The sequence below is a fragment of the Lissotriton vulgaris genome, chromosome 1_1 (assembly GCF_964263255.1).
Source record: "Lissotriton vulgaris chromosome 1_1, aLisVul1.2, whole genome shotgun sequence".
NCBI lineage: Eukaryota > Metazoa > Chordata > Amphibia > Caudata > Salamandridae > Lissotriton > Lissotriton vulgaris.
The window spans coordinates 35,453,245-36,029,960 of record NC_141685.1 but is presented as its reverse complement, the minus strand read 5'-3'; the positions used below and the strand labels follow the sequence as shown (position 1 = coordinate 36,029,960).

The 576,716-nt window shown below is 48.7% G+C and overlaps 1 protein-coding gene and 1 pseudogene across 1 annotated transcript; one reads left to right on the top strand and one right to left on the bottom strand.

Moving 5' to 3' along the window:
• The first annotated feature begins 61,921 nt into the window (after positions 1-61,921).
• On the top strand, positions 61,922-64,536 carry LOC147737085 (uncharacterized; annotated as a pseudogene).
• Positions 64,537-107,547: 43,011 nt separating this feature from the next.
• Positions 107,548-574,045, bottom strand: LOC147737084 (uncharacterized). The gene is given in 12 exon segments (XM_086922785.1): positions 107,548-112,011; positions 112,013-112,076; positions 112,079-112,156; positions 112,159-113,899; positions 114,556-114,718; positions 407,269-407,944; positions 429,964-430,074; positions 441,198-441,299; positions 477,100-477,201; positions 536,480-536,590; positions 539,272-539,398; positions 573,910-574,045. Coding segments are annotated over 12 exon segments (3,576 nt in total). The 5' UTR covers positions 573,976-574,045; the 3' UTR covers positions 107,548-111,776.
• Between the last annotated feature and the right edge of the window lie 2,671 nt (positions 574,046-576,716).

Below are 576,716 nucleotides of genomic sequence, written 5' to 3'. Positions count from 1 at the left end.
GAGTCTGTGGTACAGGTCCCGCTCGACCCGCTCTGCCTGCTTTGTTCTGCAATACATACTGTCTGAGCCACCTATACAGGATACTGTGTGTACCGAGCCAGTACGGTATGAGGTGCCCCCCGCTTTAGGGAACTCAGTCGGGCATTCTGAGGTATGTGGGGGCTAAGTGACCAACAAACCAATCTTGTGAACTGGACGGGTGAAAGGGTCCACCGGGTCGTGATATGCTTGGGGCTGAGTCAGAACGGCTGCATCTTTGTAGGAGTGGAAAGCGTAGTACCGGCATCTATAGGATCAAAGTTCGCCCATGAATAAAGCCTTTCAAAGGCATACACTGCATGTGCATGTACAACGCATGTTACTGCACCCCTGTGCTCAATGTTGCCTCTGTCTTCACAATGTCGTGTAACTTCTGCCCTGTGATTGACTCCGATCAAACCAGGAGCTCCATGTTTAACCCCTTGGCTGTGGGGTGTTTTCCCCCGCTGTGCGGGTGTGAGGGGGGCCGCGCGGCGCCGCTGTGCTGTTGACGAGCTGAGCTCGTCATGAGGCACAGCGGAGCAGCCCTCGTGGCGAGCTGAGCTCGTCACGCCACACCCATTTTTAGAACGTTCAGCACAGCAGGGAAATTATCCCCGAGCTCAGTTTGTTATGAAGGTAGCTCAACCGTCCCTCATGACGAGCTGAGCTCGTCACTAGCGCACAAGGGGTTAAAGAACCATTTCAACTAATGAAAGATCCAATGTGCAAATACCACAGATTTGTTTGGATTAGTAGTTTTGTGCTGAAAAATTCCCCTAGTGGTCCGCTCTGGAAAAGAAATCTACCTGAAATGTCTGTGACTGCTCACATTGACCCCTTAAATGCTGTCCCTTCTCTCTCCCCTCCCCCACGTGCTGAGCACTTTTTTTGCTTTTTGGGGTAGCTCGTGCTTAGGGTCCATAAGTTATTTCCACAAAAGGTAACTAAAGCAAATTTGTGCCTTCTTTTTTCTAACACCCTGGGGATTTTAAAAGTACCCAGAATTTGTGGATTCCCTTGCCTGTGACCGAGAAAATAGGCAAAATATAGCCACATTGATAGTTTTTTTTTAAAACTTGAAAAAAATGCTCTGGATAAAAAATTCTATTTTATTTCCTAAAAATGTCATCAACAAACATTTACTGTGCTAAGGTCACCATCCTCCCAACTATTATGGACAAAAACTAATTTTTACCACAGTCTCAGTCTATATGTCCTATTTCTTGTTCTCACAGCCCGCCGCTTTTAGTGGAAACCAGTGTGATACCCATGGGTGATCCAGGAAGGCTGCAGATTTCTGAAAGTTAGACAAAATTCGGAATTCAGAAAGGGTCATATGTGTAAATCCCTCAAGGTTTTCCCAAAGATGCTAACAGTTGAAATAAAGAAGTACTGAAAATGAGTATAAAAAAATGTTACTACATTTTCATCTGTGAATTTCTGTCACAATGGCCAATTTACAAAAGTGTTATTTGTACATCTCTGAATTTGAGGGTGCCCATACGAGAATATGATTAAAGGTATCTTTCAAAATGTCTGCTTTCTTACACGCTGGCTGAGTTTTGGAAGGTACAACATGTAGTGAAATTCAAATGTTAATAACAAATGTTTGACTATTCTATTCTTCCACATGTCTTCCCAAAACACAATGGATACGTCACATTTTTTCACTCAAACTGACCCTTCTTTTGCAATGTGCCTAGCTGTGGATTTTGAACCCCAGCTCAGCCAGCACCCAGGTAAACGTAGCAAATTAGCACCTTTCTGAAAACTAGACATTCAGGGGTACCCAGGATGGGGTGACTTGCATGGATCTCACCAGGTTGTTTTACCCAGAATCCCTTACAAACTTCAAATGTTAACTAACTAATTTCATTTGCCAGGGCGTGTGAGATTGTTTTCAGGGTGCTGATTGGGCGGCATTTGAAAATCTTCCACGGCATCAGAGAATGGAAGCATGATGTAGTAACGTGGTCCGAACTGATAGTGATATTTCAGTAGTATTTATTGTACAAGTTACATGTCCAAAGGTTCAGCCCCACCAGGAGCAGCCAGCATGCTGCTCAGCCCTTCTCAACTGTGGTTTCCAGACACCATCATTCTTTATTCCATCATTCTTACAGAGGTCCGCTGGTGGAGCGATGGATGACATAAACTACAATACAGCTAGGATACAACACAGAAGGTGGTGACTGCGCTGACTTGGGCGGTCATGATGCGTTTGCTGTCTATGATGATTCCAAGGTTCTTGGCATGGGTGGTGGGGGGGGGGGTGTCTGTATTATTTCTGGTGGCCATCAGGTGTCGTCCCACTGTGAAGTGCTCTTCCCGAAGATCATCATTTTAAGTCTTGTCAGTGTTCAGTTTTAGGCAGTTATAATTCGATCAGTGGGCAATTCCCGTCATGCAGGAATTGAACTTGAGCGCCTCGACCATGAGAGACAGTTGTGTGCAGTGCAGGAGAGGACGTTGATGCTATGAGAGTGGATGATTCTGGCTAGAGGAATCAGTGATGCATTTAAGAGGGTCGGGCTCAGAGAAGATCTTTGTGCAACTCCGCAGGTAGAGTCGGGGTCATCCACGGTGTACGGTGCCAGGCTGACTGACTTGGTTCGTCCAGTCAAGATGAAGCAGATCCATCAGAGTGCGTCTCATTGGATTCTGATCCCCTGGAAGCGGTCGATGAGGATGGGGTGGGAGACTGTCTCCAACTCTGCAGCGAGCACACCTTGTCTCTTGTGTCCAGAGTCACGCGGATGTCATTCATGGTGGCGATTTGGACAGTTTTCATGCTGTGGTTGGGTCTGAAACCAGACTGAGAGGTGTGCTGAGGCGCTGGTGGTCATTGAGGTATTTAACAAGGTGTCAGTTGATCCTTTTCTCTAAGACCTTAGCCGGGAATGGTAGCAGGGAGATCGGCCTGTAGTTGGCGAGCATTGGGGGTCTGCATTGTGTATTTCTATCAATTCTTCCTCGGGTCTATATGAAAATCGAGAGATCCACCTTCAGGCACCGCCAACTTGCTGTATTAGCGCAGAGCATTGGAGTGGCCAGGCGAGGGAAATGGGTTCAGGGGATAGGAACAGCGGGGAAGGAGATTTGAAAAAGAGAACACTCATAATATTCAGATGGAGCTTGAATTTTGAGTTCCCCGTAAAACTTCCTCTGCTTTTGAAGGATACGATTTTTACCTGTAATGGTGAACTCTCTCTCTCTATTCTGCTTTTTTGAGCGTTTCAGTGTCCATACATGATTTTTTAATAGTAGGCTGTTAGATAAAAGGGATAAGGGAAACTCACTTGTTCAAGGCTAACCTTTTAACACCTTAGCTCCATTGCATTCTAACACTGCTGCAGACATACATACCAGTAAGATTTCCATTAAACATTTCTCTCTCCTTTTAAATTGTTCAACGCCCCAGGTTAAGCCACCTGGATTGTTAGACCTGGCACCTTGGCGTGAGTCTCCCTTCCACTTTTTGCTGATGTGCCTCAGATGTTTTGCTGGTGTTAGCTGCTCAGGGCACTGTGCCACTGCCAATCAGTGCCACAGTGCAAGTGCTCCATTATTGGCTTATTTGGTTTACTGTCAGACCCCAGTCAAGTGCACCAGGAGTGCCAGGGCTTGTAAATACAAATGCTGCTAGTGGGCCTGCAGCACTGGTGTGCCACTCCCAGAAGCAGCCTTATAAAAGTGTGTCTACGGTCTGCCATTGCAGAACCTGCGTGCAATCTGGTACTGTCATGCGGGCTGGTCAAGTGCACAAGCTTGCCAGGCCCTAAAGCGTCCCTTTACTTCATGTGAGTCACCCCTAAGGTAGGCCCAAGGGCAGGGTGCTTTGTAAGCATAAGGTAGGACAAGCCCTGATGTGTGTGGCATGTCCTAATAGTGAATTACAGCCATTTTCATTTTTCACTATTGTAAGGCTCCCTGTTCTCATAGGCCAGAATGGGCTGCTGGAATTGTTACACAATATAATCCCAGCAGGCTCACGGAACATGGTAGAAAGTCAAGTTTAGTATGCCTGAACTCAGAATAATAAAATACATCTTTTAGTAAAGTTTATTTTAATATCCTGTGTTTGCAAATACTACTTTTAGAAAGTTAGTATTTGCTTGCCTAACCATTTCAGCCCGCCTTTGCTAGGATGTGTATCTGCTGTCCATTTTCTGTGTGTGACAGGGCTGGGGAATTCCAGGAGACAGGCTGGGGCTGACAGGTGGTGAATAGAGAGGTTACCCCAGGATGGGTGGGGGGAGTGCCCCTTGACTCTGAATAGGGCTGTGCTCTGCCACCTCAATGCTGGCTCTGCCCCCTGGGGAGCCTCTGATGTCTCTGCCCTGCAACTTGTGAAGAGAGAAGGGGAGACTGTCAACAGAGTACTCCTGGACTGTACTTGTCACCACAATGCTGGCTCCACCTCCTGCGGAGCGTCTGATGTCCCTGCCCTGCTCACTGAAAGAAAAGCCAGAGCTGCCCAAAACAAAGTGCTCAGGAACTGGACTTAATTAGGCAAAGGCCCCCCTTGCCTGAAAGAACAAAGGGTTTGGTATATAAAAGTAGGAGCCTTGCTCCTAAGAAATCAGATCCTGTTTGCGCCAAGAAGAACCTCTGCCTGAAGAGAAGGACCTGGGAAAGCTGCATGGAGGACTACAGTCTCTGACCTGGGAGAATGGCCTGTGGTGGGTGCCTTGCTGCAAGAAGGAGAGGAGAAAAGACTGAGAGAGACTTTTACAATCTACTTGTGCACTTCAAAAGAAACGATCTCCAAGGGCTTGGAAGCGAGTTTGCCCCCTGAACTGAGCCCCAGGACCATCCTGCCTTCGCTGTCTGCTGCTGGTCTGTTGCCTTTTCCCCCTCGCTGGAGCCGTGACTCCCAGTGCGCCTCGCCCCATCCTTGGGCCTTGACACTTGTGCCTGGCCGCCCCCGCCTTGTGCGAGCCCCGCTCAATTTCGAGCTGCTCATCCTACGCATTGCTGGGCTGCCCGCACGCTGCCGCCTCGTCCTGTTCGCGCCGCACTGGGCGTATCTCACCCCTCCCACCGGAATTCAACCAGAGTGCTGCCTCGAGCCCCGGACGGGGCGTATGTTCGAGACGTACCCCAGCAGCCCCGCTCCGTACTCTTGGGTACCGCTAGGCCGCGCCGCACGCTGTAAGCCTCCCCGTACGCTCCGCACTGGGAGCCCCGTGCTGTGCCTGCACGCATTGTACCTGAGCACCTCCAACAGACCCGAAGGCACAGCTCGAACGTCGCAACGCCTCCAGCATCCCTGAGGATCCGTCTCGTCCGCCTCATCGCCCCGTGGCCCCCGCTCTCTACCTCGTCCCCACAAAGCCGGACTCAGGCGGGACCACCGCATCCGAAGGCCGACCTGCGCCCTGTCCTCCACCACGCCCACCTTGCCTGTTTCGGCCGGACTCCGCTCCTCACAAGGTACTGTGCCCCAGTTCGTGCCCTCTGTGCACATGCCACGGACCCCGAGGTCCGCAACAACCGGACAGTATTATTTTAACTTTGTGAGCCGAGTATAGGAGTCGGACCAAGAGTGTGCCACACGCACGGCTAACAGAACTACGCATTTATTTGTTTAAGAGACGCTTTGCCAAAAACGATCTTGAGGCTCATATTTAGAAACTTTATTATGGTCTTGTATTTAAATCTGCCTAGAAGTATATATTTACATAAAGCTTACGTATTTTCATAGAACATAGACTGGTGTCCATTTGTGGTGGGTCATTTTTGATTGCTGTGTAAAAATCATAAATGCTTAACCTATAATGCTCAGGGATCAGCCTTGTCGGCTCGCTCCACGCAACCTAGAGGGTGAGCAGGGGTTATTCTCTAGAGTAAGTCCCTTGCCCTGACTAGAGGAGAGGGTCCCTGTATGTCACAAGTGCATACCTGTGCCAACCAGAGACCCCCAAATCTAACATAGGTAGATGGAAAGAGTTATATGAACTGAACAATAATATTCATGAATCGTTTTCTTTGCTCTTCAATCAAACAGGTTTGTCTCTATGGAGCTGCCTTCAATGGAATTGTTTCAACTAATAATGGTCTTTACTGGTAGTGCAAGAAATTAGGTTACATTTAGTCTCTTACTTCGAGTTAGAACCAAAACTATGATGAGACTTGCAACGCTAAAAAGTTTGGCTGACTCAACCCTTACCAGGGGTTTCACTCTCTCCCGAGTGGAGGCCCGACTCAGCCCTTACCAGGGGTTTCACTCTCCCAATTGGAGGCCGGACTCAGCCCTTACCAGGGGTTTCACTCTCTCCAAAATGGAGGCCGGACTCAGCCCTTACCAGGGGTTTCACTTTCTCCCGAGTGGAGGCCGGACTCAGCCCTTACCGGGGGTTTCACTCTCTCCCAAGTGGAGGCCGGACTCAGCCCTTACTAGGGGTTTTACTCTCTCCAAAGTGGAGGCCGGACTCAGCCCTTACCAGGGGTTTCACTCTCTCCCGAGTGGAGGCCGGACTCAGCCCTTACCAGGGGTTTCACTCTCTCCCAAGTGGAGGCCGGACTCAGCACTTGCCAGGGGTTTCACTCTCTCCTGAGTGGAGGCCGGACTCAGCCCGTACCAGGGGTTTCACTCTCTCCCAAGTGGAGGCCGGACTCAGCCCTTACCAGGGGTTTCACTCTGTCCCAAGTGGAGGCCGGACTCAGCCCTTACCAGGGGTTTCACTCTCTACCAAGTGGAGGCCGGACTCAGCCCTTACCAGGGGTTTCACTCTCTCCCAAGTGGAGGCCCGGACTCAGCCCTAACCAGGGGTTTCACTGTCTCCAAAGTGGAGACCGGACTCAGCCCTTGCCAGGGGTTTCACTCTCTACCGAGTAGAGGCCGGACTCAGCCCTTACCACGGGTTTCACTCTCTCCCAAGTGGAGGCTGGACTCAGCCCTTACCAGGGGTTTCACTCTCTCCCGAGTGGAGGCCGGACTCAGCCCTTACCAGGGGTTTCACTCTCTCCCAAGTGGAGGCCGGACTCAGCCCTTACCAGGGGTTTCACTCTCTACCAAGTGGAGGCCGGACTCAGCCCTTACCAGGGGTTTCACTCTCTCCCAAGTGGAGGCCCAGACTCAGCCCTAACCAGGGGTTTCACTGTCTCCAAAGTGGAGACCGGACTCAGCCCTTGCCAGGGGTTTCACTCTCTACCGAGTAGAGGCCGGACTCAGCCCTTACCACGGGTTTCACTCTCTCCCAAGTGGAGGCTGGACTCAGCCCTTACCAGGGGTTTCACTCTCTCCCGAGTGGAGGCCGGACTCAGCCCTTACCAGGGGTTTCACTCTCTCCCGAGTGGAGGCCGGACTCAGCCCTTACCATGGGTTTCACTCTCTCCCGAATAGAGGCTGGACTCAGCCCTTTCCAGGGGTTTCACTCTCTCCCGAGTGGAGGCCGGACTCAGCCCTTACCAGGGGTTTCACTCTCTCCCAAGTAGAGGCCGGACTCAGCCCTTACCAGGGGTTTTACTCTCTCCCGAGTGGAGGCCGGACTCAGCCCTTACCAGGGGTTTCACTCTCTCCCGAGTGGAGGCCGGACTCAGACCTTACCAGGGGTTTTACTCTTTCCCGAATAGAGGCCGGACTCAGCCCTTACCAGAGGTTTCACTCTTTCCCGAGTGGAGGCCAGACTCAGCCCTTACCAGGGGTTTCACTCTCTCCCGAGTGGAGGCCGGACTCAGCCCTTACCAGGGATTTCACTCTCTCCCGAGTGGAGGCTGGACTCAGCCCTTGCCAGGGGTTTCACTCTCTCCCGAGTGCAGGCCGGACTCAGCCCTTACCATGGGTTTCACTCTCTCCCGAATAGAGGCCGGACTCAGCCCTTTCCAGGGGTTTCACTCTCTCCTGAGTGGAGGCCGGACTCAGCCCTTACCAGGGGTTTCACTCTCTCCCAAGTGGAGGCCGGACTCAGCCCTTACCAAGGGTTTCACTCTCTCCCGAGTGGAGGCCGGACTCAGCCCTTACCAGGGGTTTTACTCTTTCCCGAATAGAGGCCGGACTCAGCCCTTACCAGAGGTTTCACTCTCTCCCGAGTGGAGGCCAGACTCAGCCCTTACCAGGGGTTTCACTCTCTCCCGAGTGGAGGCCGGACTCAGCCCTTACCAGGGATTTCACTCTCTCCCGAGTGGAGGCCAGACTCAGCCCTTGCCAGGGGTTTCACTCTCTCCCAATTGGAGGCCGGACTCAGCCCTTACCAGGGGTTTCACTCTCTCCCGAGTAGAGGCCGGACTCAGCCCTTACCAGAGGTTTCACTTTCTCCCAAGTGGAGGCCGGACTCAGCCCTTACCAGGGGTTTCACTCTCTCCCAAGTGGAGGCCGGACTCAGCCCTTACTAGGGGTTTTACTCTCTCCCAAGTGGATGCCGGACTCAGCCCTTACCAGGGATTTCACTCTCTCCCGAGTAGAGGCCGGACTCATCCCTTGCCAGGGGTTTCACTCTCTCCCAATTGGAGGCCGGACTCAGCCCTTACCATGGGTTTCACTCTCTCCCAAGTGGAGACCGGACTCAACCCTTACCAGGGGTTTCACTCTCTCCCAAGTGGAGGCCCGGACTCAGCCCTTACCAGGGGTTTCACTGTCTCCAAAGTGGAGACCGGACTCAGCCCTTGCCAGGGGTTTCACTCTCTCCCGAGTGGAGGCCGGACTCAGCCCTTACCATGGGTTTCACTCTCTCCCGAATAGAGGCCGGACTCAGCCCTTTCCAGGGCTTTCACTCTCTCCCGAGTGGAGGCCGGACTCAGCCCTTACCAGGGGTTTTACTCTTTCCCGAATAGAGGCCGGACTCAGCCCTTACCAGAGGTTTCACTCTCTCCCGAGTGGAGGCCAGACTCAGCCCTTACCAGGGGTTTCACTCTCTCCCAAGTGGAGGCCGGACTCAGCCCTTACCAGGGATTTCACTCTCTCCCGAGTGGAGGCCGGACTCAGCCCTTGCCAGGGGTTTCACTCTCTCCCGATTGGAGGCCGGTCTCAGCCCTTACCAGAGGTTTCACTCTCTCCCAAGTTGAGGCCGGATCTCTGGCAGAGCGATGTTGGACAGGCCACATGAAGGGCTTGCTCCCTCCCCGCATGACAGGGCCCGAGCCCTGGCCCACCAGGTATTACCCACAGAAGCAATCCGCACCCCGTCTCATACGGGACTCCTGCCCCCGGACATCTCTGTATCATGGGGCCGAACCACTACCGGCTCCCTCGCCCGGCCCGGCCGCCATCTTGGACACTGCACCACGAGGCCGCGTGGCCTCAGCTTGACCCTAACCCTGGGCCTGGCCAGGCCCCGACATCCCGGCACCACCATCCACCCAGGAGGTGAACGGACCACTTGGCAGGTTGATGGGAGAAAGAAGTGTCGATGGCTCTCCCCCGCCAGGTGCCGATCGCCCCCAGCTCCCCCGGGCGCTGGCTCCACCCCCCTGCATGGGTGTCTGGACTCCCTCATCCCGGACCTCCCGACCTCCAAGTGCGAGGGTCCGGACATCAAAGGGCGCCAGACCTATAACTGGGGCAGCTCCAGAGCAGGAAGGCAGTTGTATCCTGGAGTCGAGAGACGCCGTGAAGAACTCATCCTTGACGGACTACTGGCGCTGCCGTAGCCCTGCCTTGAGAACTATCGTCTTGCCTGCTGGCGCTGCCGCAACCTTCTGAATCCTTCATCCTCGTCGGGACCAGCTGGCGCTGCCGCGGACCGTTGTAACTACCATCTTCACCGGGACCTGCTGGCGCCGCCGCGGACCGTCGCTACCTACGATCATCTCGGGACCTGCCGGCGCTGCCGCGGCCCGTCCATCTAGAACGCCGAGCTCGAGGATTATGAGCTATCCATCATATCATCACCTCTGCCAGATTGGTAACAAGACTGTCCCGCTACCCCCTTCCCATCCGAGAGACTAGAATCGAAGGGACCCCTGAGTCCAGACCTCCTTGTACCATTCTACCGTACTTTAAGTTTGCTTATAAAGAACGTAAACCTTATCTTTGTGTGGGGTCCGTCTGTGGGGGGGAAGTTACTCGTCTGTACGATCGCTGGAGACGGCTCTCCCCGGAGACCTCTCCTCTTGTCCTCGGCCGACCCTCCCGGTCCGTCTAACATTGGTGGCCAGCGGCACGATCCGAATCAACGCGTAATCGTACAGAGAGTAGCTCACCCCACGACAAAACCACAATGACAACCAAAGAGAGCGGATCCACCGAGAAATTCCAGATGGAGAAATTGGAAGAGTACAACCATCGTGAATTGAAACAATTCTGCATTGAACTAGGCATTGCTACCACCGGTCTGAGTACTAAAGACGATTTCAAGCACGCCATTGAGTCGTGGGCAGAAACCGGGGCCGTCAGACCCCCGGACCAAAACATTGCAGCATCAGAGAGGAACACCACGGCTCCCGAGGAGCAAAGGACGGGTCTCTCGCAGGAAGAGATCCGAGAGAGAGAAAAAAGCAGACTACATGAGTTGGAAATGGCCCAGCTCAAAATGGACGGTGAACTCAAATTAGCCGAACAAAAACTGAGCCTAGAACATCTGCGGCTCCGAGAAGAACGGGAAGAAAAACAGAGGCAGAGAGAGCTCGAAGAAAAAAGATTGGCGTACGAACACGAGCGCAAACTAGCAGAAATAGACCTACGGAAGCAGAACAAAGAACTGGGGGTGCCCGAGCAACCGCGCACCCCAGGAGCGACAGAAAAGAAAGTACACATCCCCAAGGATGTCGTTCGAGAGTATTTCCAAGATGACGACATACAACAGTGGTTCAAGGCCTACAAGATCGCCATGACCTCCCACCGGATCGATCGAAGTGACTGGGGAGCCGGTCTATGGGGGAGGTTCGTCAATGAAGGCCGTGATGCCCTGCTACAGCTCCCAGACCATCTGATGACCTCCTATGACCACATGAAGGCTGCCCTCCTCACCCGATATGGGCTCACACCCGAAATGTACCGCCAGAGGTTCTGAGACTGCACCCGGATCCCGGGTACCACTTGGGTGGAATATGTAAACTATTTCAGCCGAGCCTTCGAGGGTTGGATCAAGGGCAGCCATGTAACGACCTACGAGCAACTTTTTAATCTCATGGTGTGAGAGCACCTCTCTAACAACTGCTTCGTCGAGCTCAGGCAGCACCTCCTCGACAGTAAATTGACTGACCCACGGCAGCTCGCCGCCGAGGCTGACCGGTGGGAAAGCACCCGAGTGGGCCGGAGTGGGCCGCACGAACAGAACCGGAACAACCAAGGTCAGCACCGTCCCCGAGGAGGAGGAGGAGGCCAGGGGCGAGGAAGAGACACCGTCCCGGCCGCTCCCGCTGCCAGCACCCCGCCCCCGGCCAACCGAGGCAACCCCCCGGTACGCCCGGGGTTCCGAGCCAATGTCACGTGTCACAGATGCCAGCGAGTAGGCCACTACGCCAATGACCCAAACTGTCCCCAGAAACAAACTCCGAGACCCCGCCAGGTAGCTGCCGCCGCCCTGGGGGGAGAACAAATCTCCGAAGAACAGGAAGAAGGCGAACAAGAACCACAAGAATGGGAACCGGCCGCCATGGTTCTAGCGTGCTTAGGGGGAAGAGACATGGTCCCGCGGGCTCCCCTACCCACCAACACCAGAAAATATAGTCAGTGGGTGAACATTAATGGGCACCGGGCCGAAGCCCTACGTGACACCGGGGCCAGTGTGACGGCCATCCGCTGTCACCTGGTGACCCCGGAACAGATCCTGCCGAACATTCTCTGCCCCGTCCGTTCAGCCGACAATTCGGAGAGCCTATGTCGAATGGCCTGCGTCCCCTTCGAATGGGGAGGGGTCTCCGGCATGTTGAAGGTGACGGTCCGAGATGATGCCCCCGTGGACTGTCTCCTGGGGAATGATCTTGAGAGCTCCCCGTGGGCCGCCGTGGAAAGAAGAGAGCACCTGGGGATGTTGGGCCTCCCGGACTGGGCATGCGTAACCACCCGGTCCATGGCCGCCTGTACCATCCCCCAACCAGAAGAACCCGAATGGCCAGCACCTCCTCCCCCGATCGCTCCAGTAGAGGACACCGACCATACTAACCCCCCAGAGCAAACTCCCGAAGGGCTCGCTCAGCCCCAGGACCTTCCCGGCCTGGCTCAGTGGCGTCAAGAAGGGGGGCCCACTCAGGAACAGTTCCGTCAAGAGCAGAGGACCTGTCCCTCCCTCGAGGGACTCCGCCAGCAAGCCCTCGCCCAGAGCGCAGGGGACACCACCGGAGCCCATTGGATCTACTGGGACAACGACCTGTTGTACAGTGAACAGAGAATCGCGGAGTTAGGGGCCAGTCGAGTGTTGGTGGTGCCCCTCCGTTTTAGAGACTTCTTGTTAAATTTGGCCCACGATGTCCCCCTGGCTGGGCACCTGGGTCAGGACAAAACCTACAGTCGCCTGGTGACCCACTTTTTCTGGCCCAAGATGAGAAACGACGTCCTCAGCCACTGCCGGTCCTGCCCCACGTGCCAGGCCAGCGGGAAGAGCGGCCGCAAAATTAAAGCACCTCTACAACCCTTCCCAGTTGTCACCACCCCGTTCGAGAGGGTGGGAATAGACATTGTGAGGCCCCTGGACCCCCGTACAGCACAAGGATATCGGTTCATCCTGGTACTGGTGGACCACGCCACCCGCTACCCCGAGGCCGTTCCCCTGCGAACTGTAACAGCCCCGGTGGTTGGCCGGGCCTTAATGGGGATCTTCTCCCGGGTGGGCTTCCCCCGAGAAGTCGTCAGCGACAGAGGCACGAACTTTATTTCCAAATATATGAAGTCCCTCTGGCACCAGTGCGGGGTCACCTACCGATTCACGACCCCCTATCACCCTCAAGGAAACGGACTAGTCGAGCGGTTCAACCGCACGCTCAAAGGGATGATTGGGGGGTTGGAAGAGCCCCTCCGTCGCCAGTGGGATGTGCTACTGCCGTGCCTCCTCTTTGCATATCGAGAAGTCCCCCAGAAGTCCCTCGGCTTCAGCCCGTCCGAACTCTTATACGGACACCCTGTGCGAGGGCCCCTCAGCCTAGTCAAAGAAGGTTGGGAGATGCCCCCTTAAAGAACCCTCCAGATGTCTTCAAGTACCTCCTGCCTGAAGAGAAGGACCTGGGAAAGCTGCATGGAGGACTACAGTCTCTGACCATGGAGAACGGCCTGTGGTGGGTGCCTTGCTGCAAGAAGGAGAGGAGAAAAGACTGAGAGATACTTTTACAATCTACTTGTGCACTTCAAAAGAAACGATCTCCAAGGGCTTGGAAGCGAGCTTGCCCCCAGAACTGAGCCCCAGGACCATCCTGCCTTCGCTGTCTGCTGCTGGTCTGTTGCCTTTTCCCCCTCGCTGGAGCCGTGACTCCCAGTGCGCCACGCCCCCTCCTTGGGCCTTGACACTTGTGCCTGGCCGCCCCCGCCTTGTGCGAGCCCCGCTCGATTTCGAGCTGCTCATCCTACGCATTGCTGGGCTGCCCGCACTCTGCTACCTCGTCCTGTTCACACCGCACTGGTCGTATCTCACCCATCCCACCGAAATTCAACCCGAGTGCTGCCTCGAGCCCCGGACGGGGCTTATGCTCGAGACGTACCCCAGCAGCCCCGCTCCACACTCTTGGGTCCCGCTGGGCCGCGCCGCACGCTGTAAGCCTCTCCGTACTGGGAGCCCTGTGCCGTGCGAGCCTACATCATACCGCAGCACCTCCAACAGACCCGAAGGCACAGCTCGAACGCCGCAACGCCGCCAGCGTCCCCGAGGATCCGTCTCGTCCGCCTCATCACCCCGTGCCCCCGCTCTCTACCTCGTCCCCACAAAGCCGGACTCAGGCGGGACCACCGCATCCGAAGGCCGACCTGCGCTCCGTCCTCCACCACGCCCAGCTTGCCTGTTTCGGCCGGACTCCTCTCCTCACAAGGTACTGTGCCCCAGTTCGTGCCCCCTGTGCGCATTGCCACGGCCCCCGAGGCCAGCAACAACCGGACAGTATTATTTTAACTTTGTGAGCCCAGTATAGGAGTCGGACCAAGAGTGCGCCACACGCACTGCTAACAGAACTACACATTTATTTGTTTAAGAGACGCTTTGCCAAAAAATTATCTTGTGGCTCATATTTAGAAACGTTATTATGGTGTTGTATTTAAATCTGCCTAGAAGTATATATTTACATAAAGCTTAGGTATTTTCATAGAACATAGACTGGTGTCCATTTGTGGTGGGTCATTTTTGATTGCTGTGTAAAAATCATAAATGCTTAACCTATAAAGCGCAGTGATCAGCCTTGTCTGCTCGCTCCACGCAACCTAGAGGGTGAGCAGGGGTTATTCTCTAGAGTAAGTCCCTTGCCCTGACTAGAGGAGAGGGTCCCTGTTTGTCACAAGTGCATACCTGTGCCAACCGGAGACCCCCAAATCTAACATAGGTAGATGGAAAGAGTTATATGAACTGAACAACAATATTCATGAATCATGTTCTTTATTCTTCAATCAAACGGGTTTGTCTCTATGGAGCTGCCTTCCCTGGAATTGTTTCAACTAATAATGGTCTTTACTGGTAGCGCAAGAAATCAGGTTACATTTAGTCTCTTACTTCGAGTTAGAACCAAAACTATGATGAGGCTCGTAACGCTAAAAAGTTCAGCCGACTCAACCCTTACCAGGGGTTTCACTCTCTCCCGAGTGGAGGCCCAACTCAGCCCTTACCAGGGGTTTCACTCTCTCCCTAATAGAGGCCAGACTCAGTCCTTTCCAGGGGTTTCACTCTCTCCCGAGTGGAGGCCGGACTCAGCCCTTTCCAGGGGTTTCACTCTCTCCCAAGTGGAGGCTGGACTCAGCCCTTACCAGGGGTTTCACTCTCTCCTGAGTGGAGGCCGGACTCAGTCCTTACCAGGGGTTTCACTCTCTCCCGAGTGGAGGCCGGACTCAGCCCTTACTAGAGGTTTCACTCTCTCCCAAGTGGAGGCCGGATCTCTAGCAGGGCGAGCGTAGTCACCACCAAAGCTCTCAGCTGAAGAAACGTTGGGCAACAAACTCTGTCAACACAACGGAGAGATCCAGATTAGCGAGGGAGCCCAGGAAGGAAGCTGTTCCTCTGATCAATTCCTGGAACAGTGAGCACGTGGTTCTGGGCAGGGGCAGTTTTATACACTAACCCTACCCAAGAGGACCAGTGCTTAGTGCTACTCAGATTGATAGTGCTGACGCGCCCTTGTTAATGGAACTAAATTACGGAAATATTAGTTCCCATTTTGAATCATAGAATCGCAGCGGGCAATATTGATTGCGTATTGCATTGCATGCAACCCCAGTACAGGTAAGGGTCCAAGGTGGCTAATTTGAATAGAAAGAAAGGACACCCTGCCTCGGGATATAAAGGCCCCAACTAGAGGGTCCAACAGATACATGTGAAGGGGTGATTAACCTAGGAGCTGACACTACACATAACAATCACATGGTCAAACCAAATAGACTCTACAGTTCATGTTAGAAATATATATATTTTTATTTTTTTAGGATGGCAAGGATATAAACAGTAAATATAACTTTCGTATCACAAATACATTTAGATCATACATAGACATACATAGATATGTGGGCAACAACGAAAGGGAAGATAGTCCTACCCAGTACCGGCCACACTTCAAACACACTGTCTCACTCACTTCAATCTCTTCCCACTCTATCTCATCTTATACCATTCACCATTCATTCTTCCATTCATTCTTCTGATCCTGGCGAGTACAACACATAGGTGGTTAATGTGTTGTATGGATCGGGATGTTGGTCCAGGTAGATGATTTTAACTACGGGTCCTGATGTAGTTAGGACATTAACCGTATTCCTGGAGACACAAGCCGACGCGCGTTTCGGTGACAGGCCAGTGAGGCCGCACCTTCGTCAGGGCTAGGGGCAGTATACTGGGAGGGGCACAAGGGTAAAATCTGAAAGATAGAGAGCAGAACAAAATTCATTTTACTTTTATGTATATACATATAGTGCTCATTGGATAATTCTGTGTTATCAACATATATTTATCATGGTTCTGGTCCAATATAACATTTCAGACATATATAAGAGATTAATGTGATTCAAATAAAACATTTTGTCCATGTATTGGGTATTGGAACCATGTTCCTACTGTTGACCTTTTGATTGCTGTGCAATGTCAAAACCCTTACCAGGGGTTTCACTCTCTCCCGAGTGGAGGCCGGACTCAGCCCTTACCAGAGGTTTCACTCTCTCCCAAGTGGAGGCCGGATCTCTGGCAGGGCGAGCGTACTCACCACCAAAGCGCTCAGCTGAAGAAACGTTGGGCAACAAACTCTGTCAACACAACGGAGAGATCCATATTAGCGAGGGAGCCCAGGAAGGAAGCTGTTCCTCTGATCAATTCCTGGAACAGTGAGCACGTGGTTCTGGGCAGGGGCAGTTTTATACACTAACCCTACCCAAGAGGACCAGTGCTTAGTGCTACTCAGATTGATAGTGCTGACGCGCCCTTGTTAATGGAACTAAATTACGGAAATATTAGTTCCCATTTTGAATCATAGAATCGCAGCGGGCAATATTGATTGCGTATTGCATTGCATGCAACCCCAGTACAGGTAAGGGTCCAAGGCGGCAACCACAGGCAAGATTAGTTCTTGCTTTGAATCACAGCAGGCAATGTTATTCGCAATTGCATTAAATGAAAAGACCAATAGAGGTAGGTGTTCAAGGCAGTAATAACAGACACTATTTGTTCTCTCATCAATTTACAGCAGCACTATTGATCGCTTTTTGTTGTTGTATGACTTTATTCAATATAAAATATCAGAAAAGTATGGACAACCCAATTTCATCGCTTTGAAACATGCCAATTTTTAAATAAAAACAGTAACATATTGCCATACAAACAATACAAAAAAAAAGACAATCATCATTAAAAGGATTAAAAGAGTGGAATAGAAATATAAATAGTTCATAAAAACAGTAAAAACAATCAAACAAAATCATACACAGAGGAGCAACAGTGCACGTAGGGGGGGGGGTCGCTTATATTAATGGATATTAATGTTGCTAACCCTCAACAGCTTGCTTCTAGTTAGCCAAGCACGACCCAAATATTTAGCTACCCCACAGATTACGCTCAGGGAGGATGTATCAGTTTTTAAAATACGCAGCGCCTCCCTGTGGTACTTGCCCCCAAGTTAGTGCAAACGGGTTTCAACCACTTCCTTCTTGCATGCCTATACGCAGGACAAGCAAAGAGAAAGTGGGAAATAGATTCAGTGGGGGCTGCACAGCCAGGGCACGCAGCACCTTTCGCGGTATCTAATTTCCACCCTGCTGTAAATTCATTAATGTGGGAGCGTTCCAAGCCTCATCTTCAGAAATAATGACCTTTCTCTCGGAGATTGGATAAAATCAAGAAAATGTTCCACTTTAGGAGTAGGCTTGTAATCTAAAAACTGCTCTGTCAAAGTGCCCCTTTTAGGGTGCTTGTGGCCTCTGCATGCACCCACTCCCAGTAAGCTTTCTTTGCTACTTGTTTTGGCGGCGGGGTCTGGCTTTCCCATGCCTCTGCCAATTCGATGTCCCCAACAAGCTGTTTAAGTTTACAAATCCATTTGATCTCATTGCCTGTGTCGAGTTGGATGAGTTCACTAAGGGCTGTGGCATAGATTAACAATTCTGGGGTCCTTCTCAGGCGCACCCAGAATAGTAAGGGACGAAGCCTAGCAATTTCGTTATTTGGATGTTTCCCATAGTCCTGGCAGAGCGGAACTAATGGGGTAGATGGAGGGAGTGAGACCAGACCTCTGTAAAATGCATTTTCAGATCTCACTAAGTCCGTGATGTTCTCGAATCCCCATAGTTCCGCCCAGTGGAGGGCAGATGGTAATGCTTTGCCCTCAAACGCCTTAAGGGCCGGGGCTACTGGTCTACTATAGGAAAGTCGCTGATGTCTTAAAATTGCCCCCGACACCCGTTTATGATTGAGGAACATTTTGACCAAGTGGGAATTCCACTTCATCAAATTGTTAACCCGCATTCCCAAATAGTCGAATGATTCGACTAATTCTAATGGGGTGCCATTCAGCTTAATAGTGTTCCTAAACCGTTTTGATGGTGAGTGTTCGAATCGGAGGTCTCTGGTTGGCACAGGTATGCACTTGTGACAAGCAGGGACCTTCTCCTCTAGTCAGGGCAAGGGAACTACTCCATAAGAATAACCTCTGCTCACCCTCTAGGTTGCGTGGCGCGAGCAGTCAAGGCTAATTCTCAGGGCGATAGTTAGTTAAGCATTTATGATCACATACAGTAAACCCACTGACCCACCACAGACGGACACCAGTCGTAAGGTTATATCAATACTACGTAGACTTTATGTAAAAGATATACTTCATATGCAGGATTATCACAAGACCATATAACGTTTAGCGATTGAGGCCACCAGATTTAAATAGGCAATTGTTCTTAAGTGTTCTTGGACAGCAAGGTACGCTGAGGGTCGAAGCGCGCTTCGCGCTGGAGAAGCGACCCGTGGATGAATGACGGACGACAGAGAAAACAAATGTTGCGGACCCTGGATCCGATGTAAACTCGGGATCGAGTTCAAGTGTACCTTGGGTTGAGTGTCCGAGGCGTTTCAAGCGCGGCCACAGGTGAGGTTGGGCCAGGGACGAGGCCGACGGTTCTCTGAAGGATCTATCTGGCTCGAAGCCCCCTCGAGGTGCGAGGCGGGTGAGCGGGACGGTGTGGAGGGTTGCGGCGATCCGGGGTCTGGTGCAGCTCACAAGGCGAGGCGCCGTTCAGGCCTGCGGGGCGTACTACTTCTTAGCACGCTAGGTCGTACCTGTGGATCTGTGTGGGGCGTCGCGTTCTCAGGCAGACAGGTGCAGCACCGGGCCTCCGGTACCAACGTACGGAAGGCCTTCTTGAGGTGCGGCATGAGCCTTGGTATGCAGGAGGGCAAAGCGAGACAGTCGGGTACGTAGCAACGTACGGACCGTCAGGGGCTATCAGATGCGCTCCGTGCAGATTCCGGCGGCAGAAGATGAGAGGCGCACAACGTGCTCCGTAGCAGGCGAGGTGACAGGAGAGCGGTCAGCTCGGCACTGAAGCGGAGAAAGACTCAAACTTGAGCGGGGCTCTCTGTGGCGGGGCGACTAGGCTCCGAGCTGTCACGACTTTAGGAGGGGCAAAGGCACCCGAGTCACAACTCCGGCGAGGGAAAAGAACTTTAGGCCCAACAGCAGACGGGCACCGGCAGAATTGAACCCACTGGTCCTGGGGTTCAGTACAGGGGGCAAGCTCGAGATCAAGCCCTTGGAGATCGTTTCAGGCACAAGTCTTCAAAGTCCTCTCTGGTCTTTTCCTCTCCGTTCTCAGCTAAGCACCACTGCAGGCCAGTCCCTCAGGTCAGGGACAGGTTTCCTTCCTTCAGCTTCTCTTGGTCCTTCTAGTCAGGCAGAGGGTCGTCGTGGTCAAAACAGGATCTGATTTGCTAGGAGCAGGGCTCCTACTTTTATACACAGTTTCTTTTGTCTTTGCAGGCCAGGGGGCCTGAGCCTGGTTCAACCAGGTTTTAGAGCACTCTGTTGACAGGAATCTGCCGTCTTCTTTCAGGGTGCCGGGCAGGGACATCAGACACTCCGCAGGAGGTGGAGCCAGCATTGTGGTGGTGGAGCACAACCCTATTCAGAGTCAAGGGCTACTCCGCCCACCCATCCTGGTGTAATCACTCTATTCACCACCTGGTAGCCCAGACTGACCCCGGGAATCCCCCAGCCCTGTCACTCACACAAACCCAGACAGCAGATACACATCCTGGCAGAAAAGGGCTGAAATAGTTAGGTGAGCAAAGGCTAACTTTCTAAAAGTAGCATTTGCAAACACAGGATATTAAAATAAACCTCGCTAAAGGGAGTATTTTATTATTCTGAGTTCAGGCATACTAAACTTAACGTGCCACCGTGTTCCCTGAGCCTGCTGGGACTATAGCGTGAAATAATTCCGGCAGCTCATCTTGGCCTACGAGAACAGGTAGCCCTTTAATAGTGAAGAATAAAAAGGGCGATAATTCACTAATAGGACATGCCACACACCAGGCTTGTCCTACCTTATGCTTACAATGCACCCTGCCCGTGGGCCTACCATAGAGGTGACTGATATGAAGTTAAGGGAAGGTTTAGGGACTGGCAAGTGTGTGCACTTGCGCAGTCAGCGCAACAGTACCTGACTGTATGCATGGTCTGCAATGGCGGACCCGAGACACATCTTACGAGGCCGCTTCTGTGGGTGGCGCAACCAGCGCTGCAGGCCCACTAGCAGCATTTGTATTTACAAGCCCTGGCACTCCTAGTGCACGTTACTGGGGACCGACAGTAAACCAAATAAGCCAATCGTGGAAATCAATTACGGATACACTTTACATTGGGAGCACTTGCACTGCGGCACGGATTGGCCGTGGCGCAGTGCCCTGAGCAGCAAACACCAGCAAAACATCTGAGGCACATCAGCAAAAAGTGGAAGGGAGACTCACGCCAAGGTGTCAGGTCTAACAGTGAGAGTGCCATTAGCTTGGTTTTGGAGGTGTTGATGCTTAAGCCCCGTGTGTCGCAAAACTGACTAAATCGGGCTAAAAGTTTTTGGAGGCCCATCCGACTTTTTGCAACCAGTACGGTCTCGTCGGCAAAGAGCAGAGTGGGGGATTTTTTGCCTGCCAGGGTTGGGGCGTCGGCTGGGTCCTCCCTCAAATGGTCTACCACCCCATTAACAAAGAGAGAGAACAGAGTCGGGCCAAAACACAACCCTGGCGTACCCCCCTGGCCACCGCTACCCTTTCTGTCAGCTGGCCCTGTCGGCCCCACCTAATTCTGGCGTAGTTTCCCTCGTGGAGGCGTTTGATAAAGTCCAGAATCGGTGGGGGGATACCTAGATCGAATAGTACCTGCCCCAGCTTAGTACGGGGGACCAGGTCAAAGGCAGTCTTTAAATCGATGAATGCCAAATAAAGACTGTCTTTTCCAATGATCACAGATTTCCAATAGATCATATAAAATCTAAAGACCTGGTTGATCGTGCCAACCCTCCATCTGAACCCAGCCTGGAAATGTCATAGAACATTTTTGTCATCCATCCATGACCTCATCCTCATAAGGAGCACCCTGCCAACCACTTTCTGTACTACATCGATTAAGCTAATGGGTCTGTAGTTGGCAGGGTCCTCCCTATTCCCCTTTTTATAGATAGTCACTACTTCGGCACCCTTCCAGGAATCTGGGACAGCATGTCCTCTGGCAATGAGGTTCATTGCGTGGAGGATGAAGTGGGCCCAGGGCTTTGGGTCATGCAGTAATAGATCATCAGAGAGGTCATCGGGCCCGCCGCCTTGTCTGGCGCTATGCTTGCTATGGCCGATGTCACCTCGTTGATCCCAAAGGTTTCCTCTGGTATAGGGGTTTCAACGATGGGTTGTAGGGTCCCCGGCCCTTGAGATGTGTTCAGATCATCACCAGAATACAGATTAAACAAGCACTGGCGTTGCCAATAGGTCTCGCAGTAGGAAAGTTGGAGCTATTACAATTGCAAATAACAATTTCTTTTTATTTTTGTTTTCATTTTAAAAACATAAAGGGCTTTGTCATTTACAAAACCAATAGCTCCAACTTTCCTACTGCGAGACCTATTGTGCACTGCACAGTGTGGGTGAAAGTGGCACTGCGTGGGTGTGAGTGGCTTTGGGTGAGTGGCATTGCGTGGGTGAGTGGCGTTGCGTGGGTGAGTGGCGTTGCATGTGTGAGTGGCGTTGCATGTGTGAGAGGCGTTGCATGTGTGAGTGGCGTTGCATGTGTGAGTGGCGTTGCATATGTGAGTGGCGTTGCATGTGTGAGTGGCGTTGCGTGTGTGAGTGGCGTTGCGTGTGTGAGTGGCGTTGCGTCGGTGAGTGGTGTTGCGTGTGTGAGTGGCATTGCGTGTGTGAGTGGCGTTGCATGGATGAGTGGGGTTGCGTGAATGAGTGGCGTTGCGTGGGTGAGTAGCGTTGCGTGGATGAGTGGCGTTGCGTGGATGAGTGGCGTTGCATGTGCGAGTGTTGTTGCGTGGGTGAGTGGCGTTGCGTGGGTGAGTGGCGTTGCGTGTGTGAGTGGCGTTGCGTGTGTGAGTGGCGTTGCGTGTGTGAGTGGCGTTGAATGTGTGAGTGGCGTTGCATGTGTGAGTGGCGTTGCATGTGTGAGTGGCGTTGCATGTGTGAGTGGCGTTGCATGTGGGAGTGGCATTGGATGCAGGTCTGCTCGACCTAAAAACGGAACGGGATACAATGGCAATTCTAATAATGTGTAACATTGTTATCAATATCACAGAATGTTGAACAGCATGCTTCAATCTATTGCCAGTTATAATCTAATTGCATTTACCTTAAAAGGATGAGTTGACTGACAATATGTGTACCACAGACCTGCGAAAGCCACAGATTGAAGCACCGAATGCTAACCCAGTACTTATTTATTGTAGGACTTGCACCCTGTTCGTCACACTGCACTTGTTTGTCTCTTGTGCGGAAAGGACAACCAAGTATTACCTTTTCCTGTGAAACTAGAAACAGGATGAGATAAACGTGCTTGCATACCTCTGCAGACAGAGTGAAAAGCATAGGTTCAAATCTCTGCTTCATTCCTTTGCTAAATGTTTGATCCTGTGCGAACTATTTGACCTCAGTGTACACCATGCTCAGTATCTTTGTCTGGATATTGCGTTATTTATGTCATAGTCTTACATTGCACTTGCTGCTTGCACTGATGCGTATTTTAGACGTGGGCTACTAGCAGAGTCTGACAGTTGTGACAACTATTCCAATGTGGGCCAAAGCTTTAACTACTCCTTTTCTATCTTTCAAGCTGCTTCCTGAGCGCCACAACAGTGACCCTTCCAATGAAGTCACTTCCTATGATGCCCCTTCCTGTGATGTCATGGTAACTCGAAATACATGCGTTACGGGTCAGCAAGCTAACTACCGCACGCCCTGCACCCCCTCCCTGGGCACTTGACGACTCTGCTATTACCCGATTTATTGTAAACGAACTCACTTCATTACTACAGTTTATGAAGTGGCTAGCCAAACCTGCCTCTTTTACACTCTCGGCCCAATTCCCTCTAAGCAAAGCACCAAGAAGGCATTTATGAACACACAAATTACAGCTGAAAACATGATACATTTTTGCATGGTTTTCCAAAAGCGGCAAATCAGCTTTTGCGATTTGGGGCTTCCCGAGTATATTTCTGTTACAACAAGGTTTTTGCGAAATTGCTTTGAATAAAACCCAACAACTGTACTGTACACTTATGTGATTGTGGGGTTTTATTCAAAGCTATCTCACTGTATTATGATATATATTATATGCAGCAGCTTTGTATCAGTGGACAGTGCCGACTGTCAAAGGCGCCAAGAGGCCATAGTCATGGCAGATGTACGCTGTTCAAAGAGCGCGCACACACGTACATGTACTATTATAAAACAGTGAAATAGATGAACATTCATTACTCTTGAGGGTACATTTCAAAAAGTCTGGGACTCTTCCATTTCAGGGGTATTTGAAGCGCTAAAATGCATGTCAAATTAAAGTTCGCCAATTTGGGAGATTCCACGGAGTTCCGGGAGACCAGTGCAACCTACCAGAAAAGGGTCGTCAAGCACCTTTAAAAAGGCGCAAACTCTGTCTGGCTTTAGTGCTCGCGCATACATTTAATGGATAGACAAAGCCTTCAGTTTTGAATTCCAAGCATTGAATAAAAATAAATAAAAACAAGCGTTGGCAAAGCAGGCAAGTCTTCCGTGCGACGTGCTGAAAGTGAAACCAGCCCTCGGCATTGCTGTGGTGGGGGAGGGGGGGCGGGGGAGAGGCAAGCAGGAAACAAGTTAAACAAGTTTTAAAAGGAGACGAAACTGAAAGCCTTTGAAGTACACAGGCATGCTGTGACTGAGGTGTGAGAGGTCTGGCAGGGAACAGATGGCCTGGCCGTGAAGCAGGGGGCGGGGCAGCGCTGGGGAAGCCTGTGGGAGGGTGATTGATGACTTTGATGTGGGGAGGGAGGAGAGCCTTTTACGAGCCTGCAGGAGAAATGCTGCCGATGCGCGTGCATGTTTAATCACATGATTCACGTGAACTGCATGAAAACCGCGGGGCTGAAAGCCCTTGGTTTGACGATGATTTTCGCCACTTGAATTCTCGTTCCCTCAATGCGCTTGCGCGCATTGTAGGTCACGAGACCTAAAAATGGTCGTACCACTGACGGCCTGTTATGTGGTTGGATACTGGCCCATTACTCTCCTAGAGCTTTTATTGATTAGCTCCCAGAACACAGTTGAATCCTTAAACTGTGCGGCAGATGTAAGCTCCTGGCAGTGGGAATCTTCCCAGGACCGCTTGGCTTGCTCTATTGTTCTTGCATAGTCCCTCCTAGCTGTTCTTATCATTATGAGGTCTTTTGCCCGGAGTGTTGTGGATAAAACCTGTCTTTTTTTGCATATGGCGGAGTACCACAAATTGGACAGTCGTGGTGGACATGCTTTCTGTTCCCTGATATCTTTAGGTTTAAAGTATTTTATTAAGGCACAGAAACACGGGGAGGGGAGCAGGAGGTCAAGCATACATACAATACAAGAAGCGGAACGTTGCAGCGAGTCAGAAGAAAAACAGGGAGGCAGGAAGCCCCAGAGGGTAACTAAGCAAATACAAAAGGCAATAAGGCATTGTGAACAACCCCCCTGTTGACCCCCACTCCCTAAGCAAGGCCAAACCGGAATAGCACCCCGCAACACAGTAAAGGAGAAGCATACCGTACCACCAACCACCCAACCCCAGAAAGGAAGAAGAAAGGAGGGTAAAGGAAGAAAAGAAAGAAAACAATACCCCAACATCCCCGTCCGAAAGGCAGCAATAGAAGCATATAACCCCTCTTCCCGCCCCCAACCCCCGGCCCTCAATCCGCACATTCACTCCGCCGCAGCTGCCGGCGGTGTCAGCCTAAGGAGGCGCAAATACCGTGGACACGTGAGCTCGTGGAATTCCGTGGACAGCAATGCCAAAAAGGGGTGCCAGAGCTCCTCGAACTGGTCGACATTCCCAGCCACCGTTAGCGACATCTTCTCCATGCCCAGTACCTGCCAGAGTCTATGCAGCCAACCAGTGATAGAGGGGGCAGTAGGGGTGCGCCAGAGTATCAGTATGTTCTGAACGGCTAAACCTAGCGCAATCGCAATCTGCCTGCCCCTGCGGGATTTCAGCGGGTACATCAAATCATTGGGGAGGCCTAGCAAGACATACGCGGGGAAGCGCGGAAGCTCGATCTCAAAATGTCTATCCACCTCATCTAAGACTTCCTTCCAGTAGGCCGACAGCACCGGGCACTCCCAGAGAATGTGCGTGAGGGTGCCCACCTGTCCGCAGCCTCGCCAGCAACCTTTATCGCCTATTTTGCGCATCTCATAGAGCCGCTCCGGGGTGTAGTACCAGTAGGTGGACACTTTAGTGAAGGTTTCCGTCAGCCCAGTATGGTACGCAGAGTGCCTCGCCCGATACGCAATCCTGTCCCACTCCTTGTGACTCAGGGTCCTGCCCAGTTCCCTGTGCCAGCGCTCCCTCCCTGGGTTATGGTAATGAAACGGCGGGGTTGGAGAAATTTATACAAATCAGTGATGAGCTTGGCGTCCGAGGTCCGGGTCACCAACCATCGCTCGTAGGGCGTAATTGAACGGGCAGCGACGTCACGTACTGGGGGTTGAAGAGCCCAGTGGCGGACCTGCATGTAACGCAGCCTGTCCCCCTCCGTCAGGCCAAACTCCTGGCGGAGCTGCTGGAAGGGGAGCACGCCCTCCGGCCCGTAGATCTGGAAAAGCGCCCTGCAGCCCGCGCTCACCCAGTGGGAAAAAGCTCCCGGCTCCAAACCCGGGGTAAAGTCCGGATTGCCAGCGATGGGAGTGAACGGCGATGGAAAGGTCGTGAGCTCACGCAGCTCACACACCACGTCCCACACTCTCAGCGGGACTCGGGTGATAAAAGAGGCGCAGAGATTAGGCGGGCGGTGAGCGCGCCGCAGGAACGGGACCTCCTGGAGGGTACGGCCTGCGACTGCCTGGTCCTGAAAGAGCCAGTGTTTATCCGATTCCCACCGGCTCCACTCCACCAGATACCGAAGCTGTGCCGCCTGAAAGTATCTCCGGAGGTCCGGGACTCCGAGACCCCCCGCCTCCGGGGCCAGCATGGAGAGGACCCGCTTCATCCGAGGCTTACGGCCCTGCCACACAAAGCGGGATATGTCCGCCTGCGCCTGCCGTATCCAACCCACAGGGGGCTGGAGGGGCAGAGCGCGGAAGAGATATAGGATCTGAGGCAGTATAGTCATCTTCACCGCCGCGATACGGCCCAACCACGAGAGTAGGCCCTTGTTCCATCGGCCGAGTTCCTCTTTGATCTTTTTGCCCAGAGAGGAGTAGTTAGCTGTAACCATGGCAGGCAGGGAGGGGGCAAGCAAAATGCCCAGGTAAGGCACCGTGGAGGAGGACCACTGCAGAGGAAAGAGACTCTGAAGGTCTCGCCTAGTGGAAGCAGAGAGCGACACGTCCAGTGCAGCCGACTTAGTCATGTTCATTTTAAAACCCGCCACACGGCCGAAGGCGTCCAGTTCCTGGACGCAGGCAGGGAGCGACCGCTTGGGGTCGTCCAGGGTCAACAAGACATCGTCCGCGTATAGGCTGATAGTGTGCGTGTATTGCCCCATCTGCACCCCAATAGCGTCCGGATTATCACGAATCCTCTGTGCAAACGGCTCCATATAGAGGGCAAAGAGGAGCGGCGAGAGGGGGCAACCCTGTCTCGTGCCGCGCTCAATGGCAAAGCAATTGGAGCTGTGTCCATTGACACGCACTGACGCTGATGGTCTCCTGTAGCAGTTAAAGACCATAGTGCGGAACTTCTCGCCGATCCCCAGTTTCCCAAGGACCAGCTCGAGATATGGCCAATGAACCCTATCAAAGGCCTTCTCCGCGTCGATTGATAGCAGCATCCGCTCCCCCGGAACGCGTGAGGCCTTTTCCAGCACTTGCGTCACCCTCTTTGTGTTGTCGACCGTCTGTCTACCGGGTACAAAACCGGCCTGGTCTGCCTCCACCAGACCTGGTAAATGTAAACCCAATCTGGCCGCCAAGATCCCGGTGTAAAGCTTGAGGTCCACATTTAGGAGCGAGATGGGCCGGTACGAGCCGCACAGGGTCCGGTCCTTCCCCGGCTTGGGGATAACCGATACCGTCGCTGAGAGAAGGTCCGGCGGGATAGCTCCCGGCTCGGAGAAGGAGTTGAACAAGCGAGCCAGTAGAGGCGCGACAGTGGGACAGAAGGTTTTGTAAAACAAGGCCGTATAACCATCCGGACCCGGGGCTTTGCCGTGCTTTAGTCGTGCAATCGCGGAGATGACCTCCTCCACGTGGATGTCCCTCTCCAGGTGGTCCGCTTGGGAGGAGTCCAGGGCCGGGAGGGTCACGGACTCCAAATAGGCCTCAGCCTCTCCCGGTGGGGAAGGCTCCGCCGCGTACAGTGCTTCGTAAAAGGAACGAAAGGTATCTGCCACCTCCGCGTCACCGGAAACCGGGATCCCGTTCATTCCCACCAGCTCCTGCACCACATTGCGCTGCTGCGCAGCCCTGAGCCTATGGGCCAGGAGCTTACCGCACCTGTCTCCGCCGGTGTAAAAGGCATGCTTCAGGCGCAGCGCAGCATACTCCGCCCGATCTAGATCCAACGCAGAGAGGAGTTTCCGAGCCGCCTTCAGCTGCTTCCAGACACGAGGAGCCCCCGTCCGGCGGTGAACCTGCTCGAGCTCCCGAACCTGCGCTGTCAGTTCCTCCCTCTTGCGTTGGCGTTCCTTGTTTTCCGCCGAGGAAATGGAGATAAACTCCCCTCTGACGACCGCTTTCAGAGCCGCCCACTGCGTCGCCAGGGACGTGGCAGAGTTGTTATTGTGGGTCAGGTAGTCCTGGATGACCTCCTCCACTCGCTTTACGACCGATTTCTTGTGGAGAAGCGTGTCCCGGAGCCGCCACATCCCCCTAGAGGGGGGGGCCGCCGGCCAAGCAAAGATTCCGGAAACCGGTGCGTGGTCGGACAAGGACAAAACCCCGATGTCCGCTGCCATGGCGGCCGAGCGAAGCGGCCCACTCACCAAGAGGTAGTCCAACCGTGAATACGTGCGGTGCGCGTGGGAGAAATAGGAGTAGTCCCTATCGGTGGGATGCAGGACGCGCCAGAGGTCATGCAGATCCATTTCCGCAAGCTGGTCCTGCACCGCCCTAGAAAGCTCCCCTGTCTGCGGAAAGCGTTGGGCAGACCTATCCAGGGTGGAGTCGAAGACCATATTCAGGTCTCCCCCCAAGATGATATGGCGATCGGGCGAGGCAGTAACGTCCACCAACACTGATTCCAGGAAGCGATCCTGGTGGTCATTCGGGCTGTACGCGGAACCAACCGTAAAGGTGACACCTCCCAAACGCATGCGATACACCAGAAGCCTCCCTTTCTGCTCAGCATGTTTATGCAACACCTCCCCCCTGAAGGAGCTGGCTAAAAGAATGGCCACCCCAGCAGTCTTAGTCGCAGCAGAGGAAAAGAGTTGCGTAGGGAACTTGGCAGAGCGCAACCTATGGCAATCTTTGGAAAGCAAATGGGTCTCCTGCAGGAGGCAAATATCCGCCTGCGACCCCTCCAACAGGGAAAGGATCGCCCTTCGCTTCACGGGGTTATTCAGACCCTTAACATTAAGGGTCACTACCTTCAGGGGCGGCATCGCCTCCAGGGAAACAACGCGCTATGCAGTGAGCAAGGGATCAGCGGAGGGGGCGCGCGGGGCAGGGGCGCAGGGAAGGCCAGAGGCAACATCGCACATGTTCGGACCACTTCGGACGGGACCCCCCCCACACCAAACCAACAGTAAAACCCCCCCAAAACAAACCCATGGCAACCAACCAAAGTAAGAAAAGACAGAAAACAACACCCCATAGTCTCAGTCTAGCCCAAATGGGCGAGTCTGTAGAAAAAAGTCAAGTGGACGTCCAGCCACACCCCCCCCCCCCCTCCCCCCAGCCCCAGCTCAGTACCGTTAAAGCTAAGAATCTCTCCCCCCGGAGAAAAGTTAGGCCGTTAGGGCCACACCAGTAGCTTCAGGCAAGTTCCTGGCCGCATTCCTCAGGGCCTCCGCCATTTCTGCCCTGATGGTGGGCGAGTCCGGATGACTCGTCGGCGCTGACGATGGGCGCCTCCTCGACCTCCGTCGGCCCCGCCGCTCGGGGCGCCGCCATGCAGGTGTAGCCCCCTCCTCCTCTGTAGCAGTAAGGCCCAAAACTCCACAGACATCTTGCAAAGAGCGCAGCTGATGCAGCACCCCATTCCATCGAAAGATAAGACGGAAGGGGTGGCCCCAGGAATAGGGTGTCTCATGCTCTCGCAGAAAGTCCGTCGCGATGCGGAAAGACCTGCGCTTCTGCAGTGTGATGGCGGACAGGTCCTGGTAGAGCGCCACAGGTCTTTCACGAAAGGTCAGCGGCTGCTTCCTGCGGGCCTCCGTCATGATGCGCTCTTTCAGGGGGAAATCCGGCAGGAAAGCTAGGATATCAGGCGGGGGAGCCGATGACTGGCGCTGGCGGCCCACCCTATGCGCTCTGTCAATGCGGATCGGGAAGTCCGCTCCTTCCTCCAAGATGTCGCGGAACAAGTCCTGCAGATAGGCCACCAGGTCCCCACCCTCATCCGCGGACGGAACACCTCGCACCCGAATGTTGTTCCGCCTGGACCTGTTCTCGAGGTCCTCCGAATGGGCCTGGAGCTCAACACATTGCTCCCGGAGGCGGAGGACGTCCTGCTGGAGATGAGTTATCTCTTCATCGCGGCGCTGGGCCGTCGTCTCCATAGCATCGACCCTCTCGCCCAGGCCCTCGACCTCCCTGCGCACCTCCCGGACCTCTCCAGCCACCTCGGTCTTAAGAGTCTGAAATTCCTCCTTGAGGGAGCTGAATAAGTCCTCCATGAAGGACCTCGTGACTGGTGGCTCGCCCACGGCTGCGTCCGTTGACGTCCGGGAGGCCCCCGGGGACGGCTGTGTCCTGTCGCGTAGTTGCTGGGACCTGCCGAGCATTTCCGGCAAAGTACGATCTCCTCGTGCCGCGCCACGTCTCCCAGCCATCTTGGCCCCCGGTGAAGCCTAGGGTCAGTCGCTGTAGACGAGCGCCACTGCTCGCGGGCACCAAATGTGAGGCCTTCGGCGGGGACAAGGGTAGTGCGTCACAGGCGACAAAATGGGTGCCCGGTCCTGGGCAAGACGACCCCCGGGCCAGCAGGGCAGGCAGCAACGTCCAAAGTGGAGGCCTCCAGCCTCGTATTCCCAGAGAGGGCAGCAGATGAGTCGGTGCCAGGACAAATCGAGGCTCTCGTAGAAAAAGGGCGCGGGCGAGGGCCACTGGGCACAGCTACACAAAGACAAGATGGCGGGAGGGTGGGACCCAAGGAGGCAGCCCGGGCCAGCAAGTCCATGGGCGACCCTCAAACAGCAACAGGTCCGGAAGGGGCGAAACCGGCGGCTCCCTTCGCCACTAGTCAATTCGCCCGGCATGGGCACAGCTCGAACTCCGCCATCCAGCGACTCCGGGCGCGGAGTTCGCAAGGCGTCACCCCTCGAAGACCAAGGCAGGGGGAGGGTCGCCGGTGCAGGGGTGAGGTCCGCCGCCCATCAATGGTGTTCGCCACCAGGGCACCGGTCAGGGAGCTCCGGCACTCCGCGAAGTCCGTCTATTCCGCTCCCTCGGGAGCTCCGGCTTTCAGCTGTTCAGCACTCGGTCTAGCCGAGGCGAGCGGACAGCGCCGTCGTATGCCCCGCCTCCAAGCTCTTCTCCTCGGGACGACCCAGGCTCCGCTCCTCGGAGCGATCTTCGGATAAACTTTTCGGGGACTTCCCCCGGGGCAACGAAAGTCAAAGTGGTATCAAAGTGTGCCCCAGGAATTCCGGCACAGTTCTCTCGCCCGCAGTGCAGCCGCGGGGGGAGAGAAGCGCGGCGATCAGGGCTCGGGCTGAGCCGGGCCGGAGGAGCTACGGGAGGAAGCGTCCGCTCACCCCGCCATCTTGGCCACGCCCCCTCCCTGATATCTTTGATGCTAAAAAACTCTCCCAGCATTCCTATTGTATCTTGGTATAGCCTTGGGAACTGGGAGCCTTGTGTGTCCTCACAGGTAGTGTTGAATGATTCAAATTCCCTGACCTTCCATTCTATGTTGTCCCTAATGTAAGAGTGCGTCTCCTCCTGCTTAGCAACCTTGTGCCACTTAAGGCGTCGATTGCAATTGGATGGTACTACCTCCCTTTTTAGCAACATCGGAATATTATCTGTCACAATGGATGTTGTATCCTCTCCTCGGATAATTTGCATGGACAGGGGGTTGTCGATACTGGGCATAACCTCCATATCAATAAGGTCGCCCCACAGACGTACGTCCAGCAAGATATAATCGATCCGAGAGGGGGAACTGACCCTATTGTATGTATTCGCTCCACAGGGATCAGGGCGAGTCCTGCCATTGACTGCTCTTGAATTATGCTCTAGAGTCAGGGCATTCATTTGTATAGCCCTTTGGGTCCACTTTTTTATTGGCGCTAAATTCAAAGCAGGAATAGCCCATTCGCTATCTTCATCTCCAGTGCCCAGAATGTCATCTCCACTCAATGATTCGAATGTGCAGTTGAAATCACCTGCTACAATGATACCAGAGTTGGGAAAGATGGAAGACAATTCTAGCTCTAGAACTGATAGAGTAGCAGACGATTGGGCATATACATTAAAAATCTCCGTGTGAGCAGCGTTTTTAACCCATCTGATTGTCATGTGCAAGATGTCCTGGGATGTAAAGTTATGTTTGATGACAGATCAGTTTGGCGCAATGTTAAACCAAATATGGAGCCCCCCCGATGGGTGACCTTTATCTGAACTAATCGCCGGGATGTAGTAAGTAGAGAACCCTGACTTTTGCAGGGGGACCGAACTCCATGTCTCCTGGAACAGACATCGTATTTATCAATGAATTCATTTGACTCTGGAAGAGATTGTTTTTTTTGTAGCCCCGCAATGTTCCAGGAGAGGAATTGAATCACCCCTGCATTTTTTGTGCTTGAACCAGCGTTTACGACCTTCACAGAAGGTGTCAAATCAGTGATATCTTTTATGATCTCCCTCACTTCACCTCGTGGTGCGGGGCTACCCAAACCCAAATCAATTTCTCTGCACATATACCCCGCTATGTCAGGAGGGGGTCAGATGGCCGTACCTCCTCATTACGTTACGTTAAAAACATTTATACCGCGCACGTTCACCAAACGATTTCATGGCGATCTTGACAAAACAGTAACCAGGGCGGAGGATTTACTCAAATGCTGACTGGAACAGAAGGGTTTTTAACAGTTTGCGAAAGGAGTCGTAGCTGGGGCAGAGACGAAGTGCTGTTGGAAAGGAGTTCCAAGTGGTGGGGGCCATGACAGAGAAACTCAGCCATCCATGCTTTTTCCGTTTGTTTTTGGGAACAACAAGAAGAGATGCTGAGCGGAGATCTCTGTGTGGAACATAACGTGTCAGGCAAGAGGAGATAAAGGCAGGGGCTAAATCTGATAAGGCTTTGAAGATGGTACATCCAAGCTTGAAAGTGCAGCGTTTGGCAACAGGGAGCCAATGAAGGCTGCGCAGAATGGGGGTGACGTGCTGATGTTTCGGCTGGTGGAAGATCAGGCGGGCTGCCTGGTTCTGTACCAGTTGCAGCCGGTGGAGGTGGAATGCTGGAATCCCGACATAAAGAGTCAATTAACTAGACTCGGTCCGGAATCATTGCCCTCCCGGACCGGAGACCAAAGTGAAAAGCGCCGTATCAGGATAGCAGAATGCTTAGGCGGGGACGTTCTAAATTCTAATGCCAGTAAGTTCTCTGCAATCATCTGGTCGTATAGCTGTATCTCGATACAATCGGTCTTAGAGTTACCCAGTGAAACTCGCCTCACTTTTGCCATATCCTCCCGTATGATGGATCTACAGCCCCTTGTATGCCTCAGCCAGTGTATAGCTTTGTTATGTGAGGCTTCGCTGCTTTCATAACCCCTATCAGTGTTAATTCTTGGCACCTGCGTCATGTATACTGTTGGAAAGATGTTAACTGGGAGGATTGAGTCACCTTGTGTTCTTATACTGAAGGGGTTGGCAGCTTGCTTGCTCAGGGCTGGTTTGGGGATGGCCGGACAATGATAGTTTGCAATAATAGTGGCGTGGTCCATAGCTCTTCCCTTGGGATCTCTGGCTCTCACGGACTCAGCATATGATCTGGTATTGTGGGGTGTGTTATCTGTGGCTGAAGGGCCATGCGGTCTGCGGCCTGCTTCTAGAGGTGGCCTGAGGGAAGTTCCCTTAGTGTTCTCTGGTCCAGCCCTATTGGGTGGAATATCAGATCAAGGGATCAGTAGCAAGGGTGAAGCAGATACAACTGTGGAACAGTCGCCCCTTACTATAAGAGCTTCAACCTTATCTCTTAGGGATGCCAGCTAACTTTCAAGCTCTTTGATTCTACCAAGTAACTCCTTATTCGTGGAGCCACAAGAACCACAGCTAGCCACATTCTTAATAATGTCAATGTCAATGTGTTCCCTCGGTGGGGCTGGAATCGAGTCTTCGTTTACATGTTCAAGGGCTGCGAACCTCGTTGAACAGGATACCTTGGTAACAATATCGCAATCCTGTTGTGTCCCCTAGGGGATTCAACTAGTGTTGTGGATTTAATGTTAGGATTTAAATGGGGTCCCTCTTTAGTTATATCTGGTGGATTGTGTACTTCGCAAATGGGCTGCCTGTGGGGGGTTTGCTTATTAAACATAGCAGGGACTACTCTTCTTTGTGTCTGTAATAGAGCTTTGTCGAGTGGGCAGGTATCATCATTCTTGCCGCCCAAAACTTCTTCGCACTCATTGACTATAGCTTCTATTCTAGTCAACACGCAATTAGTAGCTGCGTGGGGCACTTTCTTGTTTTTTTTTTCCTTTTTTGTTGGTAGGTACTCCCCCAACCTCCATGGCCTTCCTCTTTCCCATTTAGGAACGTTGGTGAAAAAAACTCCCCTCTTTGTAGTCCAGTCACGCTGTTGAATACAGTGGGCCTGAGAGTTCACCATTAGAGTTCGAGTTCTCCACTAAAGGCAACGACGTGTGTACAGTACCTTAGGTGTTTGTTGAGCCAGATGCCGGATGAAAAGGGGGGGCCCAGCCCAGCCTCCTCCGGCCCCCGACGGCCACAGACGGCCTGCCCTTTGCCCGGGCCTAGCCCGGCGCCAACCCGCACGTCCCACGCAGCGGGAGGAGCCAGACAATTATATCCTTCCGGTGGCTAGGGGGAGGGGCAAGCTGTCCTTCGGTAGCCCCGCTGCCTTCTGGGCCACGCAGTTCATCCTGCAAACACGAGCGTCTCCCGCGGAGCGGGAAACGCAAGAGGTCTTTAAAGCCCCCGGTGACTGGGGGGAGGGGCAAGCTGTCCTCCGGTAGCCCCGCTGCCTTCTGAGCCACGCAGTTCCTCCTGCAAACATGAGCGTCTCCCGCGGAGCGGGAGACGCGAGAGGTCTTTAAAGCTCCCGGTGACTGGGGAGAGGGGCAAGCTGTCCTCCGGTAGCCCCGCTGCCTTCTGGGCCACGCAGTTCCTCTTGCAAACACGAGCGTCTCCCGCTTTTTGCAATCCATGTAGACACCATTTCAGGCAGGGGTCAAGGTGTTACCTGACAGAGTGGAATTTGCATTAGGACCACCATTTGGTGGTCTCTGCAAGCTGCAGAGGGGTTTTACACACTATGGTTGTCATTTGCTTGAGTATCCCTGAGGTAGGAAAGGGATCTTCCCATGTGCAGGTCCTAGTTCACGCGCCACCAGAGTTCGTACAGTTTCAAAGCACCTGGGAAGTTTGCGGAAGAGGTGAAGTTGCTGCGATTTTGTTGCTCCTGCGAGCGGATGATCGAGTTGGAGGCAGCCGCTGGTGAGGTGAAATCATTCACAATAGTGAAGATGTCTTTGCTTCTGTTGGTGTCACCATCATGAAGGTCTGCCAGAATGGAACATTTTGTGATCCGGATCTTTTTGTGGTAGCGTCTCAAAGGGAATTTGAACTTTCTTCTTTCTATATTGTCCTGGAGCAGTCTGCATTTGCACTCTAGTTCTTTGCAGTGATGTTTCATCAGTCTGAGTTCCTCTGTGTACCAGCTGACTTGGAGTCTATAACTTTCAGTATTGCAGTGTTTGAGGGGTGCCTTGGAGTCAGCAATGGAGGTTATCCAATTGTTGAAATTCTCAATGGCTTTGAGGATGCTGTTGCTATGTTCAGGTTCCTGGGTGTTGAGAGTAGTGGTGCGTGTGTGTTGGGCTGGAATGCTGAACTTAATGATTGCTTGGTCTGTCCAGGAGAGTTATGTAGGCTCCTCTACTTTGATATTGTCTAAGGTGGTGAATATAGGGTTCAGGAGGTTCAGGAGGTGTCTGGTGACCTTGGTAGGCACTTTGCTCTACTGGTGAGACCCATGTTTCCAAGGTCTTTGACGGGTGCTTTTGAGTTGCAGTTGGCTTGGCCTTACAGATGGAACTCACCGTTTCCGAGTACGATGTGAATGCTAACGTCCAGGGTAAGTGGTGTGACGATGTCTGTAATGGAGTCAGTGAAGTTAGTGAACGGTCCGGGGGGTCTGGGGATGAGAATGCCACTTAGGGTGACGTTGAGTTTGAATCACAAGTTTTTTGTTATGGAGGTGACATGCCTGTGGATGTGGTGCTGCTGATGTAGTTCTTGTGGGAAGTTCCACCTCTGGGCTGATCTCACACCTGGTGGGGGGGGGTGAGGTGGCTGTGGTGATGTCTGGTGCCGATGAAGGATTCAGCCAGGTTTCCATGAGGAAAAGTAGGTCAGGGTGTTGTTGAGTAGAAGTTCCCAGATCTGTGGCGTGATTGGTGAGTCAGCGGATGCTGATGAGCATGCATGCGAGTAGGTAGTGTTATGTCTAGTTGGAGGACTGTGTGACTGTATGAGAGTGGGGTGTTGGGTGATGTTGGTGCGGTAAGTGTTGGGTATGGGTAAGTGCATGAAACCGTACAGGAAGCCCATGAGAATGGTTCACTGACAAAAAATCGACCCTCAAAATATCATCCTACAAAAATATTGTGGCATAATTATCAATGAACTTTTCAGCATCATTCTGGAGTTCAACAAACCCCCCAGTGAAGCCACAGACATCATACCTTCCCAGGACCTCTGCATTAAACTCGGCTCCTACTGTACTGTATCGACTGGCAGTTTCTGCGTGCAGTACTACATAAGATTGGTCTAGGACACAAAACTATCTCAAAACTAATGGCCCGCTACACCTCTCCCAACGCCCGGTTCTGTATCAACGGTCAACTCACACCCCCAATTTGGGTATCCAGGAGCACCAGATAGGGATTCCCACTCTCCCCTCTACTTTTTACCTCAGCAGTGGAACATCTAGCTATTGCGATACGCCAGTCAGCAGAAATGATGGGCCTTCCATTTGGAGGCTACGACTAAAAAGTATCACTTTTTGAAGACAATCTCATACTCTCACTCACTACTCCTGCCACCTCTATTCCTGTGTTAACCTCACTCCTTCACTCTTTCGAACTAGCCTCAGGCTTCAAAATTAATATGACTGTTAGAACTGGGGGTCTCTAGTTGGCAATGGTGTACACCTTTGACAAAATAGGGACACTTGCTTCTAAGGCAGGGCAAGGGGATTACACTCCTATATAATTCTTACTCACCCCCTTGGTAGCTTGGCATGAGCAGGCAGGCTTATCTCAGAGGCAGTGTGTTAAGCATTTGTGAATACACACAGTAATACAGTGAAAACACTACAGATGGGCACAACACAGGTTTTATGAAATAGGTATTCTTTATATAGACTTAACACAAGACCACAAATGACAAAAATCAACAATACTGTACTTAAAGTTGACTTAAAGATGATAAAAAGTTGCTTAGTTCAAATTGATGATAAATGCGACAAAGTTCTCAACAAAGTACCTGGATGCGTCATGCAAACAAACTAAAGACTCGCAGAGTGGGAGATGAGTCGGTTCCGTGAACCATGGGAAAGGATGCGTCGTGCCTCAATGCTTGCGCAGAGTAGGGGATGCGTCGTGATCCTTACCCACGGAATGTTAAAACCAACTTTACTAAAATATGTATTTTATCATTCTGAGTTCAGGCATATTCAAATGTCTACCATGTTCCCTGAGTCAGTTAGGATTATAAGATGTAATAATTTAACTGCCTTTTCCGGCCTATGGAAAAAAGGTAGCCTTGCAATAGTGAAAAACGAAAATGGCTGTAATTCACTATTAGGACATGCCACACACACCAGGGCTTGTACTACCTTATACTTACAATGCACCCTGCCCTTGGGCCTACCTTAGGGGTATCTGATATGAAGAAAAGGGAAGGTTTAGGGACTGGCAAGTGGGTGCACTTGCGAAGTCGAAATGGCAGTCACAGACTGCACACAGGCAATGCAATGGCAGGCGTGAGACACACTTTACAAGCTGATTTTTTGGGTGGCACAACCAGTGCTGCAAGCCCACCAGCAGCATTTGATTTGCAAGCCCTGGGCACACATGGTGCACTGTACTAGGGTCTGACAAGTAAATCAAATAACCCAATCATGGAATCACTAATCAGTACATCAATTTAACATTGGGAGCACTTGCACTGTGGCACTGAAGAGCAGTGGCACAGTGCCCAAAGCATATAATTAGCAAAAACATATCAAAAACAGGGGAGGCAATCAGTACAAAATGGAAGGGAGACTCACGCCAATGATGCCAAGTCTAACAATGACCAAGTCCCGTGCTCTGAATCTTACCCTCCCTGCTCCAGAGATACAACAACTTCAATCTCTCACCCCTTATAATCCTGCCTAAAATACTCCACCTTTTTTCAATCCCTGCCCACATCCATCCCTCAGGTAGACATTCAAAGCCTCCAACGTGACTTAACCTCTTTCTTATGGGGCAAAGATCGCCCCCAGTTTTCGAACAAATTGCTTATGCTTCTCCGGGATCGAGGCAACCCCGCTTGCCCTAACCTTCTGGAATACTATTAGGCATCTCATCTTCGATATAGATCTGAATGGGTGGCTAGCAAGAGCGAAAAGCACTGGTTCCACATGGATCGGACAGTTGCATGCAGGCCCCTGTGGGACCTGGCTTGACTCTCTAGAATGGCGCAACCCCGTAGCGCATGCATACCAACCTCTTCGAAAACTGTCCTTGAAATCTGAGATAAGATTGTGATCCCCAGAAGCCTGACATCCTTCCCCTCCCCCAACACACCTATTACCCCAAACCCCATGTTCTTGCTTTACAACTACATGCATTTCCATCCTGGAGCCAGGGAGGAGAATGCCGCATCATCCAGGACCTCTTCAAGGGTGACACTTTCAAAACCTTTGAACAATGCAAACAACCCTTCCATGTTACTGAAGCCAATGGACTACAGTATTACCAACTTCACCACTGGTTTCCCACTCCCAAATACACTTTAGAAGCCACTAGCCCCTCACCCCTATGAGACCCTTTTCCGAAGCCTTGAGGGCACCCACGGCCTAATATCCCGTACATAGAAGGTTCTACAACACTCACAATCCAGTCACCTCAACACCTATCCAAAGCAATGGGTAGCTGACACTGGGGAAGAGGTGTCCCCATAAAACTGGGAACAACTATGGCGTGATATCCCCAGAATCTACAGGAACATTCCCCAATGGAAAGCAGCATACAAACTAATGACTCACTTGTACTATACCCTTGCACGACTACAGAAAATGCTACTTACCCTCTCCCCCCTCTGCTGGAGATGCCAAACAGCGACAGGGGACTTTATCTGTATCTGGTGGTTATATCCGCTCTAAACGATGTTTTGGAAAGAGGTCCTAAGTCACATCAAGGACACGGTGGTATTCCATATACCAACCCCCCCCTGGTGATTTTACTGGGTATAAGACCAACTCAACTCAAAGCCGTGGCACATTCCGATTGGCGCCTTATCGTGCAGATGCTGAGAGAAGCAAGACAATCCACTGCCCTCCTATTGAAGACAACGTCTCCCCCTCCGATCTCTGCATGCTTCTTGCGCCCATTGTCACATGGTCCATAAGGACATTGTTGTTTTTTTCTAACTTAGCATGAGCACGTTGCAGCCCACCTGCTGCTTTGCGCACTTTACTACATGTCGGTATTTTTGCAATATTTTTATAGCTGCTTTCACACGAGCACTCAACGCTGTTTTCATTCTCTGCATGTTCCTGGGATTTGACTGAACATTATGAGAGAGGGCGAACAACAATGCTCCTTGGTATTTTGTTCTAGCCAGACCGTAGCCCTTTGACAAAACATACAGATGCAGCTGGTATTTGGACAGCTTACTTGGATTTTTAGTAGGATACACAAATAGGTGACAGACACTTGGACACTTGGAGAGGGACCTTTCCAGAAAAAGAGTGAGACAGCACCTATGATTTAGATCTACCATCTATAGGCTAAGGTATGGGGTCTGATGACAAAGCCCAGAGATCTTCTTTTATATAATAATACTTCTTCTTAGCAAGGGGAGGGAGGTTAGGCGCTATAGTCAAGTTTCAAGTTTATTTATTAAGATAACGGAACTCTTTATGAGGTCCACATAAAAGACAAAATATACATACAAAAGCAATTAACACATAAAATGTCGATTATGCAATAGCAACAAAATGAAAAATTACCATCTTAATATAGGTCCAAAAAACATTTAAAGAAACTGTACAGTTTAAAACAAAACATTTCATTTGGTGGATTAATCAGGGCCGCCTGAAAAGAAGAGGCTGATAAAATGTTGAGTTGTAAGCAAATTGGTCTTAACCATCTTCGCCTAAAAGGCATCAAGGCAGGACAAACAAAAATGACATGAATCAAGTCCTGGTCATACATCTGACAAAAATCACAGAGTGCTGAGTGGCCATACCATCTGGCATAAAGAGATTTCAACGGAAGCAGGTCCTGTCTTATTAAAAACACTAAGCGTCTAACGCAATGAGAGATGTTCCAGTGAGTGTAGGGTTGAGCTTTCCTCAAAATACAGGACTCAATAACAGGTGTACAGCCTTTTTTCAACAACCGGAAATCTCTATCCTGTCTAAACCCCAGTTCCCATGTGGAGGACTTCAAGATGGTTTTTAATTGATAGGAGGATAAAGAAAATAAAATCTCCTTATCGAGTTTCAATAGGGCCACAGCAGACCTGAAATTTTTTACAATCAAGGAATGGTCATTAAAGTTTCCCAGCAATTCATTTTTTATAAGATGTCTTAAGGTATTAGACTCACTTTTTGCAATACTTACAACCCAACGTATAATACTGGCCAAACCTTGAACCCAACTGCTACGTAAGCCAAGTTCTTGTCTCAAGGAAGCAGTAGAATTTGCTGTGCTAACAGATAGTAAACTACGCAAAATTTTTCCTTCCGAGGAGTTTAAAAAACTCCACTTTTTTTGGTCAGTTAGCTCTATTCCGTATAACAGGGAGGCAGGAACTTTCGCTCTGAAAACATCCAGTAAAATAGAAAAATGCCTTCTACCTGTGGCTTTATACAAGGATACTAGACTCTTTCCCTGTGAAAAAGCCCTCCGGGAGTTATTGTCCATATGCGCTTTGTCACTTAGGTTACTTGTGACAATTTTACCAAGGAAGGTATAGGACTTCACAATTTCCAATTTTTGACCCCCCACTACCCATGGAAAGTTAGGAAATTTAGGTTTCTTCCTACCAGCCAAACACATCACTTTACTTTTTGCAGTGTTTATCAACAGATAATGGTTTTCAGCGTATTCACAAAGCGCTTGCAGGCGATTATTCAAGCCCTTCGGGGTAAGATCGAGAATCAAAATGTCATCTGCATACATAAGGCATGCAATCGGAACGCCCCCCAAGGTCGGGGCAATAACAGAGCAAGCTGAGAGTGCAAGAGGTAGATCAACTGTATAAAGAGAAAAAAGCAAAGGGGCCAAAAGGCAACCTTGCTTTAACCCGTTGGATGTGGGAATTATTTTAGATAAACCTCGTTCACCTCCCAGCAGGACTCTGCACCAGGTATCTGAGTAAAGAGCACGGATTAACTTAATGAGAAAAGGGGGCATCCCTAAATCAAATAACTTTCTCCACAGCAACATTCTATCCACTTTATCAAATGCGGTGGAGAAGTCAATAAAAGCGCCATATACCTGCCCACCACGAACTTTCACATATTTTTCCGAGATAACCTGCAGTGCCGTCAAGTTATCTAAAGTTCCGTGCTTTTGCCTGAAACCCGTTTGTTCAAGAGGCAGGATTTTGAACTCGGTTACCCATTTGTTAATTAGAGTGAGAATACATTTTGCGAAAACCTTACCAATAGCATCAAGCAAAGCGATTTGACGATAATTTTGAGGAAGGTCTCTTGCCCCTTTTTTATATAAAGGAACAAGGATACTCCCTTTCCAGGAAGGGGGGACTATTCCGCTGGAAAAGCAAAATTTAAACACTGGAAAAAGGATTTTGCTCCAAAGTTCACTCTGTTGTTTTAATACAGAGATGGGGACTTCGTCTGGTCCCATCGCACCAGAGGAGCGCATGTTCTTAATAGCAAATTCAATTTCTTTTCAGATGGACAATCAAATACACGTGAGACAATACAAGATTCCACATTATGTAATTGTGAATTATTATTACTGTACAAATTCTCAATATATTGGACCCAGATCTGTTCCTCAATGGCGATAGGTGTAGGACTGGCTCTAGTACCACAACCTTTGCCAATTAAGGACCAGAAAGTCTTGGCTTGGCCGTTATAAGAAGCTTCCCTAAGTTGTATCCATAATGAGTCTTCCTTATTTCGTTTTAAACGAGCCTTAAGCCTGGATCTCCTTCTTTTTAAAATTGCCAACTTATGGTTGGCTTCTTGAGTAAATGATAAATATTGCCCCCTTATTACTTTATTTATTTCTATGTTTATTGCCCGAAGGGGTTGGGGGACTGCTAAAGGTTTTTTCACACAGGATTTCTTTTTAGCTAAAGAAGTTACTGATTCTAAAAAGTCAGCAAATCCCAACAGTTCTCTCCCCTCCCAGAGAGATAAACTCTCGACAGTCGAATTCAAAAGGGACACCAAACTTTCAAAGGAACGAAAATTCCAAAAACATTTCCCAGAGTTGGAGTCAAAATTCACCATATCCGTATCCATGCTCCAAGAATCCGCCTTTGGAGGACTAAGGGAAACTGTGAGCATCAACACATTATGGTCACTAAGGTTGGACTCAATGACTTTCATATCTTTCAACAGGGAAAAGAAAGCATAATCTACGATTATATAATCAATAATAGATTTTCCTTTATTAGATTTATGAGTATAGACTGCCGGGGTGTCAGAGGGGAGCCTCCCATTTACTATTAAAAAATCGGCTTTATGTAGACCTTCTAGGACTAGTTTACCTCTTTTGTTAGTTTTAACTTTAGGTGGGAACTGGGCCTGAGGTATATTCAGAGTCTCTTCCCTAAGTTTGTTTCTAAACAAATCAAGACCGCAATTGGATATATTGCAATTCAAATCCCCAAGCATTAATACATGAGGAGAAGGGGTAGTATCCAAAGTTTTAGTTAGAAAAGAGAAGAGTGTTTTTAAACCTTCATTAAAACAACAGTTTGGAGGAATATAAATGTTAATCACAACTAGAGATCTGTTAGGGCAGTCCTTAAATACATTTTTTAAGGTTATTGCCTGGAACAATTTCCCTGGATCAAGATAATGCGAGTAATTCCATTTTATTCTATTCGATAACAGACATGCTATTCTCCCTTTGCATGGCCTCTCCTGGAGGAGATTGCGCTATCTTCTAGGACAAAGTAATCTTTTTCTAGAGATAATCTACCTTCCACCCACGTTTCTTGTAAACAGATTATATCCGCCACTAGGGAATGCAAAAAACATAGTTTCTCCTTGTGATCTTTAAAACCTGCAGTATTCCAAGAAATGAGCTTCAGCTCTCTGTTAAAAATTTGAGTGCGGTTTGGGGCAGAATGCAGATTTACTCGATAAAACTCCTGGTAACCAACTCCATTTAGACTGATCATCCTTCAAGGTTTGTTTAAGAGGAGGAGGGTTTTTGTACAAAACTTGCCTTTCATTTCTAGACACACATATTTTTAAGTCCTCCGATCTAGAAGAAGACCAATCAGACAGCATCAAACCAGTATTAGAGGAAGCTGACAAATTGGAAGGGGCACTTTGATTTCGTTTTTCCCCGAAGTAAGGGGTAACATCTATCCCTCTGATTTGTAATTCCTCAGCCCACTGTAGAATCAGATTTAGCACCACTTTAGATTGAAATTTCACCCTTGTTGATCTCCCTACCAAAGAGTTAAGAAGAAATACCACATCCAAATCAGATGTTTGGATTAATTTTAGGCTTTCAATCTCTTTAAAACAGATAAGTAAGGCAGATCTGTTTAGAATTAAATCAGTATCAAATAAGGGAGAAAAATCAAGAAACAAAGTATCTACATTTATTTTTTCCTTAGGAGGAACCAGAGGAATAGCTGCAATTGAGGGAGCATCTTGGAAAGGCCTTGCTGAGGGATTGAGAGAGGAAAGGAAAGGATTGGCAGGGGGAAAAGAAACGTTAGGAAGGAAAGGATTAGTGGAACTTATAGGACCTGATCCTGTAGACGTTAGATCTGCCTTAGGCGAAGCAATCATATCTTCCTGAGAGGCAGAGGACTGCTCAGACTGGGGGGGATCTTCTAGAATTGGTTCTAAACTTTTTTCAAACAGGAGTTTTCTCTGTCTTTTTTTGGAGAATCTTCGAATGGGTTTTCTCTTCTTTATTTTGATCTTTTTTTGTTTTAGGGGAACCGATTTTTCAACATTTCCAGGATTAACTGTAGATACCTCCTCCTCTTTTTTTGACTGTAATGAAAATATAGGGAAGAGAGAGGGAGTTTCCAAGTTTTGGTTAGCCGGGGAAGTAGGTACTACATCTATCTCGTCATTGTGAGTAACTATACAGTTAGCACTTGCCGAAGCCGCCTAAAGGGTTAGATTTCGTTTTGGACCCAGATCTCCCTACTAGAACACGACCAGAACGTAATTTTTTAGCCGTCATGAGAAAATTTACAGAAGATGGAATATTTAGAAATTTACAAAGCACTGAAACACAATACAGCCCTGATGGTGCAATTCCGCTGTATGTAGGATTTTGACAAGCTAAGTACTACCAAAGATCAAAGGGAGGGGGCCCAGCCCAGCCTACTTCGGCCTCTGACGGCCTCAGACGGTCCTGCCCTTGTCCCGGGCTTCTCCCGGCACGCTCCAGCGCGCTCCCGCGTCGCGGTGCCTAGAAGAAGATTTATAGCAGCGCTGAGGCGGGGGAGGAGCCAGCAGGGAGAGCGTGTCAGCTGATGGAAATGCCGAGGGTCAGGCGCTCCTGGGTCTTGAAGTCCTGCGCCTGCCCTCGCTCGCAGCCCTGCACACACCGCCGCCCCAAAGATTAAACCTTAGCAGTTCTTGCCTCACTTCAGAACTTGTCCAGAGCGCAATTCTGACAGCGCAGTCCGGTGAATCCGCAGGCGATGCGGGACCCGCGAAGCGGGTTCCGCGAGGAGTTGAGAATAAAGGCTGAAGGAAGAGCGCTTCCGCTGTGCAGTGCTCGCAGTCCAACAATCCTTAGTAATAACAGGCAGGTGAGCAATCCAGCGAGAGTCTCTAACTCACAGGTTTTAGCAGCGCTGAGGCGGGGGAGGAGCCAGCAGGGAGAGCGTGTCAGCTGATGGAAATGCCGAGGGTCAGGCGCTCCTGGGACTTGAAGTCCTGCGCCTGCCCTCGCTCGCAGCCCTGCACACACCGCCGCCCCAAAGATTAAACCGTAGCAGTTCTTGCCTCACTTCAGAACTTGTCCAGAGCGCAATTCTGACAGCGCAGTCCGGTGAATCCGCAGGCGATGCGGGACCCGCGAAGCGGGTTCCGCGAGGAGTTGAGAATAAAGGCTGAAGGAAGAGCGCTTCCGCTGTGCAGTGCTCGCAGTCCAACAATCCTTAGTAATAACAGGCAGGTGAGCAATCCAGCGAGAGTCTCTAACTCACAGGTTTTAGCAGCGCTGAGGCGGGGGAGGAGCCAGCAGGGAGAGCGTGTCAGCTGATGGAAATGCCGAGGGTCAGGCGCTCCTGGGACTTGAAGTCCTGCGCCTGCCCTCGCTCGCAGCCCTGCACACACCGCCGCCCCAAAGATTAAACCTTAGCAGTTCTTGCCTCACTTCAGAACTTGTCCAGAGCGCAATTCTGACAGCGCAGTCCGGTGAATCTGCAGGCGATGCGGGACCCGCGAAGCGGGTTCCGCGAGGAGTTGAGAATAAAGGCTGAAGGAAGAGCGCTTCCGCTGTGCAGTGCTCGCAGTCCAACAATCCTTAGTAATAACAGGCAGGTGAGCAATCAAGCGAGAGTCTCTAACTCACAGGTTTTAGCAGCGCTGAGGCGGGGGAGGAGCCAGCAGGGAGAGCGTGTCAGCTGATGGAAATGCCGAGGGTCAGGCGCTCCTGGGACTTGAAGTCCTGCGCCTGCCCTCGCTCGCAGCCCTGCACACACCGCCGCCCCAAAGATTAAACCGTAGCAGTTCTTGCCTCACTTCAGAACTTGTACAGAGCGCAATTCTGACAGCGCAGTCCGGTGAATCCGCAGGCGATGCGGGACCCGCGAAGCGGGTTCCGCGAGGAGTTGAGAATAAAGGCTGAAGGAAGAGCGCTTCCGCTGTGCAGTGCTCGCAGTCCAACAATCCTTAGTAATAACAGGCAGGTGAGCAATCCAGCGAGAGTCTCTAACTCACAGGTTTTAGCAGCGCTGAGGCGGGGGAGGAGCCAGCAGGGAGAGCGTGTCAGCTGATGGAAATGCCGAGGGTCAGGCGCTCCTGGGACTTGAAGTCCTGCGCCTGCCCTCGCTCGCAGCCCTGCACACACCGCCGCCCCAAAGATTAAACCTTAGCAGTTCTTGCCTCACTTCAGAACTTGTCCAGAGCGCAATTCTGACAGCGCAGTCCGGTGAATCTGCAGGCGATGCGGGACCCGCGAAGCGGGTTCCGCGAGGAGTTGAGAATAAAGGCTGAAGGAAGAGCGCTTCCGCTGTGCAGTGCTCGCAGTCCAACAATCCTTAGTAATAACAGGCAGGTGAGCAATCCAGCGAGAGTCTCTAACTCACAGGTTTTAGCAGCGCTGAGGCGGGGGAGGAGCCAGCAGAGAGAGCGTGTCAGCTGATGGAAATGCCGAGGGTCAGGCGCTCCTGGGACTTGAAGTCCTGCGCCTGCCCTCGCTCGCAGCCCTGCACACACCGCCGCCCCAAAGATTAAACCTTAGCAGTTCTTGCCTCACTTCAGAACTTGTCCAGAGCGCAATTCTGACAGCGCAGTCCGGTGAATCCGCAGGCGATGCGGGACCCGCGAAGCGGGTTCCGCGAGGAGTTGAGAATAAAGGCTGAAGGAAGAGCGCTTCCGCTGTGCAGTGCTCGCAGTCCAACAATCCTTAGTAATAACAGGCAGGTGAGCAATCCAGCGAGAGTCTCTAACTCACAGGTTTTAGCAGCGCTGAGGCGGGGGAGGAGCCAGCAGGGAGAGCGTGCTAGCTGATGGAAATGCCGAGGGTCAGGCGCTCCTGGGACTTGAAGTCCTGCGCCTGCCCTCGCTCACAGCCCTGCACACACCGCCGCCCCAAAGATTAAACCTTAGCAGTTCTTGCCTCACTTCAGAACTTGTCCAGAGCGCAATTCTGACAGCGCAGTCCGGTGAATCCGCAGGCGATGTGGGACCCGCGAAGCGGGTTCCGCGAGGAGTTGAGAATAAAGGCTGAAGGAAGAGCGCTTCCGCTGTGCAGTGCTCGCAGTCCAACAATCCTTAGTAATAACAGGCAGGTGAGCAATCCAGCGAGAGTCTCTAACTCACAGGTTTTAGCAGCGCTGAGGCGGGGGAGAAGCCAGCAGGGAGAGTGTGTCAGCTGATGGAAATGCCGAGGGTCAGGCGCTCCTGGGACTTGAAGTCCTGCGCCTGCCCTCGCTCGCAGCCCTGCACACACCGTCGCCCCAAAGATTAAACCTTAGCAGTTCTTGTCTCACTTCAGAACTTGTCCAGAGCGCAATTCTGACAGCGCAGTCCGGTGAATCCGCAGGCGATGCGGGACCCGCGAAGCGGGTTCCGCGAGGAGTTGAGAATAAAGGCTGAAGGAAGAGCGCTTCCGCTGTGCAGTGCTCGCAGTCCAACAATCCTTAGTAATAACAGGCAGGTGAGCAATCCAGCGAGAGTCTCTAACTCACAGGTTTTAGCAGCGCTGAGGCGGGGGAGGAGCCAGCAGGGAGAGTGTGTCAGCTGATGGAAATGCCGAGGGTCAGGCGCTCCTGGGACTTGAAGTCCTGCGCCTGCCCTCGCTCGCAGCCCTGCACACACCGTCGCCCCAAAGATTAAACCTTAGCAGTTCTTGTCTCACTTCAGAACTTGTCCAGAGCGCAATTCTGACAGCGCAGTCCGGTGAATCCGCAGGCGATGCGGGACCCGCGAAGCGGGTTCCGCGAGGAGTTGAGAATAAAGGCTGAAGGAAGAGCGCTTCCGCTGTGCAGTGCTCGCAGTCCAACAATCCTTAGTAATAACAGGCAGGTGAGCAATCCAGCGAGAGTCTCTAACTCACAGGTTTTAGCAGCGCTGAGGCGGGGGAGGAGCCAGCAGGGAGAGCGTGTCAGCTGATGGAAATGCCGAGGGTCAGGCGCTCCTGGGACTTGAAGTCCTGCGCCTGCCCTCGCTCGCAGCCCTGCACACACCGCCGCCCCAAAGATTAAACCTTAGCAGTTCTTGCCTCACTTCAGAACTTGTCCAGAGCGCAATTCTGACAGCGCAGTCCGGTGAATCCGCAGGCGATGCGGGACCCGCGAAGCGGGTTCCGCGAGGAGTTGAGAATAAAGGCTGAAGGAAGAGCGCTTCCGCTGTGCAGTGCTCGCAGTCCAACAATCCTTAGTAATAACAGGCAGGCGCTATAGTCTTTTCTCTATTGTCTTTTCATGATGACATCTCCCTTATGATAGATGGACTAGTTGCTATGCTGACTGTACTATGCATTTTTCTGCTTGTTGTGGCATGTATGCTGCATGTTAGGGCACGTTAGTTAAAATAAATATTTTAAACTGTTCCATGTCTCTGTTAGATCTTATTGTGGACAAGTACAAGAGTGCCTGCGAAAGGTTGTGCCTCGTTACCGTGATTCTTGAGAGATATGGGAGTGTTGTGTTCTGGGGTGTCTAATCATTTGTTTCTCCATGAGTGAGTCGGAGGGCAAATGAGACACTATGGCTAGTCAGTCCTGGGCTCGTGGGTACTAAGGTGGTAGGAAGACCCAGTCCCTACACACCAAGGTCCCATATTCCTGTGCATAGTTCTGTATTTCTGCAGAATCCCTGCCACATGGCGCCACCAACATTTGGTCTGGTATTTATTCACGAGACCCCTGAGTATTTCTTGTGCTCGCCAACAATCCCCTCTCACCGGTTTCTGGAGACGTCTGTGGTGTGAGGGCTTAGCCTCCTATATTTGTATTTTATAGGTCTGTCAAGCTTGAAGTTTAAAATGCTTTTTACTCTCTCAACCCGGTTTTGCGCTTCCGTTCTTTCAGTTTATCCTTTTCCATTTTTATTATGGCAGTCGCTATTGCGGCACCTAACCACGCAGTGGTCACGGCATTCTTGAATCAACTTGGAGTTCCCAATGCAGGGCTAACATTATTTCTGTTGTTGAGGCGGGCGCAGCTCACTACTTTTAGGTCTTTTACTCTTGGGTTACATTTCCGGCAGTGGATGGGAATGATAATTTGTTTCATGAATATACAGCAGCCGCAGTTCCGCAGGCTTTTTGCCCTTATGCATTGCTTGAAATTCCGTTGACGGACTTGGAGCATACCATCTTGTTTAATAGTGCCCTTCCTCACCCTGTTTCTGTGGTCTGTTGAGGCCCCTTATCAGTCGATGGAGCCACTTGGCCAATTTTGGCAGGTTTTGCACTGCATCCAAATTATCTTAATATTACACTCACTGAGCTACATCAGTTACATACAACGCTGATTCATATACACAGAAGTCTGATTCAGTTTATGTCGCGTGCGATTCAAGTGGCTCCGGCAGGACATGGTGGTGGTCTTGTTATTAGTCCGTCATGATTAATTCAGTGATGGGCAAACATCCTCAAAACCGTGATGACTTTCCATTTTGGCTTGCACAACAATTTGAACAACTTGAAGCTGTCTTTCCACATACTACTCCTGTAGAAAAACACAGGATCCTCATAATGAGTTGACCGAGTGGTTTTATTCCTGCTTTAGGTGACGGCATTACCTGAGGGATGGTGTTTGTGTCCAGCCCTGGATTTGGGGATGAAGTTAGTGGGAATGTTCCCTATTGTCTCCGATATGACTCTGACCAACATTAATGGTGAGGCAGTTTGCTTGCAGGTACACCAACGCCTAGCGGCGGTGGCCGATGTGGGTCAGCAACGGCAGTTACCGATTATCATAGCAGATGTAGTTACATCTTTAGGTTGGAATAGCTTAGGATTGACGTAATTGGAATACCAGGGTGTGATTGAACCCTGTGTTTCATCGATGTATAATCCTCTTTATTCCGATATTGACACCGAACTGTTCATATCGCATACTTTTAGATTACGGACATTTAAACAGTCACGTTCGTACCTTTGCAGTCCAGAACACACATAGCTCTGCGTTAGTGAATAACATTGTTTGCAAAAAGAACAAAAACATTTTGGATATTGCCAACAGTTTTTACTGCCACTCTTTGGCTCCTGAGAGCCGTGATTTGACCACATTCAGTGCGTTGGGCAATCAGCAATGATATGCGAGATTACCTATGAGACGTAAGAATAGCCCTAGTGTGTTTGCGGCACGCATAGTGTCCCTTTTGCATGAGATCGACCCTGATACCTTCTCATACGTCGATGACATATACTTGACGGATGATGAATTAGAGCTGCATCTCTTGCATGTGGACCACATTATCGCACATTTTGCAAACTCTGGCTGCAAATTAAATTTTACTAAGTCTCACACCGCCTTCTTGGCGGTTCTTTTTCTTGGCAAAAAATCAACAATGAAGGTAGGAGGTTAGCCCCCCACTTTCTGGAGAAATGTGCTCAATTGCAACCTCCATCTACACTTAAAAAATTGCAATCTTTGCTGTTTTTTTTATTTCGGGAGGACATACATTCCTGATTATGCTCAGTGTATCAAACCGGTGTACTCATTGATACAACCTTCTTTGGAACATCCCACAATTCTTCGGTCTCTGCAGTCTGATCTGCTTGCGACCAACTTCTTTTTAACACAAGACAATTCTATAAATTTGGTGAAAAGAATTGTACCTGGGGCGTAAGGCTTTACTTACTTGACGTTCGATGAAGGGGACACCGTCCCTATTGCTTATAAATCGCATTTGTATACTACATCTGTGATGCGTTTCTCTTCTACAGAAATTCTTTTGACAGCAGTACAGATGACGATTCTGAAAGAACACTCTCTGGCTCAGGGTAAACACATTTTCATGGTTTAATCGGTTCCTGCTTTAGAAGCAGTTACAAAGGCTAGTGTCCTGAATTCAAAAGCCTTGCATCCTCGTTGGCTACAATGGGCTACTTCTTTGACTTCGGCTGATGTCAACTTTATCTTTGATCCTTCTTTACAGATGCCGGAGTTTTTGCAGTATGAACATGTTCATTCAGCTTCTTTATCAATACTCCCTCTTGATCAGTACAAATGCATCATTTAAACTGATGGAGCAGCACAGCCCGCCGTTGGTTCTAAACATGCTTATACAGCAGCCTGCGCAATTGTGGTAGGAAACATTGTTGATGGTGATTTTAAATCCTCCTTGGTGCACACACAGTCTCTTGGTGATTACACGGCTCAATTGGTGGAGCTACCTGCTTGGGTTTTAGCTCTTGAGTTTGCTGACCCTGAGGTTCCAACACTTTTAGTGTGCGATTCGTTTTACTGTGTACAATCCTTCAATGACAACTTATTCTTCTAGACACAAAATGATTTTCGTGATTCTGAAGGTAGCTCCATTAAGCATAAAACACTTTGGGTTAAAGTGGCTGCTCTTAAGGAGCGCTTTCCACCCAGACATATTATCCATACTTTGGGGCCATCAACGTGTGGGAGCACATGCTGGTGGTAATTGAATAGACACAGAATTGATGGACGGAATGCAGAACAAATTAAAACATTCACCCCCAGTCAAGAGATCTGTGCCTCATGGGAACAGTCCAGCCTGAACTGCCAAGCCAGGTCCTCCCTGGACCGGAAACAAGCATCCTAGAACCGGTTTCGGGGTTTCACCCCTCTTCAGCCAGGATAGCTTGGTTCCAGTGGCACAGTGAGCCCAGGACACACATTTAGGCATACCTGGCACACTTAGGGCAAGAAAGCAAAAGATACGCATTTGATGGACGGAATGCAGAACAATTCAAAACATTCAACCCCAGTCAAGAGATCTGGGTTAAATCCATCATTCTTTTTCTCATCATGCAACCCCGGTTTAGACCTGGCCATATGCAAATCAGTCTTGACCCTGTGCCTCATGGGAACAGTCCAGCATGAACTGCCAAGCCAGGTCCTCCCTGGGCCGGAAACAAACATCCTAGGACCGGATCTGGGTTTCACCCCTCTTCAACCAGGATAGCTTGATTCCAGTGACACAGGGCCCGATTCACAGAACTAACTTAAGACTAAATCCTAAACTTACTACTGTTGGTATTCACAGAATGCACTTACTACTTTTGGTATTCAAATAATGGATTTACGACTACTAACTTCCGGCTCGGGGGCGGAGCTTCAGGCTTGTAGGCGGAGCTTGTGGCCCAGAGGCGGAGCTTCCAGCCCAGAGGCGGAGCTTGCGTCCCAGAGGTGGAGATTTCAGCCATAGCTAAATCCCCACCTTCGAGCCGGAAGCTCTGCCTCTGGGCTGCAAGCTCCGCCTCTGGGCTGCAAGCTCCACCTCCAAGCCGGATGCTCCTCCCCGGGCCAGAATTTACGGCCAGAGTGCTGACGTAAAGTTAGTAGTCGTAAATCCATTCTGTGAGTACCAAAAGTAGTAAGTGCATTCTGTGAATACCAAAAGTAGTATGTTTAGGATTTTGTCTTAAGTTAATTCTGTGAATCGGGCCCACAGTGAGCCCAGGACCCACATCTGTACATACCTGGCGCACTTAGAGCGGGAAAGTAAAAGACACACAATTTATTGGACGGAATGCAGAAAAAATCAAAACATTCACCTCCAGTCGAGAAATCTGGGATAAATCCATAATTCTTTTGCTCACCATGCCACCCCAGTTTAGACCTGGCCATAGGCAAATCAGTCTTGACCCTGTGCCTCATGGGAACAGTCCAGCCTGAACTGCCAAGCCAGCTCCCCCCTGGAGCGGAAACAAGCATCCTAGGACCGGTTTCACCCCTCTTCAGCCAGGATAGCTTGATTCCAGTGACACAGTGAGCCCAGGACACACGTCTGGGCATATCTGGCGCACTTAGGGCAAGAAAGTAAAAGACACACAATTGATGGACGGAATGCAGAACAAATCAAAACATTCACCCCCAGTCAAGAGATCTGGGTTAAATCCATCATTCTTTTTCTCATCATGCAACCCCGGTTTAGACCTGGCCATATGCAAATCAGTCTTGACCCTGTGCCTCATGGGAACAGTCCAGCATGAACTGCCAAGCCAGGTCCTTCCTGGGCCGGAAACAAACATCCTAGGACCGGATCTGGGTTTCACCCCTCTTCAACCAGGATAGCTTGATTCCAGTGACACAGGGCCCGATTCACAGAACTAACTTAAGACTAAATCCTAAACTTACTACTGTTGGTATTCACAGAATGCACTTACTACTTTTGGTATTCAAATAATGGATTTACGACTACTAACTTCCGGCTCGGGGGCGGAGCTTCAGGCTTGTAGGCGGAGCTTGTGGCCCAGAGGCGGAGCTTCCAGCCCAGAGGCGGAGCTTGCGTCCCAGAGGTGGAGATTTCAGCCATAGCTAAATCCCCACCTCCGAGCCAGAAGCTCTGCCTCTGGGCTGCAAGCTCCGCCTCCGGGCTGCAAGCTCCACCTCCAAGCCGGATGCTCCTCCCCCGGGCCAGAATTTACGGCCAGAGTGCTGACGTAAAGTTAGTAGTCGTAAATCCATTCTGTGAGTACCAAAAGTAGTAAGTGCATTCTGTGAATACCAAAAGTAGTATGTTTAGGATTTTGTCTTAAGTTAATTCTGTGAATCGGGCCCACAGTGAGCCCAGGACCCACATCTGTACATACCTGGCGCACTTAGAGCGGGAAAGTAAAAGACACACAATTTATTGGACGGAATGCAGAAAAAATCAAAACATTCACCTCCAGTCGAGAGATCTGGGATAAATCCATAATTCTTTTGCTCACCATGCCACCCCAGTTTAGACCTGGCCATAGGCAAATCAGTCTTGACGCTGTGCCTCATGGGAACAGTCCAGCCTGAACTGCAAAGCCAGCTCCCCCCTGGACCGGAAACAAGCATCCTAGGACCGGTTTCACCCCTCTTCTGCCATGATAGCTTGATTCCAGTGACACAGTGAGCCCAGGACACACGTCTGGGCATATCTGGCGCACTTAGGGCGAGAAAGTAAAAGACACACAATTGATGGACGGAATGCAGAACAAATCAAAACATTCACCCCCAGTCAAGAGATCTGGGTTAAATCCATCATTCTTTTTCTCACCATGCAACCCCGGTTTAGACCTGGCCATATGCAAATCAGTCTTGACTCTGTGCCTCATGGGAACAGTCCAGCCTGAACTGCCAAGCCAGGTCCTCCCAGGACCGGAAACAAGCATCCTAGGACCTGTTTCAGGGTTTAACCCCTCTTCAGCCAGGATAGCTTGATTCCAGTAGCACAGTGAGCCCAGGACCCACGTCTGGACATATCTGGCACACTTAGGGTGGGAAAGCAAAAGGCACACAATTGATGGACAGAATGCAGAATAAATCAAAACATTCACCTCCAGTCAAGAGATCTGGGATAAACCCATAATTATTTTGCTCACCATGCAACCCTGGTTTAGACTTGGCCATATGCAAATCAGTCTTGACCCTGTGCTTCATGGGAACAGTCCAGCCTGAACTGCCAAGCCAGGTCCTCTTCCCTGGACTGGAAACAAGAATCCTAGGACCAGTTTCGGGGTTTCACCCCTCATCAGCCAGGATAGCTTGATTCCAGTGGCACATTGAGCCCAGGACCCACGTTGGTAATTCAATGGCTGAGGGGGCAGCCAAATCTGCAGTAGTCACTTGTTCAGTAGCAGCAGTCATTACGTCTTTGACTAAAATTGATGATGGTATTTTGGTGGCTATAGCTGAGACGAAGGAGGGAACAGAGTTTCCCCAAGGTTTCCCTTCATGCTATACATATCACTTGTCTTCCGATCAAGTCTCATTTGCAACTATTCTTTCAGTTGGGGAGCGACTGATTCCCAACGAGGACCGCAGACTTTCTTTGATCATTGCCGCTCATGAAGGCGTGACTTCTGCCCATGCCGGAGTAACTGCGACAATTTCACTTTTACAGCAACGTTTCTGGTGGCTTGGTTGACATAAACAGGCACGTAAATATGTTCTTTCTTGTGATATTTGTCAACAAATTAGGCCTTCTACTGTTATACGTCCACCCTACAGTCAACTTTACATCTCTAAGAAGCAGCCATTTGGTTGCATTTATCTTGATCACTGCTGTCCTTTGACTTCTGATACTGCTTTTAAACACATCTTGGTTGCAGTGGATTTGTGCACACGATTCCTTTGGGTTTGGCCGCAACGCAATGCTGACACTCAAACTGTTATAAAAGATTTGCGTGTCTTTGTTGGGACATTTTCCTGTTGCACCTTCCATTCTGAACAAGGTCCTGTGTTTGCCTCTAAGGCTTACCGGGATGCAATTAAGTCCCTGGGGGTGTAGGTGAAATTCTTGTGTCCTTATCAGCCTTTTTTTGTCCTTTTTCGAGTTTTATATAGCGTAAACTAGACCGGAGGATTTCAGGTATCAACGAGCTTTACAAGAGCAGCGGTTTCGTTACAGATGGACACATTCATTTATTTTTATTAGGCACAGGGAGATTATGTAATTTGCCTAGAATCACTGGATGTTGAGAGTGGTTGCCGAAACTTAAACCCGGCTCCCCAGCTTCAAGGTCAAACGCTCTAGCCGTAAGGCCGCATCCTCTCCCCAATTTATAGCAAGCCACACATCAACATCCAAAGCCCAACGGAAATCATTTAAACTCTAGGATATCAAATTTAACTGTGGGTTAAAAAGAAGTTAATGTCATCAAACATTCCCCAAGCGCATGTTGCATGCGAAGCGAAATCAAGGAACGTGCACTTAGCTTCTCCGTGTTCTGCACTCTGTTTTGAAGCAATTCCTTCACGGGAGCCGGCTCGAAGGAGTTCTCCGCTATTTCAGAAGATCTCCGCGAAAGGCGATGACGCAGCGGGAGGCTTGTTCGTAGGGGAAGTCCTCACTCTGCCATTGCGACGAAAGGAAATGAAAGCCAAGCAATAAGTGTTGTGGGGCATGGCTATTTATGGCCAATTGTTGTGCGTAGGCGGGCATGTTGTAGCAACATGTCTAGCAACGTTGCTTCACCACGAGATTAGCTGCAGCATGCCGCAGTCTCGTGTGTTGCCCTGGGAACCGGGAACAAAGCTGATGCGTGTTTTTCTTTAGCGTGTACCGGTTCTTTTTAAAATAGAACATTCTCTTACGACTGCCATTTGGAGTTTACAAAGTATTTGGCAGCTTGAATTGGCCTAAGAAATGGATGCCCCCAATGTTAAGGAGCAATGGCAAAGTTAGTTGGTCTAACATACAAGCATTGGTAAAAGCAAACATTCTTTTAAACATACATTGCAACATGGTTAATGTAGAAACCATGGGGATGTCGACAGATGACACAAGCCACCATAGACCCTGTGTGATGTGTCTTCCTGACACTCATGGGTGTCATAATATCTTGGGTGCCTATAACCTGGTACTAGGGACTTATAAGGGTACCCCAGTATCCAATGTGGGGTGTACTTAAGTACTGAACATGACAATTTAGGGAGAAAGCAGATAACATGGGGTCCTGATTAGCAGGATCGCAGTCAGACTAAGATATAGCTTAGCACCAGGAAAAAAGTGGGGGTAACCTTAGAAGCAGATTCTACTTTCCTACAGTAAACTATTAAATTTTACTAATAATACATAGGTCAAGCCCACTCCAATTTATACAACAGTAGACATACTGTTGAACACAGGGGAGGTAAAATGTACTAGTCCCACTCCATGCAGTGCAACAGTAGAGAAAGTGTTGGATTGCAGAGGGGTAAAATTTGCAATTCCCACTCCACTTAGTGCAACTGTAAAGAAAGTGTTGGATTAGGGAGGGGTAAAAGTTACTATTCCCACTCCACTCAGTACAGCTTTAGGGAAAGTATTGAATTGCAGAGGGGTGAAATTTACTATTCCCACTCCAGTCAGTGTAACAGTATGAAAAGTGTTGGTTTGTGGAGGGATAAAATGTACTATAACCACTCCAGTCACTAATTCACTTCAACAAAATAAAATAATTTCAGAAACAGACTAAATAACAAAATAAATGTACATTTAAAAACTATATATTTTTCAAATAATGAAATATTTATTACAATGTTTAATACATATAAATTACTACAAATATTATTATAATTAAGATACACTATTTATTTCTCTGACCAGGTCCCTAATCTTCGGACCAAGGCAGATTTTGCTGGCATAACCATCACTTCCCCAGTGTTCGTGCGTTTTACTTAGCCGTTCCTTTATAAACGCGAAATTCATTGAGTTCCTGTAAAACAGGCAAACGTTCATTGTTGTCAAATAGTGTTTCAGCCACCACTGTACTGACACTATCGAGGTCCGGTACCTACATTCTCACACCAAACAGGAGTTCATAAGGAATACAACCCCCCTAGGGATTTTTTTTTTTTTTGTAAACCCCCTAGGGATTTTACTTGGCATGTTGTTAAGTGCCCTCTGAACAACATTGCTTTTGAGGACTGCTTTAGTCATGGTTTTTCCTCTCAACTACCGAATTTTCCTCAGGATGGTAAGGGAGGAGTACTGCAAGGCCACACCCAAACCTCCTATGGCTTCTTTGTAAGCCAGAGAGCTAAAGGCCAGACTATAGTCGCAATGTAGTGTGCTATTGAGTATGTTCCAATGAAGACTCACAAATCCTTTATTACAGTTTGAGCATCAGCTGAGCGCTGTGGCCAAACCCACAGGAATCTGGATCATGAATTCACTGTCACCAAGATGTACTTGTAAGCCCCATCTGATTGCAAGGCACCGCAGGGATCCCAATACACACATGCCAAGGGCTTGTCTTAAATCAAACGAGATGTCTTTGCTGGACGTGCCAAGGTGGAGCCCTTCATCTGCTGGCAGATGTTGCATTTAAGGACAAAATCCTTGGTCTGTTTTGATAGACCTGGCCACCAATAGCGGTACTTCAGTAATTAAACTGTACCAATAATCCCTGCATGAGCGAACCCAGACCCTACTAGTGTGCTCACTGACTGGTTTTAGCCAGCCTGCCGCCACAGACGAGTTTCTGACCCCTTGGGTGTGGGCCTTTGCTCTCAGGTGTCAGAAACAAATCCTGCCCGGGTAGATGATTTTTTACACCCCCTCCCACAGAATGACCTACAGATTAGCATTCCAAGGCAGGTCCAAGAGACAACCGCCTTTGATATGCCAATCTGGATTCCCTCACAGGAGAGGATGCTGACCGCCTTTGACCAGGGCCCATTTGGCACTTGAGCAAGGCAGGAAAATTAGTAGTCAGATAGGCGTGTTCACCTCCAGGCTAGTACCATCCTTCAGGGGGACTACCTGAAATGATCACAACCTTTCAGAGTCTGCCATCTTTGTGATGGCCAACTGAAGAACTCGTGAAAGTAGTGATATTGGGGGTGTAGGACCCCAGGGGTCAATAGCTGAATGGCTATTACCCTAGACTCCGCTAACGCCCCTAAATCTAGTATTTATGGGAGACTCTGGCATCAGGAGATCAGATCCTGCCGACCTAAAAGAAGACGGACAGACGTGAAGACTCGCAAGAAACAAGAACAGAAGATCCAGCAACTGACTTAGCGGCCACCCTGCTGACCTGTCTGTTATTAGACAGTTGCACCGAAACACAACTTGTCCTGCAGCTGCGATGTCTCCAAACCCTGGGAGAACTGCCAGCACTTCGGCCAAGAACTAGAAACTCCTGTGGAACAGCAGAGCTGCTCCCCTGCACCTTGTAGGTACCAAGAAAGAACTGTAAGGCTCCAAGACCGTGAAAACCCGACATTGGAAAGCATTGCTATACCTGAGCCACCTAGCACCTGGGTGAAGTAGGCCGACAGTGCCAACCCAGTCACCAGACCCGATGCCCAACTTGAGTTTCACCTCTGTGGACATATCAATGCCACTTGTGGCCTCTGCTTGCAGGCCCCCTCTACCACGACGCTCCCTGTGGCAAAACCTGATGCCTAAAGACACTTCTGCACCCGTTACCCGTGGCCCAAGGAGACGAGGACTGAAGGCTTCTCCGTGTCCCGCAGCTTTGTGTGGCCTGAGCCCCCCTGTTGGTTTAGCCCGTCTGGCCTCCCAATCCAAACCTGCAGTCTCCTTTCATGCAGACTGATCCCCATAGACTAACATTGGGCACCGGACGCTGTATTTTGCCACTGCACCCTGCTGCCCGAGGGCCACTGGAGGTGACCTGCTGGCGCTGCCTTGGACCTTGCCCCATACTTACCTTAAGTCCTAGAGATTGGTCTCGTAAGTATCATTACTCTACTGTATCCCATACTTGTTTTTCCTCCCGTAAAATAACATTGCAGCTTCTGAAAATGGACGAAGTGTTGACTTTTTAAAATTGAAAGAATTTCTATCTCGAAACGTACTTACCTGATCATATTGATTCTGCCACTTACATATATATAAATGTATTTGTTATTTTTATAAATTGGGGGATCTCCTTATTGAGTTGTGTGTATCGTTTATTTATTGTATGTGTATTTTACAGATGTCTAACACTGATCTCTGATAAGCCTAAGGCTGCTCGGCCTCACTACCCCCTAGAAGAGTATCTTGGGATTGCTAGAGCAAATCCTGTCCACTTATAGGAATATGTGGACTCTTTGTACAGTATACCTCTTTTTGGTGTACTATATAAAGATCCAGCTTCCGACACTCCTCTGTTTCTACCTCATAAGCACCTACCTCTGCACATTCCCTGTTTATTCCTCATTAGCATCTACCTGTGTTTCTCCTCTGTTTGTACCTCATAGGTACCTGCGTGTGCACCTCTTCTGTTTGTACCTCATAAGCAGCTACCTGTGCACCTCTGTTTACTCCTCATAAGAACCTACCTATACACCTCCGTTATTTACATCTTATAACCACCTACTTGTGCACTGCCTGTCTTTGTGCCTCACAAGCAGCTACCTGTGCGCCTCCTCTCTTTATACCTCATAAGCACTTACCTGTGCTCCGCCTCTGTTTAAACCTCATAATCACCTACATGTTTACCACCGTTACTTATATATCGTAATTACCTAAATATTCGACTCCTTGGTTTATACCTCATAAGCACCTACCTGTGCACCTCCTCCGTCTATAGCTCATAAGCACCTACCTGTGCACGTCATATGTTTGTACCTTGTGAGCTTCTGCAATGAAGCTTGTAATCCTACACAGACAGCAACAGGCGCATGATTATCAGGCAATTATCTGGCATCTGCTGTGTGAATGCATCAAGTATGTTCCCCTGATTCAGCTAAAAAATAACCTGTTAAATGAGTACACAGACCTTGTGAGCGGGTAATAACAGGGAGCAAGTTAAACCGAGATGTAAGAAATGCCTTAGGTTAGAAATGCTATATTCAGCTGCAGATGACGGATACCTCCTCGCGCGCTGCCAAAACCCCGTCCGGCCAAAGAGTAGCCTACTCGGCACAAAAGAGACAACACTAAGTCAGATACCCCTGAAAGGAAGAAAAAAAAGATGAATATGCAGACATCTGCTGGCTGCACTGATATGTCAGATAAATTATTGGTTGTCATAAAGTCTCAATAATAAGGACTAATTACCTGTTATGATTGAATATTAACTTATAGATCAGTGTTTGTTTGCTTTATCTGCGCTTACAATGTAAGGGTCGGGCATTACAATGAACCACTCGTGGTTTTACAGCAAGTGCTGTGGAAGGAGCTGCGGCTTGAAATGCAACAAGGTCTGAACTTTAGATACTTTAGGAGAACTAAAGAATCTCTGGTGTATGTATTGTGTGCGGCCAGAACCAGGCCCTGCAAGTTGAACTAGTTTTAGAGAGATGGACGGATGTTACTGCAATAAAAATATCTACCTCATCACATGATAATGTTCCAATCTTTCAGATTAGAAGAAACCAGAAATTCTTGAACCAACCCCGGCGTGGGCTGAGATGGTGGCAGTGATTACTTAATGAACAGCAAGGTAAAGACAAGAGTTAGTACTTGAGCTGATATATTGTGAACAGGAAAGCACTGAAGTATGTGAATGCAGTTACCTTTCTTATGTACCTCCAGAGGAGTCAACTTTGTTGTACACTTCCTGAAACTAAATAAACAACCGTACACCCTAATCTCTCTTTTTCCACAATCTGTTGTTTAAATGAAATATTGTCCACGTGCATCTAACTAAAGCTTTACCTCTAGCACGTGGTGCTCCGTGAGTGCCCTTTCTATACTAAGTTACTCTGTGAGCACTGGTAATTCACCTCCTTTTCAGAAGTTAATAAGATGTGACATGTTCAACAGATTGTTTGCTTAAATATCTGTGTATGGTGAAATAATCCTTGCTAAATTTCAAAGATGGTGAAGTTGAGATGTCATTAAAAGCCAGTTAAATATTGTGTATTCATATTGTGTTACATTTGCATTTCGTAATTTTAAATCTCTTTACATCCAACAGAACACCAGCTTTGAAAGCATGACTGGCTTTTGAATAACAGCTATTGTTCTGTAAATCTACAAATAATGGTCAGAAATAATGAACTACAGTATTCAGGAAAACATCAGCACAGTCAGAGACGGACAGACCTGAACATAAACTGACAGATTCCGGAAGAGGCTGTGAAGGATAATTCAGTGGAAGTAAGAGTCTGAGCTGTGCACCTCCACGTCACAGGACTGAGGAAATGACCTCTAGAAAAGTAAGGCACAACACCACCTTCAGCTGTGATCATGGGATCGGTATAACGTGGTTACAGCAGTGAGTTGAATCCTAAAATGATAACAGACCATCATTCAATGCTCTAGGTGTATTGTAAACTCTTCCTGGCTATACCACAGCAACCAGTGTAGAGCACAACAGAGTGGAGACAAACAACTAAAGTGTTAAAGAAAGAGGAGTCCTGCTGTCTAACATTTAGAGCACTGTCCCTATTAAACCAACGGGAAGGATTTATTTTTACCCACAAGTGTCAAAACCTGTTATCCAATCCAAAGACAATATCTCTTGCAAGGAAGCCTGTCTAATATTATGCGTGTGGCAAGTGTTTAGTGGCCATTGTACTTTATTTTTAAATTGGAAATCAAATGTTGTAAATGCCAAAAAATGCAGGAAATGTGGGAATAATACAAGTGCTTTATCAACCATGCTGGCCCTTCAGGAAACACAGTCATGGGATGTAGACAAATATATACCCGACCCAGAGACACTAATCAAGAAGGAAGAATCATACACATGCAGCAAAAGCTTTAGTTTCTCATCCATATTTAAGTGCCATCGTCAAACACACACAGGCGAAGAGCTGTTCAGATGCAGTGAATGTGTAAAGAGCTTTAGGCTGTTATCAACCCTAAAAAGACATCAGCGAATGCACACAGGGGAAAAACCATTCGAGTGCAATGAATGTGTGAAGAGTTTTAGTCAGTTATCAGATCTCCAAAGACATCAGCGAACGCATACAGGGGAAAAGCCATACCACTGCAGTGAATGTTTGAAGAGTTTTAGTCAGTTATCACATCTCTACAGACATCAGAAAACACACACAGGAGAAAAAACATACAACTGCAGCGAATGTGAGAAGAGTTTTAGTTGGTTATCACACCTCCAAGTACATCTGCGAACACACACTGGGGAAAAGCCATTCAGGTGCAGTGAATGTGTGAAGAGTTTTAGGCTGTTATCAGATCTCCAAAGACATCAGCGAAAGCACACAGAGGGAAAGTCTTACCATTGCTGTGAATGCGTGAAAAGCTTTAGTCAGTTATCACACCTTTACAAACATCAGAAAACACACACAGGGGAAGAAACATACAACTGCAGCGAATCTGAGAAGGGCTTTAGTTGTTTATCACATCTCCAAGCACATCAGCAAAAACACACAGAAGAAAGGCCATTCAGATGCAGTGAGTGTGTGAAGAGGTTTAGGCTGTTATCAACCCTGAAAAGACATCAGCGAACACACACAGAGGAAAAACCATTCAAGTGCAATGAATGTGTGAAGAGCTTTAGTCAGGTATCAGATCTCCAAAGACATCAACGAATGCACACAGGGGAAAAACCATACCAGTGCAATGAATGTTTGAAGTGCTTTAGTCAGTTATCACACCTCTACAGACATCAGAAAACACACACAGGGGAAAAAACATACAACTGCAGCGAATGTGAGAAGAGCTTTAGATGGTTATCACACCTCCAAACACATCAGCGATCACACACTGGGGAAAAGCCTTTCGGGTGTAGTAAATGTGTGAAGAGGTTTAGTCGATCGCCAGACCTACAAAGACATCAGCGAACACACTCTGAGGAAAAACCATACCGTTGCAGTGAATGTGGGAAGAGCTTTAGGCAGTTATCAATCCTACACGGACATCAGCGAACACACACTGGGGAAAAACCATACCATTGCAGTGAATGTGTGAAGAGCTTTAGTCAGTTATCAATCCTACGCGTACATCAGCGAACACACACTGGGGAAAAACCATACCATTGCAGTGAATGTATGAAAAGCTTTAGCCAGTTATCAGCCCTCCAAGTACATCGGCAAACACACACAGGGGAAAAACCATACCACTGCAGTGAATGTGAAAAGAGTTTTGGTCAATTATCAATCTTACAAAGACATCAGCGAACACACACAGGGGAAAAGCCATACCACTGCAATGAATGTGTGAAGAGTTTTAGTCAACTATCAATCCTTCAAGTACATCAGCGAACACACACAGGGTTAAAAAACCATACCACTGCAGTGAATGTGTGAAGAGCTTTAGACAGTTATCACAGCTACAAAGACATCAGCGAACACACACAGGGGAAAAGCCATACCATTGCAGCGAATGTGTCAAGAGCTTTAGTCGGTTATCACACCTTCAAGCACATCAGCTAACACACACAGGGTTAAAACCATACCATTGCAGTAAATGTGAAAAAAGCTTTAGTTGGTTATTACACCTCTACAGACATCAGCGAACACACACAGGGGAAAAACCATTCAAGTGCAGTGAATGTGTGAAGTGCTTTAATCAATTATCAGACCTTCAAAGACATCAACGAACACACACAGGGGAAAAACCATTCAAGTGCAGTGAATGTTTGAAGAGCTTTAGTCAGTTATCAGACCTACAAAGACATAAACGAACACACAGAGGGTAAAAATCATTCAAGTGAAGGGGATGTATGAAGAGCTTTAGTCACTTATCAGAGCAGCAAAGACATCACCGAACACACACGGGAAAAGCTATTCAAATGAAGGGAATGTGCAAAATTCTTTACTCAATTATATGAGCTACAAAAACATCATTGAACATACACAAGGGAAAAAACCATACGACTGCAGTGTATGTGTGAAGAGCTTTAGTTGGTTATCACACCCCCAAAGGCATCAACAAACACACACATGGGATAAAAAATGCAACTCTAGTTAATGTGTGAAGAGCTTTTGTCAATGACCAGCCCTACAGGGATATCTGACAACACACACATGGGAAAACCATACAATTGCAGTAAATGTATGAGAGCTTTAGTTGGTTATTATACCTCCTAAGACATCGGCAAACTAACACAGGGTTAAAATCATACCATTGCAGTAAATGTGTGAAGAGCTTTAGTCAATCTTCAGAGTTCAAAAGACATCAGAAAACACACGCCGGTGGAAACCATTCAAGTCCAGTTAGTAAGAGAAGAGCTTTAGTTGGTTACCAAGCCTACAAAGCCATCAGCAAAGTACAGAAGATGATAAAGTTACAATTATGTGGGGCATTCAAACGCCGGAGGATGTTAAGTAGAAGATAGACACCCCGACTAGCAGAATGGAAGCAACACAGATATTTGTGGAATAATTGTGTCTACTCAGTGATTGATCAATTCATTTCTCTACAGATAAGAAAAATGAAGTTGCAGGAAACACATTAAGACATTAGCAGAGTGCAGACCAATGAAAATAAATAGTGTTGTTTTTTACTTTGGTAAAGTAGAGTTATAAAGAACAACATCCACACACACCTGTTCATGCTACTTTTAAAATCAACACTATGGACAGGGCTTGGACTAACGAGGGTATTTTCAGCTAACTTTAGGGATTAATTCTAAAACCTATAAACCCAACACACTCGAACTGATTTAACTGGCAGGCACTGGAGAATATTCATAGTTAATTGTGGGCTTTAGGTGCTTTGTGCAACATTGATGGTTCCACTGCTGCAGCCAGAGAACAGAGTCCAAAAACATGAGAAGTGAAAGTAGGACATTGTGATCTGTAACTCTCTGGGTTAATGCATGCAGTGCACATGTACTTCCCAAGACCTGACACGGGAGAAGTGACGCTCATTTCCATCATCACATGCATCTGTAAATGCACCCACCATAGGGGTATTTCCCCAGTGACATTCAACAGCTGGATCCTTGGGGGATTGGACCGCTCACCACTGACTATGTAAATAATTAATTGTTTGATTAATTGCATGTAAAAATATTTTATGAGTTTCTTATTTGCGGAGAATCATTTGACCAAATCCTAACTGTTTCATGGATAGAATTAGTGCTCGATGGCAAAATTATTGATATGAGAAAACGATGTTGAAATGTTTACTTCTAATGAGGTTTCTTAAGGTTTGACGGTTAAGTAAAGATTAAATATTGAGCACTAAATAATTCCAGCTCTTAGAAGCTAGAATCCACAAGTATCGACTCTCTGTTATGCAGTTCGTGCAACCTTGACACTGGGAAAGAAATCTGGATTCAGAAGGAAAGGAGCACAAATTATATTCAGGTTTGTGTTTACAAGCTAAAAGGAACCCTCATTTTATAAACTCTGCTGGTGAATGCACAAACTTAAAAAGCATATGCTGTCTCGTGAGCAAAGAGTGAAAGTTTTTGATGCATTTTAGACTTTCTTAGCCCACAAATAAGATAGACCATAGCATTCAGAATCATCAGAAATTTGCTTTTGTGTTGCTGGAGCCACCAAATACAGTGTTCTCATAACCCAGCCTTGTATAGACGAAGGAGATCACCGATAAAATATTCATGTCACAAGAAAGAAAAGGAACACCTTTAGTAGCCAAAGATGGTAGAAACTAATGCATTCCACTGAGTTCATTTTAACAAAGTGCCTAGTCCTTGCTGCTGTGCATCATCACAACCATCTTGTAGTGGTAATTTGGGATGAGGTCACTTCCAGAACTTGGAAAGGAAACTGTTACTTGCTGTTAAATACCAGACTGAGCACAGCACATCTATGCCGCCAGAGTTCTGTCCGTCACTGCATGTTTTGCATTGAAGGTTTTGTGAACCAGTGAGAGTCAAGCGTCTAAAGAGAGATCTTACCTGATGGATGCTTCTACCTGACGCTTCCTCACTTATAGCATAATCCCAGGTGCCAGTCTAGATCAGGAATCTTCAAGGCTATCACATTGCCAGTAGTAGACTCTAGCATTGCATCAATAGCAAAAGCAGCATCCGATGACATCACCAAAGCATCCCAGCACAAGGTCATCAATTCCCTTTTACCTACTCCTACGGTGCTGGTCCAGCGCTTACTCTCTCAAAGAGTCTTATGTTTTCCCACAGGCATTTTCCAACAAGTGGAGTATTGTGTCTCCTCCCTAGAGATCAGGGTTCAAACCCTGTAGGGACTGGGAAGGACTGAGATCTACAACAGATCCCCTCTTCATCTGCCCCTAGTGCCTCGATTCAGACCACGACTACTGGTCTTGTTACTCCTGCCAGAGCAAGCACACGAAGGCCATCAAGGACCATGAGGCGAGGCGCTTCATACGCTGGGCCAGGGACGAAGAGCGCAGTTGACACTGCTTCCGATCACACTACAGGTCAAAATGGAAAATTTCAAGAAACAAACTCTAGCTCTAATGTAACCGGCATTGAAACAAGTAGACTGTACGGTGCCAATCAACCACATCCTGGCCCTGCATTTGCATCAGATGTATCTATGTTTTGTAGGGGGTTCTATGCAGTAGTAGTTTGTAGTGCTACCCTTTGAGTTAACATCGGCACCTCAAGATTTCAGAGGTGATGGCAGTGGTTTCAATCCATCTCCGAAGGTTGGTCATACCTATTTTCCCAAACCTGAATGATTGGCTAATCAAAGTTAATCCAGAGGCGGTATCTCCCCATCTACAGTCAAGTGTAGCCCTACTGTTTGACCGGGGTTCTGGTCGAATGAGCCGAAATGAGCCGAATGAGCCGAAATCCCACCCGACGCCCACATATCCAGTTCATAAGGTCAGTACTGGACACCACTCTGCTGCAGGCCTTTCCTCCACCTCTGAGGACTGCAATGGTTCCTTCTTTCCAGCACACCGGGAGAGTCACAGTTCTGAAGGTCCTCTGACTCTCAGGTCTGATGGGTCTCTGCATTCTCCTAGTCCTGCATGTTCTTTGGCTCATTTGAACCCTGCAGTGGTGCCTCTATGAGCAGTGGCTACAGTACGGGGGAGACTCGTCTGACTCCATCATAATCTCGCCCAGTGCTGCAGTAGGAGTGGTTTGCCGATTATGAGTGGCGTCCACTATGGGTATTAGCTTAGGATATCTTCACCTGCTGGGGTACTCCTCAGGTGGACTTGTTTGCCTTTTTGGAAAATGCTCAATGCCAGCAGATCTGTGCCCCCCAGTATCCCTTCATGGGGTGTTGTGGGACATGTTTCAGTTGAGGTGACACTTTTAAGGGCACTACACATTTCCCCTCATTTCTTGTGTTCTGTGGAAGATGCACTAAGACCCAGTTCTAAGTAATTCTCATCGCCCTAGATTGGCCAAGGGAGTGTGGTATGAAGACCTTCAGCGCTTCTCCAGATGTTCCCTTCTCAAGCTGCCATGGAGACTAGACCTTCTCTCCCAGTCGGAGGGAATGGTGCTGCATCCCAATTTCAGAGGCATTCTCCTTCATGCCTGGAGATCCACAGAGGACATATGAACTCCTTGCAGCTGCCACCAGAGGTGGTAGATATCATCTCATCAGTGCGTCAAGCCTCTACCAAGTCCATCATAGGAAAAGGTTACTTACCTCCGGTAACAATATTTCTGGTGTATACTCTATCTACTTCACGTTTGATTGATGTGTTATAGGGAGAGTTAATAAGATCCCAAAATTCGTCATCATATTAACTTTATTTTGGTTCGATGAACCATAAAAGTGCACAGTGCGAACAACATTATACATACATAAAAAGATCATAAAACCAGATCACATACAGATATTAATGTAGATGTAAAAAGAGAAAACAAAAATTCAGTCATAAAATAAAAATTGGCAAATACTACCCCCAACTAAATCCCAATACCAGAGACAAAAACCTCAATAAGAGAGACCTTAGAAAACTACTCCTCTAGTCGTCCAAGTTGTATGTATTATTTCCATTCATTCGGTCTTTGTTTCGGGTTTTAAAAACTGTAAAAATTCATCAAACATTAAAAGCACATAAGTCAATTATATACACGTTAAGGTCTAAATTCAATTCAAAAGCAAATTAATTAAAAATAAGTCTTAAGATAGAATTAATTACTATCTTGGCCTCCTACACGTAATATCAAAATCAAAAGCCATGTCAGCATAAGCCTAGTCTTTTTCACCGAGAAGCCCTCTTTTCTAGTCAATATGAATTAGCCATCCTTTATTCTAGGAACCTTTTCCAAATACACCTTTTGAAAAAGATGAATCTACATACTGTGAACACTATTGCATGGTTGAAATTGTATTTCAGTATCTGAGGGCCTCTAGGTGGTTAGACATCCCTAAGTTCCTGCAGATCTGTACTATCCACATATGTCTAACTTTTTTATATGCTGGACAAAAGTAAAGTACATGTACTTCCGATCGAATTCCCTCAACCAGGCAGTAGTAAATGTGCGCAGAGGGAACAAGCCATTCCTGCACTGCACATACAACTTCCTGGCTAGTACTGGCTGGATCTCATCTAAGAAAGTCTCATATCATGAATTGGTGAGTGGGGGGAGGGGAGTTGAGGGTGGGGGCAGGGGGGGGAGAAATCAAAAAAATAGCAACTTCAGTCAAATAAATCAATTTCAAACAATCTTTTTGCCTAGAATACGGGATCATGTGACGGCTAAAGGGAGGAAAGGGATAAATCAGAATAGGAACATGTGGATTGAAACATGTATTTATACACTTCACCATGCGGTTAAGTCTAAGTTCAGAATTGCCATATTAAATGGGGAGATTAAAACTTTGTAATTGGAATATTGCAGGCCTGAATGACAGAAACAAAAGGGCACAGCTATATCAACTATTGAAGCAAGATCCAGTTGACATACTGTGCCTGCAAGAAACTCATACAGCAGATTCCGATAAAGACCTCTTGAAGATCCCAGGGTATAATGTGATCGTAGCCACTTCCCAAACAGCTAAAACCAGGGGGGTTGCAATTCTGGCCAAACCACTACTTGGTAATCCTAGACGCAAATTAGCTGACAAACACGGAAGGTGGGCTATAGTACAATTAGAACTGGGTCCCGCGATCTGTGCAATTTACGGGTCAAACTTAGATGACCCTACAACATTCAGGGATCTAGATCTAGAACTAGCCTCCTGGCCCTCTCCTCTTATCCTCTGTGGAGATTTTAATATTTCAGTGGGGGCTTATGTTCTTAATCAATTGCCCCTGAACTACAATGGCCGTAAGCCTAAGGTATACAGGGCCATACGCCAATTAATGGATAACCATAATTTGCGAGATGTCTGGGACTTGAAAAAACATCATGATTCTGGTTTCACTTTCTTTTCATACCCCCACTATAAATATGTCCGAAATCGATTACATCATGACCTCCTTGATGGATCCGGAAATATTAGATATAATCAAATCCCCAAGAACAATATCGGACCATAATGCACTTACCCTTATCATCAATCTGCCTAGTCATAATATACCCAAATCGCAATGGACCTTTGACAGAAAGTTACTTGTCAATGCGGAATATATAACCCATATAACATCCTGGGCTCAGGGTTTTTTTGACTGTAATAGATTTAGTGCGTCTAGACTGATTGTATGGGATTGCTTTAAAGCATCACTAAGGGGTGAAACTATTTCTTTTGTTGCCAAAAGGAAAAAGAGGGAAGATATCAACAACTATGAGCTTAACCTGGAGCTGTCCAATCTCGAAGCTCAACATGCAACCCAGATCCATCAAGGAGACCTAGCCTATGATACTCTTCATAAAATAACAGTTTCGAAAACTGAAATCAACAGTTCATTAATTAGGAAAGCCGCAGAAACATATGAATCAAACAAAAGAAGTCTATATGAATCTGGGGAAAATGTTGGCAGGCAGTTAGCCTTACGTACACGCCAAAAACAATCATACAATAACATAAAAATGATTGAGTACGAGGGTCACCAATATACCTCCGCACAGGACATAATAGGAGTATTCCAGAGGTACTATCAAAAATTATATCAAAATGAAGATCAATACTCTAGCAGAGAATTAAAAACTTTTCTCAACAACTGGCTATTAGAGATAGGCCACAACCCACTGATTGATGAATCAATTAAAGAAGAATTGGATAGGGACATCTCGATTGTAGAACTGGAACGGGCGCTAGCGGAGCTCGCAAATGGCAAAGCCGCAGGTCCCGACAAAATTCCCTTGGACCTCTACAAAATATTAAACAAACAAATATTACCCTACATATTAGATCTTTTTCTAGGGGTCCAATGTAATTCAATACCACCAGAATCTTGGAAGCATACCAATATAGCAATATTTGCTAAAAAAGGCAAACCCCCACATCTCCCATCATCATACAGACCCATTTCTCTTATAAACTCTGACTCCAAATTATATGCCAAAGTCCTAGCTAATCGGTTGAGTCGGGTCATTGAACGTCTTGTCTCCCCGTGGCAACATGGCTTTATCCCGGGGAAGGGTACCACAGATCATACCCGCAGAGCCATTGCCCTTTTTGACATCATGGGCGCCACGGGGGGTAGGATGTCGATGATCCTACTCGATGCCCAAAAGGCATTTGACCGTGTTTCCTGGCAATTTCTGTGGAACATACTGGCGTTGAACAACATCGGGTACAAATTCATCAATGCTATAAAGGCCCTATATGTTGGACCACAGGCTAAACTTAACATATGTGGCTCGCAGTCGGAGTTTATTGAGATACAAAGAGGCACAAGACAGGGCTGTCCCTGTTCCCCGTTATTATTTGCCCTTTATATAAACCCCCTTATTTTAAAACTTCTTTCCTCACCTCTTATTAAACCTGTTACGGTGGATCGATTCTCAACAAAAATTCTGGCCTACGCCGATGACGTGGCTGTTCTAACAACAAACCCAACTGAGGCGATTAGCGAAATTGAACTAATTACTTATACTTTTGGTATTTACTCAGGCTATTCCCTTAACAGGGATAAAACAATGGTCCTATGCACGAATAATACGATATTTGAAAGCCCTTATAAAGTTAAACAAGCCACATACTTAGGGGTCATTATATCCTCCAACGTGAGCGAAATTAATCACCTTAACTATACCCCCCTGAATAAGAAGATTAAAGAAGATCTTAGAAGAGTGGACAACTTACATCTGTCTATTATCGGAATGGCCAACTATCTGAAAATGAACATCTTCCCAAAAATACTCTATCTATTTCGAACAATACCGCTCTTGGCCGGAGGTAACTATATAAAGACTCTTGACTCCTCCATGTCGAAATTTATTTGGAGTTACGGAAAATTAGAAGGGCTCTACCATACTTAACTCTACCATTAGAAAGGGGGGGATTAGCTATCCCTAATTTAACATTATATTTATGAGCATAACTGATCCAACACATGGGCCCTCTGTTAAACTCACGTACTCTACGTAATAATGAACATTATTGTATCCCTTCTATCTATGAGCTTAGCCTGGGGACTAAATGTCAGGGGTTATTTCTGAGGCAGGTTGAACCATCTTATTTAAAAAAAATTAAGTTCAAAGTTGTTGTTGATGCCTGGAAGGTCTGGAAATTTACATCAAAACAACTGAAGATCCCTAAGTTTACTAAATATACTCCCTTGTGGGATAGTTCAATTATTCCGGCTTGCCTTAACGATAGTACCTCCCGGAGATGGGCGAATATAGGTATTCAGACAGTGGCAGATTTTTTAAATCCAGTTGGTATTACTACTTTTGAATGGCTTCAACAGAAATATACCATTCCTGCCACTGACTTTCTTAAATATTTTCAAATTTCTACATATATTCGTAACTGCACTCCCAAAAATGAAGTAAACCACTTTCATTTTTTTCTATTGTTGGGAAGCAATCTACCAGTATAGGTATCCTGTATCAAATGCTTATGGAAAATGTCAGAGATGATTTGGAGCGAGTAGAGCAAGCCTGGGCTCTAAGGTTGACTAATCCAAATATAGACATTGATCTTTCATTAGCTTTATCATCAAAATTGTTTATTGCCTCCAACCTTAAAGCTCAATATTATAGAGTTATATACAAATACTGCCCCCAACTAAATCCCAATACCAGAGACAAAAACCCCAATAAGAGAGACCTTAGAAAAACTGCTCCTATAGGGCCCGCTATTTCGTCCAAGTTGTATGTATTTTTTCCATTCATTCATACTATTTGGTATTTGTTTCGGGTCTTAAAACTCATAAAAATTAATCAACCATTTAAAGCACATATTTATGTTCATATAGCGCTCGAACGCCCTTGCGCCTTGGAGCTGAGTGTGTGGACAGGAATGGTGCGCCATGCCTGATGGAGGCCTATGCAGATGTAAACAACAAGGTTTTCAAGCTCTTCCTGAAAAGCTGTAAGTTGGGTTGGATCTTCATCGGTATTGGCAGTTTGTTCCAGAGCTTTGCCGCACATTGTGATATTGCCATACCCCCCCCATCTTGCACGTCTCGTCTTTGTACATGTACATGTATTTATATAGCGCAAATCACCGACCCGGTTTCTAACCGCTTGCTTAGGGAACCCGTCCTGGTATTCCCCTGTGAGATACCCCGGCAGGGTATCCACAAGGTGAAAGCCAGGCATCCCGCCGCGAGGGGCCGTTGTGGAGATTAAGAAAGCTATTGCCCAGAGTCGCAGAGTGTGAACTCATGAATCCAGTAGGCACCGGAGCGAGAATTGTTGACTCCGTGGACATTTAAGGACTCAAGACCCGCCGAGCCAGGAATTGAACCCTGGTCCCGGGCTGACCTCTGCTTCCAGGTCTGCCTCCTCTAACCAGTGAGCCACACTTCTCCACTCTTTGTGATCTTAATGAGGCCCAGGCTGGCAGATCTGAGGTATGTGGAGGGATATATGGTGGGAACAGTTTTTTGATGTCTTCAGCCCCACCACCATATATTGCCTTGTGCACAAGGCTGAGGCCCTTGAACTCTACGCGCTGCTTGACCGGAAGCCAGTGAAGTGATTTAATTCCGGCAGAGGTTGACTGTCCTCTGGGAATGCCCAGGAGCAGTCTCGCTGCGGCATTTTGTAGAAAATTTAGTTTTCTCAGTTGGAATTTGTCAAAGCCCAAAAATAGGGCATTACAATAATATAACTTAGATAGAAGAAGTGCTACCATCACCGTCTTTTGAAGCTATAAAGAGAAAAAAATTCTCAGAGTTTTTAATAAGAGAAAGGAGGATGAAGTGAGGCTGTTAACCTGGGTGCCAACATTCAGTTTGTCCTCGAAGATGATCCTTAGGTTCCTGACCTTATTTACCGGGCGGGGCATTCTCCGGCCTCAGTTGGCCACCAGGACCTGTTCCACAGGGGCTGGCCCGGGCCGAATTCCATCACCTCTGTCTTGTCTGTATTAATTTTCAGGAAGCTATGGCTCATCCAGGTCATAATCTCCGTGAGACAGACATGGAACCTGGCTGCTGTAGTCGCAGGCTGATTGGTGATAGAGATGACTAGTTGTGAGTCATCAACATAAGAGACCAGGACAAAACCATGCTTCCTGATAAGGCTGGCCAGTGGTGTGACGCAGAGGTTGAACATTGTCGGGGAAAGGGGAGACCCCTGTGGAACACCGCATGTGAGATGAAAGCTGTCCGACTTCAGGCCATCCCAGAACAGCCTCTGCTCTCTTTTCCCCAAGGAGGACAGGAGGGCCAAGGTGGCTCCCCCTACCCCTATGTACCTCAGCCGCTGCACCAGAACTGTATGGTTCATGGTGTCAAATGCGGCTGATAGGTCCCCCCCTTGTCCATCACCCTTCGAATCTCTTCAGTAGCAAGAATTAAGGCAGATTTGGTGGAGTGGCGTGAGCGGAAACTGTGCTGGGAGGTACCCAGCAGACTATTTACATCCAAATAGTCGGTCAGCACTACATTCAATTGTTTTTCCAAGACTTTGGCCACAATTGGTAGGCCAGCAATGGGACGATAATTTTTTGGTTCATTGGGGTCCAGATTGGATTTCTTCAGAAGGAAGGAAATCAATACTTTTTTCCAGATTTCTGGGTAATGGCCAGATTCCAGGACTTGGTTTAAGAGGGGGGTAAGATTGTCGCAAATCTTGTAGGCAACCTGATGCATAATGGAGGAAGGGAAGGGGTCAAAGGGGAACTGGATTTTATGGAAAGCAGTAGTTTTTGTGTTTCCTCGTTGGTTATTGGCTGAAAGCGGGATAATCAACAGTGGGTAGGTCCCATTTGTATTTGTATGTCCTGAGGTGCTGGGGCAGTAAAGAAATCATTGTAAATTCCTTGCACCATGTCTTGAAAATACCCGGCGAGTTTATTGCACAAGGTTTGATCGGGCTTAAAAGCATTTTCCTGTTGCAGCTTAGCTAGCAAGTTAACAAATTTAAACAGTTCCTTTGTGGAGTTGCCGGCCTCCTTTATTTTGGTAGTGAAAAAAAGATTTTTGTGCCAGTGATTGCCTCCTTATATTGAGAAATAACTCAGTTATATGTGGATTTCATAGTGGCGTTGTAATCTTGTCTCCAAAAGCGCTCAGCTCTCCTGTAGTTGGTTCTTAGGCATTTAATCTCTGGAGTGTACCAGAGTGATGATATCTTGGCTCTTTTTACTGTCACAAGTTGTTTGGGTGCCACCTGATAATGCTGCTGGTAGTAACCAGCCATGAAACACAGGGCTGCTACGTTGTTATCTGTTTCTAGTGAAGCAGGGAAACGGCCAAGGGCCGACTCAAAGTCACTATCCTTGACTTTATTCCAGCACCTGATTGAGGTAATAGAAATTTTCAGGTAGCTAATGTGTCCCCCACTCGCACCCTATCCATGCACCCATGTTCCATGTATGTCGTGTAACTTCTGTTCTGTACATGCTAGAAAGACGCAAATACATTTGCGTCCATCCTTAACATGTTAGCTATCCAGTCATGTAAAGAAATCCCGTTATTTAGGCTTCTAGGCATACGGTGCCAACGTCTTTACATGGTGCACTTCTGAAATTCGCACTTGTTCTCTCCATGTTTCCTGGCCCAGTCGAGCTAGGCCCTTAAACGAGGCCTCTCTGCCTCATCTCTCCTGTCTCCGAAAGCTGTACGCATCCCTGACCCCTGCCTTACTTCCTGCCAGCGCAGCGGTGCCCGGCTCGGCCTGGACTACCTGCCAAATTCATGTTTTGCCTACAGTTATCTGCTCAGCCTCCTCGAAAACACATTCCAGTCTAGTGAAATAGGTAAACATATTCTCGGCTGCAGAGCAAAGGGCCCAGCTTTTCTGTCCTCCTTGCAAGTGATTTACTGAATCCATTACCATGGTAGGCCCATGGCTCCGCACGTTGCACCAAGACACGTATGCACGCACCAGCATTCAGCATTGGATGGCCCCTGCCCGAGAGACCTTTCACTTCAGACACTACATCCTCCAAACATAAGATACTAGATATGTTATAGGTACAGGTTGCCCTGACACTCCAGACACCAGTCTCCTCCACTAGTGCTAAAGTCAAAGCCCCCAGTTACACGTCATGCTAGTTGCGCGCGCATGCAGGCCAAGGGTTTCTGCTGATTCTGCAACTTTTCCTATGCATCCACCCACATGTGACGTTTCTTGTGACGTTTCTCTGACAAGTACAGTGCACGCCCATGTGTACGCCCTTTTTCACGCCTCCTATTACGCACATGTGTTCTTATCTCTCTCTTTTCACCTGTTACGCCAACTGTATTGGATTCAATTGTGTCGTTTTACTATATATAATGTGTAATGCTAATAAAACGTTGAATGTCCCTTACTGAACCTTAGAGGTGATGGAACATGATATCCCATCCTCGAGGATCATTGTCCATTAAAGCCCGTATGACTCAGATACCACAGACTCTGCCTCTCATTTGAATGAGCTGTCTTGTATTGATAATTATACGGAAAAATGCATAGGTAAATTTATTTACCACATAATTTGGTGCCCGAACAGGGACCCCCCCTTCCCCACTCGCCGGTGAAGTCACGCGGCCTTTGACCCCTTCTACAGCCCCGACGGAAACCGTGCACGTTTTCGGGTTTTCCTGCTATCTTCCCTCGGGCCCACGAGGGAGACGGAGACTGCGGTCCGGCGTCCAGACGAGGCGGTGAGGAATGCGGAGGATCCCGACCAGAGCCCTAGTCAAGAGAGCAAGGTCCGAGGTGGCCGAGGCCCACCTGTTCCGAAGCGCATGCGTGGTAGCGTGATGCGTGCCAGTCAGATGTCATAGCAGTCCAGTCCAGTCCAGTTTCCGAGGCCTTCAGTTTCTTGCTTCCCGGTGAGTACCGTTGTTGGGAACGCATCTAGACGGGTTCATTAATTTGTGCCCGGTAAAGACAGATTTGGGTACACAATTCTGGTCCTGACGTGTTCACTTAGGTGGATACGGTCCGACGTGTCTCTTTATGAGACCGGTCTGTACTGTTTTAGCAGTGCATCTAGTTATTCAGTTTTATCCCGAGAGTTTTTCAGAATATGTGTTTTCTGTGTTCCAGGTAATTTCAGTCCGACATGTTTTAATGTGTTTCAATGTTGGGGTATGAATGATTGTTTACTGTTTATTACTGTGTTTATTGTGTTCACGTCCAAATAACTCTAGTCATGCCGCTGTTTTCAAAATTACGTCAGATAGGTACAAGGAAAGGGATACTTGAAGAAGCAGTTCCTGTCCCGCCTAGGGACACTCCAGGATATTTTATGTACCATAAACATGGCTTAGATGCTGTGTTGTATTTAGACTTATGGGTGGATTACACTAAGAATCTGGAAGAGAAGTTTAGATGGCCTGTCTCAGGGACATGGGATGCCGAATGCATCATGAGAGTAGAAGAAGCGTTATGGAAAAAGAAAGCCAGACAATCACAGAAAGATGCCATAGAATTATGGCGTAAAGAATCACATAGAAGAACAGAAAAAGCAATCAGAAAAACAGAGAAAAGTAGAGAAGAATCCGAAAAGGCCAGAGAAAAAGAGTTACTAGAAGAAGGAGAGCAGGTCAGATTAGAACAATTAGACCGCCAAAGAAATGCACTCATTACAGGCATGTATCCAGTTCTTGCCGAGGGCCTGCCCAAGGCGACCCCGGAAGTACCCCGTAACTTGCCACCCCCATTGGTTCCGACTAAACTCCGTCACAAACAGACCGCAGCAGACATTTTCCTTTCTTCCTATTTAGATGACGTAGCACCAGCATATACCAATGTACCCGTACCACCCGCTAATAATGTACAGCAGCATGTTCCGGCTGATCAAGCCACGACCCCTCCACGCCAAGACTCACTTCCCGCACCTGTTGTCACTTCCCCTTCTGCTGCTGCTGCTACTGGTCCCCCTATTATTGGTCCTCACAATCCTTTTGCGACAGATACAACCCAGAGTCAGTCCCCGTTACATGTACCTTTCCTACCCGCCATGACGACAGGTCATGCTCATGGTTCTGCCTCAGGAGGTGCCACAGGAGGTCACTTTCACACCCCGCCACAGTTACAACGAGTGACAATGAGAGAATTAGCAACACAGCGTACTCCGAAAGCAATGACATATGAAAAACTTAGACAGTATCTTACGGATTGTAGATATGATCCAGTACCTGGCAAGAGAGGAGACATGATGTTAGCCTCATTACGTCTATGACGTGTTACAGATTATTTGGTGTTGTTACCAGAAATGCAAGACTATCTAGACAAGATATATCATTTTATTAGAACTGGAGAGACACCTGAATGTATTCGTGAAGCCATGGCATATCAGAAAGTTGAGACGCAAGGTTTACTATTACGATTCTTGATTAATTGTTTGATAAGGGAACAAGATCAGCCAGATGTTGTTCAAGAAGAGATGGATGTCCTGATAAAATGGGGTCAAAATATTGCAGATTGTAAACATGACAAACAGAATTGTATAGATGCCATGTCCAGAAAGATCCGTAAAGAAATAGTAGCGATACATAACAGACGGAAGGCTGAAAAAGAAGCCGAGTCAGATAAGAATGACTCCTCGGAGGAGGAGGAAGAAGCAGAGACTCCAGCAGAGATTGAGGATAAAATAGCGTATGTAGGTAGAGTGAAACTCCCTAAACAGTATTCTTTTGATAGACCTTTCGACAGACCCATTCGTCTAGAAAACAAGAAACGTTTCCTTTCCCCGATACCAGAGCAATGTTCTCTTGAACATATATTCCAAGTTACTGATAAAATACTGAAAGAAAGAATAGGTTATCATGAACTTAGTACCTTACGTGATCAGGAACTAGCCCGGTCGGCAGTCCAATGGGCCGGGGATGAAAGTATATATAAAGATGATTTAGTAGTGCAAACATTTTTGAGCCTTACTCCAGAAGAACAGCGACTAGCTGGTATTTACATGACTCAACATCTCATTACACTATATGAAAATCAGCAATCTGATCCAGGTCCATTGTACAATTTATTGCAAGACTTACTCCTGAGAAGATGGAGAGGTCTAGGTACCGATTTAATTGATATCATTCTAGAACAACGTCACAAATACAGAACTTTCCTAACTCCACATCTTGTTTCCGTTCCACCCCCAGTAAGACAGCCATATCATCTAGATAGACAGAACCCCTTACGAGAAGTACATCCAATCCGGAAGCCAGATGATACGCTTGAACGCGTATTCGTATACACTCCTTTGACTAAAATGGAATTATTGGAAATGAAGAAAATTGTACCTTGTCATGATAAAGATCCTGCAGGTTTCCACCGTGAATTAAAAGACATGTTACTTATGGGAGATTACACGTATTCCGACATACTGAAAATGTTAAAAATATTGTTGCCAGCAGGGATTTACGAAAAACTGAAAGAAAAAGAATGGGAGGTAGGAGATAAAAAGATTATCTGGACTGAATTAGAAGACGAGGAAAATAGACGTACCCCAGGTTTAGGTCTGGGGGAGAAAACTAAAGCATTACCAGGATTATTAGTACAGGTTTTGCCTAGATTATTGACAGTTAAAAAGGAAGACTGGGATGCAATCTTAGCCTGCAAACAGAAACAAGACGAAGACACTAGTGATTTTTATTCAAGATTCGAGAAATGTTTCATTATTAATAGTGGCCTGAAAACAAGTAGCGAGTCATTCCCACATCTTTTTGTGACCAAATTAGTCGAGAATTCCTTACCCCAGGTTAAGAACAGAGTATTGAAAGTCGAAAGTACATGGCAAGCTAATACGCCTTCCCAAATGTTACAAATGTTACAGTACCACCAGAACAACCCCAACCCATTGCCGCAACACAACACGTTACACAGCAAATGTACCAGTATGCACAATCCGATTACCCAGATTATCAGCAGTATACATGAAACAGCCTAGAGAGGGAGGTTGGCTTGCCCCTTATCGAGGTTCCTGTAGATCATGGGTACTCACAAACTTTCTCTCGGGGGCCAAATTTACAGTGTGGTTTGTGTCCGAGGGCCGCACCGGTGGGGGCGGGGTCAGTGGGGGTGGGGGCGGGGCTAGAGCAACAAAAAAAACTTACCATGAGGTTGAACACAGGTCCCTGCAGCAGACGCATTTGTCCACTGAGCTACAAGACCTGGCATACCTCTCTCTCTCCCTCTTCCCCTCCATCCCGCAATATCTCTCTCTCTCTCTCTCTCTGCCTCCCTCCCTCCTTCCCTCTATCTCCCTCTCTCCCTCCCCGGTCTCCCTCTGTCTCACTCACTCTGACTGTATCACTCCCTCTCTCCTTCCCTCTACCTCCCTCTCCCTCTCTCCTTCCCTCTACCTCCCTCTCCCTCTCTCCCTCCCTCCCTCTCTCCCTCTTCCTCTCCCTTCCCTCCCTCACCCTCACTCCCCTTCCCCCCACACCCCTTCCCTCACTCCCCGTCCTCACCCCCTCCCCTCACTCCCTTCCCTCACTCCCTTCCCTCACTCCCTTCCCTCACTCCCTTCCCTCAGTCCCTTCCCTCACTCCCTTCCCTCACTCCCCTTCCCTCACTCCCCTTCACTCACTCCCCTTCCCTCACTCCCTCCCCTTCCCTCACTCCCCTTCCCTCCCTCCCTCCCTCCCCTTCCCTCACTCCCCTTCTCTCCCTTCCCTTCCCTCCCTACCCTTCCTCCCCTTCCCTCTCTCCCCTTCCCTCCCTCCCCTCCCTCACCCTCTCCCTCACTCCCTTCCCTCCCTCCCTTCCCTCACTCCTCTTCCCTCACTCCTCTTCCCTCACTCCCTTCCCTCACCCCCTTCCCTTCCCTCCCTCACTCCCCTTCCCTTCCTCACTCCCCTTCCCTCACTCCCTTCCCTCCCTCACTCCTCTTCCCTCACTCCCTTCCCTCACCACCTCCACTCACTCCCTTCCTTCACTCCCTTCCCTCCCTCACTCCCCTTCCCTCACTCCCTTCCCTCACTCCCTTCCCTCCCTCACCTTCCTTCCCTCACTCCCTTCTCTCCCTTCTCTCCCTCACTCCCTTTCCTCACTCCCTTCTCTCCCTCACTCCCTTCCCTCACTCCCTCCCTCCCCTTCCCTCACTCCCTTCCCTCACTCCCTTCCCTCACTCCCCTTCTCTCCCTTCCCTTCCCTCCCTACCCTTCCTTCCCTTCCCTCTCTCCCCTTCCCTCCCTCCCCTCCCTCACCCCCTCCCCTCACTCCCTCACCTCACCCCCTTCCCTCCCTCACTCCCCTTCCCTCACTCCCTCCCTCACTCCCTTCCCTCCCTCACTCCCTTCCCTCACTCCCTTCTCTCCCTCACTCCTCTTCCCTCACTCCCTTCCCTCACTCCTCTTCCCTCACTCCCTTCCCTCACCCCCTTCCCTTCCCTCCCTCACTCCTCTTCCCTCCCTCACTCCCCTTCCCTCACTCCCTTCCCTCCCTCACTCCTCTTCCCTCACTCCCTTCCCTCACCACCTCCACTCACTCCCTTCCCTCACTCCCTTCCCTCCCTCACTCCCCTTCCCTCACTCCCTTCCCTCCCTCACTCCCCTTCCCTCACTCCCTTCCCTCACTCCCTTCCCTCACCCCCTCCACTCACTCCCTTCCCTCACTCCCTTCCCTCCCTCACTCCCCTTCCCTCACTCCCTTCCCTCACTCCCATACCTTTCCTTCCCTTCAAGTGCCATATATCTTAAATGAACATAACATAGCCACCTCTTGATCTTTGGTGACATTGAATGGCGTGGTTTGAGCATATCATCTTGAAGCAGGTGGGCAACTAGAGCCAAATTTCGGGGGGGGGGGGGGGAGGGGGGGGGGGTGGCTCGGCTGAAAAAGATTTGGGGGGGGCTAATTCTTCCAGCCGTAACCAGAGTGGCTGTACGAAGGGGTAAACTCACAACAAAGGCCTAATTTACATTTAAATGGTCTTTTACAGACCTGTGAAGTACTCGGGGGCTGCAATTAGATGTCACCAGCCGCGAAGCTGTGTCAGCCCGGGCTGACACACACGAGGGGAGGGGGGGGGGTATGAATCCGATGAGCCCAATGGGTGTTGCGCGCCTGTCTTGAAGGCCCACCACCATCAGTGATTGTCTTAAGCAAAACTCGCCTAAGAAGAGTGGATAGAAACCAGAGACCGGAAGGGACAGAAAGAAGGGACAGAAATATTGTCTGCTGCTGAACAGATTGTTTGTCTGCAGGCTGAAGAAGAGTGCATGACAAACTGCAAGGGATTTCCATTGGCCGCAAAGCAAAGAGTTGTCTTCACGATTTTTTAGAAGGAAACAGATTTTTGAGTCTTGATTTGGAGTCAAGGATTCTCAGTGTTTGGCATTCAACAGCCGAATATGCAAGAGAACTTAAAAAACAAATATTAAATATTTATATCTAAAAAAAGTCCTCTGCTTGTCGACTAAGTATTACCTGGCACTCAATGAGCAATTGTGTATCATGTTCTTCTCCACAACAATGTATTATGGAGGAGAGAGAAATGCAGCTAGGACACTGTCTCTGTCACTGTCACGGGCTGTCTCTGTCTGAGGCTGCTTCCCCAGTCAGCTTCCCCAGCGCGCACAGACACACAGCCCCCACCCGAGCACTTCACAGCACTTCCAGGTCTTTAAAAAGACCATTTGCATATACATTCTCCTCCTCTTAGCGCCCCTGCAGCTCCACTCTGGCCTCGCTCGATTGAATCGGCGGGCCCCCACAGAGCAGCAGAGTGTTTGCAGACACTTTGAAAACAGGGGTGGGATGTCTCATGGTCCGCGGGCCGCCACGGAAGGCTTGCCGGGCCGCCACCGGCCCGCGGGCCGTACTATGAGTATCCGTGCTGTAGATCAAGATGGTCCCTATGTACATAGTCAGGTATTAGGGAAAGACAGAAAATTTTTGATTGACACGGGGGCGAGCAGAACTACCATCAGTCATGACGAGGTCCCAGGGGCACCCCTCTCAGGCTCACAGAATGTTTCCCTTGGATTTTCAGGAAAGCTTATTGTTAACGAAGTGTCACAGCCAGTTCCCCTTGCAGTTGGTCCATTGTCCCGTACTACAGATTTATTGCTTACGAAATCATGTCCTGAAAACCTGCTTGGTATTAAAACACTGAAAGCTCTAGGAGCTGTTATATGTTGTTCCCCGGAAGGAGTGAGATTATTCCTTCGTGATTTTAAGGGTCATTATGTGTTGAGAGACTTTGATGTAAGATTGAAAAATGTTCCACAGCATTTATGGGCGCAAGGTCCAACTGATGTAGGTTGTATGCACATTACTCCTTATCGTGTCACACTCAAGCAAGGTGTTGTACTGCCCCGAATCCGACAATACAAATTGCCCCCCGAGGCTGTAGCAGCCTTACTGAAAATTATTGACAAACTCATTGCCCAAGGAGTAGTTGTAGAAACTGACTCCAATGTATGTAATTCTCCTATCATTCCGATTCTTAAACAAACTGACCCAAATGCACCTCCAGTCTATCGACTGGTGATCGATCTTCGAGAACTCAATAAATGTATAGTACCACAGTATCCAGTAGTCCCAGATATATCATCACTATTGACCGCCATTGATTCCGAAGCTGCGTTCTTTACTGTAATTGATCTGAAGAACGCCTTCTTTAGCGTCCCCATTCATCCTGATAGCCAATACCTTTTCGGATTCTGTTTAAATGGCCGAAGCTTCAAATTTGCACGTGCACCTCAAGGGTTCACGGAAATGCCGAGTATTTACAGCCAAGCATTGAAAAGACAACTAGACAGTATTCACATGCCTACTGACACTGCCCTACTACAGTATGTTGATGATCTACTGATCACGGCACGGACCGAACGTGACTACGAGCGCGCGTCACTGACAGTCTTGTATTTCCTGGCCGAAAAGGGGCACAAAGTATCCCCTTCGAAGCTCCAATTCTGTGCCCAGCAATTGGTATACCTTGGGCACTTGCTGTCCAAGAGGGGTAGACAGTTGACACCAGATCGTATCCAGTTAATTGCACATCTGCCACAACCCAAGACACAAAAGGAAGTACGGGCCTTTATTGGCCTCACTTCGTACTGCAGACAATGGATTCCCCAGTATGCATTTCTAGCCAAGCCACTCATACAGTTGACAACACAGGAGGCAGTGACTTCGACTGTCCTCCCTTGGACTCAGGAACATACACAAGCTTTTAATGACTTGAAGAAAGCATTATGTCAAGCACCAGTTTTAGCGACACCATGTTACAGTAAACCTTTTACACTTTTCGTCACAGAACGTGATGGCACAGCATTATCTGTTCTCACACAAGATCAAGCAGGACACCATAAGCCTTGTGCTTATTTTTCTAGTACATTGGATCCAGTAGCCCAGGCTCTGCCTGCGTGCTTGAAATCAGTTGCAGCAACAGCTCTAGCTATCAGACAAAGCGATTCAATAGTGTTAGGATATCCCTTGACAGTACAGGTTCCACATTCCGTGGAAGTTCTTCTGAACCGTACCCAGACTCAGCACTTGACCATAGCACGACTGACAGGTTATGAATTGACACTGTTCCAGCCACACATAGAAATCAGACGCTGCAACATACTTAATCCTGCCACATTGTTACCCTCGAGTACAACAGATCCAGCACCACATGACTGTGTAGAAGTCATTAATACAGTGACGAAGCCCCGACAAGACTTGACAGATATTGCATTGACCGATCCAGACCTGACACTTTACGTGGATGGTTCATGTATGAGAACAAGTACAGGAGAATTAGTGGCCGCATATGCAGTGACCACTGAAACTGAAGTCATAGAAACACACCGTATTGACACACTATCTGCTCAAGCTGCAGAGCTCATTGCTCTGACTCAAGCCTGTATAGTAGCCAAGAACAAGAAAGTTAACATATACACAGACTCACAGTATGTATTCGGAGTCGTTCACGACTTCGGAGTCCTTTGGGAAGAGAGAGGTTTTTTAACTTCTCACGGTACCAAGATCCAGCATGGTCCCCTTATTCAAGCCCTGTTAGAAGCAATACACTTGCCTACAGCCATAGCCATTATGAAATGCAAAGCACATACCAAAGTCACCGACACTGTTTCCCAGGGTAACGACCTAGCAGATCGTACAGCCAAACTCACAGCTCAGACAGACATTCCGACTGACATGACAAAGACTGATCCGACTACACTGACACATTGCCTGACAGTTAAGGATCCCACTCTAGATGTACTCGACATACAGACACATGCCACACCAGACGAAATAAAAAAATGGACTGAACAAGGAGGGATCCAAACAGATCAGGGATGGATGACGAAACAAAGGGCCACATGGTTCCTCCCCGACTCAATGGTTCAAGTCATAATTAACACAGCACATAGTCCAGCACACTTAGGAGAGAAAGCCATGTTAGACAGTTTACAGAATCTCTGGTACAACAAACATTTACGAGCAGCCGCAAAACGGAAAGTGCGTACTTGCATGATCTGTTGTCAGTTCAATCCAGGAAAAGGTGTCCCCGTGGAACAGGGTGGATTTCATCCTCCTGACCATCCTTTTGAAGTCCTCCAGATGGATTATATCCAGATGGACCGATGTCGAGGATTTAAGTATGTCCTCGTAGTCGTATGTGCTCTTTCCCGATGGACAGAAGCATATCCAGTCCCCGATTACACTGCTGTAACCACTGCCATACAGCTGGTACGTGAGTTTTTCCCGCGGTACGGTTTGCCCCGTGTCGTGTACTCTGATAATGGACAGCCATTCTCGTCCGAGCTTATGAAGCAGGTATCACTCCTGTTAGGTTACCAGTGGAAGTTCCATTGTGTCCGACATCCTGAAGCCGCAGGCCTCGTAGAGAGACATAATCAGACCCTGAAAACACGCCTAGCCAAAATATGTGCTGAGAAAGGTGTAGATTGGATAGTTGCCTTGCCAGTTGCACTCTTTTACATGCGAATGGTAGCTCATTCTAGGACAGGGCTATCCCCGTATGAGGTGGTCTTCGGTAGGCCTCCGAATATGTGGGGGACGCCTATGCCCCGTAGAATTACTGATGTTGACAGTTGTATGCTGACAGATTACCTGGCCTCCTTGATGTCTGCACTACAATCTTGTCGTTCACAGGTCGCGGCTGCCTTTCCGGACAACACCCAAGTAAAACCGCATAAAGTCCGCCCTGGTGATTTGGTCCTCGTGAGGAACTTCGACCGGAAGAGTCCGCTGGAACCCAGATGGAAACAGCCGAAATTGGTTCTATAATCAACAAGGACTGCAGTCAAAGTGGAGGGGAGGAAGGGATGGCTGCATTCGAGCCATGTAAAAAAAGTTCACGGACTGTGTCCAGACTCTCCCATTAAGGACTGCCCACTTTCAGAGACTGATTCTAAACTCCCCCTGCTAGAGAAAACTCCCCAAGAGGAGTACCGTGCTAAGTTAAGGTCTAGTAAGTCAGACAGCGTTTAATTGTTTAAGTCCCCCTCGGGTGAAGCGGTTAGACAGGTTTCTGACATGTATAGAATAGACCCAAGTAGTCAGAGAGATAGGCGTATCGAGAAGAGAAAAATTTACTGTAAAGTTTTGCACAGCCGATGCATAATTGCCTTGATCTCGATGTTTCTTCTGAGTCTTACGATTATATGCATTAGTCTAATGTTACACGTTTTCTTTCCTCTTGATTCACATGTACATGCTTCTTCTAATGACACTGTGGAGCACACTTTTAGTGATCTGCCCCCACATGAACTGTCCTATCGTTTAGCCATGCGCAACAATACATTCATCCGTATGTTACATCACTCACACCAGACCAGCAATGCCACTAATTGCTGGGTATGTGGCCGACTCCCTCCCTATCAGAAATACAAGGGAGCTCTGCCTCTCTTTCCTTATCCGTTCACACATAATGGTTCATGTGGTGCATGGTTTACTTTAATGTCCTCCCTAGATAGTAAGTCCAAGGTTTCCCAAGGCAATTGGATATGGGGGAACCTGAATACAGTCATGAATAAAATATGTTTCCCAGACCAAGAAGGTCTTCCCCAGAGGACAGGGACCGATCTAGAAAATGAAGTGTATGGATTAGGTAATTTTACACTTAACCTCATGATTCTGAATGTGCAGTCTGAGACTAATTCGGACTTGCCGTTTATCACAGTTTTACCAGTGAAAGGTGAATTATGCGTCAGAAAGAATGGTTCAGTACATCTAGGACACAGTGATTGTAATACTGTTGTCGAATTCAGTGATAAAGGAAAGTCTACTTTCAGAGCTTCTCGCCATTCTTATTTCATATGTGGTCAGACAGCCTATGTACGTCTGCCATTGGATTGGGATGGGACGTGCTATATTGCGTTCCTATTGCCACCTGTTTTTCTAGCCCCGCCTGATTATCACAGAAATCCACATCTCGTTCATGTAAGACATAGAAGGGAGATCAAAATCCCAATTGTCGATCAGACTGAAACTACGTTAGAACAATACATACATAGATTTCAATAAAGGATTCTTTCCATTCATAGGCACTGTCTCAAATAGTAAACTAATACGCAAGTTAACTAGAACCTTCGAAGCAGTAGTGAACGAAACTACTTCTGCTTTAGGTAACCTGACCGAGGAGCAGTCTGCTATGAGACTTGTTGTTCTCCAGAATCGCCTTGTCCTTGACGTCATCCTGGCAGATAGGGGCGGGGCTTGTAGAGTCATCGGATCCAGTTGTTGCGTGTTTATTCCAAATAACGCGCCATCCGTGTATAAGGCCATAACTCGGCTTCATGAAATAGCTCACCAGATGCACCAGATTCCGGTTGGTTCTGGAGTGTAATATCCGCCTGGGGATGGAAGTTGTTGTCATTCCTAGGAATAATATTGGTCATAGTATTCAGTTGTTGTCTCTGTCTGCAATGTGGGCCAGCGATTTGCGGCTAGTGCGCCACAGCTTGTATTCCCCGTCCAAGTACACGTTCCCGTTCCCGAATAAAGAAAGAAGAACAAATGATGCTTTATGAACAGATAGATGGTCTCCTGAATATAGATATATCCTGAAGGGTGTAGTAGGGTCCAAGGAGGGAATGAGGTAATAGAAATTTTCAGGTAGCTAATGTGTCCCCCACTCGCACCCTATCCATGCACCCATGTTCCATGTATGTCGTGTAACTTCTGTTCTGTACATGCTAGAAAGACGCAAATACATTTGCGTCCATCCTTAACATGTTAGCTATCCAGTCATGTAAAGAAATCCCGTTAATTAGGTTTCTAGGCATACGGTGCCAACGTCTTTACATGGTGCACTTCTGAAATTCGCACTTGTTCTCTCCATGTTTCCTGGCCCAGTCGAGCTAGGCCCTTAAACGAGGCCTCTCTGCCTCATCTCTCCTGTCTCCGAAAGCTGTACGCATCCCTGACCCCTGCCTTACTTCCTGCCAGCGCAGCGGTGCCCGGCTCGGCCTGGACTACCTGCCAAATTCATGTTTTGCCTACAGTTATCTGCTCAGCCTCCTCGAAAACACATTCCAGTCTAGTGAAATAGGTAAACATATTCTCGGCTGCAGAGCAAAGGGCCCAGCTTTTCTGTCCTCCTTGCAAGTGATTTACTGAATCCATTACCATGGTAGGCCCATGGCTCCGCACGTTGCACCAAGACACGTATGCATGCACCAGCATTCAGCATTGGATGGCCCCTGCCCGAGAGACCTTTCACTTCAGACACTACATCCTCCAAACATAAGATACTAGATATGTTATAGGTACAGGTTGCCCTGACACTCCAGACACCAGTCTCCTCCACTAGTGCTAAAGTCAAAGCCCCCAGTTACACGTCATGCTAGTTGCGCGTGCATGCAGGCCAAGGGTTTCTGCTGATTCTGCAACTTTTCCTATGCATCCACCCACATGTGACGTTTCTTGTGACGTTTCTCTGACAAGTACAGTGCACGCCCATGTGTACGCCCTTTTTCACGCCTCCTATTACGCACATGTGTTCTTATCTCTCTCTTTTCACCTGTTACGCCTACTGTATTGGATTCAATTGTGTCGTTTTACTATATATAATGTGTAATGCTAATAAAACGTTGAATGTCCCTTCCTGAACCTTAGAGGTGATGGAACATGATATCCCATCCTCGAGGATCATTGTCCATTAAAGCCCGTATGACTCAGATACCACGGACTCTGCCTCTCATTTGAATGAGCTGTCTTGTATTGATAATTATACGGAAAAATGCATAGGTAAATTTATTTACCACATAATGTGGACCTTCATTGATTTGGCCTGTGTACAGAGATGCGGCTGTGTAACTCTGATGTTAAAATAAATAGCCTTATGATCTGTCCATGGCAAGGCTCACAGGTTGGTCAGGGTAATATCTGAATTGCTTGTGAAAATTCCGACTAATATATGTCCTGCCTGGTGTGTGGGTTCGGTTATGAGCTGGTTAAGGCTAAATGCCTCTAGATTGTCTAGTAGTATGATGGAGTCAGAATTATTTTTAGATTCTAGATGGTAATTAAAGTCCCCAAGGATTGTGAGGAAATGGGGATCAGTAGATGATTCCAGGAACGTCAAGAGGGCATGGGAGAATGCCGCATTGGTACCCGGCGGACGGTAGATTAGTATCCCCTGGAATGACGATAGGTTGTTTAATTGTTTGCAGAAATGCAATGCTTCTGCAGGCAGAGCAGAGATTTCCTCCATGTGTACATTTAAATGGTCACGATAAATGATTGCTATGCCCCCCCTTACTTATCTTCCTATCTTGTGAGAGGAAAGCGTAGCATGCTGGTACAGCAATATTTCAGTCTGGCGCTTATGTGATGTCTATCCAGGTTACGGTCACGAAGACTAAGTCTGGTGTAGTGAGTTGGATTAGATCTTCTAGCTCGTGTTTATGCTTAACTACAGAGCGGGCATTGAGCAAAAGACACTTGGCAGATGCCATTGGTGTTGCCTTAGGGTCATTTATGGTCCTGTGCGTGACTTTTTTCCCTGCAGCCATTTTCTCTGTTTCTTTGCTTTACAGGCACATTATCATCCCACCCTTTTCCTGGTGTGTTTGTAAACATAGGGGCCAAGGAGCCATCAGGGTTAATACAAAAGGAGCAGTCTGTGCAGCGAACCCCGGCCCCACCCAGGTGCTGAGGGAGTATGTTGTGGGATGTGCACGTGTTTCCTCGCAGTTTGAGCAGTTTTTGCTTACCATATATATATGGGACCCAGTTTGGCCAGGGGGTTCTGGCGCTGGACGCGCTAAGGGCGCAGACAGGATTGACTTTGGCGTGCCTAAATATACACCCGTTAAGGTCTGAATTTAATTTAAAAGCTAATTTATTAAAAATAAGCCTTAAGGTAGAATTAATTACTATCTAGGCCCCCTGCACATAATATCAAAATCAAATGCCTTGTCAGCATAAGCCTAGTCTTCTTCACTCGAGAAGCCCTCTTTTCTAGTCAATATAAATTGTCCATCCCTTATTCTAGGAACCTTTTCCTAAAACACCATTTGAAAAAGAGGAATCTAGATACTGCAAATGTTGAAATTGTATTTCTGTATCTGGGGGTCTCCAGGTGGTTAGAGATCCCTAAGTTCCGGCAGATCTGTACTATCCACATATGTCTAACTCTTTTATATGCTGCGTAAAGTACATGTGCTTCAGTTTCTTCTGCTGTTCCACAGGAGGGACGATTCCGATCGAATTCCCTCAAACAGGCAATGTCCGTAGGGGGAGCGAGTGATGCCTGAACTGCGCATACAACTTCCAGGCTAGTACTGACTGGATCTCATGTAAGAAAGTTTCATATCTTTAAATGTATTTAATCTGTAGGAAATTCATCGTCAGAATAACCTCTGTTGGGCCCTTCCAAAAAGAGGATAGTCTGGAAGCTCTGTAGCAATCCAAAGTGTCTTCTTGGAAATTGCCAGGAAGGTTGTTAGAGGGTCATCCCATAAAGAAACTCAGGGTGTTCCTAAGAGGAGAAAACCAGGGTAGGCTTTTGGCCCCTGGTATGGGATCTGCTCTGGGGTCGACCAGATTCTCCTCCTGAAGAGGAGAAGTCTTAAGGCAAGGGTCTCTGAAATGGGGCACAGCCCTAGATCTAGTTGGGGCGGAGTCAGTGGGTGTTAGGGGGAACCATCAATAAGTCCCCCATGAATGTATTTTCTACCAATACAATGTCTTTACCAAACCTGTGTCCCCATAGCTCTGCCTCATAAGTAATGGCTCCAATGGATTGGGTTTTGTATATTTCCATGAGGGTTAAGAGGCTTAGAGAATGTAGAACTATAGACCTTAGCCAGGCCTCCTCTACTCTGTGCTAGTTTCAACCTCTGATTCCCTATGTGAAAGGCCCAGTCCATGTGCTCATTGATTGTAATCCCCAAATCCTCAAAGATGGGAGCCTTCTCCAGTGGGATTCCATTCAGCACGGGGTTGGTTCTGGAGGAATGCATAGAATTGAAAACCATAAATTTCGTCTTGGCAACGTTAATCTCAAGACCCCGCTCGATGCAAAATGAGTTAAACCCATTGAGTATCCTTAGAAATCCCCATGGGAGATTTTGATAGGAAGAGGGAATCACCAGTGAACATCAGGGCTGAACTTCTGGTAGAACAAAACTTAGGAATGTCGTTGTCATTGACCTCATTTAAAGTATCCACCAACCCGTTGATGTACAAACAAAATAGCAATGGGGCCAACACACAGCCCTGTTGTACACCCCTAGTTACCGGAAATTGTTCAGAAAGCTCCCCTAGTTTCCCACATCGAACCTGCGCATAGTTCTTCTCATGTATCCTCATGATGATATTACAGAGGTAGGTGGGAACCCCATGTTTGATAGAACAGACCAGAGTTTGGTTCTCGTAACTAGGTCACAAGCTGATTTTAGATCTACGAAGATCAGACACAGACTGCCACCCTCCAGCACCACCGTTTTCCAGTAGAGGAGTCGTGGCAGAATACCTGATCAATGGCAAAAGCTTGGTTTCTAAAGGCTGTTCGTATAGAGCTAAGAACATCCTGGTCCTTTATCCACTCCTAATCCATTCTAGAGGGACCCTTGAGACAACCTTCTGTATCACATCTATGGGGCTAATGCGCCTGTAATTCCCCGATAGAGGGGGGAACCTTTCTTATACACAGGGATTATTTCAGCAGCAGCCCAGGTCTCCGCGACGGGCATACCACCCAATACAGCATTGAAGATGACTAGCAAGTAGGGGCCCCAGACATCAGGTTCTGAGAGATACACGTCCCCAGGTATCTTGTTGATTCAAGGCTCTTTGTGAGGGGCCATGCTTGAGATAGCTCTGCAAACTTCCTCAAGAGAAACCATGGGGAGGTCCTCATTAGCCTTTATATCAACCTGGTTCAAGGCATATGTTTGATGGTCTGCATTGTTCACCATCACTACCTCAGGGGGATCCTGGACATCATAAAGTGAATGAAAGAGATCATTCCAGGCTTCGGACGCAATGCTAGGCTCTAGATTGTTTCTCCCTTCCGGATTGCCGATGGTGACTATATTCCAGAATGCGCTTGGATCTTTCTGTTAAAGGGCCTGTCTTGGTCTGTTTGGTGGCATCCTTATACATAATTCGAACACTTCTGAACCAAGTTTTGTCCTTAGATTATATTGCTATTATTAGGATAGATTTTGGTTTTCTCCAATGCACCTTATACTAGGATCGAATAATTTGTTTGTTCTCTCTGGACCTTCCCCCAGCATCAAAAAGGTTCCTCAGTGCAGCTACACAAAATGAGTGGATCGCGGCCACTTCCTTGAACCTGTTTCCTGTATTTGTTGCCTGCATGCAAGCACTCAGGTCTCCCATGGAAGTCCCCATTATGTTGCAAATGATGGTAATAGATTGAGGGGACTCCTGTATTTTGGCCCAATGGATGCATCTCCGTGATGTTGACAGAAGCAATCTAGCATCGAATGGGTCCTTGTGTTTCTCCTGTATATTCCCATCTTGCACTAGCATGTCTAATACCGAAACATAATGGTCGCTATCATGGTGTGGTAAAATACCAAAATCTAGTACTGAGTCCCACATTTTTGCATCCACTAAACATAATCAATTATGGACTTGGACCCAGCCCGATTAAACACAGGGTTGCCACATTTATCTGGCGTTTCTTGCCCGTTTAAAGCCATTAGAGGGGTACAGTTGTAGCAGGTATTGCCCACTGCCTAACTTCTTCGTCTAAGGACTCGCTCAGTCTGATGCACAGTGGCTCAAAGTGGCAATTAAAGTCCCCCCCTATAGTCTTGAGGTTGTGCTATGTGAGGGAAGAACAGGAGAATTGATAATTGCTCCACTGGTGGGGATTCTTGACTCCTACTGACTGTTCTTGAGAATACATTAACCAAAACTAGAGTTCTAGCAGAGGTGAATCTCAGCAATACACACAGAAGGTCATGGGACCCCATCTCAATCTCCCTTGCTGAGCAACCTAAATAGGTGGCAATTCAGATTGTAAGCTCCCGAGGCTCCACCTCGCACTGCAGGCACAGCAGGTTTGGAAAAGTCCACATAACCTGGTCGCCTTAACTCCTCCATGGCCTGGGTTTCCTGGAATAATACTAAATCATATTTGTCTATGAATGCCCCCCCCCCATTTACTGCAATCTAGCTTGCTCCTAAGACCCGCCACATTGCATGATGCAACTTTGAGGGTATTAGACAAGGTTTGGTTTCTGGCAGAGGCCTACCCGCTTTTGGCTCTCGCTTATTCACCCTGGGCAGACACCCCATGTTAATAATACTAGTAACATAGCTCAAATTTACAAGACCCTCTGTTGCTCCAGCCCCTGGAATCACCCTCCTCCTTCTATCTCCCTTCTTTATATTGGGAAGGCCTTAATTCTTGGGACAGAGTAGCTCAGTGGCTACGGCGTGGCTTCCGTCAGGCTCTACCCACGGTGCATCCTGGCCGGGCAATGTTCTTAGCTACTGTCTTGAGCATCAGGCACTCCCAACAACCTCATCTGGTGAAGTTCTTGACTGAAGGTCATGGGGACATGCCCTCAGCAGGGTCAGGGAGTCAATCCACCCCTTCCAAGATCTCAAACCTATTGTTTACAGGTGCAGCATCTCACAGGGGTCAGCCATATGAGGGGGATGTTAGGCACAACTGGGAATAGAGGGCAGGGGGTGTCGTGCAGGGTGATGGAGCCTACCCAGGAAACGTCTATAAAAATAGCCCAGTGGGATGATAGACAATGCTTTATTCTGCGCCTGCACCAATAGATCTATTAAAATCTAATCCGATACCTGTTTTGGATCCCTAAAATTGATAACAATGCAGGCCCCAGTTTTGTCTTTACAGCCTTTCCCAATCCTGGAAACCCTCTGGGTTAGAATAATGTCCCCAGATCTAGTGAGGAGAACACATCTGTGCCTCGAGAGCCAATGTAGAGATTTGTTTTTTGAGGTTCTTGTGGGATTCTCCTGGTTGCTATTCAATCCCAGGACTCCGGTTAGTACCGCAACGTAAGGACATGATGCTGAAGGTAGATTAATAAGAGGAAGATCCGCACCCCGCTGGTAGAACTATTGGCAGGCGGTCTCAATTCCGAGCCCTTTGGTCTGTTGACTGAGTTGCTGTTAGACCCTTCCCCTGCGCTGAGGTAGCACAGCCCCTCAGACTCAGCAATTGGGATTTGAACAGTCTGGCATCCTGTATCCAAGCGACCAGTTTGCCCCCCACGTCGTGTGAGAGTAGCCTCCCCGTACAACTGCTTCAGTAAGACAAGTTGCATCGAGAGTGGGCTCAGTTATTTGCAAATTATGATTAGGGCTCCCGTTTTTTTGGTATTCATTTTTTCACAATTTCCATCTGTATTTATCCATATTTATCTTTCATCCATCTTATTGATTCCGTGGAGGCTGCTGGTGGGGGAGCATGAAGGCCGGAAGCTAACGGCTGTGACGGAGCTCCTCCTCCCCTGTGTATGGCGCTAAACACCGAGTGCTGGCAGAGGAATGTCGAGGCGGCAGTAACATCGGCTCCAGATTTTTTTCCTGTCTCTTTGTTCCTTCGGTTCTTTGGAGAGGTGAAATAAGTTTCATTTCATGATTTCCGTAAGATAGCTGGGCTTGGTGGTGAGACGCGGATGGTCGGAGAAATCCCAAAACCGGCGTGGTTCCAGGAGACCGGAGCAGCAAGGGAGTGGCGGCGAGATCCAAGGCGAGTGTCTCTGGGGCTCACTGGATGGACAACGTTATTTAGGTTTGATGTAAGAGGGGCAGGGACGTCCCCTAATAAAATTGCCTTTAAAACGCTATGCCAAGGTTTATGGAGTGGAGGCACTAGAGTGCCATTGACGATTGCGTGGAGAAGTACTGTGTCTCTCAAGCATTGCGGGAAGGACATCACTGCAGTGAGTAGCAAGGGTCAAGTAAATCTAGAGGGGTATTTTGAATACTGCGGAGTACCCATACCTGCTCCACTCTGTGTGACACAGGTTTCTTACAGCAGCGGGCAAGAGCAGGTTTGGGAGCCCTGCATGGAGGAGAGTGGCAGCAACGTTGCTAGCCTGTACACAAACAAACCTAGTTCTACCCCGAAAGTACCTACTCTTAAGGCAGGAGTAAGCCGCTATACCCTTCGAAATCGAGCAGTCAGTATAGTGCCTGCACCTCAAAAGCCATTGGCGACCCCGCCAGTGATACAAATCCAGGCTGCGTCCCGGATAGGGAAGGGGAACTACACCAGCAGTCTTACCCCCACGGTGAAGGGAAAAGGTAAAAAGAGGATAAAAAGCACAGTATCGATCGCATCCACCGTTACCCCCTCCCTAAAATAATTTTATAAGGCCCTTTTGTTGTCTACTACAGATAGAGCGGGAAAATGGCCTCTAATAGTACCTCAACCAGTATAGGACCGGGACCGGGACCAGGTGCTGTAGTTATTACAACGAACTCACCCATGGCCATGTCCTCCCAGTTAGCTCAACCATTTCAGTCATCCCCATCTGTATCTCCACCTCCAGGGGAAGATAGGGTGCATCCATCAATTGAACTCTCGAATAGCTTTTCAGCTTTGGAGATTCAAGACTCTGTGCAGGAGGAGGAAACTGAAGCGGAGGGTAACGGCCCCCAGTTAGCTGGCGAGGGCGTTCATACAGGCCCTATTCTACTAACGGTGTCTACTCCTGTGAATACTCCTGTTACACTTGCAGATATCTTGCTTGGATTAAAATAGGATATGGGGAAGAGATTTGAGGAGATGGGGAAAGGTTCACAATTTCACAGACCAATCAGGTCGCTATTCAGGCATCCTGTGAGGTGCTGGCCAAGAAGGTGGAGGAGGTTTCATTACAGACAGAGGCCCTAGAAGCGGAGGTGCCCAGAATTAAGGAAGCATTAAGATATGGAAAAGCTAGCGCAGCAAAATCGGGAGATGAAGGATGACATTGAGAGACTTGAAAATCACGCTAGGAGGAACAACTTAAAATTTCTAAATGTCCCAGAAGATATGGAAGGAGGGGACATTAAGGCATTTGTGGTGGCACTACTTAAAACCACAATCCTGAAGGATTCCGCTGATGGCGACTCAGACCTACTAGTGGATATTCAGAGGGCTCACCGGGATCCATATAGGCGGAACCCAGGGAGGGAGCACCCCAGGAAGATTCTGGTGAACTTCCTGACATATGCTATCAAAGAAAGTATTCTGTCCATGGCAGTAAAAACCAGAGCTATAAAATCAACCTCCTTCTCCAGCCCGTTCTTCTTTACAATTCGTTCAGACATCTCACACACAACTGCTGCCAAGCAATGGGAGATGGGCAAGAGACTTCCTATATTTAATGCATTAGGAGCCCGAGCCCAGGTGAAATTCCCCGCTTCACTCTGCATAATGTGGAATAACCACATGTATAACATACGGCAGATTGATGAAGCAGATATACTCATTGAAAAGATCAAGGCAGGCAATAAAGGCCATGGTGGAGAACAGAGCGGGGTAGTAGCCCACAAGTAAAAGAGAATTTAGGATATTTAAAATATGGGTCTGATCTTAACCTGATTCTTTAATTAAATTATAGGCACACCAGGGAGGGAGCAAAGATCACTGCCGCCTAGCAAATACAAGATGAAACTAAGAATGTATCACATTTAACATACACAGAGGGAGGGGGGGTACCCGTCTAAGGGCGTACGCCTGAGAAGACAGGGAGGGCTCCCCAAGGGGGGTGGGGGGGTTGGGGGTGAGAAGGGTAAGAGGAGAGGCATGGATGGGGTAGCATGGGGAGAAAAAGGGAAAAAAATGTTGTCCTTATTCCATCATAAGTTTCAGGTTTTCCTGAAGAACAGACAGGTGTTGGGTTGGATGGCTAAGGAGGGAAGGATGGAGATTATAAATGGTCCTTAATAAAGTATCCTATATTTCATGGAACGTGAATGGTCTTAGGTGTCCAAGGAGAAGGAGATAGATTATGAGCTTCCTGGAGCAATCTTCGGCTAAAGTAATTTTCCTTCAGGAAACTCATCTAACCCCCACCGAAAGCAAAGAGATCTTTGAGAAACTGAGATGGATTGGTGCATTTTGTTGTTTGGGACAGACTGGAGTAAACAAGGGTGTGGCAATCCTGATTAAGGCAGGGATTAAGGGGTCTATAAAATCAACATCTACAGACCAGTCAGGGAGATGGGTTTTGGCACAAGTTGATCTTAGTGGTAGTGAACAGACCATCGTTTCCTATTATGGTCGTAATGTAGATGATCCTACCTGGCTACTTAGAGTCCAGTCCAATGTAACCGGGGTCACCTCCCCTGTGATTATAGGGGGGGACTTCAATGTACTCTTAGAACCTCAACAGGATCGATCCAATCATAGTTATTATGTTACTACCCCACGTTCTAGATGAGCCATGGTCAATATGATGCATGAGGTGGGTCTTACTGACCTTTGGAGAATCAAGGGGGAGGCGGCACCGGGTTTTACGTACTTCAGCAAAAAAAATGGGCACGCCTCAAGATTAGATTATGTCTTGGTAGATAGGTTAAGTCTGGAGTCTATGCATGATATAAAAATACCCCCTACCATTCTTTCCGACCATGCTCCCATAATATTTACATCTTGGATAGGGAGCACAAGTCGAACTCCTATACCCAGATGGACTCTAAAGAGGGCTGTATTTCACAATCAGGATATAGTCGCTGCTATCATCACAGCAACTAATAACTACTTTTCAGATAATGTTGGGTCCGCCCCAATCGAGTTTGTTTGGGACGCGTATAAGGCTCATATTAGAGGTCAGATTCATAGCCTCACTAGCTCCAGTAACAAGGAGGAGGCTCTTAAACTTAAAAACCTGGAAGGTAAAATTTCTCTGTTAGAGAATAAAAGATAGGGTGCTCAATTAGACAATTTGCCACAGGTTATAGCTGACCTAGAACATCTCTGGTTGGAATATCGCGGGTTGCTGGATTTAAAAAGTGGAGCGCAATGGGCAGCACAAGCCATGGAGAATTATGTGTACGGAGAAAAGACAGGGGCTATCCTGGCCAGTAAAATCAGAGCAGATAGGTTTAGAAATAACATAAATCGCTTAATCATCGACAATCAGGGTACCATATCATGCCGGCAGGAGATATGGAAAAGCATTTACTTTCTTTGTTCTCTAAATTATATGCTGAAGATGAATCTTCACCAGACTCGGGCAATACCCAACAGTGGTTGGAGAGTAAGGCTCTGCCAAGACTAACAGATATAGGTCGAGATATTCTTAACAACCCTTTTACGCAGGAAGAAAACGGAGTGTATATTAAAAATATAAAGAATAATAAAGCGGCTGGCCCGGACTCTCTCCCCGGAGAACTGTATAAAGTATTACAGGACACCTTAGTGTCACAGCTCTGTGAATTGTTTAACTATGTCCATAGCCCGGAGGGTAGGGCACACCCCTCCTGGAAAGAGTCTACAATTGTGCTAATATTAAAACCTGGAAAGGACCCCCTTAAGGCAGACTCCTTTAGACCTATCTCCCTGCTAAACGTGAACTATAAGATCTTTACAAGCGTTTTGGCAGGGAGATGGCAAAGTTAATCCCACAACTCATTAATTCCGATCAAAAAGGTTTTGTGCCCAGAAGACATATACAAGATTTAACCCTTCAGTTGATTGGAAGCATAGATCTAGCAGAGGCACGGTCGGAACCCTTGGCAGTTGCTGCTTATGACGCAACTAAGGCCTTCGACCGTGTCAACTGGGGATTCCTGTGGGATGTACTGAGCTCAATTGACTTTGGGGTAACCTTTATTAAATTAGAATTGGAAAAAACCATGTCAACAGAGGAGTTGCATAAAATTCTAGAGGATGTCAAAGTACAATTAGAGAAACACACCCAGGAGGTCAATGAACGTAAAATAAGAAAGTATCGCAGAGATACTATTTATTACAAGCTTGGCGAAGTTTATACGTGGGCTGACGTATATGCGAGAAAATGACAGAATCGCCCATACACCCAACAAACTGATACTTCGTAAACTGATACAGACACATCAGAAACAGTAGACAGCCTGGACAGCAAGCCTCCACTAGCACAACCACGCAGCTTTTTTTAGAGGTAGTTCAGAACGAAAGAGAAGACCCAGGAGATCAAAGAGGAGAGGTAAGCAAGGAGAAGGAAAAGGACCCGCCGCAAACGTGGAATGTTACAGCCAAAAAAGACAAGAAGAAAACACAGCATTAAACAATTTAGTCATTAATATATCTGATGTGGAGTTTTCTGATATACAATTACGTACTCTCCAAAAAGGCACGTCAGATGTTCCAACGGCACACACCAACCATTTAGAGCTTGACATTAGCTTTTACAAGCTCATGAGAAAATTGAGGTTGAGACATTTTTTTGAAAATCTAATAGAAGAGCGACAACCAGCAACACAGGATTCCCTAAAAGGATTAACCAAAACCAGCATGTTCATGGCACCTCTTAGCCATGAAACTCTTGATCTATATGAGCAACTGGTAAAACAGGATTTATCTAAAATTAACTGCCGCAAGCAAACTAAAATGAAGAATCTCATGAACAAAGAATTTGGCATTTTAAGATCAATAGCCAATAATCGATCAATCATTTGTCAAAAAGCAGACAAGGGAGAAGCATTGGTTATTCTCAATTTCAAGTATTACCAAGAACAAGTACGCTCTCACCTGTTGGATGAAAACACATATATGGCATTAGACTTCAACCCAGCAGCGGAAATCCAGGATACACTACAAAAAATTCTACAAAAAGCATTGGATAATGGGATTATCAATGAAAAATGAAAACCTATCTCACTACTCACAATCCTAAAGCACCACGATTCTATATGACACCCAAAATTCACAAAGATCCTTTAAGACGACGGTACAGAGCAGGAATATCGCCGCAAAAATATCGCCTAACATAAATATCGCCGCAAAAATATCTACAGGAAGAAATATCGATGACAAAAATATCGTCTGACCAAAATATCGACAGACAGGTAAGTAATATCGTTAACATTAATATAGTTGTAATAAATATCGTTTACAAAAACATAGTTTACAATAATATCGTTTTTTAAATAATTATAAGTAATGTAGTGTTTTTAATGATTATTTGTAGTCAAAGTAGTATTTTTAGTAGTATATTATTATTTAATAATGTATTTTCAGTTGAATTTAGTATTAATAGTTCCGTAGCGGGTTGTGGGTTTATAGGGGAGTAGGGTGGGAAGTAATTTAAATATAATGAAATAATACATTAATTAATGTTTTAAATGAATATAAATAGTGTAATAAATAATAGTTAATTAATTTCAATTAGTTAATTGAATAATAATTATGTAATTAATTATGTTAATTTTTTAATTATTTTTAGGTGTGTGTACAGGATTTTTTTAGTGAAAATGTTTTTGGGTAAAGGGGTATTTTTTGGGTTCAGGGTCAGTTTTCAGTTTTTGGGTAAAGGGGTATTTTTAGGGTTCAGGGTCAGTTTTCAGTTTTTGGGTAAAGGGGTATTTTTAGGGTTCAGGGTCAGTTTTCAGTTTTTGGGTAAAGGGGTATTTTTAGGGTTCAGGGTCAGTTTTCAGTTTTTGGGTAAAGGGGTATTTTTAGGGTTCAGGGTCAGTTTTCAGTTTTTGGGTAAAGGGGTATTTTTAGGGTTCAGGGTCAGTTTTCAGTTTTTGGGTAAAGGGGTATTTTTAGGGTTCAGGGTCAGTTTTCAGTTTTTGGGTAAAGGGGTATTTTTAGGGTTCAGGGTCAGTTTTCAGTTTTTGGGTAAAGGGGTATTTTTAGGGTTCAGGGTCAGTTTTTAGTTTTTGGGTAAAGGGGTATTTTTAGGGTTCAGGGTCAGTTTTCAGTTTTTGGGTAAAGGGGTATTTTTAGGGTTCAGGGTCAGTTTTTAGTTTTTGGGTAAAGGGGTATTTTTAGGGTTCAGGGTCAGTTTTTAGTTTTTGGGTAAAGGGGTATTTTTTGGGTTCAGGGTCAGTTTTCAGTTTTTGGGTAAAGGGGTGTTTAAATATAATGAAATAATAGATTAATTAATGTTTTAAATAAATATAAATAGTGTAATAAATAATAGTTAATTAATTTTAATTAGTTAATTGAATAATAATTATGTCATTAATTATGTTAATTTTTTAATTATTTTTAGGTGTGTGTACAGGATTTTTTTAGTGAAAATGTTTTTGGGTAAAGGGGTATTTTTAGGGTTCAGGGTCAGTTTTGGGTTTTTGGGTAAAGGGGTATTTTAATTATATATATGTATTATTGTTGTTATATAAAGTAATGTGTAAAATTAATTTATATGTCCACATTTATTAAGTTTATAATTAAAAAGTGTAGTAAATTTGTTTGAAATAGTTAAAAAATAAAAGTAATGTAATGTATTTTGTTAATAGTACTTCTATTTATTTATTATTTAATGTAATTTTAATTATTTTAAAAAGTCGATATTTTTTACATCTATATTAATTACAACGATATTTTGGAGTCGATATTTATGTACTTACCTGTTTAAGTATAGGGTGTCGATATTTTTGTAAACGATATTTTTGCAACGATATTTATGTCAGCTATATTTTTGTTATCGATATTTTAACACCCTACCAAGACGACCATGCCGTCCTATTGTGTCAACATGCGGAAGTGTCCATCAGCCAGTTGGCAAACTATTAGACAAGTACCTACAAATATTTGTTCAAACTATGGGCTCATTTATAAAATACACCACTGACTTTCTGAATAAACAGTTAAATGTACAACCAGAAAAGGAAGAGAATCTCTTGATGTGTAGCATTGATGTACAATCTTTATATACGTCCATACCACACTAACTTGGTATAGAGGCGGTTGAAAAGGCACTACTCAGGACGGAGTATGAGGAATCAATGAAGATTTTTCTGATGGAGCTTCTCAATTTTACGTTAATGCATAGCTATTTTGAATATGACAAACAGTGGTATCTCCAAAAAAGTGATACTTCTATGGGGACTTGCGCAGCTCCCTGCTACCCAAATATCTTCATGCATGAATATGAAAGGCAACACATTTTGCAGTCCCCGAAATGGAAAGACGATCTACGCTTATACCTTCGCTACATAGATGATATTTTCATCTTGTGGAGAGGCACAGAAGATCTGTTGAAGGAAAACATCATTGATCTAAATAAAGTGAATGAACGTATCCAATTTACCTATGAAATTCAGCACTATTCCATTAACTTGCATAAACTTCTTGGATGTAACCATACAGAAATCTGCTACAGGGTTTACTACAACCTTGTTTACCAAGAAAACAGATCGTAACAACATGTTGGCCTACCAAAGTTTTCACCCTCAGGCTCTTAAACAGCATCTACCATACTCACAACTCCTGCGAATTAAAATAATTGTCTCAGACCCCGAGGAATATACAAATCAATCACTCAAAATAATACAGAGTTTTCGTGAAAGAGGATACCCTGAAGTTGTGTTAAATAAAGCTGTTGAACAAGCTAATACTAAAGATCAGAAACTACTACTAGTGACCCAAAGCACACAGAAGGAACCCAGAATAACTTACGTTAGTAAATTTTCCAGGGATAGCTTTCAATTCAAGAAAATCATCAAAAAACACTGGTTGCTACTTCAGACTGAACCCGATTTCCACAATATTTTTAGCAAAACGCCACTGTTTGCCTTCAGTAGGGCTAAAAATATAGGTGAAATTATTAAACAACCATCATCAAGCACCACTGGTCAAATATACAGAGGCACAGTTCCGTGCTGGAACTGTGATAACTGTAATAACATCTTGTAAGGTAATAGTATCAGTCATCCCATTAAAGGGCATAAAATACCATTGCAAGTGAATGCCACTTGTGACACCAGTAACATTGTATATATGTTAAAATGCCCGTGTGAAATGGGATATATTGGTCAAACTGAGAGGAAACTGAAAATAAGACTGAATGAGCACAAAAGTAACATCAGGACTAAAGCTCCTAATCAGTCGTCGCTGCCCACTTTATTGAAGCAAATCACCAAATGAACCAGATGAAAGCATGCATTCTAGAAATAATTGAGAGATCGGAAGGAAAAGACAATAAGAAATCTCTCCTGACACGCGAAAATTACTGGATTTATCATCTTCAAACCCTGAAACCAAATGGCTTGAATGAAAGGGTTGAATTTCTATGCTATTTATAATAAGTAGTTCATGTTATCAGCTATTGCACAGTGTATTGTGAAAGGGTTGAATCTTTATGCTATTTATGAAAGTAGTTCACGTTATCAGCCACCATATAGTTTTTTATGTCATGACTGACGCTGGGTCTCTTTCTTACACTCAGTTACGAAGTTTAGCGTTTGAGTTATTGCATACATAACATCACACAGACCACTAAGTGTCATTACAGGAGTCCACTGTTTACCTTTTTACTTTTTTCAATATCTTTATTTGTTTAAGACATAATACGCATACTAAAATATGGGTATACACCTTTAATACTATTGCACACTGAATTCGCGTACTTAACCACTCCCCTCACGTTACATGATACACGCCCCTAATCCACTTTGGTGAAGGGACGCGGAATGAGCTTATGGCATATTGAATAAACTGCAGCATGTTCTCATTTGGTAAGCATTAAGTTCTTTCATCCCGTAGAGCTCTTTGAGACAGCTTCACCCTATATCGCACGGTCACAGCGAAGATCACACTTTTGTCGGTTAAACTACCATGCGTAAAGCGTAATGTGGTTAATGTTGTTCCGATCACGCACGCATAAGCTAGTAGCGTAGAGTTCACCACTCCAGCATGTGTATTGAAGCACGCCTCTTTACTCGTACACACCCGTACCACTCTAACATTTACTTTGTCAAACTTAGTCTCGTTTTTGCAACACTATACACTTGATTTAGCTTTCTTTGTGGACATTCCTTATATAACCATTAGAATACTAACAGTTAAGTTTATGCCTCAGTGATTTTTTATGAACCACGTGTTTTTCAGATTACTTACACGGCAATGCTCATTAGGTGGTGGATACTTTGCAGTGGCATATTCGCATTAGTGATTTATATTATATGTTTTCCAATAGATATTCCCCAGATGAAGGCACTAGCCGAAATGCATTGGGAATGAAAAGATGAAAAGTATACACGTTGTATGGATATCCAGGAGTGAAAAAATATATTGCCAACTTACCTGGATGTAGTAAATGATGAATAATATCACTTACGGTTGATAAAGAAAAAAATGGAACATTGATTGTTTTATTACAACTTCAAGGTTGAAATTAGCTGCAGCACGCAGCACCAAATCTGTGCCCAAGGAGACACGAGTGTGTTGGTGCTACTTTCTAGTTATAGTGTTTTTTCTCCTGAGCGGGGAGTCATTCTTTGGAGCACGAGACACATTCGAATGGGGTTTGACTTTTGTGGCTGTGCACGGTCAAAACTATTGGTAACCTTTATTAAGACAATGAGGGACTGCTACGAAGGTGCATCTGCTGTAATCCTATTAAACGGCTTATTGACACCACGTGTTAGTGTAAGGAGAGGAACTAGACAGGGGTAACCCATCTCGCCCCTCCTATTCGACCTCTCCATGCTGCCTTATCTCCCCATCTCAGCTGGGAAGACCCTAGTTACCACCTTGGTGTTTTCCAAAATTGATTACGGAAATGCCCTATTTCTCAACTCTCAGAAACTCGTTCTGTCTAAGCTACAGTCTATACAGAACGCGGCTGCTAGAATTCTCTTAGACATTCCTCGCCACCAGCCTACTACTCTCGCCATTCGCCAGCTTCATTGGCTTAGAGTAGAGAGCCGAATTAAATTCAAGGCCCTCTGCATTGCCTATAAGGCAGTGCATGGCGTCGGACCCAAGTTTCTGATCGATGCATTTCAGTTGTACACCCCTAAAAGGCTGCTGAGATCTGCCAACACCTGCCTCCTACCGGTACCCTGCACAAGAACAGCAACTTGGGGAGACAGACGTTTTCTGGTTGCTACGCTAAAGCTCTGGAATCTTCTGCCACTCACTATCAAAAACGCCCCCAACTTGATGAGCTTCCGTAGGCTCTTGAAGACATGGTTGTTTAACCAGTGAATTTTGTTTGTTTCGGTCCCGCTAGCCTACATATGCGCCGAGACACCTTCGGGTATTTGTATGCGCAATAAAAATTCCATAAATAAATAAATTGAGCCTCTAGCGCAAGCGTTGCGGCTGGATGATCGGGTTACACGCTTCAGGGTTGGAAACTTTAGCTGCAAGTTGGCATTATATGCTGATGATTTGCTAGTTTATACAGGTAACCCGGTTGAGGTTTTTCCCAGAGTGGAAGAGATAATGAAATATTTTGGCCAATACTCTGGGTACATGATCAATAACTCAAAAACCGAAATAATGTGCTGGGGGGTAGACAATTGGGAGGGAGCTGAAAGTAGTCAGTTTAGATACCTGGGTATAATAATAACACCGGATCTTAACATCTTAACACAGACCAACATAAAGAAGGTGGCGAATGACATTGATCATCTTCTGCTGAGATGGCAGAACCTTCAGCTCACAATCTATGGCCGGGTAAATCTGGTCAAAATGGTAATCTTGCCGAAGCTGCCATACCTATTTAATATGATTCCATTGACTTTTCCATATAAATCTTTGGCTAAAATTCAGGGGAAAATAGGCAGCTTTATATGGGCAAATAAAAACTCTAGGATCTCTTGGAAAAAGCTAAAAAGAAGATTGATGAAGGGGGGGGGTTTACGCTTCCTGACATCCACTGGTACTCCTTTGCCTTCCAACTGAAAAACATCCGATGTCTCCTTACCAGTCCCGATGATTCCAACAGGGGGCGGGTATTGAACACAATGGTTGAACAAGTGGGTGGGGTCCTGGGTTCCTTTATAAATTCAGTGCGCCACAATTTTACAAAAAGGTGCGTCTAAAGGTACTGAAACATGCAATTTTAGTATGGCTCAGAGTTAAGGAGAGATGGGGTATAAAGTATTACTCAGATCTTGCCCCAATCTTGGATTCCCCGGGTTTGCCGTCTTGTTTTGATGATAGTCTCTCTCTTCCTATTGGGAAAGCAGCGATAACAATGTGGTCGGACATAGTAACATCAGAGTGGGGTTTTACTAAGGGAGGATTTGAGGTTAAAGATCGGGGACTCCTTCTCTAGATTCAAGTACATTCAGATCGGCTCCTGGTTTACCGCTGAGAGAGACAACATAGGTGGAAACTGGGATGTTGAGTCTGCTCTCCAATCCCCTAGGCCGATGAAGAGGGAAGTGGGACTCTGGTATGGAAAAATGCTGGAGGAGGAGGAATCGGAAGCCCCCCCAATGTATCAAATCTGGAATACCTCTAGGTTGGAAGATATATCAATGGCTCTATACGATATATCTCTCCATTTTTTTTTTAAATATGTTAGATCAGCCTCCCTGAAGAAAAATCATTTATTTACCATTAACAGGCTATACTACACACTAAAAAAGATTGTGAAAGTTGTAAATCCCCCCCCATCTTGCTCAAGATGTGGGTTAGTCGAAGCAGACGACATACATGTTGTTTATGACTGCCCTATATTGGGCCCTTTTTGGTCTATGGTGGAGAAGGCCCTGGAGGGCATTTTTAAGGTGCAAGTAAGCTTGAATATAGCTAGAGTTTTTTTGGGGTTCGATACGGATCTTGTTAGTTTATTAAGGGGGCACAAGTGGGGTGATTTCTCAGTCTTGTTTTAATTGCACGTAGAGAGATTTGTAAATTATGGAACGACCCCAGCCCACCTTTGTATGAAAGTTGGTTACCGGCGGTACTGAGCACTGCGCGTTTAGAATCCGGATTGGCACAAAATGTAAATAGCACAGTGTAGGGCCCTTTGGTAGAATGGGGAAGAGAAATGAGGCTGGTCTAAGGCCCTTCTAGTCCTATGATTACACCATGGCTCGGAATAAAGGGGCAGGGCGGGACAGCCCAGGCTATCGCAAGAACATCAGCCCTAGGGCGCTCACGATGGAATGGGTTGAGAAAGTTTATTTGAACAGCTTTTGATGGAATGAGGACAAAAAAAAAAGAAAAAAAACATTCAGCCATCCTATTGGTATTTATGCATATTTATTTCACTTTTTAATAATATATGGAGTCTTAACATGGTGTATTTCCACATTTATTTTACTGATAAATATGCACTCATACTTTAATGCCTGTTGCCTTTGAGCAAATTAAGCAGTCATTATAGCAGAACACTACACCCACATGTAAATATTACCAATATATAGAAATATATAGAAATATATGTTAGCATATGCCTACATTTAAGGAAATCCCATCCTGTTTTTTGACTCCTGTGCTGTTTTTGCATTCAGATGTTGGTTTGGAATTCATACAGGGCAGTGTCAAATGTCACTCACGAAAAGCACAATATTCTGTATTTTTCTGCTTTCAAAAATAAATACAGACAAGAAACACATTCAGAAATAAAACCTTTTCTGTTAAAAATGATTCCTTTAATATAAGTGGTCCTTGTAAAACTCCAAACCACTTCCTTCACAATGCATTATATTAAAATGACAACATAGGTTAAATGTATCACAGTCAACTGAATAGTGATGAGTGCAAACCTAAAAGTCGAACTAGCTGGATTAACATGGGCAGAGCGGCCATTTAAGCTGATTAAGCCACTTCTGCTCAACCAATCACAGATAATGCTGGACTTAATTGAGGATGCAACAGCTGAATAGTTAGTGAGAGGGATATTATACAACTGACTTTATATCCTTATGGAGATATACATTAGCTAAGAGTAACATTTCAGTTCGATTTTGTTTTACCTGAATTTCAACCACTGATATTTGTGCCCACATACTTATACTTTCTATTCTTCTTACCTTTCTTATTTTTTGTGTGTAAATAAACGTTAAAAGGTCTCCACATAATCAACCGTATCACCTAACATGGCTGAGTTTACATATTGAAATGATACAATCAATATTCGGGTTCTCTTGGAGCTAAATCTCCTGTAGGAGGATAACATGGTATACATTTAAAAGATTTGCTGAGAAAATTAGTCAAATAAAGTGCAGTATAACACGTTGTCAGTCGTCCATGTCTTAATCTCTTTATTGTTCCAATTGTCTCTTCAAGTCAAAGATTGAAGACAATGACACTATTTCAACTCTTCCTTTTCATAATATTCACACATGTGAATGTAATGTTTACTTCGATACTACCACAGCCAACAACTGTTTCACAACAAAAAGGCTTTTTCACGGATGTTAAATTAGAAAGATTTATTGTAATGACAGTTGCTTGTGATAAACATTACTTTATCCATACCATAAAACAAATTACTCAACAAATCAAATATTTATTAATTTTTTTAAACTTTGCTATTGTATTAATTGCTCTGAATGATCCCAAAATTAACACCTACAATTTAGATTTTTCTAGGAAATGACAATTTAATCATGTGCAGGAGCATCAGCCATTGATAATACAGATTCACACCAGATTTCTATTAATGGTATGTATTGATTTTAGGCATTAATAATACCCGTTCTAAATTACAGATTAATCTACGGTTTTAGTAAACTTAAAATAATATTTCAAAAGTACTTCCCATGGAACCAATTCACTCCCATTCGACAAATACCTCAAATATAAATAAATAAGTTCATTCAGTATGAACATAGTTTAGGAAAATAAGTCTTTGGTACGTTTTAGAGATCTATAGCATGGTTGAAGTTCAAAATGAATCATAATTCAATACATGAAAATAAAGAATTTTAGATCTATATAACACAGTGCAAGGAGAGACAGTCAAGTTCAAAAATTAGTTTACAAGTATCCAAATTAGCTCCACTTAAAATATGGCACAGAGAATTGCTGGAATTAACCACTCTTTATTCTTCTCTTGCCTGCCACTTTTTGCACAGAGGCGCTTTTTTCAATGTTCTGTGCCTCTGCTGATGCAATTTCCTTTGATTTCACAAATAGGACAGATTAAAGTTTGAGGAGAGGTTCCGTTACCCACTGTTAGAAAGTGCAAGCTAACCACCATTGGCCAGTAAGAGATATGTTCCGTCCCATTTCCTCCTAAATAATTATTAGTTAAGTCATCTAAGGCAATATCGACATCTGAAACATGGTCTTCTACCAAATTTCCTGACAAAACATTATGCAAGTTTTCTAGAGACTTGTTTACTTGTCTTATTGAAGGAAGTCAGCAAATGTTCACATTTTGTAATTCCCCAGTTATATTTTGCTGTTGAAATGTGTGGGACTGTTGATTTTTATTTGGTACTGTTGATTCTCATCTAGTACAACCAGCACTTCTAAAATTCTTTTTAGAGTGCCTTGCATAAGCACTATTACACTCAATGAGGCAGAGGACATTGTTGGATTTATAGTTTAACCAGTTGAGATTTATTCACCATAGACTCCACTTATTGCAGCTTAGTGTGGCATCTACAATAATTTCATGTGCTTTGAACATCAGCTTCTACTTCTGTTCTGATGACATCCACACTGTTTTGTGCCCCTAAATCACCACTTGCTTTTGCTGTAGTATCTACTGGGATACTCTGGTGGATTGTCTTTCCATCATTAGCTGAGAGGAAATACTTGGACACAAAGTTTCTTATGAAACTTGGTAAAGGAGATCTAGTATCTTTCTTTTAGGAGTCAGCTTTTTTTCCCTCCAGATTCATCTTCCTTATTCACCTGAGAGACTTGTACATCCTGTATACATTGCTTGGGAATTTTTCCTGTTCCCTTAGACTTGATGCAAACCTCATTAGACCTTAATATTTGTGTGGCCATTTGTAATTTCTCCATTTGTCAAACACCTGTTTAACAATCAATAATAATCTACTCTGATAACACTGACGTCTATCACTTGACAGTGGAAGGATTATGCCACAGCATTCACAGGGCCACAAGCCGCATCAGAGCCCCCTCTCTTCAAATTTTCCCCACACTCTTCGACCACCACGACCAACCATCCTCACTTTGAAGCCAATAAGGGTGGCTAAGGGTGGCTAAACAACCTAAAAAGCCAATGCATGGTATGGCTGACCGCAAAGTCGGGGATGAGGTAGTCTACACACAAGGGGGACAAGCACACCATCCTCTTCTGTGGCTCTATTGTCTCATATAAACTTTAACTGAAGACCAGCTCTCCTCTGGAGTGTGCAGGCCCCTCTCCTCAATCAGATCTCCACAAGGTATGACAGATGGGTGCACCACCACACTCCCTGCCACACCATACATTCACCTTACCATATTCCCTTAAGTGGGGAATAGCATTGTGTGCCAAGGAGACAATCAACAAATCTCCATCTCCGATGGCTTTCCGCCATATGTCATGGTGAGACAGCCTGTAGGAAAAACAGATAGGACCTGAAACCCTTCTCATGCTAAACAGTGATGTCACATTGCTCATGCCACTGACAAGAGAAAGGCTGATAAACTAGCAAACATTACAATGATTATCTAGGGATCTCTGTCTAGCACCACCTCAAAAAAGACACCAACCAGGTTAATGATAATGGGCAATGCACTTGAACTCGCATAAGGACACCCCTGGGCATCCCAAAAAACAGCATACTACCTCCCCAAAGCGAGGTCCGAGGTTGGTCACTGTCTATCTCTGCCACTGAGTAGCTGGATCAATACCGCACCTGCAGCAGACGAGGGGCAAGAATAGTACAGGTGGATGAGAGTAAATGGTGTTTCCCCTCCTTGGAGATCACAACATCTTGTGTCTTTGTCCCCACAGGCCTCTAAGTTCAGGCACAGGATTGGCCCCATTTTCAGCTACAACCACCAGCGCCTTCTGTTATTTGACCGTAAGCCTTACGGCAGAGCAATTGATTCAGTGCAGTGCAGCGGCCCTACAATGAACTTTAACTGCAGCAAGAGATCCTACCATACTAAGAATAAATATGTGCATTTCATGAGGTCTTCGCTTCCTGACCATGACAATTTTCAGCCTTTCTTAGTTGTTGTAACTGTTATTCTTTTAGGAGGCCACTCTGAAAATGTCCAAGTATTTCAAGTTCCATCATTTTACTACGCCTAACAATTTTTATACAACTCCTAATTGTAAGATTACAAATCGTAATGTGAGATTGGACATGAAACAAATTTCCTGACTGCACTCATGCATGGAGAGTTTATGTTCCAAAATGTGCTTGACTTATTATGTTGCAATACGCCAGTCAGGGAATCCCATAGACTGTCATCGCTGAATCTCCTGGATGTTAAATTCAGTTTGGAGAGATAGTTTCTTCAAAGTTACTAGGTTTCACTTCTTACTGCAGCTTTTATCACATTCTGTGCAGTGGTAGGGTTTCTCACCAGTATGGATCATCTGATGTGTGAACAGTTTGCTTGTCTGAGTGAAACTTTTCCCAAATGATGTGCCCTAAGAGGGTTTCTCTGCAGTGTGGATTACTCTCACATTTCCCACACTACATCCGCCTTTGACTAAGTAGGTGTCCTCCAATGCTGGAACAGACCTTCCATTGAGTGAAGTTTTTCCTACAATCTGTAACTTTATTCAGATTCTCCACTGTATGGATTATTGATATCTTAACAGTGTGCTGTTCAGATTGAAGCATTTTCCACATTCTGCTCACAAATAGGGGTTTTCAGGTGCATTACAAAGAGACATTAAAAATTCATTTACGCAAAACACTATATACAAGGTTGAGGCAGAAGGTCAAATACATACAATTGATGATAAATACAATAGTAGACATAGAGGAAAAGTGTTTTGTGTAAATGTATTTTTTATGTCTCTTTGTAATGCACCTGAAATCCCAATAAAAATATTTAAATAAAATAAAATAGGGTTTTTAGTGTAGATTCTTTGATGGCTTAACATATTTTTCATAAGAGTGAATCTTTTCTCACACTTTCTACAATGATATGGTTTCTCACCAGTATGGACTCTGATGCTTCACCAGTTCTCCGCTCTCAATAAATCGTTTTCCACATTCTGAACAGTTATGGGGTTTTCACCAGTATGGATTCTCTGATGTACCAAAAGCATTTTCTTCAGAGTGAAGCTTCTTTTGCATTCTGTACTTTGAAATGGTTGTCACCAGTATGGATTCTCTGGTGTGACAACAGTGATCTCTTTACACTGAAGCCTTTTCCACACTCTGTACATTGAAAGGGTTTCTCACCTGTATGGATTCTCTGATGCTGCATCAGGTTGTACTTCACACTGAAGCTTCTCCCACACTCTGTACACTGAAAGGGTTTCTCACCAGTATGCGTTCTCTGATGTATCAACAAAGTGGATCTATGAACATAGCCTTTCCCACATTCTGTACATTGATAGGGATTCTCATCAGTATGGATTCTCTGATGTGACAATAGTTTTCTCTTTACACTAAAGCCTTTTCCACACTCTGTACACTGAAATGGTTTCTCACCTGCATGGATTCTCTGATGCTGCACCAGGTTCCACTTCACACTGAAACATTTGTCACATTCAGCACAGTGGTAGGGTTTCTCACTAGTATGGATTCTCTGATGCCGCTTCAAGGTGTACTTCTCACTGAAGCTTTTGTCACAATGAGCACAGTGGTAGGGTTTCTCGCCAGTATGGATTTTCTGATGCTGCACCAGCTTGTACGTCATACTGAAGCTTCTCCCACATTCTGTACACTGAATGGGTTTCTCACCAGTATGGATTCTCTGGTGTGACAGCAGTATGCTCTTTATACGGAAGCGCTCTCCACATTTGGTACATTGATAGGGATTTTCACCGGTATGAATTCTCTGATGCCGTACCAAGGTGTGCTTTACACTGAAGCTTTTGCCACATTCAGCACAGTGGTACGGTTTCTCACCAGTATGGATTCTATGATGTGCCAAAAGGCTTCCCTTCTGAGTGAACTTTTCCCCACATTCTGTACATTGATTGGATTTCTCTCCAGTATGAATTCTCTGATGTACTAGCAGGTTGCTCGCTTGAGTGAAGCTTTTCCCACATTCTGTACACTGAATGGGTTTCTCACCAGTATGGATTCTCTGGTGTGATAACAGTGTGCTCTTTACACAAAAGCGTCTTCCACATTCTGTACATTGAATGGGTTTCTCACCAGTATGGATTCTCTGATGCTGCACCAAGGTGTGTTTTACACTGAAGCTTTTGCCACATTCAGCACAGTGGTACGGTTTCTCATCAGTATGGATTCTCTGATGATAAAGCAGTGCACTTGCTTGAGGGAAGCTTTTTCCACATTCTGTACATTGAAAGGGTTTTTCACCAGTATGGAGTCTCTGATGTTGCTTCAAGGTGTGCTTCACACTGAAGCTTCTCCCACATTCGGTACACTGATAGGGTTTCTCACCAGTATGGATTCTCTGATGAACAAGCAGTGCACGTGCCCGAGTGAAGCTTTTTCCACATTCTAAACATTGAAAGGGTTTCTCACCAGCATGGATTTTCCGATGCTTCACCAGCCGACGCTGCTCACTGAAGCTTTTTCCGCATTCAGTGCATTTGTAGGGGTTCTCACCAGTATGGATTCCCTGATGAACAAGCAGTGCTTTTGCCCAAGTGAAGCTTTTTCCACATTCTGTACATTGAAAGGGTTTCTCACCAGTATGGATTTTCCGATGCTTCACCAGCCTACGTTGCTCACTGAAGCTTTTTCCACATTCAGTGCAGTTGTAGGGGTTCTCACCAGTATGGATTATCTGATGTGTGATTAGTGCGCTTGTCAGAGTGAAGTGTTCCCCACATTCTGTGCACCAGCAGGCTTTCTCACCAGTGAGGATTCTTTGGTGACTTAACATATTTGTCTTACAAGTGAAGCCTGTCCTCATTCAGGACAGATAGAATCCATACTGGTGTGAAACCCTATGATGTAACAGTGTGCTCTGCACATCAAAGTGTTTCTCACTGATGATATTTCTCACCTCAATGAATTCTCTGATGCTTTTTATCTCAGTGAAACTTTTCCCACATTCCATACACTGGTATGACATATACTCAGAACAAACATTTTGATGCCTGTGTAACAAAGAGCCCGTAGAGCCCGTACTGCAGCTTTCCTCAAGGTATGTACACTACGATGTCTCCCATATAAGCAACCTATGGTAAGTCACCTGATTTTGTTGGTGAGTCAAGCTCTTCTAATCCTCTTTACAATGGTATAGTTTCTCTAGAGTATGGATATTCTGATGCTTGCCCTAAGCTGATATTACAATGAAAATGATGTCACACTCCGTGCACATCTATGCTTCAGTCTCGTATGGATCATCTGATACATGTACAGATATGAGCTCTGAGTGACACTTTTCTCCGACTCTGTACAAAAATATGGTTTCTTGCCAGAACAAAACCTCTGAGGATCATATCGATGCAAGCTCTAAGCAAACATTTCTCACTCCGTAGACTGATAAAGATTATTCATGGTATGGAGCATCAAACTGTCCCTAAAGATGCGCTCTGTATGAAGGTCTTCCTTAAGCTAGTTCACTGTTTTTTCCCCAGAATGTATTGTATAGCGTGTGAACAGATCAAGCTTCCAAGTGGATGTTTTTGCAGACTCTTCACACGGATACAGTTTTTTCTTCTGGTAATGCTGATCAGGAGTATTTGGATGCAGGGGGCCTTTAGGTCTGTTCATCAGCTCCTTGATTCTGTAAATGAGAAACAAATGTCTGTGAGTTTGTCACAGCCAGGTGGCTAAAAGACAGAAACGTGGGATGAGGAAGGAGCTACTGTAAAGAGGGGAGAGACACTGAGGGGGGAAAGCTGCAGAACATATACTGATGTCTGATATCACAGTTGAAGCCTAAAAGTAAAATACAGTGTCCTTGCCGGTTAGGAGGACGCTGCTGACACTCATAAATCCAGATCACAATAGCCCAGTTTCGAGGTACAGCCTCTTTAGGTCGGTGACCTTTGAACACTACTCTTAATTGGTTTTCAGATCAACTCCAGCACCAGTTATCTCTCCTAACTTGACAACTGACTGCAAGGACCAGTTAAACCTGTGAAGGGTTCCTCCATTCACTCAGACTCCAAGCAACAGATAACTAGAAGCACAGTTTGAAGGAAGCCAAGCTCTGATTGACTTTATGAACTACTATTCCATAAAGCAATTAATATTTTATAAATTGTCTGAGCACATTAGCAGTGCTTCAAATCCATAAACTGAGCTATCTTATATCACTCCCAACCTACAATATACTAAGGCAAATCAGTCCTCTACTACGCCACCAGAGCTGTTATGTGAGAATATTTCAATAAATTCCAAAAACAACATTTAAAAAAACCCATACAGGCATTTCTCCCCTTGCAATCCCGGATGACTATGGAAGACGAACCTCACCTACGAACATGCTATTAAAATCTGAGCCAATAGCAGAGGTCTAGCTTATGGTCTTTCGCCTCCAGTCTCCTATAAAGACTTCATCCCAGTAAACACTATGAAACACCTGAATAATTTGTATTCCTCAAACAAGAGTTGCTTTTATTATTGCAGAGTTGCTAGCACAGAGACACATGTTTGTGGAAAAAACTCACCACAAAGGGCTGATCATCAGAATAATTGGCTTTAAATACTGGAGAAGCTGACCCAACTTCACTGACAGATATGCTCCACTTGGCCACTGTCAAATGGTGTTTTTCCTGAATTAACTAGGTGACTCTGGTTCCAGGACGACCACATGAGGCTTCTTAATATAAGAAAATGACCTCAACTTAAAGTTTCCAATACAAAGAGGGCAGCACAAGAAGTCAGTCCCACAGTAGGAGAAAACTCCTACTTACGTTGAATTACACTGCTTTGATGCCCTTTGTGAATATAATTATTCAAGTTACTGCTGCTACCTTTCTGTAGAGGGAGTAGCCTAGTTCCTTTGGGAGCCACGAGGGGAGAATATTTCCACAAGCAGCACCAAATTTAAACTCTTTAGGTCGAGCCTAGCGGCAGCGCGCATGCAATTCTCGCTTTGTGAGACTGCTGTAGTAGAGTATGGGAGAGAAGCCACGCCCACTCTCCTCCCTTATTTTCATTGGCTTGTGTCATTATCTATCATAAATGCTGCCTTCGGATTCGTTAATAGGCTTATTAGTCTCTCCTTAGTACGGCCTTGTCTTCATTTGTACCCTCCCATGGTGACTGCCCTTTTTACTTCAGTTGCTGCGCAGGACCTGTTATTTAATCTGTAAGCACTATCTACTTTATTGAGTTTCTCTTACTGCAGGCCGGACATGCACTGCTTCAGCTGAAATCGCTTGTGTTTTTTTAAGCAGCGAGGCCGCCCCGTAACAAGGGTGCCTGCTTTCAATCACTTTAACCCAGCATTACCTCGTATCTGTATCAACCACCCCGCCCCAATTAAAATGGATTAAGACATGATCAGCGAATTAAGCTATGGGTATTATTCCATGTAGCACATAATCCTGTTCTAATGGGCTGAAGCTGACAACAGCACATATGTGTTACATGTGATCTGTACTAAAGCCACCTGACGGGTTGTTTTCAAAAGCCTGTTTTATTAACACTACCACCATCTCCAATATCACCACAAGGAACCACCAGTACCACCACCACCAACAATACAACCATCCATCACCTCCACCAATACCACCACCAATACCACCACCGCCAATACCATCACTACCACCATCACCAATACCACCACTACCACCACCTATACCACCACCTCCACCAATACCAGCACCACCAATTCCAATACCACCACCTCAGCGCCTCTTGTTCACTAGGAATAGCAGGGGCACTGTACGAAGCCAGAGCTGAGGCCGAGACAATCCCTCTCTCCATACCTGCCATAAAGCACAGCCCACCCTGCATCATGAGGTGAAGCCAGGGCCCTACTACAGCTGGAGTGTTTTTTATTAGGCCAAATATAGCAATGACATTACACAATGCCACACTGCACACTCAAATCACGGAGAGGGCAGGAAATAGCGCCCCCTCCACGCTTATCGTCCTGAGCCATGACTGTGTAATCACAGAGCGAAAGGTGTTGGAGCGCTTTGTTAGTGTTTAAAGCTCGGATCATATGTAACTCTCACTTCACACTTTGTGTCTGTATACTTTACAACACTTACACATCTTCTTCACTGCACTATTTATCACTTTGAAGACGTCGCAGGCCGGTCTCTTCCTCTAATATTTACAATCTAATAAGCGGTCGAGAAGGCCCTTTATTGCAATGCAATAGGTCTCACATTTGTGGGAGTTTAAGCTATTAGTATTGTAAATGACAATGCCTTTGATTTATGTTTTAAAATCCAAAACATAAATAAAAGGCATTGTCATTTACAATGCCAATAGCTCAAACCCGGGTGAATGCAAGACCTATTTCATTGCAAATGCTTGTTTTACTCTGGAGGTTACTCCACCAAGCTCCATCCAATTTGCCACTTTATGTGTTCCAGGAAAAGCCTATTTATAATGGTGCAAGAGTGTTAAAGATGGTCAAGTTTTGGCTTAATTATTTGTGGGCAGTCTAAAATTAGCCTTTAAGTTCCTATTGTGTTGCTTTTTCAATCCTCCGACTCACAAAATTTACCAACATAGATTCACAACTCATTAAGAAGCAATTACAAGGAGAATAAAGATTTAGGTCCTCCAACCGGTGCTGCATCGGGTCAGCTACATTTGGCACTTGATTTGTCCAGATCAGGCCACTCACTTAGTCCTTCACCCCAAGCATTCACCTTGCAATCCGAACGTTCACCCACATCCACTACCGCTCACAATTAACTACTACCTTTAACCCACCAGCCCTCCTTTCAGTACTAACTACTTGTCACTCTATTTGTCCATCAGGATCATAAATGCTTATTGGATATCAGAAGATACTGACATTAGTCACTCAAGAGAGACCTGACGTCTATGACGGGGCAAACGTTATAGACCTGGCCACAGGAATTATGTAATTGTGCAGCAGAGTGTTTTGTATAATTACAGATCTGCCACATTTATCACACAATCCAGTTTCTGCTACAAAATCTGCACATTATATAAAAAGTAATTTCCAGCTCAAAAGGTTCAGAAGTTAAGTAAGGCACAGCAACCTGAGTTCCCTCCCAGTGGAAGGCCCTTTGCAAAGGGTAACTGGTCACCGTTCTTTTGCTTATGGCAATGTTCAGGTGTTAAACTAGGAGCTAATGAGCTGCAACCTATGCTCAGACAGTGTTAATAAGTGTAATAATTACAAAATAACAAATCAGCACTATCAGAAAATATGACACATTACCCTGCATAATTTGTCTTTTCTAGGTGCATAATTTAGTCAACCCTGCCGCATAGTTTGGCCTTCTCTTTAGTATTTCTCAGTCCTCCAGGATGGCTTATAAGAACTGGATACTTGCTCACCAGCTCGAATTGTGCCAGATACCACAGACTCGCTAAAGCAGCGCTAAGTAGTTCAGAAACAAGCGAAACAGCGCTAGCCAATTTGGAATGATCAACCACTGCTCGCTAACCTAATTTATTAAGAAATCAGAACGCTGCATCTTCTCAGTGGCAGCCATCTTTGAAAATCTGATAGCTTATGTCCGTTAGTCCTGACCCAAACCTAATCCTCTTGAATAAGTGGATTTTTACTGAGCTTGAGCTCCAAAAGGCCCAGTACACTTCTTCCATATCTCACTCTCCTTAATCGTCTGAGTTGAGAGTGACAGCCACCACAGATCCCTACTGCCGGATAACACAAACATGTTAAAATGTAAGACAATAGTGGCAGATAGCACGAATACTCTAAAGCTAAACCCGGTCTGCTGATACCCTAGATAGCACTAGCCACGTTGGAACTACCATCCCTCAGCTGCTCCAAAGTCACTGAGAAACTTTTTAAGAAAGCCTGCCAGTTCTCCAGCTACCCACTGGCCCAAGTAACACCTAATGGTTAAGCTGAGAGAGAAGTTGGGTGCCTACTAACTCTACAGACTCCTCCTATCTTCAGAAGAAATGCAACAAATTTCAATGAAGCAGAACATTAGTTATATCAATGGGGAACATCAACACCCAAGAAGAAAACAAGGCTGAAGAAGGAACAAATCATGCTTTCAGCATCTCACCGACTAAAAGAAGCAAGATACAATGAACTCTCTCAAAACAAGAAACCAATGAGCTACATGTAATTTAATTGTCCCTTGGAAAATAACTGGTGAACCCATGTTATAGGAGATAATGAGTGGAGTCGGATCATTGAAGTCTTTCCTGACTTTAACCTCAGATGACATACAATCAGTAGAAGCAAAACTCAACAACAGTGAAAATAGAATAAATTTAATTCATGCAAAATAGAACATTTTTCTTATGGAGGGCTAAAACTTGAATTCAAAGTCCACAAGCTCTGTCAAGCCTAGAAAGACCAATATAAGGGAAAAAGAAGAAACAACGTGAGCATATATTGCATACCTGAGGAAGAGAAGAGGGAGAGGCAATTTCCATTCTAACCAGCTTGTTAACCAAACTACTTGTTATCTTAATAGAACTTCAACATTCCATTCACCTACTGACAAAGCCCTCTAATCCGTATTCCAATAACCCAACTCTAGGGGCATAATTATGTCCTAGGACCACAGGTTAGGAACCACTGATGTAGAATATGTCCAAGCCTCCATGATTCTGTAAGCAGCAAGTAAAACAAGAGAAAATCACTTGGTTGGTCGACAAATCTACCAGTGCCACAAAAAAAGATGTAAGAATAACAGTAAAACACAATCACATCAAATGTGGCATCATCCAACATTTTAAAACTTTGTCTTCTGTAGACTCCTTCTGAATCATTATTGGAATCCAAAGAGAAAGAAACGGAGCTAAGAAAGTCCACACTCATAGAACCTTGAACTGGGAGGGGGTGTCACGTGTACATCAGTGTACATCAATGCCATCACATACTCAAAATCTACTGCAATGTTCATTGTAATTGCATTTTATAAAGTGCTTACGAGGCGTCGAAGCACTTTTTCAGCGAGTAGCACGCTACTCCGGGACCCATAAAGGATTAGTGCTGAATTAGTATAGTGAAATATGAAAGTAATTAAAGTGGTGGATAGGTTAGTCAGTTATTTGGATTCAGAAGAATAGCGGAAGGATAGAAGAGGAAAAAAGGTTTGCATTTAATATAGCGCTGGTTATCCCTGATGGGGTGTTAAAGCGCCTTTTTTTGGGTAGTACCACACTACTCTGGAAACCCATAAAGGATTATTGGGGAATTAGTATGGTGAAATGTGAAAGTGATTTGAGTGGTGGATATTAGTAAGTTATTTGGAGTTAGAAGGATAGCGGAGGGATAGAAGGGGAGCATGGTTTGCATTCATATAGCGCTTGTTACCCCCAATGCCACCACGTTCGGCCAACTGTGACCGCCAATGAATGTGCCTTGTAGTTTGCGCAGTTCCCCTCCACGGTGTGGGTTGTTTTACAATGCTTGATAATGCCGGAGCTCTGTTCAGCACCCAGCCATCCCAATCGGCCTACGGACCCTTTGCTCCCGCCGCCCAAGAGCCCTTTAGTCAGGGAGGCAGTTACTCAATTCTCAAATGCCCCGTCCCTGGGGCAGCCTTCTGCGTTGCACTCCTCCCATAGCCAGCTGGGCCTCCCCGTGGGTGCCCCCCTGTCAAATCCGCATTGATGTAATGTGCGTTTAGGCCCTGAGTCCCTTGCTTTCACTGCCTCTTGTTGCCATTCCCCTCGGGCGCACAGGGAGCTCAATTGCATTCCACCCCCTCTTGGGAAAAGTCTCCACTCGCTGTGGAGTTCCGGCAGTCTGCCAGCTCCCCTGAACAACATTGACGAGTGCGGCCCCAGAAGAAGGGTTGTGGCCTGCTCACCCTTTTCTTCCTTCAGCATTGCCTCAGGACCGGACCACGGCTCAGCCTTCTCCTCGGCTCGTGAGCGTCCGTCGATGCGTCTGGCCAATGCTCTGCAGAACCGGGGCAGTCGCCCCTCTCCTGATCCTGGCACCGCCTCAGCTGCCTCGCTCTTGGGCTATACACAGCCTGCTAGGCCTCTCCCCAGCCCGGTCGCCCGGGCGTTCACCTTTAGTACTCCTGTGCCCGTCTCTGCGGGGACCGCGGGTTAGACTCAGCTTTTCCCCTCTAGCGCCAGTTGATATTCTGGCAAATGCTCCACCATGTTGGTTCTCCTCACCTCCGCTCCCCCGGCTCTGTCTCATCCAAGCTGCTTCAGGGCTCTGTGCGACCTGCCAGCCCTTGCCCCGGATTTCACGCCTTGGCGCCCGCTCTTGTTACTCCATCGCCAGGCTCCACACAGGGCACCTCTCCCAGCCCCTCACCTTGCTCAGCAGCGACCAGTGGCCACTCGTCTGCTCTCCTGGGGCCGACGGTATCACTCCAGCACTTCTAGCGGCCTCCGCTCGGCCAGCCTGATCCGGCCGCCATTTTCTCCGTTCCGCCTCACGGCCAGGCTGGTCGCGATTTCACCGTTGGGCAAGCCCCAGCCCCACTTTCACTCTGTCTGATTGGCCCTGACGGGCTGGAGGTGTGTCCCCCATTCGATCCCGGACCACCGGGGGGTACACGTCGCAGTAGTGGGTTGAATTGGGCGCTTGGGAGCGGGGAGACGATGTGGAACACGTCTTACCCGCTCGCCTTCTTGGCCATGCCCCCCCACCCCTCGTCTCTGTTTTAAGTACGAATCCAACGTGTTTGCTTTGTCCATGTAATGATTTGTCAGTTTGTCTGTGAAATCTTGAAGAACAGGATGAGTTCCTTCTAGGCAATATGGTTTGCGAAATTCTTTTGAGTATTTTATAGAATTCTTTATTTGCACATTTAACATTTTGAATTCTGTCTGAATAGTACCTTTTCTTAGCTTTTTTGATAGCTGACTTGTATAATCTGTTAATTTTTTGTAGGTGAAGTTTGTCTTGTTTGGCGTTTGTTTTGAGCCAGGTACGTTGCAGCTTTCTAATTCATATTTTAATGTCTTTTATCTTTATGTTTCTCCAAGGCGCTTTTTTTCTTTTGTTCTGTTGTGTAGTTTTGAGTGGTATCAGGACATCAAAAGCTTCCTCTAGCCATTCATAGTTTTTTAACAGAATTTATTGTTTACAGATTTGTACTGGATGTTAGTTTGGCTTCTAAGTGTTCCAAATTGGGTTTGTTCCACCGTCGATAGGTGGATGAATGTAAGGTAGTAAGGTTCTAATTTGTCCAATGGATGAGAGCCGTTTGGAAGAGACTTGCTGTATCTGTGTTAGATGTGGTGGAAAAGAGAAAGCTTGGCATTGGTGTTTGTTCCTTTGTGTGGTTTGAAAGGTGGGTGTAAGCTTGTAGTTTGTGATGGTACTTATGAGGTATTGCGCTTGGAAGATCTTGTTGTGTGTGTGCGTGATAGGTTTTGTTTTTGAGGAGTAGTGAAAAGAGGTGCTGGTGTATTTCTTTCATGCAATGGATTTGTTTGTAGAGTATTGTTTGTGAGAGAAGATTGTAAGGTAGAGGGGTTGATTATGTGTTTATGAGTAGAGTGTATGTTTTGTGATGGAGGGAATGAAGTAGAGGTAAGAGTGTTTGTCTTAGACTGGTTTGTTGCAAGAGTCCAAAAGTATGGTGCAGTGCAGTGTATGTGTTGTGCGTTTGTGTTAATATGGTAGAAGGAAGAGGAGGGTGTTGGTTGAACAAATGATGGATGGCTGATTATATGTTTGTTAGTGATGAAAAGTGGCCTGTTTGGAGTAATTAGACCAGGAAGTGCATGTCTGAATGGGATGTAGTTAAGTATGGTGTGGAATGGGGTTGTGTTAGTGATGAGTGGATTGGTTGGTGGTTTAGGATAGAGTTGTGGATTGTTTGTAGGAGATGGCGGAAATGTGTGGTAGCTGGGATAGAAGGGTGTATAGGTGTGGTTTGTGTGGTTTTATAGTGGGTGCTGAGACATGGATTTGTGCATAGTGTTGGTCTGTAGTAAGTGTGTGGTGTACATTTGGTGTGGTGAGTGTGTTGCTCTGTTTGTGAATGTGGATGGTGTGGGCTGGGTATTACATAATGGAAAAATGGGCAGCATTTCTGGCCCTAGTCCCGACAAGTCTCAACCAAGCTCAAACAGTCTCGACCAGGCTCATACAGGCAACTTCCCTTGTCCTCCCTGCCCTTAGCCTCGACGTCCTAAGCCTAGGCCTTTTATAGGCCTATTAATCAGGTGACCCCCTTCAGTCGAAGGGAACACTAGCCCTAACACTATCCAATCACAACACTAGCCCTAAAATCTAGAACCAATAGGAGACCAGGACCTTACAGCCAATCTTAGCCCTAGTTCAAGCACTGAAATCAGTTTCAAAAACCCTGATCTCTAAGTCCAATAGAAGCCCTAGCCCTACCAATAGTCTCAACTCAAGTCCAAGCAACCAATGACACCAGAAGCCCTAATCGCTACTTCCAATTAAAGGCCTAGCCCCAAACCTAGTCCCAACAACCAATCACACTTGAAGCCCTAGTCCCTACTTCCAATAGAAATCCTAACCCTAGCCCTAGCATCAACCCTACATTGATTGAGTCACACACCCAGAAAGCAATCAGAACCCTCAAATACCCAACCAATGAGGACCCTAACCCTAATCCAATAGAAACACCAGATACAACCACCAATCAGTGCACACATGTACCAACCAATAGCAGACTATATAAGGTCCCAGCGACCTCAGACAAGGTTTGCTGGCCAGGGAGTTGGAAGCTGCGCCTCAATTCTGGCCTAAGGGTGTGTTGGATCCATCAGCAATCCAGCTCTGTTTGTCAGAAGTCTTTCGGTGGCTTGCACAAGTCCAGCTTAAGTGAAACGAAGACAAGTCTGAGGTTCTGTTTTTTGGCACCTTCCCTGTCAACTTCAAGGACCAGATTTGGCCCTCGGACCTACCCTGCCCTAGTGCGATGGGAGGCCCAGCTAAGAACTTGGGGAGTTTGGTTCGGCCAGGACCTGAAGTTTTCGGATCATGTAAAAAAACTAACTGGCATCTGCTTTGGTACTTTGCAAACCCTGAGAAGATTTTTCCCTCTCCTCCCCAGGGCTGCTAAGGAAACTGTTCTTCGAGCCCTGACTCTGTCTCGGCTCGATTATGCTAACGCCTTATTTAGCGGCCTGCCGGGGTATATGATCCATCGCCTTCAGGTGATACAAAATGCTGCAGTACGTCTGCTTTTCTCGCTCCCCAGGAGGACGAGCATGCGGAGCCACTTACGTAGCCTGCATTGGCTCCCGGTACCACACCGAATTCTGTTTAAAATTCTTGTGTTGGCATTTAGAGCAGCTCATGGTCAGGGACCGATGTATTTGCAGAAACGATTTTCATTCTATATTCCCAATCGTGCCCTGCGATCGGCCAACCAATGCCAATTGGTTGTTACCAAATATAGATATGCTCGACTAGGAGGCCAATCTATCTCAGTTAAGGCAGCTCACGCTTGGAATGCCCTCCCCCTATACCTTAGAGCCTCTCCAACCATTACTGTTTTCAAGAAAGATCTTAAGACCCACCTTTTCAACGCCCCACTATAACAGACTTGCTCCTGATCTATCACTCAAGAGGTTAAACTACTCACCGCGCCAGGATACCCCGTGGTAATAGAGCGCGCTATAAAAGTTTTTAAAATAAAAATAAATTCAGAAATCTCCTCGGAGACAGACCGGCTCAATCCAAACTTTGGACTTCTGCAGGTAAGGGCCTAACAAACTTGTCCTCAAACAATACTGTTTGTATAAAATTGTACTCCCTTTTTCCTGGCCAAAAACGAAGTGCACAGTCCCTAATAAACACAGCTTAAACAGAAGATTTCTGTTGCCTGATCCCTCTCTGATGTAGAAACGTCCCTGTGGCTAGGGGGATGGCTGGTTTCACTCACTTGCTAACACAAAATGGGAGCTGGGGGTGGACTGCTTAACATACAGGTCTTAGCACAGTGCAAGGGAAAGAAACGGATGAAGTCTGCCTCCTTACCACTTCCGGACTCTGCTGAGTCACTGCAATCTGGTGCACAGGTAGACTGCAACTCACCAACATGGCAGGGAATGTCATCACAAACAATGCTTTTTTTTAAGTTGACTCAAAGTACAAACCTTGATGTATGACTATGTATGACAAACCATGAAAACACCTTTCTCCAGTATTCATAATTCACACATGAGGATCTATTACTCCCAACATAAAAACACTTACTCAACATCCCCACTGATGTCAACTTTGGATCAATAATTTTATCAGGTCAAACTCCAATATCACTGGTATTTCACAACACTTCTGTCCCTGTATACAACTCCAGTTGACAGTTTTACAAATAATTGCTGAACAATCCAGATATAGTTATTCTTTTCAGAAAATTCCTTAATGAATTCTTTAATATTAATGACACAGACAATTTAAAAAAAGACGATTGTGCTGTGCCCACAAAGCATGTCTTGGTAGAGGAAATATAGCGCTAACCACCAAAACAAATCTAGAGACTACCAAAGGCTCTGTAGCCCTACGAAAGCGAAGTAAAACAAAACCTAGAAAATGTGTACATTAACAAGAAATGTACATATGTTGAAGACAACACCCTCCGCGGCATTACATTGTGATGAAATATTGGTGGGACTGGAGAAGGGAAACTCCTGGCCACCTACCACAAAGTTAAGAAATAAAAAAGCAAAATAATACCACTTAAAAGATAAACCAGGGACTCAGGTCAAAAGATAAAAATATGATTATACTCTTAAGCGATTTAGAAGTTTCTTTCCCCTATCAGGAAGCAACAACAAGAAGTCTAAGATAAAAGACTTCAGACCTGCTGGACTTGCCCCTCTCTGCAAGGTCACCACCAAACCTTTTGCTTTCACTGCTCCTGTGTTTTTTAACCAGCTTTAGTTGGCTTTTAGGACTATGTTCCCTTTGCCACTGCTAACCAAAGCAAACATGCTTGGGCTACTCTTTTAAACATGATGAAGGTGGCATGCATTCAACTGCCACATTTAATGTACTTGTTAGCCTCCAGTAATGTGGTACTATACATACCCAGGGACTGTACATTAAATGCTACAAGTGGGCATGCAGCATCCATTATGCCACGCACTAAAGTAGCCTTAAAAACATGTCTCAGGCCTGCCACTGCCGCCGGGGAGTGCAGCCTAAAACTTCCATTTCGACCTGGTAAAATGAACATTTTGTCAGACCCATACCGTCTTTCCAAAAACATATGTCGTCTCTAGGGTAAGCCCTAAACACCCCACAGGACAAGGTGCACTGTATGTAAAAGGCAGGACTTGTGTTTTTAAATATTGCATGTCTTGGTAGTGAAAAAACCCTTAATTCGTTTTCACAACTTGAAGGCCCATCTTTCCCATTGGATAACATTGGGATGCATCATTACATTTTATAAGTGATACGTTTTGACTGGGAGCAGGTAGAAATAATGTGTTTACACTCTAATTCATTCAAGCACAGGTGTTGCTGCCTCTCTTCACCCTGCACTGTATTTGCCCTCACAGTTTCACCACTTCAGTCCAGGGCACAAGCTTTCTCCTTCCTGTCTCTCTTTTGTTGGAGGATTGACACCTGTTGCCTACAGGCATCAGCCAGCCTCACAGGCCCTTAAGGAGGGACACTGGTTGCCTACAGGCATCAACCAGCCTCACAGGCCCTTTAAGATTGACACTGGTTGTCTACAGGCACCAACCAGCCTCACAGGCCCTTTAAGATTGACGCCGGCTGCCTACAGGCACCAACCCGCCTCACAGGCCCTTTAAGATTGACACTGGTTGTCTACAGGCACCAACCAGCCTCACAGGCCCTTTAAGATTGACGCCGGCTGCCTACAGGCACCAACCAGCCTCACAGGCCCTTTAAGATTGACACTGCTTGCCTACAGGCACCAACCAGCCTCACAGGCCCTTTAAGATTGACACTGGTTGTCTACAGGCACCAACCAGCCTCACAGGCCCTTTAAGATTGACACTGGTTGTCTACAGGCATCAACCAGCCTCACAGGCCCTTAAGGATTGACACTGCTTGCCTACATGCACCAACCAGCCTCACAGGCCCTTAAGGATTGACACTGGTTGTATACAGGCATCAACCAGCCTCACAGGCCCTTAAGGATTGACACTGGTTGTCTACAGGCATCAGCCATCTTCACAGGCCCTTAAGGATTGACACTGCTTGCCTACATGCACCAACCAGCCTCACAGGCCCTTTAAGATTGACACCGGTTGTCTACAGGCATCAACCAGCCTCACAGGCCCTTAAGGATTGACACTGGTTGTATACAGGCATCAACCAGCCTCACAGGCCCTTAAGGATTGACACTGGTTGTCTACAGGCATCAGCCATCTTCACAGGCCCTTAAGGATTGACACTGCTTGCCTACATGCACCAACCAGCCTCACAGGCCCTTTAAGATTGACACCGGTTGTCTACAGGCATCAACCAGCCTCACAGGCCCTTAAGGATTGACACTGGTTGTATACAGGCATCAACCAGCCTCACAGGCACTTAAGGATTGACACTGGTTGTATACAGGTATCAACCAGCCTCACAGGCCCTTAAGGATTGACACTGGTTGTCTACAGGCACCAACCAGCCTCACAGGCCCTTAAGGGTTGACACTGGTTGTATACAGGCACCAACCAGCCTCACAGGCCCTTTAAGATTGACACTGGTTGTCTACAGGCACCAACCAGCCTCACAGGCCCTTTAAGATTGACGCCGGCTGCCTACAGGCACCAACCAGCCTCACAGGCCCTTTAAGATTGACACTGGTTGTCTACAGGCATCAGCCATCTTCACAGGCCCTTAAGGATTGACACTGCTTGCCTACATGCACCAACCAGCCTCACAGGCCCTTAAGGATTGACACTGGTTGTATACAGGCATCAACCAGCCTCACAGGCCCTTTAAGATTGACACTGGTTGTCTACAGGCACCAACCAGCCTCACAGGCCCTTTAAGATTAACGCCGGCTGCCTACAGGCACCAACCAGCCTCACAGGCCCTTTAAGATTGACACTGCTTGCCTACAGGCACCAACCAGCCTCACAGGCCCTTTAAGATTGACACTGGTTGTCTACAGGCACCAACCAGCCTCACAGGCCCTTTAAGATTGACGCCGGCTGCCTACAGGCACCAACCAGCCTCACAGGCCCTTTAAGATTGACACTGGTTGTCTACAGGCATCGGCCATCTTCACAGGCCCTTAAGGATTGACACTGCTTGCCTACATGCACCAACCAGCCTCACAGGCCCTTAAGGATTGACACTGGTTGTATACAGGCATCAACCAGCCTCACAGGCCCTTAAGGATTGACACTGGTTGTCTACAGGCATCAGCCATCTTCACAGGCCCTTAAGGATTGACACTGCTTGCCTACATGCACCAACCAGCCTCACAGGCCCTTTAAGATTGACACCGGTTGTCTACAGGCATCAACCAGCCTCACAGGCCCTTAAGGATTGACACTGGTTGTATACAGGCATCAACCAGCCTCACAGGCCCTTAAGGATTGACACTGGTTGTATACAGGTATCAACCAGCCTCACAGGCCCTTAAGGATTGACACTGGTTGTCTACAGGCACCAACCAGCCTCACAGGCCCTTAAGGATTGACACTGGTTGTAGACAGGTATCAACCAGCCTCACAGGCCCTTAAGGATTGACACTGGTTGTCTACAGGCACCAACCAGCCTCACAGGCCCTTAAGGATTGACACTGGTTGTATACAGGTATCAACCAGCCTCACAGGCCCTTAAGGATTGACACTGGTTGTATACAGGTATCAACCAGCCTCACAGGCCCTTAAGGATTGACACTGGTTGTCTACAGGCACCAACCAGCCTCACAGGCCCTTAAGGATTGACACTGGTTGTATACAGGTATCAACCAGCCTCACAGGCCCTTAAGGATTGACACTGCTTACCTACAGGCATCAACCAGCCTCACAGGCCCTTAAGGATTTTCACTGGTTGTGGGATGCTTAATTGCAGATCCCTGGTGAAACATTATCAGGAGGTGCCCGACGTTTTAGAAAACATGGATCTGGACATCCTCTTTTTAACAGAAACGTGGACTAGTACTGAGTCGTTGCTACAAATGAGCTTTGCTTGCCCGGATGGATATAAACATTTTCACAAACCAAGGACTGTTGGGAGAGGAGGGGGGTTGGGGTGATTTTCAAGGAAAAATTGAACTTCTCACCTTTACAAGTAGACGATGCTACTGGGATTGAACGGTTGGGCTTCTCGTTGCAAAAGGCACAGACCCCCGGGTTGCAGACACCCAGTTTCAAGATCTGTTCAACTCCATCACTGACCCATTCTAGAATGATCGTACTAGGGGATTTTAACTTATGGGATAACGGCAGCCTAGATAACCATTTGAGAGACTTAAGGTACACTTGTGAGAACGTTAATTTACATCAAATGGTCCTACCACCGACTCATCTAGCAGGACATGTCTTAGATCTCCTGTTTGCGAACCAGGCCGAGACTGAGGTGCTTGATGTGCTGCCGCAAAGCTGGACCGACCATTCTTTGATTCATTTCTGTATCATGACACCCAGTTCAGAGGATAATAATAACCAGTCATCGACCTATCGAAAAGGAAGAGAATGGGCCAAGCTGGTGAAAAATAGAGCACTGCCGATCTTTCAGGATCAGAATCTCTTTACTCCCTCTGCCCCTGTAGGTGAAAATTATCAGACGTACTGTAATTATATTGCAGGAACCCTGGATTTAATAGCTCCAGTGAAACGTATCAAAAACAGGAAAAAATCTCTGCTCCCTGGTATAATGATGAATTAAAACAGCTATGGGTAGCATGCAAAAAGGCCGAGAGGAAATGGAGGAGGGCCTACCTAGAAACAGATAAGAAAGCCTTGAAATCGGTACAGGCCCAGTACAAGGAATCTATTGTCAGGGCCAAAGCAGACTTTTATGCTAAATCCATTCTGCAAGCTCCAAATAGAACAAAAGCGCTTTTTAATATTTTTAGGGATTTATCTCGTCCTGCTTGCACGAGCAATGAGGTGGTCGCATCGCAGAAACTCTTCGATGAGATTGCCATTTTCTTTGAGGAAAAAATAACTAAAATTGTTGGAGGACTACATCCTGATGGTCCGGATGATTTAGCCTGGACGTTAGATACAGAATCTCAGATAGAAACCTCTTTGAGTATCTTTCATGCCCCCACGGAGGATTCTTTTAACCAGCTGGCTCAAAGTATATCCTCGGGCTCCCTGTTAGATCCGCTTCCAAATAAAATCTGGAAAATGTTTGGTCAAGAAACCTTTCCCTGGCTATGGAAGATCTGTTGTCAGTGGCCGGATGATTTAGCCTTGGCGTTAGATACAGAATCTCAGATAGAAACCTCTTTGAATATCTTTCATGCCCCCACGGAGGATTCTTTTAACCAGCTGGCTCAAAGTATATCCTCGGGCTCCCCGTTAGATCCGCTTCCAAAAATATTCTGGAAAATGTTTGGTCAAGAAACGTTTCCCTGGCTATGGAAGATCCGTTGTCATTAGCTGGAGGAGGGGGAGGTACCGGAGGTATGGAAGCAAGCAGTAGTAACTCCATTGATTAAAAAACCATCCCTGGACCCTTCTAATCCAGCTAATTTTAGGCCAATCTCTCTACTGCCATTTCCGGTTAAAATTTTAGAGAAGGTAGTTAGTAAAAGTCTATTGTGTTACCTTGAAGACAATCTCCTGCTGGACTCAGACCAATATGGCTTCCGCACGGAACACGGTACCGAGACTGCTTTGGCAACCGTAATGAACAATCTACGAATGGGTGCTGGCAATGGGAATTCCTCTCTCCTAGTGTTACTGGACATGTCAGATGGGCCCTGCAGTGGTTACTATCTTACCTGTCAGGAAGACAACAGGCTGTGTCTCTGACGCCGTTCACCTCAGGCATGTCCCCAGTACATCATGGGTTGCCACAGGGCTCGGCGATTAGCCCAATTCTTTTCAATATCTACCTGCGCCCTCTATTCCCCATTATTAAATCTTACGGGGTAGACCTTGTCATCTATGCACATGATACCCAACTGGTGTTTTCCCTGGATGGGAAACAAGCGGTATCTATGGACACGTTCCAGGAGTGTATGAGCCAGACTGCAGGTTGGCGTAGGAAAAATTCCCTACAGTTTAATGGGGGAAAACAGAGGTGGTGTACTGTCCTGCCACTAGAATGTCTCCTCCTCTATCGGTGGAATTTAAACGAACCCCCGAGGACGACCCCCTGATTCCGGATAAAGTGGTACGTAACCTGGGGGTCATGGTGGTTGGAAATCTTCAAATGGACTCACAAGCTAATAAAACGGCCAGTGCTTGCTTCACCCTGCTATGCATGCTATGGAAGGTTCTTCTGCTACTTCCAAAAAACACTTTTTAATCTCTCTGCATTGTATACTGGTACTGCACGGGACCCCGTATCACTGCCCGTTTACTAGAGGAGGTCGTGTCAGGCTGTGACGATTCTATCACGAGCCGTCTTGCTTTACATGGATGGGAATTGTGCCTTCTATTTTTGAGCCAAGAAGCATTCTTCAATATTTGAGGGCTCCTGTTTATGTTTGGTATCAGATTGTGTGCACCTCATCAAGAAACGCTTACAACTGATTAGTATCTTGAATTATATCTTTTGTCTGTTGGCGCTCTTAAAACATCGGCCAATATTACTTGTTTGACACACCAACATATTGACACTGACCTCCGCACGGCTATTCTTGACTTCCAGTTTTGTGATGTGTTAGACCTGGCACCTTGGCGTGAGTTTCCCTTCCACTTTTTGCTGGTGTGCCTCCGATGTTTTGCTGGTTTTCCGCTACTCAGGGCACTGCGCCATGGCCAACCCGTGCCGCAGTGCAAGTGCTCCCTACTGAAAATTGTACATGTGATTGATGTCCATGATTGGTTCATTGGATTTACTGTTAGTCCCTAGTAAAGTGCACCAGGAGTGCCAGGGCTTGTAAATGCCAATACTGCTAGTGGGCCTGCAGCGCTGGTTGCGCCACCCATAGAAGCAGCCTTAAAATGTGTCTAGGGTCTGCCATTGCAGAACCTGCGTGCAGTCTGGTACTGTCATGCTGGCTGGGCAAGTGCACCCACTTGCCAGCCCCTAAACCTTCCCTTAACTTCATATTAGTCACCCCTATGGTAGGCCCTAGGGCAGGGTGCATTGTAAGTGTAAGGTAGGACAAGCCCTGATGTGTGTGGCATGTCCTAGTAGTGAATTACATCCAAATTCGTTTTTCACTATTGCAAGGCTACCTGCTCCCCTTAGGCCAGAATGGGCGGCTGGAATTATTGCACTCTATAAACCCAGCAGGCTCAGGGAACATGGTAGAGAGTCATGTTTAGTATGCCTGAACTCAGAATAATAAAATACTTCTTTTAGTAAAGTTTATTTTAATATCCTGGGTTTGCAAATGCTACTTTTAGAAAGTTAGCATTTGCTTGTCTAACCATTTCAGCCCGCCTCTGCTCTTGTGTGTATCTGACTGTCTGGGTGTGTGAGTGACAGGGCTGGGAGTTGACAGGTTGTGAATAGCAAGATGACACCTTAGTGGGTGGTGGGAGTTTCCCCTGAATGATGCATCAGGCTGTGCTCTGCCACCACAATGCTGGCTCCGCCCCCTGGGGAGCGACTGATGACTCAGCCTGCACCTGGCCCAGGAAGGACCGAAGCTTGTCAACAAAGTGCTCAGGCTACCCCTGTCTTCACAATGCCGGCTTCGCCCACCTGGGGAGCGGCTGATGTGCCTGCCCTCACACTGAATGCAGAAGCAGAAGTACCCACCACAAGTGCTCAGGGACTGAGAACAGTTATGCAAAGGCCCCCCTGGCCTGTAAGAACAAAAGAAACTGGGTATAAAAGTAGGAGCCCTGCTCCTTGTAAATTAGATCCTGTTTGTGCTACAGAAGAAACTCTGCCCGAAGAGAAGGACCTGGAAGGACAAGGAGGAGTGCTGTCTCTGGCCTGTGTCTGGTGCCTTGCTGCAGAAGGAGAGGAAAGAAAAGACTACCAAGAGACTTTTGCTTTTATTGAACTTTGTGCCAAACTCTGCTGAAAGATCTCCAAGGGCTTGCTGCTGAACTTGCCCCCTGACCAGCGCCCCAGGACCAGTGGGCGCTACCCCCTGAAGAAAGCTACTGTGTGTGCTGCTTATCGCTGCAGCGCTGACTGAGGAGTCTGGGAGCGCTGGGCATCCCTGCCACTCTCCCCGTAATCCAGGGCATCGATATCCCCCCAAGCACCGTGACCGGGGCCCAAAGCAACAGCAAGAGCAACGTGAGGCCCAGCCGCCGCTGGCCCGAGCACCGTGACTGCCTCTGCACCGGGAACCCCGAGAGCAACGTGAAGGAGGACCCGTCAGGTCCAAGCGCCCGAATTGACTGCGCCTCGCGCCGTCAATCCACCTGCAAAGACAGACAGCCGCCCTGCGATAACCCCCCTCTGGTCGGCATCCTGCCCGACAGCTCAGCTGTGAGCGCACAGCTGCAACCGGCACTTTGGCTGGGTACGTCCCGCACTTGGGGACCGTACTGCCACTTGCCGCCTCCACACAGCCGCCGCCTCCAGGGTCGGAGCGAACGCCAAAGGACGGACCCTGCCGCCACAGAGCACCGCCGCCCCGGGTGACCCGTGACCTGCCCAGCTGAGGGCCGCAGCGCGCATCGACCCCGGAAAAGCAACGCGACGTGAGACAGCTCCCCTTGAAGCCGCCCGCTCCACAACAATTTGAAAGGTACTGTGTTTTGCCTCACGGTGCGAGCATCCTGCAATCCAAGCTCGCACCGCGCCCTCTTCTTCGCAACGCGAGCCGCCTCTGAAACCGAGGCTCGCACTGCTCCTGGTCCTCGAGGCCCACGCGGGAAGCGTGAGCTTTGGCTGGCCAGGCCCGATCTCCTCTCTGAAGCGAGCGGAGACAGCGGAAAGCGCATTGAGGCGCTACAAGACACTGAACCTTGCTGAACGTGGGCAGAAGGCCCAAAAGATTGCTTATTGCTAAGAAAGAACTGTGGCAACTGAAACTAAGTAAACTGGAACCGCTATTAAAAGTTTGACAACTGTATTTACAAGCCTGCTTGAAATTATATAAAGAATATATATTTTTACAAATACAGTTTGGTGTCATTGTGTGGTGGGTTGGTTGTGATGGTGTAATATTGCAAATGTTTAACCCTATGTACCCCAGAGATTAGCCTAAAACTGCTTAAGCCACACTACCTAGAGGGTAAGCAGAGGTTGTCTTGAAGGTAACCCTCCGCCCTGACGAGGAAGAGAGAGTCCCTGCTTGTCGCCAGTGCTGCACTGCGCCAACTAGAGCCTCCCCCTTCCTACATTGGACGCAGCGGTGAGGATCGCGAATTTACATTTGCAGTGTTTATACCTTAACTTCTGACCATTGCACAGTGATTTCAGTCCAGTTACTTGGCCACAGACTTCGTTTTTAATTTTGCCAAGAGAAGATCCCTAGTGTAGAAACCATGCCGGGCACAAAGAGCCTTGATGGAGCACGATCCACGACCTCTGAGATGTTGGAGGTGGAATGGGATGCAGCAAAGCTGGATATTTACACAAGAAATGAACTGAAGTTTTTTTGCAAGAAGCTCAAGGTTCCACACGCAGGGTGCAGAACCAAACCAGAGCTCTACAAAGCCCTGAAGGCCTGGATAGAGTCCAGAAAGGCCCCTGAGGATCAGAATGCACCTGAGGATCAGAATGCACCTGAGGATCAGAATGCACCTGTGGATCTGGTGGATCTCGAAAAACCAGACAGCGTGCACAGCTTTGGCAGAGGCCTGTCGCCAGAGGAGCTGGCAGACAGGAAGGAAACCAGGGATCATGAAAGGAAGCTGGCAGAATTAAAAATCCAACTGAAACTTGAGACCAAAAGAATGGCTCTAGAAGAGCGAAAGCACAGAATGGATTATGAATTGAAAATGAGGGAGATGAATCTAAAAGAGAGAAGCTTGGATAATCCTCCCTCTGGTGGCAGCGCAACGCCGGTGCAGGTAGAATCTAGAGTGCACATCCCCAAAGATGTAGTAAAGGAGTTCTTTAAGGGGGATGACATAGGACAGTGGTTTAGGGCATATGAGGTAGCCATGTCCTCCCACCGGGTCCCTGACAAGGATTGGGGAGCGGGGTTGTGGGGAAGGTTCCTTAGCGAAGGGCGGGAACCCTGCTAGATTTGCCCACTGAAAACCAGAGATCCTATCCCCATATGAAAGAAGCTTTAATGACCAGGTATGGGCTTACCCCTGAAATGTATAGACAGAAGTTTAGGGGGTGTACTAAGCGGCCTGGGAATACGTATGTGGAGTATGTGACTTTTTTTTGCAGAGCACTGGATGGTTGGGTGAAGGGTATCAAAGTGAATGATTTTCAAGGTCTCTTTGATTTAATTGCATGGGAGCACTTGTCTGATCACTGTTTTCCTGAGTTACGCCAGCACCTGATAGATAGCAAGCTGTCCAACCCGAGGAAGCTTGCTGAGGAGGCGGACCGCTGGCTCAGCACCAGGGTCCACAAGGGTCCAGTGGGAGACTCCGCCAAGGGTGGGCAGGGTCCCCAGCAGAAGAGTGGGGGGGACAAGGGAAAACAGAAAGGGTTCCAAAAAGGCCCCCAAAGTAATCCCCAAGGGGACCAGCAGAAAGGTCCTCAGCCTCCCCCACCCCCAAAGCAGAATGGGGCCCCGACAGGTAGACCTGTTCCAAAGGGGGCCTTCAATTGTTTCAAATGTGGTGACCCGGGGCACATATCCAGGGACCCCAAGTGTCGCCTGTTTGGAAAACCAGCACCCACTGGTGCTCCGCCCCGACAAGTGACTAGTGTTCACTTAGGAGAAGAAGTGATGGTCCCGGGGGGTGGAGATCCCGTTCAGATGACCCTAGTCTCACTAGGAGACAGTGAGATGGTCCCTACAAACTACCTGCCCTCTAACACTAAGAAATATGGGCAGGTGGTGATCATCAATGGTAGGGAAGCTGAGGCTCTTAGAGACACAGGAGCCAGTGTGACTGCAGTGAGGCAGCACCTGGTGTCTCAAGAGCAGGTTGTACCCCATGCCTACTGTAGGGTTATCAATGCTGACAACTCAGAGAGTCAATGTCCAATGGCTCAAGTTCCCTTCGAGTGGGGGGGTCTCTGGTACTCTGCAGGTCTGTGTGAGGAAAACCATGCCTGTTGACTGTTTGCTAGGGAATGACTTGGAGCACTCCCCTTGGGAAAAGGTGGAGAAGACGACTCACCTGAAGATGGTGGGTCTACCTGACTGGGCGTGCGTGACCACCCGGTCGATGGCAGCCAGTAGGGGTGATCAAGAGGTCCTGGGGCCTGAAGGAGAGGCCCAGGAACCGGCCTTAGGGAGAAGGCGCAGGGGCGCGGGAAACCGGCCCCTGAAGTTCCCACGGTCCAGGAGGAAGCAGACCTTGAGGGGGATGCCCTGGAGCCTACTGGGGAACAGATTGCTGAACTGGGGGACCTGCCTGAGCTGACCCATTGGCAGCAAGAAGGAGGCCCCTCCAGGGAGGAATTCTGCAGGGAGCAGAAAGAATGCCCTTCTCTCGTGGGTATGCGGCAGCAGGCTGCAGACCAGGCCAATGGTGCTCAGGCCAAAACACATTATGTGTACTGGGAGAACGACCTCCTGTATTCAGAGCCTAAGGCTGCTGAACCTGGGTCAGCCCGTGTGCAGGTGGTACCCCAGAAGTTCAGAGCCTTCCTACTGGGGCTGGCTCACGATGTGCCGTTAGCAGGACATTTGGGGATGGACAAGACCTATGACAGGCTTGTCACCCACTTTTACTGGCCCCAAATGCACAAGAGCTCAGATGCTCATTGTAGGACCTGTCCAACTTTCCAGGCAAGTGGGAAGAGCGGAGGGAAGAACAAGGCTCCCCTCCAACCCTTCCCTGTGGTCGGTGCGCCATTCCAACGAGTGGGTATTGACATTGTTGGGCCTCTGGACCCCAAGACAGCCATGGGCAACAGGTTCATCCTGGTCTTGGTGGATCATGCCACCCGGTACCCTGAAGCTATCCCTCTGAGGACAGTGACGGCCCCCGTGGTGGGGCGTGCACTGATGGTAATTTTCTCACGAGTAGGATTCCCTCTAGAGGTGGTGAGCGACAGGGGGACCAACTTCATATCCAAGTATATGAAGTCCCTATGGCAGGAGTGTGGTGTAACCTACAAGTTCACCACACCTTACCATCCCCAAGGTAACGGGTTGGTTGAGAGATTCAACCGAACCCTGAAGGGCATGATCATGGGCCTGGAGGGTCCAATGAGGCGTAAGTGGGACGTCCTCTTGCCATGCCTGCTCTTTGCATACCGCGAGGTGCCACAGAAGTCTCTAGGGTTCAGCCCCTTTGAACTGCTGTACGGTCACCCCGTGAGAGGACCACTGAGTTTGGTAAAGGAAGGCTGGGAGCAATCTCCCAGGAAACCTCCCCAGAATGTATATAGCTACATGCTGGCCTTCAGAAACCAAACCAGGCGCTTCAGACAACTTGCTGAGGCAAATCTGGAAGCCAGCCAGGAGGAGATGAAGCGGTGGTACGACCAGAATGCCACTCTGGTCGAGCTTCAGCCTGGACAAGAGGTGTATGTCTTGGCCCCAGTGGAACCCTGTGCCCTTCAGGATAAGTGGACAGGTCCATTTGAGGTTGTGGAGCGCAAGAGCCCAGTGACATAATTGGTGGACATGAAGACGCCCAGGAACCCTTTGAGGGTCCTACATGTCAACCGCCTCAAGCCCCACTTAAGAAGGTCCGAAGTGGGCATGTTGTTGGCAACTGATGATGGAATGGAGGAGGAGTCTGAGCCTCTTCCTGACCTCTTAGTGGCCTCTGAGAAAGATGGGTCAGTGGATGGAGTTAACCTCTCACCCACCCTGACCCCTGAGCAACAGGAAGACTGCCGCCAATTGCTGGGGCAGTTTCCGGATCTGTTCTCCCTGGTTCCTAGTGTCACAGATTGGTGCGTCCATGATGTGGACACAGGAGACAGCTTACCTGTGAAGCATAAGGCTTACAGAGTGACTGACAGGGTCAGGGCCTGCATCAAGGAGGAGGTCTCCAAGATGCTTGCTCTTGGGGTGGTTGAGTCTTCCAGCAGTCCTTGGTCCAGCCCCGTGGTCTTGGTCCCAAAGGCTGCTGCGCCGGGAGCCACACCCGAACTCCGGTTCTGTGGGGACTACAGAGGACTCAATTCAGTCACCAAGACTGACGCACACCCCATCCCCAGAGCTATGAGCTCATTGATCGGCTAGGGGCTGCACAGTTCCTCAGCACGTTTGATTTGACGTCTGGGTACTGGCAGATCGCCTTGACTGATGGGGCAAAAGAGAGGTCAGCATTCTCCACACCAAATGGGCATTTCCAGTTCCGGGTTATGCCATTTGGAATGAAGAATGCCCCTGCCACCTTTCAGAGATTGGTCAACCAGGTGTTGGCTGGGCTGGATGAGTTCAGTGCCGCCTACCTGGATGACATCGCAGTGTTCAGTGGCACCTGGCCAGAACACCTGCGACACCTCTGGGAAGTGTTGATGGCCCTGCGCAGAGCAGGCCTCACAATCAAGGCAAGCAAGTGCCAGATTGGGCAGGGTTCCGTGGTGTACTTGGGACACCAAGTGGGGAGTGGCAAGGTGGCACCCTTGCAACCCAAAATTGAGACCATCCTGGCTTGGGAACCCCCCAAGACCCAGACTGCAGTGAGAGCCTTCCTGGGGCTCACTGGGTATTACAGGAGGTTTGTCAAGGGCTATGGCACTATTGTGACCCCCTTGACAGAGCTGGCTTCTAAGAAGCAGCCCAGGAATGTGATTTGGACTGACACCTGTCAGAAGGCTTTTGACACCCTGAAGACTGCCATGTGCACGGCGCCCGTGCTCCTGGCTCCTGATTTCTCCAAGGAATTCATAGTGCAAACAGACGCTTCAGAGCATGGTGTAGGGGCTGTTCTCTCACAGATGACTGAGGAGGGCTTTGACCAACCCGTAGCCTTCATCAGTAGGAGGTTACTTCCACGGGAAAGTAGGTGGAGTGCAATAGAGCGAGAAGCATTTCCTGTGGTCTGGGCGCTGAAGAAGCTAAGACCCTACTTGTTTGGGTCTCACTTCCGAGTTCAGACGGACCACAGGCCCCTCAGATGGTTGATGCAAATGAGGGGTGAGAACCCGAAACTGTTGAGGTGGTCCATTTCTCTACAGAGTATGGACTTTACGGTGGAACACCGCCCTGGCACAGATCACGCCAATGCTGACGGTCTGTCCAGATTTTTCCGCCTTAGTGATGTGGAACTCCCTGGGGAAGGGTAGTTCCCCCCACATTTCAGCTGGAGGGGACACGTGTTAGACCTGGCACCTTGGCGTGAGTTTCCCTTCCACTTTTTGCTGGTGTGCCTCCGATGTTTTGCTGGTTTTCCGCTACTCAGGGCACTGCGCCACGGCCAACCCGTGCCGCAGTGCAAGTGCTCTCTACTAAAAATTGTACATGTGATTGATGTCCATGATTGGTTCATTGGATTTACTGTTAGTCCCTAGTAAAGTGCACCAGGAGTGCCAGGGCTTGTAAATGCCAATACTGCTAGTGGGCCTGCAGCGCTGGTTGCGCCACCCACAGAAGCAGCCTTAAAATGTGTCTAGGGTCTGCCATTGCAGAACCTGCATGCAGTCTGGTACTGTCATGCTGGCTGGGCAAGTGCACCCACTTGCCAGCCCCTAAACCTTCCCTTAACTTCATATTAGTCACCCCTATGGTAGGCCCTAGGGCAGGGTGCATTGTAAGTGTAAGGTAGGACAAGCCCTGATGTGTGTGGCATGTCCTAGTAGTGAATTACATCCAAATTCGTTTTTCACTATTGCAAGGCTACCTGCTCCCCTTAGGCCAGAATGGGCTGCTGGAATTATTACACTCTATAATCCCAGCAGGCTCAGGGAACATGGTAGAGAGTCATGTTTAGTATGCCTGAACTCAGAATAATAAAATACTTCTTTTAGTAAAGTTTATTTTAATATCCTGGGTTAGCAAATGCTACTTTTAGAAAGTTAGCATTTGCTTGTCTAACCATTTCAGCCCGCCTCTGCTCTTGTGTGTATCTGACTGTCTGGGTGTGTGAGTGACAGGGCTGGGAGTTGACAGGTTGTGAATAGCAAGATGACACCTTAGTGGGTGGTGGGAGTTTCCCCTGAATGATGCATCAGGCTGTGCTCTGCCACCACAATGCTGGCTCCGCCCCCTGGGGAGCGACTGATGACTCAGCCTGCACCTGGCCCAGGAAGGACCGAAGCTTGTCAACAAAGTGCTCAGGCTACCCCTGTCTTCACAATGCCGGCTCCGCCCACCTGGGAAGCGGCTGATGTGCCTGCCCTCACACTGAATGCAGAAGCAGAAGTACCCACCACAAGTGCTCAGGGACTGAGAACAGTTATGCAAAGGCCCCCCTGGCCTGTAAGAACAAAAGAAACTGGGTATAAAAGTAGGAGCCTTGCTCCTTGTAAATTAGATCCTGTTTGTGCTACAGAAGAAACTCTGCCCGAAGAGAAGGGCCTGGAAGGACAAGGAGGAGTGCTGTCTCTGGCCTGTGTCTGGTGCCTTGCTGCAGAAGGAGAGGAAAGCAAAGACTACCAAGAGACTTTTGCTTTTATTGAACTTTGTGCCAAACTCTGCTGAAAGATCTCCAAGGGCTTGCTGCTGAACTTGCCCCCTGACCAGCGCCCCAGGACCAGTGGGCGCTACCCCCTGAAGAAAGCTACTGTGTGTGCTGCTTATCGCTGCAGCGCTGACTGAGGAGTCTGGGAGCGCTGGGCATCCCTGCCACGCTCCCCGTAATCCAGGGCATCGATATCCCCCCAAGCACCGTGACCGGGGCCCAAAGCAACAGCAAGAGCAACGTGAGGCCCAGCCGCCGCTGGCCCGAGCACCGTGACTGCCTCTGCACCGGGAACCCCGAGAGCAACGTGAAGGAGGACCCGTCCGGTCCAAGCGCCCGAATTGACTGCGCCTCGCGCCGTCAATCCACCTGCAAAGACGGACAGCCGCCCTGCGATAACCCCCCTCTGGTCGGCATCCTGCCCGACAGCTCAGCTGTGAGCGCACAGCTGCAACCGGCACTTTGGCTGGGTACGTCCCGCACTTGGGGACCGTACTGCCACTTGCCGCCACCACACAGCCGCCGCCTCAAGGGTCGGAGCGAACGCCAAAGGACGGACCCTGCCGCCACAGAGCACCGCCGCCCCGGGTGACCCGTGACCTGCCCGGCTGAGAGCCGCAGCGCGCATCGACCCCGGAAAAGCAACGCGACGTGGGACAGCTCCCCTTGAAGCCGCCCGCTCCACAAGAATTTGAAAGGTACTCTGTTTTGCCTCACGGTGCGAGCATCCTGCAATCCAAGCTCGCACCGCGCCCTCTGCTTCGCAACGCGAGCCGCCTCTGAAACCGAGGCTCGCACTGCTCCTGGTCCTCGAGGCCCACGCGGGAAGCGTGAGCTTTGGCTGGCCAGGCCCGATCTCCTCTCTGAAGCGAGCGGAGACAGCGGAAAGCGCATTGAGGCGCTACAAGTAAGTAAGTAAGTTTATTGCTTGATTAATTAAAATCTTAGCAGTACACACATCAGTAAAAAATTTATAAAAGGATACATATATGTGACATCATTTCATATTGTCTTAAAAAAAAAATAACGTGATGGATATGCATTAAAATCGACCAATTTTCGGGTTAAAATGACATACAGTTTGTTTGTGATGAAGGTATAAAATTTAAGGAAGAAGTAAGGGTGAGTCCCCGTCTGGGGGTGACGCCAGTGTCCGTAGTTCTAATAGTCTATTGTGTGGTTGTGGACGACTGCCTCAGGGTCGGAACGTAGTGGAAGTCAAAGAGAATTGCCGGATAAAAGAGCTTGGATGAGCGCAACTGTGCTCAGGCTGCGGCGAGAAGCTTTATTTGGGCAGTTTTCATGTAGCGGACGAAGCTGCAGGTTAGTTTAACGTTGGCCCCGCTGAAGCACGCCTTCACTGCCTGTCTGCACGTCCGGATATGCATTTCATTTAGATGCGGTTTTAGCAGTTCTCTCCTCTCCCGGTCTAGGAACTTACATATGCATAGGAGATGCAGCATATCTTCTTTAGTTTCGCCACATAGTCTGCATTGTGTAGATGTGAATATTCGTTTCCAGGGGGGCAAATGTGGTTTGACAGGAAGGATGCCCATCCTCAGGGCCAAGAAGCCTTCTTTTAAAGGCCCGGAAAAGCTGGTACCGAAGTACGGTTGTGGTGAGCATTTTGGATAGCTTTGTATCACGAACCAGCTATGGGCCCTCTTATTTAGACATTCTTTATCATTTGCGGTGGAGACGAGCTTTGTTGACTTATTCACCAGGTCTTTTACGGTCTTGAATGGGAGTCCTGACTCCCATATATTCTCCAGGGCTAACAAGCTGATCCCTGATTGGAGGTAGTCTTTGGCCGGTGAGGCATGTTTCCTTGAGATTTCCTTCCATAGGAATGAGTTCAGCGAGCCCGCCTCTGCACTCTTTATTTTATACCAGTTCTTTACATACGCGGCCTTCCTGCTTATTCTCTGGTTTACTATTCCAAATTCGAGGCGTAGTTGGGCTGGGGAGGTGTATTTAGGAAGCTTGAAGATTATTCTTAAAGCTTTAGCAACCGTTTTATTGAGGGTTTCTTCGTCCGACCCTCGCAAGGCCTCGCTGCCGTATGTGAGCGTGGGCAGCAGCTTTGCGCGAAGCACTTCAAGCAGCGGGAGCAGGTTTGGTCCTGCTATTTTGCTTTTAAGATTTTTCAGGGTGATTGCTAAGATGGTTCCTCGTCTCTGAATCACCTCTTTTTGTTGGTCATATGTCCCATTCTTATCAAAGATAATTCCTAGATATTTATAGTCGTGGACGACTTCAAGTTCTCTCTCACCCAGCTGCCATTTCAGTCGCTTTTTTGGGTTGCGCTGGTTTAGCACCATTATTTTTGACTTTTCTAAGTTGATTTCTAACCCGTTTTTTGAGGCGTGGTTGTTCGTAGTATGGAGCAGGTGTTGTAAGCCGACTGGGGTTTGGCTGATTAAAATCAGGTCGTCGGCGTACAGTAAATTTGAGAGAGGGAGGCCTCCCAGGTTTGGTGCATGATGGTTACAATTATCTAGGTCAGTTGAAAGATCAGCCACGAAGAGGTTAAATAGAGTAGGGGCCAAAACGCACCCCTGCTTTAAGCCTCTGGAGGTTGGGATCCGCCTGGATACGATTGTACCACTCCCCAGTTTTATTTGGACCCATGTATCTGAATGTAGTAGGATGAGTTGATTCAGAAGGGCGGGAGGAATTTCCCATCGTACTAGCTTTGACCATAGCTTTCCTCGATCTATGCTGTCAAAGGCAGCTTTGTAATCGATGAAACAGACAAATAATGGTTTTCTTGCTGCTTTTGTCGAATCGGCTAAAAGGGAAAAAGCCAGGATGTTTGTGGTGGTCCCCAGGTTGAGGCGCTACAAGACACTGAACCTTGCTGAACCCGGGCAGAAGGCCCAAAAGATTGCTTATTGCTAAGAAAGAACTGTGGCAACTGAAACTAAGTAAACTGGAACCGCTATTGAAAGTTTGACAACTGTATTTACAAGCCTGCTTGAAATTATATAAAGAATATATATTTTTACAAATACAGTTTGGTGTCATTGTGTGGTGGGTTGGTTGTGATGGTGTAATATTGCAAATGTTTTACCCTATGTACCCCAGAGATTAGCCTAAGACTGCTTAAGCCACACTACCTAGAGGGTAAGCAGAGGTTGTCTTGAAGGTAACCCTCCGCCCTGACGAGGAAGAGAGAGTCCCTGCTTGTCGCCAGTGCTGCACTGCGCCAACTAGAGACTCCCCCTTCCTACATGATGTATATACCCCAGATTGACATTGAAGGGCTGAATCTTTGATCAAGCCTTGCTCTCGCTAATGGTCTCCCTGTTATCCTGGTGAAGACCCTCTTCTGGACACATCTAATAGATATCCTTTATCCAGTTCCAGCTTTTACTGAAGACGATTAAATCAAGAAATAGGACAAACCAGCGCGACTACTCAAATTAGAATAAACCGCCCTGAAGAAGTCCCCAGTGGACGAAACGCGTCGGCTGTACAATTTTTTTTCTTCACGTTTTTTGGAGTAAAAAGAATCGAAATTAAAGAATTCTACTCCTGTGATTATTAGATTTAGATCTGTTTTTATTGCCTAAAGTTGTGTTGTGCACCTGTGCGTTTATGTATACTGCTAAAGTTCTCCTGTGAACTAGAATTGTGATGGTGGGTGCCAATAAGTGTGCACACACACAAATCCCTTAACTAATTTTAAAGGGAATTTTATAATGATGAGTTATTTATGTTAGGTGCTATGACTAAGAAGGTTCCACTATCCCCTTTGTTTCAAACAGGGCAGCACATAGTCAGGGTCCTGTCCCCCTGCAGGAAATGTTTACCTGGTATAATCCTGGGAGGCTGCTCCGCTCTTTTAATATAAATCTGATAAGAACTGCCAGATTTTAAGAGGTCTCGGATGGGGGGGCAGAGCCTTTGGTGTGACGGCCTCGCGTGTATGGAATGACTTACCTCTGGACCTTAGACAGGCCAGTTACCTGACATGCTTTAGGAAGAGCCTGAAAACCTGGCTATTTCCAAAGGGTGATCTTCAGATCCTCTCACTGACAACTGAATCTGCTATGTGGTGTCTATTCGACAATCCAAGTGCCAGGATACCCGTAGGGTGGCAGTTTTGCGCTATATAAGTGTATATTTCATTCATACAGGCATCAACCAGCCTCACAGGCCCAGGAGGGTGGACAGTGCTTGCCTGCTTGAGGGTGGGCACAGCCAGAGGAGCCCCACTTGCAGTGCTTGCTCAGATGAGCCCCCCTTGCAGTGCCTGCTCAGAAGAGCCCCCCTTGCAGTGCGTGCTCAGAGGATCCCCCCTTGCAGTGCCTCCTCAGAGGAGCCCCCCCCTTGTAGTGCCTCCTCAGAGGAGCTCCCTTGCAGTGCCTGCTCAGAGGAGCCCCCCTTGCAGTGCCTCCTCAGAGGAGCCCCCCTTGCAGTGCCTCTTCAGAGGAGCTCCCTTGCAGTGCCTGCTCAGAGGAGCCCCCCTTGCTGTGCCTGCTCAGAGGAGCCGCCTTGCAGTGCCTCCTCAGAGGACCCCCCCTTGCAGTGCCTGCTCAGAGGAGTTCCCTGCAGTGCCTCCTCAGAGGAGCCCCCCCTTGCAGTGCCTGCTCAGAGGAGCTCCCTTGCAGTGCCTGCTCAGAGGAGCCCCCCCCTGGCTGTGCCTGCTCAGAGGAGCCCCCTTGTAGTGCCTCCTCGGAGGAGCCCCCCCTTGCAGTGCCTGCTCAGAGGAGTTCCCTTGCAGTGTCTGCTCAGAGGAGCCCCCCTTGTAGTGCCTGCTCAGAGGAGCCCCCCTTTCTGTGCCTGCTCAGAGGAGCCCCCCTTTCTGTGCCTGCTCAGAGGATCCCCCCTTGCAGTGCCGGCTCAGAGGAGCCCCCTTTCTGTGTCTGCTCAGAGGAGCCCCCCTTGCTGTGCCTGCTCTGAGGAGCCCCCCTCCCCTTCTGAGATGTGCCTGCTCAGTGGAGCCCTCCCACTTGCTATGTCTGCTCATTTGAACCCCCCACGTGATCTGCCTGCTCAGTGGAGCCCTCCCACTTGCTGTCTGCTCAGTGGAGCCCCCCCCACGTGATCTGCCTGCTCAGTGGAGCCCCCCCCCCCACTTGCTGTGGCTGCTCAATGGAACCCCCCACTTGCTGTGCCTGCTCAGAAGAGCCCCCACCCACATGCTCTGCCTACTCAGAGGAGCCACCATCCATTGTCTCTGCCTGCTCAGAGCCCCCACCCCCCCAGGTGCTCTGCCTGCTCAGAGGAGCCCCGCACCCACGTGCTCTGCCTACTCAGAGGTGCCCCCCCCCACCCCCTCCACGTACCAATGCAACCTGACTCCCAAAAAAACTAGCGCTTAGAGACCAAGGGCTCGGCGGAAAGCGCTGCACAGTAGCTGAAGTCCTCACTCACTCACCCGTGCTCTGCACCCTCTGCTGGACGGTCAGTACCCCCTTCTCCAGGGGGTGCCCTCTGTGCCCCCCCTCTCCCCCCCCCTGGGTACAGGTCGTCCGGCGGCAGCAGCTTCAAGGCGCTAGAGTGCAGTTCGCCTGGAGTCACGGTGAGTGTGCACTCCCTGCTCACTCACCCATGCTCTGCGCCCTCTGCTGAACGGTCAGTCCCCCTCTCCAGGGGGTGCCCTCTGTGCCACCCCTGGGTGCAGGTCGTCCGGCGGCAGCAGCTTCAAGGCGCTAGAGTGCAGGGCGCCTGGACAGGCAGGCTGGAGTGAGGGTGAGGTGCACTCAGGAGGGCTCCAGGGAAGGCTGTGGGGCTCTGGTGTCAGCCATGAGGGGCCAATCAGAGAGCGGGGGCCACACCCCCGCCCTGCACAGCCTCCCCTCCTGTGCTGCTCGTGCACTCACACTTATTGATTCGTTTAATGCGTTTTTATCTCGCGCGGACTTTACCCTAAGGCGTCACAGGCTTCAGAACAGGAACAGTAAAGATACATGAGGAGAAGATGACAAGTGAACACGTTACAAAAGCAAACGTTGAGTTACAGGAGGCGAAGGGGACAATTGTGAGCAAACAAAATACAAGAGGAGCAAACGGTGCGGTACTCACACTCACAGCCCCCCCCCCCCCCACACACGTCCTCGTGCAGGTGCTACACCCTAATTACCTTCACACAGTCTCCCAAGTAAGCTTCACACGCGGGCTCTGATTGGCCAGGGGGCATCGGACACGGGCACTGCCTGCAGACATGTCCTGAGCTTGACCCCAGAGGCAGAGGATCCTCGCAGGTGCGCCCCAGGCTTCGAGGCGCTGCAGACATGTCCTGAGCCTGACCCCAGAGGCAGAGGCTCATTGCAGGCGCGCCCCAGGCTTCGAGGCGCTGCGGACATGTCCTGAGCCTGACCCCAGAGGCAGAGGATCCTCGCAGGTGCGCCCCAGGCTTCGAGGCGCTGCAGACATATCCTGAGCCTGCCCCCAGAGGCAGAGGATCCCCCCCCCCCCCGGACCCCGCCCTTTCCTGCTCTTCTAACGGACTCATTTCCGCGGAGGTGCTGGTGCTGCTAGCGCTGCATGACAAGAGGAAGTGTGGGGGAACGAGGCGCTGTGTGCACAGCTGCTGCAGCTTCCCCCCAGGTCAATGGGACCAGATTATCAGCAAAACCGACCCCCAGCGGGGCTGTGCCTGAGGCCCCTCGGGCCAGTGCAACCTGACTCCCAAAGACTAGCGCTTAGAGACCAAGGGCTCGACGGAAAGCGCTGCACAGGAGCTGAAGTCCTCACTCACTCACCCGTGCTCTGCGCCTTCTGCTGAACGGTCAGTCCCCCTCTCCAGGGGGTGCCCTCTGTGCCACCCCTGGGTGCAGGTCGTCCTGCGGCAGCAGCTTCAAGGCGCTAGAGTGCAGGGCGCCTGGACAGGCAGGCTGGAGTGAGGGTGAGTGTGCACTCAGGAGGGCTCCAGGGAAGGCTGTGGGGCTCTGGTGTCAGCGCTGGTGTCAGCCATGAGGGGCCAATCAGAGAGCGGGGGCCACACCCCCGCCCTGCACAGCCTCCCCTCCTGTGCTGCTCGTGCACTCACACTGATTGATTGATTTATATTATTTGATGCGTTTTTATATCGCGCGGACTTTACTCGAAGGTGTCAGAGGCTTCACAATAGGAACAGTAATTACAAGTGAGCATGTTACAGAAGCAAACGTTGAGTTACAGGAGGCAAAAGAGACAATTGTGAACAAACAAATGCAAGAGGTAGCAAACGGTGTGTTACTCACTCACTCACAGCCCCCACACACGTCCTCGTGCAGGTACTACACCCTAATTACCTTCACACAGTCTCACAAGTAAGCTTCACACATGGGCTCTGATTGGCCAGGGGGCATCGGACACGGGCACTGCCTGCAGACATGTGCTGAGTTTGACTCCCAGAGCCAGAGGCTCCTCGCAGGTGCGCCCCAGGCTTCGAGGCGCTGCGGATGGCTGGGTGAGCGGCCCAGAGGGCCAGGGTGGTTGGTGGTGGCTGGTAGTTTGTGCCCCTCTCCCCTCATTTCGTGTCAGTTCAGAGTTCACCCTATACACAACGGCCACAAGGAACGATTCTGAAAGGATCGTGATCCCCGCCTGACAAGACCCCCCCCTAAATCTCCCTCCCCCCCTCCTCGGACCCCGCCCTTTCCTGCTCTTCTAACGGACTCTTTTCCGCGGTGGCGCTGGTGCTGCTAGTGCTGTATGAAAAGAGGAAGTGTGGGTAACGATGGAGGCGCTGTGTGCACGGGTGCAGCGCGGCAGGGCAGGCGGGCAACTAGAGCCACATTGGGGGGGGGGGGCTGAAAACTATTTCGGGGGGCTAATTCTTCAAACCAAAGACAGAGGGGCTGTAAGAAGGGGTGAGTGAGCCCAATGGGTGTTGCGAGCCTGCAGCAGGGTATATTTACCCTGGGTGCCCCCACCTCCAGGCACATTGCTGCTCACCGGCCCTGCACCCCCATCTGCTCACTCGGAGGCCCCCTCCTGTTCACTCTGGGGCCCCCCTCCTTCTCTCTCTGGGGCCCCTCCTGCTTACTCTGGGGCCCCTCCTGCTCACTCTGGGGTCCCCTCCTGTTCCCTCTGGGACCCCCTCCTTTTCTCTCTGGGGCCCCTCCTGTTCACTCTGGGGCCCCTCCTGCTCATTCTGGGCCCCCCTCCTGTTCCCTTTAGGACCCCCTGCTTCTCTCTCTGGGGTCCCCCTGCTCACTCTGGGGTCCCCGCTGCTCACTCTGGAGTCCCCGCTGCTCACTCTGGGGTCCCCCTGCTCCTCACTCTGGGGCCCCTGCTGCTCACTATGGTGTCCCCCTGCAGCTCACTCTGGGGCCCTGCAGCTCACTCTGGGGTCCCCCTCCTGCTCACTCTGGGGTCCCCCTGCTGCTCACTCTGGGGTCCCCCTGCAGCTCACTCTGGGGTCCCATTGCTGCTTACTCTGGGGTCCCCCTGCTGCTCACTCTGGGGTCCCTGCTGCTCACTCTGGGGCCTCGCCTGCTCTCTTTGGGGCCCCCCTGATGCTTACTCTGGGGTCCCCGCTGCTCACTCTGGGGTCCCCGCTGCTCACTCTGGGGCCCCCGCTGCTCACTCTGGGGCCCCTGCTGCTCACTCTGGGGTCCCCCTGCTGCTTACTCTGGGGTCCCCGCTGCTCACTCTGGGGCCCCCGCTGCTCACTCTGGGGCCCCTGCTGCTCACTCTGGGAATCCCTGCTGCTTACTCTGGGGGCCCTGCTGCTCACTCTGGGGTCCCCCTGCTGCTCACTCTGGGGTCCCCCTGCTCACTCTGGGGTCCCCCTGCTGCTCACTCTGGGGTGCCCCTGCTCACTCTGGGGCCCCTGCTGCTCACTCTGTGGTCCCCCTGCTGCTCACTCTGGGGTCACCCTCCTGCTCACTCTGTGGACCCCGCTACTCACTCTGGGGTCCCTCCTGCTGCTCACTCTGGGGTCCCCCTGCTGCTCACTCTGGGGTCCCCCTGCTGCTCACTCTGGGGCCCCTGCTGCTCACTCTGGGGCCCATGCTGCTCACTCTGGGCTCCCCCTGCTGCTCCCTCTGGGGCCCCTGCTGCTCCCTCTGGGGTCCATCTGCTGCTCACTCTGGGGTCCCTGCTGCTCCCTCTGGGGTCCCTGCTGCTCACTGGGGTCCCTACTGCTCACTCCGGGGTCCCCCTGCTGCTCTCTCTGGGGTCCCCCTGCTGCTCACTCCGGGGTCCCCCTGCTGCTCTCTCTGGGGCCTGCTGCTACTCACTCTGGGGTCCCCCCGCTGCGCACTATGGGGCCCCCTGCTGCTCACTCTGGGGTCTCCCTGCTGTTCACTCTGGGGTCCCACTGCTGCTCACTCTAGGACCCCAGCTGTTCACTCTGGGGCTCCCCTGCTGCGCACTCTGGGGTCCCTGCTGCGCACTCTGGGGTCCCTGCTGCTCACTCTGGGGCCCTCCTGCTGCTCACTCTTGTGCCCTCCTGCTGCTCACTCTGGGGTCCCTGCTGCTCACTCTGCCCCCCGCTGCTCACTCTGGGCCCCCTGCTTCTCACTCTGGGCCCCCCCTGCTGCTCACTCTGGGGCCCCCCTGCTGCTCACTCTGGGGTCCCTGCTGCTCACTCTGGGGCCCCCTGCTAGTCACTCTGGGGCCCCCCTGCTGCTCACTCTGGGGCCCCCCTGCTCACTCTGGGGCCCATGCTGCTCATTCTGAGGTCCCCCTGCTTCTCACTCTGGGGTCCCCCCGCTGCTCACTCGGTGGTACCTGCTGCTCTCTCTGGGGCCCCTGCTGCTCACTCCGGGGCACCAGCTGCTCACTCCGGAGCCCCCACTGCTCACTCTGGGGTCCCCGCTGCTCACTCTGGGGTCCCCCCGCTGCTCACTCTGGGGTCCCACTCCTGCTCACTCTGTGGACACCGCTGCTCACTCTGGGGCCCCCTCCTGTTCACTCTGGGGTCCCCTGCTTCTCACTCTGAGGTCCCTGCTGCTCACTCTGGGGGCCCTGCAGCTCACTCTGGGGTCCCCCTGCTGCTCACTCTGTAGACCCCGCTGCTCACTCTGGGGTCCCTCCTGCTGCTCACTCTGGGGTCCCCCTGCTGCTCACTCTGGGGTCCCCGCTGCTCACTCTGGGGTCCCCGCTGCTAACTCTGGGGTCCCTCCTGCTGCTCACTCTGGGGTCCCCCTGCTGCTCACTCTGGGGCCCCCCTTCTTCTCACTCTGGGGTAAGCATGGGCGCAAAATCCGTTCCGCTAATCCGCGAGTGGAACGGATCCGGGGGGCAAAAGTTCAAGCTTCAAGCTTGTAACTATTTTAGAATGGTGCCAGCTGCCAGCACCATTCTAAAATAGTTACTAAGTTAGCTTCAACAGGAAGCACTAATTGAAGCAGGTGCTCGAGTTTAACTGAATTCGAGCACCTGCTTTATTTTATCTATTAGTGCTCCCTGATGAAGCTAACTTAGTAACTATTTTAGAATGGCACTGGCAGGTTGCCGGCGCCATTCTAAAATAAAACAGGAGAGGGGCAGAGGGCAGAAGGGCAGAAGGGCACACCGACGAGTGTGGCAGAGGGCAGAAGGGCACAAAAACGAGTGGGGCAGAGGGCAGAATGGCACAAAAACGAGTGGGGCAGAGGGCAGAATCCGCAAATTTGCACAAATTCGTGAATTTTGCGGATTGTGAATTCGCAAATCCGCAAATTCACGAATTGCAAATTCGCAAAATTCGCCCATGCTTACTCTGGGGTCCCTGCTGCTCACACTGGGGTCCCCGCTGCTCACTCTGGGGTCCCCGCTGCTTACTCTAGGGCCCCTGCTGCTGCTGCTCACTCTGGGGTCCCCGCTGCTCACTCTGGGGCCCCTGCTACTCACTTTGGTGTCCCCCCGCTGCTCACTCTGGAGTCCCCGCTGCTCACTCTGGGGTACCCTGCTTCTCACTCAGAGGTCCCTGCTGCTCACTCTGGGGGCTCTGCAGCTCACTCTGGGGTACCCTGCTGCTCACTCTGGGGTCCCTGCTGCTCCCTCTGGGGTCCCTCTGCTGCTCACTCTGGGGTCCCTGCTGCTCACTCTGGGGTCCCCCTGCTGCTCACTCTGGGGCCCCTGCTGCTCACTCTGGGGCCCATGCTGCTCACTCTGGGCTCCCCCTGCTGCTCTCTCTGGGGCCCCTGCTGCTCCCTCTGGGGTCCATCTGCTGCTCACTCTGGGGTAAGCATGAGCGAATTTTGCGGATCTCGCGTTCGCGAATTTTGCGGATTTGCGGATTCGCAATCCGCAAAATCCGCGAATTCCCGCAAATTTGCGGATTTTTTTTATGTGTTCGCCCGTGTTTCTGCCAGTTCGCGAGGGTTTTTACAATTTCGCAATTTGCGAACTTACCTGTCGGGTCGCAAGTTTTGCGAACTTGTTGTTTCTACGTGTCCAGCCTGTTTGGGACACTCTTCTTCATCACTGCCACTCTCTGTCACCACTGCCACTCTCTGACTACTCATGCCACCCTCTGGCCCACCCATGCCACCCTCTGTTTCATCACCACACCCTCTGGTTGTCCAGTGTACATTATTTTCGGCAAAGCAAAGCACACCTTCCCTGCCTCAAGTGACCTGAATTAATTTGGGGCTGATTAATGTGTCACAGAATATTTTTTTAGCTGGCACCTGCTTCCTTAGTGCGCCCTGATTAGTGATCTTTTGCACTTGCTAAGTGCTTTCATTGTTGCAAAATTAGTTACAACACCTGCCCTGCCCCAACTGACAATAATGAATTAGGGGCTGATTAATGGATTTTAACTTCCAGCCTGGCTCCTGCTTGTCTCCCTTAGCTGTAATTCAGGACCTTTGTGGCATATGTGTAACTATTCTGAGGTTCAGAGCAGGGTCACATAATAGTTTCAACTGGCAACTGAACTCTGGAGGGGCCCCTCAGGAAGCACTACAGGAAATGGCTACTAATGATGTGCCTGAACTTTTGAACCTGGTAAGTAGTTACTTTCAGTTTTGCTAAGATCGTATTTCTGCAATTTTGCACTTATTCGCGGGGCGCGAACTCACGCGAACAGTGCGAGCAGTGCGAGCAAAATCCGCTGCTCGCGGATTTGCGGATTTTGCGGGAAATTTGCAAATCTCGCGGATTGCGGATTTCCCGAAAATCCGCAAAATCCGCGAGCGGAACGGATTTTCCGCCCATGCCTATTCTGAATGACGTACTTATTGGTAAGATCCCTGAGAAGTTTTCAGAATTTTCAGGTACTACACCTGGACGGCTGCCCGTGCGCTGTGATCGCACCCGGCCGCCCCGCTGTGCCCTCTGACCTCAGGAAGAGGTCGTGCTGCATAACCAAAGGACTCGCCACCTCTACAGCCCGTATTGGAGGTCTCTGTGCCGTGCCCCGCCATCTGGAAGCCACCCGCTATCCACAGACCCCCAAGCTATGTCTGACCTCAGAAGCGCTCTACGACGCATCCGCCTGCCTGGCCCAGGAGCGGGCGTCGCGCATTTCCCAGGACGAACTGCACACTACGGGCTCGGGGCCCGCAACGTTTTCTTTCCCCGTTATTCACTATGCGCCCCCACCGTGCCCGGTACGCCGATCTGCTAGCAGGACCGCTGGTAGAATTCGGCACGTACCCGGGAAAGCTCCCCCCCTCTTCGCATCAGCGTACGAGTTGCAACAGCCCAGTACGACTCGTACCCGCCTCTAACATCAGCAGCGCTGTACGCGGCATACCGTGGGAAGCGTGAGAGTCAGCAGAACTTCGCTCCCCGGCCCGTACGACGCACAGGGAGGTTCGTTAAGCATACAGCCGGTACGGTCCGTGCCCCTGTGCCTGGATAAGGTGCCCACAGTGTGTAAAAGTATATTAAGACAAACAAGGACTACAGAAAAGCAAATTTACAAATTGAGAAGAACACTTGCCATTGTTTCACATCTTGTGGCCAAAGCTAAAATGTTAACATAGGTTTGTAATATTTTGCCTGCATAGATATATATATATTTTTACATAAAGTATTCATATTTTCACATAACCAATGACTGGTGTCCATTTATGGGGAGATTAATGTATTTACTGTGTGTACCTACAAATGCTTAACCATTAACGCCTGAAGATTAGCCTTGGCTGCTCACGCCACGCACCTAGAGGGCGAGCAAGGGTAATTCTGAAGGGGTCATCCTGCGCCCTGACTTAGAGGAGAGGGTCCCTGCTTGTCACAAGTGAATACTTGCGCCAACCAGAGACCCCCAATTCTAACATTGCTGGCAGCAGTGAGGATTTGCGGATTTGCATTTGTAGTTAACATACAGTGAATTATTGATCACCACATAGGGAGAGCAGACCTATAACGCAGCAACAGATTCCTGTTTTTTTAATTTTGTTGAGAACTCTTTTAAAGCCATGCCTGGCTCACTCCCTGCTGGAAGAGCACCCTCTGAGATCTCTGGAATTGAAGATGTAGATTGGGAACACAGAGGCCTGGAGGGCTACACAGTAGAGCAATTGAGAGGCTACTGCCAAAAATACAGAGTTGCACACACAGGGTGCAAAAAGAAAGCCCAATACATCAAGGCGCTGAGAGCCTGGAAGGAGTCGAGAGCCACAGAATGCGGTGGAAGTCATACCACCAGATGGCATTGTGGATCCCAGCAGAGGCCTGTCACCAGAGGAGCTGGCAGACAGGGCAGCAGACAGGGCACATGCAATGGAGATGGCAAAGTTAACTGGACAAATGGAAATGGAGAAGCAAAAATTGGCAATGGAAGCGCAACAAAGCCAAATGGATCATGACATGAGATTGAAGGAGTTGGAGCTGAAAGCGAAAAGTTTGGAAACAACTCCTCCGGGTGGCAGCACAACACCGGTGCAGGTAGAGTTCAGGGTGTACATACCCTAAGATGCAGTAAAGGAATACTTTAAGGGGGATGACATAGGGCAGTGGTTTAGGGCTTATGAAGTAGCCATGTCCTCCCACCGGGTCCCTGACAAGGATTGGGGAGCGGGGTTGTGGGGGAGGTTCCTTAGCGAAGGGCGGGACACCCTACTATAATTGCCCCCTGCAGAACACAATTCCTATTCCTGCATGAAAGATGCCTTAATGACCAGGTTTGGGTTAACTCCTGAAATGTATAGACAGAGGTTCAGGGGTTGTACTAAGTTTCATGGGAGTAAGTATGTGGAGTATGTAACCTTTTCCGCAGAGCACTGGATGGATGGGTAAAGGGTAGTAAAGTGAATGATTTTCAAGGGCTTCTTGATTTAATGGCCTGGGAGCACTTGTCCAACCCGAGGAAGCTTGCTGAGGAGGCGGACCTCTGGCTCAGCACCAGGGTCCACAAGGGTCCAGTGGGAGACTCAGCCAGAGGTGGGCAGGGTCCCCAGCAGAAGAGTGGGGGGGACAGGGGTAAACAGAAAGGGTTCCATAAAGGCCCCCAAAGTAACCCCCAAGGGAACCAGGGGAAATCTTCTCAACCTCCCCCACCCCCGAAGCAGACAATTGTTACAGATGTGGTGACCCGGGTCACATTGCCACTGACCCTAAGTGTCGCCTGTTTGGTAAACCAGCACCCACTGGTGCTCCACCCCGGCAAATGGCTAGTGTTAATTTTGGGGAGGAAGTAGCAGTCCCAAGGGGTGGAGATCCTGTCCAGATGACCCTAGTCTCTTTAGGAGACAGTGAAATGGTCCTTGAGAACTACCTACCCACTAACACTAAGAAATATAGAGAGAAGGCGCAGGGGGCACGGGAAACCGGCCCCCGGAGTTCACACGGTCCAGGAGTAAGCAGACCTTGAGAGGAACAGATTGCTGAACTGGGAGACCTGCCTGAGCAGACCCATTGGCAGCGAGAAGGAGGCCCCTCCAGGGAGGAATTCTGCAGGGAGCAGAAAGAATGCTCTTCTCTCGTGGGTATGCGGCAGCAGGCTGCAGACCAGGCCAAAGGTGTTCAGTCTGGAACACATTATGTGTACTGGGAGAATGACCTCCTGTATTCAGAGCCTAAGGCTGCTGAACCTGGGTCAGCCCGTGTGCTGGTGGTACCCCAGAAATGCAGAGCCTTCCTACTGGGGCTGGCTCATGATGTGCCTTTAGCAGGACATTTGGGGATGGACAAGACCTATGACAGGCTAGTCACCCACTTTTATTGGCCCCCAAATGCACAGGAGCTCAGATGCTTACTGTAGGACCTGTCAGACTTGCCAGGCAAGTGGTAAGAGCGGAGGGAAGCACAAGGCTCCTCTGCAACCCTTCCCCGTGGTCAGTACTCCATTCCAGCGTGTGGGTATTGACATTGTAGGGCCTCTGGACCCCAGGACAGCCATGGGCAACAGGTTCATCCTGGTCTTGGTGGACCATGCCACCCGGTACCCTGAAGCCATCCCTCCCTCACCAAAGACCCAAACACCGCCAAAACCAATCTACACGAAGGAATGAAAAAAGTAGCCGAATGGATGAAGAACAGCCGTTTAAAACTTAAAACTTAACTCGGACAAAACGGAAGTCCTCATCTTAGGATCATCCCCCTCTGCCTGGGACGACTCATGGTGGTCACCGGCCCTGGGTCCAGCACCCATACCTACAGATCACGCACGTAACCTGGGCTTCATCCTAGACTACTCCCCACCGATCCAAAAATCGGTTCCCCACCGAAACAAGAAAGACAGTCACCCACGCACTGGTCACCAGCCGATTGGATTATGGAAATACTCTTTACGCCGGGACCACAGCCAAACTACAGAAAAACTCCAACGCATCGAAAACGCCTCAGCCAGACTCATACTGGACATTCCCCGTCATGCTCACATTTCCGGTCACCTGAAGGATCTCCACTGGCTCCCCGTCAACAAGAGAATAACATTCCGTCTCCTCACCCACGCACACAAGGCCCTCTACGACCTAGGACCCGAATGCCTCAACACACGACTGTCCTTCTACACACCCACCCGCCAACTACGATCATCCAATCAAGCCCTCGTCGCAATTCCGCGCATCCACAGATCCACCATGGGAGGAAGATCCTTCTCCTACTTAGCGGCCAAAACCTGGAATTCTCTCCCCACTCACCTCCGACTTACACAGAACCACCTCTCCTTCAGAAAGCAACTAAAAACCAGGCTATTCGATAAGTAATGCACCCACCCTCCCTCAAGCGCCTTGAGACCCTCTGGGTGAGTAGTGCACTATACAAATTCCAGAACTTGAACTTGAACTCACGAGTGGGATTCCCTCTAGAGGTGGTGAATGATAGGGGCACCAATTTCATATCCAAGTATATGAAATCCCTTTGGCAAGAGTGTTGTGTAACATACAAGTTCACCACCCTTTACCACCCCCAAGGAAATGGGTTGGTTGAGAGATTCAATCGAACCCTAAAAGGCATGAACATGGGCCTGGAAGGTCCAATGAGGCGTAATTGGGACATCCTCTTGCCATGCCTTCTTTTTGCATACCGTGAGGTGCCACAGAAGTCCCTAGGGTTCAGCCCCTTTGAACTGCTGTATGGCCACCCAGTGATAGGACCTCTGAGTTTGGTAAAGGAAGGCTGGGAGCAATCTCCCAGGAAACCTCCCCAGAATGTATACAGTTACATGCTGGCCTTCAGAAACAAGACCAGGCGATTCAGGCAACTTGCTGAGGCAAATCTGGAAGCCAGCCAGGAAGATATGAAGCGGTGGTATGACCAGAATGCCACTCTGGTAGAGCTTCAACCTGGACAAAAGGTGTGGGTCTTGACCCCAGTGGAGCCTTGTGCACTTCAGGATAAGTGGAAAGGTCTATTTGAGGCTGTGGAGTGCAAGAGTCCTGTCACCTACTTGGTGGACATACAGTCTCCCAGGAACCCTTTGAGGGTCCTACATGTTAACTGCCTTAAGCCCCCACTTGGAGAGGTCCGAAGTCGGCATGCTCTTGGCAACTGATGATGGGATGGAGGAGGAGACTGAGCATCTTCCTGACCTCTTGGTAGCCTCTGAGAAAGATGGGTCAGTGGATGGAGTTCACCTCTCACCCACCCTGATGCCTGAGCAACAGGATAACTGCCACCAATTGCTGGGGCAGTTTCCAGATCTGTTCTCCCTGGTTCCTGGTGTCACAAGTTGGTGCGTCCATGATGTGGACACAGGAGGCAGCTTACCTGTGAGGCACAAGGCCTACAGGGTAACTGACAGGGTCAGAGCCTGCATCAAGGAGGAGGTCTCCAAAATGCTTGCTCTAGTGGTGGTTGAGTCATCCAGCAGTCCTTGGGCCAGCCCAGTGGTCTTGGTCCCAAAGGCTGCCGCGCCGGGAGCCACACCTAAACTCCAGTTCTGTGTGGACTACAGAGGACTCAATTCAGTCACCAAGACTGACGCACACCCCATCCCCAGAGCTATGAGCTCATTGATCGGCTAGGGGCTGCACAGTTCCTCAGCACGTTTGATTTGACGTCTGGGTACTGGCAGATCGCCTTGACTGATGGGGCAAAAGAGAGGTCAGCATTCTCCACACCAAATGGGCATTTCCAGTTCCGGGTTATGCCATTTGGAATGAAGAATGCCACTGTCACCTTCCAGAGACTGGTCAACCAGGTGTTGGCGGGACTGGCTGAGTTCAGTGCCGCCTACCTGGATGACATTGCAGTGTTCAGCAGCACATGGGAAGAACACCTGCGACCCCTCTGGGAAGTGTTGATGGCACTGCGCAAGGCAGGCCTCACGATCAAGGCAAGCAAGTGCCAGATCGGGCAGGGCTCAGTGGTATACTTGGGACACCAAGTGGGGAGTGGCAAGGTGACCCTTACAGCCCAAGATTGAGACCATCCTGGGGTGGGAGCCCCCCAAGACCCACACTGCAGTGAGAGCCTTCCTGGGGCTCACTGGGTACTACAGGAGGTTTGTCAAGGGATATGGCACCATTGTTGCCCCTTGACAGAGGTGCCTTTTAAGAAGCAGCCCAGTAAAGTGATCTGGACTGACACCTGTCAGAAGGCTTTTGACACCCTGAAAACTGCCATGTGCACGGCGCCCGTGCTCCTGGCCCCTGATTTCTCCAAGGAATTTCTAGTGCAAACAGACGCTTCAGAGCATGGTGTGGGGGCTGTTCTCTCACAAATGACTGAGGAGGGCTGGGACCAACCTGTAGCCTTCATCAGTAGGAGGTTACTTCCACAGGAACAGAAGTGGAGTGCAATAGAGCGAGAAGCTTTTGCTGTGGTCTGGGCATTGAAGAAGCTAAGACCCTACTTGTTTGGGTCTCACTTCCGGGTTCAGACAGACCACAGGACCCTCAGGTTGATGCAAATGAGGGGTGAGAACCCAAAACTGTTGAGGTGATCCATCTCTCTACAGGGTATGAACTTCACGGTAGAACACCGACGTGGCACAGATCACGCTAATGCTGACGGTCTGTCCAGGTTTTTCCGCCTTAGTGATGAGGAACTCCCTGGGGAAGGGTAGTTCTCCCCACATTTCAGCTGGAGGGGACACGTGTTAGACCTGGCACCTTGGCGTGAGTCTCTCTTCCACTTTTTGCTGATGTGCCTCAGATGTTTTTGCTGGTGTTCGCTGCTCAGGGCACTGCGCCACGGCCAATCCGTGCTGCAGTGCAAGTGCTCCCAATATAAAATGTATATGTGATTGATTTCCATGATTGGCTCATTGGATTTACTGTCAGTCCCCAGTAAAGTGCACCGGGAGTGACAGGGCTTGTAAATGCCAATACTGCTAGTGGGCCTGCAGCGCTGGTTGCGTCACCCACAGAAGCAGCCTTTTAAAATGTGTCTAGGGTCTGCCATTGCAGACCCTGTGTGCAGTCTGGTACTGTCATGCTGGCTGGGCAAGTGCACACACTTGCCAGCCTCAAAACCTTCCCTTTGCTTCATGTTAGTCAACCCTATGGTAGGCCCTAGGGCAGGGTGCATTGTAAGTGTAAGGTAGGACAAGCCCTGGTGTGCGTGGCATGTCCTAATAGTGAATTACAGCCAATTTCATTTTTCACTATTGTAAGGCTACCTGTTCTCTTAGGCCAAGATGGGCTGCTGGAATTATTACACCCTATAATCCCAGCAGGATCAGGGAACATGGTAGAAAGTCAAGTTTAGTATGCCTGAACTCAGAATAATAAAATACTTATTTTAGTAAAGTTTATTTTAATATCCTGTGTTTGCAAATGCTACTTTTAGAAAGCTAGCATTTGCTTGCCTAACCATTTCAGCCCGCCTCTGCTAGGATGTGTATCTGCTGTCTGGGTTGTGTGAGTGACAGGGTTGGGGGATGACAGGTGGTGAATGAAAGGATTACACCTTAGTGGGAAGTGGGAGTGCCCCTGGACTCTGAATAGGGCTGTGCTCTGCCACCAAAATGCTGGCTTCACCTCCTGGGGAGCGACTGATGACTCAGCCCGACACCTGGCCCAGGAAGAGGGAGGACTGTCAACAGAGTACTCCTGGCTTCCCCTGTCATCACAATGCTGGCTCCACCTCCTGCAGAGCGTCCGATGTGCCTGCACCTCACACTGAAAGGAAAAGCCATAAACAGCACAACAGAGTGCTTCAAAACTGAAATAGGCTATGCAAATGTCCCCCTGGCCTGAAAGAACAAAAGAAACTGAGTATACCTTTAGGAGCCCTGCTCCCAAGTAACTAGACCCTGTTTCCCACAATGAACCTCCGCCCAACTAGAAGGAAGAAAAAGAAGCTGGAAGGACTGGCCTGCTGTCTGCCTTGCTGAGGAAGGAGGGGAAGAGACCTAAAGAGGACTTTGCTGACGTGTGCTTGAAACATTCTCCATGGGCTTGATTGAGCTTGCCCCTGACCTGAACCCCAGGACTAGTGGGTTCTCTGTGCCTTGGCTCATCTGCGATTGAGCCGTGTGTTTCCTCCCGCCGGAGGCAAGACTGCGCCCCCCTATCCCCCTCCTAGAAGTATGTCACTCTGGAGCTTGCCTGCCCTTTCAACCGTTGAGAGCCTCGCTCTGCCCAGAGCCGCTCTCTGCCCCTCTGGTCAGGCCGCCTGCTCCTCTGCCACTGTTCGTTACTGGAGTACTTGGAGTGCTTGTCTACCCCCTCCCGCCAGAATCCTGGTCTCCCCGAGCGCACATCCATAGCCTGGATGGCCGCCCGTGCACTGTGATCGCACCCAGACGCCCCGATGTGCCCTCTGATCTCAGGAAGAGGCCGCGCCGCATAACCAAAGGACTCGCCACCTTTACAGCCTGTATTGGAGGTCTCTGTGCCGCGCCCCGCCATCTGGAAGCCACCCGCTGTCCACAGACCCCAAGGTACGTCTGACCTCAGAAGCGTTCTATGACGCGTCTGCCTGCCTGGCCCAGGAGCAGACGTCGCGCATTTCCCAGGACGAACTGCACACTACGGGCTCAGGGCCCGCAACGTTTTCTTTCCCCGTTATTCACTGTGCGCCCCCACCGTGCCCGGAACGCCGATCTGCCGACTGGACCACTGGTAGAATTTGGCGCGTACCCAGGAAAGCTTCCCCCCCTCTTCCCATGAGCGTACGAGTCGCAACAGCCCAGTACGACTCGTACCCACCTCTAACTTCAGCAGCGCTGTACGCGGCATACCGTGGGAAGTGTGAGAGTCAGCAGGACTTCACTCCCTGGCCCGTACGACGCGCAGGGAAGTTCGTTAAGCATACAGCCGGTACGATCCGTGCCCCAGTGCCTGGATAAGGTGCCCACAGTGTGTAAAAGTAGTTTAAGACAAACAAGGACTGAGAGAAGAAAAAATCTACAAATTGAGAAGAACACTTGCGATTGTTTCACATATTGTGGCCAAAGCTAAAACGTTAACAGAGGTCTTGTAATGTTTTGCCTGCATAGATAGATAGATATTTTTACATAAAGTATTCATATTTTCACATAACCAATGAATGGTGTCCATTTGTGGGGGGATTAATGTATTTACTGTGTGTACCTACAAATGCTTAACCATTAACGCCTGAAGATTAGCCTTGGCTGCTCCAGCCACGCACCTAGAGGGTGAGCAAGGGTAATTCTGAAGGGGTCATCCTGCACCCTGACTTAAAGGAGAGGGTCCCTGCTTGTCACAAGTGAATACTTGCGCCAATCAGAGACCCCCAATTCTAACACCGCTGGAGAGAGTTAAGAATAGGTTGGGTTTGTGAGAGAGTGCTTAGTGTTCACTCGCCAGTCGTCTGCAGGTCCTGCTGGAGAGAGTTAAGAATAGGTTGGGTTTGTGAGAGAGTGCTTAGTGTTCACTCGCCAGCCGTCTGCAGGTTCTGTTGGAGAGAGTTAAGAATAGGTTGGGTTTGTGAGAGAGTGCTTAGTGTTCACTCACCAGCCGTCTGCAGGTCCTTCTGGAGAGAGTTAAGAATAGGTTGGGTTTGTGAAAGAGTGCTTAGTGTTCACTCGCCAGCCGTCTGCAGGTTCTGTTGGAGAGAGTCTAGAATAGGTTGGGTTTGTGAGAGAGTGCTTAGTGTTCATTCACCAGCCGTCTACAGGTCCTGCTGGAGAGAGTGTAGAATAGGTTGGGTTTGTGAGAGAGTGCTTAGTGTTCACTCGCCAGCCATCTGCAGGTTCCGCTGGAGAGAGTTAGGAATAGGTTGGGTTTGTGAGAGAGTGCTCAGTGTTCACTCCCCAGCCATCTGCAGGTTCCGCTGGAGAGAGTTAAGAATAGGTTGGGTTTGTGGGAGAGTGCTTAGTGTTTACTCACCAGCCGACTGCAGGTCCTGCTGGAGAGAGTTAAGAATAGGTTGGGTTTGTGAGAGAGTGCTTAGTGTTCACTCACCAGCCGTCTGCAGGTCCTGCTGGAGAGAGTTAAGAATAGGTTGGGTTTGTGGGAGAGTGCTTAGTGTTCACTCACCAGTCGTCTGCAGGTCCTTCTGGAGAGAGTTAAGAATAGGTTGGGTTTTTGAGAGAGTGCTTAGTGTTCACTCGCCAGCCGTCTGCAGGTCCTGCTGGAGAGAGTCTAGAATAGGTTGGGTTTGTGAGAGAGTACTTAGTGTTCCCTCGCCAGCCGTCTGCAGGTCCTTCTGGAGAGAGTTAAGAATAGGTTGGGTTTGTGAGAGAGTGCTTAGTGTTCACTCACCAGCCGTCTGCAGGTCCTGCTGGAGAGAGTCTAGAATAGGTTGGGTTTGTGAGAGAGTGCTTAGTGTTCACTCACCAGCAATTTGCAGGTCCTGCTGGAGAGAGTTAAAAATAGGTTGGGTTTGTGAGAGAGTGCTTAGTGTTCACTCACCAGCCGACTGCAGGTCCTGCTGGAGAAAGTCTAGAATAGGTTGGGTTGTGAGAGAGTGCTTAGTGTTCACTCACCAGCCGTCTGCAGGTCCTGCTTGAGAGAGCTTAGAATAGGTTGGGTTTGTGAGAGAGTGCTCAGTGTTCACTCGCCAGCCATCTGCAGGTTCCGCTGGAGAGAGTTAATAATAGGATGGGTTTGTGGGAGAGTGCTTAGTGTTTACTCACCAGCTGACTGCAGGTCCTGCTGGAGAGAGTTAAGAATAGGTTGGGTTTGTGAGAGAGTGCTTAGTGTTCACTCACCAGCCGTCTGCAGGTCCTGCTGGAGAGAGTCTAGAATAGGTTGGGTTTGTGAGAGAGTGCTTAGTGTTCACTCACCAGCAATTTGCAGGTCCTGCTGGAGAGAGTCAAAAATAGGTTGGGTTTGTGAGAGAGTGCTTAGTGTTCACTCACCAGCCGACTGCAGGTCCTGCTGGAGAAAGTCTAGAATAGGTTGGGTTGTGAGAGAGTGCTTAGTGTTCACTCACCAGCCGTCTGCAGGTCCTGCTTGAGAGAGCTTAGAATAGGTTGGGTTTGTGAGAGAGTGCTCAGTGTTCACTCGCCAGCCATCTGCAGGTTCCGCTGGAGAGAGTTAATAATAGGATGGGTTTGTGGGAGAGTGCTTAGTGTTTACTCACCAGCTGACTGCAGGTCCTGCTGGAGAGAGTTAAGAATAGGTTGGGTTTGTGAGAGAGTGCTTAGTGTTCACTCACCAGGCGTCTGCAGGTCCTGCTGGAGAGAGCTTAGAATAGGTTGGGGTTGTGAGAGAGTGCTCAGTGTTCATTCGCCAGCCATCTGCAGGTTCCGCTGGAGAGAGTTAAGAATAGGTTGGGTTTGTGGGAGAGTGCTTAGTGTTCACTCACCAGCCGTCTGCAGGTCCTGCTGGAGAGAGCTTAGAATAGGTTGGGTTTGTGAGAGAGTGCTCAGTGTTCACTCACCAGCCATATACAGGTTCCGCTGGAGAGAGTTAAGAATAGGTTGGGTTTGTGGGAGAGTGCTTAGTGTTTACTCACCAGCTGACTGCAGGTCCTGCTGGAGAGAGTTAAGAATAGGTTGGGTTTGTGAGAGAGTGCTTAGTGTTCACTCACCAGCCGTCTGCAGGTCCTGCTGGAGAGAGCTTAAAATAGGTTGGGTTTGTGAGAGAGTGCTCAGTGTTCACTCACCAGCCGTCTGCAGGTCCTGATTGAGAGAACTTAGAATAGGTTGGGTTTGTGAGAGAGTGCTTAGTGTTCACTCGCCAGCCGTCTGCAGGTCCTGCTGGAGAGAGTTTAAAATAGGTTGGGTATGTGGGAGAATGCTTAGTGTTCACTCGCCAGCCGTCTGCAGGTCCTGCTGGAGAGAGCTTAGAATGGGTTGGGTTTGACAGGGAGAGAGTCAAGGTATGGCTGACCTTTTCCATGGTGGGGCACTGTTAGCAGATAAATATACACACTCTTGCCAGTAGTACTAAGAGTGTTGATCACCATCACCGTTCCCTTGTAAAGTTTACATGTTTCTATTACTTTCATGTTTTACATCACAAACCTTGATTTACAAACCTGTGCTGAATATTCCCAGCTGGCAGCGCATCAGGACATAGTAGGAGGGGCCTGATACAGTCACTTATTGCGATCAGTGAGGATGATTAAGTGGTTATAAACAGATCCTACATTGAAATCCATCGGCTTTAAGTCTCTGTGCTCTCCCCTTTAAGATTCGGCTAACCAACAGTGTTACATCAGGCCCCTCACACCTCTCCGATGAGGAACACCCTAGACCAGTGGTCTTAAAACCTTTTAATACCACCCCCCTTCCTCCCAGCAATCATAGGGCGCCCCTTAGAAATTTTCACAATTATTCTATTAAATTGTCAATGTTTAAATATGTCTAGACTTATTTAAGCAATGCAGTTAAGTTCTGTTTTAAAAATGCAATCAAATGCATGATTGCCCAACATACTGTTCTAGTCAGACAGGCCTTACTACAGCTTAGTAGCCCGCTGCCGAGGGACTGCGGCTCGGGCGTAAACTCAGGTTCAGGATCTTTAACAACCGGTATACCCTGAGACAGAAAGACTATAAGGCTATTAGAATATTCCATCCACTGAGGGTAGAATGTTCTAAATTAAAAAGGAAGAAACATGAAGACAAACATTGGAACAATTGGAGGTCAGAACAGATATTGGTCTCAGGCTCACTGTGCCATGGGATTCAAGCTAGCCTGGCTGATGAGGAGTGATACCTCAAAACTGATCCTAGGATGCTTGTTTCTAGTCCAGGGAGGACCTCCCTTGGCAGCTAGGGCTGGATTGTTTCCATGAGGAGCAGGTTCAAGACTGATTTGCATATGGCTGGCTCTAAATTGGTGTGGCATGGTGTGCAAAAGTACAATGGATTGAACCCAGATTTCTTGACTGGGAGTCAATGTTTGATTTGTTCCTCGTTCCGTCCATCATTTGTGTGTCTTTTGCTTTCTCACCCTAAGTGTGACGGGTATACCCAGACTTGGGTCCTGGGCTAACTGTGCCACTGTTTTAAGCTTCTAACTATAATGGGGTGGCCCAGTGACCCTCAGAACCTGGGTTCCAAGATTATACAAAAACCATGGCTCTGTTGGGTGAAAAGTCAATTTCTTTGTAAATCTAAATGGTAGGCAAAACTATCAATGTATTTCACAAAGTTTTTTAGAAATACATAATCACCCTGGAACAGAATTACTTGTTGAGGGAGAAAAGGGGAAAGAAGGAAGAAACACACACCATTTTGGATTTAATCCAAAATATTCTTATTTTTAGAAAATCTGACATAGATATAGCATTGGTAAACATGGGAATGGGTTGTCCAAATCAAAATTAGCATAAACGTACAAATAACAGATACGTGCTTAGGTGAATAATAGTGACAAGTGATGTTGACTGTGTGTGGATACACAAATACATAAAAACAAATAAAGATCAGTCCAAAATTCAACATCAATTTGTTTCAACAAGTACATATGTTTTCTCCTATTGTCGTTGAAACTTGGTATGGACTGATTAGTAGCACAACGTTGACGTTTCAACCCTATAAGATGGTGCTGGCTTTATCGCAACCGTGTCGGGTCTTCATAAGGACTAACAAGCAGGTGGACAACCTGTTGGTTTTGAATCTTTCAGCACCTATTTCTATATAGGCAGGAGGGTGGGGATGTGTCAGCCGACACCATCCACGACCAAGGGTTCAATCGTAGTATCTTGTGCAGTAAATGCGTAAAATTTCTCCACCAGCCGGTGGAGAAAAATGGAAGATTTCGGTTAAGTGCCGCTTGTGCGATCACTTCAGGATAAGATCAAGGAACGTCTCTCTCCTTCACGATCTGGCGATCAATGCGATAAAGCCAGCACCATCTTATAGGGTCGAAACGTCGACGTTGTGTTCGAGTTGGAAAAAGGAAGTTTGGAAATGGAGTCTGGAGAAGTTTGGAGACAGAGGAAATTTGGAGCTTAATATTTATTGTTTTTTCGCAGTCACAAAAGAGGAAGATGGCTGCTGCTCATGGGGACTTATACATGTTCTAAGTTCCGGAATGTTTTAAAGTATTCTAAGTTCTAAGATATTGTTGCTGCTGTGTTTGGGCAGTAATAAAAGAGATATGCTACTAATTTTTCCATCTCTTCTGAAAACCTTAACACCTTTGGAACCCTTTCCTGAACTGGCTCACAGATAAAATCTATCCTGTATCCAACTACACTTTCCAAAACCCAAGGATCCTGCGTTATCTCTTGCCATCTGGAAACTAACTGGGCTAGTCTGATACACTAAAAATGAAATGCGAGGTTTTTTAATGTGCTTGGATTTCTTTCTCACAGAATAAAAACCAAGAACGTTTCTTTACCTTTAGGCCTCTTTGTGCTAGTCTCCCAATGGGTTCCTGATATTCCCTGTTTTTCCTAGCTGTAGGGAAATAAACAATAGCACAGAATAGACACTTAGGTTGATGCCAGAATGCTCGCTGATTTTTTTTAGGTTTGAAGATTGATAAAAGCTATTTGCACGTTCACTGGCATGATATGGCTTTTCTCCTGTGTGTCTTCGCTGATGTATAGATCTATGCACAAGAAAATGAGCCGTTAGTGCAAGATTGGTTGTACTGCACTTACACCTAAGATCCCACAATCCCTCGCTTGACTAGCTATAGTGTCTCATTAGCTCCCCAGACCATCCGAAGATACCTAATGCTTAGACAAACCCAGAACACGGAACTCCCGACCTCTCAGAGTCGTCGTAGCAATGCACACCCTTTTGCTCACTTACCTGTGCTTGTCCACACCAAACAATGCAGAGTCTATGTAAAGTTTAAAGTGTTTATTTTTCAACTAACAAACTCTGTGTGTAGTTCTATAATGGAGTCAATGAGCTAGCACCAGAAGAATAATACATAAGATAAAAACAATGATCAAAGTTACAATACCATAAAATAAGAAGGGAGAGATCATTCGGAATGACCAGTGGATATTATGGCCATAGCGCCTAGACCACCCTCCCCTGGTAGGAATATGTATATTATATAAAAGAAGATCTCTGGGCCAATTCTGGGGAACCCCTCATCTTAGAACGTAGGAGTAAGGTTACATCATAGGTTCAGCAAGGCTCTAGTCTTTCGTCTGTCTAGAGAAAGCTGCTGCGTGTTAGTAAAATGCAAGCATTTCTCAATCGTGCAAAGAAGTGCCTAATGTTATGTCTAGGTAGTGCGGATTGACCAGAAGTGGAACGCACAGTGGCTTGTTTATCGACCTTGTACGCAATGAGCAAACTATAACAATATGAGCTCATGTGGGCACAAAGGTATTTTGCACAAGAAGATACAGAGTGTTGTGCGCAAAAATAAAAAGACACGTAGATAAAATGGTTGCTACCTCAGGCTAACTTTAGCAAATAATAGCGTGACCCTAGGGGCCGCACTACAGTTTTTCCCCAGTGTGTGCTCGCTGATGCTGTTTTAGGTTTGTTAATTGACAAAAGCTATTCCCACATTCACTGCAATGGTATGGTTTTTCTCCAGTGTGTGTTCGCTGATGAATCCTTAATGTTGAAGATCTAATAAAACTACGTCCACATTCACTGCAATGATATGGTTTTTCCCCTGTGTGTGTTCTCTGATGGACTTTTAGGTGTGATAATCGACTAAAGCTCTTTCCACATTCACTGCAATGGTATGGTTTTTGTCCCGTGTGTGTTCGCTGATGTCTATGTAGGACTGATGAGAGACAAAATCTCTTCCCACATTCATTGCATTGGAATGGTTTTTCCCCAGTGTGTGTTTTCTGATGCTCCTTTAGGTACCATAATCTACAAAAGCTCTTCAGACATTCACTGCAATGATATGGTTTTTCCCCTGTGTGTGTTTGTTGATGATATATTAATCCTGAAGAGGAACTAAATCTACTTCCACATTCACTGCAAGGATATGGTTTTTCGCCTGTGTGTGTTCTCTGATGCAGTTTTAGGGGTGATACATCTATAAAGCTCTTCCCACATTCATTGCACTTGAATGGTTTTTCCCCAGTGTGTGTTCGCTGATGACTCATGAGTTTTGATAATTCTATAAAACTACTTCCACATTCACTGCAATAATATGTTTTTCCCCTGTGTGTGTTTGTTGATGATACATTAATCCTGAAGAGGAACTAAAACTACTTCCACATTCACTGCAAGGATATGGTTTTTCTCCAGTGTGTGTTCTCTGATGCTGTATTAGGTGTGCAAATTGACTAAAGCTCTTCAGACATTCACTGCAATGATATGGTTTTTCTCCAGTGTGTGTTCTCTGATGTTGTTTTAGGCCTGATAATAGACTAAAGCTCATCAGACATTCACTGCAAGGATATATTTTTTCCCCTGTGTGTGTTCTCTGATGCCGTTTTAGGCCTGATAAATATATGAAGCTCTTCCCACATTCATTGCACTTGAATGGTTTTTCCCCAGTGTGTGTTCGCTGATGACTCATGAGTTTTGATAATTCCATAAAACTACTTCCACATTCACTGCAATGATATGGGTTTTTCCCCTATGTGTGTTCGCTGATGCTTGTTTAGGCCTGATAATTGGCTAAAGCTCTTCAGACATTCATTGCATTTGTATGGTTTTTCTGTGTGTGTTCTCTGATGCAGTTTTAGTCTTGGTAAATATACTCTGTGTTTTATATAGCAGATCCCCCATTTCTTTTAACTTTCAGTTAACTGTGGTTTTCGCTGGTTGCTGTGGAATGGCCTGAAAGATCCATTCAATACACCTTTAGCACTGAATGGTGGCCTGATATCACTTTAGGAAGCAAAGTACTGCTGTGACCTCCTCATGATCAGAGCTGGTATTGGACATGTTTACACAAAAAGTGGTTGATCAGTGTTGACTTAATTTTGTAGGGGGTAATTTCTTCATCTTGAGGCACGGAGGTGACAGCTGAGACTCGTAGAATCACTGAATTGCCCTTGACGGTACTTCAAAGATCTGTCAGTTTATGTTCAGGTTCGGCTGCCTCTGTTGGCACTTATGTTTTCCTGAATACTGGAACTCAATGTTTCAGACTTTGCTTTTGCAGATTTACAGTATTATCTTCATTATTCTTAAACATTTTGTGCAATCAAGGATTGTTTTCTGTCGGATGTAAAGAGATTTAAATTACTTAAATGGAAAATACCAGAATGTGCATATACAATTTTTAATTGATTGTAAAAGCATCTCATTTATTACTATTGTTGAAACGTATGAAGACATATTTAAGACACATTTAACCATACACAGATATTTGCATAACAGTTCCTTTGAATATGCCACATCTTATTTATTTCAGCAAAGGTGTTCATAGAGTAACTTAGCTAAAAAAGGGCGCTCACATAGCACGCATACACTAGTTACAGCTTTAGGTAGATGCATATGGTCAAGGTTTTGTTAAAACAAGAACAGCTCTTAGAGTAAGAGATGGATCAGGAAGACTCAAGACAGCAAGGTGGACACCAGGATGTTGTGCCACACATCAAATCTTATTGTTCATGGAGGTGACTCATTTCATTCACTACTAACTCTTTTTTCAGGAGGATTCCCCTCGCTGTTATCTCAAGGCCTGATTACAGGGGCCTATTGTGCGCTGATTGTGTTTGGTAGCCATGTGGCATAAAAGGGGCTCTATCTGGGCTTGTAGGCCCTGCATCATGTATCGACCCTCTCCCCCTTATAAAGTCCCTGCCCAATCTAAAATGGTGGTGCCTCTAAGACTCTAGGACTCTAGATATTTACATAGGACTTAGCATGTCCTTCTTATGGACATGAAAGAAGGACAATCATGTTCTGTAGCTTCAAAGTATTTCCACAGTGGAGGCCATCTTAGAATGATGTTGTTTACTAATTCTGCTTAGATTTCCAGACTGGCTCGGTCTATCTAATTTCCAAGTGCATCCTAGTCCACTGTTCATCCTATCCCTCTATCCCTCTAATTCGGATTCTATCTTCCTAATTGCATAATCTAGTTTGACCTAATGTATTTCAACTTCCCTTTTTTCTATTCGCAGCTGGGCCCTCTCTTCAGGATTTGCTGTTTTCCACCTAGTAATCACATGCATATAACGCTGGGAAGCCCAAAACAGAAAGAGTACCTTCTTCTCTCTCGCCATCTTCTGTTATTATGCTGCTGTTTAATGGGCTGTCTTTGTAGAACGGAGTCATGGAACTTTCCTGCAGCCACCCCATGATTTGCTTCATCCCTTTCTTCCTTCCTTCCTTCCTCTGACCATACCCCATTCTCCTCAACTCCCCTCAGCTCCCACCCGCGTGAGCATGTAGTACTCCAGTCTCTCCCCGCTTTCCACTCAGGAAATGTGGAGCCCTTGGCCATGGATTCCCTTTCTCGAACATCACTAGACTCCAAACTGGTTACAGACGGCTGTAATTCCTACACTATCATATACCCCCTAAACTATCTAAAAGCGTGTTCAAGAACTTCAAACTCAGGCTTCTCAAATTTCTCCCAGAAACCCTTATTTCCACCCCCTATGTCTGCACGAATAAAGGCGCTACCATATGTGACCGTATCCTTTTCACTAAAAGACCAGCACAATGGATGAAAGCCCTTTTCTCTCTGCTCCGGATCACTGCGTCCACTAAAGCCTCCCACGGTCTAAGACTCTCTGTAACTCCCTCTATTGTTTGCCGAGCAGAGGCAACCATCTCCCTTTATATTCATGGGATTATCCTCATCCAAGCATCTGAACACAACCTAGAATTACTTGATGAAATTTTCCTCACTCATCAAACTTTCTGTGATAAAGTAAGTTTCCTCCCTGACACAAGCTCATCCTAGCCCTTTAGTCATCCCACGGGTACCTCGTTCTGTATCCTCCCCTCTCCCCACTACTTGTATTGCTCCACCCTGTTCCCCTCCTCCCTATACACCTTCATCAGATTACCCAAGAGCATTCATTTACCATTACCCTTGAAGCTTGTTTCAAGCAACATTTTTCGTCATAATAGCCTGAGCCCGCATCACACCCCCAGAGCAGCGACCACTGAAACGCACTGACTCGATACTAACACCTTCACCTCATCTCTGCCCCTTACCTCTGAACATTTACTTTATTTATTTATTTATTTATAAAGTTTTTTATAGCGCGAACATGACCCACAAGGGTATCAGAGCGCTTTACAATATAGATAGCAGTGTATGGATAGCATAGGTGACTAGGAGCAACAAAAAATGATCCGCAAGGGAATCAGAATGCTTCACAATGTACAGTTATTAAACATTAGGCGGTTGAAGTAGTAAACATACATTTGGTATTCTCCTCAGTACAAAAGATGTAGGCAATAATATATATTGATCGCTCAGGTGACTAGAAGTCAACATAGAATTAAAGTCTTAGGATGTGAATCTGTTCATTAGAAGCATTTTTACTTCTTTTTTGAAGGAGGTAAAGGAAGAGATTCCACGTACCACTGGAGGTAGGGAGTTCCAAATCTTCGGTGCAATCCCTGAGAATGCCCTGCAACCAGTTCACTTTTTATGGAAGGATTGTGGTTTCAGTAGTAGTGAACACGCACTTCGCAGTTGTCTGTATCCTCCCGATCGCTCTAGCTTTAGAGCTAAGTAACTGAGGGTATTGCTATGCAGGGCTTTATGGGTCTTGCAAGCGATCTTTAGGTGTATTCTTGCCTCGTAGGGCAGCCAGTTCAGAACTTTCAAGGTCGGAGAGATGTGGTTATATGTTTTAGTTCCTGATACCAGTTTGGCCGCTGCGTTAAGCGATGCCCTCAGAGGGGCCAGCCAGTATTTGGGGAGACTGCATAGAGTGGTGCTTCCATAGTCTAATCTTGGTAGCACTAGGGCTTGTACCGCCATTTTTAAGTCGGTTTGTGGGAGGAAGGGTTTAAGTTTCCTTAGTATACTCATCTGGTGATTAGCTCCCTTAGTGGCATTAGTGATTTGCGCCTGCATGTTCAGGTGTTTGTCTAAGGTGACTCCCAGGGAGTCAATCATGTGCGGAGCACAGTCAAAGGAAGTTAGATGTTTCAACCATAAGTCTATCGTGGGTGTGTGATTTGGTGGGGAGATGAGAAGGAATTCCTTTTTTTTGGTGTTAAGCAAGAGGTGGTTGCCAGTGAGACAACTTTGAGTATTCTGTGGAATAGCGTTGAGGGAGATGAAGTCTTCTGGTGAGGAGATTTCCATATACAGTTGGGTGTTGTCCGCATACAGATGATATAGAATTTTCGCAGAGTTCAATGCATTTGCCAGGGGAGGAGATTAAAAAGAATGGGTGAAAGTGCTAAGCCCCAGCTGTCAGCACTGATGAATCTGTGACACCCTTTCTGGAAAAACCCTGACACTTGCTATCTCGGAACCCCCTAAAATGACCAATACCATGGCGCCTATCTACTCATCGATCAGTTTATGAGTCCCACACCCCCACTCCTTAATCATGACTACATTTTCATTCCCCCCTCCCCTGGTTCTCCCAACTCAGCTTCTCCCTATCACCATAAACCGGAGCAATGTCTCTCCTGGACTGCTCACCCACATCACAACCTTCTGTTCCCACATTAGTAAGTAAGTAAGTAAGTATTTCTTTATTCGACTTTTGACAAAAGAAAAAACCATAAAAGCATTTTACAATACAAAATTCATTTCGAATACTAAAATAGTCAATACATTTCCTAATACAAGTTTAAAAAGCCGGATATAAAAACCTTTAAGAATAAAAGCATAAAATGGGCGAACCCCTTGTTTAGTTAAAAATAAATTAAAAAAGATTTTGAGCCATTACAGCATATTGTCCAAGAGGACGCCTTCGCATAAAGGGTACATAGTTGACACAGCAAAAAACCTTTTGTGGGAATTACAGATTAAGACAGTGACGATGGACACATTTTAAAAAATGTACTATGTACTTCGATGACCATTCGTTGGTCAAGAACTGTAGTACTAACAAGGCTGGATGACAACGCCTAAATCCCATTACTTTCAATAGAGGAATCAACCAGATTTTCCTTTGCCCACTATAGTATTTACAAACAAAGAGTGTATGAATCGTAGACTGGTTAGAAGACTCATCACACGGGCAAGGTGTTAACTCCAGGTCCCAGTTGTTACTTTCAGGGAAAGAGACTAAGTGGTGGAACTTATTCAATCGGAACCTAATCAAGAGAAATCTTTTGTATGTTGTAAAGTTGTGGGTTAGGTAGGGCTCAATTGAAAGGGAAGTTTGTACAGTTATACAATGTTGAACTGATGGTTTATGAACTTCGTCCATCAAACGTCGTTCTTCTAAGTAAGCAAGTGCAATGTCTTTTAGTTTCTTCCTCGATATGGAACTAGCCGTGGACGGTTCCCAATACAATTTTTCCAGACCCAGGTCGTTAAAAAAACTTTTTACATATGATAACCACGTAATTTTATCTGAGTGTTCCAGGCCTATCCAATCTAATATAATTTGTTTGGTGAGATCATTTTAAACCGTTGTCCAGACACGGTGCCATAGAAGTAATGGCTGTATCTTGGCTAGGTCTGATATGTATGGTAACCCCAACTCCATGTGGCAGGCAAATGTTGATGTTGTCTTAGATGTCACAAGGAGAACTCGCAAGAAGACATTTTCCGCTGTTTGTAAATTTTTTGTGTCCGCATGCCCCCATATTCCTGCCCCATGCAGGGCTACCGATTGGCACTTTGCTCTATAAATCTGTGTGAGCTCAACTGGAGGGCGTTTTCCCAATTTCTTTGAGAACTTTACAAGAGCCGTGTTTGCCCTAACAAGGTGAGACTTTCTTGACTCTATTGCGGCTTTCCAATTGAATTTTTGATCTATTATGATACCTAAATATGGGTATTGGGGGGTTGTTAATACTTTCTCATTATTTAAATAAATGCCCCTTGCCCTTTTTCCACCCGGACCCGCACTCATCACAAAGGTCTTTTTTATATTTATGTGTAGGTCCAGGTTGCCCATATATTTAGAGTATCTACGCAAAGCCTGCTGGAGCTCTAGGGGGGTGCGGGCGAGTATCACTGCGTCGTCCGCATAGAGCAGAGCAGGGATCCGCCGATGTTTGATTTGAGGGAGGTCCTGGCTTCCTTCCAACATGGCTCCTTCTAAGCCGTTGGTATAAAGTGTGAAAAGGAAGGGAGCCAGGACACATCCCTGGCTTACTCCCTTCTCTACCCAGAACGGCGCAGTTAACTCGCCCTTTTTCCCGTATCTCACCCTTGCTGATTGTAGGAGAGTAGGGTCTGCAATCCTATGATCACCCCAGATTTCTGCTTTTTGCTTTACTGGTTTACGACTTCTCTGCCTGTGGACCTGCTAATCAGACCCACAGCCTTGCTGCTCTCTCACTAAATTGACACATGTACCTTAGGTGCATTTACCAATTGGTACTGGGCCACCTTATCAGGCCCTGTAACTCAGGGCATAGGTGTACCCAGGGCCTACCAGGGGCTGCAGCATGTATTATGCCACCCCTGGCTGGCCATCTAAATCTGACACAACTGGCTGCACGACAGCTGGGGCAAGGTGGTGTAATCACCCTTTGCTTTAGATATAGTTTACCTATATCTAACCCTAAAATGGACACATAGATTCCTATCAGTCACTCCTATGGCAGGCCTTAACAATCCTGAAGGCAGCGTGCTTGGAATCATGTGAGATGGTGCTCTGGCATGAGCTGAGCCCATTTGCAGCTTGCGGAACCAAGTCCTAATAGCTGTTCCATGATAACGCATACCATATACTCTTAAGTGCATTATAATCCTCGCGGTTATATGCCAACTCTGGTATCGCTTTATCAAAACATGTTGAGTAAGGTGTCATACGAATTGGAATACTAACCTCTCGCCAATTCTGGCGACGGGGTTAGCATTCCACCCTTCTAGAGGGACACAACATGTATGTAACTGTGAACCCCGGTTAAAGTTAACTCAAGCCTCAGCATCACAAAATGGATGCTGCCACCTCAGACACAAGTCTGACCTCCTGCTGCTGGGAGTCCTTCCAGCAAGGGAGGCTTGGACAAAGGGTTTCCTGTCAGGGGCGGTGCTAGCACCATCCCAGACAGGGTTTTGTGTATCCTGGGTAGGCAGGGCTTTAGAGGAAGGTGACTGCAAGTAGCACCCCGGTGCTCACTATGCATCTGCCGGCTAGAACCAGTTCCAGGGGCACACCAACCCCTGAGCTGGGGAAAGTCCGGCATGGGAGAGGGGTGTAACCACCCCCCCTTCCTGGTCCCACCCATGGGCAGGACCTAGTCGCGTGCCAGCCCCTTTTCTTAGTATAAAGATAGGAGCGGGCCCACTTCCAAATTAGATCATCTTTGAATCCTGAAACTACTTTCTACGAAAGGAACTCAAGACTTCTTCTCAAGATTTCTCCCTTGTGACTAAGGAGTAGTCACCCTGCCCCCGCAGGCACCATCTAAGAACACTGCGGTTTGCTACACGTCCTTCCTCCGGAATCCGACCGACCAGCACGACGAGACCCGGCTTCCCTGGCACCTCTGACCTCTACCTACATCATCAGCTCAGCTGAGATCCGTGGGTGTGACGAGACCTCAAGGGACGGGCCATCTTCAGAACTGCACGACGCTTATCCAGCACAACCGCCGAGGGATCCTCGAGTGAGTGCTTTGGGGTTCGAGAAGCCCTAACCCTGAGCAGCTCCAGCACCGAAGTCCAGCCCCCCAGCATCCACCAGATCTGCGTGGGGCCTTTCTGCTCTTTGCTGCTCACCGCGTTGTCCGGCTACTTGCCTGCTGGCTTGTGGCCCTCTTGACGACGCTCCACGACGACAACACCGCTGGTCTGGTTGCTCCAGACTGGCCCTTGCTCCCCTCCAACAGAGGAGCACCCCGGACCCTCCTGGTCCACTCCAGACGCCATTTTAAGTCCACCGCGTGGGCTTGCATTTGCCAAGACTTGTTGCCCCAATCCTGGGTCCAGCGACGTCAACAGCAGATACCTTCGTGGGACAGCTCGCACCTCCATCCTGGTCGCCGACAACGCCTCCTGGTCCGTGAGACTGCAGAGCCCAGCGTCGCCCACTCACCTGGTCGAGGTGACTCCATCCGGTGCCATCCTGGTGCCCATCTAATCACTGGCTAGTGATTCAGAACTTGGTCCCCTCTGCTTACAGGTATCCTCCATCACCGATCCAGGCTTGGATCCCTCTGAATCTCTCCACTGGTTGCCTGCCAGCAACTTCTTCTTTCAGGCTCCATTGACTGCAACGAGGATTCCCGACGTCTTTCCAGACCTATGTGGCCGCAGCCCCTGGGCTAGGTAACCTCAGCATTTCGGTGCTCCAGCATAGCCTCACTATCCAAGGGTCCAGATCCTTTTTCGTTTCAGCTCTACCTAGTCGGATTCATCCGATAACACTAACTTTACGAAATCTAGCCTCCATAGACTTTGTCCCGCATCCCACGTGAGAGTGCACACTCTGCACCCGATCTCCCTAGGCCTCCTGCTAGTAATCTGAAGGTTCAGTAGTCCAGTCCTAGCGATCCTAAAGTCTATTAGAGTAATACTTACCTGCTAGTAATTTCGCATTCCACTTTTGTAGTATATGGTTTTTCGTGCCCCTCGGGCATTTGTGTAAATTGTGCGACTTTGAGTATTTTCATAAGAGTTTTGTATTGTGCTTAGCACCCTGTCCTCATAAAGAGTCCAGGGTTGTTGTGTTCTAAATAAATATCCTTTTATTTTCATAACAACTTGTGTGGTGTCCTTTCACTTGGTGTTCAAGGGGTATATGTGATGGTATAACAGCTGAGTTAACACGACCTCTAGAGTCTAGCCTAAAGACTGCTCTTGTCCATGCTACTAGGATAGCTGGTCTACGGTTGACTTACAACCAATCATCAATAAGGGTTGTTTGGACTGATACATAGTGATCACTAGAATAGTGAGCACTGCATATCAGGCCAACTTCTCACACTGATGCTTTTGTATATAGCTCCCGAATAAAGTTTAGTAACGGTCGATCGACCCCCATTTCTAATAGGATGGACCATAGTTTAGCATGCGACACGCAGTCGAAAGCGGCTGACAAATCTACGTACGACAAATAGATACTACCTGCCTTGGCGCGCACATATTTACCGGCTATTAGAGTCAAGTTCAATGCCTGCTCGACTGTACCCAGACCCTCTCGGAACCCAAATTGGAGGTCTGAGAGGCTCCCACTATCGTCCGCCCACTGCTGGAGGCGGCATAGAATAATCCGCCCCGCCACTTTCCCCAGTGAGTCCAGCAGTGAGATTGGGCGGTAACAGGATACCTCTTCTCGGTTCCCCTTTTTAAAAATGAGTACCATGATTGATTGTGACCAGGACTCCAATAAACCCGCCCTACAAGCTGAGTTGACTACTCTGGTTAATACTGGGGCCCATAAATCCATGTTTGATTTGAAAAGATCTATGGGTACCCCGTCGGGGCCCGGTGCTTTGCTATTTTTACTAGCCATAAGGGCTGAGAGTACCCCCTTGTTGTCAGCCTCTAATACTATTGGGTATGTAACCTCCAGTAGTTTCTGGTTAATGGCTTCCTGGGCAACTGTGTCCACCAAGCCTTTCTCAAAGATTTTTGAGAAATGTGCCACCCAGGTTACCTCATCGATTGCGACGTCCAAACTTGGACCCTCTTTGTCGCTACTCAGAAACGGTGATTTAACTATGGCCCAAAATGCAGCACTATTTTTAAGGCCACAACTTTTGTGTAGTTTATCCCACAGTGCCTGTTTCAGTTCGTTCTTTCTACTCTTTAATGCCAAATTATATTCCCTTCTAAGGGTTGCTATGCCTTGAGGTGCCTTTTGGGAGATTTCAATGTTAATTTTAACTTTTGGAGCGCTGCCATACATGTATGGTTAAACCATCCTACCTTTTTATTTTCTGTTGTTTTTATTTTAACTAAAAGAGCCTTGTTTATTGCTTTGAGGATGACACCAACATTTTTTAAAACGTCCTCATCCGATGACTCTAGATCCAAACATTTGAGCATGGAGGGATAGGCCATTTTAACAACTTTCCTATTGCTTTCCAATGGTTCAACCTTAGTCCATTTTATGGTGAATTTGTTGGTTTTATCTAGGCATAATAAATTTTGTTTCAGGGTACTTACTATGCTATCACAATCACGACGCTGAAGTAAATGAAACCTTAAGTTAAGTGCACTGTGGTCGCTTAACAAGTTAACCAAAGTGGCGAAGTGCATAGCCCTTCTCTCAGCTGTAGCTGATAACAAAATAAAATCAACAGTGGTTTGTCTACCTCTTGCAAAGAATGTTGGGTCCAACCACTGGGTTAGAGGGTTTTTAGGGTTTACGACCTTAATGTCTAGGTCCAGGAGGATATCATTTAGTTTGTCCCCAATACGCGAGTGGGAGAAATGGATGATAGGGTCTTCATTTTCATCTACAAGCCCACAGGTATTCTGACTACATCTTGGGCAAGGATGTTGGTTAAAATCGCCCCCCCCCCCCCCCCATATTATCGTAGGGTCTAGACTTGTCCCATCCATGGGGGAGAGTTTTTGCCTCAGCTCACTTAAGAGTTTTAGGAGGTCCAGTTCTAATAGGTTGTTATAGAAATTCACTACAAGCACTTCCTCAGCTTTATAAGCTTGAATACAGATTATCTGATAGTTTGATTTGAGTTCTATTATCTTTATTTCTACCCCCTCTATTGTATTAGATATAAATGTCGTTAAACCACCTTTTGCCCTACCCGACGTTGTTGAAATTGCAGGGGGAGTGTACGTTTTATAACCTGTTATATGGATTTCTGTGGTCGTCCACGTTTCTTGAAGACAAATTATACTATAGTCCTTCATAAATTCCACTGCTGTTCCATTTTCTATCTTGAGTCGGAGTCCCGCTATGTTCCAAAAAAGGAACTTTAACACACACCCATCCTTGACATCAGTTGTTTCAAATAATCAAATCAAATCGTGAATCATACGTTCTTATATAGCACCTTTCACCGTAAGGTCTCAAGGCGCTTGCTTTGGGAACCCGTCATGGCTTTTCCCTGTGAGATAATCCCTACTGGGCATCCCCAAGGTGAAAGCCAGGCATCCCATCGTGGTGGGGCCGTTGTGGAGATTAAGCAAGCTATTACCCAGAGTTGCAGAGTGTGAACCCATGATTCGAGTAGGCGCCGAGGTGAGAATTATCGAGTCTGTGGACATTTTTGAGCTCAAGACCCTGCCGCGTTGGGAACTGAACCCTGGTCCCGGGTCTGACCTCTGCGTCCGGGTCTGCCTCCTCTAACCGGTGAGCCACACTTCTCCACTAGCAATCCCTCCTTTCCTAAATTAACGTCAACTAATGGTCTAACTTCTTGCGGCTTTTCATTTGGAGGAAAGCCACACCCCCCATTGATCAAACTACAGGTTATCTTATCTGCTATGTATGACCCCTAAGTCTTTTGAACTACCATTTGATTGCCTATTTTGATTGGTGGTAGAGGATTTACACCACACTCAGTGACTACACAATCTCTATTCAGGCAGTCATTTATTTGGGGATGTCCCTCAAGGGCCAGTAGTTAAGTCAATCCACCCCTTCCAGCCCAGCGAGCATGGAGTAGTAGTTGTGTGTAGGAAAGTTAAAGCCTGGATTAGTGGTGGTATATCCACGTGTGGGGGGAGGAAGAGGGTGTCTCCACAATAGTGGCTGTGGATAGAAATAGGTTAGGTCTCGTGTTGTAATACCTTCCCCACCTCTTATATCAAACCATTCCCTTATGTGTTTAGTTACTCTGTGATCCTTAAAGTTCACAATGATCACATCCCCCCTAACGTCCTTGGGTCTATTGTCCAACCACCCTACTCGTCTGACACTCAATATTTCCCCATTTAAATTTGGAGGCAACGGGCGGTTATTTACCAGCCAGTGCACCACCTTGTTTTTTAAGGCTCGATCGTCTTCCCATGCTCCTTCCTTCAATTCCGGAACCCCTGTCAGAATTACTACATAGGGCGCTGCTTGTGGAGGAAGATCTACGTTCCTCCTGTGCACCCTTGTGGGGATTGGCTGGGGTTGGGTCTTATTTTCCTCCTGACGAGTGTTCCTAATTTGATCGTTTCCCAATTTAGGGAGATTGCCTTTCCCCCTTTTTTCTTTAGGGTGTACCTGTCCTTTTGTTGGTATACTAATAGTATGAATTTCTTTCCTTGGTGCGGACTACGAACCCTTATTCTGTGTTTTATCTAATGGAAGAGTTACGAGCGGTTGTTTACAACTGTGGTTTTTATATGTTTTTGCTATCATTTCCCTGGTCTGATCCGCATTTTTCTGTATGACTTCTTCCAACCCTCCCAACTTTTCTGATATGATTTTTACCCTGTGTATTAGGGGAAGTATCAGAGACTTTAACATGGCCTCCATTTTCTCCATTATCTCTTTCATGGTGGATGGGTACAAAGATCCGTTAACTGGGGGGGTTTCCCCGACTGGGGGGTGATGCTGAATGTGCGTTCCTGCCAACCCAGGGGGATTATGTACTATTTTTTGTGACTTAGACGTTCTGCCTTGTTGATGAGTTCCCCCCTCCGTTTTCTCTTTTTTAGCGGTTTTGGCTGGATTTGTTTGACAGTTTGAAGGGTGAGTGGAGTAGGCGTGGATGAATCCAAGTGTGAAATCTCCTCAGGTGAGATTTTCAACAGCAATTCTGTAAGTGATATACTTTTATCTGGGTCACTTGACTTTTCTTGTTCCCTTAGCTGTAATGGAATGCTAATATCACCTTCATGTGTTGCCTTCCCACTGGGATGTGGCGGGGTACTAGCTGCTTTAATCAGCCCTAATGAAGAATGCTTATCATGCAAGCAGGATGGCGGTGATGGATTGCTAGGGTTGAGCTGAGATTCCAATGGAACTTTTTGTGCAATGGGGTTACTAGACTGCATATCCCTAATGTTTTGAATGCCTTGGAGGGATACAAATGATGGAGCTAGAAAGTAGTCCTGTGAGATAATAGATAAATCAATTGGTTGCACAAGTGGAAGAGTCCCAGCGGTGATTGAAAGACGTTGCTCTGTGTGCTCAATAGCATTTGCTACCACCCCAATAGTCTTCTGCAACATGCGGTCAATTGCCGTCAAGCTCGGAAGAGTAGATTGCGCCTGCTTCTTAGTTACTGGGGCAGGCATTTCGCTAGGGTAATTTATCAAAACAGTTTTTAAAATTTGCCCTCAAGTTTGATGCCAGCAACAGGAGAGAGGGGGATATCGATACCCGGTTTATCTACAGCATAAATGGCAGTATTGACATAATAAACTCTTAAAATATTTCACCAGATGATTAACTCCAGACACGCTAATCGTTTGTGGGCAGGTATTGAAGTTTATACATAGTCTTTACTTTAATCAACTAGAAGTCCCACAATGGTCAAGGCTACGAACGAATAGCAAATCCAAGGGGGGGACCCAACCCGACCTTCTTCGGCCCCGCACTTGACCCGGGCTTCACCCGCGCACGTCCCGCGGGGCGGGAGGAGCGCAGTTGTTTTTGTGCACCTCCGGGTGCTTCCGCTGTCGTAGGTGGGCGGTGCCTGGAGGAGTTGTGGGGGCTGTAGTCCCCCCGCTCGGCGGCCGCAGATTGTTAGGCGGCGGGGGGGGGACCTGGTGCGCTGACATTAACGCTCCCGCTGGTGCTCCAAAAAAATCAGTCACTCTCCCACACTTGTACCGCCAGATGCAGGGCAAAAGTTCATCGTCCGCGAGAAAAGGCTCCCACTCACTACCCAGAGCGCAGGTGTTTTTGTGCGCCTCCGGGCGCTTCCGCTGTCGTAGGTGGGCGGTGCCTGGAGGAGTTGTGGGGGCCTGGAGGAGTTGTGGGGGCTGTAGTCCCCCCGCTCGGCGGCCGCAGATTGTTAGGCGGCGGCGGTGGGGACCTGGTGCGCTGACATTAACACTCCCGCTGGTGCTCCAAAAAAAATCAGTCACTCTCCCACACTTGTATCGCCAGATGCAGGGCAAAAGTTCGTCGTCCACGAGAAATGGCTCCCACTCACTACCCGGAGCACAGGTGTTTTTATGCGCCTCCGGGTGCTTCCGCTGTCGTAGGTGGGCGGTGCCTGGAGGAGTTGTGGGGGCTGTAGCCCCCCTGCTCAGCAGCCGCAGATTGTTAGGCGGCAGCGGGGCGGACCTGGTGTGCTGACATTATCGCTCCCGCTAGTGCTCCAAAAAAATCAGTCACTCTCCCACACTTGTACCGCCAAATGCAGGGCAAAAGTTTGTCGTCCGCGAGTAATGGCTCCCCCATTACTAATGATGCCAAAATCACTGAGATCGCTCAGGAGCCTCAACTTAAGGCTGAGGTTCGAAGCCTAATATCCCTCACCTCTGAGCTTGCTCATTGTTGGTGTCCCACCAGGCCGGTGGGTAAGAATAGACACTCCCTTTAGCAATCCAATAACAATCACGTTAGATGGATGTCACCCCGCACATCCAATGGGATCTCAGCAATCGCAACAACTCATCATTTGACCTGGAAGACAATTCTCTACCCCCCCGCGTCCACCCGACCCCTCAGGATGAAAGATACTCAATCGGACAACAATATTTACTCCCTCCTCCTTCAGTGGAATCCACATAGAGATCCTAGGCCCAATCCTATAGCAGTTAACAATTCCAACTTCAAACAAATTCCCATCACTCAGACTGCCTCCGCTGTCGCCATACCCCATCTGAAATGTACACTACTCAACTGCAGATCAGCATCTAAACACGCAGTGGATATTGCTGACCTTTTCCTTACTCATGATCTTGACCTTATAGTCCTGACTGAAACTTGACTAAATGACTCCTCCACACCAACGCTCGACATTCTAGCACCGCCCAGCTACGACATCATCAGATTAGATAGACCAAACAGACCTGGTGAAGGTAAACCCTGTACTCACTGCAACAATCTCTCTGTGAAGCAAGCACAAAACGTTACTCTCATCTCGTGTGAATATCTAGGCATCAATATCCTGAGTAAAGATAGGCCTCGATACGAACTGCATGCGTTTTACCACCCTCCAGGAGATAACCTCCCATCCATTGAACAAATTATGGAAATCATCACAACCAGCTCCGGTGTATACTGCGCCCAAATCTTCCTTGGTGACTTCAACCTCTACTGGAATGACCCGATGACCAATCAGTGATTAGCCCAAAAACCTTCCTAGCTGACCTAAACTTGATCCAAATAAGCGAAAGGTCCACCCACAACCTGGAAGCAACCTTGGATCTAATTATCTCTAAAGCTAATTCCATTCATCTTGAATCTATCATTCCATGTCATTGGACAGACCACCACTGCATCACTTTGCTCATCACTGAATCACTGTCCTCAAAAAAGGTTCACATTAAAAAAAACAGACATTGGAAAAGAAACCCTCGAAACATAAACCTAAATGAAATATAAACCTGAATGAACTGACATCTATCAGCAATTACATACTAACCCCTCCAGAGGACATGTCAGATGTCCAGGACCCTACGGATCATTACACTAATTCAATGACAAACATTATAGACTCTATGTCACTAAAAAGAGTATCCACCAAAGACTCCGAGCCTTGGTACAATGGTAGTCTAAACACTGAAAGATGCAATCTAAGATTGAGTGAAGGGTCATGGAGATTCTCCTCCTCGCTCGAACACCTCCATCACCTGAGATATTTAAGCAGCATTAACAACAAGGGCATATATAGCTCAAAAGCAAACTTCTTTAGACAACTGCAAAACAATGCCAGGAATCGACTTAAAGAACTGTTTGAACTTGTTAAATTACAATCTAACAGGAAACCAAACCTGCTTTCTGGGTCTAATCTGCAGCCTAACCGCAAATAACTTGCCGCCTTTTTCCTGGGAAAGATGAAAAATTGAAAGTGACTTAAAGACTTCATTGGATCGCCTCTCGACACCTTCACACGTCAGCCCCACCCACCCATGTGGCCTGAGCATCCCTAACACCCCCCAAAAAATATTGCAGCCTGGTGTTCATTCAAATCCTTTGATGAAATAACCATACTACAAATCCTGTCAACACTTAAACCTTCAAACCACTTCAGCGATCCGCTTCCTTCAAATCTCTTCATTGAGATGGAAACCTCTCTTCTCCCACTCTGAACCAAAATAGTAAATGATTCATTTATTCAAGGCACTATACCAGACTGCGATACAAAAGGGGATGATGGACGGAGCGTTTGAGCAAATCAAACTGTTGTAACTTGGAACATGTTTCACCCTAACTCTACCCCTTCCCTTTCCCCCTCCCCTTTTGAGAATGTTGGTATCTTCCAAGTGTCAGCCGGGCGCTCGCTGTGGAATGTTGACACAGTGACCCAGGCTTTGAGTTTGACAAGCTGATGGCAGTCAGTTATGCTTTATGAGGCAATAAAGAATATCAGTTTGAACCCAACGTTGTCTCACATTACTACATTTTCCTGGCGACGAGGTGGAGGAAACTGAGCCAGGGACAGTGACTGCCGTTTCCCTGGAATCGTGAGTGCTTGTCATCCAGAGGAAACTACTGGGCGCCTGTGACCAGTGCCCAGCGAGGAGGTTACCGCTTCACTGGAAGAAGTAAGGAAAAGCCACAGCAAGTAAGGCTATTCAGTTAAGCCACCCCAGCGTTGTGCTGCCCTTTGATTCATGCCGGCTCGGATCGGGTGTCATATCGGGCATCGTGTGGATTGTTGCGATTGTGCCACGAGTGTGAGGGCGATGTTAGCGGTTGGGGTAGAAGCTTGGCTGCTGTGTTCGGGTGTCTTATCGGGCATCGTGTGCAGCTGAGGGAAGGAGCGCCGTCTTTGTGTTGCGCATGCAGTGTGAGGGCAGTGGAAGAAGATACTCCTAACGCACCTCTATATTGTGGACGTGAAGGAATGTATGCGCAAGCATCGACTCTGAGGGGAAGTGACTTTCGCCTCTTACAGTGTCGACTCTGAGGAGAATTGATCTTCGCCTCTCACTGTGTTGTTCCTCGGTGCACATGAAAGCGTTCCAGCGTAAGGCACAAACAGAAACCGGGTGGGCGAGCTCTAACTGAACGCTCTCGCTCGCGCCAGCTGAATGAAACCAAGCGGCGCACTCACCATCGGTTCCCTCGAGCGCGGAGAGGCTCGCTTCAGTGTGAATGTTGTAGATCTCGGCGGGAGCGTCAAATAGACTGCGGGGCTCGTCGTTTCTCTGAGGAGCAGTTCTTTAGGGACATAGCCCAGCCGTCAGAGAAAATTTCCTCACACAGGAACTCGATGAGTGAAGCTCTCAGAACAGGAAGCTAACGCCAGCCAAGGGGAAGCAGCAACTCTATAGGAGAGTTACAGTACACCAGTAGAGGCAGAAAGGGGACTACACTTTCGAGTGTGCAATACAATAGACTATTTTGATCTTGAAATTGTGTTTAGCTAAAAGAAAAGGGAGAAGAGGTGAAGTGGTTAAAGCTTATGTATGTGCATTCATCCTGACAGGAAAAGTATAGAATTCTGCTGTTTTTTTTTTTATCACGTCTAGCGATAAGTGGTGAGTTATATGGCCATGGCAGGAGCAGGAATGAGCCAACCTCCTCCTTTCCTCAACGAGTTGGGTGAACCAGTTATTCCTTGGAGAAGGTGGGAAGGAATATTTAAATCATACCTGATAGCGATTGGAGGTAGTAACTACACTAATGTGCGCAAACAACATATACTGTTACACAACTTAGGTACACATGGTAGGAAAATATACGAGGACATTACAGGTAGATTGATTGAGGATGAGGAAGAAGTGGTAGAGGAAGGCGTTAATGTCTATGAAAGCACCCTGAGAGAACTAGCAGCTCATTTCAAGGAAAAAATAAATGTTGTGATGGAAAGGCATAAGTTCTTCAAGAGAGTGCAGAAGAGGGAGGAGAAAGTGAGCAATTATATAGCAGTGTTGAGAGGTTTGTCAGCCACATGCGAATTTGGGCAGCTCACAGACTCTTTAATAAGAGATCAACTCGTCAGGTGCACTAATGACACTAAAATACAGGAGGAGTTACTGACTAAAAACCCCAATCTAGAGGAAGCAATTAACATAGCCAAGGGCCTAGAACACACGGCGCGCTGCATGAGAGAAATGAAGGTATCAGAGGGCTCTAACAGAGAAAGGGTTGATGGAAAATCTAGTACAGAGAGTGAAACAGTGTGTAAAATAGGTGAAAAGGCAAAAGAGATCACTCGCAGCAAGCCCACTGCTTCAGTGTGTTATAAATGTGGTAGTCCCAACCATATGGCCAATAATTGGAAATGTCCGGCAAGGAATGTACAGTGCAGAAAATGCAATCGGTGGGGTCATTTTTCCAAAGTGTGTAAGGCCTCTGGGAAAGCAGTACACGTCATTGAGGAGACACCACTGGATGAGGAAAGGGAAAAGTCGTATGTATTTCAAGTGGGGGATGAGGACAATAATGATGATGTGTATCCTAAATGTGATGTTTTACTTGATGGGGTCAACTTTTGTATGTATGCTGATTCATGCTCCCCATATACCCTAGTAGACAAGAAAGTGTTCGATGATAAATTTGCCAACCACCCCGTTAAATTGCTACCACCTGATATAAGTCCCAAGGGTTACAATGAGGGGAGGATTCCTCTTGAGGGAATGGCGATCATGAAAATATCCTTTAAGGATAGGCACACGGTTGGGAAGATTTATGTTTCCACTAGGGGTTCCACACTATTGAGCTGGAGGCATCAGAAGCAGTTGGGAATCACTCTTGACCCCAACAATAGTGAGCAGGTGTTGCTAATTGAACCAGAAGGAATATCTGAGGACCTTACTAAAGAATTTAAGGAAGTGTTCAGCGATAGATTGGGGGTTTTCAAGAACTATATGCATAAAATAGTGTTAAAGGAGGGGGCGGTGCCTGTGGTGCACAAGACTAGGTCCATACCTTTACGCATGAGGGACCTCCTCCAGCAAGAACTCAAGAGATTAGTCAGTGAAGGGGTCATCACAGAAATTGAGAGTTCTGAATGGCTAGCACCCATCGTCATCATGGCCAAGGATAAAGGAAACAGTATAAGACTCTGTGTAGACCTAAGAGACCTGAATGCAAACATCCTTGTCGACAGGTTTCCCCTTCCTAGGATAGGGGAGATGCTAAGCACCATAAAGGGGGCCAAGTATTTCAGTGTGCTGGATTTATCATCAGCCTATTATCAGATCAAACTACATCCAGACTCCCAAATCCTCACTGCATTTACCACCCCATTTGGAAACTTCAAGTTTCAGAGAATGCCATTCGGATTGGCATCAGCGGCGGCGGCCTTCCAAAGGGTTATGCAACATGCATTAAAGGACTGCAAGAACACCCTCTGCTTTCAAGACGACATACTTATCTATGGAAGTGGGGAAGAAGAACACAACAACATGGCCAGGAGAGTATTGGAAAAACTAAAAGAGGTGGGATTCACCACTAAACCTTCGAAATGCAGATTGGGAGTAAGTTCAGTAGACTACTTGGGACACACGTTATCTGAGGACGGAATGAAACCTAAACTGGACTTGGTGAGGGCAGTGGAGGATGCTCCGAATCCGAAGAGTAAAGAGGACATATTGTCTTTCCTGGGTCTGGCAGAATACATGGCCAAATTTATCAAGGACTTCGCCATAGTTTCGCAGCCCTTGAGGGACCTCATAAGGAAGGACAGTGTGTTCAAATGGGGCAAGGAACAAGAGCTGTCCATGAAGAGTATCAAGAAAGCCATCATCGAAGCTCCTTTTATAGGGAAGTTTGACCCCAATGGTGTAACCATCATATCCACAGATGCGAGCAACAGAGGCATTGGGGCGACCCTATCACAGGAAGAAGGAGGCAAGATAAATGTCATAGCTTTCGCATCCAGAACCCTCACCTTGGCAGAGAAGAACTACTCAACCATTGAGAAGGAGGCCCTAGCAGTGTATTGGGCCATACGCCACTACAAATTCTTCATTTGGGGTACCACGTTTGAAGTACGCACTGATCATAAACCATTGGTTGCCCTGTTCACAAAAAAAGACATGGAAAGCATGACACCCAGGATAGCCAAATGGGCAGTAGGCTTACAAGCCTATAACTTCGCTGTATCATACATTCCCGGGCAACAAAACAGAGTTGCAGACTTCTTGTCAAGAGCACCCACAGAGGGAGATGTAGAAGAAGAGGAGAAGGGTAACTCGATCTTGGAAGTGCGAATGGCAGCCGTAGAAAAAGAGTCATGGGAAACACAAATGGAACGAGACGAAGATTTGAAGAAGGTGAAGAGGTATATCCTGGCAGGATGGCCCAAGAAATGCAAAGACGTGGAGACAGAGATCCAACCCTTTTGGAATGTGAGGGAGGAGCTATCGGTGGAAGGGGATCTCATAATGAAATCAGGAAGATTGGTCCCTCCAGAAGCTCTGAGAAACCAAGTAGTGGAACTAGCTCACGAAGGACATCTGGGGAGAAGCTTGTGCAAGGCCAGACTTCGTGCAGACTACTGGTTTCCTACCATGGACAGAGAGATGGAAGACAAGGTGCGTGATTGTTACGCATGCGCTGTGAGCGATAAAAACAAAATCATAAGAAGGGCACCACTGGCACCAGTGGAAGTACCAGAAGTGCCGTGGAGCAAGTTGGGATTTGACATTGCAGGTCCTATCCATGGCAGAGGCCCGCAAGACAGTTATTTATTGGTCCTAGTAGACTATTTCTCAAGCTGGATAACCTGTAAGTCAGTACACAGTGTGAGCACAAAGGTTATCGTTGAGTTCCTCAAAGAGGTGTTCACACAGGAAGGCATCCCTTCAACATTGGTCACCGACAACGGGGTCCAACTGGTGTCAGAAGAGATGAAGGACTTCCTCAAAGACTGTTCGGTGAATCACATTCGTACCCCTCTTTACTGTCCCAAAGCCAACGGGAAAGTGGAAAGAGTAAACAGGATGTTAAAGGAATGTATTCAGTTGGCCAACCGTGCAGGAGAGAAAGTAGAAGATGCCATAAGGGACATGCTGTGGGCGTATCACACCACTCCCAAGTCCACTACTGGAAAAACGCCGTTTGAGCTACTGAGAGGAAGAAAAGCAGGCACCAAACTCACCCCAGGATGGATGGGGAGAAAACAGACAACGGAAGTTGAGCACAGTGAAATCAAGAGAAGGATAGAAGCCAGCCAACGCAAGTACAAGGAATGGTACGATAAGAAGTGGGGAGTGAAAGAAAGAAAACTTCAGGAAGGACAAGGAGTCTACGTCAAGAAACCTGAGAGAGAATGGAGAGGGGGCGACAAGTTCTATGCCTCAAAGACCATCCGCAGACCCAATAGAAATTCGGTGGTTCTGGAAGATGGGAGGTTGTGGAGCCATGATCGAGTGGTTCCGGCAGAAAGAAGAGAACAGGGGTCAGGAATGAGAAGGGTAGGAAGTAATGATGTAAGAGAAAACATAAGACAACACAGAACGAGCGATAGACTCAGGACATCTCCCCAATGGCACAAACAGTACATAATGAGGTAGACTCGCAGGCAGGCTTTAGCTCCCAGCCATCCCTATGCATGGTCCTTATATTGTTTTTCAATTTCCCTTAAGGGGGATGATGTGTTGTAACTTGGAACATGTTTCACCCTAACTCTACCCCTTCCCTTTCCCCCTCCCCTTTTGAGAATGTTGGTATCTTCCAAGTGTCAGCCGGGCGCTCGCTGTGGAATGTTGACACAGTGACCCAGGCTTTGAGTTTGACAAGCTGATGGCAGTCAGTTATGCTTTATGAGGCAATAAAGAATATCAGTTTGAACCCAACGTTGTCTCACATTACTACACAAACACTCACCCCCAGTCAACTGATCTGGGTTTAATCCATCACCGTTCTTTAGCCCACTCTGCCACCCCAGTTCAGACATGGCCATATGCAAATCAGTCTGACCCTGTGCCTCATGGGAACAGTACAGCCCGAACTGCCAAGCCATGTCTTCCCTGGACCGGAAACAAGCATCCTGGGACCGGTTTCGGATTCATAATCCTCATCAGCCAGGCTATCTTGAATCCAGTGGCCAAGTGAGCAAGGGACTCACGTCTGAGCATACCCTGCCACACTTAGGGCGAACAAAGCGATACAAAAGGGGATGATGGACGGAGCGTTTGAGCAAATCAAACACTCACCCCCAGTCAACTGATCTGAGTTTAATCCATCACCATTCTTTAGCCCACTCAGCCACCCCAGTGCAGACATGGCCATTATGCAAATCAGTCTGACCCTGTGCCTCATGGGAACAGTACAGCCCGAACTGCCAAGCCATGTCTTCCCTGGACTGGAAACAAGCATCCTGGGACCGGTTTCGGATTCATAATCCTCATCAGCCAGGCTATCTTGAATCCAGTGGCCAAGTGAGCAAGGGACTCACGTCTGAGCATACCCTGCCACACTTAGGGCGAACAAAGCGATACAAAAGGGGATGATGGACGGAGCGTTTGAGCAAATCAAACACTCACCCCCAGTCAACTGATCTGGGTTTAATCCATCACCATTCTTTAGCCCACTCAGCCACCCCAGTTCAGATATGGCCATTATGCAAATCAGTCTGACCCTGTGCCTCATGGGAACAGTACAGCCCGAACTGCCAAGCTATGTCTTCCCTGGACCGGAAACAAGCATCCTGGGACTGGTTTCGGATTCATAATCCTCATCAGCCAGGCTATCTTGAATCCAGTGGCCAAGAGAGCAAGGGACTCACGTCTGAGCATACCCTGCCACACTTAGGGAGAACAAAGAGATACAAAAGGGGATGATGGACGGAGCGTTTGAGCAAATCAAACACTCACCCCCAGTCAACTGATCTGGGTTTAATCCATCACCATTCTTTAGCCCACTCAGCCACCCCAGTTCAGACATGGCCATTATGCAAATCAGTCTGACCCTGTGCCTCATGGGAACAGTACAGCCCGAACTGCCAAGCCATGTATGACATTGTTCTGCATTCTGTCCATCAATTGTTGTTTTTGCACTATACCAGACTGCCCCAAGTCTAGACAGATAACCGCCATTCTTAAAAAAAAACACGGCGGTCCACCTGCTCTAAATAACTTCCACCCTATTTCAAGCGTCCAGACTCTTTCAAAGCTCCTCTAGAAATGTGTCCATACCCAGCTATGCAATCACATAAAGCAATTCCAACTCTTAAACCAATACCAATCCGGATTCCTTCAGGGACACAGCACTGAATCAGCCCCACTCACATCATTGACGACTTGTTACAATTGCTTGATCAAAATGAATCCTGCCTTTTAAGCGTCCTTGACCTCTCATCAGCATTTGATACGGCCAAACATGACAGCCTCCTTAACTTACTGGAAAGCAGGATGGGGCTTACTTCCAAATGGGGATCAAGGAAAATCGAACCCTTCCTCCCCTCGACGACTTCAAGTTAGTTGCTCAAGCCGCAGTGATTTCCAGGCTGGACTACGGAAATAAACCCTTTGCGGCCTTCCTAGATCAAAGTTGTCCCCTAGTAGGACCTCCCTTAACTCAGATTGAAGGCGCATTACTGGATCTAAATGTAATAACCACAACACACCTTATTTGAAATCACTAAACTGGATCCCTTACGAGGCACAAATTAATTGTTAAATTGCTTGCATGACACACAAAGCAATACACTCCAACACCCAAGGTACTTTGCACAAAAAATGGATGTGTCTGGTGGCTGTAGAACCTCATTATTTCCAGAAGATGGAAAATGCACCAGAACAGTGCACGCTGCACATAACACAAAGATAAAGTGTGCTCTGCGACTCTCACACATGCCCGGCAAGTACACAGCCCCTACACAGCTTTTACAAAGGCCCACATGCTTAGCACTGCTTTTCAAATACACACCAAATGCCACAGGCACAGCTCAACAATGTAAAATTAAATTAATTCACGGAGTGAAAGCCACCAGCAAATGATCCAAAGAGTGCCGCAGGCCACAAGGGTCTTTACTATCTCAGCTGCTTCCGACAGCAGAAAAGTTTGCTGTCACCAAAGTGTTCTTCATTTGAAAAAGGTGTTATTTATTTGGTGTTTGTACAGCACAAACCTAACCAAAAAGAAACAGAGCTCCCTATCGGGTCCAAGGGAGGGACAGAGTCAAACAGTGATAGGTGAGGAAGCTGAATAGTGGATTGTTACTGCATTGTGATTGAAGAGCCTGAAACTAACAGCATGTGTGCTAATTCCTCAGCAGCTTCTCCTCTATGACAGGTAGAGCGGGTGCAGGCCCAGATCAGACAGAAATAAAAGTATTTTGAGATAAATAACTGGGTAGAAGGACAATGGCTTCCAATAACACAGCACTGAGCACCCCACCTTAGCCAATCTTTAACGATTGTTTGAAGAACAGGGCAACAGGGAGGTGTGTTAAATACCGACCATTAACCTTTCACTAGCTGCAAACGGGGGACTGCATTGGCTAGATAGAACCCTGTGCTCCCGCAACCGCTCAAGTCATGCATGCGGGTGCTACAACATGCTGCAAAGGGTTACTTGAACCCTCGATTCCAATTCACACAGTTTAACTACACACATCACAGTTATCTCCCCCCCCACCGTATCCAGCGCATGTTTCCTGATTGGACACCAGAGTGCCCGTGCTGTAAACTGGCAGACATATGGTGTGGGAGTGCCCATCACTACAGGTGTCATGGCTCGAGGTTACAGCCACCATAGTGGAACTCGCAGACCATACACGGTCACCTACTCCTGAATCCTGCCTGCTAGGCCTTCACCCTGAAGCAAAGGGGGCAAACACTTACACCGGCTCATAGACCTTGCATAAGTACTTTTGAAGCGCTAAATAGAAATGTCTTGGAAAGCAGCCTCTGTGCTGGACACCAAGAGGCAGCTGCATACTCTCCTGCACTGTGCACGAGCAGAGGCCAACACACCACACATGCTACTCACTAGAGGAGTAGGGAGTGGATGAGGGGGTCTCTGATAGGTATATCTTTAGAATTGAACCCAAGAACGATATTCGACCACCGTGAAGGAACTATGTCTGGGACCACAAGAATGCATAATTTCTGTACAATTGTACCGAAGTATGATGTATATCCTACTGTTCATCTGATCTCTGTTCTCCTGTCGAAGGTGGGGCTGGGAGCTGGTCCAGCAGAAGTCATGCATTAGACATCATGTTGATCTCCCTTTATGTGTTCCCTGCAGCCTCCCCCTTACACCTACTTCCTTATATTTAATGTGTTTAGTGACGCACTGTCTGCGATTAGGATTGGCATGTTTAATTGTCCTCCTTGCCTTGTGATCACCCTTTATCTTAGTAGCTCTTGCTCTGACACTGATGTAAATGGCAATGCTGCCGAACCATGATGTGTTTACATATGTCACATATATTATGTCATTGATGCTCCCTGCAACCTGTATCCCTCAATGAGTTTCCTCTTGTTGGTGATTTAAAAGAATAAACAATGAAAAAAACTTTCACCAGCTGCAATCAAATGTTTGTGAGATAATGAGATGCAAACATACCTCCATCCTGCACATCCTGGGACTATACTGCTGGAAAGCGATCAATGGGAAATGAGACAGGTTTGGAGGTGAACAAAACACTGAAACATTACATGAAAGAGCAAAGTCAAATAAGAGAGTTAGGAGAAGATAGATGGATATTAGAAATGGCAGTAGGGACAAGCAAGAGAAGGCAATAAACTCAACATTCTTTGGATAAACACTGGTCCTGTGAATTTTTACAGAGCAAAAATGTTTTAAAAGTTTGTAAAACACTGAAAAGAACACCACAATTTAGAACCCATAGAAACTGAAACCAGAAAAGCCTATGCATCTTGTTTTCAATGTGCATTATCAGAGAGGACTTGCTTCATGCACGGGAGGATTAACAACGAGGACTAGTGTGCCATGACGGTGCACCAGGTGCAGTTATCTGTAGTCATGCATCCCAATGGGTTCTGGGAAGTGCAGTCATTTTGTAACTGCATTTAACGTAGATGCTGATAAAGATAGGGATGAAATGCATAAAAGTCTAGACTTTCTGAATCTTTACACTTAGGAAAATCTAAATTCTGAGCATGCATACAACACATAATGTGAATTGCGCACTTGGATGAGAACAAACAGATGACAGACAAGAAAAGAAGTGGAGAAGAGCAGAAGGGAAAGAAAGAGAAAGAACTCCATTGGACCTAGCATGAGGCAGGGATGTCCCCTTTCACCCGTACTCTTCCTGATAGCCCCAGAGCCCTTACATTCACCCAATACTGCTCAGAATACATTTGGGGAACCGAAACCAAAGCCGGAAACCTGGAAATTATGCTGTAAGCAGACAACATACTCCTCACTTTAGCCTCTCCAGAACGTTCGCTGCCAGCACTCATGTCCACCATATCAGACTTTACAGCATTTTCCAGGTACAAAATGAACTGGACCAAAAGTTGGGAAACAGAGACAAGTTACATTAATTCTGCACCAGGGCATAACATACAATTCTCCAGCGGCTTGCCTCCTAGGCATATATCCTAAACCTAAAGCCAATATGATTTCCTCAGGATGTGCAGATATAGCCCTAGTTCATGCACAAAGCTAGACAACCCTCTTTTGGAACCCCTCAGTGGACCCACACTCCAAGAGTGGGGAAATGACCTAATCAAATGGGCCACATGCAAAGGAAACAATACTAAAAGCCGAAGCTCAAGGGGATGAGGAGTATAGGACACACACAGGCATGGTAAACGATTCTTCAAGATTGTACCCATATAGATGATACAGCTGATTACTCCCACTGTTGGACGATGGCTCCACTGGGGAAGAACAGATCGTCTCACCACTGGTCTCCAAATGTAGCAGCTAGGTCCTTCCTGAGGGGGCCTCAAAACATTTGAAACTCTTCCGGAGGAATTCAACCTCTCCAAATTACCAGCAGTTGAACTGAGTCCTCAAGACCTCCAGAGTGAATCAAATATCATCTCAGACTCTACTACTAACTCCTACTAAGACAAAATGGGCAAATATAGGAAAATTATCAGTGGTCTATGCACTACACTAATTAAAGATCTTTTCCTGGTGGCTGCAATCTAAACGGGCTCTGTGCCAGCCACAAATATCCTCCAGTATCCTGCCCCTCTGGAGAGGGATCGGCCCTTGCTGGTGGCTGACTACCTGCCCCCAATCACTGTTTCCTGCTGCTGGACCCACCATGAGTGGAGTAGGGTCTGAAAACATGGTCAGCAGCTATTAAACAGACATTGATGAAGAGTGGTCGCACCATGGAGACTTCTGCTGCGGCAGCTGGGGACTGGGGATCGAACTCGGCTATCTCCCCCACTGCTGCTGGCTACCCTGAGAGAGGAGTGTGAGAAAACAAGGACCCCCTGGGTATCGACAATGTACAGATTCCTAGGGCAGGGTTAAACCAATTTGAGTAAAAAATCCTAGGCCATCCACAAGATAAGTGACTATAAAAGGCTGGGACCAGTGGAGAAAAAGAATTGTCAAAGAAACAAATGTATACGTAAAAATTATATATTTAATTAACAATAATTAAAAATCATATAGAGACTCAGAGACATAAGTCAAACTATATGATACAATAAAATAGTGACACACACACTTCAAGTCAAGTCAAAAGATCTTTATTCGGAATAAAAACATCCATAAAAGTACAGACAAAATACATTTTAAAACATTCAATTCAGTAATGACAGTTGGAGAATAAATCCGAGGACAAACGAGCATAATCAAATTCCATTTACAATTTCGCAACTATACAAAATTTGTCCCTTCATAATGATAGATTTTTAAAAGGAGAGAATATTTTACAGCACTATTTAAAAGACGCTGTTTAAAAACACTGTTAAGAACGCAATTTTAAAAAACCATTGTTAAAAAGGATGGCCAGCACATTGTCATAATTTTATCTACATACACATGAAAAAAAATTTTTATTACAAAGAGATAAAACAGGTAGATAAAAAATTCTCTAAGATGCATAATAGAAAGTGCAGTGTGCGATGGTTATGCCTCAGTGTTAAGAGTGATTCTCAATCTAACAGCAGCTTTGAGAAAACAACTCATCCTAAAAATGACTTCATCTGATCCCAATACTAAGAAGGACCGAAGTGCTGATTTAAAATTAGTCAATCCATTTTTTCTACAATAGGGCTTAAGATAATGTCCAGTGAGCTTTTTGTAGAAACCACAAAAGAACAAGAAATGCATTAGATTTTGCTTCATGTCAGGGTTACAAGGGCAATTTAAAGTTTCGAGGTGTTTGTTATATCCCAGCGGGAAGTTCAGTAAATTAACTATACTCCCATCTCGGAAACGAAACAGTAAACCCCTAACCCATCTACCGAGATGCAAGCGTAAATATCTGTACGGTGGGCCAGGTTTTTTAGTGTGTGGTTCAGAATAGGCCAAATATTTTACAACAGTGCATTTGGTCAGGTTCTTTCTATCACGCTCTTCGCTGTATAAGTCATACAATGCCCTTAAAGTGATGGTCTTATGGGAGCGATTTATTAGGTTTGGTGATGTAAACAGAGAGCCCAACCCCACACTTACAAGGCACTCTTTTACTGCTTTCAACCATGGTATATGGTGTCCCCTATCACACTTTAGGCAATCCAAAATAATTTCACGGGTCAGGGTAGCAGTCGTGTTGTTCCATATCTTTATCCAGAATAATGCTGGTCTGGATCTCACGAAATCCTCTATGTAAGGAATATTTAATTCGTTGTGACATACATAGTTGGGAGAACAGATAACCCCCCCCAATACCTTACGACAAAATCTATTTTCTTCTATTTGAATATGGGAGCAGTTGGTATAACCCCAAACTTCGGCGCCGTAAGTGCCGGTTGGCATACATTGGGTTTGATATATCTTAACCAGGGGAGTTATTACATCAGCTTGGTTGGGTTGTCTCAAGGAGGTTACACAGTTAATGGCCTTACCCAACTTATCCTGGCGTAAGATACATGTGCATGCCACGTACCACTGTTTGAAAATAGCAGCCCTAGGTAGGGGAAAGTGCTGGTGCTTTTTAAAACATTTGACCCTGAATTGATCTGGGGGATTTTATGATTTTTAGGACCACAACTCATGATCAGTGATTTTTTTAAATTAGTTGTTAGGCCTAAATCGGCCATAAAAAGTACAAAACCTGAGATTAAAATACGGAGTGCCTTGGGAGTGCGGCCCATCAGGACCGCATCGTCTGCATAAAGGAGGGTGGGTATAGGGACTCCATTGATGTGAGGCACATCGCTAGTTAGAGCGCTCAGAGAGCCACTTAGCTTGTTGATATACAAAATAAACAGGAGGGGGGCCAGCACACACCCTTGTCTGACCCCCCTACCTATACTAATATCATCAGAGACTTCACCCATTTGATTCACACGTACACATGCTTTGAGGTCATGATGTAAAAAAGCTAAAAAGTGTACCAGATGGTCATCTAAGCCGTATTCAAGAAGGGTAGACCAGAGGCGGTAGCGGTTAACAAAATCAAAAGCCGAGCTCAAATCCATGAAACCAAAGTATAAAGGGGATTTCTTAGCAATGTTATATTTTGCCATGATCAGGTTCAAGTTCAAGCATTGTTCCACCGTTCCGACACTGCTGCGGAACCCAAGCTGGCTAGGGTGTAGGATGTTATTCTCATCGGTCCAAGTTCTAATCCTTTTAAATATGATCCGTCCCAAAACTTTCAAGGTGTTATCTATTAGGGAAATTGGGCGGTAACACCCAGGATCCAGCCTATCGCCCTTTTTAAAAATGGGAACAATAATGCTACGTGACCATGTTTCCGGGATTTGCCCGTCTGTTAAGTTGTTAAAAACATTGCATAGCAATGGGGCCCAAAAATCGGGCTCACATTTTAACTGGTCTATAGAGAGCCCATCGGAACCGGGCGCTTTATTCCCGGCGCTTTCTAAAATAGCATCAAATACCTCCGATACAGAAATAGACAATGGGTGTAGGGGGGGTAGCAACAAAGGAGGATTATCTGGTGTTGCATAGATTTTTCCAAAATGTGCAACCCAGGTAGGACCAGTAATGTTACAATTAATTTCGGTCAAGTTAGAACCAATAGATCTTATCACCTTTACCTCCTTCCAGAACCCAGTGGTATCTTTCAGGTCAGCAGATCGTGCCAGGGAATCCCAGTGGGTTTTAAGTAATTCATTTGATCTGGTGCGTAAAGCACGCTTGTACTCTGCTCTGAGCAACCTTACTCGTGGTATATCCCTCGGTTCAGCTTTTAAGGCAGCTCTAAGCATCCTATTTGCTTTGGAGCATGGGGCATCAAACCATCTAGGCGTTTCCTCAGCCTTACTAGAGGCTGGTCTGGAAATCTCACCCTTAATTACGTTACACAGTTCAGAAAATGATTTAATCACGTTAGCCCCATGGTCCTCGGTAGTAAGACAATCTTTGATCAAAATTGGGTATTTTTTACAAATTCCTGCCAGGATTCCCTTATTGTCTGCTCCCTTCCAGGTTACCCTCAATTTGTCTGTCGAGACTTCCAAACCCCTTGCGCCTATTTCATGTCTTGGACACTTACCCCTCGGCAACGATAAGTGGATGGCAATTGGATAATGATCGCTGTAAATTTTACACACTACTTCTGCCCTTATTAATACCTTTGCAACAGCGGGTGAGACGAAAACATAATCGATTGTTGTGCCTCCCCCGTGTCCAATAAAGGTGGGAAATGGGGATGCGCGGTTTTCCATACCTACATGTTCCATGCAATTAACAAGTTCACTAGTAGCAAGAAAATTTAAAAGTTCTATACCTCTTTTACATGGGGGATTTCTTGAATGTACATGTGCGTTAAAGTCCCCCCCTAGACAAATGCCATCAAATTTCCCATGTACCTGTCCATCCATAATTTCATTAATAAAATCAAATAAAAGAATAAAATTTGGGTTAGGTTGGGACAAAAAATCATTGTTATAGAAGTTGATTAAACACAGTTTTATCCTCTGGGTATATGAGAGTGCCATGAAGCTAGGACAATTAGTTTGTAGTTCGTCAATTTTTACTTCTGCAGAAATTTTTATCCAAATGGACAATCCACCACTAGGACGGCCAGACAGAGGGGCCGAAACAGTCCTATTGTGGCAACTGTACCCCTCGAACAGCAAGTCCTCAACACACCAGGTTTCTTGAAACATTAATATGTCGTAACAATTGACACAGTCCCTCCATGAAGGAATTCCCATCTTGGTCTTCAGACGCGCAATATTCCAACTGAGAATTTTTAGATTATTATTATTATTCCTCGGACAGGGACCCTGGTTAATTCTTGAGGCGGATTTAGTTGTAACATGCCCCTGTTGATCGCATAATGTACTAGATGGAGAGATCTCCAATGTTAACGGGGCCGCCTCTGGAGGTGATTCCACTAACTGAACTGCCTCAAAGCACACGGAAGACAGTTCGGTGCTTTCAGAGGGCAGTCAGTCCAATGTGTCCAGGTCCTGAAATATTCCAAACCTATTCTGTAATGGAAAAACTGGAGGGGGTTGCATCATCTTGTGGGGAGGACGGTAGAAATATTTTAACGGTAGAGGGGTCACCACAGTAGATGGGCCGTGTCGACCAGAGTTGTAGTTCAGCAAGAATTTTGCAGTGCCCAGGTTTCTGAAATTAATTACAATACAGTCCCCGTTGATATTTTTGTAAAGAGGACCGACCCAAGTTACTCGCCGTGTTGTTATGATCTCTTTTGAAATATCATAACCCACCCCCTTGTGTTTTGTTAACCAGTCTATACACTTATTGTGCAATTGAACCCATGATTCTCCTTGACCTTCCCTAAGCGGTGGGATACCAGCCAGAACTAGAACATACGGACAAGCCTCAGGTGGAAGGTGTAAGGCAGGACCTTGATGTTTTATAGGCCTATTGTCCTCATGCGTGGTCTTATTGTCGCGCTGGCTGGGATTAGCAGGACCCTTCTGTGCTAAGGTGGTCTGCATCGCTGTGTTACTCTTTTTGTTAGAATTAATTGATGGTCCGCTTGCAGCGTTAGCAGAAACAGAGGGTTTGGACGAAGTAACAGGTCCACGTGTAGAATTGCGTGGGAGTAAGGGGGTGTTGGTTAGAGGGTCAGGCGGATTACTGCCTGTTGTACCCTTACTTTTAGTCACCTTGGGTGTAGCAGACTGCGTTGGATTAGTAGTAGCTTGTTGTTCCACAGCCCTGATAATGCCATGGTCACCAGCAGTGGAGACACGGGTAGTGGATTCAAGGTCTTTTAGCAGACGTTCTACTCTCATTTTGTCCAAGTTCGCTATACCTTTTCTCTTTGCATCCTCGTTTTTAATTAAGTTCTCCAATTTGTCAAGTCTTTTAAAAATATTATTAAATTGTTTGATCATTTGACCTTCCAAGTTATTAAAAATAGTATCTGCAATAGTCTCAATAAGGTTCCCCTCAGACTTGGAATAATGACTGGATTTGTCAGTTCCGTAGGGGGATTCAGTCTGGGTGGAGATAGATATGTAATTTGACCCGTCGTTGTTTATAACGACGACGTCACCCAGATGCGGTTGTTCCTGTGTAGGTAGTATATGTTGGACCAGCTTCTGTCTCTTCCCCTTATTCCACATACTTTGTGGGGTAGGTTGGTTTACAGTCCTTGGTGGCTGCTTCCGTTTGTTGTGGGTTAATTTAGCAGGGCCCCTCTTTCTCTTGGCTACAACTTTATCAGATACCTTATTGGTAGCCTCTGTGGATGTTATTACCGGGGCATGGCCAAGAGCCACATCTGGTGCTATGTACGTAACAGTGTCATCATCGTCTAAGACAATTGGTACATCAACAGCAGGATGTGAGGGTTTTACCACAGTTACTTCAGGGTTTATATGGGTATTGCCATTGAGACTGCTCATGGCATGTGGTTGATTAATGCTCATGGGACCAATAGAGAATCTCCTTTCAGTCTCAACAATCTCATTGAATGCGGTGTCTATCAATGCCTCAAACGACGTTAGCAATGTTACAGGGGACTCTGCGTCCTGGGTAAGGATGTCAACATTATTACTTGTAACGGTGCAATCAGCCATTGTAGAAAACCTGTTAGGGGACTAACCTTATAGAGAAATGTTGGAGGGGTGGCCCGCCCGACCACTGTTGACCTCTGAGGGCCTCAGAGGGCCCGCCCTTTGCCCGGGCTTCGCCCCGGGCGTCCCGCGGCGCGGGGGCTCTCCTCCCTTTGAAGGGCTCTGGCGCCCTCAGCAGCGCGACCCGCGTCACTGCGAACGCGCCTCCGCGAGGCCTGCCGGGATTTGTGGTCTCCCGGAGCGGCGGCGCGGAGTCCGGTGTCCTGGGACTCTTGGCAGTGGCGGCGGAGATGGCGGCGTTCCCTCGAGCCTGCTGGCTGCTGCTGGCTGCTTACTGACTCTCGTGGCGGTGGCGGCAATCAGGTAGGTTGCGTTTCGTTTCTTTCCCCCCGCTCTGCCGGGGCTCTCCTCCCTTTGAAGGGCTCTGGCGCCCTCAGCAGCGCGACCCGCGTCACTGCGAACGCGCCGCCGCGAGGCCTGCCGGGATTTGTGGTCTCCCGGAGCGGCGGCGCGGAGTCCGGTGTCCTGGGACTCTTGGCAGTGGCGGCGGAGATGGCGGCGTTCCCTCGAGCCTGCTGGCTGCTGCTGGCTGCTTACTGACTCTCGTGGCGGTGGCGGCAATCAGGTAGGTTGCGTTTCGTTTCGAAAGGCGCTCGCATGCGCATAGCGCATTTGTTCCGCCCTGGTTTGCTGGTTCTCGGCTCATGCGCAGTCGCATGGATCGTCTCTCTGTGAAACACGTTGGGCCATCCAAAGTATTTCTAGTTCCTACCGCGTGCCTCCGTATTATGAATACTGTTTATTTAATTTCAGGGGCATCCCATAAGGCGATCCATAGTTTTGTTTATCGCCTAGGCAATGGCATAAATGGAAAATGTTATTGACATTCTCCCAAGACAGTGGAGTGCGCACTTTCGAAACGCTTATCGACCGGGCATGCCCAGAAGGACACATGTCAGCAGGAACCCGTGTCCGGGCTCACGATAGGCAGCGAAACGGATACTCCTAATTTGGTCTGTCTGAAAAACCCGGTAATTAACGAATGAGATGAGTGAGAAACAATACATGTCACATTGAGACCGTGAACATGTTCATGATAGGCGGAGATACGGATGTCCCTTATATGGCCCGCTTCCTATTTCCGCTAATTAACGAATCAAACAACACCTAAATGGCCAATATATACCACGGTGTTGCTCGCTAACGCATTGACAGCGGAGCAGCACAGGGTGGTAGAAGGCCAATTCAGGCGGATTTCGTGAGTATATTACACAAAAGCAACTCCCAGATATCCCGATTTTAGCGTGGAGTCGAACAGTGAGTAAAAAGAGTAAAAACACTGAAATCAACTCTTTACCCTCACAGATTGTGGATCCACCTACCTACCTTGATGTTCTGGATATGCTCATGATGCAATATACAACAGTGACTATCAATCAGTGACACTTATAAAGCGCGCTACATACCCGTGGGGTCTCAAGGCGCTGGGGGGGGGGGAGCCGCTACTGCTCGAACAGCCAGGTCTTCAGCTTCTTCCTGAAGGAGAGGTGGTCTTGGGTCAGGCGCAGGTCGGTCGGGAGGGAGTTCCAGGTCTTGGCGGCCAGGTGGGAGAAGGACCTTCCTCCTGTAGTCGCTCTTCGGATGCGGGGGACGGCGGCGAGGGCGTGGTTGGCTGATCGGAGGTGGCGTTTGGGAGCGTAGACGTTGACTCGGCTGTTGAGGTAGCTCGGGCCTTGGTCGTGTAGGGCTTTGTGTGCGTGGGTGAGGAGGCGGAAGGTGATTCTTTTGTTGACGGGGGGCCAGTGAAGGTCTCGCAGATGTCCGGAGATGTGGCTGGTTCGTGGGATGTCGAGGATGAGTCTGGCTGAGGCGTTCTGGATCCGCTGGAGTCTCTTCTGGAGCTTGGCGGTGGTCCCGGCGTAGAGGGCGTTGCCGTAGTCCAGTCGGCTGGTGACGAGGGCCTGGGTGACGGTCTTCCTGGTCTCGGTGGGGATCCACCAGAAGATCTTCCGTAGCATGCGTAGGATGTTGAAGCATGCCGAGGAGACGTTGTTGACTTGCCTGGTCATGGAGAGGGAGGAGTCCAGGATGAAGCCCAGGTTGCGTGCATGGTCTGTCGGTATGAGTATGACTATGAGTATGTCTTACAGAACAAATACAAAAAACTATAAATGTGTCTTCTATGTTGTGTGTCATGTGTGCCCCCCTTTTTTTACAGGTTAATTTAACTGTTTGGGGCTCCAGGTGACTGCACCTGTCTGAGCCAGTCCTGTATGGTAACCAAACTTACTTGGGTTTTTCTTTTTTTCAGGACATGCAATTGCATGAACCGATAAATACCGCTGTAGGCACATTGTTAGCCTCCGTGAGATCGTTATCACTTTTCAGTAAAAAGTTTTAAAGATAACACCTTTTTATATAGAAATACGTGAGTAGGGTTGGGAAGTTGTGCCCCGTCCTGAAGAAGGAACACCAGTTCCGAAACATGTCGACGCACACCAGAGGTTTTGTCCCTAATTAAGACAACTGACCTCGCCTTTTTGCACATCTTTTTAATAGCACCAGCTAGGGGTCCTGAATAAAGTTTTTTCACACCACCCACTAGCCAGGTACTTTTTAATTTTTCACTACACCCTACACTCACATATATCCCCTCACTTGCACTTAACACACACCACACATAGTCAACCTTGTCAACGCTCCCACATAGTCGCAGGTCGCAGCGTGCCGCATCCCTCTAGCGGGGTGCGAAGACCCCGATGATGAAGCATGACACCAAGTGGCCTGTTGGTGTGTGAGGGGTATTTTACACAACACTGAGTGTCCCCCATCCTTGTGGTGCACACTGGAAGTAGGATTCTTCTTGTTTAATTATCAGTGCCTGTGGAGTAGGAATCCTATCTTTTTACTCTACCTCCCCTCATTGTTATTTCAGTCCCTAGGCCCCTGCAGCCTTCTCCTTCACCATGGTGGCAATCCAATATCCTGCATGAGTATTTGCTGCCTTGGGTACTCACACATCCTCAGTCTCTTCCCCAGGGCAATTGGTGCCAGTGTTACAGCACACAGTCAGATCAATGCCACTCCCCCAACTTCTCACCTCTGTGTCTGTCAGCAAAGAGTAGGCCGTCTTTATCCAGCGTCATCGCCTGGTTGGTCCTCTTTCCTTAGAGGCTCCCACAGTGGGTCAGAATTGGTGTGAGGGGAAGGCCGCCTCGCGTATAGAGGAGGCAAAAGATGAGAGAGGTGCCTATCCACCTCTCGAAGTCCCAACGGAAGTGTCATTGGGTGACTGCCACTCTCACGGACGACTCTGAGTTCTTGACAGGTATTCTCAGCCCTGTCTCCTCTCTCAGGGTAAAAAATCCTAGGCCATCCACAAGATAAGTGACTATAAAAGGCTGGGACCAGTGGAGAAGAAGAATTGTCAAAGAAACAAATGTATATGTAAAAATTATATATTTAATTAACAATAATTAAAAATCATATAGAGACTCAGAGACATAAGTCAAACTATATGATACAATAAAATAGTGACACACACACTTCTTGACAGCAAAAATCATACATATTCAATAAAAACAAAATACATCATAATAATAGTGCAAATAATTGGAATTTAGTACAAAAGGGACTCGACGCGCGTTTCGGCAGTAGGGGAACTGCCTTCTTCAGGAGTCGTTGGTAAGGCTCTGAAAGGAATATTTATAAAAAACATATTATATATAACATTACATATATTCTACAACATATTTTTTATTTACATGTATCTATCTATCTGTGTATTTATCTATAAAACAGTACATCATTCTTGACAACTCCAAATCTGCCTAACAGGTCCAGACACAAAACATTAGTCACTTAAAGTCATATAATAGACAGATATACATAAGGTCAGTGCAGTACTTAGCTAGACAGAAAAACTGATCAGCATTGTAATTCGTCTTACTCATACAGACACCAGATGTTTGTTCATGATCACATTTATACATATATTCTCAACTCGGTTTAACGTGTCTAAACTGATAAAAAGATATATTGTTAACGTTTTCGTTAAGAATCAACTGGTATCAAGGCAACTTACATTTTGTATATATTACTTCGTATGGTGAAGGAAAATCGATGATAACTTCATTAGCGTTGATAAAAGGGTAGATGAATAAAAACCCACTTGATGGGACTAGCACCTAATTTAAATATAAAATAGACATTTTGTATAACACTCGTCTAGTTTCTTTGAGTTGGGGGTATATTTTTTGAACACAATGAAAATTTAAGTACATTAAAGGGTCTTTCGAGATCAATGACGGGATATACAAAAAACCTGACGAGCAAGGATATATATTTGTAATTTCGTCCTGTTTTATGGGCTATTTCAGGTGAATCTGGAAGTGAACATATTTATACTGTGGAGTCATGCTAATAAGATATTATTGATTTAAATATTTACACTTTAAAGGATCATATGTCAACGTGGGTCAGAGAACAGCGGTCTATATAGGTTAAGGATTGCCTATAATGAAGGTAAATCTAGAAATAGAGATTAGTAATTTATTAACGTTCTTTACCTAGAGACGATAACTCAGCAGGTGATTAATTACAGAAATAGAAAAAGGGGAGAGGGTATTACCTATTGTGCTGACAGCTCGAATGCTACAGGTTATTGTATCCAATTGTTGGACCTCATAGTGGCGTCCAACTAGTAGTCGTCACTGTAGATGGATATATAGAAAAAGAAGACATATCTGGAATCAGATGCTAAAGTCTAGTTACTGTTAAATGGCCTACATTAAATTCCTATACAAGGGGGCTTTTGCCACAGGCATAATGTGCTTATAGGGATAAGACTGCAACATGTATAAGGATTACCTTTAAATAGACGATTTCCAGGTATTCCAATTATAATTCATACGGATTTTTGGATGTATTTACGGGTTAAAAAAATGCCACAAGCATTTAGTAGGCTGAAATAGATACAAAAACAAAGGTCTGGGATTAGACAGACATGCCAGCTACGTATCTATGTAACTCATAGCGTAGCACAAGATACGGAAAAGGCCCAAAGTCACGCAATTATTTATGTAGATGGCATAGTGAACGTATGTCAAGGGACATTATGCCTATTCGTTTGCACAGCTTCATGGTAACGATTGAAAACGATATGCTTAGGTCATTACCTTCAGTTAAATGATCAAATTCCGGCAGCAAGATAGTGCTGTTCTGCCGTTTCAAAATCGGTAATTATAATGGCCGATCGCAAGTAAAACTTGATTCCGGTTGTATAAAGATCTCTGAAATAACAACAGAAAGAAAGGTGCTTTAGTAAAAAGACGCTTATCGTGGTATTTGGCGTATCTACACGGCTACCGCGAGCTAGCTCTTACCTTTATGTGTAGTCGGATATGTGGGCTGCAGATGGTGCACCTCCGAGCCCGGGATAGCGGCAACAGCCTCGCCGACGGACGGAAAAAAGGGGGGGTGGAAAAGTAGCTCCCTCGGAAATGACAGCTCTTTTAAAGTTCAGGAAAGGGCGCGAACCGCTGGCCGATAGTAGGGTATAGTGGAAAGAGAGAGAGGACAACATTTCTCTGCTATGTAGTGGAACGAAATCCCTTTCAAACATGGCGTTGAAAGCTGGAGTAGGTCGCGTATTATTCTCGCAACTATGTTAAAAGATGGAAATGGTTACTTTTGCCCTAGAAAACACGTTCAATAGGGAAATACACTATATCCTGAGATATTATACCATGGTGTATTTTTGAAGGGAGCCAAATGAGCAGCCGATGAAAAACGGTTCAAATTATCTAATGTTTATAACGGAGTACCACTGTATCTTGAAATATTATACCATGGTGTACTCTTAAAGAGAACCATTGAGCAGCCGATAGAAAATGGTTCAAGTTATCTAATGGTTTGAACGGAGTCCCACTGTAGTGAGGCTATATTCAATTTGCGACTGGGTCCTTCATATATTTATACGAAAACGTATAATCATATTAAAGCTAATGTATGGTAGGGGGTACAAAGTGATGGTAAATAGAGGTGTCCAAATATGTTGGAATATAGTCGGTCACATCAAGGGGTGGAAAATGGACACGTCCAATTCTGAATGTACAAGATGCCACTTCACAATCACATCAGATACCAGTGGTCTTTGATATTAAATAGGTATACGTCCTTTGAGTAGAGTGCACAGGGCATATTTTTTACTAATATGTTGGTATATATATTTTTAGATGCGTAGCTGGCATGTCTGTCTAATCCCAGACCTTTGTTTTTGTATCTATTTCAGCCTACTAAATGCTTGTGGCATTTTTTTGACCCGTAAATACATCCAAAAATCCGTATGAATTATAATTGGAATACCTGGAAATCGTCTATTTAAAGGTAATCCTTATACATGTTGCAGTCTTATCCCTATAAGCACATTATGCCTGTGGCAAAAGCCCCCTTGTATAGGAATTTAATGTAGGCCATTGAACAGTAACTAGACTTTAGCATCTGATTCCAGATATGTTTTCTTTTTCTATATATCCATCTACAGTGACGACTACTAGTTGGACGCCACTATGAGGTCCAACAATTGGATACAATAAGCTGTAGCATTCGAGCTGTCAGCACAATAGGTAATACCCTCTCCCCTTTTTCTATTTCTGTAATTAATCACCTGCTGAGTTATCGTCTCTAGGTAAAGAACGTTAATAAATTACTAATCTCTATTTCTAGATTTAGCTTCATTATAGGCAATTCTTAACCTATATAGACCGCTGTTCTCTGACCCACGTTGACATATGATCCTTTAAAGTGTAAATATTTAAATCAATAATATCTTATTAGCATGACTCCACAGTATAAATATGTTCACCTCCAGATTCACCTGAAATAGCCCATAAAACAGGAAGAAATTACAAATATATATCCTTGCTCGTCAGGTTTTTTGTATATCCCGTCATTGATCTCGAAAGACCCTTTAATGTACTTAAATTTTCATTGTGTTCAAAAAATATACCCCCAACTCAAAGAAACTAGACGAGAGTTATACAAAATGTCTATTTTATATTTAAATTAGGTGCTAGTCCCATCAAGTGGGTTTTTATTCATCTACCCTTTTATCAACGCTAATGAAGTTATCATCGATTTTCCTTCACCATATGAAGTAATATATACAAAATGTAAGTTGCCTTGATACCAGTTGATTCTTAACGAAAACGTTAACAATATATCTTTTTATCAGTTTAGACACGTTAAACTGAGTTGAGAATATATGTATAAATGTGATCATGAACAAACATCTGGTGTCTGTATGAGTAAGACGAATTACAATGCTGATCAGTTTTTCTGTCTAGCTAAGTACTGCACTGACCTTATGTATATCTGTCTATTATATCACTTTAAGTGACTAATGTTTTGTGTCTGGACCTGTTAGGCAGATTTGGAGTTGTCAAGAATGATGTACTGTTTTATAGATAAATACACAGATAGATAGATACATGTAAATAAAAAATATGTTGTAGAATATATGTAATGTTATATATAATATGTTTTTTTATAAATATTCCTTTCAGAGCCTTACCAACGACTCCTGAAGAAGGCAGTTCCCCTACTGCCGAAACGCGCGTCGAGTCCCTTTTGTACTAAATTCCAATTATTTGCACTATTATTATGATGTATTTTGTTTTTATTGAATATGTATGATTTTTGCTGTCAAGAAGTGTGTGTGTCACTATTTTATTGTATCATATAGTTTGACTTATGTCTCTGAGTCTCTATATGATTTTTAATTATTGTTAATTAAATATATAATTTTTACGTATACATTTGTTTCTTTGACAATTCTTTTTCTCCACTGGTCCCAGCCTTTTATAGTCACTTATCTTGTGGATGGCCTAGGATTTTTTACCCTGAGAGAGGAGACAGGGCTGAGAATACCTGTCAAGAACTCAGAGTCGACAGTGAGAGTGGCAGTCACCCAATGACACGTCCGTTGGGGCTTCGAGAGGTGGATAGGCACCTCTCTCATCTTTTGCCTCCTCTATACGCGAGGCGGCCTTCCCCTCACACCAATTCTGACCCACTGTGGGAGCCTCTAAGGAAAGAGGACCAACCAGGAGATGACGCTGGATAAAGACGGCCTAATCGACCGCGCATGCCCAGAAGGACACATGTCAGCAGGAACCCGTGTCCGGGCTCACGATAGGCAGCGAAACGGATACTCCTAATTTGGTCTGTCTGAAAAACCCGGTAATTAACGAATGAGATGAGTGAGAAACAATACATGTCACATTGAGACCGTGAACATGTTCATGATAGGCGGAGATACGGATGTCCCTTATATGGCCCGCTTCCTATTTCCGCTAATTAACGAATCAAACAACACCTAAATGGCCAATATATACCACTGTGTTGCTCGCTAACGCATTGACAGCGGAGCAGCACAGGGTGGTAGAAGGAGGCCAATTCAGGCGGATTTCGTGAGTATATTACACAAAAGCAACTCCCAGATATCCCGATTTTAGCGTGGAGTCGAACAGTGAGTAAAAAGAGTAAAAACACTAAGATCAACTCTTTACCCTCACAGATTGTGGATCCACCTACCTACCTTGATGTTCTGGATATGCTCATGATGCAATATACAACAGTGACTATGAGTATGTCTTACAGAACAAATACAAAAAACTATAAATGTGTCTTCTATGTTGTGTGTCATGTGTGCCCCCCTTTTTTTACAGGTTAATTTAACTGTTTGGGGCTCCAGGTGACTGCACCTGTCTGAGCCAGTCCTGTATGGTAACCAAACTTACTTGGGTTTTTCTTTTTTTCAGGACATGCAATTGCATGAACCGATAAATACCGCTGTAGGCACATTGTTAGCCTCCGTGAGATCGTTATCACTTTTCAGTAAAAAGTTTTAAAGATAACACCTTTTTATATAGAAATACGTAAGTAGGGTTGGGAAGTTGTGCCCCGTCCTGAAGAAGGAACACCAGTTCCGAAACATGTCGACGCACACCAGAGGTTTTGTCCCTAATTAAGACAACTGACCTCGCCTTTTTGCACATCTTTTTAATAGCACCAGCTAGGGGTCCTGAATAAAGTTTTTTCACACCACCCACTAGCCAGGTACTTTTTAATTTTTCACTACACCCTACACTCACATATATCCCCTCACTTGCACTTAACACACACCACACATAGTCAACCTTGTCAACGCTCCCGCGTAGTCGCAGGTCGCAGCGTGCCGCATCCCTCTAGCGGGGTGCGAAGACCCCGATGATGAAGCATGACACCAAGGGGCCTGTTCGTGTGTGAGGGGTATTTTACACAACACTGAGTGTCCCCCATCCTTGTGGTGCACACTGGAAGTAGGATTCTGCAGGGGCCTAGGGACATATAGATAAATACACCAAACCGGTGGCACTTGGCTGGTCAGTAGCTGGAGGAGCACAGGGCCTCCCCTACTACTACAGGAAGAGACCGTTTCCACAGCAGGAGGTCACCAAGTGATCAAAGACAACCACTAAGACTTGACAGACAAGATTTATGGGGTAGGGGTCTTGCTCCTCCTTCAAGGCTTACATGACTTATACTTGTGAGCTATGGAGGCAGAGGGGCGCATTTCCTCCCTGGAAGATGTGGCAGGCACCACTAGATGAGCATAGAAGACTGAATAATCCAACAACACTCCTCGAACACTCCATGGAAGATCCAGAAGGCCGATCATGCAGAAATAATCTGTCGCTGGTGGGACTGCCGAAGGGCACAGTAGGACAACACACCGGGGAGACTGGTTTAAAACATGTATTCCAGACAGAGAACTATCCCCGTGCTTTAATATAGAGAGAGCTCAAAGGACGCAGGCCACAAGACTGTCTCCATCATCATCTGGAGAAAAGTACCCTTTTTGGATGATCACCCCCACACTTTTTGCTCCAGATACTGTTGGCTAGGACTCTGAAAGTACACTGGAGCAGGCTGAAATTACTATATGTGAATTGGCATCCCCAATTGGCAAGGACTTTAACCCCGTATAAGTCACTAGTACATGGTAACAATGGTACCCAGGGCATGGGTGTTAAAGGGGTCACCAGGGCCTGAAGCACTATTTATGCCACCCTGAGTAGCCCAAGTAAATTACTAACAGGAGGTCTGCCAATGCAGACTGCAGAAGAGTGTAAACTGTTTGATTTCGACTCTGCCTTCACCATGTGTGGCAAAGTCAAACACAATTTTCAATATATGCCAGTCACCCCTAAAGAAGGCCTCCTGAGGCAGACAAATGGCTTGGCTTGCTTTGGCCCGAGGATCCGAGTAAACTCTGAGCTGAGCTAAAGCCAGGCATCCTTCACTGGCTCGCTCACCTCTATAAAATAATGGAAATTACGGGCACAAAGACATAGTAAGGATGGTATTTGAATATCTACAGAAAAGTTTGATGAAGAAGGAGTATCAACAACATGGAGGAGAACTCCTTGTTTCAAGATTCATAACTTTCTCACTACATCATATTTTAGTGAGTGTATTATGAGACTGGGTGTTCTCCCCCCAGGGTCAAATGAAATGATAATTGTTTTACAGTGCAGTTTTATCATCACATACTTACTACCAGTGTTTAGTTTGAATAGGTTTCCATCTGGGTCACTACCCAATGGGGTAGTGAGTTGTTCTGATGGTTGGACTCAGGAACTCCTCTCACCAAGAGATATGCCACTGTACTGTGGAAACTGTCCAGGCTAAGTATAGATTTCACAACCAGCATATTTTGGTAAAACAAAGATTAAATGCTAAGCCTCATCATGAGATGGCTAAAACTTTTGCACGGCCCATGTCTTGTGGTGCAGGTTGGGTGTCAATCAATCAATCAATCAAAGCATTTATATAGCGCACTACTCACCCAGAGGGTCTCAAGGCGCTAGGGGAGGGGGGTCCGCTACTGCTCGAACAGCCAGGTCTTGAGTTGCTTCCTGAAGGCGAGGTGGTCCTGGGTCAGGCGGAGGTGGGTCAGGAGTCTGCCCACCACAGAATAGAATAGTATTAGAGTGTGAAATCAAAGGAGCATAAAGCTTCAAAACCAAATTATAGCAACAGAACTGCCCATAAAGAGTAGTTCATAAGACTGAGCCGACCCCTGACCTTTTGTCCTAGAACTGGCTGCCGTATGAAGCTCAGATATAGTACTAAATTGCATGCATGGCACACAGAGCCTTCACTTCAACACCCCTCTGTACCTCACTCAGAAACTGGAGCTCACATGCGGTGCGAGAGCCTCCAGAAGCTCCAGCACACTTTTGCTCAAACAAACAAAATTCAAGAAGAAAAAACCTACAAACGAGCCTTCTCGGGTATAGCACTGAAGATTTGGAACTCCCTCCCCCTGAAGTCAGGGTGAATCCTTCCATTGTCCGCTTCAAAAAGGAAATCAAAGAGCTCTTGATGAAGAAATCTCTGCTTTGGACTGGCTATTCCAGAGGACACGGAGGTCACAGTTGCTGATCTGTGGCCCAGCTTCTATGTGGTGAGAATCCCTTGACTCTTCATTATTGTGTATTTTTTGCTTTGTTGGTTCCGTTTCTGATTGCTTGTTCCCCTCTTGTTATATAAACTGTAAAGCACTCTGATACCCGAATTGGTCATGTTTGCACTACAGAATACTTTCAAAATAAATAAAGTGTAACAGGCTTCTTCCTTCACAGGCCAATCGTGTTATGCTTAGATATGCTTGTTTGGATTCCATACAGAATCCCATGTGTTGTCATGGAGCTTCTCTGTGTCTAAGATCCATGAAGAGTCAGTTGGTGCCTCTCTTCTGTCGTGAGAGCAGTGGTGGCTCGTTGTTCCCATGATTAAACTATTCAGACTAATTAACTGTGTCCTGTTGTGTTACTGCGCCTTGGAGGACACAACATAATTTTTGGCGACAAGGATGAGAAACGTCTCAGACTACACTATTGGTGGCCCTCTATGGACAAAGACATAGAAAGGAGGGTCAAGGAGTGTGTTGCCTGTAGAGGAGCAGAAAAGGGTTTGAAATGTGTTACACCTCCTATTCAACCCATCTCTTTTCCTACGAAGCCATGGCTTAAGGTGGGCACTGATTTGGTTGGGCCATTCAATATTCTTCCCCACAACTTACGTTTTGCGTTTGTACTAATGGACTTTCACAGCAAATGGCCTGAAGTCAAGTTGTGTGCATCTCCCACTGCTAGCAATTCCATACTCATCCTTAAAGAGATTTTTATGAGGGAAGGGTTTCGGAGGCAATAGTTTCAGATAATGGTGTGCAATTTGTTAATCAGGAAATGAGTGAGTTTTTAAGTGAATCCGGTGTGAAGCATTTAAGAAGTTCTGTTGAACACCCACAAAACAACAGTTTAGTTTAGAGAATGAACAGAGTAGTAGTGGAATGTATCAAGTGGGCTAAACACAACAGTTTTGATGTGGAGGGTGCAGTCAGATCCATGTTGTGGTTTTATCGCACAACGCCACATTTGCTTACCTACTTCTACTCTTTATCCTGCTTGGTTGTTAAGAACCGTTCCTAACAAAGTTTCATGTTGTGTGGATAATGTTGCTTTGGAGTCTCGTGTTAAAGTAGCGCAGAAGAAGATGTCTGCCAGGTATAATCTGAAGAAATCTGCGAAGACAGTTGGATTTTCTCCTGGGGACATGGTTCGTATTAAAAACACGAATTTTGTAAGAAAAGGTGGCATGTCCTTTGGTGAACCCATTTGTGTAGAGAAAGTCTGTGGTGGTGCCGTTATGGTAAGGGGTGGACATTAGTGGAATCTGGAAAAAAGTTGTCAAAGTTTAGTCTGCAGTGAATAAACCTTCTGGTTTGACTAATGCGTCTGCAGGCAATACCAATTCTCCAACGGGACCAGCAAATGTATCTTCTTCTCCAACAGGAGCTGCAATTGTTTCTGTATCTTCTTCTCCGACAGGACCTGCAACTGTTTCTGTATTTTCTTCTCCGACAGGACCTGCAAATGTTTCGGTATCTTCTTATCTGACAGGCCCTGCAAATGTTTCTCCAAGTAATGTCTCTGAAACCAATGCGACAAGTCAGGTGCCAAGGAAGTCTATGCGTGTTAGACGGCTTCCCTGGAAGCTGCGTTGAACTTTTCAGCAATCACTTGCAATCTTCTTTATGTTTATGATCAACTTTGTGGCATTTTTCATGCTTCTCATGTTTATGTTTTGTGCATAATCTGCATTAACTGTATTCTACCATACATTTTTCTTGTACTCTTGTATTTTTCAAATGTTTTTTTTTATGCTTACCGCTTTCTCTCATTATTTGCTATGCATTTTATTGTTTGTTTTCTTTACAAAAAGAGGTAATATGTTTTGCTTAGATATGCTTGTTTTGGATTCCATACAGAATCCCATGTGTTGTCATGGAGCTTTTCTGTGTCTAAGTTTCATGAAGAGTTGGTTCCTCTCTTCTGTTGTGAGAGGAGCGGTGGCTCTTTGTTCCCACGATTAAACTATTCAGACTAATTAACCGTGTCCAGTTGTGTTACTGCACTTTGGAGGACACACAAATAGGATGGCAGAATTCTTCAGTAGCAGACTCAGTTCCCCCGTTCCAAAGTAAATACAGGCAGCTGATACTTTTTAGGTCTCGGCCTGATCCAGCACATGTGCTAGTCTGGCCGAGACATTTAGTAGCTGCTTTGAAAAGTGCTACTTTCCTGGCGACCAGCTTACTATCTCGCGCACAAGCACGCGTGTTACGTGCACAGCTACCATCTGGCTTGCTGTGCACGTCGCGCGCGCTTGTGCGCCTAATAGCAAGTTGGTGGCCGGCAACTCACATATGTAATCCTATATACGTGCATGCCTTTTTAAAATTATGCACGGCACCCGTGTGCCACACAGCAGCGTGCTACTTGCATTTTTATTTTCAAATCGGCACTGTGTGGGAGGCCACCGACACTGCCACAGCTAACCCCTCTGCATTTCATGATCCGAGCCCCGTCTCCAGGACCACGAGCTCTGTGTGTACGGATCACAAATGGCTGGATGAGCGGCTCCCATCTCAGGTACTGGGTGTTACCCACTGTGCTGAAATTCTCGAGTACCACAGAAGCACGTATTTGCTAGTTGCCCGCCCCACCACCCCTCCCAGGTTGTCCCCCTGCATTGCTGCTCACCTCCTGCTCCCCCTCTCTCTCATGCGCATACCCCTTGCGGGCTTTGTTGTATTTTCAGCCAGCGCCACTCTGTTTTCCTTAACCCTCCCTGCCTTCTTCTCTCTCTTCTCCCCCGTCTCTGAGTCCCTCCTTCCTCCGCACAGCCTCTCTTCGCACCCCCCTCCTTTTCGCCCACTCTCTTTTGCCTCTTTTACTTTCCTTCGACAATTTGTGCTCCCCCCCTGTTTTTCTGCTCTTGTTTTCTACCCATTGCCTCTCCCCCTCTCTAGCTACTGCCTCCTTATGTCTGGTAGTTTCACATGTTCTCTTCTTACTCCCTATTTTTCTGATTCACTTAAAGGGAACAACACTGCGTTTGACGCACTGGATGGATACATTTAATATTTGTATTCTCGCATTTTGCTCCCACCCCCAATCCCTTGTCCCCTTCTATATTCTCTCCATAAAACTGCCCCATCTCTCCCCCCCAAACCCCGCCCCTATCCCATCCACACATTCTTTTGTTTGTCCTCTTTTCTCTATCCCCAGTCATACTCCGTCACTTCATTCATTCGCTCATTCTCCCTCCTACGCCTCACCACCCTTACTTCGTCCCCTGTCTCTCTCCTCATCTTTCCAATATGTCCCTCCATCTCTCCTCGTCCGTGGCTCCTCGCCCTTTTTCTGCCCTTGCTCCTTTCTCCTATCATGTTTCCCTTCTGTTCTCTTGCCTTTCACTGGTATTCGTATGAGAACACACCCCACAAAAAGGTATTTGTGTGTAGTAGATCCCACTGAGGTAGGAGGGGGAAAAGCCGCTCTCCAAAGGTTACAGTAAATATCGCCCCTCTGAGGTGAACACATTATGTATTGGAAAAAGCTTGGCGCCCCTCCGAGGCACGTGAACCCTGACTGCAGTCTCCTGGCTGCCTTCGCCTGGCTGGAGATATTGTGCTTGTCACCGCTGCCCGCTCTTGGTTCTTTATTTTCGTTTTATTGGCTCTGTCAGTCCCACATGCTGTATTGCCTCTTTCTTCCTTCGACAGTCACAAACACCTCTCCTTATCTCGCTGCCCTTCCCTACCCCTCATGCCCCCACCTGTCTCCGGCTGGTAATCCCGGGGTTAAACTCTCCTGACTCAGTAATCACCTTTGATATAATCTTCCTTCAGAGAGGTGCTGTACTGCACCATGTTGCATCAGCTGGCCCCTCCCGGGCCCAACCCTAAGCAGTTTGGAAAAGCAAACTGTCTTATCAATCTGGTGGTTCGTGGGCAGGGTGCGTGTGTGAGTGGTGGGGGTCACCTACTACACAACAGGTTACAAAGAGCAATGTAAGACGGCTTGCATGTGTGTGTGTGTCAGGCACGTACACACATTGGACTCAAAGGGCTTCAGCCCCCCTCGTCGTGTGTGGCAGCCCAGGGTGAGACAGCTTCCCGGGCACACACACAGCCGCACCCGAACACTTCACTGGTCTTTAAAAGACTATTTGCATGTTAATGAGGCTTTGTTGTTGTTTCACCCCTTCTAATAGCCCCTGCAGCTCCTCTCTGCCTATTGCTTAAAGTTTAGTTTCAGCCCCCACCACAAAAAAATGTCTTACCCGCCCCCCGAAATTTGGCACTGGTTGCGCCTCTGGTATGTGTTGTGTAACTGTGTATTTACATCTCTGTACAGCTGTTGGCAACGTGATTAGCCTATCTAAATCTGTAGCCTGTCTAAATGTGTGGTGGCACATGTTCGTGCGTTTTTAAGGTCGGAATTAAAGCACTTATAATAGGATGGCTGTGTGCCCAACTGTCTCTTTTGTGGCACCCATGTGGGTGCCTCTCCCTGTGCATACATATGTCTGTGTCCAACTATGTGTCCATAAGCATGTCTTCCTATCTAACATTTTGTGTGTGCGTTTATGTATAATTGTCTATCTTTGAGAGCATTTGTGTTTTGGTTGGTTTACCTCCATAGATGTGTGTGTGTTGTTTGTGTTTTTGTTTAGGCTGTGATATGTGACTGCATGTTTGTTTGAGGTCTTGTGCTTATCAACCTTTCTTCATACCTAGCCTATTTGAGTTGTGGTGGGTGATGACATTTAGCCTTCTCTTGCCACATAATTTACTTAGCTCTGCCGTATAATTCCAGTGGCTCTGGTCTTAGCCTTTGTACGCAGCACAATATCCTTGGTGCAACAACATCAAGTGTTGCATGTCTAAATAATTATAAGGTCCCAAAGGCGAGACCTATTGGCTATGCCAATGCTTGTTAACATTTGGTTAGCTACAGACAGTCTTACGTAGTTATATAAATCCAGTATTTGTAAAGCGCACAGCTACCCGAAGGCATCCTGGCGCTGGGGTCCACCAGGAAGATTAAGTAAACTATTGCCCGAGTCGCATGGTGCTGGGCTGGGCTGACCTGTCTCCAGAGCCAGAGCCCCAGCGTCCAGCAACAGTCACCCCGGCCGCGGCACCACTCCTCAGAAACATCAGGCACGGTTCCCATTGGTCTCAAACACCTATCGACCTCGACCTTTTACGAAAGCAAAACCACAGAGCCAAAGTAACGTAAATAGCACAAACCAACAAAAACTTCAGAAAAAAAGTAAATGACGTGCAGTTCCGTATTCATGCTGCGGTCTGGTGCTGTGTGTTTTTTTTACCTGCCTGTAGACATTGCAGTTGGGCTTTTCTTGGTGCGTGACCACCAACATGTTGTTCAGGTGAGAGAGAGTTTTCTTCCCAAACTCAGTCCACGGACTGAAGGCGAGCAACTCCTTCCTCGATTCAGAAGGGTTCGACTCCTGCTCCAGGGGGAGTGGGGGTCTCACTTGTGATGTGGGTGCAAGTCAGGGCGCGCGTGTCAGGGAGGGTGGGTTGAGTGAAACCACTCCTCCTGAGAGGGGGGTCTGTGCAGGCTGGGGGTACCGGATAGAGGCTGATGGCAGTGTGTGGGTGCAGGTGAGGGGTCGCCAGCCAGCAGACCGCGTTCCCAGGGTCACGAGGTGGTACTAGCCTCTGGTAGCCTGTCCTGGAGGAAGATGATGAGTCAGCCGCAGGGCCCTGTCCGTGCCTGTCACTCCGTGGCCTTGGCGGCAGCTGATTAGGTGCTGATCTGAGGGGGCGGGGACGGGCAGCGAGATGAGTGGTGAGGATGGTGTGTTGCTAAAGGAAGGGACAGCCTGGGGTGGAGGGAGAATGAAGGCAATGGTAATGGGATAGACAGAATGAGAAAAATTTTACAAATATGGAGAGGGGAAATCAACGAAAGAAAGGATGGCAACGAGATAGGAAAACAGGAAATGAGACAAGCAAAATGGTGGCAGCAGCTGCGGATAAGCCACGTCCTTTTCAGACAGAGGGGGCCAGCTCCGCCATGACATCACCACGTTTCTCCAAGGCGAAGCAGGAATGCCTCGGAGAAACGCACGGTCATTTTGGGATTCGAGGGCATGTTTTTCGTTCTCTCCTCTTCCCATTGGCTGGAAGGTAAAATTCCAGCCAATGGGAAGAGGAGAGAACGATAAGAGAAAGAATGTAAAAACACACCCCCGAATCCCAAAAAGACAGGGCTTAAACGGAGTGACGCCCCTTTCCTCCAATGGCTGGCCTCCATTTAGGAAGCCAGCCAATGGAGAAGAGGGGCGGGTTCAATCCCCCATATTAAAAAACATAAAATCTCGACAGCGAGACTGCGCAAGCGCAGCCTTCGCTAGGCCAAGACATAAAAAGCAGGTTTTAGGCGGTGGAGACCAGATCTTATCTTTTTATAACTACTCTCTAATGACACTGTTTTGCATAAGTTTAACTGTTTACTGGTCGCTGTTAGCCTCAGGTCAAGCTGGGATGAACTTCTGTACTGTAATTCACGAATTTTTATCTTGCGTTTTGATTAACCTAGACATATTATATTTGTCAATCTGTAACTTGGAAGATGGTTTATCATTTTGTAAATGACTTTTATTGTTTTCTTTTATAAAACCGAATAAGGTTTGTTGATAATAATCACTAGGGGATTCATTTACAGGGTAGCATGGTATCCCTCACAATAACTCCAGGAGTCACAGTCCACACAATGGACATGCTTTGTTTCCCCTACTTCCAACCTTACATGTACCCCTAATCACCTTCCCAAACCTCTTCCTGCTGATGCCAATGTCGTCCTCCGTCATCCCGCAGACTATATTTTTGGCCCCTTTCTAAGCGCCCATACAATAAAAATGCTGCAGTTGTAAATACATATCAACTACCATTTGTTGTGTTTGAAACATTTTATTGAATAATAAAACCTAATAAGCATAAGCCGATTATTAAAGCAAAACAAAATATCAGTTGCTATACACATAAGAGACAAAAGTTGTACATAAAAATCAAAATACTGTAACACAGCAAAGTTATGTAGAGCTCAATTATTAATTTCAGGTAATCTTTAAAGTTCAACAATAGAAACATTCATGAAGAACAAGAAATACTAATTATTTTTTAAGCAATAAAGTCTGCACACTAAAATACTACGAGAAATGTATTGAACAATGAACATTTCATGTGTAATTTGAAGTCAATTTGAATATTTTTACCTCCTCAGCATTATTTGACTCATGATTACAACCTGAATGCTTTCTGGAAAGGAACCGCCTAATGGGGTTCAAAATCACATCTTTTCTAACAATAGGATTCAAATGATAAACTGGAATTTCAATTCAATTTATTGATTTAGGCCTTTTTGGAAATCAACAATTTTAAATATATACAAAATCCATACATTTTTGTGAAATTGTCACCTAGACTTTAATTCAATCCACCTTCTAATCAAACACTTCCCATTCCAGCAAGCATCACAGGACCACTTGTTGTTATCTTCTTAATTAGTGATAATTTTTCGGATGGCAACAACAATAAATATGTTTAGAATTTTACCTCCGAAAGCAAAAACATACCATTTCTGAATCATGGTGCATATTAAAATGTAGGAACAGAAGGGCATCTTTTGGTGTAGCATTCATTAAGGTTTGGCCAGGCTTGAAACTAGAATTCCTGATTTTTTTGACATTTAAATGTAATATTTTTAAAAAGTTCAAACGGACCCAGCACGTGGTCCGCGAAAATAGAAGATGAGTGAAAATATGCTGATAAGTAATCTATTAATGTAAAATACAGTGGTCAGGCAATGCTTGTGGATATAATCTATTCAGATTTTAACTCCATAGTTTGTTCAATAAATTGACTGAGCATAATACTTGAAGGTCCATCTCTCATATCAGTTCTATTACAGTTTTAGTTGCGATAACACTAATAGAGATCATTGATAAATAGAGTTTAAAAGCCATGGTTAGATTTGATCCTTCGTCTAAATCTAGATTATTGTCTGCAACAGACACCAGTATAAACAGATCAAAATCTAAAAGGATTGGATATGTTTATTATAGCGCTTAAGAGTAAACCTAGAAAACGCGTAGGCCGACGGTAGGCCAACGGACAGAGAGAAGGCGAAGAGCGATGATGCATCTTTGTCTTCTTTTTGTGCATCAACTTACTTGAGGAGTGCAAAGGCTTTGAAGAGGAATGGTGATGACTCAGTGACCTTCCTCTCGATGGGGACTTAGAGCTGCGCAGAGTGGACTGCCGGGCCTCCAAATGCTTTCGGGACCATTCCTGCAAAGACTTCCGGTTCATGGCTGGGCAGTCGGAGCACAACTTTGCATCGTGATCGCGCTCCAGGAACCAAAGGCACACGAGATGCGGAGCGGTGACCAACATCAACTTGTGTCCAGAGTCACAGGGCTTGAAGCCGGTCCGACGATGGGACATCCCTCGTGCTACCAGAAGTCAAAGACTGAAAAAAATAGGTCGACTAAAGTCGAAAAAGGGTTTAGTCAAAAACTGACTAAAAGGCATGCCCTCTCCAGATCTGGGTTGGCTGGGGCGGAAAAAGACATCAGAGTGCAAGTGTGGCGTCTAAGTAGACACTGCGACGTCATCCCGGCGACTACGACGCCAGAAACGGAGTCGACGGACCCCACCTACTGAAGCGCAGGTGTACTGCTAAGAAAACATTTCTCTGGATCCAGTCTGAAGCTTGGGGGTAATTCTAAGGTAAGGAATCTATAACTAATAGTCTCTTTCAGATAGAAGCATCCTGGGACCAGTTTCGGGGTAAAACCCCTCATCTGCTAGGCTAGCTTGAATCCAGTGGCAAAGTAAGCAAGGGACCCATGTCTGGGCGTACCCTGCCAACTTAGGGCAAACAAAGCAAACACAAGGAGATGATGAAGGAACAGATGAAACTTTTCAGACACTCATCCCCAGTCACAGATCTGGGTTGAATCCATCATCGTTCTTAAGCTCACTTCTCCACCCCAGTTCAAGCCCAGCCATATAAAAATCAGTCTTAACCCTGTGTCTCATGGGAACAGTCCAGACCGAACTGCCAACTGGACTGGAAATAAGCATCCTGGGATTCAAGCTAGCCTGGCTGATAACGGGTGTTAATCCGAAAACGGTACCAGGCTGTTGGTTTCCGGTCCATGGAAGACCTGGCTTGGCAGTACGGTCTGGACTGTTCCCATGAGGCACAGGGTCAAGACTGATTTGCATATGGCCTGGTCTGAACTGGGGGTGGAGAAGTGAGATAAAGAACGACAACAGATTCAACCCAGATCTGTGACTGGGGGTGAGTGTCTGAAAAGTTTCAGCACTCCGTCCATCATTTCCTTGTGTTTGCTGGTAAAACTTATTTCAAAAAGCAACCAAGTCTGCTCTAAAGTACGTGCAACTAAAAAAAAGAATAAAATCACAATGGAAACCTTTACATACTTTCAAATGAGGTTGCATAAACACAGAGAAATAAAAAAGGGCAGGATCAACCACCTGCAAAGAAAGGGAAACCAAAAATATTTGAAGCAAATTTGTACAAACCGAGTATAACTATAGGTGCAGAGAAGTTCATTGCAGTCAAAGAGAATAAGATCAGGTGACAAGGGGAAGATGAATTTCAAATACAACTTCTGCCTTATGGTAACCCAACTGGATTAGGAAAACGTCAGAGTAAAAGGGCGTAAGGAAAGTCCGAATTCATACCAAAATCACCCTCAGCAAAATAGGGAAATAAACACTGAAACCTATGCACTATGCAACACTGGTGGTGCCAAAGAATGGAAAAAATTGAACAATTTGCAAAAAATCCACAAAGGAGGGTGCAAATAAATCAACTGGGAGAAAAAAATGAAACCTTGTCAATTCACGTTCTTAGAAAAGGTTTTTAAAAACACCAAAAAAAAGAACAGTGCAAACAGGAATACAGTGGACACATAAGAACTCATGATGTAAAAAGGATGAAACATGAATGTATGGGCTCAAAATCACAACAGACTCCTCACCCCAAAAATAACAAACACCTACATTTTATAAATGGCTTTTGGTTTAATTTTATAAAATGTGCAGCAGGTGTCTTCAACCAGTCAATCGCGAGCTACCAGTAGCTCCCAGACACCACTGCTTTAACTCACAGGTTTGAGTTAATTTTTAAATAAGAACAAGGTCATATTTTCCTTTTAAAGTTAAGGGAAGGCTGTGTTTATTATATATTATTATCATCAGGCTGCAGCTAGCAGAGTCTGATAATGTAAATGTAATTTTTTTTGTTTTACCAAGCACACGATTACCAAAAAGGCATCTTGGCACTCATGTCATTTTAAACCTGACAGTACAGGATGTAAAATACCTAAACATTTGCCTAGCTGTTAGATGAGAACATTAAACTATGGGCTGAAGAGAAAAGTCTTAAGTTCCTTCCTGAACTTCAATAGTTTAGGCTGACCTCAAATGATTGGATAGAGCTCCACCATCTGGAGGTGGAGTAGGAGAAACGTCTTCCTCCCCAATGGACACTTTTTATTCTGGGTACACATACCTAGTATTGCTGGGCCATAGAGTACGAGAAGGGGAATATCATTTGAGCATCTTGTAGGAAGCGAGGGCCAACCTGATGCAGTGTCTTATGGGCACAGCATGAGGCTTTGAATTTAATTCTTGTCCTAATAGGCAGCCGATGGAGGTCTTAAATGGCTTCAAAGGCTGAGCAGAACTTAAGGAGGTTCTTCGGCACTCTTGCTGCCACATTTTGGACTGTTTGCAACTTATTGAGAAGACAACTGGGAGCCCTTATAAAGAACTATATAATAATCCATTTTAGATACGACAAGAGCCAGGATAACACTTTTCCTAAGCTTCATGGGAAGGAAGGCCAAGATTTTCTTTGAATGTTTTAACATAAGGAAACAGGAAGAGGTTACCTGATTGGAGTGGCCAATAAAAGTGAGTTTTGAGTCAAAGACGACTACCCACATTTCTAGCCTTCTGGACTGGGGCTGGAAGGGGCTCGAGACTGTGTGTCCACCAAAAGGTGTTCCAGAAGGAGGAATCCTTACCAAATAGCACTAACTCTGTTTTTTCTGCATCCAATTTTAAGAAATTCTTCTGCATCCAATTAGCGATGCTAGTCATACTCGTTCTAAAATCGTTTGCCTAGTTTTCGGGTTCTGCAGTAACCGATACCACTATTTGGGTATCACTGGCATAAAAGAATGAGGAGAACCACCAGGATCGAATTAGTTCAATTAATGGAGTGCTGTAGGCATTAGGCAAAGTCAGACTTATTGAAGATCCCCGAAACCCCACAAGGAAGTGAAAATGGGGCAGAGGTAAAATCTTCCAAAGGTACCGATTGCCCTCTGTTTGACAAAAAGAATCTGGTAAGTTTGAGAGCAGTACTGTTGATGCTTATACTTTCTAAACGGCTTACCAAAGAGAAATGGTTAACCGTATCAAATATGGCCGAAAGATCTAATAAGATCAAGGCTGCATTAATCTCCTCTATCCACAATGGATCTGATCTCTTCAGTTGCTGCCAATAAGGTTGGCTCTGTACACTAGTAAGGTTTAAACCAATGTTGAACAGGATCCAGACAGTCGGTATTTTCAAAGAAGTTGGTGATCTCCTGATTCATGGCCTTTTCTAAAATTTAATCAGGAAGAAGAAAGACCAATTTGGATCAGTAGTTCTTTACATCTGAGGGATCATGGGAAGGAGTCTTTAGAAGTGGCAAAATCGATACCTTTTTCCAAGAATCTGGAAAAAAGACGGACTTGAGCACCACTGTAATAACAAAATGAGATGAGCAGAAACGGTAGCTGAAACCGAATGAAGGGCGAGAATCTGCAGGTCTCTTCAGAAAGTGGGGTGAATGTACTCATTACCAGGAAACCGTAAGTTAGTTTATTCACCGTACGTTCCTCCACTGTATCTGTCCCTAAAGATGATCTGGTGTTATCTTAAAATCCAGGAATATTTTATTTACTTTGGAAAAAATAATTTGGCTAGTTCATCACAGCTTTTTGGCTGGGAGTTGCTAAATTTTTATAACCAAAGGATGAAAGTGATTTAACTGTGTTGAACAATAGGCTGTAACTCTTCCTCCAAAATTGTTATTGGTGCCTACATTTTCTTTTACATTTCTTGAGATCATAGGAGTACCATGATGCGGAAGGCGCAGACAGATTGTTAGTCTTCAATCTAAAAGGCCCTTGTTGACAAACTGACTGGTAACAATGTACAAGATGAGGTCCTACTGTCTGGTGGGGGGAGTCCGAAGCCCTCCAGATGATTGCAAAACAGCAGGCAGGCCGGTGAGGAGTAAATAAACAAAGAACACATCACTTGCCTGCTGCTGAGACTCCTCCTTTTGTTGGCCCATTGGCGAGCGCTGGATCAATGCAAGGACGAGGTAGCATTCACTGGCATTTTTTTGAAAAATGCAGACTTGTTACAAAACTGGAGATTTTTTTTTGCACATCGCTAAATCCTGGAGGGTCTGAATGACAATGCTCCCAAATATAATCATGCCCTGTGGGAAACAGGGGCCTAAACTCTGCCGGCGAACACAGGCTATTCAGGATAGATGTGTGGCAGCAAAGTTTACACTATGTTGTGACTTGGACACAGCCTATTGCCTGAGTCAAGCGATTGGCATGAGTGTGGAACTTCGGTGTATTGCCTGGATTAGGTCTATACGCTTCTATAAAGATACCCAAGCATCGTTAATGGACAAGCTATTCGATGGCTCTCACCTTTTAAGCAAGAAAGCGGACTAGGCCCCAGACAGATTCCTTGGGTCTGTCTGCCTCCGCCACGCAATTTCATCACAAATCTCATCCCCTTTTGGTTCCTGTAGGGTTTTTCAATACTGCCAGCGCCAGACCCTGCTGCAAACGCAGTAGGTCTCCCAGTTCTTTCATGGCCATGGCACATAAAGGCAATGTCCAGGACATCATGCCACTGAGTGACCTGCCTCTACAACTGGTGCTGCTGCAAAACCTCTTTGTGTCATTCCAGACACTGACTCACCCTATTGTAGGCAGCATCCAACATTTTCTCCAATGAATTAGATTATGCCAGTGGCAGACCCCTCTCCCTATTCCACCTAGACTTAACAGTGGCGACGGAAGTATGACATCTGGGATGGGAAGGCCATATGGAAAACAGAGATTAGGGAACCCTCATCACCAGCAGAGACCCAACTCCACATCAAGCTATTGGAGTTGCGAGCATTTCACTTGGCGGTGGAGGTCTTCCTGCCCACCACCATTGAGTTCGGCTTTTCAGCGGCAACAGACGCGAGTCAGAGAGCGCCTGGTAATTTATTCAATCGGGGACCGAACCGGAACAATTGCAAATACCAACTGGCTGACACTTGATATGCACAACGCCTGACACGGAAGTGTCCATGGACGTTCTGCTCGAATTTTAACTATCAAGGTCTGGATAATCATCATAGACGGCGCACCACCCAGTTCAGGGTGGGTCTCTACGATCGAATCACACCATTCGTCCATATCCGAAATAGGATGATGGAGGCAGCCCATAAATAACCATTGGGTTACTTTTGTGTGAAGTCTACGGTAAAAACGCATGTGCAATATCCGTCCTGAGGAAGACCCGCAGGTCGAGGCTCCAACTTGCCCACGCACCGAAAGACGGGTCGAAACGTCGACGCCTTTCTTTAAGCTATACAAACAGGATCACGCTGGAAACCATTATACATGTCACTTGTGACTGTATAAATGAGTGGAAATAATAACAACTAACTGTGGCCTTTTTGCAAAAAAGCAGCTGGATTCTGAGTACAGCAAAAACAGATCCGAACTTCTATTCACTTGTCACTAATTTTCTTTTGAGGCTTGCACCCTTCTTATCACAATCACTTTTTCTTTCTCTTTTTCCTGCACCTCTTTAGAAGCTGACTGCTCTCTCTTTTTTACCGTTAGTCCGAATTGTATATAATTGTAAAAATGTGTATATATTCAATTATTGAGTTTTAATGGAGTAAAACATTAAACTCCGAACTTTTTCGAATAATATTTTGGTTTGTGTCAGGTTTTTCGACAAAAATTAATGTGTTGAAAATTGTCTCTTTTTTGCTAATATTGATTGATTCAACAGAGTGTTTTTGATTTAAGAAGCTCATCTAAGTAATTAACTCAGTACAGATTTCGTTCTTTGAAAGAAATTATTTGGTTGGGACCATTGTTTTTCTATACACCATCACAGGAGGGCGGGTGCAGTTTCTCACAGACAAGACAGTCAATGACGATGGTTTCATCAGGAAGAGTCACACTTGAACTTGTTTGACAGCGAGCTGAGGATTCACTGGCTGCAGTTGTTTGGTCCGGCGAACGGGCGCTGGAACTGCTTAGTTGAACGTGAGTTCCTCCCAGGTACGCTGCCCCGAGATACAGATGAATCCTTACTAGGTTGTATTGAATATAGTTGAGAAGCATATTGGAGAGGCGGCGATGTACCGTCCTGATGAGACCACGGTAATTAACTGGAACGGTCGAAACATCAACTATACAGGGACTATTTCATAAAATTATGTCTTCTAAGAATAGCTTTGCTTAACTTGTATTGTACAAAAATATTTACATCCCTGTTTCTGTGTACAAAATGTGGATCAGACTGTTTTATCATCATATCACTTTCATCTTGAGCACTGCGCAGTCATCACTCATCGATTTATATATACACTATATATACCCTTGCTGCTGAGAATGCAATTAGAATTTTTCAAAATGAAAAGGCCTCATCTGAATTCTAATCATGATAAAAATGGTGAATTAATATCTGCCCAGGGCCTGCATATGTGATACAGACCTGTGAGATAGTGAACTCATACACCCCTGTATTTGTTCAAAGTGCGCATGGGAAGTGCTTCTATGCGTCTACGCTTGTCACATCTGGAACAGAATGATGTCGACACTGAGCTGCATGATGTCTCCTACTGCACGCAGCAGGACTGCTTTAAAGTTTGAGGATCCAGTCTGGCATGTTGGGAATATTCACAAGGTGAGGAATCTGCAGGTAAAGGAGTATCCACCAGAAAAAGCGTTACCAAAGGCAAGTAACTGGTTTGTTATGTTTTCCTGCTGTTGTATATTATTCTGGGTGGGGAACTCCGCTGGCGGAGTTTTCCGAACTCTGCTCCGTGAAGCGTAGCAAGGTTTTTTCAATGCTCATGCTCTTTAACGTCATGTGCTGGAGCGAGGAAAATCCACCTTCTGATGAGGTCAAGTTGGCGAGCAAAATAGACCTCCTGGCAAGATTTCTCAAAGAGGGTCGTCGGATTTCTCAATGCGAGTGGTCGTGGCAGGTCACAACCACTCCCGTTGAGAAACCTTCCTTCACATTGACAAAGCTGCCGCTCGAGTAGAAGCAGCTGCACCCTCTTGTGCTGCACATGGTGCCATTCGTGTTTATTTTTACAGGGCGGGACAAACACCAGGAGATCAAAATCACCACCAATGGCATGACCCTTACGAACTCCGCTGCTCGCGGAGGTCCGAGTAGACCACCAGAGTTTTTTTGTCACTTCGCGGAGTTCTTCATTGAGGAACTCCGCCTAGGCTTAATCTTATCATGAAAATATAGATTTCAGTCAGTTACGAAACAAGGGTGAGTAGAAACCTTCTTGGGTAGAGTAAAATATTTATAAGACATTAATATTGCGATTTTTTTGGAAATTATTTGATTTTTGCGAGTACTAACACTTCTCTGTGCCACGTAAAGACCTTGAGAGTTTTGTAACTTTTAGATACTCAAATTGTGGATTCTGTTGCAATTAAAAATATTTCAAGGCCTGAAATTTTTGGGGAAGTTGCATGCGGGCAGCCTAAGTTATCCTGCAAGAGTTTCTTGATGAATCCTATTGCAACTACAATATGTACTCCTGTAAAGTCAGCTTAGAAGCTTTACTGCAACTCAAGATATGCCTTACTTTCCACCTGGTGTGGATGCATTTCTCATGTTTGGCGAGATCTCCTTTCTGAGTATAACGTTTCTGGCTTTCCCCTCCTGTATAAGGCTTTAGTTCAGTGTGAAGTCTCTCTTGTGAAGTGAGATTGCATTTGTGATTAAACCTTATCTGACATTCAGAACACACATAAGGCTTTTTTCCCCGGTGTAAGTTCGCTCATGACAAGTGAGAAGTAATTTGTAACCAAATCTTTGCATGCATTTCGAGCACTCATAAGGTTTTTCCCCAGAGTCGGATCTCTCATGAAGCATAACACTGTCTTTCAGATTCAAGCTTTTATGGCATAAGGATTTTCTCCAGTGTGGAGTTTCTCAAGGTGAGATAGTGTTTTTCTCTGCAGCTTTTCTGGCATTCAGAGCACTCATAGGGTTTTCATCAGTATGGAGTCGCTTATGGTTAGCGAGGCTGTGCCTATCAAATAGGAATTTCTGGCATTCACAGCGTTGGTAATGTTTTTCCCCTGTGTGCGTCTGCTCATGTAGAGTGAGATTGAGTTTAAAATTGATGCTTTTCTGGCATTCGGAATTATTTTGATGGTGTGTTTTCTTATGGCGCTTGTAACCATCTATACCTCTGAAATTTAGATCACTGATCATTTTTTTTCTCCAGTGTGGATTTTCACATGTTCAGTGAGATTAGATTTTTGTCTGAAACATTTTTGGCATTCGGAGCACTGATAAGGTTTTTCACCAGTGTGGATTCTTATATGGTAAGTGAGACTCCTTTTTTTACTGAAACATTTATGGCATTCAGAGCACTGATAAGGTTTTTCCCCAGTGTGGGTTCTTATATGATGAGTGAGACTGTTTTTTCCAATGAAACATTTGTGGCATTCAGAGCACTGATAAGGTTTTTCCCCAGTGTGGGTTCTTATATGCTGAGTGAGACTTCTTTTTTGAATGAAACATATCTGGCATTCAGAGCACTGATAAGGTTTTTCCCCAGTGTGGGTTCTTACATGATGAATGAGACTGTTTTTTGTACTGAAACATTTGTGGCATTCAGAGCACTGATAAGGTTTTTCCCCAGTATGGGTTCTTATATGCTGAGTGAGACTGCTTTTTTCACTGAAACATTTGTCGCATTCAGTGCACTGATAACGTTTTACCCAAGTGTGGGTCCTTGTATGTTTAGTGAGTCTCATTTTGTCACTGAAACATCTCTGGCATTCAGAGCACTGATAAGGTTTTTCGCCAGTGTGGACTCTCACATGTGCAGTTAGAAGTGATTTAAGTTTGAAATCTTTTGGGCATTCAGAGCACTGATAAGGTTTTTCCACAGTGTGGGTTATTGTATGTCGAGAAAGACTTCCTTTGTCACTGAAACATTTCTGGCATTCAGAGCACTGATAAGGTTTTTCCCCAGTGTGTGTTTTTATATGCTGCGTGAGATGGATTCTTTCACTGAAACATTTCTGGCATTCAGAGCACTGATAAGGTTTTTCCCCAGTGTGGGTTTTTATATGCAGCGTGAGATAGCCTTTTTCACTGAAACATTTCTGGCATTCAGAGCACTGATAAGGTTTTTCCCCAGTGTGGGTTCTTGTATGCCGAGTGAGACAGATTTTTTCACTGAAACATTTGTGGCATTCAGTGCACTGATAAGGTTTTTCCCCAGTGTGGGTTATTGCATGTCGAGAAAGACTTTGTTTGTATCTGAAACATTTCTGGCATTCAGAGCACTGATAAGGTTGTTCCACAGAATGGGTTATTGCATGTTTAGAAAGACTTTGTTTGTTACAAAACCTTTTCTGGCATTCAGAGCACTGATAAGGTTTTTCCCCAGTGTGGATTCTTGTATGTTCAGTGAGTCTGCTTTTGCAACTGAAAAATTTCTGGCATTCAGAGCACTGAAACGGTTTATCCCCAGTGTGGGCTCTTCTATGCTGAATGAGACTGTTTTTGTAAATGAAACATTTCTGGCATTCAGAGCACTGGTAAGGTTTATCCCCAGTGTGGGTTCTTCTATGCCGAGTGAGATTGGTTTTGTAAATGAAACATTTCTGGCATTCAGAGCACTGGTAAGGTTTTTCGCCAGAGTGGGTTATTACATGTCGAGAAAGACTTTGTTTGTTACAAAACCTTTCCTGGCATTCAGAGCACTGATAAGGGTTTTCCCCAGAGTGGATTCTCATATGTTCAGTGAAATAAGATTTACGGTTGAAACTTTTTTGGCATTCAGCGCACTGGTAAAGTTTGTCCACAGAGTGGGTTAATTCATGTCGATATAGACTCGGTTTGATACTAAACCTTTTCTGGCATACAGAGCACTGATACGGTTTTTCCCCAGTGTGGATTCTCATATGCTCAGTGAGATAAGATTTACGCCTGAAACTTTTTTGGCATACTTTGCACGGAGAATGGTTTCCCCCAGTGTGGATTCTCATATGCTCAGTGAGATAAGATTTACGCCTGAATCTTTTTTGGCATACATTGCACTGAGAGTGGATTCCTCCAGTGTGCATTCTGTCAAATTCTGTGAGATAAGATTTATGGCTGTATCTTTTTTGGCACAAGTAACTTTTTTCCCCAACTTTGGTTATTTTGCCTCGATTAAGGCGTGTTTGAACACTGAATTTGTTCTCAAAGTCTGTGTTTTTATAAGGTGTATTCCTAGAGTTAATATCTCTGCATTTAGTTTTCTCTTGCTTATATGCCACAATAAGAGTGAACCTGATTTTAGAGTCAGGATTGTTTAGATAATGTTCAGCATTTATCTCTAAAAGAAATTGAGTGTAATCTTTTTAACACTTGAATTGAGCAAAATATGTCTGGAAGCAGCCCTGTAACACCTGTTTAAATTGTTCTAGCAGATAATAGTCTTTAGGTACTAGCCTCTCCGGTAGCAAATTATTTTGTGACTGAAGTTTTTCTCCAATCTATTTCTATAGCTTCTTGGCAATGCAGTAATAAGGTGTTGGTCTGATATTTAATGATTAAACTGATAAGTACCTTTTTGCACTGACGTAAAGGCAGTAACTGAGGGCGTTAGAACAGCACAGTACTATTGTGGATCACCAGTCGCAGAACATCAGTTCCTTTTACCCTTTCTATGTTTGGTGTAAGGTTAAGGTTTGTAGTTCTGAAGACGAGGATTTATTTACATTACCTATAGTGCAACGTTGCTCATCTAATCGAGTTTTATATTTAACAGTTTTACATATCACTCATGCACAGCAGATAATGTTGAGGCGATTTACATAGAATTACAGAACAGTACACAAAAAAAGGAAACAATCTGAGATGGTCATGAACACTATAAAATGGTGAATTTTTAAGGTTTTCCCAAGAGTGAGCAGAGGGGGTTGCGGTGTTCTATCCAGAGGCAGATAGTCTCAAACCTGCGTAACTGGTTAAAAATGGTTGTTGAACAAAAGCGATTTTCCAATCTTTTGCTTCTTAACGTGTCAGCTTCGGAGTCTTTTTTCAGCATATTTTCTTTGATGGTATGCAGAAGATACATTTTGTTACAACTTTCTTTTATGCAGTGTGTGCTTCCTCTCTGGAATTACATGATGCTTTAGATGAACTTTTTTCTGTCATGCTGAGGCAATTTGTCTTTCTGATAATATTTCAGATGAGGATGCTGAAGTGGTCTTTCTACATTATTTCTGATGCTGTGTGCACAGATATGGCTTTGCTCTGGGTTAATGAAATGCAAAATTAGAGACGTCACTTACAGGTATAGTACTTTCCTCGCCACACCTAGATTTTTGGAAATTGTTTAAACGGAGAATGCTGGATGTCCTTAAGTTTTTCAAAATAATCCTTATGGCACTGACATTCAGTTGCTTAGTGCTAAATCTTGCTTTTTTCGTCCGTAATTTCAATCACCTATAGTATTAAAATTAAATAGTTAATACATGTACATTTCCAAAAATATAATTTACAAGCCAAATCAATGCAGAATTTTGAAAATGTTGAGCTGTTTTTCAGACAGAGCAGAGTGTAGAATGGTAGCCTGAGAGTACTTGGATGTAGGAGTGAGGATTTGTAGAATTTTCAAAATTTTATTAAGCTCACAAAGAATACATGTACCCTATGGAGTTGCAACATAGAATCCCAAAGGCAGATATTAAAGTCATATGGACCGGCACCAAACAGATATTTAAAAAATATATACTATTTATTAATTTGTAATGCAGATTTCTGGGACGGGCAGGACTCCTCCACGTACACCAGGTGTTTCCCCCTGCCCTGAGTTACCACCTACTTGTATCTGGTATCCTGACTTGAGTTTTGGCCTCTGCCTCAAGCAAATCTATTGTGTGCTGCGAGGACTATGCCTAGACCAATCCCTCAACTATGGTCCAGAGTATGAATCAAGGGCAATGAAATTAAGGCGTACTTTGATGTGTTCATACTGGAAACAACCATGACCAAATATCATATTGTGAAGGTGAGGGTAAACAAATGTCTCCAACAAAACCCTTTTACCCTCTATTTAAGGAGGTACAAGCAGTTATGAAAAATAAATGCCTAAACAAGCAAGCTGATGGTATAAAAATGATAGAGAATGGGAAAATTCAGTCCTTAGAAATGCTGTAAGTGGATGAATGTAATAAACAGGTGGAGAATAAGCCATCACAATTGGAAACAAATAGAGCAAATAATGAGAGTATCAGAGGGGATGAAACGAATAGAGATTTGTTAAAAACCTGGAAGGATATTAAATTACCACAAGATCTGGGAACCAAAACGAAGCAGTTACATAAACATCGACAATCATGGTCTCAAACTGTTAATAATCATAATGGAAGGTTAATTGAGCATGCTCAAGGTGAAAATAGCCTGCAACAAATTAAATAAATAACACAGATCAAAAGAGAAGGAGTGGTGCAGGTAATTTCTACGCCGGAATAAAAATCTAGGGGTAATAATGTTATTTTGACTCGTGGTAACATATTACAACTGTGTAATGCAGTACCCTCATTAAAGAAAATTAAATGTACCTACATAGAATCAATTGAATTCCACACATCAAGAAGAATAATCGCGAATCGACATTAGTAATTTGGACATATTCTACTGCCGCCAGCCTTATTATGCAAGAACATAATCTTTTTCAGGACTGGGGAATAAAAATAACAACTACCCTGCTATAGTTGTGGGCAAAAGCTCTATATGCTTGCAAAAGGAGTAATTCAATCTAGTAGGAAATCTACTTCATCAACAGTAACTGAATCTGAATGGGTATTGTTTATAGATTTGCATTTGAATCCTACTCCTAAAATGGCTGTGAATTCTACTGATTGGGCTATAAATGGAATAGGAGGAGAAAAGAACAATACCTCAATAGAGATAACAGAAAACCAAGCATGTACATTAATAAAGAATCAGAGATCCAATTGTGCCCCCGGCCCACATGGGATTCCCTCTGTGTTGTATAAGGAGAAAGCATCATATTGGTTGAGCTATCTAACACCAGTATTTAATCATGCTCTCCAATCAAGAACAGTCCCCGAGGCATGGAAGCGATCTATAATTTCTCCTATATATAAAACTGGGGACTGGTCCCTCCCATCCAAATACAGATTAATTATGCTCCAAGATATCGAAGCTAAATTAGTTGCATTGGTTCTTCTTAAGGAGTTAATTGATTGGGCTAATGAAAACCATTTAATTCCACCAAACCAATCAGGTTTTGTACACGGTCAAGGTACAACAACAAATGTGTTAACACTGGGAATTTTAATGTAAAAATATAAAACAAAAAAAACAGCCATTATATTTATGTTTCATTGATTTTAAAGCTGCCTTTGACTGCGTAAATAGGCAGATTTTATGGAGGAAACTGGATTGTTATGGCATTAGCTACAGCCTTTTAAATGCAATACAATTGTTATATACTGATACCTGGACAAGAGTCCGGCTAGGGAATGGCTCAAACTTTCGAGGAAAATTTAAAAAACTCAAGGCCTAAAGCAAGGGTGTGTTTTAGCTCCATATTATCAGACTTTACCCTTGCAATGAACAATGAGTTAGCAGACTCACCAAAGCTGGCTGAGAAATAAATATCAAACTTATTATACGCTGATGATATCGTCCTGCTAAGCCAAACAAGGATAGGACTGCAGCGATTAATAAACAAAACATCAATGTATTCAATTGAGAACAAAATGACAATAAACGAAACAAAAACAAAAGTAATGGAAGTCAGTACCAAAAATATGGAAGGGCAGTCAATACAAAGGGTACCACACAAAAGCGAGAGTCAGAAAAAGTTCAATGTTATAAATATTTTGGGATACTGTTTGACGAGAAAGGATCTTTTTCGTACCATAAAATGGAGATGAAGAAAAGAGCCAAAAGTCTTCAAGGGGCTTTTCGCCTACTTTATAGCTCCTTGGGAGGCCCAACTTATACTCCATTAATAAAAGTAATAAAAGCAAAATTTCTCCCGAGCCGTATATGGAAGTGAAATACTCGTGGCTTGATGCCGCCCAGGCGGCGTGCCCCAGCCTAGAGACGCTGGCGCTGCTTTGCCAAAAGCATATTGAATTCTCGGATGAATCTAGCCGTAAACTTTCCTTCCTTGGTAGAGAGGATCAAGCACGCCGCTTTGGGGAGGGAGACCGCCCGGGGTGTACCCTTGCTAACCTCCTACATCCACCACTCGCTGCCTCCTATATAACTGCTCTCAGTGATGGAGCCTGGACAGGACCACCTCTCCGGAAGATATTAAATCTCGTTTTCTCGACTTTTATTCTCACTTCTATTGTGCCGGCACTCCCTTGCCACAGGAGGAGTTCGACCAATATTTTGAGTCCTTCGTCCTCGTCTGGCTCGAAGACTACCACCGAACATTTCTTGATGAGCCATTCTCCAGGGTAGAAATATTGGCAGCCATCAACAGCTTACCTAGTGACAAGTCCCCTGGCCTGGATGGCCTGCCTGCCTCGTTCTACAAATCGTTCGCTGACATCCTGGAACAGCATCTGGAGGCCATGCATAATGAGTCTTTCGACACCGGGCGATTCCCGCAGTCCCTGCACGAAGCATTGATAAATTTGCTCCTTAAACCTGACAAGCCTGCCGACCGTCATGACTCCTACCGCTCTCTTTCCCTAATAAACATTTTGTTTTGATCGGGGTAATGTATCTGTTCCTGGCTGCTACAACAATCTCGCTTGGACATACAAACAGAACATGTTCTAGATCTTGCACCCCACCTTTACATAAGTCACAGAGATTTGTCTCTCCTTGATTTGATGACCACTTAAAAGTGTATGATTTCCGCGGTAATATTCTTAGCCGTACTTGAAGAATAGCTCGTCTTACTCCATGATTTAGATTAAAAAAGATATATGGTTGCGTTTTTTTTAAAACTATTGTGTCCGCGTACTGTTTGTACATTGAGAGCCTGGAGCAGTGTTGAATATCCAGTTCCATGCTTAGCCTTGGTGTTAAAGCAGACTTTCAGCTGGGCTGGTGTCCAAGATGTTAACATTTCTAGAGAAACTGATGTTTAAAAGCATTACTTAGGTTTTTTCCAAATATATACTTTGGATAGTCTTGCTCCAGTGACTCTATCTTTAACAGTGCTTTAAGTGTTCCTGGATCTGCGTGAGCCAGGTTATATGCCCATCTAATTATGTTTATGATCCCTCTGGCATAGGAACTAACTAACGATAGTTCTAGCCTGAGAGCTTGAACCGGAACTGCTTGCGGCATCCTGATTAACTTCCGCAGGATTTTCCCATCTTTGATATCTATTTGAGACCATTCTTTTGTTGGGATATGTTCTATTGCAAATGATAAAACTGCTGGTATTTCCGCATTATAAACCTGGAGCAAGGAGGAGAATTTTCTTCGACCAGTGGATGAGTAAAGTCTTTGGAGAGCCCCTGTATGGGCATCTGCTTTATGTCCCATTTTTTGCAAATGAGGCTGGTTGCGCAAAGTCTGAGTAAATGTTTTCCCAAGATATAAATATTCTTTAACAATTTCCAATGGATTACCTCCTAGTAGCCAGTTATATTTGCAATAAGTCTTCTTTCCTGTAAATGGTAACATTTTTGTTTTAGTGGTATTTGGGATTAAATAGTTTTCATCTGTATATGTGGTGAGTGCCATGAGGTTTCGTTGGAGACCGAAGGGAGTCAGATCCAAGATTACTACATCATCGGCGTACATCAGGCAGTGAATTAATTTTGGTGGAAGCAATCTTCGGCGGAAAGTTATTGACCTGATTAAGAGTTTCTGGTAGATCGCTCAAATATAAGGAGAATAATAGGGGGGCTAAGAGACACCCCTGTCGCAGGCCATTTGGAGTTGGAAATGGGGAGGTTAGACCCTTCTCCCTCCCCATTTGAACTTGGCACCAAGTCCCAGAGTACAATGATGTTATTAAATGGAGAAGATGTTGTGGTATTCCCATTTTCTGTAGTTTGATCCAAAGTTTGACTCGATCGACCTTGTCGAAGGCAGTGATAAAGTCTACAAATACTGCATATACTACCTGCGATTTTTTTACCACGTATTTTTCTAATACTGTTTTAAGTACTGCAATATTATCTATGACTGAGTGTTTGGGTCTGAATCCTGCTTGGTAGAGTGGAATGGAGCCGGTTGAGTGTGCCCATTCTTTTAGATGATCTAGAAGTACGGCAGCAAAAATCTTCCCGTTGCATCTAGGAGAGCTATTTGTCGGTAGTTCCCGGGGAGCAGTCTCGAACCTTTCTTATGAATTGGGATTACTATGCTTCCCTTCCAGGACTTTGGAGTTTCCCCTGTACTAATTATGTGGTTATACGTGCATGTTAAAAAGTTACTCCACTCTTTTGAGTTGTTCTTTAAGACCATAATCGGGATTTGGTCTGGGCCCATTGCAGCCGAGCTTCTTGCCTTTTTTATGTAATGTTCTACTAAGGAAGGTGCTAGTGGCTCAATGTTTATGACTTTATCCTGTCCTATATCGATTTGCATTACTGCTCGCAGTTGGAGACTTGGTTTACTTTGTATAAATTAGTTAAATATGTTTCCCAGTCTGAAGGTGGGACAGGATTTGATTTAAAAAAAAAATTTGTTCCTGTTTCTTGTGCTATTATTGTCCAATATGTACGTTTGTCTTGTCTTTTTGCTGCTATCTGTAGGTCTATCCATTTTTTATCCTGTAAGATTTGATTTTCTTTTAATTTTTGTCTTCTGCGATAGTTTTTTAGTTGATTGATTTCCTGTTTTCTGGTGTCAGAGAAATACAGGAATTGCGCCCTAATTAATTTGTTTAATTCCCTTGCCTTGGGATCTGACGTCAATCTTTTGTTGCCTTGTGTTTTTATCATTCTTCGTTTTCCACTCTTCTGTAGTAGTTGAACAAGATTCTTGGCAACTGCCTCAAAATTTAATATTGGGTTTATGTTGTGATTAATTGAAAGTAAATTTGAATTCTCAATTGTTTGGGTGATTTTTTCGAAGGTTTTAGGGTTCCACGCTAGCCGACCTTGGACTGAATTTATGAGAGCTGTTCTGTGCAGTTCCATTATATGTACTGGAGTTGCTTGTTTCAATGGTATACCTGTTGTTAATTGAAGAAAAGCGTGGTCACTTCCTTTCTCGAACTTTATATTAAGTTGATGGGCTAGAGCAAAAAGGCCTGGACTGCAGATCATATAGTCAAGGATTGATGCACTGAATCCTCCCTTTCTTGTAAAGGAAGCTGGGATGTCACCTTCTATATTGCCATTTAGAAGTACTCCGTTGAGAGTAGCGAGTGACGCTAAAATGATTTTCCCTCTCTTATTTGATTTACATCCTGAGGGAAATTGAGGAATGGGTATTGCCTGGGCCTCATTTTTTTCTCCTTAACCCCATGTTTCTAATAAATCATTAGAGATTTGCCCATTTAGGTCTCCTATAAGGAGCATCAGTGGGAAATTCTGATCTTCTACCACCTTTTCAATATCCTCGAAAATATTTATCGATAATGCATCCATTTTTGCTCCCGGGAGAATATAAACGTTACAGATAAGCATTTTGGTCGAGCTTCTGGTGTTATCAGTCCCTATTTTGATTTTTAAACATTGAAAGTTCTTAGAATGTGTTGGAATAATTTCCTGATCCCAATGATAGTCTTCAGATAGGAGGATAGTGATCCCTCCTTTTGCATGCCCAGGGTTAACCGGTTCTGCTGATATATCATACACAAAGTAGTCGGGGAAATCGAAGTTTGTGGTTGCCCAAGTTTCTTGTAGTGCCACGATCCCTGGACGGTCTTGGGAAATTATTGCTAGTTTTTCTTGAGATTTTCCTGCGATGTTCCAGGAACAGATGGTTAGACCGTGGCTAAAAAGGGCGCTTGATTTCGGGACCCGTTTTTTTATTATTAAGGATTTCTGCGATCCAAGCCCATGAGTTGTCCATTGGGACTATTTGCTGCTTTTGGTTATTCTTGACCCAGCTTCGTCTTTGTCCGTTGTTAATTGAAACAAAAATGTCATCTTTGTAAGGATTTAACCAGCTATTATTTGTATGCCGGGATGCTACTGAATAATGATGTTTGACTAGATGGCGTTCTGGTGTCGAGCCGGTTTCCACCTTTACAGGGGCCACGTCGAATCCTAGTTTATGAAGGGTCTCTTTTTCTTTAAATATTATTGCTGGGATGACTGGTGACCTGAATTCTGCAACAGCTAATGTAATTTTGTTATCATCTGGGAAGGAGACTAATTTTATGTCATTTCTTGCGAGCGCCTGTAGGGGTTGTATCCGTTGAAGCAAATTTATTATTCTTTCCCTATTTAGGGGGTCCTTGCCCGAGGGAAAGAGGTCTGTAATTTCCACTCTACAGTTATAATTTACCTGTGATTTGGAAGGCACATCCCTCATCAATGGGGCTTGTTGTTGGCTTTCCTTTTGCGTCTTTAATTCTTTATCTGTATTCCTAGGGACAAATATTGGGGTAATAGGATTTAGAGGTTGGGAAAGCACTGCTTGCGCCTTTGAGGTTGTATACTGTTGCCTTTGTTCGGTCGAGTTATTACATATCTGATGTTCGCTTGTTTTTGCATTGATAATTGGTGTTGTTTCTGGAAATTTTGTTTTTCGTTCCTTTTGCCTTTCAATCCTTCTATTTTTTCTTTTCTTTATCCGCTTACGCTAGTTGACATTTGTTCTCCTAATTTTTGTAGTTGCTGGATGCGGAGATGCGCCTATTGATGTCTTTTTTGGAGTTTCTACTCTTTCTTGATTTGTCGCATTTAGCTCTTTTTGTTTTTGTTTTATTAAATAATGGATAGTATATTATAGTCTGTACCATCGATTTGGACTCTTTTTGCTCCCTAAAGAGTTTTCTCAATGAATATGTTTGATTATACTTGTTCTTTTCTTTTTTCTCTTTTTGTTTACTTTGACCAGTTTGTGAAGCCATGTCAACCTTTGTTGAGAAGGGTGCTGTTGTCAGTTTTAGCACTTGTTTGGTAGGCCCTTTGTCCCCTGTTACTCGTTTGTCGTCTTCACCATCTATTGGCAGTTTTGATTGTTGTTTATTCCTTTTTTTTTTCCTATTTGGGTATCTAACGTCTGGTCTGTATTTTCCAGGATGTTCCCTAAATGAGAAAGGACTGATTATAGGATTCTTTCTAGAATAAGTAGTGCTTTGGATACTGTAGTTTGCTCAGTGGAGTGATCTATAGATTTTTGCATGAGAAAATTCGGAGTTCGCGAGAGAGAAATTTCAGAATCTGGCTGTTTTCGTGGAGTACTGTTCAGGATTTCCTTTTGATGTGCCCTACAGAAGACTAGATCTTTTAGGCTTATGTCGTGGCAAGTTATGTCGAATTCCAGATGTTCTTGGTATTCTTGGTCATTGGATTTTTCTGATTTTATAATTATGCTGTTAGTATTTGATTGGGGCCAAGTTTGATTGTTTGATGATTCCTCTTGCCCTGTTTTGTTAATTGTTTCCAAGATTTCTTTTTTTTCTTCCTCTTTTATTTGGATGGTTTGAGTTTGTTCAATTACTTCTTGTCCTATGATACTAATGGTCTCCAGGTGTTCCTTTTTTCCTTCTTTTGTTTTTATTTGGATGTTTTGATTTTGCTCCAGATCCTTAGTGGTCTGGTTTGAAAAGTATTTGAGAATTCCAGTAGGCAGTTCGGTAGAGAGAGGACGGACAATTTTTCCGGCACTCCTTCTTATTGCTTGGTCTGTTCCAACTCTTTTCATAAATATTGTTCGTGATCTCAACTTTTTTTTTAAAAGACAAAGAACTGTTTATTAAGAGATCCCACGCATGGATGTTGGTCCAGGAATATACAAGTCTTAAGGTCCAACCATATTTAGAAATACCATGATCTCTACAAACCAAAAACACCTTTATGAAAGCACGATTCGGCAACTTACCTGGCTTAAAACATGTAGTGCCCTGGTTGAGACCATCTAAGCCGACTATGTGCAGCCCATGCAACCTACGGGACGAAAGTGGGGAAGTGTGGCTCACTGGTTAGAGCAGGCAGACCCTGAAGCAGAGGTCAGACCCGGGACCAGGGTTCGATTCCCGACGCGGCAGGGTGTTGAGCTCAAATGTCCACGGACTCGATAATTCTCGCTTCGGTGCCTGACCTAATCATGGGTTCACACTCTGCAACTCTGGGCATTAAGCTTGCTTAATCTCCACAACGGCCCCCCGCGGCAGGATGCCTGGCTTTCACCTTGGGGATGCTCTGTAGGGGCTATCCCTCAGGGAAAAACCAGGACGGGTTCCCAAGGCAAGCGCGGAGATACCCCTTCGGGGGTCGATTCTGGCGCTATATAAGAAATGTAATAATAATAATAATAATAATAAAAGTATTTTGCATTTTGTTTGTATATGTGTAGTAATGATGGCGGAAAGAAAACGATATTTGAACTGCTTCATTGGCAGAGGTGTTCGTACCTGCAGACATGCCATGGTAGTTTTTTTTAGACCGTCGGATATTAAAATGATCGCCAATTTTACAAAATTTTTAATACATGTTAAAAAGAAGTTGGATACTTGTGAGTTGCCCACAGGAAATCTGGAAGTCTAAGATAATTAAGGACAATATTTAGGACTATTTTTATGACATCACATCATATCAATTTATATTAGGTCCTGGAAAGATGACAGTCTGATGAAATGTCTATAAATTGTGTTTATGATATGCAATAAAACTAATTTGGATTTTTTGAAATTTTAAAATTGTTGGTCTGTATTTAAATTGGTGTGTTTCCTTTAAGAATGCAGTAATCGTAAGATTTTTGTTATTCATGAAAATAAATTTTACCTTACTCCGTCTGTTAGAAAATGTTTTCCCCTTCCCTCCCCTGCTTCACCTATCTCCCCCCAACCAACCACATGCATATATCTACCACCTGCTTAAAAAAAAGTGGTAAATAAAAGCAGAAAAACACTATGAAATAGTGAATGGCATGTGCTTTGACAGGCAGAAGAATCTGTTCCTCGTGGCAACTGCATAGTCCATGGCGTCAAACTTGTAACTGGACGTTACTGGGGTAAAACCACCCCAAAGTAAACAAGCATTTGCAATGCAATAGGTCTCGCATTAGAAAGGTTTGAGCTATTGGTATTGTAATTGACACATTTTTTATTTATGTTTTTTTTTTAAATAGCGAAATTAATAGTTTTGTCATTTACAATACCAATAGTTATAACTTTTGCAAATGAGACACCTATAGCATTTGTAATGCAATATGTGTTGTATTTACGTGACTTAGATGTATTAGTATTACAAATAACAATGTCTTACTTTTTTTAAATAATTCATACTTAAATAAAAGTTATTGCAATTTATAATGGCAATAGCTTAAACTTTTGTAAATAACTTTTGTGAAGATTATGTTCAGTGTATTTTATTGTGACGAATATCCAAGAACAGAAGTGAAATATTAACATCTGTTTGTTACATTTGTAATAAAGCTTCAAACATTGAGAGAACATATTTGAACCAGTTTTTGTTGAAGGGTTGCACAGATTGATGTTTTGGTGGCGCTGAGTGATCTTGTGATGGCGAACGAGTGATGCTGTGTCGTTCAGTGATGCTGTGGTAGCTCATGGTGATGTTGGAGTGCCCCTGAGTGATGCTGTGGTGTGTTGATTGATGCTGTATGCTATGCTATGTTTTGTTTTGCTATCCTATGTTTTGTTTTGCTATACTATGTTTTACTATCCTGTTTTGATTTTTGATAGCTATGCTATGCTTTTTTTTGTTATGCTATGCTATGTTTTGTTTTGCTATCCTATGCTTTGTTTTGTTATGCTATGCTATGTTTTGCTATCCTATGCTTTTTTTGTTATGCTATGCTATGTTTTGCTACCCTATGCTTTTTTTGTTATGCTATGCTATATTTTGTTTTGCTATCCTATGCTTTGTTTTGTTATGCTATGTTTTGTTTTGCTATCCTATGCTTTGTTTTGTTATGCTATGTTTTGTTTTTCTATCCTATGCTTTGTTTTGTTATGCTATGCTATGTTTTGCTATCCTATGCTTTTTTTGTTATGCTATGGTGTGTTTTGTTATGCTATGCTATGTTTTGTTATGCTATTCTGTTGAGGGTGAGTGAGGGTGTGGGGGGTGAGGGTGGGTGAGGGTGTGTGAGGGTGAGGATGTTTGAGGGTGAGGGTGTTTGAGGGTGAGGGGGTTTGAGGGTGAATGGGTGCGCGGGTGAGGGGTTGCGAGGGTGAGGGGGTTGTGAGGGTGAGGGGGTTGAGAGGGTGAGGAGGTTGTGAGGGTGAAGGGGTGTGAGGGTGAGGGGGTGTGAGGGGATGTGATGGTGAGGGGGTGTGATGGTGTGATGGCGAGGGGGTGTGAGGGGGGTGTGAGGGGGTGTGAGGGTGTGAGGGGCTGTGAGGGTGAGGGAGGGTGTGTGGGTGAGGGGGTGTGCGGGTGAGGGTGTGTGAAGGTGAGAGGGGGGGGTGTGAGGGAGGGTGAGGGTGACAGGGTTGAGGGCAACAGGGGTGAGGGTGAGGGGGTGTGAGGGTGAGGGTGGGTGAGGGGGGTGTGAGGGTGAGGGGGATTGAGGGTGAGTAGGTGTGAGGGTGCGGGGGTGTGAAGGTGAGGGGGTGTGAGGGTGAGGGGGTGTGAGGGTGAGTAAATGTGAGGGTGAGGGGGTGTGAGGGTGTGTGAGGGGGTGTGTGAGAGTGAGGGGCTGTGTGAGGGTGAGAGGGTGTGTGAGGGTGAGGGTGTGGGTGAGGGTATGTGTGAGGGTGAGTGTGGGTGAGGGTGTGTGTGTGGGTGAGGGGGTGTGTGAGGGGGTGGATGAGGGGAGGGTGAGGGTGTGTGAGGGTGTGGGGTTGTGAGGGTGAGGGGGGTGAGGTTGAGGGCATGTGAGGTTGAGGGTTTGTGAGGGTGATGGTGTGAGGGGGTGAAGGGGTGAGAGGGTGTCTTTCATAAGACATAGAAACAAAGAGGTCTGCGGTGAAGCAAGGGAGCCTTCAGTATACACAGCTTTGTATTTGTAAGTCGAAAAAGTATATACCATGGCTCAGAGGCACTAATGAGAAGCTCGTGGGAGAGAAGGGAGATAGAATAAGGAGGAAACAAGGGGAAATAAGGAGTGATGGAGGGAAGGAATAAGGGCTGTGACTGGCTGGAGAAAGAGCAAGGTACATGGGAAAAAGCGCCAGGGAAGGAGGAATGAGGGGCTTTTGCATGTTGGGTAGCGAAAAGCACGGATGGGAAGAGACGACGGCAATAGGGAGGGAATAGAGGGGGCATATGAAAAACAAGGCACAAAACGGATAATGAAATACTCCAGTCAATCAACACAAGAGGAGTTTGACAATATCGCACATCAATGGATGAAGGCTACAGAGCAAAAGAAACAAACAGGTTAAGGCTGATCGCCTAAAGCAAGTATAGAACACGTTTAATGTGAATAGCACAAACATCGCACGTCCCACCAAAAAGCAGTTCATTCCCTAACCAGTGACAACATAAATATGGCTCAAATGGATTAAACTGCGTTTCCAAAACCAAGACAAAAAAATATGTGAATGACACAACAACAGATGATTACGGCAGATGATCAAACCATTCCAGGACAAGGGTATGCAGGCCTATTTGATTAACCCTGCTCAACTCAAGATAATTAAAGACGGAAAAACATTGTACTTCTCCTCGGAGATTAAAGCTAAAGAATTTTTGATGTTGTAGATGGAGCAGCTAGACTGCTAGGAATAGGGGCCGTTAATATATTGTGTTTATTTTTTTTGTTTTTTTGAACAGAGTACAGGTGTGGTTTTGATAAATGTTCTTCTGCTGAGTCTCATTTAATGGATGATGGATAATACAGAATATTCTAAGTAGGTAGATGGTTTGTTAGGTGGTGGGAAATTGAAAAGGTAGGGGGCCACAGTTTGAATTTTGGTGGGAAAAATGGGTAAATAGAAAGGAAAAAAATATTTGTAGTGTAAGTGGGGAATGTAGAAGGTCTTAAAGGTTATATCTCCTCACGGCGAGCTGTAACCATCACGTGCACAGACCAGTGGTCTGAGCGCCTCTGGACAAGGGGGGTGGATGAGGGGGGGCTCCATTCTAGAGCCCGGCAGGGGGAGGGAGAGAGTGCAGAGGGAGGAGAGGGTGGGGGAGGTGAGGGAAGGGGGGTTGAAAATGTTGGAAAATCACGAGATGGAATGGAATAGTTTTTGGGTCGATATCAGTCAAATGGATAATAGTCAATGTAGGAAAGTTAGATACTTTAAATATGTCAGACATTAGAATCTGTACTATTAATGCAGGTGGCTTAAATGATTGGAAGAAGCGGCAAAGACTGAGCCATTTGGTTAGAACAAATAATATTGATATAGTTTGTATCCAGGAAACCCATATTCCTTGGAATAAAAGGAAGATCCTGGAAATGTATGGGTATACCCTGATTGGATGTTCCACACAAACATCAATGATCAGAGGAGTGGCTATATTAGCTAAAAGTCATCTGGGCGGAGTGAAATGCATTAAAACAGATGGCTCAGGAAGATGGCTATTAGCGGAAATGAATATGGGGTTCACACTATGTGTAATATATGGTCCTAATGAGGATGATCCAATGATCTACGATAAATTAGAAGAAGAGCTGGCTAACTGGACTACCCCAATGATAGTCTGTGGTGATATGAATATTTCTGCAGACTGGCAACAGGGAAGTAAATATACGGGTCGCAAACGAAAGGTTAATGTAGCCATAAGCTCCTTGATCCAGTCACATGGCTTGGTAGATGTATGGGGAGAAAAGATGCCCGGTGATCAAGGGTTTACATATTTCTCCCATCCAGCACAAAAGTATTCTAAATTGGATTATTTTTTTGTTACAATAGGGGAGATTGGTAAGGTCAATATTCATAAATTACCAAGAATAATTTCCGATCATAACCCTCTGATACTCTCATATAAGGTTCCCAATGTACAAAGGAAAATATTTAGGTGGACATTTGATAGGAAATTATTAAATGATGAAAGGTTTTTAAAACACATGAAAAGATGGACAAAGGAATTTTTTGATTGTAATAGATTTAGTACCTCCAGAAATGGTGTCTGGGAGTCCTTTAAAGCCGCATTAAGGGGAGAGACGATCAGCTGTGGAGCAAGAATAAGGAAAGAGGATAAAAGCAAGATCGATAAGCTTATTGTAGATCTGGCGGAAATAGAGAGATGTCACATTGATGAAATAACATCCGGTAAAGATAGTGGAGATACTATCAGAAATATGGCCCGGGTCAAGGGTGATGTCTTAAAAATAATCACTCAGAAAGAGATATGTGAATATCAGTCACAAAGAGCAAGGAGATATGAGACTGGTGAACAGGCTGGTAGAGCATTAGCACTCCGTATCAGACAAGAATCGAACCGAAATAAAATTGGCAAAATCAAATATAATGGGAGAGAATATACTGACCCAAAATCCATTGTACATGTGTTCCAGAAATTCTATCAAAAACTTTACGATCAGGAGCCAGGAGTGGTATCACTCATGCAAGACCAGTTTCTTATAACACCAAGGGTGGAGGAGGGAGATAGAGATCGATTGGAACTGGATATAACAATCGAGGAGATAAAAAATGCTCTGAGCGAATTGGCATTGGGTAAAGCGGCAGGTCCAGATGGGATCCCAATTGAGGTTTACAGGGCTCTGAGTGATGAAATTCTTCCCATACTTGAAGATCTTTTTAATGGAGTTATTTGCACAGGGATTATTCCGGATACCTGGAAACAGACCAATATTGTGATATTTCACAAAAAGGGAAAGCCAGAGGAGAATCCCGGTTCATATCGGCCGATATCATTAATAAATACAGATGCGAAATTATACTCTAAAATATGGGCTAAGAGACTTGGAGGCATTATAGGTCAGCTTGTCTCCCCCTGGCAGCATAGGTTTGTCCCAGGGCGAGGTACTACGGATCACACAGCAAGGGCTATATCACTATTCGATGCAGTCACAGCTACAGGGGGTGACATGGCTATGATTTTATTGGACGCCGAAAAGGCATTTGACCGTGTGGTGTGGGATTTCATGTGGGAGGTGTTGGACAAAAGGGGTTTTGGAGAAAAATGTAGGAAAGGTATTAAGGCAATGTATATGGACCCAGTTGCCAGAATTACTACAATGGGGCTTCAATCGGAGGAGGTAGTGATTAGAAGAGGAACACGCCAGGGTTGTCCCTGTTCTCCTATACTCTTCTCATTATATATTTGTGGAATTTTAGTTTACGAGCTGAACATCATCTGCGCCAGCTTGTCACCCACGCACAACGTGCACGACAGCCATTTTAGGTATCATGGTCTCCCTGTCCACGATCGATCGCCAGCGCACTCCTCTGACCCTGCAAGCATCCTCCGCGCACCCTGGCTCCCCCTCCCTCCCTCACATGAGCATAACCCTTCTCCCCCTGCATGACCCTGTCCTTGGGAGTCACGCCCGCGCCGGACCAGCACCTCCTCTCCTTCCATGAATACCCCTCTGTTGATAAACCATCCCTCCGCGCTTGATTGTCCACGCGGCATGAATACCACTCCTTTGATGACCCCTTCCCCGAGTCCGACTGTCCACACAGGTCCGAGGCCATCGCCTAAGCCGGGAGATACCATTTACTGCCCCTTATTGTATGGAGTCACTCCTCTTCAAAGGACCCACTATTGATCAGGGCCTCCCCACCCCCTGGGATATGATCAGGCGCACACATCCTAAGAATCAGCAGAACACTCAGCTGCGTGATGCCCCCCTCCTCTTATCAGCAGGTTGAGGACCTCTATTGTGGGGGTATGTGGGGTGGGATTGACACGAGGATTACGGGGATGTCTTTTTCCTTACTTCACAAATGTCATGATTGTAATAAAGGAAGGTCACATGCCATAAACCAGTGTATAAGAGGCCAGGCCTCAGAGAGGCTGTTAGAGCACCTCGAGACGATACCTTGTTGTCTGATCTGATGTGTTCTGCTCCGTCGGAATAAAACTTCTGTTTCCTGCCTTCTGGTCTCCGGCGCCTGCCTCATTGCTTGGTAATTTGAATGGTACAAAGGCGGTTAGCGCCGGGCAAATCTTGAAAAGGTCATCGCCGTACCCTTTTTCAACAATTGGCATCCCAAAGCGTGGGGCCCATCAGCGACACGTGGATCCAGTGGGAGAGGTCCCGACGACAGAGTGAACGACTGCAACGATCGGGAGAGCTCGTGTCCGATAGACCCTCGTCTGACAGCCGATCATCCGACCTTCACTAGTTCCGAACAGACCTCTCTCGAGTGATCTACGGTCCTGACTGGGAACCATCAGGAGTGCCACGAACATCACGAAGAATAGAGGACGATCGGGCGCTGGATTCGGAAGACAGGAAACCGTCCATGCGGTCCGGGTAAGGTTGTGTAAACACGACAAATTAAGAAATAATTGTTTGATTTGGATAATAAAGTATTACGCTTTTGTTGAGTCCTCTGGAGATTCACCGTCTGCAAACGGAGAAACAACAGGCTCTCTCTTTGCAAACAGTGAAGGATAGGTAACGCAGACTTTTGTCCCCATTGTAATCCGTCGTGCCTATCTTCCTCCCCCACTGTTTTCCCGAACTGACGTTCGTGGATTGTTGTCTGGAGATTCTCTGTCTGCAAACAGGGAAGAACAAGGTCCCTCTTTGCAGGTAGAGAAAGAGTGGGTAACGCAAAACTTTAACACGTCGTACCTACTTATTCTCCCCACTGATTGTTTGATTGACCGAACATTGATTGTTCAGTATTGGTTCTTTTGAGGTATTCACCGCCTGCAAACAACGGAGAATAGAAATATTCTGTCTAGTCTTTGCCCGCCGTGATAAGATAGGTAGTGCAGACCTTTGTCCCCGTTGTAATCCGTCATGCCTATCTTCTCCACACTGATTGGTAGTTGGTTCAGCCCGGACCGCTTATTAGAGATGAACCATCCGGCTCCACTGGAGGGCACCCCTAATAAGGACATGTTCACTAAGCATGGACTAGTCGCTATAGCTTATACTAAACTATGGCATAAATATACGAAGAAGAACCCTGAAAGTCAGTGGCCACTGATAGGGTCCTTTGATGATCATAAAATAAAAACATTAGAAATAGCGCTCCAGAAAAATAAGACTACGCCCACTATGCTCGATAGTATTGGCATGTGGCGCAAAGAAACCGAACAACGAAGAAAAAGAGAAGAAGCAAAAATAGGGAAAGAATTACGAAAGGCAGCCCACCTAGCCGCTAAGCAACTAGAAGAAGAAAGAAAAGAAAGAAAAGAAGCTGCACAAAACCAAGAATCAGGGTCGACAGGTCAATGTCCCGTTAGGACCCCCTCTCCGCTTTACCCTGACTTGCCCTCCAAACAGCGGGCGAACGATGAGTTACTGCTAGGTCCCCCAATCATCTACATGCCCCCTCCATATGCCCCCTGCCAACAGCACCTGCAAGCCCTGAGTGCGAGCGAGAGCAACCTTAGCACTAGTGCACCAGCCCTCGCGGCCTCCGCACCAGCCACATTAGCAGCACCAGTAAATGACCCCGAAGCTAGCAAACACCCACCAGGCAGACCAAATAGGTTGAGCAAGGATGAGCGGGATGGGATTGACAAAATAGCAAAGACACTAGTAGAACGAAGGGAGAGCGAAGAATACACAATGGACATGTATAACTCGCATGCCGACAGCCACAGACGGCATTTCATTTTGCGATTCAGCTACCACACCCTGAACGCATATGAGGATAGGTATCAAAGCAAGGGCCCCGCTAATCTGACCACGCTATATAGGAAGGTTGATGTTGGGGATGGGACTGAATGTGAGGCGACGGAACTCTTCAGGCAGATGCTCGAGGTCCTCCGCCACCTCACGGAACAAAAACTAGAAGACAAGGGTACAATCCCTGAAGCAACCTCAGTAGAAGCAGCCAACACTATGATGCCCATCAGAGAAGCGGCTCCTTACTGGATTCCGCCACGCGGTCTGGGAACAAACGATGATATTAATCACGCAGATGCAAAAGGGAGGGTTGTGTACAATTGGGTCTACCAACCATGGGACCGACAAGATATCCTAACTTTTAGACAAACTCTGCCCGATTTAAGAAAGAACCCGACAGCGTTCTATACCGAGATGAACACAGCACTGGGTTCAACGATAATGACTTTAGCGGACATTGACTTGTTTTTCGGGTTATGCCTGCCTGCTGATGTGTGGAAGCAAATCCGGAAGGCTGACCACACAGATCTGTTCGGGCACACCTGGGAGCAACTCAGTGAACTAGATAGACAGCGAGAGCCTGGAAGGAAACCAGTAAAAGACATACTAGAACTCCCAGACAAATTAGTTCAGAAGTTAAAGACACTGATCCCAGAGAAAAAGGTAGATTGGTCGATAGTCACGGCCTGTCGTCAGAAACCCCAGGAAGATGTATCAGAGTACTTCTCCCGATTCGAGACAGTGTTCTCCGACTACAGTGGCCAAGACATGACCACCGCAACCGGACAACACCTGTTTGTGCAAAACTATGTGAAGGGCCTGTCACAGGAGGTCTCCCAAAAACTGCAGACGAGCGAGAGTAGTTGGGGGGCCTCCAAACCCGCAGCTATCCTTCAGATGGCTCAGTATTACGAGCACCAGAAGAATGAGAATGATAGGGCGTCCGAGAAAAAGAAGAAAGATTTGAAAGAAAGGGTGATGATAGCCCAGATACAAAGTATAGCGGTAGGACGGGAACCCCAAAGGGGGAACTACCAATCGACTGTCCCCCGAAATCCACCTCCTAAAGATCACACCCCAACACCCCACACTGGACGTAGAGACATTAGCAATGACCAATGCGCCTTCTGCAAAGGATTCGGCCATTGGAAATCGCAGTGTCCGGTTCTGCTAGAGATGAACAGCAATAGGGACCCCAAGGATGTAGCGGGTGGACCGAGAAATAGGGGGCAGGGACAAGGACACACAAATGACACCTACAATGACAGATCAGGGGGATCGAACACATTTGTCCGCCCCCGACAAAACCAGTATCAACTATCCGACGGTGAGAATGCCCCTGATTTTGCATAGGACTGCCAGGGGCAAGGGAGGGATCCAGTCGAGCTCTGTGTTGACCAGCAAGGTCCTTACATCACTGCTAATGTCCTGGGCACAGAGTCTCCATTTTTGGTAGACACTGGGGCAACACGCAGTGTGTTATCTAAACGACTGATTCCAAGGGCACCCTTGTCTGGCTCACACATTACATCGATAGGTTTCGATGGGACGCCCTCCACTAACACCCTGTCCGTGCCTATCACCTTTGACCTAGAAAGCAACACCACTGACACAACGTTTCTGCTCTCCTCCAACTCCCCTGACGCCATTATGGGCATTGACTTACTGAAGCATTTTCGAGCTACCATTAGGTGTTCCCCAGATGGAATCCGAGTCATCCTGTACGACAACCCAGACATACCCAAATCCTGCCCTACAAGACACATGTACTCCATAACTGATGCTGACCTATCCTTGCTTGATACCCTGCCTCCGTACCTATGGGCCAAGAATGACTCTGATGTGGGACGAATGATGATTGACCCTATTCATATAACTGTAAAACAGGACGCTATGCTCCCGAAACTCCCGCAGTATCAGATATCGCCCGAAGGCGAGAAGGCACTGGTAGCGATCATTCAATCTCTGGTAGATGCAGGAGTGGTTGAAGAAGTGGTTAGCAATGTCTGCAACAGCCCAATCCTACCCATTGTTAAGAAGCAAGGTGAAGGAGATGAGAAAGCGTACCGCTTCATCATCGACCTGCGAGAGATTAACAAAGTGGTTGTACCCCAATACCCCGTAGTCTCAGACATCACCACCATTCTGACCCTCATCCCGTCCACTGCCACCACCTTCACTGTTATCGACCTCAAGAATGCGTTTTTCTCTATCCCCATCCATCCAGACAGCCGTTATCTCTTCGGCTTCACCTTAAAATCCCGCTCGTACCGATTTTGTAGAGCCCCCCAGGGGTACACTGAAAGTCCCAGTATTTACAGCCAGGCCCTCAAGAGACAGCTGGACGCCGTCCAGCTACCGGATGGAGTGGTGTTGATTCAATATGTCGATGATATCCTTTTGGCGGCCGACACCACCCCACTTGCAATCACAGCCACTGTCCAACTCCTACACTTTCTTGCAGAAAATGGCCATAAAGTTTCCAAAAATAAATTACAGTTCTGCCAGCCACAAGTGACATACCTAGGCCATCTCCTATCCAAAGAAGGGAGGAAACTCACACCCGACCGGATCCAAACGATCCTAGACACCCCCGTCCCAAAAACACAAAAGCAAGTCCGCTCTTTGGTTGGCCTAACCTCTTTTTGCAGACAGTGGTTACCTAATTACAGCCTCATTGTGAAACCCCTACTTGCCCTGTTGACCAAAGATGTCCCCTCCCCGCTCCCTTGGACCCCTGAGTGTCAAGCATCCTTTAAGGAATTACGGGATGCACTCTGTTCAGCACCCGTCCTAGGAAACCCTTCTCCCTCTTCACTCACGAAAGGGAGGGGTGTGCATTGTCTGTCCTGACTCAGTCCATTGGTCCTAAGCAACGCCCTTGTGCCTACTTCTCCGCCACTCTTGATCCTGTAGCCAGAGCTTTACCTGCCTGCCTTCGAGCAGTAGCTGCCGCTGCTGTCTCTATCCGTCAGAGTGAGGGAATCGTACTTTCAAACTCCCTCACCGTGTTAGTACCCCATGCTGTCGACACCCTTCTGAACCAAACCAAGACTCAACATTTGACTAGCGCGCGACTGACAGGGTACGAACTAACGCTACTTGCACCCCACATCACACTAAAGAGATGCACAACTTTGAATCCCGCCACATTGTTGCCCCTGCCTGAAAATGACCCCGACGTTCCTCCCATACACGACTGCGTGACCCTCACGGACGAACAAACTAGGAGTAGAGTGGACCTCCGAGACACTGCTTTCACTGACCCTGATGGAGAGCTATGGGTAGACGGCTCATGCATCAAACTCCCAGATGGCATCACTTCAGCTGCCTATGCAGTAACAACAGCCCGAACAGTAGTTGAGACCGCCTGCATCACACAACGATCTGCACAGGCAGCGGAACTGATAGCCCTCACACGAGCATGCATCATAGCCACGGGAACCACCGCGAACGTATATACAGACAGCCAGTATGCCTTCGGGGTGGTTCACCATTTTGGGCTCCTGTGGAGGGAAAGGGGATTCCTGACGTCCCACGGCACCCCCATCCTTCACGGAGATCTGGTCTCTGCTTTGATTGAAGCGGTTCTCCTCCCCAAACGACTAGCAGTGATTAAATGCCAGGCACACAAGAAGGTGACAGACTTAGTCGGACAAGGGAATGCACTAGCCGACATCACTGCACGAACCACAGCTGAAAATAGGACGGTGACGCGCATGTATGTGACCAGGTCACAAGCAGAGAAATGGACTGACGCAAGGGAAATGATCAGAGACATCCAGTCGGCCAGCACCCCTCACGAACTGACTAAGTGGGCCGGGGTGGGTTTGAAGGATGATGAGGACTGCTGGCGAACAAAAGATGCAAACAAATGGTTGCTACCTGACTCGTACCTAATCCCCATACTGACAATGGCTCATTCCCCCGCACACATAGGATCTGCACCTATGATCGAACTCATTTCCAAGGTCTGGCACAACGACAAAATCCCCGACTCAGCCAGACGCCTAGTCCAGCAGTGCCTTATCTGTCTGCAACACAACCCCGGGAAAGGAACTGTGGTAACCCGGGGAGGGTTTGGGACCCCCAATCACCCCTTTGAGGTCCTTCAGATGGACTACATCCAACTAGAGAGATGCCAAAGCTTGAAGTATGTACTAGTCATCGTATGTGCCTTCAGCAAATGGGTAGAGGCCTATCCAACCCGTGACAACACTGCCATGACTACTGCCAAAGTACTACTGAAAGAATTCTTTCCTCGCTATGGCCTTTGTCGAATTTTATGGAGCGACAATGGCCCCCACTTCATAGCTGAGGTTATCCAACTAATCCTAAAGGGGTTGGGGGTGAAACAGAGATTTCACGCAGTCTTCCACCCCCAATCCGCTGGCCTGGTGGAACGCCATAATGCCACACTGAAGTTGAAATTGTCAAAAATAGTGGCAACCACCGGACTTAAATGGCCAGACGCTCTCCCACTGGCCTTGCTATCGATGCGCTCCACTCCCACCAAACACCATTTGACCCCCTACGAGGTTGTATTCGGGCGACCGATGAACCTCTGGACTGTTCCCAAACCAACCTCCATTCATGACGTCCCGGACGTCCTACTGTCTGATTATTTGTGCAAGTTAACTAAAACGTTGTCTGTCATTCATCAACAGGTGCAGCAGGCCATCCCCGATGCTTCCAGGGGCCCAGGCCACGACATCCAGCCGGGAGATTTCGTTCTAATACGAAACTTCCAACGGACCAAGAGTCTGGAACCCCGGTGGACGGGCCCCTGGCAAGTGCTGATCACCACACGGACGGCGCTTCGAGTGGAGGGGAAGAGGCACTGGCTGCACGCACACCACTGTTGGAAGGTCTCCGCGACCCTGGCCACGACAGAAAACGTCAACACCCAAGAAGAGCTCCTGAACAAAGACCCACCGACATTGAACTGTTATCCCGATACTGAGGCACTTGAACTTGCAAAATTCTCTGATCCCACTGTGCCATCCAGAGAAGGGTATTTCCTGCGCCGAAAGGAGGGAGCTTCGGCTAAGTAGGCCACGGACTAAGTTGAATCTCAGAACGGTGACCTAAACACAAACAAGGGTTACCGGGAGAGAAGCTAAACGAAGTCTGTGGCTCTGCCCGCTACCGAGCCCCTTGAAGATGATGGAAGCGCCAGATAAGAAGATGATGGAAGCGCCAGATAAGAAGATGATGGAAGCAACAGGAAATACCCACTATAGAAACCCAAAGACTGACAATTTGCACAAATCAAAGACAATCGCCTTCTTTATTGTCTTCCTCTTCTGCCTCCTCCTCATGACCTCCTTCTGGATTCTGGAGGGAAGCACACCGGCTCATGAGGCATTGCTGCCCACTGCACAACCGACCCCCATGAAAGAGCATCACCTAATCTCCCTGTCGCCTCAGCTCCGAGAAAGGCGCAGGGAATTTTGGAACAATTCCTTCGTGCAACTGTTGCACCAACACAACCTTGCTGCGAATGCCACGAACTGCTGGATCTGCGGGTTGCTCCCACATGCCACTGGACACTCCTCATGCAAGAGAGCCACAAGGACAACGCCACTTCCAGCCAGACAGTGTCGCACTTCTACTCTGGGTTTTGGCTGAACAAAACCGGAAAGACCTCTGCTCCTCTGTGTCCTGCGCTCACGGGCGCCACCTTCCTTAAGAACATCCCAGCCAAAGAACGTGTTGAAGTGCAAGTGCTCCACAATCCGGCTAGACCCACCTTCTCTCATCTGGAAAAACAAACTGCCGCCACCCTAACTGTGGCTCTGACTGTTGTCAACGTCACAGGTCTTGTGTGCCTCGAAGGCCAGGGAACACGGCTGGTGGGTCACAGTTCCTGCAGCATCACCAGAACATTGGACTCAGTTGATCCCCCTTCCTTTGTTGCTTCACCAAATATGTACTTTGTTTGTGGCACCAAAGCTTACACCTGGCTCCCGAAAGGCTGGAAGGGCACCTGCTACATCGCCTTCATTCCCCCTCCCACATATGTCGCCCCTGCTAACCATCACCGGCAGAGGCGTGCAAATGACATTGAACAAGCCGACTCCACCGGAGCACAGTTCCTGGACGCAGCAAAGGGACTTGTTCCTCTGTGGGGCCCAATGGCAAACAGCCGCGCTATCCGACACCTGACCCAGGCAGTAGAAACAACGATCAACATCACGGCTGGCATCCTCGCTAACAACACGGCGGAGCTTCAGGCGGTCCGCCTTGTGGCCCTTCAGAACCACCTTGTTCTAGATGTGGTTCTAGCTGATCGAGGAGGAGCATGCCGTATCATCGGATCTAGCTGCTGCACCTACGTGCCAGATCACTCGCCTTCAGTCTACAAAGCAATTGAACACCTCCACAGACTTTCCTCAGAGGTTCACCAAGAACAAGAAGGATGGTCGCTTGGGAACTGGTTTTGGGACACTTTGAAGGACTGGGGTTGGAGGCTGTTTTCCTTCATACTGATACCTGTTGTGATATTATGTGGGTGTTGTTTAGGTATCCAATGTCTGCCATCCTTGTGCAGCTTCGTTTCTAACTGTATGTGCCCAAAAACTTTGGACTTCCGAACTGAGCACATGAGTCCCCTCTATGAAGTAGAAATACGTGGCCTTATGGGGATAAATCCGAACTGACAAGTTGGCGAGACATGTTAAAAGGGAGGACTGTGGAATTTTAGTTTACGAGCTGAACATCATCTGCGCCAGCTTGTCACCCACGCACAACGTGCACGACAGCCATTTTAGGTATCATGGTCTCCCTGTCCACGATCGATCGCCAGCGCACTCCTCTGACCCTGCAAGCATCCTCCGCGCACCCTGGCTCCCCCTCCCTCCCTCACATGAGCATAACCCTTCTCCCCCTGCATGACCCTGTCCTTGGGAGTCACGCCCGCGCCTGACCAGCACCTCCTCTCCTTCCATGAATACCCCTCTGTTGATAAACCATCCCTCCGCGCTTGATTGTCCACGCGGCATGAATACCACTCCTTTGATGACCCCTTCCCCCGAGTCCGACTGTCCACACAGGTCCGAGGCCATCGCCTAAGCCGGGAGATACCATTTACTGCCCCTTATTGTATGGAGTCACTCCTCTTCAAAGGACCCACTATTGATCAGGGCCTCCCCACCCCCTGGGATATGATCAGGCGCACACATCCTAAGAATCAGCAGAACACTCAGCTGCATGATGCCCCCCTCCTTATCAGCAGGTTGAGGACCTCTATTGTGGGGGTATGTGGGGTGGGATTGACACGAGGATTACGGGGATGTCTTTTTCCTTACTTCACAAATGTCATGATTGTAATAAAGGAAGGTCACATGCCATAAACCAGTGTATAAGAGGCCAGGCCTCAGAGAGGCTGTTAGAGCACCTCGAGACGATACCTTGTTGTCTGATCTGATGTGTTCTGCTCCGTCGGAATAAAACTTCTGTTTCCTGCCTTCTGGTCTCCGGCGCCTGCCTCATTGCTTGGTAATTTGAATGGTACAAAGGCGGTTAGCGCTGGGCAAATCTTGAAAAGGTCATCGCCGTACCCTTTTTCAACATATTGACCCATTAATCAGGAAGATTCTTGCTTCAGATAAAATATCCCCTGTTATATCTCACGGACACACTACTAAATTATTGGCGTACGCGGATGACCTGGCAATTGTTACAAATAATCCGAATACGGCAATACAGGAACTAATTAACTTGGCTCAGCAGTTTGGGACCTATTCAGGTTATAAACTCAATACGGAAAAAACTATACTAATCCAAGATATGTAGACTCTGCAGTTTATTTAGGAGTTAAAATCAATGCTGATGTGGGTAAAATCATCCAGGAAAATTATCTGCCGGCACTAGCGCTAATGGATAAGGATCTGAGAAGAATCGATGTATTACATCTGTCTTTGATAGGTCGTGTGAACGTTCTTAAAATGACAATGTTCCCAAAATTATTGTATCTTTTCCGCGCTATTCCTTTACTAATTGATGAAGCCTTGATGAAAAAAATGGAAGCAGTGTTTTCACAGTTCCTATGGCAATACGGTAAAGTGAGAAGATCGTTAGCTAGACTTTCATTACCACTAGAGGGAGGTGGGCTATCGGCTCCTAACCTAAGACTGTATCACTGGGTTTGTTTATTGTTGCATATGAAACATCTATTGTGTTATGATACTCCGGCGCTGTCACCAGGTATTCTTAGAATACCCACAATACACGAATTATTAATCGGTGAAAAAGCTATGGGGATTTTAACTCGTGAAGTTAATGTGAGGTATTATAAGAGGAGTAAAAGTAAAGTGATGTTAAGTGTCTGGGGTGTATGGAAGCTGATGCTGAAATTTCTTAAGATCCCTAAGATTAATAGCACTTTAGACCTTTGGAACTCAAGCCCTTTTTTACATCTTGGACAGAACAGGAATAGCGCACTTTGGAAAAGTTTGGGTATTCGATGTTTGGGTGACGTTATGTGTAAGGACGACCTGGTAGGGTTCGAGATTCTGCAACAAAGATATGGTATCCCAATGAATCACTGGATGTTGTATAATCAGCTAGAACAAACAGTGAAATCTCTAAGACCTAGGATTTCTATTCAGGAGTTAAGCCCGATCGTTCAATATATAAGGAATGGGGGCAGAAAAATCAAAATAGGTTATGGTCATCTTTTACAGGGCATGGAAGAGGATGTGGCGCAAGTAGAGAATGCCTGGGCTCTTAGAATAGGGGATCCAAATGTAGATGTGGACTATGCTCTGGTATTAAATAGGAAAATATTAAGAGCAACCAATTTAAAAGCACAACACTACAAGATGATTTTTAATCTTTATTACACCCCAGCGAAGTTGTTTCAATGGGGAAAAAGGGATACAGACAGATGTCCAAGATGTAATCATGGTCCGGCAGATCTAACTCATATGTTTTACTCTTGCCCAAATCTTAAACCTGTTTTAACTGAAATGGAGAAGTTTTTATCGAGGCTGCTAGAGTGCCAAATATCTCTATCCCCAACTACTGTGTTAATCGGCAGGGATGAAAATCTTAAAGTCGTACATGAAGCCGAAGCTTTTATTTTTCTGTGTGTGGCAGTGTTAAGAATTCTAATAGCCGCAGCCTGGAAAGATCCTGTAGCCCCCTCATTTCAGATGTGGCTAACTAGACTGCTTGGGATCCATAATATTGAGGAGTGTCTATATAATTTTAAAGGCAAAAAGAAGAAAGACTATGGTAAAAAAATGTGGGCTCCTCTTAGTAATTGGAGGAAAACAAGATGAGGAAATCGAAGAGCCCTTGTCCGTATGTAACGAATGTAAAGACAATGTCTTTTTACCTATTTTACAATCTCAAATGTATTCTCTTTCAAGCTGATTGTTTTATTATGCTTATGATATGTATTCTTGTATATGTGTTTCTTCTTAAATTCTTATGTCTGTATTTTATCATGATATTTTTATCCAACTGATATCGCATTTGTATTTATGATCTTTTTTGTATTCTGATCCATCTCAATAAAAAAAAAAAAAACAGAATGACACAACAACAGACCGTTGAATGGAGAGAGCTGGCCGAAAACTCCTGTAAGTATATTAAGTATATGATTTTAGTAACATCAGAAGATATTGGCTAACGCCAGAAGTAAAAAAAACAAACACCTTTAGTGAATATAAAGATATGGCTAGCCCCTCTAAAAATGCAACGTTGTAAAATCGCCAAAGTGTATGGAACTCCCAGACAGAAGATGTTTTAAGTTTTCGTTTCATATAAAAAATACATATATTGTTAGCCATCAGCCACTCACTCCGTTTTCCAGTCAGAAGTGCTCCAGCCTCTTGTGTGGCACCCAGGGCCACTCTGCCGTCGCTCAGCACCACAGCCACATGGCGCAGGCTGCAGCTCACCTGACGAATACCACTGAACTCCTGGGGACACCGGCTCAGCTGGCATTCCCCAGCCGAATAGAACCACAGAGATGAGGAGGGCAGATTGGAAAGCGCGCCCGCTGCCAGCGCACCGCTCCCCGAAGGTCTTTTCTTACCCATGCCGAGGACCGCAATACCAAGTGCGCAGAACGACTGCCAATATTATATACACAGTTGCGGGACAGTTCAGTTTCGTTTCCGGAGACGGTGGTGACATCAGCCCTCGAGGCAAACCCTGTCTCTGCATATCTAGGAGCAGAAAGCAAACCAAAAGCAGGGCCCCGAGATTAGAAATGAAAACCTGAGTAGGAAGGGAAAACGTGAATAAAAGGATTTCACAATCTAATTTCCGAGCCTCAAACCCGACGCAGTCAGTATAGTACCATTACGAACTTTAGAGTGCACAAGAAAAGAAAGAAAAGGCACAAGTGCGTCATATTAAAGACAAAGCGCAGTTTTAAACAAGTCAGCAACAAAACAAAAAAATGCGTGATGAAAACGAGGCCTGACACGCAAATAGGATTTCCGGCCGGGAGAAAGGAGAGGCGTGACACGCACGAACTGTCCTGAAGGGGCGGAGAAACAACGGAGCGGGCTGCAGAGTTTGGACACGGAGGAACAGGTCGAGAGGAGCCAGTGAGGGGGGCGTCAGGGCACATTGACGGTGCCCGCCCCCCCAGTGATGGAAGCCCTGCGTACCCTGTATGAGCTTACGCTTGTCCAGCCGGCCACAGTGTGGGCTTAATTGCTGATGGTCAGGCCTCCAGAGGAGCTGCACTTACCGACAGGCCAGGTGTGACTGCCACCTTGGGACTGCTGATCTTCAGGCAACTGCAAAGAAAAGACAGAGTGGGTGCCCTACTGAATGCAGCACTATATCCAGGACAAAAGCGCTCCACAAAAGCCTGCAGGTGGGTCACTTCTCTCTCGAGTGTTTGGGCGTGCCGTTAAAGTGGCGGGAAACAGGACAGAGACCCAGACAAGACTGACTCATCCTATGAAAGGGTAAGACGCTTACGACAGAGCATACACGCATTGGGGTGACTGGAGTGACAGAACTGACCCTATACTATATTCATGATACTCCTAAATGCCCCTAGAGGGGAAGAGGGGATCAGAACCGGATGCACCTGTCTGCAGCACATGGTAGTCTGGCATGCCTGCACTATCTTTTCACCCAGACTGTCCATAAAGATGACTTTAGGGCCGCTACACACATAGCAGGGGGAATCTCAGACCATTCGCTGGTGGAGGTGCAACTTGTTGGTACGGTTGTGGACTTCATGCTACCCCCAAGGGTTGATCCGAGATATTTATAAAACAAGACGTTCAAAGCTCGTATGAGATATGGAGCAGACTTCTATTTTAAGGAGAACGGGCGGCCTGCTGAATCAGCTTGCGTGCTATAGGATGAATTTAAGGCAGTGATTCGAGGCCAGACACAAGCCTTGATTGGGAGAATGCCGAAGGAACGTAAATTGAAGTGCAAGGCTCAGGACAGGTAATGTGCTTTCATGGAGGTACGGTTGGCAAGTAGGGAATCAGTTTCTCTCCCATTACACCATCAACTGAAGCAGCACACATTAAGAGAACTAATGGAAAATAGCGGGCACTCATGCGCTGGCTACCCAGAATTGTCTCTATGATGTCGGCGATAAAGCCAATGAGTTGCTTACATGGTTAGATAGGTATTAGCCATTCTCATTTTTTTAACATCCCGCAACCAACACGAAAGTGAGAGAATAAAGATAAGTTCTTTGTTGTTTGTGGTTTTTATATGTTTGTTGTTTGACACGCCCTGTGTTTTTCGTTGTTCTCATACACTGCATTTTTTCACAAACACTGTTTTGTTTGTTTTTTGGACACCTGTTTGAGCTTGATGGTGCCAATGATGAGATCAGGGCAATCCTGGTGAGTACCTGCCAGGTTCCCGTTGGTGGTTCGCCCGTGAGGCGCCATCTTGCTCACACACACTTTTTTCTATCTACCTGAATTTGGCACGTAGGTGTGTGTTATTTGTCATCTCACAATTGTCTATATGTCTCCAAGGGATTGGGCATATGTTTTTAAACATGGCATAACATGGATGTACCTCCTACCTCATTAATTAAAAAGAGAGGAGTGATTTGTAAAAGTTTTGCATGTGAAGGTACACCATAAGGGGATTTATGATTGGATGCCGTTGTGGTCTAGGTCTTGTTTTGAGAATACATGGTTAGAGAGACAAGTCAAAGGACGGAACTGGATCCTTGAGGACACAGACAACAAGGGGACGGAAATACTGTGAGAGACTTCCTGAAAGACCAGACCCTGCCAATGCTAACGAATGAGGCCCGAGTTTGCACTAGACCAAGACCTGACAGTAGACTATATAAATAAGACAATAGGAACCTTGCAAACAGGGCAAGCGACGGGGCCTGATGAGCTCCCCTTAGAATTGTATAAAAGCATGAATTTGAATTTTGAATTTAAAAACATTTATATAGCGCGCTTATACCGTGCGGTTTCATGGCGCTTAAGGATAATGGCGATTCATGGCGCTGAAGGATAAAATCAGGGAGTGCCTCCAGAGTATGTTTCAGACTGCCTGAAAATAAGGGTGTCTCCCAGAGGACCAAAGAACGTCTGAGGTGGCGGTCATCCCAAAAAGGACGAACCAGCAATTGAGTGTGGGTCTTATAGACCTATCTCCCTTCTTAATATTGACAGTAAGGTCCTTGTGTTGGCCCTGGAGATCTGCCTGCGGACAGTAATTGCAACAGTGGATCATCCTGATCAATGGGGCTTTATGCCACACCAGGGAATGCGCTTAAATCTCTGACACCTTAATGGAGTACCACACGCAACAGGGGATTCCTTTGCTGACCCAGTGGCGCTGCTGTCAAGCTCTTGTTTGTGGCCCCTCTAGCGTGCATGCGCATCAATAATACAGTCTCCCGAGTCTTTTCCCTCCAACAGGGATGTTCCTTGTCTCCTATGCTCTTCACACATGCGTAGGTACGCCAGTTGATCAGTAGTGGGATGAGAGAATCTCCCTCTACTCTGTCGTTTTGCTATATGACACATAACAAGTCTTCTCGAGTGAACCAATCCTTCAAATTTTTCACATATTTGGAGATCAATTGGAAGAAGTCCTTAATATAACTGCTGGAGGCAGGGACCCTGCGGCTGCACTCTAGGTGCACAGCTCGGGTGGCACAACATGGCTTTAAATATTTGGGCGTACTCTGTCTTTCCTACTACCTCTTCTCTTTCTGACACTTTTCTGTCCACTCATCACTGCTCACTTCTTATGGGCCTCTTGCCAGTGTTCTTAGTGTGGTTGTTTTTAAAGGGTCCAGCGACTTCCCACAATAGACCAAGATTGCTATACATAATGTGTCACGCGGCCGGCCCAACGAGGGTTGTAGGTGACATGCTGTGTTCAAGCTACTTTGCTACTGCTTCTCCATACTCTTGGAGACTCTCTTACAGTACGCTGCCGACCCTAAATAGGGTTGTGGGCTTATCGCTGTGTACATCAGGACCTGTGTTCTATTCTTTACCTAAAAAATAAAAATAGATTTCAAACAAAATATTTGGGCGTGTTCATTACAAGAGAGCCACAGGCAGGAATATGCTCCCGAAATTAGACCGGTGTCGCTGGGATACCCCAAACTGGCAGGCGCTCTGGCTCTCCTTACTGGGCCAGGTGGCCCTATTTAAAGTGATAAGCTCTCTTTTGAATCGGGACAGGTGCCTAAAACTTGGAAGGAGGCAGTGGTCCTCCCTTTGAGGAAAAAACCTAACATTACCATGGAACAGCTTGAGAACTTGCGCCCCATTTCACTACTACCCTATTTCGCAAAGATCACGGAAAAGGCAGTTAATAATCAGCTTTCAGCTCATATTGAGGCTAATAACCTGCTTCATCCCACCCAGTCGGGTTTCCGTGCCCTTCATTCGACTGAGTCAGCACTACTATTATCAACTGAGACCCTACGGAAATATGCGGACGAAGGCCAAATAGCGGCTCTGATCTTACTCGATCTTAGTGCCGCATTTGACACTGTGGCCCATCACACACTGCTACAGTGTCTGAAAAGGGGAGGAGTAGGGGGTAAAGCTTGGGACTGGCTGGAGTCCTTTCTGTCAGAACGCAGTTTCCAAGTGGCACAGGGACCCTTTCGGTCCAAAGAGAACAGCCTGAAACAGGGAGTACCACAGGGATCCAGTTTGAGTCCAACCCTCTTCAATCTGTATGTTGCACCTGTAGCGGATATTACAGACAGATTTGGGGTGGAAGTAGTGTCCTATGCAGACGACACACAACTGGTCGTGACTCCGACACAGCCAAAGGAGCAGTGTGCAAATTAACTTCACCGCTTATATGCAGGAACTTACCGCCTGGATGGCAGACAACTGCCTCAAGCTGAATGGAAACAAGACGAAGGTGCTGATTGTGGGTAGGGCTCCTTCAGTGTGGACTTCGGCATGGTGGCCTTCCACGCTGGGCCCCCTACCTACACCCAGCAATCCAGTGAAGAACCTGGGGGTCTGGCACGATAATAAGATCTCGTTCGAGCACCAGACCAAACAAGTGGCAGGCACCTGTTTTGGAATATTGAGGGTCCTCAGAAAAACACTGGGCCTTCTGCCACTCCCTGCCAGGAAAACCATGGTCCATGCCCTAATTACTGCCAGATTAGACTATGGGAATGTCCTGTATTTGGGAGCCAGTGCGAAGTGTATACAGAGGCTGCAATGCATACAAAATGCGGCTGCCGATCTGATCTTGATGTTACCTAAGAGAGCTTCCGCTAAGAAAGCACTCAAAACACTGCACTGGCTGCCAATCAGGGAAAGTGTGATATTTAAAGCCCTCTGTGTAGGCCATCGAATCCTACAGAGGAAGGGCCCCATATATCTTCATAACCTGTTCAACCCATACCACCCTACCCGACAGCTAGGATCAAGCGGGACGGGGCAGGTCCAGGTCCCTAAATTTAACAGAGTAAGAATGGGGGAGCACTTCTTCCATGTCATGACAGCTACACAGTGGAACAGACTGCCGCAGAAGCTCCGCTTGGAGACGTCAGAGGCGGCATTCCGTAAAGTGCTGAAAACCATCCTGTTCCCCAAAGATTAGAACTAGGACTTCGGGCTGCTCGGCACAAAAAGAACATCAGTAATTGAGTTTTCTTGGTTCTACTCAGCGCGGGAAACACTAGCTAGTGTAACCAGGCGCTTTACAAACTTTATAAATAAATAAACCTCCAGGGCCTCACGTACATCATACAAAAAATGTCCTTTAAGATCCCACCGGACATTTTCTTTCAAAAGGTAGACTGAGAACTTCGGCTCCTGTTGTGGGATGGTGGCACGTCACGCTGAGTAAGTTGCAGAGGGGAGTTTATTAAGGTGGACTGGCGGTCCAGAGTATTCACAAGTATTACTGGGCCACGCAGCTGGTGGCAGTCAACAACTGGGTTTTTGCGGACCGTGAGGAACCTGGTTACCCCGTAGATAGATTGGCCATGGGCAAAAGAGGTTACCCCACCCCGGTGCTGTATCGAAGAAAGCATGAGTGCACCCTACCAACTCATACCCAAACATTGGTAAGGGTGTGGAGAGAGGCTACCAGTTATTTAGGCTGAGAAGGTACGCTGACTGAAATTACTCCACTGAATGATGGTGATCTCTTAAGTGCAGCAGGAGTATTGCAGGGCTTCACAAAATGGGGATTGATTAGCTTAGAACGGCCGGGCGACGTGTGGAGGGGACAGGCGCTTGTGTTCTTCACGATCCTACAACAAAAGTATAAATTAGACGACTAAAAACGGTTCTGACATTTGCAGGTGGATCACGCTCAGCATGGTCACATCCGGGAAGGGGGGCAGTTGCCTGAAGGATCCCCACTGGAGGACCATCGGCTAACTAATCCCTTAGGACAATGGGGTGACCCAGAACGTCAAAGAGACCCGGGTAATAATTGTTATTCAAAGACAATGGTCTCGGACACTTATTTATACTTAATACTAATCAGTTAATGATAACCTTCTCTTTAGTCATGGGGCATGTCCGAAGGATCAGCCAGGGTACATTCAATGACCATTAGTATACAAATCAAGCCAAAAAGCAACAGCAGTAAATATGAATCCTTGGCAATATTTAATTCATTACAATCATTGCTATCTCAATATAAAAAAGAGAATTTAGGTCGCACAAATGAAATATGTGCAGGAAAATGAATATAGAGTGCTAGAAAAGGAGAAAGTGTAAAAGGAGCATAGAGTAAAAAGTACTTCACATTTTTTTTTTTTGTAAAATTTTTATTTTGTAGTATGCAAGGTGAAACAGAAAGGGGAAGGGAATAGAGCAAGGGGATCAAGAAGAGAAAGAAAAGAAGAACAGGCGACAGGTCGCCACAAATCCCCACACAGGGGGAGCAAAAAATGGGGAGGGAAAATGTTCGCAAAGGAAGGGGCAGTAGAGCTCCAGAATCCACAACAAGATGGCAGTAGCCAGGCAAAGCAACGGAGGCGCGGGCAGGAAGGTCCGCCCATCACAGCGTCCAATTTATGCCTGGTACTCCAACAGCGGATGCAGTGTCCTCGGTCAGGAAAAGCAGCCCAAGCTCCATCCGAGACCTAATGTCCAACCCAAAAGCAAAGCAAGTCGCAACAGGAGAAGAAAACAAGAAATAACTTCCCCAACTACCTCCCCACCCTCGTCCCCCCCAACACCTACCTCCCCCCAGTGGTGGCGACCCTCAAGCACACAATCCATCACAGTCACTCCCGCAATCAAATTTGGAACAGATGAAGGGCCCGCAGCGCTGATGGGCACACTGCCGAAGGCAGGCCTCGGGACAGAAATCTCACAAGTGGGCCCCAATTGCACATAAAGTTTTTAAAATTCCCCAGGAAAATGTCAGAGAGACGTTCCATGCTCAACAAACGCCACAACCGGGCATGCCACAAGGAGACAGCAGGGGCAGACGGGGTCTTCCAAGCGGCTGCCAAAGTCATCTTAGCCGCACCCAAACACAACCACATAACACGCTTATCCGCCCTAGTCTGATGCTCGAGCAATGGGTCCCTAAGGCCTAATAGGACAAAGGCCATGGAGTCAGGAAGTGGGTAACCCAAAATATCCTTTATGTGGGAGAGAATCTCGGCCCAAAACAAACTAATGGTGGGGCATTCCCACCATATATGGCTAAAGTCCCCTAACATCCCACAGCCTCGCCAACACCTATCTGAAGCTGTTGGAAATATGCGGCGTAATTTAGACGGATATAAGTACCAATCAAAGATGAGTTTCATATGGGCCTCCCTGAGGTCAGTAGAGTGGTTATGTGCCGTTACGTCCCGCCATAAGCCCTGCCACTCGCTGTCAGAAATGTCCCTCCCCAATGTGGACTCCCAGTGATCCTGATATCGCGGCCGCGGAGACATAGTAGTATCTAATAGCAACCTATACAGAAAAGAGATCGCTCCTTTCATGGTGGAGGTGCGAAGGAGGAAGGATTCGAATTTCGTCAAGGGTCTGGTAGCAGCACCCACTACTGCAGGCGACGTCGCCCAGTGCAGGAGCTGAAGATGTCTAAATCGCTCCGTTGGCAGAACTCCATAGTCCCTCATACAGTTGTGGAAAGTGAGGGGTTCGGTGCCATGGAACAGGTGGGTGAGGGCTCTGCAGCCACCCTCCCTCCAAGTCTCAAAGGGACCCTCCGTCAGAGCCGGGGGAAAGGCCGGGTTGAAATGAATCGGGGTGAATGGGGATGGGAATGTGGTCCATCGGTCATCGCCACTCACCGTGTCCCAGACCTTCAACACCGTGCTTGTGGGGGTGCTAATATACGCGTTTCTGGGCCGGTCCATCTTAGGCTTCCAGGCCAGATCCCAGATGGAGCGGCCCGCAACACTCCGATCCATGTGGAGCCAATGCTTCTCCGAAAGCTGTTGGGACCACTCCACAAGAACTCTCAATTGGGCAGCCTTGTAATACAAATGCATGTTGAAAGCCCACTCCCCCCTCTAAGCGCGGGCGCCGAAGAACCGCAAACGGAAGCCGCGCTCGGCCACCTTGCCAGACATATTTCAGCATCACGGTCTTCAATCGGCGAAAGTAGTCCAGCCCTATCGGGATAGGCAAAGCTTGAAAAAGGTACAAGAGCTTGGGAAGAAGAACCATCTTGAGTGCATGAATCCTGCCCAGCCATGAGATGAATTTGGGCTTCCATCGTTCCAGTTCAGCCCGGATCGATGTCAACATCGGGGGGAAGTTAGCTTGGAACAGGGCACCTATGGTGGAAGTCAGTCGTACCCCCAGGTAGAGCAAGGACGACGACGCCCACGCAAGTGGAGTAAGCAGCCGGGTCTGTTGCACCTCCTCTGGTGACAGGGTCAGATTTAAGATGTAGGACTTGTCAAAGTTAACCTTAAAGCCCGCCACCTCCTCGTAAGTGGAGAGTACCGAGTGGACATGTGGTAGCGACAACACTGGGTCACGAATGGACAACAGGACGTCGTCAGCAAAGAGCGAGATCTTATGCTGCTCACCCGTAAAAGGAAGCCCTAGAATCCGCTCATTCTCCCGCATCGCCAACGCCAATTGGTCTATGCTGAGGGCGAAGAGGAGGGGCGAGAGGGGACATCCCTGGCGCGTCCCTCGGGAATGGCAAAAGCTCCCGGACCTATGGCCATTGACCAACACTCGGGAGGTAGGGCTACTGTAGTTGGCCTCAATCATTCGTATGAAATGGGGCGAGAACCCGAAGGCCACCAGCGTCTGGTGCAAAAACCCCCAGTCGACGCGGTCGAAGGCCTTCTCCGCGTCAAGTCCTACCAGCACCGCAGGTATGCGGAACCGTTCCGCTTTTTCAATGAGGTGGATGACGCGGCGCAGATTATCATGAGTCTGCCTACCCTTAATGAAACCAGATTGATCAGGATGGATCAAGGCAGGCATCAGGTCTTGCAGTCTGCCCGCTAAGATGGAGGAGTACAGTTTAGCATCTAGATTGAGGAGCGCTATCGGGCGGTAAGATGTACAGGAAGTAGGGTCCTTCCCCGGCTTGGGGATAATAGTAATTAACGCTTCGGCCATGGAGTCCGTGGTCCTACCATCAGTCGCCATTGCATTGAAGAGGGAGACTAAGTAATCGCAAATGTCAGAGGCGAACGTTTTGTAGAAGAGGGCCGTGTAGCCGTCAGGCCCAGGGGCCTTATGCAGCTTCAGGGCCTTGATGGCATCCAGGACCTCCTCCCGAGTGATGGGGGAGGACAGCAAGTCATTCCATTCTTTAGAGACTTTCGGGAGAGGCAGACCCTCCAGAAACTTGGATTGAGCCTCCGGGTCAAGAGCGTCGCTCGAGTAGAGCGCTGCATAGAAGCGACCAAATATGGCCGCCTTGTCCACGTCTCTGTGCTGAATAGAGCCCGCGTGGTCACGTACTCCCCCTATATAATCCCGTTCGCGTTTGTCACGAAGTTGCCGAGCAAGATGGCGCCCAATCTTGTTGCCTTGGGAGTAGGAGGTACGCCGAAGGCGCAGGAGGGTAAATTCCGCCCTGTTGTTATAATGGGCCCTCAGCTTCCCTCGCACCGCCGTCAGGGGGCGTAGAGTCACCCTGGAGGGATTCGCCTTGTGGGCCTGTTCTAAGGCGGCAAGCTCCGATTCAAGAGCCTCCCTCTCCTCGCGCCTCAATTTGTTCAGATTCGCGTTGAGAGCGAGGCACGTGCCCCTTAAGGAGGCCTTGCACGCGTCCCACGTGTTATATACCGATGTGTCGGAAGGAGGATTGAGGAGAAAGAAATCACCAATAGCCTTGCGTAAGGCCTTACAGGACGTCTCATCCCTCACCAGAGCTGCTGGAAAGTACCATTTACGCCAACCGTCCCCCCCGGCGGCCCAATGTAGTCCCAGCACCACCAGGCTATGATCCGATAACGAGAGTGGAAAGATATCAGACAGTTGTATATCCCCCCGAAGAGCCTGGCCAACCAAGACATAGTCAATGCGGGAGTACGAGCGATGAACGTTAGAAAAAAAAGTGTAGTCCCTAGCTTGTGTATGGACAAAGCGCCAACTGTCTACTAGCCCCATATCACTTAACTGACGCTTAGTTTCCTCTGAGAAGACGCCAGTGTCCGCTCTGCGCGCTCCAGAACTATCCAAATCTCTGTCCCACACCATGTTGAAGTCACCCAACAAGATTAAGTGCCCCTCCACAAAGTCCCCCATCTTATCCAGCAAACCCTGCAGAAAGCCATTCTGACCCGTATTCGGAGCATACACTACAACAAAAGTACATAGGCCGCCGTGCAACAACCCCTTCACCATTAGCCAGCGGCCCTCCTTATCAACACTCACTCCCAGGGGCTGAAAATGTAGGGAAGCCCGGAAGAGAAGGGCCACTCCCCTATGCTTCGTGGTCGCGGACGCCCTGTAGATAAGAGGGAACTGCCTATGACGGAGCCTCCGCTCGTCCCTCCTAGCCAGGTGGGTTTCCTGAAGAGCGACCACATCTAAGTGGTGGTCCACAATGTACTTCCAGAGTTTCTGCCGCTTCTGTGGGGAGTTGAGGCCTTTTACATTCCAAGTTCCTATGCTAATAGGCATAATGGGGAACTAAAACTCCACGCCATGCATACGTCCAGACAGCCACGCATCTCGTTCAGAACTCCGACACACACCGGAGCCCAAGCCCATCGAAGATATTCAATCAAAGGGACCCAAGGGAAAGACCCAAACCACAACCACACCAAGGGGGCCACATGCCTACTCCCCAAGCCTCTCAGGACGGCCACCCTTCCAGGAAGCGCAAGAGCCAAGGGAGCCGCATCACAGAGCAAAATACGAAACGCAGGAGTGAATACCGTTGAAGTCACCATCATCATACAGCCAACACACACGGTCGCCACCACAACCCCCCCAATCCCCACCCCCAACCTGAACTGCTCTGCCATTACAACTACACTCAGAGCACCAACTGACCCACCCCCTGCAACAACCCAAAAACCAAAGAAACAGAGCACAAGGCCCGCAACCTGAAATGTACGTTCGGTAGTTCCAATGGGCCACAGGTCACACGGTCCACATCAGACTGGTATCGGGGTGGGGGCACCAGATCAGGGGCCCCCAGGGCCAAGGCCCGGGGTGTCTTCTCCAAAAGTACCATAATACCCCAGGGCCGTAGGAACAGAGGCGCCCCGGCGCCCAACCATCAAAGAAGGCAGGGGTCATGCCACTCCAGAGGACTGCTGCGAATCCGCAAGAGTGGCCGAGGCCACCGACGCCACCGCCGATCCCCTCTCCTGCAGGCTGATAGAGTGGTCCGGTCGCAGCCGCTCCGGGGAAGCTCCAACCCGGTGCCAAGATGAAGAGCGACGTCGGCGCTGCAAAGGTGAGGACTGCGCCGCTTGCGATGGTGGGCCCTCCTCCAATCCTAACAGCTCTCTCGCGGCCTTCAGGGAGCAGATCTGCACCAACCTGTTCTGCCATCGGAATATAATCCGGAAGGGGTGACCCCAGGAGTAGGAGATGCCCTGCTCCCTCAGATAGGCAGTCACCGACCGGAATTCTCTCCGTTTCTGAAGCGTGGACGCTGCCAAATCCTGGAACAGCTGCGGTCGATGGTCTCGAAAGCTCAAGGCGGAGAGGGCCCTGGCTTTCCGGAGGATGCGTTCTTTTGTCTGAAAATCATGGACACATGCAAGGATGTCTGGAGGGGGGCCTCCTCGCCTGGGTAGGCCTACTCTGTGCACCCTGTCCAATTTAATCTCCTGAACGTCCTCCTCGTCTAGCACCTGGAGGAAGAGGGCCTGTACATATCCCCTCAAGTCACCAGCCTCTCCGTCCCAGGGGACCGCTCTGATACGGATGTTGTTTCTCCTGGAGCGGTTTTCTAGGTCCTCGGCGTATGCTTGCAGGTTCAAGTTCTGGTCCGTAAGGCGAAGAACATCCTTTTGCAACTGGTGGACGTCATTCGCCATACTCAAATCATGATCTTCTAACACGGCCACCCGCTCCCCGATTCCGTCCACATCTCTCCGGACCTCACGTAGGTCCGACGCTAGTTGAGCACGAAGCTCGGAGATGTCCTCCTTGATCTAGGCAAAGAGTTCCGACATGGTGGCTGGCGCCTCCTCGTCTGATTGTTTAGCCGAGCCACTCGCTCCAGGGGAGTTTGGCGGTTGCGATGCTTTAGAGGCTCCCTCCTTCACCGTCCTCCCTTTGCGCGGCAAGTTCGACATCGTGGCGGAGCCGCGGAGGCAAGGCCGTCTAAGATGTAGGCCGTGCAAGAGCACCTGCGTCACAAGCAGTAGCCGCCCGAGAAAATGGCGGCGCGAGGCTTCCCGTCAAAGACGCCGAGGTATGGCAGCAGAGCCGGGGTCCCCGTTTCACGGAGCCGGGCACGTGGTCAACCACTCGACACAATGCACAACTGAATCCTCCACCTCTGGATCGTGTGGGCCGGATAAATGGTCCGCGTGGCAGAGCAGGGTTCCGAGGCAGCCAATGTCCAATCCTGGGTGCTCCGCACAAGCCAACAACCCCAAGCTGCAGGCAACGCAGCAGTACCGCGTTCACAAAGACGGGGAAGACCCTCGGTCAGCAGAGGCCGTCGAGGGCGCCGACGCGTCGCGCAGGGGTAGCCACGTCCAGGTCGCTCGATTCCGCCAGAGCTCCACAGTCCAGGTTCCACGTGGTCAGCCGTCTGTCGAGCCTTCCAGCCGTTCAAAGCGAGGGGCGCACCACCAAACCAACGTCTCGCTGTAGTGGAGGGAGCCTGATGGCCGGGGAAGGCAGAAGACGTCCGCCGCTCCGCGAAGCCACGCCCAGCCGATGCCGAGCCTCTGCGCCCCACAGCGGCCTCGTTCTCACGCAAGGCCGGTGCTCAGCAGGCCCGACGTTGAAGAGCTCCCGATGGCGTCGTACGACCACTCCGGGATACGCCGAGAGCACCGGACCACCCCGCTCAGTGCCGCTGGCTGCTGCGGTCGTTTCAGAGCGTATTGAGGCCCCGTAGGCGATGCTGTACAATGCTTAGCAGGTCGGGCGCCGGAGCGACTCAAAAGCACGTCTTACTCCGACGCCATCTTGGCCACGCCCCAGCGTACTTCAAATTTTTATATACATGCAGTAAATTCGCATAGTGTACAATTTACAAATGACCTGGTGTGAAACAAATTCGAGCCACTTTTTTAAGGAGACATTACTTCCACAATTATATTGCACATGAAAGTATCTATCAACATCCAGGACAGAAAGAATTATATGGCGTCGACGTTTCGACTCGTCTTCAGGGCTTTATGGAAAATTAAACCTTAGCCTTGCGAGTCTTCATCAGGACTATTGAATTGGGCAGCCAGAAGAGTAGCATAAGCCCTGAAACAAATTGGATATATATATAAGGCTGTTGCATCGATAAATTGATTTTTCCAAGTCTCAGAATTCGATTATAAATGAGATTTGGCTTACCTAACCAATGAAGGGGAGGGTGATGTTTTCAATTTCGCACCCAGGGATGAGGAATTAATACCTACGGAGTTAACAAAAAATGGTCACTGGACCAATCCTACAGTAGTTATAATTCACTAGTAGGGCCTCTTAATTAATGAATTTACCTTATTCACAAGGTGAGACTGGATTGTAGGTTAACTCCAGTGTTGCAGGTATAGGAACTCTGCTTCATCAATGTTCATGGGACTTAATCCTATTTACAAAGGGGGGCAAAAAATGAGCCCATGAGGAATAATTCTTAAAATTAAAAACGTCCTATATACTGTGGATAGAGATATTCAATATACTCTTACCCGACTTGCTTGTTAAAAGCCCCTTCAATCGGCCAGTTTTAAGGTTGAATCAAAACTCAAGGAGAATGCACAGCAGCCATTCGATTCGCGCTGCGTGTCGAGTGCCTGAAGGAGCAACGAAGAATATATCAGTTGCAACCTTTGGTCAGAACGTGGTTAGGAAATTCAAAGCGGTAAGGAACCGCACTTACCAGTAAATCAATCAGTCACTAGTTAGGTCCGAGTAACTCGGCGTCCGGTTCCGAGTGATTCTGTCATCCGTCATCAAAAGTGAAGACGGACTAAGTCGGAACGTCGGACTGAATTCAGGGTATTTATTTCGTGACCGCTTTTGCTCAAGGGTGTATTTTTAAATCAATATCAAGATCGTCCCATATTAAATGACATGGGGAGAACAGAGACCATTATTACATTTTGCAGCTACATTCAGTGTATGGAAAGTGTAATGTGTCGGCCATTTTGAATTGGGACCGCCGATCATTACTTCCAAATTACAATGCACTGCATTCTAAATCAGTTCAAGGGATAACGTATCCAACCTATTTGGATAGTAAACCATAATGTAGTGGTCGATGATGTGCTGCTAATTTGGCAAGGAAATATTGAACAACTAACTGAATTCCACAATGAGCTTAGCACTTACTCGAATGATATCCAGTTTACCCGCGAATACAATAGGGCTTCAATCTGTTTCTTGGACATCCAGATCAAATCAGACGAGGGCACATTGTACACTACACTGTACCGTAAGAGCAGTGAACGTAACACTTTGTTAAGATATACGAGTCATCACCCCCGCAACCTCAGAGATAACTTGCCATTTGGCCAATTCTTGAGGTTGCGGAGGAACTGCTCTAAAAAAGAGGACTACTTTGAGGAATCTTCCTTACTCATTGTGAGACTTCAAGAGCGTGGATATCCTACTCGACTCCTAAAAAAAGCCCGCAAGAGGGCGTGGCACAACCACCGTGAGAATCTATTGGTCCCAACCCTTAAAAAACAAAGTGAAGATCGCCTTGTGTGTGTGACTACCTTTAACACCAAGAGTAGCGCCATCAAGAAATCCATCAATCTCCACTGGCACCTAGTGAGTGACGAACTCGGGGGAGTACCCCCCCCTACTGCATGCATTCCGCAAGGCAATGAATGTGAGGGATCATCTAGTTCGAGCTCTCTTACCTATGAAACAAATGGTGGGGCTAACCACGCTTTGGGACCTTCCCCCGATCAAGGGTCACAAGAAGTGTGGCTCTTGTCGTGCATGCCCTTTAACAAAAGAATGCACCACATTCAGTCATAACAACATAACGCACACTCTAAAACAACACAGCAACTGCAATACTGCTGGGGTTATTTACGCGATCAGATGCCCTTGTCAATCTTTATATGTGGGCCAAACCACACAAAGAGTCAAATGTAGAATTCTCCAGCATTGCAGTCGTATTAGATGCAAAACACCAGGAGCACCTCTGGTTGAACATTTCACTACCTTTGGCCATGACTGTAACAGCCTCACATGGTGGGTGATAGAGAAGGTCACAGCACATGCACGTGGAGGTGACTTTGGTAACGTACTCAGTTTAAGAGAATGTAAATGGATATATGCACTCAACACTGTGAATCAGGGACTTAATGTACAGGAGGAAATTAATAGACAAGTATCTCTGCTGAAGGTTTAGGTTTCTATGACAACCGAGCAACAACTGACCAGCCATCATGTGCAACGTAGGTCTGGGTAATTACCCTCACCGAATTGTTGATCAATTTGTAGAGTTAAGTGTTTATTCCCCTCTGCATGTTTGCATTTTATTGTGTAACATTATGCACCCGTAAAATCTGATGTATAATTATGTATTTTAATGTTCTTGGTGACCTATTGCAAAATGTGTTAAGCTAAATGTCAACTTAGACCATACTTTGGAATGCAAGTATTAATATATTGCAATGTAAAATACCACTACATTATGGTTTACTATCCAAATAGGTTGGATACGTTATCCCTCGAACTGATGTAGGATGCAGTGCATTGTAATTTGCAGTAATGATCGGTGGTCCCAATTCAAAATGGCCGACACATTACACTTTCCGTACACTGAATGTAGCTGCAAAATGTAATAATGGTCTCTGTTCTCCCCATGTCATTTAATATGGGACCTTCTTTTTTTTTTTTTTTAATTTTTGAAAACCTTTATTGCACGATATCATGAGAACAAATACGGGCCTACAACCATCCGGCCGGCCACGGTAATGAGTTAAGCATATCCGTACACATTACAACCACAGTAGTTCGCAATCTAAGTATAGTAAGTTGAAAGTACACTGGAAAAAATACGCACTACTGATGAGGAGAAGTGAAGGTTCATTTTTAAAGGTTTTGTATATGAAGGATAATAACTAGAGAGACTAGATAGGATCAATGACCAGACATATCCCCCGGACTGAAGTGGGTTACGCGTAGCGAGCAATCCAGCGAGCAAGAAGACATCATCAAAATGGCGGCACCAAAGCAATATACAAGGATAGACAGTCTCAGGATACGTTGCGTGCCAATCGCTACCCACCCCCTTACAACCAACGCCATTGACCCAGGAAAAAGGGAGAAGAAAAAGAAGCACAGAAATAAGAAAAACCAAGGCCCATAGAAACAAAGCGGTCGAAATAATATCCCCTCCCCCGACTCCCCACTAACTACACGCATGCAGAGGCTACGGCCTACCCCCCCCCTAGCAGTGTGCCTGTCGCCCAAAAAAGAGTCCCCGAAATGAAGAAGAGGAGAAGAAAGAAAGAAAAGGAAACATTTATCACCGGAGGAGGGCCAACCCTAAGCAACCAAAATAACCAACAGGAGTGTAACCGGCCACCGCTTCCCCGACCCCTAATCAAACCATACCCATCGTCCAGCTTCCCCGTCAGTCCATCACAGTCCCAGGAATGTAAGTACCGGTATCAAGGCAAGAAAGAGGAAGACTCAACCCTGACCCCTACGATCCAGTGCGCCAGCAAGGTGCAGTAGTGGCGTAGCCCCGTAGAGCAGGAAAAGCAGCCGGCATGACCACCTCGAGAAAGGGCAGCGTCCATGTAGTGCCATCCAAAGCAGGACAGTGTGATCCACAGGAGTACATTACGGGCAGGCACACAGTAATAGTCCGCCGAGACTAGGCAACTCAAACCCAGGTAACATGCCCAAGGTAAATGGAGCAATCTTGTCAACAGTACCCGCTGGTGTTGGTAGACCTGGCATCCGACGGCGAACTTCTGGTGTCCGTACAGGTATAGAAAGCACGGTGTCCTCCGTAGCTGCGACAGTCAGCGCAGCAGCGATGTTAAGCTCATTCACATTCAACCCCTTTACATGTCTCCAAAGAGGCTGCACATGACTGCCGAGCCCTGGGCTCGGCGATATACTCCGCTCACAGCCGCTCAACCGGTCAGCCGAGGAGAGTAGGGGCACAACACCGTCCAGTCGGTGCTCCAGGTCACGGGCGTCGTGGCACAAAGCAGCTCTCAGATCAGCCAAAGCTTCCAGGACATCGCCGATATTCAAGGGCATGACAAGAGAGGATGATATGCCAGTTCCCTGCCCACGGAACTCGCAGGTGTGTGGCAGCCATCGATCCCAGTCTTCGGCATCCATTTCTAGGTGCCGTGTATTAGAACAGCTACCAGACAGGCAGGGCCAGGACGCAGGGACCAGGGCAGCAACCTCCAGTTCAGCGCCTCGCACGGAGACAACACAATGACAGTCCAACCAGGCGCCGTGTGCAAGCGCCGATCACTCAGCCCAAATGGCCCCCTCTATTCCACTGCGGAGCAAAAAAAGCACAGAAGCATCCGAAGAGGGGGATACAATTGTTGCAACGGCGGTAGTGCAGGCACGTAGCCGAGAGACTCCAAAAAGAAACAGTTGCGCTACTTCTGAAGACCTCGGCAGTCTGTCGCGTCTCGCCGGCGGTTTCAGTATCCCCTGTAATGGCCGACGTTGTTGCCTTCCAGCCGGGCGCTGCCGAGAACAAAGGACCGGATCCACGCAGCAGTCACAGGCAGGAGTTCAGGGCATTTCGTCACTCCCGGTGCAGGAGGAACGATGGGGAGCACATCATCGGATTCAGCGTCGCTTCCCCTACCCGTTACCGCGCAGCAGGCACAATTCAGCAATCAGGAGAAGAAGCAGTACGGGAGGGAAGCGGACGGGTCGGCGGAGCCGAGGGCTCTGGCGGCCATCGCTGTTGCCGGATAGGCTCCTCCCCCCAATATGGGACCTTCTTGATATTGATTTAAAAATACACCCTTGAGCAAAAGCGGCCACGAAATAAATACCCTGAATTCCCGGCATGCCGGTGGATTCAGTCCGACGTTCCGACTTAGTCCATCTTCACTTTCGATGACGGATGACAGAATCACTCGGAACCGGACGCCGAGTTACTCGGACCTAACTAGTGACTGATTGATTTACTGGTAAGTGCGGTTCCTTACCGCTTTGAATTTCCTAACCACGTTCTGACCAAAGGTTGCAACTGATATATTCTTCGTTGCTCCTTCAGGCACTCGACACGCAGCGCGAATCGAATGGCTGCTGTGCATTCTCCTTGAGTTTTGATTCAACCTTAAAACTGGCCGATTGAAGGGGCTTTTAACAAGCAAGTCGGGTAAGAGTATATTGAATATCTCTATCCACAGTATATAGGACGTTTTTAATTTTAAGAATTATTCCTCATGGGCTCATTTTTTGCCCCCCTTTGTAAATAGGATTAAGTCCCATGAACATTGATGAAGCAGAGTTCCTATACCTGCAACACTGGAGTTAACCTACAATCCAGTCTCACCTTGTGAATAAGGTAAATTCATTAATTAAGAGGCCCTACTAGTGAATTATAACTACTGTAGGATTGGTCCAGTGACCATTTTTTGTTAACTCCGTAGGTATTAATTCCTCATCCCTGGGTGCGAAATTGAAAACATCACCCTCCCCTTCATTGGTTAGGTAAGCCAAATCTCATTTATAATCGAATTCTGAGACTTGGAAACATCAATTTATCGATGCAACAGCCTTATATATATATCCAATTTGTTTCAGGGCTTATGCTACTCTTCTGGCTGCCCAATTCAATAGTCCTGATGAAGACTCGCAAGGCTAAGGTTTAATTTTCCATAAAGCCCTGAAGACGAGTCGAAACGTCGACGCCATATAATTGTTTCTGTCCTGGATGTTGATAGATACTTTCATGTGCAATATAATTGTGGAAGTAATGTCTCCTTAAAAAAGTGGCTCGAATTTGTTTCACACCAGGTCATTTGTAAATTGTACACTATGCGAATTTACTGCATGTATATAAAAATGTGAAGTACTTTTTACTCTATGCTCCTTTTACACTTTCTCCTTTTCTAGCACTCTATATTCATTTTCCTGCACATATTTCATTTGTGCGACCTAAATTCTCTTTTTTATATTGAGATTGCAATGATTGTAATGAATTAAATATTGCCCTGGATTCATATTTACTGCTGTTGCTTTTTGGCTTGATTTGTATACTAATGGTCATTGAATGTACCCTGGCTGATCCTTCGGACATGCCCCATGACTAAAGAGAAGGTTATCATTAACTGATTAGTATTAAGTATAAATAAGTGTCCGAGACCACTGTCTTTGAATAACAGCTAACTAATCCCTGACCGAAAAAGCAATCTCAACCATCTATAGGAAGTTGATCTACAATTCTCTGGATCCCTTGGGGACGCGGAGGGATGTGTGGGAGAGGGATCTAGGCACGCTTGGCGATGGCGATAGGGTTGAGGCCATTCAGGGTGCCAGGGAGGTGGCAATTAGAACTTGCTTTGGTCTAACTTAACTACAGATTCTACATAGGACCCTCTACTACAGAACTTTGTTGCACCGAATAGGGCGGGCGGCCACCTCTCTGCGAAAGGGAATGTGAGAGGGGGGGCTTTTTTTAATGTAGTGTGGAGTTGTCCGGTAATTCAATGCTACTGGGTAGAGCTCATGAGAATAATGTCCCAGGTCATGGGACTAGCGATCCCCATGGGGGCCAAATGGCGCCTCCTGAATATCACGAGTGAGGTGACATGGCATAGTTTTTGCAGAATATGACTGGCCCTGGCTTCAGCGGTTGGCAAGCGTAATATTGCACGGGGTTGGGGAGCCAGCTCACCCCCCAGGGTGGAGGATTGGGAAGAAGATCTTGATTGGTGTCAACGGGTGAACACAGGGAGTATCTCAGCAGGGGCTGCCCTTGTAAATGGTAAAAGATATGGGAGGGATGGTAGAGCTACCGGGCCATGTGACGTGCCATGAAGTAATGAAAGTTAAATATGTACCATCCTTGCGACCTAGTTTTATGTAATGGGATTTTGCCAGGGGGTGTCAGGACAAGCCAAGCTACGTTACTCACTCCATATTTGCAAACTTTGCCCTTTCGTTCTAATCACTCTCACTAATGTGCACCGTATTTTCGTTGTCAACACCATCGATTGAGCACAAGTTCAATAAAAAGAGTTTTTAAAAGTCCTGTGTCTTGGCAAGATAAGCAGTGTGCTGGTCATTTATTAAATCGAGTCTGTTGATCTATTGTTGAGCTCGGAGTTCAAGCTGGTCGACATTACAAAGCTGAGAATATTGTGACTGCTCGCCCTCGCTAACTTGAGAGTAACATGACATCAAAGGAAAGTGACCTCAACCCAGTAGCCGCTGCCTATCCCGTGGCCCCGGTACTACACTGAACATAGAGGCGGCACTGAAACTCCCTTGCTTTGTCAAGCTGAAGCATTTGGCCCTTGTATGTTTTCTAGACCGCAATCCAGTATGACATAATTTAACATAACCAGTAACTTGTTCAGCTGAACTTGCAGAGATAAACCAATGCGCCATATATAGCAGGTTTTTAAAAAAAGTCTGCGTTAAGGTAAGGAACACCGCAGTGTCTTGTCATTTACTTATTCACATACAAGGAATCACATATAGGCAGCATTCTAATTAACTCTCTCTTTTCTCCACTCCTCTGTTTGTCAATTATCAAGACTATGGGTTTGATTTAAAGTCCAAAGGGTCACCCGACTTGTTAGAGATCCCTGCTGGCCTTGTGGCGCTCTCTGTCCCTTCAGAGGAGCAGCAGCCATGGTGGCTCCTCTGAAGGCACCGCAGGGGTGGTGAGCGGCTGCCAAGTTTCAGGCGGCCAATTCAGCAACTTGTGTGTTTTTCAAAAACAAGCTTTCAAAGCCGCAGTTTGTTTTTAAAAACCAATAACTAATCACCCTCACACCCTTGGAACGTTCTCCCCGATTAATTTTCTCCCAGGAAGTGGGGTTCATTTAAAAAAAAGATTCTCATCACGACTGCCAGGTATTCCCTGGTGGTCCAGAATAAGAGAAAAATACATCAGACTGCTTGATCTAAAAAGGAATGGACGTCTGATGTATTTACACCAACGGCACCCAAGTAAGGCTCGACACATGACACTCCACCTGACTTGCTTTAGGTCAGGCAGACCATCTGTTTGATGGACAGGATACTCCAACACGCTTGTGAAGGAGTACCCTGCTCACCAAACTCTAAATCAAGACCTCTATATTTTCTGGGTTATGCATATATCTCTAAGTCCGCTTCATTATGTCCACAAGTTTGTCTATGATGTATCTGTTGTACGAGTTACTTACCTTCGGTTAACGATGTATCTGGTAGAGACGATTCTAGCCGCAGATTCCTTAACGTGGAATTATCCTCAGGCGTGAAACTGGATCCGGAAAATATTTTGTCACAGCATCCCTGCACGCCGGGGGGTCAGCATCACGCGACTCCGACCAGGAGTCGTCCGCGTACGTGACGCCAGCGAGATCACATAAGTCCCACCCCGGCGTGCCTAGAACTTTTCCGTGCCACAATGTGGAGCCAGCAGAGAAACTGTGGGAGCATGGGAACAGTGTGTGAAACAGCAGAAAAATGGAACAGAAGGAATGGTGACGAAGAACACCATAAGGAGCAGTGCCAACACTACAGTACCCAAAAGCAGGGAAAGAAGAAAGAACAGAGCACAGCCCTGCGCAGCCACTCTGCCAGTATGAAAACTGTACCCCCCTTAAGACAAGGAACATGTGCAAAATGTCAATGACAACATGCAGCAGGACTACAACCCCGACCAAGACCCATCAAGGGGAGCCAGTTCCAAGTCAAACAGGGAACGACAGACCTCCAAGACAACCGTAGCACAGAGTGCGACAACCCCCCCAAGGGAGCCAGGGCAGGGCACGGCCAAATGACCCAAACCCAGAGGATAGCAGAGGGGCCAGGACCCTCAGGAACAAGAGGGATGAAAGAACACCAGCCTCAATCCTGGAGCAACCAGAGCAGAGGGGCACAGGAGTACCTATAGACCCAGTCTCTACATTGCCAAGGAAGAGGAAGGAACAAAGCAAGACAACGTCTTGGCGAGAGAGCGAAAGAATGCACTCACTCATCATAGCCATCCACCGGGAGGTGAGTGCAGAAGGGCAAGACAAAGGGTCCTAGCAGAACGGAGAGGAAGGGCGTGCCGTGAAGAAATCTGCGGCTTCAAACAGATACATCGTTACCGAAGGTAAGTAACTCGTACATCTGATAGAGACTACTAGCCGCAGATTCCTTAACGTAGAATAGATATCCTAGCCATATCCACGGGGAAGGAGGGTATGCGGAAGGACCCCACCAGCCTGGACATAACAGAGGGTCCCACAGGGGACTAGTCCAATGGACAGGGCGAAGAGCCCCGTCCTCCCAGGCAAGGGGGGGAACCCCCACAAGCAGAAAACCACTGACCCCAAGAGGAGTGTGGGAAGAAGCCCGTTCACTCTCAACAGAGGAACCAAGGGCAAGGCCAGGGAGGCCGAAGCACCCTACGCCCCTACAAGGCAACAGAGCTTCGATCCAATGGAAGGGCAAGGAAGAGCCAGAAGAAAAACTTAGAGGGCCCAAGGAAACGAGTAAAATGAAGGCGAGCCCACCATAGACGGAAGTGGTACAAAAGTGGGTGGTGATGGCCATATGCAAATCAGTCTGACCCTGTTCCTCACACTCACACCCAGTCAACAGATTTGGGTTTAATCCATCACCGTTCTTGAGTCCACTCTGCCACCCCAGTTCAGACATGGCCATATGCAAATCAGTCTGACCCTGTGCCTCATGGGAACAGTCCAGCCCGAACTGCCAAGCCATGCCTTCCCTGGACCGGAAACAAGCTTCCGAGGACCGGTTTCTGGCATTTCAGCCGTCTTCAGCCCGGCTTGCTTGAATCCAGTGGCAAAGTGAGCAAGGGACTCACGTCTGAGCATACCCTGCCAACTTACGGCGAACAAAGTGGTACAAAACGGGGTGGTGATGAACGGAGCACCTGAACCAATCAAACACTTACACCCAGTCAACATATCTGGGTTTAATCCATCACCGTTCTTGAGCCCACTCTGCCACCCTAGTTCAGACATGGCCATATGCAAATCAGTCTGACCCTGTGCCTCATGGGAACAGTCCAGCCCGAACTAGCAAGCCATGCCTTCCCAGGAACGGAAACAAGCTTCCGAGGACCGGTTTCTGGCATTTCAGCCGTCTTCAGCCAGGCTTGCTTGAATCCAGTGGCAAAGTGAGCAAGGGACTCACGTCTGAGCATACCCCGCCAACTTATGGCGAACAAAGTGGTACAAAAGGGGATGGTGATGGACGGAGCATCTGACCCAATCAAACACTCACAACCAGTCAACAGATCTGGGTTTAATCCATCACCGTTCTTGAGCCCACTCTCCCACCCCATTTCAGACATGGCCATATGCAAATCAGTCTGACCCTGTGCCTCATGGGAACAGTCCAGCCCGAACTGCCAAGCCATGCCTTCCCTAGACCGGAAACAAGCTTCCGAGGACCGGTTTCTGGCATTTCAGCCGTCTTCAGCCCGGCTTGCTTGAATCCAGTGGCAAAGTGAGCAAGGGACTCACGTCTGAGCATACCCTGCTAACTTATGGCGAACAAAGTGGTACAAAAGGGGGTAGTGATGGACGGAGCATCTGAACCAATCAAACACTCACAAAAGATACATAGACGGAAGGCAACAGACCAGACAGAGTGAAGGCGGCAGTAATGAGCCACCAGAATCAGGAAGAACAGCCCCCGGACCCAGGAAGACCGGGCAGGCTATGCCTGACAGAGGGAGAAACACAGAACCAACCCAGGCTCCAGGACAGGAGCATGAAGGCGAGGAAATGCCCGGACACACTACTAGGAGGGGTCCGCGCACACGACTCAAAGAAGCATCAGCAACATACATAAATGCCGTGGAGAGCAGAGACCCGAAGGCCACCAGAACTCCCTAGCAGAGCGCAAGCTATATAACAGCTACTACTACCCCACATCGGGTACATTAAGTCCCAAGACATGGGAACCCTCTTTGGAAGAAACTTCCGCAGCAGAGGTAAAAACGAACGAGCCACTGGGAAAAAAACCTGCAGAAGGCTTGTCAAGAAGCCTAAGAGAAAAACAAAAGGCCTAATCTCAGGGCCAATTCTGTGCGGATAACTCAAGCAAAAACAAACACAATCAACAAAGGGCAGTCCAGCAGCCAACAAAGCCACAGTCTTAGCAAGGAGGACTCGAGTGGCCATAAAACGCAGCTCACAGCCAGGGCAACCTACTTAAAAGAAGGTCCAAGAACCAGATCAACTCAGCAGTCACTGAGGGGGAGAAGGAGGAGGAGAAGGAGAAGGAGGAGGATGGAGCCCTGCCAAGAACCTCTGGATGGCGGAGTCTGCCGTGGCATGGAATAACAAAGTGCTATTGAATGGAAGATCAACCAGCCGCTCCCGAACACATCAGGGAACACACCATCCCGAAGCCAAGCATGCCGACAGAAGGCGACTGAGAAAGCCATAGCACGGCCCAGCACCTCTGAGATGTCAAGAGCGGAGCTGAGAATAAACGCTGCTAGCTCCCGGCCATCCAACGCATGATTCCGTAAGTTGACCTGAACAGTCTCCTGTGAAGCAGCGGATCCCAAGGACTCAGCCGAGTCCTACAAAGAAGAGGTGGCTCTAGCCACACACATAAGGTGATAAGGGCCCGCAAAGCATTGCTGGTCGAGGCGAATATGTTGCGCCCCCAAGAATCCTGGGGCGCCTCCCGGGACGGCGGAGACAACAGTGGCGTCAGGGAGGAAAAAGCAGTCCGCAAAAGTGGACTGGAGGCAGAGAGGTGGAGGGAAAGACATGCCGGGTCACGTGGCGCTGGAAGGTGCCAGTGCAGGAGGTGTTGGGGCACCGGATCGCCTGTGGCTGGACACCCCTAGGTCCCCATCAGGGAAGAGAGGAGCAAACCCTCAAAGGGTAGCAATAGCTCCCTCCCACCAGAGCCCTGGTGGAGAACCTCCAAAAGATGGTCTGCCAGGAAATGAGCAACCGGGTCACCCATGCGCAGAAAACCCACAGCCGTGGACCCTGCGTGAGCAAAGGCTGCACCCGCCTCCATAGGGCCCCGCAGTGGAGAAAGCAGCTCCTCTGTGGGCGACCACTGTAAACTAAGGTGGCCGTCCCCGAAGCCAAGCGGGGCGGGCAAAGGCCAGACCTGGAAGTTAGAAGGAGGAATTTAAAGAGTGGGGGACCTGTTGCACCTCCGGCAAACATTGCGGACTCTAGAATGGCGGGGAGCCGCCTTTTGATGACATTGGTGAAAAAGGCACCAAGCGGCGGCCTGTCTGCGGTGAGGATGACACTAGCAGGAACCCAACCTCCGGAGAAGAGGGAGCATCCGAAGACAAATCCGTGACTAGGTGGCTGTTCGGCGCCGTAGAGTCTGTAGCCTGAGGCAGGACGTCATCACCATCCGGCGCCAAAAGAGACGCTGGACAGGGCTCCTCCAAGTCACGCAGCACCGGGGACCAGAGCCGAAGTGGCCAAGGGGCAGCACCGGAACGGCACGACTCGACCTCCAACGAGGCAGCCGACTGCGTGGAGGGACGAGAGGGACCAGGGGAGTGACAAGAAGCCCTCCCGCCAGCCTCGGCCCAGAATGTGACGTTGGTGGCCTGCCAACCCATGCGGCGCCACCGGGGCCGATTCAACCTCCGACTCGACATCCGACGAGGCAGCCGCCTGCATGGAGGGACGAGAGGGGCCCGGAGGGGACGGAGGGTCCCCGTCCAGCCTCGACCCAGAGCGGGACGAGGGGTGTCTACCGACCCCTGTGGCAGGCGCCGGCACTGTAGCGGCATCAGCTCAGCTGTGGACAAGGCCGTCACCTGTCTAGAAGGCCGAGCAGGGGTCGGGGATGCGAACCGAGCCCTGGTGACCTCCCGCGACACTATATGGACTCCTGCAGGAGTTTGCGGCGACGCAGAGGCGCCGTGTTCCGAAGGAGGGACCCCCGAAGGGCCGAACCCCAACAGCACCACATCCTCCAAACCTGAGCAGAGCCAGTCGACGCCGGCGATGCTGCGGAGGGCCCCGGCAATGCAAGGGATCTGCTGACGTCCCAGGAGGAGACGCCAGCGAGGCCTGCAAAGCCGCCGCATATGTCTCCATCTGGACTCTCGATGCCCCCTCACCAGGAAACGGTGGATGGGAGGACGACATGCGGGGACGCATCACCTGCAGAGAGCCCACGCCCCTGGCAGGCCGAACTCCAGCCCCCAGGGACAAGCTGCAACACTTACCCAAGCGACCCTCGTGCGACATTGGGGAGGAATGAGGACGCCGACGACGATCTCCGCTTCTAAAACTGTCTGCCGAGGCCGATCGAGGGGATGTAGCCGATCTTGAGAGACGTGCCGAGAGTAGTTTCTTCCGGCGCGACTTCAGCTTCAACTGTTGGCACACCTCACAATCAGTGGTGCCGTGATCTTCCCCTAACACCACATGCAAATGAGGTGAGGGTCCGTCGCTGACATAAGGCCCCCCTATGACGTGCAAGTCTTAAAGCCCGAAGGCATTCACACACTGTTCCACCAAAAGATATCACAATGATGAAAGAAAAAGGCCCGAACAGACACCGAATCTACGTTGCACGCGGAAAAGGAAAAAACTGACGTAGGCGCGCCAGGGTGGGATTAATGTGACCTCCCATACGTCACGTACACAGAGTCGCCTGGGCGGAGTCGCGTGATGCCATCTCCCCGGTGTGCAGGGATGCTGTGGTAATAAGTTTTTCGGATCTAGTCTCATGCCTGGGAATAATTCTACGTTAAGGAATCTGCGGCTATTAGTCTCTATCAGATACTGAGGCTTGTGTGTTTAGTACAGGTTTAATCTTACGGTGTGTGTGTGGGTTTATTTGAACCCTGTGGTTTAATCTGCACTTGTTGTTTATGCGGTATTGTCACACCCTTGTAATTATAAAAGGTATGTTACAGGAGACTAGGTGTCTCTTGCCTGTGACTTCTGAGGAAGTAATGGTGCACAGATAACAGAAGCAACATTGCAAAGTGTCAAGAGCCTGATTTAGAGTTCGCTGGGTGAGCTACTGGCAGGGTTACTCAGACACAAACGTGACAGATATCCTGGCCGCCGTATTACAAGCACCACTGAATATAATATAGGGAAGCCTTGTTTCTTTCTTTCATACTTTCTATTTCTCTTGTTTTCATTATCTTTATTAGTCTTTTTTCCCTTTCTTATAGCTTAGTCTGTTTCTCTCTTCCTGGTTTATATTTCTTTCATTTCTTAATTTAAGAGTGCTCAAAACAATTTTATTCATTCATTTGTATTTCTTCTTTCCTGTCATGGGGATGACTGCACAGATATCCTTACTAGTAGGATCTTTTGAATTCTGCATGAACCTTTTTACTAATGGTCCTAGTTGAAGGTGTCATTTAGAAGTTAAATATATGTTTCTGCTGTGAGGTAGGATGGGTATGTGTGGGAATGTGTGTGAGAGAGAGAGACAGAGAGAGAGTGTGTGTGTCTGTCTGTCTATGTCTGAGTGTGTGTGAGTATTTGAGCTTGGGGAGCCGGCTCTCACTACACTATACCAAAAAGAGGTATAGTGTGCAGAGATAATACTAATGCTCTTTTGTGGTAGTGTGGAGGAGCAGTTAGCCGAACACGAGGGTAATTTTAAGCATTTGTTGTACACACAGGTGCAATAAATGACACACACTGTTGTACCCACAGTGGTAATAAATGACACACACTCAATGAATAAATCTGAGACCAGTTTATAAAATGACACTTGGTTAGATTTATTTTGTGGAACCACAGAATTTCTTTTTGAATAAATACGTTTTGCAATAGAAATTCTGTTCAATATAAAAAGTGGACAATTAGTGCTATTTCCAGACTTTGCAATGTTAACCTACGGGGTGAAGAAAACATTCAACATACATACAGGGAACATCTCCTTACAAGACCATTCTTCGGAAGTTAAGGTTAGTATTGGACAAGGTTCAGTTCAGAACCAACAGTGCACCACCAGCGGCAATGGGGCGCCCAGGTGCAAGTTCAAGGTTGGAAACCCAATACAAACGAAGGGGGACTGGGGCAATCGGACAGAGGCTGCTGACAGGTAAGTAACAGCGGCTTGTGGGAACTAGACTCTGGGGGTTGAGGCCAACACTGGACATGGCCCAAGGCAGCACCATGACAACACCACACCACCAGCGGCACAGGGACACAGGGTGCAAGATGCCAACACAGCATCAAAGGCAGGCCAAATTGGAAAAGGTCTGCAAGCAAAAGCTGTCATGGTAAGTTTCCATTCTCGGGGACGTAGCAACACCCTTTGTCCTCTTCACCGAAGCCCAGGACGTGTGGTTGCAAGGGTGCCTTTTGATGTCAGAAAAGGCATACCAGAGCAGGTCACGGTTGAGGGGGTCTCCTTGCAGATGCTGCAGGTAACGTTGAGGAGTCCAGAAGAGGTCAGCTCATGGTGGACTCTCGCTCTAGACTGCTTGGGATCGATCCTCTAGAAAGGAGCTAATCTAACTAAGGACTGAGCCCTGAATGACAGCCTATTTGACACGATCCACCAAGATACCATGGTCGACCGTGTCAAAGGCGGCAGAGAGATCCAACAGCACCAGGGCCTGAGGAGTACCCCTGTCAGCCCTCGCTCGCAGGGAGTCCAATACTGCCAGTATTACGGTCTCCGTTGAGTGGGTAGGCCAAAAACCAGCTTGGTGTCAGTCGAGATAGTTGGATTGTTAAATAAAATTGGACAGGCACTTCACCACATGAGCCTCCACTACCTTTGCCAGGTATGGGAGCAAAGAAATTGGGCGGTAATTCAACAGGATCTGGGGTCTGCCCCTTATTTATTCAGAAGAGGAACCACAATTGCCTCTTTAACGGCCTTAGGGACACAACCCTGGAATAGGGCCTCATTCAGAAGAGAGAGGGCTGGACCCGGGAGGCCAGTGAAGGCTTCTTTTAGGACGTGTGATGAGAGACATAGACATCTGCACAGTTGGATTCTCAAGTAGTGGTTGAGTATTAGGCTCAGGGTAATAATCATATCCTTGGTCATCATCAATATCTTGTCATTTGATGAGAAGCTCGGAAGGAGTACGAGCAGCACGGAAACGGTCATCCTCTTCCAAAACCTCCTCATTAGCCCCATAGTCAAAAGGCTCCACAGAAAGATTTGGAGATGGTTGAAATGGCAATAGATCCCAAGAAGAGTTCCTACGTTGACATTGAAGTAGGGAAACATCCGTCGTTCCTGAAGGCGGCAAAAGTGTTGCTGAAGATTTCAAGGAGACTAGAGACATCAAAGCTGAAGGTGGAACCAAAGATGCCGCCGCCGACTCAGCGGTCGACGACGAAGAGCGTGGTTGAAGTTCCGTAAGGAAAGGCGTCTGTGCTGTTAACGAGGCAACCGTCGACGAGGCAACCGTCGACGAAGCAGGTGGAGCCTTGAGAGCCATCGACCGTCTCGTCAGCGAGGAGGAATCCGTCGATGACTGACCGGAGACAGACCTCTTTTTTGTCAACGACGAAGTGAGGGAGGTGGCAGACGAGCGAGGCTTAACCGACACCATGACAAACGTCGACGGAGAGGACGCTGACGACATAATCATTGTAGGTTGAGGAGAAGAGAAGGTGGAAGTCGTCGTTGTAGAAGTGGCTACGGAAGTCATTGTCGACGAGGAACTCATTTTTTAGGCAAATTTGTTGCAGGAATAGACTAAGACGTCTGAGACTTAGAGGCAGATTTTGGAGGCGTAGAGGGCATAAGTAGTCCCTTAGAAGGAGCAGGAGCCCTTTTTGAGGAGGAAGTCTGGCCTTCATGAGTAGAGGTGTGGTCTTTCTTGAGCACCTTAGCCATAGCAGATACCATCTCTGCCACACAAGCCCTCTTCTTAGAGATGACAGTCCCGAGAGAGGAATCACTCTCAACATCTGATAAGTGATCATCCTTGGTCTTGAGTTTCTGTAACCACAGAAGTAGACGTCCCTCTCTGTCTCTTAAAGTCTTTTGAGGAAAAGTCCTGCAGATTTTACAATCTCTCACCTGATGTTCAGGGTGGATGCAGTAGATACACTTTTTGTGGGGTCTTCGGAATGACGCCGGAGTTTCCCACAAGACTCATAGTGTCTGATGAGTGACCTCTTTGTAGTAGACAAAGCAGTGAAGATATTCTGAAGAGTTTCTGAAGGGAAAAGGTAGTTGTACTGAGCAGAGCTCAGGGTGACTCCCTTCACACGACGTGCAGTAAAAAATCTGAGAGCCTAAGCCTCTGAGGAGAAGGTTCCAGAGGGCGCTGTTGCCTGATTGGCTGGAGTTTGTACCATATCTAATGACTTGGACAAGTTATTAAAGTGGCAACTACCCATTGTCTGCATCTACTCGGGTCCAGAGATATATTCACACTCGGGATCTTAGGTCTTCCCATTTGAATCCCCTAGCTACTTCGTCCTTTAAACGCTGAAATTGAGGGGACTAAGAATTGCGGTCCTGGCCCCTCAATTTTGGAATTCTCTCCCTCAGGACATTAGCTCGATGATATCATATCCTCAATTTTGGAAACTCTTAAAAACCTGGCTCTTTCGCCACGCTTATGAATGAATCACTTAGCGGCAGGACTCCCTTGTCCGCATCGCCATGAAACCTTGTGGTGTGCACGCGCTTTGTAAGTATTTTTAACATAACGTAACATTTAACATCGTCTAAATGGGACAACCTGGAAAGTCCATCTGCATTGGCAGTCCTAGGTCTCTGTTTCACTTCAAAGTATATGCCCTGTAGGGAGATGGACTAATTTAGCCAATTGGGATTTCCACCTTTCATTTGCATTAACCATCGGAGAGGCCTGTGGTCTGTTTGAACTAGGAAGTGAGAGCCAAACAGGTTTGACCTAAACTTCTCAAGGGACCAAACCACAGCAAAGGCGTCCATCTAAATGGCACTTCAACGCCGTTCCCTGGGGATTAGCCTTCTGCTGATGAAAGCCAGTGGCTGATCTTGACCGTGGTCATGTTTTTGGGATAGCACTGCTCCTATACCATGTTCCGAGGCATCAGTCTGCACAATGAATTGCTTGACATAATCTGCAGCTTTCAGAACAGCTGCAGAGCACATCGCTTCCTTCAGCATGTCAAGAGCCTTTAGACAGCTCACAGTCCAGTTCACAATTTGTGGCCATTCTTCTGGAAGTCAGTTCTGTGAGGGGTGTCACAATGGTGCCATAATCCCTCACAAACCTCCTATAGTACCAGGGAAGCCAAGGAAGTCCCTCACTTGAGTCTGGGTAGTTGGAGCCACCCAGTCCAGAATGGTCTAGATCTTGGGATGTAAGGGTTGAACCTGGCCTCCACTCACGAGGCGACCCAAGTATGCAACCTTTCCCTGCCCTATCTGACACTTGCATGCCTTGATAATGAGGCCTGCACTTCTCAGAGCCCCCGGTACTTTCCTAAGGTGGATCAGGTGACCCTGCCAGGTGGAGCTAAAGACAGCAATGTTGTGTAGATATGCTGCACTCAAGGATTCCAATCCAGCAAGGGCTTAGTTCACCAACCTTTGAAAAGTGACAGGTGCATTTTTCAAACCAAAGTGCATTACAGTGAACTGATAATACCCATCTGGGGTTGGAAATGCAGATATTTCCTTTGCTCCTAGAGTCGTCAGACCTCTCTGCCAGTACTCTGATGTGAGATCAAACGTACTCAGATACTTGGCTGCTCCCAACCTGTCAGTAAGTTCATCTGCATCGCTTTTGGTCACAGCATTCACGCCTTAATGGTCATAAACATCATTTCTTTTCTTACCATCCTGGCTATGAGGCTTGGGGATTAAGACAACTGGGCAGGTCCAGGGGCTCTCGGAAGGCTTTAGACCTCCCAATTCCAGCATCATGCTTACTTCAGGTTTGATGCTCTCTTTCACATTTCAGTCTGCCTGTATGATTTATTCTAGAAAGGTAGTCTTTCATCAGCGTCTACATCATGGATACACCAGCGAGTCTGGCGAGAGGTCAAAAAGAAGAGCTCAGCAAACTGATTTAGGACTTGTCTGCAATCAGCCTCCTGATGGGCAGGTAGGGTGTCTGACAAGACTACACCTTCCGCTGACTCACCTTTTGGATTGCTGTACAGGTCAGGGACAGGTTCGCTCTTTGCTTCCTGATCCTCATCTGTAACCATGAGCATGGTCAGATCTGCCATGTCATAGTAGGGTGGGAGGCAGTTGACATGTATGATCCTCTTATGACTCCTGTCAGAGCCAGGGTCTACCAGGTAGGTGACCGCCCCTTTTCTTTCTAGGATAGGGTAGGGTCCACTTTACTTACCTTGCAGAGCCCTAGGAGCCACAGGCCCCAAAACCCACACCATCTGCCCTGGATGGAACTCAACCATAGCAACCTTTTGGCATCACCAGAGCTTCTGGAGCTAGGCTGTCCTCAATGTTTTTGCTTGCTTTTTCCACGTATTCATACATACTGGAGCAAACGCCAAGCACATAGTCCACTATATCTGCTAAGGTTCAACAAGAGGTTTCTCCAATCCCTCCTTCACAAGGCACAGTGGTCCCGACACGAAAGCCAAACAGAAGCTAAAATAAGGAGGACCCTACTCCTTTCTGTGGCCCTTCCCAATAGGCAAAAAGCAGGCATGGAAGTAAGACATCCCATCTTCTTTTGAGTTTTTGAGGAAGTCCCACATTTCGACCCCTAATATTATGCCGTTCAATTGCAACATGCAGCTCGATCGCTCAACACAGTCCCTAGTTGAGAAATGCGGCTCTTGGCAGGAATGGTGGACGCTGGTTGTCTTGCAGAGCTGTTAATGGATGGAATCAGGTACACCGAGAGATACTCCATATATTGTGCGACAGACTGCCAGAGTATGGCAATGGTTTGTAGTGAGAGTACTTAAGCGCGCACCATTCCATAGGGAGCTCCCAATCTAGATATTAACACCAATCAGGCAGGTGGCACTCAGTATGTCCTTCCAGGCATGGAGGGAGGAGGCTGCGAGCAATAGGGTGAATTGTACCCAGATGAGACCTATCCCCTTTAAACATGCCCGCAAAGAGTTTGGTCTAAGCCAGGGGCAATATTTACAGCATGCGTGCTTGGCAGACACAACTAAGCACACCTGGCCATGCCATCCGACAGCTACACCGCATACTCAAACCCTTAAGATACTGCTAGCGTATGGAGAGTGTAGAAACCTAATTATGCATCATTACAGAACAATGTGATCAAGTACAGTAGACACTACACACGGGCTCGAGAGGCCTGGAATTTAGACTTTGACATTCCAATGGAAGATCAAGACTGGCCGCGAGCCTATGAACTAATACGCATGGTTTCTAGTAATGCCCATTTTCGACTGATACATTATAATTTTCTGCAAAGAACCTACTTAACGCCACAACACCTTCATCGAATGGTCGGGTCTTGCCCAGATATATGCTTGCGCTGCAACACTGTGGGGTCTGATTTCTTACATTAACCATGGTCCTGCGATGAAATACACTCCTTCTGGCAACTAGCTGTCGAAGAAATGGTTCATGCCACATAACTAAGTATTGAGCTTACACCCAAATACTGTTTATTAGGCTTCTTTATATGCCAGAAAGGCGCAAGATAACCTATACATTTCGTCAGTCGCCTATGGTACTGGCATGATGTAGAATTGCAATCACATGGCTACCCCAGATTGCCCCAACGATTGCGCTCTGGCATAGAGATGGGCCTCTTCTTCAATGGCAGACGCTTCTATCTCGTCTTATTCAGATTCTTCCCCGAATATATCCAGAGTGTGTTGAATGCTTTGACGCTGCCTCTCTCGTCATCGAGCCTGATGATCAGGTAGAGTCGTCTTGGACCGAAACAACTTAGAAGCGACGCAGGCTTCCTCCTTGTGCTCCGGAGAGAGGCACAGGTTACAAACTTGATGTACGTCAGTGCGAGGGTACTTGGCGTGGCACCCAGGACAGAAATAGAATGGAGTCCATTCCATTTGCAGATGGCTGGCCAGACGGTTGCCCACGAGGTTTTCTATCAAAAATGGAGAGTTTGTCGATCTATTTGAAACGCGGAGAAGAGGGAAACGGGTACTGAAACAATACCGTTGAGGGTAGAGTGGACTGCGGGGAACCCAAAGAGCGGTTTCGGAGCCCAGCAATACACATCCGAACCCATTTGGGGTAAAAAACAATCTAACAATGGAGTCGATGCCCATGCGCACTATCACCGAAAGGTGGAGTCACCTTACCTCGTGACTGGAAAGACTTCTTCAAAGAAAAACAACTTGCAAACATCCAGACCCAACACAAGATGGCAGGAGTATGTAAAGCATGTGCAGCTACAGCACACAAGCCTCGAACAGAGGATTAATGGCCCCAAATCCCTGCCGTGGTATCTTGTCATGTGGCTGAGTGTGCCATGTGATGTGACAGGCTATAGTGCTTGGTGTGATTTGGTCATTTTTGACAAGGTGGAATGCTGAACGGTTAGGCAAATTTAGATTTTCTTTGTTTTTGGGAACGTGTGAAATAAGTGTGGTACCTACCGTATGATGTAAATAAATTACATTTCTAATATACCATATGGATGTGGAGGTGAGTGTTATTAGGGCAGAAGCCTTGCTGATTATATGCAGAATAACAGGTCTGGGAGGTCACTATTCTATTTCTATTTCTATTTTTAATGTTTATAAAACGCTCGATTGCCGTGGCGTCTTGGCGCTAATGTGAGTGAATCCATAATCCTGAAAGCTACAACCTGAGCCAGCCTAAGTTACAAAGAGCAGCGTCTTCAGACTCTTCCTAAACAGCCTTGTGTTTGGTTGAAATCTCATGTCCAGAGGTAGTCTATTCCACAGGTGTGCCGCACTGTTGGATAGTGTCCTACCTCCCCATCTGGCTCGTTTGACTCTGAAGGTTTTAAGAAGTCCTAAATTAGTGGATCTCAGAAGGCGAGGGGGAGCATAAGGCGTAATAGCTTGGAAACTTCATTGGCACCCCTCCATAAAGAGCCTAATGAACCAGGCACAAGGCCTTGAAATTAACCAGCTGCTGTACTGGTAACCAATGCAGTGATTTAATACCTGAAGAGGTGGGGCAGCCCCTCGGAATTTTCAGAAGCAACCTGGCTGCCGCATTCTGAAGTGACTGAAGCTTTCTCAGCTGCAATCTATCTATGCCCATGAACAAGGCGTTGCAGTAGTCTAATTTGGAGAGCAGAAGGCTCACCATCACCGTTTTCTGTAGATCCTGCGAGATGAATGGGAAAATCTTTCTTAAAGTTTTTAAGAGAAAGAAACAGGACGATGTCAGACTATTAACCTGAGCTGAGAAGTTTAGCTTATCATCAAAAATGACCCCCAAGTTCCTAACCTTAGAGACCGGGACCGGGCATTTCCCAGCCTCAACTGGCCACCATGAGTTGTTCCATACGGGGGGCCCCCCTCCAAATTCTATCACCTCCGTTTTGTCTGTGTTGATCTTCAGAAAATTGTGAGACCATGGTCTCAGATATGCAAGCGTGGAATTTAGCAGCGGTGACCTCAGGCTGTTTACCAATGGAGATAACCAGCTGTGAGTCATCAGCGTAGGATACCAACAGAAAACCATGTCTTTTGATGAGCCTTGCTAACGGGGTGACATATATGTTGAAAAGTGTGGGGGATAGGGATGATCCCTGTGGGACACCCCAAGGAAAATGGAAACTCTTGGACTCCAGTCCATCCCAAACCAGCCTTTGCTCTCTACCCTCCAAGAAGGAGGTGAGCAGGGAAAGGGCAGTGTCCACAACCCCCAGATCCTTCAGCCGTTGCACTAACACCGTGTGATTCACGGTGTCAAATGCAGCCGATAGGTCTAGGAGTATGAGGGCTGCTCTACCCCCTTCGTCGACCGCCCGTCGAATTTTCTCAGTTGCAACAATCAGAGCTGATTCAGTGGAATGGCAGGCGCGAAAACCATGTTGAGTTGGGTCTTATAGCTTGTTAGCATTTAAATAATCACCCAGCACTTTGTTCATTGATTTCTCAATGACCTTCGCCACCATCGGTAATCCTGCAATCGGGCGGTAGTTCTTTAAAACCTCTGGGTTTAGGTTTTTTTTTTTAGTAAGGGCCTAATGGCGGCTTGTTTCCACCGAGCCGGATATAATCCCGTTGTCAGTGTTTGGTTGATAAGGGGCGTCAACTTTTCGCAAATCTTCTTAGGGGCTAGATGCATGATGGCAGGGGGCAAGGGTCACTTGGAGAACCTGATTTTATAGAGAGGAGCAGCTCTTGCACCTCCTTGTTTACCAGTTCAGGGAAACAGGAGAGTTTACATTGCGTCGCCGGCCAGGCATCCCCTGCATTGCGTATGATAGTATACTGGAGTCCCTGAGCTTTTAGAAGATCATCATATATCATCTGTACTGTATTTTGAAAGAAAAGGGCCAGATTGTTACATATCTCCTGATCAGCCTTAAAAGCATTGTTCTGCTGAGGTTTTGACAAAGAGTTACCTACTTTAAAAAGTTCTTTACTACAATCGGCCGCATTTCTAATTTTGGTGGAAAAATAATGCTCTTTTGCAGAGATGATCTCATTTTTATATTTCTGCAATGCAAGATTGTACATTATTTTGCTACTCTCACTATAATCTTGTCTCCACCGGCTTTCCGCTCTTCTACATTCAACCTTTAGAGCCTTAAGCTGAGGACTATACCAAGGAGAAGATATCCTTGGCTTCCTTAAGGCTATCTCTTTCACAGGGGCTACCTGTTTAGCTGCCCTATCAATCCATTCGTTGAATGCAGAGGCAGTGGCGTTAATATCAGATATGGGTAGGTCAGGGCCCATATTCAGAGCCCTGCACCTTTTTCCAACCTCGAACCTTGATTTTACCAGGCTTCGTCACAGGCTCTCGGCCCGGATTTGTGGTTCTGAGAGTAAAATAGATATCCTTGTGATCCGTCCAAGTCAAAGGCCTTATGTCTCGGAACTTAAGGTCGGGATTGTTGGTGAAAATGCCATCTAAAGTATGGCCTGCCTTGTGAGTCGATCCTGTGACTATTTGACTAAACCCGTACGCCTCCAGGGTGTCTAGTAGTTTGGAGGAGTCTAGGTTGTCTAACAGTTCTAGGTGATAGTTAAAATCTCCCTATTGACTAGGGCAGGCCAGCAGCTGCACTCGCCTTGGGCATTGATCCTATTGAGGATAATATGTGACGGGCCACTGGTGACTGGAGCTGGCTAGCAACAACGCTGGCCTCTGGTATTCATTACAAGCTCGGTAACAATACATGTCAATATTGACTGGATCTGGTTGGCAGTAGAGTTAACCTCTGGTTTTGAATATTAGCAGGATTTAAGGTACAGGGGTCACTACTGACTGGAGTTACTTAGCAGGATAAAAGGTCTCAGGGGGCCAATACTGACTGAAGCTGGTTAGTATGATCACTAGTCCCAAGGTGCTACTAATGACTCAAGTTGGCTAGGATGATAACAGGTCCCAGGAGTCAGTACTAACAGGAGCTGGCTAGTAGGCTTTCATACAGGTCCAAGGGGCCACTACTGACGGGAGCCGGCTAAAAGAATAACAGGCCCAAGGGTGGTGGGGGTGCGAGTGGCACCAGTGACCGGAGTTGGCTAGAAGAATTGATGACCTTTGGTATTGATTAAATACAGGATTCCAGGTCACAGGAGGCACTGCTGAATACGGCTGGATAGCAGCAGTGGTAGCCTCCAGGAAGAAGGAATTGAGAAAGCATAACTGGATATACTGGTTTCTTTAATACCGATAATTGGTTACACATGAATGCCACAACGTGCATTGATATATTACATTACCAAATTACAATATTCTTATATTATTTGATGTGACTGTTCGCCTTAATATGCCTGCAAAGTTACATGATTCTATTAGAGGCCAGAACCCTTTTATTTAGTGATATTCATCTGCACACTTTCCTGCATCTTGTAGTAAATTGAATATTGACAAACAGGAGTGATATTTTAAGAAACAGTGAATTCTGCAGCTTGTCTGTGTATCTTTTATCTGCACCTCACGGACTCCTCACATTCCTCTCGAGAGAAGATCCTACCTCCTACTTTTTAGTGTCGTTTCAGTAACTGTTTCTATCACGTGTTCATGTTTCATTGACTTGTATTAGGAGAAAAGTGTGTAAAAATACATTGTGTAGCATTAGCATTATATACTCCAACTTGCTTTAGGGTGGATGCTCTCGTCCATTGCAAAGACAATTGTCACTTGTTAGTTTGCTTGGCCTTTTGCTATTTTTGTATTTAATGTATGATAGATGTGTTGGCCTCCAGGTGTGTTGTGTTTTATTTTACAAATCATAAGAGATAACGAGGAAAATGACAGTCCAGTATACACATTCTTCATATAAATCAATTTACAGTATACTGTTCTGGAGGTTCAGTCCCACAGACATTATCTCTAACTGAACGCCGGCACCCTAGGAAGCATGTGCTTTTAAAACCAGTTGCCCTCTGATGCGGTGTCCTCGCTATTGGATAAGACAAAATGTCCTGAATTTTAGGAGGGTTATCGTATCTAGTGCACTCTGTTAGACAGCGCTCCTCTGTGGTAGTAAGATGGTACTAGGCACCTTATCACCTATGCACGGTGCAGGGCTTTGAGTTACAGAGCTCCTCACGCTGTGGAGAAGATTAGGTCACATTTACCCATTTTCCCATATTTGGTCCTGATGAAATGCCAACAGATTGCTCCATGACTACACAAGGCATGAAAAAAGTTGACCTGAAGTATAGACCCCAGCTTACCAGCAGGTCCATAGGTGATCGACACTTTCACACAGTGATAGGGGCCATTAGTTCCTCAATTTCTCTGCCACTGTTTTTAATCTCAACATGGACCAGGAAGATCACATTAACTATATTGTGGCAACTGGTTGATAGTTGATCTTATATTCAGACTTTCATCAATCTCACATCTTATGACACAACATCCTCTGTCCAACTATGCTCATCCGGCGTACTTAATAAAACATCTGCAACAAAGTGCCCTCTGGTGGCGCCCGCCAGGCATTGTAGCGCCGGCCTGGTGAGGAGTATAGCCCAATGATGAAGCATGTCACCTTCAGGTGAGTGAACGCAACTTGACTTAAACGCCATGCTTCCTAGGGTGTCTGCGTTCAGTTACAGATAATGACTCTGGGACTGAACCTCTGGAACAATATTCTGTGATGTGACTGTTTTATTTTAACAAATGTCCATAGCAGATATTGGCGCTTACTCGTTTCACAAAAATGATCGGATACCTGCCTCCGAGCGCACTTCTTACAGACGAGTATGGCGTTATCATGTTGCCTCTACAAGCTCCTTACCTGTGCGAGTTATCAGGAAAGATGCAGGGGGCAGACCCAAACCAGCCACACGTGGAGATCAATGACAAATACTGAAGAATTAAAAGAGCTTCCAAGTGACCATTACTTATTTGACCTTGAAAATAAAAGACACGTTTTTAGTATTCTGGTGACTCATGACCATAAAAAACAAAGGTTATAAATTCAATATTGTGTCAAATACTTAAAAAATTGAACTGGATGTGCTGAATCGGATGTTGTCCCAGGTCATGCGTGACACCTTCCACCACTATTGCTTATGGGACTTGCAGTTTTGTTTTTCTCATTAAAAGGATGGGCTCTAAAGTCCCAGTGGCCAAAATCAGAGGCCTGACGGAGGATGAAGCATGACTGCTCTGCTTAGCAGTGAGATGACTGACAGTTCCCCAGCCCTTCCATTCTTTGACAGACAGAGGCTCGTCGGCCATTCATATTTTTTTGCAACAACAAAGAAACGTTTATTGCAGCTTGTGTCACTGAAGAGATAAAACCCCTGGGCATGTTTAATTAACTACGGACAAACATGAACAATCAAGAACATGAGTTTCTGGAAAACTATCAAGCACCCAATCAGAATCAGCCGCCCTTCACACCCAGGAATTCTTGAGGCTTTGGAGAGGGTGAATTGCACGTGGTATAAGAGGAACACTACATCGACTCAAAGCTCACTTCTCAGGGATGTACTGAACTGCCAGCTTCATGGCACACTTAGCCAGCTCTTCACCTCCTCCTCCTCAAACTGTTGACCAGCTATCAGGGCAAATGAGCCTGCAGCAAAGCATCGCTGGCTTGGTTCCACACCGGACCAGGGAAGGTGGTCAACTCCATACTCCTCCAAGTCAGCAAGCACTCTGGTCGAGCCAGTCCTAACCCCACATGAATGTTCCCCATGACAACTATTTTAATGGTACCAAGTTATGTTTCTGCCAAATGACTGAGTCAAAAAGTGAAAGGCTTTACACGGAGTGCTGAAAGAGAAATCATTAAGTTTTTCAATATTTCGGAGTCTGCCACAGTAAACAGGAGCATTATTTCTCTACAGCAGCAAATCATGTATGTGCCCTGTAGAAAGCATGTTTGAATGAAACATGGAATGCATTGCAGCCAAAGATCTGTGGTGCAACATCATAGCAAGATAACTTGTGCTATTATTCCAGCATAACGAAATGCCATTCCTAATGTGTACGTCATTTTAAAGACGGTGCCAGGAAATGTATGGTCAGTGTTGTTGTTCTGCCAGTTAAAAGACAATCTACATTAATGTGTCAGGAAATAACACATTAATGTATGGCAGGGTGCTGCCTGCCACTATATTGCAGGTTACTTCCATCATACTCTGATTTATACATATATTATACATACTCCAGGGTGCTGCCAGCGATCGGGTCTGCACACAGCAGTCTGGAGCCACTCAGGAAGGAGGTAAGCTCTTCATTTCATCTTAAGCCCTTAGGTTACATTCACAGCCTGATGGGTCCGGAGAACTTTATTCTCGCTCTAACTGTGACGAGCAGATAGACGTAGCCCTTCATAGGCTGTGTTGTGTGTTGGGTGATGCCTGGCATCTTATTATCGTTGGCGGGAGGATGAAGCGCTGATAGGAGCTACTACAAGAAGAGCAGAGAAACAGGACCACAGATCGCCACAGAGTGACAACTGCCCAGAAGCTTATGAAAGAACTCTGGAACAGCAAACCTCCTACACCCTGGAGATTCTCCGGGGTAAGCAAATGATGGTAATGAAATGCAAACTTCAGCATTAAGGTCACACACTACAACATCTTAGTAATAGTAATAGTAATAGGGGCATTTATATAGCGCTGGGTTTTTACGCGCACTGGCGTGTCCCCGCGCTTCGACCGCTGCGAAACCCTTCCTGGCTTCCATGAGAGATGGTCCCTTAATGGGTATCTCCAGGGTGAGACCAGGCATCCCCGGCGGTCTGATGGGGCCGTTAGTGAAGATGAGGCAAGCTAGTGCCCAGAGTTGCCGAGTGTGATCGCTGATCAGAGTGGGCACCGAGGCGAGAGAATTATCGAGTCCGCTGACCCTGGTCCAGAAACCTGCCGCGTCGGGAATTGAACCCTGGTCCCGGGCCGTCCTCTGCTCTCGGGTCTGCCGCCTCTAACCAGTGAGCCACACTACTTCACATCTTTCCCTTTAAACCAAAGGTAACAGCCTACAAGAAAAAACTAAACAAAAAGCATCACAACTAGAAAATGCATTTTCAAAAGCTGCAAAAGAGGAACAGTTAATACAAATGAAAAACATGAATCTTTGTTCGTACCTTAGTAATGTGCTTACTTCTGGGCTTCACTCCATCTGCAGCAATAACGCTCTGAAAGGAGAAATTACTGCTATGAGTCTCAGAGTCTTCAGTATTACTGGTCTCAGTCACGAAGACTGCGGTGTCGGAAGATAACTTTCTCTTATTTGGCTTTATAGATCCACAAGCCACGCCATCGCTTTTAGCAGACACGCTACTGTCGGCAGCATCATATCATAACTTCAGGCAGACCAGCAATTCGGATATCAGCGCTAATATTGGTTGAATATTCAACAAGCACGGTCTCGGCTTACCAAGCAGCACAAAAGAATCGGGTCTCACAACCATACCCAGAGCCACAGCTAGCTCTGCCGCCACTTGAGCACACCCAAACACCTCAGCACTTAAGCACCAGTCCCAGGGGAGACCATCTGTGAAGTCCTTGTTAACTGGCACCACTCCTGGGTGAGCACAAGCAGCATCATGGACAGCGTCTAACACCGCTGCCACAAACATTCATGAACATCCAAATCCTCGTCACCCAAACTACCCAAAAGTGGCTTTCTAGATAAGCAGGTGTCCCAGAGGGTTACCAATCAATTGGTAAAGAGTGGAAGAGTGGTACGTTGTAACTTTTTGGATGTTTAGCAATACCAATCACACAATTCTATAGGTTGCAGAGGTTCAGGAATATAGAGCATAGGCAATCAAATATCCTCATTAGACCACCAAAGATTGCAAGCTTATATCACTATGGCACACCATGCACCCTATATAAACAAGATACAAAATTGGAAAACCAGAGAGTAGTTTTTGGAAAAATATATATATACTTTGTATATTTATTCAGATGAAAAACATTTTATCGCAGAGATCATAAGTCTTATAAAAAACATACATGTAATATGTTGAACATTTCATAAAAAAACATTTAAAATCACATAAAGTAAACAGTGGTTAAAAAGTTCAAAAGAACGTGGGTCGACGCGGCGTTTCGGTTACAGGCAAACAATAGAAAACCTTCTTCAGGACCAAGTTCTAAAAGGAAACAGAAAATTACTTTTTTTGCAGTTCCAATTTATCAGACAGAACATTTTTCCAAAAACAACACTATTAGTTGGCTACATTGTTTTGTGGTTGGTGCTAATTAAAAAAAAGGGAAATAGGTGGCGGTTGACACTATTGGTATTGCTAAAATACATCACATATCATTCATAGTACCAGTATATGGGGCCCAGTTTATATTAATGGGGAAGATTTCACTCATGTGAATGTATTTTTTATTTAGGTATTAGCTTTCAATTTACCTGTATTGTGTTAATAGCTTCCAGATAGATCCTGGAAAGCCATGAGCCGGTTCTAGAATCCGGTCAGGAACTGATTATAAGTTCTCGCTTGTTTTAACATGCGCTTCAATGGTATCTATAAATAATAATACAGTTTGGATCAATGATTTGTGTGCTCCATTCTTACTAGGCAGTGATATTTTAATATGGCACGTCGCTACCTTGAGATTGTTTAAGGATGGACCTCGCTCTGGTAGTAGGAGCCACCGATATTGGACTTCAGTAATGCTGTAAACAAGTACACCTGTTATCATACTGCAGTCAAAGGAGTGATTGCCAAATGTCAAATTGGTTTTTAGTTAATTATACTCACCCAGATCTGAATGACTGGCGGCTATATATTTCCACGAGCTTTTCAATTGGCTTGTGTATCAATATTTATCATTCACTTCATGGTGGGGGTTGTACTGCCTCTGTTTGTTGCAGAAATGTATAGAAACGTTTATGTTAGAATCCTGGTTTGTTTTCCAACATGATTAAAATATATGTTAAAACGATCTCTGTCTTAGGTTAGTCTTTAATGTGAATATAAATTTATTCTAAGCAAATATAAAAACCGATTTTGTTCCCACGATGTTGTGGTTATTTATATCCCTGTCATTATATGGGGACAGTACCAACGTCAATATCAGCATGAGTTTTAATGCCCAAATGGTTAAACAGCACTTTAGACCTCTATAATCAGATCTATATCGCGTGTGGATCATATTAAGTTTTCAGGCACCACAGTGCCTCAAGTGCGTGTGTTTCTTTCTTTTGAACGCTAGGCATTTAAAGACCATTCTAGTCTAAATCAATTTCCATACGTCAGAGACAAGAGTAACTCGAGCGCAAAGACATCCGATCTAGCGAGCGGATACATTAAAGCGTACGACCGAGTGTGCCGGTATTAGAGTTGAGCGCGCTCTCCTTACCTCGGGCGTGAAATTCGGCTTCCCTGCTCCTACTCCGGCGGCGTGTTCCTGGGTCTCATCAGAATTGAAAGTTTCAAGAGACCGGGTTGTTTGCTCTATTTGTAGTACGAGGCCGCTGATTGGGCGGTTAGCCTCGCGTTTGTTTATTGGTTGGTATGGTGTCACCTGACTTTATTATGATTGTTTATCAACATTTACAAAGGCGCAGCGCGCTCTTTCCAGTAAATGTGATTCACCCGATCCTATTTCCTCACATCATATTGATAGAAGATGAATTTACTTAATTATTATATCGCCGGATTTATTTGTGCCGAGATGATACGAAAACCGGCAAGAAAGCCCCTTGTTATTATTTTTTTACAGAGACAATGTAATATAACCTATGGCGATTGTATAAGGGCTGTATATCGGAGATGTTGTTTATCTAAAGCCATGAGGTCAGATGAGTGTACAGGGATGACACATAATATTGCAAAAAGTAATGGGAAGTATTTAAAATTGATTGCGATTTTATATCAAGACGCCAAATGATTTTTTAGAACGGTATGGGGTGCTGGACTATTAGAATGTAGGATGAGGATGCAGCGTGGGTTAACATCCCTCTTGACTTTCATCTACAGGTCTGGGGGGTTCTCGTGTTGATTGTATATGGGTAGATTGGAAATGTGCATCACCAATCAATGTGCACGATATATTATTATGCGCTGGGCTGTTGCTTGCGGCTCAAGAGACTGCATGTGCATTAAGTTTACATATTATGGTGTCATATACCGGGCTGACATGTATTACAAATATAGTAGTATTGTATTATTGTATATTAAATTAGCCCCATCTCATAGAAGCCCTGAATTAACACAACATGGCACATAGTTTAACACAACATAGCACATGACTGTTATATCTATTTATGATTATAGATTGGTACAACATGTTTTAGAGTCTAAGGTGTTGTAGGATGGCTCAGCATAAAACCTGAAGGTGGCTGGGAATTCTGGATGATAAAGCCTCAGTATAACTCTAAGGGGTGTCGGGGTACTACTGCTTGTTAAACTATTCTTTCCCAGTCTTCTCTACTATTAAGACCGGCCCGGACACTATTACATCTGGACATAAAAAACTGCTCTCGTCTTTGTAGGAAGGGGGAGGCTCTAGTTGGCGCAGTGTAACACTAGCGACAAGCAGGGACTCTCTCTTCCTCGTCAGGGCTGAGGGTTACCTTCCAGACAACCTCTGCTTACCCTCTAGGTAGTGTGGCTTAAGCAGTCGTAGGCTAATCTTTGGGGCACATAGGGTTAAACACTTGCGACAGTACACCTTTACAACCAACCCACCACACAACGAGACCAGGCTGTATTCTTGTAAAAATATATATCTTTATATAGATTTTAAGCAGGCTTATGAATACAGTCAATAACTTTATGAAGATGGTTGCAGGTTACTTAATTCGGGTTACCACAGTTCTTATGGGAGTTCTCTTGAGGCCCGTAGGCCGGTGTTATTCAAAGTTCTTGTGGAGCCGGCGGCTTCCAAGGGATCTGTCCCACGTCGCTTTGCCTTCCCGGGGTCGCTGATCGTTGCGGCTCTTCGGCCGAGCAGGTCACTGGTCGTCCGGGGCAGCGGTGTTCTGTGGCGGCAGGGTCCTTTCCTCGTCGTCCGCTCCGACCCTGGAGGCGGCGGCTGCGCGGTGGTGACAAGTGGCAGTACGGTCCCCAAGTGCAGGACGTACCCAGCCAAATGTCGGTGCAGCTGTGGGCTCACAGCTGGGCTGTCGGGCAGGCTTACCGACCTTGCGGATTCTCGTAGGGCAATTGTCCGTCTTTGCAGGTGAGTGAGGGCTCGCTATGCCTTCACCTCGATAGCTCGGACCGGACGGGTCCTCCTTTGCTTTGCTCTCGGGCTCCCGGTGCAGTTGCGGTCACGGTGTTCGGGCCAGCGGCAGCTGGTCCTCACTTTGCTTTCGCTGTTGCTTTGGGCCCCGGTCACGGTGGTCGGGAGGATGTCGATGCCCTAGAGGAGATTCCTCCGTCGGTGCTGCGGCGATGGTCAGCACCCGCAGTCGCTTTCCAAGGGGGTAGCGTCCACTGGTCCTGGGACGCTGGTCAGGGGGCAAGTTCAGTTGCAAGCCCTTGGAGATCTCTTTGCAGAGTTTGGCACAAGTAGCACAACAGTCTTTTCGTAGTCTTATTGTCTTCCTCTCCTTCAGCAGCAAGGCACCAGACACAGGCAAGAGTCAGCACCCTTCCTTGTCTCTCACGGTCCTTCTCGTAGGGCAGAGTCTTTCTGTGGCCCAAACCGGATCTAAATTTCAAGGAGCAGGGCTCCGTCTTTTATAGGCCAATTCTTTTGTTCTCGCAGGCCAGGGGGGCCTTTGCATAGCCACTCTCAGTTCTGGAGTACCCCCGCGGGTGTACTCCGGCTTCTGCTTTCAGTGTGAGGGGCAGGCGCATCAGACGCCCCACAGGAGGTGGAGCCAGCATTGTCCGGACAGGAGTGGCCAGAGTACCTTGTTGATGGGGGCTTCGCCCTTCCTGGGCCAGGTGCCGGCAGAGTCATCTGCCGCTCCCCAGGAGGGTGGAGCCAGCATTGTGGAGGTCGAGCACAGTGACAGTTCGAGTCAAGGGGCACTCCTACCTCCCACTAAGGTGTAATCTGCGCATTCACCACCCGTCATCCCTCCAGCCCTGTCACTCACACATCCCAGACAGTCAGATACACACCAGCAGAGGCGGCTGAAATGGTTAAGCAAGCAAATGCTAACTTTCTAAAAGTAGCATTTGCAAACCCAGGATACTGAAATAAACTTGACTACAAGAAATATCTCATTATCCCGAGTTCAGGCATACTAAACATGACTCACTACCATGCTCCTTGAGCCTGCAGGGATTATAGGGTGTAATAATCCACGAAGCTCAGTCTGGCCTACTGGAGCAGGTAGCCTTCAGTAGTGAAATACGGTCTTCGTTGTAAGTCACTACTAGGACATGCCATGCACATCAGGGCTTGTCCTACCTTGCACCTACAACGCACCCTGCCCGCAGGCCTACCATAGGGGTGACTAATATGTAGTCAAGGGAAGGGTCGGTGCTGGCAAGTGGGGACACTTGCCCAGCTAGCGTGACAGTACGAGACCGCACGCGGGTTCTGCGGTCGCAGTTCCCAGACACATCTTTACGGCTGCTTCGGTGGGTGGCGCAACCAGCGCTGCAGGCCCACCAGCAGTATTGGCATCTACAAGCCCCGGCACTCTCTCGTGCACTTTACTAGGGACTAACAGTAAATCCAATGCACCAATCATGGATACCAATCGTATGTACAGTTTACAGTAGGGAGCACTTGCACTGCGGCACGGATCAGCCGTGGCGCAGTGCCCTGAGTATCGGAAAACCAGCAAAACATCGGAGGCACATCAGCAAAAAGTGGAAGGGAGACTCACGCCAAGGTGCCAGGTCTAACATGTGTCCCCTCCAGCTGAAATGTGGGGGGAACTACCCTTCCCCAGGGAGTTCCACATCACTAAGGCGGAAAAATCTGGACAGACCGTCAGCGTTGGCGTGATCGGTGCCAGGGCGGTGTTCCACCGTAAAGTCCATACTCTGTAGAGAAATGGACCACCTCAACAGTTTCGGGTTCTCACCCCTCATTTGCATCAACCATCTGAGGGGCCTGTGGTCCGTCTGAACTCGGAAGTGAGACCCAAACAAGTAGGGTCTTAGCTTCTTCAGCGCCCAGACCACAGCAAATGCTTCACGCTCTATTGAACTCCACCTACTTTCCCGTGGAAGTAACCTCCGACTTATGAAGGCTACGGGTTGGTCAAAGCCCTCCTCAGTCATCTGTGAAAGAACAGCCCCTACACCATGCTCTGAAGCGTCTGTCTGCACAATGAACTCCTTGGAGAAATCTGGGGCCAGGAGCACGGGCGCCGTGCACATGGCAGTCTTCAGGGTGTCGAAAGCCTTCTGACAGGTGTCAGTCCAAATCACATTCCTGGGCTGCTTCTTCGAAGTCAGCTCTGTCAAGGGGGTCACGATCGTGCCATAGCCCTTGACAAACCTCCTGTAATACCCAGTGAGCCCCAGGAAGGCTCTCACTGCCGTCTGGGTCTTGGGGGGTTCCCAAGCCAGGATGGTTTCGATTTTGGGCTGCAAGGGGGCTACCTTGCCACTCCCAACTTGGTGTCCCAAGTACACCACGGAACCCTGCCCAATCTGGCACTTGCTTGCCTTGATTGTGAGGCCTGCTCTGCGCAGGGCCATCAACACTTCCCAGAGGTGTCGCAGGTGTTCGGGCCAGGTGCCGCTGAACACCGCGATGTCATCCAGGTAGGCGGCACTGAACTCGTCCAGTGCAGCCAACACCTGGTTGACCAATCTCTGAAAGGTGGCAGGGGCATTCTTCATTCCAAATGGCATAACCCGGAACTGGAAATGCCCATCTGGTGTAGAGAATGCCGACCTCTCCTTTGCCCCATCGGTCAAGGCGATCTGCCAGTACCCAGACGTCAAATCAAACGTGCTGAGAAACCGGGCAGCCCCTAGCCGATCAATGAGCTTGTCAGCTCTGGGGATGGGGTGCGCGTCAGTCTTCGTGACTGAATTGAGTCCTCTGTAGTCCACACAGAACCGTAGTTCGGGTGTGGCTCCCGGCGCAGCAGCCTTCGGAACCAAGACCACGGGGCTGGACCAAGGACTGCTGGAAGACTCAACCACCCCGAGGGCAAGCATCTTGGAGACCTCCTCCTTGATGCAGGCCCGGACCCTGTCAGTTACCCGGTAAGCCTTATGCTTCACCGGTAAGCTGTCTCCAGTGTCCACATCATGGACGCACCAATCTGTGACACTCGGAACCAGGGAGAACAGGTCTGGAAACTGCCCCAGCAACTGGCGGCAGTCCTCCTGTTGTTCGGCGGTCAGGGAGGGTGAGAGGTTAACTCCATCCACAGACCCATCCTTCTCACAGGCCACCAAGAGGTCAGGAAGAGGCTCCGACTCCTCCTCCATTCCGTCATCGGTTGCCAACAACATGCCCACTTCGGACCTTCGCAAGTGGGGCTTGAGGCGGTTGACATGTAGGACCCGCAAAGGGTTCCTGGGCGTCTTCATGTCCACCAAGTATGTCACGGGGCTCTTGCGCTCCACAACCTCAAATGGTCCTGTCCACTTATCCTGAAGGGCACAGGGCTCCACTGGGGCCAAGACATACACCTCCTGTCCAGGCTGAAGCTCGACCAGAGTGGCATTCTGATCGTACCACCGCTTCATCTCCTCCTGGCTTGCTTCCAGATTTGCCTCGGCAAGTTGTCTGAAGCGTCGGGTTTGGTTTCTGAAGGCCAGCATGTAGCTATATACATTCTGGGGAGGTTTCCTGGGAGATTGCTCCCAGCCTTCCTTTACCAAACTCAGTGGTCCTCTCACGGGGTGACCGTACAGCAGTTCAAAGGGGCTGAACCCTAGGGACTTCTGTGGTACCTCGCGATAGGCAAACAGCAGGCATGGCAAGAGGACGTCCCACTTACGCCTCATCGGACCTTCCAGGCCCATGATCATGCCTTTGAGGGTTCGGTTGAATCTTTCAACCAACCCGTTACCTTGGGGATGGTAGGGTGTGGTGAACTTGTACGTTACGCCACACTCCTGCCAAAGGGACTTCATATATTTCGATATGAAATTGGTCCCCCTGTCGCTCACCACCTCTAGAGGGAATCCTACTCGTGAGAAAATTCCCATCAGTGCACGCCCCACCACGGGAGCCGTCACTGTCCTCAGAGGGATGGCTTCAGGGTACCGGGTGGCATGGTCCACCAAGACCAGGATGAACCTGTTGCCCATGGCTGTCTTGGGGTCCAGAGGCCCAACGATGTCAATACCCACTCGCTGGAATGGCGTACCGACCACAGGGAAGGGTTGGAGGGGAGCCTTGTTCTTCCCTCCCGTCTTCCCACTTGCCTGGCAAGTCGGACAGGTTCTGCAATAAGCGTCTGTGCTTTTATGCATTTGGGGCCAGTAGAAGTGGGTGACAAGCCTGTCATAGGTCTTGTCCATCCCTAGATGTCCTGCTAAAGGCACATCGTGAGCCAGACCCAGTAGGAAGGCTCTGAACTTCTGGGGTACCACCAGCACACGGGCTGACCCAGGTTCAGCAGCCTTAGGCTCCGAATACAGGAGGTCGTTCTCCAAGTACACGTAATGTGTTTTGGCCTGAACACCATTGGCTTGGTCTGCAGCCTGCTGCCGCATACCCACGAGAGAAGGGCATTCTTTCTGCTCCCTGCAGAATTCCTCCCTGGCGGGTCCTCCTTCTTGCTGCCAATGGGTCAGCTCAGGCAGGTACCCCAGTTCGGCGATCTGTTCCCCTGTAGGCTCCAGGGCATCCGCCTCAAGGTCTGCCTCCTCCTGGACCGTAGGAACCTCAGGGGCCGGTTTCCCGCGCCCCCTGCGCCTTCTCCCTAAAGCCGGTTCCTGGGCCTCTCCATCAGGCCCCAGGACCTCTCGATCACCCTTACTGGCTGCCATTGACCGGGTGGTCACGCACGCCCAGTCAGGCAGACCCACCATCCGCAGGTGAGTCGCTTTCTCCACCTTTTCCCAAGGGGAGTGCTCCAAGTCGTTCCCTAGCAAACAGTCAACAGGCATGGTTTTTCTCACACAGACCTGCAGAGTACCAGAGACCCCCCCCCACTCGAAGGGAACTTGAGCCATCGGACACTGACTCTCAGAATTATCAGCGTTGATAACCCTACAGTAGGCATGGGGTACAACCTGCTCTTGAGACACCAGGTGCTGCCTCACTGCAGTCACACTGGCTCCTGTATCTCTAAGAGCCTCAGCTTCTTTACCATTGATGATCACCACCTGCCCATATTTCTTAGTGTTAGAGGGCAGGTAGTTCGTCGGGATCATCTCACTGTCTCCTAGCGAGACCAGGGTCATGTGAACGGGATCTCCACCCCCCGGGACCATCATTTCTTCTCCCAGGTGAACGCTAGTCACTTGTCGGGGCGGAGCACCAGTGGGTGCGGGTTTTCCAAATAGGCGACACTTGGGGTCACTGGATATGTGCCCAGGCTCGCCACATTTGAAACAATTGAAGGGCCCCTTCGGAACAGGTTTACCTGTCGGGGCCCCATTCTGCTTCGGGGGTGGGGGAGGCTGAGAACCCTGCTGCGGATTCCCTTGGGAACTACTTTGGGGGCCTTTTTGGAACCCTTTCTGTTTTCCCCCCTTGTCCCCGCCACTCTTCTGCTGGGGACCCTGCCCACTCTTGGCGGAATCTCCCACGGGACCCTTGTGGACCCTGGTGCTGAGCCAGCGGTCCGCCTCCTCAGCAAGCTTCCTCGGGTTGGACAGCTTGCTATCGATCAGGTGTTGGCGTAACTCAGGAAAACAGTGATCAGACAAGTGCTCCCATGCAATTAAATCAAAGAGACCTTGAAAATCATTCACTTTGTTACCTTTCACCCAACCATCCAGTGCTCTGCAAAAGTAAGTCACATACTCCACATACGTATTCCCAGGCCGCTTAGTACATCCCCTAAACTTTTGTCTATACATTTCAGGGGTAAGCCCATACCTGTTTAATAAAGCTTCTTTCATGTGGGCATAGGATCTCTGATTCTCAACGGGCAAATCTAGCAAGGTATCTCTCCCTTCGCTAAGGAACCTTCCCCACAACCCCGCTCCCCAATCCTTGTCAGGGACCCGGTGGGAGGACATGGCTACCTCGTATGCCCTAAACCACTGTCCTATGTCATCCCCCTAAAAGAACTCCTTAACTACGTCCTTCGGGATGTGCACTCTTGACTCTACCTGCACTGGCGATGTGCTGCCACCAGAGGGAGGCCGATCCAAGTCTCTCTCCTTGAGACTTATCTCCCTCATCTTTATTTCGTAATCCATCTGGTGCTTTCGCTCTTCCAGCGCCATTCTTTTGGTTTCTAGCTCCAGCTGGATTTTCAATTCTGCCAACTTTCTTTCGTGATTCCGGGTTTCCTTCCTGTCTGCCAGCTCCTCTGGCGACAGGCCTTTACCCAAGCTGTGCTCGCTGTCTTGCCTTTCTAGATCGATCAGATCCCCAAGCGCATTCTGCTCCTCCGTCGTATTCTGCTCGGCGAGGACGTCTTGCTCTTCCGGGGTCTTTCTGGACTCCACCCAGGCTTTCAGGGCCTTGTAGAGCTCCGGCTTGTTTTTGCAACCAGCGTGCGGAACCTTTAGTTTCCTACAGAAAAACTTCAGCTCCATCTTTGAGTACTTGTCCAGCTTTGCGGCATCCCACTCTATCTCCAACACCTCGGAGGTCGTGGACTCCGCTCCATCCAAGCTCTTTGTGCCCGGCATGGTTTCTACGCTCGGAATCTTCTTTCAAAAAGCAACGTCTGTGGTTTCGTAACTGTACCGTAATCTTTGTGTAGCGGTCAGAAGCTCGGGTATAACTATCGCAAGTGTAAATTCGAAAATCCTCACCGCTGCGTCCAATGTAGGAAGGGGGAGGCTCTAGTTGGCGCAGTGTAACACTAGCGACAAGCAGGGACTCTCTCTTCCTCGTCAGGGCTGAGGGTTACCTTCCAGACAACCTCTGCTTACCCTCTAGGTAGTGTGGCTTAAGCAGTCGTAGGCTAATCTTTGGGGCACATAGGGTTAAACACTTGCGACAGTACACCTTTACAACCAACCCACCACACAACGAGACCAGGCTGTATTCTTGTAAAAATATATATCTTTATATAGATTTTAAGCAGGCTTATGAATACAGTCAATAACTTTATGCAGATGGTTGCAGGTTACTTAATTCGGGTTACCACAGTTCTTATGGGAGTTCTCTTGAGGCCCGTAGGCCGGTGTTATTCAAAGTTCTTGTGGAGCCGGCGGCTTCCAAGGGATCTGTCCCACGTCGCTTTGCCTTCCCGGGGTCGCTGATCGTTGCGGCTCTTCGGCCGAGCAGGTCACTGGTCGTCCGGGGCAGCGGTGTTCTGTGGCGGCAGGGTCCTTTCCTCGTCGTCCGCTCCGACCCTGGAGGCGGCGGCTGCGCGGTGGTGACAAGTGGCAGTACGGTCCCCAAGTGCAGGACGTACCCAGCCAAATGTCGGTGCAGCTGTGGGCTCACAGCTGGGCTGTCGGGCAGGCTTACCGACCTTGCGGATTCTCGTAGGGCAATTGTCCGTCTTTGCAGGTGAGTGAGGGCTCGCTATGCCTTCACCTCGATAGCTCGGACCGGACGGGTCCTCCTTTGCTTTGCTCTCGGGCTCCCGGTGCAGTTGCGGTCACGGTGTTCGGGCCAGCGGCGGCTGGTCCTCACTTTGCTTTCGCTGTTGCTTTGGGCCCCGGTCACGGTGGTCGGGAGGATGTCGATGCCCTAGAGGAGATTCCTCCGTCGGTGCTGCGGCGATGGTCAGCACCCGCAGTCGCTTTCCAAGGGGGTAGCGTCCACTGGTCCTGGGACGCTGGTCAGGGGGCAAGTTCAGTTGCAAGCCCTTGGAGATCTCTTTGCAGAGTTTGGCACAAGTAGCACAACAGTCTTTTCGTAGTCTTATTGTCTTCCTCTCCTTCAGCAGCAAGGCACCAGACACAGGCAAGAGTCAGCACCCTTCCTTGTCTCTCACGGTCCTTCTCGTAGGGCAGAGTCTTTCTGTGGCCCAAACCGGATCTAAATTTCAAGGAGCAGGGCTCCGTCTTTTATAGGCCAATTCTTTTGTTCTCGCAGGCCAGGGGGGCCTTTGCATAGCCACTCTCAGTTCTGGAGTACCCCCGCGGGTGTACTCCGGCTTCTGCTTTCAGTGTGAGGGGCAGGCGCATCAGACGCCCCACAGGAGGTGGAGCCAGCATTGTCCGGACAGGAGTGGCCAGAGTACCTTGTTGATGGGGGCTTCGCCCTTCCTGGGCCAGGTGCCGGCAGAGTCATCTGCCGCTCCCCAGGAGGGTGGAGCCAGCATTGTGGAGGTCGAGCACAGTGACAGTTCGAGTCAAGAGGCACTCCTACCTCCCACTAAGGTGTAATCTGCGCATTCACCACCCGTCATCCCTCCAGCCCTGTCACTCACACATCCCAGACAGTCAGATACACACCAGCAGAGGCGGCTGAAATGGTTAAGCAAGCAAATGCTAACTTTCTAAAAGTAGCATTTGCAAACCCAGGATACTGAAATAAACTTGACTACAAGAAATATCTCATTATCCCGAGTTCAGGCATACTAAACATGACTCACTACCATGCTCCTTGAGCCTGCAGGGATTATAGGGTGTAATAATCCACGCAGCTCAGTCTGGCCTACTGGAGCAGGTAGCCTTCAGTAGTGAAATACGGTCTTCGTTGTAAGTCACTACTAGGACATGCCATGCACATCAGGGCTTGTCCTACCTTGCACCTACAACGCACCCTGCCCGCAGGCCTACCATAGGGGTGACTAATATGTAGTCAAGGGAAGGGTCGGTGCTGGCAAGTGGGGACACTTGCCCAGCTAGCGTGACAGTACGAGACCGCACGCGGGTTCTGCGGTCGCAGTTCCCAGACACATCTTTACGGCTGCTTCGGTGGGTGGCGCAACCAGCGCTGCAGGCCCACCAGCAGTATTGGCATCTACAAGCCCCGGCACTCTCTCGTGCACTTTACTAGGGACTAACAGTAAATCCAATGCACCAATCATGGATACCAATCGTATGTACAGTTTACAGTAGGGAGCACTTGCACTGCGGCACGGATCAGCCGTGGCGCAGTGCCCTGAGTATCGGAAAACCAGCAAAACATCGGAGGCACATCAGCAAAAAGTGGAAGGGAGACTCACGCCAAGGTGCCAGGTCTAACAGTCTTTTTCTCTTCTGGGTCAAGTTGCTGCCTCTTGTGCCGAGGGTGACATGCTCCAGGCAGCACCAACGGAGATCATTAATCTCGTGTTTTGCTGTCTTCCAGTGTTCGGTTAGGGGAGCACCGACCTTGTTTGTACGTAGGGCGGATCTATGCTCATTTAGTCTAATTCGAACTTCTCTTGAAGTTTCCCCTATGTATATTAGTTTACAAGGGCAGCTGATAAGATAGATAACGCTACTCGTTCTACAATTCATAAAACTCGTTGGTTTCAGCACAGTGTCTTTGATGGTAACAGTATTTCCACGGATGATGTTTTTACAATTGGTACAACCAGAACAGGGAAAAGTGCCTGTTGGCATAGGTGCATTATCAATGCAAGGTTGAATCGCTCTATTGGTTTCCCTGTACGTGTGAACCAAACTATTTCTGATGGTTCTGTTCCTTCTAAAGGAAAACATAGGTTTGGGTAGTCTGTTATGTTGTTTATCGGTGACTAGATGCCAGTTCCTATTGATAATGTTTTTAAGTTTATTACTAATGGGATTGTAGTTTGTGACGAAAATGATGGGCTGATTGGCGGACTCTCTCTTCTCTTTCGGCTGAAATAAGTTATCTCGATTGAAATATTTGGCACGCTTGTATGAGTGTCTGATGAGACGCTTTGGGTATCCTCGTTCCAAGAATTTTGTTTTGAGAATGCTAGCATGTTTTTCAAAGTCTTGGGATGTTGTACAGTTTCTCTTGAGTCTCAAAAATTGACCGAATGGTATGTTGTTAACCTGACTCAGTGGATGATTACTTTTATGGTGGAGCATAGTATTTCTATCCGTGGGTTTCGTGAAGAGTTCTACATTTAGTGTTCCATTGGTGTTTTTAATGATAAGATCAAGAAATTCACAACTGTAGTTATCTATATGGGAAGTGAACCTAAGGTTGTTATCACCAAGGTTGAGCCATGCGATGAAGTCTCTGAGAGTCTCAATGGGCCCCGTCCAGATGAAAAAGACATCATCTATGTAACGGGACCACATTGAGACATTTTCATAAAACGGAGACACTGTGTTGAAGATGTGTTGTTCTTCAAAATTTGAGACGTACAGACATGCCAGACTGGGGGCACAGGTGGCCCCCATGCTGGTCCCCTTGGTCTGTCTATACAGTTGTTTATTAAATAAAAATAGATTATTCTTCAGAACCACAGAAATGCAGTCAATGATGAATTGTTCATGGTCTGTAAGGTCCCTATTTTCTTGATTAAGAATGGTGGTGACAACTTCTATGGTGGCATTTTGGGGAATATTGGTATATAATGATTCAATATCTAGTGTGACTAGAAATTGAGAATGGGGGTCAAAGGCGAGGCCTTCTACTTTTTGAATAATGTCTGTGGTGTCCTTCGTGTATGCTTTTTGTGTTGTGACCAAAGGTTGTAAAAAAACATCTGCATACTTGCTAAGTGGTTCAGTCAGGGACCCGATGCTTGAGACAATAGGCCTCATTGGGGGATTATGAATGTCCTTATGGACTTTTGGAAGTCCATAAAGGGCTGGAATGATTGGATCTTGATTAAGAGGAAAGAGAATTCCTCTTCACAAATGACATTGTCGTCTTTTGCATGCTTGAGTAGATTAGAAATGGATGTTTTTAAAGATGTCCATTCGTCCATGTGAGCTAGCTTGTAATGCTCTTTATTGGCCAATAGATTCAGCATTCTGGTGTTGTAGTCGGGGGTGTCCATTATAACGATGCCACCCCCCTTGTCTGCCGGTTTATTGGTCAGATCGATGTTGTTTTGTAGTTCATGTAAAGCCAAATTCTCATCTTTACTGAGATTGTGGTGGATCCAATGTTTCTGTTTCAATAAGTCATCCACGCTCTTGTCAATACTACGCTCGAATGCTTCAATATCTTTGGGGATCATAGTAATACTAGGGGTCCATGCAGATTTATTTTGAGACCAGTCAAAATAAATCTGCATGGACCCCTAGTATTACTATGATCCCCAAAGATATTGAAGCATTCGAGCGTAGTATTGACAAGAGCGTGGATGACTTATTGAAACAGAAACATTGGATCCACCACAATCTCAGTAAAGATGAGAATTTGGCTTTACATGAACTACAAAACAACATCGATCTGACCATTAAACCGGCAGACAAGGGGGGTGGCATCGTTATAATGGACACCCCCGACTACAACACCAGAATGCTGAATCTATTGGCCAATAAAGAGCATTACAAGCTAGCTCACATGGACGAATGGACATCTTTAAAAACATCCATTTCTAATCTACTCAAGCATGCAAAAGACGACAATGTCATTTGTGAAGAGGAATTCTCTTTCCTCTTAATCAAGATCCAATCATTCCAGCCCTTTATGGACTTCCAAAAGTCCATAAGGACATTCATAATCCCCCAATGAGGCCTATTGTCTCAAGCATCGGGTCCCTGACTGAACCACTTAGCAAGTATGCAGATGTTTTTTTACAACCTTTGGTCACAACACAAAAAGCATACACGAAGGACACCACAGACATTATTCAAAAAGTAGAAGGCCTCGCCTTTGACCCCCATTCTCAATTTCTAGTCACACTAGATATTGAATCATTATATACCAATATTCCCCAAAATGCCACCATAGATGTTGGCACCACCATTCTTAATCAAGAAAATAGGGACCTTACAGACCATGAACAATTCATCATTGACTGCATTTCTGTGGTTCTGAAGAATAATCTATTTTTATTTAATAAACAACTGTATAGACAGACCAAGGGGACCAGCATGGGGGCCACCTGTGCCCCCAGTCTGGCATGTCTGTACGTCTCAAATTTTGAAGAACAACACATCTTCAACACAGTGTCTCCGTTTTATGAAAATGTCTCAATGTGGTCCCGTTACATAGATGATGTCTTTTTCATCTGGACGGGGCCCATTGAGACTCTCAGAGACTTCATCGCATGGCTCAACCTTGGTGATAACAACCTTAGGTTCACTTCCCATATAGATAACTACAGTTGTGAATTTCTTGATCTTATCATTAAAAACACCAATGGAACACTAAATGTAGAACTCTTCACGAAACCCACGGATAGAAATACTATGCTCCACCATAAAAGTAATCATCCACCGAGTCAGGTTAACAACATACCATTCGGTCAATTTTTGAGACTCAAGAGAAACTGTACAACATCTCAAGACTTTGAAAAACATGCTAGCATTCTCAAAACAAAATTCTTGGAACGAGGATACCCAAAGCGTCTCATCAGACACTCATACAAGCGTGCCAAATATTTCAATCGAGATAACTTATTTCAGCCGAAAGAGAAGAGAGAGTCCGCCAATCAGCCCATCATTTTCGTCACAAACTACAATCCCATTAGTAATAAACTTAAAAACATTATCAATAGGAACTGGCATCTAGTCACCGATAAACAACATAACAGACTACCCAAACCTATGTTTTCCTTTAGAAGGAACAGAACCATCAGAAATAGTTTGGTTCACACGTACAGGGAAACCAATAGAGCGATTCAACCTTGCATTGATAATGCACCTATGCCAACAGGCACTTTTCCCTGTTCTGGTTGTACCAATTGTAAAAACATCATCCGTGGAAATACTGTTACCATCAAAGACACTGTGCTGAAACCAACGAGTTTTATGAATTGTAGAACGAGTAGCGTTATCTATCTTATCAGCTGCCCTTGTAAACTAATATACATAGGGGAAACTTCAAGAGAAGTTCGAATTAGACTAAATGAGCATAGATCCGCCCTACGTACAAACAAGGTCGGCGCTCCCCTAACCGAACACTGGAAGACAGCAAAACACGAGATTAATGATCTCCGTTGGTGCTGCCTGGAGCATGTCACCCTCGGCACAAGAGGCGGCAACTTGACCCAGAAGAGAAAAAGACGAGAGCAGTTTTTTATGTCCAGATGTAATAGTGTCCGGGCCGGTCTTAATAGTAGAGAAGACTGGGAAAGAATAGTTTAACAAGCAGTAGTACCCCGACACCCCTTAGAGTTATACTGAGGCTTTATCATCCAGAATTCCCAGCCACCTTCAGGTTTTATGCTGAGCAATCCTACAACACCTTAGACTCTAAAACATGTTGTACCAATCTATAATCATAAATAGATATAACAGTCATGTGCTATGTTGTGTTAAACTATGTGCCATGTTGTGTTAATTCAGGGCTTCTATGAGATGGGGCTAATTTAATATACAATAATACAATACTACTATATTTGTAATACATGCCAGCCCGGTATATGACACCATAATATGTAAACTTAATGCACATGCAGTCTCTTGAGCCGCAAGCAACAGCCCAGCGCATAATAATATATCGTGCACATTGATTGGTGATGCACATTTCCAATCTACCCATATACAATCAACACGAGAACCCCCCAGACCTGTAGATGAAAGTCAAGAGGGATGTTAACCCACGCTGCATCCTCATCCTACATTCTAATAGTCCAGCACCCCATACCGTTCTAAAAAATCATTTGGCGTCTTGATATAAAATCGCAATCAATTTTAAATACTTCCCATTACTTTTTGCAATATTATGTGTCATCCCTGTACACTCATCTGACCTCATGGCTTTAGATAAACAACATCTCCGATATACAGCCCTTATACAATCGCCATAGGTTATATTACATTGTCTCTGTAAAAAAATAATAACAAGGGGCTTTCTTGCCGGTTTTCGTATCATCTCGGCACAAATAAAACCGGCGATATAATAATTAAGTAAATTCATCTTCTATCAATATGATGTGAGGAAATAGGATCGGGTGAATCACATTTACTGGAAAGAGCGCGCTGCGCCTTTGTAAATGTTGATAAACAATCATAATAAAGTCAGGTGACACCATACCAACCAATAAACAAACGCGAGGCTAACCGCCCAATCAGCGGCCTAGTACTACAAATAGAGCAAACAACCCGGTCTCTTGAAACTTTCAATTCTGATGAGACCCAAGAACACGCCGCCGGAGTAGGAGCAGGGAGGCCGAATTTCACGCCCGAGGTAAGGAGAGCGCGCTCAACTCTAATACCGGCACACTCGGTCATACGCTTTAATGTATCCGCTCGCTAGATCGGATGTCTTTGCGCTCGAGTTACTCTTGTCTCTGACGTATGGAAATTGATTTAGACTAGAATGGTCTTTAAATGCCTAGCGTTCAAAAGAAAGAAACACACGCACTTGAGGCACTGTGGTGCCTGAAAACTTAATATGATCCACACGCGATATAGATCTGATTATAGAGGTCTAAAGTGCTGTTTAACCATTTGGGCATTAAAACTCATGCTGATATTGACGTTGGTACTGTCCCCATATAATGACAGGGATATAAATAACCACAACATCGTGGGAACAAAATTGGTTTTTATATTTGCTTAGAATAAATTTATATTCACATTAAAGACTAACCTAAGACAGAGATCGTTTTAACATATATTTTAATCATGTTAGAAAACAAACCAGGATTCTAACATAAACGTTTCTATACATTTCTGCAACAAACAGAGGCAGTACAACCCCCACCATGAAGTGAATGATAAATATTGATACACAAGCCAATTGAAAAGCTCGTGGAAATATATAGCCGCCAGTCATTCAGATCTGGGTGAGTATAATTAACTAAAAACCAATTTGACATTTGGCAATCACTCCTTTGACTGCAGTATGATAACAGGTGTACTTGTTTACAGCATTACTGAAGTCCAATATCGGTGGCTCCTACTACCAGAGCGAGGTCCATCCTTAAACAATCTCAAGGTAGCGACGTGCCATATTAAAATATCACTGCCTAGTAAGAATGGAGCACACAAATCATTGATCCAAACTGTATTATTATTTATAGATACCATTGAAGCGCATGTTAAAACAAGCGAGAACTTATAATCAGTTCCTGACCGGATTCTAGAACCGGCTCATGGCTTTCCAGGATCTATCTGGAAGCTAATAACACAATACAGGTAAATTGAAAGCTAATACCTAAATAATAAATACATTCACATGAGTGAAATCTTCCCCATTAATATAAACTGGGCCCCATATACTGGTACTATGAATGATATGTGATGTATTTTAGCAATACCAATAGTGTCAACCGCCACCTATTTCCCTTTTTTTTAATTAGCACCAACCACAAAACAATGTAGCCAACTAATAGTGTTGTTTTTGGAAAAATGTTCTGTCTGATAAATTGGAACTGCAAAAAAAGTAATTTTCTGTTTCCTTTTAGAACTTGGTCCTGAAGAAGGTTTTCTATTGTTTGCCTGTAACCGAAACGCCGCGTCAACCCACGTTCTTTTGAACTTTTTAACCACTGTTTACTTTACGTGATTTTAAATGTTTTTTTATGAAATGTTCAACATATTACATGTATGTTTTTTATAAGACTTGTGATCTCTGCGATAAAATGTTTTTCATCTGAATAAATATACAAAGTATATATATATTTTTCCAAAAACTACTCTCTGGTTTTCCAATTTTGTATCTTGTTTATATAGGGTGCATGGTGTGCCATAGTGATATAAGCTTGCAATCTTTGGTGGTCTAATGAGGATATTTGTTTGCCTATGCTCTATATTCCTGAACCTCTGCAACCTATAGAATTGTGTGATTGGTATTGCTAAACATCCAAAAAGTTACAACGTACCACTCTTCCACTCTTTACCAATTGATTGGTAACCCTGTGGGACACTTGTTGTTTCCAATATATCTCCCCTGTCCCTAAGTTGACAGATAAGGGGGCCTCCTTTTTACTTTTTTTGTTTCTAGATAAGCAGCCAGCCCTGTAGTGTCTACCTCTGTGCACTAATTTGATGCCAAAGTCATAATTTTAAAAACAGCCTTCGTTACATTACAGGGGCCTGACTGACACCATTATTGGGCATTCTGCAGATTAAAACATCATCCTCTTAGCTTGCAATAATGTCCATGTTTCGCCAAACACTGGCAGCATGGAAGAATGGCAACAACTGTTGTCGCACTCGAGTTTGATTTTTAAAGTCACGCCCCAATGGGCGTATGCACGCTAAGCATTGTGGTTCGTGCAGTTCAGCCTTTTCACAACCATAGTGAATGCCGCTCATACTTCCCAAAATTAAATTGTTAGAAAAGTTAATTAAGCAGCTTTTGTAGGTGATGTTAAGCTCTGCCTTATTTTTCGCCTCACCCCAAACGGACACGCCGTTCCACACGCACCTTTCAAGTTTCTAGGCGCGGACCGCATGTTTGCAGTGGGATGCCTTTCTGGCCGGAGCAGGCCATATATATTCCATATGAAGGTGCTCAAAAGTGAAGGAGCCACACACGACGTTGGTTTATCCTTTTATTGGGCAGACTGCAGATTAAAACACCATCCTCTTAGCTTGCAATATTGTCCATGTTTCGCCAAACGCGTTTCGGGTAAGTACCCATGACCTCTGTGTGTGCTGCTGTCTGCCATTAAAAGGTCAAATTGGAAGATTGGCCTCTTATCGCCCATTAGCACTCCTATTGGGAAGGCGTCTATCTCCCATAGTGAAAACATTGGTACACCCTGACCAAAACAGGTTTGTTCCAGCCCGGTGCATTTCTCTTAATATTCGTAGATTTTTTAGAATACAGCAATATGCAACGCATAGTTGGCCTAGGTCGGGTTGCTTAGTTCTTGACCTGCAGAAAGCCTGTGACTCTCTGGAATGGCCTTATCTGGCGGCAGTCTTAGGCAAATTTGAACTGGGAGATCACTTTTTAAATATGGTTTGCCTATTGTATCAGTGCCCCACTGTCCGAGTCGCACCGGTAGGTTGATCTCGGACCCAATCAGGGTGAGACGTGGAACACGCCAGGGCTGTCCCTTGTTCCCGTTGCTATTCTCCCTAGCAATGGAGCCACTGGTGATGATGCTCCGAGGAGATGGGGAGGCATGAGGCATTCCGTTAGGGGATGGGATACATACTATTTCCCTGTGCGCGGATGACCTATTATTATATCTTCGGGATATCACTGCGATCCCGACGTCCATTGCAGATATACTGAGAGCTTTTGAGGAAATGTCTGGACTCCGGGTTAACGGGACCAAGTCGGAGATGTATCCCTTCAGCGCTGCCACAGCAGAGGAAGCTGTGATCTTAAATGGCTCACCTCTCACATGGTACCCCACCACGTTTAGATACCTTGGGATCTTTGTATATCGGATGCCTGATGACCTGTTTGAGGGTAACCTGATGAGAGCAATCTTGGCACTCCGGGCTCAGGTGCGCTTCTGGAAGACACTTCCCCTAAACGTTATGAGTCGTAATGCGCTGTTGAAAATTATTGTGTTGCCTAAGCTGCTGTATTATTTTTCAAATCTCCCGCTCTATGTTCCGCCCAAGCTATCGAGAGTTAGAATAGCTCCTCCGGGATTTCATATGGAATAACGGGAGGCCGCGAGTGGCTCTGTGGAAATTGCATGCTCACAATGGTTGCGGAGGACTGGCTGTCCCTAATATGGAACTGTATTATTTGGCTGCCCAACTCCAATGGGCAACAAAATGGCTTGCTGGTCAGAATCTGGAGGACACGGCGGCCATGGCACGGCCCTGGACCCACTCTCAGATCTGCCATCTGTTTCACCCCGTTGCAAAACTTCCAAGGCCAAAACAACTACATCTTGGATTGGCAATACAATGTTATAGGAGAAGCTTATATATCACCCATGCGACCCTCCCATATGCCCCTATATTTCCGCTGCTCGGTACGCCACGTGGCAGGCTGGGTACATCAGAAACAGCTCTGATGATCTGGCACACTGCGGGTTTGACCACGCTGGGTGATCTTTACAGCGACGGTGGGCTATTGCCGTTTGCGACACTAGCTGAAGACGCTGAGTTGCCGGCAGGTCAATTCCTTTTACACGCCTCCTTCTGAAAGCACTATCAGCTGTCTTGGGGGACTTACGGTGGAACCACCGACACACTTGCTACTTCAATACCTGCATGTAATGGGGAAGGCTCCCATGTGGTGCACTGGCTAGTGGAAGCTCTCCTCATGCACACACTCAAGCCCATGTTGCGACTTCGTGTTAGTTGGGAAACAGATAGATGTCAGCCATGGACTGATAAGGAATGGGATGCTGTGTTAGCAAGCTCCAGGCACATACCAAGAAACTCCAGATTCAAACTTATACAGACGTTTATCTTCCAGAGGGCGTATCTCTCGCCTGATAAGATAAATAGCTATTTCCACATTGCCACCTCTGCATGTCCACGCTGCTAACAACCAGACGCGGATTTACTACACATGCTTTGGGCCTGCCCATCCTGGCAGCAATATTGGCGGGAGGTAGTTACTACACTATCCTTATGCACAGGCACGCCCTTACCGCTGTCTTGGGAGATTGGCCTTTTAGGACTCTATGCCAGATCAAAACCCAATAAAATCACCTCAAGTTTCCGGGATCTGGGTTTAATCGCGGCAAAAAGACTAATAACCAAAAAATGGAAACATGTGGAGAGATGGTTGGCTGGAAAGTTCACTTGTAACATGGGTACAGGCGGAGAACACGGCACTATATAGGGAGGAAACGGCAGGGCTTCGTAAATACCCTATAGCGCAGGACTGGGGCTCTATGCTAGCTGCCCTTCGAAGCGGTGCCGCGGGGAACGATGAAGGTGTGCAACCTGTTGATCTGCAATAGACATGATAGTACCCAGTGTCATGATTACAGGACGATGTTGCGCCCAGACATGCAGGCAATCATGTATTCATAAGATCCCTGGTACATCAGTAGTAACCATCAAGGTCCTGCACACTTTTGGGAGGGGAGGTGCTAGCCGTTGTCTTTATGGCTGTACGTAGGCACATGCCTTTGTTTAGCCCCTGCATAGGCGAGCCATAAGATAATAAGGTGCAGATAATGAATCATTATGCTCAGATATGCAACGGCGACCCGACTTAAATAGTTTAGATGGCAGTTAGTAGTACTGTACGTTTCAGTTTTGATTATATGCTTATTGGAGGTACAGGTCTTATTGGTATCCACGAGTGACTACCTACTGCGAAATGCCAATCTATATTATTTCCCTTATATTGTTGTTCAAGTCTGAACAACAGGTTATTTTTGTGTGTTAGGATAGAATGTACATCAGATATTGTAGTACTGGCCCCGATAAGATATGTAAGGATTATGCTATGTATGGCCTTGTTTCTGATTCATAGACCATGAAGTAGCAGCACCGGCGAGTAATAGCACAATGAGATTTTTCCATATGTGTCCAACATAATGTATGTATCTGGCAGCAGGACTGCAGTGTTGGTTTTATGTTCTCATTGTTGACACTTGCACTATTGAATGTCACAGGGGTTATATAATGTTGCGGTGGGCAACAGAAAGTATTGTATAAAACTATGATGCCAGTTATGATAACATCAGAAAATACCAATAAAGATATTTAAACAAAAATAAGCATATAATAAGGCCACCTTCATCAGGACCCGCAGATTATCACACAAAAAAGTTCTCAAACACCCTGGGAAGACCTGGAAAAAACATGTATGGAAACGTCCATCGGTTACTAGCCCGGGGCGACACAAACTCTTTATATATAGACATTGATTGGACGGAACACATGCAAACATTATACTATACATAAGTCAAGTGTGATACAGTACACACGTGCCACCTTATACCCAGAAAAGATAGTGTCATCAAACATCAAGGTCATCCTAATGTGTTCATCCTATAAGGCTCACTAAGGCAAAAATTAAAACACACATTGTTAATCCGTGCCACCATAATCCCTAGAGTTATAAAAAAGCAAAGGGGGGGGGAACCAAGAGCTTACTCCATTTGTCCTCAGATACTCACTGTAATGTATTGTGTATCAAAGAGCACACTGCTCATCACTTAAAGGTTAGTGTACCCCAATACTCTGTAAACGTTCAAAGGTCTGCCTGGTTCCTAGTAGGGAGAAGAGCACACTGCTCTTCACTTAAAGGTTAGTGTGCCCCAATACTCTGTAAACGTTCAAAGGTCTGCCTGGTTCCTAGCAGGGAGAAGAGCACACTGCTCTTCACTTAAAGGTTAGTGTGCCCCAATACTCTGTAAACGTTCAAAGGTCTGCCTGGTCCTAGCAGGGAGAAGAGCACACTGCTCATCACTTAAAGGTTAGTGTGCCCCAATACTCTGTAAACGTTCAAAGGTCTGCCTGGTTCCTAGCAGGGAGAAGAGCACACTGCTCATCACTTAAAGGTTAGTGTGCCCCAATACTCTGTAAACGTTCAAAGGTCTGCCTGGTTCCTAGCAGGGAGAAGAGCACACTGCTCATCACTTAAAGGTTAGTGTGCCCCAATACTCTGTAAATGTTCAAAGGTCTGCCTGGTTCCTAGCAGGGAGAAGAGCACACTGCTCATCACTTAAAGGTTAGTGTGCCCCAATACTCTGTAAACGTTCAAAAGGTCTGCCTGGTTCCTAGCAGGGAGAAGGAGGTGATCTATTACGGTCAGATAATTTTAAAACAAGAGACCTTATAACCCATCTCACCCATCAATAGACAGCTTTCTTACCAACAATATTATATTTCTTTTCCCATAGTTCCTTTGATATGAGTTTGGCACCTACGGAACACCCTGTCGTACCATCGGGTTTCTGCCTAGAAAACGACAACTTGTCTGAGGATTTTATTAGACTAAGGCATCATTTTATACAGTGGTTAAAAGGATTCTCAATTTAAGGACTTAGGGCAGGACAAAATACCTTGAATACATGGAGGTACTCCCAACAGGAAGATCTTCTAAGAATAGCGTCTCCGTGTACACAGACAGCCGGAGGTCCAGAGTCTTGGCTCCTTTTGTAACTTAGTTTTGATACTGTCAAAGAAAATAAAAATAAAAGAGGAGGAAAGTAATATCTAACCAAGCTTGGGACCCAGTCGCATACCAAAATACACTAAGATCTAGGACTCAGGCATTTAAATGTAAACCAGCCCTTCAGATATTCCTATATGTCTACTACTCCTATAGCAAAACTGAATCAATAATAATGTTTGTCATCCCACTGTCTCAAACTGCATAGTGGTTAACACATCCAGCAGGTATGTCGTAGAGTGGTTACCCATATTAAACCACCAAATAGGTGGTATTGTTTGACTCTCGTATGTTTCTTATACGGAACATGTCCCACAGGTTTTATTAATATCTGCCCTCCATGCCGGTAGTAATTTGTGACAGTTTACTATCCTCCGCTAGACTCTACATACGGGCTGGACTCCCATAGATTTTGCCCGTCGTACCGCTTCCCATTTTTTATTCATACAACACATTTGCCTGTTTTACCTCTGACTGCCCCCACCTTACACGGAGCATTCATGAAACCCCCCAAAAAATGCGATACCGAAACTGACTGAATAACCCACTTCCCAAACTCACCTTCAACAACGACTTGTGTCTCATCCAAAATAGCGTGGCAGATCTGGGGTCTGAAGGGGGCAGATCTGGGGTCTGGGGGGGGGCAGATCTGGGGTCTGAAGGGGGCAGATCTGGGGTCTGAAGGGGGCAGATCTGGGGTCTGGGGGGGCAGATCTGGGGACTGGGGGGCAGATCTAGGGTCTGGAGGGGGGTAGATATAGGGTATGAAGGGGGTAGATCTAGGGTCTGGGGGGGGCAGATCTGGGGGCTGAGGGGGCAGATCTGGGGTCTGAAGGGGGCAGATCTGGGGTCTAGGGGGGCAGATCTGGGTCTGAAGGGGGGGCAGATCTGGGTCTGAAGGGGGGCAGATCTGGGGTCTGAGGGGGGCAGATCTGGTGTCTGAGGGGGGCAGGGGTAAATCTGGAGGGCCGGGCCGGGGGTTCTGAAGATGGAGGTAACTGCTTCAACGTACTTCGCATTCTCAAAAAGATCTTCCGCTGGATCCCCCTCGAGACAAGAAAGACTGTCACCCACGCACTGGTCACGAGTCGACTGGATTATGGTAACACACTATACGCCGGAATCACAGCAAAATTACAGAAAAAACTCCAACGCATCCAAAACGCATCAGCGAGACTCATATTAGACATCCCCCGCCAAGATCACATCACCGGACACCTAAAAGACCTCCACTGGCTTCCCGTCAACAAAAGAATTACATTCCGCCTTCTCACCCACGCACACAAGGCCCTCTACAATCTAGGACCCGAATGCCTCAACACTCGACTGTCCTTCTACAAACCCACCCGCCAACTAAGATCGTCCAATCAAGCCCTCGCTGCTGTCCCGCACATCCGAAAATCCACCATGGGTGGCAGATCCTTCTCCTTCCTTGCCGCCAAGACCTGGAACTCACTCCCCACTCACCTCCGCCTTACTCAAAACCACATCTCCTTCAGAAAAGAACTTAAAACCTGGCTATTCGACAAATAATGAACCCCTTCCCCAAGCGCCTTGAGACCCTCTGGGTGAGCAGTGCGCTATACAAATGCCCGAACTTGAACTTGAACTTGAACAAATAGAGTAAGCACCCACGAGTCATCACTGGGTATCTTGGGTAAGTTAGTTACAGTGGATGGTGTTGGAGAACTGTTTGGGAGTTCAGGATCTCTCCAGGGGGAGTGGGGTGTGTTAATCCCTCTACAGCACCTCGTCTTCAACTGCCTGTTTCCTGCAAACAGGTCGTTTCAGCCTGGGTTCTTGGAGCAAAGAGTCCCACTGGCCCTAAAACACAAGCGGAGCAGGTATTACAGGACCATTTAGAGCGACTTTGATCTGGCCATCCTGAGCACCTCACCCTCGGGTATGGCACTTAGTCCCACAATTGTTGCAATCCCTTTTACAAGACCTAAAAGAAATGCAGCAAGTCCAAAAGGATGGTGTGTGCTTTTCACATCGTACTTTTGAACTTGATGCATTTTTTTTGTTAATGGAACACAGCTGTGGGCTGATTGTGGCCCTTTGTGGAAGTATTCCAGTTAATCGCAGCACCGTCATGTGCAGCAATTAACAGAAATATTTTCACAATGGCCCCCAATCCGCCCCCAGCCGCGCTTTATTATGAAGACAAATGCATCAAGTGCAGGAGCTTCTTGTGTTGAATACAAGCACAGGCTGGCAATAAAAGCAAACTTTCCTGCCCTGCCACTCCCGGCGACGTGAGCGCTCTCGGGGGATCTGCTATGTGCGCGCAACACATAGGACATTGCGCGCTCGGGGTGAAAGAGGTGCGCATACTTTAGAGGGAACACTGACCACAACCCGTTATTAATGATTCTTGCCTGGGCGTTGTCCAGACACCGCACTGCAATGGCACCCGAGTAGGAAGTCGGCTGTATAGATTACAGGACTTTGGCTCTGCGCATGCTCACATCGAAGCAGACCCCGACGCTGTAGCATATGCATCACAGCAGCAAAAGTGGGGACCCGTCTCCCCGCCTGGAATAAACCATCTAAGAAAAATGAGAGCTCACTGTTGTGCTCACTGAGGCCCTCATCCAAGAGGATTCCAGTCCGTGACTTGCAGGCTGCCGGACGACGAGCGAGCAAACCAGACCAGCCAGACGAGAGAGCAAGGAGCAAGGAGACACGGGCTCCAGTGGCTCCAGCAACTTGCAGCGGCATTGGGAGAGTTGGGAGACCGGAGACCGGAGTATTTGCGGCATCTGCGGCCGACCGGAGCTGTCCCGGAGCTATCCCGGTGAGGAGCAAACAGAAGGACTGAAGGGAGAGAGGGGAGAGGTGAGTAGAGTGGAGTGGAGAGACTGTTGTTCAGGCGCCTAGGCGAGGCTCCCTCCCCGCCTCAGTTCGGTGTTGGCTCTCGGCTTCTGCCAATCCCCGCCGCAAAGTTCTGTGAGCCTCTGAGTTGTGCATGCTGACCCCCCTGATCCCCCCCCTCGCTCTGCTCCGCCCTTGCTGAAGAGCCTTGGAGGGGGGGAGACAAGGAGTCGAGGACCCGAGGATCTGAGGACAACCCAGTGGAGCAGGCACGGAGAGCAGAAGGGGTAGAAGGGAGCTGAGTGCCAAGAGCAGCCCGTAAGGAGGGCAGAGTGCCGAGAGCTGCTGGCTGATTCAGTGGGGGCCTAATTGATATGTGCACTGCATCAGGGCAGCCCCTACCCGCCCTCCCATTATTCTAGGAAAATCCCCTGGATTAAGTTTCCCCAAACCAGACGTCCAAAACATTTAACAATGCCATCTTATCACAGGAGTTTTCACTCTCTTTGCACCGCCAGGTGGTCTATCAAGAATCAATAACCAACTATTAGCTATCAGTCTATCAGTCCAACACTTTTACCTGGTTAGCTATGAGGTCAGGAAGAGTGAGAAGGTCTATTTCAAAACCAATTTCAAAAGGCAAAAAGGGGGCTATAAAAGATGTTGGAGCTTCTTCATCACCTTCAGATAAAGACCCCAGCAAAACAATAATCATTAAGGAAAAGGACAACTTTAAAAACACCAACATCGACAAAAAAATCAGTAAAGATATGGGCTCCCTTTGGTGCATTGGCACGGACGCCAACAAAGTCAACAATTTAGTAACCACAAAGGATCCAGGCAACATAAAAGAACCAAACAATTCACTTAAAGGAGAGAAAAGAGATAGAATCAAAGACCTCATAACTATAAAAGGAGAGCCGGCTAGGAAAATCTCAAACTCCTATCAACAAAAAATCTACATGAAATTTGCATTTTTAAAAGATCCTGGAACGGCAATTTTCACAAGAAACGGGAATCTAGAAGGTTTACCAACCCCACTGGAGCCTGGGAAGATAGAATACCCCCCACAGAAAACTGAAAAAACTTTAAAGGTTACAGCAGCGGATATTCACGCCGTTAATAACCGCATGGTGTCAACCGAAATCAGGCAAAAAACCAAAACTGAAGAAGATGGAGTAGTATGACCCTCCACACATGTTGTTTTTGATAGTAGTATGTACAACAACAGAATGGCCAGTGGAGATTAGTAGCCCACTAGACATCCAACAGAAAAGCCCTCAAGGCAAGAAGACACCTCCCAGGAGGACCAAATGGAGAGCTCCCAAGGCAAGGAAACATCTCACAGTGGGTTAAGATCAGACCGAGCACTAGATGCTTCCATCGTTTTAGAACATCAGGACCCACAAGATTGGGGCCATCAATCAACCCCATTCCCACGGCAAGAAACTCAGAGTGAGTTAGATGAAAGGACAGTAACACTTCAATCAAACAGTAGTCTCTCACCGATGCTGAAGAGTACACAAGATTGCTCCCAAATGGCATTAAAGAGCAGAGAGAAATGGGCAGACCGAATATACCTCAAAACAAGTAACGGGAGAACTCATTATTATTATTATTATTATTAATAAATGAAATTTGTAGAGCCCACTGACACCATGAGTTTCCTGGCGCTATGGGACATCGAATTCCGGGACTGAGGTAAAGTGCAGGGTTAGCAGGGTGAGGGAAAAAGAAAAGTTTTAAGCAACTTCCTAAAATGAAGGAGGGAGCTGCTTGATTTGATGTTCAAGGGAAGGGAGTTCCAGAATTTCGGAGCCAGAAAGGCAAATCTTCGTCCACCAAATTTGTTAGTTCTGGTTTTGGGTGTGATAAGTGATTTTTGATGGGTGGAGCGAAGGTTGCGGTTTGGACAGTAGGGAGTGATGAGGGAACTCAGGAAGGCAGGGCTAGGGCAGTTGAGGGCTTTGTACGTGAGGCAGCCCAACTTGAAGGCCCCCCTTTGTTCAATTGGTAACCAGTGAAGTTTGTACATCATGGGTTTGGCAGATTGCCATTTTGGAGATTTGAAGATGATCCGGGCTGCCTGATTTTGGACCACCTGAAGGCGGTGGAGGAGGGTTTTTGGAAGTCCGTGGTAAATGCAGTTGGAAAAGTCCAAACGGGAGAGCACAAGAGAAATGATAACCTGGGTCAGGGCAGGTGTGGGGAGCAGGTGGCTGACCTTCCGGATCTTTCTGAGCTGGAAGGAGCAGGATGAGATCACGGAGCCGATGTGAGGTCGGAGGGAGAGTTCGGCGTCAATAGTTACGCCAAGGCTTTTTACAGAGGTGGAAGGGGTCGGCAGGGGGCCCGGTTCGGAAGGCCAGAACTGGGTTCCCCAGGAAGAAAGGCTGGAGCCCGGGAGGAGGAGCTCGGTTTTCCCGGGGTTTAGCTTCAATTGGTTGGGATTCATCCAATCTTGGATATGAAGCATGGCAGAATGAAAATTGTTTATTGCATTGGGAGAATTGAGTGGAAAAATAATCTGCAAATCGTCGGCGTAGTTAAAGACAGTAATGTCCCAGTTACGGAGTGAATGGAGATGGGGCCGGAGGTACAAATTGAACAGGAAGGGTGACAGGGAGGAGCCCTGGGGGACTCCGCAGGTTGTGGGGGTCTTGGGTGCTGAGTAGGGGCCCAGGCGGACGGGTTGGGATCTGTCAGACAGAAAAGACCAGATCCAGCTGAGGGCGGAATCCTGGATGCCAGCCTGTTCGACACGGTTGAGCAAGATGTTATGGTCAACCGTGTCGAACGCGGCCGAGAGGTCCAGGAGGACGAGAGCCTGGGGGGTTCCTGAGTCGGCATTTTTCCTCAGTGGGTCGAGGACAGCTAGGATAACGGCTTCAGTAGAGAATGAAGGCCTGAAGGCGGCCTGATTAGGCTCCAGATAGCAGGAGGACTCAATGAAATTGGAGAGGCATCTGGTGACATGTGCTTCGAGGAGTTTTGAAAAGTAAGGCAGAAGCGATATGGGGCGATAATTGGAGAGTTCCGCTGGGTCCGCGCCTGGTTTTTTTAGTAGCGGGTCAAGGATGGCTTCTTTGAAGGATCTCGGGACAGTGCCTGTGCTGAGTGAGCTGTTCAAAAGAGGTAGTATGCATTCAGGTAAAGAGTGACATACTCTACGCAGGACTAAGGGTGGGCAGCCGTCGTTCGGGGAACCTGATTTTAACCGGGATGCAAGCTGTACTAGGGAGATGGGGTTGATGGGGGGGAATTCGGTGAAAACAGAAGAGTTATTGGAGGAAGATTCCATGGGGGTGATCTGAGGGATGGTGGAGATCGATGCCTTAATTTTATTGATTTTTTTGACGAAAAAAAGGTTGAGGGCGTCACAGGTTTCTTGGGTGGGAGTCTGGCTTGGGAGGGTTCTATCGTCAGATGTCAATTCATTCATAATTTTGAACATTTCTTTGGATTTGTTGTCCGAAGAGGCGATTCTGTCCAAGAAGTGAGTAGAATTGGCAGAAACTATAGCAATTTTATAGTCTCTGCGAGCGGAGATGTATTGTGATCTAGCTAGTTCGGAGTAGTTACGTCTCCATGCCCTTTCTGATTGACGTACCTTCAATTTCAGTTTTTTGAGGTCATCCGAGAACCATCTATGAGAGTTTTGATGTCTGGTCGGGGGAAATTTGATAAGGGGGCGAATTTGTCACTGGCTGACTGCAGCCAGAGGGAGATGTCATTTTCAAGTTTATCCACGTTGGTACATGGGGTAGGGGCAGGGCGGGTGTCTGATAGGTTCGCGAGGAATCCTTCAGCGTCATAGGCGTTCCATTTGCGGAATAGACCTCCGGCCATCAGTGAGAGGGGGGGTTTGCCACTGATCGTGAGAGTTGTGTCTATTAAATGGTGGTCTGACCAAGTACAGGGTGAAACAAAGGGGGGGAGAAAGTAAGGTTTTGGGTCCATATTTGGTCTAAAATGTGGCCCTTGATGTGTGTGGGCAAAGTAATTTGTTGGGACAGATTGAGACTGGTGAGGGCCTCAAAAACCTCAGAGGCATGGGGTCCGGCATTGGTGTCATTGAACCAGTAATTTAAGTCGCCAAATAGAGCGAAACTAGGATGGGAAGTGAGGAGGTTAATCAACTGGTCAGACAGAGTGGCCGCGAAAGTTGGCATCGGTTGAGGGGGGCGGTAGAGAAGAAGGAAAGTTAAGGCCCCGCTATCCATGTTTAAGCTGAAGATGAGGTTGTCAACTCCCAGGAGGGAGATGGATGAAGTGGAAGTGGAGTTCAGGTGTTTGGAAATTATGGCCGCTACCCCACCCCCTGGGCGGTTTCCTGGCCGATCGGCGCAGAGGAAGTAATAGTCTGGAGGGAGGGCTGCCAGAATATCAGGGAGTGAGTCCACCATCAGCCAAGTTTCAGTAAGCAGGAGGACGTCGGGTTTTTCATTGGAGAGAAGAATGAAAATATCGGCGTGATGTTTTACTAAGGATCGAGTATTTAAATAGAGGACTCTGATGGTGGTGTTGCTCTGAGTAGGCTGACTGGGAGATGCGACCAAATCGGTGAGGTGCCGATCTGGTTGGGTGATGTCGGCCGTGAGGATGCGTCTCATGGTAGAAGGGGAGGGTGTGAGGTTGGGAGACTGTAAGTCACGTAAGGAGGTGGCCGAATAAGTGATGATATGGCCAGCCTGGCTGGCCCCTGGGCCCGGTCTTGCGCGGACGGGCGCAGACGGGCTTGCCTTAGGCGCGCCTTTGGCGCGCAAACGGCGCGCCCGCTGCGCTTCCTGAAATGGCACATTTTTATGGGTGCCGGAAGATGGCAAAGGGGGGCGTGGCCTAAAAAGGGGCGTGGCCCGCGATCCCGCCGGTGATGGCGGTGGGGAGTTTCCCTTTCCCTAGAGTCCCGTGACAGCGCTCGGTCCGCTGACACCAGGAGAGTGTGGCCCCAAGAGGAGCAGGTGGTGCAGCAAGTGAGAGATAAAACAATTTTTTAAATAAGTGCAGAGATTCACCTACTCCCGGCTTTCCGCCTCAGGAGGATTGATGTCACAACCGCGCTCGTAGTCAGCGTGGCTTAAGTAATGAGGGTGGGGGGCGTGGCCTAAAAAGGGGTGTGACCAGCGATCCCGCCGGTGATGGCGGCGGGGAGTTTCCCTTTCCCCAGAGTCCCGTGACAGCGCTCGGTCCGCTGACACCAGGAGAGTGTGGCCCCAAGAGGAGCAGGTGGTGCAGCAAGTGAGAGATAAAACAATTTTTTAAATAAGTGCAGAGATTCACCTACTCCCAGCTTTCCGCCTCAGGAGGATTGATGTCACAACCGCGCTCGTAGTCAGCGTGGCTTAAGTAATGAGGGTGGGGGGCGTGGCCTAAAAAGGGGTGTGACCAGCGATCTCGCCGGTGATGGCGGCGGGGAGTTTCCCTTTCCCCAGAGTCCCGTGACAGCGCTCGGTCCTCTGACAACAGGAGAGTGTGGCCCCAAGAGGAGCAGGTGGTGCAGCAAGTGAGAGATAAAACAATTTTTAAAATAAGTGCAGAGATTCGCCTACTCCCGGCTTTCCGCCTCAGGAGGATTGATGTCACTCATACACCATAGACAGCGATATGACCTTCCTCGCAACACAGGAGTGGCAAGACCTAGTGGCCGCTTACAACCTAAAACCTACCATAACCCCCAAGACGGGAAAATCCCCTAGTATGTGCAGATTAGAGAGCCAAAGCTCGTTCACCACTTTCTGGACAAACCTATTAAACACAATACAACTATCAGCAACAGCTTTACAATACCAATCTGACAAACCAGACATGCAGCTAACAGTATTGAAAACATTAGCTGAGTTTACTTCAGGGATTGAGAGGAAACTAGGAGACTTAAATGGCCTCATAAAAAGGGGACAGGAAGTAGCAGAACTTTCTGCGTTAGCAAGAACAGAATGAGATTGTTCCCCAATAATAAATAAGCTATCAATGCTACCAACAATGCTAGAGAACCTTCTGGCGAATCTGAAACCAAACGCAGCATCTGACCTGATAGACATAGTCAACGAGGGAAACGGTACTAGGGACTCCCAAACAAACGGAATCATAAAAGAAGCAGAAAACACGTTGTTTCAAAATGAGAAGAACTGTTCCCCCAACTCCAGACAATCCCCAGAAAACTCCATCTTAAACCCCTCATCTCACGAAAAAGTTAGCACAGAGGTACCCACAAACTCACGAATCCGACGGAAACAAAAAAGGAAGCGCAGGAACAGGAAAATGATAGCTGTTGTTCATAAAGAGGAGGGGCAGTCGGTGGAATCCCAGGACCAACCTGAACAAGAAGAGATAGCGGTACTTTCTCCCCAGGTTGAGCAGACTCTGTCCCTGGGTAAGAAACTGGAAACTACAAGGACCCCTAACAAACTGAAAACTCTAATGTCAAAAGGATTATTAGAGACGGTAATTGAACAGCCCGAGCAAAAGGAGGATAGAAAGGCACAACGCTTACAACAATGGGAAAGATCTGAGCAAGAGATTGACTCAAGTAGCTCTGTAAGGAGTCATACGGCCAGCCAGCTAAGGTATAGGCCACAAAACGAGGAACAGCCGGTCCTAGAGCAGGAATTGGAACATCCCAAAATAAGGGAAACTCCTGCCATATTTAGGGTGTCCATTCTGCCTCTAGATTTATACTCTGGGATAAATAGTAATATATCTGTCTCATTAGATGGTATGGCTCTGGTTTCTTGGGACGAGGTTGGTTCGAGGTGTGTGACCCAGTTGGGGAGTTGGTCATTGTTGCGGGTGAGTAGTGTGCTATACAAGTATCAATTTAAATAGAGGAAATATAATAAAATTAGTCAACTCAATTGAGGGACTGAAAGACATCACTTCAACTGACCTACTTCTAATCGAATTCCAATCCACACGCGAACCGTATAAACCAGAAACAAGACAACATGGACATCTAACAATCTGGTTGATCGGATCCTAGGAGAAATTAATAGATTCTCTCAGTGGGGAATAAAGCTGGAACTAGGAAGGAGACCAGCCTACCCAACACCGTTTTTAGAGGAGAGTAAAAAATAACACCTTCATAAAGCAACATCAATTTTAATAGGATCTCTTAGCCAGTCACCAGGCCCCCAAGGGAGGCTCTTATATACTAAAACGGTAACAACAAAACCACCAATCCCTAATCTAGACAAAATACAGCGAACAATAACAAATAAGGTCGGACAATGACAAGGGATTCCTGCCCAGCCTTTATCACACACTACACGGAACAATCTCAGAGTGTGCATCTGGAACATCAATGGCTTGACTGACAAACTGGATGATCAGGAAACATTAACATATTTAAGGTCATTTGACCTGATATTATTACAAGAAACCTGGGAAGAACGTGAGATAGCCCTGGAAGGATACATGACGCAAATTGTCCCAGCTACTAGGACCTCAACCTTTGGTCATAGCTCAGGCGGACTGATGATCTTTGCCTCAATTCTCACAATAGGAGCAATGAAGGAGATAAAGAGTAAGACCATAGCCCCAAATGCTATACAGGCTATTGCTATAACAATTAAAATCAGAAAGGTGGACCACCCGCTCGTTATAATTAACTCCTATATACACCCGAAGCACAGATGAAAAGGCGCAAGAGAGCTGGTCAAGGAAACAGCAAGAATCATAGAAGAGGGGGAAGCTGAGAACTTGATCCTGGCAGGAGACTTCAGTCTTTTTCTCTTTGGAACCACATTGGACGACGAACTAGCACAGGAGCTTAACAGAGCCTGGGGTATTCCAACCCAAGCACAAGCACTTCCAATCAAACAAACCAAGTGCTCAAATCAATTACTAAAGGAATTAGAGCAATTAAATCTAAGGGTGCTGAATGGCCGGTTGAAAGAGGATACCCCTCCAGCATCAACCTATCACTCCGCAACAATCTCCTCCCACCTAGATTATGCACTTGCAACTCTCCCTCTGTTTGATATCATCAAAACATTTAAACTGGGTGCTAGTGATCAAAGCGACCATCTGAAACAAGAAATTGTCCTAAGCATAACCAGAGAGAGTCCTATGGAAGACAGGGTAAGCGTTGGATCCGAATACACATCAGATTTCAAACGAATAAGATACAAACCAGACAAGATTGAAGAACTATCTACAAATGTGAAGGATCTAATTCACCAGGGCAAGCTGGTCACGAACCCAATAGAAGCCTTTGAAGAGTATACGAAGGCCCTCAGGATCAAATACGCAACAAAACCAAAGACGCTTAAAGGTAAATCTCAGAAGCCCACACCAGGAAAGACAAGCACACTGGAGATAAAAAGACTCAAACGGAAAATAAAACAAGTTCTGAAACAACTGCGCGTACAGCCTCAAAAAGAGTCACTGCAAGAAACCTTACGCGGTTTAAAAACAAGCTTAAAAAAGGCAATCTGGGTAACAAAAAGACAGGCGAACGACGAATTCTGGGCAAAAATAAAGCACGACTCAAAACTAAAAAACAGCACCAAATTTTGGCAAACAATTCACAGCCTGCAGCGGCTAGGGCACCATGGAATGAGCTCATATATATCAGAGGCAGTTTGGGCAGATTATCTGTATATTCACTTTAATAAAACCAAAGAGGGCAACTACATTGAAGTGAAATTACAGAAAACGGAGAGTAATCAGAACGACAACGACACAGGAAAGATCAAAAAAGGGTCCAGAAATGCCACCAAAAGCAAAGTGGGAAAATACAATCGAAAGAAGGAAGATGGAACAAGCAACATTAGCACAATATGAAGTAGTAATGAAAATAAAATTAACATAACAGCTGCTCGGATAAAAACACAAATACAGAAGGGGAAATCGGAAGGAGCGCCAGGCCCAAATGGGATACCACCAATAATATTCAAACACGACAAGGAATTCTGGAGCAACACATTAGTATCACTCTTCACGGGCATACAAGAGCTAGAAACCAGCCCGGAATCCTGGAAAGGATCGATCATAAGCCCAATTTATAAGCAGGGTGATAGGAGTAATCCGTGCAACTACCGGTTGATTGCCCTAATTGACATAGAGGCAAAGTACTATGTTGGCATTCTACAGGAGGAATTGACATCCTGGGCAGCATCAAAGCAAATAATCCCGGTAAACCAAACAGGTTTCTGTAGAGGACAGGGAACCAGCAACAACGTCATGGCATTAACTCTGCTGGCAGACGTGGCCAAAGTAGGAAAAAGCTCGCTGTTTCTATGTTTTATAGACTACAGCTCAGCTTTTGACCACGTTGACCGGGGCAAACTATGGCAAAAGTTGGAAAAATGGGGGATACCACAGCCCCTTCTGAAGCAGCTGATCTCACTCCACACCAATACCTGGGTCAAGATCAATCTGGGAGACGGGACGCACCTCTCTAGGCACATCAACACCTTTAAAGGCCTGAAACAAGGGTGTGTCCTAGCACCCACACTGTTTAACCTTTTCCTAGCAGACTTACCAGGGGAATTGGACAGCTTTAAATTGCATGCTCCTCGACTGGGAGAAATCACGCTGTCCAATCTCCTATATGCTGACGACCTGGTCCTAATAAGCCGTACTCCAATTGGTCTCCAGCACCTTCTAAACACTACCAGCTCATTCTCACAGCGCAACGGATTAACTATCAATTTAACAAAAACAAGAACTATGACTGTGAATTACAAGAAGGCTAGGAAGAACAGCTGGTATTTGATGGGCAGAAACTGGACCATGCAACAAGCTATAAGTATCTTGGGGTCCTATTAGACAGCAGAGGCTCGTTCAAACCTCAATTACAAACAATTACAATTGTGCACCAAAAAGGCACGATGAGTTATCTTGCGATGAAGCCCCTGAACAAAGTACTGCCAGATTGTACGCTCGACCCGCTTCTACAAGTAATTAGAGCTTGTCTTCAACCTACGCTGACATATGGGAGAGAATCAACTCTTGGAAAAGATGCGCCGATCCTCGATAAAGTGATCAGTAAAACCTACAGATCCATCTTTCAGCTACCCAGCTAGGTATCTCCAGCCCAAATGCACCTCAAATTCGGTCTTCAAAAGCAAACAGTGGAAAGAAGGGGCAGTTACATAAAATGCTGGCACAAGATCAAAAACGCAGAGCAAGGTACCTTAAATGCCCATCTTTGGATCGAGCTGCAACAATGAGAACAATCACTTGCCAGAGAGTATCTGATGGAATCATTGGAAAGACTCGAATTGACTGATCTCTGGGACACCCCAGTAGATCACAAGAGCTTCAAAAAGGTAGTAACCAAAGTAACAAAAATAATATCGCTAACAGAAGATAAGGAAGCTCTAGCAAAGAGGGCAGATGGATGTCCTAAACGACTACAAAACACTTAAGCCTCAAGCTTTTTTGGATCATGGATTCAAACAGAAGACAAAGAAAAAATTCTAAAGCTGCGGCTCGGTATCTTACCAATCCTCCCTCATCTGCCACCATGGAAAAGGAATCAAGATGATCAGACTTGCCGTCTTTGTGGAGTTGGATCTGAAGATTTAACCCATATAATATGTATCTGCCCAGGCTTATTGGATAAAAGGAGATCTTTACTACGTGCAATATGGAATCAGAAGGGTACCAGAACCTGCAGACAGGCAGTCAAATTATGTTTTAACCCGCAGGAGACCCAATTAAACTGCCGTCTCTCAAAATTCTTTGATGCAGCAACGGAAAGACTCAACAAAAAGCAAAATGAGGAAGCATACTAACAGGCAGACAGAGCACTAGAGCATAATTCTGGGTCTGCAGTTCATACAAACAACATTAAAAGGTAAATTGGAAACATGAACTTTATATACTTTCGCAAAATAAGGCGATCGACAAATTGTAATCTTTGATAATCACTTTTATCTTTGACATATATTTCTTTTTAAGCTGTGTATTTAAAAAAAATTGTGAGTTTTTATTAACTGTACAATAAAGTTACTTACCCTCTACAGCGCTAGGGTCGAAACGTCGACGATTCCTCCACTCTCTTGATGCCTGCACCTCGTCTCCCCCCTCCTTCTGAAAGATCATAAATAAATCATATGATTGATTTTTTATGGGGCAGGATCAACGCTAAGCGAATTGAACCTTAGTCTTTGTCATAACCATTGGATTTACTTTTTTATTCATTTTTCACTCTTTCACTTGAGCACTCAATCTTTGCACTTTCTAGTGCTCCTGACAGAACTCTCCCAACCTCTGGGATTTATTGAACTATGTATATATGAATGTGGGTTAAATTGTGAATTTGTATTACCATACTGAAATCCGTTTTGGGTACTTTTTTGACAAAACTGCAAACGCATTTGGCCTGTTGTTTTTCTTCCTTTTCTCTTTCAGGATTAAGTCCAAAAACGACCATTCAGATGTTTAAATGAATATTGCAACTACAGATGTTAGATAAATTGTGTCTAGGACCACCTTGTTTTCTATATCATACGATACCCAGGTCCTTTGACCCACTCTGGGTTATACCCCATTTTCTTAATGGAGCACTTACTCAGAGCAGCCCACTCCCAGGTCACATGGCCCCAGGTGACTATGACCAATTTGCAGCTGTAGGAGCAGGTGCTTCGTTAGGAGCCAAACATCGTCGGCTCCTTTTTCCTGACCGGCCAGAGACCGGAGACTGGATACCGGTGAGATCGGCAACCGGAGTAGGAGCTCGATCCAGACCTAGATCGGGACTCGCCATCGCCGGCTCGCTTCTCGCCTCCCTTGTGAAGGTGCTGGGGAAGAAGCTCTCACGCAGAGGAGCCTGGTGCAGAGCCGGCGATCATACCGGAGGCGGGAGACTGGAGACCGGTGAGACTCGCCATTGCAGGCAAACTCGCACACATTTTGCTCACCCCTGCTTGGTCATTTGCTCCCTCCCGCTCCCTCCTGCCCGCATCAGCTGCCTCAGTGCTGACACGCAGCGGTCTCGCGGAGCCATGTAGCTCCCACGGCTCTGGCATCATCTTCATCGCACCCTCGAAGGCGCTGGAGAGGTGGAGGTCGTGAGGGGGCGAGGAGCGGTGAGTGGCGGCTGATGACAGCGGCTGACTGTACAACACAGGATTCCCCGGTGGCGTGGTGGGGAGCTGCTGCCACATCCACCCATCCACGCATTAGACATCAGTGGCAGGCCAAAACGGCAGGCCAAGGGCCCAACGCAACAAGCATCACCATTCTATCTCTACTGGCAGTTACGCGCACGCACGTGCTTCGAGCATGGGACTTAAAGCCACTTAGAGCATTTGGAAAATTGTGAGTGACTAGCTGCGTGATTCGTTGTGGAAGTGGCAATTGGTTTGGAAGGCGCAGGGCTGTGTGAGCAGATCTGTAAAGATCCGTAAGAAAAGGAAGTAAAGCTCCCAGTAGTAGCAGCAACTGACAGAGACTGACAGCGAACCGCCGATCAACATGGAGCTGATAGGGAGCAGGGAGCAGGCAGCAGACAGCAGGAGAAGAAAAAGAAAAAAGAGAGCGGTCACCCTTAAGGGCCCAGTGAGCGCCGGGTGCGGCTAGCTAATCAGCAGCGAACCCTGCTCTCATCCGTATCCCTCCTGCACTCCAGCGCGCTTGGTCCACTTGCAACTCCTAGGCCGCCTGCACAGATACCTTGAAGGCCCAAGACGGGGCACCTTGGCTTTCTGCAATAAAACCGGACAAAGCAAAGGATGCGATCAGGGAAGCAGAGTGTAGCCCCACAAAAAATAAAGAAATGGAGAGAAAAGCAAGAGACATCTACTGTCGACACAGGTTGCATACTCGACCTGTCGCCAAGTGCACCTGGAAGCACTACAGTTAGTACTTCCTATCTGCACACGCAGGAAGCTGGGTCAGTTGGTTACAAATCATCTGGTACTCAACCAAAAATAACGTCAACATTTGCCTTTCTGAAAGACGCAGGGTCAGCAGTCTTCTCGAGCAATACGAAAATCAAGGGATTACCTATACCTTTGAACCCCACAGTGACCATTTGCAAGGGCAGCTCAGGCGGCAACACGGAGATAGGCAAGCCACAAACCAACCAAACTACAGACATCAGCAAATTTGACAAGCCAGAACCGTTCCAGGGGGAGGAGAGCCTAATAGAACCATGCTGAGCAGTCTAGGGTTCCCACCTCCAGTCTTGGCTGAAGGGAGCATTCAAATTATGACCACATTAACACACCTAGAGACAATGAGCGACTTTGAAGCCAATACTGCAGTATTCCTCCATTTCAGCTCAGACCTCACGTCCAAGCACACTGATCCACCAACAAAGCGAGGCACAAAGTGCAGCACAACTGACACAACGGAAGGGGGAAGCGGACACTCCTGCGATCACACCATCCGTATCACAAGAGCATCCACCACATTGGGGGGGACGGCCAAAGAGATCTTGCCCAGCCCTCACACCATGAGCAGAGCTGGACTATGCCTATGCCATGTAAGGAGGAGGTTTGTGCTGTGGAGAGATACCTCTCCTTTTAGAATCAAAAGAATGAGAGAACATGCTTTCATCATATGGCAAAGACGCCCCCGACCATCCCAGGTCATCCCCAGTCCCAAATGAGAGGAAGTGTTAGAAATGGGATTCCCAGTTGGCTAAGGCTTGCGCCAAAGTCAGGCAGAAATCACCAATCCAGTCAGGGCAAGGGAGTTGCACGCCAAGATAACCCCTGCTCACCCCCTTGGTAGCGTGACACGAGCAGTAAGGCTTATCCCAGAGGGAATGTAAGTTAAGTATTTGCGCACGCATCCACCAGCAACAACATCCCAGGCCCCCCACAAAAGGAACTCCACACAAGGTTATATATAAAAATAGCCTTTGTATTATACCAAACACATTAGATAATAAACACACAATTTACACTGTGCCACTGGCACTGGGCAAAATTTACAGGGGATTATATATACATAAGACAGGGCCCCATGGACCTCTGTCAGGAACAGCACTTGGTAGAAATTGGTACTTAGAACATAGGATAATTTGTAGCATAAAATAGCAAATGTAGCACACAACCAGTAACCACTGGTAGAAGGTAAGTACACCCTACGCAATCCTAAACACCTTAGGCATATATCACGCAGGGAACCATGAACTCACTAGCATAACCTATACTAGGAAACACAACCTCCTAAGCATAAAAATACATTTAGAGGTATCAAGACAGGGAGCGCAAAACATACTACACACGGCACATTTCCTAAAACCCAAAAAGTAGTACATATATCACATTAAGGTCCAGGTTGCGCCACTGCGCCAAAACCTAAACGTAGCAGCTGCCCACTACTTGCTGGGCAGCTGAGGACAAGAACAGGGCCTAAACGCTGCAGCTGTCACTAAGTGCTGCGCAGCTGTGGAAGGCCAAAGTAGGGGCGAAGGAGTGCAACTTACTCCTGAGTCCAGAGACATGTCCCCAGAAAGAAAGCCTAAACGGTGCAGCTGCCCACTACTTGCTGGGCAGCTGTAGACTCAAAACTGAGACATGGGCCTCATGGGCCCTTAGGAGCAAAACTGTGCAAAGGGTTGGAGCCCCCCATGTGCGTGGAGCCTAGTGGGCTCTAGATACAAACTGCCCCCTTTTGAGCCTCAAGGGCTCGAGAAACAATGCTGCCCGCTGGGGGAGCAGCCCGCTGCCAACAGGGGTCACTCTACCCTCTGCAATGCCCCCCAAACAATGGTCGGACAGAGTGACAACAGCACCTGCAGGAGTGGAGGGGCGGGCACCAGCAATGTGCCCCGACACCCTCCTCTTCAAAAATAAACACAGGAGACTCCACTCACAGGAGCTTTGCAGCGGAGCTCCTCTTCACTCGGGTGACGGCATGCGGGGCTCTCCCTCAATCCTGGGAGCCCAGCGCAGACCAGTGCGTCACCTGTTCCTCCCGGCGGCTCTCCTCATGGCGCGGCACAAGGGGGGCGGGACTTCCTGGTTATCTCCACACAGGAGACAGGAAAGGCGGGCAATGGCTTCCCCCAGGCAGGGGGAAGCTGAAGGGATGCACTCCAGGCCCCGCCCACAGTCAGGCGGGCGCAGGCTTCCGGTTTTGCCACGGCTGCGGCATCTTCTTGTACCCACAGTACCGAGGGGTAGGCACCCTCGTAATACAAATAGAGTTGGCGTGCGGGGTGGCACCTGCTAGGATAAATAATTAAATATAAAGCAGGGTGGGCTCCTGCTGTATCAAAGCCACCATTACTCAGCAAAAGAAGCGGGTGGGCACCCGCGCTCGAAGCACAAGGCGAGGGGAATCCCCAGGTAGGGGGAATCCTTTGCACACGATGCAGCCCAGAGCTGCAGGGCTGAAATAAAGCGCTCCCCCAGGAGAAATAAAGCGCTCACTAGGATAGCATTTTTTAAAAGTAAAATACAGCGTTTCCAAGCTGCCAAAGGTCCTGGAAGAAGGTAAAGCCACAAGGGTTCCAGGGCAAGGAAGAAGGGCCCCAGAAAGAAGTCCTCCAGCAATCCAGGGGCTGTGCAGGGCCCAGGGAGGCAAGCCTTCCCCTGGGCCCCAGCAGCAGCTCGCCCCTGGTAGATTCAAGTCAGGAAAACAAGAACATTTTACAGAAGGTTACAGCCTCTTTGTATACACACAAATCCTTTGTCTCTAGGGTGCAGGGTGGGGAAAAACCAGACGCAGCTGGTTCTGGAGCACTCTGTTGTGCTCTGCCCCTCTCCCCATTCACTGGACAGGCTAGGGCAATCAGTCGCACCACAGGGGGCGGAGCCAGCATTGTGGGAGGAAAGCCCAGCCCTATTCAGGTCCCATGTGCAGCTCCTCCCTGCCATCAACATGCAGATCTCCCCATTCACCACCTGGGCAGACCAATCCTGACTCCTGGAGCCAGGCACACCAGCCAGCTCCAGCCAATCACAAGCCAGATAGCCAAATCACATTAACTGCACAGACATGCCAACTTCTAGAAGTGGCACTTCCACACTCGACACAGTAAAGCCGCACACATCATCGCGCAGCATTTACTCTCACGGGTTCTCACATACCAAACTCGACCTTGCACTCCCCACACATCAGGAACTACCATGGACACACATCTCCCCCATGCATTTCTACGGGAGGGCAGGCCCTCCCATAGGAATACACATAGGAATGCACATAGGAAAGGCAGACACGCACTCAGAGAGCGCACGCACTTTACATTGCGCCACAGTGCTAAAGTGCGCAAAGACCACAAAATCACTATAAAAGGCACCCCCTTAGGTGATCCCAGCAGTGCTTAAAGACCCCCCTCAGGTGACCCCAGCAGTGCTCAAAGCAGCCCCCCTCTCAGGTGACCCCCAGCAGTGCTCCGAGCAGCCCCCCCCCCTCAGGTGACCCCAGCAGTGCTCCGAGCAGCCCCCCCTTTCTGGTGACCCCAGCAGTGCTCAGAGCAGCCCCCGCCCCGGTGACCCCAGCAGTGCTGAGAACAGACTCCCCCCTCAGGTGACCCCAGCAGTGCTCAGAGACCCCCACCCCCTCTCAGGTGACCCCAGCAGTGCCCAGAGCAGCCCCCCTCAGGTGATCCCAGCAGTGCTCAGAGCTCCCCCTCAGGTGATCCCAGCAGTGCTCAAAGCAGCCCTCCTCAGAGGACCCCAGCAGTGCTCAGAGCTGCTCCCCCTCGGGTGACCCCAGCAGTGCTCAGAGCAGCCCCCCCCCTCAGCTGACCCCAGCAGTGCTCCGAGCAGCCCTCCCTCAGGTGACCCCAGCAGTGCTCCGAGCAGCCCCTCAGGTGACCCCAGCAGTGTTCAGAACAGACCCCCCCCTCAGGTGACCCCAGCAGTGCTCAGAGACCCCCACCCCCTCCGGTGACCCCAGCAGTGCTCAGAGCAGACCCCCCCTCAGATGACCCCAGCAGTGCTCAGAGCAGCCCCCCTCGGGTGACCCCAGCAGTGCTCAGAGCAGCCCCCCCTCAGGTGACCCCAGCAGCGCTCCGAGCAGCCCCCTCTCAGGTGACCCCAGCAGTGCTCAAAGCAGCCCCCCTCAGATGACCCCAGCAGTGCTCAGAGCTGCTCCCCCTCGGGTGACCCCAGCAGTGTTCAGAGCTGCTCCCCCTCGGGTGACCCCAGCAGTGCCCCGAGCAGCCCCCGCCCCGGTGACCCCAGCAGTGCTCAGAGCAGCCCCCGCCCGGTGACCCCAGCAGTGCCCAGAGCAGCCCCCCTCAGGTGATCCCAGCAGTACTCAGAGCTGCTCCCCCTCGGGTGACCCCAGCAGTGCCCCGAGCAGCCCCCCCTCAGGTGACCCCAGCAGTGCTCCGAGCAGCCCCCCTCAGGTGACCCCAGCAGTGCTCAGAGCAGCCCCCCCCCTCAGATGACCCCAGCAGTGTTCAGAGCAGCCCCCCTCGGGTGACCCCAGCAGTGCTCAGAGCAGCCCCCCCTCAGGCGACCCCAGCAGTGTTCAGAGCAGCCCCCCTCAGGGGACCCCAGCAGTGCCCCGAGCAGCCCCCCCTCAGGTGACCCCAGCAGTGCTCCGAGCAGTCCCCTCTCAGGTGACCCCAGCAGTGCCCCGAGCAGCCCCCCCTCAGGTGACCCCAGCAGTGTTCAGAGCATCCCCCCTCAGATGACCACAGCAGTGCTCCGAGCAGCCCCCCTCAGGTGACCCCAGCAGTGCTCAGAGCAGCCCCCCTCAGGTGACCCCAGCAGTGTTCAGAGCAGCCCCCCCCTCAGGTGCCCGCAGCAGTGCCCCGAGCAGCCCCCACTCATGTGACCCAAGCAGTGCTCAGAGCCCCCCCTCAGGTGACCCCAGCAGTGCTCAGAGCAGCCCCCCTCAGGTGACCCCAGCAGTGCTCCGAGCAGCCCCCCCTCAGGGGACCCCAGCAGTGCTCAGAGCAGCCCCCGCCCCGTGACCCCAGCAGTGCTCAGAGCAGCTCCCCCTCAGGTGACCCCAGCAGTGCCCCGAGCAGCCCCCCCTCAGGTGACCCCAGCAGTGCCCAGAGCAGCCCCCCTCAGGTGACCCCAGCAGTGCTCCGAGCAGCCCCCCTCAGGTGACCCCAGCAGTGCTCCGGGCAGCCCCCCTCAGGTGACCCCAGCAGTGCTCAGAGCCCCCGCTCAGGTGACCCCAGCAGTGCTCAGAGCCCCCCCTCAGGGGACCCCAGCAGTGCTCAGAGCAGCCCCCCCTCAGGGGACCCCAGCAGTGCTCCGAGCAGCCCCCCTCAGGTGACCCCAGCAGTGCTCAGAGCTGCCCCCCCTCAGGTGACCCCAGCAGTGCTCAGAGCTGCCCCCCCCTCAGGCGACCCCAGCAGTACTCAGAGCAGCCCCCCTCAGGTGACCCCAGCAGTGCTCATAGCCCCCCCTCAGGTGACCCCAGCAGTGCTCAGAGCCCCCCATCAGGGGACCCCAGCAGTGCTCAGAGCAGCCCCCTCCTCAGGGGACCCCAGCAGTGCTCGGAGCAGCCCCCCTCAGGTGACCCCAGCAGTGCTCAGAGCTGCCCCCCCTCAGGTGACCCCAGCAGTGCTCCGAGCAGCCCCCCCTCAGGTGACCCCAGCAGTGCTCAGTGCTGCTCCCCCTCGGGTGACCCCAGCAGTGCTCAGAGCTCCCCCTCAGGTGACCCCAGCAGTGCTCAGAGCAGCCCCCACCAGGTGACCCCAGCAGTGCTCAGAGCAGCTCCCCCTCAGGTGACCCCAGCAGTGCCCCGAGCAGCCCCCCTCAGGGGACCCCAGCAGTGCTCAGAGCAGCTCCCCCTCAGGTGACCCCAGCAGTGCCCCGAGCAGCCCCCCCTCAGGGGACCCCAGCAGTGCTCAGAGCAGCTCCCCCTTAGGTGACCCCAGCAGTGTTCAGAGCAGCCCCCCCTCAGATGACCCCAGCAGTGCTCAGAACAGACCCCCCTCAGGCGACCCCAGCAGTGCTCAGAGCAGCCCCCCTCAGGTGACCCCAGCAGTGCTCAGAGCCCCTCCCCCTCAGGTGACCCCAGCAGTGCCCAGAGCAGCCCCCCCTCAGGTGACCCCAGCAGTGCTCCGAGCAGACCCCCTCAGGTGACCCCAGCAGTGCCCAGAGCAGGCCCCCGGTGACCCCAGCAGTGCCCCGAGCAGCCCCTCCTCAGGTGACCCTAGCAGTGTTCAGAGCAGCCCCCCCTCAGGTGACCCCAGCAGTGCTCCGAGCAGCCCTCCCTCAGGTGATCCCAGCAGTGCTCAAAGCAGCCCCCCCTCAGGTGACCCCAGCAGTGCTCCGAGCAGCCCTCCCTCAGGTGATCCCAGCAGTGCTCAAAGCAGCCCCCCCTCAGGTGACCCCAGCAGTGCTCAGAGCAGAACCCCCTCAGCTGACCCCAGCAGTGTTCAGAGCAGCCCCCCCTCAGATGACCCCAGCAGTGCTCAGAGCAGACCCCCTCAGGTGACCCCAGCAGTGCCCAGAGCAGCCCCCCCTCAGGTGACCCCAGCAGTGCTCAGAACAGACCCCCCCTCAGGTGACCCCAGCAGTGCTCAGAGCAGCCCCCCTCGGGTGACCCCAGCAGTGCTCAGTGCAGCCCCCCTCAGGTGACCCCAGCAGTGCTCAGAGCAGACCCCCTCAGGTGACCCCAGCAGTGCCCAGAGCAGCCCCCCCTCAGGTGACCCCAGCAGTGCTCCGAGCAGACCCCCTCAGGTGACCCCAGCAGTGCCCAGAGCAGCCCCCCGCCCCCGGTGACCCCAGCAGTGCCCCGAGCAGCCCCTCCTCAGGTGACCCTAGCAGTGTTCAGAGCAGCCCCCCCTCAGGTGACCCCAGCAGTGCTCCGAGCAGCCCTCCCTCAGGTGATCCCAGCAGTGCTCAAAGCAGCCCCCCCTCAGGTGACCCCAGCAGTGCTCCGAGCAGCCCTCCCTCAGGTGATCCCAGCAGTGCTCAAAGCAGCCCCCCCTCAGATGACCCCAGCAGTGTTCAGAGCAGCCCCCCCTCAGATGACCCCAGCAGTGCTCAGAGCAGACCCCCTCAGGTGACCCCAGCAGTGCCCAGAGCAGCCCCCCCTCAGGTGACCCCAGCAGTGCCCCGAGCTGCTCCCCCTCGGGTGACCCCAGCAGTGCTCATAGCAGCCCCCCCTCAGGTGACCCCAGCAGTGCCCCGAGCAGCCCCCCCTCAGGTGACCCCAGCAGTGCCCCGAGCAGTCCCCTCTCAGGTGACCCCAGCAGTGCCCCGAGCAGCCCCCCCTCAGGTGACCCCAGCAGTGCCCCGTGCAGCCCCCCCTCAGGTGACCCCAGCAGTGCCCCGAGCAACCCCCCCTCAGGTGACCCCAGCAGTGCCCCGAGCAGTCCCCTCTCAGGTGACCCCAGCAGTGCCCCGAGCTGCTCCCCCTCGAGTGACCCCAGCAGTGCTCAGAGCAGCTCCCCCTCAGGTGACCCCAGCAGTGCCCCGAGCAGCCCCCCCTCAGGTGACCCCAGCAGTGCCCCGAGCAGCCCCCCCTCAGGTGACCCCAGCAGTGCCCCGAGCAGCCCCCCTCAGGTGACCCCAGCAGTGCTCAGAGCAGCTCCCCCTCAGGTGATCCCAGCAGTGCTCAGAGCAGCCCCCCCTCAGATGACCCCAGCAGTGCCCCGAGCAGCCCCCCCTCAGGTGACCCCAGCAGTGCCCCGAGCAGCCCCCTCTCAGGTGACCCCATCAGTGCTCAGAGCAGCCCCCCTCAGGTGACCCCAGCAGTGCTCAGAGCTGCCCCCCCTCAGGTGACCCCAGCAGTGCCCCGAGCAGTCCCCTCTCAGGTGACCCCAGCAGTGCCCCGAGCAGCATCCCCTCAGATGACCCCAGCAGTGCTCAGAGCAGCCCCCGCCCGGTGACCCCAGCAGTGCTCCGAGCTGCCCCCCCTCAGGTGACCCCAGCAGTGCTCAGAGCCCCCCTCAGGTCACCCCAGCAGTGCTCAGAGCTGCTCCCCCTCGGGTGACCCCAGCAGTGCTCCGAGCTGCCCCCCCTCAGGTGACCCCAGCAGTGCTCAGAGCCCCCCCTCAGGTCACCCCAGCAGTGCTCAGAGCTGCTCCCCCTCGGGTGACCCCAGCAGTGCTCAGAGCTGCTCCCCCTCGGGTGACCCCAGCAGTGCTCAGAGTAGCCCCCTCTCAGGTCACCCCAGCAGTGCCCAGAGCAGCCCCCCCTCAGGTGACCCCAGCAGTGCTCCGAGCAGCCCCCCTCAGGTGACCCCAGCAGTGCTCAGAGCAGCCCCCCCTCAGCTGACCCCAGCAGTGCTCCTAGCAGCCCCCTCTCAGGTGACCCCAGCAGTGCTCAGTGCAGCCCCCCCTCAGCTGACCCCAGCAGTGCTCCGAGCAGCCCCCCCTCAGCTGACCCCAGCAGTGCTCCGAGCAGCCCCCTCTCTGGTGACCCCAGCAGTGCTCAAAGCAGCCCCCCTCAGATGACCCCAGCAGTGCTCAGAGCCCCCTCAGGTGACCCCAGCAGTGCTCAGAGCCCCCCCTCAGGTCACCCCAGCAGTGCTCAGAGCCCCCCTCAGGTGACCGCAGCAGTGCTCAGAGCAGCCCCCCTCAGGTGACCCCAGCAGTGCTCAGAGCTGCTCCCCCTCGGGTGACCCCAGCAGTGCTCAGAGCAGCCCCCCCCTCAGCTGACCCCAGCAGTGCTCAGAGCAGCCCCCCTCAGGTGACCCCAGCAGTGCTCAGAGCAGCCCCCCCTCAGGTGACCCCAGCAGTGCTCAGAGCAGCCCCCTCTCAGGTGACCCCAGCAGTGCTCAGAACAGAACCCCCTCAGCTGACCCTAGCAGTGCTCAGAGCAGCCCCCTCTCAGGTGACCCCAGCAGTGCTCAGAGCAGCCCCCCCTCAGGCGACCCCAGCAGTGCTCAGAGCAGCCCCCCCTCAGGTGACCCCAGCAGTGCTCAGAGCAGCCCCCTCTCAGGTGACCCCAGCATTGCTCAGAGCAGCCCCCCCTCAGGCGACCCCAGCAGTGCTCAGAGCAGCCCCCCCTCAGGCGACCCCAGCAGTGCCCCGAGCAGCCCCCACTCATGTGACTCAAGCAGTGCTCAGAGCAGCCCCCCCTCAGATGACCCCAGCAGTGCTCAGAGCAGCCCTCCCTCAGGTGATCCCAGCAGTGCTCAGAGCAGCCCTCCCTCAGGTGATCCCAGCAGTGCTCAGAGCCCCCCCTCAGGTGACCCCAGCAGTGCTCAGAGCAGCCCCCCTCAGGTGACCGCAGCAGTGCTCAGAGACCCCCACCCCCTCCGGTGACCCCAGCAGTGCTCAGAGCCGACCCCCCCTCAGATGACCCCAGCAGTGCTCAGAGCAGCCCCCCTCAGGTGACCCCAGCAGTGCTCAGAGCAGCCCCCCCTCAGGCGACCCCAGCAGTGTTCAGAGCAGCCCCCCCTCAGGTGACCCCATCAGTGCTCAGAGCCCCCCCCTCAGGTGACCCCAGCAGTGTTCAGAGCAGCCCCCCCTCAGGTGACCCCAGCAGTGCCCCGAGCAGCCCCCCCTCAGGTGACCCCAGCAGTGCCCCGAGCAGTCCCCTCTCAGGTGACCCCAGCAGTGCCCCGAGCAGCCCCCCCTCAGGTGACCCCAGCAGTGCCCCGTGCAGCCCCCCCTCAGGTGACCCCAGCAGTGCCCCGAGCAACCCCCCCTCAGGTGACCCCAGCAGTGCCCCGAGCAGTCCCCTCTCAGGTGACCCCAGCAGTGCCCCGAGCTGCTCCCCCTCGAGTGACCCCAGCAGTGCTCAGAGCAGCTCCCCCTCAGGTGACCCCAGCAGTGCCCCGAGCAGCCCCCCCTCAGGTGACCCCAGCAGTGCCCCGAGCAGCCCCCCCTCAGGTGACCCCAGCAGTGCCCCGAGCAGCCCCCCTCAGGTGACCCCAGCAGTGCTCAGAGCAGCTCCCCCTCAGGTGATCCCAGCAGTGCTCAGAGCAGCCCCCCCTCAGATGACCCCAGCAGTGCCCCGAGCAGCCCCCCCTCAGGTGACCCCAGCAGTGCTCCGAGCAGCCCCCTCTCAGGTGACCCCATCAGTGCTCAGAGCAGCCCCCCTCAGGTGACCCCAGCAGTGCTCAGAGCTGCCCCCCCTCAGGTGACCCCAGCAGTGCTCAAAGCAGCCCCCCCTCAGATGACCCCAGCAGTGCTCAGAGCAGCCCCCCTCAGGTGACCCCAGCAGTGCTCAGAACAGAACCCCCTCAGCTGACCCTAGCAGTGCTCAGAGCAGCCCCCTCTCAGGTGACCCCAGCAGTGCTCAGAACAGAACCCCCTCAGCTGACCCTAGCAGTGCTCAGAGCAGCCCCCTCTCAGGTGACCCCAGCAGTGCTCAGAGCTGCCCCCCCTCAGGCGACCCCAGCAGTGCTCAGAGCAGCCCCCCCTCAGGTGACCCCAGCAGTGCTCAGAGCAGCCCCCTCTCAGGTGACCCCAGCAGTGCTCAGAGCAGCCCCCCCTCAGGTGACCCCAGCAGTGCTCCGAGCAGCCCCCTCTCAGGTGACCCCATCAGTGCTCAGAGCAGCCCCCCTCAGGTGACCCCAGCAGTGCTCAGAGCAGCCCCCTCTCAGGTGACCCCAGCAGTGCTCAGAGCAGCCCCCCCCTCAGGTGACCCCAGCAGTGCTCAGAGCAGCCCCCTCTCAGGTGACCCCAGCAGTGCTCAGAACAGAACCCCCTCAGCTGACCCTAGCAGTGCTCAGAGCAGCCCCCTCTCAGGTGACCCCAGCAGTGCTCAGAGCAGCCCCCCCTCAGGCGACCCCAGCAGTGCTCAGAGCAGCCCCCTCTCAGGTGACCCCAGCAGTGCTCAGAGCAGCCCCCCCTCAGGTGACCCCAGCAGTGCTCCGAGCAGCCCCCTCTCAGGTGACCCCAGCAGTGCTCAGAGCAGCCCCCCCCTCAGGTGACCCCAGCAGTGCTCAGAGCTGCCCCCCCTCAGGTGACCCCAGCAGTGCTCAAAGCAGCCCCCCCTCAGATGACCCCAGCAGTGCTCAGAGCAGCCCCCCTCAGGTGACCCCAGCAGTGCTCAGAGCCCCTCCCCCTCAGGTGACCCCAGCAGTGCCCAGAGCAGCCCCCCCTCAGGTGACCCCAGCAGTGCTCCGAGCAGACCCCCTCAGGTGACCCCAGCAGTGCCCAGAGCAGCCCCCCGCCCCCGGTGACCCCAGCAGTGCCCCGAGCAGCCCCTCCTCAGGTGACCCTAGCAGTGTTCAGAGCAGCCCCCCCTCAGGTGACCCCAGCAGTGCTCCGAGCAGCCCTCCCTCAGGTGATCCCAGCAGTGCTCAAAGCAGCCCCCCCTCAGGTGACCCCAGCAGTGCTCCGAGCAGCCCTCCCTCAGGTGATCCCAGCAGTGCTCAAAGCAGCCCCCCCTCAGGTGACCCCAGCAGTGCTCAGAGCAGAACCCCCTCAGCTGACCCCAGCAGTGTTCAGAGCAGCCCCCCCTCAGATGACCCCAGCAGTGCTCAGAGCAGACCCCCTCAGGTGACCCCAGCAGTGCCCAGAGCAGCCCCCCCTCAGGTGACCCCAGCAGTGCTCAGAACAGACCCCCCCTCAGGTGACCCCAGCAGTGCTCAGAGCAGCCCCCCTCGGGTGACCCCAGCAGTGCTCAGTGCAGCCCCCCTCAGGTGACCCCAGCAGTGCTCAGAGCAGACCCCCTCAGGTGACCCCAGCAGTGCCCAGAGCAGCCCCCCCTCAGGTGACCCCAGCAGTGCTCCGAGCAGACCCCCTCAGGTGACCCCAGCAGTGCCCAGAGCAGCCCCCCGCCCCCGGTGACCCCAGCAGTGCCCCGAGCAGCCCCTCCTCAGGTGACCCTAGCAGTGTTCAGAGCAGCCCCCCCTCAGGTGACCCCAGCAGTGCTCCGAGCAGCCCTCCCTCAGGTGATCCCAGCAGTGCTCAAAGCAGCCCCCCCTCAGGTGACCCCAGCAGTGCTCCGAGCAGCCCTCCCTCAGGTGATCCCAGCAGTGCTCAAAGCAGCCCCCCCTCAGATGACCCCAGCAGTGTTCAGAGCAGCCCCCCCTCAGATGACCCCAGCAGTGCTCAGAGCAGACCCCCTCAGGTGACCCCAGCAGTGCCCAGAGCAGCCCCCCCTCAGGTGACCCCAGCAGTGCCCCGAGCTGCTCCCCCTCGGGTGACCCCAGCAGTGCTCATAGCAGCCCCCCCTCAGGTGACCCCAGCAGTGCCCCGAGCAGCCCCCCCTCAGGTGACCCCAGCAGTGCCCCGAGCAGTCCCCTCTCAGGTGACCCCAGCAGTGCCCCGAGCAGCCCCCCCTCAGGTGACCCCAGCAGTGCCCCGTGCAGCCCCCCCTCAGGTGACCCCAGCAGTGCCCCGAGCAACCCCCCCTCAGGTGACCCCAGCAGTGCCCCGAGCAGTCCCCTCTCAGGTGACCCCAGCAGTGCCCCGAGCTGCACCCCCTCGAGTGACCCCAGCAGTGCTCAGAGCAGCTCCCCCTCAGGTGACCCCAGCAGTGCCCCGAGCAGCCCCCCCTCAGGTGACCCCAGCAGTGCCCCGAGCAGCCCCCCCTCAGGTGACCCCAGCAGTGCCCCGAGCAGCCCCCCTCAGGTGACCCCAGCAGTGCTCAGAGCAGCTCCCCCTCAGGTGATCCCAGCAGTGCTCAGAGCAGCCCCCCCTCAGATGACCCCAGCAGTGCCCCGAGCAGCCCCCCCTCAGGTGACCCCAGCAGTGCCCCGAGCAGCCCCCTCTCAGGTGACCCCATCAGTGCTCAGAGCAGCCCCCCTCAGGTGACCCCAGCAGTGCTCAGAGCTGCCCCCCCTCAGGTGACCCCAGCAGTGCCCCGAGCAGTCCCCTCTCAGGTGACCCCAGCAGTGCCCCGAGCAGCATCCCCTCAGATGACCCCAGCAGTGCTCAGAGCAGCCCCCGCCCGGTGACCCCAGCAGTGCTCCGAGCTGCCCCCCCTCAGGTGACCCCAGCAGTGCTCAGAGCCCCCCTCAGGTCACCCCAGCAGTGCTCAGAGCTGCTCCCCCTCGGGTGACCCCAGCAGTGCTCCGAGCTGCCCCCCCTCAGGTGACCCCAGCAGTGCTCAGAGCCCCCCCTCAGGTCACCCCAGCAGTGCTCAGAGCTGCTCCCCCTCGGGTGACCCCAGCAGTGCTCAGAGCTGCTCCCCCTCGGGTGACCCCAGCAGTGCTCAGAGCAGCCCCCTCTCAGGTCACCCCAGCAGTGCCCAGAGCAGCCCCCCTCAGGTGACCCCAGCAGTGCTCCGAGCAGCCCCCCTCAGGTGACCCCAGCAGTGCTCAGAGCAGCCCCCCCTCAGCTGACCCCAGCAGTGCTCCGAGCAGCCCCCTCTCAGGTGACCCCAGCAGTGCTCAGTGCAGCCCCCCCTCAGCTGACCCCAGCAGTGCTCCGAGCAGCCCCCCCTCAGCTGACCCCAGCAGTGCTCCGAGCAGCCCCCTCTCTGGTGACCCCAGCAGTGCTCAAAGCAGCCCCCCTCAGATGACCCCAGCAGTGCTCAGAGCCCCCTCAGGTGACCCCAGCAGTGCTCAGAGTCCCCCCTCAGGTCACCCCAGCAGTGCTCAGAGCCCCCCTCAGGTGACCGCAGCAGTGCTCAGAGCAGCCCCCCTCAGGTGACCCCAGCAGTGCTCAGAGCTGCTCCCCCTCGGGTGACCCCAGCAGTGCTCAGAGCAGCCCCCCCCTCAGCTGACCCCAGCAGTGCTCAGAGCAGCCCCCCTCAGGTGACCCCAGCAGTGCTCAGAGCAGCCCCCCCCTCAGGTGACCCCAGCAGTGCTCAGAGCAGCCCCCTCTCAGGTGACCCCAGCAGTGCTCAGAACAGAACCCCCTCAGCTGACCCTAGCAGTGCTCAGAGCAGCCCCCTCTCAGGTGACCCCAGCAGTGCTCAGAGCAGCCCCCCCTCAGGCGACCCCAGCAGTGCTCAGAGCAGCCCCCCCTCAGGTGACCCCAGCAGTGCTCAGAGCAGCCCCCTCTCAGGTGACCCCAGCAGTGCTCAGAGCAGCCCCCCCCTCAGGCGACCCCAGCAGTGCTCAGAGCAGCCCCCCCTCAGGCGACCCCAGCAGTGCCCCGAGCAGCCCCCACTCATGTGACTCAAGCAGTGCTCAGAGCAGCCCCCCCTCAGATGACCCCAGCAGTGCTCAGAGCAGCCCTCCCTCAGGTGATCCCAGCAGTGCTCAGAGCCCCCCCTCAGGTGACCCCAGCAGTGCTCAGAGCAGCCCCCCTCAGGTGACCGCAGCAGTGCTCAGAGACCCCCACCCCCTCCGGTGACCCCAGCAGTGCTCAGAGCCGACCCCCCCTCAGATGACCCCAGCAGTGCTCAGAGCAGCCCCCCTCAGGTGACCCCAGCAGTGCTCAGAGCAGCCCCCCCTCAGGCGACCCCAGCAGTGTTCAGAGCAGCCCCCCCTCAGGTGACCCCATCAGTGCTCAGAGCCCCCCCCCTCAGGTGACCCCAGCAGTGTTCAGAGCAGCCCCCCCTCAGGTGACCCCAGCAGTGCTCAGAGCAGCCCCCGCTCCGGTGACCCCAGCAGTGCTCCGAGCAGCCCCCCCTCAGGTGACCCCAGCAGTGCTCAAAGCAGCCCCCCTCAGATGACCCCAGCAGTGCTCAAAGCAGCCCCCCTCAAGTGACCCCAGCAGTGCTCAGAGCTGCTCCCCTCTCAGGTGACCCCAGCAGTGCCCCGAGCAGCCCCCGCCCCGGTGACCCCAGCAGTGCTCAGAGCCCCCCCTCAGGTGACCCCAGCAGTGCTCAGAGCAGCCCCCCCTCAAATGACCCCAGCAGTGCCCCGAGCAGCCCCTCCTCAGGTGACCCCAGCAGTGCTCAGAGCCCCCCCTCAGGTGACCCCAGCAGTGCTCCGAGCAGCCCCCCCCCTCAGGTGACCCCAGCAGTGCTCCGAGCAGCCCCCCCCTCAGGTGACCCCAGCAGTGCTCCGAGCAGCCCCCCCCCTCAGGTGACCCCAGCAGTGCTCAAAGCAGCCCACCTCAGGTGACCCCAGCAGTGCTCAGAGCAGCCCCCCTTAGGTGACCCCAGCAGTGTTCAGAGCAGCCCCCCCTCAGGCGACCCCAGCAGTGCTCAGAGCAGCCCCCCCTCAGGTGACCCCAGCAGTGCTCAGAGCAGCCCCCCTTAGGTGACCCCAGCAGTGTTCAGAGCAGCCCCCCTCAGGCGACCCCAGCAGTGCTCAGAGCAGCTCCCCCTCAGGTGACCCCAGCAGTGCCCCGAGCAGCCCCCCCTCAGGGGACCCCAGCAGTGCTCAGAGCAGCCCCCCCAGGTGACCCCAGCACCTCCACAAAGTGAAAAAAAGTTAGATGGCTAAGCATTCCGCCTCCAGAGCCACTCCCAGGCAGTGGCGGAATGGACAGCAGCAGTCAGGTGAGTCATAAGCATTCAGCCTCCAGACCCACTCCCAGGCAGTGGTGGAATGGACAGCAGCAGTCAGGTGAGTCATAAGCATTCAGCCTCCAGACCCACTCCCAGGCATTGGTGGAATGGACAGCAGCAGTCAGGTGAGTCATAAGCATTCAGCCTCCAGACCCACTCCCAGGCAGTGGCGGAATGGACAGCAGCAGTCAGGTGAGTCATAAGCATCCCGCCTCAAGAGCCACTCCCAGGCAGTGGTGGAATGGACAGCAGCAGTCAGGTGAGTCATAAGCATTCAGCCTCCAGAGCCACTCCCAGGCAGTGGCGGAATGGACAGCAGCAGTCAGGTGAGTCATAAGCATTCCGCCTCCAGACCCACTCCCAGGCAGTGGTGGAATGGACAGCAGCAGTCAGGTGAGTCATAAGCATTCAGCCTCCAGAGCCACTCCCAGGCAGTGGCGGAATGGACAGCAGCAGTCAGGTGAGTCATAAGCATTCCGCCTCCTGACCCACTCCCAGGCAGTGGCGGCATGGACAGCAGCAGTCAGGTGAGTCATAAGCATTCAGCCTCCAGACCCACTCCCAGGCAGTGGTGGAATGGACAGCAGCAGTCAGGTGAGTCATAAGCATTCAGCCTCCAGACCCACTCCCATGCAGTGGTGGAATGGACAGCAGCAGTCAGGTGAGTCATAAGCCGTCCGCCTCCAGACCCACTCCCAGGCAGTGGCGGAATGGACAGCAGCAGTCAGGTGAGTCATAAGCATTCAACCTCCAGATCCACTCCCAGGCAGTGGCGGAATGGACAGCAGCAGTCAGGTGAGTCGTAAGCATTCCGCCTCCAGAGCCACTCCCAGGTCGTGGTGGAATGGACAGCAGCAGTCAGGTGAGTCATAAGCATTCAGCCTCCAGACCCACTCCCAGGCAGTGGCGGAATGGACAGCAGCAGTCAGGTGAGTCATAAGCATTCAGCCTCCAGACTCACTCCCAGGCAGTGGTGGAATGGACAGCAGCAGTCAGGTGAGTCATAAGCATTCAGCCTCCAGACCCACTCCCAGGCAGTGGCGGAATGGACAGCAGCAGTCAGGTGAGTCGTAAGCATTCCGCCTCCAGAGCCACTCCCAGGTCGTGGTGGAATGGACAGCAGCAGTCAGGTGAGTCGTGAGTCATAAGCATTCCGCCTCCAGACCCACTCCCAGGCAGCGGCGGAATGGACAGCAGCAGTCAGGTGAGTCGTAAGCATTCAGCCTCCGGACCCTCTCCCAGGTAGTGGCGGAATGGACAGCAGCAGTCAGGTGAGTCATAAGCATTCAGCCTCCAGACTCACTCCCAGGCAGTGGCGGAATGGACAGCAGCAGTCAGGTGAGTCATAAGCATTCAGCCTCCAGACTCACTCCCAGGCAGTGGCAGAATGGACAGCAGCAGTCAGGTGAGTCATAAGCATTCAGCCTCCTGACCCACTCCCAGGCAGTGGCGGAATGGACAGCAGCAGTCAGGTGAGTCATAAGCATTCCGCCTCCAGAGCCACTCCCAGGTAGTGGCGGAATGGACAGCAGCAGTCAGGTGAGTCATAAGCATTCAGCCTCCAGACTCACTCCCAGGCAGTGGCGGAATGGACAGCAGCAGTCAGGTGAGTCATAAGCATTCAGCCTCCAGACTCACTCCCAGGCAGTGGCGGAATGGACAGCAGCAGTCAGGTGAGTCATAAGCATTCAGCCTCCAGACCCACTCCCAGGCAGTGGCGGAATGGACAGCAGCAGTCAGGTGAGTCATAAGCATCCCGCCTCAAGAGCCACTCCCAGGCAGTGGTGGAATGGACAGCAGCAGTCAGGTGAGTCATAAGCATTCCGCCTCCAGACCCACTCCCAGGCAGTGGCGGAATGGACAGCAGCAGTCAGGTGAGTCATAAGCATTCAGCCTCCAGACCCACTCCCAGGCAGTGGCGGAATGGACAGCAGCAGTCAGGTGAGTCGTAAGCATTCAGCCTCCAGACCCACTCCCAGGCAGTGGCGGAATGGACAGCAGCAGTCAGGTGAGTCATAAGCATTCAACCTCCTGACCCACTCCCAGGCAGTGGCGGAATGGACAGCAGCAGTCAGGTGAGTCATAAGCATTCCACCTCCAGATCCACTCCCAGGCAGTGGCGGAATGAACAGCAGCAGTCAGGTGAGTCATAAGCATTCCACCTCCAGATCCACTCCCAGGCAGTTGCGGAATGGACAGCAGCAGTCAGGTGAGTCATAAGCATTCAGCCTCCAGAGCCACTTCCAGGCAGTGGCGGAATGGACAGCAGCAGTCAGGTGAGTCGTAAGCATTCCCCCTCCAGACCCACTCCCAGGCAGTGGCGGAATGGACAGCAGCAGTCAGGTGAGTCGTAAGCATTCCGCCTCCAGACCCACTCCCAGGCAGTGGCGGAATGGACAGCAGCAGTCAGGTGAGTCATAAGCATTCAGCCTCCAGACCCACTCCCAGGCAGTGGTGGAATGGACAGCAGCAGTCAGGTGAGTCGTAAGCATTCAGCCTCCAGACCCACTCCCAGGCAGTGGCGGAATGGACAGCAGCAGTCAGGTGAGTCATAAGCATTCAGCCTCCAGAGCCACTCCCAGGCCGCAGCCGTCAGGTGAGTCATAAGCATTCAACCTCCAGACCCACTCCCAGGCAGTGGCGGAATGGACAGCAGCAGTCAGGTGAGTCATAAGCATTCAGCCTCCGGACCCACTCCCAGGCAGTGGTGGAATGGACAGCAGCAGTCAGGTGAGTCATAAGCATTCTGCCTCCAGACCCACTCCCAGGCAGTGGCGGAATGGACAGCAGCCGTCAGGTGAGTCATAAGCATTCAGCCTCCGGACCCACTCCCAGGCAGTGGCGGAATGGACAGCAGCAGTCAGGTGAGTCATAAGCATTCCGCCTCCAGACCCACTCCCAGGCAGTGGCGGAATGGACAGCAGCAGTCAGGTGAGTCATAAGCATTCAACCTCCAGACCCACTCCCAGGCAGTGGCGGAATGGACAGCAGCAGTCAGGTGAGTCATAAGCATTCCGCCTCCTGACCCACTCCCAGGCAGTGGCGGCATGGACAGCAGCAGTCAGGTGAGTCATAAGCATTCCCCCTCCAGACCCACTCCCAGGCAGTGGCGGAATGGACAGCAGCAGTCAGGTGAGTCATAAGCATTCAGCCTCCAGAGCCACTCCCAGGCAGTGGCGGAATGGACAGCAGCAGTCAGGTGAGTCATAAGCATTCCGCCTCCAGACCCACTCCCAGGCAGTGGCGGAATGGACAGCAGCAGTCAGGTGAGTCATAAGCATTCAGCCTCCGGACCCTCTCCCAGGCAGTGGTGGAATGGACAGCAGCAGTCAGGTGAGTCATAAGCATTCAGCCTCCAGACCCACTCCCAGGCAGTGGTCGAATGGACAGCAGCAGTCAGGTGAGTCATAAGCATTCAGCCTCCGGACCCACTCCCAGGCAGTGGCGGAATGGACAGCAGCAGTCAGGTGAGTCATAAGCATTCAGCCTCCAGACCCACTCCCAGGCAGTGGCGGAATGGACAGCAGCAGTCAGGTGAGTCATAAGCATTCAGCCTCCGGACCCACTCCCAGGCAGTGGCGGAATGGACAGCAGCAGTCAGGTGAGTCATAAGCATTCCGCCTCCAGACCCACTCCCAGGCAGTGGCGGAATGGACAGCAGCAGTCAGGTGAGTCATAAGCATTCAACCTCCAGACCCACTTCCAGGCAGTGGCGGAATGTACACCAGCAGTCAGGTGAGTCATGAGCATTCAGCCTCCAGAGCCACTCCCAGGCAGTGGCGGAATGGACAGCAGCAGTCAGGTGAGTCATAAGCATTCAGCCTCCAGACCCACTCCCAGGCAGTGGCGGAATGGACAGCAGCCGTCAGGTGAGTCATAAGCATTCAGCCTCCAGACTCACTCCCAGGCAGTGGCGGAATGGACAGCAGCAGTCAGGTGAGTCATAAGCATTCTGCCTCCAGAGCCACTCCCAGGCAGTGGCGGAATGGACAGCAGCAGTCAGGTGAGTCATAAGCGTTCAGCCTCCAGACCCACTCCCAGGCAGTGGCGGAATGGACAGCAGCAGTCAGGTGAGTCATAAGCGTTCCGCCTCCAGACCCACTCCCAGGCAGTGGCGGAATGGACAGCAGCAGTCAGGTGAGTCATAAGCATTCCGCCTCCAGACCCACTCCCAGGCAGTGGTGGAATGGACAGCAGCAGTCAGGTGAGTCATAAGCATTCCGCCTCCAGAGCCACTCCCAGGCAGTGGTGGAATGGACAGCAGCCGTCAGGTGAGTCATAAGCATTCAGCCTCCAGACCCACTCCCAGGCAGTGGCGGAATGGACAGCAGCAGTCAGGTGAGTCATGAGCATTCCGCCTCCAGACCCACTCCCAGGCAGTGGCGGAATGGACAGCAGCAGTCAGGTGAGTCATAAGCATTCAACCTCCAGACCCACTCCCAGGCAGTGGCGGAATGGACAGCAGCAGTCAGGTGAGTCATGAGCATTCCGCCTCCTGAGCCACTCCCAGGCAGGGGTGGAATGGACAGCAGCAGTCAGGTGAGTCATAAGCATTCCGCCTCCGGAGCCACTCCCAGGCAGTGGCAGAATGGACAGCAGCAGTCAGGTGAGTCATGAGCATTCCGCCTCCGGAGCCACTCCCAGGCAGGGGTGGAATGGACAGCAGCAGTCAGGTGAGTCATAAGCATTCCGCCTCCGGAGCCACTCCCAGGCAGTGGTGGAATGGACAGCAGCAGTCAGGTGAGTCATAAGCATTCCGCCTCCAGACCCACTCCCAGGCAGTGGCGGAATGGACAGCAGCAGTCAGGTGAGTCATAAGCATTCAGCCTCCAGAGCCACTCCCAGGCAGCAGTGGAATGGACAGCAGCCGTCAGGTGAGTCATAAGCATTCCGCCTCCAGACCCACTCCCAGGCAGTGGCGGAATGGACAGCAGCAGTCAGGTGAGTCATAAGCATTCCACCTCCAGATCCACTCCCAGGCAGTGGCGGAATGAACAGCAGCAGTCAGATGAGTCATAAGCATTCCACCTCCAGATCCACTCCCAGGCAGTTGCGGAATGGACAGCAGCAGTCAGGTGAGTCATAAGCATTCAGCCTCCAGAGCCACTTCCAGGCAGTGGCGGAATGGACAGCAGCAGTCAGGTGAGTCATAAGCATTCCCCCTCCAGACCCACTCCCAGGCAGTGGCGGAATGGACAGCAGCAGTCAGGTGAGTCGTAAGCATTCCGCCTCCAGACCCACTCCCAGGCAGTGGCGGAATGGACAGCAGCAGTCAGGTGAGTTGTTGGACAGGCCACATGAAGGGCCGCTCTCCCCCGGCCCAACCCGGCCCGAGCCCGGTCACGCAGGTACCACCCACCACCATTGCACGTCCTCCGTCCCCTCAGGGACCCCTGCCTTCGAACATATCGACCTCGTGGACCCGATCCACTGCTGGCCCGCGCGCCCATCCTGGGCGCCATCTTGGACACTCCACCACGAGGCCGCCTGGCCCCCGAGCGACCTCAACCCTGGGCCTGGCCAGGCCTCAGACATCCCGGCACCACCATCCTCCCAGGAGGTGAGCGGGCTACTTGGCAAGTCAATGGGAGAAAGAGGTGTCGATGGCTCTCCCCGCCAAGTGCCGCTCGCCCATCGCCTCCCCGGGCGCTGGCCCCACCCCCCTGCTGGGTGTCTGGACTCCCCCATCCCGGACCTCCCGACCTCCAAGTGCGAGGGTCCGGACATCAAAGAACACCAGCCCTATAACTGGGGCAGCTCCAGAGCAGGAAGGCAGTTGTATCTTGGAGTCGAGAGACGTAAAGAAGAACTCATCCTTGACGGACTACTGGCGCTGCCGTAGCTCTGCCTTGTGCACCATCGCCCTGCCTGCTGGTGCTGCCGCAACCTTCGTAACCTTCGTAATCCTTCATCGTCGTCGGGACCTGCTGGCGTGGCCGCGGACCGTTTGCAACCATCATCTTCATCGGGACCTGCTGGCTCCGCCGCGGACCGTCGCTTCCTTCGTCCATCTCGGGACCTGCTGGCTCCGCCGCGGCCCGATCATCTAGAACGCCTAGCTCGAGGATTGAGAGCTATTTCCATCTTATGGTAACCAAGACTGTCCCGCTACCCTTTCCCCAAACCAGAGACTAGAATCGAGGGGACCCCTGAGTCCAGACCTCCTTGTACCATTTTATCGTACTTTAAGAATCACCTATAAAATCTCGTTGAACCTTACCCTTGTGTGGTGTTCGTCTGTGGGGGGGAAGTTACTTGTCTGTACGGTCACTGGAGTCGGCTCTCCCTGGAGACCGCTCCCCTTATCCTCGGCCGACCCTCCCGGTCCGTCTAACATTGGTGGCCAGCGGCGCGATCCGAATCACCGCATAATCGTACAGACAGTAGCTCACCCCACGACGAAATCAAGATGACAACTAAAGAAAGCCGATCCACCGAGAAATTCCAGATGGAGAAATTGGACGAGTACAACCATCGTGAACTAAAACAATTCTGCATCGAACTAGGTATCGCTACCACCGGACTAAGTACCAAAGACGATTTCAAGCATGCCCTAGAGTCTTGGGCAGAGACCGGGGTCGCCGGAACCCCCGATCGAAGCATCGCAGCAAAAACCACCATGGCTCCTGAAGAGCAAAGAACGGGTCTCTCGCAAGACGAGATCCAGGAACGAGAAAAAACCCGACTACACGAGCTAGAAATGGCTCGGCTCAAAATGGACGTTGAACTTAAGTTGGCCGAACAGAAAATAAACTTAGAGCACCTGCGTCTCCGAGAAGAAAGAGAAGAGAAACAGAGACAAAGGGAGCTCGAGGAAAAGAAACTGGCATATGAACACGAGCGACGACTAGCCGAGATTGATTTACGCAAGCAGAATAAAGAAATAGGGGTGTCCGAGCAACCCCTCACCCCAGGGACAACGGAGAAAAAGGTACACATCCCCAAGGATGTCGTTCGAGAATACTTCCGAGAGGACGACATCCAGCAATGGTTTAAAGCCTACGAAATCGCTATGACTGCACACCGGATCGATAGAAACGACTGGGGAGCCGGCCTATGGGGGAGATTCCTCAATGAGGGCCGCGACACCCTGCTACAGCTCCCGGACCACCAGATGACCTCCTATGACCATATGAAAGCTGCCCTCCTCACCCGCTATGGCCTCACACCCGAAATGTACCGTCAGAGGTTCCGAGACTGCACCCCCATCCCGGGTACAACTTGGGTGGACTATGTAACCTACTTTAGCCGAGCCTTCGAGGGCTGGATCAAAGGAAGCAAGGTTACAACCTACGAACAACTGTTCAATCTCATGGTATGGGAGCACCTATCGAACAATTGCTTTATTGAACTCCGCCAGCACTTCCTCGACAGCAAGTTAACCGATCCCCGGCAGCTCGCAGCCGAAGCTGACCGATGGGAAATCACCAGAGTGGGCCGGAATGGGTCCTACGAACAGAACCGGAACAATAATGGTCAGCACCGTCCCCGAGGAGGAGGAGGAGGCCAAGGACGCGGAAGAGACAACGCTCCGGTCGCCCCCGCGGTCAGCACCACCCCCCCGGCCAACCGGGGCAGCGCCCCGGCGCGACCGGGATACCGAGCCAATGTTACGTGCCATCGATGCCAACGAGTCGGCCACTATGCCAACGATCCAAATTGCCCACAGTACCAGAGCCCGAGACCCCGCCAGGTGGCTGCTGCTGCCCTGGGGGAAGAACAGATCTCCGAGGAGCAAGAAGAATATGAGCAAGAGCATCAGGAATGGGAGCCAGCCGCCATGGCCCTAGCCTGCTTAGGGGGGAAAGACATGGTCCCGCGGGTCCCCCTACCCGCTAACACCCAGAAGTACAGCCAATGGGTGAGCATCAATGGACGCCGGGCTGAAGCCCTTCGTGACACTGGGGCCAGTGTAACAGCCGTCCGCTGTCACCTGGTGACCCCGGAACAGTATCTACCGAACATTCTCTGCCCTGTACGTTCAGCCGACAACTCGGAAAGTCTGTGTCGGATGGCCTGCGTCCCTTTCGAATGGGGGGGGGTCTCCGGCATGTTGAAAGTCACAGTCCGAGACGATGCCCCCGTAGACTGCCTCCTGGGGAATGACCTTGAAAGCTCCCCGTGGGCCGCCGTAGAACGAAGAGAACACCTGGGGATGTTAGGCGTCCCGGACTGGGCGTGCGTCACCACCCGGTCCATGGCCGCCCGTGCCAACCCCCGCCCAGAGGAACCCGAATGGCCGGCGCCACCGCCTCCGGTCGCCCCAGCCGAAACCACCGACCGTGACGTCCCCCCAGAACAAGCTCAACCTCCAGACCTCACTAACCTCGACCAGTGGCCTCAAGAGGGGGGGCCCACGCAAGAACAATTTCGCCAAGAACAGAAGACCTGTCCCTCCCTCGAGGGACTCCGCCAGCAAGCGCTCGCCCAAGGCGCAGGGGATACCTCCGGCACTCACTGGGTCTACTGGGACAATGACCTGCTGTACAGTGAGCAAAGAATCGCGGAGCTGGGGGCCAGCCGAGTACTGGTGGTGCCCCTCCGTTTTAGAGACTTTCTGCTAAACCTGGCCCACGATGTCCCCCTGGCGGGACACCTGGGTCAAGATAAAACCTACAGTCGTCTGGTGACCCACTTCTTCTGGCCCAAAATGAGGAACGATGTACACCAGCATTGCCGATCTTGCCCCACGTGCCAAGCCAGTGGAAAGAGCGGCCGCAAACTAAAAGCCCCCCTGCAACCTTTTCCCGTGGTCACCACCCCGTTCGAGAGGGTCGGGATAGACATCGTGGGGCCCCTGGACCCGCGCACAAAACAAGGTCATCGATTCATCCTGGTGCTAGTGGACCACGCCACCCGCTACCCCGAGGCTGTTCCCCTGCGAACTGTGACAGCCCCGGTAGTCGGCCGGGCTCTAATGGGGATCTTCTCCCGTGTGGGCTTCCCCCGAGAAGTCGTCAGCGACAGAGGCACGAACTTTATTTCTAAATATATGAAGTCCCTCTGGCAACAGTGCGGGGTGACCTACCGATTCACGACCCCCTATCACCCTCAAGGAAACGGACTCGTTGAGCGGTTCAACCGCACGCTCAAAGGGATGATCGGGGGGTTGGAAGAACCCCTCCGTCGCCAGTGGGATGTACTGCTGCCGTGCCTCCTCTTCGCATATCGAGAGGTTCCCCAGAAGTCCCTGGGCTTCAGCCCGTTTGAACTGCTATATGGACATCCAGTGCGGGGGCCGCTCAGCCTAGTCAAAGAAGGCTGGGAGATGCCCCCTCTAAAGAACCCACCAGATGTCTTCCGGTACCTCCTAACACTCCGCAACCAGACCCGGCGGTTCAGAGAGCTGGCAAAAGCCAACCTAGAGGCCAGTCAAGAGGACATGAAAAAGTGGTATGACCGGAATGCCTCCTCCATCGAATTTGAACCTGGGCAACAGGTATGGGTGATGTCCCCCACCGAACCCTGCGCCCTGCAAGACAAGTGGACGGGGCCCTTCAAGGTAGTCGAGCGCAAGGGTCCTGCCACCTATCTCATCGACATGGAATCTTCCCGGAACCCCCTCCGGGTCCTCCACGCTAACAGACTGAAACCCCACTTTGTGCGCTCCGAACTCGGCCTCCTGATGGCCACCGACACTGGGGTTGAAGAAGACTCTGAGCCCCTCCCTGACCTCCTACGGACTCAGGAGAAAGACGGCTCTGTGGATGGGGTCCGACTCTCGGAGGCCCTCACCCGAGAGCAACACCAGGAGTGTCGAGTCCTCCTGTCACAGTTCGCCAACCTGTTCTCCCTCACCCCAGGGGTCACTTCCTGGTGTGTGCACGATGTGGACACGGGGGACAGCCCCCCTATCCGCCACCGGGCCTACCGCGTGCCAGATCGGGTACAGGCCTGCATCCAGGAAGAGGTAGCCAAAATGCTCACACTCGGGGTCATCGAGCCCTCAGACAGCCCCTGGGCCAGTCCTGTAGTACTGGTCCCCAAAGCGGCCGCCCCTGGCACCCCACCGGAACTCCGGTTCTGCGTCGACTACCGGGGCTTGAATGCGGTCACCAGAACAGACGCACATCCCATCCCCCGGGCGGATGAACTAATCGACCGCATGGGAGCTGCCCGCTACCTCAGCATTTTCGACCTGACGGCGGGCTACTGGCAAATCGGCCTCACACCCCGGGCCCAAGAACGTTCTGCCTTCTCCACCCCTGATGGGCATTACCATTTCAAGGTCATGCCCTTCGGCATGAAAAATGCCCCAGCAACATTTCAGCGGCTCGTCAATCAGGTCCTGGCGGGGCTCGAAGGGTTCAGTGCCGCATACCTAGACGACATCGCTGTATACAGCCACCATTGGTCCGAGCACCTCCACCACCTCCGAGCAGTGCTACAAGCCCTTCAACGAGCTGGCCTCACGATCAAGGCCAGCAAATGTCAAATTGGGCAAGGGTCTGTGACCTACCTCGGGCACCAGGTGGGAAGCGGCCTGGTGGCCCCTCTGCAGCTCAAAATTGCCGCCATCCAGTCCTGGCAGCCACCCATCACCCAGACCGAGGTACGAGCCTTCCTGGGCCTCACGGGCTATTACCGAAGGTTCGTGAAAGACTATGGTACTATCGTGGGGCCCCTCACAGAACTCACGTCAAAAAATCAACCCAAGAAAGTCAACTGGACCCCGGAGTGTCAAACAGCATTCGAACAATTGAAAGCCGCCATGTGTTCCGCCCCGGTGCTCCGGGCCCCCGACTACAACCGGGAGTTCGTCGTCCAGACGGATGCCTCCGACCATGGCATTGGGGCAGTCCTGTCTCAAGTGAACACCGAAGGCCTTGATCAGCCAGTGGCCTTCATCAGCAGGCGCCTCCTACCACGGGAACAACGCTGGAGCACCATAGAGAGGGAGGCCTTCGCTGTGGTATGAGCCCTCAAGAAGCTCCGGCCCTACCTCTTTGGCACACACTTTCGGGTGCAGACCGATCACCGACCCCTGCAATGGCTGATGCAGATGCGGGGGGAAAACCCGAAGTTACTACGTTGGTCCATCTCCCTACAAGGGATGGACTTCACAGTTGAACACCGGCCTGGGCCGGATCACGCCAACGCAGATGGCCTGTCCCGGTTCTTCCGCCTCGACGAGGAGAGTCCCCAAGAGGATGGGTAACTCTCCCCGCCTTCAGCTGGGGGGGACGCATGTTGGACAGGCCACATGAAGGGCCGCTCTCCCCCGGCCCAACCCGGCCCGAGCCCGGTCACGCAGGTACCACCCACCACCATTGCACGTCCTCCGTCCCCTCAGGGACCCCTGCCTTCGAACATATCGACCTCGTGGACCCGATCCACTGCTGGCCCGCGCGCCCATCCTGGGCGCCATCTTGGACACTCCACCACGAGGCCGCCTGGCCCCCGAGCGACCTCAACCCTGGGCCTGGCCAGGCCTCAGACATCCCGGCACCACCATCCTCCCAGGAGGTGAGCGGGCTACTTGGCAAGTCAATGGGAGAAAGAGGTGTCGATTGCTCTCCCCGCCAAGTGCCGCTCGCCCATCGCCTCCCCGGGCGCTGGCCCCACCCCCCTGCTGGGTGTCTGGACTCCCCCATCCCGGACCTCCCGACCTCCAAGTGCGAGGGTCCGGACATCAAAGAACACCAGCCCTATAACTGGGGCAGCTCCAGAGCAGAAAGGCAGTTGTATCTTGGAGTCGAGAGACGTAAAGAAGAACTCATCCTTGACGGACTACTGGCGCTGCCGTAGCTCTGCCTTGTGCACCATCGCCCTGCCTGCTGGTGCTGCCGCAACCTTCGTAACCTTCGTAATCCTTCATCGTCGTCGGGACCTGCTGGCGTGGCCGCGGACCGTTTGCAACCATCATCTTCATCGGGACCTGCTGGCTCCGCCGCGGACCGTCGCTTCCTTCGTCCATCTCGGGACCTGCTGGCTCCGCCGCGGCCCGATCATCTAGAACGCCTAGCTCGAGGATTGAGAGCTATTTCCATCTTATGGTAACCAAGACTGTCCCGCTACCCTTTCCCCAAACCAGAGACTAGAATCGAGGGGACCCCTGAGTCCAGACCTCCTTGTACCATTTTATCGTACTTTAAGAATCACCTATAAAATCTCGTTGAACCTTACCCTTGTGTGGTGTTCGTCTGTGGGGGGGAAGTTACTTGTCTGTACGGTCACTGGAGTCGGCTCTCCCTGGAGACCGCTCCCCTTATCCTCGGCCGACCCTCCCGGTCCGTCTAACATGAGTCATAAGCATTCCACCTCCAGATCCACTCCCAGGCAGTGGCGGAATGGACAGCAGCAGTCAGGTGAGTCATAAGCATTCAGCCTCCAGACCCACTCCCAGGCAGTGGTGGAATGGACAGCAGCAGTCAGGTGAGTCATAAGCATTCAGCCTCCAGACCCACTCCCATGCAGTGGTGGAATGGACAGCAGCAGTCAGGTGAGTCATAAGCCGTCCGCCTCCAGACCCACTCCCAGGCAGTGGCGGAATGGACAGCAGCAGTCAGGTGAGTCATAAGCATTCAACCTCCAGATCCACTCCCAGGCAGTGGCGGAATGGACAGCAGCAGTCAGGTGAGTCGTAAGCATTCCGCCTCCAGAGCCACTCCCAGGTCGTGGTGGAATGGACAGCAGCAGTCAGGTGAGTCATAAGCATTCAGCCTCCAGACCCACTCCCAGGCAGTGGCGGAATGGACAGCAGCAGTCAGGTGAGTCATAAGCATTCAGCCTCCAGACTCACTCCCAGGCAGTGGTGGAATGGACAGCAGCAGTCAGGTGAGTCATAAGCATTCAGCCTCCAGACCCACTCCCAGGCAGTGGCGGAATGGACAGCAGCAGTCAGGTGAGTCGTAAGCATTCCGCCTCCAGAGCCACTCCCAGGTCGTGGTGGAATGGACAGCAGCAGTCAGGTGAGTCGTGAGTCATAAGCATTCCGCCTCCAGACCCACTCCCAGGCAGCGGCGGAATGGACAGCAGCAGTCAGGTGAGTCGTAAGCATTCAGCCTCCGGACCCTCTCCCAGGTAGTGGCGGAATGGACAGCAGCAGTCAGGTGAGTCATAAGCATTCAGCCTCCAGACTCACTCCCAGGCAGTGGCGGAATGGACAGCAGCAGTCAGGTGAGTCATAAGCATTCAGCCTCCAGACTCACTCCCAGGCAGTGGCAGAATGGACAGCAGCAGTCAGGTGAGTCATAAGCATTCAGCCTCCTGACCCACTCCCAGGCAGTGGCGGAATGGACAGCAGCAGTCAGGTGAGTCATAAGCATTCCGCCTCCAGAGCCACTCCCAGGTAGTGGCGGAATGGACAGCAGCAGTCAGGTGAGTCATAAGCATTCAGCCTCCAGACTCACTCCCAGGCAGTGGCGGAATGGACAGCAGCAGTCAGGTGAGTCATAAGCATTCAGCCTCCAGACTCACTCCCAGGCAGTGGCGGAATGGACAGCAGCAGTCAGGTGAGTCATAAGCATTCAGCCTCCAGACCCACTCCCAGGCAGTGGCGGAATGGACAGCAGCAGTCAGGTGAGTCATAAGCATCCCGCCTCAAGAGCCACTCCCAGGCAGTGGTGGAATGGACAGCAGCAGTCAGGTGAGTCATAAGCATTCCGCCTCCAGACCCACTCCCAGGCAGTGGCGGAATGGACAGCAGCAGTCAGGTGAGTCATAAGCATTCAGCCTCCAGACCCACTCCCAGGCAGTGGCGGAATGGACAGCAGCAGTCAGGTGAGTCGTAAGCATTCAGCCTCCAGACCCACTCCCAGGCAGTGGCGGAATGGACAGCAGCAGTCAGGTGAGTCATAAGCATTCAACCTCCTGACCCACTCCCAGGCAGTGGCGGAATGGACAGCAGCAGTCAGGTGAGTCATAAGCATTCCACCTCCAGATCCACTCCCAGGCAGTGGCGGAATGAACAGCAGCAGTCAGGTGAGTCATAAGCATTCCACCTCCAGATCCACTCCCAGGCAGTTGCGGAATGGACAGCAGCAGTCAGGTGAGTCATAAGCATTCAGCCTCCAGAGCCACTTCCAGGCAGTGGCGGAATGGACAGCAGCAGTCAGGTGAGTCGTAAGCATTCCCCCTCCAGACCCACTCCCAGGCAGTGGCGGAATGGACAGCAGCAGTCAGGTGAGTCGTAAGCATTCCGCCTCCAGACCCACTCCCAGGCAGTGGCGGAATGGACAGCAGCAGTCAGGTGAGTCATAAGCATTCAGCCTCCAGACCCACTCCCAGGCAGTGGTGGAATGGACAGCAGCAGTCAGGTGAGTCGTAAGCATTCAGCCTCCAGACCCACTCCCAGGCAGTGGCGGAATGGACAGCAGCAGTCAGGTGAGTCATAAGCATTCAGCCTCCAGAGCCACTCCCAGGCCGCAGCCGTCAGGTGAGTCATAAGCATTCAACCTCCAGACCCACTCCCAGGCAGTGGCGGAATGGACAGCAGCAGTCAGGTGAGTCATAAGCATTCAGCCTCCGGACCCACTCCCAGGCAGTGGTGGAATGGACAGCAGCAGTCAGGTGAGTCATAAGCATTCTGCCTCCAGACCCACTCCCAGGCAGTGGCGGAATGGACAGCAGCCGTCAGGTGAGTCATAAGCATTCAGCCTCCGGACCCACTCCCAGGCAGTGGCGGAATGGACAGCAGCAGTCAGGTGAGTCATAAGCATTCCGCCTCCAGACCCACTCCCAGGCAGTGGCGGAATGGACAGCAGCAGTCAGGTGAGTCATAAGCATTCAACCTCCAGACCCACTCCCAGGCAGTGGCGGAATGGACAGCAGCAGTCAGGTGAGTCATAAGCATTCCGCCTCCTGACCCACTCCCAGGCAGTGGCGGCATGGACAGCAGCAGTCAGGTGAGTCATAAGCATTCCCCCTCCAGACCCACTCCCAGGCAGTGGCGGAATGGACAGCAGCAGTCAGGTGAGTCATAAGCATTCAGCCTCCAGAGCCACTCCCAGGCAGTGGCGGAATGGACAGCAGCAGTCAGGTGAGTCATAAGCATTCCGCCTCCAGACCCACTCCCAGGCAGTGGCGGAATGGACAGCAGCAGTCAGGTGAGTCATAAGCATTCAGCCTCCGGACCCTCTCCCAGGCAGTGGTGGAATGGACAGCAGCAGTCAGGTGAGTCATAAGCATTCAGCCTCCAGACCCACTCCCAGGCAGTGGTCGAATGGACAGCAGCAGTCAGGTGAGTCATAAGCATTCAGCCTCCGGACCCACTCCCAGGCAGTGGCGGAATGGACAGCAGCAGTCAGGTGAGTCATAAGCATTCAGCCTCCAGACCCACTCCCAGGCAGTGGCGGAATGGACAGCAGCAGTCAGGTGAGTCATAAGCATTCAGCCTCCGGACCCACTCCCAGGCAGTGGCGGAATGGACAGCAGCAGTCAGGTGAGTCATAAGCATTCCGCCTCCAGACCCACTCCCAGGCAGTGGCGGAATGGACAGCAGCAGTCAGGTGAGTCATAAGCATTCAACCTCCAGACCCACTTCCAGGCAGTGGCGGAATGTACACCAGCAGTCAGGTGAGTCATGAGCATTCAGCCTCCAGAGCCACTCCCAGGCAGTGGCGGAATGGACAGCAGCAGTCAGGTGAGTCATAAGCATTCAGCCTCCAGACCCACTCCCAGGCAGTGGCGGAATGGACAGCAGCCGTCAGGTGAGTCATAAGCATTCAGCCTCCAGACTCACTCCCAGGCAGTGGCGGAATGGACAGCAGCAGTCAGGTGAGTCATAAGCATTCTGCCTCCAGAGCCACTCCCAGGCAGTGGCGGAATGGACAGCAGCAGTCAGGTGAGTCATAAGCGTTCAGCCTCCAGACCCACTCCCAGGCAGTGGCGGAATGGACAGCAGCAGTCAGGTGAGTCATAAGCGTTCCGCCTCCAGACCCACTCCCAGGCAGTGGCGGAATGGACAGCAGCAGTCAGGTGAGTCATAAGCATTCCGCCTCCAGACCCACTCCCAGGCAGTGGTGGAATGGACAGCAGCAGTCAGGTGAGTCATAAGCATTCCGCCTCCAGAGCCACTCCCAGGCAGTGGTGGAATGGACAGCAGCCGTCAGGTGAGTCATAAGCATTCAGCCTCCAGACCCACTCCCAGGCAGTGGCGGAATGGACAGCAGCAGTCAGGTGAGTCATGAGCATTCCGCCTCCAGACCCACTCCCAGGCAGTGGCGGAATGGACAGCAGCAGTCAGGTGAGTCATAAGCATTCAACCTTCAGACCCACTCCCAGGCAGTGGCGGAATGGACAGCAGCAGTCAGGTGAGTCATGAGCATTCCGCCTCCTGAGCCACTCCCAGGCAGGGGTGGAATGGACAGCAGCAGTCAGGTGAGTCATAAGCATTCCGCCTCCGGAGCCACTCCCAGGCAGTGGCAGAATGGACAGCAGCAGTCAGGTGAGTCATGAGCATTCCGCCTCCGGAGCCACTCCCAGGCAGGGGTGGAATGGACAGCAGCAGTCAGGTGAGTCATAAGCATTCCGCCTCCGGAGCCACTCCCAGGCAGTGGTGGAATGGACAGCAGCAGTCAGGTGAGTCATAAGCATTCCGCCTCCAGACCCACTCCCAGGCAGTGGCGGAATGGACAGCAGCAGTCAGGTGAGTCATAAGCATTCAGCCTCCAGACCCACTCCCAGGCAGCAGTGGAATGGACAGCAGCCGTCAGGTGAGTCATAAGCATTCCGCCTCCAGACCCACTCCCAGGCAGTGGCGGAATGGACAGCAGCAGTCAGGTGAGTCATAAGCATTCCACCTCCAGATCCACTCCCAGGCAGTGGCGGAATGAACAGCAGCAGTCAGATGAGTCATAAGCATTCCACCTCCAGATCCACTCCCAGGCAGTTGCGGAATGGACAGCAGCAGTCAGGTGAGTCATAAGCATTCAGCCTCCAGAGCCACTTCCAGGCAGTGGCGGAATGGACAGCAGCAGTCAGGTGAGTCATAAGCATTCCCCCTCCAGACCCACTCCCAGGCAGTGGCGGAATGGACAGCAGCAGTCAGGTGAGTCGTAAGCATTCCGCCTCCAGACCCACTCCCAGGCAGTGGCGGAATGGACAGCAGCAGTCAGGTGAGTTGTTGGACAGGCCACATGAAGGGCCGCTCTCCCCCGGCCCAACCCGGCCCGAGCCCGGTCACGCAGGTACCACCCACCACCATTGCACGTCCTCCGTCCCCTCAGGGACCCCTGCCTTCGAACATATCGACCTCGTGGACCCGATCCACTGCTGGCCCGCGCGCCCATCCTGGGCGCCATCTTGGACACTCCACCACGAGGCCGCCTGGCCCCCGAGCGACCTCAACCCTGGGCCTGGCCAGGCCTCAGACATCCCGGCACCACCATCCTCCCAGGAGGTGAGCGGGCTACTTGGCAAGTCAATGGGAGAAAGAGGTGTCGATGGCTCTCCCTGCCAAGTGCCGCTCGCCCATCGCCTCCCCGGGCGCTGGCCCCACCCCCCTGCTGGGTGTCTGGACTCCCCCATCCCGGACCTCCCGACCTCCAAGTGCGAGGGTCCGGACATCAAAGAACACCAGCCCTATAACTGGGGCAGCTCCAGAGCAGGAAGGCAGTTGTATCTTGGAGTCGAGAGACGTAAAGAAGAACTCATCCTTGACGGACTACTGGCGCTGCCGTAGCTCTGCCTTGTGCACCATCGCCCTGCCTGCTGGTGCTGCCGCAACCTTCGTAACCTTCGTAATCCTTCATCGTCGTCGGGACCTGCTGGCGTGGCCGCGGACCGTTTGCAACCATCATCTTCATCGGGACCTGCTGGCTCCGCCGCGGACCGTCGCTTCCTTCGTCCATCTCGGGACCTGCTGGCTCCGCCGCGGCCCGATCATCTAGAACGCCTAGCTCAAGGATTGAGAGCTATTTCCATCTTATGGTAACCAAGACTGTCCCGCTACCCTTTCCCCAAACCAGAGACTAGAATCGAGGGGACCCCTGAGTCCAGACCTCCTTGTACCATTTTATCGTACTTTAAGAATCACCTATAAAATCTCGTTGAACCTTACCCTTGTGTGGTGTTCGTCTGTGGGGGGGAAGTTACTTGTCTGTACGGTCACTGGAGTCGGCTCTCCCTGGAGACCGCTCCCCTTATCCTCGGCCGACCCTCCCGGTCCGTCTAACATTGGTGGCCAGCGGCGCGATCCGAATCACCGCATAATCGTACAGACAGTAGCTCACCCCACGACGAAATCAAGATGACAACTAAAGAAAGCCGATCCACCGAGAAATTCCAGATGGAGAAATTGGACGAGTACAACCATCGTGAACTAAAACAATTCTGCATCGAACTAGGTATCGCTACCACCGGACTAAGTACCAAAGACGATTTCAAGCATGCCCTAGAGTCTTGGGCAGAGACCGGGGTCGCCGGAACCCCCGATCGAAGCATCGCAGCAAAAACCACCATGGCTCCTGAAGAGCAAAGAACGGGTCTCTCGCAAGACGAGATCCAGGAACGAGAAAAAACCCGACTACACGAGCTAGAAATGGCTCGGCTCAAAATGGACGTTGAACTTAAGTTGGCCGAACAGAAAATAAACTTAGAGCACCTGCGTCTCCGAGAAGAAAGAGAAGAGAAACAGAGACAAAGGGAGCTCGAGGAAAAGAAACTGGCATATGAACACGAGCGACGACTAGCCGAGATTGATTTACGCAAGCAGAATAAAGAAATAGGGGTGTCCGAGCAACCCCTCACCCCAGGGACAACGGAGAAAAAGGTACACATCCCCAAGGATGTCGTTCGAGAATACTTCCGAGAGGACGACATCCAGCAATGGTTTAAAGCCTACGAAATCGCTATGACTGCACACCGGATCGATAGAAACGACTGGGGAGCCGGCCTATGGGGGAGATTCCTCAATGAGGGCCGCGACACCCTGCTACAGCTCCCGGACCACCAGATGACCTCCTATGACCATATGAAAGCTGCCCTCCTCACCCGCTATGGCCTCACACCCGAAATGTACCGTCAGAGGTTCCGAGACTGCACCCCCATCCCGGGTACAACTTGGGTGGACTATGTAACCTACTTTAGCCGAGCCTTCGAGGGCTGGATCAAAGGAAGCAAGGTTACAACCTACGAACAACTGTTCAATCTCATGGTATGGGAGCACCTATCGAACAATTGCTTTATTGAACTCCGCCAGCACTTCCTCGACAGCAAGTTAACCGATCCCCGGCAGCTCGCAGCCGAAGCTGACCGATGGGAAATCACCAGAGTGGGCCGGAATGGGTCCTACGAACAGAACCGGAACAATAATGGTCAGCACCGTCCCCGAGGAGGAGGAGGAGGCCAAGGACGCGGAAGAGACAACGCTCCGGTCGCCCCCGCGGTCAGCACCACCCCCCCGGCCAACCGGGGCAGCGCCCCGGCGCGACCGGGATACCGAGCCAATGTTACGTGCCATCGATGCCAACGAGTCGGCCACTATGCCAACGATCCAAATTGCCCACAGTACCAGAGCCCGAGACCCCGCCAGGTGGCTGCTGCTGCCCTGGGGGAAGAACAGATCTCCGAGGAGCAAGAAGAATATGAGCAAGAGCATCAGGAATGGGAGCCAGCCGCCATGGCCCTAGCCTGCTTAGGGGGGAAAGACATGGTCCCGCGGGTCCCCCTACCCGCTAACACCCAGAAGTACAGCCAATGGGTGAGCATCAATGGACGCCGGGCTGAAGCCCTTCGTGACACTGGGGCCAGTGTAACAGCCGTCCGCTGTCACCTGGTGACCCCGGAACAGTATCTACCGAACATTCTCTGCCCTGTACGTTCAGCCGACAACTCGGAAAGTCTGTGTCGGATGGCCTGCGTCCCTTTCGAATGGGGGGGGGTCTCCGGCATGTTGAAAGTCACAGTCCGAGACGATGCCCCCGTAGACTGCCTCCTGGGGAATGACCTTGAAAGCTCCCCGTGGGCCGCCGTAGAACGAAGAGAACACCTGGGGATGTTAGGCGTCCCGGACTGGGCGTGCGTCACCACCCGGTCCATGGCCGCCCGTGCCAACCCCCGCCCAGAGGAACCCGAATGGCCGGCGCCACCGCCTCCGGTCGCCCCAGCCGAAACCACCGACCGTGACGTCCCCCCAGAACAAGCTCAACCTCCAGACCTCACTAACCTCGACCAGTGGCCTCAAGAGGGGGGGCCCACGCAAGAACAATTTCGCCAAGAACAGAAGACCTGTCCCTCCCTCGAGGGACTCCGCCAGCAAGCGCTCGCCCAAGGCGCAGGGGATACCTCCGGCACTCACTGGGTCTACTGGGACAATGACCTGCTGTACAGTGAGCAAAGAATCGCGGAGCTGGGGGCCAGCCGAGTACTGGTGGTGCCCCTCCGTTTTAGAGACTTTCTGCTAAACCTGGCCCACGATGTCCCCCTGGCGGGACACCTGGGTCAAGATAAAACCTACAGTCGTCTGGTGACCCACTTCTTCTGGCCCAAAATGAGGAACGATGTACACCAGCATTGCCGATCTTGCCCCACGTGCCAAGCCAGTGGAAAGAGCGGCCGCAAACTAAAAGCCCCCCTGCAACCTTTTCCCGTGGTCACCACCCCGTTCGAGAGGGTCGGGATAGACATCGTGGGGCCCCTGGACCCGCGCACAAAACAAGGTCATCGATTCATCCTGGTGCTAGTGGACCACGCCACCCGCTACCCCGAGGCTGTTCCCCTGCGAACTGTGACAGCCCCGGTAGTCGGCCGGGCTCTAATGGGGATCTTCTCCCGTGTGGGCTTCCCCCGAGAAGTCGTCAGCGACAGAGGCACGAACTTTATTTCTAAATATATGAAGTCCCTCTGGCAACAGTGCGGGGTGACCTACCGATTCACGACCCCCTATCACCCTCAAGGAAACGGACTCGTTGAGCGGTTCAACCGCACGCTCAAAGGGATGATCGGGGGGTTGGAAGAACCCCTCCGTCGCCAGTGGGATGTACTGCTGCCGTGCCTCCTCTTCGCATATCGAGAGGTTCCCCAGAAGTCCCTGGGCTTCAGCCCGTTTGAACTGCTATATGGACATCCAGTGCGGGGGCCGCTCAGCCTAGTCAAAGAAGGCTGGGAGATGCCCCCTCTAAAGAACCCACCAGATGTCTTCCGGTACCTCCTAACACTCCGCAACCAGACCCGGCGGTTCAGAGAGCTGGCAAAAGCCAACCTAGAGGCCAGTCAAGAGGACATGAAAAAGTGGTATGACCGGAATGCCTCCTCCATCGAATTTGAACCTGGGCAACAGGTATGGGTGATGTCCCCCACCGAACCCTGCGCCCTGCAAGACAAGTGGACGGGGCCCTTCAAGGTAGTCGAGCGCAAGGGTCCTGCCACCTATCTCATCGACATGGAATCTTCCCGGAACCCCCTCCGGGTCCTCCACGCTAACAGACTGAAACCCCACTTTGTGCGCTCCGAACTCGGCCTCCTGATGGCCACCGACACTGGGGTTGAAGAAGACTCCGAGCCCCTCCCTGACCTCCTACGGACTCAGGAGAAAGACGGCTCTGTGGATGGGGTCCGACTCTCGGAGGCCCTCACCCGAGAGCAACACCAGGAGTGTCGAGTCCTCCTGTCACAGTTCGCCAACCTGTTCTCCCTCACCCCAGGGGTCACTTCCTGGTGTGTGCACGATGTGGACACGGGGGACAGCCCCCCTATCCGCCACCGGGCCTACCGCGTGCCAGATCGGGTACAGGCCTGCATCCAGGAAGAGGTAGCCAAAATGCTCACACTCGGGGTCATCGAGCCCTCAGACAGCCCCTGGGCCAGTCCTGTAGTACTGGTCCCCAAAGCGGCCGCCCCTGGCACCCCACCGGAACTCCGGTTCTGCGTCGACTACCGGGGCTTGAATGCGGTCACCAGAACAGACGCACATCCCATCCCCCGGGCGGATGAACTAATCGACCGCATGGGAGCTGCCCGCTACCTCAGCATTTTCGACCTGACGGCGGGCTACTGGCAAATCGGCCTCACACCCCGGGCCCAAGAACGTTCTGCCTTCTCCACCCCTGATGGGCATTACCATTTCAAGGTCATGCCCTTCGGCATGAAAAATGCCCCAGCAACATTTCAGCGGCTCGTCAATCAGGTCCTGGCGGGGCTCGAAGGGTTCAGTGCCGCATACCTAGACGACATCGCTGTATACAGCCACCATTGGTCCGAGCACCTCCACCACCTCCGAGCAGTGCTACAAGCCCTTCAACGAGCTGGCCTCACGATCAAGGCCAGCAAATGTCAAATTGGGCAAGGGTCTGTGACCTACCTCGGGCACCAGGTGGGAAGCGGCCTGGTGGCCCCTCTGCAGCTCAAAATTGCCGCCATCCAGTCCTGGCAGCCACCCATCACCCAGACCGAGGTACGAGCCTTCCTGGGCCTCACGGGCTATTACCGAAGGTTCGTGAAAGACTATGGTACTATCGTGGGGCCCCTCACAGAACTCACGTCAAAAAATCAACCCAAGAAAGTCAACTGGACCCCGGAGTGTCAAACAGCATTCGAACAATTGAAAGCCGCCATGTGTTCCGCCCCGGTGCTCCGGGCCCCCGACTACAACCGGGAGTTCGTCGTCCAGACGGATGCCTCCGACCATGGCATTGGGGCAGTCCTGTCTCAAGTGAACACCGAAGGCCTTGATCAGCCAGTGGCCTTCATCAGCAGGCGCCTCCTACCACGGGAACAACGCTGGAGCACCATAGAGAGGGAGGCCTTCGCTGTGGTATGAGCCCTCAAGAAGCTCCGGCCCTACCTCTTTGGCACACACTTTCGGGTGCAGACCGATCACCGACCCCTGCAATGGCTGATGCAGATGCGGGGGGAAAACCCGAAGTTACTACGTTGGTCCATCTCCCTACAAGGGATGGACTTCACAGTTGAACACCGGCCTGGGCCGGATCACGCCAACGCAGATGGCCTGTCCCGGTTCTTCCGCCTCGACGAGGAGAGTCCCCAAGAGGATGGGTAACTCTCCCCGCCTTCAGCTGGGGGGGACGCATGTTGGACAGGCCACATGAAGGGCCGCTCTCCCCCGGCCCAACCCGGCCCGAGCCCGGTCACGCAGGTACCACCCACCACCATTGCACGTCCTCCGTCCCCTCAGGGACCCCTGCCTTCGAACATATCGACCTCGTGGACCCGATCCACTGCTGGCCCGCGCGCCCATCCTGGGCGCCATCTTGGACACTCCACCACGAGGCCGCCTGGCCCCCGAGCGACCTCAACCCTGGGCCTGGCCAGGCCTCAGACATCCCGGCACCACCATCCTCCCAGGAGGTGAGCGGGCTACTTGGCAAGTCAATGGGAGAAAGAGGTGTCGATTGCTCTCCCCGCCAAGTGCCGCTCGCCCATCGCCTCCCCGGGCGCTGGCCCCACCCCCCTGCTGGGTGTCTGGACTCCCCCATCCCGGACCTCCCGACCTCCAAGTGCGAGGGTCCGGACATCAAAGAACACCAGCCCTATAACTGGGGCAGCTCCAGAGCAGAAAGGCAGTTGTATCTTGGAGTCGAGAGACGTAAAGAAGAACTCATCCTTGACGGACTACTGGCGCTGCCGTAGCTCTGCCTTGTGCACCATCGCCCTGCCTGCTGGTGCTGCCGCAACCTTCGTAACCTTCGTAATCCTTCATCGTCGTCGGGACCTGCTGGCGTGGCCGCGGACCGTTTGCAACCATCATCTTCATCGGGACCTGCTGGCTCCGCCGCGGACCGTCGCTTCCTTCGTCCATCTCGGGACCTGCTGGCTCCGCCGCGGCCCGATCATCTAGAACGCCTAGCTCGAGGATTGAGAGCTATTTCCATCTTATGGTAACCAAGACTGTCCCGCTACCCTTTCCCCAAACCAGAGACTAGAATCGAGGGGACCCCTGAGTCCAGACCTCCTTGTACCATTTTATCGTACTTTAAGAATCACCTATAAAATCTCGTTGAACCTTACCCTTGTGTGGTGTTCGTCTGTGGGGGGGAAGTTACTTGTCTGTACGGTCACTGGAGTCGGCTCTCCCTGGAGACCGCTCCCCTTATCCTCGGCCGACCCTCCCGGTCCGTCTAACATGAGTCATAAGCATTCCACCTCCAGATCCACTCCCAGGCAGTGGCGGAATGGACAGCAGCAGTCAGGTGAGTCATAAGCATTCAGCCTCCAGACCCACTCCCAGGCAGTGGTGGAATGGACAGCAGCAGTCAGGTGAGTCGTAAGCATTCAGCCTCCAGACCCACTCCCAGGCAGTGGCGGAATGGACAGCAGCAGTCAGGTGAGTCATAAGCATTCCGCCTCCAGACCCACTCCCAGGCAGTGGCGGAATGGACAGCAGCAGTCATGTGAGTCATAAGCATTCAGCCTCCAGAGCCACTCCCAGGCAGTGGCGGAATGGACAGCAGCAGTCAGGTGAGTCATAAGCATTCAGCCTCCGGACCCACTCCCAGGCAGTGGCGGAATGGACAGCAGCAGTCAGGTGAGTCATAAGCATTCAGCCTCCGGACCCACTCCCAGGCAGTGGCGGAATGGACAGCAGCAGTCAGGTGAGTCATAAGCATTCCGCCGCCAGATCCACTCCCAGGCAGTGGCGGAATGGACAGCAGCAGTCAGGTGAGTCATAAGCATTCTGCCTCCAGACCCACTCCCAGGCAGTGGCGGAATGGACAGCAGCAGTCAGGTGAGTCATAAGCATTCAGCCTCCGGAGCCACTCCCAGGCAGTGGCGGAATGGACAGCAGCAGTCAGGTGAGTCATAAGCATTCTGCCTCCGGAGCCACTCCCAGGCAGTGGTGGAATGGACAGCAGCAGTCAGGTGAGTCATGAGCATTCAGCCTCCAGACCCACTCCCAGGCAGTGGCGGAATGGACAGCAGCAGTCAGGTGAGTCATAAGCATTCAGCCTCCGGAGCCACTCCCAGGCAGTGGCGGAATGGACAGCAGCAGTCAGGTGAGTCATAAGCATTCCGCCTCCAGACCCACTCCCAGGCAGTGGCGGAATGGACAGCAGCAGTCAGGTGAGTCATAAGCATTCAACCTCCAGACCCACTCCCAGGCAGTGGCGGAATGGACAGCAGCAGTCAGGTGAGTCATAAGCATTCCGCCTCCTGACCCACTCCCAGGCAGTGGCGGCATGGACAGCAGCAGTCAGGTGAGTCATAAGCATTCCCCCTCCAGACCCACTCCCAGGCAGTGGCGGAATGGACAGCAGCAGTCAGGTGAGTCATAAGCATTCAGCCTCCAGAGCCACTCCCAGGCAGTGGCGGAATGGACAGCAGCAGTCAGGTGAGTCATAAGCATTCCGCCTCCAGACCCACTCCCAGGCAGTGGCGGAATGGACAGCAGCAGTCAGGTGAGTCATAAGCATTCAGCCTCCAGAACCACTCCCAGGCAGTGGCGGCAAGGACAGCAGCAGTCAGGTGAGTCATAAGCATTCCGCCTCCGGACCCTCTCCCAGGCAGTGGTGGAATGGACAGCAGCAGTCAGGTGAGTCATAAGCATTCCGCCTCCAGACCCACTCCCAGGCAGTGGTGGAATGGACAGCAGCAGTCAGGTGAGTCATAAGCATTCAGCCTCCAGACCCACTCCCAGGCAGTGGTGGAATGGACAGCAGCAGTCAGGTGAGTCATAAGCATTCAGCCTCCAGACCCACTCCCAGGCAGTGGTGGAATGGACAGCAGCAGTCAGGTGAGTCATAAGCATTCCGCCTCCAGACCCACTCCCAGGCAGTGGTGGAATGGACAGCAGCAGTCAGGTGAGTCATAAGCATTCAGCCTCCAGACCCACTCCCAGGCAGTGGTGGAATGGACAGCAGCAGTCAGGTGAGTCATAAGCATTCCGCCTCCGGACCCACTCCCAGGCAGTGGTGGAATGGACAGCAGCAGTCAGGTGAGTCATAAGCATTCAGCCTCCAGACCCACTCCCAGGCAGTGGCGGAATGGACAGCAGCAGTCAGGTGAGTCATAAGCATTCCGCCGCCAGATCCACTCCCAGGCAGTGGCGGAATGGACAGCAGCAGTCAGGTGAGTCATAAGCATTCCACCTCCAGACCCACTCCCAGGCAGTGGCGGAATGGACAGCAGCAGTCAGGTGAGTCATAAGCATTCAGCCTCCGGAGCCACTCCCAGGCAGTGGTGGAATGGACAGCAGCAGTCAGGTGAGTCATAAGCATTCAGCCTCCAGACCCACTCCCAGGCAGTGGCGGAATGGACAGCAGCAGTCAGGTGAGTCATAAGCATTCCCCCTCCGGAGCCACTCCCAGGCAGTGGTGGAATGGACAGCAGCAGTCAGGTGAGTCATAAGCATTCAGCCTCCAGACCCACTCCCAGGCAGTGGCGGAATGGACAGCAGCAGTCAGGTGAGTCGTAAGCATTCAGCCTCCGGACCCTCTCCCAGGCAGTGGTGGAATGGACAGCAGCAGTCAGGTGAGTCATAAGCATTCAGCCTCCAGACCCACTCCCAGGCAGTGGTCGAATGGACAGCAGCAGTCAGGTGAGTCATAAGCATTCAGCCTCCAGACTCACTCCCAGGCAGTGGCGGAATGGACAGCAGCAGTCAGGTGAGTCATAAGCATTCTGCCTCCAGAGCCACTCCCAGGCAGTGGCGTAATGGACAGCAGCAGTCAGGTGAGTCATAAGCATTCTGCCTCCAGAGCCACTCCCAGGCAGTGGCGGAATGGACAGCAGCAGTCAGGTGAGTCATAAGCATTCAGCCTCCAGACCCACTCCCAGGCAGTGGCGGAATGGACAGCAGCAGTCAGGTGAGTCATAAGCGTTCCGCCTCCAGACCCACTCCCAGGTAGTGGCGGAATGGACAGCAGCAGTCAGGTGAGTCATAAGCATTCCGTCTCCAGACCCACTCCCAGGCAGTGGCGGAATGGACAGCAGCAGTCAGGTGAGTCATAAGCATTCCGCCTCCAGAGCCACTCCCAGGTAGTGGCGGAATGGACAGCAGCAGTCAGGTGAGTCAAGCACTCTTACTAGGGTTGTCACATTCCCAAGAGAAGTTTATTTGTTTTATCAAGTCTGCTAATGACTGGACATAATACTAAATAGAACTGGAAACAAAATCAGATGTATTCATTTGGAGCTTTCGATTTCTGTTTTTGGTTACTCTAAGTAATAGTCATGTTATCAGCACTAGAACACGTTTAAAGTGCTGTCTTATTTATTTTATTTATTGTGAAAGTTTAATAGAGTGTGAACGAGATCCTTGCGGATAACAGAGCGCGTTACATTAAATAAGGTTTGTTTTACATCAATTCAATGCATGTTAAACACATGTACATAACGTCATGAAACAATAAAGCAGTAAGTTTAAGCAAAGAGAGCCATCCACTTGGAGCAAGTAAGGGGTAGAAATAAAGACTCAAGTGTCTAAGTGGACACTTGTCATAGTAAAGATTATGAGCACAGGTAGCTTTGGTCTCGCAATTTCTTTAGATAATGCTCAGGAGCATTTTGCCACGAGAATCGCTTTTACTTCCTGTTTGAAAGAAGCCATAGAAGAGCTCAGTCTGGTTTCTGGGGGTAAGGCATTCCGTATCCTGGGCGCCATCCCTGAGAAGGATCGTTTTTAGGTTTTCTTCTTGTTGAATCTTTGGGGTTTCAGAAGTAGGTTGTCCACGCTTTACTTCTTTGTAGTATGTTTAGTTAAAGGTTGCAAATTTTACCAGCTGTGGGTGATTTTGCTTACTTTTTTACTTGCTGGAATAACATATCTGCCCTGTGTTCATTTGATTTCTGCAGCATGTGCTTACCTGTATTAAGCCGCAATAAAGTGCAAAGGGATGGGAATGTGAAATGCTTCATGATAATTTCTTTACTTTCATATCTTCTATGCAGACACATAATTTCGTATCAGTATGTTAATCTTCTATTTCAAATGTTTTGAAACAGTTTCAATGTATTTTAGGGTTTCTCGTTGATAAAAAACGTCTAATATTTTATATTTATCCCTTTTCATGCACTTCATTGCTTTGTTTTTCTCGAGAGAAAATGTCCCCTCAAGTTTCACACATTTGGCAGTTCGCTGACAACACTGAAAGCCCTTCCATTTCTGGTGTGTTGAGCAGTTTTAAAATCTTAGAGTTTCTTGTTAGTCAGTTGGGTGAAATGTCTGATTTTTATATGGTTCGCTGCTCTTTAGTGTTTGGTTTTGGTCGTGTGACAGTGTCACTCACAGACGCTGAACGTCACTTGTAGACGCTGAACGTCACTCACAGATGCTGAACGTCACTCGTAGACGCTGAACTTCACTCACAGATGCTGAACGTCACTTACAGACGCTGAACGTCACTCGTAGATGCTGAACGTCACTCACAGATGCTGAATGTCACTCGTAGACGCTGAACGTCACTCGTAGACGCTGAACGTCACTCACAGACGCTGAATGTCACTTGTAGACGCTGAACATCACTCCCAGGCAGTGGCGGAATGGACAGCAGCAGTCAGGTGAGTCATAAGCATTCCGCCTCCTGACCCACTCCCAGGCAGTGGCGGCATGGACAGCAGCAGTCAGGTGAGTCATAAGCATTCCCCCTCCAGACCCACTCCCAGGCAGTGGCGGAATGGACAGCAGCAGTCAGGTGAGTCATAAGCATTCAGCCTCTACGCAGCTTGGCGGCACCTTCCTCATGTCGGCTCTGCAGCCCAACATGGACACCTCTTCCCTGGCGCTGCTCTCCGATCACCAGCTGGACCAGCGGCACCGCGAGCAGCTGAAGAACGCCCGCGTGCAGGAGCAGGTGCAGCCGCGCCCCGGGCAATGGCGCGGCGCAGACTTACGCAGTTGAGCGCACGCCTGGGGCAGGGGCAGCACTGCCCGGGGAGGGCCATGGCTGGGGAGGGGCCTGGGGCAGGGGTGGAAGGTGAGAAGCAACCGGAGTGGAGGGCTGCCTATTATCAAGCTGCTGGGGTTGGAGTAAATATTCGGTAATTGTGTTAAAGTGTATAGGGACACACGACACGTATGACAGGTGTCATGCATAGAATAACAGAGCAGTATTTAGTCAATTGTTTTGCATAGAGTGGACATCATCCCAAGGCATGTTTTAGTGCTTTACACAGGAAAGCATTTGTATATCTCACAGGTTAGGCGAAGAGTATTGTCACGGGTCCGACATGCAAGAGACGGTAAACCCTAATGACTGGTGGTGCGCCACCCCCCTTTCACCTTGCACTTTGTCTCCACAGCCACAGACCGGTTCTTGGTACGAGGAGGCTGGAGACATCGAGACAGATCGGCCGGACGGGGTGAATGTGTACGGCTCCTTTAAGGCAGAGCGTGGTGACTACGAAGCCCCGCCCCTGGTGACGACAAAAGCAGGAAGCTCAGGATCGAAGACGGACAGCGTTTCCCTGGCAGAGGACATCGAGGAGGAGAACGGCGCTGAACGAGACTGAGGACGAGAAAAAGACGAGAACGACAAGCCAGGAGGCCAACGGTTGGACGCTTTACCCTGCCACGCACCCACGGGAGGAGCGTGGCTACGAGAGGTACGGGGCCGGGTCGCGGGTTGGGTTGGGAGGCGGAGACAGCCACCAGTGTAAACTCCCCGCAAGAGAAACCCTTCCCTGAGCACGAGCACTCTCTCGCACGCCCGTTTATAAATTGAGCACTACACCTGGATTGTCTTCCCTCACTCCCGGCCCTTATTGTTAATCCCAGAGTGCAGGACGTAACTCGCCTTTCTCTTCGTTTCCTTTCTTTTATGGTACCTCGTGTGAACCTTGAGCTGAGACGGATCGGGAAGAGGACTACCAAGACCACAAGGCACCGCGACAGTCCACGTTATGTAAAGACTAGAGACTCTTTTGGTTTACATGAAGAAAACGTACATTTCAACAAAACCCTCCTTGACACCCTTACTAAAGGCCCCCGTGTTTCTCTTTGAGCCGGCAACCCCAGCTCCGGTGGTCGAACCTCCTGTTAGTTCAGAGCCCCCGGGACAACTGGTGTCAGAAGTGGGATCCCCTTCACCATCCATCTGTGAGGACAAGATGGAGACCCTTATCGACCACCTCATAAAGGGGCAAGAGAAATTGGAGTGGGCGGTGGAAAACCAGCTATCCATTGCCCAGGCGGACAGAGAACTGTTCACGAAAACTATGACAGCACACGTCGAAGGCCTTAAGACTATACCCATGCCAACCGTCCAAAAGGCTGCTACCGGCGAGGGGCGAATACACACTCCCCATCCATCAGGGATGGCCCTTCAGAAGTATGTACCCGGTGAAGATCCTGACGCTTTTCTGGTGAACTTTGAGCAGGCGGCCCGGGCCATTAGCTGGCCTGAAGACAAATGGCCGTTCTTTCTGGCTCCTCTCCTTACAGCAGAGGCCCAATCGGCGTATCAAGCAGCAAATCCTCTGGGGACAACCCCTTATGCAACTATTAAAATGGTCATACTGGATCATCTAGGCCTGGATCAGGAGGCCTATAGAGTTCGCTTCCGAAAAGAGAAAGGGGTTCAAGGGGAAAATCCTAAAACCTTGTTCTTCAGGTTAAAAATGGCGGCCGATAAATGGCTGCGCCCTGATGTGTGTACTAAGGAAGAAATTCTGAATAAAATCTACGTCGAGCAGTTAATGGAAGCCCTGCCGTATGCCACCCAGCGGTGGCTTCGACAGCATGTAGGATTGACCGTAGAGCAAGCGATAGAAATGGCCTCACAATACGCAAGGGCCCAGCCTAAGACTGCACCGTGGGAGCCCGAAAAGACTTCCAAAACAGCTCCTCCCGCCAAAATAGACAAGAGGCCGAAAATAGTACCTGAGGTACCCAGATTGTTCAAACCTACGGGAATTATGGCGCCTATGTCAAAAGGTCCCCAGTGGTTCGATTGTGGCGAATGGGGCCACATAGCCAGACTGTGTCCCAAAAGGAAGAGCCAAGAGGAACCCATGGAAGTCGGGTATCTGCCCCGGACAGTGATGTATTCCGCAGAAATGGGCAGCACGTTCTACGTGAGTATGAGGATGAATGGGTACCAACTGAAAGCATTGTTAGACTCGGGGTGTAGACAATCTGTCGTACAGACCCGGTTCGTTACCTCTGAACAGATGAATCCCAAGAATCCCGTATACATTAGATGAGTCCACGGGGACGTGAAGCCATACCCCGTGGCCTTAATCACCATTACTCTGCAGGATAGAGACCCCTGTACTGTTAGGGTGGGGGTGGTGGATTCTCTGCCTGAAGATATGATCCCAGGAACAGACAATCCACAGTTCCTGTCCCTTTTTAGGGAACACCTTTCTAAACCAAAGAATAGGGAGAATATCCCATCCTACCTGTCACCAGAACCCTGGGTTATAGATCGTAGTTTTAGGTTTGCTCAGGGTGAGGATAGAACCCTATTCCACGCATGAGAGTCCGCCCATAGCTCTGCTGGTCTGACCTCACAAGTATACCCCCGGTTCTTGATCAAAAACGACTTACTATACCGACAAGCCAGTTCTGAGGCAGATCTGCAACTGTTGGTTCCCGAGTCCTTTAGGGAACAGGTGCTGTTTTTTGCGCATGCACACTTAATGGCTGGACACGCAGGCAAGGAGAAAACCACCGACTGCATCCTAAGGAACTTCTACTGGCCAGGAATATACAAAGATGTACAAGATTTCTGTGCTCGGTGAGAGGTGTGCCAACGACGAAACACACAGCGTCCTCCGGCTGCTCCCTTACAAAGGATGCCCATCATTGGGGTACCATTCGAGCGAGTCGGCATGGACCTAATAGGGCCCCTGCCTAAGACCGGGAGAGGATATCTGTATGCTTTGGTGATAGTTGATTACGCTACCCGATTCGTGGAAGCGTTTCCCTTGAAGAATACTACCACAGCATCCATTGCCGAAAAATTAGTGGAACTATTTTCACGGGTGGGCTTCCCTAAAGAAGTATTGACGGATCAGGGAACCCCGTTTACCTCTAAACTAATGAAGGAAGTGTGCGCCTCGCTGGATATAAAACACTTGAAAACCTCGGTATATCATCCACAAACCGACGGCTTAGTGGAGAGGTACAACCAGACTCTGAAACAAACCCTAAAGAAAATGCTGACGGCAGAAGGGCCCACCTGGGATCGACTCCTACCTATTGCCCTGTACGTGATACGGGCCCAGAAGCAAAGTAGCCTAGGATGCTCTTCGTTCGAGCTTCTATATGGTAGGCTACCCAGGAGTCTCCTGGACATCACCAAAGAGATGTGGGAAAACGAAATGTCACAGGAGCAAAAAAACATGCTGGAGTACAGCACTCAGCTACGAACCAGACTGGGTAAATTAAGAGAACTCGCCTATACCACCATGGAGAACCAACATGAGAGGTACAAAAAAACATATGACAAGGGCAAGAGGCTGAGAACCATGGATGTGGGTACATGGGCTCTCGTGTTGTTGCCATCCATCAGTAACAAGAACAAGAACGAGTGGCAAGGCCCCTATCAGATTATTGAAACGATTGGAAAGACCACCTACAGGCTCCGGTTATCCCCTACCAAGTCGCAAGTGTACCATATCAACCTATTGAAGGAGTGGTTGGGACCACTACCCAGGATGGGTCATTTTGTCGGACAGATCGATGTTCGACATACCTCTACTCTGGAACAGCTGGTGGTGAACCCGGAGCTCTCTCACAAAGAAAGACAGGAGTTGGCAGAGACCCTAACACCGTATGCAGACGTTTTTTCCGACCTGCCTGGAAGAACTGATTTGGCGGAACACTGCATCGAAACGCTTCCAGGAGAAGTAGTAAAACAAAGACCCTATCGTATCCCGGCGGCAAGGAAAGAAACTGTACGAAAGGAAGTCCAGGACATGCTCAAATTGGGCGTAATACGACCCTCGCAGAGCCATTGGTCGTCACCGATTGTACTGATTCCTAAACCAGACGGTACCAAAAGATTTTGTATGGACTTTCGGGCACTGAATGCAGTCTCACATTTTGATACGTATCCTATCCCTAGGGTCGATGACTTGATCGAAAAAATTGGAGACGCTAAGTACATCACCACCATCGACCTCACAAAGGGGTATTGGCAGGTTCCCCTTCGTGAGGAGGATAGGAAAAAAACGGCATTTGTGACGGATGAGGGAGCATTCGAGTTCACAGTTCTGCCGTTTGGCCTACATGGGGCACCAGCAATGTTTCAACGTCTGATGAACAAGGTCCTGCATCCTTTTACACAGTTCAGTTCGGCTTACTTGGATGACATAGTCATATACAGTCAGGATTGGGAGGAACATCTCTTGCATTTGCAAACCATTCTGTCAGCCCTTCGAAAAGCAGGACTCCACATCAACGCAAAGAAATCGCGAGCAGCTTTTCGAAGTGTGAACTACCTAGGATATGTGCTGGGTGAAGGAACCATCGCTCCCCAGAGCGAGAAAGTAAGAGCAATAGCAGCAGTAACATTCCCCAGTTCTAAAAGAGACCTACGAGCCTTTCTTGGCTTGGTGGGTTACTATCGGCGCTTTATTCCCGGTTTTGCAGAACTGGCTGCCCCCTTAACCAATTTGCTCCGCAAAGATACCAAAATTCAGGAGTTTAGTCACCCAACAGAAGACGCCTTGCATGTGTTCCACCTTTTGAAGTCCACCATGACAACTGCTCCAGTCCTGGTATCGCCTGATCATAGCAAACCCTTCCTGCTGTCCACGGACGCTTCCAATCAGGGGATAGGGGCTGTCCTGTCTCAAATCAAAGAGGGGGTTGAACATCCAATTCTATATGTAAGTAGGAAATTGTTCCCCAGGGAGTGCCGATACTCCACCATTGAGAGGGAGGCCTTAGCTATAAAATGGGCAGTTGAAAAGTTAAGGTACTACTTGGAGGGCAAACCCTTCGTTCTACATACTGATCATGCCCCTCTGAAATGGATACATCAAAACAGCAGTCACAACCCCAGGGTGTTGCGATGGTTTTTGTCCTTGCAGCCATATTCGTTCACGATTCACCATCGTAAAGGAAAGGACAATGCGAATGCGGACTTCCTGTCCCGTGTGTTCCCTCTCCCCGATCGGGAGAAGCCAGGGGGGAAGGTGTGTCACGGGTCCGACATGCAAGAGACGGTAAACTCTAATGACTGGTGGTGCGCCACCCCCCTTTCACCTTGCACCTTGTCTCCACAGCCACAGACCGGTTCTTGGTACGAGGAGGCTGGAGACATCGAGACAGATTGGCCGGATGGGGTGAATGTGTACGGCTCCTTTAAGGCAGAGCGTGGTGACTACGAAGCCCCGCCCCTGGTGACGACAAAAGCAGGAAGCTCAGGATCGAAGACGGACAGCGTTTCCCTGGCGGAGGACATCGAGGAGGAGAACGGCGCTGAACGAGACCGAGGACGAGAAGAAGACGAGAACGACAAGCCAGGAGGCCAACGGTTGGACGCTTCGCCCTGCCACGCACCCACGGGAGGAGCGTGGCTACGAGAGGTACGGGGCCGGGTCGCGGGTTGGGTTGGGAGGCGGAGACAGCCACCAGTGTAAACTCCCCGCAAGAGAAACCCTTCCCTGAGCACGAGCACTCTCTCGCACGCCCGTTTATAAATTGAGCACTACACCTGGATTGTCTTCCCTCACTCCCGGCCCTTATTGTTAATCCCAGAGTGCAGGACGTAACTCGCCTTTCTCTTCGTTTCCTTTCTTTTATGGTACCTCGTGTGAACCTTGAGCTGAGACGGATCAGGAAGAGGACTACCAAGACCACAAGGCACCGCGACAGTCCACGTTATGTAAAGACTAGAGACTCTTTTGGTTTACATGAAGAAAACGTACATTTCAATAAAACCCTCCTTGACACCCTTACTAAAGGCCCCTGTGTTTCTCTTTGAGACGGCAACCCCAGCTCCGGTGGTCGAACCTCCTGTTAGTTCAGAGCCCCCGGGACAAGTATATATAATGCATAGTAACTTAAAAAGGAGAGAAAAATACAATCATCTAAAAATGTCTAATTTGTATGTACAGTCATTTTTTCAGTACCAGCCAGTTAAAGGGTGAGGATGGGGCAGTCAGACAGGTGTTATAGTTTATTGTTGTCAATATAAACATGCGTAGCTGTAAGGGAGAGTGAAGGATGGGTTTGGTGGTGGTCTGGGCGGTGTGATTATATAATGTGACTAGACTGTCCACACAGCCTGACACATGATGTGTGGCTGGGGCGTGTTACACAGCACAGCACCAGGTAGGCCACGAAGCTCTAAACGCCAAGGCCTGTTTGGTTTCATACTGCACTGCAATTTCGCGCGTTCACACTGTTGACTGGAGCCAGCTGTGCACGCTTTGTGGCAGGCGCGTCTTACGTGCGCGTCCACAAACCAGAATTGCCGAGCGTGCCCCGGTCTGTCTCGCTTGAGAAGCATCTCGACGACAATAGGTCTCGAGAGCAAGACCTAAAAAGAAGTGGGGGGACTAACCTAGTTAACCAGTATGCAAGGGGCATCACAGCACGTGACACAACAGCGCGTGGCATTACAGGAAGTGGCATCATAGCGTGTGGCATTACAGGAAGTGGCATCACAGCACGTGGCATCACAGGAAGTGGCATCACAGCACATGGAATTACAGGAAGTGGCATCACAGCATGTGGCATCACAGCACATGGCATCACAGGAAGTGGCATCACAGAGCGTGACACAACAGCACGTGGCATTACAGGAAGTGGCACCACAGGAAGTGGCATCACAGCGCATGGCATCACAGGAAGTGGCATCACAGGAAGTGGCATCACAGCACGTGGCATCACAGCACGTGGCATCACAGCACATGGCATCACAGGAAGTGGCATCACAGGAATTGGCACCTCAGGAGGTGGCATCACAGCGCATAGCATCACAGCGCGTGGCATCACATGAAGTGACATCAGATCTTAAGGAAGTGACATCAGATCTGAAGCCCTCACATACATGTTTAGCAGGCGTATCATGAGTACATTGGAACACATTTCAAGTATACTTGGTAACCCTCCTGATTTAGGCAGAAGAGTCGCACTTTTGCACGCTACACAAAAAAACAATAGTGCCTTTTGTCAGCGTAAAGCTTCCTCTAGCCATAGTGCTTTAAAAGAAAAAATAGTGACATTTAAATTATTACAACACCTCCTCAGAGTTATTAAGCGCTATATAAATGCTATTTATTGTGTGTAAATACTGAGAAAAACCAACACATCTGAGGTTCTTACTCTGCATGCATATCTCCTGAACAGAGCCTGAGCAAACTGAAAAGCTGCCTCTTAAGTATGTGTGAAGTGCTACCAAAGTGAGAGCCTTTGTTTCCCCTCTGCTGCATTTCCTTCACTGTGTGATGGTCCTGATTGCTGCCAGCCAGGAGACTCAAACAAAAGGAGGCCTGATACCCCCTCAGACTCGGCCTTTGTTATGGGCCTAGCAGGAGTCACAAATAAGAGAGCTCCACCGATCACCTGCAGGTTGTTGCGGATCGAAAGCAGATAACGTGCAGGCGCTGCTGTAATTGTCCAGGTGTTTGCAAATTACACCGGGACAAAGTCAGCATCTTTTTCAGTGGGGCCCAACTTCTTGGCAGCCATCCTGTGAAAAAAGTGGGTGGATGGCGTCCAACCCTGACTCATGCCCTGATCCAGTCCCTGGACACATGAGACTTCCTGCCCTCCTCACTGCTGCTGCCTCGCCACTGACTCCCGGCACTCATGAGACTCCCTACAGACATGAGACTCCCTACGGCCTGCCCTCCAAAGTCCCTGCACCCTTGTGACTGCCTGAGGCCGGCCCTCCAAAGTTCCTGCACCCTTGAGACTGCCGGAGACCTGCCCTCCTCACTGCAACCATGAGAATCCCTGCGGCCTGCCCTCCTGACTGCTGCGGCCTCACGGCCTGACTCCATGCACCCATGAGACTCCTTGCTGCCTGCCCTCCTGACTCCCTTCACCCACAAGACTCCCCACAGCCTGCCCTCCTCACTGCTGCGGCTTCACCTCCTGACTCCCTGCACCCATGAGACTACCTACAGACATGAGACGCCCTACAGACATGAGACGCCGTACGACCTGCCCTCGAAAGTCCCTGCGCCCTTGAGACTGCCTGAGGCCTGCCCTCCTCACTGCACCCATGAGACTCCCTGCGGCCTGCTGTAGCACCAAAGCACTACAGCTCAAACGAGTTTGGTGCAAAACTGGACAAAGGACATGGGAGTATCCTTCCCACTGTCCAGCCCCTCCTCTGGGAAGGACCCCTGAATCATCCCAACCCATTCCTTAGGGTACTTAAGGGCTTACATGAGGGTGGGTCGCTAGATTCGTTGTGGGATTCGATTCAGATCAAACTCCGCGTCCTCTTCAACCGTCTGAACATTCTGACCACGTTGGACTGACCACATTGAACTTTGCTTTAGGAATGGAGAGTGCAACCGGGAAGACTCCATCAGCTCCTGATCGGTTCGTTCTGCAGTCTGCTGCACTGCCAGTGTCTGCGCCCCATACAGGTCCCTTCCAGGTCCTGTGGACACCCAAAAACACTCAAAGGAATCTCCCTTGGAGTGAAGGAGTCACTCCGATGCATCCGCAGGCACCACAACACAGCTGACTGATTGCTGATCCTGATCTTCAACCGGGTCGGTAACACAGATGATTGTTTTACAACTTCATCAAGGCCTGCACTGTCTTCAAATTGAGTCTGAGGCCAGGATCCCTCGTCAACACCACCGGAATGAAGTCCCTGTGTCGGCTGGCCATTGTTAAGGCTCTCCAGAGATTTTCAGGCCCGTCAAGGGTCTTCCTTGATTCCAGTAGGTTCCCCTGCTTGCTCGGGGCCTACCCTGACTTACTTGAACGTGGTGAGTCTCTTGGACCTTGCTGGTCCCGACACTGTACCTTTTCGTCTTCTTCCACGTTTTGCTGTTGCTAAGGCCTATTGGTGCTCCCGCTGGACACCGACCTCCTGGATATTGACAATCCGATGTGAGACTGCTCGTACAGCGTTCCTGGTCATCCTCAGCTGGTCCACATAGCTGCAGAGACAAGGGCACTGTCAACTCTCCTGCAACAGCCAACACTGGTGGTCACTCGACGGCCATGCCCCCTGGTCACTCCTGAGTGACCTAGACTCTGCCACTTCTGCTTGCAGGTTCTACTCTTCTTGAATCCACCCCTAGATTCCTCCAGACTCTTCCACCTTATTTGCCAAGAACATCTAGTTGTCTAACTGTCCATCTTCCATGGGGTGTCTTCCAAGTCCTCTGGGAAGGGTCCTTTTTATAAGAATTACAACTGCAACTTCCCCATTGACTTACCTTGAGCAAGAAGTTGTGTATCCACTTAGCACATGGCCTCCATGGGGTTCCTGGGTCCTTACCTCGGGTGGTTCCTTGGTCCCCAGCACTCCTAAGTCTTCTGGGTCCACTCCCGACTTTGGTCGTTAGTCGCAGTCCACTACTTTTATATATGGTTTGGTCTCCCCCTGCAGCCCACTGTATTTTCGTGCTACTTACCTGTCGTATACTCGAATTATTGTGTGTATTGTAATTATATCTCCGGGTAGGAGATATTGCATTGGGTTAGTGAGTGTCTGTAATAAATAACATTTTTTATAACTACACTGTGTGGTTCTTTGTCAATTAAACTGCACTATAAGATTAGATACTGGTTAAACAAGCTGCTCTACGCTCTTCCTAGCCTCAGGCTGCCCTCCACAGCTACCACTCGGAGAGCTTTCTAAGGTTGGCTAAATGACTAAAACACCATAAGCGTTGTCTGGATTGGTGCACGGTGCTATACTTGAATGAGTGCAACATATACGAAGCCAGCTTCCTACAACTCCTATTCTAATAATGATGCGGTGATTTGATAATTGTATTGTAATTGCATTTGTATAGTGCTTACTACCATTGACAAGGCATCAAAGCGCTTTTTCGGCATATGGCAGGCTTCTCCGGGACCCATGGAGGATTAGTGTTGAATTAGTATAGTGAAACATGTAAGTAAATATAAAGTGGTGGATAGGTTAGTGAGTTATTTGGATTCGGAAGGATAGCAGAAGGATAGAAGAGGAAAAAAGGTTTGTATTTATATAGCGCTTGTTACCCCTGATAGGGTGTTGAAGCACCCTACTCGGAAAACCCATAATAGATTTGTGGTGAATTAGTATGGTGAATTATGAAAGTAATTTGAGTGGTGGATATTAGTGAGTTATTTGGATTCGGAAGGATAGCGGAGGGATAGAAGCGTAAGAATGTTTTGCATTCATATAGCACCTGTTACGCCTGATGGGTGTTGAAGTGCTTTTCTGGCGAGTAGCACGCTACTCTGGAACTCATAAGGATTACTGTTGAATTAGTATGGTGAAACATGAAATTAATTTGAGTGGTGGATATGTTAGTCAGTTATTTGGATTGAGAAGTGTTGGGGAGGGGTAGAAAAGGGGAAAAGGTTTGTATATATATAGCACTTCTAACCCTGATGGGGTGTTGAAACACTTTATAGGTGAGTAGCACGCTACTCTGGAACCCATAAAGGATTAGTGGTGAATTAGTATAGTGGAAAATGGAGTTTGAGAAGTGTACATGTTAGTCTGTTATTTTGATTGAAAAGTATAGTGGCGGGATAGAAAAGTGAATGATTTTAGGTTTTTTTTATTTCAATTTTTAGGTCACAGCAGTAGGAGGGGGCTTTTGGATGAGTAAAAAGGGGTTTTGGACGGGAAGAGTCTGAGGGAAGGGTTTAGAAAGGTTTGTGTTGGGGGATCGGTACAGTAAAAGAGGTGTCAGATGATGCACGGAGGGTAGAGTAGGAGAGAGTCTAGAAAGAGTTATTTTGGGGATCATAGTAGTGATATGGGGTTTGGGGTAAATGTGAGAGTGGATGTAGAGGATATATTGATAGATGTATTCGGTGCGAGATAGGGTAGTGCACTGGAATGAATAGTAGAAAGAGGTTTGAGATGAGTCAGAAGGTTGGGCCAGAGGATATATTGAGATAAGTATAGGCTGAGAAATAGGATAGTGCATTGGAAATGCCAAATTAGAAGAAAGTTATAAATATATAGCTCCAAAAGTACATTGAAAGTATATAGATGCACAAAGAAGGTAAGTATATGTAGATTAAAGATATTGATGGAGGTACAGGATGATAAATAGGGTAGTGCATTGTATATGCTTTTTCAGGAGAAAAGTAACAGACACACGGATCCAAGTACAGGGAGGGACATAGATGCACAATGGAGGGGCCAGCTGACATTTGAGGAGGATTCCTCCAGGGGACAGCACCTCTGTCCATAGCTACGTCGGTTGTAATCACTAAATATGTGCCTTGCAGCTAGAATTGAAATCCAATAACTATTGTGCATCGTTGGGCCCACGGAGGAAGCAAATGTCAATTTGGGTCTTAAGACCCATTCCGCTTAAGGATCCTGTGATCTGCATGTATTGATTACCAACTCCTGAAGAGGTTGTTTTCAGAGGCAAATCAAAGAAGCATGGACAATAATACTCTTTCCAGAGGGAAATGGATGAAAACCTTAGCTGCTCACCTAAGGACTGAAGCCAGAGGAATGGAGCTGGAGCATTTGTTCTGCTCAAGGGTAAGCTTTCATACTGCAGAGTCCATAATCGCGTGTAAGCGGAACGAGAGTGATGGATTGGGATAAACGGGTTGTCGATGTTCAGAGTGAGCCACCATACTTCAAAAAAGCCTAACGTAGGCTTCCGTGGAAGCTCTTGACTTTGATGGGCACGTCGTAAAGGTAAGGGAAGCGCTGGTGACTAAAATCTTTCAGTGATGCCATGCATGTATTTTAAATGTGATTATTCAGAACTGGGAATTAATTAGCACTATATGAGCCAAAAGGCATGAAACCGTGCATTCTAAGTAGTCCTTCACGAGTTTAATGATTTAATAGCAATTAATCCTCACTAACAGCTTAATACGAATATATAAACTTTTCCCATGGAGTTATAGGACAACTCCGATGCTTTTGATTTGAAGAAATGATGCGGCGCACATCAAGTCTCATGGCGGGGATTTCAATCTGAAGGTGAACACTTACATGATAATGCCACCCGGCCACGTCCAGCAGCTTGAACTAGCAGCCTTGGGGAGGACAGGGATATGGAATGATGCACCCTGAACATCTAATGTAAACTCTCTAAGCTTCTGAAGCTGGAGAATGTCCTGTAAAGTGACACAGGTACATTTTGAGCTGGTACATTTCTAGAAGTGAATGTCCATCTCGTACACTAGTCCCAACAAGAAACGACTTGAAATAAAATTACTTACTTTGCGATAAATTTGAGGGTCTCCATTCTGCAGCAAGAGAATCCGGATTTGCAGCAGACTGAAGAGCTGGTGCACCGTCTACAAGATGAGCCCGATAGGGGCTTCAATAAACTGAGTTGCAGCCTCTATTGCCCCAGGTCCAGGACCCACCTGTCCAATGTTAAAGCAGTCTATTCTTGTAAACCAATCGAGATTCCCCTGATAAATGGGCTGATTTAAAAAAATGTTTTTACACAGGAAGGAATGGGTGTTTCAAACCACACACTCTGCAGTCAGAGAAAGTAAAGTGAATCTGACAATCTTCGTGGGGTATAGAGTGTTGAAAGGAAAGACCATTAAATACCTGTTAATGAACTATACACATTCAACTATACACATTCAGCAGGTATGAAAGCAAAATTGAAGCACATTTTTTGTAGTTCTGAAGTGTGTTGGAAACAAAGATTTTAATAGGATCAAATGAAGACACTACTTGGTGATACACAAATGATTATATCACCATGTAGATTAAATGCAGCACACTAGCGCTTTAAATCTGCTGAGCCAGAGACTGCATATTCGTGCATTTTCCCATAAGAAGGGAATTGCCTGAAAGAAAAGACATTGGCCCACATGCATCACAGCAAAAACCGGTCGCAAACGGGCAGATTCTCAAAATCTGCCCCTTTGCGACCGGTATTTTTGCATTTGGGATGTATCATCCCAAATGCAAAAATCGCAATTTAAGTAATCTCTAAATTGTGATTACCTAAATTGCCATTGCATTTAAGGAATCGCAAATTGAGATTCCTTAAATGCAATGCATTCAAGTAAAAAAACTAGCGATTTCGCTAATTGGGAGCGCAAATTAGCATGAAGTTGAACATCATGGTAATTTGCAAAAACTTTGAAACATTTTTCAAAGTTCCATTTTACACACACACATGCCCTTGGGGCAAGTGTGTGTGCAAGATGTACTCATATGCAGATTTCAAGCGTGCAACAGGGTGTCCTTTTGACACCTTGGCACCCTTGAAATTGCATTCTCAATTTGCGATTCTCTAATTGAGAATCGCAAATTGAGAATGTCTTCCCATTCATTCCGATGGGCCTCTAGGCCCATATGAATGAATGGGGAGGAATTCCTTAATTACGATTCGCAATTTGTGAGTCGTAATTAAGAATGTTTACAAATAGCTATTTTTTTAAGTGATTTCTACATGCATAGCCTTTTGCTAATCCTTACTAGCGAATCCTTATTTGTTGCTAATAAGGAATCTCAAATGACATTGTTGATGCATGTGCCAGATTGTTGGGTCTGAATAGGAAATTCTTCAAGCCTACAACGGGAAATAAAGACTGAAGAAGGTTTTTGAAATGTATGTTGTCTGTTTTTAAAAAAGATATGGTGGTTCTTTGAGCACACAGAAAGAGTAAAGTTGATTTCAATTTTTGATTGTCTGATGGGTTTACTTCTGAGGTCCAGAGGAGAATGAGATGGGTACTTCTAGCTCTTGCTATGGTTCGGGACTAAAATTCCGCTCATAAAAACCAAACACAAACTATAAAGAATTACTTCATTAAAGTTACCAGGTCTCGGACCACTGATACCAGAATCCGAGTACAGGACCTCTCATTCAGACAAGCGAAGCAACACATTCAAACCACTAGAGTAATAATGTTAAGACGCCAGACCCTTTATATCTGAATATAAAATCATTTATTAAGCTATTGTGCTTAGATATCAAAAGCAAATCAATCTGCAACAGAATAATATTGCACTCCATAAAGTATGCTAAATGACCTGACAAGTCACAAGCATCTATGAAAGTGTTTACAGTTTTAAAACATGTGGAAGTGAAGCTGAGCAAAGTTGGCCGGTGAGTCTACCTGAACCCTCCCTGCTATGGAAGAGCGGCCTCTTCCAGTGAACTAGAGATGCTAACACACTTTGTTAATGTTTTGTTAACACAATTTTCTCATGTTGGGGACTGAGTGTTGTTTCATTTCACCCCCTCTGCAGGATCTTTATATATCAAATCAGTATAATACATTTTCAAAGTACAGCTTAAATGCCTACAACCCGGAGGCTGACGCGGAATTGGCATCAATAACTGGCTTTTGTCAAGCAATAAAAGAAGATCTTTCCTCCTCCCTTTGTTTCTAACCTGGATAACACCCACTCTTCTGTCCCCCCCACCTCTGTAGAATTACTCTCTTAGATTTTAATTGCATCCCCTGGTTTCCTCTCTATGCCTTCATGTTCTGAGATTTCACTGTAGCTAGTCCGTTCCTCTCACGCGTATCATTTAAGTGGATTGTGTTGGGGTGATACTAAGAGATACCAGGGGGTGGAAGTTCCCTGACATCTGTGGCGAGATAACCTAGGAAAGGGACCCATAATGTGTCAAACTTCAGAGGATATACCCGGTTAGCAAGAAAGCAATCTTTTCCACTTCCTGAATAGTGCATAATCTACAGAGGCAGTCATGTACAGTTGGTGTCCTTGTTCTCTCCCTAAGGGCACTTACAGCCTTTCTGATGGGCGTCTGAAGGCTGCTACATTTAAAGCGATATAGATGACTGATGGTTTGGGTCTGACCTGCCCATTTATTGCTCGCATTTGTGATTATTCATTTATTGATTTAGGGCTTGGCAGGTTGGATGCTAGAGCCACGAACAAGTTTGGGTCCAGTGAGGCTTCACAAATGATTTGGGGGAAGCGTGAATCAAACCATTTATAAAACGCATCACACCCAGTGAATTAATGATAGATGGTCAAGTAAACACAGAAAGGGTAAAAGAGAAGACAGACAATCTTTCACTGTGCCCACCTCAAGGCCTTGCTGGACTAATGAACGAACACGCAAGGGAACACCCACCAGTTTAGAAGGAGACAATGTTTCAGGCACCGCACCAAGCAACTCTTTCTTCCCAGTGCACTGCAAAGATAGACATTGTAGAATGCCATTTGGCCACAAGAATGGTATCAACTACCTCGGTTGTCAAAACAAACGCAGGAGGTCCATCTGAGGCCGCATCGGAGGATAGATACTCACACTCAGGAGTTCTGGGTACCACACTCTCCGATCCAGCACAGGGAGTGGAGAGTGACTTCGGCCGGATCTGTCTTGATCTTCCTTAGAATTTGAGGTAAGAGGAGTAGAGGTGTAAATACATCCAGATGCCCTTCCTTTCATTGCGGCTACTACTGAGTATCTTGTCAGGACTGCAAGGAATAGATTTGCTGAAACTAGTTTCTTGATAGTGGCAAATAAATCTAGTCAGAATGTACCTACAGGACCCATAAGTGCCATCCGGCGTTCGGGATAAGGAGGATACACAAGGAGCCTCACAGCCATCCGCACTGAAACCCAGGATTGACCCCTAAAGGTCGGGTTCATATCCTGAATGCTCTGGCCTCCCTGCTACAGTGGACAGGCTTTAAATGCCACAGTCTTCAGAACTGCCCCAATGAATGGAATGTTCTGCTCAGGGCTTAGGTGGGACTTTGACTCATTGTCGGCGAAACCCAACAAAGTGAGGAGTATGACCATTGTCCGTAGGTGGTCTGCGATTGATTGTGGTGCGTTTGCCTTTAGCAGCCAGCTGTTGAAGCATGGGAATATGTGTCCTCCTGACATCGGAAGTTGGGCAGTTGCCACTACTATCACTTTTGTGTACCCCGAGGTGCCAAGGTAAGGCTGAAGGGGAGCACAGTATAATGAAAAGCTACTGGCCCACCTTGAACCACAGGTAACGCCAGCGAGACTGCGGAAGGGGAATGTGAAAATATATGTCCTGTAAGTCTAAAGACACTGTCTAGTGTCCTGAGGCCAGAGCCTGAAGGTTCTGAACCAGAGTTAGCATCCAGAGGGCAGAGGTCCCCCATGAGTTTGAGGCCTCAATCTTTCATTGGAATGAGGAAGTTACAGTATCCTTCTCTCTTCCCTCAATCTGCTACCCACTCCATGGCATTCTTAGACGACAGAAGATTGACTTCCTGAACCAGGACTGTGGAGTGCTCTTCCAAAAGTTGCTCTGGTGTTGAAAGAAGATGGAGTGGGGAGGTAATGAGAGGTAGGGCTCAGCCTCTTTGATCAATTTGTAAGACCCACCTGTCTGACATGATGGATTCCAGTCAGGGCGGAAATGGTGTATTCTGCCTTCTACTGGTCAGCTACGCAGGAGCCTGAGGACAAACTAAAGCCGCTTGGTAGCCGCCTCAGCAAGCAAAGAGGAACTGGAGGATTGTGGTCCCTCCTGGTTTGAGTGGTTTTTGCCAGGCCCACGACCATGGCATCGACAGGGCTGGGACGGTTGCTGCAGTGCACACTGGGAGGTCTGGCATTATCTGTGAGCGAGCCCCCCAGGGCTTCACTATTGGTGGGGGACTGTTAGCTAGTATCAATAACCCCAGGGATTGTGCTGCTGCACAACTGTCTTTGAATCACGCCAGGGCAGTATAAGCCCCGTCTATGAAAAGTCTGGAGCTTTTGAAGAACATGTCAAATAGGGATGCTGCAGGTCTCCACAAACCTCGTCCCGGCGTGCCTTCTGAGCAAGGCGCCAGTTCCAATGACTCTGCCATTGCGCTCCCTAGTGTCCAGGTGAGATCAGAGCTCATACTTGCCTGCGCTCTGACCATCATGGACCATTTGGGCTAACAAGGCCCGAGGTCCTCTGGGACGCCATCAAGATTTCACTAGCCATGTCCCACAAGGCTTAGGTGTACTTACCAAGATAGAAACTCCATTGATAGAGTGGGGTGCTAGATTAGCTGAAGAAAACATTCTCTTTCTGAATGCATCAATGTTTTTGGGTTACCTATCGGGACGATTGGTTGGAAAGGAATTTTGATTAACCTTGTCTTTTAAAGTTTGAACAATCAAGCTTTCTGGTTTACGGTGCTTGGTTAGGTCAAACCACTGGCGGGCATGAGGATGGCTTAGAACATGTATCAAGACGAGCATCTGTAAGGGCTTCAAGAACGGCTCAGATGAAGCTGGCCCTGGCTGAAGGATCTCAGTCAACACATTCATCGCCATCCATCAGGCCCGTGATTTGCAGTGGAAGCAGGACCAATGCATTAACTCAACCTCTTCTTATAGTTTCGCTTCAGCTTCCGAATCAACTTTGAGTGCATGAAAGTCACTTGTCAAGTGACGCAGTTTCATGATCTCTCCTACGCGGTGGTCCCCCACACCAGAAAGACCAGATCGGGAGGCCGCTCCGTCTCCTTCCTCGCAGCCAGAGCCTGGAATGCTCTTCCGCTCCACCTCCGACAGACAACATTGCTTCCCATCTTCGCAAGAAACCTCAAAACCTGGCTCTTCGACGGATCCCCTCCTTGATAGACTGGAACCTGCACACCCTTACCTCCAGCGCCTTGAGACCCTTACGGGTGAGTAGTAGAGCTTAACAAACGCCTGATTGATTGATTGATCAGAGCCCAAGCTCCACAGACGCAGCTTGTGCAGGTCCATGTCAGACATCTGCGTGCTGTAATCTAGGTGTTCAGTGGGGACTTTGTTCCCTTGCTCATTGTGACTGCAGGAAGACTGGAGTGGAGCTCCAGATCCGTGCCAAAGGGTGCAGAATGAAAGGAGCAAACGTCTATGCGTGGGAGTGGCACATATATGCTGTTTTGCTCTGTCAGTTATAGGGCAGTATAGAGTCGCCGCAATGCCATACTGCGCCACCTACTGATGCACAGGAGCATTGCTGGAAGAAGTCTCCAGATCCAGTCTGGGGCTTGGATGGGTTCCAGAGGCGAAGAATCTGCAGCTAAAAGTATCCATCAGAATTTTTTATTTTGTTTTACATAAAAATGGGGAGTGATTTCTGTAAAACAATTAACAAACTGCCCGACGCGCCAGCAGTTTCCTCTTAGCACAGGGGGACACTTACCCATATTTCTTATTCATGGCCATCATGGCTTGCACATACACAACTGGCAGGAGAGCCACTCGACAGACAGTGCATCTTCAGACCCTGTTGAGCTGCCTATTCTGGGGCAGAAGGACTGCAAGCAAAGAGATTCGAAAGGTGGAGCTGGACGAATCCCCATAAGAAGACGAATAGCAATTCTACCACCCTTTGAAATGAGGTGCGAGAACCAAGATGTGGCTATGACCTCCCAAGGGTTAAGGGTTCCCTGTTGAACTTAGAAATGCATTTTCTAACAGAAGGTTATCCTAAGGGCACTTGATCTGCAAATGAGTTTGTTAATCTATGAATGGAATTTAGGCATTTGGTATCTAAACAGATCCTTTAATGAACTGATGTTAAAACTAAATATCAATGGTGACCGGAGTGAACCCTGGCGGATTCCATGACTGATGGGTGGCAGTGAAGATAAAAAATATACACACTAAACTCACCGCTTTACATCCACCACAAGAAACAACAAAACCAGACAAGGCTCGACTTGTAGAGCCGGGCCAAAATGGAGGACATGATCAGGGCAGTCGAAGGCCCAGAGAGATGAAATGTAGCCTGCATGGACAGCCCTCCGTTTGTGTGGACATGGGAGTGATTACAAGCGCAGACCAACAATATCTTTGCCTCAGTATTGATGGACACCAGATTTCTAGTTCTTCAATCGGTCCCAGGTTTCATCAATGGTGCCTTGTTACCTTCTCTAAAACAGCAGCGCCTCCTGGTAAGCTATCCTAATTTACATCATGGGCTCTGAACTGGATCTCTTTAAGGGTAGGTGGCCATTGCAGGTCTGTAAAGAGATGACGGACAGCATCTCACTTCAGGGAGGGAATAATTACTATATAGTCTGTTCGGTAATTTTTGCAGCAATATTGGATTGAATGTTGAGGTTTTTGGAGATTAAAAATGTATTCAAGATTTTGTGCACAGAGCCTCTCTTCCCAAAGACAACTTGAGGTCACATAATCTGCACTGCTTCATACACGGCCCGTGGTATGTTCCCTGCTACATCAATACTACTTCACTACTCTCACATCCTCTTTGAGGCATCACTTAGTTCCTGGACCACATCTGTGGGCTTTGTCCTCAGCCAAGTGGTCACCAGATGAAAAGACTTTCTCCTACTACCAAGATCTTCATCAGCAGGTCTCTAGACTCCATCAGCCTGATTTCAAATCCAGCTGCAAGATACCAATGGAAGGCAACACCAACTGCTATCTCCCACTATCATCGTTTGACGACAAGTTGGTTAACATGGCTATAGGAGCTGCCTCCGTTGAATTGGTGGCTCCACCTAGGTCCAACAGCTGGACAGAAGCGCTGTTTCCCTGCTCCACTGCCCCAAAACAATGCCCATGGCCTAAACAGTAAGTGTTTAACCTTCTAGGACTACCACATAAGACTTGGACACATGTGAGTGGGCAGGGCAACTGCCAGAGCTATAAGCTGTGTTTCCAGGAGTTTCTAGTGCTATAAGGAGTGGCAGGTGGCCATTTCTAGTGTCTACACTTTAGCCAGTGGGCGTGGCAGTCTGTGGATAGACTCAGCCCTGTAGAACAGCTGCCAGCAGACCCCTTAATACCCATGCTAAGAGTGAGATTTAGCTATTGCGTGGAGATGGATTGCACTAGTGGGTTAAAAGATATCTGGTACTTTGTTTGATACTGGAATAAAAGAGCCATAACCTCCAAGGACGGAGTCAAGTATACGTCTTTTCCAGGTTTTTAAGAAGTGTGGCACACTGCCCGTTCTTTTTACGCATTGCTGTAAAATTGACTGAGCATTTCGCTCTTTGATGAGTAAAAGCCTGTTTCCAAACCTACGATGATGGACCTATACTCACTGTGTTTTTGTAAAGGAAGTGATGTATATCTGCTTTCTTGGTTTTTAGGTGTACCTATAACATTCCACCCACCTCCTTCCTCTCATTTCTCTGACGTTTTTCTGGTAATGTACATCTAACATACACTGTAGTCTTGGGATGGCAACTCTACACTCAGCTTCTTTTTTTTGTATACCAGGTCAGGACCTTCATCAAGAGACAAGGGTTGCTACTATTCTCTCAAACTAAATCCAGATTATTGTTAACACTTAGCTTCTTTATGGGGTCCATACCTAGTCCCTTTCATAGACTCAATTTCTAAGTTCGGTCACAAAATCAAAGTTATGTGCCACAACACATCTAGAACGATTTATACACTTCACGGTTTAGACCAGATGCTGCAATCATCACTGGCCATCCTTATTCCTCTCACTATTTGTGGGGAAGACTTGACAATCAGTTGCAATAACATTTCTTCTTCTGAGCCATATATGTGTAGTTGTCTTTAATTCTATGTGGATGTCTCTTATAACTCTCTTTTCTATGCATTGGTAAAAGGACGATAACAACTCCATGTGCTCCCTAATTCGCTCATGGTCCACACTTTGGTATTTACATAATTTCCACTGGATGGAACTCACAATCGTCTACCATGTTTGGGTGTATTTTCTTGTGGACCTGCAGGTAGTCCTTTCGGTTGAATCCTTTTCCGCATACAGTGCACTGATGCAGCCTTTCTCCTGTGTGCATTTTTTGGTGCCTATGGAAAGCTCCTATTTGATTGAAGCTTTTTCCACACACGTTACAATGATAAGGTCTCTCCCCTGTATGTATTCTCCTATGTATGAGCAAACTTGACATCGCTACAAAGCTTTTACCACATTCAGTACACGCATATCTTCCTTGTAAGTTGTGTTCTTGATGATATTGTACATAGCAGCTCTTCGGGCTGGTTCGCCCACTGTCAGCATGTGTGTATGGTTTGCTACTTTGCGGTGTGGTTGATTCACAGAGAACACTGTTGTTTTTCACTGTACTCTCACAGCTCTTGTCTAATCTCCACTCGTAGGGTGTCGACTTCTGCAGAGCACTGCAAGCTCTTGGCCAACCGGCACTTTTCTCTCCTCCTTCTTCTTGAGTACTCGCTAGTGGCATCTGGCTATTGGAATGTCTTCTCTCAGAAATGTTCTGGACCATGTTTACTTTCCTCTTTTGTGCCACAGATTTGAAAATTGCAGGTTTTTCATGATATTGAAAAGAGGTACTCATGTTGCTCTTCATCGATCCATTTTCTGTAAGATTGAAATAAATGAATGTTAGGTTTCTAGAAGGGAAATGGTGCATCAATCATTTCCACAGCAGGAGTGTATCGAAAGGCAGTAAGAGCGCAAGCTCTGTAAACACAATCAAGCACTTTGTGGCTGGACCATGGGTACCAGGTGGTAGAATCACGACTGACTGACTGATTAAAGAGTTGTAAGGGTAAGCAGTGAAGACATTAGGCATTCTTTATGTTGAGACAATAACAGCATGGGGCCGGAGAGAGGACAATACTTTGTCTGCAGGCAGACATAGACTGTGAAAAGAAGCAGAGAAATGGGTACGAGTTCAGCTCTCAATTAAGCCACCCACGAAAGCTACAGAATGAGCCTAACATGTGCAGACAGAACAAACTGCCCAGACAGGCTAATAGGAGTGAACCATCACCACTTTCTCACATGTGCAGACTTGCAGAAGGAACCACTGAGACAGATCAGCTAGAGAGCCACTACCACTTTGTAACGTGGAGCGACAGGAAGCCAGTCAGAGAAGCCATCCAGAGAGAGCTATTGACATCTCGTAACATGTGCAGACCTGCAGAACTAAGCACCTACATAGGTGCCGAGAGAGGACCACTGCCACCTTGTAATGTGTAGGAAGAACGAGCCACCCCGAGAGAACCATTGCCACCTTGTAACATGCAGACCTACCGAATGAACCTCCCAGGGAGAGCCTGTGCCTCCTTATAACATGCAGACTGAACGAGCTACCCAGAGAGAACCACTGCCGCCACCTAAGGTGCAGAACTGCAGAACAAGCCAATCGAACAGGCCACCCAGAGGAAGCCTTTCCTACCTTGTGACATGCAAGCACAATGAGACACCCAAATAGGCCACCTAGAGCAAAACATTACTGCCCTCTAATGTGCAGATAGAACAAACCACTCAGACAAACCAAGCCCAACCCACTTGTGCTGTCAACCCCCCATTGCAAATCAACCAACCCCTTCTAAACAGAGCCACATGCTCATATCAGTGTTTGACTATGCTTGTGCTTTTTTAATATCACTCCATAAAACTCCTGAGTCTGCCCCAACTGGAGTCAGAGATATATAGCCTAATTCACAAAGGTAACGTACACTTGTGAGTACTTTTACACTTTTGAATAAGCTTACTAGAGGCGCGAAGGGTGCAGAAAGAGCAAGAGAAGTGCAGAAAGAAGCAACAGAGGTACAAAAAAAGGCAAGAGGGGTGCAGAAACAGGCAGGAAAGGTACAAAAAGAGGGAACAGGAGTGCAAAAAGAGGTCCAAGGGGTGCAGAAAGTGGCAAGAGGGATGCAGAAAGAGGCAAATGAGGTACAGAAAGAGGCAACAGAGGTGAAGAAAGACGCAAGAGAGGTGCAGAAGACAACAAGGGAAGTGCAGAAAGAAGCAGGAGAATTGCTGAAAAAAGCAAATGAGGTGCAGAAAGAGACAACAGAGGTGCAGAAAGAAGCAAGAGTAGTGCAGAAAGAACCAACAGAGGAGCAAAAAGAGGCAAGAGGGGCACAAAAAGAGGCAGCAGGGGTGCAGAAAGAAAAGTGCAGAAAGATGCAACAGAGGTGCTGAAAGAGGCGCAAAGGGTGCAGAAAGAGGCAAGAGAAGTTCAGAAAAAAGCAACAAAGGTACAGAAAGAGGCGAGAGAGGTGCAGAAACAGGCAGGAAAGGTGTAGAAAGAGGAAAGAAGGGTACAGAAAGAGGCAAGAGGGGTTCAGAAAGAAGCAAGTGAGGTGCAGAAAGAGGCAACGGAGGTGCAGAAAGACGCAAGAGAGGTGCAGAAACAAGCAAGAGAAGTGCAGAAAGAGGCAAAAGAATTGCTGAAAAAAGCAACAAAGGTGTAAAAAGAAGCAAGAGAAGTACAGAAAGAGGCAAGTGAGGTACAGAAAGAGGTGCAGAAAATGACAAGAGATCTGCAGAAAGAGGCAAGAGAGACACAAGAAAGGGAAGAAGGGTGCAGAAAGAACCAAGAGAGGTACAGAAAGAGGGAAGACGAGTGCAGAAAGAAGCAACAGAGGTACAGAAGGAGGCAAGAGAAGTGCAGAAAGAGGCAAAAAAGTTGCAGAAACAGGAAAAAGGTGCTGAAAGAGGGAACATGTGTGCAGACAGAGGCAAGAGAGCTGCAGAAAGTTGAAACGACAAGTGCAGAAGAAGGCAAGTGGGTGCAGAAATGTGCAAGAGAGGTGTAGAAAGAAGCAAGAGCAGCGCAAAAGAACCAACAGAAATGCAGAAAGAGGCAAGAAGGGAGCAGAAAGAGGCAGGAGAGGTGCAGAATGAAGCAAACGGGGTACAGAAAGAGGGAAAAGGGGTGCAGAAAGAAGCAAGAGAAGTGCAGAAAGAAGCCAAAGAGGTGCAGCAAGAGGCAAGCGAGGCGCAGAAACAGGCAAGAAAGGAACAGAAAGAGGGAACGGGGTGCAGAAAGAGGTAAGAGGGGTACGGAAATATGCCAGAGAGGTGCAGAAAGAAGCAAGAGCAGTGAAGAAAGAAGAAAGAGAAGTACAGAAAGAAGCAAGAGAGGCGGAGAAATAGCAAAGAAGGGTGCAGAAAAAGGCATGAGGGAGGCTGACATTTGCAAAAAAGGTGCAGAAAGAAGCAAGAGCAGTGCAGAAAGAACCAACAGAGGTGCAAAAAGTGACAAGAGGAGCACAGAAAAAGGTAGGAGAGGTGCACAAAGAGGCAAGAGGGATACAGAAAGAGGCACGAAGGGTGCAGAAAGAGCAAGAGAAGTGCAGAAAAAAGCAACAGAGGTACAGAAAGAGGCATGAGAGGTGCAGAAACAGGCACGAAAGGTGCAGAAAGAAGGAACAGGGGTGCAGAAAGAGGCAAGAGAGGTACAGAAAGAGACAAGAGATCTGCAGAAAAAAAGCAACAGACGTGCTGAAAGAGGCAAGTAGGGTGCAGAAAGAAGAAAGAGAGGTACAGAAAGAGGCAATAGGGTGCAGAAAGAAGCAACAGAGGTGCAGAAAGAAGCAAGAGGGGTACAGAAAGAGGCAAGAGAAGTGCAGAAAGAGGCAACAGAGGTATAGAAAGAGGCAATAGAAGTGCAGAAAGAAGCAACAGAGGTACTGAAAGAAGCAAGAGGGGTGCAGAAAGAAGCAAGAGAAGTGCAGACAGAGGCAACAGAGGTACAGAAAGAGGCAAGAGTGGCTTGCCCACCATTAGTGCCAATTTAATACCCACATTTAGCAATAAGTAACAGGTGACCATTCTAGGTATGAAAAGGGCCTTCCAACACGCTCTAACACTTGTTGCTGCATTTTTGGTAACATTTGAGCTGTTTGAGCTAGAAACAAGGTTTTTTGTGTTCAAATCTGCAGATTAGGGAGCAGACGATAGATTATGTGGCTAATGCGGAAAATGTATAATTGTGCTAAAGTCGGTGCAGCCAAACAGTTGCATAATTCCAGTGGTCCTGCTCATACCTCTGACTAGGTCCACAAGTGCTCCTCATTGATTCCTTTTTTTTGTCTCACTGAGTTCACAGTTGAGCTTCTATGGAAACGAGGAAGACTAAACCTCAGGTTACCAGACCACAACACAAGACTATCATACCACATAATTACTCTCTATAACACAGTCCCACTCTACATAATTCCTATACACTAAATACCACATACTTTCTATCCACATAATTTCACCGCACAACTTACCACATGATTCCACTACACACAACGTACATCCACTCCAAAAAACTTTAGTAAAAAACTTTTACATTTACGCCAATAGCTCTAACTCTCGCAAATGCAAAACCTATTACATCGCAAACACTTCTTTAACTAGTAGTCACGTTTGCAGAGTGGTGGAGATAGGGTGCTGGGCCTCCGATCAGCGCTCAGGAATTCCGCTGCGTAGGACTTACAGGAGGTACCAGGAGGGCTTCTTGGCCCCCAGAGTCCCTCAGGAGTAAATTGGACTTCATCCCTCATCCCCTAGTCTGCCAGGCCACGTTTGCAGAGTGATGAAGAGAGGGGGGCATGGTCTCCTAAGACGTTTTAGCAATCCCACTAGGTGGGGCATACTGGAGGTAATAGATGAAGTAGTTGGCTCCCAAGGATGTCCTGGGGGCCAAACTACCCCTCCTAATACCTCCATTACGTCCCACACAGCAGGATTGCTAAGTTCTCATAGCAGGCCATGCCCCCTTTGCCCACCATTCTGTAAACGCGCTCCCTGGCGTGCTCTTGGATGGGGATTGAAGTCCCCTTCGCTGCTGGGGGCCTTAGGGGCCAACTAGCCTACCTCTTACCTCCAGTAAGCCCCACACAGTGGGATTGCTGAGAGGTAGACACAGGCCATGCCCCCTTTCTATACCACTATGCAAACGCACCTCCTGGAGTGCTCTTGGTTGAGGGATGAAGTCCCCTTGCCTCCTGAGGGTCCCTGGGGCCAACTAGCCCTCCTGCTGTCTCTAGGAAGTCCCAGACAGATGGATTGCTGAGAGTGGTCTGGGGCAACGCCCCCTTTTTACACGTACCTCCTGGCGCACTGCTGCTCTGGGGATGAAGTCCACTTGTGTCCTGAGGTCCTCAGGACACAAAAAAAATGTTGTATGATTTTCTTTACCTTATAACTCCTGGTTGAAAATTTGGACACAAATACTGGTTAGTTGCTGCTTGTTTCCCTTGCTCGAGTTGTTAGTAATTCAGATCTATTGATTGTTCCTGCCCTTTTTTTTGCTCTGGTCGAAACCGTTTCTGGATAATTCCTTTCCTTGAATTTTGCGAGCGTTTTGTTCTGAATATCCACGTATGTACTGGCCTGTGAAGAGATTTTTTTATTCTTAACAATTGAGAATACGGCAGATGTTGTTTTAAGGACATCGGATGACAGCTGTCAAAATGTAAAGAATTGTTCCTGTCTCGACTCTTTGTGTATACATCTGTCTCAATTCTGTTGTTTTTGCATATCACTACTACATCTAGGAATGAAATACTTTCTGTGCTGACCGAATGTGTGAATTGAATGTGGTTGTCTATATTGTTGAAGAATGTAATAAAGTCCTTAATCTCATCTGGAGGCCCTTTCCTTATGAGAAAGATGTCATCAATATAGCGCCAAAATCTCAGAATCTTCTCATTCCATCTCGGGTTGGATAAGATGTTTTTCAGTTCCAGACGATGCATAAACAATTTAGCTTAGCTGGGAGCAGCACAATTGCCCATAGGTGATCCGGCTAATTGTAAGAAAAAGTAATTGTTCCATGTAAAGTAACTATGATTTAAGGTGTATTGAAGTAATTCTAAGAGGAAGATCTTTAATTCTTGTCTGATGTTGTGGTTGATTAGAAACGATTCAATTCCTTCTATGCCTCTGTTGTGCGGAATGGATGTTTAGAGCGCACATACATCGATGGTGCATAAAGTTATTGTCATGGTGGGATCCATGTTGGTGGCGTTTAATCTGGTTAAGAAATCTGTTGTGTCGCGCATGTAAGTAATTATTTGTTTCACTATTGGTTGTAGATGTTTGTCTAAGTACCTTCCAGTTGGTTCATGGATGGATCCCTTCGTAGACACAATTGGACGGCAGAGTGGTTTTTTGGAATCCTTGTGTATTTTGGGAAGAATATGCAAACTGGAGCTCCACGGGTATTCTTGTATCAACTATTTTTTGTCCTTTTCAGTGATCACACCCATTGAGCAGGCATTCTCCACAATCGTTATTAATATTTTAGCAAATTCCCTTGTTGGATCCTGGGGTAGTTTCATGTATAAATCAACATTGTGTACATGTTCACTAACTGTCCTTTGGTAGAAGTCTGAATCCATTATTACGAGTGCACCTCCTTTGTCAGCTTTGCAGCAAACTATATTCTGATTGTTGACAATTTGATTGATCGCTTGCCTTTCTCTGATGGTAAAGTTGGTGTTTTTGTAACAGGTTTCTTAAACAGTTCCTTAATTTCGTTCATGGTGATGGTCTCATAGGAGTCAAATATTTTGTGACTAACTGGTGCCATGAATGAGCTTTTGCTCCATAAGCCCATATGAGTGTCTCCAGTTTCTCCTGTGGACTGAGGGACCACATTGGTAAAAAAATGTTTAAGTCTGATGTTCCTCATGACTTTAAATAAGCTGGCTTCCGTTTCAGGTTCATTTGATTGATACGTTGGTACAAATGACGTGCCACGTTGTAGTGTGGCTATTTGCCAATGGGTCAGTGTTTCCTTGAATATGTTAATGATTAGGTTCTTTTAACAGTGCACTTTCCCTATTATAAACTTTGAGACACCTATTCTAAAATGCAGAGTACTATTTTTGAAACCGTACACACAAGAATGCCATATACTACATACCACTCATTATTTCCTAGGTCCACACAGACATCCAATCACTTACACTTGTAGTTACTCATCAATACAGGACTATAATATGCACTCATACATCTATACATGCAGTCACACTCTGCCACTCATCCATAGAGTTACTCACACACCTAGTTAGTAAAGCAAAGAATCAACTACATACCTATTTGCTCATGTATACAGTTATACACACCAACTTAGTTATTTTTAGACATACTACATCACTTATTTATACAGATACGAACACATATTAACTGTGTTATACAATCACCGATAGAAGCAGACACTTATTTAGCCACACACTCTTCAAATAACTTAGTGTCACTTATACTCATTTATATACTCCAGCACTCACATATAGTGCCTTAACCCCTTCGCTGTTCATGACGAGCTCAGCTCGTCATGCAGTACACTGGTCGTGTGCTCATGACGAGCTGAGCTCGTCATGAACAATGGGATTTGAAAAAGTTCAGCACCAGGGGAGAATTGCCTTAGCATTGATGTGGTTAAAACATATGTAGTTATTCAAAGATATACCACTGAGACATTCATTCACTCACCAACACACCCATACACACACTAACTCACCCATACAGCCCTTCCCAGATGCACTTTATAATCCATACAACCACTGAATCACCCACTTAGACATCTATGCACAGACTCATACACCCCCCCACGCACGCACCCACACAGACACTCAGGGACTCATAGAGATACTCAGACTACAAATCAATAACTTATATAGACACTCATGTAGTTATTCAACAACCCATGCAGTTGCTTACACACCAACGGAGAGACTAACACAGACTTTTACACTGTTTAGTCACTAACCATGCATTCAGTAAGACACGTTCAATTACTCACTTATACAGTCAGTCACGCACCTACTAAATAATCTCTTAAGGTATTTGTAAATGCATTCATTCTTCAATACACCTTGGTATATATATATATATATATATATATATATATATATATATATATATATATATATATATATATATATATATATATATTACCTACTGGCGGTCGCCAGTAGGTATATATAGTTAGGATTTTTTCTCTATGGGATTTTTGAAAATTCTATGTCTAATAACTTTGGCGTTTGTGGACGGAATTGGCTGAAATTTTCTGGAAAATGGAACATTTTGTTTCTGAGCAGCCCTGACAATTTGGGGGGGTTTCATCAAGGGGGGGCCGAGAAAAAAGGGGGGTCCCAAAACGCGTTTTTCACATGTTAATTTCCATAGGGCGGTTGGCCTCACTTTTCGCTCGAACGGCTGAATGGATTTGCACGAAACTTGGCAAAATTGTAGGGACTGTTAGCCCGATGTGCCTTTGCTAGGTCTCAATATATGTGCTCCAGTGGATTTTGAGTAATTTAGGTTCAAAAAAAGATATATATCTGGGCGGAGCCTAACCACACATCTGATCTGATTGGCTGTCAGCACTTCATCCAAGAAGTGTTGGCAGCCATCTTGGGACCAATATACATGATAGCACCTCATTAAAAAGCATTGTAGTTAATAGAGGGTTTTAGGACTTTAGTTACATTATAAATCATTTGTTGATGGTACCATTCTCGTTTTAGGAATTGTGGTGGGTTCTAAGGTGATTTTACCATGTGAAAAAACCTTCTGCTGTGATATCATGAATATTGTTTGAAAGAAAACTAATATCTCATGATTTTCCCACAGTGGTTTGGAAGGGGATCTATAAGCTAAACTGAAAGCATATTTTCTGTAAATTCACATTATCTTTCTCAGTCATGTGAAAATGAAGTCTGACATTCTCAGTAAAACATGTACATCCAACAAGGACAGAGACTGTCAGTTGATTCCTTTGTGTTCTACTGCAGCCTCCTAGAGTGTTCTAAAGAACAACTAGAGCGCTAACAGTCCTACTTATTACAAAGGTATGGCACACCTGAAGCCATCTTGATTGGAATAAAGTGGTAACTCTTAAAACATTTAATTTAAAAAGAAACAACATGAGGGGGTATATTTTGCCATAGAAAGTATGATTAGTGCTGCAGAATGAAAAATTAGGGCACATTTTGAATGACTTCTCAAATCCTTTTCTATTTCATTAAAACATTCTGACATGCAGTCTCCCAAAATGGCCACCAGAGACAAAAGAGCCCAAATGTAGCCCAAATATCACCCAGATGTAGCCCAAGTATAGCCCAATGACAGAATGTCCCAGAGTGTTCTAAAGAACAACTAGAGCGCTAACAGTCCTACTTATTACAAAGGTATAGCACACCTGGAGCCATCGTGATGGGAATAAAGTGGTAACTCTTAAAACATTTAATTTAAAAAGGAACAAAATGAGGGGGTATATTATGCAATAGAAGGTATTATTAGTGCTGCAGAAAGAAAAATTAGGGCACATTTTGAGTGACTTTTCAAATCCTCTTCTATTTCATTAAAAAATTCTGACATGCAGTCTCCCAAAATGGCCACCAGAGACAAAAGAGCCCAAATGTAGCCCAAATATCACCCAGATGTAGCCCAAGTATAGCCCAATGACAGAATGTCCCAGAGTGTTCTAAAGAACAACTAGAGCGCTAACAGTCCTACTTATTACAAAGGTATGGCACACCTGAAGCCATCTTGATTGGAATAAAGTGGTAACTCTTAAAACATTTAATTTAAAAAGGAACAAAATGAGGGGGTATATTTTGCCATATGAATTATGATTAGTGCTGCAGAAAGAAAAATTAGGGCACATTTTGAGTGACTTCTCAAACCCTCTTCAATTTCATTAAAAAATTCTTACATACAGTCTCCCAAGATGGCCACCAGAGACAAAAGAGCCTAAATGTAGCCCAAATATCACCCAGATGTACCCCAAGTATAGCCCAATGACAGAATGTCCCAGAGTGTTCTAAAGAACAACTAGAGCACTAACAGTCTTACTTATGACAAAAGTATGGCACACCAGAAGCCATCTTGATTGGAATGAAGTGGTAAGTCTGAAAACACTCAATTTAAAAAGGAACAACATGAGGGGGTTAATTTTGCCATAGAAAGTATGATTAGTGCTTCAGAAAGAAAAATTAGGGATCATTTTGAGTGACTTCTCAAATCCTCTTCTATTTCATTAAAAAAATTCTGACATGCAGACTGAAACATGCACTTTGAATACCAGCAGCAGACGTCCCTGGTGAGCAGTAGCTTTACTACAGTGATCTAATGTGCAACTAGAGTGCTAACATTCAGAATTTATGGCAAATGTGTGACACATCTGAATGCCTTCTTGATGGAACCAAAGTAAACAAGCATTGAAAATGCAATAGATCTCGCCCTCGTTTAAGTTAAAGCCATTCTGTTTGTAATGAGGTGGCTTTTTAGCTTTGCTTTTATTAGTGTTTTTTCAACTTTCATGTAAATAACATGCATCTGTATGCATATAAGTATATGTATGCATGCATTTATGTTTGTATTTATATAGATATACAGATGATATATGTTTATATATGTATGTATATATATATATATTCACTGAAAAAAACATAGGTTATAGACCATATATAGTTAGGAATTAGCATTTACAAAACCTTGAAAATTCACTGAAAAAACCATAGGTTATAGACCATATATAGTTAGGAATTAGCATTTACAAAACCTTGAAAATTCACTGAAAAAACCATAGGTTATAGACCATATATAGTTAGGAATTCGCATTTACAAAACCTTATTTTACTCACACAAAACCATTGAAATTCCATATACAGTTAGTTGCACTAACTATATATCGCGCACCCGCAATCCATTGCTGATGATGTCACATATTACATCATTCATGACATGGTCAGTGATATCACTGATGACATCACTGATGACATCTCAAATGACATCACTGATGACATCACTGATGACAACATCCAGTGACTGTATGTTTCTGTAAAGTTAAAATATGTCTTACATATTGAAGAATGAGTGGATGTATAAGTGTCTGGATGAAGGATTTAGTAGGTGCATGACTGACTGTATGAGTGAGTGATTAAATGTGTCTCACTGAGTGCATGGGTAAGTGACTAAACTGTCTTAATTTGTGCATCATTATGTCTGTTGTTCTGTAAACTGTTGCATGTGTTGCTAAGTAGCTATATGAGTAACTATATGGGTTATTGATTGGTTGCCCAAGTATTTGTATGGGAGACTGAGTGTGTGTGTGGGTGGCTGGGAGGTGTATGACTCTGTGCATAGATGTGTGAGCAGTTGATTCACTAGATGTATGGTTTCAAAAGTGCATGTGGAAACAGCTGTATGGGCGGTTGACTGTGTGCATGAGTGTATTGGTGAGTGAATGGATATCTCAGTGCTACATGTCAAAGTAAGTACATATGTAAAACACAGTACATGTGAGAGTTGACATATATAAATAACTGTGCATAAGAGCCAGTGAATGTGTGAGTGGCTGTATGGATCATTGTGAACTTGTATTAGGGATTGTATAAGAGAGTAAATATGTGTTAGTATATGTTTGAATAAGTAAAGTTTGTATAACTGTATAGTTGAGGAAATGGAGGTGTGATTGATTCTTTGCATGACTGACTAGGTGTGTGAGTAACTCCATGGATGAGTGACAGTCTGTGAGTGTCTGTTTACACTGATTGTATCTAAGGTTATATTAGAGTCTGAAGAGGTTCATCATATTATCACATGAATGATATCATCAGTGATGTGATCAGTAATGTCAAATGAGATGTCATCAGTGATGTCATCAGTGATGTCATTTGAGATGTCATCAGTGATGTCATTTGAGATGTCATCAGTGATGTCATCAGTGATGTCACTGACCATGTCATGAATGATGTAATATGTGACATCATCAGCAGTGGATTGCGGGTGCGCGATATATAGTTAGTGCAACTAACTATATATGGAATTTCAATGGTTTTGTGTGAGTAAAATAAGGTTTTGTAAATGCGAATTCCTAACTATATATGGTCTGTAACCTATGTTTTTTTCAGTGAATATATATATATATATATATATATATATATATATATATATATATATATATATATATATATTCGCTTCACAAAACACCAAAGTTATTGATGAAAAACGGGACACCCAGAGCTGCAGTGTTCAGAAAGATTTATTCGGCAGATGAAAAAAATTCCACAACGCGTTTCGCCATTACGGCTTGGTCACGCTCGTCTCGTGGCTCGCATTGCCGTCATTTAAGCAACACCCACTCGTGCACATGTTTACATCACATGGAATAGCATGAAAAAATGGCGGCCATCTTGTAGTGTGAAATTGTCCATAATAACACAATACTGACAACTCTGTTTGCCCTTACTTGGACCAAATTAATATCATTCTGATCCCTAAAACAAATATACAATTGCAAGCCTTATTTTTGGTTTATAAATTGAAGCCACGTAAGTGTAATTTTGACATTTTGCATTTGTCCAAATATCGGCAGCCTATTATAGCAAAATTGTTAGACAATTGAATGTTAAGGCAAACACGAGATTACTCATACTGTAAGGCAAAGTGCCGTCTCGTGTTATGGCAACATCCTTCAACGTCACTGATTGTCTGCTGCCAATCCGAACAACAGCGGCTGTTACGCTGTCATGGCAACCTTGTGTTTATATCGATGCTCTTATGTTTCCACATAAGTAACGCCCCAGTGGGCATTAATATTCCTTAGATGTTGTAGTTAAATCGCCCCAGTGGGCAAAAAAGAGTATATTAAGATAAGAATCAATTTATCATTTATCGTTCATGCTGAGATTGTGTCCATCATAGTCAACAAAATTAATCATAATAGTGCAATGTCTCTTTGGTAGACCGTCAGTGCCCATCATTAACATCAGTTCCATGTTGTGCCGCCACCATGTGATGCCTCCAAACCTGTGAATAAAATGAATTATAATAAAAATTTTAAAATCCAGAAAACCGCGGATAACAATTCATAACAGTATCTCATTCATATAAGTGGATTGCCAGTTCTTCCGTCACATTTAGACCTTTTGGGGTTGAACATTCAAAATCCACAATGTACTTGGACTCAAGTTTCCTAAGGGATAGTTCTTGGTTGCCTCCTCTTATTCCCAAGTCCACACTGTCAATGACAACCAATTGCACCAATTGTTCATTTTGCATGTGCATCTCTGAAAAATGTCTAGCAACAGGGTAGAGTTTATTGTTGTTATGTATCGCTCTCAGGTGTTCTAATACCCTCTTTTTGGCAGTATGTTTCGTGCTGCCAACATACCATTTGTTGCACGGACAGATCAGAATGTATATGCTGTATGGTGTATTACATGATAGTCGTTTCCGAATTGTAAACACTCTTTTGCTGTTAGGGACATTTAGTGTTCTGCAATCTTTGCTAAATTTGCATGCCTTGCATTTGCGGCAGCACCTGAAGCCCCCTTCATTTCTGTTAGAATCCATTTTAGATGTTACATAATTCGGGCTGAGTTCATCTCTCAATGATTTTCCCTTTCTAAATGTCCCTAACAGCAAAAGAGTGTTTACAATTCGGAAACGACTATCATGTAATACACCATACAGCATATACATTCTGATCTGTCCGTGCAACAAATGGTATGTTGGCAGTACCAAACATACTGCCAAAAAGAGGGTATTAGAACACCTGAGAGCGATACATAACAACAATAAACTCTACCCTGTTGCTAGACATTTTTCAGAGATGCACATGCAAAATGAACAATTGGTGCAATTGGTTGTCATTGACAGTGTGGACTTGGGAATAAGAGGAGGCAACCAAGAACTATCCCTTAGGAAACTTGAGTCCAAGTACATTGTGGATTTTGAATGTTTAACCCCAAAAGGTCTAAATGTGACGGAAGAACTGGCAATCCACTTATATGAATGAGATACTGTTATGAATTGTTATCCGCGGTTTTCTGGATTTTAAATTTTTTATTATAATTCATTTTATTCACAGGTTTGGAGGCATCACATGGTGGCGGCACAACATGGAACTGATGTTAATGATGGGCACTGACGGTCTACCAAAGAGACATTGCACTATTATGATTAATTTTGTTGACTATGATGGACACAATCTCAGCATGAACGATAAATGATAAATTGATTCTTATCTTAATATACTCTTTTTTGCCCACTGGGGCGATTTAACTACAACATCTAAGGAATATTAATGCCCACTGGGGCGTTACTTATGTGGAAACATAAGAGCATCAATATAAACACAAGGTTGCCATGACAGCATAACAGCCGCTGTTGTTCTGATTGGCAGCAGACAATCAGTGACGTTGAAGGATGTTGCCATAACACGAGACGGCACTTTGCCTTACAGTATGAGTAATCTCGTGTTTGCCTTAACATTCAATTATCTAACAATTTTGCTATAATAGGCTGCCGATATTTGGACAAATGCAAAATATCAAAATTACACTTACGTGGCTTCAATTTATAAACCAAAAATAAGGCTTGCAATTGTATATTTGTTTTAGGGATCAGAATGATATTTATTTGGTCCAAGTAAGGGCAAACAGAGTTGTCAGTATTGTGTTATTATGGACAATTTCACACTACAAGATGGCCGCCATTTTTTCATGCTATTCCATGTGATGTAAACATGTGCACGAGTGGGTGTTGCTTAAATGACGGCAATGCGAGCCACGAGACGAGCGTGACCAAGCCGTAATGGCGAAACGCGTCGTGGAATTTTTTTCATCTGCCGAATAAATCTTTCTGAACACTGCAGCTCTGGGTGTCCCGTTTTTCATCAATAACTTTGGTGTTTTGTGAAGCGAATTGACTCAGCCAGCTGGTGGCTGCAACGGGACCGCCCGCGCCAGCTCCTCCTTTGACCAGCGGTGGTGGGGAGAATATATATATATATATATATATATATATATATATATATATATATATATATTCACTGAAAAAAACATAGGTAGTGGCTGTATGGATCATTGTGAACTTGTATCAGGGATTGTATAAGAGAGTAAATATGTGTTAGTATATGTTTGAATAAGTAAAGTTTGTATAACTGTATAGTTGAGGAAATGGAGGTGTGATTGATTCTTTGCATGACTGACTAGGTGTGTGAGTAACTCCATGGATGAGTGACAGTCTGTGAGTGTCTGTTTACACTGATTGTATCTAAGGTTATATTAGAGTCTGAAGAGGTTCATCGTATTATCACATGAATGATATCATCAGTGATGTGATCAGTAATGTCAAATGAGATGTCATCAGTGATGTCATCAGTGATGTCATTTGAGATGTCATCAGTGATGTCATTTGAGATGTCATCAGTGATGTCATCAGTGATGTCACTGACCATGTCATGAATGATGTAATATGTGACATCATCAGCAGTGGATTGCGGGTGCGCGATATATAGTTAGTGCAACTAACTATATATGGAATTTCAATGGTTTTGTGTGAGTAAAATAAGGTTTTGTAAATGCAAATTCCTAACTATATATGGTCTATAACCTATGGTTTTTTCAGTGAATTTTCAAGGTTTTGTAAATGCTAATTCCTAACTATATATGGTCTATAACCTATGGTTTTTTCAGTGAATTTTCAAGGTTTTGTAAATGCTAATTCCTAACTATATATGGTCTATAACCTATGTTTTTTTCAGTGAATATATATATATACATACATATATAAACATATATCATCTGTATATCTATATAAATACAAACATAAATGCATGCATACATATACTTATATGCATACAGATGCATGTTATTTACATGAAAGTTGAAAAAACACTAATAAAAGCAAAGCTAAAAAGCCACCTCATTACAAACAGAATGGCTTTAACTTAAACGAGGGCGAGATCTATTGCATTTTCAATGCTTGTTTACTTTGGTTCCATCAAGAAGGCATTCAGATGTGTCACACATTTGCCATAAATTCTGAATGTTAGCACTCTAGTTGCACATTAGATCACTGTAGAAAAGCTACTGCTCACCAGGGACGTCTGCTGCTGGTATTCAAAGTGCATGTTTCAGTCTGCATGTCAGAATTTTTTTAATGAAATAGAAGAGGATTTGAGAAGTCACTCAAAATGATCCCTAATTTTTCTTTCTGAAGCACTAATCATACTTTCTATGGCAAAATTAACCCCCTCATGTTGTTCCTTTTTAAATTGAGTGTTTTCAGACTTACCACTTCATTCCAATCAAGATGGCTTCTGGTGTGCCATACTTTTGTCATAAGTAAGACTGTTAGCGCTCTAGTTGTTCTTTAGAACACTCTGGGACATTCTGTCATTGGGCTATACTTGGGGTACATCTGGGTGATATTTGGGCTACATTTAGGCTCTTTTGTCTCTGGTGGCCATCTTGGGAGACTGTATGTAAGAATTTTTTAATGAAATTGAAGAGGGTTTGAGAAGTCACTCAAAATGTGCCCTAATTTTTCTTTCTGCAGCACTAATCATAATTCATATGGCAAAATATACCCCCTCATGTTGTTTCTTTTTAAATTAAATGTTTTAAGAGTTACCACTTTATTCCAATCAAGATGGCTTCAGGTGTGCCATACCTTTGTAATAAGTAGGACTGTTAGCGCTCTAGTTGTTCTTTAGAACACTCTAGGAGGCTGCAGTAGAACACAAAGGAATCAACTGACAGTCTCTGTCCTTGTTGGATGTACATGTTTTACTGAGAATGTCAGACTTCATTTTCACATGACTGAGAAAGATAATGTGAATTTACAGAAAATATGCTTTCATTTTAGCTTATAGATCCCCTTCCAAACCACTGTGGGAAAATCATGAGATATTAGTTTTCTTTCAAACAATATTCATGATATCACAGCAGAAGGTTTTTTCACATGGTAAAATCACCTTAGAACCCACCACAATTCCTAAAACGAGAATGGTACCATCAACAAATGATTTATAATGTAACTAAAGTCCTAAAACCCTCTATTAACTACAATGCTTTTTAATGAGGTGCTATCATGTATATTGGTCCCAAGATGGCTGCCAACACTTCTTGGATGAAGTGCTGACAGCCAATCAGATCAGATGTGTGGTTAGGCTCCGCCCAGATATATATCTTTTTTTGAACCTAAATTACTAAAAATCCACTGGAGCACATATATTGAGACCTAGCAAAGGCACATCGGGCTAACAGTCCCTACAATTTTGCCAAGTTTCGTGCAAATCCATTCAGCCGTTCGAGCTAAAAGTGAGGCCAACCGCCCTATGGAAATTAACATGGGAAAAACGCGTTTTGGGACCCCCCTTTTTTCTCGGCCCCCCCTTGATGAAACCCCCCCAAATTGTCAGGGGCTGCTCAGAAACAAAATGTTCCATTTTCCAGAAAATTTCAGCCAATTCCGTCCACAAACGCCAAAGTTATTAGACATAGAATTTTCAAAAATCCCATAGAGAAAAAATCCTAACTATATATACCTACTGGCGACCGCCAGTAGGTAATATATATATATTTGCATTTGCAGACATTGTAATAACAATGTGAGTAGTCCCTAGAGATTCAACTCTTCCATTTCTATTGCACTTGTAGTTTGACTTACATTGGTAGACTGTATTTAAGCATGTGTCAGGTGATCACCTGTGTCATGTGATCAAGCGCTCTGTGAAGCGCGAAACGCGTCGTGATGACTATGGGAAAACCACTTGCTGAATAAATCACCAACTTGCACAAAATTTTGGGTTCGAGTCCGTTTTTGCAGCTGTTTGAAAAGCTATGCGCTCCATCGGATTACTCCTGGAATATATATATATATATATATATATATATACACAGTGGCGGCTGGTGACATTTAAAAGTGGCAGGGCGTAAAAGTTGCGTATGAGTCTTAACACTGAATCTTACTGCACAGCACACATACAGAACAATGCTTATTTTATTATGTATAATGCTGCACATGCACATACATACTAGCTCACCTACCCTCCATTACCCTGTCTTTTAACAAGGCGCTGCCACTTAAATATCAAACCAGACATTGACACTGAGAAAGGAGAAAGTGTTTTGTTTTGCAGCTAAAAAAGGGGAACGCTGCAGGAAGCACACAACTGAACACAGCTACAAAGTCCTAGTGCAGCAAACAGCCCTAACCTATTACTAACCTCCGTACTTTTACAACGCAAGGCACAGCCACGCCGCGCAAGTAGGCCGGCCGCACTGGGTAGAAATAGGCTGACAGACACTCATAAAGGCTGCTGAGAACCCCTTACCTTTAACCCGCCCATTTATATATTGCCATATAACAGTGTTGGTGGAGATTCTGCCACAGAGCACAGGGTGCCAGCTACCCAGAAAGGGGTGTTGAGGGGTAAGGAAACTCTCCTCATCTGGTCCCTGGTCACCTCTGCCCGCTGTTTAATCCTCTTGCACTGATTGGTGCCGGATGCTGCAAGAGAGGTGCAGCTCTCAGACACCCTCGTTCTTCCCTCTCTGGCCCGTCTTCGCCTCTGCCCTCCTCGTGGTTGTAGCAGAGCACTCACTCTCCTGGGCGCACCTCCCCGCCGGCCCCACACTCCCTGTTCGCCTGTTACCTGACTCTGAGGGCCTTATTACAAACAATTATACATTTCAAAACGGGTTCTGCGCCTCCTGCAGACTTCACAGACCGAGCGCTCAAAGTTAAGAAAACATCCATATATCTGTTTTAAGTGAGAGCGGAACGGTGCAAAGCTGATGAATATTAAGAGAACGGGACATGTAGCAGCTGTGTTTCGTACTAATCCTGTAGATGGCACCGATTTATTCACCGCTCAAGTTGCACAGCGCGAGGGGCCATTGGTTTCACAAGATGAAGTACCCTACCCTGAAAGATCCTGCCCCATCCTAAACACACAGCATTTCTTAGGCTTAGCCCTCACCGCACGAGCTAAGCAAAACAAACACATGTTTGGCAAATGGCAAATAAACATAAAAAACTTACCTTGCCTTCCGGCGCTTCTACTCGTGTGGGCTCTCGTCGTCACTGAAGGCTGCAGGCAGCCCCTCCCCTCCATGGCAGCCGGCACTGATTGGTTCGGCCGGCTGCCCTAAACACGTCATTCCTCTTAGTCTGCATGCTGCAGAACGGAGAGTGGGAGGAGGCTTGGGGGAGCGGCTTGCCCACTGTTGCTAATACTGTCTGTTTGGACAGCCTCTCAGGCTGTCCAAACAGTCAGTATTAACAACATTGGTCAAGCCACTCCCCCAAGCCACTCCCCCCTGCCCTGAGGCTCGAGTAACAACAGGAAGTTCTGTTCTGCTGACTGCTTTCTCGCCGTGCGAGAAGGGCAGGCAGAAACAAATGGTAGTTATAAATAAATAACTACCATTTGTTTCTGCCTTCTTCTCGCACGGCGAGAAAGCAGGGGGGGCGGCGCCCAAACGCCCCCATGGTAGAACCGCCACTGTATATATATATATATATAACATATTTAACCTTTACAGAAACACAAAGTCACTGGATGATGTCATCAGTGATGTCATTTGAGATGTCTTCAGTGATGTCATCATTGATGTCCCTGACCATGTCATGAGTGATGTTATATGTGACATCATCAGCAGTGCATTGTGGGCATGTGAGTTATAGTTAGCTCGACTAACCAGAACAGGCGAATTTCTTTGGTTTTATATGAGTGAAATGTCCAACTAACTATAACGTCCATGAAACCTATGTTTTTTTTCAGTAAATTTCTAAAGTTTTTTAAATGCTAATTCCTAACTATAAATTCTGTAAAACCTATGGTTTATATATATATATATATATATATAGATTTATAATATATTTAAGGTAAAGAATAAATATACATATATATATATATATATATATATATATATATATATATATTTATATATATATATATATATATGCAGAACACTCCTTTAAAAAAAGAAGAAGCAGAGGCCAAGTAGGGGAGAGACAGGAAACACCTTTAATGAAGCTTTGTGACTCTCAATGGCGTATGCATTTCGGCATTATCCAGCCTTCCTCAGCGCCCAGAGTCTATGAACAGGGTGTGGGCCAAAATGAAAGTTTTTAAACACAGTCCTGCCGCACACGGATAGGTTAGTCACTAGTCCCTCCTCCCGAATGTTCAAACTACTGCACCTGAAGCAGGGTGACTGCAGCGAAACTACAGATCCCAGGATGCAGCGCTTCATGAAGGTGAGTGATGCGGGGAGGGGTAAGGGTGCTAGTTGCGGCGGAGGCTCATCATCTTGGCATCCACTGGTGTCCTGATAAGTTGCTCCTTACAAAGAGTCCCCTCCGGTCCCCTGACCCGCACAAACCTCTGAAGAAATGACAGGAACATGTGGTGGATTCGTCTGGAAAACCAGCTCGTCCGTCGTGGTGCACAGGTGCCTCCAACTCCGCCAGAATCCAAGTGTCAAACTTCGGTGGTGAGCCTGGTAAAGTTTCAGTAACCTGAAGGGATGCAGCGCCGAAGCGGTTACCAGTAAAGTCCAGGCCTGCTTTAAGTGCGGTGACCCCTGTAACGCGATACTGGCAATCGCGTGGAACATGCAGAACACTCCTTTAAAAAAAGAAGCAGAGGCCAAGTAGGGGGGAGACAGGAAACACCTTTAATGAAGCTTTGTGACTCTCAATGGCGTATGCATTTCGGCATTATCCAGCCTTCCTCAGCGCCCAGAGTCTATGAACAGGGTGTGGGCCAAAATTAAAGTTTTTAAACACAGTTCTGCCGCACACGGATAGGTTAGTCACTAGTCCCTCCTCCCGAATGTTCAAACTACTGCACCTGAAGCAGGGTGACTGCAGCGAACCTACAGATCCCAGGATGCAGCGCTTCATGAAGGTGAGTGATGCGGGGAGGGGTAAGGGTGCTAGTTGCGGCGGAGGCTCATCATCTTGGCATCCACTGGTGTCCTGATAAGTTGCTCCTTACAAAGTGTCCCCTCCGGTCCCCTGACCCGCACAAACCTCCGAAGAAATGACAGGAACATGGCGTGGATTCGTCTGGAAAACCAGCTCGTCCGTCGTGGTGCACAGGTGCCTCCAACTCCGCCAGAATCCAAGTGTCAAACTTCGGTGGGGAGCCTGGTAAAGTTTCAGTAACCTGAAATTCACACACACACACACACACATATATATATATATTTTGAGCAAGCAGTACGGGCTGCCATTGAATCCATTAGGATGTGATTAACATGGGAATCAGCTTTTTAACCGATTGAGATAAGTTTGGCCTATAAGAGTGGCAGTAGACTTGGCCCACTAGGGCACGATAGGAGTCACCCCTGTACTCAACAAGGCAGATCTATTAATGCATATATATATATATATATGTGTGTGCGTATGTATACATACACACACACATATTTATTGAGCCAGCAGTATGGACTGGCATTGAATCCATTAGGATGTAATTAACTTAAGTTTCACCTACAAGAGAGGCAGTAGACGTGGCCCACGGGGGCATGATAAGAGTCATCACTGTACTCAACAAGGCAGATCTATTAATGAATTGACTGATTTGGTAGCAGTCCTCATTTTAACCAAAATTAGTATGCAGTGGAAAATGTATGGGACATGAACGCTGATCACCCCCAGATGGAGAGAAGCAATCTGGCGCTGTGAATCAGGGACACTCCAAGATGGTGCCCTGGTTGCTCGTGTGATGGACACATAGTATGTTTCAAATGTTTTACATTGGTGAAAATACATAGTGACGTATTGTTTTCCAATGTCATCCATGACCAAGGCCATAGTGCCAACCGCATCACCAAATTGGATAGTGAATGGGCACTAATAAATTAACTGAGCACCTTGGAGTGAGCGCTGTTGTTGTCATAGGATCCGAGCTTTGTGCATGTATTTATGATCACTGGAAAAAAAGAACACAGTTAAAAGGTAAGTTGTGTTTGAGGCTCAAATGCGGAAAACACTGGAATTCCCAGGTATGTTTAAGAATGCACACAACACGTCAAAACTCACTTATTATGGGTAAACAAACAAAATCATATGTAAACAAATAAAACCATATGTAAACAAATAAAACCATACCTCAAAAGCGTCACTGTCATCATGAACAACCCTCCTGGAGAGTATCCAAGTGAGGATGGACAAAGTAGGAAATCATCTCTTCGAACTAGAACGCGTCAAGCGCTTCTTTGTAGCAGCGACCTTCACCTATAGCTGAAGGAGGGGTGAGCAGCACTGATCCGCGAGGGCTGAACCCATGCCAGATTTCCCTAATATCCTCATTAGGATTTTCAAATTTGGGTTAGGTCTGGCCTAGGCAGACCAACATTGGGCACCTCGATCTAGTACAGCCCCTAAGCACCTAGGCAGATTATAAAGAGTTGTAATGCCTGCTTTTAAACAGAAACATTATCCACCAATTGCTTTCACATTGCAGCGCTCTGAACTATCAGGGTGCACACACAACACATCTGCACAAACCACTGATGCCACATCCAGGAGACTGGAACATGTCTCCAATTGTAAACCCACCTGCTATCTGTTGGAATTATAAACTGGCCCCTAGCTCCTCTGTCACTTAACTAAACCTTTCATATATTGTAGCACTGGTACTAACAAGCGGGTCGTTCCTAAAGGCTGACGTGTGAGAATCAGAACCAGTCACCTTAAAAAAGTATGAGCTAAAAAGGGTAGTCCAATTGAACACCTTGGCTCTCGCTCACTATACAAGATTTCAAAGACTTCTAAATTGTCTTCTGCACAGATTATTGAATCAATTCTAAATAGCACAATGTCGGCACCTGAAGGACTGCACCGGCTTTCTCTTCTTCGATAGGCCGGGACATCATTGGCCTGCGTCTCTTCATCAGCATTAACACCAGCCGGTGCACCTCCACTGCCGACTACAAGCTCTGAAATGAGAAAACAGTTCTAAGCGTAGGCAAGTATTCCAGTTAAGCATGAACACCACAACTGCTCATCATGCGACAGAAACCCTTCTATGTGCTGGTTATACAATTGTTCTACAAGTAGGTGAACATCCCACAGACGCATAAACACGAGCACTCCGGCTTATCACTGATGATTATAAAACAGATTAAAGTGTGTGTGTTTGTGTGTGACTATCACAGTCCTAAACCCCTATTCTGCAGACTATAAAACAAATCAATGTATGTGAGAATATAGCAGCCGGAAGCGCGCCGAAGTCGAGCCAAAGTCAAGCCCGTCTGCGCCCGTCCGCGGCCGAACGTGGCGCGGGGCCACTACCCCTGACACCCCTACTACAACCACCATCAGGTATGACAGACAGGAATTGCTTGCCCTCCAACCTGATACGTCAGCAGGCTGCAAACACTCTATGCATGCACTGGCGCTAAATAAATGTACCTCATGTACATACTCTCCCATCAGCCAGGTCCCTGCCACCAACACGGGCTACACTATCAAAGCAGCCTTGCTTAACTGCCGATCCTTACGGAAACACCGCATAGAGATTTTCCATTTGCTTGAGGACCTTAACCTTAACATCTTGTTCTTGACGGAAACGTGGCTGGATAACCACTCTGATCCGGTTGTTATTCAGGCCCTTCCTCCCGGTTATACTTTATCCAGACTGGATAGGAAAGACGGCAGAGGCGGTGGAATAGCCATCGCAACGAAAGCCCCTCTACTTTGCACAATATCTCCCATTCTAGTAGACCATAGTGAAGCAGGCTCCTTCACAATCAACACAAGTCCCAATCACTCTATATCGGGCATCCTGATATACCGACCCCCTGGTAGGCTATTTGACTTCACTGCTACCCTTATGGAAGCCATCACCCACCTAGCAGTAAGGAAGTCTCGCTTATTAGTGCTAGGAGATCTCAATGTACATTTTGATGATCCTTTAAATACTGACGCGACTGACATCCAAGCTGAGCTAATTTCGGTACAACTGGAACTAAAAAACAAGGAACCGTCACACCAACTAGGTCACCTATTAGACCCGGTGTTCGGCAACTGGAAGGGAGTCTATACCTCAGTCCCTCAACCTATACCCTGGTTGGATCACTATATCATCCCTATAACATTTCACCTAGACAGAACCGAACACTATCGTCCACAATCCCTACGCTATAAACGCAGGAAGTGGAAGAACTTTTCAATTGAATCTTTCGCTAAAATTATTCAGGACGAAGGTCCTCCCAGAGGGGATGATTGTGAGTCAGCTAATAAGAATATACATAACTGTGTCACCAAGGCCCTTGACGTCACTGCTCCAATTCGCACCACGACCAACGCCAGGAGAACACAAAAAGCCGCTCCCTGGTTCAGTCAAGAACTTCAAACCATGAAGACGGCCTGTAAAAAGCACGAAAGAGCATGGCGCATAGATTTTTGTCCACTCATTAAGGCACAGTATAAAACAGCGCAAAGACTCTATAACAAAGCTATACGTCTGGCTAAGGCCGCTCACTACCACATCCGCATTATGGAAGCAGCTAACTCTTCCAAGGAACTCCACTTAATATACAAAGAAATATCCATAGTGGACGCGAATCCCCCCTCCAAAGACGACTCGGTGGAAACCTGTAATAAAATTGCCGAATATTTCTGAGGAAAGATCGCGAACATATATGCCTGTTTTTCCACGAATATAAAACCAGCTACTGAATTTTCTGAAAATGATAATCTCATAAGTACTTCAGAGTGTCTAGGAGCTTTTTACGTTCCTCCCTTTGAAGCACTGGCTAAAATGTTCAAGAACATTAAATCAGGATCCCCTCGAGACCCTGCGCCCCCTAAAATTCTAGCTGAAGCCCTCCCTGCACTAGAACCCCACTTTAGGCACCTGCTGCAAGTCTCCTTTTCCACGGCTTGCCTGCCTATGGAATGGAAACAGGCGGTAGTGCTACCAATCAAAAAAAAGCCGAACATGAGCCAAGATATATTGGAAAATCTTCGACCAATATCCTTGCTACCTTATCTCGCAAAGCTAGCTGAGAAAATTGTTAATGCCCAACTCACGGATAATTTAGAAACCCACCATATTTTTCACAGATCTCAATCGGGATTTAGATCCAAGTTCTCCACAAAGACAGCTCTCCTGAGGGCCACGGAAACCCTTCGGGCAGGAGCAGATGAGGGCAAGACCATGGCTCTCATCATCCTGGATCTCAGTGCCGCGTTTGACACTGTAGCGCATTCCATCTTGCTACAGTGTCTAAACAGAGCGGGAGTCATCAATAAGGCACTGGGATGGCTGAAGGCCTTTCTGATCAACAGAAGCTTTCAAGTCCAAAGAGGGACTTTTTTCTCTGACAGTGTGATGCTTGAACAGGGGGTACCTCAGGGATCTGCCCTGAGTCCCACCCTGTTCAATTTGTATATGGCTCCCCTGGCAGAAGTGGTGCAATCGTTCGGCGTGGAGCTCGTCTCCTACGCCGACGACACGCAACTTCTTATATCACTATCACAAGCCCCTTCTCTAGAAGCAGACAACTTTAAGGCTTGTATGAGTAAGCTTGCCACCTGGATGACAGAACACTGTCTAAAACTAAATGGCTCGAAAACCGAGGTCATTATAATTGGGGGAAATGAGGCAAAATGGACAAAAGAATGGTGGCCCAGCTGTTTGGGTCCTCTGCCTAGACCTAGCCAGGAAGCAAAAAATCTAGGTGTTTGGATTGACGATAAGCTGTCTTTCGACAGCCACATCAAGAAAACAGTTGGCAAATGTTTTGGAGTTATGAGAACACTCAATCGTACCCTTGACTTGCTGCCTCTGAACTCCAGACGAACCATGACGCAGGCACTGATCACATCCCGCATTGACTACGGGAATGTGCTGCTCCTGGGCACATCTGCCAAAAACATTAAGAAACTACAGGTTCTGCAAAACTCTGCAGCACGCTTGGTACTCAGGCTGCCTCGGAGAGCTCCTTCGAGACCCTCATTAGCATCCCTCCATTGGCTACCTATTGGTAAGAGGATTGTCTTCAAAGCTCTATTATGGTGCCATAGGATAATCCACCAAAAAGCGCCGGCCTATATGTCAGATCTGGCATCCCTGTATGAACCGAACAGAGCTCTAAGATCGCAGGGAATGGGCCTGCTCAGAACACCTCGCTCCAAAAAAGCCAGAATGGGAGGCAGATCCTTCCGCTCCATGGCATCCAGGCACTGGAACCTCCTTCCCACGGACATCAGGCTTGAGACAAATGAGGTCTTCTTCAGAAAGCGGCTAAAGACCCATCTATTTACGGCATAATGTTACTCCTTTCTCCTTAGTCTTTGCTCTATCCACAGCGCGGGGACACGCCGTGAGGCATCACCATGCGCTCTACAAACCCCTTTGAATTGAATTGAATAAACACCCTTAACTGCTGAATATAAAACAAAGCTAAGTGTGTGTGTGTGAATATTGCAGTCTTAAACCCACTAACTGCTGATTATAAAACAGATCAAAGTGTGTGTATGTGTTCGCATGTGTGAATATTGCAGAGTCATAATGCCAATAACTGCTGATTATAAAAAAGAATACAGGTATATGTGAATATCCCAGAGAGGCATAAACCCAATCACTGCAGGTTATAATTATTACTAGGGCTCCCGATTTTCAGTTTGAACTCATTTTTATACATAAATATGGACAGAAAACCATCAAGTTTCCTATCTGTATTTTTAAATATGGGTAACATACAGAAAGAAAAATGCAACGTACCCTGTAAGCACCTATCCTTGGCATGTAGTGCTGTAGATTCCCCTGCTGGACATACTCCTGCCATTTAGTGTTTGGGTCAGATGGTGCAAGTTGTTTTTCTTCGATGAAAGCTTTTGAGTCCTGAGGTTTCAGTAACTCCTCTGGCGGTAAATGCGCCACTCACCGACATGTCACTAACTCCATTGTTAATTTACTTTTCGCCCAGCAGGTGAGAGTATGTATGGAGTAGTGCGTATAGAAGTTAAGTGACCATGCAAGTAGAAAAGAAAGACATTAAAATTAAACGATATCTGCAGCACCCACTGGCTTCCGGGAAGGTGGGTGGGCACATGTGAATCTAAAGCACTACAAGCATCGAACAGATGCTTACTGGCTAAGCACATATTCTATTCATTGCATGAGTGGCTGTAGAAACACATGCTGTGCAACAACTGTACAGCAGTACACCCTTAAGAGGTGGCTAGACAGTGCTTGGTGCAAAGGTCTGAAACAAAGTCTTGAGGACAGCTTGACCAACGCAAGCCTGCTACTTTGCCTGAACGTCCACAGTGTTTTGCAAATGTGTGCGGAGTGGACCACAGAGCAGCTCCACAGTATCAGCAATGGGTATACTGCCCAAGAGCTCCATAGTAGCTCCCTGTTTGCGAGTGGAGTGTGGCCTGGGGCGGGAAGGTAGGGCGCTTTTAGTGTCAGTATAGCAGGTCTGGCAAATACTGCCTTTGAAATGGGATGGAATTATCAGGCTGGCAAAAACATACACACAGCGATTTGGTCCTGACTGTGTAATACAAAAGAGCACGCTTAACGTCAAGTGTGTGGAGTGCCCTTTCAGCGATAGAGTCAGGTTGAGGTAAAACACTGGAAATAATATAGATGAATTAAGGTGGAAAGGGAAGAGCACTTTGGACAAAACCTTACGATTGCTTCTAAGAACCACTTTGTCTTTATGGAGTTGGAAAAAAGATTATTAAAGAACGAGGGCCTGCAACTCACTGACACACCTAAGTGACGTGATTGATATGAGGAAGGCAATCTTCCAGGACAGGAACTGAAGGGGGCAAGGATGCAGTGGCTCGAAAGGGAGTCCTGGGAGTTAAGTAAGGACAATTTTAAGGTTCCAAACCAGGACAAGAGAGCACCCGCAATGAAATTACATACTTAAGGCCCTCCATGAATGCTTTCATTGCAGGGATTTTGAAGAGGGGAGAATACTTTCTGTTCTGCATATATCAGCAATGGCAGCTGTATGTAGCCTGATGGATGTGCTACCCAAATCTGTTCCTTGAAGATGTAGGCAGTTACAAATAATGTCACTGGAGGGGTTGACAGACTGATGTTGTTTGGTATACAGTAGTGCACAAAACACTTCCACTTTGCAGTGTAGCAAGTGTGTGGTGGGCCTACGAGCCTCTTTTATAATTTTTATGCCCTCCTGCAGCAGACCAAGGTAACCAAACTCTAAGACCTCAGGAGCCAAATCACTAGATTGAGGCGCCTGGGGTCTCGGTCTTTGCCTTGGTCTTGAGGAGGTAAGTTTGGCCTGTTGAGGAGCTCCTCAGGTGGAACAGTGGATAGCTCTAGCAGGGTTCAGAATCATGGTTGTCTTCCTCACCACAAACGGAATAGGAGGAGGTGAGGAAAAGCATAGGCAAAGATCCGTTGCCAGTTCATCCACAGAGCACTGCCCTTGGACTGGGTGTTTAGAAACCTGTTGGCGAAGTTTTAGCATTTCGCGTTTTCTGCGGAGGTGACAAGGTCTTTTGTCTGTGGAGCTCCCCCTGTGGAAGTAATGAAGCAGGACTTTCAGGTGCAGTATCCTCTTGTGGGCTTGTGGCCGTGTCCTCCTGAGCAGGTCTGCAAAATTGTTCTCCACTCCGGAAGGCATCTGTTGTGCTAGGGATGACAGTTGAGGTGCGAATGTGTCTCCTTGTTTATGAAGGTAGAACACAGTTGAGTATTCTGTATGCACCACAACTACCTTGCCTTGGATCTGTTGGAGAAAAGCTGGAGTGCTAGATAAATGGCTAACAGTTCCAAGTGGTTGATGTGTAGACGCCTGCAATGAGATGGCCAAACACATTGAACAAAGACATTGGACTCTCATATTACTGCGATGGGCCCCCAAGCCAGCTAGCGATGTGTTCATTGTGATGGTCACCTGCAGAATTGGGTCTGCATATCAACCGCCTTGCAAAAGGTTTTTGCTGTTTCATCGTGGCAGAGAGTGAAGGGTGCTGGCATGCACCATGAAGCCTAGACTGCGTAGGAGGGATCTGAGTGTGAGTCAGGCATTTTTGTCTGCTTGCGTTGTTGATCAGCCAGTCATCTTGGTAGGGGAATATGTGATTTCTCTTCCTTCGGAGGTGAGCACATACTAACGCTAAATGTTTGGTAAAGACTCTCAGGCAGTAGTGACTCCGAAGGGTAATACTGGAAGTGCTGGCCACTTACTGTGAAGTGGAGGTGGCAAAGATGAGATGGCTGAATCTAGATGTGGAAGTAGGTGTCCTTCAGGTCAAGAATGGCCATGAACCCACCTTGCACACGTGAAAGTATTCTGGCAGGATGTATCTATGGAGAGGGTGCAGGGCGAGGATTGGCCAGAGAGATCTGTCCTTTTTGGGAATGGGGAAGTATATGGAGTAGGCGCCTTTGCCCTGGTGGTGATGGGCACTAGTTCAATGGCTCCTTTGGACAGGAGCGCCTGAACCTCCTAGTGTAGCAGTGTAAGGTGTGTCGGTCTCAGGGTGTAGGTGCGAGGAGGAATGTTTGGTGGGGTGGCAACAGGCTCTAGGCAGTAACCGTGCTCCAGTACGGGCAAGAGTCACTGGTCAGGGGTGATCTCCTTGCAGGGAAGAAAATGCTGCAAACTTCCACTGACAGGTCTTGTGTGGTCGGGGGATAGAGGGTAAGCCTCCTTACTGGGGTGCCTCTGCCCTTAGAGCTTATCCGCCCTAAAGGAGCCTCTTGTGAAACCCCTACAACTCTGCTGGTGATAACCCTGTTGCTGCCTTTAGTAGGATTGGGCAGATTCTGGGCAAGTGGCTTTGAGCTGCCTTTAGACTGTTGTCTCTAAAAGGAGTCCCTGCCAGAAATGACCTGCAAGGCGCCCATTGTAAGAAAGTGGCTCTGTATATACTGGACCAAAGTAAGGTGCAGTGTGCACAGAGTCCACAGTCCCCAGAGGTATGGGAGAGGCTAAAGTTAGATATAACTTCTAAAGTGGTAACTTGGTCGAGCAGTGAGGCAGTACCAGAGGACAGTGTAAAGCATTTGATGTACACACTCAGTCAGCAAATGGTCTCACACACTCGAGAACTGAACTCTAGGCCAATTGTTTTGTACATAAAAATATATAGTTGTTTATTTTAGAAGCACAAGTAGGTATCATAAATACCTTCTCAGAATGAGATGTTGCAATTGGGTGCGTACCTCCTAGCATAGTGTACGCAGGTGGGACTGTATGTGCTGTGTTTGAGGTTGGATAGTTGTCCAGTGATTGTTTCTTCAAGTGAGCACTGTGTTAGAGTTTCCGATGATAATCACTCAGTAGTCTGAGATCTATAGCTAGAGCATCTATTTTATTTTCCAGGGATCTATTCCTGCAAGCACCACATCAAGTTTACCTAGAACTGAGGCAAGATTGGAGTCTGCAGGCTGCTGAACACCCAACAGCGGCATCAGTGGTCATGAGTGTATGAGCTGGGCACCGGATCGGAGGAGTTACATCTTTGCATCTGTGGTTTTAACTTTGCTTAAGGGTTCAGTGGCATATTCCGGATTTAGGCTGGCTTGCAGGAGCCAGCTCAGGGAGCGACACCCCACAGCAAGAGAAGCCCAGAGCGGCAGATGGTGTCAGGGGAGAAACAGGCATGTAGGCCACAACAGGTCATGGAAACAGTCTGGTATTGTGCCCTATAGGGAAGGTAGAAACAGCGGCGGCCTCCAGCCAACGTCATCAGGTTAAGGCTCCTGCAATATTTGATTGAGGGCAGTCAGGTCCCTGTCAGGCAAAGGTAAGGCACCTCGGAGCGGTCCATCTGTGTAGTCCACAGTGGTCAGTAAAAGACACTAGTACACCCCTGCAGATGGTGTGCACCAGAAGGGAGCCCCAGTGAAGAAATATCAGGTAAGCAGAGATTCCATTTGGAGTCTATGTAATGTGGGCCGTTTGGCCAGAAAGAGTCATGCAGGACCTACAGTCTGTGCTGTCCCGTAATACAGGCCTCCAGACCTACTGTCAACCCAAGCGCAGACCAGGTGAATCACACAATTGCATTAGCCCCACACCTAGAGCCGTGATGAAAGGTTCTGCTGGTCCAGAGAGATGTATGCTGCCCATGTGGGGTTTTCCCCACTTGTTGATAATTACCACAGGGGGTGAATGGCTCAGGCTGTGGCAGTCGCTGCTCCAGAGGCCCTGGGACCCTGGCCAATATACAGCAAGTTTTCTTCTCTGGACGAACAAGGGGAGAGTGCAGAGCAGGAAGTTGTGAGGTGGGATGAAGAGAGCCCCGCCCGGCAACAGTCTAACCAGGCTGTGCGTTTCCCCAGATACCAATGGGCCACGTGGCTTCAGAGCGGGCTGCTGTTGAGAGCTACCTGTCCCTGGGCCCCACGGAGGCCGCTCATGCTGCAGCTGGTTCCCCAGCTCTGATGACAGCTTCTGCGGTCAATCAGTGGAGTCGATGGATGTCGGGTTGAGGATAAAAATGCAGATTATGGAATCGCGCCGCAGAGCTCATCTAATCCATGTCTGCCATTTTGGCCTCAGTGGCCACGCCCCACAGGAAGACACTGAATTACATTATTACATTTAATAATGCTAACTTCAGTTAGGACACAGCTAGAAATCTAATTTAAAGGCACTTTAGTAGTTATTTCAAATCTGATTTAATGGTAGAATCAATTTTTAACAATTATACGGAAAGGCTACTTTTATAAAGCTATCTTTTAACCACCTTAAGCCTCTGAAGGCCTATGAGCATGAGTTCCAGCTTTCACCTGGCAGCTGAAGTGTGACATTTTCTCCCTGAGCAGGACAAATGCCTTGGGTGTGGGTTGGTGTTTCTGTTCCTTTGGCAGAATGACCATCTGAGGATTGTCCAGGAACTAAGTTCACTTCCAAGAGTCTTACCCTACCACAGACAAAAGACAGCTGACACCTTGGCATGGCACTTCTGTGTTCCCTTAGTCAGGCAGCCTCCAATTCCAAAGGGATAAGAGCAACCTCCAGACCTGGGTTAGAGGGACCACAGAGAAAGGATTGTTCATTTTCCTGCCCACACCTCTGGGGAGGGCACACAGGCTCTGCATAGGGGAAGAAAGGTTTTGTCCCCTTGCATTTAGGCAGAGAGAGGCACTGTGGAATTGCTTGCTGGGGGGCAGCAATCCCACCCCCACCAACAGGTTGGTGCCGGGTATAAATGCCTATTTTCAGAACACTACTGGACATATGGAAGATCAGAACCTGAAGAGGACTGAACTTGCAGTCTGGGACCTGAGAAGAGCCTAGAAGACTGAACCTGCTGTCCCTCTTGAACCCAGGACAAAGACGCTGACCTCCTGTTCAAGCTACAGGGACATGAAAAGCTACAAGAGGCCTTTACTGCAACTGCCCAGCTGACCAGTTCCAACTGGACCTGCCCTGGTCCGTGCGGTTGGATGATTCTGCTGAAGTGAGTCTTGAACCCCAAGGTCTGTCCTGGGACCCTTGGTTTTATCAAAGTGTACCTAACATATCCTGAAAACTTGAACCCAGAAACCTTTTGGATCTAAAGACATCCGCGGGACTGGGACCAACCTGTCAAGCTGTTCCGACGAAAGTGCATTCCAGCTGGCCTTAGGTTGCAGGTTGTTCCCACTTGGAAAACCTCTGCAGCAGCAAATCCAGTTCAGCAGAGTCTGTTGGGGATGGTATCTGGCCTTGTGGAACACTTTTCAGCTAGAGCCTGCAGCCTCGTCTCGCTGGAAGAATCCAAGCTTAAAAAAAGTGACTGAGTCATAACCTAGAAATCTTCCCAGGGCAAAGGCGCGAAAAGTATCTGGCAGGCGAGGGAGCTTCACTGGGTGCGGAATTCAAATTTCTCTGGGTCTCAGATTTACTGCCAAAAGGCAACGGCTTCACCAGAACCTTGTCCAGCAGCTATTCATTGCCGTGAAGCTCTCTGTAGGTACAGCCTGCAGTCTTGTCCCACTGAGCATTTTTGACTTCCAGTTCAGAGATTAAGTCAGAAGGTAAATATTCCAACCGGGCAAACCTTGTTTCTGTACCCGACCCACGCTTCCTCCAGAAATGGTTGAGCCAGGACACATTTTGATAACATTCACCTGTAATTCCTTCGCTAGAACAAAAATAACTTGTTGGGTGAAATTCAATCAATGTTGTCAAATTAAAAAGGTCTTTCAATGAAGATCCTCTAGTTCCTCTGCGTCCATCTATACTTAAGCCTTCTTGACTTTGTCTAAGAAAGACTGAACTATTCCAGCAAAGCAGGAGTAAGTTGATTGTAAGGACGAAGACGAAATATAATATTCGCCAACCAGGAATACAACTGAGTGTAACTCAAACTGCGCACAGAAAAATGGCCTTGTAGCCTGAAGGCTATTCTTACATAAAAGAGTTCTTAAACATCGAAAAATGTCAGTGATCAATTCAGAACTTATATGACTTACAGTCCATAATAAGAGGTCTTCTTTTAATGAACGCCATATTCATGTGTAAGCAATCTGTTTCAAAGGCAGAGTAATTCCGTCAGACTATGACAAAACATGAGATGGATAAAAGACAAAATGTTCTTGATCCAGTACAGCAGAACCTAAATGGCATCTATAAAACTGCCACTTACCCTTGATTTAATTTTTGCCAATGACAAGAAAATTAAGTGACTCGTACCAGGACAAATACAAATTGGGGTTTCCTACATTAAGTCTCTACTTTAGTCTTTTAGTGCAATTGACAGAAATAGAAATGAGAATCTGTATCGAAGCTGAAGTTGTTCCATATGTTACGTTCAATTTGTTGATACAATATCCGCATTTTATCTATTTCATACGTTAGCCTCATTGCTAATGTTTCTCATATCTCTCCTCACCATTTCTTGACCTAGGACGTTTTGTAGACATCTGGTATTATGTACCTAGTCCCTGGTGATGGCCTTCAGCGCTGTAACAGGTGGAGGGACAGTTTCCATTTGAAGTTTATGAAGGGGACAGACTCCAGGGCATACTAATCCTGCCTATTACCAATATGAGTGTATAGATTGAATCTCTTTTATTGCCTTCTGATAATGTTTGACTTGGAGCATCCATGCAGACGAGTTCACTCACCTGCACCACTGGGTATGCGCTCTCTTCTCTCGGAGTCTAGGTGATGGATAGAGTACGAGTCATCCTCCGTTTTAATTTTCGGGGAACCAATTGATGCAATATCTGCAAACCCAGCAATAAAAAGGAAGTACAGCACAAATGAATGGTTGGGAGAAACAGGTTCTTTGTTCTTCACGTTGTTAAACATAATTATTAACAAGGAATAATAATCAGTGTTGGAAGATCCATTAACGGGAAATGTTGATCTTCCACCCCAACAATTATTTATTTTATACTGGACGTATTTTTTGTTGAGCTGTGCAAGCACATATTTTTCAATCATTTTGGTGAGGAGCGTGAGGTTAGTGATAGGTCTGCTATTGTTCGGGTCGGCATCCGGCTTTTTGAGAAGGGGGGTGACTTGGCAGGGTTTGAGGGCGGCCGGCATGGATCCGCTAAATAGGGAGGAGTTTGTGATTTTGCTCCATTCAGGAGAGATGGTGCGGCTGAGATTTTTTGCAAGTGCCGCAGGGGTGGGGTCAGAGATGTGTGATGTCGGCTTCATGCCGAGGTTGATGGACTGTGAGGATGTTGGTTCAATAGGTAGCTCTAGCTGGGAAGTGGGAGAATGCCATGTGTCATGAGTCAATCAATTAATCCAATCAGGGGTTTGTAAAGCATGACTACTCACCCATGAGGGTCTCAATGCACTGAGGGGTGGGGGAGGGCTGGTCCTCCTGGGTCCGGAGTATCATTTGAAGAGCCAGGTCTTAAGGTCCTTCTTGAATTAGGTCAGCGACGCGGATTGGAGGTGGAGGGACAGGGTGTTCCAGGTCTTGGCAGCGAGGAAGAAGAAGGAACTTCCTCCAGTCCTGGTCTTGTCGATCCTGGGGACAGAGGCTAGGGCGCGATAGGCAGATGGGAGTTGTCTGGCAGGTACGAGGAATGCTAGGTGGTGGTCCAGGTATGCTAGTGCTATGTTGTGGAGAGCTTTGTAGGCATGTGTGAGGAGCTTGAAGGTGATTCTCTTGTTGACTGGGAGCCAGTGGAGTTGTCGGAGTTGTTACGTGATGTGGCTGCGGCAGGGGATGTCAAGAGGATCTATGACAGAATTTCGACAGACAGAATTTCGACCTACACAAATATCGGCGTAATTATATCGATAGCAAAAATATCGACGCCCTATGTACAACATGGTAAGTACCAAAATATCGAAAAAATAATATCGATGTTAAAAATATTGTTGTTAAATATATCGATTTTTTTAAAATTTAAAATAACATAAAAAATACTGTAAATAATACTTATTAATTACTTAAACATATTTAAATATATGTAATAATGGTAAAAAAATTAATAATACATATTTAATTTAAAAAGTAATAATTAAAAATCATATATAATATATACTTACTTAACAATAATTACTATTCCCACTCCAGTGGGTGCAACTGAGGAAATAGAAATTTTTAGGTAACCAATGTGTCCCCCACTCGCACCCTATCCATGTACCCATGTTCCATGTATGTCGTGTAATTCCCTTTCCGTGCATGCTAGAAAGACGCATATGCATTTGCGTCCAACGTTAACATGTCAGTTATTCAGTTCTCCAAGAAAACCACGTTAATTTGGCTTCTAGGCCTATGGTGCCAACGTCTTTACATAATGCACTTTTGAATCTCGCACACGTTTTCTCCATGTTTTTCTGGCTCAGCCGAGCCAGGCCCTTAATTGAGACTCCGAGTCTCTTCTGCCTCTGAAAGCTGTAGTTTAGGTATGCATCCCTGACCTCTGCCTTACTTCCTGCTCAGCGAAGCGGTGCCCGGCTCGGCCTGGCCTGCCTGCCAAAATAGTATTTTGCCTACAAGTTATCTGCTCAGCCTCCTCGAAAACACATTCCAGTCTAGTGAAATAGGTAAACATGTTTCCGGCTGCAGAGCAAAGGGTCCAGTTCTCCTGTCTCCATGCAAGTGATTTACTGAACCCGTTACCATGGTAGGCCCATGGCCCCCGCTCATTGCACCAAGACACGTATGCACGCACTAGCGTTCAGTATTGTACGGCCTCTGCCCGAGAGACCTTTCACTTCAGACAATACATCCTCCAAACATAAGATACCAGATATACTATAAGTGCAGGTCGTTCTGACATCCCAGACATCAGTCTCCTCTACTAGTGTTAAAGTCAAGCCCCAGTTCTCCCCAGTTACACGTCTATACCACGTCATGCCTAGTTGCGCGCGCATCTGTAACAAAGGTTTCTGCTGACCCTGCAGAATCTCTCTATGCATCCACCCACTTATGACACTTTTGTGACGTTTCCAGTACACACCTCCGTGTACGCCTCTGTACACGCCTTCTTTTTACGCCCATGTGTTCTTATCTTTCTCTTTCCACTTGTTACGCCTACTGTATTCATTTCAATTATACTGTTTTACTATATATAATGTGAGATGTTAATAAAATGTTGAATGTCCCTTCCTGAACCTTAGTGGTGATGGAACTCGATGTCCCAATTCTCGAGAATTTGAATTAAAGCCCGTATGACTCAGATACCACGGGCTCTGCCTCTCATTTTATTGAGCTATCCTTATTATCATTTAATGTATAGAAAAATAGTCCGGTAATTTTATTTACCACATAATCTGGCGCCCGAACAGGAACCCCCCCTTCCCCACGCGCCGGCGATGTACGCAGGCCCCTGACCCCTTCTACATCCGTGACGGAATCCGTGCACACCTGCGGGTCTTCCTGCTATCTCCCTCAGGCCCACGGAGGAGACGGAGACTGCGGTCCGGCATCCAGACGAGGCGGTGAGGAATGCGGAGAGTCCCGACCAGAGCCCAAGCCGAAAGAGCAAGGTCCGAGGTATCCGGAGGCCCACCTGTTCCGAAGCGCATGCGTAGATGCGTAGTAGCATCCAGACGTCGTAGCAGTCCAGTCCAGTCCAGTCCAGTTTCCGAGGCCTTCAGTTTTGCTTCCCAGTGAGTACCATTGTTGGGAACGCATCTAGACGGGTTCATTAATTTGTGCCCGGTCAAGACGGGTCTGGGTACACAGACTCGGTCCAGACGTGTTCACTTAGGTGAATGCGGTATGACGTGTCTCTTTATGGGACCGGTATTGTCTGTACTGTTTTAGCAGTGCATCTAGTGATTCAGTATTCTAGTATTGTATCTCGAGATTTCAGTATTCATGTTTTTCTATGTACCAGGTAAATATTAGTCTGAAATGTTTTAATGTGTTTAATGTTGTGGTATGAATGAGTGTTTGCTATCCATTACTGTGTTTATTGTGTTCACGTTCAAGTCAGTTCAAAAATGCCGCTGTTCTCGAAATTACGTCAGATAGGAACTAGGAAAGGGATACTCGAAGAAGCAGTTCCCGTCCCGCCTAGGGAGACTCCAGGACATTTTATGTACCATAAACATGGCTTAGATGCCATACTGTACTTAGACTTGTGGGTGGATTACACGAAAGATCTGGAAGAAAAATATAGATGGCCTGTCTCAGGGACATGGGATGCGGATTGCATCATGAGAGTAGAAGAAGCATTATGGAAAAAGAAAGCCAGACAATCCCAGAAAGACGCCATAGAATTGTGGCGTAAAGAAGCGCATAGAAGAACAGAAAAAGAAATTAGGAAAGCAGAGAAAAGTAGAGAGGAATCTGAAAAAGCTAGAGAAAGAGAGCTACTAGAAGAAGGTGAACGAGTTAGAGCAGAACAATTAGACAGACAAAGAAATGCCCTTATTACAGGCATGTATCCCGTTCTTGCCGAGGGCCTGCCCAGGGCGACCCCGGAAGTACCCCGTAACCTGCCGCCACCATTGGTCCCGACTAAATTACGTCATAAACAGACCGCCGCGGAGATTTTCCTTTCTTCTTATTTAGATGACACTGTCCCAGAATATGCAAACAGAAATCCTCCTCCAAATGCTCATCCTCTCAATCTTGTTCACATTCCCGTAGATGACACGACCCCTCCCACTGTCTCATCTGCCACTGTTCCTGCTACTGTTCCTGCTACTGGTCCTACCAATCCTTTTAAGGCACCTGCAACACAGGGCCTACCTGTATTACCTGCACCTATTTTACCGCCTACACAGCCACCAGTGACAGCGCAGCCGGTACTGACTGACGATTTAACCGCTTCAGGGGGAGCAGTAGGAGGTCTCCCTATCACCCCGCCTCAAGTAAAACGACTCACACTTAGAGAAGCAGCATTACAACGCACACCAAAGGTAGCTAACTTCGCAGCCCTTAGACAGTACATTACAGATTGTAGATATGATCCAGTACCAGGCGAAGACCAGATGATGTTATATTCATTACGTATACAACGTGTTACAAACTATTTGACTATTTTACCAGACATGACTAAACATCTAGACAACATATATCATTTTATTAGAACAGGGGAGAAACCAGAAAGTATACATGAGGCTATGGCACAAAGAAAGGTAGAGACTCAAGGCATGATCTTACAGTTTTTGATAAATTGTTTGATTAGGGAACAAGACCAGCCAGGTAAAGACAAAGAAGAAATGAAACTCCTAATTAAATGGAGCGACAATATAGCTGATGGGAAACACAGTAAACAAGGTTGCATAGACTCCATGTACAGAAAGATTTGTAAAGGAATTCTAGATATACACGCAAAGGAAAAAGCAGCGATAGAAACTGAGAAAACAGATGATGACGTCTCAGAAGACAATGATACAGAAACAGGAACACAAGGCAGGATAGCGTACGTAGGTAGGGCGAGACCCTTCGATAAACCCATACGCCTAGAATGTAAGAAAAGTTTTCTTTCCCCCATACCCGAACAATGTTCTCTTGAACATTTATTCCAAGCCACTGATAAAGTACTGAAAGAACGAATAGGTTACAGTGAACTTAGTACCATGCATGGTCAGGAACTAGCCCGGTCAGCAGTCCAATGGGCTGGCAATACTAGTATATATAAAGATGATTCAGTAGCGCAAACATTTTTGAGTCTTTCCCCAGACGATCAGCGACTAGCTGGTATGTACATGATCCAACACCTCATTACACTGTACGAAAGTCAGCATTCTGATCCAGGTCCTCTATATAATATATTGGAAGAGTTACTCCTAAAAAGATGGAGAGGCCTAGGTACCGCTTTAATTAATATCATTCTAGAACAACGTCACAAATACAGAACTTTCCTGACTCCACATTTCGTTCCTGTTCCACCCCCAGTAAGAAAACCATTTTACATAGACAGACAGAATCCCTTACGAGAAGTTCATCCCGTCCGGACCACAGGAGGTGAGCTAGAATGAGTATTCGTACACACCCCCTTGACTAAAATGGAACTATTGGAAATGAAAAAATGAGTGCCCTGTCATGATAAAGATCCAGCAGGATTTCACCGTGAATTAAAAGACATGCTACTCATGGGGGATTATACGTATCCCGATATTCTTAAAATGTTAAAGGTATTGTTGCCAGCAGGCATTTACGAAAAACTTAAAGAAAAAGAATGGGAGGTAGGAGATACAAAGATTATTTGGACTGAATTAGAAACAGAAGAAAATGGGCGAGTCCCAGGTACTGGTCTTGGGGATAAAGCTAAAGCATTACCAGGACTATTAGTACAGGTTTTGCCGAGGTTATTGACAATTAAAAAGGAAGACTGGGATGCAATCTCAGCCTGCAAACAGAAACAAGACGAAGACACTAGTGATTTTTATTCCAGATTCAAGAAATGTTTCATTATTAATAGTGGCCTGAAAACGAGTAGTGAATCTTATCCACATCTTTTTGTGTCCAAACTAGTTGAGAATTCTTTACCACAGGTTAAAAACAGAGTACTGAAAGTCGAGAGTACATGGCAAGCTAACACCCCTTCCCAAATGTTACAAATGTTACAGTACCATCAGAATCGAATCAGAGAAGAACACGAACATGAACAGAGACGTATGAAAGACACGAAAATGAAAGTACTAGTTGCCCAGTCAGTCCCAGCAGACGGTCAGAAGAAGGGTACGGCACAGACTAGTCATCCTGCAGCTCCTGTTAAAGGGAATTGCAACTACTGTAAACAGCCAGGTCACTATATAAACGAATGTACTGTTCTGAAATACAATATCGCTACAGGCAAAACGAAAGAAAGACCGCGTCCACCTAGACCAGAACATGTTCCACAGAATATTCCACAGAACACGCAACCTCCACAGAATACACAACAGACAGTAGCAGTACCCCAGCCCCAACCCATTGCTGCCATGCAACATGTTACACAGCAAATGTACCAGTATGCACAGTCAGATTATCCCGATTACCAGCAGTACTCATGAAACAGCCTAGAGAGGGAGGTTGGCTTGCCCCTTATCGAGGTTCCTGTAGATCAAGAGGGTCCCTATGTACATAATCAGGTATTAGGGAAAGACAGAAAATTTTTGATTGACACAGGGGCGAGCAGAACTACCATCAGTCATGACGAGGTTCCAGGGGCACCCCTCTCAGGCTCACAGAATGTTTCCCTTGGATTTTCAGGAAAGCCTATTGTTAACGAAGTATCAAAGCCAGTTCCTCTAGAAATTGGTCCATTGTCTCGTACTACAGATTTGTTACTTACGAAATCATGTCCAGAAAACTTGCTTGGTATTAAAACATTGAAAGCATTAGGAGCAGTGATATGTTGTTCTCCGGAAGGAGTGAGATTGTTTTTACGTGATTTTAAAGGACATTATGTGTTGAGAGATTTTGATCCAAGATTGCAGAATGTACCACAGCATTTATGGGCACAAGGTCCAACTGATGTAGGTTGTATGCACATTACACCCTATCGTGTCACTCTCAAACAAGGTGTTGTACTGCCACGAATCCGACAATACAAGTTGCCCCCTGAGGCTGTAGCAGCCTTACTGGAAATTACTGACAAGCTCATTGCTCAAGGAGTAGTTGTAGAAACTGACTCCAATGTATGTAATTCTCCAATCATTCCGATTCTTAAACGCACAGACCCGAATGCACCACCGGTCTACAGACTGGTGATCGACCTTCGAGAATTGAATAAATGCATAATACCCCAGTACCCAGTGGTCCCAGATATTTCTTCCCTATTAACTGCCATTGATTCCGAAGCTGCGTTCTTTACTGTAATCGATCTCAAGAACGCATTCTTTAGTGTCCCCATTCATCCTGAAAGCCAATATCTCTTCGGATTCTGTTTAAATGGCAGAAGCTTCAAATTTGCACGTGCACCTCAAGGGTTCACAGAAAGTCCTAGTATTTACAGCCAAGCACTGAAACGACAACTAGACTGTATTCATATGCCTACTGACACTGCCCTGCTGCAATATGTTGATGATCTGTTGACACCTGACCGCATTCAGTTAATTGCACATCTTCCACAACCCAAGACACAAAAGGAAGTACGGGCCTTCATTGGCCTCACTTCTTACTGCAGACAATGGATTCCTCAGTATGCATATCTAGCCAAGCCACTCATACAGTTAACAACACAGGAGGCAGCGACTTCGACTGTCCTCCCTTGGACTCAGGGACATACACAAGCTTTTGACGAACTGAAGAAAGCCTTATGTCAAGCACCTGTTTTAGCGACACCATGTTACAGCAAACCTTTTACACTTTTTGTCACAGAACGCGATGGCACAGCATTATCGGTTCTCACACAAGATCAAGCAGGACACCATAAGCCTTGTGCTTATTTTTCTAGTACATTGGATCCAGTAGCCCAGGCTCTGCCTGCGTGCTTAAAATCAGTTGCAGCAACAGCTCTTGCAATCAGACAAAGCGATTCCATAGTATTAGGACATCCCTTGACAGTACAAGTTCCACACTCCGTGGAAGTTCTCCTAAACCGAACACAGACTCAACACTTGACCATAGCACGATTGACAGGATATGAACTGACACTGTTCCAACCACACATAGAAATCAGACGTTGCAACATACTAAACCCTGCCACATTGTTACCCTCAATTACAGCAGATCCAGCACCACATGACTGTGTGGAAGTCATTAATACCGTGACAAAGCCCAGACAAGACTTGACAGACATTGCATTACCCGATCCAGACCTGACGCTTTACGTGGATGGTTCATGTATGAGAACAAGCACAGGAGAGTTAGTGGCCGCATATGCAGTGACCACTGAAACGGAAGTCATAGAAACACATCGTATTGACACACTGTCTGCTCAAGCAGCAGAGCTCATCGCTCTGACCCAAGCCTGCATACGAGCCAAGAACCTTAAAGTAAACATATACACAGATTCACAGTACGCATTCGGAGTCGTTCACGACTTCGGTGTTCTCTGGCAAGAGAGAGGTTTTCTGACTTCTCACGGCGCCAAGATACAGCATGGTCCCCTCATTCAAGCTCTGTTAGAAGCAATACATTTACCTGCATCCATTGCCATCATGAAGTGCAAAGCACATACTAAAGTCACTGACTCTATTTCCCAGGGTAACGACCTGGCAGATCGAACAGCTAAACTCACAGCTCAGACTCAAACAGACATTCCGACTGATCCGACAAAGACTGAAGTAACTACACTGACACATTGTATGACAGTTAACGATCCCACACTAGATGTACTTGACATACAGACACATGCAACTCCAGACGAAATCAAGAAATGGACTGAACAAGGAGGGGTCCAGACAGATCAGGGATGGATGACGAAGGGAAGAGCCACATGGTTCCTCCCTGACTCTATGGTTCAAGTTATCATTAATACAGCACATAGTCCAGCACACTTAGGAGAGAAAGCCATGTTAGACAGCATCCAGAATATTTGATTCAATAAGCATTTACGTGCAGCAGCGAAACAGAAAGTACGTACCTGTATGATCTGTTGTCAGTTCAATCCAGGCAAAGGCATCCCCGTGGAACAAGGTGGATTTCATCCTCCTGACCATCGTTTTGAAGTCCTCCAGATGGATTATATCCAGATGGACCGTTGTAGAGGATTCAAGGATGTCCTCGTAGTTGTATGTGCTCTTTCCCGATGGACAGAAGCGTACCCAGTCCCAGATTACACTGCTGTAACCACTGCCAAGCAGTTGGTCCGTGAATTCTTCCCACGATATGGTTTGCCTCGTGTCGTGTACTCTGATAATGGACAGCCATTCTCGTCAGGGCCGGACTGGGAACCAAAACCGGCCCTGGCAAAGTGCTCGGCCGCCCCCCCCCCCCCCGCCCCTCCACCCGGGGGGAGGGGGGGCCGGCCGCGCTCTTTGCCAGGGCCGGTTTTCGGCCGTTTTTGCTACAGGGCCCTGTAACAAAAACGGCCCCCAGAGGCCCCAAACCGGCCCCCACCGGTGCGGCCCACCGGGGAATTGCCCGGTGCCCGCAACGGCCAGTCCGGGCCTGATTCTCGTCCGAGCTCATGAAACAGGTATCACTCCTGTTAGGATACCAGTGGAAATTCCACTGCGTACGACACCCCGAAGCAGCGGGTCTCGTTGAGAGACATAATCAAACTTTGAAAACGCGGTTAGCGAAGGTCTGTGCAGAAAAGGGAGTAGATTGGATGGTAGCCCTGCCGGTTGCCCTCTTTTATATGTGTATGGTAGCCCATTCTAGAACCGGACTGTCCCCGTATGAAGTAGTCTTCGGACGTCCCCCAAACATGTGGGGTACGCCTATGCCTCGTAAAATTACCGATGTTGAAAGTGCTATGCTGACAGATTACCTGGCTTCCTTGATGTCTGCACTACTATCTTGTCGTTCACAGGTCGCGGCTGCCTTCCCGGACAACACCCAGGTGAAACCGCATGAAATCGTCCCCGGAGACCTGGTGTTGGTCCGCAACTTTGACCGCTCAAGTCCTTTGGAGCCCAGGTGGAAGGAACCAAAATTGGTGTTGATGACCACGAGGACCGCTGTGAAGATCGAAGGCAGGAAGGGATGGCTGCACTCCAGCCACATTAAGAGATTTTCTGGACTGTGTCCAAAGACTGTTCTCAAGGACTGCCCCGCTACAGACTCTAAACTCCCCCTGTTAGAGAAAACTCCACAACAGGAGTACCGAGCCAAATTGAGGTCTAGTAAGTCAGACAGCGTTTAATTGTTTAAGTCCCCCTCGGGTGAAGCGGTTAGACAGGTTTTTGACATGTATAAGATAGACCCAAATAGTCAGAGAGATAGGCGAACTGAAAAGAGAGAAAAATATTGCAAAAATTTGCACAGCCGATGCGTTATCACTTTACTTTTTATGTTTTTTCTGAGTCTTACGATCATATGCATAAGTTTAATGCTACATGTTTTCTTTCCTCCTCTTGGTTCACATGTACATGCTTCCTCTAATGACACTGTAGAGCACACTTTTAGTGACCTACCTCCTCACGAACTGTCCTATCGATTAGCAATGCGCAACAACACTTTCATTCGTATGTTACACCATACTCACCAGACCAGCAATGCCACAAATTGTTGGGTATGTGGCCGACTCTCTCCCTATCAGAAATACACGGGAGCTCTGCCCCTCTTTCCCTACCCGTTTACACATAATGGTTCGTGTGGAGCATGGTTTACTTTAATGTCCTCCCTAGACAGTACGTCCACAGTTTCCCAAGGCAATTGGATATGGGGGAACCTTAATACAGTTATGAATAAAATATGTTTCCCAGACAAGGAAGGTCTTCCCCAAAGGACAGGGGCCGATCTAGAAAATGAAGTGTATGGATTAGGTAATTTTACACTTAACCTCATGATTCTGAATGTGCAGTCTGAGACTAATTCGGACTTGCCGTTTATTACAGTTTTACCAGTGAAAGGCGAATTATGCGTCAGAAAGAATGGATCAGTACATCTAGGACACAGTGATTGTAATACTGTGGTCGATTTCAGTGATAAAGGAAAGTCTACTTTCAAAGCCTCCCGCCATTCTTATTTTATATGTGGTCAGACAGCCTATGTACGTCTGCCATTAGATTGGGATGGAACATGTTATGTTGCGTTCCTATTGCCACCTGTTTTCCTAGCCCCACCTGATTACCATCGAAATCCACATCTTGTGCATGTAAGACATAGAAGGGAGATCAAGACCCCGATTGTCGACCAGACTGAAACAACATGGGAGCTATATACAGATTTCAATAAAGGATTCTTTTTCTTTGTAGGTCCTGTCCCAAACAGTAAACTAATACGCAAATTGACCAGAACTTTGGAAGCAGTAGTGAATGAGACTACTTCTGCTTTAGGTAACCTGACCGAAGAGCAGTCTGCTATGAGACTTGTTGTTCTTCAAAATCGCCTTGTCCTTGACGTCATCCTGGCCGATAGGGGCGGGGCTTGTAGAGTGATCGGATCCAGTTGTTGTATTTTCATTCCTAATAACGCGCCATCAGTGTATAAAGCGATCACAAGGCTTCATGAGATAGCTCACCAAATACACCAGAATCCTGGCACCTGGACGTGGTCCGGTTGGCTCTGGAGTGTGATATCCGCCTGGGGATGGAAAGTACTGTCATTCCTAGGAATAATACTGCTCATAGTATTCAGTTGTTGTCTCTGTCTGCAATGTGGGCCAGCGATTTGCGGCTTGTGCGCCACAGCTTGTATTCCCCGTCCAAGTTCACGTTCCCGTTCCCGAATGAAAAAAGATGAACAAATGATGTTATACGAACAGATAGATAGTCTTATGAAAATAGATATATCCTAAAAGGGTGTAGCAGGGGCCAAGGAGGGAATGAGGAAATAGAAATTTTTAGGTAACCAATGTGTCCCCCACTCGCACCCTATCCATGTACCCATGTTCCATGTATGTCGTGTAATTCCCTTTCCGTGCATACTAGAAAGACGCATATGCATTTGCGTCCAACGTTAACATGTCAGTTATTCAGTTCTCCAAGAAAACCACGTTAATTTGGCTTCTAGGCCTATGGTGCCAACGTCTTTACATAGTGCACTTTTGAATCTCGCACACGTTTTCTCCATGTTTTTCTGGCTCAGCCGAGCCAGGCCCTTAATTGAGACTCCAAGTCTCTTCTGCCTCTGAAAGCTGTAGTTTAGGTATGCATCCCTGACCTCTGCCTTACTTCCTACTCAGCGAAGCGGTGCCCGGCTCGGCCTGGCCTGCCTGCCAAAATAGTATTTTGCCTACAAGTTATCTGCTCAGCCTCCTCGAAAACACATTCCAGTCTAGTGAAATAGGTAAACATGTTTCCGGCTGCAGAGCAAAGGGTCCAGTTCTCCTGTCTCCATGCAAGTGATTTACTGAACCCGTTACCATGGTAGGCCCATAACCCCCGCTCATTGCACCAAGACAAGCATGCACTAGCATTCAGTATTGTACGGCCTCTGCCCGAGAGACCTTTTACTTCAGACAATACATCCTCCAAACATAAGATACCAGATATACTATAAGTGCAGGTCGTTCTGACATCCCAGACATCAGTCTCCTCTACTAGTGCTAAAGTCAAGCCCCAGTTCTCCCCAGTTACACGTCTATACCACGTCATGCCTAGTTGCGCGCGCATCTGTAACAAAGGTTTCTGCTGACCCTGCAGAATCTCTCTATGCATCCACCCACTTATGACACTTTTGTGACGTTTCCAGTACACACCTCCGTGTACGCCTCTGTACACCCCTTCTTTTTACGCCCATGTGTTCTTATCTTTCTCTTTCCACTTGTTACGCCTACTGTATTCATTTCAATTATACTGTTTTACTATATATAATGTGAGATGTTAATAAAATGTTGAATGTCCCTTCCTGAACCTTAGTGGTGATGGAACTCGATGTCCCAATTCTCGAGAATTCGAATTAAAGCCCGTATGACTCAGATACCACGGACTCTGCCTCTCATTTTATTGAGCTATCCTTATTATCATTTAATGTATAGAAAAATAGTCCGGTAATTTTATTTACCACAAACTGACCCTGAACTCTAAAAATACCCCTTTACCCAAAAACCTAAAACTGACCCTGAACCTGAGGAAATATAAATTTTTGGTCATGTTATGTTCCCTAGCGCGTACCCCACCGACTCCATGTACCAGCTTAAAGTGCATGTAACTTCCCTCCTGTGTCAGCTATGAAGACGCAAATACATTTGCGTCCAACGTTAACTTGTCCTCTTTCAGATCCACCCTGAATGGATTATATAGTCCGTTCCTAAGTATGCTATGCCACTGTCTTTTTGTAGTGTACTTTACATGTTTTTCTGCTCTGGCAAAGTAGGCCCTGAATTTCTGCCATCGAGCCTCTTTTCTGGCTTTTGACTCTGACAGCCTCTGCCCAGGCTACCTCTGTACCCGTGAACTCTGACTTACTTCCAGCGCGGCCCCTCGCGCTCAGCTCAGCCTGTTTTCTGCCAAGACTGACTATAACCTTCGAGTTATCTGTTCCGCTCCTCGAGAATGCATTCCTGCCTACTAGCTTCAGTAAACATCCTCCCCAGCTGCAGAGCCAAAGGGCCGACCTGTCTCAGTGCAAGTAATTCATAGCTTCTGTTACCATGCTTCCATGGAAGGCCCCGTGCCCCCACGCTTCTCATGCAGACACTTAGGCGCTTACACACGCATCCACAGTTAGCATAGAAATAGCTTCTGCCCTAGAGACCTTTCCGCCCAGATAATATGGTTCCTAAACATCAGATATCAGATATGATAGAAGTACCAGTTGATCTGACATGCCAGACTTCTGTCTCTTTCCGTCAGTGTAAATGTCAAGTCCCCTGCACCCTCCAGCTTCACGTCATTCACACGTCATGCAGCTGCGCGCGCATCCAAGCTTCCGATTTCTGCTGACATTGCCACATTTCTGCTTAGTGCCACCCACTTGCGTCACCTATCAGTGACGTTTCTAGTTCACGCCTAGTTCACGCCTCTTGATTACGTACTAGTACCACGTGTATACTGTTATCTTGTCTTCTCTCAGCTGTTACGCCTCTTGCACTGTTGCTTATGATCTGAATTAAGTATATAAGCTATGTATTGTCAATAAAATGTAGCGCGCTCTATCCCTTCTGACACCCCTGTGGTGTTCAGAATCCGATATCCTGGTCATGACCATTCCTTTATGAGGAATAAAACCCTTAGAAACTCTAACACCACGGACTCTGTCTTTTTTCATCCGATCTGAGTTATTATTGATTAAGTACTTACCTGCATAGAAATTAAGAGAGTAAATTAATTATTTACGTCATTTTGGCGCCCGAACAGGGACCCCTCCCCCACCTCACGCGCCGGTTGGCGCATTGCAAGCTCTGTCCCCTGCCGTCACTTAGACGGAACCTACGCGTACCGGCAGGATTTCCTGCATCTCCCTCTGACCCAAGGAGGTGACGAAGACTGCGATCAGTGCCCAGACGAGGCGGTGAGGAGTGCGGAGGATCCCGACCAGAGCCTAGCCGAAAGAAGCAAGGTCCGAGGTGTCAAGAGGCCCACCAGGTTTCCGAAGTTTTCTGAAGTTTTCCGAAGTTTTCCGAAGTTTTCCGAAGTTTTCCGAAGTACCGAGTCGAGTCCAGTCAAGTTTTCCGAGGCCTTCTGTTTCCGTGCTTCCCGGTGAGTACCATTGCTGGGTCGTATCTAGACGGGTTTGGGTACACAAGTCCGGTCTGCACTGTTTTTAGGCAGTGTATCTGTACTGTTTAGCAGTATATCTAGTATTCTGAATTTCTGCACTGTTATACCAGTGTATCTGTACTGTTGAGCAGTACATCCAGTATAGGGGGTAGTCATCTATGTTTCAAATGTCTTCTTATGTGATTAATGTCGTGGAATGAATGTGACCGTTTAATGTGCATTATTGTGTTTCTCGTATAAACTAGCTGTAACCAGTATTAAGGAGTAAGGATTGAGTATTCAGTAACAAGTAAACAAGATGCCATTTTTCAACAAGTTAAAGCAGATAGGGACTAGGAAAGGGATACTGGAGGAAGAAATTCCTATTCCCCCTAGGGACACTCCAGGTAACTTTATGTACCAGAAACATGGCATAGATGCCATATTGTATCTAGACTTATGGGCCGACTATACCAAGCATCTAGACGAAAGACACAGATGGCCCACCACCGGAACATGGGATGCCGAGTGCATCATGAAGGTGGAAGAAGCATTATGGAAAAAGAAAGCTAGACAATCTCAGAAAGACGCCATAGAATTTTGGCGTAAGGAATCACATAAGCGTGCTGAGAAAGCACTCCGTAGAGAAGACAGACTTAAAGAATCAGAAAAAGCTCAAGAAAACGAATTAGTTATTGAAGGGATCCGAGTAAAAACAGAACAAATAGACCGTGCCCGAAACAATCTCGTAAACGGTATGTACCTCGCGGCCGAGGGCACATCTGAAGCCCTATCAGAAATACCGAAAAACTTACCGCCACCATTAGTTCCAACTAAAGTAATGCATAAGACTACTAAAGACATATTCCTAAATTCATATTTAGAGGATGTAGCACCAGCTTACGCTATCTGCCTGTTCGTGCCCTGCCTACTGACAGGGACGGGGGTGGCATTCCGCCCCCAGATCATGCTCCACCGGTACCACGACAGACCTCCCCCGTTCCGCCAGCTCCGCCACTTCCCGCACCCAAGATTGACCTACCGAAGCAAGTCCTACCTGATCCTACTAAAGGACAAATTCAAGTTCAGATCCAGACTCCGCAGGGAGATAATGCCCAAGCGTCCGCCTCAGGAGGTGCGACTGCGGGTCTTCGGACCCCGCCATTAACACGCAGATTCAATATCAGGGATACGCAGAGTCCTCTCACGTTCCAGTCTCCGCGCCTTGACGCACTCAGGGAAAACATTTCCGTTTGTAGATATGACCCAGTACCCGGTAAAGACGATCTAATGATATTGGCATCACTACGGTTAAGATCTGCTACTGATATCTTGCTATGCTATGTAGGAATGAAGGCCCGTCTAGATAGAATATATGAGTTTGTTCAGACAGGGAAAGACCCTGACAGTATCAAGGATGCCATGGAGAAACAGAAAGTTGACATTCAAGCACAGATACTACGATTCTTCATAAATTGCCTAATAAGAGAACGAGACAGGCCTGGAACAGATCAAAGTGAATTAGATGCACTAAACAAGTGGGGTCAAAATATAGCCGAAGGAAAACATGACAAGGGGGCTTGCATAGCCAGTATGTATAAGAAAATTAGAAAAGCAGTGATAACGGCACACCAGAAAGGGAATGACAAAGCTTCCTCCGAGGAGGAAGAAGAACTTGAAGAACCAGGAAGGACTACAGATACTATAGCGTATGTAGGTAAGGGAAACTACCTTAGGAAAGGCATCCGTCCGGAAAACAAGAGAGTTTTTCTCTCTGCTTTAACAAACCCGAATTCTTCTGAACACCAGTTCCAGGAGACTGATAAAAGACTACGAGAAAGAATGGGGTACCATGTACTCAATTCGATGGATGAACAAGAACTAGCCCGATCGGCCATCTTATGGGCCGAAAATCCAGACATATATAATGATGATACCTTAGCACAGACGTTTCTAAACCTTTCCCCAGACGAACAGACATTAGCAGGTGTATACATGATTCAGCACCTCCTCACGAAATACAGAAATCAACATTCCGATCCAGGTCCCTTACACGAAACATTAGAAGCACTACTTATGGACAGATGGAGAGGTTTCAGTACCAAATTGATACAAATAATTCTAGAACAACGACATAAATATAACACCTTCATAAGCCCTGAATATGTTCCCGCCCCACCTCCAGAAAGGAAAATGTACCACATGCAATGCGGAAGTGGCATTGAAAGTCAGAACCCTTTACGAGAAGTACACCCAGTTATGGGTGCAGATCACATCTTGAAACGTGTATATGTACACACGCCACTGACTAAGTTAGAACTGTTAGAAATGAAGAAACTAGTTCCGTGTCATGATAAAGACCCTGCAGGTTTCCACAGAGAGCTTAAAGACATGTTATTAATGGGGGATTACACGTATGATGATATCATGAAAATGTTGAAGGTACTGTTGCCCACGGGAATCTACGAGAAATTAAAAGAAAAGGAATGGGAGGTGGGGGACACAAAGATTGCATGGGCAGAAATAGAAGACGAAGAAAGCAAACGAGTCCCAGGGTTAGGCCTTGGGGATAAGACTAAAGCATTACCCGGTTTAATAGTACAGGTCCTGCCAAGATTATTGACAACTAGAAAGGAAGATTGGGACGCAATCTCGTCCTGTAAACAGAAACAAGATGAAGATACTAGTGACTTCTATTCAAGATTCGAGAAATGTTTCATTATTAATAGTGGCCTCCAACCAAGTAGCGAGTCATATCCACACCTTTTTGTATCAAAACTAGTCGAGAACTCGCTACCATTAGTTAAAAATAGAGTGTACAAAGTTGAAAGTACTTGGCAGGCAAATACGCCATCCCAGATGTTACAGATGCTACAATATCACCAGAACAGAATTAGGGAAGAACAAGATCAGGAACAGAAACGCATGAAAGATACAAAGATGAAAATGTTAGTAGCACAGACGGTCCCAGCCGACGGTCAGAGAAAAGGTGGGACCCAGACAAGTCACCCTACAACTCCCGTTAAAGGGACATGTAATTACTGCAAGCAGCCAGGTCACTACGTACACGAATGCCCAGTCCTGAAACATAACATAGCAACAGGTAAAACTAAAGAAAGACCGCATCCACCTAGACATGACCATGGGCATCAACAGACCTCACAGAGCGAACAGCCAATACAGCATACACAGTCTATGCATGCTCCATCCCACACAGCGCAGACAGTAGCAGTACCACAGCCACAGCCCATTGCCGCGACTCAGCAAGTTTCACAACAGATGTACCAGTATGCCCAGTCTGCATATCCAGATTACCCCCGATATACATGAAACAGCCTAGAGAGGGAAGGTGGTTTGCCTCTTATTGAAATTCCTGTAGATCAAGAAGGTCCTTATGTACACAGTCACGTATTGGGAAAAGACAGAAAGTTTTTAATTGACACAGGGGCAAGCCGCACCACAATCAGTCATAATGAAGTCCCAGGGGCACCCCTCTCAGGCTCACAGAATGTTTCCCTTGGTTTTTCAGGACAGCCTATTGTAAATGAGGTATCGGAACCAGTACCCTTGGCTGTGGGTCCATTATCACGAGTTACAGATTTGTTACTTACGAAATCATGCCCAGAAAATTTGTTAGGAATAAAAACTCTGAAAGCTCTAGGAGCTATAATATGCTGTTCCCCGGAGGGAGTTAGACTCTTTCTACGGGATTTCAAGGGTCACTATGTTTTGAGAGAATTTGATGTCAGATTGAAAAATGTACCAGATCACCTATGGGCAAAAGGCCCAGCTGACGTAGGTTGTATGCATATCACTCCATACCGTGTTACACTCAAGACAGGAGTTGTTCTACCCAGAATCAGACAATACAAGTTACCACCCGATGCTGTAGTGGCTTTACTGAAAATCATTGAAGAGCTCATTGCCCAGGGAGTGGTCGTAGAGACCGACTCCAATATCTGTAATTCACCCATCATTCCAATTCTTAAACGTACAGACCCCAATGCACCACCAGTATATCGGCTGGTGATTGATTTAAGAGAACTGAATAAATGTATTGTACCACAGTACCCTGTGGTCCCCGATATCTCTTCCCTATTGACTGCTATTGATTCAGAAGCAACGTTCTTTACCGTAATTGACCTTAAGAACGCTTTCTTCAGTGTACCTATTGATCCGGAGAGCCAATATCTCTTCGGATTCAGTTTAAATGGACGAAGTTTCAAATTTTCCCGCGCACCTCAAGGATTCACAGAAAGCCCCAGCATCTATAGTCAAGCACTGAAAAGACAACTAGATTGTATTCAAATGCCAGTTAACACCGCTTTACTGCAATACGTCGATGATCTACTGATCACCGCACGAAGTGAGCCCGAATGTGAACAAGCATCATTGACAGTTTTACATTTTTTGGCAGACAAGGGACACAAGGTGTCTCCTTCGAAGCTACAATTCTGTGTTCAGCAAGTTGTGTACTTGGGTCACTTGCTGTCCAAAGTGGGGAGACAGCTCACTCCCGATCGCATTCAGTTAATTGTAAATATGCCACAACCCCAGACACAAAAGGAAGTGCGGGCCTTTATAGGCCTCACCTCGTACTGCAGACAATGGATTCCTCAATATGCATTTCTAGCTAAACTACTCATCCAGTTAACGACGCAGGAGGCAGCAACTTCGATTGCCCTCCCTTGGACTCAGGAACACACACAAGCCTTTGAGGAATTAAAGAAAGCATTATGCCAAGCACCAGTTTTAGCGACACCATGTTACAGCAAACCGTTTACACTTTTTGTTACAGAACGTGACGGTACAGCATTGTCTGTCCTCACTCAAGATCAGGCAGGTTCACATAAGCCTTGCGCTTATTTTTCAAGTACACTGGATTCCGTAGCTCAGGCACTCCCTGCGTGCTTAAAGTCAGTAGCAGCAACAGCGTTAGCAATAAGACAGAGCGATTCAATTGTTTTAGGCCATCAGTTAACAGTACAAGTACCGCACTCTGTAGAGGTTCTTTTAAACAGAACTCAGACTCAACACTTGACTATAGCACGACTGACAGGTTACGAATTAACACTATTTCAGCCACACATAGAAATCAGACGCTGCAGTATCCTGAACCCAGCAACACTGTTACCTACCATTATGACAGATCCAGCTCCGCATGATTGCATAGAGATCATTAATGCAGTAACAAAGCCCCGACGAGACTTAACAGATGTCCCACTGACAAACCCAGACCTGACACTTTATGTGGATGGTTCATGTATGAGAACAAGTACAGGAGAATTAGTGGCCGCGTATGCCGTGACCACTGAAACTGAAGTTAAAGAAACACATCGTATTGATACACTGTCTGCTCAAGCGGCAGAGCTCATTGCTCTGACCCGAGCCTGTATTCTAGCCAAGAACAGAAATGTCAACATATACACTGATTCCCGTTATGCGTTCGGAGTTGTACACGACTTCGGCATGTTATGGCAAGAACGAGGTTTTCTGACCTCTCATGGTACCAAGATCCAACATGGTCCCCTCATTCAAGCACTGTTAGAAGCAATACATCTGCCTTCAGGCATATCGGTCATGAAGTGTAAAGCACATACTAAAGTCACAGATTCTGTTTCCCAGGGTAACGACCTGGCAGACCAGACAGCAAAACATACAGCATTGACTCACACTCAGACAACTGATACGACAAAGACAACAGACCCGACAAACTGCATGACAGTCAGGGATCCCACACTAGATGTTATCGACATTCAGACACATGCTACTCCAGAAGAAATAAAGAAATGGATTGAACAAGGAGGGATCCAAACAGATCAAGGTTGGGTGACGAAGGGAAAATCTACATGGTTTCTCCCTGACTCTATGGTTCAAGTTATGATAAATACAGCACATAGCCCAGCACACCTAGGAGAGAAAGCGATGTTAGACAGTTTGCAAAATGTTTGGAACAATAAACACTTACGAGCAGCAGCGAAACAGAAAGTGCGTACTTGCATGATCTGTTGTCAGTTCAATCCAGGTAAAAGCATCCCTGTAGAGCAAGGTGGATTTCATCCTCCCGATCACCCTTTTGAAGTCCTCCAGATGGATTATATCCAGATGGACCGTTGTCGAGGTTTTAAATATGTTCTCGTAATTGTCTGTGCTCTGTCCCGCTGGACCGAAGCATACCCAGTCCCAGATTACACTGCTCCGACCACTGCCAAGCAGCTGGTTCGTGAATTCTTCCCACGATACGGCTTGCCTCGTGTCGTGTACTCAGATAACGGTCAGCCATTCTCATCTGCATTAATGAAAGAAGTTTCTTTATTGCTGGGATACCAGTGGAAGTTCCATTGTGTCCGACATCCTGAAGCCGCAGGCCTGGTAGAAAGGCATAACCAGACACTGAAGATCCGCCTTGCCAAAATATGTCAGGAGAAAGGGGTCGACTGGATAGTCGCCCTGCCAGTGGCACTATTCTACATGAGAATGGTTGCCCATTCGAGATCAGGGCTATCCCCGTACGAGGTGGTCTTTGGCAGACCACCGAATATGTGGGGAACGCCCATTCCGAAAAAGATTACTGATGTTGATTGTAACATGTTGACAGATTACCTTGCCTCCTTGATGTCTGCACTCCAATCATGTCGTTCACAGGTTGCCGCAGCCTTCCCTGACAACACTGATGTAAAGCCGCACGATGTCCGTCCTGGTGACCTAGTCCTGGTGCGCAATTTCGACAGGAAAAGTCCGCTGGAGCCCCGCTGGAAATCGCCGAAGACCGTTCTTCTCACCACGAGGACCGCCGTGAAGATCAAAGGGAGAAAGGGGTGGGTTCACACGAGTCATGTGAAAAAAGTTTTGGGACTGAAACCTGATCGAGACTCGTCCACCCCCACCAAAGACTGTGTCGAGCCAAAAGACTTTACAGAATCTGAACGAGAAAAAACTACTCAAGAAGAGTATCGCATGAAACTCCGATCTAGCAAGTCAGACAGTTTAATTGTTTAAGTCCTCCCCTAGGTGAATCGGTTAAATAGTTTCTGACATGTATCCCCTAGATCGAGATAGAGAGAGAGAGAAGCCAAGAAACGTACATACTGTAAATCACTTCGTAGTCACTGTATAGTGACACTATTAATCATGTTTATTCTGAGTAGTTTAATTATTGTTGCCAGCATCCTTTTACCTATCTACTACCCTATTTTCAAGCGTGAACAATATGCCTATAATGTATCTGCGGAACACACTTTTAGTGAGTTACCTCCACACGAACTTTCTTACAGACTTGCGCTGCGCAACAATACATTCGATAGTATGCTACACCATTCTCATCAAACTAACAATGCTACAAATTGCTGGATATGTGGCCGACTCCCTCCCTACCAGAATTACAAGGGAGCTCTGCCCCTCTTTCCGTACCCATTCACTCACAATGGCTCTTGCGGTGCATGGTTTAAAATAATTAATTCCTTAGATCCGGATATTGCTGTTTTCGATGGGGGTTGGGTTTGGGGAAACCTGAACTTAGTCCTGCTCGACGTCTGTTACCCTGATAAGGAGGGACTCCCCACTAGAATAGGAACTAGAAGTGTATGGATTAGGTAATTATACAATTAGCCTCATGATTCTTACTGTTGAATCCGAAGCCGCACCTGTTATACCCACTATGTCAGTACTGCCAGTTACTGGTGAATTATGTATCAAGAAGAAAGGTTCAGTACACTTAGGTCATAGTAAATGCACTACTGTGGTCGAATTCAGTGATCATGGAAAATCGTCCTTTAAAGCTATTAGTCATTCTTACTTTGTTTGTGGTCATACCGCATACATACGTCTACCTCCAGATTGGGATGGTACCTGTTACATTGCATTCCTTCTGCCACCTGTTTTCCTAGCTCCCCCTGATTACCATAGAAATACCAATCTAGTAAAGAATAGACCCAGAAGAGATATCCCACTTGTCGACTACACAGAAACGGCATGGGAACAGTACACCGACTTTAATAAAGGATTCTTTTTCTTTTTAGGACCTGTTCAGAATAGTAAATTAATACGCAGATTAACTAGAACACTTGAAGCAGTAGTGAATGAAACTGCCTCCGCCTTAGGTAACTTAACAGAAGAGCAGTCCGCCATGCGGGTTGTTGTTCTTCAAAATCGCCTTGTTATTGACGTCATCTTGGCAGATAGAGGTGGAGCTTGTAAGGTCATCGGGTCAAGTTGCTGTGTTTTCATACCACAAAACGCACCATCTGTATATCAAGCTATTACACGTCTCCATAAAATTGCAAATCAGATACATCAGAATCCAGGCACCTGGACTTGGTCCGGTTGGTTCTGGACAACGTTAACAGCTTGGGGATGGAAGATCCTATCCTTCCTAGGCATTGGCCTAGTCCTAGTATTCAGTTGCTGCCTGTGCCTGCAGTGTGGGCCAGCAATTTGTGGACTGTGTGCCACCTCTTGTATTGAACATTCCAGTTTTCTCTCAAAACGTAAACGAAAGAAAGAAGAACAAATGATGTTGCAAGAACAAACTGATCGGTTCATGAGGATCGATATATCATGAAGGGTCCGTAGGGAACAAGGAGGGAATGAGGAAATATAAATTTTTGGTCATGTTATGTTCCCTAGCGCGTACCCCACCGACTCCATGTACCAGCTTAAAGTGCATGTAACTTCCCTCCTGTGTCAGCTATGAAGACGCAAATACATTTGCGTCCAACGTTAACTTGTCCTCTTTCAGATCCACCCTGAATGGATTATATAGTCCGTTCCTAAGTATGCTATGCCACTGTCTTTTTGTAGTGTACTTTACATGTTTTTCTGCTCTGGCAAAGTAGGCCCTGAATTTCTGCCATCGAGTCTCTTTTCTGGCTTTTGACGCTGACAGCCTCTGCCCAGGCTACCTCTGTACCCGTGAACTCTGACTTACTTCCAGCGCGGCCCCTCGCGCTCAGCTCAGCCTGTTTTCTGCCAAGACTGACTATAACCTTCGAGTTATCTGTTCCGCTCCTCGAGAATGCATTCCTGCCTACTAGCTTCAGTAAACATCCTCCCCAGCTGCAGAGCCAAAGGGCCGACCTGTCTCAGTGCAAGTAATTCATAGCTTCTGTTACCATGCTTCCATGGAAGGCCCCGTGCCCCCACGCTTCTCATGCAGACACTTAGGCGCTTACACACGCATCCACAGTTAGCATAGAAATAGCTTCTGCCCTAGAGACCTTTCCGCCCAGATAATATGGTTCCTAAACATCAGATATCAGATATGATAGAAGTACCAGTTGATCTGACATGCCAGACTTCTGTCTCTTTCCGTCAGTGTAAATGTCAAGTCCCCTGCACCCTCCAGCTTCACGTCATTCACACGTCATGCAGCTGCGCGCGCATCCAAGCTTCCGATTTCTGCTGACATTGCCACATTTCTGCTTAGTGCCACCCACTTGCGTCACCTATCAGTGACGTTTCTAGTTCACGCCTAGTTCACGCCTCTTGATTACGTACTAGTACCACGTGTATACTGTTATCTTGTCTTCTCTCAGCTGTTACGCCTCTTGCACTGTTGCTTATGATCTGAATTAAGTATATAAGCTATGTATTGTCAATAAAATGTAGCGCGCTCTATCCCTTCTGACACCCCTGTGGTGTTCAGAATCCGATATCCTGGTCATGACCATTCCTTTATGAGGAATAAAACCCTTAGAAACTCTAACACCACGGACTCTGTCTTTTTTCATCCGATCTGAGTTATTATTGATTAAGTACTTACCTGCATAGAAATTAAGAGAGTAAATTAATTATTTACGTCAAACCCTAAAAATACCCCTTTACCCAAAAACTGAAAACTGACCCTGAACCCAAAAAAAAACCCTTTACCCAAGAACTGAAAACTGACCCTGAACCCAAAAAATACCCCTTTACCCAAAAACTAAAAACTGACCCTGAACCCTAAAAATACCCCTTTACCCAAAAACTGAAAACTGACCCCTAAAAATACCCCTTTACCCAAAAACTGAAAACTGACCCTGACCCCTAAAAATACCCCTTTACCCAAAAACTGAAAACTGACCCTGAACCCTAAAAATACCCCTTTACCCAAAAACTAAAAACTGACCCTGAGCCCTAAAAATACCCCTTTACCCAAAAACTGAAAACTGACCCTGAACCCAAAAAATACCCCTTTGCCCAAAAACTGAAAACTGACCCTGAACCCTAAAAATACCCCTTTACCCAAAAACTGAAAACTGACCCTGAACCCTAAAAATACCCCTTTACCCAAAAACTGAAAACTGACCCTGAACCCTAAAAATACCCCTTTACCCAAAAACTAAAAACTGACCCTGAACCCTAAAAATACCCCTTTACCCAAAAACTGAAAACTGACCCTGAACCCCAAAAATACCTTTACCCAAAAAATGAAAACTGACCCTGAACCCTAAAAATACCCCTTTACCCAAAAACTAAAAACTGACCCTGAACCCTAAAAATACCCCTTTACCATTACTTCCCACCCTATTCCCCTACAAACCCACAACCCGCTCCAGTAGTAAAACATATAATTTAGTTAAAAATAAACATAAATTATCATTTAATTATTCTATTAATCAATTAAAATAATTCATTGCCAAATAATATTTAATAGCAAAATAAATAAATCATTAGAAAATAATTATTTAATTACAAATAAATTACTTCCCACCCTATTCCCCTATAAACCCACAACCCGCTCCAGTAGTAAAACATATAATTTAATTAAAAAAATACATAAATTATCAATTAATCAATTAATCAATTAAAATAATTCATTGCCAATTAATATTGAATTGAAAAATAAATGAATCATTGAAAAATAATTATTTAATTCCAAATAAATTACTTCCCACCCTATTCCCCTACAAACCCACAACCCGCTTCAGTAGTAAAACATATAATTTACTTAAAAATATACATAAATTATCAATTAATTAATCAATTAATCAATTAAAATAATTCATTGCCAATCAATATTTAATTGCAAAATAAATTAATCATTAAAAAATAATTATTTAATTACAAATAAATTACTTCCCACCCTATTCCCCTAAAAACCCACAACCCGCTCTGGTAGTAAAACATATTATTTACTTTTATATATTTTTTATTTATAAACACATATTAAACACATATTATAACAATTAATTTAAATACTTAACTAAAATTTCTAACACATATTAGTAAATCGAAATTACTTACATCGATATATATGCTATCGATATAAGTAATTTCGATATTACTTACCTTAGGGTCGATATTCTGGCCATCGATATTCTGAACATCGATATTCTGTCCCATCGATATTAGCAACTCGATATAAGTGTAAGTCGAAATTAAAAAATCGATATTTTGACTGTTTACCATGTCAAGAACCAGTCTGGCGGCTGCGTTTGAACATATTGTAGTTTCTTGAATTGTTACGAGGGGAATCCTGGCGTAAAGTGTGTTGTCGTAGTCGAATCTGCTGGTGATGAGTGCGTGGGTGACGATCTTTCTGGATTCTGTGGGGATCCAACTGAATGTCCTTCAAAGCAGCCAGAGTGTATAGAAGCAGGGTGAGTAAACTGAGTGGATTTGGCGGTTCATTGAGAGCAATGAGTTCAGTATGATGCCAAGGTTGAGTGCGTGGTCCGTAGGGATGGGTGGAGGTCCTAGATGAGCTGGCCACCAGGAGTCATCCCAGTCTGAAGTGGTGGGACCCAGGTTGAGCACTTCAGTCTTTTCCGAGTTGAGCTTGAGGCAGCTGTCTTTCATCCAGGTGGCGAGAGTCTTCATTCTGCTCTGGAAGTTGGATCTGGCGGTTGTGGGTTCGTTGGTGAGGATCAGCTGCGTGTTATTAGAGTAGGAGACAATGTTGAGTCTGCGGCTTCTGATGAGGTCTGCAAGGAGGACCATGTAGACGTTGAAGAGGATGGGGTTCACGGAGGAACCCTGGGGCACTCTGCAGCTGATCTGTGTAGATTCTGAAAGGAATGGGGGTAGTCTGACTCGCTGTGTCTGGCCGGTGAGGAAGGAGAGGATCCAGTCCAGTGCCTTCTCGAGTATGCTGGTGTTTTGGAGTCTCATGATTATGGTGCAGTGGGAGACTGTGTTGTAAGCGGCCAAGAGGACCAGTAGGATGACAGCTGCACTCTCGTCTCGGTCGAGGAGGGAGCGGATGTCATCGGTGGCAGCGAGGAGTGCAGGCTCCATGCTGTGGTTGCTTCGGATGCCGGATTGGGAGGAGTCCCGGACGTGGGATGAGTAGGGGAAGAATGATTCTTATAATCAAATTGTATTGTTCGGTTGTCTGGCAATAGAGGGGGCTGAAAGGGGTGGAGTTAGTGCAAGCAGGATTTAGAGTAGACGGATTCTTGGGTGGAGGTGAGGGTGCATGGATTAGTTCTCTAGTAGAGGGTGAGAGAACTTGGCTCTCCGATGTGGGGGGGGGGGGGGGGGGGGTGGAACCAGATGGCATGGCGGCACAGAGCTTAGGGAAGTGGCGATCAAAGAGGGTTAGGTTTTCTTTAGAGGCATGGACTAGGATGTTCCAATTTTTGTAGATGGTCATGGACAATTCTCCGTTGACATTCTGGGAAGGGGATACAGTGAGCTTAGTTCCATAAGGGACATTGGTAGTGCCAATTATGAAAAGTGCTGTTGGACATCTCTCTCCATTTGGCGGGTTTCATAGTATAGAAGATGAAGTCAGTTTTAAGGCCTCCGTGTGCAGGACTGTAGAAGATGTCAGTCGTTAGTGTCTATTCAATTAATTTGGGCTTGACATTTTTTGCAGCAGTTTTGCAGAGGTTTCATGGGAACCTAATACGGTATGAGTTGGGGCCATACCTTTCCATGGTGGAGTTGCGGTGTAACATTGGTGTACAGTCCTATTGCACAGACGGCTATTTAGGGCCCTTCTCAAGGGAGGGGATCTGTCAAAATGATTGCCTGTTGCAGAAGAGGGTCGTTCCATGGATTAGGTGGAATGCCTTTTGTCTTTACTGGGGAAAGGGGGGGCAGGGTCAGAGATGCGTGGAGAGGGGAAGTCGTTCAGGATTTGGTGGGGGGTTATCTGTGCAGTAACTAGTGCCTAGATTGCCCAGTAGCACCTGTGTGCTCATTTTCTCGAGTTCATTAATGGTTGAGGTGCCAATGGCTAGTGGCTGAGGTAGGGTTTGTATCATATCATATAAAAAGGATTTGTAGAGTATGGCTTATCATTCCGGGCAGTATCCAGGCGCTAAGTATGAGCCGTTCAATCGAACAGCCAGGTCTTGAGTGCTCTCCTTAAGTCGGCACAGGTGGTGGAGGTCCAGAGGAGGAGGGGCAGGTGGTTTCAGGACTAGCAGCGCGGTAGGAAAAGGATCGACCTCCTCCATGTATCCGATGGATGTGTGGGACATGTGCGAGGACAAGGTGGCCTGAGCGGAGGTGGCTGGTGGGCTGGTTGGCTGGTGAAAAGTCATGCAGTGGATGATGTAGGCAGGTCATGGGTTGTGGAGGGCCTTGTAAGCGTGAGTTAGTAGTTTGAAGTGGCATCTCTTCTTGATTGGGAGCCAGTGATGGTTTCTGAGGGGGGGAGTGATGCTTGATCGACTTGGGAGATCAAGGATGAGTTTGCCCGTGCGTTTTGGATTGTCTGGAGTAGTTTCAGGAGCTGGGTGGTAATTCCGACGTAGAATTCATTTCCATAGTGCAGTCGGCTGTGATGAGGACCTGTGTTGCTGTTCTCCTGGTGCCGGGCGGGGTCCACCTGAAGATCTTGCAGAGCATTCAGAGGATGTGGAGGTTTGTAGAGGTTACTGCGCTGACCCGGCGCATCATGGAGAACCCGTTGTCTATGATGATGCCCAGATTCCTGGTGTGGGTGGTTGGGGGAGTGGGTCGGTGCAGGTCCAATAGCGGGGCCCCCCAGAAGTCGTATCACAGGGGAGGGCTTCTTCCAAAGATGAGCACTTTCGTCTTGTCTTTGTTCAATTTCAGGCAGTTATTTTTCAGCCAGGCGGCGATGTTGGTCTTAGCTTTCCAGAAGTTGGCTCTGGTGGCACAGGTGTCTTCAGTGGCATATAGGATGAGTTGGGGGTCGTCTGTGTATGAGATGACTTTGAATCTGTGGCTGCGGACGATGTTGGCTGGCAGAGTCATGTAGATGTTGAAGAAGGTGGCGCTGGGTGAGGAGTCCTGGGGGACGCCGCAGATGGTGTACTTGGCTTTGGAGGTGTAGTGTGGTAGGCGAATTCTTTGTGTGCGTCCTGTGAAAAATTAGGTGATGCTGATGTGGTGGGACACGGTGTCAGAGGCTGCAGAGAGGTCGAGAAGGATAAGGGCAGTGGATTCTCCACAGTCGAGGATGGTTCTGATGCAGTCTGTTGAGGCTATGAGGGCCATTTCTGTGCTGTGGTTGGATCAGAAGCTGGATTGGGAGGTGTCTAGTAGGTTGCTTCTCTCCAGGTTATATGTGAGCTGGTGGTTGATGGTTTTTTCAAGGACCTTCACAGGGAATGGGAGGAGTGAGATAAGGGGGTAAATCTTGAGGTTGTTGGGGTCTGCGGTGGGTTTCTTTAGGAGGGGCCTCACTTCTGTGAGTTTCTATGTTTCTGGGAAGGTGGCGGTGTTTATGGCCGCTTTGAGGATGTAAGTGAGCGGAGGGCAGATGTCCTTCCATCCTAGGTTGAAGGTGTGGTGTGGGCAGGGGTCTGTCGGAGTGCCTGATTGTAAGGAAGTCATGATGGTCGCGGTGGTCTCAGTGTTGAGGGGGGTCCAGTCGGTGTGGTGGTTGTGCCGGATGTCGGCAGGAGTCGAGTGGAATGATCTCCATTGATTGAGCGTTGGAATTGCTGTAGGTGTCTGCTATCTAGTTGTTGAAGTGGTTCAAGAGGGCGTTGCAGAGGTCCTGTGTGGGGTTGTGTTTTTGACGGCTGCTGGGGCAGAGAGCTCTCTAATGATGTTGAATAGTTCCTTTGAGTGGCTGCTGCTGGTTTCGATGCGAGTGGCCAGGGTATCTTTTTTGGCTTCTTTGAGGGAGCAGTGATATCTTGGATGAATTTTAGTGCGGTGTGGTGTGTGGGGTCTCTGCTGGAGTGCCCTCATCGCTCTATTCATTTGCATTCTCAGATGGCGTGTTTGTTGGACCTCTTGGTGTTGGGTGGTTTGATGGGGGACATGCTGTCTGCGCTTGTTTGTAGGCCAGTTTGCCGGGGAGGCCTAAGCAGTTCTAGCGTTAATAACATGGGTACAACATCAGGGTAAACCTGTACAGCATACATTGGACAGGCAGGGACACTACTGCTGATATGAAGTATAGTAGGTAAAGATCACAACGTGGACAAAAGACAACATCAACATGAAATCACAGTGTATGCACACAAGACAATATTGATGGGCAGAGTCAGCTAGTAAGCATATAGAAGAGTATATGCACAGAAACACAATAAATGGTTAGAGCTCTGGAACCTGCTCGACTCAACAGCCCCAGACGTTGCCTTCCTCACGGAAACCTGGATGAACGCCTCCTCAGTGCCCGCCATCGCCATCCCAGGCGGCTACAAGATCATCCGGAGGGACCGCATCAACCAGACTGGAGGAGGCATCGCCATCATCCACAAGAACACCATCCGCATCACGACCAACACTGACGACACCCTTGCACCCGCCGAGCACCTGCACATCCAGATCCACATCAACCCCAAGACCACCCTCAGAGGCACCCTCATCTACAGACCCCCGGGACAATTCAGCGTGGACGTCGCCGACTTCGTCAGCCCGCACGCCCTCCCCTGACTACATCCTCCTTGGGGACCTCAACTTCCACCTGGAGAACCTCAATGACCGCAACACCACCTCCCTGCTGGATAACCTTGCGAACCTCGGACTCAAGCAACTGGTGACCACCCCCACCCACTACGCCGGACACACTCGACCCCGTGTTCTCTTCCAGCAAGGACATCGCCTTCAGCCACGCCACCGGACTCCACTGGACGGACCACAGCTGCGTCCACTTCAGCTTCAGAAGAACCACGATCCACCACCACCACCAGCAACAGGTTGCACGCAGAAGCTGGAACAAGATCACAGCCGACCAGCTCGCTACCTCCCTGTGCAAGAACCCACCCACCAGCACTACGAACCCCAGCCAAGCGGCCACCAACCTCACAAAGTGGATCAGCGACTGCGCAGACGACCTCGCCCCCCTAAAGACCCCGCCGAGCAGACCCGGCAGCAAGAAAGCCCCATGGTTTAACGACGAACTCAAGAGCTCCAAGAAGAACTGCAGAGCACTCGTGAAAGCCTGGCGCAGAGACCCAACACCGGACAACATGACTGCCCTCAAGCTCGCCACCCAAAAACACCACCAACTGATTCACGCCACCAAGAAAACTGCATTCAAGGAACGACTGGACAACAACGCACACAACAGCAAGGAACTCTTCAACATCGTTAAAGAGCTCTCCAACCCCAACGCCGGAAACAACGACATCACCCCTTTGCAAGACCTCTGCAACTCCCTCGCCTCCTACTTCCACAACAAGATCGCAGACATACACAACAGCTTCTGCACTCAACCGACGCATGCCACGACCGAACCACCGCCCCCCACCACCACCATCCACGCCTGGACCCCGGTCAGCACCGAAGAGACCGTCCGCACGATGAACTCCATCCACTCCGGATCCCCGACCGACCCCTGCCCTCACCACGTCTTCAACAGGGCCGACGTTGTCATCGCACCCCACCTGCGGGACATCATTAACACCTCCTTCGACACCGCCACCTTCCCGGAGAGCTGGAAGCACGCCGAACTCAGCGCCCTACTAAAGAAGTCATCAGCCGACCCCACCGACCTCAAGAATTACCGCCCCATCTCGCTGCTCCTGTTTCCTGCAAAAGTCATCGAGAAGACCGCCAACAAGCAGCTGGCCGCCGTCCTCGAGATGAACGGATCCCTCGACTTCTCGCAGTCTGGCTTCCGAGCCAACCACAGCACCGAGACCGCCCTGATCGCAGCGACCGACGACATTCGAACCCTGCTCGACAACCGAGAAACAGCGGCCCTCATCCTCTTTGACCTCTCCGCGGCCTTCGACACTGTCTGCCACCGCACCCTAGTGCAGCGCCTCATCAACGTCGGAATCCAGGAAAAGGCATTGGAGTGGATCATCTCCTTCCTCGCCGGAAGGACACAGAGAGTCCGCCTCCCCCCGTTCAGATTAGAAGCCACCGAAGTCATCTGCGGCGTTCCCCAAGGCTCCTCGCTCAGCCCAACCCTCTTCAATGTCTACATGAGCCCCCTCGCAGCCATCACACGCCAGCACAACCTCAACACCATCTCCTACGCCGACGACACCCAGCTGATCCTCTCCTTCACCAACGACGCCGCCACCGCCAGAGCCAACCTTCATGAAGGGATGAAAGAGGTAGCCGAATGGATGAAGAACAGCCGCCTGAAACTGAATTCGGATAAGACGGAAGTCCTCATCCTGGGATCTTCACCCTCCGGGACGACTCCCGGTGGCCCTCCGCCCTAGGCAGCGCACCCAAACCAACAGACCACGCACGCAACCTGGGCTTCATCCTGGACTCCTCACTCTCCATGACCAGACAAGTCAACGCCGTCTCCTCGTCGTGCTTCAACATCCTGCGCATGCTACGTAAGATCTTCCGGTGGACAAGGAAGACGGTCACCCAGGCCCTGGTCACCAGCCGTCTGGACTATGGCAACTCCCTCTACGCCGGAACCACCGCCAAACTCCAGAAGAGACTCCAGCGGATCAAGAACGCCTCAGCAAGACTCATCCTGGACATCCCTCGTCGCAACCACATCTCCAGACACCTGAAAGACCTGCACTGGCTCCCGATCAACAAAGAGAACCACCTTCCGCCTCCTCACCCACGCACACAAAGCCCTACACAACGAAGGACCAGGATACCTCAACAACCGCCTCAACTTCTATGCTCCCAACCGCCAGCTTCGATCGACCGGCCACGCCCTCGCCACTGTACCCCGCATCCGAAGAGCCACCACAGGGGGAAGGTCCTTCTCCTACCTCACCGCCAAGACCTGGAACTCCCTCCCGACCCACCTCCGCCTGACCCAGGACCACCTCGCCTTCAGGAAGCAGCTCAAGACCTGGCTGTTCGAGCAGTAGCGGACCCCCCTCTCCTAGCGCCTTGAGACCCTTTGGGTGAGTAGTGCACTTTATAAATGCTTTGATTGATTGATTGATTGAGGGTAATGGTGCAGTCGTACAATACCAGGGACTAACATTGATAAGCACCGAACCAATAATGGCATAAGGCGGACAAGAGACTAGTTCATACATAAGCATGTACCATCATCAAAACAGTGTTGTAGTATAGTTAAACGTGTAGGCCTAAGAAACAGTACATGTCAAGAAACACTGTGAAACACACAGGATAATGATACAGTCGCACAATACAAGCAGTAGATGTGGACAGGTTCAAGCACTGAACCAATAATGTTGTAAGGTAGACAAAACCAGGATTAGATGTAAGTATGATTAAACATCAGGCCAGTATTGGCAAATGGTAAACAGAATATCTTGACGTTGTGAGCGACAGTATGTGCATGGAAGTATAGTGAACGCGCCCGGTAGCAGTGTAGGTCCACAGTACCAAGCTTTGACCTAGCTGTGTTCCGACATTGAAATCTACGCATTTCGCACCGGTGCTTTCAGCTGAAGATTAGCCACAAACAGGAGCTGGTGATTGGTAGAAAACCTCTTGAGAGCGCTGCCCAATGTCATTCAGCTGCATAGGGAGCCCAAACAGAAAACAGAGCCTGGTATTTGGTGGAGATCCCACCGAAGGAGCCCAAAGAGCATTTCAATTGAAGAGGTAACGCAAAGAGTAGGCTGAGGCTGGAGATAGGTGGAAAACACACTGATGAAGTAGCCTTAGCGAGGTGCCTGTTGTGAGGTAGCCCAAGCCTTCCTACTATGAAGAAGCTCAAAAACAAAAGGGAGAAATCTGACATAAAACCGTATTTTAGGGCCACAGTGCAGGGGGAGAAGGGCAGCTCCAGCAGCTCCACACTGTGCCCCAAGTTCTGGTGGAGCAATCCTTAGGCTGAGGCAGGTATTACAGGCTTGAGGGGCCAGCTGTGTTAGCAGCCAGGTTGTCCAGGTGACTTGACTCCGAGGAAATACCAAACCAAGAGGTGGATCACTGTAGTGCTCGGACCATTACGCTCACCCTTCCACACCAGAGTTGGGAGGGCCTGGAATCACACCCTCCTCCCGCCAGGCTTTCCATAACCTTCACGCTCACTTTAATCAGATATCCACCATGGGCTCCCGGGCTGCAGGGGGTGCAGAGAGAAGCAGCCCACTCAGCAGAACCTTTACGATGCAGTGGTGGCGGATGGCTACCCAGCAGATGGCTTCACAGGATCGCCGTAGTCAAAGCAAGATCACTCAGGAGGTGGCCCGCACAAGATTGCTGCAGTCGAAGCGAGGGCACATGTTCGCCCGACCCGGCCAGAAGCACACAGTGCAGCAGCGTCCAGAGGGCCGGGAGCCACACTCTCCCCCGGAGCCCCACACCCCGGGACTCCCCGTCGGCATGAGGCATGCCCAGAAGCAGACCGCACTGAGGTGCACAATGCAGCACAAGATGTGGCACCGATGTCCTCACTGAACCACCTAGGTGCTACCCAGTGCGGGACAGGGGTTGCTCGTGAGGTAGGCTGAGCAGGTGGAGTGGGTTGCATGTCCTGGTAAGCTTTGCAGCTTCTTTTTCTGTCCTCGATCCTGCTGGGGGCGCTAGATTCCGATTGCGTTGGCCCCTATGTTTATCCCCCGTTCTCCTGAGTGGGGGGGCGATGGCTGGGCTTTCGACAGGATTTGCGCCAATGGCGAGCCCTAGCCCTGCGAGCCTCCAGACGAAGCTCCCTACCAGTTGGCAATCTTTGAGCAAAAAAAAAAAACTTGTCGACCCATACCAATAATAAGAGAGTCCGTTGGTTTCTCAAAACGCATCCACCACAGCTTTTAATCCTTGCCTACGGTTGCCATTATTAACGTAGACCACACTATTGGGTAATTCAAAAGAACATTTTAGTTCACCTCTTTTTCTCATTTGAGATAATTAACCCCCCCCCCCCCCCTGAAAAAACCCGCTCCACTGTATCTAGGCGACAAAGGCACACTCTTGATGCGCTAGGTATTCTGGTTGCAGCAAGCCACCAACCAGGCTGGTGGGTAAGGAGTCTTTTAAAAAAAACTAAACACACTCTTTCACACCCAGATTGAGGAGCATCTCAAAAGAATTAATAAGGAACTTGGTAGAAGTTAACTACTAACTTATTAGCTTTAGGTTAGTTTGTGCGCTCCTAGAGATTGCACTGCATACCAACAGTTGTAAAAGGCAATTCAACGTAATGCTGGACTGAGTAGCAGATAATGGCTTATTAAGGCCCCAAATAATAGGTGCATGCCAGCAATAAATATATTAAAAGGCCTGGATGCAGAGGATGCTGTTTTTATCATCCTGAACCTGGAGCCTTTTGTTTCCATGGCAGTCATGAGCTTCACTGTCAGACGGTAGGTTATCAGGCGGTTTAGTCTCCCTTTCTGATACCTTGACTTATTCTAAGTAGATGGTTCAGTCCAGAAGCAATCCAGTAATCATAATCTGCTAAATGCCCTGATCAGCTCACTGAATCCCTTACTTGGTTCACCCATCATAAATGTCATCCTAATATTACACTTCTCCTCTCCACGTCAGCGGAGTGTCTCCACGTCAGCGGAGTGTCTCCGCAGCGCACCTGATCTCCGTTAGTGGCCACAGGCTCATCCTTCTCAGAGTCAACACCATCCGACCTTTAACTAAGGATCTTGAGTTATACTCATGGTGCACGGGCCAGGTTCTTAAGAGACCAGCCCCAAACGATCCCCTTCAACAGAGGTGCAGTCAATCACAACATCTGTCGTCAATTCCCTGGGATTTGAAAATTTGTATGTGATAGTTCCTTACGTGAAGTACTGCAGTATGAGCAGAGTTGTAGTGTCGCTTTCGAGAGATAAAAATTAACAATCCATTTGACTCCATATCTCGTTATAGATTACGGCTTCCTATTAAGTCATTAGCAGCTATCTTTGCATTAAAATGACCCCTAGTTGAACAGCATCTAAAAGACTCCATCGCGTGCACGTCTTTGTTTTAGTGACCGATGACCCGTCTCCCTCATACACTAGAGTCTGCTGAGTGAAGGTTTATAAATAAGTGTTCGTTCAGGTCCAGTCTGAGCGAGGGACACAGGCCTCGTGCTCCTTCTCTCAGCTCTGCAGGGCCTGTGAGATAGACCTTTCTCTTCAGTGGGCCAAGAAGGATCTGGTAGGACCTTCACCTTAGCACGCATCCACTCTGCAGGTGACAGGCATCTCTCACCTGTGCCAGGACTGCCGCCTTGCTCCTTCACAGATGGAACTTGCGTATCCTCCATGAACTCGTTTCCCATGAATAACACTTCAGAACCAGCAGTCACGTGACCTGTCAAAGTAAGACAACAGCCGCGCTTTACACTTGTGTGTGTAAGATCACATGGAATCATTTGAGGCTCTAAATCCATCAACTCATCTGCACAAAATAAGTTAACATTATTCTTATTTTGAATTAATTATATAACACAGATATGTGTTCACTAGATAAGTCAATCATATATTCCCAATAAATACTTTGTATGTGAAAACAAACATATGGGTTGGTTTCGCCTTTAGCCGTTTTGCTGCTAAGAACATTCTCCCTTGTGGTAAGTCCTTTCATTTATGTTTCTTGAACTTCACACTTAAGCCTTCCAAACATTCCCCCCTCAATAAGGGACATCAACAAAAGGTTTGGATTGCAAGATCACTAACTTCCCAGCATTCAGGTACAGCCAAAGTTATAAAAAATAATACCACAGTATGTTAACTTCTCCAAGGGATGGTACATTTTCCCTTTTTATGTGCTTTCCACCTACTTGCAATTTACGATGGAGAAAGATGTGGAGGCCATGGGTGAACCCGGAAAGCTATACATTTCTGAAAACTAGACATTACAAATTCAGCAACAGGTATTTTTTTTAATTAAAATAAAAAAAAATGTAAAAAATAGAAATAGCTCACGTTTCCATCTGTAACTGTTTACCTCAATTGCAAATTTACAAAAGCAATACATGGTTACGTCCGTTAGACCCTTCTCGTTGTAGGTTTATATAGCGTTTGTTGGTTGTCCACAACATTTGAGCTGCATCTTATAATGATATTTCACTGTGTACCCACCAGGCTCCAATTCATACTGGGAAATTAATGGATGAAAAATGAGTGGCCTCTCTGCATTTTTAAATGTGTCCCAGATACTAATTCTAGGGATGTGATTACTCGGAGAAGCCTGAGCTTAGGTTGTTATGTTATGTTATGTTATTATCATTTATTTTGCGCACAGATGCTCCAGCTAAGGAGCGTCCTGGCGCATGGAAAAGGTGAACATAACACAACGCAAAAGGAAACAGAAAAGTACAAAAAGTCAGTATAAGAGGAATTAAAACAGGTGAGTTTTCACAGCCCTACGGAATGCTAATAGATCCTCTAACAGGCGGATTTCTAAAGGGAGGGAGTTCCAGAGAGCCGCAGCTCTCACACGAAAAGAGCGACCGCCCATCCGGCTAAGCCTGAAACGCGGGATAACCGCAAGGGATTGCCCAAGCGATCTAAGAGAGCAAGTCGGGACATAGGCGGATAAGAGATTATTGAGGATCTCAGGTGCCGACCCTTGTAAAATTTTAAAGGCAAGGCTAAGGGCCTTAAAGTGGATTCGACTTTTGATCGGTAACCAATGTAGGGACCGCAGAGTATTGGAAGTGGGACAGGACCTCGGCAGACCCACCACTGCTCTCGCAGCTGCGTTCTGAACGCGCTGCAAGCGTACGATCTCAGATTGGTTAACTCCCAGCAGGAGCAAGCTGGCATAGTCCAGCCGGGAGATAATCGTCGCTTGGATAACCAACTGTCTCGTCGGAGCATCAAAAAATTTGAGCACCGGCCTTAGCCCACGCAGGACACCGAAACAGCATGCCGCCACTCTCTTAGTGTGGGTAGTGAAGCAAAGGGTGTGATCTAGCCACACTCCCAGGTTTCTAAGTTCCATCACTGGTGTAGGGGCCGGCCCTAACCCAGAGGCCACCAGATGTCCCCCCAGCGATCCGCTCCCCTCCCAACGATCATCACCTCAGTTTTTTTCGCGTTCAGCTGGAGACAGTTGTTATTCATCCAGCTGGCCACCTCTCTCAGCCCATCTCGGAACCTGGGGGCATCCTGTTCGACATCCCCGCTGATCATGACCGCTAGCTGCGTGTCGTCGGCATACGAGACCATGGTTAGGCCCCACTGCCTGGCGACATCAGCCAGCGGCCGCACGTACAGGTTGAAAAGCGTGGGACTCAGCGAGGAGCCCTGAGGGACCCCCCAGGTCCAGCTGATGGAATTTGGACTGAAAAGGAGGGGTGGCAACGCAGAAGGAGCGATCGCTAAGGAAAGAACGGAACCACTGCAGAGCAGAGCCACAGATGCCAATGTCCTCCAGGCGGTGCAGAAGGATGCGATGGGACACCGTGTCAAAGGCAGCGCTAAGGTCTAATAAAATAAGCACTGCCGTTTGACCTGAATCCAACACACTCCGCAGATGTTCTACCATTGCCAGAAGGGCGGTCTCCGTGCTGGGACCAGCACGGAACCCATTCTGCGTAGGGTCGAGGACATTGGCCTGGGCCATATGCTCGGATAGAGCCAGGTTGACGTGAGCCTCCATGACTTTGGCCGGCCAGGGAAGCAATGAAATCGGGCGGTAGTTTTCCGGTTTTAAAGGATCCAATGATGGTTTTTTCAGGATCGGGGAAACCACCGCCTGCTTCCACTTGGCAGGAACCGTACCTGAAGTCAAGGAAAGGTTAATCAGCAAACACACTACAGTGCGCCCCTGAAAAGAGGGATCTCTAAAGAGGGCAGGTCTGAGCGGGTCCGCAGGAGAACCGGACTTGACTCGTTGTGCCAACTTGACAAACCCATCCCAGGAAAGAGTAGGGAGAGAGTAATGCCGGGCAGCTGCGAGGGCCATTCAGAGGAATGAGTGGCAGCGTCGTACTGGGGAACGACTGATAAATGGTCTTAACTTTCTCCAAGAAGAAAGGGGCCAAGGTCTCACAATGGGAGGTAGAACCGTCCACTTGCGGAACCGCTCTCTTAGCCATCAGATTTTTGAGGGCTTTGAAGATGGTCTTCGATGGATTGTGGCTGTTACGCAATTCTGTCGCATAGAACGCCGCACGGGCTCTACAAATAGCTCAATGGTAGAGCTTGACGGAAGCCAAATACGCGTTTTTTTTTTACGACATCATATGTCTTCCGCCACTCCCTTTCTGCCCGTCTACATGAGCCCTTCAGAGCGCGGAGAGCACTGTCATACCAAGGACTCGACTGCCTGGAGCTGGATTTACTTGAGATGATGGCACCAATATGTCGAGCGCCTTGGTAATCCAGCTGCAGAATTGGTCGTAGCCCAAGGTGACGTTGAGCAGAGGGCCTAGTGGCTCTTCAGCCATGATGTAATGTAGGTCCTCTAGCCTAAGCTTATTCCAGTGCCGCCGAGGGATCCGCTTAGGAGATGGAATAATGGGGGTTTCGGGGAGAGGTAGCCAGACGGACACCAAAAAATGATCGGTCCAGCCCACTGGAGAAATAGCCAAAACTTGGACATCCGGTAAGTTAGTAAAAAACGGGTCCAAAATGTGACCAGCCACATGTGTAGGTTGAGTGGCAAGTTGGGTCAGCTGAAGGGCCTCCAAATCCGCCAGAAAACCACTGATAGCCGAGGTCTGTTGATTGTCAAAATGGAGGTTGAGGTCACCTAAGATGCAAAAATTGGCGCAGTCACTAGCTAGCGTACTAACCGCCTCAGGGAAAGCTCCCCTGAATGCTACATCACTGCCTGGGGGGCGGTACACGACCATCCCAGACAGCGTGAACTGGGGACTGATGGTGATCTTAAACAGGGCGCTTTCGCACCCAGCAATATGCAGACCCGTCCAAGTGCACGCAAAAGTAGATTTTATAGCTAGGGCAATACCTCCACCTCTGGACAGGCGGTTCCACGTAAAAAGTGAATATCCTGGGGGGCAAGCCAAATTAATTATGGCTGCGTCTGTGTCCTGGAGCCAGGTCTCAGTGATGATAAACAGATCTGGCTCCTCGTCGGTGATAAGGTCCATGATAGACAGATGATGTTTAACCAGAGATCTGGTATTGAGGTTTAATATCCGCAGACCATGAACACGACACTTGCTTAGCTGAGGCACACACAATCATGTGATTCAGAGGGTAATTTGCAAAGCGTGATCTTTCTTGCACACTCACTCACATTTGGAAGCTAATTATGGAGAGACATTCAATTCATAATAACAATTGTTGCACTTTTCTGTGTGCCACACTTCTCCTGATAAAGAAGGTACCTCACTTGTGAGGCATGGCTTGCGAACACGAATGATACACAAAAGTGGAGACATCAACATTTTTGGTGATAAAGGTAGCTGTGTTATTTGGGCCCAGTCTCGGCCACCACAAAGGAAAATTTAAAGATTCATGCGTCCAAGGTGGGTTAAATAGTAGTTTATTTAAGAGGCAAAGCATTGTCGAGTGTTGTCAGTGCCTCATACAAAAGATCCCCTTAACCACTCTGCAATCCAGATCCACTACCCTTCCAAATACCTACAAAGGGCATGTGCCACTTAAAAACACAGCACATCTTCCTCCTTTAAAACCTGGCAAAATATACCAAAATAAATAAATAAACCAATAAGTTGTAACCCTAAAACAATAAATACAAAATACACATAACAATTATAAATATAATGTGTTCCTTGAGCAAGGAGCAGAATACAATATAATGGCAGCAACTGCATGGCAGTCCTCTCTGTTAAATCATAACTAAATCCTTAACTTGTTCTGGTTGCATACTGTCTCTTACCCACTTATTAGTGTGGGAAGATTGTGCAGGAACCATATCAGGGTTCTCCATACCGTTGCATGCAGGAGTGTCCCCGTGTTCACCCATCTCCACAACATTCTCATCACTCCCCTCCCTACAACAACGCTCACGATTTACACTGTTGTCATCGCACTCAAGACCTACATTTTGCCCTCATCATTCCACAGCCAACCATTCCTTATTTCCACATCACCTTCTCTTCCTTCCACACAAGAATGTTGTTACATTTGGATAATTTACTGCAATGCAAAGTCTTAACCATCACTCAATGGAGCAGAAATAGAAACAAATGCGATCACCTGAAGGGGACTGTCTTAACCATCACTCAATGGAGCAGAAATAGAAACAAATGCGATCACCTGAAGGGGACTGTCTTATTTTTCTTTGACCTTTCTAAACTTTCACACCCATTTCAACTTGCATCCAATCACCTGACTCCAACACCACATTCTTAACACCATGTTCCTGATCAAAGTACTCTTTCAGCACCTCTTAGGCTCTCCTCAGGCTACTCATGATCACAGAGGAAGACCACTCTTCATTTCGATCTCTAGACAACCAAGCAGCATTGTCCTTCAAAAATGGTTCTCGACTCGTTGACACTCGACACAGGCTGCGCTCTATCATGGTAGGGGTAATTCTGTAAAACCAAATCAACTTGTCCAACCCTTATTCCCAGCACTTACCATTCTGAACGGCAATTTGTATACTGTCCATAATCACCCTATTGAAGCGCTCCACTGACCCATTGCTAGCAGGATGATAGAGTGGACAGGAATTGCTCCAACAACTCTGACACAAACTGTGATCCAATATCAGTCAACGATGTCTTTGGTATTTCCTCTCTGAGGAACACCCCTTTAAAAAAAAAATACAATTGCACGAGAGTCAACCATGGTAAACACATATGTTTCTGGCCACTTGGAAAACAAATCCAAAAGGGCTATAAAGTATTTTGGAACTCCAGTACAATCAAGACCCATCCCTAGAATAACAATGGCTTTCCAAATACCCTAGCGAATACTCGTAACTCCTAGGAGTGGTTCAATTGTGATCTGGGACTTGTCCACATTAGCACAGGACATACAATTCCTTACACATCTTTCCACATTAACACCAGGTCACCAAAAGTACATTTTAACTAGAATCTTAGGTTTGATTATTCCCAAAGGTCCTTCATGTATGATGGCCAAACCATTGGACCTCTAGGATAGAAGAGGTATTATCCTATCTCCTCGCAGCAAGCACCCCTTGTTATCAACTGACAACTCATTCCTTACTTCCCAAAATCTTTTGGAACTCTTATACAGAAAGCTCATACTTGGCCAAACCATCTAGACAGAAATCTTTGATTGTACATAAAATTCTATCCTCCTCGTAAAACAACATTTCCAATCATCCACAGAAAAGGCACAGTCTTCATCACCTCAGAAAAGCCTACGCTATAGTCCTCCTATTCTCCCCCTATATGTTCATCCATGATCAAGGGAGACCTGATTAGAAAATCTGCCATGTTGTTTTGTACGCCAGGGAAGTACTCAACATTATAATTACAATCCAAGAGCCTCTGAGACATTCGGACTACATATGGTGGTGCTTTTAACTCCTCAGTAGTCGTTAAGATTTTAGTCAAGGGCTTGTGGCCCGTGCATAATGTAAACACAGAGCACCAAATATATTGTCTAAACTTTCCTAAAGCCCACACACAAGCCACCATCTTTCTATGACTGAAAACTTTTCCTCAGATGGAGACAAGGAATGTGAAGTAAGCAACAGTATGGGTTCAGTTCCCTTCTTGTCAATTTGGGAAAGCCATGAACTTAGTCCCTTTCCTTGGGCATCTGTGGTGACAACAGAACAAAGCCAATGGATTAAAACCCTGCATGGAATTGTCGCGTTCTAATCTAGGACCCTGATCGATACTGTGACTTTATGCCCCTATACGGCTATAAATCCATTTGTTCCCCTATATTGGCATAACCGATCAAATGCAATATTCAGAAACTCGTCTCTGGCCTCACACGAACAGAGCCACATTTTAGAATAGTTTCCTCTGCAACTTCCTTTGCAGCTCATTAGTGCAATGACATAGCAGAAGTTACTATCTAAGATTCCTAGATTAACACTCTGAGTTCTTCAACAAGATAAAAACTCAGCAACCTGGGAAAGCCCCGCTTGCTATGTTTTGATTAGTAATAGAACTCTAATGAGCACTGATAGACAATCATTTCCTAGTGACATCTTTATTGACGTCTTATGTCCAAAAACTTACGTCAAACCAGGCACCTTTCAGGTATAAATATTACCAACGTTACATAACTCAATGCAATGACTGTCGGATTTCTTACAGCACCCTGATCCTAGCGCAGTGCCATGAGCCGCAAGCGCTGCGGCACGAGACATTTCCTAGCACCGCTGCTTGTGAACTAATGCATTACCACTGGCTACTGTTTATTTTCACTCGTATTTAATTGCCATGTCATTCTGTACTGACAGCCGAGTACCGCTTGTAGTAGTGGTTTATTGTTATGACACTGTGTGACTGCTGTTTAACTCATCTGTGAAACTAAATAAAGTTTGGGACCATTGGTCTTCAAAAAAAAAAAAAAAGAAAAATATTACCAACGTTGCCTTAAGCAAATGCTGCTGTTATGCTGATGATACCATCGCTGCTATCACTACTGCTATCGCTGCTAACGAGCGAACGATGGTGTGGTGAACTTAGGAGCTGAACAGCCATCCCCCTGCAAGAGCCCAGCAGATGCAAGCTGCCCTTCCTCCTCTTCCTCGACGCGCTGAGAGAGACGCTGTCTTTTCTCCTGCCGAGAAATCCAGCTCCAGCGTTTCCAGCCTACTCTTGCGAGTGACTGGGATATCGAGTTCCCTGAAGGAGATACCAGACCTCCATCATTCTATTCCAGAGGTATGGTGTTGACTAAACCCTTAGAGAGAATTCTTGAAGCAAACCTTGGCAAAACCAACTTAACTTAAAGCTACTTACTTACTCCCCTCCGAAGTATTAGGCTTAGGTCAGGTACACTGGGGTAGGCGTAGTTAGAAGAACCAGTTGAGTATTTTAGCCTAATGTATATATGAATGTATATATGTTTTATTCATTTTAAACCATTGTATGGCTAAGAAACCATATCAATGCTTTTACAGTATTATTTCGCAATACTTATCTTACTGTACGTACTTTTTATAATAACCAGTCTTGCAATTGTGGCAATTCATTTCTCTTGTACGAGAAGAAAGACTGTTCAATAAATGTTACCCTTTATTGAAACCGCCCGTCTCTCTATTCTCTACATATTGTGAAAGTAATCTGCACAACAACTGACTGAGTAAAATAACTGTCTATTGTTCACACGACTCTAGAGATTGACTCTTATCTGAGGAGCAAAGTTGTCATGTTGCACGGTTGTTGGAAAGCTGAATCCCTTCTTGTCTGTACCAGGGAAGCTGATCACTTCCTATTCAGTCAAGAAAGTTTCCAGTGACCTCTGAGCTAGTTGGTAACAAACCCAATTAAGTTTAGCATAGTCAGTAGAGGCCTGGAAGATCCGCACTTATACGTCGATACTACTGTTTATGTTATTCCAATGCGCAGGGCCCATTGGGAAAATAGGAACTACATTACAGAATGGCTTGACATGCATAATCTTTGACTGCAGTCAATTCTTTTTGCAACTGATTATTACGTACAAACTCAGTACGATCCTTTAGCAATTGACTCATTCCATTAGTCTTGCTCGCAAAAGTTGTTTACAAAACAATATTCTGACAACCCCAGAAAGGATCTGACTTCATCCTTTGAGGCTGAAGCAGGTGCATTCTCGATGGACCCCAAGATTTATTTTTTATGTGTGATTCCGTTTCACTCACTTCATGCCCACAGTATGTCACAGATTTCACAGCAAATGCACATTTTTAAAACTCTGCTGTCACCCCCTTATGTTTCAACACCATTTGTAGCTTATCATCATGTTCCCATCACCAATAAATCATCCTGAAAATAAACAACTCCAATGGTGTCTTTAAAAATGTGATGCATCAACAGCTGGAATACAGCAGCAGCAGCAGACGCTAGGCCAAAACGCATTCTTATGAAGCGATAACCAAAAGGGCTGATAAAAGCTGTATCATTCTTGCTATCTGGGTGCAAACTTACCTGAGGTGAGGTCGATGGAGCCAACCACTCAGTCAAGGCCACAGGTTCAATTATTCCATGGTCAACAAGTCTGTTTCATTCATTAATGACCTCACCTCTCACTCTAGCAGGTGTGACAGATCTGTCTGGCATCTTCCTTCAAGGTGATCTTGTGAGTGAACCCCTGCAATTCTCGAACATTTCCTGTGAAAACCTCAGGGACTCTTGCGCAAAGGATGACACGCCCTCACCTTCATCATCGATCAATACCACCTCTTCTACACTGTTGAGATTCAGGGTGACCCCACGGTTTTTTGGTCTACCCAACTTATAACTGAGGCTCCCTTCACTGCCACATATAGTTTTCCCATGCCTCTATCATTCTTAAACTCAATCATAAAGAGGTCCTGTATCATACCAAAGGAATACTTTCTCCAGTAACATTTTCTAGGCAAACATCAGGTAGTAAAAGTTCCCCACCTGAACAATGAAGACATTTATGATCTCAAACCGAGTTGTTGACAATGGCAGAGGTATGGAATTGTTTATAAAATCTACTTGTCGAAGGACAAAATGGCACAAAAACCTACTTGTCCTGCCAATAAATCTACTCGCCTTACCTCTTCGCTGAATCAATAGGATGGACAGACAAAAGTCTAGATTAGGTTTCAGACAGTGCCCGTAAACATTCCAGCACTTGAAACATTGAAGCTGCCATTTGGGAGAACAGCGTCACCAAAGATGCTGCGTAAGGAATCAAAAAACTAAACATTAATACAGTGCACTCAGTACTGGTGAATCAGTATTATATGGTTACAGGATAACATTTTTGCATAAGGTATTTGCAAAGAATGCAAAAGGAGGTAACATATCAGCAAGAACCAAGCTGGTATCCGCAAAACATTTGTGATCCGAGCAATAATCAGGACTGGATATGAATGTGATCTGTGATTACGTCTAGAATAGAGTGTCCTGCTCAGGAAAGCATGGCTTTTCTAGCGGTCGAGGGAAGAGTAAGAGACAATTCCTTTTCCCATTAGGGATAGGGCTGTAGATTTCAGCCCCCTTAGATCGAAGCACCCTCTCTGAAAGTGTGTACGGTTTTCATTTGGTTAAATCAAACTCTGTGACATTGTGATGCATAACGGCAAGACTGAAAACCCATGCAGCCCATTTGGGGTGGGGACACACTTAGACCTATGCTGTACACAGGGAGTGCTAGAAGAAATATTCAGGAATGAAGTGCCCTTTGGAGCATGTGGAACAATCACTAAGCCTGAATCCTTACTGCACCAGAGGCGTCTATCTAAGCATCTCAAAGAAAGAGTCTGCAGCAAGTGAGCCCTGGTAACCTTTCTCTGCTGCCTCGTGTGCGACAGAGCAGGATTGAGGAAGGACACTGTGGAGGGGGCTCACTTTAGGGCTTTATCTACTACAGCTATCAGTGCGCCATAATCACGGGAGAATACTTGGGCACTACATATCCCATAATTCCTGTATTACGCCTGGAGGCGTGACTGTGTATTTAAATAGTGGGATTGCCTGCCCGCCACTGCACGAACTTTCCCGGCAGCCTCTGGAGAAGGGGAAACCTGAAACGCGTCAGGCTCAAAGGGGAAGCTGTACATTGTTGCCTGCCACTTGTGTACTTCCATACCTGATATTAAAAGGCTGGTAACCTTTCTCTGCTGCCTCGTGTGCGACTCAATTGGGACTACCTGTATTTGAATATATATATGTGTGTGTTTTTCATTTAAATTATATTGTGGAGGAGTGTGGCTCAATGGTTAGAGCGGCAGACCCTGATGCAGAGTTCTGGCCCGGGACCAGGGTTCAATTCCCACCTCGGCAGGTCTTGGACCTGATAATTCTCGCCTCGGTGCCTCTTCTAATCATGGGTCCCACGCTGCAACTCTGGGCAATAGCTTGCTTAACCTCCACACCGGCCCCAACAGCGCTAGGATGCCTGGCTTCACCCTGGGGATGCCCACGAGTGGACAATTCACAGGGAAAGCAAGGAGGGGTTCCACAGCGGCATGAGTAATAGCGCCAGGAAACCGCTTGATGACAGTGCGCTCTACAAATACCTTGACATTTACATTATTTACATATCTATTAGTGTTAATTTTAAATATATTTAAAGTTTATTATATATATATATATATATATATATATCTATATATACTTTTGTACTCCAAAAAAACGCCACTTCCAAATCCACCCAGGACCGGCGAAGCAAGGTAGGAGACGGACCACTGAAATTCACAGATCCTTTATTGCACTGTCAGCTGGCAAAACAGGAGGGCAATACGCGTTTCGGGCTCTACGAGCCCTTGTTCACATGCAAAGATCTAGCCAAACGTTTTTGTTTTTATAATGCTTAGTGACTTGTTTAAGCCCCACCTTCAATGTCGTCACATGACCATAGACATAGAAAACATTATATGTTTTGAGATATTCCTTGTGCAAATACGCGAAATAAGTTAGATACATATATATAACTTATCAAGACAATTTTTAATTCATAAATGAAATTCTTTTTTTTAAAAGAAACATGTCTTGTCGCGAAGTTTGTAAACATATGACTGGATAAATCCATAGAATGTTATATCATAGAGTATATAGTGAAGGTCTTCAACATTTACAGAGGCAAAACAAGATATCAAAGTGCAAATAATAGTGCTGCTAGATCAAAGTCTAGTTGTGCAAAAAGCAGTGACACCCCTGCTTCAGAGAGAACAAATATATGTAGTGTGCACGAAGCATGATAAAGTGACCTGTGTATAAAAATGCAATGATGCTTATTTCAACAATTAGGATAAAATCACAATTTTGTCATATAAAAAGCAATATTAAAACATTCCATACAGGTATAAAAATATTATCATGTTAAAAGTGCTAAAAACACCCCTTAAAAAAGTGCTAAAATGTGTAAAATGTGATAAATATGAATATACAAAAGGAAGTGAAGAATTCATTGAGTTGGTTGCCATGACTAACAAGGAACTTGACTAGCCACGGAAACTGTTATATGTAGAAACAGATATCATAAAGATCAATACAACGGACAATATGTCAATGGGAATGTTGTCTAGGTAACAGGGAGCCTGACTACCTAGACAGATGTTGAAGGCAGCACTGTACAATCCAGCAACAGAGCTATATAGTAGTCAGAGAAAATTGCGTAGATCCTCAGTATTGTTTAGCCCATTCGGCCATTTACTGTCATATTCGAGGATCATACTGGACTCTAACTGTCTGAGTTTCAGCTCTCAATTGCCTCCCCGCCTAAGTATAGGGACGGAGGCTACAACATAATAAGTTAAACAATTAACATCTTTATTATGTGTACTTTGGAAGTGCCGAGCCACCGGGTACGTTTGATCACAGTGCAAAATAGCCCTGATATGCTACAAGATCCTGACGTGCACCTGTTGTTTAGTGCTGCCAATATAATTCAGGCCACAGGTGCACGTCAGGACATAAACAGCATATTCAGTTTTACAGGTATGGTAGCCCACAATGGGGGTATCAACTAGCTTGAATGGGGTACTGTAATGAGTTGTATTGATGCCAAATTGACATGCTCTACAATTGGAGCATTTGCGGAACCCCGATACCGGTTGTAACCAACTAGCTTTCTGCTTTAGCTCTGGACTGCTTTGGTCCAGAGCAGTTCCCATACTCTGTGCTCTACGAAAAGTTACCAGTGGTTTTTTTGGTAACATGCATCCCAAAACAGTATCCGTCAGGACAGTAGGCCAATTACGGTTGATAATTTGTCTGATCTTTTTGTCTTGGCTACTGAATGCTGTAATGAATCTGGGGCCCTCATTCGCTACTGCATCTATTGAAATGACTGCTTCCTGATCATTACTGGTCTGTTCTGGGAATAAGCTAGATCTAGATCGTTTGTCGGCTTTAGCCAAAGCCCGATCGAACACTGGATCAGAGTACCCTCGAGCTTTCAATCGTGTTCTCAATTCCCTGATACATTTGAGATACTCATCTGGAGAGCTACATATTCTTTTAATTCGTAGGATTTCTCCTAATGGTATGCTTTCAATGGTGTGCATAGGGTGGAGACTAGAAGCATGCAAGGTTGTGTTTCCTGCAGTGGCTTTTCTGTGTAGGGTCGTCTGTAACCTATTATGTTTATCTATATAAACGCTGACATCTAAAAATTCAATTTGTTTGGCACTGATGTGAGACGTAAATTTAAGATTAAGGGCATTGTTATTAATTTCATCGATGAATTGACATGCTTCCTTTTCCTCACCTTGCCATACTATAAAGATGTCATCTATGTAGCGTAAATATTTGACAATTTTTTCTCTGACCCATACCTGGTGTGTGACATTAAGAACCTGCTCCTCCCACCAGCCCACATGTAAACACGCGTAGCTGGGGTAGAAGCAGGCTCCCATTGCCACACCTCTAAGTTGTCTCCATACCTCTTTACCAAAAGAAAAGTAATTGTTTTGTAAGCACCATTCCATTAAGCTAATAACCATTTTATTGTGCTCATGAAAATCCAATGGCCTTCGCCCTAAAAAATGAGCTGCTGCATTTAAACCACAACTGTGGGCTATGCTGGTGTACAATTGCTCAACATCTAAGGTTATGAGGAACATATCATCTTGCCATTCCAGGTTTTCTATTTTTTCAAGAAATCGCTAGTGTCGCGAACATAGCTAGGCAATTCGCTTACCAAAGTCTGCAAGAAAAAGTCAATGAAACGTCCCACATTTTCCCCGCTGCTGTTAATCGCGGAGATGATTGGCCTGCCAGGTATTGGCAGGATTCCTTTATGGACCTTTGGTATTAAATAAAAAACCGGCAAGACAGGGAATTCGTTGAGCATAAATTTAAGTTCATCAGTAGAAATGAGACCTTCCCTACGCCATTTCTGTAGCAGTTTACTCAAGTTTTCATTGGCTTTCTTATAGTCTTTAATATTGGATTTTGCATAGCACGCAGTATCATGTAGCTGTCTTTGTGCTTCCAGAATATAGTCTGCTTTTGGCCAAATAACAAGAGTACCACCCTTATCGGCGGTTTTCACCACAATATCAGGGTTGTTTTTGAGTTTTTTTAATCAGTTCATAATATTTGGCTTGTTTTTGGTTAAAAGATTGTCTCTTCCGATTGTGGATTTTCCTGTATAGATCTTTGATATCAGTGATTATACAGTCTTGAAACACGTCTACCGCATCTTTGGTCATTAGCGGGACAAAGTCAGATTTGCCTTTAAAGGGGGTGATACCAGCTCCTTTCTTGATGACGTTGATTTTTTCTAGTCTTCTTTGCGTATTCAGATCATGGTCAGGACCCATAGGTTGAGAATCGGTTGCCTGGTTCAGATCATGCAAATCCAAAACCATTGGAATGTCAGCCGCAGTTAATTGAGGGACATTGGCAGTAGTTTTGGCCTTGGCTGGATTTGCAATATCTGTACTTGATTTGAGGCGCTGTAATGCAAAGAATTTTTTAAGTTTTAATTTGCGAATGTAACAATACACATCCACTCTTGTTGAGGCATACTTGAAGCTTTGTTCAGGGCAAAAATTGAGGCCTAATGTGAGGAGTTGCTGTTCTGCTTTGGATAATGTGACACTGGAGAGGTTTATAACTGATCTCTCATTGGTTACTTCCTCTTCTGCCATTGTTGATTTGTCTTCTTCTTTTGCGCAACGTTGTTTTTGTTTTCTTCTCCTTTCGCGTCTCTTTTTGTTCCTGCGAATGTTGCCCCATTTCTTTGTCGTGGTCTCAATGTTTGGAGCCTTTCCGCCACTAAAAAATCAAGTTCCTCTTCTAGATTGAGGATAGGTGCTGCTTGGGCATTAGATGATAAGTCACTGCTTGACCCACTTGATATACTAGAAATGGAAACTGAATCAGAACTAGGGCTTTCATTCACCTGATTCTCTGCCATTCTTGAAATTGGAGCCGATGGTTGAATTTTACTGCCTTTGTCACTGTATTGTTGTCTTTTGGTGGCATTGTATTTTCGCGCAAAGGTAAAAATCTGACCATTTGCATAGTCTGCAGCATCACGTGCAAATTTGCTAACTTTTCTTGTCTTTATTTTCATTTCGTGTTTCTTTAGTCTGTCAATCATTTCATCTTTTAATTTTTTTATTGCATCTGTTTCTTCTATTTTGTCAATCTGTTCTTGGATATTATCGATGGTTTTCAGGATTTCCTCTCTGTCAATAGCAGCATATTTAATCAGTATGTGGACTAAGTTCATAGAGGCTGCCAAATTGCTTTGACCCCACTCTTTCAACATTAGTGGGTTGGGGTTTTCAAAGCTCGGAGCGAGCATTATTCTTAAGCCTCGGGGCACGCGCTGGGCATCAGCATATTTAGAAAGTGAGTAATGCTCCCACCATTTCGTCACTTCTATCCGTCTCTGTTTTTCTAGCGTCTTGTAAAGAGTTTTAATGTTGGCATCTTCCCGTATTTCCACATTTATTAAAGCTTTATTGATTGTGCCGCTAGGAGTGGAAACCTGATTGAACAGCTCCTCAGCTTCCTGCTCTCTGACACGGAACGCTTCCGCAGACATTCCTCCCTTCCAGCTGATCGTCTCTGTTGCACTTTAGATAAACAAAGCGCCGTGAAATGCAATGTTAAGGCGTTTGTTATTTCTCAGTGATAATTCCACTTAGTGGAAACCTCCCCACCTCCGCGCTGCCTACTGATTGCAAGACTCACCGCATTTAGGATGACACCGAGCGTTGGTGAAATCGTCTGACTCCACCGCTGAAAGCTGTCACCGTTATTTTACGGTTCTCGAGTCTTTTTTTCTTTGGCTGCGTGAGGGGGCATCCGTTTAGCAATTCCGATGAAGGACTTTTAAAGTGGGTGGCCTGAAGACGGATGCCACTTTAAGAGAGGGGGTCCGTTGACGAAAGCAAGCCGGCTCTCGTAATTAAATGCTTTTGTACTTTAAAAAAACGCCACTTCCAAATCCACCCAGGACCGGCGAAGCAAGGTAGGAGACGGACCACTGAAATTCACAGATCCTTTATTGCACTGTCAGCTGTCAAAACAGGAGGGCAATACGCGTTTCGGGCTCCACGAGCCCTTGTTCACATGCAAAGATCTAGCCAAACTTTTTTGTTTTTATAATGCTTAGTGACTTGTTTAAGCCCCACTCTCAATGTCGTCACATGACCATAGACATAGAAAACATTATATGTTTTGAGATATTCCTTGTGCAAATACGCGAAATAAGTTAGATACATATATATAACTTATCAAGACAATTTTTAATTCATAAATGAAATTCTTTTTTTGAAAAGAAACAGGTCTTGTCGCGAAGTTTGTATAAAAAAGAGAGAGCCCAAACCTTTGAGGCGGGTAATATCAGGAACCACAGCACCAATCACAACACCCAATACATCGTTGGAAAGGGCAGTTGCAGTAGAAGGACATAGGCTATGCAGACGCCACCTTATACATTTAAAAGGTAAAAGAACCATGCCAGCAAAGTAGTCCCTTGTTGTGGACGTGTCTGCGTTGTGCTGTGGGCGTGTGCTGGGGGCGTGACAAACGCTGGGGGCATATGGTACGTTCCGCCCTTCATGCCATGTCTCATATTGTGTGCTAATCCCACCCTGCTCCCTTTAAATACCCCTGCACCCCATAATCATAACCCACCCTTACTTCTTAAAATACCCCAACACCCTTAAACACTAACCCATCTTCACCCTATAAATATACCCTGTACCCCAAAACCCAAACCTAGCCCTGAACCCTATAAATACCCCTGTACCTCAAAATCCAAACCTACCCATGAACCCTAAAAATACCCCTGTACCCCAAAACCCAAACATAGCCCTGAACCCTAAAAATACCACTGTACCCCTAAACCCAAACCTACCCCTGCACCCTAAAATACCCCTGTACCCCAAAACCTAAACCTAGCCCTGAACCCTTAAAATACCCCTGTAACTCCGAAACCCAAACCTACCCCGGAACCCTAAAAATACCCCTGTACCCCAAAACCCAAACCTAGCCCTGAACCCTAAAAATAACCCTGTACCCCAAAACCCAAACCTACCCCTGAACCCTAAAATACCCCTGTACCCCAAAATGCAAATGTAGCCCTGAACCCTAAAAATACCCCTGTACCCCAGAACCCAAACATAGCCCTGAACCCTTATAATACCCCTGTACCCCTGTACCCCAAACCTACCCCTAAACCCTAAAAATGCCCCTATACCCCAAAACCCAAACCTAGCCCTGAACCCTAAAAATACCCCTGTACCACAAAACCCATACCTATCCCAAACCCTAAAACTACCCCTGTACCTCATAACCCAAAACTATATCTGAACCCTTAAAAAACCCAAACACCCCAAAACGTATACCTCAGTACCCCAAATCATATACCCCTATACCCATACTTACCTAATCCAAACATTAAAAAAACTTGCTTTTACCATTCATGCATTTACAACGAATTTCGTTGTAAATGTATGCGTGGTAAAAGCATATAAAATGTAATGCCATGCGTTATAATGGCATTGCAGAGACATGGTACTTTCGTAATGAAAGTATGCGGAGTGATGGTATGTGGAAAGAAAGTTGCGGAATAATGGGTGTTTACCCTCCCCCGCAAGTACATTGGTGGCATGGTGGCCCACATCTCCAACAACATACTCATATTTTTTCACCACCCATTTGAAAAATGCACAGGTCTCTCTTATTGATGGCCAGCACCGATATACACTTTTAGACACACCTCCGGCCACAAGTTCTCGAATTGCGAACTTTAGAGCTGGGGAGCTACGTTCGAATCTCGGCATCAGCTCAACATCCTGTGATTCCAGGCAAATCGCGTTGTCTCCCCTTGCCTACCACAAATGAATGTTTTCTTCTGTAATGTAAATTGTGCTCATGCCATGTTGTCGAGTTTGCGCTATATAATATTGCAAGGAAAAATAAAGTAGGGAAACTCGAGTTCACACACTACTCTTAAGTGCATCAGCAGTGCACTGTGAATCAGAGCGTTGCACAGGCCTGTCACAGATAAGAAATGCTATCAAAACGAAATCCTACAAAACAATAAACTACTGGCCGGCAGCATTTCATACCCGGACAACGTTGGAACGGGCTGCTAGTGTATATATATATATATATATATATATATATATAGCGGCACAACCAGGATACTTTAACAGCCTTGTTTATTTCACTTCACCCCACCAACGCGTTTCAGCCACAACTGGCCTTGCTCACGGTCGGTTAGTCCCTCCACAGTGTTGCTTTTTGTACTATCCCATGTTAGCTGATTATGAAGCATTATGGGAATTGTAGTTACAATTTTAGTGAGAAAATAAAAGTAATAACAGAAAAAGGAACATTGTGTGCGTTTCAATTACTGCACATTTGTGACTGAAAGTTCACTGTAGCATATCCATTGTGATTTCTCAATTATTGGGTATAGTACCCAGGTCTTTTTGGTTACAGTTCATCTATAATTGTTTTTTGATTTATTGGGTATAGTACCCTAATCGTTTCAGGAACATGTTATTCCAGATGAATGTGCAGATCCTCTCCAAAGTTCATCCCTTTCGGATGCTTTGTTCTTAGTCTGATTATCATCCGCGACTCAATTTGACGTAGTTTCCGAACTAGGTCTCCACCTCTTTCCATTTTGTCCAACATCTTTATTCCATAGAATTGCATTTGTCTCCAGTCTCCATTTTGGCAGGAACTCATGTGTTTTAATAAATATATATAATCTAATAAATATATATAATCTAATATATATATATATATATATATATATATATATATATATATATATATTCCAGCAGCCCCTCCACACGAGAGGGAAAATGAGTCGCGACCTTAGTCCAGTTTTAAAATTGCATTTATTATTCATTTTAAAAGCGGCATGGTTATGTTTGGCTCCAATGCATTTCGCTCACCACTGTGAGCTTCGTCAGGGAGAAGGCGCCGCAGGAAAGGTGATTACAGCTCGCACACACGGCCAGGAGTGTGTCGGTGCTTCCGTTTGTTAACCCCTTGTTGGGTACCGCATTTCAGCTGTTCTTTTCAATGCTGCATGCTGGACCATGTGGTTTACTGCAGCCTTCCGTGCGTGTTGATTTGAATTTTGCGCCTTCAATGCCACCCGGAAAAACCCTGACAATGTCCTTTTCTAACATCATCTGGGACCCTACCATAGTCCAGTCTATGGGAGCACCTCACGCCCTTCGTGCTTCACACGTTCAGCAAGGCGGTCCAAGTTCGGGTGTGAATGGCGCTCCTTGAGGGCGGTGCGTTTCTCTTGGGCCGGACCTTGGCCCATATGTATTCCAGCAGCCCCTCCACACGAGAGGGAAAATGAGTCGCGACCTTAGTCCAGTTTTAAAATTGCATTTATTATTCATTTTAAAAGCGGCATGGTTATGTTTGGCTCCAATGCATTTCGCTCACCACTGTGAGCTTCGTCAGGGAGAAGGCGCCGCAGGAAAGGTGATTACAGCTCGCACACACGGCCAGGAGTGTGTCGGTGCTTCCGTTTGTTAACCCCTTGTTGGGTACCGCATTTCAGCTGTTCTTTTCAATGCTGCATGCTGGGCCATGTGGTTTACTGCAGCCTTCCGTGCGTGTTGATTTGAATTTTGCGCCTTCAATGCCACCCGGAAAAACCCTGACAATATATATATATATTCAAGACAGAACCAAAAAGAAAAAGGGAATCCAATGGATGAATACGAAAGGATTCATCAAATGCCAACGGTGTAAGGTCTGCCAAATTGCCATTAATAAAAAAGAAGTGATGTTACCCAACAAATAATTGTGGAAGATCAACTAATTGATAGACTGTACAAGCACGCACGTGGTATATGTAATCGAATGCCCATGCGCACTGAAATATATTGGGAGTACGAAGAAACAATTCAAATTACGTATCCTGGAGTATATTAGAGCCACAGTAAATAAAGACAAAAACAATGCTGTCGCGAAACATATGGAGTTGATGCACAATAGTGATTGGAAACTCTTAAAAACATATGCACTGGAATGTGTCTTGCCACACGATAGGGGCGGAGATCAAGAGAAACAACTCAGATGTAGAGAATCTAGACAAATTTTAAACTTCCGAACTATGAGCCCCTGGGGTTTAAATCAGAGTGAGGAACTCTATGTACATTTATGATTAAGAGGACATTTTTGAGAACTGTTTGTGTACCGGAATAATTTCTTTGCAATGAGAAACAGAGACTAATAGACATACAAGTTTAACGAAAATATGTGTGTGAGTGGGAATGGGTTGTAACATCAAGGAACAGCGTACCCTCTTGTGTGCATTATGAATTAATAATGAGATAATAACTGGTAGAGAATATGCGAACATATGGATTAATGTTGGGGTAACAAAACAGTCAATAACCCTATGAGGTAACAAGGTATACAACTGAAGGGGTATGTATATGATGACCATCAGCCCACTAGAGGGCTTTGATCAGTGTGTAAATTAGCATATATGCTCACCAGAGAGCTTTATTTCACACAACATGTTAAAATTAATTTGCCCACCAGAGGGCTTTAACCCCCCTTCCGTTTGTCCTTCGTGTGTTTAATTGACAAACACGCTTAAAGTATAGGCATTACCCCTTTATGTTTACTGTTGGACCCGGCCCTTTGGGCAGGTACACCCCTAGACTTTTTGCTTTTTCCTAGCCTGTTTCTGGAACCTGGTGTGGGTGATTCTAGGCCTCTGCGCACTTTTTTCACTGTGGTACAGTGTAAAGTGCTGGAGCTCTCTGTATGAAGGGTGAGTGACCTGCCCTCCCATAGGAATGAATGGGGAATATGTATGCCCATGGTAGTTCCTGTTGTGTGGGGAGTGCAGGGGTCGAGTTTGGTATGTATAAACTCGTGAGAATGAATGCTGCAAAATGATGTATGCAGCATGACTGTGCCTAGTCTGGAAGTACTACTTTTGGAAGTTGGTATATTTGTGTAAGTTGGTGCTGGCGTGTGATTGGCTGGTGAGTCTGCCCAGGAGTGCCTGGACCTGCTGGTGGATGGACTGTCCGGTTTGAGTAGGACAGGGTCTGCAGGGTCTGCAAGGCCCCAGAGGAGGGGGTCTGAGTCAGCCGTGGATGAAAGGCCCCTCTGCTGTCAGGGATGGGAGGAAAGAGCGTCTGGTGGTGCCGGGCCGTGCCTGTCGCCCACCCTGCTGGCTCTCCATCATGACGGCCCACTGTCACCTCTGGCCCTGAAGCTGTCAGGAAGACGAAAGCCAGAAACATTCCAGTACTCGGGGCCCCTTGCACGAAGTACTTCAAAGGCATTTCTGGGTATAAGAAGGGGATGAGTCTCCTTCCAAGTTGTTCTTGTTCTTGCTCTTGTGGCTGACTTGGATCTACCAGGGGTGGGCGCTGCCCAGCCCCTGGGTGCCTGGATTCCTGGACTCCTGGGGGACCCTTCTGCCCTGCCTGGGCTGAAGGGGGGACTTGGCTTTGCCCCTGGGGAAGCTCTGGGACCTTGGCAGCATGGAGAAGCTGCCTTTTCCTGGGGAGAGTGCTGGAGTGATTTCTAGCGCCTGGAGGCGCTGTGCTTCCCCCTGAGCGCCTGGGAGCGCTCTGCCTGCTGTCTAGCGCTTTGGAGCGCTTCATTTTCCCCAAGCGCTTGAGAGCGCTTTCTCAGGACTTTCTAGCGCTTAGGAGCGCTTTTCATGCTCGTTTATAGCGCTGGATGCGCTGAGGATTCCTGCCTGCATTTATTTAATTATTTTCGAGTGCCCACCTCGATCTGCCGCGGAGAAAAACAAACCACAAAGGGGCTGCGACCGGATTGGCTGAGACCCAAGGAGAGCCGCGACGGGATTGGCCTGGGGATCGTTGCGTCATCGGCGAGGCCGCGCTACCATTGGTTGGCGGCCTCGCGTCATGAGGGGCTCGCCGAAGGAGCCGCGATGGGATTGGCCCATCGCTCGTGACCCAGGGAAGATGAGGCGGCAAAGAAGGAAGGTGGAGGCCGGTTAACAGGGCTCCCGTGTGCCGAGGGAGCCCTGCAACGAGAGAAGAGACGGCCCGGGAGCCTGGCTGGCTCCACTCTGCGTCCCGGTCCCGAGACGGGGGACCGGGCCAAGCGAGGAGAGTCTGGGAGGAGCAGGAGCTCCTCCGTGGCCGCCGAGCCCCGCCCCCGCTGCACAGGAGACCCGGTGAGTCTGGGCTGAGGGCCGGGCAGAGTGGGACAGAAGGGAGGAGGGGCGCCGGACACGTTGCTGGTGTCCGCCCCCCCCCCGTGGCGCGAGAGCACGCCTGTTGTCATTACAAAGCCACGAGGGCTTCAAGGGCGGCCCCAGTTGGCAGTGGGTCGCCCCAACGCATTACGAAGCCTTCAAGGGCGGCCCAAGTCATTACGAAGCCTTCAAGGGCGGCCCCAGTTGGCAGTGGGTCGCCCCAACGCGCATGAGCCTAGAGAGGCTCAGAGGGGCCGCATTATGTTTACGAGCCCGTTTGGCTCCAGGGAGGGCCATATTCGAGAGGGGGGGGCTTCGGGCATATTGTCGGTGCTCGTCCCCTCCTGCCCCCGAGTGTGAGGGCTAGAGTCCGGTGAGGCTCATGGGGGCATCATTGTTTTAAGAGCCTGTGTGGCTCCAACGGTTGGCATGGTGCTTCAGAGCCTCTGTGGCTCCAACGTCTGGGGCATGTGTTATGCCCAGAGCCTGTGTGGCTCCAGCAGTGGCGCAGTTGGCGCCTAAGGGCCAGTGAGGGCCCTGGCGCAGTTTTATTGTTCTCCAGGTGCCCAGCACTTAGTGGGCACCTGCTACGTTTAGGCTTTTGGTACTGAGACTGGCGCTGCATGGCAGCGCACCCCTGACACTGAGACTCAGGGCATCTGAGCCCCAACAAGGCAGTTGGCCTAGGGACTGCCACAGGTAGTGGCTTATGTGAGTTTGCGCAATGGTATGGTTATTGCACCTCTGAATGTGATCTCTTGCATCATGTGTTATTCCTGCACCTCTGAAGGTATTTAGGCCTCATGTGATATTTGCGCTATGGTATTACTCTTGACACCTCTGAATGTTTTATGCATTATGTGTCTTTCTTTTCATGCGCTGCACCTCTGAATGTTTTAGTCATCATGTGTCTTCTTGCGCTGCACCCCTGAATGTATTTTGATTGCATCATGTGCTCTGTCCTTAACACCGCTGAATGTGTAGGTCTATACATCATGTGTTTTCTTTCTTTACCACTCCTCTGAATGTATATTCATGCATCATGGGTATTGTGTTCTGATTTATACCCCTAAGTGGATTTTATCCTTAGGTGGTTCTTTCTATACAGGGGGTCCTAGTGAGGTCCTGGTTCCCTGCGTGACATGCTCCTAAGGGGTTTAGGGTTGCGTAGTGGGTACTTACCTGTTCCCAGTAGTTACTGGATGTGATTCATAACTGTTACTTTGTGCTACAGTGATTTTATATTCTTTTATTCTAAGTTCTGACAGTATTTCGTTTCTACTAAGTGCTGATTATGACAGTGGCCCATGTGGCCCCGTCTTGTGAATAATCCCATGTGAATATTGCCCGTGCCAATTGGCACCATGTATATGTGTGATTTTATCTGATGTGCTTTTACAATACAAAAGGTATTTTTATAATAACCTGGTGTGGAGTCTCTTTTGTGGTGTGCCTAGTATGTTGTTGCTGTTGTGCGCTGACGCAAATGCTTTACACATTGCCTCCGAGTTTAGCCTAGACTGCTCGTGCCAAGCTACCAAGGGGGTGAGCAGGGGTTATCTTGGCGTGTGACTTCCTTGCCCTGACTAGATTGGTGGTTTCTGCCTGGCTTTGGCGTCAGCCATAGCCTACCAGAAATAGCCAGTTCTAACATTTGCAATACTTGAGTTGTACATACGGATCGCCAGATTATGATTACACATTTGAAATGTTATATACATTGTAACAATGCAACTGTTATATAATAATACCGCTGTTCCCAACCAAGACACTTTTTTAACAAAAACTACAATTCCCAGGTTACTTCCTGTCGTGGGACAGGAAGTGAGATCAGCATTATGTGTTGTTGAGGCGGTTTTTTCTAAAAATACAAAAGAGAACTGTAACATTGTATCCCTACCGTGATCAAGCAACAGTGGGTTGCGAAACGCGTTGGTGTTGTGCGATGAATGCTGCTTTCTGGAAATAAACCGTGATAATTGGGAAAACGGATCCTTCGTTGAGTGCTGACTTGCGCTATCGGCTGATAGCTTTTGGAGAAATATATATATATATATATATATATATATTCACTGAAAAAAACCATAGGTTTTAGCCCATATATAGTTAGGGATTAGCATTTACAAAACCTTAATTTACTCGCACAAAACCATAGAAATTCGCATATATAGTTAGATGCAATAACTATATATAGCGCAACCGCAACCCACTGCTGATGATGTCACATATTACATCATTCATGACATGGTCAGTGACATCACTGATGACATCACTGATGACATCTCAAATGACATCACTGATGACATCACTGATGACAACATCCAGTGACTGTATGTTTCTGTAAAGTTAAAATATGTCTTACATATTAAAGAATGAGTGGATGTATAAGTGTCTGGATGAAGCATTTAGTAGGTGCACGACTGACTGTACGAGAGAGTGATTAAATGAGTCTCACTGAGTGCATGGGTTAGTGACTAAACTGTCTTAATTTGTGCATCATTATATCTGTTGTTCTGTAAACTGCTGCATGTGTTGATCAGTAGCTATATGAGTAACTATATGGGTTATTGATTGGTTGCCCAAGTATTTGTATGGGAGAGTGTGTGTGTGTGTGGGTGGTTGGGAGGTGTGTGACTTTGTGCATAGATGTGTCAACAGTTGATTCACTAGATGTATGGATTCAAAACTGCATGTGGAAACAACTGTATGGGTTGTTGACTGTGTGCATGAGTGTATTGGTGAGTGAATGTATATCTCAGTGCTACATGTCAAAGTAAGTACATATGTAAAACACAGTACATGTGAGAGTTGTCATATATAAATTACTGTGCATATGAGCCAGTGAATGTGTGAGTGGCTGTATGGATCATTGTAAACTTGTATCAGGGATTGTATAAGAGAGTAAATATGTGTTAGTATATGTTTGAATAAGTAAGGTGTGTATAACTGTATAGTTGAGGAAATGGAGGTGTGATTGATTTTCTGCATGAGTGACTAGGTGTGTGAGTAACTCCATGGATGAGTGACAGTCTGTGAGTGTCTGTTTACACTGATTGTATCTAAGGGTATATTAGAATCTGAAGAGGTTCATCGTATTATCACATGAATGATATCATCAGTGATGTGATGAGTAATGTCAAATGAGATGTCATCAGTGATGTCATCAGTGATGTCATTTGAGATGTCATCAGTGATGTCATAAGTGATGTCATTTGAGGTGTCATCAGTGATGTCATTTGAGATGTCATCAGTGATGTCATCAGTGATGTCACTGACCATGTCATGAATGATGTAATATGTGACATCATCAGCAGTGGGTTGCGGTTGCGCGATATATAGTTATTGCATCTAACTATATATGCGAATTTCTATGGTTTTGTGCGAGTAAATTAAGTTTTTGTAAATGCTAATCCCTAACTATATATGGGCTAAATTCTATGGTTTTTTCAGTGAATTTCAATGGTTTTTTAATAGCAAATATCAAAAGCTGTCAAATGTCAAGTACGTGATAGTTCGTGTTTATGCACGCTGATGTGCGTTGAACGCTACCCCCCTCCCTCTTTTCTCTTAGTAGTACTCTCTCTTTGCAGATAGTGAAGGGTAGTTCACGCAGGCCTTTGCCCCCGTTGTAATCCGTCGTGCCTGCTGGTCTCTCCATTTGATTGATTGTTATCCAAGCATTTACTGTTTTAGAATTGATTCTCTTTGGTTCATTCTCTATTTACAAACAAGCACAAAGTCGCAATACTCTGTTTAGTCTTTGCAGATGGTGAAAAATCGTGTAAAAAAACAAAAGTAATCGAGCAAAATCAGTAGGCCACTAATGGGATCTCTTTTTGACCTCGCTAAAATAGAAACATTAGGAACAACTCTTCATGAGAAATACGAAAATAGTGAGATGAACTGAGCTCCACACCATGATGGCTGCAAGACAGCTCGGCTCCGCCACCCACCCCGCCCAAAATAACGATAAACTCTATGCAAATATTATAAATATATACAACACACCAGCAAAGTAACAGGGTAAAACATTTTATTAAATAACTATTTACATAACTATTTTATACTTTATATTGCCTGATCCGGCTAGCTCAATCGATCGAGCATGAAACTCATGCACTCTGATAGCAAGCGTTGCTGCTGATGCTATGCAGACAAAAACTGGTTTTCAGTTTGTACATTCTTCAAGATTTTTCCATCCAAGGCTGGTTGAGAGTTTGTAGAACAATGGCTTCAGATTTTCAACATACGGTGTGGTGGCGCGGACTGGGAGGGGGCGCTTGGCTCCTGCCCCCACCCCAAGTCGTGTTGCCCTGGTGTGGCCTAAGATCGCCCCCGACATAGGCGGCCGGCTCCCGGGGTCCGGCGGAACTTTTTGCCTTTTGATGACTCTTCCATTCTGGACCTTGTCCCACAATCCGTTTGACCTGAAGACACGCTGTAGTGGGGCGCCCCTTTACCGTTTCAGTTGCCATTCCGCCCGCTTTTGCTACACTGTGCCTCTTCCGCCGTTCAGCCGGTTACCGCACGCTCTTGCGACTACAGCGTCTCGCTCACCATGTAGTTGAGTTGCTCCCGCTCTTGCTATGCAGCGATAGGCGGCTGCCACAGGACTCTCAAAATGGCGGCCGGCTCTTCAGATTTGGGCGTGATCCACTAAAATGGCCCTGGGACACCTTGGAACTCGGACGCTTGTCTGCTAGGGCTTGGGCCCCATTCTCGAAAGCGTCCCCTGAGCCTTGAAGATTTTACAAAAGTCTTGGGGGCCCCCGACTCCCGCAGGCTTCTGGTGGGGAGCGGCTGCCATGATTGCTCGTGGAATGGCCACGACTGGTGCTCTCATGCTGACGCCAGCTTCAGTCTGAAACATCCAGAAACACTGTAGACTACCAATTCGATCAGTTCCAGTAGCGCCCCAACGTGACCCGGTAGGGAAGAACTTGCCCTCCCCTCTTTGACTGATGGTTCTTGTTGCCTGTCCCTTCTGTTGTCATTTAACAGAACTTTTTAGACTGCTGAAAGGGGTTGTGTTCCGACCGCTGGTTGGTGGAGACATTTTGACTATATTCTGGACCTACGTTGTCGCGTAATGCGTTATATGACACGCCGCGTTAGCGCACCCGGAAGTGCTCCGGTGCGCGAAGCGCAGCTTCCCGGAAGGGATCCGGGGCGCGGCGCGTAACGTAAGCATAACAGGTCATGTGACTTGTTTATAAAACTTTTCATTGGTTCATTTTACTTTTGTTATTCTAATGAAGAAAGGCTTGGTCATATGACCTAAAAATTACGCTTTTTATTGCTTTCGAACATTATTTTTTCTTAAACATATATGTTATAATATTCCAGGCTAATGTACTTTCCCGGAAAATGTACAACTGTCCTGCAAGTAAAATATATTCCTTTTTCTAGCAAAAGGGCGTTTCTTCGTCCCATGACGGAGCCGTTGAGCAAAAGATGCTCGGCCTGCTGTCTTAGTCACCGATACGCCTGAATATCAGATTCTTATAGATCACTTTATGTTGCAGGAGTAAAAAACACAACAGCCCTTGACCATTTATCTTTACTGCGTTCCTGCGTATTATACCTTTTATCCGTCATGTAATTGGACTGCTTTATTTCACTTGCCTTTTACTGATTCGAAAACAGTGACTAAAATTAAAAACTTTACCAATGTAAATACTACTACCATGTTTTGTTTTAAAAACCTTTATTGTGAAAATGTCAGTATACAAATACGGGCCTATAACCACGTGGGACGGCCACGGAGCAAACTGGAATCTTATATGATGAGGAGACATTTACACTGTAGAGGAACGTAACGAGCGGGCCATTAGGTTGCAAGAACTAAGGTGTCTAACAGTTGCGGAATCGGTGGACGTACATTTTGTAATTAAAATACGACAGGGCCACTTACAATAAAATTTTCTAGATATACATTTGCGGGCAAGTACCATGGGTGACGTTAATTCGAACTTTCAATAGTACAGTAATCAATAACACATCAGAACTTAATATCAATAAGGATGTCGAAATATTCAATCAATTCTCGCCCCCGCCCGCCATGTGCTTCAAAACTGCATACGTATCTCGTGATATCAAGGTTGTGCAACCAGTACACAACAAGGAGTTACGAGTCCCATTTATACCGGCGCCATTTTGGGCGAGGCCGGGCAGGTCCAGAATATAGTCAAAATGTCTCCACCAACCAGCGGTCGGACCAGAACCCCTTTCAGCAGTCAAAAAAGGTTCAGTTAAATGACAACAAAAGAGATAGGCAACAAGAAACAACAGTCAAAAGAGGGGAGGGCAAGATCTAAAGCCATTGTTCTACAAACTCTCAACCAGCCTTGGATGGAAAAATCCTGAAGAATGTACAAACTGAAAACCAGTTTTTGTCTGTATAGCATCACCAGCAACGCTTGAGTCAGCTTTGTGTGAAGCCGCAATTTTGATTCAATCAATAGCGCCCCCCTGCACACATTCAGGGACCTGGTCGTGTCTTCAGGTCAAACGGATTGTGGGACAAGATGCAGAAAGGAAAAGGAAAAAAGTTCCGCCGGACCTCGGGAGCCGGCTGCGTATGTCATGGGCGATCTTTGGCCACACCAGGGCAATAGTGAAGCTGCAGCAGGTGCAAATAAGCTTCAGACAGTGTTACAAGCACTGCTCAGAACTCTCAACTATGGCACCCAACATCCAGGACTTGCCATCCGGATCTTGGCGCCTTGTGCTGGTTCCGACCTATTCACACATCGGTCCGCTACTGACACCACCTCATAAGCCAACGGGGCACCCCACGCCGACTTTCGGCGCAGCATTGTAGGATGGCCACACCAGTGCGGCAACTTGCTAGACACCACCTCGGTGCCAGCCAGATCTTGGCGCGTTGTGCTGCCTTCGGCCTACTGTAGCCGCAAGTGCGGACGCAACTCAGCTGGATAGCGAGTGAAACACCAAGGGGCGCCCCACTGCAGCCGAGGAGCCTCCATCTTGGGGGCGACGCACAGCATCACATTGCTTTCCAATTCAGTCAGATCCTCAAACAGCCCCCACTGACTGACGCGACCTCACAGGCTAACGGGGCGCCCCACGCCGACTTTCGGCGCAGCATTGTAGGATGGCCACACCAGTGCGGCAACTTGCTGAACACCACCTCGGTGCCATCCGGATCTTGGCGCGTTGTGCTGCCTTCGGCCTATTCGCACATCGGTCCGCTACTGACGCCGCCTCACGTGCCAACGGATTTTCTACGCTTTTTATAGCAGCGCGTAACGTAAGCATAACAGGTCATGTGACTTGTTTATAAAACTTTTCATTGGTTCATTTTACTTTTGGTTTCCTAATGATAGAGGGCTTGATCATATGACCTAAAAATAACACTTTTCATTTGATTAAAACATTTTTTTTTCCCAAACGATGAAAGCCCCACCTTGTTTCTGGATGTTTCAGACTGAAGCTGGCGTCAGCATGAGAGCACCACCACTTCGTGGCTCCGTCGTGGTCATTCCGCGAGCAATCATGGCAGCCGCTCCCCACCGGAAGCCTGCAGGAGTCGGGGGCCCCCAAGACTTTTGTAAAATCTTCAAGGCTCAGGGGACATCCGAGTTCCAAGGTGTCCAGGGCCATTTTAGTGGACCAGGCCCAAATCCGAAGAGCCGTCCGCCATTTTAAGAGTCCTGTGGCAGCCGCCTATCGCTGCACCGCAAGAGTGGGCGCAACTCAACTACATGGTGAGCGAGACGCTGTAGCCGCAAGAGCGGGCGATAAACAGTTGAATGGAGGATGAGGCACAGTGTAGCAAAAGCGGGCGGAATGGCAACTGAAACGGTAAAGGGGCGCCCCAGTACAGCAGACGAGCCTCCACCTGGTGAGGCCCGTTCACGCCGCCTCCCCAACCCTCCCCCCCCGGGGCGCCCCATGCCGTTTTTCGGAACAGCATTGTAGGATGCCAAAACCAGTGCGGCAACTTACTGGACATCACCTGGTTGCCATCCACATCTCAGCGCGTTCTGCTGCCTTGGGACTATTCGCACAACAGACCGCTACTGACAAGGCCTCCCCCCGCACCACCCAGGACGCCCCACGCCGTTTTTCGGAGCTGCATTGTAGGATACCAAAAACCAGTGCGGCACCCAGGTAACATCACCTGGGTGCCGTCCAGAACTCAGCACGTTGTGCTGCCTTGGGACTATTCGCACAAAACACAGCTACTGACCATTGTTGCTTCTTTTTTTAAAAAATGTTTAAATGTATTTACTGTTTTTGTTGCGTTGTATATATTTATAAGTTATTAAAATGTTATAATCCTACTACTTTGTTGGAGTGCTATATATTTTTAATGTGACACATAATTGTAAAAACTTTGATGTACAAAGAGGCATCCCTAGAATCTTCCGCTTCAGGCTCGGACCCACACACCCTCACTGTGAGAATCCCCTCCCCAAGCACAATACAGGATAGTTATCAGATAGTAGGAACGCGTGTGGTGTGACGGATCTCATCGGGTGGGGGCCTTGATCTACTGTAACTCCTTTGAAGAGGGGTGATTCTCTACAGCTGGGGCCATAAACTACATCTGCAGGGCTAGGTGATAGCCTGGGACCGGCCTGGACAATTGGACACAGAGGATGAGGAGTGTCAGAGGGTGCGGTAGTGAATAGGGTGAAAGGGAGGTGTCGGGCGGGCACAGGGTGTAATTCTCAGAGAAGAACAGCGCAGATGGGAGGAGGTTTCTGGCCCATGCATGAGAGAGAGAGCGGGGGTGACCAGGGCGTGGGGGAGATGCTTGCGAGGGTGGGGAGCCATGCTGAGGATCGGCGGCGTGCAGAGAGTGGGTCTGGTCAAGGCATCTAAAATGGCTGCCGTGCTCAACAAAAGTGTGGCATTGCAAAAAAGGCAAGATGGCGCAGACAATGTTTATCAATAAGGATTCATTTATAACAATTATTTTTAACAAAATATTTACTCGCAGTGACAAAATGGCGGTCAACAGTTCCTGATTTCCATCGAATCAAACGTTAACAGACGTCACGCAGCAACAAAAAAAAAAACGCTCACGCACAGCCGCTGGAAGACATGTATCAACATATATGAGCCTCCTCAGCCACCCTCGGAAAACATAAGGGGTCAGGATACGTCTCCCGTACCCCCTTATACCTAGTAATTTAATTAAATCGAAACACAAAATGGCGAATTCACGTTTCGCTACCAGTTTGCGACCCGGTTCGCGAACCGAGAAGCGCTTCTACCGCGAAAAATCAAATTTTTATTATTTGCCCCACGGGACCCTTTAATAACCCCAACATCATTCCTAGGGGGTCAAGAAGGATCTACCTTGCCCCCTTTCATTAAATTCCCCCTTCGTTTTTCTCCTCCTCTTGTCTCTCGATCCTACCGAGAGACAAGATGGCGGCCGCACCGGACTGTTTAGAATGTTGACGGACACCGGAGAGCCAATCAGCTTCGCTACGCAAAGCTCCGTTACGCGAAAAGTACGCGATCTGGTGCGCTATCTGGGACGCTGTCACAGATATATCTGTTTTTTTAAACGTTAATTTCTCAAAATCCACTGGAGCACATATATTGAGACCCAGTAAAGGCACATCGGGCTAACAGTCCCTATAATTTTACCAAGTTTCGTGTAAATCCATTCAGCCTTTCGAGCTAAAAGTGAGGCCAAAGGCCCTATGGAAAAATGAATGGGAAAAACGCGTTTTGGGACCCCCCTTTTTTCTCGGCCCCCCCTTGACGGAACCCCCCCCCAAATTTTCAGGGGCTGCTCAGAAACAAAATGTGCCATTTTCCTGAAAATTTTAGCCGATTCCGTCCACAAACGCCAAAGTTATTAGACATAGAATTTTCAAAAGTTCCATAGAGAAAAAATCCTAACTATATATACCTACTGGCGACCGCCAGTAGGTTATATATATATATATATATATATATATATATATATATATATATATATATATATATATATATATATATATATATATATATATATATATATATATATATATATATATATATATATATAAACAGTTCACATCCTTTGAGAAACCGGGACCCTCGGACTGCGGTGCACACCAGGGTCAAAGGCACCCTGTGTGTATTACGTTTCACCACACACTGACAAGCGTGAAAATGCAAATGTGGCAACAGCCGGACGGCAGTCTGCCCTGATGATGCGAAGTGCAGCAGAGTTGTTGGGTTCCCTTAGCAGCCTGCATATGGGAGATAGCCAGGTCCTACTGGCGGAGGCATAGGCTGGACACAAAAAAATGTGCACAACATTCTCCTCTGTAGAATTATGGGCCAGTCACAGAGTCCCCCCCCACCCAAACTCGTATGTAGTGCTTACAAATACTGAAAACAGTAGCCACACAAAGTCCCAGTTAAGGCAGAAAAGTCCCAGGTACTTTGAATATAGAAATACGCAAATGACGCTCAATAACAATACACAAACTGTCCCTTTTCAACATTTCCCTTGGGTATAATATATTGGCTACTGTCAGCGTGGAGCAAGGTGTTACCTGCCGTAGCTTTGCGGTATAACCTAGTGACGAGTTTATTCTTCTCAAACTCAACTTTCAAATCCAGAAACTCCATCACACAGTTACTGATCTTACCATCAAAGGTGAAGTCACTCATACGCAGTATCCCCTTTGGGGAGTTCCTCCGGGCCCGGAGAAACTGTAGCAGAGATGAGGACTTTGTAAAAGAAGGAGACATAATGAAGGAACGTTTCAAAGAACGTGGTTATAACCCACAGGTGATTGAAGCAGCTTTCACAAAGGCTAGTAACATTAGCCACGAGTTGTTACTGGTACCCAAGACCGACAAACCTGAGGAACAGGAGGTTATCAGATTTATCTCTACTTACCACGCTAGTTCGTGGCAGGTACAGAAAAGTTTCAAGAAAAACTGGAATGGGTTACTCACTGAACAGACACTTACAGAGGTTCTAGGTAGCAACCCAAGCATTACCTATCGGAAGGCTGATTCTCTTAAGGACAAGCTGAGCAACAATGAGGTCAAGATTACATCTAGGAAGACTCATGAAATAAAGGGCTTTTTCACTTGTATGAAGTGTAAAGCTTGCAAGTTCAGTAATAACGTAAAATCAGTCTATTTTCCCATAGAAGACAGAGAAAAACCGATTACACAACACCTCAACTGCCTCTCTGATCATGTGATATATGTATTGGTGTGTCCATGTGCCAAAAAATATGTAGGGAGCACCATGTTCCCTGCGAAAAAACGTATTCTTGAGCACATGAGGGTGATTGATAATAGGGACCAAAGCTCGCCAGTCGCCCGTCACTTTGAAGAAAAACACAAGAGCAATCGCAATCTATTGAAATTCTTTGTGATTGACAGAATTTCGAGCATAAGGAGGGGTGGTGACAAAATACGCAGGTTGCGTCAGTTGGAGAGTAAATATATTCTTGACCTCGATACACGTATCCCAGGAGGTTTAAATTCTGAAGAAGAACTTAAATGGTATTTGGGAGAGTAAATTATACAATGTTCTGCCTACAATGATGCATAGTTGTGTATATCACGCTGTTTGTTTTCTCGAACTCCTAGCAATGATTCTATTGTTTTTAAATCACTTCACATTGTAATTGTTTCCTATTTTACACATTTGTTGGAAGGCCACTTGAACATGGCATTAGAAGTTCTGATGTGCCATTCTTGTTTTTCTATAGGTGACACATATCTGTGGAGATTAGACCGGGCGGAAGATTTGATTACCCCATGGGGTCATGCTCATTATTTCCCACTTGGGATTCAAAGACTCGTCTTCATGATATTGGTTGAATGAATTAATTTTTGAATATGATCGACTTTGAAACTGTGTGACCTAAGCTACATATATGTTCCCCATGGGACCCAGCAGGCAGACCCTCTCCCACTTGGGATACACATAGCCCGTTTTCCTCAGTGTCACCCAAATGCACCTGATTATTACGTGCTACCTTGAATGTGATTGTATATTATTTTTCATGATTGAAGATGACAGCATGGAGTTTTTCACAAATAGAAATGTTTTTCCCCACTTGGGTTAAAATGTATGATTTATTAAGGTGTGGATATTCTACACACTATTGAATTTGTGATACTAGTAAGAGGTGTCAGTATATAGCATTGCAAGAATCAGACAGGCGAATGGATATGTCTTTCTCTTTGGCACATTATTATTAGGACTTGACCATGCCAAGATGGCCGCTGTGTTTTATTTTATGCACTTAGTCCTTTGTTTATGTTCATACATGAAGTTTTGAAAACTTTATTTAATGTTTACTTTTCTGAACACTACTCACCCGTGACCAAGGCGAGTTGTCGCTGAAACACGTTGGGGGTTTAGCTCTATGAACTGTGTTCCATGCTGGAATAAAATATATACCCACGAACCTTGTTGGATGGTTTAATTGGATGGTGAACATTTACTGGATTTCGAGTGCATTTTCACGCTTGTCAGCGTGTGGTGAAACGTAATATATACAAGTATTATTGGTGACAACGGCGAAACGCTATACTGTATGGTGGACATAAATATTTATATAATTCCCATAATGCATAAATGTATTGTACATATAATTACAAAAAACGGAAAAAGTTTGCAGTTATGAATACGAAGTGCAAAAAAACGGATTACCGTGATGTATATATGTAAATACCTCTTTTATGTCTATTAATGTGCACTAGCACTTTAAAAAGGGATGTGCTTCACTGACGTGTTGTCATGTGATCAAGGCAGGGATCTGCCGAAACGCGTCGTGAGGACTGGTGTTGAAATAAACTGAAAGAAAGCACTAAGAAGGGTCTGCCTCGTTTTCTTTCTGACCCTATGGGAGTTGGTAGCTGAAGCAAGCAATTCCGAAAATTATACTGGCGGACTTTTCCCAGTAAGAAGCAGACCCCCTCCACATAAGTTTGGCACCGTGGATATAAGAAAAGTCAAAGGTACCTGACTCCCGGAGAAAGTGTTTTTCGGGAGGGTGTCGGATTTGAAACAAACCGGAGACGGAGAAAATACACGGAGCCCTCTGCCGCATTGGAAGGAAAACGTCCGGCTGAGCAGAACGGAAGGGGACACGCCCACAGGTTTCCGAGTACGGTTCGGAGGAGCTGGAACGAGGGAGCCGCGGTGGCGGGAAAACCGGACGTCGCTGGCAAAGGACGAGATCCAAGATAACCGGCAGGTGAGGAGGAGTGCTAAGCCTAGACTGGCGGTAGCGCGAAGCGAGTGAAAATAGAACACTGTGCGCTTATCAGCAGTAGTGGGAGAGCAGCAATACACAAACAGATTAACGCCATGTCCGCGACAACACTAAGGAACAGGGAGAGTGCGGCGGCTGACGTGTTCTCGGATGAGACACCGCAATCGGCGAAAAGTAATAAATCTGCCGGCACAAGTAACGCTAATGTAGGAGCAGGACTGAAAGACAAATATAAGCAGCTGGAGAAACTCATTCACAGGGAAACAGCAAAATGGTGGGAGTCTACATCACTCAGAAGATATTTGGAAGTGAACCGCATACCGAGGGGACTAAGAATAATGATTGCCCCTAGTTATGACACCCCAAACCCGCGATTAATGGCAGAATGGGCACAATGCAATTTAGATTCCTCACGAAAACTGGTTGAGTTACTAGTAAAATACGCAGAAAGCGACAGAGAGGAACTAGTGCCACAGATTGAGAGTTTAAGAAAGGAAATAGAAGCCATGAGTGACCCACAAGATCAGAAAACTAAGTACAACGAGGAAATGGAACAAAGACTTGAAAAAGAGGAGGAAAAAAATCAAAGCAAGAAAACAGTACAAATTTAGACGAGACAAACAAGACTATGAGGATGGTAAAATCTTTACCTTTGCGAGAAAGTTTGATGTGATGCGAAAAACAGCGGCAAAGAAAGTTCAAAAAGGTATGCAAAATGGCGACAAACCGCCGGCACATGTGGAGGAATCAGAACCCGAAGTCTCATCGCTGTCAGATGGCAGCGGGATAGTGGGAAGCAATTCTGACTCAGAGGGCCTGGATGATATTGACAAATTAACTCCGGCTGAGGAACTGGAATACGTAAGGCAAAGCCGGCGACAAACTCTACGCTCAAGCACCACACAATCGGCAAAAAACGGCGTACAAGGAGGAGGAGGGCGAGGAGGACCGCAAACAAACAACGCAACAAAGAGAGGAGGCAGAGGCAGGGGGTCATGGACAAACAAGAAAACAAAATAACAGAACCTGCAAGCACCTCGGGCAATGCCAACACTATTATCAACCTGGCAGAAATAGATTTAACAACAGCAGAAGAACAACTCTTATTGCTGGGTCTCTCATATTGCCCGGAATCCAATTTCCAGTACACGAAAACAAGGGCTGATGTGTACCAATTTATAAGAAAATTAAAATTGTGCAAATATCACAAACAGGCGAGCACCAAAACGAGGCATAACAATCCATCGGTAGACACAGCGGCCATGCCCAACCTATCAGCTGGCGACTTCGAATTATTAAGGGATGTTCAATCCATAGTCAATATCATACCAGACAATCAAACACAAAGTGCCCCTCAAGGAAGTCAAGCAACCCAGGGGGGATTTCCTATCTTGAACACCCAAGACATAGACAGCATTGGAAACAAAAAACCTGAAACCCCATTTAAAAAGAAATCTAAATTTGTACCGATAATGACAAAAGATGCCATCGATGTTTTCAGTGATGTGGTTGTTTCACAAATAAAGAAATTGAATATGAAAATAACAAATACAAAAAGGAAACTCACCACGCAGGAAAGAAATTATGGGGCATTAATGGAGAAATTAAAAAAGCGAAAAGACATTGTGATACGGAATTCAGACAAGGGGGGGAACATAGTGCTGTGGCCCCTCAAAGAATATTTGTCTGAAGCAGAGAGACAATTAAACGACATACAGTGTTACCATCACAGCACGCCCCTGAAATACAAGCAGATGCAAGACGAACTCTGGAGTAAATTATTAGCATGGAAAAGTAAAGGCCTACTGAGTTTGGAAGAATTCAAATTCTTAAAGAAAGACTTTCCAAAAACCCCCGTGATTTATTTCATCCCGAAAATACACAAGAATAAAGAACACCCACCGGGACGCCCAATCATTGCCGCCTGTGATGGACCTCTTGAAAATGTATCAAAATATATTGACTTTTTCCTTCAAGAACATGTACAAGGGTTAAACTCATATGTGAGAGATACAGGAGATTTCTTGGGAAAACTAGGAAAAGTCAAATGGGAAGAAGGTTACATGCTTATTACTTTAGACGTAACATCATTATATACTTGCATACGCAACATTGATGGCATAAAAGCAGTAGAATATTTTTTGGCAAGGAGACCCATTGAATATACTAGTCATAACAAAATGCTGATGGATCTCCTAATCTTTTGTCTAGAGCATAATTTCTTTCTTTTTAAAAAACAGATGTTCAGACAAGTGCAAGGTGTAGCAATGGGGGCCAGCTTCTCCCCCACATATGCCTGTTTGTTTATGGGTTGGTGGGAGGAGCTGGTCCTAATGAGAAAGCATAATAACACCTACAAAGATAAAGTTATATTGTGGCTACGATATATTGATGATTTAATGATCATATGGAATGGGACAAAGGAAGAAGCAGAAAAGTTCATTGAAGAGTTGAATGACAATGAGATTAACCTTAACTTTACCTCACACATTAGTAGGGAACAAATACCGTTCCTAGACGTCCTGATTAAGATAGAAAATCAGACAATAAGCACTACACTATACAGGAAAGAAACATCTGGAAATTCACTTTTGCACGCAACAAGTGCACATCCTGTTCATCTCATTCAAAGCATCCCCTATGGGGAAATGCTCAGACTACGTAGGATATGTAGCAATGAGGTAGAATTGTCTAAGAATCAGCAAGCAAGCAAAATGAGGTTTTTAGAAAGGGGCTATAGTGCCAAATGTATCAAGAACGCAATTAAAAAATCTAGAATTAGACCAAGAGAGGACTTGTTGCTACACAGTAAGAAGGATTTGGAAGGCGACAAATCCAACACTGCAGAAATGGAGGGAAATCCTAGACTGATACTAACGTATAATCGTCAGCACAAGTCCCTGCGCCAGATATTTAAAAACAATTGGCACATAGTCAAAGATGATCCAATTATTGGGAAAACATTGTCAGAACAGCCGACTATAACGTTCAGAAAATCAACTTCAATGGCAGATACCCTAGTAAAGAGTAGTCCGGAATGTGAGAATACCACGGACTGGCTCAGCGCTAGAAAAGGATTTTTCAAGTGTATCAGCTGTAAAGCTTGTACACATGGAAAAAATACAACATCGTACATGACAGCCTTCAGTCCCAAACCGTATATGATCAGGCAACATCTAACCTGTAGAAATGATTATGTAGTGTACGTTCTAGAATGTGGATGTGGTCTCAGGTACGTAGGAAGTACAAAACTCCCAGGGTACCAGAGAATATTACAACACCTCAGGGCGATAACTAATAATGATCCTAACTATCCAGTAGCCCGCCACTTCAAAGAATATCATGGTGGTAAACCCAAAGATCTGCAATATTACCTTATAGACAACGTCCCAGTGCAAAGAAGGGGAGGTAATAGGGAAGGGGCTTTACGTCGCCTGGAAACCCATTACATTCTGCTATTAGATAGCAAACAACCTAATGGATTAAATATGGGGGAGGACATGTACACTTATTTGGATTAATAACAAAATCATAACATCTATATGGCCACCAAAACAACTTAAGGGATGAGAAAAACAAACTGAACATAAGAACATGAAAGGGTCACGTCAGAAAAAACAATAGGACTCGTTGTAAATAGTAGATCTGTAAATAGGTTAATTTTATGAATTTTGTATAAGTATCTTAACTTATTGTGAAAATTAACTGTTGAAACCGTATTTCATATATATGCTTTTTCTACAAAATGTATTTATATGTTGGTTTTATGATCTTAGATGGATTGGGAATTTTTAGCTATTTAAACATGAATTGATTTTTAATGAATTTTATTGGTATATTTATTGAAAATTAATTGTGGGAATCATGTCTTATAAACCCAGCTGAATGAAAATCCATTTAACCTGCATCCTGCTATGCGTGAAAAGTACCGACTTATATATATAAAAAAACAGCATAACAGAAAAGTTACATACCGCACAGATGAAATTATGCAGCACACTAGCACTTTATTATTTATATGCACTTGAATAGCACTTTTTTTAATGTGAAACACTAAAAAGGCTAATTAGGGGATGTTCCAGGGGAAGCACAATATTTTGATTTGAATAAGAGAGGTATTGGAAACATAAGCATAATTCCAATGAGAAATGGGAAAATATACAGTCACGCAATTATGTCATTTCAATATAAAAGTTTATAATATGTATTTATACAGAACATTGGAGTAATTTTGAAGAGTGACACTGTATTATACAAGTATTATTGGTGACAACGGCGAAACGCTATACTGTATGGTGGACATAAATATTTATATAATTCCCATAATGCATAAATGTATTGTACATATAATTACAAAAAACGGAAAAAGTTTGCAGTTATGAATACGAAGTGCAAAAAAACGGATTACCGTGATGTATATATGTAAATACCTCTTTTATGTCTATTAATGAGCACTAGCACTTTAAAAAGGGATGTGCTTCACTGACGTGTTGTCATGTGATCAAGGCAGGGATCTGCCGAAACGCGTCGTGAGGACTGGTGTTGAAATAAACTGAAAGAAAGCACTAAGAAGGGTCTGCCTCGTTTTCTTTCTGACCCTATGGGAGTTGGTAGCTGAAGCGAGCAATTCCGAGAATATATATATATTCATCCACCATTACCGGCATAAAGATCGATCGCTGTCACAGGGCGGTCCGAGTTGGGTAGCCGGTACCCCAGTAAATTTTTTCCACAACACCTCCAAGTAAGGATAGTACTCGGACACCCGGATTGCCTTGCAAGTGAAAAAAAATTTTGGCAGGTAAAAAAACGACGCGTTTCGCCATTGCGGCTTGTGAACTTATTTTATTACATTTTAGTAGAAATTGATCATTAAAATACAATCAGGGGAAAAGGAAGGAACTTAAAACAAGAAAGGGGAGGTAGACACAATCTAATGCACCTGCTATCTCAGACCACATTCAAGGGCGCGTGTCCCATCCATGTAGAAGTATCTCATCAATGTTATAAAGAGTTGTTCAACATCCATCTTTCTTGTACATGCCTGATCGTGATTTGGATCATAACTTGCCATTGACAATATATAATGCCACATTAATTAGAAATAAGAAAAAAAAGAAAGAGAAAATTAAAACAAAGAATAACCCAACAACGGCTAACTGGTGCAAAGGGATGGTGTGGTCACAGCAATATGCTAACAACTAGCGGGGCTGACTGAGGAAAATTAAATTTTGGCCATGTTGTGTTCCCTAGCGCGTACCCCACCGACTCCATGTACGAGTTAAAGTGCATGTAACTTCCCTCCTGTACCAGCTATGAAGACGCAAATACATTTGCGTCCAACGTTAACTTGTCCTCTTTCAGACCCACCATGAATGGGTTAGATGGTCCGTTCCTAAGTATGCTATGCCAACGTCTTTTTGAAGTGCACTCCTACGTTTTTCAGCCTGGCTGAAAGTAGGCCCTGAATCTCTGCCACCGAGCCTCTTTTCTGGCTTCTGACTGCGAGGGCCCCTGCCCAAGCAGCCCCCGTACCCGTGAACTCTGACTTACTTCTAGCGCGGCCCTCCGTGCTCAGCTCAGCCTGCTGCCTGCCAAGATTGACTATAACCTTCGAGTTATCTGTTTTCCTCCCCGAAGATACATTCCAGCCTGCTAGCTTCAGTAAACATCCTTCCTCAGCTACAGGGCTAAAGGGCCGACCTGTCTCTATGCAAGTAATTCATAGCCTCTGTTGCCATGCTTCCATGGAAGGCCCCATGCCCCCACGCTTCTCATACAGACACTCAGGCGCTTATACACGCGCTCACAGCAAGTATAGAATAGCTTCTGCTCTAGAGACCTTTCTGCCCAGATAGCTTAGTTCCTAAACATCGGATATCAGATATGATAGAAGCATAAGTTGATCTGACATGCCAGACTTCTGTCTCTTTCCGTCAGTGTAAATGTCAAGTCCCCTGCACCCCGTCAATCACACGTCATGCAGCTGCGCGCGCATCCAAGCTTCCGATTTCTGCTGACATTGCAACATTCTGTTAGCACCACCCCTTGGTGCCACCCACTTGCATCACCTATCAGTGACGTTTCTAGCACACACCCCTAGTTTACGCCTAGTTTACGCCTCTTGATGATGTACTAGTACCACGTGTATACTGTTATCTTGTCTTCTCTCAGCTGTTACGCCTCTTACATTGAACATTATGATGTAAATCAAGTATATAAGCTATGTATTGTCAATAAACGAGAGCGCGCTCATCTATCCCTTCTGACACCCTGTGTGGTGGTCAGAACATGATATCCTGATTCCTTTATGAGGAATAAAACCCTTAGAAACTCTTACACCACGGACTCTGTTTTCCTTCATTCTGATTGAGTTATTATTGATTAAGTACTTACCTGCATAGAAATTAAGAGAGTAAATTAATTATTTACGTCATTTTGGCGCCCGAATAGGGACCCCTCCCCCACCTCACGCGCCGGAAGGTGCGTTGCAATCCGTGTCCCCTGCCATCAGTTAGACGGACTACACGTGTACTGGCAGGATTTCCTGCATCCCCCTCTGACACACGGAGGTGACGAAGACTGCGATCAGTGCCCAGACGAGGCGGTGAGGAGTGCGGAGGATCCCGACCAGAGCCCAGCCGAAAGAAGCAAGGTCCGAGGTGTGAAGAGGCCCACCAGTTTTCCGAAGTTTTCCGAAGTTTTCCGAAGTTTTCCGAAGTTTTCCGAAGTTTTCCGAAGTTCCGAGTCGAGTCCAGTCGAGTTTTCCGAGGCCTTCTGTTTTCCGTGCTTCCCGGTGAGTACCATTGCTGGGTCGTATCTAGACGGGTTTGGGTACGCAAGTCCGATCTGCACTGTTTTTAGGCAGTGTATCTGTACTGTTTAGCAGTATATAAAGTATTCCGAATTTCTGCACTGTTACAGCAGTGTATCCGTATCGTTGAGCGGTACATTCAGTGTAGGGGGTAGTTAGCTATGTCTTTATGTTTTCATGAAGTTAATGTTGTGGTATGAATGTGATTGTTTTGTGCATTATTGTGTTTTTCTTGTTTAAATAGTTACAGGCGAAATTAAGTATTAAGGATCAAGCATTTCAGTATCAAGTAGGCACAATGCCGTTTTTCAACAAATTAAAGCAGATAGGAACTAGGAAAGGGATGTTAGAGGAAGAGATTCCAATCCCCCCTAGGGACACTCCAGGTAATTTCATGTATAATAAGCATGGCATAGACGCCATCCTGTATCTAGAGTTATGGACCGATTATACCAAGCACCTAGAGGAAAGATACCGATGGCCAGTTAACGGAACATGGGATGCCGAGTGCATCATAAAGGTAGAAGAGGTATTACGGAAAAAGAAAGCCAGACAATCTCAGAGAGACGCCATAGAATTTTGGCGTAAGGAATCACGTAAGCGTGCTGATAGAGCACTCCGTAGAGAAGACAGACTTAAAGAATCAGAAAAGGCCCAAGAAAACGAATTAGTTACTGAGGGAATTCGAGTAAAATTAGAACAAATAGATCGTATCCAAAATAGCCAAGTGAACAACATGTATCTTTTGGCCGAAGGTACCCCTGACGCCATTTCAGAAATACCGAAAAATTTGCCGTCACCATTAGTTCCAACTAAAGTAATGCATAAGACTACTAAAGACATATTCCTAAATTCATACCTTGAAGATGTAGCTCCAGCTTACACCAATCTGCCTGTTCGTGCCCTGCCTACTGACAGGGCCGGGGGTGGTACTCCTCCCCCAGATCACGCTCAGCCGACACCGAAAAAGACTAGTTCCGTTCCGCCAGCTCCGCCACTTCCCTCACCTAAAACTGATTTGCCGAAACCACTTCAATCAGATCCTACTAAAAGACAAATTCAGATACTGACTACACACAGAGATAATGCCCAAGCTTCCGCTTCAGGAGGTGCGACCGCGGGTCTCCAGACCCCGCCACCGACTCACAGATTCAATCTCAGAGGTATGCAGAGTCCTCTTACGCACAGATCCCCCCATTCCTCTAATTCATCCCGCCTTGATGCATTAAAAGAAAATATGTCAGTTTGTAGATATGATCCAGAACCTGGACAGGACGACTTAATGATATTGGCATCATTACGGTTAAGATCTGCTACTGATAGTTTGTTATGTTATGCAGGAATGAAGGAGCGCCTAGATAGAATATATGAGTTCGTTCAAACGGGAAAGGACCCCGACAGTATTAAGGATGCCATGGAGAAACAGAAAGTTAACATGCAAGCACTGATACTACGATTTTTCATAAATTGTCTAATAAGAGAACGAGACAGGCCCGGAACAGATCAGAGTGAATTAGATGCATTGAACAAGTGGGGTCAAAATATAGCTGATGGAAGACATGACAGACAAAATTGCATAGAGTCTATGTATAAAAAGATTAAGAAAGCAGTGATAGCAGTACACGAGAAAGAGAAAGAAAAGGCTCCCTCCGAGGAGGAAGAAGAATCTGAAGAACCAGAACAGACTACAAGCACTATAGCATATGTAGGTAAGGGAACTTATCTTAGGAAGGGTATCCGTCCAGAAAGCAAGAGAGTTTTCTTCTCTGCCTTAACGAATCCGAATTCTGCTGAGCATCAGTTCCAGGAAACTGATAAACGGCTTCGAGATCGAGTTGGGTACCATGTACTCAATTCTATGGATGAACAAGAACTAGCCCGATCAGCGGTATCATGGGCCGAAAATGCAGACATATATAATGATGACACCGTAGCACAGACATTTCTGAACCTCTCCCCCGACGAACAGAAATTAGCAGGTGTATATATGATTCAGCACCTTCTCATTAAGTACAGAAAACATTATTCCGATCCAGGTCCCTTACACGAGACACTAGAAGCACTACTGATGGATAGATGGAGAGGTCTAAGCACTAAATTAATTCAAATAATTCTAGAACAACGGCACAGATATGATACCTTTGTAAGCTCTGAATATGTCCCCGCCCCACCTCCAGAAAGAAAAATGTACCATATGCAGTGCGGGGGTGGTATTGAAAGTCAGAACCCCTTGCGAGAAGTGCACCCTGTTATGGGTGAGGATAAAATTTTGAAACGCGTGTATGTGCACACGCCTCTGACTAAATTAGAACTGTTAGAAATGAAGAAATTAGTACCATGCCATGATAAAGACCCTGCAGGTTTCCATAGAGAGCTTAAAGACATGTTATTAATGGGGGACTACACATATGATGATATCATGAAAATGTTGAAAGTATTATTGCCCACGGGTATATTCGAGAAATTAAAGGAAAAGGAATGGGAGGTGGGAGACACAAAGATTGCCTGGGCAGAAATAGAGGATGAAGAAAAGAAACGGGTTCCAGGGTTAGGCCTTGGGGACAAAACGAAAGCATTACCAGGTTTGATAGTACAGGTCCTGCCCAGATTATTGACAACTAGAAAGGAGGATTGGGATGCAATCTCGTCCTGTAAACAGAAACATGATGAAGATACTAGCGACTTCTATTCAAGATTCGAGAAATGTTTTATTATCAATAGTGGCCTCCAGCCAAGTAGCGAGTCGTACCCCCATCTTTTTGTATCAAAGTTAGTCGAGAATTCCCTACCGTTAGTTAAAAATAGAGTGTATAAGGTCGAGAGTACATGGCAAGCAAATACGCCATCCCAGATGTTACAAATGTTACAATATCACCAGAATAGAATTAGGGAAGAACAAGATCAGGAACAGAAACGTATGAAAGACACGAAAATGAAAATGTTAGTAGCTCAGACGGTCCCATCCGACAGTCACAGAAAAGGTACGACCCAGACAAGTCACACTGCAGCTCCTGTTAAAGGGACATGCAATTATTGCAAGCAGCCAGGTCACTACGTACACGAATGTCCAGTTCTGAAACATAACATAGCGACAGGTAAAACTAAAGAAAGACCGCATCCGCCTAGACAAGACCATAACCAGCATCAGTCTACACAGAATACACAGCCTATGCATGCATCCGCACAGACAGCACAGACCGTAGCAGTACCACAGCCACAGCCCATTGCTGCAACTCAGCAAGTCTCACAACAGATGTACCAGTATGCACAGTCTGCTTACCCCGAATATTCCCGATATACATGAAACAGCCTAGAGAGGGAAGGTGGCTTGCCTCTTATTGAGATTCCTGTAGATCAAGAAGGTCCTTATGTACATAGTCAAGTATTGGGAAAAGACAGAAAGTTTTTAATTGACACAGGGGCAAGTCGCACTACAATAAGTCATGACGAAGTTCCAGGGGCACCCCTCTCAGGCTCACAAAATGTTTCCCTTGGTTTTTCAGGACAGCCTATCGTAAATGAAGTATCAGAACCAGTTCCCCTGGGGGGGGCGTGGCTTGAGCGCCGAAGGGAATGGCGGCGTGAGCCCGGAGCTCCGCGCCTCTTCCCCCGCAAGACTCCTGATCCAGGGCCCGTGGAGCCCGTGTTAACCCCGGCGCCGGAAGGTGGCCCGGCTGTGACCACCTGGGCGCGATTTGAGCAGCCGGCGACTCCGCGAACCCGAGAACGGCCGCCGATCGCGGCGGCCTCTGGAGCGGCTGCAGGACTAGCGCCGAGCAAGATGGCGGCCGCAGCGAAACCCCGGAGAGCGGCGGCTCGCTGAAACTCGCACTGCCGGCGTGCAGGGTGAGGGCGCGACAGCTGAGGGTGCCGTGCGCCGCACGGAAAGGATTGTTTTCTCGGCAATCGGCCGCGGTGAGCAGCGCCACCGGTGGAAAGCGAGGGGGGCGTGGCCTCCTGGTGGCCCCGTACGGCAGAGATCTGGAAGCCCGACCCGGACTTAGGCATCGGCCGGCCCGGTGAGCGAGTGAGGACCTCCTGGGGAGCAGGGGAACTGAGGGAAACGGTGAGAGCTCCAGCGCACTCTGGGCACCCCCCCCCTCCCCCAAGGCAGTGACATACGCGTCTCGTGGAGGCGCTGGGTGATCCCACGGAGGCTGCAACGAGAGGGGGAAGGGCCCCTGGCATACGGCCTGTTACACCGCCCTGATAACGAAGTGCACGTTACCCCTCAGCACCTGGGGGCTGGACACAGCGACGAACACACAAACTGCGACGCCCATCCCGGGGCGCAGTGGCCGCCTAACGAAGCCCCGAGGAGCAAAGGGGCGACACACGACGCCGGAGCCAGTGAGCAGTCGGGGTGACCGAAAGCAGCGGGCCGGCCACGATGGGAAAGCCGAGGACTAAGGCGGAGGAGGCGGCAGCATCAAAGGCAGGAGAAGGGGGCCCTGCGGAACAGACGGACCTACAGCGGCTGCAGGACCGGATACTGGACGCCATAACGGCCACCAGGGATGCGCTCCACAATGACATAGCGCAGGTGGCGTCGGGGCTGGGCCTACTCCGGGCTGACCATGATAAACTGAAAGACAGAGTTAAGGAGGCGGAGGTGGCGATCGGGGACATGGCGCCAGCTCACAAGGCGATGGAGAGTAAGCTGACGGAGGCCCTGGACCGCATAAGCACCCTGGAGAGACGGGCGGAGGACGCCGAAAATAGAAACCGACGCAGCAACATTCGAGTCGTAGGTGTGCCGGAAACGGAGGGGACGGGAGACATGGTTGCCTACATGGAGGAATGGCTGAAGACGGTGGTGGCGCCAGAAGGACTATCGCCATTCTTCACTCTGGAGCGGGCCCATAGAGTCCCCTCAGGATCCCCCAAACCTGGACTTCCACCCAGACCGATCATTGCCAAGCTGCTACATCACAAGGACAGAGATCTGCTCTTGCGTAGGGCCCGTGAGGACGGCCCCTTCCAGATTGCCAACAGCAAAGTCACCCTCTTTCCGGACTTCACCTTTGAGACGCAGAAACAGCGCGCCTCCTTCCTCACGATCAAGAGGGAATTACGGACCGAGGGCATCCCCTACTCCTTGCTATTCCCAACCAGGCTACGAGTGGTGGTGGACGATAGGGCGCTTTTCTTCACGACATCGGCGGACGCTTGGGACTGGTGGGAGACGTACAAGGCCGGGACCGATGGAGCCAGAATACGAGAAGAGCGGGAGAAAGAGCGGGAACGATCGCCCAAGCGGCAGCGGAAATCGAAAAGACTCTGGAAAAGAGGCCAGGGGCAGCTGGGCCCAACGGCCTCACAAACGGAGGCGGAGAGGAAGGCGGCGCTGTTGGAGGTGGGGAAGCTCGGCCGAGCGGAGGGCTCCGAGTCCAGAGGGGCCTCAGACTCGGACACTCATGTTTCGGCCTCTGGCTCGGAATCGGACTTGTCGGGACTACATCGAATGGAGGGACCGCTGGTGACACCGCAAACGGCTGATGAGGTCCACAATATATGAACTACTGTCGATGCTGATCGGGTAAAGTTGGGGTTGTACGGGTGAGGGGGTTGCTGTCCTCGCACACAATGGGGGCCGGGGTGCACGGCGGGACTCGGGGCAGTTGATCCATGAGGAACTGGGGGAGGGGACGGAGTTGGGCGACGCGGCCTCCCTTTGGACAAGGCCGCACTCCGTAGGCCCTTAAGGCACCCACAGCTGCGGCTGTGTAGTTGAGACCTGGGCTACCAGGTGCGGGAGTTTGGATGGGGACTGGTATTTCGATATTGGGGCCTGTTCTGGGGGTGGGGGGGGGCTCCACAGTTGGGGATTGTTGGTTTGTTTGTTTGACACTGCTGACCCTGGGTACGCCATTGACAGGGCTGTTGGGGAGTTTTGTTTTTCACACAGGGGGCACCATCACCGCCGGCGGGCTAGTCCTGGGAGGAGGGTTTCGACCGGATCACTGGGATAATGGCTAATGCAAATGTTCTGACTTGTATGACCTGGAATGTCCGGGGCCTTCACACTATGCAACGCAGACACAAAGTGCATGCCTTCTTAGTACGGAGAGGAGTACACATCGCGCTGCTGCAGGAGACGCACCTCACACAACGGGAGGGGGAGGCCTTACAAAGGAGATGGCGGGGCCAGGTTTACCACACCAACTATTCAGCTTATGCGCGAGGCGTGCTCATATGGATTAGGGCGGGCACACCTTTCCAACTCTCACGGCATTGGATTGACCAGGAAGGGAGGTATGTGGTGGTGGAGGGGAAACTCGAAGGTAGGGATATAGTGTTAGCTAGCATCTATGCCCCGAACACGGACCAATTGGCTTTCTTAGCTGCACTGTCGGGAACGCTGGCCCACCCCCTTGCGGGCCCGGTCCTGCTGGGGGGTGACTTTAACTCCATTGCCGACCCCCTGCTGGACAGGTCTCACCCCCCCCTTCGTGACTCCCCGGTACACAGACTCTCTAAGGGAAGGAGGGACTGGCAGGAGAACTGGGGACTCGTAGATGTCTGGAGGGGGCAGCACCCGACTGATCGGGATTACTCGTTTTTCTCAGGGCTCCATGACCTGCACGTCCGACTAGACGCCATACTTTGCTCCCGGGAAGTGCTGCCGTGCGTCACCAGCTCGGAATACTTAACGAGGACAATCTCAGACCATAACCCGCTCTTGGTCCGACTGGCGTGGGTTATGGGGAAGCCCAGGGTTCCGCTCTGGAAACTGAGGCCTGAGACACTGGAGGACCCCCTCTTCGGAGAGGCCCTTGCAGAGGGCGTGACCTCGTATTTCGCGGAGAACGCAGGGACGGCAACCTCAAGAGCGGTGGAGTGGGATGCCTTTAAGGTAGTGGTAAGGGGCATCTGCATCCGAGACTATGTGGGTGTGCGGAGGGTACTGCTGAGGGATTTGACGAAGGTAGACGAGGACCTGAGGGAGACGGAGAGGAGGAGGCCTGGGAGGCCCGAACTCCAGGACGCCCTCTGCTCGGCCAAAGAGGCGGTAGCCGTTGAGGTGGAAAGGCTTCGGGCTTTTGACCACAAGCCGTACGTGCTACGCTCCCATGTAGAGGGCGATAAGATTGGCACCCTCCTGGCATGGCTGTCGAACCCCTCCAGAAGATGCGCTCCTATACTCCAGCTGCGGGATGCGACGGGAGTGGTACAGCAGACCCAACTGGGCATAGTCAACGTGTTCCAGCAATACTATGAGGGTCTGTACAAGAGTGTCCCGGGCGGCAGGGCGGAACTGGTGGGTCCCTTCCTGGCTGACTTGCCCCTAGGCAAGCTAGAAGCGGAGCAGGCGAAGGACTTGGGGACGGACATTGACGCGGGTGAGATACGACTAGCGGTGAGGCGGATGGCGAGGAACAAATCGCCGGGGATAGACGGACTCCCCATAGAGTTTTACGCCAAAAACCTGGACGTACTGGCCCCCCGTCTCCAGACGGTTTACAAGGAGGCAAAGGCAACGGGTCGACTACCGCAATCGATGAGGGAGGCGCTGGTGGTCCCACTGCTGAAGCCCGGCAGAGAGAGCACTGACCCCACGTCATATAGGCCCCTGTCTATGCTCACCGCGGATTATAAAATCCTGAGCTCCATTCTGGCGGCGAGACTCCTACCGCACATGACGGGGCTGGTGCATGACGACCAAAACGGTTTTATACCGACCCGCAACACCACGGCTAATATCAGGCGGCTCATCCGCATCATGGACGGGCTCACCGAGAGGACAGGGACGGAGCTGGTCCTGTCGGTTGATATTGAAAAGGCCTTCGACAGCCTCGAGTGGGACTACCTCTACGCTGTCATGGAGCGCTTCGGCCTGGGAGCTGGCTATATCCACTGGACTAAGATCCTTTACGCGGATGCGATTGCGAGAGTGAGGGTAGGTCCGGCGGTATCCCTGCGGTACCCGGTGGAGCGGGGCACTCGACAGGGCTGCTCCCTATCACCGCTTCTATTTGCGCTGGCCATTGAACCGCTGGCGGCCGCGGCCCGGACGGGGCGGCACTTCCACGGAGTGCAGACCCGTGACGGACATCATTTCATTTCGCTGTATGCTGACGACTTATTGCTTTTCCTCAGCGACGGAGGGGAGGCCCTGAGGAAGGCGGAAGCTTTACTCGAGAGATTCGGAGAGATGTCGGGCCTACGGGTCAATTGGCCCAAGACAGGCTTGTTCCCGCTGCTGGAGGGCACTGCCCAACCGCAGCACCAGTCGGCGGCGACCTGGAACCCTACCTGCATGAAATACCTGGGGGTTCATATCTACCACAAGCCGGAAGACTTACTCGAGGGCAACCTGGGACGGTGCGTGCGCGGACTGAAGGGCTGTATGTCCTTCTGGTCCACATTACCGCTATCAGTAGCGGGCCGGATTTCCCTGCTAAAGATGGTGGCCCTGCCGAGATTACTGTACTATTTCCGGACGCTCCCAATTTGGATACCTGGTTCCTTTTTTAAACTCCTCAAATCTCAGATCACGTCGTTCATCTGGGGAGCGGGACGGTGCAGAGTAGCGCTGGCCACGCTCTCTCGCCCGAAGGATGAGGGGGGGCTGGCGGTGCCGGACTTCGAGCTCTATTACCTAGCGGCCCAATTGCAGATATTCACGCAGGAGGTTGCGAGGGTTTTCCGGGGCCCTGAGGAGGAAAACTTGAGGGGAACACCCAGGCACGTCCTAGCGTACATAACCCTCCAGCAGCGGCTGGACAGTCGGGATTTATCGCTGGAACAGCGCACATACCGGCAATGCTGGAATCGGACCCAGAGGAGAGCGGGCTCCCGACGCCCCTATGCGCCTGAGATACCACTGGCCATGCTGACGGCGCTGCCACATGGCGGCGATTGGTCGTGCCTGCAGGAGTGGGAAGTAGCGGGAATTCAGGTGGTTGGGGACCTCTTTGAGAGTGGGACACTGCTCCCGTTCCGGGAGCTCGCAGACCGATTCGATATTTCGAGAGGGGGATTCCTGTTGCACGCAGCGGTGACCCGGGCGATGCATGCCCATTGGGGCACGGGACTTGGAGAGCCCGAGACGGCGGCGGCTTGCCAATACACCATGATGGCGGCGGGCACGGTCAAGGCAGTTACGTGCCTGTATAACCGAATGGTTAGGGAGAATATCCCTCCTCTCGCATCCCTGAAAGCCAAATGGGAGGCGGATCTGCACAAGGACATTCCAGACACGACCTGGGCGCAACTTGTCCGCAGGGCCCGTAACAGCACAAGGAACGCCAGGTTCCAGCTGATACACTACTATGTGTTACACAGGGCATATATGACACCAGGTAGAATACGGCGGTACTTTGGTGACGACACAGCAGCCTGCCCCCGGTGCCCGGAAGAAGGAGCTGAGTTAGTACACATGCTATGGGCGTGCCCGCTCCTGCAGGACTTTTGGCAAGAAGTAGGGGAAGTACTGAATGAGGTGACGGAACGATCGCTAGAGTATGGACCGGCCGAATGCCTGTTGCACTGGTTCCCCCACACTCCCAAAAATAAGCTCACGAGTAAGTTCATCGACATGGGGTTGATGATAGCGAAGAGAGAGATCACCAGGAATTGGAAGGCGCGGCTGGGACCTACTCCACGGAGGTGGCGGCAGGAGTTTCTGAAATGGGCCTCGGCTGATAGCACACATAGATACCAGGTAGCGCGCAGGACCCCTAGCCAGACAGCAGCTGACACCGCGACGGCATGGGAAGTAATGGTGCAGGCGCTCAGGGACAGCGAGGCTGAAACACAGGAGGAAACTCCCGGAGGGGAGGGCATAGAGGGAGAGAGTTGAGGCCCCAGGAACAGCAGGAACACGGGGAACATGAGGCTAGCTTCCCGGAGGTAGTTTTAATGAAGCCTTAGGCGGGGGATGGTGTGCGGGTTGGGGAGAGAGGGGGGGGGGGTGTTTAGGGGCTAGCGCGGGGATGGGGGGAGTTGGGGTCAGCGCGCGGTTTGGTAGGGTACTAAAAGTAGGCATACACTTCCTCCGGACATTAACCACTTCTCTCTACGGAACGTCAGGCATGGCAGTGCAGATACTTTACCGCCGCCCGACCCCCGGGTTGTGGGCCGGAAGGCTGTGTAATGGTTAACGAAATGTAATGTATATCTGCTGACATTTAGACTGCTACTGTTATCCGTTTATTGGCCTGTACAGGTGTGTCTACAATAAAAATTATTTAAAAAAAAAAAAAAAAAAAAAAAATCAGAACCAGTTCCCCTGGCTGTGGGTCCATTATCACGCGTTACAGACCTGTTACTCACAAAATCATGTCCGGAAAATCTGTTAGGAATTAAAACATTGAAGGCTCTAGGAGCTATAATATGCTGTTCCCCGGAGGGAGTCAGACTCTTTCTGCGGGATTTCAAGGGTCATTACGTTCTTCGTGAGTTTGACGTCAGATTGAAAAATGTACCTGATTACTTATGGGCAAAAGGCCCAACTGATGTAGGATGTATGCACATTACACCATACCGCGTTACACTCAAGGCAGGTGTTGTATTACCCAGAATCAGACAATACAAGTTACCACCCGATGCTGTAGTGGCTTTACTGAAAATCATTGAAGAGCTCATTGCCCAAGGAGTGGTCGTCGAAACCGACTCCAATATCTGTAATTCACCCATCATTCCGATTCTTAAACGTACTGATCCCAATGCCCCGCCAGTATATCGGCTGGTGATTGATCTTCGAGAATTGAATAAATGCATTATCCCACAGTATCCTGTGGTCCCCGATATATCATCTCTATTGACTGCTATTGATTCAGAAGCAACGTTCTTTACTGTAATTGATCTCAAGAACGCCTTCTTCAGCGTGCCTATTGATCCAGAGAGCCAATATCTCTTCGGATTCTGTTTAAATGGACGCAGTTTCAAATTTTCGCGCGCACCTCAAGGATTCACAGAAAGCCCCAGCATCTATAGTCAAGCACTGAAGAGACAACTAGATTGTATTCAAATGCCAGTCAACACCGCTTTACTACAATACGTCGATGATCTGCTGATCACCGCACGAAGTGAGCCCGAATGTGAAAAAGCATCACTGACAGTTTTGCATTTCCTGGCCGACAAGGGACACAAGGTGTCTCCTTCGAAGCTACAATTCTGTGTTCAGCAAGTTGTGTACTTGGGTCACTTGCTGTCCAAAGTGGGGAGACAGCTCACTCCCGATCGCATTCAGTTAATTGTGAACATGCCGCAACCCAAGACACAAAAGGAAGTGCGGGCCTTCATAGGCCTCACCTCGTACTGCAGACAATGGATTCCCCAGTATGCATTTCTAGCTAAACCACTCATCCAGTTAACGACACAGGAGGCAGCGACTTCGACTGCCCTCCCTTGGACTCAGGAACATACACAAGCTTTTGAAGAATTGAAGAAAGTTTTATGCCAAGCACCAGTTTTAGCGACACCATGTTACAGCAAACCGTTTACACTTTTTGTTACAGAACGTGATGGCACAGCGTTGTCTGTCCTCACTCAAGATCAAGCAGGTTCACATAAGCCTTGTGCTTATTTTTCTAGTACCTTGGATTCAGTAGCTCAGGCACTCCCTGCGTGCTTAAAGTCAGTAGCAGCAACAGCGTTAGCAATCAGACAGAGCGATTCAATTGTTCTGGGTCATCAGTTAACAGTACAAGTTCCACATTCTGTAGAGGTTTTGTTAAACAGAACGCAGACTCAACACTTGACTATAGCACGACTGACAGGTTATGAATTAACACTATTCCAGCCACACATAGAAATCAGACGCTGCAGTATCTTGAACCCAGCAACACTGTTACCTACAGTTATGACAGATCCAGCTCCACATGATTGTATAGAAATCATTAATGCAGTAACAAAGCCTAGACGAGACTTAACAGATGTTCCATTGACAAATCCAGACCTGACACTTTATGTGGACGGTTCATGCATGAGAACAAGTACAGGAGAATTAGTGGCCGCGTATGCCGTGACCACTGAAACTGAAATTAAAGAAACACATCGTATTGACACACTGTCTGCTCAAGCAGCAGAGCTCATCGCTCTGACCCGAGCTTGCATTCTAGCCAAGAACAGAAATGTCAACATATACACAGATTCCCGCTATGCCTTCGGAGTTGTACACGACTTCGGAGTCCTATGGCAAGAACGAGGTTTTCTGACCTCTCATGGGGCCAAGATTCAGCATGGTCCCCTCATTCAAGCACTGTTAGAAGCAATACATTTGCCCTCGGGCATATCAGTCATGAAGTGTAAAGCACATACTAAGGTCACAGATTCTGTTTCCCAGGGTAACGACCTGGCAGACCAGACAGCAAAACATGCAGCATTGACTCACACCCAGACTACTGATGTGACAAAGACAATAGTACCGACACAGTGTATGGCAGTTAGAGATCCCGCCCTAGACGTAATTGACATCCAGACACATGCTACTCCAGAGGAGATAAAGAAATGGACTGAACTAGGAGGGATCCAGACAGATCAAGGTTGGATGACGAAGGAAAAATCTAAATGGTTTCTCCCTGACTCGATGGTTCAAGTCATGATAAATACAGCACATAGTCCTGCCCATCTTGGAGAGAAAGCCATGTTAGACAGTTTACAGAATCTCTGGTACAACAAACACTTACGAGCAGCAGCAAAACAGAAAGTGCGTACTTGCATGATCTGTTGTCAGTTCAATCCAGGTAAAAGCGTCCCTGTAGAGCAAGGAGGATTTCATCCTCCCGATCACCCTTTTGAAGTCCTCCAGATGGATTATATCCAGATGGACCGCTGCCGAGGTTTTAAATACGTTCTCGTAGTTGTCTGTGCTCTGTCCCGCTGGACGGAAGCTTACCCAGTATCAGATTACACTGCTCCGACCACTGCCAGACAGTTGGTTCGTGAATTCTTCCCACGGTACGGTTTGCCTCGTGTCGTGTATTCAGATAACGGACAGCCGTTCTCGTCCGAGTTGATGAAACAAGTTTCCCTTTTGCTAGGATATCAGTGGAGGTTCCACTGTGTCCGACATCCCGAAGCAGCAGGCCTTGTAGAAAGGCATAATCAGACCCTAAAAATCCGCCTTGCCAAGATCTGTCAGGAAAAAGGGGTCGACTGGATAGTCGCCCTGCCCGTGGCACTATTCTACATGAGAATGGTCGCCCATTCAAGATCAGGGCTATCTCCGTACGAAGTGGTTTTTGGTAGACCACCGAATATGTGGGGGACGCCCAGTCCAAGAAAAATTACTGATGTTGATTGTAATATGTTGACAGATTACCTTGCCTCCTTGATGTCTGCACTCCAATCATGTCGTTCACAGGTTGCCGCAGCCTTCCCTGACAACACCGATGTAAAGGCGCATGAGGTCCGTCCAGGGGACCTGGTACTCGTCCGGAATTTCGACCGGAAAAGTCCGCTGGAGCCCCGTTGGAAATCCCCAAAGACCGTTCTGCTTACCACCAGGACCGCTGTGAAAATCGAGGGGAGAAAGGGGTGGGTCCATACGAGTCACATCAAACTTTGCAATGAACTAAAGAACGGACTGAAACAGGACTCTGACTCGTCCACCCCCTCCAAAGACTGTGTTGAGACGAAGGATTTTACCGTTGCCGAACGAGAAAAGACTCCCCAAGAACTTTACCGTATGAAGCTCCGATCTAGCAAGTCAGACAGTTTAATTGTTTAAGTCCTCCCCTAGGTGAATCGGTTAAATAGTTTCTGACATGTATCCCCTAGATCGAGATAGAGAGAGAGAGAGAGAAGCAAAGAAACGTACATACTGTAAATCACTGCGTAGTCACTGTATAGTGACGTTGTTAATAATGTTTTTTCTAAGTATTTTAATTATTATTGCCAGCTTTCTGCTACCTATATATTGGCCTATTTTCAGGCGTGAACAATCTGCTTACAATGTTTCTGCTGAACACACTTTTAGTGAACTTCCTGCACATGAACTCTCTTACAGACTTGCGCTGCGCAACAATACATTCATTAGTATGTTACACCATTCCCATCAGACAAATAATGCTACAGACTGTTGGATATGCGGTCGACTCCCTCCCTACCAGAATTACAAGGGAGCTCTGCCTCTCTTTCCGTACCCGTTCACTCACAATGGCTCCTGTGGAGCCTGGTTTAAAATAATTAATTCCTTAGATCCCGATATTGCTGTTTTTGGTGGGGGCTGGGTTTGGGGAAACTTGAACTTAGTCCTGCTCAACGTCTGTTACCCTGATAAAGAGGGGCTTCCCACTCGAATAGGAACTGATCTAGAAAATGAAGTATATGGATTAGGTAATTACACAATTAGCCTTATGATCCTTACTGTTGAATCCGAAACTGCTCCAGTTCTGCCCCATATGTTAGTATTACCAGTCACAGGTGAATTATGTGTTAGCAAGAAAGGTTCAGTACACGTAGGTCATAGTAAATGCACTACTGTGGTCGAGTTCAGTGACCATGGTAAATCGTCCTTTAAAGCTACCAGTCATTCCTACTTTGTTTGTGGTCATACCGCATACATACGTTTGCCTCCAGATTGGGATGGTACCTGTTACATTGCATTCCTTCTGCCACCTGTTTTTCTAGCTCCCCCTGATTACCATAGAAATACGAATCTAGCACCGAATAGACCTAAAAGAGATATTCCCCTTGTCGACTACACAGAAACGGCATGGGAACAGTACACTGATTTTAATAAAGGATTCTTTTTCTTCCTAGGACCTGTCCAAAACAGTAAATTGATACGCAGATTAACAAGAACTCTTGAAGCAGTAGTGAATGAAACTGCCTCCGCTCTAGGTAACTTAACAGAGGAGCAGTCTGCTATACGGACTGTTGTCCTTCAAAATCGTCTTGTAATTGACGTCATCTTGGCAGATAGAGGTGGAGCCTGTAAGGTCATCGGGTCAAGTTGCTGTGTTTTCATTCCACAAAATGCACCATCTGTCTATCAAGCTATTACCCGTCTACATAAAATTGCAAATCAGATACATCAGAATCCAGGCACCTGGACTTGGTCCGGTTGGTTCTGGACTACGTTAACAGCTTGGGGATGGAAGATCTTATCCTTCCTAGGCATTGGCCTTGTTATAGTATTCAGCTGCTGCCTGTGCCTGCAGTGTGGGCCAGCGATATGTGGACTGTGTGCCACATCCTGCATTGAGCATGCCAGTTGTCTCTCAAACAGTCAAAGAAAGAAAGATGAACATATAATGTTACAAGAACAGACTGATAGATTTATGAGGATCGATATTTCATGAAGGGTCCGTAGGGAACAAGGAGGGAATGAGGAAAATTAAATTTTGGCCATGTTGTGTTCCCTAGCGCGTACCCCACCGACTCCATGTACGAGTTAAAGTGCATGTAACTTCCCTCCTGTACCAGCTATGAAGACGCAAATACATTTGCGTCCAACGTTAACTTGTCCTCTTTCAGACCCACCATGAATGGGTTAGATGGTCCGTTCCTAAGTATGCTATGCCAACGTCTTTTTGAAGTGCACTCCTACGTTTTTCAGCCTGGCTGAAAGTAGGCCCTGAATCTCTGCCACCGAGCCTCTTTTCTGGCTTCTGACTGCGAGGGCCCCTGCCCAAGCAGCCCCCGTACCCGTGAACTCTGACTTACTTCTAGCGCGGCCCTCCGTGCTCAGCTCAGCCTGCTGCCTGCCAAGATTGACTATAACCTTCGAGTTATCTGTTTTCCTCCCCGAAGATACATTCCAGCCTGCTAGCTTCAGTAAACATCCTTCCTCAGCTACAGGGCTAAAGGGCCGACCTGTCTCTATGCAAGTAATTCATAGCCTCTGTTGCCATGCTTCCATGGAAGGCCCCATGCCCCCACGCTTCTCATACAGACACTCAGGCGCTTATACACGCGCTCACAGCAAGTATAGAATAGCTTCTGCTCTAGAGACCTTTCTGCCCAGATAGCTTAGTTCCTAAACATCGGATATCAGATATGATAGAAGCATAAGTTGATCTGACATGCCAGACTTCTGTCTCTTTCCGTCAGTGTAAATGTCAAGTCCCCTGCACCCCGTCAATCACACGTCATGCAGCTGCGCGCGCATCCAAGCTTCCGATTTCTGCTGACATTGCAACATTCTGTTAGCACCACCCCTTGGTGCCACCCACTTGCATCACCTATCAGTGACGTTTCTAGCACACACCCCTAGTTTACGCCTAGTTTACGCCTCTTGATGATGTACTAGTACCACGTGTATACTGTTATCTTGTCTTCTCTCAGCTGTTACGCCTCTTACATTGAACATTATGATGTAAATCAAGTATATAAGCTATGTATTGTCAATAAACGAGAGCGCGCTCATCTATCCCTTCTGACACCCTGTGTGGTGGTCAGAACATGATATCCTGATTCCTTTATGAGGAATAAAACCCTTAGAAACTCTTACACCACGGACTCTGTTTTCCTTCATTCTGATTGAGTTATTATTGATTAAGTACTTACCTGCATAGAAATTAAGAGAGTAAATTAATTATTTACGTCATGACGACTATCCCAACCCACCAATAGAACAAACTTGGCTGATGCGGGGGATCCCCCTCCCTCTTATCGGTACTCTACGACCTCCTTAGATCTGACCAAATACGAGCGCTATCTAAGTCCACCCAATCCCTCGCTAAACATCAAACCGCAGCAGCTCACGACTGTCTTGGCTCAAGCGTTTGGGTCCCACCATCTGGGCCTGGCAACCCATCGATCCTCCCTCGTCACTGCCCGACTGCGCCAGCCTCTCCCATGCAGCTGCTACTTCCCACCACTGTTGGGCCATCTGGAGCATCCTCACGCCTCTAGCTTCCTCCCACATCAATGCTCTGCCCTCTGCTCCCACCCACTCTATTACATCCCCATCCCAAGCCGAGATCCGCAGTCCTATCACAGACTTCCACTCTAGCGCGTTCCTGCGTTTAGCTAAGCATCAAACAAACAATTCCCGGCTTCGCGTTTAGGCGGTCTGGGGAAGAGACCGAACAGGCACGATTGAATTGTTAAGGCCAACTCCCTACCAAGCACGCCTTTGATCTTAACTAGCACCGCCTCCCAGTAAGGGCGTAACCTCTGGCAATCCCAAGTCATATGGACAAAGTCGGCGTCAGGATGCATACACATGGGGCATGGTCTAACTTCCCCTACATATGTCACATTGAGCTGATGCAGTGTCATGTAGGTCATATGGGTATAATTAAATTGTATATATTTCAGTCGGGTGTTCCGGGAGGTTTTCCCAGGATATCGCAATACTTTACGCCACTCCAAGTCATTAAGAACCCTACCCTCAATCACATCCCATCCCATCACATCGAAAAAAGTTTTTCTTTCCTACTCACTAGTGGACAGGTCAACATTGATGATTTTCTCTACATCTTCAAGATCTTTAGAGCACAAGTCTTCTTTTTCCTTTGGTCTTAATGAAAAAACAGAATTGGCAATCAGGGGGCCTGTAATGAAAAGAGAAATATTATTAATTCAGGCTTTTGTGAAGCGACAAAATACACCAGAAGCATTGGTAGGAAGGAGCTCGGAGGTAGACAAAGTAGAATGAAAGAAAATGTACCAGTGATAAATGGGAGGGAAGAAAGTACAGGCCCTAAACTTTAATTCCTGGCCAGTCCCCAGGTTATCGATGCTACCGGCCAACCCTGGCAGGATTAATAATCTGGCTCCACAGTGCATCTGCCATCTAACCTTAGCTGCAGTCATTTCTTTAACATCTGCCAACCCAAAGTCAGAGAAAGCACACACAAGGAGGGCCCATTGGCGTTGAAGGCCAAGAACCTCTACCTTCAGATGCTAGAGAGAAGCCGCTGACTTAAGGGCCTGGCCTACTAATCGCAGAAGTTGAGACCAGTATTTTCATGACCAGTAAAGAATGCAGTGAACCGACCAATATACGAATAGGTCAGTTCGCTAAATTCCAATTCGGAGTGGGTTGCAATCCGACTCTAGAACGTTTATTAATGAATAGACTGAAAATTGCAACTCGCTCCAATGGTGGCCATCACAGGGATGGAGGACTGGCAGGGTCAGCAGACCACCAAGTCTGGGATCACCTTTGGAACTGCAGTCTTTAAAAAAAGAAGTTTTTTTATGTAGCTAAATGTGTTTGAGAGTTTTTAGTCATCTCGTGGACCACTGCCTACTACCGAACAAACTTTTATTTTACAATCATTAACAAGAAAGGGTTCCAAGGGGCCTACACCCCGTTTGAGAATACATTCCCGTCCAACCTCAGGAGTCTGTCATGCTTCATTGTTTTGCAATGAATGTTCGTTACAAAACATTGATACTTCTCGTATGGGATCACTGTTTGGGAGGGACCATTACAGCACGGCCCTTCGAAATAGCTAATTGGTATCGAGTCCAAAAGTCATTTTAGGAGTTGGTATAAATAAAAACCCAATATATTATACCCAATGGAAATGTTGATTCCTTGTGAAAGGGACTGTTTGGGTACCGTTATTGAGCATCATTTGCGTATTTCTATATTTAAAGAGACCTGGACTTTTCTGCCTTAACTGGGACTTTGTGTGGTTACTGTTTTCAGTATTTGTAAGCACTTTCATACGAGTTTGGGTGGGGGGGACTCTGTGACTGGCCCGTAATTCTGCAGAGGAGAATGTTGTGCACATGTTTTTGTGTCCAGCCTATGCCTCCGCCAGTAGGACCTGGCCAGCTCCCATATGCAGGCCGCTAAGTGAACCCAACAACTCTGCTGCACTTCGCATCATCGGGGCAGACTGCCGTCCGGCTGTTGCCACATTTGTGGGTGCTATGTGGGTGATCAGAAGGAATGTGCTTTCCCTCCCTGTACTTGTCTGAAATTGTTTGTATTATTTACTAGCTGCCACTTACAGTTTTATCTATATGCACGTTTTGTAAATTACTGTTTTAGTTTTTTTAATCTTTTTTTTAAGTTAGCAATTGTTTGTACATTCTTTAACTGTTTCTAATAATTATTCTTCATTTTAATTTTGTTGGTATTTTTTTGGCCCTGGTGGCCGAAATAAAGTTATTTGACCTGAAGTGAACACTAGCGACAGTCTAGAAAGGGTTGCCAGACAGGGTACAAGCACACAGTGGCATAAGAAAGAGTGAGTGCTATTTTTACCCTATGCAGCCTATCCTGCGTTGACGGAATTGTCTTCTCCCCTACTGTGCTAACGCCATCTTATTCGCTGCTAGGAGTGCCAGCAAGATTTGCTTACCCCTGTGGGACTGTAAGAGGAAAGTATTTTTTCAGTAAGCCAACCATCATGTATGTGGAAAGTCTGGTAGTTTTGTCTTGAACGAGTTTTTCTGTTGTGTGAGAACTTTTCCCCACCAGATCTGAGTTTTTGTGCAAGTCCGTAGCAAATAAATCAAGGTCCCTGCTGAGTCGCAACCCCTCCAGCATCTGCTTGAGGTTCTTGAATTCCATTCATGGAGGTTAACTGGAGAGCGATGTGACTAGCTACTAAGGTTATAGCTGTTTTATGTGTGTTTATTTGAGTGGTGTTAGAGCACCAACATGTATATATCTCCAGTCGGTATCGCAGAAAGTGTGTCTTATTTCTCTTTAAATAGTGCTTCCAAAGCCTTTTGGTTGCATCCCCCAATGTGCACTCTCTATCAATCCTCTTTGGAGGCTATAAATGATTACAGAACTTTCGTTGAATTGTTTCACTTGTGGTCTTTTAATGAACTCTTTTCATTTGCATGTGACTTTTCTTTCACTTTTCATCTTCCATATTTTTGAAACATTATTAATTTTCATTGCGCTCCATATTCTACGCTCCAATGCATTTCGAGCTTTAATTCCTCGTCATCAGGGAGCCATTGAGTTTTTTGAACTCGTCTCCTCCCGTCACGTCGGGAAACATTCAAACCTTCAGTGTAGTCTATTCGCCGAATAGACTACACGGAAGGTTTAAATCTTAGTAACTGGTTATCCTTAAATTCTAACATGGATGCAGCCTGATATGCCTCATCCTAATATGATACACAATGAAACCATGAAACAGAATGATGAGGGAGTATAAAGTAATCTATTCTTATAAAAAAACAGAAATTTCCGCACATCTTGAGCAGGGCTCTTCGAACAGTACATACTGGTACCCTAAGCGTGCCAGGGTCATCTTACCCAGAGAGCTGAAGGCCAGCTGGATTTCCTTCATGACCTTCTTGTACAGCTCCTTCTGCCAGCACTGGAGCAGCTCCCACTCTTCGTCAGAGAAACAAGCGGCGACATGGCAGAACGTCAGCCGGGCCTGGAAGAGCAAGCATCAGAGCACAGAGTTCAATCTAGCACACCACAGGCCGCATATTTCTGTCACACAGACTAGCGTTTGCAAGTGTTCACAGTTTCAAAAGATACCAGAAGAAGACGTGACTCCCCCACTCTGAAGCAACTCTAAGTCCAGATTAACGCCTTCAGCCCGTCAGCGGCAACTTGAGAAATCCAAAACTCGCTTACAACAGAACACAGGACTATACAAGTTTCAGCAAACAAAAACTCATTTTGGAATCCCTTCACAACAGGAACAAATGTCCAGTAAATGACAATCACATAATTACTGGACAGAAACACTAATCCAGCAACTTGAGAAATCCAAAACTCGCTTAAAACAGAACACAGGACTGTACAAGTTTCAGCAAACAAAAACTCAGTTTGGAGTCCCTTCACAACAGAAACAAACGTCCAGTAAATGACAGCGAGGTGGACCCTGTTGATTACAGTAAATGACAATCACATAATTACTGGACAGAAACACTAATCCAGCAACTTGAGAAATCCAAAACTCGCTTAAAACAGAACACGGGACTATACAAGTTTCAGCAAACAAAAACTCAGTTTGGAATCCCTTCACAACAGAAACAAATGTCCAGTAAAGGACAATTGTTGGACAGGCCACATGAAGGGCCCGCTCCCCCTCTGCCCGACCAGGCCCGAGCCCGGTCCCTCAAGTGTTACACACCACCACTCCACGTTTTCCGTCCCCTCCGGGACCCCTGCCTCTGAACATCTCGACCTCTTGGGCCCGATCCCCTACTGGCCCGCGCGCCCGACCTGGGCGCCATCTTGGACACTGCACCACGAGGCCGCGTGGCCTCCGATCGACCCTAACCCTGGGCCTAGCCAGGCCTCAGACATCCCGGCACCACCATCCACCCAGGAGGTGAGCGGGCTACTTGGCAGGTCAATGGGAGAAAGAGGTGTCGATGGCTCTCCCCCGCCAGGTACCGCTCGCCCCCAGCCTCCCCGGGCGCTGGCTCCACCCCCCTGCTGGGTGTCTGGACTCCCCCATCCTGGACCCCCCGACCTCCAAGTGCGAGGGTCCGGACATCAAAGGGCACCAGCCCTATAACTGAGGCAGCTCCTGAGCAGGAAGGCAGTTGTATCCTGGAGTCGAGAGACGCAGAGAAGAACTCATCCTTGACGGACTACTGGCGCTGCCGTAGCCCTACCTTGTGAACTATCGTCTTGCCTGCTGGCGCTGCCGCAACCTCCGTAAACCTTCATCGTCGTCGGGACCTGCTGGCGTGGCCGCGGACCGTTTGTACCACCATCCTCATCGGGACCTGCTGGCTCCGCCGCGGACCGTCGCTACCTTCAGCCACCTCGGGACCTGCTGGCTCCGCCGCGGACCGTCGCTACCTTCAACCACCTCGGGACCTGCTGGCTCCGCCGCGGCCCGATCATCTAGAACGCCGAGCTCGAGGATTGAGAGCTATCTATCCACCCGATTGGTAACAAGACTGTCCCGCTACCCCTTTTCCCAACCAGAGACCCGAACCGAGGGGACCCCTGAGTCCAGACCTCCTTGTACCATTTAACCGTACTCGAAGAATTGCTGATAAAGTATCGTTTAACCTTATCCTTGTGTGGTGTCCGTCTGTGGGGGGGAAGTTACTTGTCTGTACGATCGCTGGAGACGGCTCTCCCTGGAGACCTCTCCCCTTATACTCGGCCGACCCTCCCGGTCCGTCTAACAACAATCACATAATTACTGGACAGAAACACTAATCCAGCAACTTGAGAAATCCAAAACTCGCTTAAAACAGAACACGGGACTATACAAGTTTCAGCAAACAAATGTCCAGTAAATGACAATCACATAATTACTGGACAGAAACACTAATCCAGTATGGGTAATGGGTTTATACTTTTATAGCTTCTTTTAGCTCTTTTAGCTATTCCCCATTTTTTCAGACCACTTTTTGAATAAATATGTACATATGTATGTGGTGTTTACATTCCGCAAACCTATCTGAAAGAACAGTGAGGAAGTGATGTTCAAGTAGCCAGAGTGGCCTCGGTGGAAAGTATGGGGCCCCTTCCTCCTTTAAGGACTAACATTTCAGGCTTAGATATTGGGATTAAACATGGCATGGGCTGCTTCGTCAACAGAACGCAAGAGGTTTGAGGCTTCCAGACAGATATCCTGCAGACAGTGCAAAGCTGATGAACAAAGTCACCAGTTCAACCACATGCCAATAAATAACAGGACAATACCAGAGCAAAATGAGCCTCCCACTCCCAACCCATATGTCAGCTCAAGGTATGGAGGGCTGATCTCAGCAGCTAAAAGAGGAAAATGGGAACTGAAAAGCTGTGATTGGAATGCATGGAACGACAGCAGTATTTCACAAGCAGCCAGCTATTTTAAGAAATTACTCCGAGATTGGATCAGAAGGCACTTCAGAAAGAGCTCCTTCTTCTATATGGGCACACAGTGATGCTCTCTCCTCACCACCCATCCTCTGCACTCACCTCCCCCGGGACCTGCTGGCACAGATCTCTCCTCTCCACCCATCCTGCTGCACTCACCTCCCCTGGGGCCTGCTGGCACAGCTCTCTCCTCTCCACCCATCCTGCTGCACTCATCTCCCCCCGGGCCTGCTGGCACAGCTCTCTCCTCTCCCATCCTCTGCACTCACCACCCCTGGGGCCTGCTGGCACAGCTCTCTCCTCTCCTCTCATCCTCTGCACCCACCTCCCCTAGGGCCTGCTGGCACAGCTCTCTACTCATTCATCCTCTGCACTCACCTCCCCCGGGGCCAGCTGGCACAGCTCTCTCCTCTCATCCTCTCCACTCACCTCCCCTGGGGCCTGCTGGCACAGCTCTCTCCTCTCCTCTCCCATCCTCTGCACTCACATCCCCTGGGACCCGCTGGCACAGCTCTCTCCTCTCCTCTCCCATCCTCTGCACTAACCTCCCCTGGGGCCTGCTGGCACAGCTCTCTCCTCTCCTCTCCCATCCTCTGCACTCACCTCCCCCGGGGCCAGCTGGCACAGCTCTCTCCTCTCATCCTCTCCACTCACCTCCCCTGGGGCCTGCTGGCACAGGTCTCTCCTCTCCTCTCTCATCCTCTGCACTCACCTCCCCTGGGGCCTGCTGGCACAGCTCTCTACTCTCCTCTCCCATCCTCTGCACTAACCTCCCCTGGGCCCTGCTGGCACAGCTCTCTCCTCTCCTCTCCCATCCTCTGCACTCACCTCCCCTGGGGCCTGCTGACACAGCTCTCTCCTCTCCTCTCCCATCCTCTGCACTAACCTCCCCTGGGGCCTGCTGGCACAGCTCTCTCCTCTCCTCTCCCATCCTCTGCACTCACCTCCCCCGGAGCCTGCTGGCACAGCTCTCTCCTCTCCCATCCTCTGCATTCACCACCCCTGGGGCCTGCTGGCACAGCTCTCTCCTCTCCACCCATCCTTTGCACTCACCTCCCCTGGGGCCTGCTGGCACAGCTCTCTCCTCTCCTCTCCCATCCTCTGCACTCACCACCCCTGGGGCCTGCGGGCACAGCTCTATCCTCTCCCATCCTCTGCACTCACCTCCCCTGGGGCCTGCTGGCACAGCTCTCTCCTCATTCATCCTCTGCACTCACCTCCCCTGGGGCCTGCGGGCACAGCTCTCTCCTCTCTCATCCTCTGCACTCACCTCTCCTGTCGCCTGCTGGCACAGCTCTCTCCTCTCATCCTCTGCACTCACCTCCCCTGGGGCCTGCTGGCACAGCTCTCTCCTCTCTCATCCTCTGCACTCACCTCCCCTGGGGCCTACGGGCACAGCTCTCTCCTCTCCACCCATCCTTTGCACTCACCTCCCCTGGGGCCTGCTGGCACAGCTCTCTCCTCTCTCATCCTCTGCACTCACCTCCCCTGGGGCCTGCTGGCACAGCTCTCTCCTCATTCATCCTCTGCACTCACCTCCCCTGGGGCCTACTGGCACTGCTCTCTCCTCATTCATCCTCTGCACTCACCTCCCCTGGGGCCTGCTGGCACAGCTCTCTCCTCATTCATCCTCTGCACTCACCTCCCCTGGGGACTGCTGGCACAGCTCTCTCCTCTCATCCTCTCCACTCACCTCCCCTGGGACCTGCTGGCACAGCTCTCTCCTCTCTCATCCTCTGCACTCACCTCCCCTGGGGACTGCTGGCACAGCTCTCTCCTCATTCATCCTCTGCACTCACCTCCCCTGGGGCCTGCGGGCACAGCTCTCTCCTCTCCGCTCATCCTCTGCACTCACCTCCCCTGGGGCCTGCGGGCACAGCTCTCTCCTCTCTCATCCTCTGCACTCACCTCCCCTGGGGCCTGCGGGCACAGCTCTCTCCTCTCTCATCCTCTGCACTCACCTCCCCCGGGGCCTGCTGGCACAGCTCTCTCCTCTCCTCTCCTCTCATCCTCTGCACCCACCTCCCCTAGGGCCTGCTGGCACAGCTCTCTCCTCTCTCATCCTCTGCACTCACCTCTCCCGGGGCCTGCTGGCACAGCTCTCTCCTCTCCTCTCATCCTCTGCACCCACCTCCCCTAGGGCCTGCTGGCACAGCTCTCTCTTCTCCCTTCCTCTGCACTCACCTCCCCTGGGGCCTGCTGGCACAGCTCTCTCCTCTCCTCCTATCCTCTGCGCTCACCTCCCCTGGGGCCTGCAGGCACAGCTCTCTCCTCTCCTCCTATCCTCTGCGCTCACCTCCCCTGGGGCCTGCTGGCACAGCTCTCTCCTCTCCTCCTATCCTCTGCGCTCACCTCCCCTGGGGCCTGCTGGCACAGCTCTCTCCTCATTCATCCTCTGCACTCACCACCCCTGGGGCCTGCTGGCACAGCTCTCTCCTCTCATCCTCTCCACTCACCTCCCCTGGGGCCAGCTGGCACAGCTCTCTCCTCTCATCCTCTGCACTCACCTCCCCTGGGGCCTGCTGGCACAGCTCTCTCCTCTCCTCTCCCATCCTCTGCACTCACCTCCCCTGGGGCCTGCTGGCACAGCTCTGTCCTCTCCACCCATCCTCTGCACTCACCTCCCCTGGGGCCTGCTGACACAGCTCTCTCCTCTCCCATCCTCTGCACTCACCTCCCCTGGGGCCTGCTGGCACAGCTCTCTCCTCATTCATCCTCTGCACTCACCTCCCCCGGGGTCTGCTGGCACAGCTCTCTCCTCTCCGCTCATCCTCTGCACTCACCTCCCCTGGGGCCTGCGGGCACAGCTCTCTCCTCTCTCATCCTCTGCACTCACCTCCCCTGGGGCCTGCGGGCACAGCTCTCTCCTCTCTCATCCTCTGCACTCACCTCCCCCGGGGCCTGCTGGCACAGCTCTCTCCTCTCTCATCCTCTGCACTCACCTCCCCTGGGGCCTGCGGGCACAGCTCTCTCCTCTCTCATCCTCTGCACTCACCTCCCCCGGGGCCTGCTGGCACAGCTCTCTCCTCTCCTCTCATCCTCTGCACTCACCTCCCCTGGGGCCTGCTGGCACAGCTCTCTCCTCTCCTCTCATCCTCTGCACCGACCTCCCCCGGGGCCTGCTGGCACAGCTCTCTCCTCTCTCATCCTCTGCACTCACCTCCCCTGGGGCCTGCGGGCACAGCTCTCTCCTCTCTCATCCTCTGCACTCACCTCCCCCGGGGCCTGCTGGCACAGCTCTCTCCTCTCCTCTCATCCTCTGCACCCACCTCCCCCGGGGCCTGCTGGCACAGCTCTCTCCTCTCCCTTCCTCTGCACTCACCTCCCCTGGGGCCTGCTGGCACAGCTCTCTCCTCTCCTCTCCCATCCTCTGCACTCACCTCCCCCGGGGCCAGCTGGCACAGCTCTCTCCTCTCATCCTCTGCACTCACCTCCCCTGGGACCTGCTGGCACAGCTCTCTCCTCTCCTCTCCCATCCTCTGCACTCACCACCCCTGGGGCCTGCGGGCACAGCTCTCTCCTCTCTCCTCCTCTGCACTCACCTCCCCTGGGGCCTGCTGGCACAGCTCTCTTCTCTCTCATCCTCTGCCCTCACCTCCCCTGGGGCCTGCTGGCACAGCTCTCTCCTCTCTCCTCCTCTGCACTCACCTCCCCTGGGGCCAGCTGGCACAGCTCTCTCCTCATTCATCCTCTGCACTCACCTCCCCCGGGGCCTGCTGGCACAGCTCTCTCCTCTCCTCTCATCCTCTGCACCCACCTCCCCTAGGGCCTGCTGGCACAGCTCTCTCCTCATTCATCCTCTGCACTCACCTCCCCTGGGGCCTGCGGGCACAGCTCTCTCCTCTCTCATCCTCTGCACCCACCTCCCCTAGGGCCTGCTGGCACAGCTCTCTCCTCATTCATCCTCTGCACTCACCTCCCCTGGGGCCTGCTGGCACAGCTCTCTCCTCATTCATCCTCTGCACCCACCTCCCCTAGGGCCTGCTGGCACAGCTCTCTCCTCATTCATCCTCTGCACTCACCTCCCCTGGGGCCTGCGGGCACAGCTCTCTCCTCTCTCATCCTCTGCACTCACCTCCCCCGGGGCCTGCTGGCACAGCTCTCTCCTCTCCTCTCCCATCCTCTGCACTCACCTCCCCTAGGGCCTGCTGGCACAGCTCTATCCTCTCCCATCCTCTGCACTCACCTCCCCCGGGGCCTGCTGGCACAGCTCTCTCCTCATTCATCCTCTGCACCCACCTCCCCTAGGGCCTGCTGGCACAGCTCTCTCCTCTCTCATCCTCTGCACTCACCTCCCCTGGGGCCTGCGGGCACAGCTCTCTCCTCTCTCATCCTCTGCACTCACCTCCCCCGGGGCCTGCTGGCACAGCTCTCTCCTCTCCTCTCATCCTCTGCACCCACCTCCCCTAGGGCCTGCTGGCACAGCTCTCTCCTCATTCATCCTCTGCACTCACCTCCCCCGGGGTCTGCTGGCACAGCTCTCTCCTCTCCGCTCATCCTCTGCACTCACCTCCCCTAGGGCCTGCTGGCACAGCTCTCTCCTCTCTCATCCTCTCCACTCACCTCCCCTGGGGCCTGCTGGCACAGCTCTCTCCTCATTCATCCTCTGCACTCACCTCCCCTGGGGCCTGCTGGCACAGCTCTCTCCTCATTCATCCTCTCCACTCACCTCCCCTGGGGCCTGCTGGCACAGCTCTCTCCTCATTCATCCTATGCACTCACCTCCCCTGGGGCCTGCTGGCACAGCTCTCTCTCTTCTCATTCATCCTCTGCACTCACCTCCCCTGGGGCCTGCTGGCACAGCTCTCTCCTCTCCACCCATCCTCTGCACTCACCTCCCCCGGGGCCTGCTGGCACAACTCACTCCTCTCCCATCCTCTGCACTCACCTCCCCCAGGGCCTGCTGACACAGCTCTCTCCTCATTCATCCTCTGCACTCACCTCCCCTGGGGCCTGCTGGCACAGCTCTCTCCTCTCATCCTCTCCACTCACCTCCCCTGGGGCCTGCTGGCACAGCTCTCTCCTCTCATCCATCCTCTGCACTCACCTCCCCTGGAGCCTGCTGACACAGCTCTCTCCTCATTCATCCTCTGCACTCACCTCCCCCGGGGCCTGCTGGCACAGCTCTCTCCTCTCTCATCCTCTGCACTCACCTCCCCTGGGGCCTGCTGGCACAGCTCTCTCCTCTCATCCATCCTCTGCACTCACCTCCCCTGGGGCCTGCTGGCACAGCTCTCTCCTCATTCATCCTCTGCACTCACCTCCCCTAGGGCCTGCTGGCACAGCTCTCTCCTCATTCATCCTCTGCACTCACCTCCCCTGGGGCCTGCTGGCACAGCTCTCTCCTCATTAATCCTCTGCACTCACCTCCCCCGGGGCCAGCTGGCACAGCTCTCTCCTCTCATCCTCTCCACTCACCTCCCCTGGGGCCTGCTGGCACAGCTCTCTCTCTCTCCTCTCCCATCCTCTGCACTCACCTCCCCTGGGGCCTGCTGGCACAGCTCTCTCCTCTCCTCTCCCATCCTCTGCACTCACCTCCCCGGGGCCAGCTGGCACAGCTCTCTCCTCTCATCCTCTCCACTCATCTCCCCTGGGGCCTGCTGGCACAGCTCTCTCCTCTCCTCTCCCATCCTCTGCACTCACCTCCCCTGGGGCCTGCTGGCACAGCTCTCTCCTCTCCTCTCCCATCCTCTGCACTCACCACCCCTGGGGCCAGCTGGCACAGCTCTCTCCTCTCTCATCCTCTGCACTCACCTCCCCTGGGGCCTGCGGGCACAGCTCTCTCCTCTCCACCCATCCTTTGCACTCACCTCCCCTGGGGCCTGCTGGCACAGCTCTCTCCTCTCTCATCCTCTGCACTCACCTCCCCTGGGGACTGCTGGCACAGCTCTCTCCTCTCCGCTCATCCTCTGCACTCACCTCCCCTGGGGCCTGCGCGCACAGCTCTCTCCTCTCTCATCCTCTGCACTCACCTCCCCTGGGGCCTGCGGGCACAGCTCTCTCCTCTCTCATCCTCTGCACTCACCTCCCCCGGGGCCTGCTGGCACAGCTCTCTCCTCTCCTCTCCTCTCCTCTCATCCTCTGCACCCACCTCCCCTAGGGCCTGCTGGCACAGCTCTCTTCTCTCTCATCCTCTGCACTCACCTCCCCCGGGGCCTGCTGGCACAGCTCTCTCCTCTCCTCTCATCCTCTGCACCCACCTCCCCTAGGGCCTGCTGGCACAGCTCTCTCTTCTCCCTTCCTCTGCACTCACCTCCCCTGGGGCCTGCTGGCACAGCTCTCTCCTCTCCTCCTATCCTCTGCGCTCACCTCCCCTGGGGCCTGCAGGCACAGCTCTCTCCTCTCCTCCTATCCTCTGCGCTCACCTCCCCTGGGGCCTGCTGGCACAGCTCTCTCCTCTCCTCCTATCCTCTGCGCTCACCTCCCCTGGGGCCTGCTGGCACAGCTCTCTCCTCATTCATCCTCTGCACTCACCACCCCTGGGGCCTGCTGGCACAGCTCTCTCCTCTCATCCTCTCCACTCACCTCCCCTGGGGCCAGCTGGCACAGCTCTCTCCTCTCATCCTCTGCACTCACCTCCCCTGGGGCCTGCTGGCACAGCTCTCTCCTCTCCTCTCCCATCCTCTGCACTCACCTCCCCTGGGGCCTGCTGGCACAGCTCTGTCCTCTCCACCCATCCTCTGCACTCACCTCCCCTGGGGCCTGCTGACACAGCTCTCTCCTCTCCCATCCTCTGCACTCACCTCCCCTGGGGCCTGCTGGCACAGCTCTCTCCTCATTCATCCTCTGCACTCACCTCCCCCGGGGTCTGCTGGCACAGCTCTCTCCTCTCCGCTCATCCTCTGCACTCACCTCCCCTGGGGCCTGCGGGCACAGCTCTCTCCTCTCTCATCCTCTGCACTCACCTCCCCTGGGGCCTGCGGGCACAGCTCTCTCCTCTCTCATCCTCTGCACTCACCTCCCCCGGGGCCTGCTGGCACAGCTCTCTCCTCTCTCATCCTCTGCACTCACCTCCCCTGGGGCCTGCGGGCACAGCTCTCTCCTCTCTCATCCTCTGCACTCACCTCCCCCGGGGCCTGCTGGCACAGCTCTCTCCTCTCCTCTCATCCTCTGCACTCACCTCCCCTGGGGCCTGCTGGCACAGCTCTCTCCTCTCCTCTCATCCTCTGCACCCACCTCCCCCGGGGCCTGCTGGCACAGCTCTCTCCTCTCTCATCCTCTGCACTCACCTCCCCTGGGGCCTGCGGGCACAGCTCTCTCCTCTCTCATCCTCTGCACTCACCTCCCCCGGGGCCTGCTGGCACAGCTCTCTCCTCTCCTCTCATCCTCTGCACCCACCTCCCCCGGGGCCTGCTGGCACAGCTCTCTCCTCTCCCTTCCTCTGCACTCACCTCCCCTGGGGCCTGCTGGCACAGCTCTCTCCTCTCCTCTCCCATCCTCTGCACTCACCTCCCCCGGGGCCAGCTGGCACAGCTCTCTCCTCTCATCCTCTGCACTCACCTCCCCTGGGACCTGCTGGCACAGCTCTCTCCTCTCCTCTCCCATCCTCTGCACTCACCACCCCTGGGGCCTGCGGGCACAGCTCTCTCCTCTCTCCTCCTCTGCACTCACCTCCCCTGGGGCCTGCTGGCACAGCTCTCTTCTCTCTCATCCTCTGCCCTCACCTCCCCTGGGGCCTGCTGGCACAGCTCTCTCCTCTCTCCTCCTCTGCACTCACCTCCCCTGGGGCCAGCTGGCACAGCTCTCTCCTCATTCATCCTCTGCACTCACCTCCCCCGGGGCCTGCTGGCACAGCTCTCTCCTCTCCTCTCATCCTCTGCACCCACCTCCCCTAGGGCCTGCTGGCACAGCTCTCTCCTCATTCATCCTCTGCACTCACCTCCCCTGGGGCCTGCGGGCACAGCTCTCTCCTCTCTCATCCTCTGCACCCACCTCCCCTAGGGCCTGCTGGCACAGCTCTCTCCTCATTCATCCTCTGCACTCACCTCCCCTGGGGCCTGCTGGCACAGCTCTCTCCTCATTCATCCTCTGCACCCACCTCCCCTAGGGCCTGCTGGCACAGCTCTCTCCTCATTCATCCTCTGCACTCACCTCCCCTGGGGCCTGCGGGCACAGCTCTCTCCTCTCTCATCCTCTGCACTCACCTCCCCCGGGGCCTGCTGGCACAGCTCTCTCCTCTCCTCTCCCATCCTCTGCACTCACCTCCCCTAGGGCCTGCTGGCACAGCTCTATCCTCTCCCATCCTCTGCACTCACCTCCCCCGGGGCCTGCTGGCACAGCTCTCTCCTCATTCATCCTCTGCACCCACCTCCCCTAGGGCCTGCTGGCACAGCTCTCTCCTCTCTCATCCTCTGCACTCACCTCCCCTGGGGCCTGCGGGCACAGCTCTCTCCTCTCTCATCCTCTGCACTCACCTCCCCCGGGGCCTGCTGGCACAGCTCTCTCCTCTCCTCTCATCCTCTGCACCCACCTCCCCTAGGGCCTGCTGGCACAGCTCTCTCCTCATTCATCCTCTGCACTCACCTCCCCCGGGGTCTGCTGGCACAGCTCTCTCCTCTCCGCTCATCCTCTGCACTCACCTCCCCTAGGGCCTGCTGGCACAGCTCTCTCCTCTCTCATCCTCTCCACTCACCTCCCCTGGGGCCTGCTGGCACAGCTCTCTCCTCATTCATCCTCTGCACTCACCTCCCCTGGGGCCTGCTGGCACAGCTCTCTCCTCATTCATCCTCTCCACTCACCTCCCCTGGGGCCTGCTGGCACAGCTCTCTCTCTTCTCATTCATCCTCTGCACTCACCTCCCCTGGGGCCTGCTGGCACAGCTCTCTCCTCTCCACCCATCCTCTGCACTCACCTCCCCCGGGGCCTGCTGGCACAACTCACTCCTCTCCCATCCTCTGCACTCACCTCCCCCAGGGCCTGCTGACACAGCTCTCTCCTCATTCATCCTGCTGCACTCACCTCCCCTGGGGCCTGCTGGCACAGCTCTCTCCTCTCATCCTCTCCACTCACCTCCCCTGGGACCTGCTGGCACAGCTCTCTCCTCTCTCATCCTCTGCACTCACCTCCCCTGGGACCTGCTGGCACAGGTCTCTCCTCTCCTCTCATCCTCTGCACTCACCTCCCCAGGGGCCTGCGGGCACAGCTCTCTCCTCTCTCATCCTCTGCACTCACCTCCCCTGGGGCAGGCTGGCACAGCTCTCTCCTCTCATCCTCTGCACTCACCTCCCCTGGGGCCTGCTGGCACAGCTCTCTCCTCTCCTCTCATCCTCTGCACTCACCTCCCCTGGGGCCTGCGGGCACAGCTCTCTCCTCTCTCATCCTCTGCACTCACCTCCCCTGGGGCCTGCTGGCACAGCTCTCTCCTCTCCTCTCATCCTCTGCACTCACCTCCCCTGGGGCCTGCGGGCACAGCTCTCTCCTCTCTCATCCTCTGCACTCACCTCCCCTGGGGCCTGCTGGCACAGCTCTCTCCTCTCTCATCCTCTGCACTCACCTCTCCTGTGGCCTGCTGGCACAGCTCTCTCCTCTCCGCTCATCCTCTGCACTCACCTCCCCTGGGGCCTGCGGGCACAGCTCTCTCCTCTCTCATCCTCTGCACTCACCTCCCCTGGGGCCTGCGGGCACAGCTCTCTCCTCTCTCATCCTCTGCACTCACCTCCCCCGGGGCCTGCTGGCACAGCTCTCTCCTCTCCTCTCATCCTCTGCACCCACCTCCCCTAGGGCCTGCTGGCACAGCTCTCTCCTCATTCATCCTCTGCACTCACCTCCCCTGGGGCCAGCTGGCACAGCTCTCTCCTCTCATCCTCTCCACTCACCTCCCCTGGGACCTGCTGGCACAGCTCTCTCCTCTCTCATCCTCTGCACTCACCTCCCCTGGGGACTGCTGGCACAGCTCTCTCCTCTCCTCTCATCCTCTGCACTCACCTCCCCTGGGGCCTGCGGGCACAGCTCTCTCCTCTCTCATCCTCTGCACTCACCTCCCCCGGGGCCTGCTGGCACAGGTCTCTCCTCTCCTCTCATCCTCTGCACTCACCTCCCCTGGGGCCTGCTGGCACAGCTCTCTCCTCTCCTCTCATCCTCTGCCCTCACCTCCCCTGGGGCCTGCGGGCACAGCTCTCTCCTCTCTCATCCTCTGCACTCACCTCCCCTGGGGCCTGCTGGCACAGCTCTCTCCTCTCCTCTAATCCTCTGCACTCACCTCCCCTGGGGCCTGCGGGCACAGCTCTCTCCTCTCTCATCCTCTGCACTCACCTCCCCTGGGGCCTGCGGGCACAGCTCTCTCCTCTCCCATCCTCTGCACTCACCTCCCCTGGGGCCTGCTGGCACAGCTCTCTCCTCATTCATCCTCTGCACTCACCTCCCCGGGGCCAGCTGGCACAGCTCTCTCCTCTCATCCTCTCCACTCACCACCCCTGGGGCCTGCTGGCACAGCTCTCTCCTCTCCTCTCCCATCCTCTGCACTAACCTCCCCTGGGGCCTGCTGGCACAGCTCTCTCCTCTCCTCTCCCATCCTCTGCACTCACCTCCCCCGGGGCCAGCTGGCACAGCTCTCTCCTCTCCTCTCCCATCCTCTGCACTCACCTCCCCTGGGGCCTGCTGACACAGCTCTCTCCTCTCCTCTCCCATCCTCTGCACTAACCTCCCCTGGGGCCTGCTGGCACAGCTCTCTCCTCTCCTCTCCCATCCTCTGCACTCACCTCCCCCGGAGCCTGCTGGCACAGCTCTCTCCTCTCCCATCCTCTGCACTCACCACCCCTGGGGCCTGCTGGCACGGCTCTCTCCTCTCCACCCATCCTTTGCACTCACCTCCCCTGGGGCCTGCTGGCACAGCTCTCTCCTCTCCTCTCCCATCCTCTGCACTCACCACCCCTGGGGCCTGCGGGCACAGCTCTATCCTCTCCCATCCTCTGCACTCACCTCCCCTGGGGCCTGCTGGCACAGCTCTCTCCTCATTCATCCTCTGCACTCACCTCCCCTGGGGCCTGCGGGCACAGCTCTCTCCTCTCTCATCCTCTGCACTCACCTCTCCTGTCGCCTGCTGGCACAGCTCTCTCCTCTCATCCTCTGCACTCACCTCCCCTGGGGCCTGCTGGCACAGCTCTCTCCTCTCCACCCATCCTTTGCACTCTCCTCCCCCGGGGCCTGCGGGCACAGCTCTCTCCTCTCTCATCCTCTGCACTCACCTCCCCTGGGGCCTACGGGCACAGCTCTCTCCTCTCCACCCATCCTTTGCACTCTCCTCCCCCGGGGCCTGCGGGCACAGCTCTCTCCTCTCTCATCCTCTGCACTCACCTCCCCTGGGGCCTGCTGGCACAGCTCTCTCCTCATTCATCCTCTGCACTCACCTCCCCTGGGGCCTACTGGCACTGCTCTCTCCTCATTCATCCTCTGCACTCACCTCCCCTGGGGCCTGCTGGCACAGCTCTCTCCTCATTCATCCTCTGCACTCACCTCCCCTGGGGACTGCTGGCACAGCTCTCTCCTCTCATCCTCTCCACTCACCTCCCCTGGGACCTGCTGGCACAGCTCTCTCCTCTCTCATCCTCTGCACTCACCTCCCCTGGGGACTGCTGGCACAGCTCTCTCCTCATTCATCCTCTGCACTCACCTCCCCTGGGGCCTGCGGGCACAGCTCTCTCCTCTCATCCTCTCCACTCACCTCCCCTGGGACCTGCTGGCACAGCTCTCTCCTCTCTCATCCTCTGCACTCACCTCCCCTGGGGACTGCTGGCACAGCTCTCTCCTCTCCTCTCATCCTCTGCACTCACCTCCCCTGTCACCTCCCCTGGGGCCTGCGGGCACAGCTCTCTCCTCTATCATCCTCTGCACTCACCTCCCCCGGGGCCTGCTGGCACAGCTCTCTCCTCTCCTCTCATCCTCTGCACCCACCTCCCCTGGGGCCTGCTGGCACAGCTCTCTCCTCTCCTCTCATCCTCTGCACTCACCTCCCCTGGGGCCTGCTGGCACAGCTCTCTCCTCTCCTCTCATCCTCTGCACTCACCTCCCCAGGGGCCTGCTGGCACAGCTCTCTCCTCATTCATCCTCTGCACTCACCTCCCCTGGGGCCTGCGGGCACAGCTCTCTCCTCTCTCATCCTCTGCACTCACCTCCCCCGGGGCCTGCTGGCACAGCTCTCTCCTCTCCTCTCCCATCCTCTGCACTCTCCTCCCCTGGGGCCTGCTGGCACAGCTCTCTCCTCTCTCATCCTCTGCACTCACCTCCCCTGGGGCCTGCGGGCACAGCTCTCTCCTCTCTCATCCTCTGCACTCACCTCTCCCGGGGCCTGCTGGCACAGCTCTCTCCTCTCCTCTCATCCTCTGCACCCACCTCCCCTAGGGCCTGCTGGCACAGCTCTCTCCCCATTCATCCTCTGCACTCACCTCCCCTGGGGCCTGCGGGCACAGCTCTCTCCTCTCTCATCCTCTGCACTCACCTCCCCCGGGGCCTGCTGGCACAGCTCTCTCCTCTCCTCTCATCCTCTGCACCCACCTCCCCTGGGGCCTGCGGGCACAGCTCTCTCCTCTCTCATCCTCTGGACTCACCTCCCCTGGGACCTGCTGGCACAGCTCTCTCCTCTCTCATCCTCTGCACTCACCTCCCCTGGGGCCTGCGGGCACAGCTCTCTCCTCTCTCATCCTCTGCACTCACCTCCCCCGGGGCCTGCTGGCACAGCTCTCTCCTCTCCTCTCATCCTCTGCACTCACCTCCCCTGGGGCCAGCTGGCACAGCTCTCTCCTCATTCATCCTCTGCACTCACCTCCCCTGGGGCCTGCTGGCACGGCTCTCTCCTCTCTCATCCTCTGCACTCACCTCCCCTGGGACCTGCTGGCACAGCTCTCTCCTCTCTCATCCTCTGCACTCACCTCCCCTGGGGCCTGCTGGCACAGCTCTCTCCTCTCCACCCATCCTCTGCACTCACCTCCCCCGGGGCCTGCTGGCACAGGTCTCTCCTCTCCTCTCATCCTCTGCACTCACCTCCCCTGGGGCCTGCTGGCACAGCTCTCTCCACTCACCTCCCCTGGGGCCTGCTGGCACAGCTCTCTCCTCTCATCCATCCTCTGCACTCACCTCCCCTGGAGCCTGCTGACACAGCTCTCTCCTCATTCATCCTCTGCACTCACCTCCCCCGGGGCCTGCTGGCACAGCTCTCTCCTCTCTCATCCTCTGCACTCACCTCCCCTGGGGCCTGCTGGCACAGCTCTCTCCTCTCATCCATCCTCTGCACTCACCTCCCCTGGGGCCTGCTGGCACAGCTCTCTCCTCATTCATCCTCTGCACTCACCTCCCCTAGGGCCTGCTGGCACAGCTCTCTCCTCATTCATCCTCTGCACTCACCTCCCCTGGGGCCTGCTGGCACAGCTCTCTCCTCATTCATCCTCTGCACTCACCTCCCCCGGGGCCAGCTGGCACAGCTCTCTCCTCTCATCCTCTCCACTCACCTCCCCTGGGGCCTGCTGGCACAGCTCTCTCTCTCTCCTCTCCCATCCTCTGCACTCACCTCCCCTGGGGCCTGCTGGCACAGCTCTCTCCTCTCCTCTCCCATCCTCTGCACTCACCTCCCCGGGGCCAGCTGGCACAGCTCTCTCCTCTCATCCTCTCCACTCATCTCCCCTGGGGCCTGCTGGTACAGCTCTCTCCTCTCCTCTCCCATCCTCTGCACTCACCTCCCCTGGGGCCTGCTGGCACAGCTCTCTCCTCTACTCTCCCATCCTCTGCACTCACCACCCCTGGGGCCAGCTGGCACAGCTCTCTCCTCTCTCATCCTCTGCACTCACCTCCCCTGGGGCCTGCGGGCACAGCTCTCTCCTCTCCACCCATCCTTTGCACTCACCTCCCCTGGGGCCTGCTGGCACAGCTCTCTCCTCTCTCATCCTCTGCACTCACCTCCCCTGGGGACTGCTGGCACAGCTCTCTCCTCTCCGCTCATCCTCTGCACTCACCTCCCCTGGGGCCTGCGGGCACAGCTCTCTCCTCTCTCATCCTCTGCACTCACCTCCCCTGGGGCCTGCGGGCACAGCTCTCTCCTCTCTCATCCTCTGCACTCACCTCCCCCGGGGCCTGCTGGCACAGCTCTCTCCTCTCCTCTCATCCTCTGCACCCACCTCCCCTAGGGCCTGCTGGCACAGCTCTCTCCTCTCTCATCCTCTGCACTCACCTCCCCCGAGGCCTGCTGGCACAGCTCTCTCCTCTCCTCTCATCCTCTGCACCCACCTCCCCTAGGGCCTGCTGGCAAAGCTCTCTCCTCTCCCTTCCTCTGCACTCACCTCCCCTGGGGCCTGCTGGCACAGCTCTCTCCTCTCCTCCTATCCTCTGCGCTCACCTCCCCTGGGGCCTGCAGGCACAGCTCTCTCCTCTCCTCCTATCCTCTGCGCTCACCTCCCCTGGGGCCTGCTGGCACAGCTCTCTCCTCTCCTCCTATCCTCTGCGCTCACCTCCCCTGGGGCCTGCTGGCACAGCTCTCTCCTCATTCATCCTCTGCACTCACCACCCCTGGGGCCTGCTGGCACAGCTCTCTCCTCTCATCCTCTCCACTCACCTCCCCTGGGGCCAGCTGGCACAGCTCTCTCCTCTCATCCTCTGCACTCACCTCCCCTGGGGCCTGCTGGCACAGCTCTCTCCTCTCCTCTCCCATCCTCTGCACTCACCTCCCCTGGGGCCTGCTGGCACAGCTCTGTCCTCTCCACCCATCCTCTGCACTCACCTCCCCTGGGGCCTGCTGACACAGCTCTCTCCTCTCCCATCCTCTGCACTCACCTCCCCTGGGGCCTGCTGGCACAGCTCTCTCCTCATTCATCCTCTGCACTCACCTCCCCCGGGGTCTGCTGGCACAGCTCTCTCCTCTCCGCTCATCCTCTGCACTCACCTCCCCTGGGGCCTGCGGGCACAGCTCTCTCCTCTCTCATCCTCTGCACTCACCTCCCCTGGGGCCTGCGGGCACAGCTCTCTCCTCTCTCATCCTCTGCACTCACCTCCCCCGGGGCCTGCTGGCACAGCTCTCTCCTCTCTCATCCTCTGCACTCACCTCCCCTGGGGCCTGCGGGCACAGCTCTCTCCTCTCTCATCCTCTGCACTCACCTCCCCCGGGGCCTGCTGGCACAGCTCTCTCCTCTCCTCTCATCCTCTGCACTCACCTCCCCTGGGGCCTGCTGGCACAGCTCTCTCCTCTCCTCTCATCCTCTGCACCCACCTCCCCCGGGGCCTGCTGGCACAGCTCTCTCCTCTCTCATCCTCTGCACTCACCTCCCCTGGGGCCTGCGGGCACAGCTCTCTCCTCTCTCATCCTCTGCACTCACCTCCCCCGGGGCCTGCTGGCACAGCTCTCTCCTCTCCTCTCATCCTCTGCACCCACCTCCCCCGGGGCCTGCTGGCACAGCTCTCTCCTCTCCCTTCCTCTGCACTCACCTCCCCTGGGGCCTGCTGGCACAGCTCTCTCCTCTCCTCTCCCATCCTCTGCACTCACCTCCCCCGGGGCCAGCTGGCACAGCTCTCTCCTCTCATCCTCTGCACTCACCTCCCCTGGGACCTGCTGGCACAGCTCTCTCCTCTCCTCTCCCATCCTCTGCACTCACCACCCCTGGGGCCTGCGGGCACAGCTCTCTCCTCTCTCCTCCTCTGCACTCACCTCCCCTGGGGCCTGCTGGCACAGCTCTCTTCTCTCTCATCCTCTGCCCTCACCTCCCCTGGGGCCTGCTGGCACAGCTCTCTCCTCTCTCCTCCTCTGCACTCACCTCCCCTGGGGCCAGCTGGCACAGCTCTCTCCTCATTCATCCTCTGCACTCACCTCCCCCGGGGCCTGCTGGCACAGCTCTCTCCTCTCCTCTCATCCTCTGCACCCACCTCCCCTAGGGCCTGCTGGCACAGCTCTCTCCTCATTCATCCTCTGCACTCACCTCCCCTGGGGCCTGCGGGCACAGCTCTCTCCTCTCTCATCCTCTGCACCCACCTCCCCTAGGGCCTGCTGGCACAGCTCTCTCCTCATTCATCCTCTGCACTCACCTCCCCTGGGGCCTGCTGGCACAGCTCTCTCCTCATTCATCCTCTGCACCCACCTCCCCTAGGGCCTGCTGGCACAGCTCTCTCCTCATTCATCCTCTGCACTCACCTCCCCTGGGGCCTGCGGGCACAGCTCTCTCCTCTCTCATCCTCTGCACTCACCTCCCCCGGGGCCTGCTGGCACAGCTCTCTCCTCTCCTCTCCCATCCTCTGCACTCACCTCCCCTAGGGCCTGCTGGCACACCTCTATCCTCTCCCATCCTCTGCACTCACCTCCCCCGGGGCCTGCTGGCACAGCTCTCTCCTCATTCATCCTCTGCACCCACCTCCCCTAGGGCCTGCTGGCACAGCTCTCTCCTCTCTCATCCTCTGCACTCACCTCCCCTGAGGCCTGCGGGCACAGCTCTCTCCTCTCTCATCCTCTGCACTCACCTCCCCCGGGGCCTGCTGGCACAGCTCTCTCCTCTCCTCTCATCCTCTGCACCCACCTCCCCTAGGGCCTGCTGGCACAGCTCTCTCCTCATTCATCCTCTGCACTCACCTCCCCCGGGGTCTGCTGGCACAGCTCTCTCCTCTCCGCTCATCCTCTGCACACACCTCCCCTAGGGCCTGCTGGCACAGCTCTCTCCTCTCTCATCCTCTCCACTCACCTCCCCTGGGGCCTGCTGGCACAGCTCTCTCCTCATTCATCCTCTGCAGTCACCTCCCCTGGGGCCTGCTGGCACAGCTCTCTCCTCATTCATCCTCTCCACTCACCTCCCCTGGGGCCTGCTGGCACAGCTCTCTCCTCATTCATCCTCTGCACTCACCTCCCCTGGGGCCTGCTGGCACAGCTCTCTCTCTTCTCATTCATCCTCTGCACTCACCTCCCCTGGGGCCTGCTGGCACAGCTCTCTCCTCTCCACCCATCCTCTGCACTCACCTCCCCCGGGGCCTGCTGGCACAACTCACTCCTCTCCCATCCTCTGCACTCACCTCCCCCAGGGCCTGCTGACACAGCTCTCTCCTCATTCATCCTCTGCACTCACCTCCCCTGGGGCCTGCTGGCACAGCTCTCTCCTCTCATCCTCTCCACTCACCTCCCCTGGGACCTGCTGGCACAGCTCTCTCCTCTCTCATCCTCTGCACTCACCTCCCCTGGGACCTGCTGGCACAGGTCTCTCCTCTCCTCTCATCCTCTGCACTCACCTCCCCAGGGGCCTGCGGGCACAGCTCTCTCCTCTCTCATCCTCTGCACTCACCTCCCCTGGGGCAGGCTGGCACAGCTCTCTCCTCTCATCCTCTGCACTCACCTCCCCTGGGGCCTGCTGGCACAGCTCTCTCCTCTCCTCTCATCCTCTGCACTCACCTCCCCTGGGGACTGCGGGCACAGCTCTCTCCTCTCTCATCCTCTGCACTCACCTCCCCTGGGGCCTGCTGGCACAGCTCTCTCCTCTCCTCTCATCCTCTGCACTCACCTCCCCTGGGGCCTGCGGGCACAGCTCTCTCCTCTCTCATCCTCTGCACTCACCTCCCCTGGGGCCTGCTGGCACAGCTCTCTCCTCTCTCATCCTCTGCACTCACCTCTCCTGTGGCCTGCTGGCACAGCTCTCTCCTCTCCGCTCATCCTCTGCACTCACCTCCCCTGGGGCCTGCGGGCACAGCTCTCTCCTCTCTCATCCTCTGCACTCACCTCCCCTGGGGCCTGCGGGCACAGCTCTCTCCTCTCTCATCCTCTGCACTCACCTCCCCCGGGGCCTGCTGGCACAGCTCTCTCCTCTCCTCTCATCCTCTGCACCCACCTCCCCTAGGGCCTGCTGGCACAGCTCTCTCCTCATTCATCCTCTGCACTCACCTCCCCTGGGGCCAGCTGGCACAGCTCTCTCCTCTCATCCTCTCCACTCACCTCCCCTGGGACCTGCTGGCACAGCTCTCTCCTCTCTCATCCTCTGCACTCACCTCCCCTGGGGACTGCTGGCACAGCTCTCTCCTCTCCTCTCATCCTCTGCACTCACCTCCCCTGGGGCCTGCGGGCACAGCTCTCTCCTCTCTCATCCTCTGCACTCACCTCCCCCGGGGCCTGCTGGCACAGGTCTCTCCTCTCCTCTCATCCTCTGCACTCACCTCCCCTGGGGCCTGCTGGCACAGCTCTCTCCTCTCCTCTCATCCTCTGCACTCACCTCCCCTGGGGCCTGCGGGCACAGCTCTCTCCTCTCTCATCCTCTGCACTCACCTCCCCTGGGGCCTGCTGGCACAGCTCTCTCCTCTCCTCTAATCCTCTGCACTCACCTCCCCTGGGGCCTGCGGGCACAGCTCTCTCCTCTCTCATCCTCTGCACTCACCTCCCCTGGGGCCTGCGGGCACAGCTCTCTCCTCTCCCATCCTCTCCACTCACCTCCCCTGGGGCCTGCTGGCACAGCTCTCTCCTCTCCTCTCCCATCCTCTGCACTCACCTCCCCTGGGGCCTGCTGGCACAGCTCTCTCCTCATTCATCCTCTGCACTCACCTCCCCGGGGCCAGCTGGCACAGCTCTCTCCTCTCATCCTCTCCACTCACCACCCCTGGGGCCTGCTGGCACAGCTCTATCCTCTCCACCCATCCTTTGCACTCACCTCCCCTGGGGCCTGCTGGCACAGCTCTCTCCTCATTCATCCTCTGCACTCACCTCCCCTGGGGCCAGCTGGCACAGCTCTCTCCTCTCATCCTCTGCACTCACCTCCCCTGGGGCCTGCTGGCACAGCTCTCTCCTCTCTCATCCTCTGCACTCACCTCCCCTGGGGACTGCTGGCACAGCTCTCTCCTCTCCTCTCATCCTCTGCACTCACCTCCCCTGGGGCCTGCGGGCACAGCTCTCTCCTCTCTCATCCTCTGCACTCACCTCCCCTGGGGCCAGCTGACACAGCTCTCTCCTCTCTCATCCTCTGCACTCACCTCCCCCGGGGCCTGCTGGCACAGGTCTCTCCTCTCCTCTCATCCTCTGCACTCACCTCCCCTGGGGCCTGCTGGCACAGCTCTCTCCTCTCCTCTCATCCTCTGCACTCACCTCCCCTGGGGCAGGCTGGCACAGCTCTCTCCTCTCATCCTCTGCACTCACCTCCCCTGGGGCCTGCTGGCACAGCTCTCTCCTCTCCTCTCATCCTCTGCACTCACCTCCCCTGGGGCCTGCGGGCACAGCTCTCTCCTCTCTCATCCTCTGCACTCACCTCCCCTGGGGCCTGCTGGCACAGCTCTCTCCTCTCCTCTCATCCTCTGCACTCACCTCCCCTGGGGCCTGCGGGCACAGCTCTCTCCTCTCCTCTCATCCTCTGCACTCACCTCCCCTGGGGTCTGCGGGCACAGCTCTCTCCTCTCTCATCCTCTGCACTCACCTCCCCTGGGGCCTGCTGGCACAGCTCTCTCCTCTCTCATCCTCTGCACTCACCTCCCCTGGGGCCTGCTGGCACAGCTCTCTCCTCTCTCATCCTCTGCACTCACCTCCCCTGGGGCCTGCTCTGCACTCACCTCCCCTGGGGCCTGCTGGCACAGCTCTCTCCTCTCCCATCCTCTGCACTCACCACCCCTGGGGCCTGCTGGCACAGCTCTCTCCTCTCCTCTCATCCTCTGCACCCACCTCCCCTAGGGCCTGCTGGCACAGCTCTCTCCTCTCTCATCCTCTGCTCTCACCTCCCCTGGGGCCTGCTGGCACAGCTCCCTCCTCTCCTCTCTCATCCTCTGCACTCACCTCCCCTGGGGCCTGCTGGCACAGCTCTCTCCTCTCCTCTCTCATCCTCTGCACTCACCTCCCCTGGGGCCTGCTGGCACAGCTCTCTCCTCTCTCATCCTCTGCACTCACCTCCCCTGGGGTCTGCTGGCACAGCTCTCTCCTCTCCACCCATCCTCTTCAGTCACCTCCCCTGGGGCCTGCTGGCACAGCTCTCTCCTCTCCCATCCTCTGCTCTCACCTCCCCTCCCCTGGGGCCTGCTGGCACAGCTCTCTCCTCTCCCATCCTCTGCTCTCACCTCCCCTGGGGCCTGCTGGCACAGCTCTCTCCTCTCCCATCCTCTGCACTCACCTCCCCTGGGGCCTGCTGGCACAGCTCTCTCCTCTCCTCTCCCATCCTCTGCTCTCACCTCCCCTGGGGCCTTCTGGCACAGCTCTCTCCTCTCCCATCCTCTGCTCTCACCTCCCCTGGGGCCTTCTGGCACAGCTCTCTCCTCTCCTCTCCCATCCTCTGCTCTCACCTCCCCTGGGGCCTTCTGGCACAGCTCTCTCCTCTCCCATCCTCTGCACTCACCTCCCCCGGGGCCTGCTGGCACAGGTCTCTCCTCTCCTCTCATCCTCTCCACTCAACTCCCCTGGGGCCTGCTGGCACAGCTCTCTCCTCTCCTCTCCCATCCTCTGCACTAACCTCCCCTGGGGCCTGCTGGCACAGCTCTCTCCTCTCCCATCCTCTGCACTCACCTCCCCTGGGGCCTGCTGGCACAGCTCTCTCCTCTCCCATCCTCTGCACTCACCTCCCCTGGGGCCTGCGGGCACAGCTCTCTCCTCTCTCATCCTCTGCACTCACCTCCCCTGGGGCCAGCTGACACAGCTCTCCCCTCTCTCATCCTCTGCACTCACCTCCCCCGGGGCCTGCTGGCACAGGTCTCTCCTCTCCTCTCATCCTCTGCACTCACCTCCCCTGGGGCCTGCTGGCACAGCTCTCTCCTCTCCTCTCATCCTCTGCACTCACCTCCCCTGGGGCCTGCGGGCACAGCTCTCTCCTCTCTCATCCTCTGCACTCACCTCCCCACTGGCCTGCTGGCACAGCTATCTCCTCTCCTCTCATCCTCTGCACTCACCTCCCCTGGGGCCTGCGGGCACAGCTCTCTCCTCTCCTCTCATCCTCTGCACTCACCTCCCCTGGGGTCTGCGGGCACAACTCTCTCCTCTCTCATCCTCTGCACTCACCTCCCCTGGGGCCTGCTGGCACAGCTCTCTCCTCTCTCATCCTCTGCACTCACCTCCCCTGGGGCCTGCTGGCACAGCTCTCTCCTCTCTCATCCTCTGCACTCACCTCCCCTGGGGCCTGCTCTGCACTCACCTCCCCTGGGGCCTGCTGGCACAGCTCTCTCCTCTCCCATCCTCTGCACTCACCACCCCTGGGGCCTGCTGGCACAGCTCTCTCCTCTCCTCTCATCCTCTGCACCCACCTCCCCTAGGGCCTGCTGGCACAGCTCTCTCCTCTCTCATCCTCTGCTCTCACCTCCCCTGGGGCCTGCTGGCACAGCTCTCTCCACTCCTCTCTCAACCTCTGCACTCACCTCCCCTGGGGCCTGCTGGCACAGCTCTCTCCTCTCCTCTCTCATCCTCTGCACTCACCTCCCCTGGGGCCTGCTGGCACAGCTCTCTCCTCTCTCATCCTCTGCACTCACCTCCCCTGGGGCCTGCTGGCACAGCTCTCTCCTCTCTCATCCTCTGCACTCACCTCCCCTGGGGTCTGCTGGCACAGCTCTCTCCTCTCCACCCATCCTCTTCACTCACCTCCCCTGGGGCCTGCTGGCACAGCTCTCTCCTCTCCCATCCTCTGCACTCACCTCCCCTGGGGCCTGCTGGCACAGCTCTCTCCTCTCCCATCCTCTGCTCTCACCTCCCCTGGGGCCTGCTGGCACAGCTCTCTCCTCTCCCATCCTCTGCACTCACCTCCCCTGGGGCCTGCGGGCACAGCTCTCTCCTCTCCCATCCTCTGCTCTCACCTCCCCCGGGGCCTTCTGGCACAGCTCTCTCCTCTCCTCTCCCATCCTCTGCTCTCACCTCCCCTGGGGCCTTCTGGCACAGCTCTCTCCTCTCCCATCCTCTGCACTCACCTCCCCCGGGGCCTGCTGGCACAGGTCTCTCCTCTCCACCCATCCTCTGCACTCCCCTCCCCTGGGGCCTGCGGGCACAGCTCTCTCCTCTCCCATCCTCTGCACTCACCTCCCCCGGGGCCTGCTGGCACAGGTCTCTCCTCTCCACCCATCCTCTGCACTCCCCTCCCCTGGGGCCTGCGGGCACAGCTCTCTCCTCTCCCATCCTCTGCACTCACCTCCCCCGGGGCCTGCTGGCACAGGTCTCTCCTCTCCACCCATCCTCTGCACTCACCTCCCCCGGGGCCTGCTGGCACAGGTCTCTCCTCTCCACCCATCCTCTGCACTCACCTCCCCTGGGGCCTGCTGGCACAGCTCTCTCCTCTCCTCTCCCATCCTCTGCACTCACCTCCCCTGGGGCCTGCTGACACAGCTCTCTCCTCTCTCATCCTCTGCACTCACCTCCCCCGGGGCCTGATGGCACAGCTCTCTCCTCTCTCATCCTCTGCACTCACCTCCCCTGAGGCCTGCTGGCTCAGCCCTCTCCTCTCCCATCCTCTGCACTCACCTCCCCTGAGGCCTGCTGGCTCAGCTCTCTCCTCTCTCATCCTCTGCACTCACCTCCCCTGGGGCCTGCTGGCACAGCTCTCTCCTCTCCTCTCCCATCCTCTGCACTCACCTCCCCTGGGGCCTGCTGACACAGCTCTCTCCTCTCTCATCCTCTGCACTCACCTCCCCCGGGGCCTGATGGCACAGCTCTCTCCTCTCTCATCCTCTGCACTCACCTCCCCTGAGGCCTGCTGGCTCAGCCCTCTCCTCTCCCATCCTCTGCACTCACCTCCCCTGAGGCCTGCTGGCTCAGCTCTCTCCTCTCTCATCCTCTGCACTCACCTCCCCTGAGGCCTGCTGGCTCAGCCCTCTCCTCTCCCATCCTCTGCACTCACCTCCCCTGGGGCCTGCTGGCACAGCTCTCTCCTCTCTCATCCTCTGCACTCACCTCCCCTGGGGCCTGCTGACACAGCTCTCTCCTCTCCTCTCTCATCCTCTGCACTCACCTCCCCTGGGGCCTGCTGGCACAGCTCTCTCCTCTCTCATCCTCTGCACTCACCTCCCCTGGGGCCTGCTGGCACAGCTCTCTCCTCTCTCATCCTCTGCACTCACCTCCCCTGGGGCCTGCTGGCACAGCTCTCTCCTCTCCTCTCATCCTCTGCACCCACCTCCCCTAGGGCCTGCTGGCACAGCTCTCTCCTCTCTCATCCTCTGCTCTCACCTCCCCTGGGGCCGGCTGGCACAGCTCTCTCCTCTCCCATCCTCTGCACTCACCTCCCCCGGGGCCTGCTGGCACAGGTCTCTCCTCTCCACCCATCCTCTGCACTCCCCTCCCCTGGGGCCTGCGGGCACAGCTCTCTCCTCTCCCATCCTTTGCACTCACCTCCCCCGGGGCCTGCTGGCACAGGTCTCTCCTCTCCACCCATCCTCTGCACTCACCTCCCCCGGGGCCTGCTGGCACAGGTCTCTCCTCTCCACCCATCCTCTGCACTCACCTCCCCTGGGGCCTGCTGGCACAGCTCTCTCCTCTCCTCTCCCATCCTCTGCACTCACCTCCCCTGGGGCCTGCTGACACAGCTCTCTCCTCTCTCATCCTCTGCACTCACCTCCCCCGGGGCCTGATGGCACAGCTCTCTCCTCTCTCATCCTCTGCACTCACCTCCCCTGAGGCCTGCTGGCTCAGCCCTCTCCTCTCCCATCCTCTGCACTCACCTCCCCTGAGGCCTGCTGGCTCAGCTCTCTCCTCTCTCATCCTCTGCACTCACCTCCCCTGGGGCCTGCTGGCACAGCGCTCTCCTCTCCTCTCCCATCCTCTGCACTCACCTCCCCTGGGGCCTGCTGACACAGCTCTCTCCTCTCTCATCCTCTGCACTCACCTCCCCCGGGGCCTGATGGCACAGCTCTCTCCTCTCTCATCCTCTGCACTCACCTCCCCTGAGGCCTGCTGGCTCAGCCCTCTCCTCTCCCATCCTCTGCACTCACCTCCCCTGAGGCCTGCTGGCTCAGCTCTCTCCTCTCTCATCCTCTGCACTCACCTCCCCTGAGGCCTGCTGGCTCAGCCCTCTCCTCTCCCATCCTCTGCACTCACCTCCCCTGGGGCCTGCTGGCACAGCTCTCTCCTCTCTCATCCTCTGCACTCACCTCCCCTGGGGCCTGCTGACACAGCTCTCTCCTCTCCTCTCTCATCCTCTGCACTCACCTCCCCTGGGGCCTGCTGGCACAGCTCTCTCCTCTCTCATCCTCTGCACTCACCTCCCCTGGGGCCTGCTGGCACAGCTCTCTCCTCTCTCATCCTCTGCACTCACCTCCCCTGGGGCCTGCTGGCACAGCTCTCTCCTCTCCTCTCATCCTCTGCACCCACCTCCCCTAGGGCCTGCTGGCACAGCTCTCTCCTCTCTCATCCTCTGCTCTCACCTCCCCTGGGGCCGGCTGGCACAGCTCTCTCCTCTCCTCTCTCATCCTCTGCACTCACCTCCCCTGGGGCCTGCTGATGCACTCACCTCCCCTGGGGCCTGCTGACACAGCTCTCTCCTCTCCTCTCTCATCCTCTGCACTCACCTCCCCTGGGGCCTGCTGGCACAGCTCTCTCCTCTCTCATCCTCTGCACTCACCTCCCCTGGGGCCTGCTGGCACAGCTCTCTCCTCTCTCATCCTCTGCACTCACCTCCCCTGGGGTCTGCTGGCACAGCTCTCTCCTCTCCACCCATCCTCTTCACTCACCTCCCCTGGGGCCTGCTGGCACAGCTCTCTCCTCTCCCATCCTCTGCTCTCACCTCCCCTGGGGCCTGCTGGCACAGCTCTCTCCTCTACCATCCTCTGCACTCACCTCCCCTGGGGCCTGCTGGCACAGCTCTCTCCTCTCCCATCCTCTGCTCTCACCTCCCCTGGGGCCTGCTGGCACAGCTCTCTCCTCTCCCATCCTCTGCACTCACCTCCCCTGGGGCCTGCGGGCACAGCTCTCTCCTCTCCCATCCTCTGCTCTCACCTCCCCCGGGGCCTTCTGGCACAGCTCTCTCCTCTCCTCTCCCATCCTCTGCTCTCACCTCCCCTGGGGCCTTCTGGCACAGCTCTCTCCTCTCCCATCCTCTGCACTCACCTCCCCCGGGGCCTGCTGGCACAGGTCTCTCCTCTCCACCCATCCTCTGCACTCCCCTCCCCTGGGGCCTGCGGGCACAGCTCTCTCCTCTCCCATCCTCTGCACTCACCTCCCCCGGGGCCTGCTTGCACAGGTCTCTCCTCTCCACCCATCCTCTGCACTCACCTCCCCCGGGGCCTGCTGGCACAGGTCTCTCCTCTCCACCCATCCTCTGCACTCACCTCCCCTGGGGCCTGCTGGCACAGCTCTCTCCTCTCCTCTCCCATCCTCTGCACTCACCTCCCCTGGGGCCTGCTGACACAGCTCTCTCCTCTCTCATCCTCTGCACTCACCTCCCCCGGGGCCTGATGGCACAGATCTCTCCTCTCTCATCCTCTGCACTCACCTCCCCTGGGGCCTGCGGGCACAGCTCTCTCCTCTCTCATCCTCTGCACTCACCTCCCCTGGGGCCAGCTGACACAGCTCTCCCCTCTCTCATCCTCTGCACTCACCTCCCCCGGGGCCTGCTGGCACAGGTCTCTCCTCTCCTCTCATCCTCTGCACTCACCTCCCCTGGGGCCTGCTGGCACAGCTCTCTCCTCTCCTCTCATCCTCTGCACTCACCTCCCCTGGGGCCTGCGGGCACAGCTCTCTCCTCTCTCATCCTCTGCACTCACCTCCCCACTGGCCTGCTGGCACAGCTCTCTCCTCTCCTCTCATCCTCTGCACTCACCTCCCCTGGGGCCTGCGGGCACAGCTCTCTCCTCTCCTCTCATCCTCTGCACTCACCTCCCCTGGGGTCTGCGGGCACAACTCTCTCCTCTCTCATCCTCTGCACTCACCTCCCCTGGGGCCTGCTGGCACAGCTCTCTCCTCTCTCATCCTCTGCACTCACCTCCCCTGGGGCCTGCTGGCACAGCTCTCTCCTCTCTCATCCTCTGCACTCACCTCCCCTGGGGCCTGCTCTGCACTCACCTCCCCTGGGGCCTGCTGGCACAGCTCTCTCCTCTCCCATCCTCTGCACTCACCACCCCTGGGGCCTGCTGGCACAGCTCTCTCCTCTCCTCTCATCCTCTGCACCCACCTCCCCTAGGGCCTGCTGGCACAGCTCTCTCCTCTCTCATCCTCTGCTCTCACCTCCCCTGGGGCCTGCTGGCACAGCTCTCTCCACTCCTCTCTCAACCTCTGCACTCACCTCCCCTGGGGCCTGCTGGCACAGCTCTCTCCTCTCCTCTCTCATCCTCTGCACTCACCTCCCCTGGGGCCTGCTGGCACAGCTCTCTCCTCTCTCATCCTCTGCACTCACCTCCCCTGGGGCCTGCTGGCACAGCTCTCTCCTCTCTCATCCTCTGCACTCACCTCCCCTGGGGTCTGCTGGCACAGCTCTCTCCTCTCCACCCATCCTCTTCACTCACCTCCCCTGGGGCCTGCTGCCACAGCTCTCTCCTCTCCCATCCTCTGCACTCACCTCCCCTGGGGCCTGCTGGCACAGCTCTCTCCTCTCCCATCCTCTGCTCTCACCTCCCCTGGGGCCTGCTGGCACAGCTCTCTCCTCTCCCATCCTCTGCACTCACCTCCCCTGGGGCCTGCGGGCACAGCTCTCTCCTCTCCCATCCTCTGCTCTCACCTCCCCCGGGGCCTTCTGGCACAGCTCTCTCCTCTCCTCTCCCATCCTCTGCTCTCACCTCCCCCGGGGCCTGCTGGCACAGGTCTCTCCTCTCCACCCATCCTCTGCACTCACCTCCCCCGGGGCCTGCTGGCACAGGTCTCTCCTCTCCACCCATCCTCTGCACTCACCTCCCCTGGGGCCTGCTGGCACAGCTCTCTCCTCTCCTCTCCCATCCTCTGCACTCACCTCCCCTGGGGCCTGCTGACACAGCTCTCTCCTCTCTCATCCTCTGCACTCACCTCCCCCGGGGCCTGATGGCACAGCTCTCTCCTCTCTCATCCTCTGCACTCACCTCCCCTGAGGCCTGCTGGCTCAGCCCTCTCCTCTCCCATCCTCTGCACTCACCTCCCCTGAGGCCTGCTGGCTCAGCTCTCTCCTCTCTCATCCTCTGCACTCACCTCCCCTGGGGCCTGCTGGCACAGCTCTCTCCTCTCCTCTCCCATCCTCTGCACTCACCTCCCCTGGGGCCTGCTGACACAGCTCTCTCCTCTCTCATCCTCTGCACTCACCTCCCCCGGGGCCTGATGGCACAGCTCTCTCCTCTCTCATCCTCTGCACTCACCTCCCCTGAGGCCTGCTGGCTCAGCCCTCTCCTCTCCCATCCTCTGCACTCACCTCCCCTGAGGCCTGCTGGCTCAGCTCTCTCCTCTCTCATCCTCTGCACTCACCTCCCCTGAGGCCTGCTGGCTCAGCCCTCTCCTCTCCCATCCTCTGCACTCACCTCCCCTGGGGCCTGCTGGCACAGCTCTCTCCTCTCTCATCCTCTGCACTCACCTCCCCTGGGGCCTGCTGACACAGCTCTCTCCTCTCCTCTCTCATCCTCTGCACTCACCTCCCCTGGGGCCTGCTGGCACAGCTCTCTCCTCTCTCATCCTCTGCACTCACCTCCCCTGGGGCCTGCTGGCACAGCTCTCTCCTCTCTCATCCTCTGCACTCACCTCCCCTGGGGCCTGCTGGCACAGCTCTCTCCTCTCCTCTCATCCTCTGCACCCACCTCCCCTAGGGCCTGCTGGCACAGCTCTCTCCTCTCTCATCCTCTGCTCTCACCTCCCCTGGGGCCGGCTGGCACAGCTCTCTCCTCTCCCATCCTCTGCACTCACCTCCCCCGGGGCCTGCTGGCACAGGTCTCTCCTCTCCACCCATCCTCTGCACTCCCCTCCCCTGGGGCCTGCGGGCACAGCTCTCTCCTCTCCCATCCTCTGCACTCACCTCCCCCGGGGCCTGCTGGCACAGGTCTCTCCTCTCCACCCATCCTCTGCACTCACCTCCCCCGGGGCCTGCTGGCACAGGTCTCTCCTCTCCACCCATCCTCTGCACTCACCTCCCCTGGGGCCTGCTGGCACAGCTCTCTCCTCTCCTCTCCCATCCTCTGCACTCACCTCCCCTGGGGCCTGCTGACACAGCTCTCTCCTCTCTCATCCTCTGCACTCACCTCCCCCGGGGCCTGATGGCACAGCTCTCTCCTCTCTCATCCTCTGCACTCACCTCCCCTGAGGCCTGCTGGCTCAGCCCTCTCCTCTCCCATCCTCTGCACTCACCTCCCCTGAGGCCTGCTGGCTCAGCTCTCTCCTCTCTCATCCTCTGCACTCACCTCCCCTGGGGCCTGCTGGCACAGCGCTCTCCTCTCCTCTCCCATCCTCTGCACTCACCTCCCCTGGGGCCTGCTGACACAGCTCTCTCCTCTCTCATCCTCTGCACTCACCTCCCCCGGGGCCTGATGGCACAGCTCTCTCCTCTCTCATCCTCTGCACTCACCTCCCCTGAGGCCTGCTGGCTCAGCCCTCTCCTCTCCCATCCTCTGCACTCACCTCCCCTGAGGCCTGCTGGCTCAGCTCTCTCCTCTCTCATCCTCTGCACTCACCTCCCCTGAGGCCTGCTGGCTCAGCCCTCTCCTCTCCCATCCTCTGCACTCACCTCCCCTGGGGCCTGCTGGCACAGCTCTCTCCTCTCTCATCCTCTGCACTCACCTCCCCTGGGGCCTGCTGACACAGCTCTCTCCTCTCCTCTCTCATCCTCTGCACTCACCTCCCCTGGGGCCTGCTGGCACAGCTCTCTCCTCTCTCATCCTCTGCACTCACCTCCCCTGGGGCCTGCTGGCACAGCTCTCTCCTCTCTCATCCTCTGCACTCACCTCCCCTGGGGCCTGCTGGCACAGCTCTCTCCTCTCCTCTCATCCTCTGCACCCACCTCCCCTAGGGCCTGCTGGCACAGCTCTCTCCTCTCTCATCCTCTGCTCTCACCTCCCCTGGGGCCGGCTGGCACAGCTCTCTCCTCTCCTCTCTCATCCTCTGCACTCACCTCCCCTGGGGCCTGCTGATGCACTCACCTCCCCTGGGGCCTGCTGACACAGCTCTCTCCTCTCCTCTCTCATCCTCTGCACTCACCTCCCCTGGGGCCTGCTGGCACAGCTCTCTCCTCTCTCATCCTCTGCACTCACCTCCCCTGGGGCCTGCTGGCACAGCTCTCTCCTCTCTCATCCTCTGCACTCACCTCCCCTGGGGTCTGCTGGCACAGCTCTCTCCTCTCCACCCATCCTCTTCACTCACCTCCCCTGGGGCCTGCTGGCACAGCTCTCTCCTCTCCCATCCTCTGCTCTCACCTCCCCTGGGGCCTGCTGGCACAGCTCTCTCCTCTACCATCCTCTGCACTCACCTCCCCTGGGGCCTGCTGGCACAGCTCTCTCCTCTCCCATCCTCTGCTCTCACCTCCCCTGGGGCCTGCTGGCACAGCTCTCTCCTCTCCCATCCTCTGCACTCACCTCCCCTGGGGCCTGCGGGCACAGCTCTCTCCTCTCCCATCCTCTGCTCTCACCTCCCCCGGGGCCTTCTGGCACAGCTCTCTCCTCTCCTCTCCCATCCTCTGCTCTCACCTCCCCTGGGGCCTTCTGGCACAGCTCTCTCCTCTCCCATCCTCTGCACTCACCTCCCCCGGGGCCTGCTGGCACAGGTCTCTCCTCTCCACCCATCCTCTGCACTCCCCTCCCCTGGGGCCTGCGGGCACAGCTCTCTCCTCTCCCATCCTCTGCACTCACCTCCCCCGGGGCCTGCTTGCACAGGTCTCTCCTCTCCACCCATCCTCTGCACTCACCTCCCCCGGGGCCTGCTGGCACAGGTCTCTCCTCTCCACCCATCCTCTGCACTCACCTCCCCTGGGGCCTGCTGGCACAGCTCTCTCCTCTCCTCTCCCATCCTCTGCACTCACCTCCCCTGGGGCCTGCTGACACAGCTCTCTCCTCTCTCATCCTCTGCACTCACCTCCCCCGGGGCCTGATGGCACAGCTCTCTCCTCTCTCATCCTCTGCACTCACCTCCCCTGAGGCCTGCTGGCTCAGCCCTCTCCTCTCCCATCCTCTGCACTCACCTCCCCTGAGGCCTGCTGGCTCAGCTCTCTCCTCTCTCATCCTCTGCACTCACCTCCCCTGGGGCCTGCTGGCACAGCTCTCTCCTCTCCTCTCCCATCCTCTGCACTCACCTCCCCTGGGGCCTGCTGACACAGCTCTCTCCTCTCTCATCCTCTGCACTCACCTCCCCCGGGGCCTGATGGCACAGCTCTCTCCTCTCTCATCCTCTGCACTCACCTCCCCTGAGGCCTGCTGGCTCAGCCCTCTCCTCTCCCATCCTCTGCACTCAACTCCCCTGAGGCCTGCTGGCTCAGCTCTCTCCTCTCTCATCCTCTGCACTCACCTCCCCTGGGGCCTGCTGGCACAGCTCTCTCCTCTCCTCTCCCATCCTCTGCACTCACCTCCCCTGGGGCCAGCTGGCACAGCTCTCTCCTCTCCTCTCTCATCCTCTGCACTCACCTCCCCTGGGGCCTGCTGGCACAGCTCTCTCCTCTCCTCTCCCATCCTCTGCACTCACCTCCCCTGGGGACTGCTGGCACAGCTCTCTCCTCTCCCATCCTCTGCACTCACCTCCCCTGGGGCCAGCTGGCACAGCTCTCTCCTCTCCTCTCTCATCCTCTGCACCCACCTCCCCTGGGGCCTGCTGGCACAGCTCTCTCCTCTCCTCTCTCATCCTCTGCACTCACCTCCCCTGGGGCCTGCTGGCACAGCTCTCTCCTCTCCCATCCTCAGCACTCACCTCCCCTGGGGCCTGCTGGCACAGCTCTCTCCTCTCCCATCCTCTGCACTCACCTCCCCCGGGGCCTGCTGGCACAGCTCTCTCCTCTCCCATCCTCTGCTCTCACCTCCCCTGAGGCCTGCTGGCACAGCTCTCTCCTCATTCATCCTCTGCACTCACCTCCCCTGGGGCCTGCTGGCACAGCTCTCTCCTCTCCTCTCTCATCCTCTGCACTCACCTCCCCTGGGGCCTGCTGGCACAGCTCTCTCCTCTCCCATCCTCTGCTCTCACCTCCCCTGGGGCCTGCTGGCACAGCTCTCTCCTCTCCCATCCTCTGCTCTCACCTCCCCTGGGGCCTGCTGGCACAGCTCTCTCCTCTCCCATCCTCTGCACTCACCTCCCCTGAGGCCTGCTGGCACAGCTCTCTCCTCATTCATCCTCTGCACTAACCTCCCCTGGGGCCTGCTGGCACAGCTCTCTCCTCTCCCATCCTCTGCACTCACCTCCCCTGAGGCCTGCTGGCACAGCTCTCTCCTCTCCTCTCCCATCCTCTGCACTCACCTCCCCTGGGGCCTGCGGGCACAGCTCTCTCCTCTCCTCTCTCCTCCTCTGCACTCACCTCCCCTGGGGCCTGCTGGCACAGCTCTCTCCTCTCCCTTCCTCTGCACTCACCTCCCCTGGGGCCTGCTGGCACAGCTCTCTCCTCTCCCATCCTCTGCACTCACCTCCCCTGGGGCCAGCTGGCACAGCTCTCTCCTCTCCTCTCTCATCCTCTGCACCCACCTCCCCTGGGGCCTGCTGGCACAGCTCTCTCCTCTCCTCTCTCATCCTCTGCACTCACCTCCCCTGGGGCCTGCTGGCACAGCTCTCTCCTCTCCCATCCTCTGCACTCACCTCCCCTGGGGCCTGCGGGCACAGCTCTCTCCTCTCTCATCCTCTGCACTCACCTCCCCTGGGGCCTGCTGGCACAGCTCTCTCCTCTCTCATCCTCTGCACTCACCTCCCCTGGGACCTGCTGACACAGCTCACTCCTCTCATCCTCTGCACTCACCTCCCCTGGGGCCTGCTGGCACAGCTCTCTCCTCTCCCATCCTCTGCACTCACCTCCCCTGGGGCCTGTTGGCACAGCTCTCTCCTCTCCCTTCCTCTGCACTCACCTCCCCTGGGGCCTGCTGGCAAAGCTCTCTCCTCTCCACCCATCCTCTGCACTCACCTCCCCTGGGGCCTGCTGACACAGCTGTCTCCTCTCTCATCCTCTGCACTGACCTCCCCCGGGGCCTGCTGGCACAGCTCTCTCCTCTCCACCCATCCTCTGCACTCACCTCCCCGGGGACCTGCTGGCACAGCTCTCTCCTCTCCCATCCTCTGCACTCACCTCCCCTGGGGCCTGCTGGCACAGCTCTCTCCTCTCTCATCCTCTGCACTGACCTCCCCCGGGGCCTGCTGGCACAGCTCTCTCCTCTCCCTTCCTCTGCACTCACCTCCCCCGGGCTCTGCTGCTCTCTCCTCTCCTCCCCCGGGCTCTGCTGCTCTCCTCGGCCTCTCATGGTGTCTCAGCTCAGAGGCCTCAGAGTGAAGGGTAGGGTCGGTGTCTGCAGCCTTCACTATCAGCCTCTGCGGCGCATGCGTAGAAGAGACCCCGGCCCCTGCGTGTGACACAACCAACGATCTACGCATGCGCAGAGGAGATTCAGCCCACATCCCAGAGACACTAACATCCGCGCATGCGTAGAGGAGACAGAAGCGCACAGTGGAGACACACCATCCGCGCATGCTTGCCGGTGTACTATCAATAGACCCACCCCATCTGTCTTTACCCCCCCCCCCCCGTCTTTCCACGTATGCGCATGCGTGGAAACCCCATGTCGCGTCTGCATGTATTTTTAGGCTCCCCACTCTTCTGCCCGTTTAGTGCGCATGCGTTCGATTGCACGCATGCGCTTTCAAGATCCAGGGCGAACACTACTCCTGCTTGAGCAGCGTTAACCCCGGTTCACCAGGGAGAGCTCCTACCTGGCCGAGGCTCCGAGGTGAGGCCCGCACAAAGGCGAGGAGGGCTGCGGGGAGCGAGGGGTGCTTTTGCAAGCTCCCCCGCCGCCAAAGAAAGGCGCCCATTCACTGCTTCAGATGCAGCTCCTCTTTCTGGTCCCCCCCGCCAGGTGTGCAGCGGAAGGACTCCCCTTCATTCCATTGCACTCACCTCCCAGGCTGCGATTATAAAGTGGCCCACGTCAGGTGTATTTTCTTGTGTAGCACTCCCTGAAAATCCAATCACCTTTAGGCGCTTCACATTTCCATAAGATAATGGAACAGCCAGGCCAAATGAGAGTTCATGTTTGTTCCTGCATCACAGAGTAATAAAATGTTTTTATTGAACGCTGTCTGCTACAGTTCTGCCGATTCTAAGTACTGTAAATAACAGATACTACTATTACCACATTTATGGCACTCAATGTACAGCCCTCGAAAGGAGTCTGTCTTGCCATGATTTCCACTTGTGACCTTTGGCCCCCTTCATTACCTCATCCACCAGCTTTCTCACACTTTGTCACAACATGTCGCAGGGAACTCGTTCTAGTGACAAAGGCTGTCAGTCCTTGCGCTCCATCTGGACATGAACCTCTCGCTCTGGTCCAAGGCCCTCCATTCTCCCACCTCTCTGTTCAGTTCTTCCTCGCCTCTAGTCTGACGCTGGCCTACGTGCCGCACCTCTGACACCTGGCCTACTTGTTTAAAATCTGCAGTATTTTACATAAACAGATCACTGCTGACCAGGGCTTTAAGTGGGATGAAAAAACTGGGGGAGGGGTCTCTCAAAGGGGCGTGGCCAGTGTAATTAGGGGTGTGGCTTTAAAACACTTACGCTAACAATCTGTGTTTAGCATAGTGTGCCGACCGACTTGTATTTTGCTGTATCTGTCATTGCATCTAGATATATGATACAACAAGAAGTAAGGACTATTGGCTTTGCCAATAGTTATTTGTTGCATAATATAAATAAGCTGCAACTATGGTTATTACATATAATAATGAAAAAGCTTCCAATTAAAGCCCTGGTGACCCTACCACAATGTTTCTGCTCTTGCGTTTTAGAAAGAGAAGGGAAATCCAGAGAGAAAATGACTCTTTAAAGGATTTGCCTTCCCCCACAACGCTCACCTGGCATGACGTCATGCCGTAACGTGTTAACTAGTGAGAAGTGAGCAGTGTGGGCAGCGCACATCGATGTGCCTGCTGTCTCGAAACAGGTCTCTCAATGTGAACAACAAGGACCCCCTGTTCAAAAAGCAGATTTCTAATACAGGGAAATAGACAATATGCAAAAAAACAACCACATTCAATGATAAAATTAGGGAGCAAACTAGTATGTAAAGCACACAAATCAATTAAGAATTAAACAAATTCAATTTATTAAAAAAGTAGTACATTCAAATGTTATCTAAAAACGACATAGTCAATACAGTAATACTAAAAAGTGCACAGAGGGTACTGCACAACTATTGGATCAATAATTGTACATGCAATTAGACATACAAAGTACATAAACACATTAGTGGCAAAAATAAACTTTATCTATCGACGCGCGTTTCGGCGTTATCAAAACGCCTTCATCAGGAGCCACATTCAATCTGCAAAACATATTTTAAAAGAGAGTTAAACACAACTCTGGTTAAGAAAATTCATAACTAAATACAATTTATTAAAAACATCTCATTGTGCTTACATACATAAGAAAAACCCTAATCGAGCAGTTACAGTGTGTAACTGCAACAGATACAGACTAATCGATGTATATTTGAGCAGTAAAAAGGACCCCACAATCTGTAATAAAATAGGGGGAGGAAGGGGGAAAAAAGGACTTGGGTAGTCACAGTCTGAATGGTAACTGACATATCTGATTTTGTCATCCCCTAGAGAGTTTTGAATGCAGGCAATCTAACATAATGAAGATAGCTACATACATGGGAAGTTACTAGATTAGATCTACTTTCTATTTTGTATTCATACCTGGAGGACACAGGATGGGTGTTCTCTGTTAGTGCTGGATGTATTTCAACGTCTGATTTCTTAGTGGAAATATAAGTCACTTAGTTCGAGGGCGCTTAAAGTCTGAAAAACATGTGGATTGAACAAATCAACTCTTCTGATAAGGACATTATTTTAGGAAGGCGGGGTATGAATCAATTTGTTATACTCCTAAGTGAAGGTTGTATTGGTATAATCTCAAAGCTTGGTCTCATGGCGCTAGTTTTATCAGGTAAAATTGGATTCAATGCTTCGTTCTGTT